This window comes from Ornithodoros turicata, chromosome 2 (genome assembly GCF_037126465.1).
Source record: "Ornithodoros turicata isolate Travis chromosome 2, ASM3712646v1, whole genome shotgun sequence".
NCBI lineage: Eukaryota > Metazoa > Arthropoda > Arachnida > Ixodida > Argasidae > Ornithodoros > Ornithodoros turicata.
Window position 1 is genome coordinate 129,730,639 of NC_088202.1, and position 471,013 is coordinate 130,201,651.

General features: G+C 46.8%; 6 protein-coding genes and 1 long non-coding RNA gene across 13 annotated transcripts; 5 read left to right on the top strand and 2 right to left on the bottom strand.

Annotated features, from left to right (window-relative positions):
• Window positions 1-4,249: 4,249 nt before the first annotated feature.
• LOC135384043 (lactosylceramide 1,3-N-acetyl-beta-D-glucosaminyltransferase-like) lies at window positions 4,250-5,574 on the bottom strand. The gene has a single exon (XM_064613295.1). The coding sequence runs from the start codon at window positions 5,444-5,446 to the stop codon at window positions 4,355-4,357; it is 1,092 nt and encodes a 363-aa protein (XP_064469365.1). The 5' UTR covers window positions 5,447-5,574; the 3' UTR covers window positions 4,250-4,354.
• A 2,108-nt stretch (window positions 5,575-7,682) lies between these two features.
• LOC135385030 (neprilysin-1-like) lies at window positions 7,683-9,947 on the bottom strand. Its single transcript, XM_064614206.1, has one exon. It carries the CDS (start codon window positions 9,945-9,947, stop codon window positions 7,683-7,685), a length of 2,265 nt encoding a protein of 754 aa, XP_064470276.1.
• Window positions 9,948-60,490: 50,543 nt separating this feature from the next.
• On the top strand, window positions 60,491-64,177 carry LOC135386131 (uncharacterized). Of its 3 annotated transcripts, none has more exons than XR_010420605.1 (4): window positions 60,491-62,367; window positions 62,447-62,510; window positions 62,587-63,938; window positions 64,047-64,177. It is a non-coding gene; the product is annotated as an uncharacterized LOC135386131 (long non-coding RNA). The 3 variants fall into 3 exon arrangements; XR_010420606.1 differs by having other exon boundaries at window positions 60,496-62,367; window positions 62,587-63,051; window positions 63,853-64,177; XR_010420604.1 differs by having other exon boundaries at window positions 60,495-62,367; window positions 62,587-64,177.
• A 25,240-nt stretch (window positions 64,178-89,417) lies between these two features.
• On the top strand, window positions 89,418-395,250 carry LOC135386132 (uncharacterized). The gene is made up of 9 exons (XM_064615884.1): window positions 89,418-89,713; window positions 196,638-196,673; window positions 236,200-236,340; window positions 294,830-294,961; window positions 323,673-323,784; window positions 339,601-339,812; window positions 375,084-375,388; window positions 390,237-390,658; window positions 394,818-395,250. The coding sequence occupies exons 1-8, from the start codon at window positions 89,584-89,586 to the stop codon at window positions 390,273-390,275; spliced, it is 1,107 nt and encodes a 368-aa protein (XP_064471954.1). The 5' UTR covers window positions 89,418-89,583; the 3' UTR covers window positions 390,276-390,658; window positions 394,818-395,250.
• Window positions 395,251-416,548: 21,298 nt separating this feature from the next.
• On the top strand, window positions 416,549-421,732 carry LOC135385031 (prisilkin-39-like). Its single transcript, XM_064614208.1, has 2 exons — window positions 416,549-416,563; window positions 421,175-421,732. Exons 1-2 carry the CDS (start codon window positions 416,552-416,554, stop codon window positions 421,730-421,732), a joined length of 570 nt encoding a protein of 189 aa, XP_064470278.1. The 5' UTR covers window positions 416,549-416,551.
• An 11,804-nt stretch (window positions 421,733-433,536) lies between these two features.
• Window positions 433,537-446,028, top strand: LOC135386133 (limb region 1 protein homolog). 4 transcript variants are annotated; one of them, XM_064615886.1, is made up of 16 exons: window positions 433,537-433,712; window positions 434,199-434,286; window positions 434,417-434,447; window positions 434,562-434,701; window positions 434,987-435,090; window positions 435,323-435,449; window positions 437,489-437,557; window positions 437,803-437,820; window positions 440,046-440,110; window positions 441,811-441,895; window positions 441,958-442,053; window positions 442,380-442,456; window positions 442,537-442,620; window positions 443,041-443,114; window positions 443,297-443,454; window positions 444,228-446,028. In XM_064615886.1, the coding sequence occupies exons 1-16, from the start codon at window positions 433,653-433,655 to the stop codon at window positions 444,464-444,466; spliced, it is 1,515 nt and encodes a 504-aa protein (XP_064471956.1). In that variant the 5' UTR covers window positions 433,537-433,652; the 3' UTR covers window positions 444,467-446,028. The 4 variants fall into 4 exon arrangements, with proteins under 4 accessions (XP_064471956.1, XP_064471958.1, XP_064471957.1 ...); XM_064615887.1 differs by having other exon boundaries at window positions 433,538-433,712; window positions 442,537-442,614; XM_064615888.1 differs by lacking the exon at window positions 437,803-437,820.
• Window positions 446,029-451,113: 5,085 nt separating this feature from the next.
• Window positions 451,114-462,127, top strand: LOC135386134 (transmembrane protein 50A-like). 2 transcript variants are annotated; one of them, XM_064615890.1, is made up of 7 exons: window positions 451,114-451,503; window positions 451,670-451,782; window positions 454,008-454,075; window positions 454,134-454,226; window positions 456,828-456,887; window positions 460,217-460,277; window positions 461,639-462,127. In XM_064615890.1, the coding sequence occupies exons 1-7, from the start codon at window positions 451,405-451,407 to the stop codon at window positions 461,682-461,684; spliced, it is 540 nt and encodes a 179-aa protein (XP_064471960.1). In that variant the 5' UTR covers window positions 451,114-451,404; the 3' UTR covers window positions 461,685-462,127. The 2 variants fall into 2 exon arrangements, with proteins under 2 accessions (XP_064471960.1, XP_064471961.1); XM_064615891.1 differs by lacking the exon at window positions 456,828-456,887 and having other exon boundaries at window positions 451,118-451,503.
• Window positions 462,128-471,013: the final 8,886 nt, after the last annotated feature.

Sequence of the window (471,013 nt, forward strand, 5' to 3'; positions counted from 1 at the left end):
ACCCACACAGGTACGCAATCACATCACAGGATAGAGAGGAGACCGGTGTCACGGAGAAAAATCAGGAAATACTCCAGAGCTTGACGATGTTCTGCCTACCAAGGGCCGCGTAACGTTCGTTAAATGCGTCACTTCGGTCCTTGATTCGCCACGAGCTCTTGCGCGAGCCTGTCAAAACACTGCGTGCGATCGAAGTTCAAGATCGGGGCCCAGGACGCTACCAATGATTGGCAGCTCTTCTAGGACAGCTCATAGAACGAATTCCGATATTAGACCTCATTTCTCAGGGCGCAACCAATCATCACACACCACTCATTGGTCCAGGGCACACACTGGCTATCACTTCCAGATAAAATTCACTAAATGTGATGCGGTAAACATGCTCAACTCTAAAACGCAAAGAAACTCTGGATGAAAATATTGCGTTCAGAAGATTACATCAAAGACATTGATCATGACCTCAACTCCACCATACCTGACACCATGAAACGGGAATGCACCATATTGATTCACCAAATATGTATCGGAGCCTTGGCAGCCAACTCAGTCCTGCAGGGCAAAGCAGACACCACTGACTGCTCAGTGTGTGTACTGCCGGATGCGTACTACCCGCCAAGTCATCACACAGTGCAAGAAGTTCTTCAAAGAGCGTAAACAGTTAGAGAAAGAGATAGAAAAGCTTAGCCACATGCCTCTCACCTTTGGCAAGATAATGGGCAACTGGAATGCCAGCTCAGAAAGAAAAGTTTTACTCAAAGTACTGCGTGACTTCCTCAAAAGTACTCAAATCGTACAGATGTATTAAATCTGAAAGTCCGCATGCCGACTATCACAAGATAGATCCGAAATACGCTGGATATCCCCAAACCAAATGACTATACTCCCACCCCTCCTTCCTGCTACGCCCTGCCAATCGTATCGTCAAGCTGCAGTATACAGCCCTCCAAATCTCTGTGCTGGTAGCTGACGTTCAAGCGAAGAAGGGGAGCATATTCCCGTACTGAAAGAAATGTAGCACAAGACCCCATATTTGGGCGCCCCAGATAAAAAAAAAAAACCAGCTACCATCTCTCTCTCTCTCTCTCTCTCTCTCTCTCTCCAGATCTATATACTTCATTTGCGCCACACACTTCATTTGTCTTCATGAATTTTCTTCTTTACTTCATTCTTCGCTTCATTTGCCCTTACACAATTTCAAGTCAGACACGCAATGTCCTGTCGCATTAAGGCATGCCCAAACTGGATTTTCCAGCACGAGCACTCCACCAGATGGCGCGCGCCACTCCTACCCCGCTACCCCGTACCCCGGAACCCCGGTGTGTCCCGCACTTGCGCAGCCATAACCCAACTCGATTTTGCCATCTCCAAGAAATAGCACCATACCATTTTGACAAACGAGTGGAAACAACAATGATTTAAATGTTAATTATTAAGCACATGATCAAGAACGTAGCGGCCTTAGAGAGGTTGATGCTATGCAGTGAAGCTCTTTTTTCTTAGTGCGATTTTCCAGCAGATGGCGCGCTTCGTGCCATTCCACTGCGACACCTAAAAAATATTTAATCGTTTATTTAGGACATGAACAAGAAAAGCTATGGTGGTCTTTGAGAGGTTGATTCCCTCGATGCTATGCAATGAAGCTTTTTTTAAGTGAGACCCTCAGGGCACTGCTGAACAGTAAGAAGCACAATCAGAAATATGAATGAACTAGTTTAGGACGATCACGTAACAAAGATTCATCACGCAAAAACTTGTCACAATACGGACATGGGAATCCTCGAGCACCATCCCTAGAGAGCAACTCTTTTCAATGCACACACGTCTACGAACACGAATTTGCAGCGCTCACGCCAGCTGGAGGAGGAGGAGGAGGAGTGTCGTTGGGAGGAACCGAGAGGTCTGCCTGCCTGATTAGGCGGCATGTTTCTCGGGAAGGGAAAGGTGGTGGAGAGGAGGAGAAGAAAGGGTGAAGTGGAAGACCGAGCGGAATCCGCTCGGGGGGAGGATAGCTGCGTCCATGGGCCGACTTCAGGGGAACTGTGCCGGCATACGCCTATTACACATCTGAGGGAAACCCAGGAAAACCCCAGACGGCACAGCCGGCCCGCGGATTCGAACCGCGGACCTCCCAGTCTCCAAGCGCACGCGTTACCGCTGCGCCACCGGAGCTGGTCACGCCAGCTGCGCATGGACATATCCCGCATTATGGAGCGTTACCTGTAGGACGGCTCCAGAGCTGTTTATAGAGAGAGTTGGCCATTGAGAGGAGCCCAGCTTGAGGCGTCTCATGTGAGGTCACGGCTGAACGACCTCCCTCGCCGTGCTCTATTGTTGTCCCTTCGTCAGCCGGTCGCCATAGTGATGCTGATCGTTTTTTACGATGTAAGGAGTCAAGATACGTGCGTACTTCGTCCTTTGAAAGCCCTTCGTCCTTGAAATCTTCCAGTTCGGCAACAAAGCCCCCTTATCACAGGCGCCTGTGGGACATAAGCCGTTTATTTCTGTAGATTACGTTAAGCGTGACCACCAAAGCTATCGACCAGCTGGCGGACAGCATCAAAATGGCGCGCTCCAGATGGGTGATAAGCGGATTCCGCTTAGATTCAGGCTTTTTGGGCGGTGCAACGACGACTCTGACGACAAAATAGGATCCACTCATGAGGCAGCAAAATATCAGAGAATGGCCAAACTCTCCTTATATATGGCTCTGGATGGCTCTAATTAGCTTTGCGTGCTCAGGTAATTTTATCATCGACGTACTAGCCATGCGAACACATATATGAATTTTCCCTGAGACCACGTGCGTTCCATCTCAGAGGCGCCGCAAAGTAAATCCATACAACACTATCACAACTAAAAATGGTCCAGAGGCCGGCCATCGGCATATTACATGATAGACTTTTACGCGCCGGAGTACAACCACCGCAATACACATGCCGCCCCGCTAGCAGATTGCTACGTCAGCTTGTTTAAAAAGTAGCTGACGAATGATATTGTTATGATTTTCCTTCTGGTGATGGGTCTCGCATGAACCCCGAAAGGGCATTTCATGTCATTGTTTTGCTGTTGTACGCCGGTATGTAAAATATACATCAAGTACCATTATCATAGCATTTAAACACAAGTAAAAATATGAATAAGACTTGAACAGAATCACTATCATGAAACTCCTCACATGGAGCATCTTACATTCAGCACTACATGCTCGGGCACGACATACACATCTCAAACCATGCTCTATACATCTCCAGAGCACCCGCATGCAGTGCCACACGAACCACTATATAGGAAACTTCAAGAAAAAATACACTAGCATCCATCAACACTCATTCGCACGGCACCCTCTTTTCGCCAGAGCACAATTACGAACTGACCTCACTGCACCGTATCTGGGCAGCGTATCCGGTGTTGCACAGCGGACTTCATTCGAGGTTAGTTCCATCACGCACCATTCGGGAAATCCACCCCGCATCGGCGCACGGTACGCTATGGGACTCGACAGCGATATTAGAAAGGAAAGAAAATATTCATTTTCTCTTTATAGAACGCGATTGATCAAAAGCACTTTTTCAGTGGGGCGCACGGGGCGCTCCATGGCGTCGGGTACAGGCCGGGCCGGGCCGATAAGTTGTGGTCCGTGCAGTACTCTTGGTACATTGTCCATCACTGTGTTCTGTGGGCATCATAGAATGGTTGCCACAGCCGCTGTCAAATGCAACCGATCTATTCACACTGGTTTCTAAGGAACTGCCCATGGCTCGCTTCCAGGGTCATCATTGCCTACTGCAATAGTAAGCACCAATTCACTCTCGCCTACTGGTCTTTTTACGTAGCTGTATACGTATTTTTCAGAAAGGTGCTTTCACACTGATATTCACCGGAAATTATTAAGCGTCGTTATCACAAGGAAGACTTTCAAAACTGGTATCCTCCACCCTAATTCATTAAAGTTACGTCGCTCCTTTTACTGGTAATCGTTTTCAAGATAGTTGAACACCGATGAAATAATATGCTTTGATGCAGAGCCGATAGCGACGCCTGTAACGCGTAAAGGCACACTGAACGAACTTCGTACCTGACGAGGCAGGGAAGCGCGGACGAGCAGACAGTCCAGTTTGTGTGTGTCATTCTGTGTCTTCTCGTCCGCGCTTCCCTGACTCGGTTCGCTCTTTTCGTACCTAAGACCACTCGTACCAACTTCATTCTCATGTCAAAACCAAAGACAGATGTTTTTCACGAAAACACTTAATATGATCCATCATTTATATTGCAATAGTCATACAATTATTAACATCATTTGGTGAGATCAAACGCTTAAATACGCAACGGTCCTTCAAGCGTTCGTACAACGCCATCATTCATATCCGCACCTGAAGCCCAACATAGCGTCACGGTGAAGCACACTCATCCTCCCGACCCCAACCGGATGCACAGTGAGCAGTGAGCGCATTTCACATGGATGGAAGTCCGTTGCCGTAGCATTGCACGTACCGAACACATCGAAGTGCATTACTTGCAACCTCACCACAGAAGCTAATGTCATCATATAGTCGCCTTCATCTTTCTTCAACAATACTTCCACCGTGGCCAGGTTCAGAAAGTACAGTACGGAAGACCTGACCAAATAAGCACAGTCTTCAAGTTGATATGGCCTGCTTCCGAGCTTTGTTATCCTCCCGAACAGGTCGGCCGGTTGGCGGAGGAGAACTCCAAGGGCATAGGAAAGTAACCCGATATTCACGAAGGTATTGTCTCTAACCTTGAGTGCGACAGTGAGGTTCCTGCACTGACGTAACCAATTGATTATAATAGCTGCTTGAAGGGAATCGCCACCATGAACCTTATCCGTGAAATCGTATTGCACTATGTCATTTCGCTTCTTGCTTTCTGCCCTCACAGCTGCGTCCGTGATGGCCAAGCCACTTGTTCTTAAGAAGAAGACAGTACTAATCGTCAAATTTTTGTTCAACAGATGTATCTTCCCCCAAGTCCTCCTGATAGCATTACGTCGTGCGTGGTTGGAAGGGTTTGACACTACGGCGATGATGACGTCTTGTTTACCAAACGGACAGATGTGCGGAGCACCCAAGAGTGGTTTCGGGTTGTAGTAGATAGCAGTATCGTCTTCGACGTCCCTTCCAGCAGGCTTGCGGTAAACGATGGATCGGTTAACAGGCGGCGGGAAGCAGTTGAAACAGACCACCAGGTCCTGTGGAAGTAGAGTTCCAGTGTCGTAGTCTACTGCAGGTGCTGTGGAAGTTGCAGATACGCTGTAAGGTACCGATGTAACGAATATGAAGGGCTGGTAGAGGAGAAGACAGTACACGAACAATAGTGCGGTCGTGACGATGACAGCTCGCTTTATGGCAGGTGGATGTAATACGTGCAGTAATACGGTGTATGGTCCTCTACGTCCCCGCCGTACCTTGCGCCGGGCCATGCTCATTCATACACAAACTATAGTGGACTGCTCAACCTCTGTAATGGTGCTTTTTCAGACTTGATGGTGTCGCAGGAGGGAAGAACAGCCAATGTAACAGCTATTAAGCGGATCGTCATATCATTCTGCTTATATCGGAATAGAACGCCTTCGTCACGTGAGACACTTCTTCTTCTTCAGCCAGGGGGGACACTTCTTTTTCCTCTTGTTCCCCATGTTGTGGTCGTTTTTGCTACTATCTGAAATGCCATTTCTATTTCCCATGTCATATGACAAAAACAGAAAAGAAAGTGGAGAGATCTGTCGAATAGTTGTAGAAAATATTGTGTTAACATTTTGAGGGTGTTCGAGGTTTATCTAAAAGATGATGAGACTGGACGGCATCGCTCAAAACCTGGCAACGCTGTACCCACTTGTTCAGTACCAGCCAGGACGTACATTCGTATTTTATGTTCAGTGCGAATATGAAAACTCGAAACCGCCAACCGAGTCAAAACCAACTCGAACCAACTCCGGAAACCGCCGCGCAACAGGAAGTACGTCACTGAAAATCTCAAGCACCTGGACGCTTGTCGCTGCTTCCATGCATCGAAATGAAACGGGTGCGCGAAAAGCGTACCCGAGTCTCACACTTCCCGGTGCGCGAGTGGCGCTTGTGTCGCGTTAAGTGAGTGGTGTCTGAAACACTCGCGCCTCGGGGCGCCTACTTAATGCCCCCAATGAACATACCGAAACCAGCGGCATGACCGAGTGGGTTAAGGCGTCTCGCTCGTTGATGTTGTGCTGACTGGGAGGCGGTGGGTTCGAATCCTACCACCGGCTGTGCTGTCTGAGGTTTTCCCTGGGTTTTCCGAAGATTTTCCAGCCGAATGTCCGCTCAAATCCCCCTGAAGGCGGCCCAGGACGCATACTAACCCCCTGTCCCCCACTCCTTCATGCTGTGCTTTCTCCATCTGTCCTCATCTGTACGCCGCTCATAGCCACAGTTGCTTCGCGGCGCTAACACGAAAGTAAAAAAAAAGAACATACCGCTATTGGTACTATTTTGTGTTGTTCTGTTTTTCGGCATACCATGTGTTACTCATCAGGAATTCATGCCTGAACTACAAGCAGTCAAGGACAAGTCTACGGTGTCGTTGTACCTCGAAAGCCTCAGAGGAGGGGTTATAACCGTGTCCGGCCGGCGATTTTGGGATCCTGAATGTTGTATTACGTACGACAACTCCCCCTGTCACCCCTGCTCTGCAACTAGATTTCCTACCAACAATGCGATTCTAGATGTGCGCCTATTGGTTACGTGAGCAATCCATTACAACAGCTAAGAGACGGCCGTTTTCTGCCCCTCACCGATACTGCTTTTCTCTGGGTAGCCGTCTATTACTTGTTAAGGCGGAATCACTTCTTCAGAAATCTCTGGGCGATTTTCGTTCGCACAAGACACATGAACGCTCTAAACGATCATCATAACGTTGGTACTGCGTGTTCTCCTAGCTTTTCTCTAGTCAATGACGTATTTTTAGAAGACAAGGTTGAGCCGTTGATTTTTAATAAATTAAAATTTGGTGCATCTCGAACATGTGCTGCCATCTCGATAAAGTGTCGCACACTAAAAATATTTGCGATTTCGGGCTCAATACAATTGAACGGAGAGTCCTGAAATTCTACAAAATATGTAATTGACAAGGGTAAAGCGAGGAGAACACGCCAGTACTTCTGTTTTGACGATATTGTACGCCGTTTCTGAGCGCTGTGCGAACAAATTTTCTCTATGGTCTTGCGACTGCAACTAATTAGGGTGCTAATTACTTAGGGTGCCGTTTCACTGCAACTAATTACTTAGGGTGCCGTTCATACATATCCCTCTCTCCCCTTCCTGCTGCCCTGCCGTTTCAGTGCCATCGTACCTAACAAATATTTATCTACAATATTACTTTACCCTCTTGATCTGTATCGTACCTTGTTCGCTTACCTTTCTGCTGCTGCCGTAGGTGACTACGGTTCTGAGAGTTTACTTCTTCCGCGGTATAGGATTTGCCTAATTAGAGAACCTTGTGTGCCTGTACCCAGGGAAGTACTCTTCTTAAAGGCCAGATAATTGATGGTTCGCTTTGTTTCGGTTTTTTCCTTCGCAATGTCAGCAAACAATATCTTTTACAATTATAAATAGAAAGTACCTTCAATTCTATTGCGATATGCCTTTATTCCGAAATTCGATCAAATGAAATTAGTTTAGCAGGTTCGTTTACCAGAGGGAGCAAGAACGCTTCCTTCTCATCCGATCAGGCGATTCGCAACCGAACACGTCAGCGAATGCGTCAAAGTGCGACAATGGTACATTCACTCTCAACTTTGCTGGGACAGCTGTTTTGTATCGTAGCCGATTCTTGACGTGTAACGGGCCACGAGCTGGCTCGCACAACGTTGTACCATAATTGATGAAAAAGAACTTCTGAAGTGCGGTACCAGATGGCCGCCCAGTTTTAGTCGCCCTAGTACCCTGCCTTTGTGCAAACTTGAGAAATACATTGTACAGCGGACGAAGTACAGCACCATCGGCTACGTTTTCATCCAAAAACAATGAAGTATCGAACCCGCCCAGCAACTTCGCATGTCGCTTGGTTTCTTCCGTAAAACTGTTTTGGATGCACCATGCACGACCCATGAAGTTTACTTTTGACGCATTGGACCACCATGTGCGAAGAGCACCGTCGAAGCCAATCGAGCTACCCCTGAGGTCAATCGCAGAAAACATGCCACGGATTACTGGAGATATCAGGAACGGTATGGAATTAGCTTCGAAGCGTTGAGAAATGCTGCTTGCGAACGCCACGGTAGCTGGTGAAAGCTTTATGATGTTCCGCTGAGGGTCGTAGGAGAACCCTGGTCGAAAAGCGGATTCTGTGTGTGTCGTTGGTTCGTTGAAATAATTGAGGTCAAGTGCGGTCCAGTACTGCGAACGCATAAATCGTAGTAGCCTGTAGTACGTCCAAAGAAAATTCTGTTGGTCTAGAGCAATAGGTGACGATGAAGAGCCTGGCAATGACAATTCGTCGTTCTCGGGAATCAACTGAATGCTCATGTGGTCCATTTTGAGAGCAGCAGTGTGTGACTCGTTTAAGGAAAGCCAGCTTGCTGAAGACGCAGTCTGTTTCATCTCGGAACGTACAATCTCTTTTATTATCTTGATATCTTCTGCTAATCCAGCCTCGCCCGTGACAAGGGAGAGTCTCTTGGACAACACCGTCGACCAAACTAGGGAACGTGCTCCAAAGGGATACATTCCTTCCAGCATACTCATACAGGCTTGGAGTCGCTCCGAAACACTCTTTGCTAGTGGATGATGGTGACTGATGGGAATGACAAATCCTGCCTTATTATGTGGTAGCAGAGGGGAGATGTAGATGACCAGACGGTACCCTATATAGTTGACTAGGACACGCCGCTGTGTGCGGTTCAAGATACCAGAAAGGTGGTCAATGTATTTCGGGTCGAGCAGCACGACCTCGCGTGATGTGAGACGCGATGCTTCTTGAATAAAATAGGATAGGTAAGCTGTCCAATCCCAACCGCGCATTGGTCTAAGCATAGTGAGAGGCTTGATGTCCTGAAGGGTAGCTACGCTCCGAGCCGAGTGATCCGCGGCGTCTGACATCATCTGTTCCAGTCGAGCAATCTCAAGCGCCAGTGTGCGTGTCAGCGGGCTTGGCCTTTTTAACAGTGACAACACTTTGTACACAAACTCGACATACGTACCCAGCAGTTCACTGGGATATAATGTTTCGAACCGACGTATGAACATAGGAGGAGAGTCTATGTGCAACTGCAACTCCCGGTGGAATCGTTGTTGCCGCAACATTACCTTCACGAACGTTGATAGTCCTAAGAGCTTATCGGTGACCTTAGCGACGTCGTGGGGTTTTGTGTCTGGGATGTCGCTGACGTATGGCCAACCTGGTATGTTGAGATCAGCAAGTATTCCATGGAGAGCTGTCCACTCTGTGTCCTTCTTGCGTCCGTCCATGCAGCCTTGAGCCAGAAAAGCTGCCTGGTTAACGAAGGAAGTCAGTGTTCTATTGAACGGATACTTTCTCAGGTAATTCCAAACGTCATTCATAACAGCAGCGGAAGCCCGAATTAAATAGGAAGACTGGTTCACGCTGCCGTTAAACCAATTCGCAGAGCACACATGTCCGTAGAAGTCATCGCAAGGGTTTACAGAGTTGTTGAGCTTGCCTGATAAGTACTCTTCATTCCATTCGCAACCAGATGACGTACATACCACGGGCTGCTGCGCCACGCCTGTCGCCAAAGAGCTGTCCATGGCAGGCAGTTCAGATCGTTTCCCTGGGTCCGTGTACTGAACATGAAACTCTTCACCGACGAATTGAATATAAAAGGCAGCTGCCCCCACCAGCAGAATAATTATACCGAGAATAAACGATATGCAGAGAATAAGAGAACAGTAATTCCAGCTGACCTTGCAGAACCTCTTAGTGTTCGGCGCCATGCTTTCATGAGTGGTATCGTTCCCGCGTGGAGCTATTGGACCAGAGATGTATTTCAAGAGTAGTGTCCCTAGTGATCCATCATCTACAGGGGATGTAGTTGGTGCAACTATAACGAAGGTCGGGTTTAGCGTTGGTGTCCCACTGCGCTTGCAAGATGCCTTCTGCAAGTTTCGACATTGTTTCGGCTGAGGGAGCGGAATGTGTTGGTGAGCGAGACTTGGCCGAGCGTTAGAAGGGATGAAAGATCGGAACACTTGGTCGTATGGAGTTGGATATGCCAAGGCATGACGACGTCTCCGACGTGGAGACGCAGCGCGGCGATGCTCGTATTTCGAGAAGGAAGATGCGCTGGTGTCTGTGAGATTAGCTGTTGACGATGTCCTGGACATGATGAATGACGCAGATGGAAGGAATGAAATGTTACCTGAACGTGCCCATGAACACTAATATCCAGCGCGTGTTGCGCCGTTGTCCGCTTCCTCTTGATTCATCTTCTTTCATCTCAACAGCAACAGACGTCGTGCAGTTCACGGTGCCGCGCAAAAGGAAAAACTGGTTTATATGGTAAGGATACGTCATATGAACTCTGTGCCGCTGTGCCGCTGTACTGTGAATGAACGTCATATGAACTGTTCACGCTTTACAACACACTGCTGTGGAGTTTGGCATAGTAGTGTGGCTGCTCCAGGTCTCACAAGGGTGCGTTCGGAAATAGGACTCGACCGACCCGAGAGTCGAAAGAGTCAACTCTAGGTTTGCAAAAATGCCGAGGTACGACTCTCGTGACGTCACGACCCCCGTTCTAAAATTGAAGAGTTTATAGCTGGAGTTGCTCGAGACCGATTCTCAGCGACTCTCCCCTTGATGAGGGTCGTTGGAGTCGGTGACGTCATACGTCGTCTGCTTCACACCACCGCGCGAAAGCAGACGACAGCTTTGAGCGCTTGAGCTGAAACGGTATCACTTTTTCGTGATGGAAAATCAAGTATACATGTGCGCGTACTGCGACGTGATGTTTCCTTCGATGACAGATGCGACACTACACGTTACGGAGATACATAAGAACTTAACCCAGTCAACACAACACCGCAAACTTAACGGAGAAAATGCGCTTGCAATCCACAAAATTAACGTTTAAATGGACTGTAAAGTGAAAATTAACCCCCCATATTTTTGCGCACTATCCTGCACAACATCATGTTTGATGACACACAGAAAGCATTACCTCTCGTTTCGGCATACTTTTTACGTATAAATATTTTGAAGATTGCCGGAACATGGACGGTGCTGCCAACCAACGGCGAAAAAGAGTAACTTGCGTTTTCGGGTCCAGGGCGTCCAAGGATTGGTCAACCCGTACCACGTGAGAGTTAATTTTGTAGAGAACAAAGTTGACGCACATTATCGTTACAGCTAAGCGTCGTTTTAAAAATGACGTTCACTTCCATAGTTTCTACTTTAATAAAGCATTCAGCTACTTTGCCGCTACGAGCTACGATCCGCCGCGCCGTCTGCAAATCCGTCTGTGTTATCGCGTTTATTGTCTACGCCGTGGGCGTCATGTTGGTCGCGCGAAGCGGAAAGTGAAAGTCAGTGACTTGTCTGTCGCTGCTGTGTCACGTATTGGAAAGACCTAGATATGCCTGGTGTACGTTCTGGTGTCCGGGGATGCAAAAGTCGTTTATCTTCGATGACGGGAGTTTTCTACCACAAGATTCCAGAGAACAGTGCTCTAAAACGAATGTGGTTCGAAGAACTCGGCTATTAGATACAGCAGTCGTGTCGTGTGTGCTGAGCTCCTTTTGCTGCCGATGCCTACGAAGATGCCGCAGCTGGCGAATTGCGAAAACGTTCGATGCAAACTGCCGTTCAGTCACTAGTTATTCTGCTTCACCGAGGTGACGAGCTCATCACAACGTCTCAGGTACGTACAGGTGTCATATTGCCGGCGACCGAACAATATTGGATGTGAATGGGCAATATAATCTACATATAGCCGTCGGCCAAGGAATATTGGCTGAAAACTGGCAATATTCTTTACATATAGCTGTCGGCAGAACCAATATTCCATGAAAGTTCGAAATACGGTCTACATATAGCCGTCGACAAAATAATATTGGACGCAACTGGGCATTGCGGTCTACATATAGCCGTAGAGCAAATAATATTGATGCAACTGGGCAATATGGTCTACATATAGCCGTCGACCAACGACTATTGGCTGAAAACTGCTAATATTGTTATCCGTCGACCAAATAATATTGGATGCTACTGGGCAATATGGTATGCATATAGCCGTAGAAGACATAATATTGAATGAAAGTACGCAACATGGTCCACATTAGCCTTCGACAAAATAATGCATACAATAGGATGCAACTGGGCAATATGGCCTACATATAGCCGTCGACCAATGAATATTGGCTGAAAACCGCCAATATTTTTTACGTATTATCCATCGACCAGATAATATGGGATGCAACTGGGCAATATGGTCTACACATAGCCGTAGAACAAATAATATCCCAGGCACACAATTTTGGGTCTATATCGGCTGAGCATTGGCGATGCGGGTACAATATGGGACCCGTTTTGCCATGCCATTTTCTCCATATTGGCTCAGACCTGGCAATATGGGCCCATATTGCCAAGTTTGGGTCAATATGGCGAAAATGCCGGCAATATGAGTCCCATATTGCCCAGGTGCACCCCATATTGGCTGAAAATGCGGAAAATGGAGCGAATCTGTATTGGGTACTTGTACCAAATGCCAAACCGCACGGCAAGATTGCACGTCGAAGCATGTGAAATGCCCTACTCAATACGTCGTTACATCCAGCTACCTCCCGTATAGACGATACGCTTGTCCGAAACGGTCAACATCTGGCAATCCCACTGTAACATGCACTGCAACTCAGCTGGTACAGCTGATGTAAACAGCCGTCATCTTGCTGTGCGATGCCAATCGGTTATAGCTGCGGAATAAAACGAAACGACTCAGAGCGTGTGGTCGTTTCAGCGAAATCGCGCGTCCTACTAATCGTAATGCGCATGCGCGACACTCGGACAGGTCGTTTCATTCGAGCGAAAATGTCGGTTAGTCCCTAATGACAATGGAAGCTGTAGGTCAAGTAAAAAAACTCAATGTCTGATAGAAAGTTAACGTTCTGTAACGCAAGGTGCCTTGAAGCGACTGCAGATGCATGCGAGATGATGGTGCGTGTGTCCGTCACCGTCACGATAGTGCTTCGCTGCTTTGTACACTAGGAGCGGGTTGTAAGCCTTTGGGTCATAGAGAACTGAGATCCCAATGAAGGCTTCTGAGGGATAACAAGGTCGTCGGGGCAGTACCGCTTGAGGTGCTGTTCCGGGAAGATCTTTTTTTGATATTTCGTATGGGTAATTCTCGGGGACTATACATGGATCTTTGAGCAAGGCGGGCGCTGCAGCTGTTCTACGTTTTTAGGGCGATGCAGTACTGTTCTTGTATAGCGATGCAACGTGGATCAGTTAGACCTGCACAAGAAAGTAGTAAAGTGAAGTAATATGAGAGAGAACTTTTAATGGCGGATATTATTCCAGATAATGAATTATTATTACACGGACTCACCATCGGCATTATCATGGTAGAACTGCCATGATTCGCGCAAAATGGGCTTGCCAATAGAGGCAGCCCGTATTGGTCCAATGGGGAGGCTGGTTACACTTTTCCTGTGGGACGAATATTGGCAGGCCATATGGGGCCGATAATGGCGAACCCGGGAGCCCACATTGGGCCAGTATTGGTGTGCTGTCTGAGATATGGTCCACTTTCAAATGCAATATTGGCAGCACTTTCAGGCGCGACAAAAGTAATATGACTGAATTAAACCCGCAGCACGGAACACGGACAGGAACACACAGACGCTCCGGTTTTAATTCAGTCATGTACCAACAGGCCCACTCTGCCGTTTTGATGAAAGTAATATGCCTGCCGATATGAACTGCCGATAGGCGATTCCAGACAACCGTGTCGCGAGCACTACCTTGATTGGGCCTATATTGACTCCCCATTTACCCAATATAGGACCAATGTGAGGCTAATATTGAGCTGCTGCCTCGGCAATGTCGGGTATATACATTGACAATACTGGAACTGAATATCGGCTGCCAATATTGAGTTTTGCTTGGGCAAGGTTGCAATTGTAAAATTGGGACAACATTGGGAATCTGGGATACCTATATTTGCCCAGCTTGGGACCCACATTGGGGTGCTGCGCCTGCCTGGGCTGTGACTGTTCATAGAGGCAGGTTCGCTGTTTCTAACTTAGAAAGTTCCGAAACGATATTGAACAAGACTCACGTTGAAACAACATACACTAAACATGTAACACAAACGTACAGATCGGACAATATGATCACCTGAATCCTCTAATCCACTCTATCATCATCTCTCACTATCTACAAATGGCTCTGGGGCAGCTCCCAGTCTACTGGCCTGCATCAGCCACTTCTCATCATCGTCGCTTTATGGTTTGTGTAGGGGGGGGGGGGGTACAAAATGCGACGCATCAACGTTGTTTTGAGCACATTTGCCACGCGAAATTGGGAAGAAAAACTGTCGCAGGAAAAACGTTGTGCAATCCACATTCCTTGTGGTGTAATTGTTGTAAAGAGAATGGCTGTACGCCGAAATAAATCTTTTAAAATAAACCATTAAAAAATCTACGCTTAAAATTCCACCCTTCGAAATCCATTTTCTGAAATAAACCGTTTAAAAATACACGTCCTCAAAATAAACGCTGTTAAAATAAATCATGGTTAGGCTTAGGAATGTAACGCTCCGTATCATAGTAGTGATAGCAGTATGGCCGACACGATGTTCTTTTCGGCGAAACATGCTATTATGATGTTTCTTACTCATGTTTGTATTGTTATCAATTACATAACAACAAGGATTGTAACGTCATTACTTTTCCGTAGTAATTGTAATGTAATTTTATTCCGTTTCAATTACAGTAATGGGTAATGTAATTTGATTACATTTTAGAAGTAATTTACCCAGGTATGCTCATGATCCTTGAGCCAGCTGAGCGCTGTGGACGGATTGCGCGGCGACGGTCATTCGCACTGGTAAAAGAAAGGCCAAGAAAGCGCGCACGCACACGAAAAAGAGAAACGCAAAACCAGAAAACATACCAAAGAATGACCAAACTCTCCTGATAGTCGGCTCTATATTAGACTATATTACACCGATGTCGCGCGTTACTTGCACTGCTAAAATAGAACTTCACCGAATAATACGCTCCCGGGCATCCGTCATTCTGAATGATATCAGCCGCCCCCCCCTCCCCCTACTAAGTTGGCAAAACTGGTCACGGATCACATACAGACAGGCAGCCTACTTCCAGTGTACCGAAATCCTCGTTCACAGTTATAGCCCTGGCTAGCCCCAAGCGCGAGGAGGGTGCTATTTTCCGCGGCGGACGTGGAGCCGTCGGCCGTCCACCAATCAGGGACGATGGATGTTAAAAGATTTATTTCGAAGCGTTTATTCTTCAAAGTTTATTTTTCGGAGTTTATTTCGACAGCGTGGATTTTCTCATGATTTATATTGAAGAGTTTATTTTGCAAATTTGATATTTAAGAGATTTATTTTTGAACGTTTTATTTTTACATGATTTATTTCGGCGTCATCCCAAGAGAATCACCTTCGCGCTAACGTAGCCCTCTTTGCTGTTGTCAGGTCAGCAAGGAATGTGCCCTGTAGAAACGCTGTTGACTCACCTGTAAAAAACCAACGTTGTTTTCATGAGCAAATTTGCCACGCGAAATTAGGACGTAAGACTATCGCAGGAAAAACGTTGTGCAATCCACATTCCTTGTGGTGTAATTTTTGTAAAGAGAATCGGCGTCGCGCTAACGTTCCCCTCTTTGCTGTTGTCCAGTCACCTACGTTTCTGTGCTGCAGTGTGTGCGTTTCGAGTATTTGCCACTTGCGACGAAACTCCCCAATCATCATCATCATCATAAAATAATGTTCTAGTTGTTGCATCAAGGGCGTGCAGTTGAATCCACATGTAAACGTGATTCAACTAAAATTGATATCCGTCTGCATAAGAAGGATTCAATCAGACTCCAAGTCCCTCTGCAGAGAGGTGATTCAATCCCCATCGAAATACCTCTGCAAAAGCGTGATTCAATCAAAATCCGAATCCCTCATAAAAAGGGATCGAGTCAAATCCGAGGATTCAGCCCAAATCCCTCTTCAAGAACGTGATCCAATCTAAATTCTATCCATTCATTGTCCGCCAATCAAATCCAAATCAGATCAACATTCCTCTTATGTGAACAACAACAACTTTATTTTCGGCCTTGGAGAGTGGGGAGTTTCATCGCAACAGGCGATACTCTACCCCAGTGCTTGGTGGAATGGGGGGAATAAAATAACGTGCCCCTTTACAATAACGATCGAAGTCCGATGGTGTCCAGAAATGTCAGATGGTGTCCAGGTGTACTGGCACGAAGCGGAATTGGGGACAAAGCGTTTGGAGGCAGCAGGGTGTCCTCCCGTGCACATAATCGATGTGGATTTAAATCAAACCCGGGATTTCAAATCGGCGACACTGCTGCAGACTACACCTGAGATACCTCAGAGCTGAAGCGATATTTTGCAACACACAACAAGTGGTCTCAATATTATTGCCACAGGAAAAAAGAAAAAAAGAGAAATCCGGTTGAGGTTCTACTTTCGCGCAAAACAACGCGCCATCTTTCCTGCCTGCTTTATCACTCCCGTGTTCCAGCTTTGAGGCAAGCACGCGAGATGGCGGCATGGTTCCTTACGCGCGGTTTTAGATGTGCCTCCTTTTTGACTGAAATGGATCACAATCACCTTATATAGGCTTCCAGTACCTGAAGCCGCAGGACGACAGGTAATTGTCTGCAACTAAACATGGGCGACCAACTTACGCCAGTCCACGTTTAACGTTATGTTCATAATCCAACAATGCGTAATTATTGTCCACCGAAATGATTTTCTGCTACGAATTATACCTGGTTTCGTGACATTTCATCGAACGCCGTTTCATCGAACAATGCCGTTTCGTCGAAAAATTGACGTTTCATCGAAACTGTGGCTGCCGCGTTTTCTTGCAGCAACGTGTGAAATACGTAAAAGGCTCTCCTGACCTAACCTTGGACAGACATCGGTGAAACCGTAGATCGAGAAGTTACCCGTCAAAAAGAACTCGTTACGAGTTAAGGTACCGTGTGAAAAATGTAACTAAAGTTAATAACGAAGTTCTTCAGCCTGAAATGTATCTCGCAGTTACGGAGTTACTTAAAAAAAGAACGAGTTACTTCCAAGTTACTTCGGACACAAAATATCACTACACAGGTGCAGCTCGCGTGAGCAGTTGAGTTCGACCTTGAGCTGCCGACGGAGGAGTCCTTTTGGGCAGCCACAAAGTTCCCGCCCAGTTAGCGAAGAAGAAGAAGAGTGCAGCACGCTTAGATCGTTTTCGTTCATGTCCAATAATTCAAACGCTTTGCATCTTACACCCAAAACGCACTGTCACAGACAATCTGGATCGGTCGGCAATCCTAGTCGGCGCAATCCTGCTGGGCACGCCGTACCGTCCGCAGTTCACGTTTGTGATTTTCGTTTTGATTTGCAGCCGTCTGGTGGACGCTTTGCACAATACTTCCAGAAGTTTCAAATTAAAAGAGAACACTGTTCCAGGATGTCTACTTGAAAGAAATTATCGTTAATACAAATGCGATTTCATCTGTTTCGGCGTTTGTCGATGTTGTTTTCTTCGTGCGGGCCGCTGTCATCGCCGCCATCTTGCCAACCCGGAACCGGCAGTATGGCGGGCTACCGGCAGTGCGAGTATGGCTGTACGCCGAAATAAATCTTTTAAAATAAAACATTAAAAAATCCACGCTTAAAATTCCACCCTTCGAAATCCATTTTCTGAAATAAACCGTTTAAAAATACACGTCCTCAAAATAAACGCTGTTAAAATAAATCATGGTTAGGCTTAGGAAGGTAATGCTCCGTATCATAGTAATGATAGCCGTATGGGCTACACGATGTTCTTTTCGGCGAAACATGCTATTATGGTGTTTCTTACTCATGTTTGTATTGCTATCAATTGGTATATAACAACTTAGGATTTCGAAATATCCAGCTTAAAAGTGATGACGACGATGCGCGTATGAATACAGAACACGCGAATGATATCAGCCCCCCACCCCCCTACTAAGTTGGCAAAACTTGTCACGGATCACATACAGACAGACAACCTTCTTCCGGTGTACCGAAATCCTCGTTCACAGTTATAGCCCTGGCTAGCCCCAAGCGCGAGGAGGGTACTATTTTCCGCGGCGGACATAGAGCCGCCGGCTGTCCACCGATCAGGGACGATGGATGTTAAAAGATCTATTTCGAAGCGTTTATTTATGGTGAGCTAGCTCACCATAGTTTATTCTTCAAAGTTTATTTTTCGGAGTTTATTTCGACAGCGTGGACTTTTTCATGATTTATATTGAAGAGTTTATTTTGCAAATTTGATATTTGAGAGATTTATTTTTGAACGTTTATTTTTACATGATTTGTTTCGGCGTCATCCCGCGAGTATAGCGAGAAGACGAAGAAGTGAAAAGAAGCCACTGCGCCTGCGCCAACCTTTTTCGAAGTGTGTAACCATGTTCGCGAACGGGAGACACGTGTCTGCGGTGTTGATCTCTGTCGCCGAGACTCGCTTTGTCCGCACCTGAGAACGATCACAATAATCGCTGCATAATCACGATTGCACGCGATGTGGATCCTGTACCAGTGCGTTTTGGGGATTACTCCCTTACATCACCGTCCTATTTATGTGTGTGTGTCCATGTCAGCGCACAATGGTTCAGCCTCATTTCAATGGCAGCAGTTCTTACTTCCTGAATAGAATACCGTCATTGGTTGAATATCACGTTTTACGGCATAAAATGCCATGAAGGAACCGGAGAGAAAGCAAGAAAATATGTGGACGTGGGTGAAAAATTAAAAGTAACTTGGAACTTAGCTTAAGTTACTTTGGCAAAGTTACCTGAATAAGAAACGAGTTCTTCTGAAAGTTATCACGGCGCAAAAGTACCGAGTTAAGTTACAAGTTACCAAAAAAAGAAACTTAGTTACAGTAACGAGTTACTTGTAACGAGTTACCTTGAACTCTGGGGGAAACGGCGGTCGACGAAAAGGCGTTCGATGAAATGGCGTTCGATAAAACGGCGTCGATGAAACGATGTTCGGTGAAATGGGCGAACACCCTTACATATATACATTGTGATCAATATCGAGCTTCAGCGAACAGTCAGTTTGGGTAAACAGCGAAATCTGCGTGGTCTTAAAACAACATTTTAGTGGATCTTCTTCTCCTGTCTCAATTGATAAGTTTTAACTTTTCAGTCTGCTGTATACGCGATACGATATACAGGGCGTTTTTTTTTTAAAAATCGTTTACATAATGTTTACAGCGACAAGTGTTAAGGGCTCAATTTCGTGAAGATCCTGTCCCGTACGTCGCATCGCCGAAACCCTTCTCTCCCTTGGTGTGTACTGTCATCAAGTAGGAGAACTATACCGGAATGATTTGCAAACTTTATTTCCACGGGCAGTACTACAAGCAATAGCTATGGACACCGTTTCGTCGATGCTTTTCTATACTTATAGCTCGCCTAATTCATAGAGTGATGGAAAGTAAGGGATTCGACAAAAAAAGAAGAAGAAGTAGAAAAGAAACATGTCCGTGGCAGTTTTTATGCCAGTACCCGCAACTGTAAATGCTCATAGCACTTTAAAATTATGGTCATTTCTTCTCATATTCGCTCCAGGGTATTCGCAAATGTTGACACGCTCCAGTTTCACCGCCAACAAATTATGGTGCGCTTCTAGAGGAACTACCTCTTCCCACTTCTGCAACGTTACTACAACCGTGGTTTCCTAACCGCATTAGGCGTCGTCAAAACTTTTACGATTTCTCTCGCTAAAAATAGAACTCATCAACTATAGCGTTTACAAGTAATGGTAGAACTGGCGTTGTATCCTTCACTCGTAAACTCTTATACCCTCAGAATTCCGACTATCGCGCCATCTGCCTCATTTTTCGGTGTTGAAAGTTTTTTACTACGCGGAATTCGTTGAGACCGACGATAATTACGCTCTATTTCACTCGCTAGGGTTCGCTAAATTTTGCTACAATAATAGGCTAACCCTATTTCTACGCAGCAAGCATGCCACGCTGACAAGCACAACTACAACCAAATAAAACCAAATAAAGGTTTACCAAATCAAAAACCTTTATTTGGGGTAGAAGTATGGAACGGTTGTCTGATGTTTGGCTAATGGTATATGTACTAATTTTGTTTAGCGTTCTGTACAGAAAATTTTTCAGGACTCAAGAAAAGGAAAATACTTCCTGCGTTAACTTTCATCGATACTTTTTCGAGCTTCTGTGTGAGACTTCAATTGAAACCTCGAATGCACTTGAGCGTTTGTAATGACATCATCGTGATAACAGAAGTAATAACATTTCAATAGCAATATTTTAGTAATAATTATTGTAATAAGCTAAATAAATAAAGTAACGCAGTATAACATTACACTATAACACTACGATCAATTCTAAACAGCATAATCTGAAATAATGTTTAACACAAGCTCTTCAACAGTCAAGAACAACATTTGGAAAATATTTTGTGATCCACGGTACCATGTCTGGGTGTGAAGGATTAGTTAATGGTGATGGTCGGCGTCAAAGCATGACGTCGCAGCGGACTGACCATAGGCATCCCATCGTAACCATGATTTACATGGGATGCTCTACAATTAAAGTCGAATGATCAAGGTGAATTATCTGATATATTTTTACCCGAACTTTGTGTCTCTAAACTACCTCACAAGAAGACGGGTTACGTAGTGCTTCAGCGAAACAGCTCTACATTTGTAAAATGCCTGCTGTGTCGTGCAGCATGGACCCATATCAGAGTTCAGCGTCCTTTCATTCTTCGTTTTTGTTTAACTCCAACTCAAAATAACTGTCATGTCATGACGCAGATTTTCTTTTTATTGCGTGTTAGCGCCGCGAAGCAACTGTGTGGCTATGAGCGGCGTACAGATGTGGACAGACGGAGAGAGGACAGCAGGAAGGAGTGATGGACAGGGGGATTAGTATGCGTCCTGGGCCGACTTCAGGGGGAACTGTGCCGACATTCGTCTGGAAAGTCTTCGGAAAACCCAGGGAAAACCTCAGACAGCACAGCCGGCGGTAGGATTCGAACCCACCACCTCCCACAGTCTACAGCACGACCTTGGTTACCACCAACGAGTGGACGGCTTAGCCCACTCTGCCATGCCGCTGGTGACGCAGAAGATGCTGCATCTTCCGACTACTACGTTCATTAACTGGAAAGCAATGTGCATCTCCAAGAAACTCAGATCTTCTTCCCGGTCATTTGTGTCTCTGGTGCAATCTAACGACACAACAAAACCGAAATAAAGATACACTGTACTCGTGGCCGGCTTTTCCTTGTTTATGCGTTATTCCTCATTCTGCTTTTTCTTCTCTGAGCAAAGCAGCTTCTCCAGTCATCAAAAAGGAAGGACACGAAAACACGAAACAGGCTGACTGAGTCCTTCCGGGCATCTTTCTCTCGACGTGATCCCCTTTTTTGCTGTGTTGTCATCGGTACAATACAGCGTCAGTGCTCTGTAATCCGAACGACGCGGGAACCCTCGCGCTTGACTTCCCAAGGGAATGACACGGTGGGACCTCGAAAGCAACTGCATGTCGAGAGGCAGCTAGACCATGTTGACGAGATGTCATACCATTTATTGCACGGGCTGAGAGATCATGGTTATTGCCGTGTTTCAATAGCCTCAAGATTTGATTGCTTGAGTAAAAGTTACGGACGTGGTGGTTTCAACCGGTTGTCGCATCCAAGTGAATTTACGCATTGTTTTAGCGAGGCTAGCTGTGGAAGAGACTTGATGTGTGTTGCGCATCTTGGTGCTAGGCTGTGGATGTGCTAACATGTCTGCTACGAGTCGATTAGAAATAGTGAGCATGTGAAAAGTGCAAACAAGCACTTATACAATTTTGATAACAGAAGGCGCATGTATAACACGCAAACACATGAATGGGATGATGATGTGGTGGTGGGTCATTCACTGCCGTTATGGCGGCATACTGGCCCACTGCGTAACGTTCACTGAGCATTTGCACATGCGTAATTGTACCGCATAGCAATACGAAGCGTATTCAAGCACATGTTCCGGAAACCCGCATACGCGTATGACACTGCATAAAGGGCACATTGGTGTAAAATAAGTCAATAAGGACTGAGGCTTCAGTAGCTGTGGAAGAATAGGGACCAATGTTATCATCCTTCATCCCATAAGAAGTTCCGAAGGTGACTTCATACCTTCTGTTGAGTTGTTTCAGTAGTCCATAAGTACAAGGAAAAGATCCGTTCCATCCTCAGCTGCCTTGATCAGTGAGTGCTTGAGAGTCTGTACAGTTCATTCAGCCGCACCATCTCATCTCGGGTTGTACGGTGCCGCTGAGTTGCTCACTACATCCCAATTTGACAGAAAATTATTTAATTCCAGTGAGTTAAGCGGGGGACGATTGCCACTGATCATCCGGTAACCCGAACCTTGCACAGACTGTTTTTAGAGCGTTGATCAGTGCAGGGGCGGATGTTGATCTCATCCGTTGCAGCTCGACAAACTTGCTGGAGTAATGCACAATGAGCAACTAGGTTATACCTTGTAGATGAAAGAAATGCATTCCTAATGACTGCCAAGAGCGAGTAGAGATATTGGGGTTTGCCAGGGGTTCCCTCTGGTTATTCCTGTGGTACTGTTGGCAGGTCTCGCAGTCAGCAATAATGGTTTCAATGTCACGGTTCATGTTTGGCAAATAGATAGCTTCCTTGGCCTGGGTTTGCAAGCTGCGATGCCACGATGAGCGGAACGCAGTCTCTGAAGTGCGTTGCTTTGTTCTGATCTTAGCAGAACCGGATGTTGACCACGGCTGATGAGGTTGTCAACCATGTGAAGCTCATCACGACAGTGAAAGTAAGGCCTTGTGTCAACGTGCACGTCGTGAACGTGGTGCGGCCAACTGTTGCGTATGCAGGATGCTACTTTTTGCATGGTCGTGTCCTTGGATGTAGCAATGCCAATTGCTCCCAGTTTTGGAGTTGATGCTCGCACAACAGTGCAGACCTTGATGTCGTCGTGTTGACCAGAAGAGTCAAAAGTAGACGTCTGAGGTGAGCGCGATAGCGCATCTGCGACAGCCAAGGGCCTGCCGCGTATGTACGTCAGTTCAATGTAGTATACTTGTAGACGAAGGAGAAGACGCTGCAGCATTGGTTACACGGGGGGGGGGGGGGGTCGAGGTAGCTTGCTGTTGTTGGCCGCACTCAAGTGGGCATCGTCACGACTATAGCCAAAAAAAAGGAAAAGAAAGTGGGAGAAAGGGGGGTTGAGGACTTCAAAGTGATGTAGAGGCAGGATGACCGGTACTGGTGGGACGGAAGCACACTGTAGGTGAGAGGTGCACTAGAGTGGTCTCTCCGCTAGGCCCGTTGCTTGAAGAAAGCGCACGAGGCCGCGAGTTTTCGAAAGTAGTTCCGCACAAGAACCTTCGGGGAAGAGGACGTCCGTCAGTATACCAGGCCTGGCGTGGGGAAGATGGGTTTCCCGCATGGCATGGTATGCACGGCATTCTGTCAGGATATGCGCAATTGTCTCCGGATGATTACAGTGTCCGCAACTGGAGTCCTCCCTGGAGCCGATCTTGCACAGTTGCGAGTTCGTGAACGCAGATCCTGTGCGTAATCGATGGAGCATTGTCTGCATACCACGGGGAAGATCTTTCGTGGGAAGAGAGGGTCGGTGATTCTGCATGATGTCCTGTATGCCAGGGTGACGCACCTCAACTAGCTGTTTGACGACCATGAGCCTGTCAGTGTCGGCCGGGACTGCTAAGGATGGGCTGCAGCTGTTGTGTGCTGAGGAAGCTAGCTGGTCCGCTCGTTCGTTGCCTCTGATGCCGACATGAGATGGGATCCATTGGAGCGCAAGCTCACCTCCGGTTAGCCTATGCTGGGCACACGATCTCCTTATACATCGGGCCAGAATGCTACCACACATGGGGTTTATCACGTTGTTGATGGCACTTCTGGAGTCCGTAAGCAAGACGGCCTTAGGTATTCCGGTGACTTGAACCGCAGCAGCTGCGTGTAGCAAGGCCAGGAGTTCGGCCGTCGTAGATGAGATTGGGTAGCGAACTGATTTCCCTTGCCAGGCCTTGTTCATTGACGGGATGTAGTACGCACTGGTAGCACTTTTGGAACGGTGGTCAATGGAGCCATCCGTGAACACCAGAGTATGTGTGTGGTAAACGTCGCTGATCAGGATCTCAGCCGCCATCCTTGCCACTAGGGGGCTGGACTCGCTCTTCTTCCGTAGACCCGGGATGTGAAGCGTTGTTGCGGGCACGAACTCCCGCCACGGCGGCGTAGGTGGACTAGCTGGGAGCCGAGGAAGAGCGCCCCTGTTGGCTAGAGAGCTGGTGGCATTAGCCAGGCGTCCTAGTGATGTGTGTGTCCTCTGTTCGAGGTCGGTGAAGAGGGAATGCTTGCTGATGGATGTTGATGCATCATCCAGAAACTGGAGTCCTTTGAGCTCAGAGTGTACACTAACAGGCTTTTCCTTAGCTTCCAGGTACGTTTGGGTGACGCTAGAGAACGTTGGGAGACCAAGCGCAGTTCTTATGCCAGCGCGATGAAGGCGCTCAAGGGCCTGCCATTGTGTAGGCGCGAGGTCTACGTATGGCGCCACGTAGAGAATGCGTGACAAGATCAGGGCTTTGTGAAGGGTGAGCAATGACCGCGCATTGCAGCCCCATGATTTACCGCTGATTCTGCGTAGCAGGTTGAGCGTTTTCTTCCCCTTGCAGATAGTCTCGTTTACTTGCTTAGACCAGCGTAATGTGCTATCGATGGTGACACCAAGATATTTACATGACGCGCATCTTGGGATGGGAGTGTTGTTAATGCTGAGGCTTGGGAAGTCTTTGCCCACGTACTTTCCACGGGGAATGCAGACCATGCATTTTGACTTCTCTGGTGACGCTTCCAGCCCTCTCGCAAGCAGCGCTGCATTGAGCCCGTTCAAGGCAATATCAGCTGTGTCACGAACTTTCTCCTTGTCCGTTCCCACAATGCGGAGGCAGATGTCGTCCGCGTAGATGGTGAGATGAAGGGCGTACGGTGTAGGGCGAATTCCTCGGTGAATCCCTGCCATGATGAGGTTGAATAGTATAGGTGATAGAACACTGCCTTGTGGGACTCCTCGCTCAAACTTCTTCACAGAGCTGATACACCCGCGGACGGAGACATCAAACGTTCTATTGGACAGAAAGTCACATAGGTATCCTAGAAGGCGGCCAGTGACTCGAGCTGCTTCGAGCGCAGCGAAACATGCCGAGTGCGTTACCGAGTCGTATGCCTTCTTCACGTCAATGAAGAAAGCGAGAGCAAACTCATTGGACTCTCTCGCTTGCTTCAGGCTAGTAGCCACTTCAGCGATTGCGTCAGACGCGCTCCAGCCCTTCCGGAATGCCGTAATGTGATCTGGGAAGCAATCGCCTCGCTCCAAGACCCAAGCAAGCCTTTTGTGAATTATACGCTCCAATAATTTGCCAACGCACGAGGTTAGGGCAATGGGACGGTAGGAGGATAGTTGGCTCGGTGGCCTCCCCGGCTTTAGGACGGGTATTACTCGAGCATGTTTCCAATCAGATGGGATGCATCCAGAGGTCCAGACGTTGTTATATAGTTGGAGCAGAGCGTCGAGTTGGTCGTCGCCTAGGTTCTTGAGGGCCTGGTTAGGGATCCCGTCCGGGCCAACTGCACTGCGCCGCTTTAAGCCTTGGATGGCGGACTTCAGCTCGGACATCGTGAGGTCGTCGTCCGCCGGGGAACCATTTGCTCCAGTGTGGCTAGGAAAAAGGCATTGGTTACACTCTGTGAAAGGCCATGTGCTGTAGCCCAATCAAAGGTTTGTGATCAATCTTCACGCGCACCTGATGTCCAAAAACGAAATAGGCGAGTACTACGGCGAGAAATTCTTTTTCGATCTGGGGCGTACTGCTGCTGTACGGGTATTAAAGTTGCTGATGCATAGGCCATTGGTTGTTTCTCTTGGAGCAGAACGCTTCCTACACCATATGAACTGGCATCTGAAGAGATGGCGATGGCCTTGCTGCTGTCAAAATATCTAAGGACAGGTGTTGTCGTTAGCAGCTCTCTAATGCGGTTGAACTGGTTTTGTGCGGCTTCTGTCCACTTCTAGGAAACAACCTTCTTAAGAAGTTCTCTCAAGTAGGCAGTCTCCTGCGAGAAGTTGGGGATAAACTTTAAACTTGCTGAGGAACGTTGCCATCCCCAGGAGCCGGTGCAGTTCTTCTTTGAACGATGGCGTTGGCATGGCTGTGATAGCCTTCTCTTTCTTGGGATCCGTTGCTCCCTTGCTATCCCTTGCTATCCCTCCCTGTGTTAGGACGCGTCCTAAGTAAGATATGCGAGATAGTCCGATTTGCAGCTTCTGACTGTTTAGCGTGAGATTGTTCATTCGAGCAATGGTGGGCACAGTTGGAAGCGAAGGTATGTGCTGTTCTTCGCTGTCAGAGGCTGTAAGTATGTCATCGAAGCATGGCCTAATTCTGTCCTGTGCTTAAAAAATAATGTTCATTGTTCCCTGAAATGGTTCGGTCGCGATGCTTATGCCGAAGGGCAATCTCTGAAACCTGTAGCGTCCCCAACGAGTCGCAAACGTGTATAAGGAGGGGATTGATTCGTCTAGTTCAAGGTACGTACCAGAAAAGTGTCTTGGTATCAAGGATAGTAAAAATTGTGCTTCCACTAAAATGTGAGAAAAGCTTCTCCTGCATATAGGAATGTGATAATGCTTACGCTTTATGGCTTCATATAGATTTCATGGATCCAGACGTATAAACGTAGCGATCCATCCTTCTTCCTTGCGATCACGATGGGGTGTACCCAATCCGGAGGATTAGTAACTTTGGCAATTATGCCGTTAGCTTCCCATTCCAAGTTCCTCATTCACTTGGAGTTCGAGAGCGCTGGGAATATTGCAGGAGCTGCTATCGTTGGCTGAGCATCTGGTCGAAGGGATATCTTACAGGTGCCCGGTAGTTTTCCAACGCGCTGAAACACATCGGGAAACGCCTTCAAGACATCTTCATATGTATAGAGCTCTTCTCTACCCATGTCGTAGGTTTGGAGATCCCTTCGGTATCTGCTTGCATTACACGACGAATCAAATTGAGCTGAGCAGATGCAGCTGCTCCTAGAATAAGTTTGGCATCGATGTCAACGATAAGGAAGATAAGGTCCTTAGTACATCTCTGTACCGTGCACGTGAGCGTACACACATTTTCGTACTTTCGGGTGCTCCCCAGTGTACGTGGACAGCGTTAAACAGGCAGGACGGAATTCTGGTTGTCGAGCCCATTTGCTAATGACGTACTGGGGAAGGATATTGACGTCCCCTGTTTCCAGCACTCGCACTCTTCGTTCACAATCACGATTTCGGCCGCGCTGTCGACGTACAGTGGCGTAGGGGCCAAATTTTCCGTAGTTGTGACAAGTATTGCCATATGCAAGTATTTGCTTTACGCCGTTGACCCCACCATTGTCCCTTACTCTCCCCCGCCGAATGCCGCGTTCCTTTACCAGAGTATTTGCCACAGTCCACCGCATGAGACTTAATGTGGCTTTTACACCGGCTTTCAAACACCTCCTCGGTCGGTATCAGCGCGTCCAGCCACATGTGGTGTGCGCGGTGACCTCCATCACGTCCTCCTGATCTGCGAACAGTATAGGAGTGCGAGCGCACCCTCATGGAAACTGCTCTCCAACGCGTCGATCAACGTCAGTTCGACTTAGCCAAAATTTTCGGGCCATGGTCGGCCCCTTACGTCTGATGCAAGGCCTACGAGCTGAGTTCCTCTCCAGCACTGGACTAATGGACGAACTCTAATAGGACACATTTCCATCATCATCACTTTCTCATCCCTTCCACAAGAGCAATGGGGCAATGTACCACCATAACGGCGGAGAATGACCCACCACATCATCATCCCATTTATGTGTGTGTGTGTGTGTGTGTTGTGTCATAAGCACGGCAATTACGTGGTGCGTGATACGTTATATATTTCGGACAACTTGTCTGCCGTCGCTGGTGGGTCGTCTGTTGTTGAGGCTTGTGCGGTCGGAAGCTGGTTTCACGGCGTGTCGAACAACGTCGCTGTACTCGAAGTTCGTCCACAGTCATGTCCTGGTTGCTTACAGCGACGTTATTTGTTGCTTCGATATTTCGGCAGACTTGCACATGGTGATAATTTTGTAATCTTGTCCAACGAAATAGTCGCTTCACGAAACATGTGTTCTTTCAATGCTGTATCTCGTATACCAGCAATGATCCTGCCGCCAACTATAGCCGCTCCTTTTTGTCACCGAAGTCACATCGGTTAGCTTGACGTTGTATATCCGTCACAAAATCATCTACACAGACTGACCTGGCCTCTGGATCATGCTGTTGAAGATTGCGGGAGCCTGCGTAACATTCCAGTACGGCTTATATTTCATGTCGAAACTGTCAAGGATGCATACTTCACCAAGTCTTTTTGATCCTCAAGCTGATGCGGAAATGTGTCGACATATGTCGGGGCTGTTGGGCCTACCACATGAAGCAGCTTTGTGAACTGTATCCGGTTTCACCATGTACCTCGTGGCTGCTTCGTACAGTTGGTATCCTTTCCTCCATTTATCTCATTCGAACGCAGGCTTCTTGCCTGGTATGAACTGCAACGGTGGCTACAGGAACGCGAAGGCCATGTTGTTGCTGCTCTGGGAATGCTGCTGTCGTTGGTGCTGTTGTGTGTTGAGTGCTTGGAAGCTGCGAGCACTTTGACACAATGTTATGTCGAATGATATCACTACATAAGTTAGTATGTAGGAGTTAGTTACATGAGTATGGTTAGGAACCATACTCATTTAATTGCAGTCACACAAAAGCGGTCTTCTTTTTACCTGCACCTCCTGAACTAGTGCAAAGAGCGCAACACTCTCGCATTCTTTTAATGCGTTAGTATTAGTAGCCCCATTTTGAAGTAAAGCCGGCTTCGTAGCGGGGGTGAGTTTGGTGCCCGTGTACAGGGCGGCACGTGACGGAGAAGTGCAATGATTCCGTGCAACGGAAGTGTGCAGAGGAGCAGACGACAAGATGGCGGAGAGCACTTCGTTTGTGTGCCGGTGTTGTCGGATAACGGCGAGCGTATCATTTAAGATGGGGAGTATTTACTTGTGACATCAAGCAAGATTTATGTGTGCTTGTTTTTAAATACCTGTCATGCTTCTTGTCTGCACAGTGAACGCAGAAGCAAACTATAAATACGTACGCTCGTCACCTGGCTCTTTCTTACCCCTCCATAATGTAAAAGCCTGAGTCTGCGCATACAGAGGGACGACACTAACACGCGGCTCATACTCAGGCTTTGACATTATGGAGTTAATCCACCAGCTGACCTGCATATACGCCATCTTGTCAGTTTCTTACCCCTCCATCTCCATCTCTATCGCAAAACTGTTATCGTCTAGAAAACCTAGAATGACATCATCCGGATGAGGTGCACATTGGGGAAACGCAATCACTAATACTTAATTTATCACCTGTCCATCCGAAGAAGAACATTCCATGCGCGGAAACAATTATTCGGGCATTATTGTGAGCATTTGCGCTGTTAAAAGAGGACACTATAAGGAACGACCAAGAATCTCCCAATGACCGCTTACGAATTGCTTCTACAAAAAAAAGCGCCAACAAACGGAAGAAAACACGCTACAGCACCGCCATGCTAACGCTCCGCTCCGTAGCAGACGACAAGGTCTGCACCATCTCTGCACACTTCCTCATTCTTTTTAGGGGCTGGTGGTTCGCGTCAGTGCAACTGGTTCAGAACTGTGCCTACACTCTGCGTGCACTCAGGAACTGGTGCACCACGAGTGCAGCACTTTTCTTCGAAAAAGAACGCACCTAAAGGGTAATCATCGAGCAGACCGTGTCTGTCCAAGCGAACAAGTCTCGACGGAACCGATGAGAGCGCGCTCGAGACACGAGTTGCGCGAGCACACGGAGCTTGCGGCTCTGGCTAAAACCCATACACAACAGCTCGTAAACCATCGCAACGAAATCGATTTTTGAATTACCGGTTTACTTGCATTCTCACGCTGTCCTCGTCCAAGTAACCTGCAAGCCAACACCGCCTAGTACGAAGGGCGAGCCAGTGAGAGCTCGTATACGTGAAACCCAGCTTCCGTCCTCGTCTATCTGTCCAGTAAGTTAAAGGGTTGCCAAGATGATCACAATCGTGGTTTATTTTCTCGCTCGACTACTTTTTTAAGACTCCCGCGTTTCAATGCGCTTCCGAAGCTCCTGTTACGATTTTTGTGGCACTTTGGCACATTTTATCGGTGGGTGGGTGGGGGGAGGATATACATTTATGAAAAGGAAAGGTCTGCCAACATTTTATCGGGTTGCCGCTTGTATGAACTTTTTTCCTGGTCTTGTTGACTTCGTTATAGGGAGCGTTTACTGTGCACTGTGTCAGCATTTTGCAGTTACTCAGCGTGAAGGATTTTACGCACAGCTACATTTAATATTAGATGGAATGACAATTGCGTGGCCTCGCTACAACAGGCGATAGGCCGTTGGCAGAGAATCAAACAGTGAAGCGCTAGCAGCGTGGGAGGCCTCTTACACAGCTCCCGATGGTGTCAACCCAGGAGGCGGGCGGCGTTAATGTCGCAATGCAACAGCTGCCGGTACAGGTCGCAAGATTCCATCGGCAGGAATAGGCAGGCATCACCTCCACAATATCTAATCAGTGCTCTATTTAGCATGAATTACTGACCATTGTCATTTTCTGTCTCCCAATGCATTTATTCTCTCGAGTGAAGAAAAATCCGTTCTGACTCGATGCTGAGCCACTCTATTGTTCCTGAATTCTGTTGTTCTCAAATAGTTTTCATGGGCAATGACATAGGTGCAAAGGCTTGCAATATCTCCAGAGAGTGATTAGCATCCTAATTTAACATCCATCAAGTCATCCGAACCCTCCGCGAGTAATTCCCCCATAAGTTCAAGGAAGAAGAAGAACGAAAAAAAAAAAAAAAAACAGGAGGAAGCAGGGCACACACACACACAAAGCTATTCAAGCTATGTACCCTTAAGATATCTACAACCTTGCCAGATTACTGCAGCAACTCAGTTACGTCTTCAATTGTGCCGATAAATGGAATCCTGTTCTGATAATTGCGACCTTTATTCGCGCGCGAGAAAAGTGCTGTGTGTTTATTTTTGTTTTGTTCTTTACAGAGAGTAAGTCTCATAATTATGACGAGGGTAACGGAATACTGAACCCTACACAAACAAGAAGAGCCTGGTCTCATGTCTTTCCATCTCTTTGAAATTCTTCTCCACTCCACTGTCCAATGGAGCGTGTCTTCTGCGGTCTGCGTTTTATTCTCAGTGGGATCTGTCCTTTTCTCTTCCTACACTTATTCTTTGTCGCCCAAGGTTTTTCTTTTCTGACGAAGGATGTGGAACTATAAACAATCAAGGCATTGCCTAATAGCTTGTCGGAACCACAATAGGCTGAAGGGCAAAAAAAGAAAAAAAGAAATGTAGGAAATCCCTTTAATTATTTTGCCAACCGTTTCATCGTACAGTCTATCATTTTGTCTTTTGTACGAGGTCTTATCTGCTTAATGTATTTTCCGGTTCCATTGCCAGTCTCTCGGAACATGGGCTTAGTTGATCTGTTGACTATGATGAAATCTCATTTGCTTTATGCTATACGTTCAAACGAGTAATGCCTCTTATTGCTTGATGTACTTCCTCAAAGGCATTACTATGGCAGGAATGTTATGACATTACTAGCGTAAATATCTCGGCTCCGTCCTCGGGTGCACTTTGTACTTCCGTGTTCAATTAGGCTTCGACTAATGGTTTTACGAATCCTCACGTTCAGTCTGTGCTAAAAATGGAAGCTGGTGATGTCCACGTTAGGAAGGCAAAACTGTTTGGTGAAATATTTCTACCGCAAATGCTCAGGATTAATTTGTATCACTTGTATTGCATAGTGAACACGAGCGTCGTAAGGATTTCCCTGACTTCGGCACCTACGTTTGTTGGTGCAGTTCTGTCCTTGCATTTGCTCCACGGTTGTTGCACTTACAGTGCGTACACCCTAAGAAAAAATGGAGTCATGGTGACTTCCTTACTTCCTTAGTTCGGTTACAAAAATGCGAAGTTCACAATAAAGTGCACGAATAACGGGACGAAACGAGACGACAGGCAGGCATGGCTAGTGACTCGTAGGCACGGCCTGCCCCATTTCTTTCTTTATCACATCGCCATCACCAGGGCCTGCTTTTCGTCCCGTTTCGTCCCATTGTTCGTGCACTTCATTGTGAACTTCGTATTTTTTGTAACCGGTCCGGCGCAAAGATGCCTTTGTTCACCTAATCCCCTCCACATTCTAACATAGCGGCCCACTCACCTCGGTCGTAAAAGACTGAATGGGCCTTTTCTTGTCCTGGGCTGTCGACCCACAATTCTAATGAACCTTTAAATTTGACATTCCTAACCCTTTAACATGCCAATGATAAAGAACGTGCTCAGAAGCAAAAAAAAAAAAAAAAGTTCTCTGCTCAAATATTGACGGCTCTCGTCCTGAGGCACTTCCCTTCATACTGGATTTCCTACCGTTCAAAGATAAGATAAGTTTAATTGGGTCAATGTGTATTGGAGCTTGGTGGCTGCCCTAAGGGCGCCTGCACCTCCAGTTCTTAGGCGTGGAAATATGTGAATTGGGAGGGATTTCATTTAGAAGCGGTCTTTTATACCGCTACCTTTTAAGGATTGTTGCTGCTTTGTGGGGCATCTTCCGGCAATCTTGCAAAAGGAGAAAGGCCCGTTGTCCAGTGCCGCTAGAGTCTGTTGTAGCTGAAGTCTTGCTTGATTATATTCTGGGCAGTGCGTGATTATGTCGTGTGTATCCTCTGGGACTTTGCATCGCTTGCAGAGGTTTGAGTCGGAGAGCCTGAGCTGCTGTCTTGTAGTTCTTGTGTATAGCGCTCCAAGCCGTGTGCGATGTATGGCTGTTTTGACTGCTCATTCAATTCCATTTGGAAGTACGCTGTCTGCTTCAGGGTCTATGAATGTAAGTCAGTCCTTTGCTCTCATTGTTTGTTTCAATAGTGTGCGCGACCATCTTTATGTACTTCTACGGAGAAGGCTCTTGGCATCTCACTTTGTAAAGGGGACTGCAGATATCCTACGTTTCCTACGGGCTTCCTTTGCAGCTCTGTCTGCGCATTCATTTCCGGGGATGTCGCAGTGAGACGGTATCCACTGGAGTGATATATTGTGTTTGCGGCCTTCATGATGTTGTAGACAATACGGTCTTGTGGGTCCTGCTTTTGGATGGAGTAGAGGACCGCTCTGGAGTCCGAACACCTCACGGCTTGGGATTTTCTGATGTGGCGTAGAGCTTTCAAAATTGCATGTAGCTCTGCTGCTGTGGATGTTGTCTTGTGGGATAACCTGTACGCCTTTGTTTTGCCGTTGGTTACGAAAGCACTTGATGATCTGCTTTTCGATGTGGATCCGTCGGTATACACCTGCATTGCTACCGGGTAACTTTATTCAATATGTGCCATGGCTAGTGTTTTTAGAGCCACTTGTGGTGTTTGGTTTTTCTTGTCAATCCCTGATGCTTCAGTGGAGAACTTGTGTGGAGGGTAGGAGCCAGGGGGCCGTGTCCTGATAGTGTCTTTTCGCACGATGCTTAGTAAGGATGCGGTCCAAACGACAAACATGCGGTCCACGTATGTCTTGTAGATGCTAAATTTGGTGAGATTCTCTGTCTTGTCGATGACAGGGTGCCCGTAGTGTCTTGTGAGGGGACGCAAAAGGTGGCGCTCAGTTTTTTTTTGTTTTTTTTTTGTTTTTGTTTGCGAAGGGTTTTGATGGGAACCTCTCTTCCTTCGGGAAGTACTATATTCGTTCGGACGGTTCTAGGAAGTCCCAGGCAGATGCGTAGACTGCGACATAGGATACGTTGCAGTTTGTTATCCTCAGACGCATAGAGATCTGAAGGCAAGGGATGCTGTAGGCTATTGTTTGCCCGATGAGGTTGCGGTGCATTGTTTGAAGAGCCTTGTTCTTACTCCATCGGTATCCGCCAAGGATTTTCATTATGTGGGTGTAGGTTCTTATGTATTTTTTTCAGGTGTTTAACTTGTTTCCTTTCAGCCCTGAATTTCTTGCTGATTGCAGTATGACTGACAAAGTCAAAAGCTGATTTGATATCAAAGAGGACTGCTACCGGGTTGTAAGGCTGTACGGCTGTTACGAGGTCTGTGATGATGTCTGTTGTGCAGCGGGATGTTCTATATCCGGTGAATTCTTCAGGTAGGTAGTTTGTTTGCTCCAACCACCATTCTATTAGAGACAGGACCATCCGCTTCATGATTCTGGCAATGCAGCTTGTGAGGCTGATTGGTCTGTAGAAGGTAATTACCTCCTTTGGCTTCTGGGGTTTTCTGGCTGGAATTATGCGTGCCATTTTCCATCTTGTGGTATGATTCTTGTCCTCCAGCTCATGTTGTAGATTTCGAGGATGATCTCTGAGGCTTTGGCAGATATGGTTTGGCCTTCTATGGCAGTCACTACGTAGTGACTTCGTAGTGGCTTTGTTTTCCATTCTTCTGGTACGATTCCTATCTTCCAGCTCTTGTAGATTTCGAGGAGGATCTCCGAGGCTTTGGCAGATATCTTTTGGCCTTCTATGGCAGTCACCAAGTAGTAACTGCGTTTTCCATTCTCTTCTGGTATGATTCCTGTCTTCCAGCTCTTGTAGATTTCAAGGAGGATCTCCGAGGCTTTGGCAGATATGGTTTGGCCTTCTATGGCAGTCACTACGTAGTGACTTCGTAGTGACTTCGTTTTCCATTCTTCTGGTACGATTCCTGTCCTCCAGCTGTTGCAGATTTCGAGGAGGATCTCCGAGGCTTTGGCAGATATGATTTGGCCTTCTATGGCAGTCACTACGTAGTGACTTCGTTTTCCGTTCTTCTGGTACGATTTCTGTCCTCCAGCTCTTGCAGATTTCGAGGAGGATCTCCAAGGCCTTGACATATATAATTTGGCCTTCTATGGCAGTCGCTACGTAGTGACTACGTAGTGACTTCGTAGTGACTTCGTTTTCTATTCTTCTGGTACGATTCTTGCCCTCCAGCTCTTGCAGATTTCGAGGAGGATCTCCGAGGCTTTTGCAAATATGATTTGGCCTTCTATGGCAGTCACTACATAGTGACTTCGTTTTCCATTCTTCTTATACGATTCCTGTCCTCCAGCTCGTGCAGATTTTGAGGAGGATCGCCGAGGCTTTTGCAGATATGATTTGGCCTTCTGTGGCAGTCACTACGTAGTGACTTCGTAGTGACTTCGTTTTCCATTCTTCTGGTACGATTCCTGTCGTCCAGCTCGTGGAGATTTCGAGGAGGATCTCCAAGCCTTTTGCAGATATGACTTGGCCTTCATTGGCAGTCACTACGTAGTGACTTCGTAGTGACTTCGTTTTCCGTTCTTCTGGTACGATTTCTGTCCTCCAGCTCTTGCAGATTTCAAGGAGGATCTCCGAGGCTTTGGCAGATATGATTTGGCCTTCTATGGCAGTCACTACGTAGTGACTTCGTAGTGACTTCGTTTTCCGTTCTTCTGGTACGATTTCTGTCCTCCAGCTCTTGCAGATTTCGAGGAGGATCTCCAAGGCCTTGACATATATAATTTGGCCTTCTATGGCAGTCGCTACGTAGTGACTTCGTAGTGACTTCGTTTTCTATTCTTCTGGTACGATTCTTGCCCTCCAGCTCTTGCAGATTTCGAGGAGGATCTCCGAGGCTTTTGCAAATATGATTTGGCCTTCTATGGCAGTCACTACATAGTGACTTCGTTTTCCATTCTTCTTATACGATTCCTGTCCTCCAGCTCGTGCAGATTTTGAGGAGGATCGCCGAGGCTTTTGCAGATATGATTTGGCCTTCTGTGGCAGTCACTACGTAGTGACTTCGTAGTGACTTCGTTTTCCATTCTTCTGGTACGATTCCTGTCGTCCAGCTCGTGGAGATTTCGAGGAGGATCTCCAAGCCTTTTGCAGATATGACTTGGCCTTCATTGGCAGTCACTACGTAGTGACTTCGTAGTGACTTCGTTTTCCGTTCTTCTGGTACGATTCCTGTCCTCCAGCTCTTGCAGATTTTGAGGAGGATCTCCGAGGCTTTTGCAGATATGATTTGGCCTTCTATGGCAGTCACTACGTAGGGACTTCGTAGTGACTTCGTTTTCCGTTCTTCTGGTACGATTCCTGTCCTCCAGCTCTTGCAGATTTGGAGGAGGATCGCCGAGGCTTTTGCAGATATGATTTGGCCTTCTATGGCAGTCACTACGTAGTGACTTCGTAGTGACTTCGTTTTCCATTCTTCTGGTACGATTCCTGTCCTCCAGCTCTTGGAGATTTCGAGGAGGGTCTCCGAGGCTTTTGCAGATATGATTTGGTCTTGTGTGGCAGTCACTACGTATTGACTTTGTAGTGACTTCGTTTTCCATTCTTCTGGTACGATTCCTGTCCTCCAGCTCTTGTAGATTTCGAGGAGGATCTCCGAGACTTTGGCAGATATGGTTTGGCCTTCTATGGCAGTCACTACATAGTGACTACATAGTGACTTCATAGTGACTTCGTTTTCTATTCTTCTGGTACGATTCCTGTCCTCCAGCTCTTGTAGATTTCGAGGAGGATCTCCGAGGCTTTGGCAGATATGGTTTGGCCTTCTATGGCAGTCACTACATAGTGACTTCATAGTGACTTCGTTTTCCGTTCTTCTGGTACGATTCCCGCCCTCCAGCACTTGCAGATTTCGAGGAGGATCTCCAAGGCCTTGACATATATAATTTGGCCTTCTATGGCAGTCACTACGTAGTGGCTTCGTAGTGACTTCGTTTTCTATTCTTCTGGTACGATTCCTGCCCTCCAGCTCTTGCAGATTTCGAGGAGGATCTCCGAGGCTTTTGCAAATATGATTTGGCCTTCTATGGCAGTCACTACATAGTGACTTCGTTTTCCATTCTTCTTATACGATTCCTGTCCTCCAGCTCGTGCAGATTTCGAGGAGGATCGCCGAGGCTTTTGCAGATATGATTTGGCCTTCTGTGGCAGTCACTACGTAGTGACTTCGTAGTGACTTCGTTTTCCATTCTTCGGGTAGGATTCCTGTCGTCCAGCTCGTGGAGATTTCGAGGAGGATCTTCAAGCCTTTTGCAGATATGACTTGGTCTTCATTGGCAGTCACTACGTAGTGACTTCGTAGTGACTTCGTTTTCCGTTCTTCTGGTACGATTCCTGTCCTCCAGCTCTTGCAGATTTTGAGGAGAATCGCCGAGGCTTTTGCAGATATGATTTGGCCTTCTATGGCAGTCACTACGTAGTGACTTCGTAGTGACTTCGTTTTCCATTCTTCTGGTACGATTCCTGTCCTCCAGCTCTTGCAGATTTCGAGGAGGATCTCCGAGGCTTTTGCAGATATGATTTGGCCTTCTATAGCAGTCACTACGTAGTCACTTCGTAGTGACCTCATTTTCCATTCTTCTGATACGATTCCTGTCCACCAGCTCGTGCAGATTTCGAGGAGGATCTCTGAGGCTTTTGCAGATATGATTTGGCCTTCCATGGCAGTCACTACGTAGTGACTTCGTTTTCCATTCTTCTGGTACGATTCCTGTCCTCCAGCTCGTGCAGATTTCGAGGAGGAACTCCGAGGCTTTTGCAGATATGATTTTGTCTTCTGTGGCAGTCACTACGTATTGACTTTGTAGTGACTTCGTTTTCCATTCTTCTGGTACGATTCCTGTCCTCCAGCTCTTGCAGATTTGGAGGAGGATCTCCGAGGCTTTTGCAGATATGATTTGGTCTTGTGTGGCAGTCACTACGTATTGACTTTGTAGTGACTTCGTTTTCCATTCTTCTGGTGCGATTCCTGTCCTCCAGCTCTTGTAGATTTCGAAGAGGATCTCCGAGGCTTTGGCAGATATGGTTTGGCTTTCTATGGCAGTCACTACATAGTGACTTCATAGTGACTTCGTTTTCTATTCTTCTGGTACGATTCCTGCCCTCCAGCTCTTGTAGATTTCGAAGAGGATCTCCGAGGCTTTGGCAGATATGGTTTGGCTTTCTATGGCAGTCACTACATAGTGACTTCATAGTGACTTCGTTTTCCATTCTTCTGGTACGATTCCTGTCCTCCAGCTCTTGTAGATTTCGAGGAGGATCTCCGAGGCTTTGGCATACGTGGTTTGGCCTTCTATTGCAGTCACTGCGTAGTGACTTCGTAGTGACTTCGTTTTTCGTTCTTCTGGTACGATTTCTGTCCTCCAGCTCTTTAAGATTTCGAGGAGGATCTCCGAGGCCTTGGCAGATATGATTTGGCCTTCTATGGCAGTCACTACGTAGTGACTTCGTTTTCCATTCTTCTGGTATGATTCCTGTCCTCCAGCTCTTGCAGATTTCGAGGAGGGTCTCCGAGGCTTTTGCAGATATGATTTGGCCTTCCATGGCAGTCACTACGTAGTGACTTCGTAGTGGCCTCATTTTCCATTCTTCTGATACGATTCCTGTCCTCCAGCTCTTGGAGATTTCGAGGAGGGTCTCCGAGGCTTTTGCAGATATGATTTGGCTTTCTATGGCAGTCACTACATAGTGACTTCGTTTTCCATTCTTCTTATACGATTCCTGTCCTCCAGCTCGTGCAGATTTCGAGGAGGATCCCCGAGGCTTTTGCAGATATGATTTGGCCTTCTATGGCAGTCACTACATAGTGACTTCGTTTTCCGTTCTTCTGGTACGATTCCCGCCCTCCAGCCCTTGCAGATTTCGAGTAGGATCTCCGAGGATTTGGCAGATATGATTTGGTCTTGTGTGGCAGTCACTACGTATTGACTTTGTAGTGACTCCGTTTTCTATTCTTCTGGTACGATTCCTGTCCTCCAGCTCTTGTAGATTTCGAGGAGGATCTCCGAGGTTTTGGCAGATATGGTTTGGCCTTCTATGGCAGTCACTACGTAGTGACTTCGTAGTGACTTCGTTTTCCATTCTTCTGGTACGATTCCTCTCCTCCAGCTCTTGTAGATTTCGAGGAGGATCTCCGAGGCCTTGGCAGATATGATTTGGCCTTCTATGACAGTCACTACGTAGTGACTTCGTTTTCTATTCTTCTGGTACGATTCCTGCCCTCCACCTCTTGTAGATTTCGAGGAGGATCTCCGAGGCTTTTGCAGATATGATTTGGTCTTCTATGGCAGTCACTACGTAGTGACTTCGTTTTCAATTCTTCTGGCACGGTTCCTGTCCTCCAGCTCTTGCGGATTTCGAGGAGGATCTCCGAGGCTTTTGCAGATATGATTTGGCCTTCTATGGCAGTCACTACGTAGTGACTTCGTAGTGGCCTCATTTTCCATTCTTCTGATACGATTCCTGTCCACCAGCTCGTGTAGATTTCGAGGAGGATCTCCGAGGTTTTTGCAGATATGATTTGGCTTTCTATGGCAGTCTCTACGTAGTGACTTCGTAGTGACTTCGTTTTCCATTCTTCTGGTACGATTCCTGTCCTCCAGCTCGTGCAGATTTCGAGGAGGATCTCTGAGGCTTTTGCAGATATGATTTGGTCTTCTGTGGCAGTCACTACGTATTGACTTTGTAGTGACTTCGTTTTCCATTCTTCTGGTACGATTCCTGTCCTCCAGGTCTTGTAGATTTCGAGGAGGATCTCCGAGGCTTTGGCAGATATGGTTTGGCCTTCTACAGCCTTATAAATGAGCTACACCACATAGCACGCTCCTAGCCAACCATCATCCCGGGTGATATCGGTCTCTTCCTTGATTTGCTGAAACCGGGAAGCGTACGCCTTTTTGTGACACTAATGCAGAAATGTTAATTGTCACAAAAAGGCGTACGCCTCCCGTTTTCCACAAATCATGTGAGAGAACGATGTCACTCGGGATGATGGTTGGCTTGGAGCGTGCTATGTGGTGAAGTTCATTTTTAAGAGTGTATGGGAGTCACTAATTAGTGACTTCATAGTGACTTCGTTTTCCGTTCTTCTGGTACGATTCCTGCCCTCCAGCCCTTGCAGATTTCGAGGAGGATCTCCGAGGCTTTTGCAGATATGATTTGGCCTTCTATGGCAGTCACTACGTAGTGACTTCGTAGTGACTTCGTTTTCCGTTCTTCTGGTACGATTTCTGTCCTCCAGCTCTTGCGGATTTCGAGGACGATCTCCGAGGCCTTGGCAGATATGATTTGGCCTACTATGGCAGTCATTACGTAGTGACTTCGTAGTGACTTCGTTTTCCATTATTCTGGTACGATTCCTGTCTTCCAGCTCTTGTAGATTTCGAGGAGGATCTCCGAGGCTTTGGCAGATATGGTTTGGCCTTCTATGGCAGTCACTACGTAGTGACTTCGTAGTGACTTCGTTTTCCATTCTTCTGGTACGATTCCTGTCCTCCAGCTCTTGTAGATTTCGAGGAGGATCTCCGAGGCTTTGGCAGATATGGTTTGGCCTTCTATGGCAGTCACTGCGTAGTGACTTCGTTTTCCGTTCTTCTGGTACGATCTCTGTCCTCCAGCTCTTGAAGATTTCAAGGAGGATCTCCGAGGCCTTGGCAGATATGATTTGACCTTCTATGGCAGTCACTACGTAGTGACTTCGTAGTGACTACGTTTTCCGTTCTTCTGATACGATTCCTGTCCTCCAGCTCGTGCAGATTTCGAGGAGGATCTCCGAGGCTTTTGCAGATATGATTTGGCCTTCTGTGGAAACCACTACGTAGTGACTTCGTTTTCCATTCTTCCGGTACGATTTCTGTCCTCAAGCTCTTGCAGATTTCGAGAAGGATCTCCGAGGCCTTGGCGGATATAATTTGGCCTTCTATGGCAGTCACTACGTAGTGACTTCGTAGTGACTTCGTTTTCTATTCTTCTTATACGGTTCCCGTCCTCCAGCTCGTGCAGATTTCTAGGAGGATCTCCGAGGCTTTTGAAGATATGATTTGGCCTTCTATGGCAGTCACTACTTAGTGACATCGTTTTCCGTTCTTCTGGTACGATTTCTGTCCTCCAGCTCTTGCAGATTTCGAGGAGGATCTCCGAGGCCTTGGCAGATATGATTTGGCCTTCTATGGCAGTCATTACGTAGTGACTTCGTTTTCCACTCTTCTGGAACGATTCCTGTGCTCCAGCTCGTGCAGATTTCGAGGACGATCTCCGAGGCTTTGGCAGATATGATTTGGCCTTCTAAGGCAGTCACTACGTAGTGACTTCGTTTTTCATTCTCTTCTGGTATGATTCCTGTCCTCCAGCTCTTGCAGATTTCGAGGAGGATCTGTGAGGCGATGGCAGACATGATTTGGCCCTCTATGTCAGTCACTACGTAGTGACTTCGTCGTGACTTCGTTTTCCATTCTTCTTGTACGATTCCTGTCCTCCAGTTCTTGTAGATTTTGAGGAAGATCTCCGAGGCTTTCGCAGATATGATTTGGCCTTCTATGGCAGACATGATGCACGTTACAGTAACATCAAATCGACAGTTGTTGCATCAAATCTGCATCTTCTACGTCCAATCAAAACATGGCCTTGAGCCACTCAACAATTACCAGTTGTTGTTGTCGTTTCTCATTTCTTCGCTTCACCTCGCTGGGTTTTGGGCGATGCGACGTACAGGACAGGATATTCACGAAATTGAGCCCTTAACAGCTGTCGCTGTAAAACATTAAAGGTGCTTTTAGAACAAAGCGTTGGTAAGTTGGAATTACGAATGGCATGGCTCAAGTGCGTGTACACAAAGATGGAAAATCACTTTCCGAAATTCCTCTCGCCCGTTGCTGCCTCTATAGCTCGGTCCTAACTCATAAGCAGGGCAGGGTTCGTCCACAACCGCTTAGCACTCGCCCAACAACAGCCGTATTTGCCTGCTACCTCTTCATCGCGGAATGAAGAATGAATGTCACGGATCATCAGTTCTCACTGGGGATATCAGTAAGCCACGCCCTGAGCGTATGTAAGCGAATGACGCTGTGCCTCGATACATGATTAAATGAAGGACTGCATAAATGATACGCATGGGAGCAGGGCATCCGGTACTGTGTTTGAGAGGGTGTGTATCCCTCTGCAAACATAATATAACGGTTTATATCACATTAACATCATTCGCACGCTCATTTACCATAGCATCCTTCCCGGAAGGAGTATGATGCACCACGACAGGTAACAGGTAACAGGACATGTACCATGTAGGACATGCACATGCGTGAATGTCGAGGCACATTAAACTGGCAATTTATCTTCAATCTACTAGCATATAGTACAGAGGCACGCACTAAGGCGAAAACCAAAGATGATATCGGGTCGTCTAGATACTATTTTTTCTCAATGCCCTGAAGTACAGGAGGTACAACATCTTCACTTCTGTTCTTCGTCTAAAGAAGATTCTACGTTGAAGCGTGCAACGTAGTGTGCGTGGGTGCAAATATTTTCGTTTTTACGTAGAAAATATTCGCCTATCTTGGACCATTAGGCTCCGAGAACTAGTCGCCGATACTAAGGGGCATTCTCAAAAATAAATAAATACCTACCGATGTTGGCCACCATGTTATCATTCAGTAGATTCTTGGGCATACGGGTATACCTCGGAACAACGCTGCGAATGAGATATGATGAGAGCGCACCTATCGTCAACCAAAGCTTTGGTGAAGTAACATAAATGAGACGCTGAGGATCTCAATAAGTCCAGGGAATGAAGCACTCTTTGAAATAAAACTTTAATATACACAAGGTTTCGTGCAGACCCTGCACTTCATCAGGTGAAGATACAAATAAACGTACAGCAGAACCGGGCTATTATAGTCTCACACATGTGTAGTTAGCCGCCTCTTTATGTCTATTATCTATCCCCCCACGTGCGACGGCACACTTGACAGGACCCTAAAACCCAGAATTTATTACCCACCCACTGTGTCCCCCAAAACACAGGAAATGCCAGACATCGTCTTAACGCTATTCAATTCGTCAACTCGGTAACAAGTCAATTCCCAGAACTTCGTACTTTACTTTAAGTACATTTAAAACGTGGTACTTTGTACTGTACTTCAAGGACCATTGACGTCAAGTACTTTGTACTTTGCATTAAGTACAGTTTTGGGTACTTTTCCCCATCACTGACCCCCCAAGTGTGGCGTCGCAGGACAGACTCGTGTCCCAGGAGATCTTCACTCCGAGCCACTCACATACAACGTCATAGTACGACAGAGGACGTACAGATAAGGTGGATATCTTTGCTCTAGCGAACACGTCAGGGCGGTCCAAGAGCGACGCGCGCAAGGCGCGCGTGCAGGCGGCAGTCACGTGGCACCCTAAGAAACTTCGCCGGTTTTCTTTGTTTTGGCAGGAAAAAAAGAAACACATAAAGGGTACCACGCAGGGGACACCTTATTCGAAAATGTCTCAACTTCATCTACGATCTGTCCATTGACACTTTGGCTTTCAAGCCACTAAAGGTTAGCTAACGATAATTAATTAGCTAATTAGCGCAAAAGAAAAGAAAAGAACACTGTCTATCAGCTTTGGCGACTCTTAGCAACATGCAGTTGGTTTCGTCCATGAAGATAGCTTCGTTTTCTGTTTTGTTTTTTAAATAAAGTGGAGCGCACAAGGAATGTAGACAGAGAAGAAGTAGACAGGACAAGGCGCTTGTCCTGTCTACTTCTTCTCTGTCTACGTTCCCTGTGCGCTCCACCTCATTATGAGTCAGTACCACCTAGCTCGAACGCCTACGTTACCCCCCCCCCCCACTTTCTTGTTTGGTTTTGTTTTTAAAGCGTGGCGACAGTTACGTGAGACACCCTGTATATGAAGTCACGTGATATTGTCCTCTACTAATGAAAGTGTCTCCATACATATTACAAGAGATTTCTATTGTACCACACCACTTGAAGCAGATTCCATTATGCTGCTCGACTGAGAGAGAGAGAGAAATACATGATGACGATGATATGGGGATGACTTCCGCTCGACTGAACCTGTAATTGAAAAGCGCTATTCCAAAGGAGCACTCAATACAGAAACCTTACGTGAATAATGTTAGAATACGCTTGTTCACCTTGAATAGGAGCCTATACAAAGAACGAGGGCTGCAAGGACTAAGCGCTGTCCCCTTGTAACGTGCACTTGATGGGTTTTCAACGCGTTTATCGAGACAAACGGAAGCCCAAGCAGCACAATGTACTGAAAGTCGAGTGCAATAGGGGTGACGGGTAGGTGGAAGACCTTGAACGAACTGGTGAACACATACCGGAGACACATACATACTGGAGACACATACCGTCCACCCCTATTGCACTCGACTTTCAGTACATTGTGCTGCTTGGGTTGTGCTGCTTGGGAGCTGTTACAAATACCACTGCGAGATCGGATGACGTATCCCCCCAGTCCCGTTTTGGCTTTATCGCCCCAGTCCCGTTTTGGTTTTATCGCCGGTGCCCTGCCGCACACTTTTGCCGGTGGACGTGAATTCTTTTCTTTCGTTGGATCCCATTCGAGGTGAAACGAAAGCAAACGCTTACCTCGTCTCGTCACACGGCGCGTCGAGACTTTCCGCTTATTCCGTGCGCAACGTGGGTAAGTCTTTAGCTGCATCCTTTTTGGAGCCACCCGACGGCGGCATTCCTGAAATGTCAGTCTCCATAAGCGTCGTCGGCGAAGTGTGAGGCACAGATGCGCAGAACATGTCGTTCGTCGTTCACACCAGGATATCTGCTAGCGATTGCTGCTTCCCACTCGTTTCGTGTCCCTGTCCCTCGGCCGGTCAAACATAAATTCTGGGTTAGCCCCGGACGATTTCGTACGGTCAGGAACATAACGACGCGTTTCTATGCTCCTCGGCACGTTAAAATCTCAATAGTAAGCAAACCTTATCGCATTTTCGATAAAATAAGCACTTGGTATTGATCACACGAAGTCGACGCAATTGGCGGCAATCGTCGGCAAAGCGACTCCAGCATGCGCCGCCTTCTGATTTGTCTGTCCGCATGCTGGGTCCTGTGAGACCTATATACAAGAAATTATGCCGAACAGAACTTTCCGTATATCTACAAAGGCTTTTGTTCCACCGGCGTTTGAAATGTTACACATTATACTCAATGGGACAGAGATAAAATTTGCGCTCCATGGTGATTTCACAGTCTTATACATCAAAAGCTACCCGCTTTAGGTAATTTTCCACTGCAATTTCGCAATTAGAGGGACCATGTTTGGAACCTAAAGTGAACGTCTTGGTTATGTAGCGAGCCAATTTGTTCCCGAGGGCATGAAAGCGCGACTAAAATGTGGAACATCACACTTAAAGAGGGCTTAGCCTAACGACATTTCCGCATGTTGGCAAGCCGACTGTGCGTTTGAGCACGTGTAAATGGGAGGAGGAATGAAACTCGAAAAGGACGGGAATTATCAGAGTTCAGCGCGCATTCTCCTCTGATAAGCGGCACCGCAAGACGGATTTGATAAAAACATCTACAAAATAAGGGTGTGCTTTCACGGCAGACTGAATAACATTTCTGGTGACTTCTGCTTTAAAAACAGACAAAAAAGACAACGCTGCCGATACTGCGCTCCCCTGAGGTTCGCGTTTTGGGAAGTCGAACGCTCTCTTCTTCTTAGTATCAATTTTTAAACTCTTTCTGACATTGTACTTATGGCGGTAAAAATATGTACAAAAATCCTTATGGCTGTAGTGTATCGTTATTACAATGTGATCTGTCCGCCGATGATTCCCTTTGAATCTTTACATTATCTCTGACCATCATGTTTTTGCATGTATATAATGTATGCTTATTTTTATGTTTCACATTTCTTAATTCTTCCTCGTAGCACCACTGGGAGGCTTGCTTGCCACCAGTATGAAATTTGATGGGTACCCTAGTGGCTTTGAGCTCGTATATTTTATCTAACAACGTTACATACCTCTATTGCAGTTCAGTTTCAGTTTCAGTTTATTTCTCCTTTGTGGATGGAAGATGGGATAAAAAGCCTTAGATCCCGCTCACATTACACAACGCACAGCAACAGTCACATATGAACAAACAGAAGGTTAGGTATCAAGACCAAAGGCACGAGTACACTATATTCCATATTTAGGAAAAAGAAAATGAGTCTATTTTTAGACAATTACAGGAAATCTAAAAACATACTAACGTTTTTATGAAGAACCGAAGCTAGCAGATATTGCAATGATTGTTTGCCATAATTTGTTCGACATCGCCGTGTATAAAACTGTTCGGCACGAAATTGATAGGAAGAGGGGCGTTTTTGAATGTTACAGAGTTGCAAAAACGCTGTGTTGTCTTGACGAGTGCTCACCCTAGTACGTCAATGCAAGTCTGTAATGTAGGAACCTCTGTATAGGGATATTGTTATAGTACCTAAATAAATCTGAACTCTCTGAGAAACGGCGGGTTCCAGCAATAATCCTAAGTGCTCTCCTTTGCAAACGGGATAACATATTTATATTACCAAATGTAGTCGTGCCCCATACAAGAAAGCAGTAACTATATTTCGAGACGAACAGTGTATTGTAAACTTGTAATTTTACCTTTTCCGGCAAGAAATATCGGTATCTACTTAGCATACCATTTACGGCAGCTAGTTTTTTCGCAACATCCCTAACATGTATATTCCAGTTCAGACACTCTGAAAACAGGCTAGGCCTAGGCCTAGGCTTTTAAAGGAAGGTACTAATTCAAGCTTTCTATTCGCGAAATAGATATTAATATCTGTAAGAACAGTCTTGTTTCTTGGTCGAATCAACATCATTTTGGTTTTATCTGTGTTAACACTTAAGGAGTTGCAGTCCGGCCATACCTTTAATTTTTGCGTTATGTAGTTTGCAAACCGTTCTCTTTCCGTTATCGAAAATTCAGAAAAAAGAAGTGTGGTGTCGTCGGCATATATTATAAAATCTAATTTGGCTGACCCGACCCGTTTACTGCATAGGATATATTAACAATATCATTTATATAAACGTTAAAAAGCAAAGGTCCTAATATGCTACCTTGAGGCACTCCTGATTTTACATACGCGAGGTCAGACGCAATATTATTAAAAATAACGGCTTGCTTCCTGGACGATAAGTAAGATTTTAGAAGCCTTGATACAGTGCCCCGAATTCCATACCACTCCAACTTATCAATTAATATGTTATGACTTAGGCAATCGAACACCTTCCGGAAATCTATGAAGACTGCTAATGTCAGGCGCTTTTCCTCAAGATTTTGCACTAGTATCTCTTTTTGTTTTAGTAATGCCGTTTCAGTTGACTTATTTTTTTAAAAGCCAAACTGTTCATTAATGATAATGTAGTGTTTGCTTAAAAATTTTGCAAGGCGAGTGCAAATAATTTTTTCAAGACCTTTAGAAAATATAGGCAAAACGGATATGGGTCGGTAGTTACAAAAGTCAATTTTATCACTTTTTTATGTAATACCGACACTTTCGCATTTTTGAGTTCAGTCGGAAAGACGCCCGTTTTTAATGACGAGTTATAAATGTGAGCAAGAGCAGGGACGATTATGTCGACGACATACTTAATAAATGTCACTTGTAGTCCAGAGATATCGCAACTTTTCTTATTATTAAACAGCACATAATTGCTAATTATTTCGTAGACATCTGTCGGATACAAGAAAATCGTGTCGTTAACATGCTTTCTCAAAAAACCTTTAGCAGCAGGTTTTGGAAATTCATGGGCTATATTCACAAAGAAATCGTTAAACTGTGTTGCCAGCTCCTTACCAGAAATTATAGTGCCGTTTTTTTCGATACTACCAACTGGTCTTTGACGAGGCTTGCAATCACTTCTGACATTTCTGGACACCATCGGACTTCGATCGTTATTGTGAAGGGGCTCGTTATTTTATTCCCCCCATTCCCACCAGCAATGGGGTAGAGTATCACCTGTGGCGATGAACCTCCCCACTCTCCAAAGCCAAAAATAAAGTTGTTGTTGTTGTTGACGAGGGTTTCTACTTAAGATATCGTTTAAACTTTTCCACATTACATCGCTTCTTTTTGAAGCTTCGTCAAAAATTTTTGAATAATACTCCTTTTTAGCGGAGGTCACCTTATTTCGAAATCTTCTGAATTTTTCCATTTGTCCACTATCCCGCGTATTCAGGAGAGCTAGAAACATTCGATTTTTCTCTTTTTAAGAGAAGCGAATGCAAGGCAATTTTTCTTTTTCTTTTCTTCGTTCGTACACTTGTCTCGGCGACAGCATGGTTATAGGTACATTGCATGACCGAGCCGTTGCGTCTACGCTGTCCGGCAGCGTCATTCATGAACGAAATGTAAACGTTATCTAAGTAACACATAGGCCTCTATGTTCAACTCACTTAAGCGCACCGAATACAACTGGGACCTGGCGCATATAATCGTGTTGTGTCAATGTTTCCTTGACTTCAAGCTGATCATGGCGACGTACCTGTGCAGCAACTTGACAATACATTGCCAGAAGCGCGCTTTTTGGTCCTTCCTTTAAGCAAATGCTCGCAGATATGCATGCATCGTTCATGCCTGCTTATTTCAGTGGCATGTTTTGCGCGTGAAATAGTGCACCCCGGGCGATTTTTGCAAACACTCTAGGTGACGTTGTAATTCACCTTCGACAAAGTAAACTGTCAATAGCCTAAGATGACGTTTCCACATTATCCCCATCACCATGGCGATACCCGATCATCCTTGCTAACTTCTTTCTTTAGTGTACACCAGGGTTGCCGAACTCATCCGTATTCCTCGGGCCGCATTGAGCGGTGGAGGAACTATACGCGGAGGAACACTATCCCCCAAAGCAGTCGTATGCGGGCCGCATACGACTGCTTTGGGGGATAGCCTGCTTCTGATTTTTTTTTAAATTCCGTGTTAGAGCCGCGAAGCAACTGTGGCTATGAGCGGCGTATAGACGTGGACAGATGAAGAGAGGACAGCAGGAAGGAGTGGGGGACAGGGGTGTTAGTATGCGTCCTGGGCCGACTTCAAGGGGACCTGTGCCAATATTCGTCTAGAAAGTCTTCAAAAAACCCAGGGAAAACCTCAGACAGCACAGCCGGTGACAGGATTCGAACCCGTGTCACCTCCCAGTCTCGGCGTGGAAGGCGATCACTCTAACCACTATGCCACGGGAGCTGGTCCTGCTTCTGATATCGATGCTGGAATACACTAGGGAGATCACCAAGGGGCCTACCGCTCCGTTTCTTCTCTTTTTTTTTTTTTTTGATTACGTGTTAGGGCTGCGGAGCAACTGTGGCTATGAGCAGCGTACAGAGGTGGACACATGGAGAGAGGACAGCAGGAAGGAGTGGAGGGACAGGGCTGTTAGTATGCGTCCTGGGCCGACTGCAGCGGGATCTGTGCCGACATTCGTCTGGAGAGTCTTCGGAAAACCCAGGGAAAACCTCAGACAGCACAGTCGGTGGTAGAATTCGAACCCACCACCTCCCAGTGGTCAGCACGACCTTGGCTACCACGCTCGGCCATGCCGCTGGTCGGTCCGTTTGAAGGCACTAATATTCCAAATCGGCCATGCCGGGTTTGCTTAGAAATATGGTAGGAATGTACTAGTAATACTACTAGAGTAAAAATCTGACGCAAAGACAGGTTTAGAGAGTCATCAGCCAAGACGTCGAAAGCAACACAGAGGCAGACAGGAAATGTCGAACTTTCGACTTTTTATCACATGACTAGAGGTTGAAATCACCTTTCATAAGTTTCTACGCAACACAGAACGAAGAAATCCTTTGATTGTGAATCGTTCTTTGTGTTGGAGTCGTTCTGGTCAGGCAAACGGAAAGATCCCCTGACATAGAATGTGAGTTTCCCTCCCGATACCTGTTTACAAATAAGTGACGCTAACATGAACCGGTGGACCGTAGCAAATCAGCGCTGCTTTCAGAAACGCCCCGATCATACGGCTCGCCTAAGGTGCAGTAATTGCGTGCTTCCAGAGACTTGTACGCTTGCACAATATCAGCAGTGAACTGGATCTGCGAAATTATTAGATGAACTACAATGCGATTGTGATCGGCGGCATGTTTTGTGGCTGCGTTGTCCAGTTTTCGATGTGTAGTGCAAAGAGATTGTCATGTCGTATACCGTTCATAAACAACTTGGACTTGTAGCGACACTTGCCTGATTCCTTCATAGCTCTAAATTATTTGGGTATTGTGGAAGGGGGCAGTCGAGAGTGGTGTAGCAGTGCAACACAGACGATGTCGCACTTGCGGAAGGCATTCGCACGACTGCGTTCATTGTGTCTTCCCCACACTAACTCTCCGCGCATGCGCAGGTCACCTCTTGTTTGTAAACAGTAAAGTGGTCTATACATTTTGAACGAGCAAAGAGATCATTTCTTTCCGAGCGCGTTTGTACAGCTGCTATCGGGCGGTATTTCGAAACTTCAAGCGCGCTTTTCTTTAAATCGGGGGAAAAAAAGAAAAAGAAGAAGAACTGAGAGGAGGTATATACATAATCACGGATAAGAAAATCGAAGACCCCCTTCCCCCTCTACAGCTCCGCCATTGACAGTTTTGCTATATAGTCCCTGCAGTTAAAAGGATCACCAATTCATTTCAATTAACGAATTAATTAATTAACGGGGAAACAAAAAATAGACTGAGTGTCTCTGGACCCCTACTAACATTACGCACTAACTCTCGTTCAAGTGCAACGCCCAATTTTTATTAAAAAAAGTTTGACTCATTTTAAATCGAACGCCCTGCAATACCAAACAGCGAAAACGGAAAGTGTCTAAGGTACGGTGACGGTGACGTCTCAAAAGAAGCCTGGCGTTTGAAAGTGATGAAACAGTTTTGAAGAATCCTTAACAAACTCGTCACGCAGTGCCCATTATCACCAATCAAAAGGAAGTGTCCCGTGATAAGTCCTCGCTCTCTCCTGTCCTCCTCCTTCCTTTCGGGTTTCATTACTCCTCTCACCTATACACGTGTACAAACGTAAAGTTGTCTTACTTACACAACACGTGCTATTAGGCCAAGCGCACTTTAGGAAGACGTGTCCGCGAATCTTGGGCATGCGTCACGTCAAAAATGATGTCGCTGTTGCTGGGGCTTTTGCTTTTGTTCATGCAATATCTAAGCGTTCCTCGGAGAGCAAATCGGCCAAATAGACTGTCGAACGATGTGAAGTATTCTGGGAACGTTTGCCTACTCGAGCTTCCGGATGCGATATAGTCCCTTTAAAGCAGATGAGCTCTGCGGTGCGTCGGCTGCACAAGCCCCTTTTAATAAGGAGTCCTTCAAAGTTGTAAAGGACCCCTACCTCGCTTGCCCGTGTTTCAAGTGAAGTCTTGTGTGTTGAATCCCTGCAAACGCTAAGCATTACAACCTTCCTTTGTAAACAGGATGGCAACGAATGTATGAGCCCCAGTAATTAGCTGAACTCCGCAAGAGCGTGCCGTTCCACGCGTAGCACATGACTTCCGCGAAACGGAAGCCAGTCGTTGCCAGAGGCAAATAGCGTGCACTTAGTCGGCAACTGAGCGCTCCATTCAGTCCCATTGATAGTTTCCAGCTGCGCGAGCTTCGTGCGTACGGTGACCGGTTGTATTCCCAAAGTACAGCAACACACAAAGTACAAAGCAACACACTGCGGAAAAGGGGAATGTGGCTCGCACAGCTAAAGGAAGTCACAGGAAATGACACATTTCCTGATGCGCGACGCCGCTATGAGCTAGTTTTCCGATGCAGTAAAGAATAGGGAATGAGAGCGCAGCTTTAGCACTGGACAGGCCTAACTTCTACTTCAACAAAGGGCCACAAAAGTTGTTGTAATGGATTCATGAGTATGCACCGCTGCGCAGAAAGTGCATGGATATGATGCCAAGGCTTACAAACACAAATATATACATGAAAGAACTGATGTTCTGAGACTGGAACAACATAGAAGGGACAAATACATACAAAGCCTCAATTTGTCCCTTCTGTGTTGTTCCAGCCTCAGAACATCAGTTCTTTCATGTTCATCAGTTGCCGCCTGCGTCGATCCCGTCGTATGAATGTGTGTATGAGTGAGCAAAAATGTAAGAGTGAAAGGAGGATGCGTGAGAGAGAGTGGCTGGTTTGTCCCTTCAGATGACGCGCCCTGGAAGTCGCTGAGAAGGCGTGTTAGCTTAGCTCAATTGGTAGAGCCCTGGAACGGCAATCCAGAAGATGTGGGTTCGAGTCCTACAACTGGCCAACCTTTCAGTGACTTTCATCTTTCACAAATATATACGTATAGCGTTGCAGCGGACGAAGCAGTTAAACATAAAGGACAAACACAGGCCTCACAACGCGCAGTTGCATGCTGCAGTTCAGTTATGGCGGTTGAAGAAAAAAGCACCAACACTGGGATTCGAATCCACAGCCTCTGATTGCGAGTCAGAGATGCTTCCAATTACACCATGCTAGCTACCCTCTCTTCAACGTAACAAGCCACGATACGAAACACGGGGACACGCACTCACAGCGAGAACGTGTTGAGGGTGAGCGCGTTTCCCCCTGGTTTCCTAGCGTAGCTTGTTACGTTGAAGAGACTGTAGCTAGCATGCTATAATTCGTAGCATCTCTGACTGGCAATCAGAGGGTCTGGGTTCGTATACCACTGGTGGTTTCTTTTCTTCAACTGCCATAATTGAACTGCAATATATAGTATTTAGAGTTTTACGTCGCGAAACAACTCCGATGATGAGCAACGCCAGAGTAGTCGGTCTGTAGGCTAATTTTGCCTAGCAGCAGCATGACCGCGCGAATGCAGCATTTACTCGTAGATAGAATGGTGTAGGTGCAGGCTAGCTGGTGGAGTACAGTGGCCTACACTTACACTCTCAGGCTTGCCTATCATGGAGCATTTACTCGTTGGCAGAGTTGTACACGTTATTCGGAAAGAGTAATTGATTACAATTACTGTTACTACTGCGCGAAAGGTAATTCTTTACCGTTACAAATTACTTCATCAAAAATGTAGTACGTTACCGATTAAAAATGTAACGCGTTACTTTTTCCGTTACTTTTAAATTGTGGGCCATAGCAAAGCCAACAAGCCTGCAATGAATGCGACTATGCAGCTCTTGTTGCAAATTCTAAAATGAGACACCAACATATATGGTAAGTGAAATTCACAAATACATTTGAAACAACATACAAAACACATACACGCGTTTATTCCAGATTTGTTTGCTGAAAAAGGTTGCCATTGTTGAAAGAAGGTTAAAAAAGTAATCGATTACTCAGTAATTGATTACCGAAAATTGTAATCAGATTACTTGGAAAATTACTTGCTCACAAAATTAATTGATTACGTTAAAAATTACTGAAAAGGTAATTGATTACTAGCAACTCAATTACTAGTAACGCGTTACGTACAACTCTGCTCGTTGGTGGTATCTCCAGTCATGCTCCAAGTCATGCTGAAGACCGGTAGGTGGCAGGTTCGAAGCCTTCCAAAGGCACTGCTGTCTGCGGTTTTCCCTGGGTTTGACGGCAGACTTTCCACAATTCGGGGCTTTACGTCGCGAGACAACTGAAATCGCAGACTTTCCAGACGTTCGTTGTGTCCTATCTCCATGTGCCCACGTCTGTACGACTGCTCATAGCCGCAGTTGCTTTGCGCTGCTGACACGGAATTGAGTAACATCAGCGTCTTTCAACGTGATCTCAACTCTGAGCACACTGAACTGACACAACTGAATATTTCACGTATGTTGCGGAGGACAACGTATCTGTGCAACCAGTTCAATGCCAGCTGGATTGCGTTGGTTGGTTTTAAGGAAAAAATAAAATGGAGATTTTGGCTTCACTAATGTGAGGCCCGCAACTCCACAGCTGGATTGCCTTATTCTTCTTTCAACTTATTCCGTGCCACACGGCTGCTGAAGTGCTATAGGACGGGTTATAAACCCGTAACCGTTGACCAGTAAGGAGAAATGCGTGTTCCAATTTGTAATGGCACGAGAAAAGCTCTCCCTCTTCGGTGAAAACGTGGTTAACCTAGTCACAGAAATCCGATAACACGCCCATTATGCTGCACGTAATCGCTATCATCCCCCTCCTCGCCACAAAGTAATGACCTTCCCATACGAACACACAATTTGAGACAAAACAAACGATGTTTAGCTCCATGAACCTTTCCTCTAATGGCCTTCTCATTTAGTAGCTGAACTACCTTATCAGTGCCGCCAGCGAAATTGCTACACCATGTTCTGCGCGAGAAAGTGCTACGTGAAACGGCCTATTAGGCGCAGCGAAAATGAATTGTACACGTTTCCGCGCAAGCGCATAGATTATCGATGATGCACGCACTGAACGAGTAAGCTAAAATAATGAGATAAACCTGCAAAGGATTATACCATCTGTGTGCTGTAAATTCTGTCTGCTGGTGCTTTAGAACCTTCTGCGTCCGCTGATACACACGCATGCCTGATTTAAAAAATGTTCAGCCACTTCGCGAAGGCAGAACGTGAATGTCGGTATATTGCTGCTTACGCCATGAGTGCATAATTCTTATTACTGCAACCAATAGGACTTTCAGAATGTTCTTCCCCTGGTCGAACAACAACAACAAAAATTTAAAAAAATATCACGATATGCAATTGATGATCATGATGATTGAAAGAAAAAAAAAGGGGGATTGTAGCCTTCATCACGAGGGCCGGCTACCCCAGATCACCTAAGGGAAGGAATGCCAGACACATCCACACACACCCACTGGAGATGTCGCGAAGCGGCGACGAACGCCACAGACAGGGTCATAGCCCGTCTAACAGCTTGGTGTCCCTTAAAAACTGTGTAACGGCCAGACTTGTGCCCGTTACCAAAAAATAGGAACTAAATACCGTTACCCGTTACTTCAGAAAAAAGTAACTAAATACGTTACTCGTTACCAACATACAAAAGTAACGAGTTCTCGTTACTCACAGGTAACGAGTTACTTTTTCGTTACGGCCGCATAGTTAAAAGAGCCAACAAACATGCCGTCACTTGCCTTCAACTCATTATTAATGAGAGATTGCACTTCACAAGAAGCTGATACTCGAAATTTACATCAGTGATCTTCGTTCTCTTTCGTGTGATGACATCTGCTGCGGAAGTGGGGGTGATCGGAGGTTATGAAAAGACACCGGTTTTCGTGCCACCGATCACCAACGGTTCCCAAAAACAGACGAGGGGCTGCGTCATAATTTGGGGCTCTCAGAAGCTTAGCACAGACAAGAAAAGGCTAGAAGTCGAAACGCGTTTTTTATAGCCATAGCACAATTGGTACCCATCCTTGGGAAGGAGTGATGGTCGGAGATTACGGAAACAAGAGAAAAGACAAGGGCATTCGTTTAAGACGATTCAGCACGTCAACAACACATCCAACGAGGGACTGCAATAATACTTTGAGTCACACGTGGTCGTGTGGGTCACGCAGGTCCACGCATTGCGCCACACGGAGTGCCGAAATGTGCTCCCCCGCGCTGAAGAAAAGGAACGAGTAACGTCAGTAACGAGTTACCAATTTTTGTAACTGATTCCGTTACTATTACCATTTTTTTAAAAGTAACTGAATCGTTACTTCGTTACAAAAAAAAGTAACCGTTACCAAGTAACGAGTTACTTGTAACGAGTTAGGCACAACTCTGGTAACGGCTCGCAAAGCTGGCAGTTGAGTGCTCGTTGGCCATGGGCCCAGCACCTTCTGCACTCCGAAGGGTCGATTGTTAACCCGGCCTAACGCGGCTACAAGTCTGTCACGACACTCAGAGTATCTTGGGCACGTAACTATAATATGTTCGACGTCTTCGATTGAGCCACAGACTGGACAATTAGGGGAGTCCGCCTTCCCAAGCCTGTACAGGAGTCTTGCACTGTATGGTACATTGAGCCGGAGCCTGTGAAAGAATGACGTAAGCTGCCGTGGCATGGATGTTGGGAGGACCAGGGCTAGTTCGGGGTCAACCCGGTGCAGAAGGGAAAATCCAGCCTCGCCACAACCATTGATCTTTTGACAGCTTATGGCTCAGAGACTTTAAGGCACTCTTGGCGTCAGCCTTCGTGAAGTAAACACTGCAGAATGTACTATTTCCATGTGCTTTCCCGGCGTTGTGATCGGCCGCATCATGTCCGGTGATCCCACAGTGGCCAGGTATCCACCGGAAAATCACTTCATGGCCAGCGATCACTGCTTTTTGGTGCGCTACTAGTATGTCATTCAGTACAGGAGCTGAGAGGTGCTGTGTACCCGGTGTCATAAGGATCTGTAAAGCGGCTTTAGAATCACAGAAAATCACCTATTTTTCCTGGGATGGCGCGCACGAGATATGCTTTATGGCTAGAAGAAGAGCGTGTAGCTCTGCTGCTGTCGATGAGGTACGATGGGATAGTCGAGCACTGCGCGCAGTATTCGACGCTGGTAGAACGAAGGCACAGGCGGGTCCTGTGGATATTGTGGAGCCATCCGCATATACCGCCGTGCGATCATCCAGACGTTGGATCAATTCCAAGCTCAGCTGTCGCTGCATGCAAGGAGGTGAGGACTTCTTCGACGAATGGCCTGGAACTTCTGTATTGACTCTGAGAGGCACAACACCCCACCATGGCAAAGGCGATGCTGGAATGCGTTTATATGATGGTGAGATGCCTCGGTATGGCAGAATGGCCTGGTGAAAAGTGGAATTATCTCTCTTATTAATTGCTTCAACAAGGTGGTGCCGACGATGACGCGTTGATAGTCGGATGAAGTGACGAAGTGATTCCTGAACTCTTAGAACTGGTACCGGAGGTTCCTTCGCTTAAGCAACTGTGAGCTGGTTAGAAACTGACCGATGAACCCCCAAGCACACTTTTAGGCTCCTTGCAACCACACTCTCGGGGATAGATTCTGAGGTGGGACACAGGCCTTGTAGAAGTGGGAGGGAGTACGCCAACATCTGACGAATTAGTGAATAATGCAGACCGAGCATAGCCGTCGGAGACGCTCCCCATCGACTGCCTGCGATGTACCGCATGACATTAACGACGAATGTAGCTTTCTCCTTTATGCGTTGAACTTCGGCTGACCAGGACAGAGGTCTGTCCACGATGATCCCAAGGAACCTGTGATGTGTTACTCTTCGGAGTTGTTGACCATTGACTTGAAGCTGAAAGTTCGGTAAACGTTTCCTCGTGAACGGCATCACTACTGTTTTCTCTAGCGACACATCCATGCCCCGTTGAGGCAAGAAGATGGTAACCTTGTCTAGTGCCTCCTGAAGACGTGTACGAAGCGCCGGCCACTATTTCCCGGAAGACCACAGACATAACCCATCGGCATACATACTCAGACGTACACCTCGTGGTAACAGGGACGGGAGTGTCGCCAGTAGGGCATTAAAAAGCATGGGACTGAGTACTGCTCCCTGCGGCACTCCTGCGGTCACTGAGTGTTTCTGTGTATCCCCGGTGCTGGTACGCATGAACACCGCCCGGCCACTTAAATAGTTAGCTATCCACCTCAGCGCTCGCCCCCTTATGCCGAGGGAATAGAGGCCATGCAGAACATGTGGGTGACTTGCAGTGTCATACGCCCTTTTGATGTCAAGGAACATAGCTGCAGTCAATCGTCCACCCAATCGCTCCTGTTCAACTGTTGATACTAGGTCCAGTACGCAATCCATTGTACACCTTCCTCTTCGGAACCCCGCCATCTCTTTCGGCAGACGATTGCGAGATTCCAAATACCACTCAATCCGAGATAAGATAATACGTTCCATAATCTTGCACAAGCAGCTTATCAAGCTTATTGGGCGAAACGAGTCTATTTGACTTGGTGCTTTCCCCGGCTTCAGAATAGGTATTGCTCGCGATACCTTCCAGCCCTCAGGGATAGTTCCCTTTGCCATTGGTCATTCATCAACCGAAGCAATACATTCCGAGCCACATGGCCAAGATGCATTATCATTTGGTACGATACACCATCCGGGCCCGGGGACGACCGGCGATTGCACGCTTGAATGACTGTTTCCAGCTCCTGAGCTCCTGAAGATCCATCGCAGTATCTTCAGCATTGTGGTTTAAGTCGACAGCGCAAAGTGCCTCTTGCGTTGACACCTGGTACCCAGAAGTTTGGGACGCTGTCGATGATTTTAGGAGTAACGCACAAAATTCTTCCCCAGCAGCTGTTTCTGACGTACCATGATGCACCATGACGTACCATGATGTAAGAGAGTAACGCACAAAATTCTTCCCCAGCAGCTGTTTCTGACGTACCATGATGTAAGAGAGCGGAATGGAAAAAGCTGACTCACCGTGCTTCTAAGCCTTTCACAATTCGCCACATGTGTCCTGTTGTGGCATGTGGGTTTAATGTTTCACAGAAAGATTTCCACCGTTTGGAGGAAAGCTTCCCCAGATGTCTGCGGACACTGACTTTAACCGTACAGGCCTCTTTGTAATCCTCGATACGGCCAGTTCTACGGAAACGGCGCTCGGCACGGCGTCAAATTGCCCGTAGACGTTGGTACTCAACGTCCACCGACTGGTGTGCTCTTGGGGCTGAAGTGAGGATTGTCACTTTGTCCACCGTAGCAGATATCTGGGCCTCAAAGGCCGCGATGTTGGCAGCACGCTGGACTGTGGCATCCGCTTCTATTTCAAATAGCTTCCAATCTGTGACCCGCACTCTGTGGCTTCGGGTAGCCATTAATGAATGTGAAATAAGCACTGGTACATGATCGCTGGTGTGATCGCACGATATGCAGTTAATAGAAAGTATCTATACCAGTATTAACTGATGTCACAGTACGTCTCTTATGTTAGAGAATTATTTATTGCACAATTCAAAAATCGCAGAACTCACACGAGGGAGTCGATGTGCAGCTCAATGATACACTATAATAAGCACTAGTACTTGTACACAGTTAAGCATGTGTTACAGCAGGCAAGTACTTGTATGCACTGAACAGCCATGCGTCTTATTAAAGGACCCGCACTGTAGTATTATTATATTACGGTCTGGATTATCATGGAGCTAGACATCTACATACGTTATAATCATTTTACAGGCGCAACTTAACAAGGATCAAGAGGAGACGACACTACACTGCGCTACCTCCAACAAGCTTTATTGAAACACGTCAGGACGCAGACTTTTGTACCTTAATCCCTACCGGGAACTTACCTGCCATTCCACGTGCCGAGGTAGGTTATCTCCCTATCAGACAGGTGAATTGATGGCACACTCTTGCCCTAGATCCCCAATCTTCCCACACTGGGACGGGACGGGCTCGCACTTAGACTGTTTCTAATGCCCTGCCAACTGGACGGGAGAGTTGGCAGATCATTAGAAACAGTCTAAGTACGAGCCCGTCCTGTCCCAGTGTTTGTGCGTGGCAAAGCACCCCAACAGAATTACTCGCGAAATTATCGAGGCAGGAAAGATTGGGGATCTAGGGCAAGAGTGTGTGATTGTGCCATCAGTTCACCTGTCCGATAGGGAGGAAACCTACCGCGGCACGTAGAGTGGCAGATGTGTTTCCAGTATATAGGGATGAAGGTATAAAAGGCTGCGTCCTGACTCGTTTCAATAAAACGTGTTGGAAGGCAGCGCTGTGTAGTCTCGTCTCCTCTTGCTCCTTGTTAAGTTTCGCTTGCAAAATGATTAATCACGTGCCAACAAGCCCAAATTGCTGCACTACTTAACATATGCGCTATGTACAGCTGGGGTAATAGCCACACAATAGATGAATATCCACACTGGACACGAATAGAAGAGTGAGAGCACATTCGATGCTAGAGTGCCTTCCAACAAGTCACACTGCAATGCGTTCATAAGATGCACCCGCAACATGCACAACAATGAAAGCAAGGGCGTGTTACGTCTTCTCCGTACCGCCCACAACTTTACAGGGAGCCGCTTACTTTATGTGCACTCCACGGCTGTGACAAAGACAATGATTCCCTGACACACGGCCTACTAGAAGTCTACTAAGACCTACTATGTCAATGGAAGTGCCCCAGGACGTGAGCCGCCGATATTTCGAACAGAGGTTGTTCTTCTTCTGGGCATCGTCCTCATCATTGGCATGACGTGTTAAAGGAGCATAGAAAAGAAATTAGAATGGCTGAAAACCGTTTTTAATTCGTCAAGCAGTGTGTAAAAATCATTCTCGTAAAATATATCGGCTGAACAATGTTTTGTTACAACCCAAGCAGCACAAAGGACTGGGATTCGGCTGGGAACGTAACGGGGATGATGGGTTCGAGGTGGCCGATATCGCCGTCACGAGCCCGACTGCTTCCCGACTATGTGAGGGGGAAGAATTGAGGGAGAGGGAAACTACATAAAATTATTTCCCGATAGATCCCCGTTCGTGTCCCGGTCAGAATTCTTTCCCGATAGATTCCCGTTTGCGTCCCGGCCAGGATTCTTTCCCGATGGATCCCCGTTAACGTCCCGATCTGCTGTGGTGTACTGGCTAAGTATTTCTTCCCGCTCGTCTCCCGATGTTTATGCAGATTCGGTAACACGTGATCGGATGGTACAGCTCGAGACAAAGTTTCTGAAACACGGGTTTTCTGTATTGGACTTTTCCCAGCCACCTTTGGGAAATGCTTGTTGAGCAGAATCCTTGGGGATTCTGTTCAACAAGTGTTCCCCTTAGGCCGCAGGGGAGGCGTAGAGAAGTGAAATACAAAACACCCGTGTTTCAGAAACTTTTGTCCCAAGCTGTACGAGACAGTGAAGCATCCCTTCAGGAAGGAATTTGGCTGTCTGGTATGAGGTAACTCTTTCAAACATTGGGCTGCAGTTCACTTCATGTGTTGTGTTGTGTTGTGTTGTATGACGGAAAACATGCACACGCAGCACCCTGAACAGAAGTATTAATGGAGCCTCACTGCAAAGCACGCAAGTACAAGATACTCGGGAAGAGTCGGCCACGCCCGAACGAAACGACCGAATCTCCCGAATCGAAAAACTCACGTGAAACGAAACGAAGAGAGCTTTAGCAAGTCGAACTGATCGGACGAAAACCGCTGCACCGAAACCCGCAAAGACTACGCTGGAGCTCCCTGCATTTGGGCTACCGCGACTGCCATCGCCATCATCTTTGTTTTGGTTGTCATTGCTGGGTGCAAATGGCCGGCGTGTGTGTTCTTAATGTTTCTGAGCAACAAGTTTTGCAAAGTTTGGTTCGGAGGGAGTATGGAACGCCGTTTTGTGGTCAACGTGGCCAGAGTGCCTCAAAAGTACTCCTGCCGCATTCTGGTCACTGTTATAAATGTGAATCCCTGCCACCATCAGCAGCTTTTAAGTAGATTCATGGCACATGAGGAACCTGCGATGTACACCATCGCACACAGTCAAGAAAAATGTAGCATTTAACCTTGCTTTCCTTCATTATAACAAACAAAAAAAAAAGAAAGAAAGAAAGAACACTAGAGAAAGGGTCGGCAAAACAGTGAGTGTTTTGTTGTTTTTGATTCTATTGATCTCTCACTGTCAGGTTGCACTGCCGATCTGTTCACAATCATAACTAACTAATACCTTAGCTTTGGCCAATCTCATGTTGCAATTTTGCTTCAAACACAACATTCAGGGATTCTTATGAAAACAGCAGCATTTCTGAAAGATCCTGGAACGGCCACAATCTCAAGAGGTAGTACGATTCTACCCGTCGTCATATTTCGTCCGCCAAGCCATTGCGCGGAGATGTTGGCTCCATGCCCATTTCAACACAGGCTCACCCGCGCTCGCTCGCGCGTCGTCGCTTGTCTTCCATGCCACCAGCCAGCGCTGCGCGCTGCCTGTCGCGCATGCGCTGTTCTTGTTGGCTTCGCTTTGGCTGCTGTAACGGTCGTTTCTCGTCGCCGCGTGTAGTTCGCGTAATTGCGAGCGTTCCAGCAAGTCTAAAGCGTTTTAGAGGCTTTGTATTGTTGTTCTCACCTGGTGCTGTCGTTCTTGCAACCCGTCTGATATTGCAACTGTCTGTAAGTGGAAGCGTTTCTTCTAACCGCGAGCAAACCAGTCGGCCTCGTTTGACATGTCAAAGAGTGAAGACGCTACCTTGCATGTGAAGCCAAATCGTTCTTCGCCTTCAGGATTATTGCCGTTTCAGGTGTGTAATTAATATAACTCTGAAGTAATATGTTCGACTGCGCCATGCATTCTCATTGTTCGTTTTACTCTATTTGCAGGGATCTGCGCAACGACAGGGAGATAGAACGCCAAGTGAAGTCGACTGTGTACTTTGTGCAGACGGTATGTCATATGTCTCTACACTGCTCTACATATAGGTGTCCTGCCATCGTATTTTCTGGAACGATATTTCTTGCAGGTTCAGCGTGTATGACGCAGCGGCCTTCAGCAAGAGAAACTCAAGCACCGTGTTCAAATGCAGTGGGGACTCTTGCTGGCCATGACAACGCTTAGAAGTGCTTTTTCGGAAGAAGGACAAGTTGGACCGGAAATGAGGACCTAGGTGTGCTCTTTTGCGCTGTTGTTCACCGTTCGATCATTACCAGTTTTTGTGCCCCCGTGAGTTCAACGCTTAGGTATGTTGATGATAAATGGATATGCGTTAAAAGGTACGTACTCCGGAGTGGTGAATTGTTCTGGTGAAGTGATTCGTTGCTGCTATCTCCTGTTTCGTGAGGGTTCTTGTCGGTACTCATATACCGCAGGCATGAGGGGCTTTCTTTGCAGAACATTTCAGTAAACCAAGACTGCAGCATTTTCAAGATTGCCATAACCAGCATCAATGCAGCTCTCATGTCAACATCAGCATCAAGACAGCTCTGATGTGAGCATCAGCCAGCGCAGCTCTGATGTTAACATCATCAGAGCAGCTGTGATGTTAACATCAGACCTGATGTCGCTTTTTTTTTCAATAGGGATGCTTCTCCTTGACCATGTTTTTTTTTTGCTTATTGACGTTTTTGTGAAGGAACGCTGAATATGCGCACACCATTGACTGTCAGCTCTAGTCCCGGTCAGCTGTCATTTTTTACAGTTTTCGTTGTAGTAATTGCTAGTCATTTGCACCAAAGGCGCTGGATGTGAACTATTTTCTCTTTCCTGGACTTGCATTTCTCCCAGTCGTTGGCTTTGTCATTTTTTCATAATTTAAATTTTCTCTTGGTAACTCTTGAGTTTCGTAATCCCTACGCTGTGCATTTTACCATTTTTGATAAAGCTCATTCCACGTACCGTGCACATACTATTTTGTGCTGAAGTGCAGCAATTGTTTCGTTACGTCTAATGTTACATGCCATTCATTTTTGTGTCTGGGCAGTACTGAAGCGTGAGCAGATAGGCAGACTGCCTATTACTGCATAACTTCGTTTTCTTTGAGGCACCACCACTTGGACAGGCAGACCGCCTCTTGCTGTATACTTTTTCTTTCTTTTGAGACACTGTTGACGTGCGAGTGGTTACGCAGGCAGGCTGCATATTACTGTATACCATTTCCCACCATGCAGCAATTTTACCGTTACGTCTAATATTAATGCTACAAGCCGTTCATTTCTTCCAGGGCCATTGCCGAAGTGCAAGTGGTTAGGCAGACTGCCTACTACTGCATACCTTTTTTGTTTCCTTTCAGAGACCACCTCTTACTGTGTACGTTCCCCCCCCCTTTTGAGACACCATTGAAGGGCCAGTGGTTACGCAGGCAGGCTGGATATTACGGTAGACCATTTCCACCCTTTTCTTTTCAGGCTACATTGGCAATGACAGTAGTTATGCGGACATGCTGCATATTTCTGTATACCCCTCTTTTTTTGTTTTTCATTTCAGACACAATTGGCATGCATTGGATGATGCAGGCAGACTGCTTAGTGTACACCACTCGTCGTTTAGTCTATTGAGGTGCTCCAAGTGTTGTGTCAGTCTATTTCCTCTCCGAAAATAAAATGTTGGGCTCTACACACACTGTTTACACTCAAAATTATTGTAATTATTAAAAATAAGCATATTAATGCCAAAATATGCATGGGGGGGGTAAATATGCATGGGGGGAGCCCCTGCCAGCATTATCGGGGATCCGCCGGGGACCTGCTGGGACCGAATACTTGCTGCCGATGTCGGTCCTTAATCATCCCGGTGTTGCAAACTGGAGGAAGGACCGGTATCGGCTGGTGGCATGCCCCCGACTTTGTAGGATTCTTTCCCGATGCTGGACCGGCTTCGCCCCGGTCCTTTGTGCTGCTTGGGAACGCAATTCGATTTATAAAATCGCTCCCGTGGAGGGAGGCTCGCGCGCTCGAGCCACAAGCCACTCCCCATAGACAGTGACGTCAAACGTTAAAAGTGCTCTCATTCACTACGGAAAATTCGTCTGCTTGGGGCACGGCATGCTCCTTGTTGACAGCGGTTCAGTATCTTCTGTTGGTTTGAGGCATAAAACAGAGGTGAAAACGAACAATAAAACATTAAGCTCGTAATGGTAACGCGATCGTGTGTCCTATAGTCATTGTTTTTTGTTTATTATATACGTCTCCAACTAACGAAAAGTGTCAGCATCTCACATGAGGCGATACGCAGGGTGGCGGTTCGTGCTGTTCGCGAAGCGATGCAAATACAACGCGGCTCACCTCGTATTCGTTCCTGGAAAACAAGACAAACAAAGTGCGTTCTTTCTGTTTGCAACTTATTGAACTAGTTCAACGATCGCAACTTCTACTCGCACTGCACCTGCACGTCCCCATTCCCTTTTGGAGGAGTGCTGACCTCAATCCACACCGAGTTCCCGATCTGCGTGTCTTTGCCGTGCAACCGAAAAGAATCGAAGAAAGTTCACTGGCGGCAGACTGATCAGACGACCAATGTCCCAACGCCATGTTCTGTAAAAAAAGAAAAAGAGAAGCGTTTCTGATGCGCATGCGCCTCTCGGCAGAACAACGCGCGCGAAAGGCGCCCGCCGTCACCTTGACAGTTGCCGGTGTCAGATCGCAGCCGAGGTCACCTGCGAGCCCTAGGAGTGGACGCAACGTACAACGTCACGTCGTGACGGAGGTGCCCGTCATTTCTCATGTGTCTTCCACAAGAGTAGGAGAGAGCTCTCCGCACTCATGAGAATCAATCGACTGCTGCGCGCGATATTTTTCTGCTACGCTTATATTTCTTGCGTGAAAACTTTATTTAATGATCGGACATTCCATCACGATCAAAAAGTAATTTTTTTCTCGGTCTTAGACTGCTCCTTTAAGGGTTCATGGGTATTGTAGGTCCCCAGCTCGATGGATAGGAGAAATCTATCCGGTCTTTTACGACAGAGGTGAACAAACTGCGTCCGTAAGACGCTTTGTTGAGGTGCGGAAGAGGATTATGGGAATGAATGCATCTTTGTACCAGAACCGGCTACAAAGATACGAAGTTCACGATGAAGGGGCGTCAACATCAGCTTGTACGCTGATGCATATCAACATCTGGCAAGCAGTGGCCAGCGCTCCGCCTGCAGTGTGCCATTGATGTTGTTGATACTTTCCTGGAAAATAGAGGCATGGACCTCCCTCATGGGAAGACTGCATTTTTCACGTTCATACGCCGTCATTTTAAGAACTTCCAGCTCCATATAAGTGGGCATGCTGTGCGGCGTATTACGCTCCACAGGTTTCTTGATGTGGCTCTCGCCCACTGTTTGTCCTGTAGAGCGAAGGTTCGTTGCCTGAAAAGTAGAGCTGAGTCTGTGCTGAATGTCCTGCGATACCTCTCTGGAGCCCGCTGGGTGCTTTCTACACAGGCATTGCTTGGTCTACACCGGTCCCTTATACCCCAGATGCTGATGTATCATCTTCTATTGTTGCATAACCTTTCCACCTCGCCCGAACAAGTGTTGGAAACCGTCCTTGTAAAGGGTGTGAAAAACATGATCGATCCATCGGTAGATCCGACGGAACTTGAAAATCGTTTGGGAACTCACCTGCACAACGCTACACAACACTTCACACGACACCACCCAACGCTAACGCAAGATAGCATTCGCAGCAAAACGAGCCTTTCGGGCATACTCCGATTCTTCTTGGCGGCATGTCATCATCACTTCATTTATTGTTGTTGTTGTTGTTGTTGGCGGCGCCGTCTCGCAGCCTTCTTTCACCGCCGCTCCTTCGCACAGCTTTCATAACCCATGGCGCGCCCATGCAGACACGTCTGAACCTGTCTACCACCACAGCTGCACTGCCTAGTGCCGACGCGCCAGCACCGTGGCTGCGTCGCACTTTCCACGCGCCCTCTCCTTCCCTCTACACTCACCGCGCATTCGCGCCGCGCCGTGGCTACAGACAGGCCACGTCGTGATTATTGCGTAGCGAGGACTGTAATGCTAACGCACTAAAAGTGTCTTGGCGTCCACATATCAACGCCAAGCTGTCCCTGTCATGGCTGAAGCCAATGAGCCGTCGCTAGCCTTCATGCGGACGGCACAGTTTCTTGAGCACTAAAGATTAGAATCTCCACTCGCCATTACCGCCACGCATTAGTGCGCGACATTCTTCGGCGACCAGCATCCAGCTACTACCAAGCTGTTTTAGCTCACCGCAGCTTCATTCCGAAGCATAAACAACTGACTCCACCCACAGTCCAACCATGGTCCCTTCAGGCACCTCCTGTGCATATAAATGTCCCTGGCTTGGCTTCGAAAAATTCAGTTACGACAATTGTTCTACGGCAACTCGGTCTGGCCATGCTTCATCGCGCTGAAAGGATAATTAAAACCTTCACCGACAGTTCATCGAATCAGACCGGCTCTGCCTGCGAATATGTAATTCCTGAGCTGTCGATGGAAAGACGTGCAAGCCTATCGCACCCGACGTCTGCGGGGAAGCTATATTCCATTCTTATGGCGTGAACCTGACGACCTAGTTGCGAGACGCGCTCATGTGGCACGTGGTGTACCGACGCTCACACGTATTTCACTCAAGCGGACGCGAAGAGATCAATCCGTACACTCGCGAGACGTCTGACCAGTGAACACTGGCGAAGCAGTGTCCCTGCTACGTCAGTCCTGCGCAAGGGGCACCCAGATCTTCGTTTTTATATGCCGTCAGCGCTTCCCCGACCCATCACGTCGCTTATCTACAGGCTACGCCTCAACGTGCCATCCAGCGGCCTACTATTGTTTAAGCTCGGCTAGGTCTCTTCCCCCAACTGCGTTCTGTGTGGTGTAGTTGAAGGCATGGATCCCATACTCCAAGTCTGCCAGAGGTGCAGTGCACACCGTCGTGCCCTTGTGTCACCGCTGAAGCGTATGAATCTCACATAGTACATGGACGCAAAAGGGTGTCTTTTCTTCGAGAAAAAAAAAACAAAACAAAAAAGACATGGTCCTTGCAGCCACCAAGTTATTTCCTTTGTTGGTACATTCCTCCATGGCAATGATAGACAGAAGTCAATCGTCATCGACACGTATGAATACGTATACACGTATGATTTAGCATCTGAACGTCATTTTACATTAAGCATGCACACACAGCAATAGTCCATATAGTATTATTATTATTATTTATATGTAAAACCAGTGATGGCCAGTAGTTAACTACATGTAGTTAAACTACTAGTTCAACTACCTGATTGTAGTTCAAAAGTAGTTATGAACTACTTGCAGAAATGTAGTGGCAACTACTAGTTAAACTACTATTTTAAGTAGTTAACTACAGTAGTTAGGTTACTGAAGGCGCCAACTACTTCCGATTTTGCCGCAAGCTTTACGGCACGATTGTGCTTCCGACTTTTACCTTGAGCTACTTGTTTGATGAGAACGGAGATGCAGAGCAATTGTGTCGTGCGTGTGTACTAAATCTTCACTTTTAATGCTTGTCAAGTGAAGCCTCACTTGCTGCAAAATAATTCTGCAACTTAGTTTATCGCATAGGCACAGAAAGAATTTCGCCGCAAGCCTTGTATTTGACGATCGTAGCAACGGCTTGAGACAAAGTTTATCATTGCTCGTGATTCATATTTAGGTGTCCAAGAACACTACAAGGGATTGGTGTTGATGGACAACATTAAGTAGTTATGTATGTAGTTAAACTACATTGCAGTAGTTAAAAAAGTAGTTTTAACTACTCCCCTGAAAAGTAGTTGAACTATTAGTTAAACTACTCAATCGCAAAGTAGTTAGTAGTTATAGTTAAACTACTGTAGAAGTAGTTAGTGGCCATCACTGTGTAAAACTATACAACTACAAGAAAAAGTCAGAAACGCAGAAACTTCCTAGATAGTGGTTTTCGTACGTACTTCACTGTCGAGGGCTCATTTCCAGGAATTTTCGGCGAATTTATTTCGGCAATTGCCATTGCATTACGAGGGGGCTTATGTGCTATACTGAGTAAAATGACCACGGGGAAGCCATTTCCGCAAAGAAAACGTTAGGTTGCCTTGGGAAATTTCGGAGTTCCATTCAAGAAATTAACTTTCCGTCAATTGAAATGAAATAAAAATGTTACCAATATGTGGCAAAAGTTATTGGCAGAAAAAAATCCCGTGACCGCATGTCTCTCCGGGGCCTACGTTTTTTACTATGAATTTCTATCATGGTTGGTGGACCACCCTGTATGTACGTACCCGTTTAAACATGTCAGCGATACTGTATATCACGAAACGAATGCGAGAGAACGGAAGTAGAGATGCGAAGCCTCAACAAAAGAAGAAGTATGAAAAATAAAAGTGGTTGTCTTCGCTTTTCTTTTACTCAGCGTCGGAAAAAAAATGCGCAAAATGTCCTGTCCCGATAATACAAAACAAACGTCCTGTCAAAATAAAATGCATAAACAACGAAAAAATATCAAGAAAACATCTGCCTTTTCGGGTTAGGCGAAATAAAACCTATTACAGTGAACCCTCGTTATTATGACCATGGTCGTTCCCGAAAATTTTGGTCATAATGCGGAATTGTCATATTAACGGGGGATATTTGCAGAGGTTTCACTAAATTGTTCCCCAGGAGTATGGTCGTAAAGCGCGTATGTCAGATTATCGGGGGTCATATTAACGAGGGTTCACTGTACACTTTTTATTCCTGCGGTGAACGCTCATACTGTTATAAATCTTAGAGACTTAACAATGGTAACCTAACTTATCTAATTTTTAAACGCTTTCTGAAAAAAAAAATCTGATAACGTCATCTTGTATATTCGCAAGTGAAAATTACCGGCATCTTCACACAACAACTTTATGCATTTCCTAGTTCTAGTTAGCATAGTAAGTCTTGCGGTAATGGCTAACCTGACCTGTTAAAGAATTAAAATCCGCATCATATTTATAACCTATATTTTCATTTATTCATTTACATACATATAATACAGGCTAAATCTCTTGCCCAAGCAGGATAGGCTGCAGCGTCAATGAGTCGAAACATCACTTGCGAATGCAACCGCAACCACATAATGAAAAAGCTGAATGAAAATGACACATAGCAAGAAAAGTAAGGACATACCAGGTTTGAATGTGTTTGCAAATATTTTAATTCCTTTCCAAAGTTTACAGATTCAAACAATTGGTGTAGTAGGTTGCAACCAGCTACCATTCGAGGAATATTACACAATATTTTGGTCTCTAATGTTCCCTATAACAAATCTAAAGCGTGCAAAAATTAAAATTTGGGAAATTTTACATCCCTATCACCAAAACTCGCTCATTTGGGAATGCAGTCCTACGTACTGATCGAAAGGGGCGCGAAGGAGAGATGCCCCGGTTTGTCGCGCCCCCTAGGGTGGAAACGCGAAGACTGACTCGTCACGCTTTTTCTAATGTTATCTCTTCACATGCGCAGGCCGTACCAGCGGTCGAGCAAGAGAGAGAGGAGCGATCGAGGGGCCGTGCTGTCATCCAACCAACCGGAGTCACACTGGTTATACACGTGCTCCAAACATGTATGACAACATGTCTTCAAACATGTATGGCGTATGTATAATGCTCGGTCACACTGGTCATACAATTCTTGTTTGACAACATCGTTCGATTCAAACGCTTGTATGATTATACATCGCCTCGAACATGTGTCGTTCAAACATCGGTCACACTGGTTATACAACTACAGTGGGAGTGGCTTAAACACTGATGTATGACACACGTCAGTGTCACAGTAACCAACCCAGGAGCTTATATAACTTCCATTCGCGGACATCGCAATTCAAAATGTACGAAGACGACGAAGACCGACGAAGACGAAGAGCCACTGATGCAGAGATATCCCACTTGGAAATGGGCTCTAGAGAGGGGACAAATTTTATTGGAGCAACGCAGCTGAGACCATCGTGTAAACTTTCGGACCAAAATAGAACACTCCACGTTCTACGGTCCCTGAATGCACGCAGTTCCATTGTAGCCCGCTTATAAAATTTACGTTCCACTGACAACGCGCACTCTATCATTCCTCATTATATATTCGGGCACTTGACCACGCTTTTGAAATCCGCAAACGTGATCGAGTGGGGAAAGCCTAAATACTTTATAAACATAGCCCACAGTCTTGATCGATGAGACATAGGCTTGCCTGTGGCCGAGAGGGAGCTTTATCAAACTTCGGGGCGAAAGGCGTTATTCTCAAAAGGGAGCCTTCGTCTGCAGCTTACTACGCGGTCCAAATGAACGAGAACGGTGTGTTGGGCGTTAGAACACGTTCTGGGTTTATTAGTGCAACTCTGTTAATTAAAAACTGTAATTGTTAATGGGTTAACATTTGTGGTGCCAAATTTCAAATTACATTCTTTTTATTTGGTATCATCCTGGATTTTTCACGTAACGTTTTAAATATTAGCGGGCATTACTGAACGTATTATTTCCGCTTAACGGAGTCTGATTTTGCAAAACTATGGGTACTCTTTTTTTTTTTTTTTTCGTGTTAGCGCCGCCAAGCAACTGTGGCTACGAGTGGCGTACAGATATGGACAGATGGAGAGAGGACAGCGGGAAGGAGTGGGGGACAGGGGGGGTTAGTATGCGTCCTGGGCCGACTTCAATGGAAACTGTGCCGACATTCGTTTGGAAAGTCTTCGGAAAACCCAGGTAAAAACTCGGGCAGTACAGCCATAATATAATAATAATTTATTTTCCACACATTGTGACGGAACCAGGAACAAAAAGCCGGTGGTAGGATTTGAACCCGCCACCTCCCAGTCTTCAGCGTGACCTTGGCTACCACCAACGACCCCTTAACCCGCTCGGCCACGCCGGTGTTCTTTTTTTTTTCTTTTTTTTTCCAAGAACGTTTTATTTCACACTGTTACAGTTCAAGACGTAGATGTCATTTACAATGCAAGATGCGGCATGTGATTGAGAGGAATGACACAAGAATACATATGCTTGTGATGAAGTACGTGTACAAAGTGTGCCATGCCGCTGGTCGGATGCACTATAACGTGGTTTTCATGCAATGTCAGCTTTACTTCAACTGAACATGAAACTTTGTCTACGTAGGGGCGCATCTTCTCCTCTGAAATCCTCTTTTGTGCGCGCGTGTGTGATTGCATGTCTCTCACTGTCTTGTACAGAGGCCCTCCTCCTTTGCCCGGGCGTGGTATATTGCATTCTATAGTTGGTAGCCACCAGAGAAATCACTGGGGCCGAAAAAGTAGCGGAATTTGGAACGTCGTGCGCCAGCACCTCATCCTTGACGCTGTCTGATTTGGAACTGTTTTTTTCTTAGATCATCGAATCCTTGTACAGCTCGAAGCAGAGTTAACTGGAATGCCGCTTCGACCGGCGGAGCGGGAAGAGAGCCACCCTAGCGGCGCCTAGGAGAAATAAACGAAAAATGTGTGAAAGATGAAAGTCACTGAAAAGGTTAGCCAGCTGTAGGACTCAAACCCACATCTTCTGGATTACCGGTCCAGGGCTGTACCAATTGAGCTAAGCTAACACGCGTTCTCAGCGACTTCCAGGGTGCGTCATCTGAAGGGACACACCACTCACTCTCTCTCACTCATCCTCCTTTCACTCTTACATTTTTGCACACTGATACACACATTCATAGGACAGGGATCGACGCAAGCGGGAAATGTTGAACATGAGTGAACTGATGTTCTGAGGCTGGAACAACATAGAAGGGACACTCACATACAAGGCCTCAAGTTGCCTAAGAAATTAACGATGAAAGATTGAAGTCACTGAAACGGTCCCTTCTATGTTGTTCTAGCCTCGGAACATCAGTTCTCCCATGTTCAACATTTGCCGCTTGCGTCCATCCCTGTCGTATGAATGTGTGTATCAGTGTGCAAAAATGTAAGAGTGAAAGGAGGATAAGTGAGAGAGAGTGACTGGTTTGTCCCTTCAGATGACGCACCCTGGAAGTCGCTGAGAAGGCGTGTTAGCTTAGCTGAATTGGTAGAGCGTTGGACCGGTAATCCAGACGATGTGGGTTCGAGCCCTACAGCTGGCTAACCTTTTCAGTGACTTTCATCTTTCATCGTTAATTTCTTAGGCAACTTGAGGCCTTGTATGTGATTGTCCCTTCTATGTTGTTCCAGCCTCAGAACATCAGTTCTCTCATGAAAAAAGTGTTTCGACGGTTCCACTTGGTGCTGCGGGGGTGCCCGCCTTGCCAGGAGCTGTTGACTCGGCATTACCGTCAAGTATGGTTATCGTCGCGACGTTTGTTCGGTTTCGCGGCGATTATGTAAAGGTGTATGATGGCCGACATCGCACGGATGCGATACTGTTATCTCATTGATACACACGAAGGCTGGAAGCAAATTCAGTAAAGTTGCAACTAGACTCCGTTCATCCTCATTGGTTTTATGGCAATGCTAAAAATACCACACTCCGCGAACGCCTTCGCATGTAGCAATGAGATATCAGCAACGGATCCGTGCGATATCGGCCAGCATACACCTTCACATAATCGCTGCAAACCCAAAGAAACGTCACTATGATAACTGCAGCTGAGGGTAATGCCGAGTCAACTGCTCACTGTAAGGCATAGCTGGGCGAACTCACGCATGAGGGCCCTCATGAGTGCCCTTACCCTGTGAGTGCCCTTGTGAGCCCTTACCCTGAGTGAGGGCAAGCCCGCGATCAGGCCATACGTGAATGCACTCATGAGGTTCTTACCCTCATGAGGTCTCGTGTGAGTGCACTCATGAGGTCTTACCCTCACGAAGTCTCCTGTGAGTGCACTCATGAGGTTTTGCCCCTCATGAGACCTCATGTGAGTGCACTCATGAGGTCTCAGGGGCGCCAGGTCTGTGTGAGTGAAGTCATTGGTGAGGCCTGAGGGGTGTGAGGTCAGTATGAGTGCATTCAGAAATGAGGTCAAATGACGCTTACGAGACGTGGGCAAATTATGAAGGCACTAGTGATATGGTTCCAGCGACCCAGCTATTAGCAGGGTGCACTTTAAAGGGCTGGTGTTCCTGTTTTTAGCAATTTCGTCTGTGTCGCGCTGGGAACACAGTCAAGCGTCCTGAGCTGACGGATTAGTTGGTGATATGGTTCTAGTGACCCATCTACCGGCAGGCCGCACTTTAAAGGGCTGGTGTGCCCGTTTTTAACAATTTCGTCTACGCCGTGCTGGGAACATAGCCAAGCGTCCTGAGCTGACGGATTAGTTGGTGATATGGTTCCAGCGACCCAGCACCGGATGGATGCACTTTAAAGGGCTGGTGTGCACGATTTTTACCAATTTCGTCCATGTCGCGCTGGGAACACAGCAAAGCATCCTGATCTGACTGATTACTTGGTGATATGGTTCCAGTGACCCAATTACCGTCAGGGTGCACTTTGAAGGGCTGGTGTGCCGGTTTTTAGCAATTTCGTCTACATCGCGCTGGGAACACAACAAAGCCTCATGAGCTGACTGATTACTTCGTGATATGGTTCCAGCGACCCAACTACAGGCAGGCTGCACTTTGAAGGGCTGGTGTGCCCGTTTTTAGCAATTTCGTCTAAGTCGCGTTGGGGACACAGCCAAGTGACCTGGGCAAAGCTCAGGAGGCTTTGCTGTGTTCCCAGCGCGACGTAGACGAAATTGCTAAAAACGGACACACCAGCCCTTTAAAGTGCACCCTGCCGGTAGTTGGGTCGCTGGAACCATATCACGAAGTAATCAGTCAGCTCAGGAGGCTTTGCTGTGTTCCCAGCGCGACGTAAAAACAGGGCACAGCAGCCCTTTAAAGTGTACCCTGCCGGTAGTTGGGTCACTGGAACCATATCACCATGTGATCAGTCAGCTCAGGACGCTTCACTGTGTTGCCAGCGAGACGTAGACGAAATTGCTAAAAACGGGCACACCAGCCCTTTAAAGTGCACCCTGCCGGTAGTTGGGTCACTGGAACCATATCACGAAGTAATCAGTCAGCTCAGGACGCTTTGCTGTGTTCCCAGCGAGACGAAGACGAAATTGCTAAAAAGGGCACAGCAGCCCTTTAAAGTGTACCCTGCCGGTATTTGGGTCGCTGGAACCATATCACCAAGTAATCAGTCAGCTCAGGAGGCTTTGCTGTGTTCCCAGCGCGACGTAGACGAAATTACTAAAAACGGGCACAGCAGCCCTTTAAAGTGCACCCTGCCATTATTTGGGTTGCTGGAACCATATCACCAAGTAATCAGTCAGCTCAGAACGCTTCGCTGTGTTCCCTTCGTGACGTAGACGAAATTGCTAAAAACGGGCACAGCAGCCCTTTAAAGTGTACCCTGCCGATATTTGGGTCGCTGGAACAATATCACCAAGTAATCAGTCAGCTCAGGGCGCTTTGCTGTGTTCCCAGCGCGACGTAGATGAAATTGCTAAATACGTGCACATCAGCCCTTTAAAGTGCACACAGCCGGTAGTTGTGTCGCTGGAACCATATCATCAATGCCTTCATAATTTAGGCCGGTATGCGTCATTTGACCTCATTTGTAAATGCCCTCATGCTGACCTCACACCCCTCAGGCCTCAGCAGTGACTTCACTCACACAGACCTGGTGCCCCTCAGACCTCATGAGTGCACTCACAGGAGGTCTGATGAGGGGCACAACCTCATGAGTGCACTCACGGGAGACCTTATGAGGGTAAGACTCTCATGGATGAGGGCTTGCGTTTGTGAGTGCCGTGGGGGTGAGGACGAGTGAGGGCATGCGCCCGTGAGGGCCGCGAGGGAGAGGGCGAGCGAGGGCATGTGCTCGTGAGGGCGGTGAGGGTGAGGGCGAGTGAGGGCGGCGAGGGCGAGTGAGGGCATGTGCCCGTGAGGGTCGTGAGGGTGAGGGCGAGTGAGATTTCACCAAAATGCCCACCTATGCTGTAAGGCGGATACCCCCGCAGCACATGTAGGACAGTCGAAACACTCTTTCCCTTTATTTCTCTTAAGCGCCGCTAGGGTGCCTCTCTTCCCACTCCGCCGGTCGAAGCAGCGTTCCAGTTAACTCTGCTTAGACCTGTACATAGCTATATAACTGAGTATGTTCTTGAAATAAACCAGTTGGTAGTTAGCGCCCGTCCGTGTTCCTGCCTGTCCGTCCTCGTTTTCTTGTCTGCGCTTCATGAATTAACTAGTTGGTAGGCTTCTATAGCCGTGGATATACAGTTGCTAGAGACAAAGCTTTTGCCTCTTAGCCCGAAAACGAAACACAGCAGAGTAGCAGCAGTAGCAGAACACGTCGGGAAACGAGTTCAATTTCTCCTCTCTTTTTTTTCTTACAAACAAACAAACATAGCTTCTCATTTTCTGCGCGGCAGAAGAGGATAGAAAGTACTGCAAAAACGACGAAGAGAAAACAAAAGGGAACAACAACAACAACTACTACTACTACATGAATGACGACGGGATGAGGTGATGATACCAACAGTTGCTGTACCATACCGCAGTGCAAAACAAAACAAAAGGGAATGAAGATGTGTCCAGACGCCACGAAAGTCTTTCGATGTCTAATGTTTGGAGCTTTTTCTGCAGCAACTCTGAGATTAGGGCTCAAGTAGTACACTGTTTATGTAATAAAGTCGTTCCATAGAAAAACGCTTAACTACATGCCAAATAACGCGTAGTAAAGATCTCACTAGTGGCTACTTTACTAAAAACACGTCCATAGTATTAGGTGACAGTCTCCTTTGATATTTAATGACCTTTTCCAGCCACGAAAAATGCAAATAGATATGTAGACACCGTAACGCTGTTCTCGATACCGAAAAAACAAAAAACAAAAAAAAACATTCTGCTGTACTAATTTGTAACCGTATTCATACCCGTTTCTTGCTACTGACGTTGAGACATAGCAGAACGTTCGAAAGTTGGTCGTAAGAATACAATAAAACTTTTTTACTTCCTTCGCAAACAGTTTTCCAACTTCAAAACTCCAACATATTCTGTATCACTTCGTATGGTACGCATTTGTGCGATATGTGGTCTCTTATGCTTTTATATTTAATCCTTCCTTAAAAGGAAGTTGGAATCCCGACAGGAAGGTACCAATTTGGAAGCACAGCGATGACTATGCGAAAAAAGGAGACGTCTATCATAAAAATGTCTTCAAAAGTATCTGTGTAACAATGTAGGAAGTAGGAAGCGCTTTTCGACGGACCGGACGTCAGGAACGGCTGCGGAAATGGTGACGCGACTCTCGAACCGGAAAGAGCTCGTCAAAGCAGAGGCCCGCAAAAAGCACACTTTGCAGATAGACGGAACCATACTTCTTTTGGACATCGCCTCTGTATTTGTGTACTGACGGGTCTTGGTTCGTATGACAAGATACGAACTCTTCCGAACCAGTAAACGTAAACGTGCGCTAGCGACTTGAGACTGAAAAATAGTCTTGAACCAAAAATATGTGCAAAATAACATCGAAACGAATGTGCAAAATCAGCAATCTGCAAGAAAGAATTTAAAAGCAAAATCGGACTTATACGGCGGATTCACGTTGTGCCGTTGATATTACACGTACTTATTTCTCAGTAAGAAGAACATCTTTCGGGCTCCACACTATGCTTCAGTATTATGTGCCATCTCGTGGTGGCCGAGTGCATTGCGTCGAGCAAGGTGCATTAGAAACGTGATCTATATCAAATATAACACGCGATAACCTTTCAGAGCTTCATTATCTTTTTTTGTAGCCTGCACAACACTCTCGCAGAGAAGGAGCCCTACTGCAATCAACTGTGATAGAAATCCCTACAATTGTATAATGCGGTACAGTCTTCACAGTGATAGACACTTTTCACTGACACAATAGGTCAAGAGACTGTCTCTGGCAACGTACTGTTTTCGGTTCCCTTCGAAAACGGCTTGAAAACGATTTGAAGCCAAGACGAAATTAAGATCGGAATCGAACTTCCACTGCCAGTTGAGGACCGCCATGTTTTTCTTTTTTATTTTTTTTTTTCGAAAGCAATCTGGGTTTTCGCTTTTCTCCTCTGGGTGGCATTTCTCAAGCTACGTCGCACGGAGAGAATCGATTTGTTTCGGTTGAATCGCGCGCTCTTGGCGATATAGGCAGTGCTGCGTGTGCGCTGCGTACGGGTCCCCTGAATGGTATATCTACCCCCTTTTACCAGCACTTCATTTATCTCGATCTCTCGCTTATCGGAAAAGAAACACGGGGGCGGATTTCAGTCCACGCAATTTGCCTCCTTTATCGGGGCTTCAGCTTTTGGGCTTGGCGAAAATTTTGAGGAACTACCGCGCGAAACACCCAGCAACCGCCTCCAGCTACAAGGTGTGGACGTGGCTGTGCCATTGTATGACCCATACCGTGGGTTTCTACCGTGCGGACTTCGTGTCGGCCAAAGCGCCGTTGGAGGGTAGAAATTAGTGAGTTTTAGTGCGTCGTACGCTGTCGCCTTTCCGTACGTAAGGAATAGCGCACTGCGCCAAGATCTCTTTGTTTTGCGCGTGCGCGGGACCAACGCTATCCCTTGCGTACGCAAAGGCGACAACGTACGATGCACTTAAACTTCCTAATAATGAGTTGTAGTATATAAAGCGCGCTGTCGCCTTTGCGTACGTAAGGAATAGCGTGATGGCTCTGCGCAATGCGTAAAGCTCTGCTTGTGGCTTGCGCTACTGAGAACTACCAACGCTACCCCTTATGTACGCAAAGGCGATAGCGTACGATATACTAAAACTCGCTATTAAGGAGTTTTAGTGTGTCGTTCGCTATCGTCTATGCGTATGTAAGATATAGCGTTGGTGCTTCTGCGCGTGCCCATAACAGAAAGAGAGCTTCGTTCAGTGCGCAGAGCCACTAACGCTACCCCTTGCGTACGCAAAGGCGATAGCGTAAGATGTACTAAAGCTCTCTATTATCACGATAAACAACGGTGCAATCTGTAAGAACAAGAATGAGAGTCTTTTTAAGAACTGCGTTTACAAGAATGTGAGCGAAGCGCATCGTATCCGGTTTTCGCATCCCCCTACATCAATCCTTCCCAATGGATCGGTTCACATGTTACAGTTCTTTATGAATCCAGCGTAGGACGTACGATCTCCTCGAACAGTAAGTCGTCATATCAGGCAGGCAAATATCACAAACTCCGTCATCTTACCAGGCGTGCTGGCAAGAGGACAGAAGAGCGTTTTCTTTCGATATCCCTGGATGAGAACCAACGCGTTTCATTTAAGTAAAATTATTTCTTTAATTTGCAAATATTATTTACTTAATCTTGGAATGTTGGAAGTGAGACAAATGCGTAGCTTCGGTGGTGGAGGCGATGCGATGCGATGCGACGGCTTCTGCCTGGCTGACCTTTCCTTTTTGCCTGCCTCTTTTTATCCTTTTTTTTTCTTTCGTAATAAACATACCCCCCCCCCCCCCCACCCCCCGATGGGATTTGAATATACATTATGGGAGTACACATTATGCGATTTGAGTATACATCGTGGGTCCTAACAGCTTGGCTGACAATTTTCTACAGACTGGACAACTTACTCCGCTTCATCTACTCACAGTGCTGTCGACATCAACATCCCCCCCCCCAACACACACACACCCCTCCATCGCGGGCGCAGAAAAACATGGTGGATATTCATTTAGTCGAACTTAATTGCAGACTGTGTACTAACAGGAAAACCGAAATGCAACCCTTATGCACTTCACTACAGCGTCTGTAGTATCTACCACAACTCACGACAATGGATCAATGGAGAAGATGCGTCTAAGGCTGTGCGCTAATGAGTTTCGCCGCCCGACCAAGTGAAATTATTCCTCACTTACGCGATTACGTGAAATTACCGCGACAGCCTCGAGATTACATTTGGTTCTAATTTTTACTAATGCAAGGAAACATTATTACGAGGGAATGGTTCTCCACGGCACAGGCACATTACGATAACATGTGTAGCTGGGTGATTTTAGGCGGAGCTCCGTGTTTTACCTCGCGAGGCAACATGATTGATGCGAGTGTGTGAGTAAGTAAGTGAAAAAAAAAAAAAACAAGGAGAAATTGGGATCACCAACGCGGAAGCCGGCTACTCCATACCACGTAAACAACTCAGAGCGCATGTGTCCGTCTTGCGACCCTTTATCAAATTCCTGGAAAGTCCGCACTTGTGCGGGTGGGAGAGCTGGAACCCGGCGATCATAAGACACTAATCGGTTTCTTGACATTCGTCAACCTCGTGATAACCTCGTCATAAAAGATGACCGCTGCAACAACGTAGGCTTTTGTAAAATAGAATGTCAGTCAAGTTGACTTTGGCTTTCTTCACCTTTAAGGGCTATTGAGTGCTAACTGAGGAAAATAAACAACAACAAATAAGTTAATGATAATGAATGGGGAAATAAGGAAAATAAAGGTTGCCTTTTAGTGCCCTGTTTTCTGACAAACTAAAGGAAAGACCCTCAACTTCAACCGTCTCGTATTGCTTCTTCTTCTTCTTCTTTCTAGGCTCTTTCGCTACTTCGCCGTGGTGGTGGTGGATGGCGAAAGGGCTCGCTGTTGTCGGCCTCACAGAGGTGGGCAACGTCACGACTGACGCCCTGGGGGAATGTGCGCCCTGGACCGACTTCTAAGGGAACCGTGCCGACATATGTCTGACAGCGCCCGAGGAAAACCCAGGAAAAACCCCAGACAGCACAGCCGGCACCGGGATTCGAAACCGGATACCTCCCAGTCTCGAAGTGACATGGCCAGCACGCTAACCACTGAGCCACGCGAGCTGGTGCGTGCCAGACTCCTCCCGCTACTTGGCCACCCCGCTGGATTTGCTTCAAATCCCAGCGGGAGGAGTCTGGCACGAACCGAACCAGGCAGCCACCTTCGCAGCGAACGGAACGAGAGATACCTAAAGGTTGATCCTCACTGATGCGTTTTGACGCACAGGCACCCGTTCCGTTGGCCCGTATCCGTCAGTTACCATGACAACGAGCTAACAGAGAGCTCCCACGCACAGATGTACAAGAGTTCGCAACGGCTCAACTTTTCCTAACAGCAGTGCGTTCGACGCAGCAAGGAGACCACTCAAAGCGGCGAACTTGACGCATGCGCAGGTGCGCAGTTTGTGCTTGGTAGGTAAACAGCAATGGCGGGCAACGGAGCAGCGTTTTGTGGTTTTGTGTATATCGGTGCTGCCATAGGTGTTGCAGTGCAATGAATGCTTTGCAGCGAAATAAAGGCGACAAGACGGGTCTAGATGATAAAAAGGCAGTGCAGCGTGAAAACGTGTATTCTTGTCTCCTTTAATTTCTGCTGCAAGAGTAGCGCCGCCGAGGAATACTGGGCCACAAGAAATCCAGCGAAAGCCTCTCTGAGCGTCACAGTTTCTGGACCTTGCTTATCGAGGCACCACAGCACGCATATAAAACGCCTTTAAAAAACTATGTTCAATGGTAAAGCCTTCGTCTGTGCTGTTGTAGGGGCATGCATTGAACCCACGTTGGTGCGCTTCGTCGACCGCATGTGTCAACCGACGGACGTAGGTCCGTGGCAGTGAGAACATGTCAACGCATTGCGCTCCGTTGAGCGCTGAGTATGCGTGCCAACGGAACGCATGCCTGTGCGTCAAAATGCACCAGTGAGGACAAACCTTAACTGGACGCAGCATGCGGTTTTTCGGATGCACAGCAGCCCAAAGCAGAACAAAAAATGAAAGTGGTTCTTGCCAAAGGAACGACGCGTGCGCGAAAAATCTTGTAGTGGATACGTCGACAGTCGCGAGACAGAAACTTGACAGAAAAAAAACAAACAAACAAATTTCTGATTGCAAAACATATCCAATATTGATCGAAAAATGCATTGAATTTCGCAATGTGCACCGATAGTGGAAGTATGTCCTGCCCATCATTAGTCGAGTGTCGCTCCCCATCGTACATAAGGACTTATCGTACCTTGTCCCCAACTGGATCCATTAGTTCCATCCATGATTCATTTAGAACAAAACCTTTCCTTTTTCTCTTTTTCTTTTTAGAAAGCATATCCCCGCATAAAATAAAGGGTTTATTGACGCCGCAGCATTACGATGCTTCCTGCTGAGTCCTCGAATACAAACTTCATTAGTAACACGCGGCACTGGTCAATAACTTGACTTTCAAAACTGCATATTTATGTCGTTGTCATGTGCAGAAATATATCATTCAGGAAATACGCAGCATAACTTACTCGGCAATGTCCATCAAGGCCGTGCCTATATTTAGCTATCGATCAGAGGACAGCCAAACGTACTGTTTCCCTGTTGCATTTTTCGCCTACTTCGCTTGTTGATCGCATTGTATCCTGGTTATTAAAGTCGATTATAACGTTATAATTATATCGCGCTTGACTCATAAAGTGAAATCGAATTGTTATTTATAGAATGCACGAGTGGGAGGGGGAGGTATATTTAATAGAATGAAAAGAACGAAGAAAAAAGAAATGTCAGTCAGGCTAATGCCGGCTTGCTATTCAAAAAAAGAAAAAAACTGAATATAAACAAAAAGAAAAGAAAGGAAAAAGTAAGGAAAAAGAAAGGAAAAAGAGTTACTGCAGTACAGGCACGACATGGCACAAGAAAGCCCAGTCAGAGGGCAGACCCAAGGCCCGAGTCTTTCTGGAAGCGGAGCAGGGCTGTGGTGACGGACCACAGGGTAGGCCGAGGGACAGGACCAAGGAGGGTGGCCAGGGACATCGTGCTGCACCCAAGCTGCATTAGGCGGCGACGGAGGGCTTGCCGTTGGGGAATGTGCTCTTGGCAGTGCAGAAGACAGTGAGGAATGTCAGGCACCTCGCCACAGCTGGAACACAAAGGGGAGCTGGATTGGCGCATTTTGTAAAGAAGCAATTGGGTGCGGGCAACGTCGAGACGGAGGCGGTGCAGCAGTGATTCGGCCGTTCAACCTCGCGAAGATCCTCGGACCGTGGTCGAACGCTGCCCACCAGATGCAAGGCGTTCGTCTTCTTGCGGAGTACTTGCGCTTCGCCGGTCTGGTGACGGCTCTCTGCAAGTGCTCCCCCCATCATCATCCCCTCATCCGTTCTCGATGTGCAATAGGGCAGTGTACCGACTCAGCGGCGGTGAATCGCCCACGTCATCATCATCCAATGTATGTGTGTGTGTGTTGCTGTTGTACTGGCATGCGAATTACAGAATATCGAAGGCATGTGGTCTTGATGGCTGTAATCCGTGTCCATAATGCAGTTGCGTAGTACATACTTTGTGGATATCAAAGAGCGACGCTTGAAGGAGAAAGCCGGCGAAGTGTATTCAGAGCTAACGTGACGAGATTAATATCGTATCCGGCGTCACACGTATGCGAACACACTGACACACATACAAAAGAAAGCTCCCTGTCTTCTAGCCTCACAACCAAACCCTTACGCAGAATCATACGCTTTTCAGTTGATTTCGAAATTACATTCCACGATGCGTGTTCAGACTTGGCATGACTTTTCTTTCGTGCACTTGTGCTTGGTTCAACTTCAGCTTCGGAGGTCCTTCTCACTTTGTACCTTTAGCTTTCGGTAAAGGAGATCCCAAGGCAATCTAAGAAAAAATAAAATAAAAAAAAATTTTCGGCATGTTTGGGACTAAATGCATTGCTATCTTGACGTGTGCGCGGGTGCGGTTGTATCCGCGCGGAAATCTTCTCGATATTCTGTTTTGCTGGTGGAAGTATGACGTTCCTTGCTGATATAAAATCCTTGCTGATAAAATGCGGTTAAAGCAGCGCGCCTCTGCGGTGTGTTCAGTATCTGCATTTTTCCCGCAAACAAGAACTAGTGTCTCTGTCGCCGTCCCCTAGGGGGAGCCATATTTAACAACACGTAATACTACTCGTAATACTATTTTGACGGGCTGCATATATGCTTTGTTTTCAGAAAACGTCATATAATGCATAACAGCTAACAAGCAACAGCTCGCCATGCTCGTAGCAGACGATTTTTTTATCAACGAATGAGAGGGCGCTCTCTCACAGACGTCAGACTAGAGGGGTGTGGCCCACAGTTCGAGCGCTCGAAGCTCTCACCGCGGCAGCGATTTTTTGAATGAAACTGCGCCGCAGTGAAAAAACTTTGGGCATAAATATTTTACGAAAATGTTTTTCATACACTGCTTTACAAGATAACAGCACTTTTTGGCCATGTTGGATACCACCATAATGCTCATTTTACGCTCTGAAATCCATTTTCTTTGAGACGCGATTATTCGGCCATGATACTTGTACCGGAGCCACATGGGTACAAAAAACGACATTGTCGTCTAATGCCGTTTGGACATCGAATAACATTATGTATGAAGCGTGCGCCACACGTCGTTTTCGATGGATGGATATGGATTCAAACTTTAATACTCTAATTCCAGTCTAGGTAGCGCAAATTACAGCCCGGTCCAAAGGGTAAAGCCGCAGAATCCATCCATCCATCCGTCCGTCCGTCCGCGCGCCCACCCGCCCGCAGTGAATACAAAATGGCGTCCAATTGCGCCATCCATCGCATTGCTATGCCTTTAGCTGACTATTATGGACAACTGTGGCATAATGTGGAAACTGTAGGTGCCATAACATTCCTCAGGAAATTTGTATATGCTGAAAAATAAAAACGCTCGTAACACACGCAGATCCTTCCTACAAATAAAATGGCCACGAATGTGCGGAGATACTCAGTATATACGCGGGTGTGGAATGCGGATACATCTATTCCAATCAGCGCGGTTTTAGCTGCGGTATCCGATCTGACATGCGCCGAGCTGACATGTCACTGTTATCCAGGCACACCTCTACCATTATCCAAATTTCAGCCAGGGGACTAAAATGTGTAGTCACTCTCCCAATTGCTCCTCTTATTCCTCGGTGCCATATGAGAGGCGAGCTCACGTCCACTCTCTTTCCTAGTTGTGCGCATGAATCTGTATGTGCCTTACTGCAGTTGTGCAGTAATCACACGCAGCAGCAGGTCCTTCGTAACTCCGCAGCAAGGAATCTGACCCCAGTTCAAGCCCCGTTCGCCGCAGCAAAGCCAATTTTTGATGAAACGAGTTGAGGTCACGTGAAGGTTTAAGCTCAAGTCTCACTGGTTCAGTCAAGTTAGTCCCAAGTAAAAAGGTGCCCGACATCGAAAACTACTAGCAGGGACATAAAACGTGTTGCGTTGAGCGTGAAATAATTAGGCGAGCGAGCTGGTGTAAACTTGACGTAGGCAGCATATCCCTTAGTTTGCGGTGAAGACAAGAGGATGAACAAACAATCCTGTGTTGTGCGCTCATTCGTCCTCTTGTCTTCACCCCAAACTCAGGGATATGTTGCCTACGTCAAGATAGCGTGATTATGTTGACACACTTTAAGGAACGCGTGAGGATACACTGTGATAGACAGACAACATGGAACCAGTGCGTTATCCCTCAGTGTTGTCCGGAGGTCTCAGCGTGTGCGTCAGCGCTTCAAAAAAATTCGCGCTTTTGGCACCCATGTGCGAAGAAGTGACGGCGATAGCTGTATCGTCCACGTGCAACTGTTGCACGCGTGCGGAAGCCACATCAATTCCACTTAGATAGCAAAGCGTGAGCACTCTTTCGATAACGTCACGCACCTGACCAGCCGATAAATATTTAGGGAGCTTTCCTATTCTTAGCTCTTTCGATGACGTCACATCTATCTGTCCCAAACACACGCCCAAACAGCCACAGTAGGATCACGTGCGTGACGTCAATCCACCCCTTTCTCCTTCGTAAGAGCGCATGCGCGGGCGCTTGCCCTTCTCTCCCGCCTTCCATGTGTTTCCTAGCTGGTTGGAAAACAGGAACATATTTATTGAAAGAGTGCGCAGGTCTTCTGTTATCTAGGTGGCTTTGGCAATGTCGGCCCGAAACCGCAGCCTATCGCAAACGTCACGAACATGCCCAAACTTGTTATTCAGAAACTTCTCCGCAAACTCTGTGTTGACGCGCATTACACGTGAAGTCGGGTCCGTTAGTACAAATACAGTCATTAAAGCTACCGGGGAACGAAGACGAATGACTCAACAACACAGTGCAGCTTTCAAGAACAGTTTAATTAATGAACGAAGCTGTTGTTTTAAACAAGCTCCCTCAAAAACGCTGACTCAGTGTCATCCAATGCTATCGATGGTAGCCTGACACATCCGTTCTTCTGCTCACTCATAAAGAATGCTTCCAGTATCAACCTTTCGGACTCCTTCCTGTACTTTCCCATTGTAATCGTATCACTAAAATCGGTAACACACCCGCAAAAGGGCAACGTGCAGGCCAGCTGGTATATGGTGAAAAATTGGAACCCGAGAAAGGGACAGAGGAGGGACGACACGACACGTTCTCGATCGACACGTTCGAGAACGTGTCGTGTCGTCCCTCCTCTGTCCCTTTCTCGGGTTCCAATTTTTCACACCCGCAAATGTTGCACTGCTCTGATGAGGTGCCTGTGTCAGCTTTGAGGTTGTACACGTGCTCACGTAATCTGGTGTTTGTGCATCTGCCCGGTGTAGTGTGCTTTCCGCAGACAAAAGGAAACTTGTGTACAACCTGGGTGTTGCAGGGAACAAAATTGAAAGGGATCAAAGAAATTCGCTTCTAAGCAGATGGTTTTGGGGACGACCTTAACCTGACGTCTATGGTTCCCCTGTTCAACAGAGATCAGCAACGTCCCGTTTGCGACGGCAAACACAAAACCAATATCGTTACCTACAACTCCCGGGTTGTATACAAGATTCCTTTGGCGTGCAGAAAGGACGTTGCTGAAAGTTGCGCCTGTGCTGTTGTGTCTTTCGGTTTTGTTCCCCTGCCGCTTTAAGCACACGTCTGGGACCGTTTACATGTCATGGCACCGTCTTCGTGCTTGCCTACTTTCGGAATTGCTCGGCTTCGTTTGATCTCAATCGCTTTGTGCTCCCTTACTGTTGGGTCATGTTGTCTTCGAGAAGCCAATGCCCATTGAGCTCATTGTCCCACGTTGTGTTACGCCATTCGCGGGCTGCAGCGGCGCGCCGAGTCCTGAACTTCCTATCTGCGGACGGCGGACGCACTCTCCGTGGCCACCCCATAGCTTATGTCGATAGTGGTATACTCATTGCTGACACTCCGTGCGACTGCCGCCTGTCTTTTTCTTTTTTTACCTGCTCTCCGATTTGTTGCTGCGCCAAACAATGGCGCGCCGAATGAAATGCCCAAAACCACGCAGTGACCTGACAAAAGCTCCCCCATGCAACTATCGCTGTAAAAACAACGAGATACTTTTTTAAGATTTGATTAATAAGGAATGCTCGATGTAGAGTCTAACACCTCTTCTTCCAGGCAACTGAGTGTCAGTTTCGTACGGCGACCTGTGACTGATGGCGAATTCCGTTCATCGTTTTCGTGCAGCGCGATGTAATGCGCGTAGAAACGAAAAAAAAAAAAAAAAAACGAAACAAAGAGTGAAAAGTGAAATGAGCACACGTTGCTGAAGTGACCAGTGTATGATGGTCACTCAAGGCAGTGAAACTTTTTGTGAACTACAACGACCAGTTGAATCCGCCGTAGATCGACCACCACGACACTAGTGACAGTCTCCTGTAAAGCGTGCTCTCTCGCAAGAACTCTTATCAAGTGGCAGAGCCAACTTCACAATCTGGAAGTAATTCACATTATTCTGAACTAGCTATTGTTCCTTTCTTTCAAGACCCTAATTACCGTAAAAAAAGGCAGGGCGGAACCAAAGTGCATCAAAAGCAATGAAGCAGAGCCCCAGCGGATAAATCGATTAGCAGCGGCTGGGAAGATATCGGAAGATACAAACTGGGAGCAACAAACTGGGAGCATAGTTGTGTGCGTGAATGCACAAACTTGACTGTTTGTTATCACGAAGCGGCAGCACGTAAGTGCACTGCCGATATTTACGCATACATCACAGGCTCAGGTGCATGTACCTTTCCTAGCGCCTGCAGATTTGTCGGGACTTTCGAAATTGTGAAATGGAGCCGTGATGCGAGACTTCTAAATACACTGGATCTTTCAGAGTTCAGCTGCTAAAGACGAGTACGCCACCGACTGCAAATTCTGAAGAACGGAATGTAAGACCCGAAAAATGGTTCCATTCTAAACGTATTTCTTGTGGAAAAGTTATTTGATTCTTGGTGTTATCCACAAGTTTCCGTTAGGAAGATTCTGGATGTCAGTTCTCATTTTCATGTTGTTGCTTAAAACACGTCTCTCTCTCTCTCTCTCTTTTTTTTTTCTGTTTCTGAGTATACAGGGTGCATCACGAAAAACTGCCAAAATTTCTTACATTCGCGGATCATTTTTCATCCACGTACCACGAGGTACTTCAGTAGTACTTAAAGTACTTTTGGGGGTACTTTTACTTTACTTGAAGTACATTTTGCTGTACTTTCGCTTCAAGTACTTGAAGTACCCATATGTGAGCCTTACTAGATCATTGCATGACAGCTGGCGGCGCAGCCGGCCATACCGCAGTGTTCATTGGTGGTGGTGTTGTTTTTAAGTGTTGAGAGAGGTCGCCCAATATTTGGTGTTCATTGATGTTCACAGCACTGCTCCTTGGCCTGTTTTAGCAAGCTCGCAATCCTGTCGCAGCCGATGAATTGGCACGCCTCAACGTGCTCTTTCGCCCTATGTATGTGCATGTTAGTCTCCGTAAACAGCTAAAAGTAAAAGGCGTATCATAGAAACACCATGTGGGATTTGAGGGTACCTAAAAAGGTATTTCAAGTACATTTCTCACTAGCTTGTACTTTACTTATAGTATTTATCGCCGGCAGTATGAAGGGAGTTGCCTCAGGACGAGAGCCGCCGATATTTCGAACAGAGACTGTTCTTCTTCTGGGCACCGTCCTCATCATTGGCATGGTATTATAGGTATTTATTATTAGGTATTGTTATTTTTTAGGTCTTTTCATTCATTTTTTTTATATTCTAATTAGGTATTTTATTATTAGTTATTAAAGGTATTTAATGGTATTTAAATTTAAATACCATGCCAATGATGAGGACGGTGCCCAGAAGAACGGTCTCTGTTCGAAATATCGGCGGCTCTCGTCCTGAGGCAACGGCCTTCATACTTCCCTACCGGTTCGCTGGACTTCTACCCGTCCATTACCGCCGGCGGGGGGCTTTTTACGGTATTTAAAGCACATATTTTTCCAAGTAGTACTTAGTACTTTACTTTATTTTTCCTTGTACTTTGCCCATCACTGGCTATATGCAGCAACTCTCTAGAAGGAAAAATGTTCCACGAATTTAAGAAAAAGGTCAGTCTCTCGTAGCGCGCACCCTGTATTACGCCTGATATAGGGCTGTATTATGCCTGTTGCCGCCTTAGGGCGCGTTCCCAAGCTAGCGGTTTCTGAGGGCGAGAGGCACAACATGCCGCCTTGACAGGCAGATCGCTTGGCAATAATGCGCTACTAGGCAGCCAATCAAGAGACCGACAGGGACATTTTTTCGCGCCCGGAAATCACGGGCTCCGGAACACGCCTAGTGTTTCGACCACGTGGCTCCCACAGCTTTTCGCGTTCTTTTCCAGATAAGACATGAAAACGATGCTATTATGACATACTATATACCTACTGAGAAAGCACCGATAGTTGATGATCGTGGATACGCTGCACGGTGTTCTTCAATCAACGGTCACACCAGAAGATAAACCGAGCCCGATAAGATAAGGAAATTTCCAGACAGTGCTAAACTCTGTCATACTGCCGCGCGCCAACAAAAGCCTTTTGAGAGAAGAAGGCTGCGTTCAACTTAGCCTCTGAAGCGTGCCCCGAGGCGGCGTCCTCCTCTGTCCCACGCAGGCGCAATGGCATGATCCCGAGGTTCATTTAACTCCAGGCGCGTGGGGAGCGCGCGGGTGTTCGCAACATTTGCCACGAGCATCTCTTACGGCGTGTGCTGCTGATCCTTGTGTTGTGCGTGCGTATCATCAGTGTGGCGACGTCGGGTTGCTATCGTTGCAGTGGCCGCGCTCGCAAGGCGCTGAGCGCGGCATGGCGTGGCCCTGAGGCATGCGGCTAAGCGGTGGACCCACGGCGACCCTCGTGCTCGCCGTCGCCCTCGCACATACGTCGTGGGCCACGCGATCCGCTGAAGGCGGGGGAGACTCCACCAATTGGCTCTCAGGGACCCGTAGGGACGGTGAGTGTTTCGGGATACATCTTCCCTGTTCAGAGCGTGTCCAGCCGCACAGCCGGTGCGTTTTCTCGACAGTTTTTATAACTTGCCGATATCGAATGTTACGTCGCACAAAATAACTAATATTCGTTGGTGGACCTCTTTGGAGTGACCGTAAGGGTTCATCAGTTCACGTACCGGACGACGGACATACGTTGTGTTCTTGCCCAACGATACGTTTTGTCTAGGAACTTAAAATCCTAAAGCGCCAACCAACTTTAATTATGTGTCTGTGTGAACTTTCGCTACTACTCACATTGGATGCCCATATCCTCGTGCAAAAAAACGTCTTCACGTATCACATTTTGTTACGTTCGGGGCACTGAAAGTCTTTTTTTCGCGTAGCATGGATCATTTGTTTGAGCACGGATTTATCCTTTGTGTGCGTTAAGATGGAATACTGACAGCCTCCTAGTACTAAGATGCGCAACGCAGTCCGAATTGCATAGCGCGTTTTCTGGCTATAGATTATTTATGATACGCCCTCAATGATTACTTAGTATATTCGCCGTATTTCACAAGGAGACCAACTTACGCGTAGATGTTGGCTTCGCTGTCTTCTTGCAGCGCAATGTAGCTTGCCGGTCCGGGTTCAGTGTAGAAACGAACCAATGAAACGCGACCAGTGTATGCACACCCAAGCCAGTGCAAGCTTTTCTGCACTTCAACTACCAGTGGAATTCGCCCTTAGTGGTCATTCCAATTTCTGATCCAGTGTGCGGCACGTTGATTCGCATTATCCCTCTTTCTACACTGCGCTAATCAGATTGAATGTTAATCACTTGAATGAAAATGCACATCCAGGGCAATTATACATCTCGAAAGTATAAAAAAAAGGGAGAGCGACATGAATAATGCTCTCTATAGTAACGGTGTCCCTAATCTGATTATCATATTCCTGCCTGTTCATCAGCCCTGTTTCACACTTATGAGTCACTTTTTTTCATCCCGCTGTGGCGAACAGTGTTAATCACGAAAACTTTCTACAAAACTGATGCAATAACTACTGTGGCGTCGGAAGCAAAAGCAATCGTCCTTTAGTCTGTCAAAGGCGCATTCATTGCTTTCTGTGATCGAGCATGTCCAATTGATTAGTGATGAACGAGATTCCCCGGCGATTTTCCTCGGCCTTTCGCTGACAAGTCTGTGATCGAATGGCTTGCCTGGGCAATCCAATTCACCGCTTCTGCTGACGCAATGTCCTAAGGAACTCGTAACCGTCTCGCACGGTGTAATTCCATTTCCTGGTGACCGCCAGGGCAGGAGACATTTGCCGCCGCGACAGGTCCAGTGAAACAGGAGCGCAGACTAAGTATTCGCGGTACTAGCGAGTTTTAGTTACATCAGAAAGTGTTCGCGATAACAGTTCCGAAAACATGATAGGCCAATCGCCCAGTTTCTTTGAAGTCGGTGACATTACATTGCTAAGCTTAGATTTGATAAGTTCCTCTATCTATCGTTTTCGTAGAGTCCTTCCGTACGCTCTCGCCTTTGCGTGCGTAAGAGATAGCGTCTGTGGTTCCGCTCATGCGCAAAACATAGAAAGCTTCGCGCATTGCGCAGAACCACCACGCTATCGCTTACATTCGCAAAGGCGATAGCGTTCGATGCACCAAAACTCTTTCTTATCTCTTCTTCCCATCTCTTAATTCCTTCTCAAACCCGCCGATGCAGATTGATGCAGATTTTTTGCGTTCCCAGGAGAAGGGCGAAATTACATCGTTTTCTTTTTGATAAGGAAACGAGCAAGCAATAGCTCTACCACACCTTCATGACAGAATTCGCTTATCGTGGGGGCAGTGTACCGTCACTATCTTTTATCGTAACAACCCTCCCTCAGCTGCACAGCACCCCTACAGGTCTGAAAAAGGTGCGGCTGATGAAGGGTCGTTACGATAAAAGCTAGTGACGATGCACTGCCCCCACGATAAGCGAATTCTGTCATGAAGGTGTGGTAGAGCTGTTGCTTGCGCGTTTGCTGCAAGACGATAACGCTACATGTAATCGCTAACCGCCTAACTAACGGGGAAAAAAAAGTACAGTAGCTATCTGCAGCGCAGGTTTTACAGGAAGGAACGCGCGCAGTTTGCAGACGCATTACCTGTTCCATGTGCACAGATAGAAAGATTGAGGCTGCTTTTCTTTTTTTATCGCAGTACAGCAGCTAGCTCATTAAATCTAATGATTTCGCACACACCGGGCGATCCCATATTTCCTTTTTTTGGCACGAAACGAAGCTCTCGTTTCCCCTGCAGGCGAGGTTACCCAGCCATTTAGGCTGATGGCTCCCTAATTATACGCTCAGGTGCCCCATCCAAAATGCTGCCGCGGTGCATTCCCACTTTTTCTGCTATGTAGCTCCTCGGAAAATCTGCGCACTACACACGGTTGTTTCGTTTCAATAGGGGCACGTTCTTTCTGTGTTTTTTTTTTATATCGGTAACTATACTGATATAAAGTTTTATGAAAGCGGGATGACGATAAAAAGTTGACACTATTCATCTGTGACACTAACAATGAAACGATTTTTCGATGGGACTATGAAACGATTTTAGTTCTGCGGTGCTCTGGAAGATTCACAGAGCACATCCTTCTTCATTGCTCGCACTGCAAACCTTTCCCATCCACACTTTCAGTGTCACTAAATCACCTGTACTCTCGCCTCCTCTCTCTTTGAAAACTGCCTGCATGGCCACTCGCTGTATAAGGCGGCTCAATATTCCATTTCACCGCATTACCGCCAGCAATGGGTTGGGGTATCGCCCTTGGCGATGAAAATTCCCACTCGTCGCCACTTAAAGGGGTACTAAAATGTCCACGCAAGTTCACTTCAAATTACGTTGCTATGTTAATTTAGTACTTCTTGTAATTCGAAACATTGAGTCCTTTACGAAGCTACAATGAGAATTATATCGGAGTATTTCTTGCCTCGGCATTAAGCAGTGAACGTCGCTTCAGCGCGTGCATCGTTGCTTTTAGTCCATGCTGCGCGTGCTACGCCATGGAGCAGGTCCGACGAAAAACATAGTGCGACTTACGAAGCTGACTGGTGTCGCTGTCTGAACGACGTGATTATAATTGCTGTCGCGAGAACATTTGCGATTATTGTTTTGGGCTACAATTCGCTAAATTGGTATTGAAAAATGCTGCAATGTGCGCCATTGCGCGCATGTAGAAAACGCTACGACCGGACCCGTTCCCAAATCCACACGCACGAGATAGGCATGCGCGCGCTTCTCCTGCCATCTGATTGGATGCCGCCACTCTCTGACTCTTTGCGTCTTGGGGTTCCATTGGTTCGCGCACAAAGGCGGCTCTGTTTTCTGTTCCGTTTTTCTTCTAAACGGTAGCGCTGTGTGGACGAATTTTGCTTGCATTATACGAATTGAAACACGGACTTTCATTTGAGGACAAGTTGTTTTTGCATTCTAGTGACCCTTTAAATAAAGTTCTGTTTATCCGACCACGAAACATGTGTCGTTCGATTTGAGCATGCCGTTGCATCTTCCGATGTGTTTGCCGTGCTAGCCTCGTACTCGCACTTAGACCCGTTGGGTGGTGCACGATTCCACGCGATTTCAATTCTCCCCTCTCGATTCCCCCGGCACAAAATAACCCGCCCATTTTTTGCGCTCCGAATATATTCCCGTCCTGTTTTCCCCGCATTTTTCCTTGTTTTATAAAGAGCATATCAGGTTCGGGTTAGATTTATAAGCGCTGGCAGGCGAAAGGAAGTAGCCTGCGGAAGGGATATATACATTTGAGTTAGGTTAGTACTGCATTCGGCCGTCTCTTGTAGGCGCGAGGAAGTGGTAGGTTAGGATTAGGTTAGTACAGGTCCCGACAAAAGTTTACGGAACACGCGAGCGGCGTATTTTTTCCTCGGGACGACACCCTAGCGGCAAGCGGGAGCTGGCGAAATCAGGCCAGTTCACAGCCTCAGAGGGGTGGACGACTGCGGTTTTAGCGACACACAGCGGTAGTTTCGGTATGATTACTGTTGTATGTGCCCGCAAAGTGAGTTGGATTTAACTGTTGTGCTCGTCAACAACTCGTGACTAACGTCAGTTGTTTATCAATCAATCAATTATCAATGTCAGCGTCAATTGGTTATCAGCTCGTCACGCGTCGCCCATAATAAAGCAACTGATCACAAGCTATCTTTCTTTCTCTTGTCTACATATCACAGCTTTCCAATAAAAGTAATACACCGTAAAGTATTGCCACCATGATTCATCCTTGTTATCACGATGATTGCGGCGAGCTCCCTGTCTCAACAATAGTTGAATCACGTGTTGTTGGCGAGCACAACAGTAAAATCCAACTCACTTCGCGGGCACCAGCGGCGGGCACATACAACAGTAATCATACCGAAACTACAGCTGTGTGTCGCTAAAAGCGCAGTCGTCCACCCCTCTGAGGCAGTGAACTGACCTGATTTCGCCAGCTTCCGCTTGCCGCTAGGGTGTCGTACCGAGGAGAAAATACACCGCTCGCGTGTTCCGTAAACTTTTGTCGGGACCTGTACAACTGCCAACTGATGCGGGGGCGAAGAAGCAGTCTTTGTAGGGAAAGGACTGCGAAAAAACGCAGTAGGGTTAGCACTTGCTTACCACTTTCAGCTTTTCTTTTTCGTTTTCGTTTTTTTTTTATCGGCGTCTTCTTTTCTTCTTTTGTCTTGTGCTGCGGCTCATCCACTACTTACGCGAAAGAACCACATGTTGCTCCTTGTCCTCTCCCGGTTACATTTTAACCTTCGCGGAAAGTGTCGCGTGGCAATCTGCGCGGGGAAATCAGTGCTGGAGAATTTGACGCACGAGAAAAACGGTGCGGATGAAATGAGACGGGTAACTTCAGATCGGGTGAACCTTGCTACACCCGACCCAGTTTCTTCTAAGGAAACATAACCGACGATAAACCCTGCCATTTTGCCGTTGAACATTTTCGTTGGAACGCGCTCGTCCTTGTGACAGTTTTCTTTGATGACGTTGTGCACAAAGGCGATCCCAAAAGAGCCTCGATTTGCCCCGTCCGCCCGGAGGCCGCTATGCGCAGCACGAATATGCGGGCTCCCAAAAGTCGATGGCGCTCCGGAACCTCCCGGAGAAAGTATTGCTGGTAAAGAGCACAAAAAAAAGGGGGGAGATAAATAGTCCGTGCCGTGTAGTGACAAAAAATAAAATGAAAACGCTGAAAGGCACACAGGCGCCTATTTGTGAGACGCCTTCACTATTATATGACGACGAGGCGTCAGCTATGAAATGCCGTGATCGTGTGGGTCAAAATTTAACGCGTTTGAAGATCGCAATACTCAACCGAGTTGGTAGAATTGTTAAGCTGTGAAAGCGCAATTCAGTGTTCGACTTTTATTAATTTCTGGACGGGACAGTGGCAATGTTGCCGCCTGAGCGCGTTTAGTGAACTTTACTGTTCATAGTCTGTGAATAATATAGTCTATGATGGAACGTCGTATGAAGATTATCGTCCTTCAAAGTTCTACATAGCCAGTTTAATCGAATGCCAGCTTTTTAAACTGTTTCTATGACGTGAGAATCCCAGCTCACATCCCCAGTGAAAAATACTCGTAGATATTTGTGAATGGGGACTCGGTCCGTGGCAGTATTAGTAAGATTGTAGTCAAAAATGAGTCGTGAACGCTTTATGCTTATAGCCATGACAACACGATTATCCTCGTTGCTTTTCATTGGCCAGAGGTTGCACCAATCAAAAACCAGGTTTAAAGAAGATTGTAAATGTTCCTCCTCTTTTGACGGACTTTCCTGGTACAGTACGCAGTCATTACCTTTGGCGGAGATATGGTCGGCTATGTCATATATATATAGATATATATATAGAGAGAGGAAACAAGCCATTAAAAATAAGAAAAAAGACGCTAGATGTGTTTGAAATTCAAACTTACAGATTAAGATGGCTTCTATAGCTGCACGTAGAAAAACAGATACTCATTGAACGATGCGACAGCACCAGAGGACACGTGTTTCGCCGTGTTTGCGGCTCGTCAGCCCTGGGTAGCTGCGCATCGTGCGATATATATATATATTACATGAAGAGTAAAGGCACCAGAACTGAGCCTTGCGGGATTCTTGAAGTGACTGCCCTCTGTAAAAAATTCCGTAATATTACTTTGTAACTCTGTTGTCGGCATATGTGCCGTACGTATTACAACAACAAAAAAATCGTTTGGAGTGCACACTGCACAGCTCCCGTAAGCGAAAAGAATGACAACAACAACAACAACAACAACATAGATGAATGGATGATGATGATGTGGGATGTTTCCCTGCGTTGAGTGCAGGACCCTACCCCATTCCAAAAAGGTTCACATGAAAGGATGACGAGGGAAGGAAATCCCTACAGTTCGTGAAGGAGGCCGGTGGCCCTCAGAAAGGAAAGAAGAGCGCCAAGTGCACGGCACTGGTGTCCAGGGTTACTCCATGGGCCGAGAACTTTGCAGATGTTGAATGGCCTCTGATCCAGCATTTCAAGTTGAGATTTAAAGGCCCGTCGCTCGCGTACGTACTGGCTGCAGTCTTCGAGAATGTGTCGGATTGTTGCCGGTAAACCACAAGTTGTACACAGCGCCGTGTTGCTGTGGCCCAGCCTATACCGGAGTGCAGGGGTGAATGCGACGCTAAGTCGTAAACGACGCACTAGAGACGTAAAGAGGCGAGGGAAACCGCTTGGCATGTCAAATGAAAGCGTTGGGTCAACAGCATACAGAAGCGACCACCGGGTGATGTCATGACACCATTCCTGATGGGCCCAGGGCGACGTCAAAGCGGACAAGAGGGAGCGCCTATCTCCATTCGAAAGTATGATGGAGACTGCTGAGCGGCGATGGTGAGCTGCAGCAGCTGCCCGATCCGCTACCTCATTGCCTCTTATTCCAATATGGCTAGGGACCCATTGGAGGGTGAGCCGGTGGCCCCTGTCTTCTAAAACCTTGAGTGTCGTTAGGATGTTCACTACCACCGGAGCCAAGGAGCCACGGATGCCCATGCTGTCTATGCACTGCAGCGCTGCCCGCGAATCTGTGTAGACCACCCAGAGGCGGGGGTGGTAATCCAAAATAGACCTTAGGAATAGCAGGATGGCATACAACTCCGCAGAGGTGGCCGAGGTGCGGTGCGATAGGCGGAACCCACGTGAAATTGACTCGTCTGGGATTACAAATGCCGCAGATGAGCCGCCGGTTGTGGAGGAACCGTCCGTATATACAGCGGTTTGGTTTCCGTATGCAGCGTCCATCCACTCCAGTGTAGCCTGCTTGAGGACTGGAGCAGGGGTTTGGCTCTTCGGCCCCTTGATCCCCGGGATGTGAGACAAGATGGATGGTCTCGGCAGTGTCCATGGCGCTACTGAAGAAGCGGATGGGGCCACAGTGAAGGCAGGTATATGGTCCGTTAGTTCTTGCGCACACTGCGCGATTTTGCTGCGGTGTCGCTTACGAAGCTTCTGTACCAGCGGGTGACGGCGATGGTGAGCGCGCAATCGCAAGTAGTGGCGGAACGTTTCTCTCTTGCGGAGGACGCCAATTGGGAGTTCCCTGGCCTCGGCTACCACCATCCTCGTCTCAGCGCAACGCGGAACGCCAAGACAGGTCCGCAAGCTGCGCGCCAAGACGCAACGGAGCTTGTGTTCGGACGTCCGTGATAGTCCGTGCAACACAGGAAGGCTATAGACTACTGAGCCGCGAACAAGCGCTTTGTGGAGTGCAAGAAGGTCCCGCTCAGTACATCCCCAGCGCAAGCCGGCAAAGTGACGTATCACATTTCCCCAACGTTGCGCCTTTGAAGAGAGATAGTCAATGTGTCTTGCCCACGACAGGTTGCGGTCCAACACAACACCGAGGAACCTGTGGTGCCTGACCTGCCTTAACGGGGACCCCCCGATGTGTACTTGGAACCGGCGCATCTCTTTCCGGGTAAACGGAAGGGTAGCACTTTTCTCAGTGGAGATGTCCATCCCTGCGTTCAGGAAGTAGGCATGTATGGCATCAAGTGAGCTCTGGAGCGGACGCTGAATTGCAGGGCGGGACTTGCCAACAGTCCAGACGCAAATATCATCAGCATAGATGGACAGATGCACCCTCCGAGGAAGGCACTCCTTGAGGCCCATCAAGACAATGTTGAATAACAGGGGGCTAAGGACACTTCCCTGAGGAACTCCCTGTGGCACAGTGATCTTTTCCGTGTCCCCCTCGCCTGTAGTGACGAAAATCTTCCGTTGACGGAGGAAGTCGGAGAGCCACGTCAATGCCCTATGAGGCACCTGGGCCTGCAACAACCCATGAATAACACAGGGATGGCTTACGGAATCGTACGCCCGTTTGATGTCCAGGAAGACAGCCATCGCTATTTTCCTTCGCGCCTTCGCTTCTTCGACCGAAGAGACTAAATCGAGCACCGAATCCATAGAGTTACGGTGTCTGCGGAAACCCGCCATTTCCTGAGGAAAAACAGGTCTTCGCTCCAGCCACCACTCGAGCCTGTGCAGTATCATACGTTCAAGGACCTTGCCTAAGCAGCTGGTGAGGCTCACGGGTCGGAAAGACGCCAGATCGGAGGGTTGTTTCCCCGGTTTCAGGATGGGGACTACCCGTGCCTCCTTCCACGCGGCAGGGACCTGCCCATCCCTCCATGACTTGTTGTAAACCTCTAAGAGCGCCAAAAGGGATGCGTCATCCAAATTGCGGAGCGCCACGTAGGTGACTTTGTCTGGACCGGGCGACGACTTCTTGTGGGAGAGTGCCAGCGCAGCCTTGACCTCGGCAAACGTGAGGTCTGCGTCCATGTCAGGGTCAGACACTGACGGGGCTTGACTAATAGCATGCTGCAGCTCCAATGCGTGGCTCCGAAAGGCTGCACATTTCGCTGCGTCGGACTGTGCTGCCAGAATTTTGCAGAAGTCGTGGGCAACTTCCTTCTCAGGTCTAGATACTGAGAGTGCCAGAGATCTGAGGGGATTCCTCGCGGGAGGAGCTTCGCGGAGACTCCGCGCAATCCGCCAGACCTTCGCAGGGCTTGAAAACGGAGTCAGAGACGCGCAAAACTGACGCCATCTTTTTTTGTCAACAGCCTGCAATGCTTTCTGTACCGACGCATTCGCACGACGCGCGGCTTGTGCATCTGCAAGTTGGCCGGATCGCCGAGCCTTCCGCTGTGCCCGTCTTCGAATGGCACGCAAACGCTCCACCTCCGGATCCGTACCTGCGTGGCCAGCGCTGATCTTTGCAGTCGTGGTGGCAGACGTCAGAGAGTTCACAACATGGCCGGTAAATTCGCCTGCGGTCATTCCCACGCGCACGTCCTTTTTGCACCGTTCACGAAAGGACTGCCAATTTGTTAGCCGTACGGTTCTGCGGCCTACCCCGGATGCGTACTTGGAGCAGGACACCAATATAGGAACGTGGTCACTACCTCTTCCGCCCAGGTCTGTGGACCACGTCAGGTACGGAAAAACGTCCCTCGAACACAGCGAAATGTCTAATACGTCTGTTGAGTAGTCCCGACGGAGGAATGTTGGAGACCCGTCATTTAGGACACAAAGATCCAGGTCTTCAATGATGTCGCACCACAGGGACCCCTTGCTGTCTCGCCTGCGACTCCCCCACAAGGGGTGATGAGCGTTGATATCCCCAACAACAAGGAAGGGATCACCCGCCCCTGCCAGAGCTAGTCTTAGGTCATGGGCTGTCGTCTGGACTGACGGCGGCACGTACACGCTGAGAACAGTCAGCGAGAATTTCCCAAGAAGAATCTTGCAGTGGACGCAGTCGAACGGAAACTGTCTCGCCGTGTGCACTTGCGTCACAGCCAAGTCTTGTCGCACACATAGCACCGTCCTCCAAGATGACATCCCCTGCTGACCAAAGACGGTATATCCACTAAGTCGGAAGTCTGGCTTCACGTATGCCTCACAGATGGCCAAAATGGGAGTCCGGTACTTCAATAAAAACAACTTGAGGTCTGGCAACTTCGTACGCAGACCACGCGCATTCCACTGGAGAATAGTAGCTCGCTTATACAGATGGTCCATGACCCGCGGTCAGAAACTTTTCCGCAGCGAGCAAGGCCTGGACCTCCTGGAGTCCAGCGGCGTCCGGGTACGCCGCTAAGATGGCCTTGAGGACGGCCAGAATCAGAGGGACCAGCACAGCTGCCGTGGCATCACCGCTCACTTGTCGCTCAGACTGCCTCGGGCGCGGAGGGAGTGGTGTGCTTGCATGTGCACCAAGTTGTGGAACCGCAGCGGCCCTCTTGACGACATCCGTATAGGTCTGGCGCAAGGGAGGCGAAGACGTCAGGGGGTGCTGGGCATCCAGGCTAATCGGTGGCTCTCTCATCGGCACTCTTGTGTGCTTTGGAGCCCGCTGAGTCCGATGTGGAGGCGGCGCACGCTGGGGGGGCGACACCACGTTGGTGGAGTGCCGATTACGAAGATCGCCGGTACTGCTGACCACCGGGCCCACAATGGTGGGGAGTACCTCCATATGGAACCGTTGTATCGCTGACCGCTTGCGCGGACACAGAGAGTGGGAAGCCGCATGCGGACCTCCACAGTTGGAGCATCTTGGTTGCCGCCGCGCAGTGCACTCCTTGATGGAGTGCGGTCCCGAGCAAATCTTGCACCGTGTGGGCCAACGACAGTTGCGCGAGAGATGCCCGAAACGCTGGCAGTTATAACATTGGGTTGGACCCTCCACATACTCGTGAACATCGTGTGTGCAGAAACCCAAGTGCACCTTCTCATGGAGCCTCAGGGTGGGCTTGAACGTGAGGATGACGCTACGAAGAGGGATGAAGCTGTCCGTACCGTCTTCATGATAGACGTGACGAACTTGGCGGCGTGCCGCTATGACGCCTTCTTGCGCCAGGTATGAAACAAGATCACTGTTGTCATAGTCAAGTGGTACGTCATTGATTTTTCCCATGTTATTCACGTATGATGACGGGATTGAAGCGGAAACAGCCATACCCGCCACGACTTCAAGCGCCAAAAGGTTGGAAACCGCTCCTTGAGATTTGACGAAGACGCACAAGCTGCCATCCTTGCTAATGCGATGGTGAGAAATTGACTCCTGCGCCGCAGCGCATATGTCCCGAGCCACAACATTGGGGTTGACCTTCCAGAAGGAACGGGTGACATCGATGGGTTTGAAGAGCACGGGAATTCCTTTCGGACGATTCTTTCTATATGTCACCAGTGTGAAGCGGTCCGCTGCGCCATCATCTTCAACATCTTCAGGGCCCCTATTGGGGTCGTACGTCACCGTAGCTTGCGACCAGTCACAGTGCGGCGACGGAGGGGGAGCAGGTCCACTTGCCTCCGACATGTGAAAGTCCACAGGAGCTTCATCAGTAACTCGGCGGCCCACAGGTGACCTACTCCTGTCTCGCCAGGACGAGGGAGGCTCGGGTTGTGGGGCGGGAAGGCTCGCCGGCCTCGCCGTAGCACCCGGGGTCTCATCCCCGCCTTTCATAGGCAGACAGGAAGGCCCCCGGACGTACAACTTGGTCCAAATGGAGCAGTAGTCCAAAGGGAGCAGTAGCAGAGCTGGGTTATGAAAGAAATAGGTTCACGAACTAAGCCTAGTCTGGGCGGGAGCTGTAGGAATAAGCGTCCGTGCCGAGCGAGACTCGCGCAGACAACCCAAAAGAATGACACAATAAAGGTACATTAAACTGGGAAAGCCCAGTCCGTTTTTCTTTTCCGCGCAGTCACTTGCGCAGTAAAATTTTGGAAATATTTCTTACAGTGCAGGGAAGAAGCGTTACCCTCACAACTTACAAAGTGAAGACGATGAGAAAGATAAGAACGTAGGCACTTGTTGAGTTTGCTGTTTTTAAAAGTAGATTGGACTTTTGATCAGTTCATTACCTCGTCCTGGGTCGCATGTATGTGTGCGTGTGTGAGAAGACAGGTAGGAGAGGATGCGAAGAAAGTGAGTGTCCCGCGCGTTCGGTGAATGAGGCTTCTTAGTAGGGTTTGGCCATCCGAATTCGCGGATCCTCGAATTCTAGGCAGGGATTCGAGATTCGAGAATCCGAAACCCTGTGCCCAAAACGGCTAATCGAAGCTTTCAAATCCACTAACCACGTTTTTTGTCCTTTTCAAAACTGGCGCCTCTGGCGTCCGCCGGAAGGCTGATTTGTTTACATTCCTCTGGACTGAAAGAGTTCAGGCAGGAACTCTTGCATTACAAGTTTAAATGTAACGTGGTCGTGCTTTTGATTGTCTCTTAGTTTTATGGGAAGAATTCAGACTCGAGAGTTTGTGTACTTCCTGTAATCGATGAACACCATGTTAAATAATTTACATTTAAGACTAAGTATATGGGTATGTTTTCTGCTGAAAGTGAACTATTATTTAAGTTGTTTTTCGTTAAACAAATATATCAAATTCTGTTTCAGGACACTTTTCAGTGGAAGTGTTCCTTCCCCTGGCTTTTAAAACTATTTTTTTATGAAATGATTCTTAAGATTCGGAATTCGCAAGTTTCGTGAATTCGCAGAACCTTCCTTGGATTCGGATTCCGATTCGGATTCCTGAAGTTGTGGATTCGTCCCATCTCTACTTATTCGTAGGTCGTCGGTAAGCCGTTGCCAGCGTAGCGAAGTGGTTGGCGCACTCGATCGGCAATGGAGAGGTGCGTTTTTCGATTCCCGCCCCGATCTGACTTTGTCGACGGCTGACATATTTCAATCTTCCAGACTTCTACTTAGCCTTTCTTTGTGTGCTTACGAGAGCAGGGAATGTGACCCATCGCAACTAAGGTACACGGACAATGCGGTTCACAAAGGCACCTGCTAACTATCAATTCCTTTTTATATGTTGCATTCCAATGTTGCACAATTGCCTAGCGGCGTAAAGCACCGAATTATCCTTTGTACATGAGAGAACTGATGTTCAACATTTGCCGCTTGCGTCGATCCCTATCGTATGAATATGTGCATGAGTGTGCAAAAATGTAAGAGTGAAAGGAGGATGAGTGAGAGAGAGTGACTGGTTTGTCCCTTCAGATGACGCACCCTGGAAGTCGCTGAGAAGGCGTAGCTTAGCTCAATTGGTAGAGCCCTGGACCGGTAATCCAGAAGACGTGGGTTCGAGTCCTACAGCTGGCTAACCTTTTTAGTGACTTTCATCTTTCATCGTTTTATCCTTTGTACGTTGCGATTTCTCTCTCTCTCTATCTTCATTCCCTTATTTCACACAGTCGACCAAGTGCTCTGTGAAACTAAATTTTAATCCGGCACGAGAGGGCTAGATTTTTGATCTGGCGAGACAAGGATATCGAGCTTGCACAGTTTACAGATTGGTTAGACGTTAGTTTTTCCATAGCGCGTGGGGTATTGAAGGGAGGGCACGGTGTCTAACGTGACATAACTGTGGTGAACCGGGTAAGTTGGTACAGGTCAAACATTAATTAACTAGCATGATGAGGGCATGGAGGCCACGTTAAGTGGAGTGCATATGGAATTAGCGGTTGTGCGGGATTCTCGCAATAATGGCGAGGTGCAATGAATTCTAGCCTGGACGTAGGGAATGCGTCGTACGTGGCGGCATGGTAGCTATAGGGAAGGTTTAACAAGAAACCATGTCGTTGGTGGTGGCGATGGTAACAGCTTGCCGTCGTTGGCATCGTCACGACTGTAGCTGAACATGATGATTAGATGATGGTGACATGAAGATGAGGCCGTGAGGAAAGAACGTTCCGTGGTTTTTCCGTCTTCTGACTAGAAGCACAAGTCTACTGTGCCAACTTCTCTTTCAAGGAGTCGACAACGAACAGGATTTTGCAGAATAACGCAGGCGCGAGCGATACCGATAAGGTGCCGTGATTATTACTTATTTGCATGTTCAATTCGCGTGGAAAAGTCAACGGGAGTTATCGCGCTGCACTCATGCTCTTCGCCACACATTTTCTCTCTGTGTGCTATTGCACGCGCTAAGCACGAGGTAATGTTCGTTCTCTCTGTCTTTATTATCTTGTCTGCATGATTTTTGTGGACGCCATACCTCTCTAACGTCGATATGCGATGAGACGATGCACAGTATATTCTTCCAGCAGCTGCACAACAGATACTGTAGAACCTTCATTATTCGCGCGCCCCTAACAACAATTCCAGCAACAACAACTTTATTACAAGATGATGAAAGGGGAGTTTTATCGCCAGGGGCGATACTCTACCCCATTGCTGGTGGTGATGCGGGGAATTAAATAATGAGACCCTTCACAATAAGAATCGAAGTCCTATGGCGTCCAGAAAGGTGAAGAGAGCTTTGAGGGCAGAGCGTTGGTGTGCTGGATGTGGCCAGGGACCAAGTAATTTTGTGAGAGAGGGGGGGCGAGAGTCCAGCTCGTTAAGGGATCCGGAGAGTACGGCTCGGGAAGGTTGGTAGTGTGGGCAATGGAGAAGGGTGTGCTGTAGATGTTCTGCAGCACCATAATGACTGCAGTGGGGAGAGTCAACTTGCCTGAAGCGGTAACGCCACTGCGCTGTAAACGCCAGATCGAGGCGCATTCGATGAAGTAATGCGGCATCTTGACGAGAGGTGTGTCGAGTGAGCGCTGGATCAACTCTGCTCAGCATGGCAGGGGGGAGAATGTCAGCGGTCCATTGGCGGGTAGACAGAGGAGTCATGAGGCGTCCAAGTACGGACCGACGATCTCCTCTCAGCTGCGCACGCGTCCTTCTCCGAGACGAGAGAACTGCTTCTGCGGCGCTGTCAGCCTGTTCATTCCCTTCGACAACGCAATGGGCTGGAGCCCATTGGAGAACCAGCCTGCGACCTGCTTCGTAGATAAGGTTGTAAGCCATTAACACATCCATCACCACTCCATCGCCACCGGTGCGGATGAAACTCGGATGCCAGAATTTTCAATGGCTTGCAGCGCAGATGTTGATTCAGTGAATACGACCCATTTCCGTGGGGTAAAGTGAACAATGTGCTGCAGAAAGAAAAGTATTGCATAGAGTTCCGCAGCTGTGGATGACGTTTGATGCGAAAGGAGACGTCCTTCCACTACGCCTTCGGATGGAATGACGAATGCGAGGCGGACTTGCCATTTCGAGATGCACTATCGGTTTATGCTGCAGCAAAGGTAGAAAACTTCGCGTCTACCAGAGCATAAAAATGGGCTCGAAGGACTTGAGGGGGAACCTGATCTCTTCGGACCTGGAGCTCCGGAAGATGTACGAAGCTCGGTGGCACAGGCAGAGACCAGGGGGCGTCCGGCGGTGTGACGTCCTTAGCTATGAAGCCAGTGAGTCTGGCGTGTCTGAGCGTATCTGGCGTGAGAGCCTGGCTACGCAATGGAAAGCAGTTTCAGGAGGGTATCGAATTTTCCTGAGGGGTGGGTGACGGGGAATGTGCGCACGCAAACGTAAATTTGAATGAAAGGCATGAATTTGAAAGGCACGCGAAAGTTTCGAACAATTGTTGACACGTGGAAAAGAATGATACAATCGCAAACTTTTTCATGCTTGGTTGCTCTTAAGCCTCTGGACAGTTTTAATGCACGCGCTGGTGCAATACCGCTGTAATTAAAGATAGAACTGGCAGTCTACGGCATGTCGCAAGGTGAGGCAACCGAACCACAAACTTTAGAATTTCAATTTCGCGAAATTCAGTGGGCACTAATATGTGCCCCGGATTCACGAAAACTATAGGGGCCGTGAAAGTAAAGGGTTTTACAGTACACTGCGCGCAGTTCTCCTGGGGGAAAGGGGGAGATGGGCGTCACATTGCTAGGCGACGCCGGCGCGCCGGACACAAGATGGCGCTCGCTCGGCGGCGTGGCTCAGTGTCGCTACCCTGCTTCCTATTTAGTGACTCTAGTGGTACCTATTATCTCCTCTATAAGGCCAAACGAAAATCGGAGAAAATAATGGAAATATTTGCTATGATATATACAGGGTGTCCCAAAAAACGTATCTACAAAGCTACACCATCTAGATACATGCGATCAAAAGCATTTGTTCTTACTAGGTTTTTGCCACCTCCTGATGTGAATGTCATGTAACTTAAGTTTAAAATATGTAATTTTGTAAATTTTTGTGAACTGAACTCGGAAGTGAGTGTCACTTTTTACCTCACCAATGTGAAGAGCGTGCCGAATTTACTCAGATTCAGTATAATTGACAGGGATATTGCGGAGCTATTCCATCGGGAAAAAATGGCGCAACATGATGCTCTACGGAGCTCCCAGAGGATAGCGCGCAACGAATTTTTCAGCGCAATCGTTGTCAGGCCGACGAAAGGAGGTTGGCAACCCAGCGTAGAAAGAGATAATACAGGCATTGTTTATCGCGTCCGGCTTCCACTGGGATCAAGTCTTCCCTCACCCAATTTCAGGAACTGTCACTTTTTCTGCTATCATTCTGTTTGCTGGGTTTGCAACCTCCTTTCGTCGGACTAACAGCGATTGCGCTCAAAAAGTCATCGCGCATTATGCTCTGGGTGCTCCGAAAAGCATGATACTCGGCAATGTTTTTCTTATGGAATAGCTCCTAATTATCACTGTCAAGTATCATGAGTTCGAGTAAACTCGGCACGCTCTTCATATTGCTACTGTAAAAAGTGACCTTTACTTGGCCCCTTTCCGAGTTCAGTTCGCGACAATTTACGTAATTAAACTTACGTTACATGATATTTACATCAGCAGGTGACAAAAACCCAGTAAGAACAAATGTCGTTGACCGCATGATTCTAGGTGGCGTACCTTTTTTATTATAGTTCAATGACACGTTTGCCGGGACACCCTATATATGAAATATGGAAATATTGTGTTTGGAAATGTATCTTTTTATCTGTTATGCAACGCTGTGTACCAGAATATGAGTAAGAGTCTTTCGTTAGTTTATTACGTGCTACATGAATCGTTATTTTAAAGCGATAGCTTTATACGGCCAACCACCATGTTGGTCTTCCTGTGCCTTTACAGGGCAACGTGACCAGATTGTTCTCAGTACGCTGAAATTGTGTAAGCACCACAATATTTTTTTTTCAACGAATTGACTAAACATTAAAACGCTTCGAGTAAAACTTTAATAGCAGTTCAGAACGAGTTTCTCCAAAACGTTGTCGCTTGCGATGATGATCCTATAAAGCTACCGCATACGTTTAAAGGCGTTTAGTACAATGCGCAACGATGTAATCATTTTTTTAAGGGTGTACATTATTGTAGTGAAACCTCTTCTAGTGCAAGCACTCAGGGGGCCAGGATTCTTGTACGCTGGCCGGAGGTATCCGTACACGAGAGGTATTGAAGTAAGACACACACACAAACACACACATTGGATGGTGATGGGGTGGGCGATTCACCGCCGCTGAGGCGGTACACTGCCCTATTTCGCGTTGGGAGAGGATGAAGGGATGATGATGGGGGCTTTCAAAGAGCCGTTGCCAGACCGGTGGAGCACAAGTACTCCGCCAGAAGACGAAGGCAGATTTTCGTTTCTTTTCAGCCGCTCGAAGGTTGAAAAAAAAAAAAACTTCAAAAATTCCAGATGGCATTTTTCCTGCGCCCGCACATTGCAAGGCGCCCAAGTTTTGGCTTCACATTCAGCCTACAAAGTAGTTCGATGAAGAGCCGCGAAAGATCGCCATCGTCATTCATCGCTTTCGCTGTGACTGCAGTGTTCAATAGTTCATCCGCTATCGAAAGTTGCATGCATTTCTCCTTGTGCAAATCGCCAACATCAGGATTTTTGGGATAAATAACACGGAGACGGCGACGTGTCTCTTTGGCAGAGACGTCTCCGTGTTATTTATCCCAAAAATCCTGAGGTCTCTGCCAAAGAGACGCGTCGCCGTCTATGTGGAGCATTCTCTCAACTGCACTTCGCACCACGACCATCTTGATTGTTCTGAACACGGAATTCGTACGTTTTGCATCGTAGCTTTGCACTGCGATGCTCAATCCCTTTGAAATCTGCAGGGATTGAATGTCCTTCGGAGCTTTATTACAAAACGCAATGTTCTGCTTGCATGAGTTGAAGGAGCACTGCACGCTGAGAGGGGTGGACTCTTATTGGGTAACACTTTGTATATTCATGTCAATAAACAAGTTACAGACTGTAATATCTTTATTATTTTCTTTTTCTTCAAATTTTCGAAAAAGAACACTAAAAACGAACTGGTTTTTTTATGAGGCCCAAATTTTGCGCGAAATTTACATCCCTACATACAGTTCGGTGACCGGGAAGGGTGATGTTTTTCACTTTATATTAGTATTTTCAGTTCACTATATTCCCTTCTCCTATTCATGTCCTCTCACAACGGCATAAGTACAGCTATTACAGCCTTATCGCACTTCCTATGTAACGAAATATTCCTTGACATTGCACCGCTAGTCAGAGGTCCCGTCGAGCTCATAAGAGCGCGTTTTGGGGAGCAGTTTTACGACTTGACTTCAGTTCTGTGGACGTTCTTGAAGGGGAGGAATCCGAGATTAAGGAGCTGGTTGCTTTTATTGTACTTTACTCTGACAATAAATCGATCGAAGCTCCTACAGAAACAGCCCATAAAAGTACGTACTGGTGCATGTGATGTGGATTCATCCACCAAGCATTTAGGATAGTGTCAGTAAGTGTTTCGGCTTAAATCGGTATTATTGCTTGCTCCACATAACATGGCCGATATTTAGATGACAAAAAAAAAAAAAAAAGAATACGGAATTTCACCCGTCATAAGGTGCTAAAGGCTACCATACTCAAAACATAAAGCGGTGTTCATTAAAGAGGCCTTGCTTGGCTTGGGACGAATTGTTTAGAAAACTGGAAATTTTGTTTTTCTTCAATCTTGTTGTCTTGTGCATCATTGCGACGCTTCCAAGAATTGGGGGCAGCAGATCCCGCCTCCTCATCCCGTTTTTAGAGTGCGCAGGTGGATAATCTCTGACTTGCTATTATGTCGTAAAGCCGGCTAGATTCGACCGTACCTAACATTTCTAGTGCCTAGATACAGAAAAAAAGAAAAAGAAAAAAAGAGATGGCGATTGATTTGTAAAAGAAAAAATGGAGATGTTAGTCTCGAGCCACTCGGGACTGGCTACTCAAGGACGCGTTATTCAGAAAAGAAGGGAAACTACACAAATCTATACGGTTTGAAATGGAATGGAAACTGAATGGATGAATACATCACCACAAAACTTGGCACCAAAAGCGAAATGGCGATGACCCGATTCACTTCGTATGTTTACTATAAGCTGTCTACTTCATGTAGTCATGGCGGTGGTCCTACACCACATCTCCATTCTCCCTCCACCGTCTAACCTCCATACACCGTCTGACAATGCACGAGGCTTCACCGGTGTTCCCAACGGCAGGAGAACGGCATATCATTAATCAGTTTCCGCCATAGGCTGCAAATCCCTCTCGGAGTAAATTCCAACGTCCCCAGAAGGGAAACCTTCTCTTTCCATCCATCCATCCATCCATCCTCAGCACACGCAGTCCGTTCCTCCATGGGAGCTGGCTTAAGTATCCCTCCCTCGCTAGGGGGCTCACTCTAACTACATGCCCCGGACCAATCGGAAAGAGCGACCGGCTTCGAGTTGAGTGTTTGCGTTTCGACGCTCGGTGCAGTGCTTGCTTGAGCGATGAGAGCGCGATTTAATGGCGAGATAAGCCTTGGGAATCCTAAACGGCGCCTCTACAGCGTACGTTTTCCCGCTGCAGAGCGATGAGCTGTTCGAGAGGAAACGACAGGCACTGAGGCTAACTCCGAGTGACCATAATGGATAGAGGACTGCATTAGTGGCGGCGTTGGTTATGGTGTATTCAATTTCAAATGGCCGGCAATGCGGTTCATACCTTTTGTGCATCTGGCTGTCTGGAGACGACCCGTCTTGTGGTGTATGTTTTACGCCAATACGGTGCGAACGGCTGTGACAGTAATGAGCAGTACGTAAATTCAGAAGGGTCAGCCTGAGCCTTCAAGAAATATCTTCGTATAAGGCTCAGGCACTCACGACCTACCTCAAGGACGTACGTGCTGATATAATCTTTATATATATATAATCTAATCTTAATTCATTCAGTGCTTCCACACGTCAAGCGTCCTGGAACAGCTGGTCGCACCAGTGCGACCTACGTTTCCATTTCTTTCTTTCTATTTCTATTCTATTCTATATCTTCCTATATACTGCGTGGAGAGGTACGACATGATGGCGTACTGTCTCGCATATGTAGAGGAACATTCCACACGACTGGTGTGAACCTAAACGAGTACCATGAAGCTTCTCGGGTACCAAACTTTCCGCTCACTGAATCAGACAATCACCATTCGTTTCAATCGTGTTTGTCACGAAAAGCGCACAAGGGTGTCAGGTCCGAAGCTCAGCAGAATTCGTCGAAGCACTATTCCTCAGAAAGCACATTGTCCTCAATGACAATGACGTTACGTACAAAAATCTCGTCTTGTGTCTATATAGACATCTAAAGCGTTCCATGCAGTTTAATATACAGACTTTTTGTTTTCTATCAAACTTCCCTTGGATTGCTTTCACTATCCACCACCCATTCCACTCGAACGCACAATCAGATAGCTACCTCTCTGTAGCTTTTAGTCTAAATCGAGAAGACTCCAAAACAGGTGTTGCAAATATATGTGCGGTATGCAATTCTGGTAACTTAAGCAGCGTCGTTACGAAAGGGGGAATACACTGTTGCGTCAACTGTCTCATGTTATCCTAATTGGGCACCGCCAAAAAGCTTTCGCAACCAATTCCCATTTCCAATATTGCTCTGATCTAAGAATATCCGCATGAACGCGTGTATGTGCTCGGAAGGCTAATGCGTTCGTTCGTGGCATTGCAAATGCGTGTCACTGCGGGGCCTGATGAGAAGTGTACTTAACATATCGCCAATGGCAACTGTCTATGTGTCACGCAAATATTACCACTTCATCATACCAACAACACACGTTCCGTCTGCACCGGAAATTAGGAGACGGAAAGGGCCTTCCCCGAACTGTCTTCCGAGGAGACACGTACGCGTGGAATAGTGTGCCATTTAGGCGAGGCAGAAAAGTCTTCATCAGTCGGCCTCATGCGGGATGGAAGGGACCGCTGCACTACACAAACAAAAGTAATTGTTTACAGCGTTTAGTGTGGTGATAGAAAGAAAAAGGAAAGAAGCAACACGGAGCAGGAAAGAGCGGGAAAAAAAGGAAGACGTGGCGGATGTTGCAGTTTAGACCGTGTGATGAATCGAGGGATGAAGGAGACCCGATGGGTTCCGAACGTAGGTTTTACAAGAATAGGATTGAAAGCTTCATAATTCATGGAGTCCGTTATTTATGTTCACAGCCGGGACTTGCAAACGACATTATATATTTCCATCGTAATGCAACAGCTTATGGACCACATAATTTCATTGTCTCCTTTTTCTTTTTGCGTATCTGTTTGCCTCGTGTGTTAGATGCGAGGGACGTATGCGTGCTGACCACGTACGGAACAGCAATGAACGTATAACGAAAATAATCATTCCCATTACAATCGCTGCGCGAGCATATACAGTGTTACTCGCACGTGAACGTCTTCGACACCAGTGTGTCTGGTTGGGTAAAAACAATAGTGGATAAAATTCCAACCAATTCTTCGGAGCCAGCTCGGCTCCTTCCTCGGGGGTGACTGCAGCGAGGCTCTGGCACGTATAGTAGCGAAGGAAGGAATACATGTATCTCACAAACACGTCCCAACAATCGGACACTATATACAGCGACCGAAAGATCGCCCACCAAAGGAAAAAGGGCAAGGTGTAGTGTACAAAATTTCATACACTAAATGTAGCGTTATACCGGCGAGACAAAGAACTTCCCCGAAAGGCTACGGCAACACAAGAGTGATGTACGGAAGTCGGACCTCGAACGAAGTCCTCTCGCTGAACATTGTGAAGTCCGCGACCCTCCTATCGACTTTCAAAATGCCTGCATCATCGACCTTGAGCGTAATTCCATCAATCGTAGAATCCGGCAATATACAGTCCACTCCTGTTGGAGCTTTGCCTGTAGCGTATACTTCAGCGGCCTCCGTCACGTGACTGAAAGGCAATCCCACGAACCACGTACTTTTGAACCACGACAAGAACGTTGCTGCCAGCGGCCACCGCAGTCACCCCTTCAGGAAGGAACCGAGCTGGCTCCGAAACATCGGGTATCCCCTTCCTGTACATTGGTTGAGATTTTATTCACTACTACTGTTACTACGGTCCCTCACAGTGTTGAACAGCACGGTACAGTCACGCGTTTTTTTTTTTTTTTTCTTCGCGAAAGTTCACCGATTTATTTTTATTCTCCAGCTTCACTACACCTAGCTTCTTCCTGCGTTGCTTATACTGCTGCGTATTGGATGTGCACTGGCAAACAGTACCACGAGCATTTAATGGCTTAGCATTTTTGAACAACAGTATGATGTAGGTTTCGAGTTCCTCGAACTCCGTTGGGCAGTGACACTTACCTTTGCGAGTATCGTAGTCAAATATTCGCTATAAGATCTCGCAATACTTTTGTCAGTTTACACTTTCGTAACTGCAGGTTCAATGTGTACGTGCTCGTCATTTTTCTGCGCTCTCTCTCCCTCTCTCTTCCTGACACACACACATATATATATATATATATTTTTTTTTTTTTTTTCAATGGAATGGTTGTCACATAACATCTCGCAGCGTGTAGATCCCTTGTGGCCGTCATATCGCAGAAGAATACGTTTTCTACTGGTTTTCTGCAGCCCTAAGCAACCCACGCAAATCGCATTCGTACTGAGCACTGAACCAAGGGGTGCGACCACTAATCCATTGATAAGTACAAAACTAGAAAAGCGTGTTATTATTATAGGCTTTCATATATCTCAAGAACGCAAGGCGGTACGATGACGGATTTCATGGGGACAGCGAGACAGGAGACTACACGGAACGCTGTCCCGGTGTAGTCCGTCCTTGTGCCTTGTGTTCTTACATATATTCCACATTTGTCAAAGGTCAAACAATTGGTAAGGATTTTGGCAGATTGGTAGCACATTCTTTGAAATCGCTCAGACCCCCAGCTCATCTCTGCGTGTATTGTGTGTATTCTGTCGTCTCTGTTGCATCTGTGCGTGTGTTGTTTTACCCTGCACCGGTTGCTTTCAGCGATTCGAAATGCTCTTAAAGGTACCGCGTACCGCGCCGGACGATGTCAGAGAAAAAAACAAGGGCCAACAGCAGATCCTTCCGTACCAGTTTATCCCTAACTATCTTGCAGTTTGCCCTCTCTCACTCTCTTTCTCTCTTTTCTTTGTTGCCTCAGTTTACCGACTGACCTTCTCCCATATAAATAACAAATTTCCCAAGTATATACACTCCCCGCGAAAATGAGTAAATTGCGAATTCCAGTTTCTGGTCCCCGATGTTGCAAATTATTCCCCGTTTTAGTTCCCTGACCGCGAAATTTACTCCCCTGGTGAAAATTTACCCCCTAAACATCGTAAATGTTACCCTGGATACTGGAATCTTCCTATACACGATATAATTAAGCAATTTTCTGCCTATAGAATAACAAGTAATCAGTGCGTGGTTCCTTCTCGACAGAATGTGCCCTATACATGTCACAAGATTTTATGATCTGCCATGTCCGTTTCCTTCTAAGCATTTTAAATAGAGCACATAAATTATGTACATAGGACTATGAAGATAAAAGCGCGAAATGCGGTTACCACTGCGTTCTGCGACAGTCACTTTAGTTTCGTGAATTTAGTCCTTAAAAATACTAATGGTTGAGGTAGCTCACCATAGTTGTGGCATGTATCTAGTGCCCAATACACTCTAAGAAAAAAAGAAGTACTTTTACTCCTTTTGGGGAGTAATTGCATTGCCACAAAAAATAGTCCCTTTCGGGAGTAAATGCACGGGAGTAAATGGATGTCACAGAGTGAAGACCGCATTTCACGCGCTTTTGTAAGAGTCGCAGGTACATAACTCGTGTGCATGCATGAAAATACTTTGAAGCAAACCGTCAACGGTGATATATCGAGTGATATAAAGTCTTCCGCCATACTAGGGCACAATTTTCGAAGAAAGATGCGCTAACTGTTTCTTACTCTGTGTGGCTGGAAAATTGCTACCTTGTCTGAGTTATACAGCCTTATGTCGTTCAAATTGACCAAGGGCGCATATTTACGTAGACTGTTGCATTCAGGAGACCATTCGCGAAGTTTAGTGACAATTTACAGTCCTGGGGAGTAAATGTCGGGACTAAATGTTGGGTTAGGGGACTAAAATGGGGAGTAATTGCAGGCTAGGGGAGTAGAAGCTGCAATTACTCCCCGTTTTACTCCTTTTGTTCTTAGAGTGTAGGACTAAAATTGTTCCCTTTCTTCTTAGTGTGCATCATAATTAAAACTGTCCCATTTTCATTTCCAATGTATTCATACGTTTTCCATTTCCATACGTGTACAGTATATGGCTTCCTTTCAGCCCCTGGTGTACTAAAAAAGTACACAACAAAGATCTGTTTTGAAGCCTCAATGAAATGACCGAAACAGACAAAGAAGTTAAGCGAAAATGTTCGTAAGACATCCTGATCCGCACCTGCATCGCTTGTTGCGCTCTCGCGTTCCCTGGAACAGGGGAAGAAAACGACGATGCTGGTAGAAGACGCTTGCGAGGGAAGGAGCGGGAAGTACAGGTCCCGACAAAAGTTTACGGAACACCGGAGTCAGTGTATATCGTCATCGGAGCGATACCGTTGCAGCAAACGGCAGCAGATGGACTTACAAACAAGTGATTGGGTATTCCATGCACCTCTCTAAGGTGTTTAAGTGTGTCCACTCCCATTCGCTGATACGGTGTCGCTCCGAGCAAGAAATGCGCCGCACGGGTGTCCCGTAAACTTTTGTCGGGATCTGTACAAAAATTCAAAGTTTTTATGAGTGAAGTATTTTAATGGCTGTGATGAGAATATTGCACGTTATTTATGGAACATTGAAGACAATATGCTCGATGAAAAATTCTTGCCCCAGTGTATGCGCAAGTCCAGGTAGGTATGTACTATATTTAGTATATTAGGGCCTAGCTCCTGTCGCTCCTTGCAAATTGGGCTCAGGAAGTGCCCCTTCGCTACAGTGTTCCCTTTGCTTTGTTTTCATTTTTTTTTTTTTTTTGGTTGGAACTGCGCCTGGTAGGTTTTGCTATGCGACGACGAATTCTCCCTTCATATCCCCATGTTTCCTTCTTTGGTAATTGAAACAGATTTGACAGAGAAGGCGATCCGGGTGAGGAGGAAGACGCAGAATTGCTTCACGAGATGCGGCAGACGACGGGCATCATGCGTTACATGAGCTAACTGACGAGTTCGATGGAGAGCGAATCGCAGGAGATGTACAGCTTGGAACAAAAGGTTACGGCACACCGGCATGTCGCATTTTATTCATTGGAACGACACCCAAGCAGCTAACTTTAGCGGACACACACACTGAGAGATGGGTTAGAATAGCCGGCCGCCACCTGTTTCTTATTCAATCTCTTCCTGGTATCTAGGAGAGTGCCAGTCCGATTAAGAAATGCGCTAGTGGTTTTGGTCCCAAGATGTATATGAAATAAAGTAATGAAGAAGCCGTACGGCGAATTTTCGTGCTGAACGAAAGCAATGTTCATCTTCCAGAAGAACTTCCACATGCGCTGCACTATTTTCAACAACTTCATTGTTTACTCCAAGATTACACCACTGGACTGTGTGTTTTTTATTTTTTATTTCTATTACATTTTCTTCGACTTTTAGATGAAGATAAGGACCATGTAAATTTTTCCGTTTCTGTACGGGCTGCAAAATAAAATATAGCGCCAAACATTCTTGGCCTTTTTCACAGACGCTAACCTTTGATGTACTATTTTTAGCACATGACGCCATCTTCTATAGCCAAGGAATAGTGACCTCGTATTTTGTATTTTTGGTTCCTTGGAAGGTATATAGAGACCAAATCAGGTGGGAAAAAATTCAACTGAATATCCAAAAAGCCCAGTGCCGCAAGGGTTGAACAGTTGCCTCACATGTGGCTCTGCAACCGTCCTATACTTCAAAGAGGGCCTTCCAGCGTCTAATCTGCCTAATCCACGGCTAATCTGAGTGTCGTATCAACGAACAAACTCTTATTACCGCAACATTTAAATCGCTTACTTAGGTTTCATCTGCCGTAAAACTTGCTCTGCACACGGGCGCAAAAGCAGAAACTCAGTGCTTAGGAAAGTGATATCTCCTGTTCTCTTTAGCGGAACCGTTAAAGAACGATCCATCTTCATTTAAGGCTTCGACGTGTGCGCCGCTTGGAAAGTTTTAACTCTTTGGCCCACACAGACGAAAACGAAGTTCGCCCTTGATTTCGAAATTAGCTGCGCGGCCGATTATGAAACCGATGGTTGCAGCAGTTCCATCTTTCGGCTTGATTTCGCCCGTTTGGATTCCATTGGCGCAGCAATACAAACGGCGCAAAGAATAGGCGCGCGGTAGAAAGTATAGGATGAGGCATTGCAAATGGATCGAAAGCAATTTTGGTACGAGACGTTGGAAGGAAGGCGCGCTGTGGTTCCCTGGAGAAAACACGGAAAGGGTGGCTTGGCAAATAAGTTGGGCGGAATCAAGCGTCCGTTAATCTATTTTTCTTTGTTCTTTTGCACCTTGACTTGTCCCTCGTACTTATATTTACTTTATACCCCGCAACACGCGACGTTGTTTGTACAAGCTTGACAAGTGTCTCTTTGTTTTGCCTTCTTTCCGTTTCGACAAGCCTTGCTTTCGGGTACACACGACGAGTAATTGAGTTATGCCATCGTGTATTCCCGGCTTGTCTCATCTATAACGTTCTCCGTGTCGTAGCAGTTTTGTGCGAAATAACTTTAAAGGGAGGAGAGCAAAGAATAACTGCATTATGCGGCACCAAAATAAGGGGCGGAGGAGTTCCTCGGTCTTGTATATGTGGTACTGAGAAGATCCGTGAGGTTCTGTCATTGACGTTTACTAGCGGAGATATTCCTGCACCCGTTCGATGTCATGCGGGCACAGTCGTAAACGACGTTGGAGGATAGTTTGACGGCCAAACACAGACTTGGTTACTGTGAGAAGCTTGTATCGCTGTTCCTACCTAAGCACATGACCTGCCAAGAGTTGCCTATATATGTATGAACGCTAATCGCGACTTCACGAACGTTGTTAGGAGTTAGTAACACAGCCAAGTTCGGCTTTCAGGCGCCAAATGGAACGACCTGCAAAGGTTGATCAAAATCATAATTTCTGTGCACGCCACAATTGCAGCATCATAAGGGCATCTTTTTTGTATACATACAGGAAATTACATATTAGTGTGGACATGCATCACATATGTGCACACAGATTGGACATAAAGAAACCCGGTTAAAACACACCCAAGTTTGTTTGTTTGTTTGTTTTTTTGTTGTTTTTTCAGCAAGAGTCACGAACCACCATGCCTTACGGAGACTCTCAGTAAAGGACGTGGGCCGCGGATTTGCCTGAACACGGCATATTCAGATAAATGTTTGTGTAATGGCTTAACTTGTTTCCTCAGCCTCGTATCAGTCAGACGTGCAGTTTCGAGGCCCGAAAGTCGGTGATATGGCGGGTAAACGCTTCGCAGGCTTTACTGCTACATGACTGAGGCCGACAACGGCAAGTCGGTCTCGTCGTCACCATCACTGCTTACTCAGGATGACCTGCCTCGTGCCTTCCGGGCTGACAGGTCCCTGTCTGTGACACGTGCCGCGACACATAAATTCCATTGTAGGGCAAAATATTTCCCGCTACGGTACGCTAATCTGAAACGCTATCACAACACGCGAGACTGACGCTGTTGACGTTTTAGTACACCGTGGAAGGAGACGGTACGATTAAACGTCGTAGCGCTCCCGCTCGGTAGATCCCGAACCCTGAACCGTGAATCCCTTCGATGTTACACTGTTGAGGAGCTCTGTTATTGCAATCCATTTCGTTGCATCCACGAAAGGGTTACTCGCAATCACCTTGAGCAGCATAGAAATTAAGTTACAGGAGTCCGCCCCGCCATCTTGCTTCTCGCGTAGTTGGCCTCGTCGTCGTTTTCTCCTCGTCGAGCCCGGCAACATGTGACGTCTCCGATAACACGGTATTATGGTAACCTAGTACCGTGTTATCGGAGACGTCAAGTAGGTTCGTCACGCAGGTACGCTATTCCACGAGGAGATTCGTACCGGCGATACGCTAGGGCGAAGCGTTGGTCTCATGGCGTTGGTCTCATGGGCTCGTTGGTCTCACCATTAGACCAACGCCGTAGCGTAGAAGGTCTACTAAAACGGCGAATCCTGTGACCGAAACCGGTTTCAAAGTTCTGACAGTGAACCGTAACCGAACCGAATTTTTTTCGCTTTCAGTCCCTGGTGACCGGATTATAACATTGTCCTTTGTGCTACCACATCCTATAGTTCTGTATTCATATGTACGTGAAGATAATGGTCGCAAATAAAAATAAACAACGTTACTTCAACTACTGCGAAATTACTCGTTCGATAGCCCCTATATAATCTTTCTCTCCGTCTTAGAGAATGTGCCTACGTATTTATCTTTTCCAGCAGCGTAATGTACGACTTGTCGCCTTTCGTTCTTCGAGCCTATTTCGTTTTAACATAAAAAAAAGTTTGGCCCTCGCGCATTTTATATAGGCTATATTTACTTCACGTGCCCAAAACCCCCATGCGCGTGTCTAAAATAAAATTGACTCCAACCTCTCCTGCTACGTGCAAACTCAATTTTATAGCACAATATTGATGTCCGCAGAAGTGTGCCTTTGGTTCCATTGCCGTTCATGTGCACGTAGCGGTGCCTTTCCAAGTTGTACACTCAAAAGTGGCGAGGAGTCTCCTTTGTCGTCTCATTCGTCTTCTGCACGATGTTGCGATTGCGTGTAATTGCTCTTCAGTGATCGAACCACGTGCGATGAATTATAGGTTCTTTAATCTTCAACCTTCCCGTATCTGCGCTAGGGGCGCTGCAGTTCGCTTTCTTCTCTCCTGTCCTGAAATTGCGGGTTGACGTTCGACACCAGACGTGGCAAGTGGTTGCGTTTCCCAGGGCTACCTGGCGCAGAATAGCGAGCGTACTTTTCGGGTGCTTCTCGAGAAGCGGACCAAAGGTTTCGTAACATCGTGGTTCGTTCGTCCTTCGGAAATTGCGCTGCATGTACTCGTTTGCGATACGGCCTGCTTGGACGTAATATTCTTTAAACAGCAGCGCTAGTCTTCATGAGCTTTCAAAATTAATTTTTTTAAGTAATCAAAATTTCTTTGCGGTTTAAATTAGAAAGTTATCGACTCGACTCGCGAGGTTTGTAATCCGCACAAATGGAAACCACAGCGAGCTCCTATGGTGCAGTATATGAAAGGGGCAAAACTGTTCCACACGCACACATACATGAGCTGATGATGAGGTGAACTGTTCCGCTATAGATGGGGCCAGCGTCTTTTTCGTTTACCCCTCGCTGAGTCACGCGCTCAGCGTACTGGCTGTTCGTCAGTGCACCCCGGCTTTGTGCTGCTTCCTCACTGTTTAGGGCGACATTTTGGTGATAACGCAAAAATTACGGCAGAAATCGCTGCGCTGATAAGTGAATTTTAGTATGTCGTACGCTATCGCCTTTGCGTACGTAAGGGATATCATTGATGGCTCCGCGCACGCGCAAGCCACAAGCAGTGCTTTGCGCATAGCGCAGGACCACCACGCTATTCGCGTATATAGGCGACAGCGTACGTTATACTCAAACTCACTCTTGTCGTTCGAATACGATAGCATTTACGAGCTCTTCGCGCGCTAGGTTGCGTTCAGCACGGTTTGCGTCCGCGCAATTAACTCCTAGATGGTATCGCATTTCAACGACAGTCTGCTCAGTGATTTCTCTCGTAATTTCGTTAGCCGGACAGCAAACTCCTTACTGTATGACATTTTTTATTAACCTCATCGAGAGTACGTTAAGGCAGAGATGTTCCCTGGATTTTCGTCTCGGGGAAGGGGTGGAGCCCCATATCTCCTGCTTTTGTGGCGTCTTTCTCTTTTCTAGTCAGTCTTTTTCCTTTTACTCTTTGGGGGTCTTTAGGAGGTGCGGGGGATGCTGGGAAAATCCCTGCGTTTAGGCGACGTGCGTGAAGTCCCCGTTAGGTGCCTCGAAGATACCTTAAGGTGCTTCTTGGAGTCTTGTTGTGTGACTGCCACGGAGGATTCGATTGGAAATGTTATCGACGATGCCGTTACACTTCCTGTGGCATCCTGTGCAGTAACGTGCGGGACTTCCAACACATGTATTACATCGTCTTTTTTTTTTTTTTCATCCCACAGTTGTCGCCAGTGCACAGAGTTGCCGCCTCTCCGTTTCGTAGAGCTCACATTCTTAGGACGTGCTCAATGTTCGCTATGATGCCACATTTTGAGCATAGGCTGCTGTCAAAGTACCCGATCCGGTGCATGAATTGGGGAGAGAAGGCTACATTGAGACGGAGCCTGTGCAGGAGGGACGTAAAATAGCGTTGTAAGCGGTCTGGAATTGAGAAAGACAAAGTTCGATCCACCGAATACATGAGAGACTTGTCAGTGATGTCCCGACTCCACTGTTGATGAGCTAGTGGCTGGATGAGGTGAATCAGAAGTCATCTCCTGTCTCCTCTTGACAACGCTATTGGTACAACAGTCCGAGTCTGTTGGGCAGCCGTTGCCGCTCTGTCGGCCTCTTCGTTTCCACTCAAACCACAGTGACCCGGGGCCCACTGCAGGGATATATGATGACCGTGATCGCCTAGACGCTGAACTTGAAGGAGTATATCAGTGACGACTGGGGCGAGTGATCCACGTATCCCCGTTCTCGCTATACGTTGAACAGAGCCTTTAAATCTGAGTAAATGACCCATGTCCGCGGAGCATCACACGATGTCTTACGCAGAAACAACAGGATAGCATATAGCTAAGCCGACGTTGATGGTGTGCGGTGTGAGAGACGGTATCCATGCGACACATCGTCCATTGGGATAACAAACGCAGTCGATGAACATTCATGGCTGGTGGATCCGTCAGTGAAAACTGCAGTGTGGTCAGTATATCGACTATGCATCATGTCCGCTGCTAGATGTTTGAGAACTGATGTAGGCACTTGGCTTCTTTTGACGTTAAGACCATGAATTGACAGTGAAATCGATTGTAATGGAAGCGACCACGGAGGCCTCGTGGACACCGCTGATTTTCCAGAAAATGGGGGAGCCTTAGGTTTCACTTCCATGAAATATGTATTTGTATGCATTACTTTGCTTCCGGCGACAAACTTTTGCTATTAGTGGATGGCGGCGGTGGTGATCTCTGAGGCGCAAGTAATGGCGAATGGTCTCCCTCTGCCGTAAGACTTCAATGGGTATTTCGCGAGCTTCTGCTATCGAAATAATATCGAAAGTATCGAAAATAATATCGAAAGCTTCTGCCGAGTCACACCCTTAAGCTCTGTGCTAGAATACATCGCAGTCGTTGTTCTTGCGTTTGTAAAATTCCGTGCAAGACAGGTAGGCTATATAGCAGATTTCCATCGGACTAGAGCTTTGCGGATGTCCAGAAGAGACTTCTGATTCACTCCCCACTTTGACCCAGAAAAGTGACGGATGACAGATATCCACGGGTGCGTCCTTGTGTCCAGGTGATCGATATGTTTCTTCCAGGACAAGTTGGAGTATAGGATGACACCCAGGAATCTATGATGTGTTAAATGCCTAAGAGGCGTATTGCAAAGGAAGAGCTGATAGCGATACATATGCTTCTTACAAAGTAGAAAGAGGAACGATGTCTGTGCTTCTCCCGGCAGCACAAAGCGGGGTGCCACGCGTTCAGATACAACCAGCCAACAGACTGAAAGAGTGCGACACAGCAACAGAGAGATGTATCCAATACAACTTATTCAGGCGCACGCAGATAAATTATACGGAACCAAGTTCTGCTGCTGTTGCTAGACTTTTCTGCACCTGACAATGAGCCTCCGCTGTTCAAGCCAAGCTACATCTGAAGTCCTGCCATCTACGCCCTGACCACATCCGGCACGTCAACTCAGCGCACTGAACAGGGTTACGTAGTATTAGCTGAGGCCAAATAAACCATAGAACAACGATCATAACCCTTAAGGGCCATCACAACTCTCAGCTGAACACTTTCATTTGCATCAACTGTCATTCTTTAATCGAAGTGAGCAGAGTCGTTTTTTATGAATAACTCCTAAAGGTGTGTTTTTCTTTCTTTCAAGAAACATTATTGTAATTTCAGAGCCTTGTATCTACGGATCTGTGTATCTATACCTAACCTTATATATTATATAAGCTCGTAAACAGCTGGTAGAAGCAAAAATGTACAAAGCTAGTAGTGTACAGAACGCTTAAGAAAGCAGCAGAAACGCAGGACGGAGCCTCAAGCCAAAATGTGCGGTACCACGCAGTACCTATGGCACGAGACGCTTGCCTTTACTACCGTTGCACCATAGCTTCAACCAGAATTCTTCATGGATCACAACTTCTGTATCCCAACCATAAATACATTGCTAATTCTTAGAACAGCTACGAGGGGTACCGCTTGTTGGAGCCCTTATGCTTGGTCGACATCACTACCATACGGCGAAGAGTAAGTATGATCGCCGAGGAATCAGCAGTTGCCGCAAGACTTACAAGGACGTGACGGAGAAACAGCAAGCGCGCGGCAGATGGAGTTGATGTACGTCTTGGGCCAATTCCACGAGGACTGTGCGCACACGACCATTCGGGATGTTCACTAGGTCAGGGAAGGCAGCGCACCGCTTGTAGATTTTGGCATGCGACAAGAAAGAAACATGCAAGACGACTCCTTTCTCATGCAGACGTGACGCAGCCTTTCACCCTTCAAAGTGTCACCATTTGAGAGAAAGTCAACCCTTCTGTTCGTACCACCACAAACGACGTACTATGTCAGGGCTCCGTGTCTGGCTCACTGAGGCGAAATGGGGTGAGCATCGCTTAGCTCCATTACCCTCAGGCCTTCTCCCTTTGCCCAAGTGGCCATTTACATTTGGACCTAATGTCTCGAAGAGAGACGTGTATCAATCACACCCATCATGACAGGAAGGTGAATTTATGTACGCCTCCTTGCCTTGGAAAGCGTTGGAGGGGACGTGCCTTTTCTTCGCGATCACGCTCAAGAAAGCAGCGTAGTTGCTATAAATTAGCTTCATGGGGTGATTGAATTACAGATCGGCAGATTTTGATGTGTGGAGAGGAGCAGAAAAGCTGCGGAATGAGGATGGCCTGATATGTTTCTAGTGTTGTTAAATGACACATGAAGTTTTTTGCCTGCACGTGCACTCCAAATCGGTGAAGGTCAAATTTATTTTATTTACACTTGAACGCCAGTGCACAGTGTACGCTACACTAGAGTCATTGTCGATAGCCCCACCTGGCATGCGAATGATTTTTGTCAAGGCAATCTTATCGTGCATGTCGGGGAAACGAAGGCGCACATGGGGGTACTTGGCTCTGCCTCTATAGTCCAAACGCTCCGCTATTTTGCTCCGCAGCCTGAGCAGTAGAAATTATACAGGGTGTCCCAGAAAACGTGTCATTGAATTATAATAAAAAAACTACGCCACCTAGAATCATGCGGTCAACGGCATTTGTTCTTATTAGGTTTTTGCCACCTTGTAAAGTTAATGTCATGTACCCCAAGTTTAATTATGCAAATATTTGCGAACTGAACTCAGAAATTTGCCAAGCGAAGGTCACTTTTTTACCCCACCAATATGAAGAGCGTGCCGAATTCACTCCAATACATGATAATTGACAGTGATATTCACGAGCTATCCCATCGGAAAAAATAGCCGAATATCATGCTTTTCGGAGCACCGGACCATAACGCGCGATGTCTTTTTGAGCGCAATCGCTCGCAGTGCGACGAAAGGAGGTTCCGAAGCCAGCCCAAAGAGTGATAGTAGAAAAAGTAACAGTTCCTAAAATTGGGAGAGGGAAAGCATTATCCCAGCGAAAGTCGGACGTGATAAGCCATGCCTGCGTTATCTCTTTTTGCGATGCCGGGGTGGGCTGAGTTTCCAACCTCCTTTCGTCGGACTGACAAAGATTGCGCTGAAAAATTCATCCTGCGCTATTCTGTGCGACCTCCGTAGAGCATGATGTTCGGCTATTTTTTCCGATGGGATAGCTCCTGAATATCCCTGTCAATTATCATTAATTTGAGTAAATTAGACACGCTCTTCACATTGGTGGGGTAAAAAAGTGACATTTACTAGGCAAATTTCCGAGTTCAGTTCGCAAAAATTTACATAATTAAACTTACGTTACACGACATTCACATGAGGGGGTGGCAAAAACCCAGTAAGAACAAATGCCGTTGATCGCATGACTCTAGGTGGTGTAGTTTTTTTTATTATAATTCAATGACACGTTTTCTGGGACACCCTGTATACCGGATTACTAATGCTAGAGATAGCTGCTAAGATGAGGTATATCATACCAATTGTATGGTGCGATCTTCAAGTGATGTTGCTTTCGTGCGTACTGACACCTCTTCAGTTCTAAAGAAACCGTGTTTGATGATTACTGTCCTTGCGGAGTTCTTCCCATTCAAACGTGGTTCAGGAAATACAGGAACTTTACACCCGTGAATTCACACATCGAAGTCAAATTTATTACTTTTCAAATATGTCACTCTGGACGTAACATTTACAATATAATTCCCACGACCTGAAGCTAGCGGCGTTGCTCAGCTCTTTACATTGCTGCGATTCGTCGGCCGCTAGGTGAGCACGTTCACATGGCCTCTGCACCGTGACGTCGCATCGAGTCAGTTCGGACAAATTAGACACACTTAAACACGCCCTTCGAACAAGACTCGTTAGATACTCTCCTTCACTGACGTTCAACACCACTTTGGCCGACTCGTACGTCAAATGTTTTAACGCCATCGCACTGAACATGTAGCTGAATCTGTCCAGGGTACCCTTCTTCGCGCTTGTAGCCACCAACGTGCCAAGTATAGAATTGTCCTTGATGACTCGACGACCATACGCACGCTCCAGAAAACTAACATTAAGAACCCGCGATATATTCTCGGTACGTTCTCTTCTCCGTAAACATCTCGCCCTATGTAATGTGTGCTCGCGCCCGATACCCGAGCTGCGCTCAGAGGAAACGCCAGCCTAAGTGGGGAAGTCACCTCAAGGTGTATATATTTTTGAGTCAACTGTCCATTTCAGTTACTCGCGTAGCAGTACTCGATCGCTATGACCAAACCAGACACCCGACCACAACCGACGATGTTAATCTTCTTCTTGTTCCTCTTCTTCATCTTCATCTTCTTGTGAATCTATTGCAGTTGCCTAATCTTCTTCTCGACGTCCTGTCTCTCTCGAAAAAAAAAAAGAAAGACAACAATAACACTTTACAGTGAGATGAATGGGGAGTTTCATCCCCAGAGGCGATACTCCACCGCATTGCTGTTGGTGATGCCGGGAATGAAATAATGAGCCCCTTCACATAAATGAACGAGGAGTACATACATATATTAGGAAAATTTATTACATTGATGTGATGGTTAGGGCCAGGATTTTTAGGCAGTAAAAAAGTGCGAAATAGGCAGGCATTTAGGCCCTAAAAACAGCGAAATAGGCAAATATAGGCACAATAACATTGTAAGCTTCTATTGACTCATTTCTTCACTATTCTCGTAGCATGGCACAGTGAAAGTCGCTCTGAAACTTGATCTGTTTGCTCTAAATAGGGCCCTGTAGTGGGAGAAGCTTCTTTCCACGTCATATGACGTCACAGGTGCAAACTTGAAACATGAAATCTCGTACCGGCTGAGGTCTTGATCTGGTATAGGTGTGTCCCCGCCATTTAGGATCTCTCCAATCTTCAGCAGTGTGGAAAGGGCCCGATTCTTTTGAATGAGTGCCTCCATCTTCGTGGTGGCTCTGGAGCCTTTCCCTTCCAGGTTTTGGAGCGCAAAGCGGACACATTGTAGAGTCTTTAGAGATTCATTCAAAGAAATGCCAACTGTTTCTAGCTTTTTGATGTTCGTCGACAGGCAGGAGAAATTTTCGGTTCACTGCGTTGTACTGATGGCAACCAACCGATGCGGTGAGCAGCCTTGTTAACTAACTCTACTCTACGACAGGAGACACAAAAAGCTAGCCTCACACCATGAGTTTCTGTTAAGGAGGTTACGTGTCCGTGAGTCACAGAGGCGAAGGGTAAGAGGCTATCGAGGGGGATCAACATATCCCTGTTAAAAACGGTCGATGGGTCACAGGGGTGCAGAAAAGATGGCTATCGGAGGGGTCAACGTATTTTTCAGGCTTTGTGATGCGATGGTTGCCCTATATAGTCGTCAAGGTTGCGACGAGGATAAATGTGTGTTGGAAGGTGACAAAACCTCCCGTTCTGCCACGATATATAGCATGGAAGTAAGAAGGTCCGGTCCCAAATTGTCTCGAATAGGCAATTCTAGGCACGAAACCTGGAAAAAGGCATTTATGCATGAAAATGTTCAGTTTAGGCATTTATAGGCATTTTTAGGCAAATGCCTAAAAATCCTGGCCCTAGTGATGGTATATACAATGAAAACGGGAGAGACTGGGTACGAAAGGGGTTTATCTCAGGAGCAACTTAAGAAATGAGTGCAAGATACTGCTGAAAAGTATTTCAGCTAAGATACTAAATGCACACTTCTAAGAGTATCTTTTAGATACCAAGTCAATCCAAAAAGTATTTAAGATAGAGTACCTTCAGTAGAGTATATAAGTTACGCGCACGGGGCTTGAGATGTTTCTACATGCGCATGCGCAGAGAAAACATTGGTGAGGCAACAGTGGATGAGGCAATGAGTACAACTTTACTGCAAGAGCTGAACATTTATACTGTGTGGGTATGATTGTGATGGTATAAGAGGTAGAACAATTGATCCATTTGCTTCTGGAATATTATGCCACTATGCAGTGTTATCCACCGGTTGTACCGCAAAGGTTGATCTGCTCTACTGCACAAGCGAAAAGAAACACTTGTGCTGTGGCTTACGGCGTCGTTCAGAGTGAAAAATAGCAGACGACGTTTCTCTACACCAACCAGCGGTTTGTACTATGGTGACGTCAAAATGACGTGAGCGGCTGGTCGGCTCGTTCCAGGCATTGCCGCCATTGCGCACGATCGCTATTTTTAGAACAAAATTCTGCTATATTTGTACATCAGTTGAATGAATCACCTCGCATGGTGCATTTTAATAGGCAGGCTAATGAATCGGCTTGAAAAAATGAGGGTGATATTGGAGTGCCTTCTGAGCTCCTTCAAAGAGTACATTACACAAAGTCAAAAACATACTTTTATATGACGCTGATGTGGCAGTCCAGTTCATCGGAAGAATTTTCTTGTATTAACACGTACATTTACCACAGTATATTGATATTGGATTCAATATGACAGAGTCTCCATGCATTAGGTTATGATGGCTCTTTAACGAACATCTCACTCAACAGCCATACTCAGCTGAACGGCGCATCCATTAGCTATTCTTCCCTATCAACACCGCAGAACTACCTGGATCATCATTGACCAAGCAATTCATACCACCTTTAACATCCATTGTAAGGTCCCTCATGTCACGATGATTCGCAGGCCGCAGAGTCAACATTGTCTGCGCGTCACAGGGGTTAAAGTCTCTTTCCTTAGCTTCGCAACTTGTGATGATTGGCAAAGCAGCTAGGCGCAACCCAGCTTTCCGAACAAGCTGCGTCAAATACTCTCCCTCAGTCACGTTCAGCAGCAAGTCCGCAGACGCCATGTTTAATTTTTTCAACGATGACGCGTTGAGCATGTAGGTACATCCTTCCAGAGTGGCCTCGTTCATGCGTGGGACCTCGAACCTCCCAAGAACGGTGGCGTTAGAATAAATCACCTGCTGATACACGTGAGCGAGCAGTCTTACGTTAACGAACGTGTCGTCGTTCACCCTCATTACGAACTTGACGTCTTTGCAATCCCCTAACCAAGAGAGAAGGAATGGCACGTTGAACACACTCCGGTTGGCTGCCTCAGGTACCGTGGTGTACGATACAATGTCTCTAAGAAAATCATTTTCTTTTGCGAGAATTATGGCGGTCCCACGATCGTCCGGACGGACGGGAACTGTGAAGACAAGGCGGGTACGCGGGACGACGGTTGCTGCAAGTCTTCCCCAAGTCCGTCTGATAGCGTTCCGCTGGGCACTGTGTGATGCTGGGCTCGTGACAGCGATGAGAATGTGCGGCCTAGTTATGTGGCACAGGTCATACCCGCTTGCAGAAGAGATGGGGATGAAGGATATTGCGGTCCCGTCTTCCACGTCAACAGCACTAGGTCTACGAAAGACGGTAGTTCGGTTTAATAGTGGAGGCTTACACTTGGAACAGAAGATGATGTTAGGTGGAATAATGGTGGTAACATCATGTGTGGGTATGTCCTCGGTGAATTGTTGTCCAGTCTCTGGTTTTCTAACTGCCTGCCGTAAGCGTGAGAAGATTGCAAAGTGGTATGACGTCATGAAGAGCATGGCAGCAAGACAAATGTGCAGCAGTAGCCAACGTCGGGTTCTTTCTTGACAGATGTGTGTTCGACAGGGAAGTGTACACACTGAGCCCGGTTGTGTTCCACTCCTCAATACTCTTGATGGGTGCCTTACGGATGTGGGGAGAATACCCGGTGTTGGCGAAGGCATTTCTCTAAGAGAAATCAGCTCCCGTGAATGGTTCTAAAAACGAAGTATTCGAAATGATCCGGTGCCTTCGAGGTACGTGAGCGCGTCAAGAGATCCGCTCCTTTCTTCTTCTTCGGCAGTCTGCACGCTTCTAGCTATAACCGGTAAGAAAAATTTGTGGTTCCAACGTTGCGAGACAGCAACATTACATTCGTATGTTGAGCGCTTGAGGGTAGTGAGGACCACGGTATAATTATTCGGTTTCTGAAATTACCTGCGATGAATTAATTGTCAAAATTGTTCAACTTGAAAATCAAGGAAGCGAAAAACAGATTGCCACGTATCCTCTTTGGGGCGACCACACGCAACAACAGGTGGCGTTAGAATAAATCGCCCGCTGATACACGTGAGCGAGCATTCTTACGTTAACAAACGTGTCGTCGTTCACCTTCATTACGAACTTGACGTCTTTGCAATCCTCTAACCGAGAGAGAAGGCATGGCACGTTGAACACACTCCGGTTGGCTCCCTCAGGTATCGTGGTGTACGATACGATGTCTCTACGAAAATCATTTTCTTTTGCGAGAATTATGGCGGTCCCACGTTCCTCCGGACGGACGGGAACTGTGAAGGCAAGACTGGTACGCGGGACGACGGTTGCTGCAAATCTTCCCAAAGTCCGTCTGATAGCGTTCCGCTGGGCACTGCGTGATGCTGCAGGCTCGTAACAGCGATGAGAATGTGCGGCTTAGTTATGGGCTCAGGGGCCGGATTCATAAACAGTTCGCACGACAAAAATTGTCGCAAGTCCGTCGTAAGACAACGTTGCGATAAAGTGCGGATTCACGAAGCGCGGGCGTCGTAAGATCGTCATAAGTTACGGCGAAATCCTAAGAGAGCCCCCGAGCTGTCGTAAGTCAATCAACAGCAAACATGGCTGCCTACTTTGGCCGGTGTGGATTTCGAACAGTTGGAACCGCGACGAGGTTTGCGACGTGAGAGGGCTTGTTGGAAACGTGTGACCTTGTTTGACGTCTCCGAGAGCCACTTGCTACGCCGCCATAGGATGTCAAGTGCTGGGATTCGTATAGCCTCTGCGACGTACGTGTTGACTCCCTCCTTGAGGCGACCAACTGATCGGTGCCACGCTATTCGCGGGGACGTGCAGGTGATGGTTGCGTTTCGTTTTTATTCAAGTGGAAGCTTGCAGTTGGTGATTGGAGATTTGGCGGCCGTGAAACAAAGCAGTTGTTCGCGCATCGTCGTTTGTGTAACAAGTGCAGTGTGGACGCTCAAATGAACTTCATTCGCACACCGAGTGAACTTCTAAAAAACACCCTGGGTAAATTATGTTTGGTCATGTCCAGGCAGTTGTCATGCAATGTAGCGTAAGCAAGGTCCTTCTCTATGAACATTCCGTATACGTGTGCATATTCTGAAATTGTGCAGGAGGAGTGCCCGGGGGATGGAAAGTGTGGTGGTTTTAGAAAGCACGTTTATGTCTGAATACGCTCCTAAATAATTTTGTAACTGAAGTCGACTGAATAAATGAAGATTCCACGTACTTATGTACGCAGTCTATTCACTGTTGCCATGGTTTAAGCTGCCACCTGGTAATGTGTTCACCCCATACTTATGCTGCTCTATATGGCAAGCATTCGCATCGCAGAACAAGCAGGCCTGCTAAATTTTTCTCAGTTTTCTTGTGAGTCTCCAAAACTTCCTCTGCCCCAGTGCGGCTGTCATCTTGACGCCTTCATGAAATGCCATGCACACACTAATCTGAGAAAACAGGCATATAATTATTGACTCAATTGACTGTACACTGTGAATGCACGTGACGAAGCATGAGGAGGTACAGTATGCTTGTGGTTCTGTGCATGGTTCTACTCTGAATGCCCCTGCTCAAACATGAGTCCTTGCTTGACCATGAAGCGGATGCCTGAGGCTGCTGAGCAGGCTCTACATAGATATCATTCGCAGTCGCTTTTTCTGAAGGTAAGTACACATGGGAGAAAACGTAGCCCCTGAAAGAGGCGTCGTTGGACATGGTCGATGGGATGGGCCTGGATTGGTGAGTTCTTGTGCTGAGTCAGAGCTGAGCACAGCATTCTCAGCGAATTAATTAACACAAGTTTGTGGTGAGGGTGTTTGGTGCACTCATCCCCCCCTCACACACATACCAATATCGAAACTGCCAGGAATATCATGGACAGCAGTTCGGTCAATGGCCCCAACCACTCTTTCCTCCAGTATCGTCACCGGTACTAGCCGCGCTGCGGTCTACACTTGCTCCTGACGTTTGAAATTAATATAGTTGTGAATGTTATGAAATTTCATAATCGTCCTTTCCTTTCCTCTCTGTAATATCCACCCTAACTCCCAATGAACCCTCCCATTGTGCTGTTCCTGCGAACGTCCACATCGTATACCTCTCTTTTGCTCGATCTTTTAAAGTCTGTCCACTTCTACTTCTGCAAAGTTCCGTGTAATTCCCGAAACCGCGAAGAAGGCTGCGGTGATGTGCTTAGGCACCTTTTGCTTGTCTTTAGCTCCTGCTGCTCCATCTCCACTGGCGTCGATAGCGTTTTTGTTTGTTTTGTACCCTTCCACGAGGGTCTCTATCTCGCTCTCCGTAAAATTCAGCCGGTGGACACGCTTTGAGGCCCGATGAGTGACTTCTATATCAACTTCAGAACACACTTCTGAAAATACCGAGCGATTTTGTTGACAAACACCGTGGCATGTGGCATAGGATACAACGGGCCCCATTGGTTGAGCTGACGTCGTTGCTATAACAATAACATAACCTCGGGCCCAATCGCTCATTAATCCCACGGTCACATTTCAGGAAGCACGTCAGCTGCTCTTTCTTGCTCGTTCTGCCCATCGTGAAACTCCCTCTCCTTTACGATCCTTTCGTGAATACTGAACGCCGCGATTTGCGACGATGTCTTACGACGGTTGTAGACTACGACATCGTAGCGAATCTTACGAACTTGTTTGTGAATCCGACCCCAGATCCACGACACGCTGCGCTGATTACCAAGCGATCCTTCCAGAAGCATCTGCTCCTTCGCTCGCATCAGTCTCGAGGACGGGCCGACGATCTTGGAGAAGCTTCGGTATTTCCTCCTCTCCACCGCCGCGTGTTTTCCACAATGTTCACCGCTGTGTATAAAAGCTTGTGAGCTCCCAGTCGGAGGATTATTATTATTCAGCTTAGTTCTGCTTAAGAGCTATGGCTCCGATGTTAACCAGCTAAGCAGCTCAATAAAGAGTTCGCCGAGTATTCGCCGTCTCGCTCGTCTGTTTTCATCTGTGGCAATATTTTCTCTTTGGAACACAACCATGTTCTGCGTTTTTTTTTTTTTTTTTTTTTTTTCAGAATATCCCATTGCGAAGTCTTTTGCTCTTTTCTTCTTCATGTCGAAGAAACATGCAACTGTGACGAGTGGATACATCATAATACATTTGCTTGTTGGTGGGTCTGATGCTTCGCGCGGTGCTAACACGTACTGTGGAAAACCGAGCGAGTTGGTGAATATCTAACATTACTGTAACAGCGCTCAAAAAACGAAAGTACGGAGAAGCAAGCCTGTCGTGGCTGCTTCTCCGTCTTTGTGTTTTTGAGCGCTGTTTCTGTCATGTTACCCTAACACATAATCAATCAAACAAAAAAGAGCAACCGTGCAACAGAATAGGAAAGATCATCGAGGAGACGATAGGAATAATTAGAACAGTGAAGCCTGGTGTAACTTCTAGTTAGGATTCATAGGTTGGCATGTACAGGGTTGCCCAAGATAAAGTTTGGGGTTTGTAACGACGATAAAACAAAGAATACGGCCTTTCGGGAGCTTAACTACGTATTGGACGGCGTGTCATACACTAAAATTTCTTGTCTGTACAGTCACGCTGTTCAAATTACTGCGAATAGTTCGTGCAAATTAAAAAAACCGGCGCCTCCTTCACATTTTCTATGACCTGTGTTTGCGTTCCTTCCGCTATATGGCGCCACAGTCGGAAGCGGCGTTGCGGACAGCATTGAAACCATTGAAACTACGTAGAGAACAAAGGAAATGCGTGATGTCGTGGCTTGTCAACATGTCTTCGTGGCATCAAATGGTTGGGCCTGAAAAGGTCATTTTCGAGATGGAAACTTCTTCTATAGTCGTCCAGGGAGCTTGGTAGGCCTCAACATGCGCGCCGCGAACACTAAGGCAGTGACGGAGTCTACGTTCGTAGTACTTGCTCTCGGATGCCATCATCAATGGAGCGAAATGCTTGCTCACTCATTCGACTGAGATCTCCGACTGTGTTCATTGCGCCGCGGTACACCTGATATTTGACGTAACCCCAAATGAAGAAGTCTGAGGACCGGGTTGGCCACTCCATGTTAGGTAGCTTCTGCGCATCCACTAACGAAAGCGCCAGCTCCAGTGAGGAGGTGCTCCGCCATGCATGGATATGCAGGCTCTTTTCTGCATGTGCAGTGCCTCGAGCTCTGGCAAGAACTCATACTGGTACATGGCATGGTAGCTCTCGCCAGTTACGGTACCATTCAAAGAGGGAACCAACGACTCCTTGCCTCTACAACCCTCCCCACACAACGACTTTCGGGGACTGCACAGGGCATTGTAACGCCCAACCTGGGTTGCTGGCGAACCAGTATTGGCAGTTATGGCGATATACCGGGCCACTGAGATGAACGTTCGCCTTGTCGCTAAACAGAATTAACTCCAAAGTGAGCTGGGCTGTCAGCAATGCGCCGAAGCTCGCTACTGCAAAACTGCACACAACGATCGCGATCTTCTGACCCGAGTTCGTGAAGCATTTGAAGTTTTTACAGGCAGAAAGGGCGGTCTGTGAGTTTGAGCACAGGTTGTAGACATGCCAGGACGGTCTTCCAAGGTGCCCAATAGGGCGTTTGCGAGTTCGTCCGTCCGCTTTGTGTTCAGGTAACCATGCTTCGTGTTCCCGACAGAACCTTCCTCAGTGAAATCCCTTCGTGCATTTTTCTTATGGTGTGTTCCGACGGCGCAGCGTGATTGTAAGTCGCTCTGAATTTTCTCTGCACGAGTGCAACAATTCTAGGCTTCGTGTACCCGAATACTACGTTTGTGTGCTCCTGTACAGTTGGCGCATTGTACTGTCGGGGAGACGGTTAGCTAAAATCGCCTGCCAGTACTTCGCCGTCCCTTATTGCCTCTGTTGCGCTTGAAAGTGTTGCACCAATGTTGTATTTAGAGAAAAAGATTAGATTTCAAAAGATTTGATTAAAGGGTTTGCTGTGTTCGAGAACGTGTCGTGTCGTCCCTCCTCTCTCCCTTTCTCGGGTTCCAAATTTTTTCACCATGTACCAGCTGGCCTGCACCCTCGCCCTTTCGCCATTATTGTATTTGGAGGTGGACCATGTGCTGCACATGTTTATTACACGAAAGAAATAACTTTGCAACACCTGGAGATTTAGATCAGATAAACCACGGAGTGCTGATTTTAGACAACCCTGTTCCCTACAGTGCGTATAATGTGAATAAAGTGGAAACGCGGTATATACAGGGAGAGACAGCATATGAATACACAGTAAACAACAGTCCCGTTGACATGGGGACGCTTCATTCGAAGCGCTCCGAGATTGGACGCGAACGCTTGCGGAAAGGGGATGCGAGGTTAGAAAATGAGGAGAAGGAGGTAGAAGGATGTGACGTTTCTGCCAGACTTGGGAAGCAACGTCGTAACGAGTAACTAGTTTCTGAGAAATTAACTAGAAACTAACTAATTACTCTTCCTCACAGAGTAGCATAATTTAGTTACTTGCTTCAGTAACCATAGTTATAGTAACTAATTACTTTCCTTGAGAATTGCATATCTTTCGTTGTAATTGCGGCAACCAATTATATTTTCTTTCACCGACGTTGCGAGACGGTATTCTTTGCTCATGTAACTGTCCATAGCCCTGAAAGAACCGAGATTTGAAAAGGAATACAGTTATCATTCATATTCAGCATCTGTTGTCATACTTCGTTTCTTCTTTTTTTTTAAGCCTTTATGTCGAAACCGACGCATTTGAAAGGTGGAAAGAAAGTGGCCGGAGCACAGTACGTACTATTAATTTTGCCCTCGGGGCCGAAGTAGTATTTGCTCTAAACAATTTTTCTGTGATAACAAAAATCTTTCGCCGGCATAGACAGATAAATACTACTTTCCATTACGCAATGTGCAGTGAAATCTGCAGCGCGTCACCTACTGGAAGGGGCTTAGTGCGCACCGAGGTGTTTACATGGGTTCGCCGAGCGAAGTGAACCGACTCGACCCACCCCTCAGAAGCGGACCGAGTCCGAGTCCATTTGGGAGCGCTCCGATGCGTTTACATGGGCGAACTCGGTTCGCTAACTCGTTACTGTTCACTCTAAGCGATCCCATGTAAACGGAGCCAATGAGAAGACAGCGAACGATAAAATGAGAACAAGAGCACGTTGAATAACTCGAAGAGATTTGCAAACGATTGCTATGAAGACAGTCGTCTGCTTGAATGCTTGCTGATTGTCTTCATTCTCACATTTCGCCTTCGCGCTTTTACGTTACGTATTGCAATCTTTCCTCGTATCTTTTCTTTTTCTTATTTTTTTTTTTTACGTACAACATCGTTTTTTTACAGTTGTTTTGTGCATCAAGTTCGACACACTTCGTTGCTTTCAATGCCGTTTCGCAACGCCGTTTACTTCACTTTCTTTCAGTCTTCCTATAATCTACAGGGTCTAGCAAACGTTGCACATTTCGATCGCGTCGTAAAAATAGAAGATGGGGTTTACTATACCCCAAACTTTGAAGATTGATAGCCATTTGTCTCAAGTTTTATTGCAATTTTTTGTAAGCACTATGGTCATGTAAAAAGCAAATTAAAAATCAAGCAAAAACTCGCCCCATGCATTTTCAATGGCCTATCTCACGCAAACACCGCCATTTTTCCTTGTGTCTGCTTCACGTTCACATCACCTCACACAGGCGGCGCTGCCTACAACGATGTTACATGCCCATTCTGACGTTATGCACTAATCATCTTCTTCTGTATGTTGGAGCCACCTGTGTTCAGTGCAATTTTGCTTGATTTTTAATTTTTCTTCTACAGGCCCATAGCGCTCACAAAAAAATCCAACAAAACTTGAGATAAATGGCTACCAGTCTGCGAAGTTTGGGGTAGGCTAAACCCAGTCTTCTGTTTTACGATCCATTCGAAATGTGTAACGTTTGCTAGTCTAACCCTGTATGTTCATCTATCGTGGGGCCTCCAGGCAAGGATGGACATAAATATTTTTCAATATCAATATCAATTCAAAACACTTTGTTCAAAGAAGTATTTAAATACTCTGCATAAATGCGGACAAAATATAAATGCAATATCTAAATACCGTATAACTACTACCAGAAATACTGTGAGGAATATGTTATCTGGAATTGCAGAAATAACGATGATCATAGTAAATCAACAAGGACCAATACCTTTTATTTCTGGGAGAATAATGGCGATTTTAATATTAGAGGTTTCTCGAATACTGCATCTTCTAGGCATCTTCTGTTCCGCCGTGGAATCTGATTCGGGAAGGAGAACAGCCTGTCCACAGGTGCCGATGATCAAAGACTCGTCTTAATTTGACGAAGATGCTTCGTACAACAACGTAGTCTGGTAGTCACGACCGTTGTCCGCAACAACAGCGAAACACTCCCCATCTAAAATGGTTTGTGGCATGCGCATATTAGCGAAAACACCCACTACTGTACAGCTCTGGGGACGTACGCTCTTAACGGATCACTTCAAGTCCCCGAATTCTGCCCTTCTCCCCGAATGGCCAAATTCAGGCTTTCATAACGTAAAAGAGTTAAAAGCAGGACCAATACAAGACACGCACAACATCAAGCGCTCACTTTCAACAACTTTACAGACATGCCACATGGATGCGATGTTGTGTCTGTCTTGTGTTCGTCCTGTTTTTAGCGCTTTTACGTTATGAAAGTCTATCACCAACAAGCCCAAAGGGATGTTTTAATGAGCTAAATGCAGGGTAACTTGAAGATATGAGTCAGTACCTTGCGCATTTAGGAGTATTTATAAAATATTTACTAAGATAAATACCCAAAAATTTGTGTTTACTTATAATTATAAATGCATTTTCAAGTCTGTATTTCAATACAAAATATAAATACGTGTATTTAGATTTTAAATAGTATTTTAATTACAATGTATTCAAATACTGGCCGCTCCTTCACTCAGGTAACGTGCCACATTGCCACATGTGCCTCCTAAAGTGGTCGCAGATGAAGAGGAAAGTTGATAGCATATGTTTCTTCAGGGAACGCCCTCGGGCACATCTTGACGTCACGAAATGCCACCCGCGGGATTTCAGTACTGCTGCTCAGTGGAGAGAAAACATGCACGTTGGTCTCTCCCTGTAATGTCTACGCTTCTCATACGACTTGGCTCATGTAGCGCAAAAAAATCGTAATTTTCCATCTGTGTGTCCCTAAGCGGTCGTAACACGCGAAAACCTGCACATGGCAGACGAAGCATTTGTTTGGAGTGGGCCATTGAGTGAGTTCGTATTAGGTGTCATATTTACAGAGGCCGGATGTTAGTGCCGAGGCAATATACTGTACAGGGCATTGCTCTGGCTGTAATTTAGAAGACAGTGCTTGAGAATCCTTCCCGTGTTTTCCTCTTTACCACTTCAGTGATATGCAAATAATCCAGGAAAAGGTACCCACGCTTCGGTTCCAAGTTTCTTTCCGGAGTTATTTGAATTTCATTATGCCTTGGCCGTTGGAGGTTTATGTGTTCGTCGTGCTTAGACAGAGCTCGCCTCGTCTAATTCTCGTTGCTGGTCACAAGGATGTTTTATAAGGACCTACACATACGTTCGAGATTCGAGTAGTATGCAGAAGAGCTATGCGTATTTTGCAGGACGAAGCGCTTCGTTGGCCGAACTGTGAGCTCTAAAGTGCTTCTCTACAAATATCGGGTTCGAATCCAGGCGCCGGCTTGTCTGGGTGTTTTCCCTTTGCTTTCGTCGGACGCTTTAAGAAATGTCGGCATTAAGAGAACTGCCGGTTCTGAACTCTAAAGACCGGCGTAGCAAGTGGTGCGGATGCAAAGAACCATTTCGTGATCCCCTTAGAAGAAATCTTCCTTTCCTTTACTTTATCATCACATAACGGTTTTTTTTTTTTCGCTTACTACTTGGGGTTAAGTGTGCCTAAAACAGGGTACAGTGCGCCCCAGTGATTATTCTGTGATCGTTTGAGGCTCAGTCCTTTGAAAGCAGGATTTTTTTAAAACGAATCTTTGTACTTCGCCAGTATTCCGCACTTCAGCGACCGTTCACCATGGCAACCGCTCCACACTGGTTAGTCATTTCAGAGTTCGTCCTGTAGTCGTTATGCCAACGTGAAGAACATCTCTGTTTCAGACGGGGGCGGGGGGGATATATATTTATTGAATGGAAACGGTCCACTGGGTTCAGCCAACTCTTTAATGGACCTTGCCTTTCTATAAATTGCTGATGAAGACACACACATAAATGAAATGATGTAGTGGGTCATTCACCGCCTTTATGGCGGTATGGTGCTGATGAAGAACTCCAACCAATGCGGTCGTTTTCTGAAGAACCACATCCAGTGATCTACAGAACATTCTCAATCTCACCACCCAGACCTCGGAAGTGGAAACCGGAAAGTAAAACAGGAAACTACGACAGGAAACTACAACAGGCGATGGACCTTTTTCACATTCGCGTCGTATCCTGGCGCTCTCCAGCAAACCACCCTCGGTGGTCGCCAGAGCAAAGGGCCAAATCCGGTCTTGAAGTGGAGCCGACGAGTTAGTGCGGTGTCCCCCACTGGTCCCCACTCCTATCTGCTCCCGTCGGCCCCATCCAGCGCCATCTATTGAATACGAAGATAACCTTGTCCGGCGCTCTCAACGTCGCAGCGCATTGACATGAGTAGTCGCGAAGAAGGCCCATTACGGCCTGTAACTTCTTCAAACGGGTAGGAGCATGGAAGTGACATTTAACGTGGCTCGAAACTCTGTCCCATCTGTGACGTTGTCCACTAGGAGTAACAATGGAAAATATTTTCGCTCCGCGGTGTGCTTGTCACTGCGCCATCGAATTTCCATAAACAGTCGGAGAAAGCAGCCACGGACGACAGGCACGATTCTCGCGTGACGTAGAAGGGGCTCTGTGCCCTTTCTTTTCTTTTTTTTTTCTCCTCTCAGCTCACACGCCGCTTACACATGCTTGAGCTGTGCCGCTGTGCGTCACTGGTCAGTGCTGGAGCCCATGATACGTGATGACGTCTTCTCGTTCGGCGATGCGCTCTTTGCACGAGGGGAGGCTGTTCTTAAAGACGTACAGAACCACTGATCTCTACGTGTTTCTACAATGTAGAGAGTTTTTACAATACATGAAATTTGTCGCCTTGTCTGGGCAGGCAGACATCACTCCCTCTTCCTTAGAACATCATACCACCACCGCCACCATCAGTCTGCGGAACAGAGCCTTGCGCGTGCTCTGTAGTTCACCTGCGCTCATCGTTCTTTCATAAGAGCTCATTTTGTTCGTTGGAGAACACGCCGCAGCGAAGAACAAAAATATTGTGGGAGTCGCTTCCGGTGCTCCTTCTCCGATGTTGGCGGTGATATTTCTCTGAATTTCTTTTGTTAGAAGGCTAGGGGATATCGTGTAACTCTGTTTATTGTACAGTATATGTGATAGAAACGAGCAACTTCAGACGCACGCCCTACTGGCGAGGGATTAGTCAGCACACAGCCTCTGTATCCCCTTTCTTTCGGAGAGTGAACTGACGTCATCAGTGTGTTTTATTGAACAAAATGCTTGTAATGTTTGCTGTGTTTTGCACAATAACATCAAAGGTTAGGTTCTTCGAGGTGCTCCACATACTCTTTAATACTTTTATATTGTATGCAAATGAACTATCCTGCAAACAATCCAGTGTCGTGTAAGAAAATATCGAGGAAAATGGCTTAAACAACAACTTTATTTTGACGGTGATTGGGGTGTTTCATACGCGATGATCGCAACAGGGCTTCAGATAAAACAAGTTGAAGTACATTTTATTGCAGTTTCCGAAAGGTTGGCAAGCTGTGGTCGTTGGGAAATGGTGGCTAGGGTATAGATCCGTACCCAGAAAAGAGCTCGTTGGTAAACCATTTTGCAAGCAACGATAATTTGGTCAGCCGGGCTCTTACCAAGGTTGGCCCTACGTCTGTTAGTTGCTTGTGATCTGAGGCAATCGATCGATGTCATATTGAAACACAGAGCTTGAAATTGAGATTGAAAGCTGAGATGAAAGTGTTCAAATACTGAATTAGAAATCCATAAACTTACAATTTCCTTCTTAACGACTATTGTCAGATTCAAGGCTCCGTAACGAGGCATAATTTATGTTGAGATGGTTTGACTGGCTGCCCTTGTTAATCAGAGTCAGTGAAAGATAACAGACAAAAGGGCATGCGCCCAACGTGCACTTAAACGCGTTCCGCGTTCTTGGAATGATTAATACCAGGTTCTCGCTTAATGTCGATATAATGGACTTCGCGCAGCCGTTGCTCTAAGCAGGAGTTACGTTATCCTATAACTAAAAAAATAAGAAAGAAAACGAGAGAAACATTCTTGGCCCTGTCCAAAGTTGAAAATAAACAAGAGAATGGAGCACCTGGCATGTAGAGGAAAACAAAGCTGCGTCTAGTTCGGTTTCTTTTCCTTTCTTCATATTAAGTTTTGGATCTCGAAAGCTATATTTGCATCTTCATACGTTGGCTTACTAAACAATTACTTTTGTCTTCTCATTTTATTTTTAACGCTATGCCGAGCAAGTCTTTCGCGTGAGTGACCGTTTTGGTACCGATGGTCACGATGGTCACATTTATGATTCAAAATTTCACATTTTTAGAAATGTGTGCAATAACGAATCCTGCATTTTGGCAGCTCAAACTCTGCAAAAATACACGAGTCATTTCTGCCAGCGTCACGGAAGGTTCTGGCGTCATAAGGAACACAAATCAATGGATATAATGCGCATTCGTCTCACGTACAAGCGTCCACGACAAATCCACGTGACCACGTGAAGCTAATACGCGAAAAGATCAACTCAAAAATTGTAGGTGATACGTATAAAGCGTTCCCATAATTATATCTGAGCCTGAGCTGAGCATTGTGCTTATCATATCTTTTGCTCCAAGCAAATTCCTTTCAGAGACCCCTCTGCGTCTTGGAGCTCGAAAGCACACTCTGAGATCGCAATCTCGCACGTAACCCTACAGCACAACACGGTACTGCACACTCTAGCACTCCTGCCTCAACTCGACCTCTCAAAACAAGCAAATAAATAAATATATAAATAACAGGCGGTCAATCATCAAAATGTGGTTGAAGAATGCTATTCATTGCCTCATCATTTTATGCGGCATTCTTCAGAAATCCTCACTTGTCAGACTGGAACTGTTCCCATCTTCTCTGCAATCAACATGAGTTAGAACATTAGCCATTTCGTGGCCCCATGCAAGTTAGTGTAAGTAACAACATACAAATAAGGGCTACGATTACACAATGCTCTCTTAGACATAAGCACATGTAGTCAGTGCTGTCATTCCAATAATAACATGAGCATGGGATAAAGACAGAACACTACCGGCAATAGATTACGCTATCTGTGCGCCCATGTTCAGGTTTTTATTAGTTCCACTATGACTTCTCCACAAAGGCAAGCATGCTTGTACGTCATGGAGAATGGAAGATTTCTCGTGAAGGTTCTGTGTAACGGAAAAGTCTTCGAAAAGTAAGGTAATTAATCTTGTGGGGAAATTTGCCGGCTTTCATAGCATATTGTTTGTTACGAATCTGGATATTGTTCAGTGTCGAAACTACTTCGAATATTGGGTACGAACACGTACGCAACTTGTTTTCTTTTAAGGGTTTCGATCACCGTAAACGGTATACTTTTTACAATTATTTGAGGTTCCGGTCCTAGGACACTTGTACACCTCTACTAAGGTGTAATTTTCAATGCCCATAGTTATTACATTATGGTGCACACTTTTTAGAGAAGTGCCGTTTCACTTCTGACCACTTGGACATAATCGTGCCCTGCTGCATATTATACAGTCAGTCCAACTAAGCCACTTCGCAAAACCTCATCACGACAGGTATCAATAATAAAATCCCGCTAAGATCCATCAATACAATCAGCCATCTATTTGTAATTTACTCCTATTGTCTGGTTTTAATTTTCGTTCTGTGGCAAAAGTAAGAATCGTTCAGACACACCCACTTTCGTGTTCGTGCAAATGACCTGAGCTCGAACAAGCGCACTCCGGTATAAACACACGACAAATACGAACGATGGCGAGCCCATACCGAGTCCTGTAATCAATCAACTTTCATCCGCCTTTCTCGCGAACGCATCACTGTCGCATAAACGTCTCTCGGTCCTTTAATGAAGTCCTCACAATTACGTTCACGAAGTTTAGGTGAATGATGAACTTCTTCGGGAGAAAATTAACTGCTCTCTTGCTGAGTCCATTTCCATCAAGTGTCTTTCGTACCATTATAGTGCACGAGGGGCTGAAATGTCAAAGGTCTGTTCTGGGTTCGTCCTTAATGCGAACTCGGATGTTATACACCAGTACGGAATTAAAACTGGGAATGACAGCGTACATGTTCCTATAGCGACATACAGTGGAAGACATACCTAAAGGCAGGGGTCTCAAACGAGCGGCTAGCATTCAGCTATTCTGCGGACCATGGAACGGAAAAAAGCTCCTCGGTCGAAGATTTAATGAAAAACTAGGAATGAAACCAGGTATTTTCAATGGTTCTTTTTACCCTTGTCCGACGTACTGCTGCTCATGTTCATGTTAGGCAGCAAGTAACTTGTTATCGTTTTTGGTTAAAGGAACTGCAAAGTGTAACTGTAACTAAGTTACTCAGGTATGAAGAAACAGTTGAAGAATGTAGAGGGTTGGGTCAAGATCCACTTGGCAAAAGTAACAACAAAAATATAAAACACTGAAGCTTTCCTATAATGGATACAAGCTTTCATGGAGTGGACTGCATTTCGTCAGGTACAAAAACTACAGCATTGGAGTTACAAATATACAGGGTGTCCCAGCTAAGTGTATACAGATTTTAAAAAATATATATGAGACTTTTACCATATTGAAATCAATTGCAATATAGCATATGATGAAGGGCACTCCTTAGGGGGGCATTAGCAAAGTACAAAAGCAATGTCTTAATTAACTTTCATTAATTAACTTTTTAATTATAAAAGCTACGAAGTTGTCCCAATGAGAACATCTGTTCCTTTCGGTCACCTGATATCGTAGCCGTTTCCAAAACAAAAATCCGTTCCATAGATCGCCCGCAAAAAATTCGTGAATGAACGCCATTTTGTTCTTTATTTTGTTCATTGCGCTTCTTAGAAGACGCGTCTTTCCTTTATCCCCAATGTGAGAGGGAGAAAGAGCACACTATCGCCTCTCGTGTCCTGGAAAAAGATTAAAAGGAAACAGAACATGCAACCCAAGATAAAGCCAGTTCCGATAGAGTCACCCGATACACTTGTTTTTGTTTTGTTTCCCCAAGTTAAAGCTCATCTTCGGCGCATGAGGCGGTACTGTGCTCCTTCCCCTTCTCACGTTGGGGATGAAGGAAATACGCGTCTGCGAAGATGCGCAATGAACAAAATAAAGAAAAAAATGGCGTTCCTTCACTAACTTTTTGCGGGCGATCTATGGAACGGATTGTTGTTCTGAAAGCGGCTACGATATCAGGTGACCGAAAGGAACAGATGTTCTCATTGGGACAACCTCGTAGCTTTTATAATTAAAAAGTTAATTAATGAAAGTTAATTAAGACATTGCTTTTGGACTTTGCTAATGCCCCCCTAAGGAGTGCCCTTCAGCATATGCTATATTGCAATTGATTTCATCTTGGTAAAAGTCTCATATATATTTTTTTTTTAAATCTGTATACACTTAGCTGGGACACCCTGTATATACACTCGGATTTCGGTTTTTGTACCTGACGAAATGCAGTCCACTTCATGAGAGCTTGTATCCATTAAAGGAAAGCTTCAGTATTTTATTTCTTTGTTGTTACTTTTTCTCAGGTATGGCAATATTTTCTATGTGTCCGTTCCCTGGCGTCGTTTTGTCGAAGCTTCAAGTGAAGTGCCATTTTTCTCAATCTGAATTTTGTCATCTCATACGCAGCAGGGATGGCCTTAGTCTAACTCCCATGCACTAACTAACTAACTCTACTAACTTTCTCTAACTCCCCTGTTTCGGATATCATTTGTTTATAACACGGCATAATTTTGATTGGACAGTACAACTGCTAAACCGTTTGTTGAGAGTTATATTTATTCGTTTTTTTTTTGTACCTTAGAAGGTAACTAAGGTAACTAGGCTCGGTTTTACCAACGCTGGTTAACCTTAAACTGAGATCAAGGGTTGCTAGAACTTCAACTTAACACTCAAATCTTTTTGACAAACGTAAGTTGGTGACATGATGAACGCATCAGTGACAATAACTCCCTTTAGTGAAGCAGAGTTTAGCGTTAAATTCAAGTTAAGTTCAAATGTTCAAAGGTCCAAATGTAAATCGGGTTGCCGAAACCGGGCCTTAGGTTACCTTAACGTGATAACTGTAGCTGCAACTAGTTAAATTTCAAGAAGAGCAACTGTAACTCAGTTACTATTTTTGCGAGCTAGCATTAATTGTAACTTGCTTACTTTTTTCAGTAACTTACCCAGACCGCAGCACGTACGTATGTGGGCACTTAAGGGTCATGAAGCTCAACCGCAAACTATATGGCCACAGCAATCTGGTCCTTCATTGCAGCTATACGAATGACCGCGTTGGCAAACTAGCACTGGAGTTTGCAAGTTTACTGAAACCTCTCCAAGCGTCATCCGCGCGCAATTAGAACAGGAAGTTATGCACGAGGTAGTTTGGTTCCGGGTGATTTCATCGAACACCATTTCGTCGAAAAATGGACGTTTCATTGAACGCCGATTTATCTAACGGGGTTTCATCGAACTAACTAACAATAAGATTTATTGTGTTTCATAGAACCATAAAACTACTGTTGCAGTAAATTTACGCATTAGAAAATTAGCCATTTTCATTGGTGGCAGAAAAACGAGTGCTTCTCATGGTGAGGCTGTTGCTCGCCGTCGAAGCGCTGAAGCCAAACAACAACAGCAATTGTCCGCACCCCTCCAAAAACATTTCAGGTGAATCAGGTCCACCCTCTATGCATATCTTGCTTTCATTTCGTTGCATATTCTCCCTATCGGGCTCAATGCATTTGCATTACCTTTACATTACAGTCACAATCTCAGCGGATAGGCCCATGAACGGAGGACCAGATTCATGATAGTAACTAATGGCGTTTTCTTTGCAAACAGGGAAAACTGGATTCGAGTCAGCGTTTAACAGGTAACTCGTATGTATGTGTAGCAAATAAAATGTTTCGAACAAAACAAAAAGCAATTCGATGAGACGGATGTCACCGATTCGATGAAACGGCGTTCGGTGAAACGTCCATTTTTTGACAAAATGGCGTCAATATATCCCAGTACCCTCGCAACTAGCTTTGAGTTTAAGGCCCCTGCTATAAGGCATCACCTCGGTAATTTCCAATACTGCTGATTTTATGCTCGATTTAACGATTCAGTAAGTACTGCTAGTCTCGGGGTTTTGTCTTGAAGTTCGTACTGCAATGCCCCAAGAACCAAAGCGCAGTTCTATGAGGGCCTCGCCCTCCTCGCGGTGCAGATATGACGACACCGGATAGAGTTGGACAGCCCACTCAGGGTAGCTTCATGGTCGGCCGGAAAAAGTGCTAGCTGGGAAATTATTGGCGCTCGGAAAGCGCAACGAGAACACACGAGATTGCTATATGTTTTGACCGAGATAACGCAGTTGCTCGGAATCTGGCAAAAAAAAAAAAAAGAAGAAAAAGAAATCCAACCGGAAATGACCACCAGAATTCACCTTAAAATGCTTCTTAATCAACCTTTTCTGCCTCCTAAGGGACTGAGGTTTTGCTGGCGTGTTTGCTTCATCAGCAGACGACTCGACAAAACAGTCGGGGCTGCGAAGACTCCGAACGAAGCCTGTTTGCCACGCAGTGTGCAGAGTACAATTATGATGGCCTCCATTTGTGGCGTGTGTGCGCGCTCGTTTTTCGTTTCGTCCGGAAATGGACTTACGTCCATGAGCCATGTTTGTTATTCTCTATTTCCCGTGGTACCCTTTTATTCGGGTAGTATCCACGTTATCGGGCAGATATCGCAACAGTGCAAGTTCTGCTTCTTTTGCAGCGCATGTGATATTTCGCTGTGGGAGTGTGTGCTCCACACCTTTGAGTGTTGAGACCAGAGTGACACCTTCGCAATGTTTGTGTTTGAAAACTGCATGAATTTTTTTTAAAAGAGAATACAGAATTATAGGAAACGAAAACGCTATAGGTTGATAATGAAAATGATGTGGACAAGAAACACTCAGACATATAATGGTACGATCTTCCTCTTCATCTGGATGGTGGCGGTGGCGAGGGATCTGTTTGTCGTAGTCGGCCACGCTCAGGCGGACAATTGCGGTCACGGCTATCGCAGAGGGGGATCGTACGTCCTGGGCCGACTTCACAGGGAACTGTGCCGACATTTGTCTTAAAGCGCGCCCTAGGAAAACCCAGGGAAAACACCCAAACAGCACAGCTCATCATCTTGATCAGGGAGCGTTCACAAGACTTGGTCACCAATAGGCGTGTCCTTAAGGGACACCGTAAATATACTCCCAATTATTATCATTATTAGAGAGCGGATAAATATGCATAAAAAAGTGTGAAAGTATGCACTAAACATTCTGAACATATGCATTATTTTTTGGGGGTGTCCCCGCATTAAAACACCACATAAAAGACTGTAGTACAAACTTCGGGCGTATTAAATGGGGTAACAACATAAAACTATGCAAAATAGCGTCGCATTTCGTGCCAGGCGCCGACATAACATAACAAAAGAAAAGATCACACGTGGCAGGTAGAGGAACTGAATTATATCGATTTACTCGACTTGTACTAGCATGCATACATACATACAGACACACCGATAATGATGCATTGGTTAACTGACTGGTGGCACTCAAAACTCGCGTTCATCTTTGATAATCAATCATGCCGCACTGGTGTTAAGGAAACTGCTCGAGACGATATAGCGCTTAATGATATTTGGGCTGAAGCTGTGTTGTCTGCCAATCAGGATTGCCTTGTAGTTGAAAATGAGCGCTCAACGTCGCATGTCGTCAGTGCAGCGTACTTCAAGCGCACGGAGAGCAGGACAGCAGACACTTCACTTAATATCTTGAAGCCCGTGTTCTTCTCGAGAACGTAGTTCATTTTCTTCCTGATCTTCTTACCGACTGATGTGGAAACCTGTGCAACTTCATCGCGTGCACTGTTAACTACACCAAGGGGTTCAGTCAATGCCAAGTCCCGCGTTTCCAGCTTTCGAATGGCGCAAGAAAGGCGAAGTACGTTGTCACTACCTAGCTATCCGTAGCCAACTTTCGGTCCTTCATCACTGTTTGGGCTGCCGCTGGAGCCACGCCTTCCTCGGGATCGAACATGCTCACTACCCGTGCTATGCCGTTGATGTGGGTACCGTAGAACTCCACTGCCTCGAGCCAGGTCCCCCATCGTGAAACTATGGGCTCTGGTGCAAAGGAATATCGGGAATATCTTCCTCATATATCGCCCTTCGCGCTGGTGCTTTCAAGAAGACCTTCTGACGGCAGATATCATGTCGTAGATCAGTGGGTACGAGTTTCGCACCTCTTCCGCGACACGGTTTAGTCCATGAGCAACGCTCGTAACATGCAAAAGGTCAGTTTCAGTGCTTCCGCTCCTTTTGTCATGTATGGTACGGCGACTGTGTAGAGTATGCTTAAACTGTCCTCCTTTCCTTGTGGCCACAGGAGCCTCAGCGATTCGTTCACAAATCTGACCAGTGTAGCGTGGTTTGCATTCTCTGTGGCAAGAGAGAAGGTATAACTTCGATCCAGGATTTACGTCTAGCCGCCCCACAATTAGATTTGCCACGTACCTGCCGCAGGCATCAGTTGTTTCGTACGCACATGCCCATATAGGCCTACCACCAATGTTATCCCGTATTTCGTTCAATGCATTCAGTGGGAAATAGTTTTTGCAAAGCGTTGTCTCATTTGGCAATTTCCTACCTGTGTACATTTCCAAGAACCTTCGTAGTCGTGGATGATCAAGCTTACGCCGTGGGGTGCCCGGCAACGAGCGTTTCACACAGGTCCTTATAGATCTCATCAAAATCTGGGACGGCAATCAGCGCGCTGGGCAGCATGGGTTGGACATTGGCAGTTTCCGTCGCCTCTTGCGATACGTGGTAAAGAGTCTTCGTGTGCTAGTCCAGTCGCAACTTCTTTTTTGCGGCAACCTGGCCAAAGCAGAGGAAAAGTGATACCCTCCATTTCCTTCTTCTTATCGTTCCCACACAGAACAAACAGGAACATTTTCAGAATGACTCTCTCATATATCATGCACATCCCCTTCTAACATCACGTGCGGGGACAGTCGAGTTTTGTCACAATTGAGCTACCTTCACTCTATACCATCAACCATTTACCACCGCTCCGTGAGGCACTCAACAGCGGGGTGTTCAAATGAACTTGTATCAAACATTTATGAAGAAACCGAAGGAATGGAAAAAGAGAGAGAGGGCGTTCTGCCTGGCGGGAAGGGCGGGAAGCCTTGGAAAGCGAAAAAACGGGAGCCTCAGATCTTTCACTGATGTCGTCTTAGAGCCGTATGAAGCACAAGTCATGCCACCAGGGGCGTCGGCAGGGGGGGGGGGGGGGGCAGTCGCCCCCTGAGCCCCCTGCCCCCCTCCCCTGAACTTTCGCTCTGAGGGTCCCGCCACGCCATCTTTCATCCGTAAGTCTCATCCGAGACTCTTGTACAGTATGCGTTGCATGTGGTGGTGGTGGAACAGAAAAGATATTTGCATGTGTGCGCATTGACTCCTCTTAATCCTCTTTCCTGACTGAGTTGACTCCTCTTCGATCGTTATTGTGAAGGGGCTCGTTATTTTATTCCCCACATTCCCACCAGCAATGAGCTACACTATCGCCTCTGGCGATGAACCTCCCCACTCTCCAAAGTCAAAATAAAGTTGTTGTTGACTCCTCTTAGAGCAGGCGCCATCTGCGGAACTGCTCCAGTCTGCATTCCATATATCTTTCTCAGTGTGCCACTGGATCTGTGCCTTCTCGCTGATGATCATCTCGATACGTGCGAAAAGCGTGTACTCGTGATAAGATCCCTTGTGGCCGAAGCGTTGAATGTGCATTTACAACCGATTTTTGAACCGCCTTATACAATGTTTGATGAGTGGTTCCCTCCCAGGCCGTTTGCCCCGCTGTCTCACCTCCCTTTTGCATCGACTTCGCCTCAATGTGGCCGTTTGCCCCGCAGTTCAGACGCAGACTAGGGTATGCTTCAACCAGCTCGTGTTCCAACTGCGGCACGGGGGCAAGCATTCAACACGTCCTCATGGACTGCCCTCTATACAGCTCGGAGAGAGCAATGCTCCAGTCCCAACAGACCCGTATCAACAAGAAGCCGCTCAGCCTTGCAGCAATCTTGGGTCCTTGTTCTAACCCTGTGCAGCACCGTCAATGCCTGCACCCATTCTATCTGTTCTTGACGCCAACTAGCCTGCTTGAACTCCTCTGACCTCAGAGCTTTTGCAATGAGTGTGGAAATGTGATCTTCACAGCATTACATCTCTGGTGGCCGACCGGATGCACTACTATCCCCATCAGTTACGACGCACCGGCGTGTGTGTGATATCTCATTTGCGTGTGTCATGTATGTGCGCGAGTGCGTATGCCTCATCTTTTTCATAGTCATCCCACTCATATAGTAACCCACATGCACTGAGGTATGGTACCGCAATTGTTGCGGTGAATCACCTCATCTCATCGTCATTCATGTAGTAGTAGTTGTTGTTGTTGATGAGTGACAGAGTGGCACGTGATGTCATGACATGTCATCAGCAAGAAAGGGGCATTGCATTGAACAGGACTGCAAATGAACCCACGGCAATGACCTTACATGCGAGTCGTTTGAAAGGGGCGCTAAAATGCAAAAACAACTTGTTCTCAACTTAAATTCCGCGTTTCAAATTAGCATAGTGCAAGCAAGTTTAGTGCACACAGCGCTACCGCTTAGAAGAAAAACGCAATGAAGGCAGAGCCGTCTTTGGCGGCAATCAATGGTATCCTCAAGCAGCAAAGATGGGCGGCATAGTGATGTGCATAGCGAATAGCGAACTTGCGAGTAATGCGCAGGATAAGTATTTTGGGGGATTGGTGGTGGTGGTGGTGGTGGTGGGGGGGGGGGGGGGGGGGGAGAGTTTATGTTAGGAGGAACGGAACAAGTCTGGAAAGGAGTTCAATTTCTCCTCTCTCTCTTTTTTACAAACAAACAAAGATTGGCGGCATCCAATGAGGCAGCAGGAGAAGCACACGCATGCCTATCGTGTGCATGTGGATTTGCAACAGGGCCGGTCGTAGTGTTCCTTACATGCGCGGTATGATGCGCATTGCTCCATCTTTCTCTTTCGTTTTTTCAAAACCGATTTACTGAATTGCAGCCCACAACAGTTATCACAAAATGTTCCACTGACACCAATTATCTTCTCGTCCTTCGGACAGCGACGCCGGTCTGCTTTGTAACTCGCTATGTTTTTCGCCGGAACTGCTCCATGTCGTGGCACGCGCGTTCACGCGCAACACGGACTAAAAGTACCCGATGCACGAGCTAAAGCGACGTTTATTGCTTACTGCCGAAGCAAGAAAGAGTCCGGTATAATTCCGATTATACCTTCGTAGCGGACTCAGAGTTTTGAATAATGGCAACAAGTGTATTAACATATAGCGTGGAGCATAATTTGAACTTGCTCTTGCATTTTAGTGTCCCTTTAAGTTAAGGGCCGCTCTGCACGGGAAAGCTGTTTTGTGTGTATTGTGCGTATATGAAAGTTTGTTGTACGTAATTTTCTCGAAAAGTAACAACATTTGCTCTCTTGTCACGCTTTAGAAGATGACCTCATTCAAATTTCTCTTTTTGTTTGTAACGTTACCTTTGAACGTCCATTTAGTCGAACTGTCTATGATCAGTCTGCGTTCACTACGGTCCTTCACAGAAAGATAGCGCACAGCAGGTGGTGGTGGCACAGGAAATGATGTACATGATCAACGTGAGAAACATTGAAAACGTTAAAGGGGGGGTATCAAAAGTCATTGCACAAAATGGCTGGATGTTTCCGTAGTCACTAAACATCTCGCTTTTTTTGTGTGTGATAAAATAAAAGGCAAGCTACAAACATAGACTACAGAAGCACATAAGCCTAACGCCTTTTGGGTTATTTGAATTTCTGTCAAAAATATGTTTTTTCCGTGCCTTTTTTGCACGAGAATGATTACGCTTTGATGGGAGAACCGTCACACACATATTGTGCGAGGCAATAAATCCAGCGCAAGTATAAAGACAGAGAACGATGCTTCCACTGCGAGAATAAAACCCATCTGTGTCGTTAGCCTACGAGGGAACTAACGAAATTCCATCAGTGAAATGCCTCCCCGGGACACTTCCACTTTTGGAAGGAACGCCATCAAGTTCCTTTATTCCGTTGCGCTTCCTTTTTCTCCCCTCTAATCGCAGCAGAATTCAGGCCTTCTTCCATGTCAAGTTTCCAAGGAGAATTCCTTACCTCATTTAGGCTCTGGCAGTGGGCACTCGTCTCAATCTTTCCTCAGACTACTCCTAATTGTACCAATGCCCTTGAGTGGAGAATCCGCGTCCCGAGACATCCCGCGCCGTGTATCAGGACTACGGAGAACCCTCCACTAAACGTGATAATTAATGGACCTTTGTTCTTGCGAGGACGTCCGAGTGATCAATAAAAGATAAGGCTACCAGGTAAAGACAGGATGGATATGTGGGGATTATGAAGTCTCCGTTGCTGCGACGGGGCTTTAAACGTAATGCAAGTTCTAGCAGTGCAAACTGTGGTGGTGGTGCTGGTGAAAGGATTCGCCTTTGTCGGCCTCACATAGGTGGGCAACGTCACGACTGATGCCCTGGGGAAATGTGCGTCCAGGGCCGACTTCTAAGGGAACTGCGCCGACGTATGTCTGAAAGCGTCTGAGGAAAACTCAGGAAAAACCCCAGACAGCACATCCGGCACCGGGATTCGAACCCGGACACCTCCCAGTCTCGACGTGACATGGCCATCACGCTAAACACTGAGTCACGCGAGCTGGTCTAGCAGTGCAAATCCTCGCTCGTTTCCAGCGGCTCTAACAATAAACAGGCGGAAGCCAATTGACCATTTCCGACAACGCGTATGCGCATGCCCAGCCCTTGAGTCCTCCATCTTTGAGTGGAAAACATCGCTATGGACCCACCTGCGGGAGACTGACATGTTCATTGTGGGGAGATAAGCGGTTTCAAGGTTATGCGGACTTTTGAGGTCTGGTAACGAGTACAGTGCGCTTTCACCCTTTCCGCATTCTTCTTCCAATCTTCTCTGGCTACTTTCCCACGCAACGTGCCAGTCCGAAAAGCGCGTCACCATTATTGGGGGGAAAGACAGGATGTTCGACATTCCGTCGCCAGGGGCGACGCGAATATGGAAATGGTCCATTGCAAGCGGATTCTGGTATGCGCAATGACGACGTGAGAAGATACTTGTCATGAGACAGTTCTGGCAATACAAGCAGTTTCATGCAGTTCTGTTATTTCGGCGTACATATATGTTATCCTGCGATCTCTTTACCGAATAAACCATGGGTATATGGCCTGCACTTTAGACTAACCGAACGAAGCGAAAGATGGTAATGATGTGACGTGCTTATTTTTTGACGTGCTTTTTCCTCTTACGGTGCAAAAGTTGACAGGAGAAAGGTGGTGATGAGGTAAAGAAAAAAATTGGGATGTGCGTCGCGACAGAGTCGGACTGGCTACCCTAGGACGCCTACACACGGTGAATACAAGCAGGTGCACATACAGTGAACGGGTCCAGTTGCAAAATGTAGTTCAAAAGTTTCAGAACGAGTGAGTGTAGATTATCAAATGAAGTGGTATCACTAGGGAAGCACACCAAGCACACACTTAGCAGGTCATAGAATGTCCATTAGCATAGTTGTACGCAGAAGAACTTGAACGGGAAAAGTATTGTGCATAGGAAGAAAGGTTCATACGTAGGAAGCAGATTTTACGGGGTAATTAGTAAGTGTGGAGAAGGTTATGTGCGAGGCTTTCTAGGTACAAACTCGAGTTTAAGATTACAAGCATCTGCACCCAAGCTATATGTCAATAACCGAGGTTTTTTCTGATCCAACTAATTTATTAAATGCGATAGCATTTATGAGCGAACTATCGGAGTTTTCTTGAGGCGTAATATGGTCGCAGCGTAAGCCCTGCACTCATTGGCTGCTGCTTGGAGATCCCGTGTTCAAGCGTGGCTACAAAACAGCCGTGAGAGCTTCCATAACCAGCTTTCGTGGCCTAGTCGCTAGGATGATGGCATTCCACGGGCGAGACTGGGAGGTGACCCTGGTTCGAATCCTTACGCCGTCTGGGTGTTTTTCCTGGCTTTTCCTTTTGCACTTGAAGACAAATGTCCGTGCAGTTCCCTGTGAAGTCGCTCCATCGGTACTGCACCAAAAACATTAGGTTAACTATTAGTTTCCTCTCTCCTGTCCATAGTTACTTCGACAGCGCTCCGACAAAGAAGTATCCCCCCCCCCCCTATACACACTCAAAGTGAGGGATCGGATCCTCCTCCGCTTGTCATGGGCAATGCGAAGAGAGAGGAAACCCAAAGTGCCAGTGCCCGCAACTACTCGAGAAATAACGAAAATAGCTTAGCGATCAAGATAGCCACTCTCAAAGTTGACAAGGTAGAACACGCCCTAGCCGCTGCAGACGAAGTTGTGGCGTATGCGTCGCAGCGAGGGCTATGATATTTGGGGAATGTGCGATCAGCCTGCGCAGGCTCGGTGCACCCAGGGGAAGAGGGAATGGTGAAAGAGAGATGGTGGTACAGGGGAGGATGAGGTGTGTAGTCCCTCTTAGAGCATTGCACGGGCACGGGCCCCCGAAACGGCGCGCGAGTCGAGCAGGGCATCCTATTTGCTGTGTGCTCCGGGCCGAAAAAACACGCTTAGAAATTCAACACAAAACTAAAACTGAAGCAGACTGAAACTAGAAAACAAACCTAGAACCGGCAAGGACAACTTTATTTGACATCGAGGGACCAGGTTTAGGAGAGTAGAGAATGTACGAGGATTGGCTAAAAAAGCTTTTACTTTTGTCACACGTCAACAAGAATCCGACAACAGTGATATCTAGTGAACATAAGGTGCTTTCGGGGTACAGGGAGCGTGTAACTCCTGTGGCTCCCGCCCAGATGTGCCGGCCGAGTGGGTGGCCCCTCCTGCACCCAAAGCTCGGAGAGCCCAGGAAGGGATGTGGAGCTTCAGCTGCTTGTTGAATAATTAAACAGGTACTCTCCGAGTGGCACTATCGTCTGTTGTCTCCTTCGGAGACAACCTTCGCAACAATCTGTCTTGCAACTGGTACGACTTGCCTTTTTTTGTTGCACAGGAGGAACATTCCTACGTCCTCAATTTCAGTTCATACGCTATCTCCCTTGTCTACGCTGTCTCTTGTCTCCCTTGTCTTATCTCTCTTGTTTCATTTTGTACCGACGAAATGGTAAATGGAACGCCCGGTTCACACAGCCGTATACGCCATGATAGCTTTCTGTACCAGTGGCAGCTTCCGGCAAGACACCCAATTGGTCAGGAAGGACGCGCCACTTCCGGCGTCAACCGTCAAGGTCTGCTCACCACAGACGTCGGCGAAACAGGTCCACGCCTATTGTTTTCGAAGCCCAGCGCAAAACCTTGGAGCCGTCGAAGCTTTTCCGTCGACAAAACGTCGTATGTGGTTGGGCCATATTGGAGGTCATATTATATATCGCGGGCGGGTGCACATATTCAAATATTCACGTCCAAACGTAGCGCTAATCTATTTTTGCTGTTCTTACCATTTTCTTAGTCACACTGTCTTCAATTGATGACACACTATTAGCTGTACGTATATTCCGGTGCTCTGTTCCCTGTAACAACAACTTTTCTGTTTTTTTTATTACAATGATCCGATAAACATCAACATTCGCACAAAACAAATGTGACATTGATAATTCGTGGCTTTACGCGGTGAGAGATTATGAGTGATGCCACGGTGGTGTGGATTTCTTTTGCCCACCCGAGGGTTCTGTAACGTGCGCCGAAAAATCTGGGGAAGAAGTCAGCGGAAGACCATCTAAGCAACTTGTACCCTGCCGTCATGTTCAGAAAAAATATGTGCAATTGTATACATCGTAGGAAACAGCAGAACTGAAATATAGGCAGCAGAAGCCAAAACGAATCTTGGTATCGATTGGATCTATCCTGCTCAATGTCTACCCGTTTTCAGTTCCACTAAGTCAGAGGTCCCTGCACATTCTCTTGCTCAGAGTTGAGAGCATTCACCGAGAGTCCGAGTTACCGTAAGTGAAATACACCGGACGTAGTGGGCAGCACTTGTATGCTCGGGACGCTGCCGCATGCGCTGCTTCGTTTTCAGGTATGCCGGATCCGTGGTGAGGGCGTGGGTTCACCTTTTTTACTTCCTCTATAAATGCCCTATGCCTTTATTTTATTTATTTGTTTTTACTTTATAATCGTTTCATCTATTCTAGTTTTCTTTTTTTTTTTCTGTTCTGACATGCAACTTAGCGCGCACATCAAGTACTTTGACCAATATATCCTGTTTAGTGTGTGTGTGCGTCTGTTTAGTGTGTCTTCATATTTGGAGATATGAAAATCTCAGCCGAGTCTCGCTGAACTTGCGATTCAGTCCAACAGCACCGCGATGATTGACCATTATAGCGAGACCATGCTCCCACCGAGGCAGCTTGATGAGCAAAGTGTGTACGAGCGAGCTAAGACAAGGCGTTGGCTCTGGGATAGCTTGATAGCCAACACGTCTGAATGTCCCATTGGCTAGGCCGTGGAAAGATGCATTAAGTATGCCGGACTGTCCAGGGATCCATTGCCAGATAGTGTAGTAGTAATAATGCGCTATTCAACTGCCAGACACTGTCATGTCCCTTCGCAGCACATGAATGGTACATGAGTTGCACAGCAGGCAGCAGACACCTCAGGACCACCAAACGCGCGTGGGTCCTCCTCCTGTCGTGGTCGAGTTCCTGAAGATGTGTGTTCTTGCTTTCTGACTGGGTAGTAACTTGGCGAACGACAGTTGAGGGGACAAACTTTTTCCCGTACATCCAGGATCATTTCGAATACCGGCGAAGGTTCCCCGGTCCAAAATGGAGCGCACTGCGCTTGCAGCGGCTTATGCCGAGGTATGTATCCACGGCTAGACATGATACCTCGGTGAAACCTCGTTGAACTTTGTCTAGCGATAGCCCGAGGCAGGGGATGCCGACGAAAGCGTGTTCTTAGTCGGGAGTTATGGCGCCGTGATTCTTGTATATGTAACAGACAGTGGCGGCTGCTTGAATTTAGCTGTAGCTGCTGAATTAGATATTGCTCGGGGACTCCTAAGCAGATCTTGATGCTCTTGGTCAACGCGCTTTCTAACGCTCCTTCCGACGACACTGCGAGATTATGCGCTACTGGGAGTTGGAACGCGAGCTGAGACTGTACCTTGATATCGATTCTTGTGCTTGCATGTGCATTTATGAACTCTGAGGGTTACATTGCAGAACATACATTTCGCATCAGGAGTCACCATCCAATCAGAACACTAAAAAGACTGCACCATGTCACTGATACTCACTCAGCCAATTGTCTGTACTCTAGTGTGTGGTTGTAGCAAAGCACGCTGCTTTTCTTCTCCAACGAACCCTCCTGGGACGAGCCGCTTTTTGAGGGAGACGTCTTTTTTCTTTCCTTGATGTCTATATTTTATTGTTGTCCCACTTTCAAGTTTAGAAGGATCCAACTTCGTTGTACGAAATGTCTTTGCGAACTGCCTTTCTTGATATCTTTCAACATTTGTTGACGTTTTGACTTTTTCCTTCTTGGCAAGCCTCCAGAGCTTTTTTTCTTTTAAGCCCGCATGCTTCGGAACCCCTTTTGTGGATTACGGAGGTCGGGAGAGACGAAAAAACATGCTAACAATGCATGCTGAATTATTTTCAAAAGCTTGACGATTTTGCGAAGTATAGAGCACTTCAATGTTGCGCGTTCGATGACGAGAAGGGACACCTTCTCATTGTTGCACATAAATACGATGTTGCCTTCAGACTGGCCTCCTATGGCATTGTCCAACCTAAGAACAGCATCTGATGTGCCGTACAGGCGTAGTCTGTATATATTATTATATTTGCTCACAGCATGCGCCCCGTATATAGCAAAATACAAGCGCAACACCAGTCATTGAACATTCTCTTTTTTAAATTCGGCAGCATTTCTTTGGAGACGATGACGTTCCTTGAGTTTGAAGGAAGACAACGACGAACGTGAGGCAACGGGGTCGTTGTCCACTCTAAATCTCGAGGAATGCCTGCATTTCCCGATTATCACCAGCTCACTTGCATCCTGATTTTCTGTTCAAAATGCCTTTAACGCGTCTTTGGGGCCTCGGTGTCCCCGTCGCGTTACACTGCTGCTTGGAGAGGTTTCTTTACTGCGGTTGAGTAGAGAGATTTGGAAGGATTGGAAGAGATTTAGCAGATTGGAAGATCCTTACGACAACGATTCCGAAATCAAGATAAGCCAGGCACCTCCCAAGCAGCAAAATGCACTGAAAGTCGAGTGCAATAGGGGTGGACGGGTAGATGAGAGGCCTTGAACAGATTCATGAAACTAGAGAACATTGATAAGACACATACCGTCCACCCCTAATGCACTCGACTTCCAGTACATTGTGCTGCTTGGGCTGATTACTTTGTGGCTGACATCACGATGCTGATCTGGTATTGGACAGCTTCCTTTATCGTATAGTTTTCCTATAAAACGCTGCGGGTGCGTTAAAATTTCCTAAAGTGTACCGTTTTAAATGCGGTAGCATTTCTTTAAGGCACTTTTGGGGCATCGGTGTCCGCGTCGCGTCACACTGCTCCCCCTCGTACGTTCCTTTATCGCGGCGGCGGTTGAGTAGGGAGGTTTAGAAGGATTGGAAGGATTAGAAGGGATTTAGCAGATTGGAATGTCTTTACGATAACGGTTCCGAAAATACGATACGCAAAGCACCTGATTCCTTTGAAGCGGTTAGTATCGAGTGTAGGAGAAAAGGTCCCCGGAGAAACCGCCCCCGGAGCAAAAGTCCCCGGCGAAAACGTCCCCTCAAAAGTGCATCCCACAAAGATTGCTTGTCGTCTGCTCTTTTATTGGTTTGCGCTTGTTGGCAAAATAGCTTTTAATACCGTGTACACAACGCATTCAATAAAGTGCGAATAATTGTGCACTAAAAGCTCCTGAAATATGCATGCAACTATAAACTGAAATCTCTAAAGATATTGCATATCCATAAAGATACGTATGGATAAGATATTATATCCATAAAGATATTGCATTGCACTTGCTATGAAAGCACGGCACCTAATACACAAAATCTCACGTCCTCGTACTATGGCCATTCCGTCCCCACGTCAATCCTATACGAGGGGTGTTCAAGTCAAACCGGGACTTTTCATTTTTCGCAAAACTAAAATGAACTTAAAGGCGAGAAATTAGTTTTATTTTTCAACGTAATCTCCAGCTGCTCTAATGCACTTGTCACAGCGTTTCACGAGGGCTTGGATGCCAGCAGCGTAGAAATCCTTACCGGCGTGTAGCAGCCATGATCGGACCGCATTCTTGACCTCGTCGTCGCAGCTGAAGTGGCGGCCCCCAAGGAACGCCTTCAGTGGCCCGAAGGGATGGAAATCGCTGGGGCGAGGTCTAGACTGTAAGGGGGATGTGGCAGCAACTCCCAGCCAAGTTCCTGTAAGGTGCGTGTCGTGAGATGCGTGGTATGCGGCCGTGCATTGTCCTGTAGGATTCCTTTGGCCTTTTGCTCCAATCAACCTTCACCTGGTCGCTGGATTCTTAACTTGTCTAAGGCCTCGCTAGGCGCGAAACACGTGCACAGAAGCATTTGAGCCAGTTTGCAAATTGACGTTGTTGACTGAATTGTTGTGGACAGATAGGTCTTAACAAACCTGATTCTTTTGTGTGAACTTTGGCATCTCCTGCGATGCTAACTCAACATCCTACTCATCTTTTTTTCTCTTCTTTTTTTTTATGTACGCCATATTTTGGGGCATATAGCGGAACGCGTACAACCGTTTACTCCTTACCGAACCCCGCACGCGCAGGACGTACACAAACTGTTGTCGTCGGAGAAGCAAAGTCAAATCGTGAGGAAAAATGACTGCATAAACAAGTGGGTCCGGGCCACGGTTGAGACACAGGGTTCTTGCTCTTACCCAGTTCAGCAGACCTTAACTGACCCCGTATTTACTCTATCATCCCTCGTCTCCAACGAAAGAAAGACGTCCCCACAGTCGCGGCCCACCAGGTCCCACTGGAGCATCTCGCATCAAGTCCAGTGTTGTACCCGTTACCGAAACATGCTATCGCGATACCGATACTCGTTACTTGAGTAAAGAGTATCGAAATACCGATATCGATACTTCTTTTTTAAAGTAACGGAGTACCGCCACCGTTACTAAAAAAGTAACGCGATACTTTGGGCGTTACTTTTATTTGAAATACGGAGATGACGCAACATAGTAATATCGCTTACGTGAACAGTTTTGCAGTGAAAAGACAGCATATTTCAAGGCAGCTCGGAAACGTTATGCTTGACTTTTATCAATAGCTGGTTCTTCAAATCGTCTTCTGCCACCCTTGCACGACGTGGTCTCTCCGGCAGCTGATAGAGGCCAGTATGACAATTACGTTAGTGTCAGGCACACACATACCATGGAGTCCAATGACCAAGGAATCCTATCCGAAGGTAACAATGCCACAGCATATGCGAGCGTGACTCAGTGTGACACGGCAGCATAGCAGTGGAATCCAGAGCGCACTGTCAAAGTCTTGACATCTGATCGTTGACCTCAACTCTTTTTTGTTGAACACAGCGTGGTTATTTCCTTCGATTTCAAAGAAAAACGGTGAAGACGTGTTTGGTATAATTCCATAATTCCGGTTACGGAGCACGTAGGCGTGTCCACAGGCTTCTTGTCGAGGGCTAGGCGGACCATTGACAATGAATAAGAGTGAGAAATACGGTCGGCGCAGAAAGGGTGGGGAACTAAAAAGTATCGGTATCGGTAACGATACAGAGATCGTATTACCATAAATTTGTAACGGAAATACTTTTCCGATACCGACTTAAGAAAGTATCACGATACGCACTCCGATACCGAAAATGTATCGATTACGGTAACGGCGATACGTACAACACTGAATCAACCCAACGACTAAGTCGCCATATATACACTGTGGCTCAGTAACACATGATAGTTCGAGCGCGGCTTTCTACATCCCGGATGAAGACCTGTGGCATGGTTTCAAGCTCCCCTATGCAGTGTGGTCGACAGAAGCCGAACTGTTCGGTATCCTGGCAGCACTGGAGCATATTATCGGATCAGGCCACGAAACGTGCATGGGTCATTCTTACAGACAGCAAGGCATCATTAGATATATTGTAATCATCTCGCCCCAGCATAATAAGCGGTTTGCGCACCATGACACTTCAGAAATTCAAATCTTAGCGACTAGTTACAACATCACGTTTCAATGGGTCCCTGGCCACATAGGCCTGTATGGAACTACCCGAGCAGACGCAGTAGCGAGACGCGCTCTGACTGATGACACTTCAGCCCTGGCACCTCTGCTGCTTACAGCCTCCACATGCCGTCCACATATTCGCCGTCGGTGCGCCACATGTGCTCGGCAGTCACGGGCCGAAACTACGACTTACAACAGATTCCTACGGCCTATCGACCCATTGATAGAGTCATCGCTTGCCACCGCAGTCGTAAAGAAGAATCCCTTCTCCACCGCCTACGACTCAATGTTGCCCGTACACCCTTACTTCTCTGCAAAATGGGTCGACCAAATTCACCAAACTGCAATGTCTGTGGCGTGGAAGCTGACATCCCACACCAGCTCCTGCATTGTCAGCAGCACCTTCAACAAAGGGCACCCTCCGTTGCCGTCTGCTCCAGATTGGCTGTAATGACTTTTCGTTGGCCGCTCTCCTTGGCCCCGTCTTGCACCCCAACCAGTGGGCTGTCACTGCCGCTCTTCTCGGTTTTCTCCGAGTCTCAGGACTCGTTAACTGCACGTGACGTTGTTGTAGTGTCTCTTTACTTCTTTCTTTCTTGCCTTCGTTTTCTTTCCAGTTTCTTTTTCTCCTTTTTTACTTTTTTTCAATAGCAAGCCGGCTCTATGACTGGCTACCGTTTCCTTTCTCTTATTTCTTAATAAACATATACCCCCCTAACTGGCTTTCCCTAGCAGACCTTTCCCCCTTTTCCGTTCCTTGTATTAAACATCCCCCATCCCCCAACTGCTTTTGCACTTTTAGTGCCAGCGGCCATGTGTTATCTCGTCTACGCAGTTTGCCTCCATAGTTTTAGCCAGTTGAGTTTGATTGCTCATCAGGAGCCCGAAGCGTTTCACACACACTAAGCGCAGTGCTTTTAAGCTGTGTGTGTACAACCTGTCTCAGCTTTCACTAGAGGGCAGAGAAAATGAAAGTAAGAAGAACGCCTGTGGCGGCAACTGTTCATGGCACCTGCAGGGAGACTCCTGTCTCGGAAGTTGCTCGTCGCAATAACGAAGTGTAACTCTGCAAAACGTTGAGGAAAGACGCTGCCCTAAAACCCTCGAGGCGTATTACTGCCACTCTTCCCACACGCATTTGCCGCGTAATGAATTGCATCGTCTCTCTGCCGTGTTGTTCTCTTTCCTGCTTTTTTTTTTTTTTGACACCCCGTACTTTTCCTTTGTCTAGTTGAGGGCGTCGCGAGTGGCAAGGTTTGTAGTTAAATTAATGAGCCACTTTTAATGAGTGTGACCTTATGTTAAACCGTATTTCTCTAATTAGAGTCTGGAAGGAAGCTGCTTGAACACAAAACAAGACTACTTGTATTTTGTTGTCTGGATACCTAATACTTACGATGCAGGTGTCGTCCGCGTCATAATTTCTAATAAACATCCTTCCAAAACAGCCCTGATGCCTTCTGATATGTATTGCCGCGAAATGTTAAAGAAAAAAAAAGCGTTCTCTTTTTCGCTTTCTTTCTATTTTTTTGTACCAATGGTATCGGTGAGATGCTCGCCATTGATCACTGCCTAATAGTCCCAAACAGTGCGTGACGCCGTTTTTAATTCACTATTTTGTATAGTTCAGCTTTCGACTTTCTCTCACACCCAGCTACGATCCCCCATATCATCGAGGACTGTGAACGGTACACGTGTGAACGCCGGGTACTTCGACACCAACTTGCACTACACGACTATAGACCATTCAGCCTGTCCAAAGTACTTGGCCCATGGAGCTCCCCTGCGCATCAGTGCCGGGCTCTTCGCTCCCTTTTTGCTTTCCTGCAGGCCACTGGACTCCTCGAAGAGCTCTAAACAGAACTCCGACCTGTCGTCGCTTCAATCTCACCATAATTCATCCCCTCATATTAGCCACTGTGAAGTGGGGTAGTGTCCTGTGGCTACCACGGGGAAACATCCCATGGCATCATCACCTCTTCATTTATTGTTGTTGTTGTTGTTTCTCTCACACTTCGTGAACGTTGCTTGCCATGAACAAATTGCAAAGTTGAGGTTGAGCAATGAGCAAAGTTGTACGTGTGAGGTATAGATTTTCGCGAAAGTCAGCACACGTCAGCGTCTTCCGTAAACCGCGCCAAAAAGAAACTACAAAAGAAATTTACAATACAGAATAAGATAAGTAACGTAATGAGAAATGACAGCCTTGAGTTAGAACCGTTATTAGACTATCCATATAGGCATACCGATACATTGTCGACATCTCCACCGGCATATCAATGATATCGGTAAACCGCTAAAATTACACCCCGACAGTAGCAATAACGTAAATATTTTGTAGTGACATCAAATTATATACCATATCACACCACTGTATAGCCACGAAAGATACTATGGTAGCGTACCTACCAACCAATGGTCCGAAGTGATGCGATCGGACACCGGAACACAAATCGACGAACGCGGAAGCATAAATCGAAAGCAAGCTGAGTAATTGGATTTCGCGAAGTTCTACGGATGCTGAACCGACAACACAGCGTGAACTATAGCAGCCAGGATTCACGATTACGACTTGTGTCCGCGGATGAGCACGGCGTGAACCTCGGTCTCAATATGTGGAATGCAATGATTCGCTCGAGGTTGGAGTAGATAGCAGTCTGCACTTGGAACTTGGAAGTTTAATCGCGGGGTATTCGATTCGCCCAATACAGCAACCCGTCGGAATGTTGCACCCCTCCCTGCTCTGCACTTATCTGCCTCGTACGTCTGCTCAGTGTCGCTGAAAGTGTTCGATAGCGCTCGAAAGATTCGCGGGAAACGTCCCCGGTATTCCACTGCCGAATTAATCCATATAGACGCCGCAATATTGCCAGAGATTGGGTCGAAATATAAGTAATGGCAAATTAATTACCGTTCCTTCCTTCGGGAAATGCAGATGAAGATTATCCGCGCACGCAGTATACAGGGTGTTTGCTCTAACGTATCCAGAAATTTTATTTAAAGCGAGCGATAAAAGAGAAACGCGCACTACTTTTCAGCGACTTGACTAAGAAACAGGTGCTACTATAGTGAAGCAGAACCTGTTTCTTACTCAAGTAGCAGAAAAGTACCACTTGCTTTTCTTGCTAAATGTAATTTCTGGACACGTAAGAGCAAACACCCTGTATAGTATGCGAACGATTATTTGTCGAGTTACGGGGAGAGGGGATATGTTTAATAGAGTGAAAGAAAAAAGGAAATGTCAGCCATGCTATAGCCAGCTTTAAGTTTACGGGGCTGCGTGCAGAGCATTACGCACAGGCCGAAGGCATGGCGGTTATAAAAGCGGTGAAACTGAAAGCTGCACATGGTTCCAGTAGGAAATAGTGACCCCTGACCTAATAACAATATCCGGCCGACTGCTGAAGTCTGTGAGGTGGAGGGTTCGTATCCTGCCACCCACTGGCTGAGAATTTCCCTGGGTTTTCCGGCAGAGTCCCACTGTTCTTCCTGAAGTCGACCCAAGACGCATACGTATAGACCTCTCCCTGTTTGTAAACAAATGACGTCATAGTGTTCGAAACCGCCACCAATTTGGTAGAGTTGAACTACGCTCTCAAGCTATAGTGGCGAACAAGGTCGCTCCCGAAAGCCACGGTCTTGAGGGGTTTGCGATGGCCCCTGAAAGGGACGCGGCCTTCGGTCCTACTTTTCTTTCAGTAGGAGATAGCAAACAAGTGCCCATTCGTGGAACCCAGCTCTCTCCTACAGATTTGTTTCGGTTTCAGTCTGTCTACCAACGTCATGATGACGTTTCTTAGGTAGAGGTCCATTCTCCTGTCTCCGACTTATCTATGCTGTCCTCTGTCCATCTGCGGACGGCGCTCGTGGCCACAACTGCTTCGCTGTGCCAACAAATGTTTGTTCCAATATTAAGCAAGTCTGTAGCAATATCACTTGTTCGAAGCGAGTAAAGCGTTCGAAAGTGTCAAATATAATTTTCTTTTCGCTTCTGAAATTCGATTAAAATAAATATGATGAAAGTCCGAGAACGAAAATATTGAGCGCTCCTGTACTGCTCTAAATCTTCAAAAGTCCTAAAGCTGGGGATGTCCACGAAAAAATGAAGAAAAAGAAAAAAAAAGAAAGGAAGGACATTCTTGCTTCAGCTCAACGCTTTCATCGCTTTGTACGTCTTACGAAAACTGCCACTCGCAATAAAGGAGGGGTAAAAAGCGCGAAGAAGAATGAAGGAATATTTACAGCGCTTTCGCGAATTTGACGATCAGCGAAGCGAACACTGCTTACAAATGGCACCCTAGACGTAGCAGCGAAGATTTCGCGACCTCTTGGGAGCGAACCGTTCAGAACGTTTCTCTTTCTTTTCTTTATTTATATATGTTTATTTGTTTTTTCTGTGTGCCTACATTTTCTTCTGCTTGTTTTCTGAGCTGCGAGTGCTTCGGAATACTGGCGCTTTTGCTTTCCATAGTTGTCGCATACTCGATAAAGGTGCCTTTCCCATTTTGTAGAAAAAGAAGCACGACGACAATAGGGATGAAATACTGAGGACACCGATATAGACATTACTTATGACGCTGAGAAAGACTTAGCTATGAAAAAGACTATTAGATCGTGATAATGTGCATCTTTGCACGTAAGTAAGTAATGTCTTCGTGCGACACATGCGAACCGCAGGATATGAACGACTGCATTTGTCAGGCATAAAGGACTCACCACCGTAAAAAGTGTCGTTGTTTTTGACATGTCTTGATCACACGTCATAGGAAACGTCATTTTGAGGTCATGTGACTTTATTTACGTGTTGTTCTAGCACGTGCCGAGATATTCCCGTCGGCATAAAGCCAAGAGATTAAACGTATTTTGCTACCATAAACTATACGGTGCTTCTTCAGCGACATGGTAGCCCATTTCTGGTTAGTTCAAGTAGATCGCATCGGCTCAGTGTGTGTAATAATGCCGGACCGTCATCGCATCGTTGGAAGTCAGCAGCACGCGGCCTCATGTACAGTGCTGGACAAAAGTTTACGGAACGCGCGAGCGATGTATTTTCTCCTCGGTGCGACACCCTGGCGGCGGGCGGAAGCGGGTTCGTTCATTCGTTCAGAGGGAGGAAAGGAGTGCGCCGGTAGCGACACCAATCCAAAACACTTCGTCGGCACGTTCAAGCGATACCGAAACTACCGCAGTTTGTCGCAACCAGCGCACTCGCCCATTCCTTTGAACGAGTGAACTGGCCCGCTTCCGCTCGCCGCTAGGGTGTCGCACGGAGGAGAAAATACACCGCTCGCGCGTTCCGTAAACTTTTGTCCAGCACTGTACAAAACTGTGCGTATAATGCGAGATTATCGGATAAAAATAATTACCGGGTCGAAAGAAGTCCAGAACGGTGCACGCAACCTGTAAACGCTTTGTTTACAAACTATTTTGCCGCCGATCACGGGCGCGGCCATCTTTAAAGGAGCATCAAAAGACTCAAAAAAAAAAAAAAAAAAACAGGACGGGTACGACGCGTGTAACGCGAAATTCAGCGTCAGCTGTGCGTGTGGTGAAATGAGGCCGGATGAAAGTGTGTAGACAAATTTATTTAAGCGTGATTAGTGTAGATTTGTTGTCGCTGAAATGGTTGGCGAGGTGAGTGGTGTCCTGAACGAGGGGTTTGTTCTGGAACAGCCAAGTCTATGCATGAGCCATGTCTAGTTGTGGGACGTACTCCGGGATCTTACCGCTGACGACGCTTCCCTTCAGCCTCGGCCAGTGCCGTGTATACCAAAGGGAGTCTGGCCATTAATGGGACCTGCCTATACCTGGAGCTCCACCCACTTTTTGAGCTCTCTGGCCAATCACGATCCAAAATACAGTTTGCTATTAATCCCAAGCTATCCAAGCTATATATTACCTGTATTTACTGGGTGCCGACATTTTCGGGAAACTGGATTGGATTAGATTGAATAGGATATTCCATGACGACCTAGCAACATAATGGATTTTGCGTCCACTTTTAACGCCTGGGTGGAGACGGGCATGTCGGGAAGCCTCAGAATAGCAGAAGTGCTTGCTAGCAGAACTGATTGGCCGGAAGAACCGCTTGTTGGAACAGACTTCCGGTATTATACATATTTTAACTATGAAACATGACGAGATTGAATAAAGAACGGGCAAAGGTGTGTATATGAATAAAAGTATGCCATAAAATGCAAATTTTTGGCCATCCGCAGCGTTTTTCTTGCTATTTGCCTGTGTTCGCTGTCGTTACTAGGCCTAACAGGGACGACGAAACATAGTATTTTCAGGTAAGCATCGACACTGGAGCGTAATTTAAATGTGATTTGCAAGGTAACTGCAACAGAATGTACACTTACGGAATAAAATCGAAGTAATTTGTGAAAAAAATTTGTCATGAAATCTTCGCTTCGGCGTTCCAAGCTACTCCGCCATTTTCGGGAAAATTTTGGTGTCATGGCGGCCCGCATAGGAAACAGCAGCCAATGAAAAACGCTGAATTTGATTGACAGGTCGAGCCTCTTTTTTAGGCTCCTCCTAATGGCCAGACTCCCTTTGGCATACACGGCACTGGCCTCGGCAGCTTGTATACTGCGGGATCTTGACGCCGTTCACGCTTCGCTGCTGCATCGGCGGCACCAGCCGCTTCATCGTCTCGGGGACGCTTATTCCTTGCTGGCACGGCGGGATCTTGTCGATTGGTATGGCTATAGCACCAGCCTGGTTTGCGCGAACCTCTGACTTCTGCCGTGCAAGGCGTTTGCGTTCCCTCTCTCTCTCTCGGCGCTGGGTCTCCGCGGCGGCCACCTTTCCGGATGTTTTCACAGTCTTGGGCCGACCCATCCTAGTGGTGGCAGGAGCCCCGCACACCGAGTTTTAAAGAACGTGAATGGGTTCTCGCGTTTTCGGGCTCTTATCGTGTACGCTTTCGGCTATATACTAAAAATCCGGTGATACCACTTATGCCGGTTGTAAACCGGCGCGGTTTTCCTCTTTACCCCCCACATGTCACAACCGACGACGACACGATCTCGGGGAAGCCTACACTATACAGCTAACGCTGTAGAACTGACGTACTTTGGTTTTTATCTCACTTTCCGTGGGTAGCGGTTGTGAACTGGCGGGATTCTCCTCTCTATTCCCAGCGCTGAGGGCACACGCGATAAGAGTTTTGTGCGGACATGCGAATGCTGACGACTCCGAGGCGATCTCAGGAAAGTCTCCACTACAGAGTTGAAGCTGTAATATGCTGGGAGAACTAGAAATTAGGATTACAAGCCCTGGGACACAGATTCGCACAAAAACTGCGACTGCAACGCGTAATCCTATTTCTTAATTATCTTTATTTATTTCTTATTCCTTCCTATTTCTTTCTTCCTTTAATTATTTTCTTTTTATTTCTTATTTCTCAATTTTCTTTATTTATTTATTTATTTCCGGAATAGAAAGCCGACGTCTCGTTAGGCTGACCTTTCCCCTGTTTTTGTTTCCTTTTCGTCTAATAAATATATCCCCCCCCCCCCCTTGAGCGCACGAGAGCTTTGAAACTCGCGGGTCAGAAAACCTGCTCCCCTCGGCTGCCAGTCTGCAACGTCATGCGCGTTGCCAATACTGAGGCGAGCGCCTTCTTTTTTTCTTTCTTTTTGCAGCGCCGCCCTTCCCGCGTCTCGGCTGGTCGCTCTCGCTAGCAGATGATTCTCGGTGACCAATGAAAAACGCTCTGCCTGCTGACGTCACGAGACCAGAGGAGCCGCTGGGCGAGGTTGTCGCCGTTGCAAGCTCTCTTGCAAAGCAATTTGCTCAGTAAATTTACACTTCCCGAATGAAATATTTTGCTTGACGGTTCCTGAAGGTAGTATGCTCATATGACGCAGTAAAAATATTGTATACGTTCCTATTGATTTCCATGCTCCTTTAAGGTCACGTGTGTGTCGACGTATTCTGTGACGTGCGACCAAGACCCGCCCAGAACGCTTTTGTCTATGGAGCAATACATTAGAGACCACCTCTGTGTGTGACGCTGATCGAAAGAAAGGGAAAACCAGAGAGATGTCCCCTTTCTCCTTAATTGTGTTTTCGCGAAGGTCTGAGGATGGACTCCATAATGAAAGTGCCTGAGCAACGAGCAGAAGACAGAGCAGGCACCTTCATTATGGAGTGCGTCCACCAGCTAGCCGGTATCTGCGCCATTTTATCATTTTGTCGGAGGATGGTTTGCCGGCAGAGGGCGGCTAATTTGAAAAGTATCCTTGACGTTCGTAATTTCACCTGCAGTGAAGCTACGCTATTATCATTGATGACATGGTTGTGGGGCTACCTTTAGGTGGGTATTATTGCATCGAAAGCTGTGGATGTGCTCGAAGAACAAGAAGCTTATGTCTTTTTTTTTTCTTCTTTTTTCTACCATTATGCGCGCTTTGACACGCGTCGTTTATATTCCAAAGACAGTAGACAACACGAACGAGCTGTTTATGTTGCGTTTTGTTGCGCATCTTTCCCAAACAGACCTCATCTTTCTTTTATTATCATCATTATTACTGAACATCATCCCTCCCTTCACCCAAAAGATATTTTTTGGCTCTGCTTCTGTTGCAAGTACTGCGCGTTGTGTGAAAACATGCTCTTTTGCGTATGCAATGCTACTTCACCACTTGCTTGCTGTAAAACAAGGTAATGTTTCTTCTACATTCATTACGCGTCACATTTCCAATCTCCGTGGGTGGCATTGGCAGTGGTTTATCCAGGATTCGAAGCACGAGGGGGGGGGGGGGTCATTTAGAGGAGGATCATGTACATCCGCTTTTAAAGGGATTGCAAGGGATTGAAATGCTATTCCTTTAAAAGGGGGCGTACAGGATCGTGCAGTGTCGTCAAATATTTAGGGGGTGTAGAGGTCTGAATAAATCACTGAGCATTGGGAAACTGACATTGCGAATTTACAACACCTGAATAAGTTTTACGCATTCAAACAGATCAATAATTTAATTAATAATTGGGGGTTTACGTCGCGAGACAACTGAGATCATGAGCGACGCCACAGCGGTCGGTCTGTGGATTGCTTTCGCCCACCTGAGGGTTCTTTAACGTGCGATGAAAGCTAACGTCCCTCGCGGAAGAAAGCGTGTCTAAGAAACTTGTGCTCTGCCACCAAGTTGATGGCGTCCTCGGCCGGGTTCGAACCCGTGATCTCGGGATCAGAAGGCGAACACGCTACCGACTGAGCCACCGAGGCCGGTGCATTAAAATAGAAAGAAACAGCCATGCCACATAACAACAAGCTTGTGGCGACCGTTTATTTACTCTTTGGGTGCACAAGTCACTCACTGTGAGGCGACTCCTTATTTCATTTCCCACAGCGCCACCAGCATTGCGGTAGAGTATCGTCCCTAGCGATGAAACTCCCGAGTCATCATCATCAAATAAAGTTGTCGTTAAGTCACGAAACGACGAGGTTTTCGAGGTAGCATTGCGTGAGTTTCGCAAAAGAGGATGTTTTCACACAAGGCGCAGTATCTGCAACAGAGATATGTTGGGGGAGATTCACACAGAAACCGGGCGTGCCAAAGCACACATGATGGTAGTAAAAAAGAACACACACAAAAAAAACACTGTCGATACATCAGTGGATCCGACGGAAATGCGTTATCATTAAATCTTGAAAAACCTTTGGGAACGGAGGATCTCAATACTCCCAGTCGCGAAATCCCCGATCGCGAAATTCACATTATTGAAACAAACGAAAATCAAGGAGAATGCTCGATTGCTTCGTAAGATGATACGCCGTATTTAAGAACGTAGAATCACTATTTAACCGCTCAAATTCAGGGGTTTTCGATGTCTGTCCAAGTCGTGCTAGCGAACGAAAGCCACATTTTAGCAGCCGTTAGGCTTAGCAGGGCTGACACCACAGAGCGCACTCAGAAGTAGATGTTAAGAGCGCAAGAGCTCCAAGTGGATTCCTAACTGCAGGACTATCCTTTAAACTTCTTGCGATTCTCTATACTCGAGCACGGCTCTCAAACGGTGATAAGGAGCAACAGAAGTGCCACTACCGGTGACGGTCAAGGTCTCGGTGTGCTTTCTGTACAAGCCTCTCATACCCAATGTCCTCTATGGAAGCGGTCCTCGGCATCCTATCAGCTCTACAGCACTTGCTTGGTCTGCCGGCTGCACAGTGGGTTGTTCTGACTGACAGCAAGGCTTCACTGGATCTGCTGCTCTCTTTTCGTCCCAGCACCATATGCACTCTCCACGCGCTCATACTGCAAGCTCTGACACAACTCGCGGCTACTGGTCATTCTGTGACTCTTCAGTGGATCCCGGGACACGTAGGCCTTCTTGGTAACACCCGCGCAGACACAATAGCAAGACACGCAACATCTACCAGAGCTCTCCCTGCCACCCCTCTGCCCCTAACGATCTCTGCCTGCTACCTGCACATTCGCCGGTGGCGCTGTGTCCGTACGCGGCAGTTCCGAGCGGATTCTACCTCATATCATCATTTCGTACGTCTCATTGACCCCCCTGCAGGTCTATTGCCTGCCGTTGCAATAGAGCTGAAGAATCACTCTTCCACCGTCTTCGAATGAATGTTGCACGGACACCCTCACTCCTGTATAAAATGCGCCAGACGAACTCCCCCAATTGCGCAACTTGTTGTGTGAAAGCCGACATTGAGCACTGCCTCCTATCCTGCAACCGGTACCTCTCACAAAGACTCATCCTACTACACCACTCGCGACAACTTGGCTACCCTAACGTCACTTTGGCCATCCTGCTCGTCCCGGTCCTGCACAACCAGGGGGCAGTCACGACTGCCCCCTTGAGCTTTCTCTGTGCCACCGGCCTCTCGACCAGCCTCTAAGGCCCTTTTGTGTATCTGTCCGTATGTGTGTGTATGTGTTTCTTTTCTTTCTTTCTCTTTCTTTTTCGTTTCCTTTTCATGGAAGAAATAGCAAGGCGGCCTATGCCTGACTAACCTTTCCCCGCATTTTTTTTTTCAATAAACATATCCCCCCCCCCCCTCCCTCCATACTCACGCATCTTGCTTCCTCTATATCAGAGAGATTTCCTGTCGGCCGAGCTTAACGCTCGGCGCGTCTTCGAACAGCACGTAGCTGCTCCACACGAGGGTTAGAACCGAAGTGGCCAGAACACACGTTGACTGTTCTAGAGGACGATGCAGGGGCTTTGACAATGACATCTTCTAGCTGATCCGCAGAAAGCAAAGGGTGGGCTCTGTCTCCACATGCGGTACGGAACGAACGCCAGTCGGATTCTGCCGAAGTCACATTATGTACGTTGCGCATTGGTGCTATAATAGCCGATCAGTACGCACCTTTTGGAAGCACTGAGCATTGTACATTCTTTGACTCGAAGCATCGTCTGGCAGAGAAGGTGGTTGATACGCCATTATTAGCTCATAAAGCTTTCGCGTACAGAGCAGTTTCCTATTGTTCAGCGTTAATATGGATTAAGTCATTTACGTCCATTACAGGTTAGCAGCTGAGTAAGACAGACCGACAGGCATTATGCCGTAGTCGTTCGGTGAGGTAATCACACGGGGAATGAGAATCCTGGGGCTAGTATACTGCGCGACAGTACTTGCGTCGCTATTTGCGTCGCCAATCAATTGCATCATGAATACTAAACAGCGCCCGAATATTTCCAGTAGTCTTGCTGGTATACAAGAGCATATAAACGAGAGACTGGTGTACAAAACAAAAAAAAGGCGGGAACAAAGGGTAAAAATAATGTACGTGCATGGCATGTGAAACATCCTACCAGACTAGCCACCATTCCTGCTGGGTGAAATAAACTCCAAAACACATAGGACTAAAGGTACAGGGGCCAGGCTGATCCCCGATCCCCACATTCATCAGTGTAAACCCTGCCGATTTTGTACTGTGCGTACTTTTGCGGTGAATTTCACCCTGTATGACTTACATCTGTTATATCATCCCTTTTGTCTCTCTTCATATGAGGAGGGGCTCGAACCGCTATTTTAACCTCTCCATCTCTCGTCCCCATTCTCTCTTTCTTTCTTTTTTTTGCGTCATTCTTTTGTTCTTATGGACGGATACTAAATGGACAGAGAACGTGGTTGAGACTTTCCATACTATAGGCTGCAGCTTCGTTCAGACGCAGTCTTGTGTGTTCCTCCATTTCTCTGCATCACTGTTTTTGTTTTTTTTTGTTTTTTGCATTTCTTTTTGCCATAGTCTTCCAATACAAGTACCACCGATAAGAAGGCATGCGTGAACAATTGAATATACTGAGTGTGCGGGCACCCACTCAGTAAACCAGAGTCCGAAAACCTTCTAGAAACGATAACAGAAATTTCGACTCCGTTTTTATCGAAGTCCGCAGAAGGCATACGGCTCTCCTTTTCTTCATTTCTCTACGTTTCAGTTTTCCTGCAACTAACCCGTTTCCCTTCAAGAAGGAGGGTGGTCTGATATGAAATACGGCCCTGGTCTCCTATCTACGTTGCCGCAGCTCAAGCAAGCTAGCGCATTCTGCGAATTGTCTTGAAATACTCGAAACTGCTTGTTGGTTGTGAATTTATGTCGCGATGAAGCGATGTGCGTCTTTTATGCAGAAGAATATGAAGCGGAGGCCGCTTCCCAAATCGTGCACGATGATGATAATAAGATGTAAGTTTTCTATGCAGACTTCGTGTATGAAATGCTTCCCTAGAAAGACAAAAAGTAAACTATGAGCGTGGAGCTTCTGCGTCCTTGGAGCCTGATGTCAGATTAGGAGGCACACTATCGGAAACACGAACACACTCCAGCTTCAAGCACATCCCTGGTTGTGATATCACAACCCATTCTACGATAGAGTGAAAAAAAAATAGAATGAAAGCGAACTTAACACAAAATAATCTAGTAGAATATGATCACACTATATATTAACGAGGAGAGAGAAAAGAAAATGGAGATACTTCGGCCGCTCCGCCGCATTCAGCTACTCCAGAACACTTGGTGGGTGTTATATCAGGTCCCTAATCACTCTCTTGGAATATTGTGAGCTGAGAGTCTTAAAAGATGTTCGCAGTACCTATATCTTTCAGAAAGCGCGTCACAACGTGAAGTGCCGTGTTGCCTTTGCTGATATGACCAGAGTCCCAGCACCTTCTTCACGTTGAGCGGTCTACGATCCATCCGCATATCCAAGGCACTCTTCAGGGGTTGTCTGCTAGACGTGAAGCATATATAATGCTACAGTAGGTACTCCATGTCATCCGGTGTTATCTAGTCAGGGCAATTCGGGGTTTGAGCATGAAATCACGAGCCGCGGATAGCTGAGTGAGGAAGCGCGTTGCTACGCTACGCCGTGGAAGAAATATGTAAACCAAAACCAATTAATTACTCGAAAAAAGATATTTGAATATTTTTCGCTGAAGAACCCGATCGGCGCGACAGAGTTGCCTAAACCGCCCGAAGTAAAATTTAGAAGTTAGGGTTTTTATGTACGAGTAATTAACGAGCGTATGCAGATGATGCACTCTACCGACACGAACTTAGTGCAGCATCTACATGTCCACATTGCACTACCGTATAATTTGAATCGGTAGCGTCAGCTGCTTTTAAATTTATCGGCTGGGGACTTTTGTGCAACGCCCGGTATATCTTTCCTTCGCACACACATATTGCACACGCACATTGAAGAGCTTGGACTCCGTGGAGACTATGGAGGATTCATGGTGAACTCGGCAATGCTTTATAGCTAGTACCTCCTTTCCCTCCCGCGCTATGTAGGGTCGTCCGCCTCAGCCAGTTCCTGCATACGATTTCAAACACAGTAAGGCTGTGGCTGCGCACATGGCTGAAGGCGGCTTGTTTACATAATGGATACATGACACTTCAACTCTTCATCGGCGGCTAGTTTAATTGGCAACGGCATCTGAAAAAGTGAATGTAATCGTTCTAATAAAAGGAGGGAGTGCTCCTATGGATTACGAATGGTTCGAGTTCTATAGACCTATTGATCAGACCTATAGCCACCCATCTTCAACATCCACTTCAACATTCCATATTCTGAAGACAGACCCCATGCCAGAAGGCATGTTCTTGTAGTGATAGAATGCACTTGCTTGACGCAGCTTAACGAAACAAAACGTAACAAAATTGGGTATTCCGATGTGTACACGGACAGCATCATAAATTATGTTTAATTAGTCGACAACGCTATTACGAGTGCGCACGATGATCAGCACTGTTAGCACTGTGGGTAAAGGTCATGGTTCAGATGATTCAACGTCAATTTGTCTTTCCCGTGCCACTAAGTATTGGCAAGGAAGGATAAACTGTCCATTAATTACCACACACACACACACACACATAACGAGACGATGATGAGGTGCCACAGATTTAAAGAGAACCGCCATATTTCATTCTTATAGGAACTTGTTAACCTTTGGAGCCACTTTGAAAACAGATACCGTCAACGCCAAAGAAACAAAAAAAAAAATGCTTTCGTACCACTGCATTCCTCTAAACGCAGGAAATGGGCTCGCATTTGTGATTTCCGGGCACGACAGCACTTCGACCAAACACTCGTATGTCGTGAAACAAGTCTCCCCGATAACGTGACTCGAATCTTGCCCATCGCAGAAAAGCAATCACCCTTTCGTTGACGTGTCGACGTAGCCTTCCTTCTTATACTTGCGTGGAGGCCCATCGGGAAAGTTGTCAGCGACCTGCGTGACCATTTATTCGCCATGCTGACCGCGGTAGAGTTCCCAGATGTGCGCCGAAAAGGGATTTCATGGTGGTTTCACTCGTAAAAACACCGCGCGGCTGGTTAAACTCGCATCCTTGGCATTTTCGTCCGCACAGAATGTCGTCGACGAACGAGAGCTGCTTTCATAGAGGGGCCCTTAGTGGTGGGACTGAAATATCAAGGTGAACCAGATGACATATATTGTATGAGTCGTTTTTTTTTTTGCATTATTAGTTTTTCTTATTTTGTCAGAGATGACAGATTAATGGGGGGGGATATGTTTATTGAGAAAAAAAAAACAAGGAAAGGTTAGTCAGGCAAAGGCCGACTTGCTATTCCTTTCGTAAAGAGGAACGGAAAAGGAAAGGGGACGAAAAGATAGGAAGAAGATAGGAAGATAGGAAGATTAATGGGGTAGTGGTAGAAAGTATGGTGCTCATCGTCGTGAATAGTCAGTGGCAGCTTGGAATACACAGGAGTCAAAAGTGTATTGGGTGGTCCGAGAAGTGCTCCTCGCGTTCTACTACAGGTATGCTGCACTTCTATTGGTTGTTTATGGGTTATGTTAATGGGCCGTTTGAATGCCGTCATCTATGCATTCTTTTTTTTAAAAAAATCCATGTTAGCGCCGCGAAGCAACTGTGACTATGAGAGGCGTATAGATGTGGACAGATGGAGAGAGGACAGCAGGAAGAAGTGGGGGTTAAGTATGCATCCTGGGCCGACTTCGGGGGAACTGTGCAGACATTCGTGTGGGAAGTATTCCGAAAGCCCATGGAATACCTCAGACAGCACAGCCGGTGGTGGGATTCGAACCCACCGCATCCCAGCGTTCAGCACGACTTTGGCTACCACCAACGAGGGCCATGCCACTGGTCCCCGACAGTTAAGTCAGTGGGTTACAGTGGGTTACTAACTGCAGTATCGCAGGCTTAAACCATGGTACGCTAGCTACCCGCACAGTAATTCTTGCTGCGCCAACTCCAAAAGCATGAAATATAAGAACCGCGATCTGTTCCTGGAGCTCGAGTATGTTACACGGCTCCACTGCTGCCTTTACCATCCCGACTATGTCGTCGTGCCACGCATACCGCCTCTCGCACCGCACCTCATCTACGTCTGCGGAGTTGCATGCCATTTTGTTCTTCCTCAAGCACATTGCATCAGCCGCTATCAGCAGCTGGGTGATATACTGCGACTCTAAGGCAGCTCTCCAGTGTATAGCGAACATGGGTATTCGTGGATCACTTGCGCCTGTGGTGGTGGACATACTGGAGGAACTAAGCCGTCTTGAGATCAGCGGGCACTCTATCTACCTCCAGTGGGTTCCTGCCCACTGCGGCATCCGCGGCAATGAAGAGGCTGACGAGGCTGCAGCAGCTGCGAATCATTCCCGATCAAGCGTGCGGATTACCCTCCCCAAAGGCGACAGGCGAACCTTCCTAAATGATGTGGTGGGGCCTCTCGCACATGCGCAATGGTCTCGAGACGTTCCATCAAGAGTTCTGATGCGTGAAGTGGACCCTGACTTTGGCTTCACCATGCCTTCTCGTGTGCCTCGCCATTTTGCGTCGCTGATACACAGGCTTCGTCTTGGGGTTGCATTCACCCCCCATTTCAAGCATCTGATCGGCCGCTCTGACTCGATGCTCTGCTCTCGCTGTGCTGTTTTGGCGGACACCAAGCATGTGCTCCTCGACTGCCATCTATACACCTCCCAAAGAGCAGCTCTACAGTGTCGCCTGCAGTCGATCACGGCCGCACCACTCACATTGGCAACCATTCTCGGCCCTGGGTCTAACCAGACTGACCATTGTCAAGTTCTTGAGTATTTCAAGATGTTTCTCCGGGACACTGGTCTCCTCTCTACCCTATAATCTGCCTGCGTACCTGTGTGCTGTGTGTGTATTTTTGTGTGCTGTGGTTTTGCCTACCGTTGTGATGTCATACTGACTCCACTGACTATCCCTATTTAGCATCATTCATCACCTCATCATCAGGACACATCACATCCTGCCCCATTGTGCCTTGGGGTAGTGGGCCGCACCTTAAGTGGCGAATTTCCCCATTCATTATCATTAACTTATTTGTTGTTGTTCGAGTATGTTATTGATGCAAGTGAGTAATCGAAAAGGTGTTGCATATTTGAACTGTACGTCAGTTATCGCAACGGCACGGATGCGCCTGTATCCCCTAATGCAACTATATTTGACCACACGCACTGACGTCACGCAACGTTTTCGGAAAGGCTGCTGGGAGGCGTCCCATTCCGGCATTAGCGGCGTACATAAATGTCATTATCGAAAGCGGCCTGACACCCGAGCACACCGTGACGTGTGCTTATAAATAATCATTCGTTGCATTACATTAAGAGCCAGCGCAATTTTCTCGCAGCGCCATGCATCCTCATGAATGATTAAGAATTATGTTAGCGTCAACCGGGAATTGTCCCAGCGTGAGGAGGATATTTATAACTCAATAGGTTTGGCCCGAGTTCACCGCAAGAGAAAAGACTGACCCCGTTAACCTGAGCCACTCACATGTTCTGTGCCCCGAGGACTGCATCTCGAGTGCTTCTTGCAGACGTGCTTCTCAATTATCGCCAAAGCCATGCTTGCTGTGCATAACAGAGCATTCTAGTTTCATGGGCGGGTTTAGCCGTGATGACTGTCGCGGTAAGAGTTTCGTCTTCTAAGTATACAAGTGACAACGGCGGTTTAGAGATTTAAAGCACATAAACAGCTGTGGTTATGTGTCGTTGAGCAACGACGAAGGAGCGCAGAGACTAGGTTAAAAGCACAGGCGTAGTGTAATCAAGCTAAGCGGATGCTGAGTCAACCGCGAGCAAATTAAAAGTATGTGAATGCGAAATGGAGTCCTTAAAGTTTAAACTGATGAATTAGGGGGAAGCAGCGGCATGCCTCTTCCAGAGTTCCACCTCGATGACGTGTTGTGGTTGTATGGAGATTACAGAAGAATAGCAGGGGAGTTCAGGACTCGCGCAAAGGTCACTGATTGGATTTCAGCACGAAAGATACCTGTGGTACGATGTCACAGCACAAATCACAGCCGCCTGTGGCTTCCATGGCCGATTTCCTCCAGAATGACACTCTTTCATGAATCTAAAGGCGCGTCCTCACTATGCCGATCGGCATAGAGAGGACGCACCTTAAGGAAGGGTTGCTTCAGAGGGACTTGCAATCATTTAGCCGCACAGCCGCTGCAGTGAACTGCGAGCGCCTAATTCGTGTTTGGAATTATTCGCGTGTGCTGTTAGGTAGGCTATTTTCCATCTTTCCACCGGTTAGGAAACGTCAACGAACTGCCAGCTTTAACGGCGCAGAAACGGAGCGGTTTCCGCGGCTTTTTGTCCCATACAGGGATTGCTACCATATTACCACAACGTCAGCAAATAAAGCATTGATAATATGGCCGATATATGACTCAAACGTATTGCGTTATGGACCCTGCCTCCCTTCGCCGCGAAAGAGCAAGAAGGAGTCCAACATATCACATTGCATCCTGAGGCTCTCATGGTCCGTTTACTTTCTTGGACATGTCCAACAGCATCTCAGTTTCCCGAAGAACATAAAGAATGCACTTTATTGCTGGTCTCGCTCAGAACAGGAGACAGCACTCCGCCAACTTTGTCTTTGCGTGTTGCCCTTGGGGAATGATGGCAGTGATGCCGTCCCGACCTTTGATGTTTTCCCATACTCTTCCTTCGTGTGATTTTTCTCTTTTCTCCTAAGTAATCGTAACTGATCATTTCGTCTTCCAGCGTCTACTGAGAACATTTCTTTTGCTGGTACAGGAAGGTGTGCATTAGGAGAGCCAGACGAACGCGTAGGACGTTGATGTGACACGTAATAATAAATTACATATCTTCTTCATGTTGAAACTGATTGTCCCACTTACCGATGTTAGCCCTATGCAGTCGTTCTGTGTCTTGCTGATACCGCGTGTAGGCTCTGTTGGAAAATCAACTGCCGATTAAAAGGGGGGGGGCAATGTTTTTTGTATTTAAAAACAAGAGGGAAAGTTTAGCCTGCGCTACAGCGGCTTGCTATCCCCAGAAAAGAAAGGAGGAAGAAAAGAAAAAGAACAAACAAACAAACAAGGAAAACAAAGAAACAAAAAGGAAAGCAACCACGAAATTGATCACAGTTCACCCAGAAGGCCACAGATCCGCAGGCACTGAACAAGTGCCTTTGTCAACTGACTATATTGTGTGGAGCCTAGCAGCGTGGCTATAAGAAAAAGTCCGAAATCTTGAGGCGAGCGATGCGCGCCCGTATGAGAAGACGATATTGGCGGTAACGGGTGCTGTGGAGCAGCATGTGCGGAATGCCTCTTTCGACATGACAGGTGGGGCAGTTGGGTGACGAAAGGTACCGCATCTTAAAGAGGAGCAGTGGAGTCCGCGCCACGTTCAATCGAAGCCAGCGGAGCAAGGACTCTTCCTACCTGGGGTAACGGCCTACCAGTGTGTGGGTCATCGTAGGGTCAATCGAGCGCAGAAAAGAGTTTTTTCTGAGAGCGTCTTGAAAAAATGCCTGAGAGCGATTTGTGCAGTATCGGTGAATGGCTGGCCGGCTTACCCCGTCTGTCTAGCGATTAAAAGGATTTTGCCATGACGGGTTGAAACGTTCGAACCTGCGATTTTTGTTGCGGTATATGCCCGTGTGCTAGTGGGATCAGCCTGCAGGTATGATGGCGTATCCCTTTCCTGTTTAGAAATCGTGCATTGTCGGCAATGTCTGTTCTGCTGTCGACTGTTGTGCGCATCGAGCCGAAGGCGTTATTTTTAGACTAAGATTCTAGCTTGCACTCGCAGAGAGCAGTGAACGGTAACGGAACAGTGGACAACGGTTCCAACTAATTATATCGCTGATTGATGCACCGTGCTTCTCCTCGTTTCTTTTTTTGACTTTCTGGCTATCTTTCCCTTTTCGCTTTCTCTTTGTTTCGAGGACTAGCAAGCCGACCTTAATCTGACTAACCTTTCCTCTCTTATAATAACAACAAAGAACAAGGAATAAATCGTGACTTTGACATGGGACGATTCACCGCTGGAGAGCGGCACCCTACCCCATTACATGCGTGGCATTAGATGAGAGGTGTGAGAGTGAAGTTTAATGAGCTTTGTACGGCCCCAATTGTTATTAATTATAATTGTTATAATAATTGTTAATTATAATAAGCATACTCCCTCCACACAGAGACTGGCTATTCGTAACCACGAAACCGAGCCACGAAACCAAGCGCGGGCCGGCAAGCACAACACTATGTAACGCGGTGATACGCTCTGCATAGGGCCGCAAGTGAAATACATTCACCCACAGCCTAGCCTAGCGGCCTAGCGGTGAGACCACTCTAGCGCACCTCTCACCTACAGTGTGCTTCCGTCCCATCAGTACCGGTCATCCTGCCTCTACATCACTTTGAAGTCCTCAACTCCCCTTTCTCCCACTTTCTTTTCCTTTTTTTTTGGCTATAGTCGTGACGATGCCCACTTGAGTGCGGCCAACAACGGCAAGCTACCTCGACCCCCCCCCCCCCCCCCCCCACATTCACCCACGCCCACGCCCGTGACGACGCCCACTTCTGTGTGGCCAACAACGGCGAGCCTATCCTGCCATCACCCCCCCCCACACACACATTCACCCTTTCACCACCCACCACCACCACCACATGTGAAGAATTCGTCAAGCGTATCTGGCACTATATTTCCGCTCCACCTGTATCACAGCGGTTTGACACTTGTCGAGTAAGTCAAAATTGTGCTAGTACCATAGTAAATAAAGGTTTCTTACTGTACCGGGACGTCTTTTGCGTAGGCAGCCATGAGGTGCTGTAAAAAACTGCTGCTGGCCAATGTATATATCCCGTATGGATTTTCCGCGTATCGATACTTTAGGCCACATCTCGCAACACACAGTACAGTCAACCCTCGATTTATGAACACCCTCGGGTCCCCGAAAAATCGTTCATAAATCGAGGGATTCATAAATCGAAAATTCCGTTAAGTGAGTACTATCGAGCAAATGGAACAGTATTTCCGAGTTGATATTCTGTTTATAATGCAATATATTGTGTAATATTGCTTTGGACCATGCCTTCTGCTGTATCAGTCTCACAAAACACAGATGTTAGCGCATTCACACTCTGTTTATTATGCAATACTAAATAGTTTAATTTTGCTTTGGACCATGCCTTCCGCTGTGTCAATTGAGGTCAGGAACACTTCTGTAAAAACCCGTTTGTTGTTCGGATTTCGAGGGGTTAAGAACCGAGGGTGCAATACCTCGAAAACGTTTTGTCTGTTCAGGCGTCATTCATAAGACCACGAATAATCCCTTTGAAGGTTTTTGTTGACCTCGGAACGATCCGTTCATAAATTGAGGGCAAAAACGCTGGGCAACTCCCAGAAATTCCGTTCATTATTCGAATATCGAGGTTCATAAAACGAGGGAAAAATGCATGTAAAAAGTTTGGTTCCTCGTGCTAGTGTTCATAAAACGAGGGAATTCATAAATCGAAGGTTCATAAATCGAGGGTTGACTGTATTTGGTTAATGCGCCTTATAGTCAATGCTTGTTGCGCAAACAAGATCAATTACCGAATTGTACCGACGTGTAAGCGATTAAGCCTCCCCAGAAGAGAAACAACAACAACAACTTTATTTAAACGATAATTAATGGCGAGTTTCATTGCCAGGGGCGATACCCTACCCCATTGCTGGCGGTAATGTGGTCAAATGGAATATTGAGTTGCCTCACTTTGAAGACCGAAGTCCTTCAGTGTCCAAATACCTGAGAAGTGCTTTTAGGGCAGAGCGTTTGTGGGCTAGGTTTGGTCATGCGCCAAGCACCCAGAGGAGAAACTGCAGACGACACCAAACTTATTCTAATCAAGCGCTCATGGAATAGTCCCGATGTGGTCAAAGTACTTAGTTGTTGTCAAGTAACCCCAAGAACATGGTATTTCTACTCTGAGACCCAACAACAACAATTATATTCTGACGATGAAGTGGGGAGGTTTTCCACTCTATAGGAGTGGAACTCTATCTCAATAGCTAGGGGGAAAATATGAGTGATGACGATGAGGGATGATGGTGATGATCGAAGTGGCGATGGCGATCCTGATTGTGATGGTGGGAATGTCCGAGTGCGCTGTCGGGGTCACAATGAGGCCTTTAGACCAGTCGCCTTAAAAAAAAAAAAAAAAAAACTACATGACGTGAGGCTGCCCTGGAGTGGGCCGCTGTGTCCCAAGGGGCGAATATCCACGACAAGTTGAAGTGGCGGCTGCCAAGAGTGGCAAGCTGTGATTGCAGGGTACGCCTCTCGTTGGTATAAGACCGACACCCAAACGTTTGAAAGTGTAGTGTGTGTTAGACAACAAATGCGCGTATAGTCACGGTGAGTGAGTAACTGTTAGTCATATAGTCGTATTCGCAGCTTCGCCATTTATTAAGCTGTGTAGGAGGGTAGTATTTATAAAGTCAGTCGAACTCTGGAATCACCCCTTCGGGCTTGTCGGGAACAACGTGCCCACATTATTATTTCCATTAAAAGTGCAAACATTTGGACTCCCTCCCTCTCCTTCCCCTTCCCCCTTCCTTCCTCCTCTCCTTCTCAAGAAGCTTGACAATGCGGAGAGGCATCGGATTGGTGTCCACAGACGATATCTCTCGATGATTGGCCAAATCGTTTGAGGAGAGCAATGAGTGCGCGCTCCGCGTTGTCTTGAGAAGGAGAGGTAAAGTGCAGTTTTTTTTAATAGGCTCATAAATCACCAAAAGACGCAAAGGATAAATCTCGTTCCTTCTATGTTGGTGTTGAGGTAACGCTATTCAGCGATGAGAATTTTTTTTCACTTTAGTGTCCCTGTAATGTACTGGGCTACTTCTGGCAGGGCACTTCATACGAGTTTATTTATATCACTCTGATAGATACTCATTCGCAGCGTGGCATCTTTAGACACGCTGTTAACTTTTTATTAAATATACGCCGCCTATACCTATGTGCTCTCAGCACTGAAAGCGCTACTTATATATTTGTTTATTTATAGACGTTGAAGAAGTGGTTTGCATTATGAAACAACTCAGCCCCGTGTAAGAGGGTAGGGGTTTACTTTTCCCTCTTCCCTGGGGAACATGTATTCCAGTGGAATCATATTTCTTGCTCTTATTTTTTTAAACGTCACCCCCCCCCCCCCCCCCGTACTTGAAGGTAGCCGCTGATTGAAATACGAGCAAATTACGCGAAGTACTGCTTTAAGTTCCGGTAACGGCAAGAGAGGAAAGTGTCTCTTAAATCTTCATTTCTCAGCCTATAATTGATAATCGACCAGGGCGAGACTCTAGACCTTAAAGAGGAGATTTATTCCACCTGAGGCGCTACCGCTGCGCACGACTAGCAGAGGAGATTCTGCGGGTTATTTCTGAAACCCTCTTTCATTTTTTATCGTCTGTGTTTTATAATACCTTCCATTAAAGAATATTTTTTGTCTCTTCAGTCCGTCTAGGCAGCGCTCTTCTGTTACGCGATAGGATGATTAATGCAGCCCCGTGAGTAGAATCCGATAGAATACGTTATCATTCCTTTTACCGGAAAAGCCTTATTTCTTTTTTCTCCCCCCCCCCCGTTTAAAGTAGGTAGAGCTGGGGAGGAAGGGAGACTGAGGGGTTTTCAAGCTTGTACCAAAAGTTTAGGAAGTTAGTGTGCATCACCTGAGTTGTAATAGAATTTGGGCTTAGAGTTAGCCAACTAGGGAGATCTCTTTTAGCAACAACGAGCTCGGGACCGCCGTCAGGGAGTCTGGAGTGAAATAATCGATTATCGATTAATAATAATAAATCGGGGCTTTACGTCGCGCGACAACTGCGATCATGAGCGACGCAACAGTGGTCCGGTCTGTTGATTAATTCTGCCCAGTCTTGGGTAGTAACTAAGTTATTTTTAACTTGTAACTGTAACTAGTTACTTTTGGGGATAACTAGTTACAGTGACTAGTTACATTTCCAGAGAAGCAGCTTTTAACTGTAACTAGTTACTATTTCTGTGAATGTAACTGCAAAATGTAACTAGTTACTCAAATAAATGTCGTTCCTTTTTTTTTTCTTTACCCTACCTTACCCTACTTCCCCCTAACAGTGTTTTCCTTCCTTTCCTTTTATCCGTAATCGGTATGTGCCCCGCGCATTGGGCTCTTGACAAAGCAGGGAATTCCAGCTTTGCGAACAGAAATCGTAGTTGAAGTTAGTGACCCTCAACGGTCGGAGTGAGTCATATGTGAGTAATAGTGTCACTGCCCTAGCACGGGATCCTGCCTCCTGTGGATATGGACAAGGGAATGATTATGCACAAAGAGGAACTTTACGGTCAGCTCGCTTGCGCTCCGACCAGTCGAATGGCTAATCCTGCTCCGGTTGCTGCTATCATAAAGCTTCCGTGGCCGCTCTATGAAGCAGCCTTCGAGTTTTTATGATGGAAGGACGAGAATAATTTAATTGGATAATATATTAATTAATATATTAATATAATATATATATATATATATATATATATATTAATATAATATAATTAATATATTAATATATTAATTGAATAATAAGTGCAAGCTATGGAATAAGACGTACTCGGCAGACAGGACGTCAACTTCAAACCTGAAAAAGCATCTTGAGGCAATATTCTCAAGAGAGTAAGGTATTCTCGTCTAGAATAGACGTATAGAATATATACTTCTCTCTCTCTCTCTCTCTATCAATCTATCTACTATCTATCTACTATCTCTCTCTCTCTCTCTCTCTACACGCCACGAGACGCGTGCGTGTCACCGTGCTGTTCTTTTTCACCGCGGTGCGCCAGGTCGCATGCATCTGTCGTATTTTTCCGTGTGGGATAACCGCCTAGTGACTTTATACTGCTTCTGGTTAAGTGCAAGACAACTTTTATCGCACTTCAGTAAGTGTAAATAAATGTATGTGTTTAACAATGGTATCACCCTCTCATGGTCATTTTTATAAAAAGTAACTGTAATGTAACTAAGTTAATTTCTCTCAGTAACTAGTTACTCGACCAAGAAAGTAACTATAACTGTAATTTAGTTACTATTTTTGGCAGATAAACTGTAACTCAGTTACTTTTTACAAGTAACTTACCCAAGACTGATTCTGCCCACCTGAGTGTTCTTTCACGTGTGCCGAAATCTCGACACACGACACACCACATTTAACGTCCCTCGCGGAAGGCGGCGTCTCTGAGCAACTTGTACCCCTCCACCAAGTTGCCACCGCCCACGGCCGGGTTCGAACCCGCGATCAGCAGACGGACACGGTACCGACTGAGCCACCGAGGGCGTGGAGTGAAATAGGCTAGTAGTTGAAGTTGGATTAGATTAGAGGAGAAAAGAAAAATGCCGCTAGTTGGCGCTGATAGTTCGAACATTCCCAATACGGCGCTATTAATTCTAAGCGCTAATTTAGCTGCGCTGAGTATTTTACTTAAACAGTTCATGTTAGATACAATGGACAGAATATGTATTGATCTCTTGTGTTTTTATACGGTTTTAGTGTAGTGCCAGAAACATAACGACGTCCGTTAAACTATCTGATCTTACGAACATCGTGAAAGGGAGCACTGTACCTGAATTGTTACCCGAAGTTTGCCGGAATGCTTTTATTATTTCGATTCATCGTCGTCAGGCATTATAGTCTATCAGAAGAACAGCGACAGATGGCTGCTGAGTCCAATACGTTCCTTTGAGCTATCACACATGCTTTCAGGTTTCATGCAGACAGCACATTTTGAAATCCACAGATTCAGTGAAGCCTGTTTAAGGCAGGGATGGGCATCAATACATTTTTGAGTATTTAAATATAATACAATACAAAATCTAAATACAAAACACTTTGTTGAAAGGGGTATTTTAATACTTTTCATAAATAGTTTTCAACATGTGTATTTAAATACAATATGCAGTATAAGTACTGTATTTAAATACCATAACTACTACCATAAACACTGTGAGGAAGATGTCATCTGGAAATACAGAAATAACGATGACCATAAGAACAAATCATCAAGGAACAATGGCATTTATTTGTTAGATTATCATGGAGATATTAACATGAGAAATTTCTCGAAGACTGCTACTTTTAGGCATCTTCTGTTCGGTCGTATGTACAATAAGACTCGCAAAGGAGAACAGCTTCTCCACAGTTGCCGATGAACAAATGCTTGTATTAAATTTGACGAAGATGCTTCGTAGAACAATGTAATCGTGTAGTCGAGACCGTTGTCCGCAACAACAGTGAGAAACTCGCCATCTAAAATGGTTTGTCGCATGCGCGTGCTAGCGCAAACCCGGCATGATTGCGCCCCAAACTCGCCCTTCTTCACGAAAGGTCAAATGCAGGGCAACTTTAGGATATGAGTTAGTATATTCTGTATTTAAGAGTATTTATAAAGTATTTACAAGAATGAATACCGGAAAATTGGTACTTAAATATAATTATCAATACATTTTCGCGTCTTTATTTAAATCCAAAAATATAAATACATGTATTTATATTTTGAATAGTATTTTAATTACAATGTATTTAAATACTGCCCATTCTTGCGACGAGACACACACACACACACGCACACACATTAAGAGATGATGACGGGATGGGGCTGATGCCGGCCAGCAGGCTGGACGCTGCCCCAGTGCCATTTGTAAACAGTGAGATATGATGATGGAGATGAGGATTCAGGTGATCAAAGCAGGGTAAAGAGGCCCGTTGACGGCAGGAAATCCCAAAAGCGACGGAGACCTTAGTGCATGTGAACGCTACTGGACCATGGGCCCAGCACCTTGCCAATAGTAAAGGGGTGTGGTCGATTGCATGCATTCCGTGCTGCAAGATGTCGCGCTCCCGCTGGTAGACAGGGCAGTCCATAAGTAGGTAGTGCAGGTCAGCGCGCACATTGCATGATGCACAAAGGTCCTGCCTCATAACTGGGGTAAATGCAGCATTCAGCCGCATACGGTGAAGAAGAGGTTCGTAGTGTCACGAACGGCGATGAGGAAGCGACAGACAGAGAGAGACGGATCCACTTTGGGCAATATGGTAGAGTGGGCTGAAGGTATCTGATGACCCCGTAGGCAGCCTGGTCTGCCTCTTCATTGCCATGCATGCCCACATGACCAGGTACCCACTGTGTACCCACGTCAGCAACAATGGACACTAGAGGACCGCGAATGTCGATTGTTGCGAGGCATCGATCGTTGTTTGAGGACATCGTTGCACGGCAGCATGGAAACCCTTATTTACAAGCTATCTTGTTTCTTGTTTATCTTGTTGTATGTTATGTAACCTTGTTAATTTATTCTCTTTTCTATATTTTAATATTCGTTTTCATTAGCGTTACCGTCGCAACGACAAATATATTTCGATGATGACAGATGCAGTGACATGTACAACGACCTCCTGGCTAACTGGACCTGCATATACTTCACTCCTGCGCAAGGTTGACACTGAGTTATGTTTCCGATAACAACTATCCTTCCCTCAATGAACTGCATCTCTCTTGCATATGGCGGCTGAACGTTCCGTGAAGCGCTCGACCCTTACATGAATTCGGAAAGTCTGATTCCCCTAGCAGCCACGTCCCTATGTCCCGACTCACGTCCACATATGTTTCTTTATGCTCTCCGTGTGTCGACGCCTGTACGTCGCTCATAGCCACAGTTGCTTCGCGGCGCTAACATGCAATGTAAGAAAAAAACGAAAATTCGCTTGGAGACGTCACGAAGTTTACGCAGTCAATACCTTTAGAGAACTCCGTTACCGCCTGTTGTATGCTGCGCGCCAGACAATGTCAAGGGGGGGGGGGTTTATATAAGTGTAATGAACAGGAGGTGGCGTCCACGCAGGGAGAGGTCAGCCAGACCTATGTCTGGGGTTTACAGTCAATGCTGTGCAAGACCAATCAGTGTTCTACAAACCTGGACTTCGCCTACTTTAGGAGCACTGATGAGCCTGCCGTTGTTAACAACCAGAGTCTGAGATATAAAGAAGGGGATAACGGCGTCCGTTGATTGCTCCAGCTCGTCTGAACTCCCCTCAGATAGCTTTTCTGCTGTGGGCTCGACAACTTCAATCTCATCGTCCCTGAATGGCCCCTGTAGCGAACAACGTGGCGATGCAGTACCAGCGGGTGAAATTACGCCACAGACGCGAAAAAAGTTCAAAGCAATAAAGGTAGAAAACGAGAGCGTCGATTCTTCTTTCAGCAGCCAGCCATTTCACGCGTTGCGTTTTTTTTTTTGTTTTTTTTGTTTTCGTTTTTGTTCTTCTTCTTTTTTTGTAGGCGTAGGAGCGTATTGTCATCCGAGGCAAACTAATTAAAAGGGGAATATAAGGGGTTGGTGTTGGTGCGCCTCATAGACTACTGGAAGTCGATATATTCTGTACTCAACGCTTATCACTTCGTATGCACTCGTACCGAAGCACGAGCCGAACCACGGGCCGAAGTAATGGCCGCGCGTTATGGTGGAATAACGACAATTCGAATATCGGGCCCCTGGCGAGGTGTATCTTTACGCGTCGCAGACACGTCGGAGCTCCCCTCACACGGCGTTGATTGGACAAAGAAATGAGGGAAGGGGCGCAATGTATTTCCATCGACAATTGAGTGCGCTGGAGGTGCACGATGTTTTTCGCTGCTTCGCAAGAAGGAAAATGGAACCTCCTAATTGGCACTTTTACTCACATTCAATTGCAAATGGCGCAGCGGATGAACCACGTTCCTTTTGCATTACTGTAAAGGTGACGTGATCTTTCATATCGCGAATAAATATTTTTTAATAAAATACGCGCCTTTCTAGGGGTACAGGTTCCTCAATAATAACTTGGGATTCTGAATTGGAATTTCGTCTTGCCTCCTCACTGCACGTTTACCATTTATCATCATCATTCAATAATCATTTTTTAGCGTTCCATGTATCGTGATTATGCTTGTAAAAGTTTTATTCCTACCTTCCTGCCTCCATTTAACAAAGCATGACGCATCATGGCCTTGCTGTTTTTGATCCAATAAACGCCAAATCATCGCCATCACCATCATCATCGAACTGTTAACGTTTAACAACACTGTTTCCAAGAATGTCGATTTTAGTTGGAAGCCATCTTTATAGAAATTAGACAAGTTGGCGTAGGCAAGTTGGCATGCGTGATGTGGTTTCTGTGTAGTGCTTCTTCGTTGCCCATGCTCAGGCATTACTCATCATGGACTTTATACACGGCCAGCTTACAACTTTCACATTTCTTGTTTCGGCAAGTGAGCTAATACACGAAAAAAGAGCGTGCCTTCTTACCTTTGTAAGCACAGTCATTGGTTCACCGATACGAGATGTTCCAAGTAGTGATTCCATTCCCCAAAACAGTAGGTTCATTGGTTCGAGCTAATAAACCTTACCGCATCTATCGCTGGACTTCCTCAGAAGCCCGAACACATCCACGATCTTTTTCAGTCACCCATCAACAAACGCCCTAATGGACTCTGAACAAACGCACAACGACAAGAAATAGATTATGGCGGTTTGTTTCACCGCTAGGGCGCAGTAGCCTACCTCATTATATGTGATACATAAGATGAGTGCTACGAGGATGAAATGAAATGAGTTAGGTACGAAACGTTCACAGAAACAATTGGGGTGTCCTTGAATGGCCGTGCTATACACAACAGAGGGGAAAAAAACGGCGAAATGAAGAAAAAAGTACAAACAGGAGCACCGATGGTCATTAGAAAACAGAATATGACACTAAAGCATGTGGAGACGACCAGTGCTCGTTAAGGACTCCATAAACATCTGAAGACCTCGACGGTATTGCCCGGGGATCTGACAAGGACCTATAGTTGCAGCCACGTTGAATGGTTTCAAGCTAATACTATTCACACGCGCACGCACAAATAGACGATGATGGGATAGACATGCTATTCAACTGAGCACGAAGGCCCGGGGGTGGGGGCGGGATTTTCGTATAGCTCACGTTCTATAAGGTCATGCTCAATGTCCGCCACAACGCCGCAATTGGAGCATAATCTTGTATCACAGTATCCGGTCCTGTACTTGAAATGTGGAGTGCAGGCTACATTGAGACAGAGTTTGTGTTGGAGGGAGTCAGCGAACTAACGATGTAGTTGGAACCCGCAAGAGCGGTTCAGTTCATTCTCTAATATAGTATCAACTGCGACGTTAACTTTCACGGGTCGATACTTTGACCCTTCGCCTGACCACTAGCTCTCCTAGTAACGATTCTAGCGGCAACCTAATCCCCCCTCTTCAGTGCATCTCCTCCACTGAGCAGAGCACATTAAATTGCCCCTGCCCACGCAATACGAGGTGAGCGACGCATGAGAACACCCTATCGTATCCATGGGAACAGGGAGGCATGACACAGCTCTACTTCCTTCATCGTTGTGAGAATCTGGGATATTAGCTTCCCAACTTTAGTCGCGGGCTGTTGGTGTAGAACTCTTTCATCTTCCTCCTCTTCTATAGTCGAACGTATTTAACTGCGTGACATCACGTGAAAGAGTACGAATTGACATATCTTCCTTTGGCATAACTAGAGGTGTGCGGGGGTGCGGATATATCCACGGTTCCACGCGACATCCTTGTCATAAAACGTTTTGAAATTCGCGCTGATAAAATGCGGATAAAACCGCGTGCCTCTGCGGTGCGCGCAGATATCCGCATTTTATCCGCCATTAAGCACTTGTGTCTCCGCCAATGTCCCATATGGGAAGCCACAGTTGAGAGCACGCAGTGAATCCAAAATGGTGTCGAAGTGTGCCATCGTTTGCGTTGCCTATGGCGAATTCGAGTGGTCATTTCGTGGCAACTTTTTTTTTTTTTTTTTTTTGCTAGATCCCGAGCAGTCATGTTCGCTTGGTCAAAGCCAAGCAATCTCGCTTGTTCGCGTGGCGCTTTCCGAGCGCCCGGAATTTGCCAGCTGGCACTTTTTTCGCCCGGTCTCGAAACGACCGAGCAAAGGGTTGCCCAACTATATCCGGTGTCGTCACATCCGCCCTGCAAGGGTGGCGAGGGCCCGCATTGGCTAGCACATCGGAGTTCATGTGAGTTAGCAGAGGACGAAATCCGAAGACTAGCGACCGCGATGCCCCTAACGTGATCCAAGCGGCTAAAACCGCTAGATTCCTGGCACTCATGTTCGGTTCGCAACGGTCACATGATCCAGAGCGGGCAATTTCCGAGCGCCAGGCCGTGTTGCCATGAAGTGGCCACCAGATTTCGCCATTAATTGCCTTCAACTGCAATTATTTTCTTAATTGTTGTCAAGCTATTTGACAACAGTGGATGACATAACTTCCTGAGAAACTTTGGATGCTGAAAAGTAATAACGTTTGTAAGGTAACATTTTTGCCGTGGGCACACAATCACACACACATACATTAATTCACCGCCGCTGAGGCGGTACACTGCCCTATTGTGCGTTGGGAACGGATGGATGGTGATGATGGGGACTTTCAGAGAGCAGTCAGATCCGTGCCGTGGATGCCGTGGAGATCCTTTCCTACGAATGGAATAACCGCGCGTGTGCGGATAGAATCAATATCCGCGCGGATACGGATACACCTGTTTCAACTAGCGCGAAATGTTCTGAGAGAAAATATTCGTTGTAGAAATACAGCATATAATAATCAGCAAACACATGCAATGAAACTGGGAACCTTTTTATGTGCGAGAAAGAGATCGCATGGCGTCCACCTGAGGCCTTATACTTCGCAGGAGAGCCCTTGCCATGCCCCTGGGGTATGTTGAGCTTCCGGGCCTACTCGAAGAGGAATATAATTTGTACCTACATTACCTCCTCTGGTTGCTCCGTTATTCACCATGGCACCTTCGATTTGCCGCCACTTCGATCGTGAGTTAGTGATTCTGAGTTGTGGTGATCAGCAATCACACATTTGACCTACTGGTTACATCCATGGCGTAATGCGGACGAATTCTGCACTGAACGCATAGACATTGTGTTGACATGTGCCATTTTGGCGCGCCAGAGAATCTACCGTATTTTCAGGTGTATAACGCGCACCCCTAAAAACGGGCCGAATTTGAAAAATGTTCTATGTATAACGCGCACCGGTGCATAACGCGCACCACAATGGTGCTGCAAGCTTCTGTACTGCCACCGGTATACACAATGAACCAAAGCGATCCAAACAACTTTACAAATTTACAAACAACTTTACAACTTTACAAACAAACAACTTTATTTTGACCTTGGAGAGTGGGAAGTTTCATCGCCACAGGCGATACTCTACCCCATTGCTGGTTGGAATGGGAGGAATAAAATAACGAGCCCCTTCACAATAACGATCGAAGTCAAAGCGATGTATCATATATGCATATGCTATATTTGGAACACATTTAGTCAAATCCGTTAAGCTCCGATGCAACAGCCCTCGCTGTCATAGTATACTTCAGTCTCCGCTCTGCTTTCCGTTTCGCGTCCCTTCTCAATCACGCCATTCTTCTGAAATGAATTCAAGATTATTGACTGCTGAGTAGCATCCTTAAGCAGCATCATTAATCATTTATGAAGTCCAGTGCCCTTTCGCCGGTTTTGTCAACTGACCCTAAGAGATATGGGAGAAAGCAGCACACTCTGGAAGAGGTTAGAATTTGTACGTCACCGACCTGAAAAGGGACTCTGCAGGAAAATATATCCGTGTATAACGCGCACCGTTAGATAACGTGCAGGACCTCTTCAGGACCCATTTTTCGCGTTCAATATCTTTTCACCGAAGGGATGCAGGACCATAAAACTGCATCGTTAATCACACTGGAGGGAATTCATAACACGCGCAATTCGAGTTCCAACACTGCTGAGATGTAGGGCACCGTCGACCTTAAACGATGTTGTCTCTGCGTGTCAGAAAAGCGTCACGCAAACCTGCCTTTTGAAACTCTATCAGCCAATCATGGTTGAAACCACAATACGAATAACAAGTGGGGTAACAAGCGGGATAAATGGTTAGGGAAAGCTTAGGAAGATGAGTACACAATCTTCTGTGGCTCATCTCATAGAGTCAACAATACAAACCACATTATTCTGTATTATAACGAATGACACAAGAGAGACGCGTGCTTTCTTAGCGTTTAAGCCGGAAGACTTCCCGGATGTAAACCCTTTCACACAGAGTATATAGCGTGCGGGAGTAGATATGTTGTGGAGGTTCAGCTCAGCAGAGAAGCGATGCGATTTTTCTTTTCTTTTTTAGACTGTTTTTGTTCACACACAGACTTGAACTACAGATTGCTTCAGTGAGACCACATACAACAAAGGCGGTTCGATTTTAAATTTTATCTTACTCTAAACGAACGAAACCCCGCTTGGTTTGCATTGGAAAGGCACGCTTCCTGGAAATGGTTACACTGCTCATCGATGCAACTCTACGGGTAAGACGAGGGAAAAGAAAACGAGACGCAGAGCGATTACTATGGGGAAATCACTCGACTCTGTTACTCTGATGCAAGGTGATAGCACATACGGCGGATTTCATTTCCCACGTTATGAATGAACCACATTTTGCTTAGTGTCCGATTCGTCAGTGTTTCTCTAGATTCTCTCGTTGTTACGAATGTCCTTGAAGCTAATTCACGCGACTGAATTATCTGCCGTGCCACACCTTCATCGACCAGCGACATGGCCGAGCGGGTAACAGCGTCCGCTCGCAGGTGGTAGCCAAGGTCGTGCTGAGGACTGGGAGGCGGTAGGTTCGTATCCTACCACTGGCTGTACTGTCTGAGGTTTTCCCTGGGTTTTCCTGCAAGCTTTCCAGACGAATGATGGCCCACCTCTCCCTGATGTCGGCCCAGGACGCATAATAAACTCCCCTTCTGTCAACCACTCTTCAGACTGCTGTCCTCTGTCCCTCTGTCCACGTCTCGACGCCGCTCGTGGCCACAGTTGCTTCGCGGCGCTAACACGAAATTAAAAAAAAAAAAAACGTGGTCGATCCGCTGGTGGATCCGACGAAAATGCGTTAGCGTGAGAACTTGAAAACCCTTTCGGGGGGGGGGGGAACTCCCCTTCACAACGCTACACAACCCTTCACACAACGCTAACGCAGGACAGCATCCGCAGGCAAACGAGCCTTTCGGGCTTGCTCCTATTCAGCTTGGCGCCGCCGTTTCGCAGTCTCAGCATTCTTTCGTCGCCGGTCCTCCGCACAGCTTTCATAATCCATGGCGAGCAGAAGGGTGGCATCGAATGTATTGCTCCGTAGACGAAAGCGTGCTGGGCGAATGCAATGCATCCTGGACAGGTCCTGGTCGCACGTCACAGCAAACGTCAAGGTACATGTGACATTAAAGATGACCGCGCACGTGATCGGCGACCAACCCGTTTGTAAACAATGCGGTTGTTGTTGTTTCTGCGCGACCTTTTTCATTGTCTTTCGACCACGGTAATTATTTTTATCCGATAATATCGCAGTAAAACGCGCCGTTTTGCACATAAGGCCTCGTACTGTTGACGACTTCCAAAGATGTGATGACAACCGCGCGTCAAGACTCACTGAGCTGATGCGATGTAGTTAAATAGGCTACCATGCTGGGGAAGGAAGCACCGGATACATTACGCTAACAAAATACGTTCATCTCTTGGCTTTATGACGACGTAAATATGCCTGTAAGCGGCAAAACGACTTGTAAACAAAGTCTCGTGACCTTAAAATGATGTTTTCTATGACGTGCGACCAGGACAAGGTGGCGGTTTTGCAAAAACCACCCGCTGCAGGGTGGTTACAACAATGGCGGGTTTATGTCACCCCTGTGATGGCGAGCCCACGCAGACACATCTGAAACTGTCGACCACAATAACTGCACGTGCTACTGCTGCCACGCCGGCGCCGCTACGGGATATCCACGTACCTCTCCTCTTCTCCCCTCGTAGCACCTCTCTCCACTTCCGTGGCTACAAACACAACACGCCGCAATTCTTGCGCAGCGAGGACCCCTAACGCATTAAAAAATAACACCTTGATTCAAAACGTCGCGTTGTTCGAAACCTCCTCTCTGCGCCGTCTTTGACTTAGACACCGTGTTATTGTTCAGATAGCAGAAACAAGACACGGAGAGAAAGAAGCCAATAGGACACGTATTTCAACTCTTCATATCCCCCCTCCCATATGGTAATGATGTATGCTTGCATTTCGTGCAGCCCTTTCCCCAGAATTTAATTTTTCCAATCCCAGGGATCTGACTGATAATCAAAAAACTGAATCTCGTTATTACAGTCTATTATTAAAAGACTGCAGACGCTGCTATGACGTGCGCTGCTTTTGAACAGCCCTGATGACGAGATACGAATCGAAGCGGAAAAATACGAAAACAGCCATATAGAAACTAATGATGAAAAACGTTGCTTCACGGCCTTCTTCTTTTCTCTCCCTCTCTCTTCTTTCGGCGTAGTTGAAGATGAAGGCCGGGAAGTACTTCTTCTCCTTTCTTTTTCTTTCTTTTCATCTTTGTTTAAAGGTCCCCCTGCTATTTTTAGCGGAGCGCTATCTCTTTGTATCTGATCGTTTGTGTCATTTCTGTCGTCTTGGGATGTACATATTTCCTCACTGTTCTCCTCCACTGCCTGCCGTTAGCATTTAGTCGAAGTCTCCTTATGGCGTATCGTCGTCGGTTTCCATTTCCTCGCTAAGCCCCTCGACGGCTGCCCAACTTTATTTTATGTAATTCTGTCAGAGTTTTAGTTGAAGCCAACGATGTGGACTCGTTCTAAACGCCACTCGTCATTGTACTCGCAACTGCATAACGGAAATGAGGAACGCCAGCTCGGAAATGATAAGAGAATGTAGGAAGTTTGAAGCAGTGAGACTGGGCGCTTCAGAGTTTGCCAAAGATTATGCAAAAAACCGAGGACGAAAAAAACGTAGAGTTCACGGCAATTACTCGTAACAAGAATTTCTATTCAGCCTCCGTGCATGGATATATTTAGCCGATACGGGTATGTGGATACAGAGTTGTTGTTGTTTATATATTTTTGCGGACGTTATTTCTCATGTAGTGCTTCGATCATACACTGCGAATATGATTGTTATTTCGTTGTTTGTCATACTGCATTTTTCTTATTTTGCGATTTTGTTATTATTTTCAGTACCCTCCGGAGTGTTATTTTGAAATCGAGCCGAATACGAAGCGAAAAGTTACGTAACTGAACCGTAGATAGGCATACAGCATATATTCGTGATACGTGCTGCTAGGTGCTTCTAGAAGAGCGACAAAAGCTGGTTGATTCGATTGTATTTATCACATGCGTGTGTTGCGACGTGCTAAACAACATCGTGGTGATGAGTTACTTATTCTCTTTTCAGAGAACGAAGGAGTTGAAAACCGACCTCGTGCTCCAAGTGAGTACTGTCTGTTTCTATTTGTGTCTGTGTTTCTGTTTCTGTCTGTGTCTGTTTCTGTTTCTTTCGCTGTGGGGGAGGTGGGGCAAAGCGCTGATACTGACGTTTAAGATTTTTTTTATAGCATGTTAATGCGCATGGGGGCTGGGGGGGGGGGGGGGTATCGTTTATCTAAAGAAATAAAAAATAATAAGAAAGAGAGGGCGGTCTGCCTGCCGAGACGGGAGTCAAGTTGCCACAAAGACAGAAAAAAAAAGGCAAGAAAAAAAAACGGGACACAGCAACTAGCAGCGCATGGGCGGCCAAAATTCGACACTTAAAAGATTCTTCGATATTTTGGAAAAAGCACCCTTGGTGTGCCATACTGTTGGCTATTAGAGATATTTTATATAAAATTATGTCGCTAAGTAACCAAAATTTCTCACTTTGCCCCATGGGGAGGCCAAAGCGGAAAATATTGAGGGCCAATGTGGAAGGTGTGTACATTCTCCTACAGAGAGAATAAAAACTTTATTTGAAAAACACATAATGGTAAGCCGTAAAATTATGTTGTCTTGCACGCAACAGTCCACCCCAGATCAAAGCTGCTTGTCATGCAGGGATAGGTCAAGAATAAATACCCATTTTTGTTAAGATATCTGTAGAGTTCGAGTCACAGTTACGGGTAACAAACAAAAACAGTGGCGACTTTCCACTTTACCCCTTTTCACTTTACCCCTCAGAGGTTCTCTATCAATAAAAAGCAGTCCATGTTTGATATATTAACTGCAAAAGTGATAATTCCTGCCGTTAGATCTTTTTCTGCTTAGCCGTTGCTTTCTTGCCCCCGAAGGCGTAGCGAGCCAAGGGAGCTCGTTTTCGGAACTTTTTACAAAAAAGCTCACTCAACAGCCTCACGGAAGCACAACACAAAACACAAAAGGAATATGCAAACGACCTGCTGTATACTTGACGTTGGCAACATGTTCCTGAGCTAGGGAACACGTTGCAAACGTCACGCATAGCAGTTTAGAGTAAGCGCTGCTGAGAGATCGCTTGTTTTCACTCGCTACAGTATTCTTTCTGTCGTGCTAACATTTATCATATGACATACACGTTATCATAACACGTTCGCTGCCATCACCTCCTTGACATTTGCAACGGAAGCGGAAACATCTCACTGGCACGCGTTGTTATTTCAGCGAGCGGAGAATACCCCAGCAACTTTTAGAGCATGAAGCGCTGGCACATTTTCGTTTAGGAAATTGTCTGGTCGTCGAGAGCGCGTTTTGCTTCAGAGCGCCGGAGTAAAGTTTTGGTTGTCGTTTTGCTCGCTTCCCTCGTTTCCCTCTGCTTGCTCGGCAACCCAGGAAAACGACGTCCGGGATGCTCAACAATAGCTTGTTTATTTACACAACGACAATATTTACAGGAGATACTTCCAACTCGACGAGACAGTCTGGCCTGTCCGCCCTCTACGGAGTCCGGCAAGCCAAGACATCCCCAATCGTTCACACGCGACTTTTATAAGCGCTGTGACAAAATTCACGGTTCTTGGAAATACACCACGCGTGCTAAAACATTCTCATACAATACGGTCTCAAGGCTCAAGGCCCTTTCGGAATCAATCTCCGTCTTAGGATATAACACAAAGCAAACCAATTTGAACGCACTCTTGCTCTCACTATCTCTGCTGTAAGCTTTCTCCAACCTGTCAGGGTCACTTTCCAAAAAAAAAAAAAAATCCAGCTCTTGTACTAGAAACACTTACGGATACAACCAACGGTAAGAATGACGACTGCTATACAAAAGCTTCGGCCGACCTACTTTCTAGGTATCTTAGGTTTCTTAGCGTATTAGCATCATGGAAACAAAACAGGCATTTTCGTCAGGTCGCAAGTTCAACTTTTACAGCCGGTAACCATGTGGCCACTGATGTCGGACAGCAGAAACTTTGAGCGGTTAGCATACGTCATCGTCCGTTTCATGTCCTCCCAGGAAGATATGGAGTCGTCCACCTGACGTACCATGTCACCAAATAGCCGGCGGCGGCGGCCGGGCCTCGAACACGAAAACATCGGGTCAGTGAGCAAACATGACAGAGATGAGGTAATCTACTGAATCCTATTCCATGAAACGTTCAAAGTTGTCACATTCTAAATTCACCCTTATCCACATCGCGGTTCCTTCCACATATTAATAGTTCATAATTATTCCCTCCTCCTTGCGCACATGCCCACGCACAGCATGCCTATTTGATTTCATACGAAAGTGATTTGGTGTGGATCCTCTAATGCAGGAGTAAATACCTCCATATTTGTCTCCACGCGTAACCTAACCTAACTTTATCGAGAAGTATCCAATGTCATTTTACTGTATATAGCATACCACAGCACCACTCAAATTACAAGTACTGAGCACTGCTTCGTGCGTACACCCTTAGCTGGTGAACGTTGAATCTAAACGAAAACAACACCAATGACAGATAGATTTGCACGCGGTAATATGAGCCCGTCGAAGTTGAAGATGTCTGCAGTTTAAGGCACATCGGCCCATCAAAATGCGCGCACACACTTTGTAATCCCAGTAGCGTCGCTCAAGACATCTTTGTCGTTAATGGTAAACAGGCCGAAAGCGATTTCCTTCAACAGTTCTATTTACTATATCGAAGCCGGCACTCGTCATGCGCTCTTGTAGTGTTTGCTCAAGGAAGACGGGAAAAGCATAGGCGGTATTATTTGCTCGAAGGGAAAGTGCGGGAGTTACACGCTCAAATATCTCGAGGGAGGGGCATTCCTTTGCGTCTGTGTAAATAAAATGAAGAATGAATAAAAAGACGAAAGGGGAAAGCGGAAAATGGAGTGTAGAGCTTGGAGAAAGTACAACGGGCAGAACGTTCACTCAGTTCAGCCCTCCCGTGGAATGCTCGCCCGCTTTTATCACCTTTTAAAGGAGAGGCAAAAAACACCATCAGCACAGGGCATGCTTCCTGCTCGCAGGTCTCTTTTTACTCATGTATTCAGCGAAGGTTTAGAAAAAGAAAGCACTATAACGAAATTGGAGTTTCAAGGGGAGTGAACCGTGAGAATGAGACAAAAGAATGGAGCCGTTGGAAAGTTGGAGACGCCCTGGTGCAGCTCCAGAACACTTGATGGGCGCTATGAACTCTCTCGGGATACTGTGAGCCCTGAGTCTTAAAATGTGGCCGCAGCACCCATGCTTTTAGCAGAAAACGCATCAGTGTGCAATGTGCGGGTTTTCTGCTGGCAGCCTGCCTAGTGCCCTAGCATCTCCTCCATTTTGAATGGTCGACGGTCCAGTCTACCCAGTGCACTCTGCAGACACTGTCGGCTAGACACGAAGCGTCTGCAGTGTACCAGCCCTGCAAACCACCAATGTCCCACAAATCTTCAGAAGTTATATCGCCTTGGATATATGGATGTCCACTGGAGTTTCGTGTGGACCCAAGTTACACCCAGTGGATATCCACAGGAGTAGCACTTTCACCTTTTTTGTTTGGGCTCCTGGTGGTCTATTTAACGAATTTCACGGATATCTCGATATGTGCTGGATATATTAGCACCCTACCATTTCCGTGCATATTCACCTATTATGAGATATATCAAGAGGCATTGTTTGTCATTCCATATTATTACTAGGTTTGCGGCATGCGACAGCAGCACTGTGTAACTAGTATATAAATTGATTACCCCACCAGGCCGCCTTACTTGGGCGGAGGAGGAGAACCATTCGAATCCCACAGCAGCCTCTATTAGAGAACTCTGTGAAGCATATACTGCAATACAAAGTTTCCTGGGCGCACGTTCGTTAACTATAGTTGGGCGTAAAACACTAGTAACGGTGACGAAGGCTGATGCGTTTTTGCAATTCCTGTGCATCTGCATCGAATGAAAGTATACCAAACATCATTGCTGACATCCTTGGCTGTCAAATACTGTGTTTTTAATTCAAGTTATCGTCTAGAATGTGATTAGCTGCTCAGCAGAGCTGCAAAGGAAATACGTTTACCCTTTCGCTTGGAGAACGCTACGTAAATACTTTGCACAGACAGCAGCACGCGAACGTTCTTATTTGTTCACTCTATATCTTGCGCTCACAGTTTCCTTGCTCTCAGTGCTACCGAAACATTACTACTAAATTGACAGGACAAGATTTCATAAACGTCCCTCACATCCGTATGTCGCAAGATTATATCGTGGTGACGTCTCTGAGACGTTCAATTAGTGATGCATCCTGGTCTCTTGGATACTCTATACAAACACTGCAAAGGGACTTGCAAATTGCTTTATTCATGTGAATCCAAATATCCAGAGCACGATATTCTGTAGACGTTCCTTGGACATTTGTTGTTTAGTGGGTAAAATCACAACGCAAATGTCGCTCTGGGATATCGTATGCATATCTTATCGATGTTCGGATATTCAGGACGTTCGCGACCATGCAGGAATGTCCCAGGGATATTAATGGTCTGCTGGGAGTAGGCACCCCGCGTCCCCCGGTGATCCGCAAGTCCGACATGCGACGTTCCGGGGACTCCTATCCGACCGAGTGTTCCAGAAGAGAGCACATTTGAGAAATGCCATAGGAAAGACATGTGCTGCGCTAGCGATATTCAATCCATTATGGGGTGGAATAAGAGTCCTTTTTAGAACACGTCCCTTCTATGCTGTCTCCTTTTGCTCTTTTTTATTTATTTATTTTTATTTATTTATTTATTTTTATTTATTTATTTATTTATTTATTTATTTATTTTTATTTATTTATTTATTTATTTATTTATTTATTTATTTATTTATTTATTTATTTATTTATTTATTTATTTATTTTTATTTATTTATTTATTTATTTTTATTTATTTATTTATTTATTTATTTTTATTTATTTATTTATTTATTTTTATTTATTTTTTATTTTTTTGTAGCTCGTGACGCGATAACACTTGCACTTCATTCAGCGAGGCACGACAACTGTGTGCTACAACTATACGGTCGTGCTTGCTATCAGATTACTCTAGTTGCAGTAGGCTACAATCTCTTTCAACAGTGCGCGTATGTAAATGTGCATCTCTCTCTCGCCACAAGCAGATGACTTCCATCCGCAGAACGGCTTCATGAAAGCCGACACTGAAGTACGCGTCTCTATTCACAAGTGCGGTGTCAGGCGACGGCTGTTCCGGCGAAAGGGAGCACTCCAAGAATTGCGGTCCTGCCCCGAGGAGTATGGCTATCGATTATGCATATGGCTCTTGTTGGCTTCTTTGCCTTCGGCAGGAGAGAAGTCAGGGGAGAAACATAAATCTACTGAGTACACGTCGGCGCGTTAGCTGTACATAGAGCTGCCCCTGGCAAATATAAATGTGCTGTTTTAGCTCTGGTATAGCGTATATGTCGTTGCTTAGTTATATACAGTCCCCTAGCTGATGAAGAGGGTGTTAGTAAATCTACAATGCGCATTTCTAGGCTCATTGGAAGTCATGAACAAAAAGGTTACCGGAAACATATTTGTATAAAGATGCTTTTGAACCAAAACGAAAACGTTTGTAAGCATTAGGATTATATTTGTGATTTTCTAAGCAAAACCATGCGACATTCTTTCTTAATGGAATGCACTATTTCTCGCACTGGGAGGTTATTGATAGTCAGGATCAGAGGCTTCTTCGTTAGAAGTCCTGGGAGTTCTTCTTAATAAATGTGACGTGTCTGTATCAATAGACGTGTATAAATTTTACGCATCATGGAGACCACACAAGTTATAAACCGACTGTAGTGCGCCATTGTAAATTTCGTTGTTTTCTTTTTGTGTGTGTGTGTGTGTGTGATAGGTAGGCTTGCAGTGGGCAGAGCGTCAACATGTGCAACGTCCTTCTTTGCTAATCAAAAGTTCCAAAAACATCGCTTTGCACGTTCAACGTAACTAAACGAGTCGGCTGAACGAGTCGTCAGGCTAACGAACCTTTATTGACGCTTGGCTGTGGTCACAAACTATTCAATTTCTCAATTCAATTGCGTTCAATTTTCCCTCTTTTTCTTACAAACAAATATAGTAAAGTATAAAATATATAGAAACTGTCATTTCTTGGTCCTTTCAAAAGATATTCAATCGCTGCTCGTCGTTATGCTTCCTCTTCTTCTTCTTCTTCCAGCCCAATTATGTGCCCTGCTAGTCTTGTAATGGAAAAGAAAGGACGTCACTTCATCTGCAATCGTGGAGCAATGCAGTAGATACGTTTTGAATATCTATTTCCAGGAAGAAATAATCCCAGTAGCCCGGGTGCAGGTTTGCCATTTCTTCGACATATTTGCAAACATAGGTGTCCTTCCTGTCCATAGGTGTCCTTCCAGGGGTACTGTCCACGGAGGTGTCCCTCCGTGAACAGTACCCCTCCCATCACTCGTCTCATGCTCCATCGAATGTAAATAGTGCATAACCCTCTTGTATCATGAAGCGTAGCAATGTATATATCGTCCCTCATAGCCTCATAGCTCCTAAATTATAAATATTGTTTTGAGGCGCTGTCCATGTACTGACCGTTCCACGTCGTATTAAATTTTCCTACAACAACTTAAAGCCGTAAACGGAACGGCCGTAAGAAAAGACCGTAGCTAGTCAACGGCCTTCCTTCCAAAGATTCCAGTCCGCCTCCAATCTCATGTCACAAACCTTCGCTGCATTTCGGACGTATCGGCAACCCCGTCATAGCCTCTATAGCCGTCATCGGCAACACTCTCAATTTACCTCGCGTGCACGAAGCCGCACCCAGTCCCCCACCCACAATGTTGAAAGCGGCGCAAATACCGGTAAAGAAAGCTACAACATCTGTAGGAAATCCACGGAAAAAGCGGTGCATCTTGCCAAGTGCGAACAACTCTGGACCATGTATTTGAAATGCCGCCGTCGTCTGCTAAACTACCGCGCGTTGCATTTTTTTTGGGCGCTGACGTTGCTGCTCGCTCGCGCCACCAGGCCCACAGAAACAGGTCTAGAGGGCAGAACAAAGCGTGGGTGCACCACGCACTGAGGAACAGCCTGTCATCAGAGTGAGAGAGGGCGAGAGCCAGAGGAGGACAGGAAAAACCGGCCGCATCAAAACGAAACTGTGCAGGACGCTCGAAAATTTAGCATTTTCGCAACTTTTATACTGGAGAACAGAAGCTCGCTGCGGTTTCGATTTGTGCGGATTAAAGTACCCAAGCTTGTGCACTACAACTGTGCAATTATACGTAAACCTATTTTCACTAATTAAGGGTATTCACTATGAAAGTTCATTGCAACTTGTACTAATTGCTCAACTTTAAGTAAGCCATATCGGGAATATTTGATATATTATCGTTTTCGCAACGTTATGCATCTCGCTCCACAAGTAGCCTTAAATCGACTTAGATTGATTCACCTGCTAAAGATCTTCCCAGGATTAAGCAATACTTAGAACACTGAGATCGAGGGAACAGACAAAAAAAAAGAAAGACACACGAACGACACGAAAGAGTCTCGATGGATATAGAGAAACCACCAGCTCGCCTGCTTTCTCGCATTTCTGTCTGTTACATCATGCTTCTTTAAAGCACTTTCCAGCATAGTATACTTTGTCTGTCTACATTGTATTTTCTGTCTTTGAACCTTGATTTCTGTACCTTTCAGCGTTCCCAGCTTGGCGCGCTATATCAATTTTGCTTCTTTTTCGGTCACGGTGCTCTTCGGACGTACCGAGTATGTACAGTGTCAGACGTGACATCGTGAGGAAGTTTGAAAAGCTGGAGCTTGAACCTCAGGCCATTGTGCAGCTCACTGCGCTACCTCTTTAGGCCGTCTCTTTTTAAAATCCAAACTTAAAAGGGAACTCTCTGTGGAATTCGCGTCATTATCCCGCGTTCCCCTGCCCATTGTCGCTTCCACGAACATGATCTAGACAGACGACATTATTATTAAACGCGTGGGCTCATAACGACAAGGGCGGAGTTTGTTCCGTGCCATAAATGGATGGAGGCACGCCAAAATACAATCAGTAGAACGAATACTGTTCTGCCTTGTTTTCGGCGCATAGAAGATTGGGCGACGAACGCTGTTCTTTAGAGGTGCCATATATGAAGCGCGTTCCGCAGGAAAAGAAACGCGTTTCCTGCACGAAGCACGCCCACCGCCTTCAAAGCACGTTTCCTTCGTAATGTGCTGTCAAAAGCAGAAATTTCAAATATTACCCGGTGCATGAAATATTCTGACATGTGCTCAAAGAGTATCAGTATGCGGCGGATGAAGTTTTGAAATGTGTGCGTGCGAAGGTCTTGTGAGGTGTGCAATACCGGCGAAAGGAGCAAACTTCGCCAATATCTGTCACTGCAAACAAGCACTATACTTCCGCGCGAAAACGGGTATGCTGAAATCAGCATGCGGAGTATGTAAGCGTCGATAGTGAAATTTGAAAATGTCTGGCAAATTAATGGATTATTATTCTTACAACTGGGAAGATGACATGCTGCCAACATATTGCTAATGAGGTTCAACTGATATGACGCTTTCTAATGTGAATTGTACCGCTTAGGATGCACAGTCCAGAACAAGCAGGACTCCCCCAACATAGGTGTCTTGCCCTCTTTGTGTAAGAAAATATCCGTAGATAAAAAGTAAATGACATGCCCGCGAGATAAGGTAAAAGGAATGGCGATTAATCGGTTAGAAGCACGAATAATATAATTACGATACTTTCGGGTGCAGTAGTCTGCAGACTACTGCACGAAAGTCTTGTAATCAAATTATTTATGCTTCTAACCGGTTAATCGGCATTCTTTTAACCTAAGAAAATATCTATAGGAAAGGTATAGGCAAGTTGGTTTCACCTTGCATTCTGGAGTACTGCAGGCAAAGCACGCTTTAAAGGCAGCCGCTTTGGAAATAATGATGGAATTCATCAAATTTCTCCGAAATCATTGTGCAAACAATTTTTATTTTCTGATTCATTTCAAATACGTGAGTATAACGTAGGCTTTCACACAGGTAAATTTCGTGTGTGTTGCGGCCATTCAAGACTTACGTGGCATGTGGCTATACAGGGTGTTTCATTTGATCTGCAACAAATTTTCATAAAAAGGAGATTTGCCTCAGGGCTGTTTTACCTTTGTCATTGGAGTATTCGACGGGGCTGCTAGTAGGAAACCAATTTTTTGCTTAATTAGGAAACTAATTAACAGATATATTTTGATCAACTTTTTAATTATTGACTTTAGGGAGCACATTGCAATTGCAATATTAAAGCATGATATCACCACATGATCCGCTCGAACCACTGGTGAAGCACTAACTTAATCTCAGACGTAAGTATTCCACCTCGGCCGTCCGCTGGAAATAAAGTGATCGCAAAAAGGGCGACGGTGATGTCGATATCTCCGTCCTAACTTAACGTCACAGAAGAACGTCATGCGTGATATTGGCAAACCCTTATCGCGGTATGTTTCACGATCTTTGTTCTCTTTTTCTTTTTCCTTCCATTCGTTCCTTGATGTGTTCGCAGTCGCTTGCCCTATCAGTCATTTCATCCTGCCGGACACAGCTCTTGCCCTTCCCCGGTACGATAAGCGCTGATATGTAGTGGTGATGCGCAAAGATCTTTGCAAGCAAAAAAAAAAAAAAAAAAGAAGATAGTGAAACATTACGTTTTTCTGTGACGTTAAGTGAGGGCGGAGACATCGACGTTACCGTCGCTCTTTGCCGACCACTTCAGGTGCGCAACAGACGGCAGAGCTGAAATAATTAGGTCAGTGGCGCGCGCTGCGATTACTTTCGTGCTTCGTCAGTGGTTCGAGCGCATCATCTGAAGATCAAACTTTAATATTACAATTCCAATGTGCTCCCTAAAGTCAATAAAAGTTGATTAAAATATATCTGTTAATTAATCCCCTAATTGAGAATAAATACGGCTTCCTAGTAGCAGCCCCGTCGAGTAATCCAATGGCGAATGTAAATGCGTCCTAGAGCACCTCCCCTTTTTATGAAAATTTGTTGCAGCTAAAAAGAAACACCCTGTATAGTGAGCCTTCAAGCTCTGCGGGCAAAAACAACTACATCAGCTATTTCATCGGACGAAGTCTGCGGGAAGCTCTGCGAAGAACACCAGTGAGGAAGCTCCATAGTTGCGTTTCATTACTACTCACATTTACAATACTTGCGTTGTGTACGGTGCCTCGAAAATGTCTTGCTCGCTCGAAATGTCGCCGGAATGCTCGACTCTACGCGACGTGCGTGCCCTTCGTATCATCAACATCTCCCCGCGCACGCTTCTGGCAAACTCCATACACGATGGCAACATGATACCACTGTGCTTTCCATATTGAAATTTGCTCCCTTTCTGCCGTTACGTCGCAGGGCCCGATATTTTGTACGGCCGTCTCCCATTGAATGAATCTCAGTGTAGCATTCACGGTGTCACCCAGGCAACGTTTGAATTCTCCTAATCTGGAGGTATCTGCCTCTCAGATGCGACACGAGTGGCAAAGTGCCGCTCTCAAGAGTGTGCTGCTTTCGGGATAACGAGCATAACTGATGCTTTCGCTAGCATGTTCGCGAATATGACATAAAGAAGTGGCCGCATCTCAGTAGTAGATGTGAAGTTCCAGGAACGGCCAGGATATTTAAAAAAAAGCGTGCTCATCGTCTTACAAGACGGGTAACGATAAACAAAATATCAAAATGGATATACATAAAATGGATGAAAGCAATTTTTGAAAACCAAAAATCCCACATTTATGCTGGGATCCCTCTCCAGTTCCGCCCCTAGTATATCAAAATCATACCTGGAACTGTAACACGCAACGTCTGACACCATCGGGGCCTGCTAGGAACCAGGCTTTATTTGTGGAGGTTCAAGTGAATGACATGACGACACATTGCAATCTATATTAAGTATTCCAGCGAATCACGATAGTGTTGGAGGCGGCAAAAGCCAGAACTCGTCTTCTCTCGCGTATGTGTTGTTTCAGTGTTGCGTGATCAGCTGAGCGTCTTGCTCCGTATCGCGTTATCTTCGAACCTTCTCGTATAATTTACGTAAGTTCCGCGAGAGACGTTAAATACAGTGTGACGTGTGTTGAGCTTTCACGGCGCACGTCAAACAAGTTGATCCACAGTCCGACCACTGCGGCATCACCCACGATCACGGTCGTCTGGCGACGTAAAGTCACGAATTATTATTATTATTATTAATTTACGTCAGGGTAATAGCTCTAACACGCTTTGTTTTCTCTACTATTATAAGGAGCTGAGCAGTAACTTGTTATTCGCTATCCGGTTCCGTGGGAAACATTGTAACCGCAGGAACATACGCCAGCGCCTCGCAGTGTGGCAGCCCTTGCGGAACGTACCCAGACAAATCCCTCACAATATTTCCTGGTACTCTTCTGCAATATTTGTAACCGAAGCGAACTGGCACTGACAAACAACAACAACAAATAAATTAACTACTATAATGAATGGGGAAATTCGCAACGTAAGGTGCGGCCCCCTACCCCAAGGCAATAGCTGACAAGCTGGTGCTGCATGACTGTGGAGTAAGACCGAATTCCTTGTCTCGGGTCTTACTTCAAAGCCAATATTTGAAACGTTGTTTAAATAAGTATAAGTGTTGCGTTGTTGTTCGCCGGCTCGTTGAAACGGTTACTTCAAATACACCTCGCAAGTGAGTCTTGTGGTTCTGAATATAGTTCTTCGTTGCTCACCCAAAGTCCGTGGCTCTGGAACGCGTCAATTTTGTTTTACTTCGAGGCTTTTACAGGTTTTTACACGAAATGCCGCGTTCTAAAATTGAGGGGTAGTAGTGTGCTTTACTAGGCTTTGCAAGACTACACGCGTGTCTCAACGTGTATTATGCTGCAAGTATACGGTATTATGAATAAGGGCTCGTCGTCTTTGTTTGTTCTCCGTGTGTTTCTAAGCTTAGATTTCTGCCTTATATGTCAAATTTTTATTTCTGCTCACGATGAAAAACGTCAAGTCACCGTTCCAACATTCCTGCGAAGCTGGGCCGAAGAGATTTCAGACACGTATTTTTCCTCTAGGGACATGGTGGTGGGACGCCTGTTGTTGTTCAAACGTATAAGGACAGAACGATTGAACTCGCACAGGAATTCGTCCGTTGAGCGTTGCATTTAAAGTAGAAGTCAATATTTGTCTATGCCCTGTGTGAGAACAAGCAACGTCAGCTATTGCACGGTGGTGGTATAGCTTAACCAGTTGAGCCGTCCCATCAGCCACCCCATCGTCCCCTGCCACTTTTTCTTTTCCTTTTCTGCTTCTTTTTTCTTTTTTTCTTGTCTCTTTTCGGAAGAGCAAGTCGGCAGTGGCCTGTCTGACCTTTCCCACTTTCTTTATCTTTAATAAACATATCCCCCCCCCCCCATTTAGATGTGCAGAGTGCAGGAAAACTGTCGAATCTTTGTGGCACTTGTCTTCTCAGCACCTGGTTCCCGGTGTCTTTTGCAACTCTGTCTTCTTTCTCTTGTTTAGCTCATGTGTCAGTGCTACGCGGCAGCGTCTTAGCAGGTTGCGAGTCTTGTACGGCGATATCATGTTCGAACGCGCCAGCGGCTTCCGTCCGTGGCCTTACAGTCGCAGAAGATGAGTACTAGGACTTTAGAACGAATACAATTAAATTAGAATGAATACGATGAAACAGTTTATATTTAATGTAACGCCTACATGCATGTAACGCAGGGATTTAACATCCCTGGTCCGGACAAAATGGTATCTAGTTGCGTGGGCGGATATCATGGTCCCGCAAGGTTCTGCGCGCCCAAAAATACAGGAGCCTGGTTGTGGACAACCGATGAAACGAATCATAGCTGACAGAGAGTTGTCATTCGCCCTTCTGATTTGTTGAAATTAGGAGACATGCGCTTTCTTTCTTTTTTCATTACCATCGATGTTAATGGACATTAAAAGCTGCACGTCGTTCGTAAAAGCGATACCATGCGTTGCATCGGTTGTATTGAGCGTATTGCGGTCTATTCCTTTCACCGGCAGTCCTTACACTCACTCTCTCTGTCTTACATTAGTTCAATGGAGTACACACAACGTGACAATGTTATGAGGCGGTTCTCCAAGGCCTTGCTACCTTCTGCGTATTTCTGGCAGAGACGTTGGAAAATGATGCCAGTGTTCTTTTACAAAAGGAACAACAACAATAAATGAAGGAGAAGTGATGATGACGTGGGATGACATAAAAGGAAGTATGACAGAGTTTTATGGAACATGGCACGTTACCGCTCTTATTCGTTTCAATAAAATAAAACATACATAAACGCTCGAAACCGAGATCACTAGTCATGGAACAGCTGGTCGCACCAGTGCCACCTACGTTCCCATTTTTTTTTTCTGCTTTTAATCTAATCTAATTTGAGTCCACTAGCAGACTTCACGGTCGCTGTACGCGGTGTCCGTCAGATATAACCCCAAGTCGACCTGGATGCTAGTATTTTCCTATTGTTGGTCAGACACAGGTTTTACAGTTGTCCTCTCATGTTTGGCTGAGCTTTCCACCCTTTTTTCTTTGTTCTAATAAATATATTCCCCTTCTCATATTTTCAATATCGATGAATCATATCTTCAGCAGAAGCTGAATGATAAGGTCAATGAAACAACAAATAAATTCTGACTATGACATGAGAGATATATTTATTAGAACAGAGAGGGAAAAAAAAAGGACGAAAGGTCAGCCAAACGGTATGTCGGCTTGCTATTCCAGGAAAAAGAAAAAAATTGTTAGGAAGTAAAGGATAAACCAACAAAATGTGAAAGAAGGATGAGGTATATTAAAGACAAAAACGATTCTAAAAATGAGAGTAATGTGTATGAGGGTGTAAGACATGGGATGACTCACCCCCTGAGAGCAGTACACTACCACATTACACGCCATACATTATTGGTGTGAGACATGAGAATGAAGTTAAACGGGCTACGTACAAGACGTTTCGAAACAATGAACGAATGAAAGGGCATACAGCTTTTATGCATCGTCCACAAACATCTACGTAGAAAAGATGCAGGGGACAGTTGTAAAATCCGTGTCTGATCACCAACAGCACCAGCGGCGTGACCGTGCGGGTCGAGACGTCCTGCTCGTTGGTTGTAGCCAAGGTCGTGCTGAAGACTGGGAGGGGGTGGGTTCGAATCCTATCACCGGCTGTACTGTCCGAGGTTTTCCCTGGGTTTTTGCGAAACCGTTCCATCCAGACGAATGTCGGCACAGGTCCCACTGAAGTCGGCCCAGGACGCATACTAACCCTCCACCCTGTCCTCCACCCAATCCTGCTGTCCTCTCTCCATCGACTTCTGTACGCCTCTCATAGCCACAGTTGCTTCTTCGCAGCGCTAACACGAAATTTGAAAACAAAAAAGAAACAACAACAGCAAAACACTATCATCCAGGTCCGGTGCAGCGAATATCTCTTTTATGTGTGAAGATTTTATTGTCTATTAACGTATTTAAAAAAAAACCGCTCCTATGTCTTCCAATCTCAATAAATCGAGACGGCGAATGGTAACGCTCCATCAGCTCCGATGCGTTTCATCGGCTATCCGCAACCATGTCCTGTGTTTTTGGGAGCGCAGGAGCTTGCGGAACCATTTTCCCGGCCAACCAGGGACCATAATTTCCGGCACCACTATTCCTAGCCCACAGAGACAGACGCAAACACAAACAGACGGGCGGATGCGGGAAATTTCTAGGGTGTCAATCTAGATAGCATGTTACAAGCAGCTCGGTGATGACAGAAACTAAAGTTTGTGTGTGTGTGTGTGTCGCGGTGGGGGGTCAAGACATCCGTACCCCCCCCCCCCCCCCCAATGGGCCTTAGCACGTACAGTGATAAAAAAGTTGACCTAGTCCATCAAGTTTCTTGGGTTGCGTAATACGTTAAAAATATCAATAATGGTTTAAGTAGCCTTTACGCCTTGGACAAGTTCCGGTGTTCAAAACATAAACAACAACAATTAAATTATGAATGGTGATGTCATGGGTGTTTCCCCGCTTACGCTGAGGGACACTACCTCAGTGCACGGTATGATTTCATGAGTTAGCATGACACTCCCGCGAAGGTTGTTGTAGAGGTGGAAATGCTTGCCGTATCCCACGAAGTTATCGGGCCAACGGTTTTTTGTCGATTGTCTTTCCTTCAAGCTCGGGGACATGTTGCCAACGTCACGTGTACACCAGTTGACTTCTATGATCAACGGCTTAGAGTTCGTCCAGTAGGCTGGTGGATTTGAGAATGGACGTAAGTGATGGAAGAGCCTAGCACCGATGAACGGGATTATGCCAAGGTCCAAGAGTACTGGATGTACTGAATTGTTTTCTGTCTTTGGTATCTAGTTGACACATATCCCTTACAAAAAAAGAAAAAAAAAGAGAGAATGTCTATACTCTATAGAAACAGTACACAGCAAGTCCCTTTTGTGAAAATTGCTAGATCGCAGTGAAATTGTTGCCAGGACTGTCCCTTGCAAAAGAAAAGAAGAAAATGTAGAGATTCTATGGAAATAGTACACAGAAATGTGGGCAAAGTGGGCGGAATTTCGGTACAAATTCTGTGTAGCCCCTATTTAATTTCAAGATAATGCATTTGCATAATTCGTGACCAGTATTATACCAGTGATTATACAATCGTAAACCCTCAACGTTGTCACGACTGTGTCGCTACCATAGGCCCCGGATTACTTGCTAATCGGCACCGCCATCGTCGGTCACGGGCGAACGTCATCCGGATCGTGCACGAAAGACATCAGAACTGGGGAGCACGAGGGCTTGCGGTTCTCTTTTCTGTTTTAGGCCCTCTTCCTGTCTGCCGGAGTTCGGCCTTTCATTAAAATCCAGTTCTGGACCTCACTGCCTCTTCAATTTGGGGGAAAGATTGCATCAACGTTTATGTAAATGCTGAAAGTTCACAATTGCATAAGCAGACCGAACGCTGCACGAGCAACAACAACAACTTCATGAATGATGATGGGATTCACCGCAACAATGGACCATTTCCATGTACGCGTCGCTCCTGGCGGCGAGAGACGACATGATGAGAAGACGACGAAGCGATGATGACAAATTAGCACCACGTGGGCGTAGCTGGCATTTTTTAGGATATAATAGGTATAGGTGGGCATTTTCCTATGTCCTCACTCATCCTCACCTCACGAAGCACAGACTTCATTGGCCTCACTCACTGTCACCAAATTTTCCTCACCAGTAACTAAACCTCAGTCGCCCTCACCTTCACATTCCATTTTAAATTTTGCCCTCACAAACCTCACCTCAGGGCATCGGGATCCCGAGAGGTCTCACCATCCTCATCCTCGCATGCCTTCACCTAATGAGGCTATTCACAACCCTTATGGCATCACGTATCTTCACCTCATGAGGGCCCTTATGGCCTCACGTACCTTCTTCTCACGAGGACCTTCATGGCCTCACGACCCCTCATCCTCACGAGCCCTCGCCTCGTGAATACCCTCATGGCCTGACGTGTCTTCAAGTCACTAGGAGGCACATGAGCCTCAAAAGAACTTTCCGTCATGTTCACATGACACGCCGGCATTGAACTACTGTGTCGGTAGTTGGTACTAATGATACTGCCTGGCATTAAACTGTTTAGGGTTTCGTGCTGTGCTTGGATAAATTTGGTAACAGTTGTTCCTGTCACAGTGAGGTTTAACGTTAGTGCTTGGCATCAGCAAAGAGGAGCCTGAATCACCTCAACCATAAGGCCCCTCACGAAAGGCCCCATGGCCTCATCGGTGAGATCCCTCACGAAAGGCCTCACGGACTCACCCCTGAGGTCCCTCACGAAAGACCTCACGGACTCATCCCTGAGGTCCCTCACGAAAAACCTCACGGCGTCATCGGTGAGGTTCCTCACGAAAGGCCTCACAGCCTCATCCGTGAGGTTCCTCACAAAGGGTCTCACGGCCTCATCCGTGAGGCACTTCACGGAATAGGTTGTACCCTCATGTATTGATGGCCTCACGACGACTCACCTCATGAGGGACAATGCCTCACGACTGTCCTTGCCGTACTTGCCGTACTTCTTGTGGTGCTCCTTTTCCTGTGGGAAACGGAAGAATCTTACGCCGACACACCGACATTGCCTTGAATTTTTCGACAGTCGATGACGCAACACATTACAGGCATTGCGAAAAAAAAGGCTTCGCCAAGTGGCATCACGGCCTACACCGTATACACAAGCAGCCATGATGCTTTCATGCCAACAGACATGGCGGCCGCCGCCTGGGCATACGCGCACCCAGAAATGGTCCATTGCGGTACCATACCTGAATGCATGTGGGTTACTATATCAGTGGGATATCAGTGTCAGTGGGATATCGCACACACTCATGACACACGTAAATGAGATATCAAACACGCGGGTGCGTCGGAACTGATGGGGTTAGTAGTTCATCCGGTTGGCCACCGGAGATGTAGTACTGTGAAGATCACAACTCCGGATCCATGGCAAAAGCTCTGAGGTCAGAGGAGTTCAAGCAGGCTAGTAGACGTCAAGAACAGATGAACCGATTGAATGAGTGCAGACACTGATGGTGCTGCACAGGGCGAGAACAAGGACCCAAGACTGCGGCAAAGCTTGAGCGGCTTTTTGTTTATACCGGTCAGTTGGGGACCCTTCGTGGGCAAAAACGAACATCATTATGCAGATACAGTGCGTCAGCTCGGTTCACATGTTCTGTGCTTGAAGAGGCAGCACCTCGTTTGAATATGCGGAAGATTGTATATCCGCCAGTGGATATAGACCGTGTTCCAGGAGCCCACGGCAGGTATTGACGGGAACTCAACAAAAACTACGACCACGGAGAGATTATTTCGCACGCACCACTTCGAAAATAGCTCCCGGCAAACGACTTATCGATTTCAGAAAAGGAAGCATCCCGAGTGGGTCATTTCGGCCTTGGTGACTTGATTTTTCTCGCAGTAAAACGCAGTAAACTGTCTAAACTGCATCGGAGTGGACGTTAAGGGAGCACGGATAAATGACACTCCGGGACGAAAAGCGGATCACTTCCGCCGTTTGGAGTGGAAAGATTACTTCGCGAATGGTGTAGAGCTCGGCGCACAAACGGCTTTGAGGCGGACTAATGTTAACGTCTCTCGGCTTCCGTAGAGCAGGTTCAAAAAGAGTTAGGTGTCACCAATCTTTAAGCGTCTGTCTAAGCATCCTCGTCGAAGATACTAACACAGATGAGAGTTTAAAAGACGTTTCCAAATTGTGTCAACAAAAATCGCTTCTTCAAAACCGACAGAAGGTCGCTGGAGGCTGAGAGGGCTTGTAGCGTTGCCCTGTACAGTTCCCGCCAGTGTTCGTCTTAAGCAGTCATGCGACGAAATCCATTTCTCGACAACAAATTGTCCGTAAAGACCTTTATCTGTCCACTCACGTCATTGATTCTGCGAAGTAGCCAAAGACCAGTGCTGGAACGGTCAACAATAAATTCCTGTCGTGCCTTGGATGGTGGGTCTTGCGTTAAGCTGTGTAATTTTTTTTTCTTTATTGTTTTCAGTGTGGAGTATGTATTACAGTCGGCCCTTGTCAACTCTCGAACGGTAAACGTTCCTGGGAAAAAAATCCTTCACAATTTGAGGGATTCATCAGTCGAGGTTTAGACGGAGCAAGTTGAAGTGTCTTGTCCCAGAGACACCGTTCAGAAACCGAGGGAGTTCGTAAATCCAGGATTGACTGTAATCTTTTTCTTTTCATAAAAGATTGAAATGTAGGTGTCGTGGGAACAGACAGACACACAGCGGATCGAATCGAAGCCAGTCAAGAAGTCAAGTATGCTAACCATTTCGCCAGATTGCGACGACTTACCGATGACTTGCCAAGAGGTCTCATTGAAGTCTCTCTTTCTACACAAGCGCTACAGCCTTTGTCGCTTGTGCGCCATAAAACCCTAATCATCATCATCATCATGATCATTTTATTCGCAATCTCTCCTGCATGCTTTCTCATACATATACGCACATCTTATGTTCCATTCTAGAAGCTCTCTGGCTTTTTCGACGATTGCCATATTTCAGTGCGCCATATAAAATTAGGCGCCTTGATTCTTCTGTTATGTTTTTCCTTTTGTGTACTCCAGCCTCAGAACAATCTCTTTCCATCTCGTAATCCGCAAAAATCTCACTAATATATTAGTGTACAAGCGATTGTCATTGCACGTGTTTCTTCGTTGTAGGAAAATTTATTTGATGTTGTTATACGCATCTAAGCACAGATTGCGAACGCTGCTAATCTCATAAACGCGGTGCCTGTCGCGGCATTAGCTGAACAATAACCGGCATGGCGAACACAAGCGGTTCTGCTTTGCATGCAGGCAGAATTTACCAGATCATTACAATAACAATGATAACGTACGCGACGGGTTCTTGTTTGTTCACTGTATATTTAGAGACAAGAGCGAAGCTTAGCCCTGCTTCGAAAACAGAAGATTACGAGGACTAACATTGCTGCGCCGACGAATATTAAATCACCCTCACGATTAGTGTTGTTGTGCTTGTGCATCACATTTTCTTTTTGCACGATCTTTTTGCAAGAGAGCGACACCACGTGTTCTGTTCTTGTAACACTTATGTTGTTTTGCTGAAGAGTATATGTCATTCTTGTATACATTACTCAAAAGCAATGTGTCATCTTGTTTTCCATTATCGCAGATTTTAGTTCCTGAACGTGCATACAATAAGTCGTTTTTAGCTAGTGCCTTCATCCGGTGTTTTCCTCGTTAGATATTTCCGATTCTACTCTTACTGTTTACTTACGAAGCCTTTGGTAGTTGCATATCTTTTTTTCTTTAAGTGCCGTTGTGTTTCATACAGTTGTGCTAAGCAATCTTAGGATGCGATGCACATAATACAGAACAAATACGTGCACACCAATGTTATTAATTGAAATAATGCCTCGAGTCTTGCCCACAGCTATGTTGACCCAGTTACGGTTATTACATAACGGTGTGGCCCCTAAATATCTAATCACGTCAATTTTATAAAGGGCACTCGTGTAGGTTTCTCCAGTTCGTCGACCGCGCATTGTGACATTGGTGCCCATAATATATGTACAGAAAATTTATTTACACGCGATAGAACGGCTGATGTTATTTACAATGCACACAGCAGACAGAATCGATAGAGGAGACCGACTGAGTGATTGATTTGAAGGAAAAATAAAATGGAGATTCCTGCCTAACTAGAGTGAGACCAGCAACTCCATATCACTTGCACCAGCTACATTGGTCGGACCGTGGTCGAACTCTGCCCACCAGATGCTAGGCCTTCGTCTTCTTGCGGAGCACTTGTGCTCCACCGGTCTGGTGACGGCTCTCTGAAAGCCCTTATCACCATTCCCTCATCCTTTCCCAACGCGCAATAGGGCAGTGTACCGCCTCAGCGCCGGTGAATCGCCCACCGCATCATGATCCAATGTATGTGTGTGTGTGTGCGTTGGTGAAAAACTCTTGGGACGACGACAACGATGATGATGGCCATGATTCTCACACAAACGATTACAAACACACAAAGAGTTCAACAGCAAAAACCCACAAAACACTCAAAGTTTCAAAACTTTGTGCCTGCACGAATGTGTCGGAAAAATTTCGCCACGGCAGAGAACGCCCGGTGCACTGAGATAAAGGGCTCGAGTACTTGTGACACACTGAACGGACGGCCGTCCGCTACTGTCAGCTCTGATGTAGAAGGCGACCAGCCTCGGTGTTCCGTACAGAGGTCATGATAATGTCCATACCTTAAAAACCCGAGACTGGAAAAAGTTATGGATCTATACCACCAGCTCGCTTGCTGCCTCTCTATCCTTTCATTATAATGTGTTCCACATCCTTCACAACACCACACATGGAGCAGTTTGGAGAGGCTGCTTTTCCGATTATACATGTATGTAAAAAGAGACCATTATAGGGGACATTCAAACGGATCCCGTGGATTAGACACTCCATGGACCGAGGAAGTCCAGGTCGCGTACACGGACGGCACCACAGATCCCTGCTTAGTCTCTTAGTTAAAGTTGACAACGTGAACTGGGCGTCCGACGGGGTGGAAGACACCTTACGAATCGGACCGGACTGGGGCGCGCCCGGGAGGTCGCTGCATATACGCCGCATCGTTCCCAGGTATGCCTGAACGACCGGGGATCCACTGGACGATTATGTCGTGTCCCAGTGCTGCACACACGCTGTAAGTCTCAATGGCGTCGTGCACGACTGAAACAAGGCCTGGTGAGAGGAGACCGATATCTGTGCTCTTGCCACTGGCGGCTGGCGAAATGCATTCCCAGAGAAACCTTGATGGCGCCTTCTTGCATGCTGGTGATCCTCCCTTGTCACTCAAAGTTGTCCCATGTACGACTTCCACCGGATGAGGCTCAACGCAGCATTAGTACACATGTTCCAGCAGTATCGGCGTTCTTATTTCGTTCAGCTGTGCTCTAACGTATGGATCACAAAGTCACCTGAGCAAATTCACACGAAGTGTGAACATTAAGCGCAACAGCGAACTTCCATAAGAACTGAAATCGTCGCGGATATTATATAACTAGGATATTATATGGCCATCACCCGTTCATCCTTGAAAAAAAAAATCACTGGATGATTACGATAGTCGGTAATGCGAAATTTGTGCGCAGTTGTTGAGGTTGAGTCATAAAACACTGTTTTTGTTTTCCGTTAGTCGTTGCGAAGTCTTTGAAGTGATATCGTGTTCCAGGCTGGTGAGGTATAGCACGGTTATGTGTGTAGCGCGACTCAGTGCCACGTACACTAACTTTTGCGGGTGACTTTCGGAGTTGGACTGTCTTAACGAAGTCTTAACAAGCCTTAAAAGTTTTAAGGCGGACTCATGCGGTCTAGTTATCGTTCGCTTCCGAAGGGAGTTGGCTGCACAGTCGCAAAATTGTTTTCTTCGCTTTGCTTTCCTGCCGCGCTTTCAGGAAGTAATGTAATCGTCTCCAGCATGCAGAACATGCTAACAAAATACAAAGCCATTATTTTCATTCGCTGGGATCTGGGAAACTGCAGTAAGCTTGTCAAATTTGTTGATTGCAGATCACAGTGGCTGCATGACATTACACCCTACTCTCTACTCCACGCAGTGGATCCTTCTCTTTCACTGTCGCTTCCTCACCGCCTTCCGCGACACTATGCATCCCTGCTTCACCGCATGCGGCTGAATGTTGCATTTACACCAGTTATGAGGCAGCGTCTTGGCCGTGCGCCCTCGGACCTTTGTGCAGCATGCAGTGTGCGTGCAGACCTGCACCACCTACTTATGGACTGCCCGGACTACCAGCGGGAGCGTGCGATCTTGCAGCACGAACTGCATGCGATCGATCATCGCCCCTTTACCATAGGCAAGGTACTGGGCCCATGGTCCAGTCCAGCTCATACACTCCAAGGTCTGCGTCACCTCTGGGACTTCTTGTCATCAACAGGCCTCTCCACCCTGCTTTGATTACCGGACCCCTTATCATATCCATCATCATCTCTCATCACGTACAAGTGGCACTGGGGCAGCGCCCAGCCTGCTGGCCGGCATAAGCCCCATCTCATCATCGTATCTCTATTTGTGTGTGTGTGTGTGTGTGTGTTGTTGATTGCAATCAATTCCCCGACTATTACTATTACTGTAGGGAATGACATCATTTTGACCCAAATATCGCGGGCGGGCCGTGAGAAGCGATTTTGTTGCATCTCCCATAGGTCTCCCATGTATTCAAAATTAGACAAAGTTTAATTCGCAAAAATCAGTGAATTCCGTCAGGCCTTCAAAAATATGCCCTTCCCTAGACAAACTCGAGTGGATCACGCCTGTACCTGTTTCGTGTCGAAAGTTTGCGAGAACCCTGCGAACAAATATTCTCCATAGACTTTCTTAAGAAGTGAGTCCGTCTTAACTTTTTTGTACGTACGATTTAGCGGCCGCCATGGTTTCAGTCGCAAATTTGGAGCCAAGCTCACCGGGCTGCAACCAGGTGCGCTACGGCTTCCCAAGCGCGCCCTTCTTCACTTTCTTCCTCACGCCCTCTTCACTCTCGCTGTACGCTTCCACGCTGCTTTCCTCCTCGCGCTCTCTCGTATTTTCATCCTTGGCTTCGCTCTTCGTTCGCTCTCCCGGTTACAACGCTGACGCCGCTCAACGCATGAACAGGCGCCTAAGGGCTGCGCTCTAAAACTTGTAAGGTCATTTTTCCGATACAGCTAGCGCACAAGTGACAGACTCTGCAAGCTTCGCCATGTCTTCCGTCTAGCGTTAGGTGACGACAGAGTTGCTGATGCTTCCCAGAATTTTGTACCAGAGCTGCCGAGAAATGTTCAACTCCTTTTGCCTCTTCATCATCAATGGTCTTGTCATTCCTTATTTGAAAATGGGGCAGCGGAACGCCTTTTAGAGGTCAAAGGCGCCAACCCATGCAAGTTGCAGAAGCAACTGTGGCTATGAGCGACGTACAGGCGTGGACAGATGGAGAGAGGACAGCATGAAGAATTGAGGGACAGGGGTGTTAATATGCGTCCTAGACCGACTTCAGGGGCATATGTGCTGACATTCGTCGGGAAGGTCCGTCGGAAAACCCAGGGGAAATTTCAGACAGCACAGCCCTTGCCAAGATTCGAACCCCACCTCCCAGTCTTGGCGTGTAAAGCGATCATCCTAACCACTATACCGCGAGAGCTGGTCGTGACGTCCCTCCCCGTAGCCGAAGGGGACGGAGCACAAAATTAACGAAGTAGAGGGAAGTAGTGGGCACCCGCAGAGGCGAGAAGGAATGACACCACGCACCTCGTCAACGATAACGAAACATGATTTAATGAAAGCTCAACTGCAGCGCTATTAATCACGGTGCATGATAAACTACAGGAATCGCGACAATAAAACACATGAGATAAGCGGACACAACTTAAACGTATGATATCGGCGTTCAAAAGAGGGCACGAGAAATGTAAATGCGGGAGACATAACAAGGCGACAAGAGTGACTGACCCTGACTTTGCGCACCCCCACGACACAACATCTTCACCAGGCCATGAATGATGGCGTGGCAGACGAGCTCTGAAGACGACTTCGGCAGTGACCTACGCAGCCGGCTTTCCATGCTGTGGCTTTCGGTTGCTGCTTCCGTCGATCTTCATCCCCTCTGGTCTCCACTCTTGGTCCACGGCCTGGTCAAACAATAGCGAAGACGGCGACTTGGCGGCAGGCCTACCATCCCACGTGGAGGCTCGGTCCCAGGAGCTCGGCTACCGCCCTCGTCGATCGGTCTCTTCGCTCACCACTTCGTCGTTGGGTGCTCCTCTTTCCGGTCAGTCACCGCCAGCTGGCCTCTAGGTCGTAACTTCGGGGACGAACCCGCAGGTCGAAGATGGGTTTCAGGCATCAAGGCGCCGCCGTCGTCCATCTCCTTCCGGGCATCCGTCCGGGCTGGGGCTCCCGCTCTGGATCACGTATCGGTGACACTTCACTGGTGCCGAACCTCGACGCAAACTACGACTGACTGTGTCGGAGACTGTCTCACTCTCTCCTTCTCTCGAAGTCATCCATGGTCTATATAACCTTTCCGCGCCATGTCACAGTCCGGACCAGTCATGTACGCCAAACCAAAAGCACATGTGCGTCCGACACTGCATTCAAAGAACGCTGTAATTGACACTGTTTCCGTTAACATACATTTATGCTGCCTTCTACACAAATCTGCCTCCAGGGGGAAACGACACTGTCTAACGGGGAGCAGATGTCACCCTTCCCACGGAGAGACACTGCGTACATGTCAACTAAAGTTTTATGACTTTCAACTGTGGGGGAACACGAGCACTTGCGACCGTTTGAAAGCAACAGGACGCGCTATCCCTTTGATGTTAGAAAATTGGAAAAAAGTGTGAAACCGATTCTATCAAGAAACTCGAACCGTCACATAGTCATCCTCATCCATGTGTGTGCTTTGTCCGCTCTTCCAATGCGTCATCTTCGAAAGGCCCAGTAAAAACTCGATGTTGTTTCCCGTTCTTCTCGTCCCTAGTGGCGGGGGACGGATTTCCGATGATGATGTGTGAAGCGTCCAAATCCTTCTCCGTTGCTCCGAGGTTCGAAGGTTCGGTATATCTGCTCTGTGGCCACTGATTGAAGCCCGACTCTGCGATGACGGTGCCGCAGGCTTTATTCACTGGGGACTATGGTACCATGGGGATATCTACAATGCTTACACGCATGTCAAGGATGTCACAAGCTCCGAAGTATGACTCCCAGTCCCCTTTTCGCCGCTGCAGCCGCTTAAGAGGGTGACAGGTAGGGCCAAAACACCCACAGGAGGCCTCCAATCGGACAGCCTGGTTCAAAAGGTTACAACAAGTGGTTCGCTCAGTTTAAGTACTTTCTCAGATCAGAACCACCCGATTCCACATTCTCTCCACGCGAGTTACGACCACCGTTTAGAGCTGTCAACCCGTACACGATCTAACTTTGGTCAGTGTATGCTTACGGCGCCAGAATCCAGAGTTATGGCGCTGTCGTGACGGATCGAGTTGCCTGGAGGACTCCAGTCCCCCTCCCCCCCACCGACACACACACACACCTGCAACGATGCTATGCCCTCTTCCCTGTGGCATTACCAGTCGTGTCAACACTCGCTGCGGGCTTCGTTCACCAAAGGAGCAAACGTCGCCCCAACAGTTGCAGAGGGAGAATGCCAATTGTTACAATTTGGACAAACATGACTTATATAATTATCATCATGGTCATGCAAGCACAACTGAATCCGCTCTGTCGCCGAACGAGCGTTTGAATGAAAAAAAAAAAACGGACAAGCGAATGCAACAAAAGTTAGTTAGTTGTTGATATTGATGTGAAAAGATCCGACTGGGCGGCGGTGCTGTTTCCACTGTCTACTGACCCACGTTTACGTGTTGTTATATTGCCATTCATTTATCTCTGTCGCATTAGACAGAAAAAAGAAGCGGTGAGCTGGGAAGATTGATGAGCGATTTTCCACCCTTTCTCGTTCACACATGATGGATGGTAGCCGTCCGATGGACGGGCGACCGATATATGCGCGCTTCTCTTATTTCACCCTCGTCGTCATCTTCACATGTGAGACGGAATGGCTGGCAGATGGGTTGCGATTATGCCACTGGTAATGTGATATGCGTTTCGCGCCGTCAATCATCGGTCTACCGATATCTGAAGCCAATCATACGGAATGGGAAGCACATCATCCGGTTGTGGGTCCGGTCATACTCGCTTGACGTTATCTTACATGGCAAGAGTATAGGTACGGTAGAATTAGGAAGCGGTCGAACAGAACACTGCGGATTCTATGTGATTGGGGTAACAAGTGCTTGGCTGCAGAGCGCTAACTAATCTCCGTGTTTTGTACCAAATTTATTTCAATTTTGTTGAACAGAAATGGCTCCGTTGGTTTGCTCTTGCGCGTCGTTCCAACGTCTTGTTTGGTGCGAGTTTTAACGAAATTTTTGAACATTGTGGAAGCAGTGAGAGCCCCTCCGCCCCATAAATCCTTCGTTTCTTGGCTGCGGCGTGTTGCGCAACACATAACGTGCGCTCTTGCGCACCAATGACGATGCCAGGTCTTTGACGTGCACATCCTGAAGACACCCCTCAACTGCTTCTGAAAGTCCGGGCGGTACTGATGTCACTGTGTGGGGTACCCCGAAATGTCATCGTTAAGAATCCACCGTTTAAAATCCCATATGTTCAAAATCCCAAACGGCGCTACCCTAGCGTTGCGCGCATGCCCAGCTGTTGGGAGCTGCGTGGTCAGCTGTCAAAAGTAATCCCAAACTAACCTAACCTCTCTAACCTAACTAAATTCTAACCATTTCTGCTGCTCTGATGTAGCTGCCATGATAAGCCTAACGATACCCCAAAACCTGGCTTTTATTCACGACAAGTGCGTATTAGTATATCGTACTCTGTCAATATCCTGGATGGTGAGCTACGATGCTATGGGAAGTGACCATGTCCCTGTGCAAATTTCTCTCCCTCAGGGACAAATGCTAACGCGCAAGGTTAACGTTACTGATTGGTGTCAGTTCAAAAATGGGATGGAGGCAAAGGTACACAGTCACCTCATTTGACGAGCTCAGCACTACAATAGCCAAATGCAAAGACCATGTCAGGAAGTCAATCACTGCACCTTCGCGATATATAGTGCTGTGGACATTGAATTCGAGAGACTTCGCTCCATCCGTCGGCGAGCAGAAAGAATGTTCCGCAGAACAGGGGAGCACGTCCACTACAAAGAAGCCTACAGACTTCGTGGGATCATTCGACGTCATCTGGCCGGCTCGCTCGTCAGTCGTGGAGGAGCTTATGTGCATCACTAACTCCCTCCACACCGGCTACACGGATTTGGCAGATTGCGAAGAGTCTGAGCACCCCTGTTACCCAAATGAACCCTTTTCAGGCTCTCGCCCTGCACAGCAGATTGCAACGATCTCTAGCGTACCAGTTCTGTCAGTTAGTTCTCAGCCCATCTGCCGCATCGTCTAGCAATGTCTGCGTGGAATCAGTGGTCAAGGCATGTCAAGAGTTAAGTGCTGCAGTTCATGGAAGCAGTAATGGTCCAGTGGACACAGAGTTTACGCTATGGGAGTTGCAAGTAGGAATCCGTTCGTGTAGGAAACGCTCTGCACCGGGCCCGGATGGGATTACCTACAGAGGAATTGCCAGCTTTGCTCCTCTGGCGTTGAACTTGATGTTAGAATTGATCAACAGCAGCTGGCGTGAAGGTGTCCTCTCCGAATCCCGGAAGATGTCGCAGATCATTCTAGTCTTGAAGCCAGGCATGTCTCCACGAGAGCTGGGTTCCTTCCGCGCGGGCGGAAGTCTGACGAGCTGCCTGTGCAAGATAATGGAGCGTTTAGTTCTCAACAGAGTCGAATGGTACCTGGAGTCAAACAGGCTCCTTCCGGACTGCATGGCAGGGTTCCGAAAGGCCCGCTGCGCAATGGACTGCATACTCGACCTAGTTACAAGTATTGAAGAATAACAGGCTAACGGACGCCTAACGGTCGCCGTTTTCCTTGATATTAAGAGTGCCTATGACAGTGTCATACACGTGCATGTGCTACACTCGTTGTATTTAAGCTGGGTTTAATCGGTCGTTCATTTCGTTGGATTGCAGCATATCTGCAGGATCGTAGGGTGTTCATGCGCACAGGCAACGGTGACAGCCACTATCATGTACAGGAAACGGGAGTGCCTCAAGGTGGTGTTCTCAGCCCGTTGCTCTTCAATGTAGTACTCTCGATCCTGCCACAGTTGCTGCCACGGAGAGTAAAAGTCAGTTTCTATGCGGATGATATCTGCCTTTGGACTTCAGGGAAGCAATGGCCGGCACTGCAGACCCGGCTGCAGGGCTCCCTTGACCTGGTGATGAGGTTTCTCACAGAGCGGGGGATGAACGTCTCTCCGGTAAAGACAGTCTTCTTTCCGTTCACGCGGAAACGGTTGCGAGGTTACAGCTGGAGGTAAATGGACATGCTATGTCACGAGTTACGCATCATGGATTCCTTGGAGTTATGGTGGATCGTTCGCTCTCATGGAGACCTGAAGTCCTAAGCCTCAAAACCAAGTTGTATGCTCGTACCAATATCCTACTATTTTTGGCAGGTTGTCGATAGGAATCGTCATGTACATCAATGCTTACCCTACATACTGCATTGGTACGGTCTCCCCTCACGTTCCACCTCCCAGTTCTTCATGGTCTACCGCAGTCGTCGGAAATGATCCTAGAACGTGAATTGGCAAAGAGCATCAAGATCTATCTTGGTGTTCCCAGAGCAGCGTCCAATGCAGCTGTTGTAGCCGAGGCGAGACAGCCCCCCCCCCCCCTTCCTGTGCTACGGATGGTAGAATCGCTTTGCCATTACGTTCGACTAACAACGAGATTTCGCCGGCACCCGCTTCCAACAGCTATTTCGACACGAAGTTTTTCGAGGTTCCATCAAGCTATTATGCCGTGCCGCACCTATGTCCCCCGGCATAGGCCTTTGCCAGTGCACTCCAGCCCTCCCTGGACTTTACTACAGCCTCGGGTGTTCGCGAAAGTGCTGGGTCTCACGGGAAGAAAGTTCGTGCCGTCAAGTGTTGTGCGTCAGCAAACTCTTCAGGTAATTCACAGTCAAAGGGACAGAGTGTGCATTTTCACGGATGCGTCTACAAATGAGTCAGGATCCACGTGTGCATATGTCGTCCAAGAGCTCTGCATTGAGGGCTGCGCACGATTGTCTCATCGCACGTCGTCCACGGCCGCAGAGCTCCATGGGATGGTTATGGCAATGCAGTTTATAGAAGCACATGAAGACCCCAAATCATGGGTTGTTTACAGTGATTCACAGACCGGATTGAGAGCATTACAAGGGCCGGGCTGATCAGCAGGTCTTGCTTCAATCGTACACGACGCCATTAAGACTTACAACGCGTGTGTAGTACAAGGACACGACATCATCCTTCGGTGGATCCCTGGCCATTCCTGCATACCTGGGAATGACGCGGCGGATGCAGCGGCTTCCCGGGCACATCAGTCCGGTCCGGTTCGTAAGGTGTATTTTACCCCCTTTGCACCCGCTTAATGTTGTCTACTTTGACGAAGACACTAAACAGAGACCTGTGGCACAGTGATTCTGGAAGGACGCGACTGATCAGCATAGACCGAGACTTTTCGTTCGTGGTCCCAGCCTCGCTTCCTCGGTCCATGGAGACCCTAATCCACCAGTTTCGTCTGAGGGTCCCATACAGCCGTAGCTTTCTACACATGATCGGGAATGCAACCTTCCCAAACTGCTCCGTGTGCGGTGTTGTGGAAGATGTAGAGCACATTTTGATGTCCTGCATACGATACACTGAAGCTCGTCGCCTTCTACAGTCGGAGCTGGCAGCAGTATGGGCGGCCGTCCGCTCAGCGTTTCAAAAGTACTTGGGTCCTGGAATCACACTGTCAGACACCGGGCGTTCTCCGCCATAGTGAAATTTTTCCGGGACATTGGTGCAGACAACAAGTTTTGAGCCTATGTGTGTTTTGTGGGTTTTGCTGTTCGACTGTTTGCGTGTTGCGCGTTCTGTGACATCTCAGTGTGTGTGTATACTTGCTTTCTGTCGGAGTCACCACCACCACCACTAATCATCATCATCATCATCGCCATCATCCTGCTCACCTTCATTGGCGCGAAGGCGACAGAGTACGCTATACTAAAACTCACTGTTGACTTCTAAAATTACGCAATACTGCGAGGTTTGTCAGTAATATGTATTATCCAACACTACCATACCGCTATTTTTCATATTAAAGGTACTGTAAAGCAGTAGACAAGCATGATATGCCGGTGATGTGACTAGAGACTTTGTTGCTTCTAAATACCATGTAGAAAATTGTAATCGCCAGAATCCCCAAGAACCGGAGTCGAAAAAAAGGTGACCGCAGCAACCAACTTTATCGTCCTTCGAACATCATTCCATCACGAAATACAGACAACAAGTCCTCCTCCAATCACAGTTTACCACGCTTATACCCCTCCAGAAAACCCCAAACTTCCTCCTCCTCGTCCTCTATTTCTATCCCTTCAACGACGAAGTTAACATGAAATCCGTAACAATCTCCCCCCGGAAATGAGGATCCTCATTTGATATCGCGACTTTAACCAACAACAAACAAACTCTATGGTAACTAACGAATCTCTAGCGGATATAACAACTGGACCGGTCTTCGTAGTACTGTTCCATCACCCATTTTCACTGTACAGGCGCGGACATTATTGTCTCTACCGAAGAATAGTCCAACTATTCGTCCAGTCTTCCACATGTGTCGTGGCAGCCGCTCACTGTGGACGATGACCAAGTCGTCCACTCGCAGCAAGTTACGTCCGTGAACCGCTGGGACCTGGTGCGCAGACCTCAGTTGAAGGAGGTATTCGTTCCGCCACCGCCTCCAGAAGCTGTCAATCATCTGCTGGTGAAGCAACCACCGGTTACGTGTGTCAGTGGATGGTCTCGGAGGTACGACGTCCAGTGGTGGAAGCGAAGTTGTCCTTTTTCCCACCAAGAAGTGGGCCGGGGTAAGCGGTCCTTCGTCAGCAGGGCTGTCGTTCACAAACGTAAGGGGTCGAGAGTTAATGACCGCCTCGACACCGTGCAGAATGGTCGTCAGCTCCTCGAAGGTGAGCCTGTTTTTCCCGAGGGTCTTCCTTAAGGTTGTCTTCACACTTCTGACCAGGCGTTCCCAGAAGCCGCCCCACCACGACGCCCGTTCAATTATGTACTTCCAGTGAATCTTGTGATCGGCGAGGTGGTCCTGGAAACCCTGGCCTTTCAACGCCTTCCAAATTTCCTTCTCTGCTTTCTTGAAGGTCGTAGCGTTGTCCGAATAGATTACGGAAGGAACGCCGCGTCGTGCCGTGAAACGTCGAAAGGCTAATAGAAAACTCGGTGTCGTCATTCTGGAGACCAACTCGAGGTGGACGGCTCGAGTAACCGCACAGGTGAATAGGGCGATGTACGCCTTTTGATCTTCTCCATCCTCAGACTTCACGTACAAGGGTCCGGCAAAGTCCACCCCGATCACGTCGAATGGTCCACTTTGCGATACTCGGTCTCCCGGAAGTGGTGCTACGGGTGCGGTTGCTGGTTTAGCTCTGTGCCGTGCGCACGCTGTACACTGGTGCAGAATTTTTTTCACAAGCTGTCGGCACCTAGGGATCCAGTAGTGCTCTCGCATATCCGCCATTGTCTCTTGGACACCCGCGTGGAGTAGCCGACGATGCGCAGCATCCACTGCCAGCTCGGTGAACCGGTGTCCATGCGGTAGCAGGACCGGGTGCTTTACGTGAAGTGGCAGTGTAGAGTGCTGTAGACGGCCAGAAACCATCAAGATGCCATTTCCGTCCAACGCTGGTTGAAATTTCGCAATCTGCGAGCTCTCGTTGACATATCCATCCCGACGCAATTGCTGTATCTCCGTTTGATACTCGCTTCTCTGCGCCTCCTTGATCCAGTAGACTTCAGCGTTACAGATCTCTTCAGCGCTTAGTGGTCCGGTGACGTTATTCCCTGCGAGTCGGCAGTTCTTGACGAAGCGGTAAATCCAAGCCGTGACTCGCAAAAGCCGATGCTGTCGACTGTAGTTCTCGATGTTGGTAACTGAAGACGGCATGTCATCGGCGTCTACCAGCAGGACCTGGGTCCTCACTCGTTCCGCTTCCACTGTCTCGTCGTCTGCCGACTCTGTCGGAAATGTGCTCGGCCATCTTTCAGACGGTTTAGCCAACCATTCGGGACCTTTCAGCCATCTGTAGTCGTCTAGCAACTTCTTCATCGTCTCTCCCCTGGTTAGAAGATCCGCTGGGTTTTGCTGCCCGGGGCAATGCCTCCATGCTGCTGGATCCGTCTCAGCCTGTATTTCGGTAACTCTGTTTTTGACGAACTGTTTCCACCGCAGTGCTGATCCTCTAATCCAGCACAGGACGATGCTTGAATCTGTCCAGAAGTAGAACTTGATGATGTGATGCGTGAGAGATGTACGAATGGTCTTCGCAAGTCTGCATCCGATTAAAGCTCCCATCAGTTCCAGACGTGGCAGCGTCAACGTTGTCAGAGGTGACACTCGTGCCTTCGCCATAAGGAAGACTACCGCAATTTCCCCGCAGTCATCCTGTGTCCGCATGTATGCTACCGCGCCGTACGCAGCCGGGCTTGCATCCGTGAACACATGCACCTGGACCTGACTGGACGAGTATCCGATGCCTTGGCAAAGGTAGCGTGGTATTGCCATGCTTTTTATCTGTGAAAGCTCACCACTCCACCACGCCCATTCTTCAGCCATCGCGTCCGGTAAGTCTTCGTCCCAGTCGAGCCCAATCTGCCAAATTCGTTGAAACAGCATTTTTGCTCGTATAGTGAACGGTGCGACGAAGCCGAGCGGGTCGAAGACGGTGGCGGAGACCTTCAGTACCGCGCGTTTCGTGTTCCCTCTTGAAGAGAGGCTCCAGCTGTTGCGAGAGAGCTTCAGTTGATCCGTTTCTCGGTCCCACAGCAATCCTAGGAGGCCGAGTTCTGTCGTCGCTGCGTAATACCCTCCAGGACACCTGTCGTCGTGCTCTTGGAAACGTTGGCTGAGAATTGCTGAACTTGACGCCCACTTTCTTAACTCCATCCCAGCCAGCTGCATGATGGTGTTCGCTTCAGTGTACAGTCGTTCGGCTTCTGCTTCGGTAGAAGCGCCTGTGAGCAAGTCGTCTACGTAGAAGCACTCTCTAAGCTTCTCTGCCGTTTCTTTAAGGGGTCCCTCGACTTTCTTCAGATGATGTTGGATCGTTGCCGATAAAAGAAACGGACTTGAAGTCGTACCGAACGGTACACGAGTCATTCTCCAGATTTGGATTTCGGGCAAAGGGCCATCCACTGGTGGCGTTTCCTGGAACCAGAGGAAGCGCAGCGCATCCCTATCTTCCTCTCTCACCAAGACTTGTAAGAACGCCTTCGCTATGTCCGCAGCAATAGCAACCCGTTCCGTGCGAAATCGTAAGAGTAGTGGCAGTAATTCGGCGTTAAGCTTCGGGCCTTTCTCCAAACACTCGTTTAACGATGCGGTATCTGGTGCGTGAGAAGACGCGTCGAAGACCACCCTAAGCTTCGTCGTTGCCGAATCTTCCCGGAATACTGCTTGGTGAGGCATGTAGTAAACGTGTTCTGCGGAAGTGCACTCGTCTTCGGAAACCACTTCTGCGTGGCCTTGGATCAAGTAGTTCCTCATTGCTTCATCACAGCCAAGCAGTTGACTCTCGTTGGAGCATAGCCTCTTCACCAGGCTCTGAAGTCTGCGCTCCGCTACCTTGCGGTTGTCCCCCAGGTAAGTACTGTCTGCCTTCCACGGTAGGCCGACCTGGTATCGACCATCCTTATTTTCGACTGTGCTGTCGAAGTCCCTCAAGGTCACGTCATCTTCAAGTCGCTTGTCACTTGTGTTGTCGGTGATCCCGAGGCTCTCCAACTCCCATAACTTCCTGATGTCGAGGCAATGCCCCTCTGTCGTGGCTTGAACGTGGAGCACGCAAGTTAGAGCATTCGTACCCTTAGTCACCGATGACTTCAGTAGGCTGGGTCCCTGGAACGTCCATCCCAGATGCGTGTTGACAGCCACTGTGCTCTCAGAACCAGCAGAGCGTCTCAACTCAGTTTTCAGAAGTCGCCACATTTGGTCTGCTCCGACCAATAGCCCGATTCCAGGTTGGGCCTCTACTCCAGCGAAGAAAACCTCGTCGGCGATGCATCCACCCTCGGCTTTGACTGCTGCCACAAAACTGTCGTTCACGGATGCTGCTACGATGTCTTTGGAGATGAACGGGATCTCCATCGCTTCAAGCAGGTATTCCTTCTCATCGTATTGACTTCGCAGTCGTACTTGTACCAGGCGGTGTCTGTGAGCTGTTTCTGATCCTGTGGCATCACCGAACGTGTTCAGCCGTACAACTATTTCTCCCAGCACTTGCAGCTTCAATTTCCTGGAGATGTCTTGCCTGATGAAAGTCTTCTGGCTGCCGCCATCCAATATCCCTCTGATGTACACCGAGCGGTCATCAGCGATGACCCACGCACGAAACGTTTGCAGAAGGACAACGTTATCCCTCGTGTCCTCACCCGTACTTGCGGTGTACATGCTGGTAGTCTCTACCGACTTCACCTGTGTCGCCGCTGACGAGCGCCATTTCGGGTCACAGAGAGACGTCACATGACGGCCTTTGCACTTTGAGCACTGTACCTTCCTCCTGCAATCCTTTGCACGATGTCCCTTTACTGTGCACCTGAAGCAGCGACTTTGTGATGCCAGAAGTTTCTTCTTTTGTTCAAGATCCATTAGACCGTCGCACACCTCCGTGCCGTGGCTCTCGGAGCTGCAAAACAGGCAGCCTTGTCCGCTCTTAGCTGCCGCATGCAAGACTGCTGCTGATGGTCGGTTTCTTCCTCGACGATCTTTTATAGACTTTAGACTAGCGTCCTCTTTCTTCGCGCTGTTGCTTCCAGTTCTTTCCCTGCTCTCGACTTCTACTCGAAGGAAGTTCAACATCCTGTCTAGCTCTGACACTGTCGTTGTGGAGGCGTCGGGCCGTTGTTCACCCGCGTCATGCTGTGATCCCGCGGCCTGCCGCTGGCCGGCCCTTCCGTCGTGCGCCAGCTGACGATGATACTCTACGGCCATCTCGCTGGGAAGTGCCTTCAGCAGAATGTCCACTAGTAGCGTTGCATACGTGCCCGTGGAAACCCCCAGTGCTTGTAGACCTCGAATGTGGCTTTGCATGTGGTCATACAGCTTCCTTAGTCCCCGTACGTCGTCTACTGCCGTCACTACTGGCGGATTTCGTAAATTTACAAGATGATCCTGCTCAATCCTTCGATGGTCTCCGAACCGACTTTCCAGTATTTTGATTGCGTCTTGGTAGCATGCTTCTGTGGCTTGCAGTCCGGCAATCGCAGCTGCCGGCGGACCAGACAGCAGCGTCCGTAAATAGTGAAACTTCTCACTTCGCGGAAGGTCGTCGTTTTCGTGGATAGCTGCTCTGAATTGCTCCCAGAATGGTAGCCACTGTGACAGCTCTCCACGGAACGTCTGCAGCTGTAGCTTGGGCAACCTTATTCTGCTTGATCTCCCACCGTTCGTTCCAGTCGATGGCGTAGTCGGCTGTGTGACCTGTCCAGCCGGGGCAATTGCGTCGGGATGCAATGCATAGCCATATGCCAATGCATCGCCGACGAGGTTTTCTTCGCTGGAGTAGAGGCCCAACCTGGAATCGGGCTATTGGTCGGAGCAGACCAAATGTGGCGACTTCTGAAAACTGAGTTGAGACGCTCTGCTGGTTCTGAGAGCACAGTGGCTGTCAACACGCATCTGGGATGGACGTTCCAGGGACCCAGCCTACTGAAGTCATCGGTGACTAAGGGTACGAATGCTCTAACTTGCGTGCTCCACGTTCAAGCCACGACAGAGGGGCATTGCCTCGACATCAGGAAGTTATGGGAGTTGGAGAGCCTCGGGATCACCGACGACACAAGTGACAAGCGACTGGAAGATGATGTGACCTTGAGGAGGAGGAAGTTTGGGGTTTTCTTGAGGGGTATAAGCGTGGTAAACTGTGATTGGAGGAAGACTTGTTGTCTGTATTTCGTGATGGAATGATGTTCGAAGGACGATAAAGTTGGTTCCTGCGGTCACCTTTTTTCGACTCCGGTTCTTGGGCATTCTGGCGATTACAATTTTCTACATTGTTACGGATTTCATGTTAACTTCGTCGTTGAAGGGATAGAAATAGAGGACGAGGAGGAGGAAGTTTGGGGTTTTCTTGAGGGGTATAAGCGTGGTAAACTGTGATTGGAGGAAGACTTGTTGTCTGTATTTCGTGATGGAATGATGTTCGAAGGACGATAAAGTTGGTTCCTGCGGTCACCTTTTTTCGACTCCGGTTCTTGGGCATTCTGGCGATTACAATTTTCTACATGGTGCCGAAACCCGGGAGCTTGCTCTGGGACTAACGACTGGGATCGTGAAGTCTGAGGATGGAGAAGATCAAAAGGCGTACATCGCCCTATTCACCTGTGCGGTTACTCGAGCCGTCCACCTCGAGTTGGTCTCCAGAATGACGACACCGAGTTTTCTATTAGCCTTTCGACGTTTCACGGCACGACGCGGCGTTCCTTCCGTAATCTATTCGGACAACGCTACGACCTTCAAGAAAGCAGAGAAGGAAATTTGGAAGGCGTTGAAAGGCCAGGGTTTCCAGGACCACCTCGCCGATCACAAGATTCACTGGAAGTACATAATTGAACGGGCGTCGTGGTGGGGCGGCTTCTGGGAACGCCTGGTCAGAAGTGTGAAGACAACCTTAAGGAAGACCCTCGGGAAAAACAGGCTCACCTTCGAGGAGCTGACGACCGTTCTGCACGGTGTCGAGGCGGTCATTAACTCTCGACCCCTTACGTTTGTGAACGACAGCCCTGCTGACGAAGGACCGCTTACCCCGGCCCACTTCTTGGTGGGAAAAAGGACAACTTCGCTTCCACCACTGGACGTCGTACCTCCGAGACCATCCACTGACACACGTAACCGGTGGTTGCTTCACCAGCAGATGATTGACAGCTTCTGGAGGCGGTGGCGGAACGAATACCTCCTTCAACTGAGGTCTGCGCACCAGGTCCCAGCGGTTCACGGACGTAACTTGCTGCGAGTAGACGACTTGGTCATCGTCCACAGTGAGCGGCTGCCACGACACATGTGGAAGACTGGACGAACTGTTTCCACCGCAGTGCTGATCCTCTAATCCAGCACAGGACGATGCTTGAATCTGTCCAGAAGTAGAACTTGATGATGTGATGCGTGAGAGATGTACGAATGGTCTTCGCAAGTCTGCATCCGATTAAAGCTCCCATCAGTTCCAGACGTGGCAGCGTCAACGTTGTCAGAGGTGACACTCGTGCCTTCGCCATAAGGAAGACTACCGCAATTTCCCCGCAGTCATCCTGTGTCCGCATGTATGCTACCGCGCCGTACGCAGCCGGGCTTGCATCCGTGAACACATGCACCTGGACCTGACTGGACGAGTATCCGATGCCTTGGCAAAGGTAGCGTGGTATTGCCATGCTTTTTATCTGTGAAGCTCACCACTCCACCACGCCCATTCATTGCATACATGCATTGCATGCATACAGCAATTGCGTCGGGATGGAACAGTACTACGAAGACCGGTCCAGTTGTTATATCCGCTAGAGATTCGTTAGTTACCATAGAGTTTGTTGATGATCAAATGAGGATCCTCATTTCCGGGGGGAGATTGTTACGGATTTCATGTTAACTTCGTCGTTGAAGGGATAGAAATAGAGGACGAGGAGGAGGAAGTTTGGGGTTTTCTTGAGGGGTATAAGCGTGGTAAACTGTGATTGGAGGAAGACTTGTTGTCTGTATTTCGTGATGGAATGATGTTCGAAGGACGATAAAGTTGGTTCCTGCGGTCACCTTTTTTCGACTCCGGTTCTTGGGCATTCTGGCGATTACAATTTTCTACATGGTGCCGAAACCCTGTAGAAAATTGTAATCGCCAGAATGCCCAAGAACCGGAGTCGAAAAAAGGTGACGATCCTTGTTGTCTGAGCTCGCCGCGCACTTCGCTTCGCCTTCAGGCGATCCATTCTTTGTCCGACGACGATAGTCTTCAATGCGTCCAATATCTCCGGGTCCACGGGTTCTCGAGTCGATCCCAGTCGTTAGTCCCAGAGCAAGCTCCCAGGTTCCGGCACCATGTAGAAAATTGTAATCGCCAGAATCCCCAAGAACCGGAGTCGAAAAAAAGGTGACCGCAGCAACCAACTTTATCGTCCTTCGAACATCATTCCATCACGAAATACAGACAACAAGTCCTCCTCCAATCACAGTTTACCACGCTTATACCCCTCCAGAAAACCCCAAACTTCCTCCTCCTCGTCCTCTATTTCTATCCCTTCAACGACGAAGTTAACATGAAATCCGTAACATACCATATGCGGAACCATACGACCGACAACGCGCTATAAATATTTTTAGTTTGTCATGAAAGATGCGGCGTAGTGGAGCGGTGCGACGCCTGGTGTCAAACAACCCCCTGTACAGCCGGCATCAGTGAAAATTGGTATTACGCACTATTACTTCGGAACTTCGTTATTTTAGTAATCATATTATTAGTTTTCCTGTTTACCTATGCATTCTGGAACCCCTGTTAACAGTTTAACCTGTTAACCCCTGTTTTTGCGAAGTAACCCAGCGCTGGCCGCTGTTCGATGGAGGCTCTCCCTACTTCTCTGCTGCGCTTGCGCGCTCCTTCTGTTCGCGGCCTCGAACGAACAAACTCTCTCTGTGAACCTCTGTGAACAAACAAGTCCCGACGCTGTCTGGCTTCTTGAACGTCTGACACATTTTTTTGAACGGCTCAGCGTTTGATTTCAGTTCGCTTATCCGTTTATCCTCAGATGTGGATCGTTGTGTAGATTGCAGGGGCGGATTTTATGGTGGATTGTGGTGGATTGTTATGTCGGGCCCAGTGTTATACGCATGCAATGTGGTTGCCGCCGTATGTGTCAGGAGTACGGATTCATACTGAGAGACTTCTTGATGAGTGAATGAAGGAGGGCCTCGATAAATATTCTGCTATTTTGGGCCTTTGCGTCCGCCGTGTAAGCACGGTGTAAGCGGTGTAAGCGCGGTGTAAGCTGTTTGGCTGCAAGTAATGTAAGAACTTATAACTCAAATGTGTAAGTAGTTGTTTGAGTTATAAACAGACGTATATTGTTGCACCATCTAATTTTTGGCTCCAAGGTAATGCTTTACGTTAGAAAGACGCTGAACTGCTTTGCTGTTTATCGTTGTCAGCAGAACACGAAAAGGGAATGCATGGTGGAAATGGCGTGATTGGCATTGTAGTATGTCTACGGTAACAGTAATGACCCCGTTATATTTTGCAGGTGTTGGCTTTTACATCGGTGACCCATGCAACCTGACATGCAGTCAAGTGTTGCACAACGTATTCTGCAACACCACTTCTCGAAAATGCGAATGTCGAGCGGAGCACCCAGTCAACATCGAGAACAGACAGTGCGTCAAAGGTATGGGACATTCTTTCAGCATTATCGTAAAGCGACAAAATAATGCCAGAGGAAACGTTCCTGGCATACCTTTCTTCCGGCACGCGATAACGTCGACACGTTGATCGGCGCCAATTTACGGTATCGGGCGTTACTGCAGAAAGTCATGCCACTTATCGCGCTGGATGCGGGTAACGAGTTAATGCTAACCAACAGTTTTCGGCTTCTTTTCAATTCCGTGTTAGCGCCGCGAAGCAACTGTGGCTATGAGCGACGTACAAACGTGGACAGGTGGAGAGAGGACAGCAGGAAGAAGTGGGGGACACGGGGTTAGTATGCGTCTTGGGCAGATTTCAGGGGGAACTGTGCCGACATACGCCTGGAAAGGCTGCCGCAAGACAAAGGGAAAACCTCAGACCAAATATTTGATCTGAGGTTTTCCCTGAGGTTTTCCTCGAGGTTTTCCCCTGGCCGGTGCCATGATTCGAACACGCGTCACTCTGCAGTCTGGGCGTTTGTTGCGAACTTGCAGCCTCGTTAAGTTGCGACACAGAGAATCAAGAGAGTTTTCACCAGTTCGGGTCTAAGTGAGAACTGTTCTTTATTTAGACAGAGAAAAGACTGTACATAGGGAAAGAAAACGGTGTCTTGATACGTATACATACCACGTGGAGGAGCCACAATACGGAGAGGTCGCGAGGAGTTGTCAAGCATACGTTCTGCCGTAAATTTACGTGTCCACGCAGCCCTACCGGCGTCCTTCTGACGTTCTGTTACATCCTCCTAGCCGGGATTCGAAGTTCGGAATCACTGCATTCCAGTGTGTAAAGATGTTGCACTGCACGGTGCGAGAGAGACGGAAATATAGGGACACGCGTACCTTGCGGGCACTCTATCTCGCGAACGCGTGAAGCTATGACTTCGATCGAGGTGTCGTTAGAAAGCGCTTGAGAGGTTCTACCTGTACTTTAAGCGACTTAGGCTTCAACGACAACGTACAACACTTTATAAGTCTTAAGCTTTTGCCAGAACAATTTTGCCAGAATGTCGGCATATATGCAACTAGAATATGATCAGAATCGAAGGCAACTGCAATCAGAAGAAAGGGCGGTTCGAGAGGAACCCATAAAGCTCCCAAACCCCAGCACCGAACGATCGAGAGAGCTACGGGAGCTCCGAAGAAAAATTTTAGCGACGGAGGCAAATTCGACTGCCGGCTTTGCAAGCAATCATCATGCAGTGCAGCTTAAGCTATAATGTTGGATGTGCAGTTAAACGTTGAGGATTTACGAGTTCCTTAAAAACAGCGTGTTCTGCAAAGCACAGAGATGAAGAGAACCGAGTCGCCGTGAATACGAAATGCATTTTACGTCCGTCATGTAGTGGCACTTTCTCTGCTATATTAATTGTTTCAGGGCGTTTTCAAGGGCGCAAAGTTCATGACAAAGTTACAGAAGACCATGTGTTCACTCGAACATCGTCTGCGTGTCGTATTTTATCGTATCAGCGATGCTGCAGACAAGGTCTTAAAGTTTTAAAGGTTAAAGGTTTTCGTCAGTGGCTTGCGCTGCGCAGCTGCAGACGTGATAATAGAGAGTTTTAGTATATCGTACGCTATCGCCTTTGCTTACGGAATGGGCAGCGTTGGTGATTCTGCGCACTGCTCGAAGCACTCTTTGTGTTGTGGACATGCGCAGAACCATCAACGCTACATACGCCTTACGTATGCAAAGGCGATAGCCTTCGGTACACTAGAACTCTTTATTATGCCACGTGAGTGCAGTCAGTGGCATCGTGATCATGAGTGTGCGATCAGCGACACTCATTTGCGTGGGGACCGTCCAGTGGTGGTCCATGAGAGTCGGTTGACTCGGTGGCGGTATTGCGCGCCGTAGCAACAACCCTTTCCATTGCGAACAAGAGATAATTGCAGACGCCATATTGGCCAAGAGAGAAACTGATGTTCTGAGGCTGGAACAACATAGAGGGGACAGATACAAACAAAGCCTCATATTGCCTAAGAAATCAACGATGAAAGATGAAAGTCACTGAAAAGGTTAGCCAGCTGTAGGGATACAACCCACATCTTCTGGATTACCGGTCCAGGGCTCTACCAATTGAGCTAAGCTAACACGCCTCTCCAGCGACGCACCCTTCAGATGACGCAACCCAAAAGTCGCTGGAGAGGCGTGTTAGCTTAGCTGAATTGGTAGAGCCCTGGACCAGTAATCCAGAAGATGTGGGTTCGATCCCTACAGCTGGCTAGCCTTTTCAGTGACTTTCATCTTTCGCCATATTGGCCTTCGGATGAGTACGACTGAACTCGTTCAAGCCGCGGATGTGAGTTATCGCGGGCCAAAGTGCCAAGCTCTGCATCGTACACAATAACGAGATCGTTCTCCTGTAAAATATTTGGCGGCGCTGAACCTTGGTGAGCCGACGGAAGTTGCAGAAGATATTACAGAGAATTTTAGTGCATCGTACGCTATCGCCTTTGCGTACGGAAGGGATAGCGTTGGTGGTTCTGCACACTGCGCGAGGCTCTGTTTCTGTTGTGGACGTGCGCAGAATCATCAACGCTATCCCTTCCGTACGCAAAAGCGATAGTGTACGATGTACTAAAACTGTTTATTCTTTCCGCCAGCAGTCACAAAACATATCGACATGTTGCTGACGATGTTTCCATTTTCTCGTTAGATCGGTGCGAGGCGAATGTGGCGTTCACTCCAGTGGGGACTTCGGTAGTGCGGTAATTCTTCTCCCAATGAACAAATGCGCATGAGACAGCGTCTGAGGATCATCTGGACTTGAAGAAACGAATGTTAATGGGCGAGAGTTTATAACTCCCTCCACCTCAGTCAGAACGCTCGACAGTTCTTCAAAATGTAACGATTGACGTTCAAGAACTTTTCACAAACAGTTTTTACGCATTTTGCCACGTGTTCCCACCAGCCACCACACCAGAGGGCGCGTTCCACGATAAATTTCCAGTGGATCTTTTTCCGTCGAGCAGAAATCTGCAACCTCTGAAGCTCTCACAAGAACAAAAAATAAATCGTGACTATGACATGCGGTGGTCCACCGCTGGAGAGCAGTACACTACACCATTACATTCGAAACATTAGATGTGAGATATGAGAAGTTAAAGTTATGTGGGTGGTGGTGGCGAAAGGACTCACCGTTGTCGGCCTCACAGAGGTGGGCAACGTCACGACTGACGCCCTGGGGGATGTGCGTCCTGGGCCGCCTTCTAAGGGAACTGTGCCGACAAGCACAACAGTGTACAAGCACAACAGTGTACAAGCACTAGCTATGTATAAGCACAACAACTGAGCTGTCCTCCACCTGGATTCTTTTTCTTTTTCTTTATTTCTTATTTCTTAATTTTCTTTCTGTATTTATTTATTTCTTATTCCTTCCTATTTCTTTCTTTCTTTCTTTAATTATTCTCTTTTCTTTTTATTTATTTATTATTATTTCTTATTTCTGGAATAGCAAGCCGACGTCCCGTTTGGCTGACCTTTCCCCGTTTTTTTCCCTTTTCGTCTAATAAACATACCCCCCCCCCCCCCAATGGCTGTGCTACGCCGCTCAAAAGGAAGATGAAGAAAACAAAACACACAGGAAAGAAGCACCAATGGTCATTGAGGTACAGAGCGAAGCTCTAACAGTCTACCACATTGCTCTCACTTCTTTGGAGCCTCTCTAGAATGTCTTGGCGTTGTCAGAGTAGATGGTGGTTGGCGTGCCTTTTCGGGATGTGAATCTTCGAAACGACATTACAAACGACCTCGTTGTGACGTTGGGCATGACTTTCAGGTGTACAGCTCGGATGACAGCGCATGTAAACAGCATTATGTACGCCTTTTCGGCACCGTGTCTCGTTTTGAGCAAGACAGGTCCAGCAAAGTCGACCCCGACGACCTCAAAAGGCTAAGTTCTTTGAATGTGCTCTTCGAGAAGCGATGCGGTGCGTACCTGTGCCGATTTCAGTTTCGTTTTTGCACACACCGTGCAGCGACCAATGATCTTGCGAGCCAGTTGCCGGGCCTGGGGTACCCGAAGTTGTGAGTTTTATTGCATCGATCGCTATCGCCTTTGAGTAACGTAAGTGATAGCAATCATCGTAACGACTATGCCATGGGAGCTGGTTCTTAGTCTTCCACCTGTATTGCTGCAGCTCCTGTGCTTCAGCCAAGTATGAAGCAAGCTGTACCCTTGCCTATGAAAACTGAATGAGATGCTGCACGACGGAGAGGATGGCATCGACTCAGGCCAGCTGGTGGACGACACAGACGGTCGTCTGTGTCATCCTCATGTCATCCTCATCCTCAAAGAGCCGGCTTGCTGGGTACCCATGGAGATGTTGCGGCTTAAAAGACACCGCGATAGTTTTAGTATAGGGTACCCGAGTGATTTGGGGGTCCCGAAGAAATATGCAAGGCACAAATCACTCGCTCAAAGCATTGTCTTCCCTTTATGACACCGCGATGACACCCCCTTATTTCTTTGGGGCGTGTAAACGCTTGGGCACCCGGTTCTGTGTTGCCCAGTTCGGTTTCTATGCTCATCTTGTTGTCCATGTCTTTCTTTTTGTTGTTGTTGTTGTTCCATAAAAAAAAGGTTCTCACGTTCACGTTCTGTTTTATGAAGTTACCTGTAATCCTTAACTGCCTACCAATTTCTCCATTCATCATCATTAATTTATCTGTTGTTGTTAACTGCCCCCTGTCCTGAGCTGCCTGTATCTGGCTGTCCGCAATATACGGTGCAACCTCTCTTGGTCTAGACTTCGGCAGTTAAGCTAAAACAGCGACTAACAACAACAACAACTTGACACCCCTTTGTGTTTTCATCATCTCATCATCTGCTTGAACTTTCGGTATTAAGTGTACTGGGGTAGCCACAGTTTGACTTCGTCGAAACTCACATCCCCATTTTTGCTTTATTCACATCACATCACATCACATCACATCACATCACGAGACGATGACTGGGGAGTTTCATCGCCAGGGGCGATACTGAATGAAATAATGAGCTGGGAATGAAATAATGAGCCCCTTCACAGCGACTAAAAAAGGAAATGAGATGGTGAAAGTTCGGTTGACGGAATAGGAAAGGAGTCTTCCACCCTCTGGCTGTGAATTTCACCACACGCTGTGTCAAGCGGATTGGGAGAGTAACAACAACAACAACAAATAAATCCTGAGTATGACAGGGAGAGTAACAAAGGTCTGGCGCAAGCCCAAATGTCGCAGCCTGATAGTTAAAATAAAGTGTGCTTTCATTAATCCATATTACAGCACCCTGCATGAGGTTCTCACAACAACTTATGATCTCTTTCTACACGTACAAACTTGGATAAGGAGCTCAGTTGTGCGTTTCCGTGCTTCCAGAGTAACATTAGCGTGACAATGTAAACTCAAGAGTGTGACGGCTGCAGTTCTGTGCACAACTATTTTCCTAGCTAACGTGCCGTAACAACTTTCCACATGGCGTGTCAATCAACGTTTAGGAGAAGCCTCTGGCACTGGGTGCGGTAGAAGTTATAGAAAGACCAGGTATTGTACATGTACCGGTCATCTTACGCCATTAAACCTTGGATCATCATCGTGTACCGGTCATCAACCCAACCTGAACTATGTGTGAAATATGCATTGAACGAAATATGTCTCTCGCGTGCGTTCAGTGGGTGTTGGCAGTATAATGCCGAATTTTAATAATAAATACACATTCGCCATTTATTATTGTCGCAGTTGTCTCGCGATGTAAAGCCCCATATTATTATTATTAATGTTTATTATTCAGATGGGAGGACATAATGTGACTTGACTGTGTTGACTTCTTCATTAGAGATTACACAGCTTGATTTTACTGTATGTGTATTTCAAATGTAGGAACTTGAGTACATCAAGAACTAGACGATTAGAAGGAAGAAGCACACCCTATATACGTATAGTCCCCATTTTATTTCCCGCCTCTTAATCGCTGTCAAACTCGTTACAAGTAGGATGCATGTTTACAATCGTTTGGAATAATATTAATAGTTTTCAAAATGCACGTTCACACAGATTGGACCCCAAAGGCCGGAGGCTGCTAATCTACTAGACAACAACAAGCCCAAAAATTTTGCACTAAATAGCCAACACGTTAAGCCTTCATAAGGTTGTAGCGTAATGCTTTTCTGGAGTTCCTAATTGAACAACCGAAGGGTGCATACAGGAGACAGACGCGAACGGTGTCCCGTGTGGGGTAGCACCAACTGGAATTGAAAACGCAATAATTTTTTTTTTCTCTGAAAGCTTCCGGATTTCATGTAGAAGTAGCGCAACCGATGTCCACAGAGGAGATGGACATCACGTTCCTCAGGATGCGCGCCTGAGAATTTCGCTACTTGCATGGACCTCAATAGAATGATCCACATTTAATGGTAATGAAAGCCTTTACCCCTTGCCTGCACATTATGTGGCGAATAATACGCATTATTCTGTTCCATAGTATAATCCATAACATTCAGTGTTCTTGTCACGTATTCCGTTTGCGGGTTATTTTTACTCCCTGTTGACAGCCCACGCATCATCTTTCTTAATGCGTGAAGACGAATGGGCTAGTTCGTGTCGCGGGGAACCTCGTTGCCGTGGAAACCGTATGCAACTCCATTCATGCCTAATATCCGAGCCGGCCTTAGTGAGGCACAGCTCGCAGGAGCAATGCATCACTTTTAAAACTATGCAGGGAAACGTTGGGATAATATTCATCACACCGTGTTTCGCAGGAAACGCTCGACAAATATATACTGCCTGCTTTAGAAACTCTTCGCCACACAATGAATAAGCTCGAGAAATCGATCCCGTGTTTGTCAATATTATTAAAGGTAAACATAGACCTGTCTCTTCCTGAAAGCGGTACGCGTTTCTTAAATGCAGACGTCCGTGTCAGATATTGAAAATGTGAACCGCTACTTGCACCAACGACACATCTATGCTTCAAGACGACATTTATTTTTACTATCAGATTCTAAATGTATAGTCGATGGTGTTCTTCCTCGCCGTGGTACTACGATTCAACGCAAAATGCTTTCACGTCTTCTGAGACTCCACAGATGGATGGATATTTAAATAAAAATATGCCTGGTGATAGTTTCCACAAATGTTGACCCTGCCTCTGGAGTTTGTGTATCAATCACCACAGGCGGCCACGTGAGGAAGGGGGCCGTTTATCTAATGTTAATCTAACGCTTATCCAATGGTTCTTATGTTTTCTACCTGGTTGCTGTGATGGTGATGCGATAAAGAAAAAAATGGGGATGCGAGTCGCGACGAAGTCGAAGTGCTACCTCAGGACGCTGACACACAGAAAATATAAACAGATGAACGAATAAAGTGGAGTTTAAAAGTTTCAACCAAGTGAGTGTAAAATGTTGGAATCGCTAGGGGTACACACTGCACAGATTCAGCAAGCCATAGAATGTCCATAAGCCCGGTTGAACGAAGAAATTTTTCAAGTGCCCTCAGCACCTTGTCGGACGACTGAGGACCTAACAGTTTCGCGATGTCGGAGGCTCCGGAGTCCACACGAAACAGGCACGCCCCTTAAAACCCTTCGAGTATCAACGTATTTCCGACAGCTGAGATGGAGGTGTTCTATGTCCTCTACAAGCCCCACTCGCACTGCAGCTCGGAGAGTCACGCTTGCCCAGTTTGAAGAGAAGACGTACGCTGTGATGTGATGGTGATGTGGTAGAAGAAGGAAAAAAGTAGGGATTTAAGTCACGACAAAGTTAGACTGGCTGTGCTGTACGGTACATTGAGCCGTAGCCTATGTAGGACGGGCGTCGTTGTCGAGACTGGGAGGTACCCGGGTTCGAATCCCGGTGCCGGCTGTGCTGTCTGGGGTTTTTCCTGGGTTTTCCTCAGACGCTTTCAGACACATGTCGGCACAGTTCCCTTAGAAGTCGGCCCAGGACGCACATTCCCCCAGGGCGTCAGTCGTGACGTTGCCCACATACGTGAGGCCGACAACGGCAAGCCCTATCGCCACCACCACCACCACCACCACGGGCGTCGTTTGTCGCGTGAAAGAAGGTGGTATACTCGCAAGCGTAACTCTGGCGGTGGACCTTGTAAAGAAGCGAATCCCAAGCAGATCCTGTTAGCCAGGAGGTTCTGCACATTTGTTGCTTGAGATCATTCAGCATTTGCTCCGCGTCACCCTTGGTGAAATAATTGGGCATCAGTTAGACGCATCTGAGTTCAAGAGTCCGGCGTGGAGTACCGCTGCGCCGACAGTGTGCTGTGAGTGAAGGTCTATAGGTAGGGCGTTGTGCTGCTTTCTTAGTGAAACACTCATTTATTTTGCTGATTGTGGACGTTTATATTGTACTCGAGGGAAAATACGGACGAGGGAAAATCGAACTCGAGGGAAAATACGGATGAACACGCAGGCACTGAACGTCTGTCCGTTTGCGTTCGTCCTTGTCTTTCTTTGCATTCGCCCAGTATGTTTCCTACTTCTTTTGAAAGAGGCATTTTTAGAATATGCCGAATATTTTCAAGAAAATGTTTGGCCTTCATTCTTCGACATTTCTACGCGATTGCAACAGACACGAAACCCATTTATAACGATCTTGTGTGAACCCCGAACATCGAAGTGGGTCTAAGGTTAAGTGTGTAAAGGTGGGGCAATAAAGCGTCTCGCATCAACTCTTGTAAGTGTTGAATCATTTCTTTCCACATGATAAGGAGAGAGGGTCTACCTTCCGGATGGGTATCTCTTTCTTCCTTTTGTATCATTGTGCGCACAATACATGGAAGGCACATTTTCCTCGTAACCTCAACTTAACTAACGCACGTTTTTTTCACTTGGTCTTCGCAAAGCTACAGAGAGATTCTTTCGTCTTGAAACTTCAATTTCAGTTTCATCGTCCCCGAATGAAAAATACTGTCAGCTAGAAAAGCGGCGATTCCGCACAATCCTTCTAGCTGGAAAGAAAACAAGCGGGGTCGCCGCTGCTTGCTTCTTTTTTTTTCTCTCTCAAGTTTATCAACGTGGACCCTTTACTCTCGAACGTTCGACTAGCGACATCCCAAAAGACCGGACAAGAGAAAAGAGATTTTCAATACCGTCTCCCCTGACCAAAGACGAGATTTTTGCTCAGTTTCTGACATGACGCAAAAGATTCATTCGGAGAGCAAAGGCAAAGACGTCTTTCGAAAACACGATGCTGTTTCTTAAGGGGAAGATATGGCCATCGCGGACAGTTCCTCGATTAACTTTGTTTCTGCTCACGATTACAAAAAAAAAAAGAAAAGGCTTGGCTGGGATTGTTTCCCAATTCTTCGCTTCGTTACAATCAGTGTGCCAAACGAGACGGTCCCTTGCTTTTGACAGTTGAAAATTGGATTGAAGAAGACGCCGAGAGGCGTTCATCTTTTGCAATAACTGCTAGAATGCGTAGAGCAAGGTTTCTTTTCAGTAACTTGTGCATCGGCATCCGTCCCTGGCCCAGTATCATGCAGCCCTGTTTTCACTCGTGGATTTTCTAATGGGCAATGGCCCGCCTCCTTTACACGATATTACGTGGTCATGAGGGGTTCATGTATGGTGGCTGTGGGATTAGTGCTAGGATGTACGTGGCCTACGAACACACACACATATCATATCATATCATTCGCCGGGAGACGAGTTCAACTTCTCTCTTTTTTTCCCCTTGCAAACAAACAAGCAAACAAACAAACATAACCAGCGTGCTCTGGGATAGGATAGTGAATCACAAATTACGCAGCAAATTTCCTCATTCGTCGTCACTTCGTGTTATTTGCTGTCGTTCAGTAACTTATCATACTATTTCTTAAAGCGGCTGTTATTCGACCATCATGAGAAGAAATATAGCCATCTCTGGCGCAGGTAGGAGAGCCATTCTCTTTCTGTTACATTGTATCGAATTTGTATTACAATTTGATTGAAACTGTACTACACAAGTTTACTTTGACACATTAAATATCCTGAACAGAAGAGCCACCGCCCCTGCAACTGAAGAGTACATAAAATTTAACATCATTGTGTACCTCGACTTGTACGAAAGATGGTTAACTGGGTGAAGCCATCATTGAAAATAGGCAAGGGAACTGCGACTTCGAAAGAATCAGTAGTCTTCTAAGAAAGGCCTCAGTAAGGTAATAGCGAATTCGTGTGGTCATTTCGGTGCAAGTTTCATTGCCAGATCCCGAACAACAACAACAGCAAATAAGTACTGACGATGCAGTGGGAGCAGTCATGTTCGCTTGGTTCGCTTTTGGTGACAAGCTCGGTGATGATGTTCTCATTTATTCTTTCAAAGCGTTTCAAAGCGTCGAGGTTAGTGTAGTTTCCCTTTCTTTTATTAATAACGCGTCCTGGAGTAGCCAGTCCCGAGTGGCTCGAGACTACCATCTCCATTTTTTTCTTTTAAAATCAATCAATCAATCAATCAAGGCGAAGCAAGCTCGCATGTTCGAGTGGCGCCTTCCGAGCGCCCGAAATTTGTTAGCTAGCACTTTTTTCGCCCGGTCTCCAAACGACCGAGCAGCGGGTCGCCCAACTATGTCCGGTGCCCAACTCCAGCACCGAACATGAAACCGGAAATGACACTGGGCACCGGTGCACAACCCATGATGCAAAATTTCGGGTTGCTCAACTATGTCCACACTGCAACGGTGGCGAGTGCCCTCATTGACCCGCACGTCGAAGTTCACGATGTTCAGTCGAAGGTGTAGCATACGATGAAACCTGAAGATGGGCGACCGCGGTGCCCCTAGCGTGATCCAAGTGACTAAGACCGCTAGATTCCTGGCACTCATGTTCGGATGCACTCTAGGAAAAAAAGGAGCAAAATGAGGAGTAATTGCAGCTTCTAGTCCCCCAGAGACTGCAGTTACTCCCCATTTTATTCCCCTAACCCCGACATTTACTGCCCAGGATTGCAACAACAACACCTTTATTTTGAGATGGAGAGTGGGGAGGTTCATCGCCGGAGGCGATACTCTACCCCATTGCTGGTGGGGATGTGGGGAATAAAATAATCAGCCCCTTCACAATAACGATCGAAGTTCGATGGTGTCCAGAAATGTCAAAAGAGCTTTGAGCGCAGATCGTTGCTGGGCTGGATTGGGCAAGGGACCAAGCAATTTCGATAGGGAGAAGGGGCGAGAGTCCAGCTGACTGAGAGACTCGGAGAGTGCGGTTCGGGAAGGGGGGGATATGTTTATTAAGAAAAAAAGAAAGGAAAGGTTAGCCAGGCAAAGAGCCGGCTTGCTATTCCGAAAAAAAAGGGGGAAGGGGCAAACGAAAAAGAAAAGGAAGGAAAAAGAAAAGAAAAAGAAAAAGGGGGATCGAAACAGAGGAAAGAGGAAAACAAAAAGAAAGGAAAGGAAAAGAAAAGAGAAACGAAAGGAAAGAAAGGAGAAACACAAAGAAAGAAAAGAGAAACGCAAAGAAAGAAAAGAGAAACAGAAAGAAAGAAAAGAGAAACAGAAAGAAAGAAAAGAGAAACAAAAAGAAAGAAGATAATAAACACTAGCACAACGTTACAGGCAGTTCACGAGTCCTGAGACTCGGAGAAAACCGAGGAGAGCGGCAGTGACAGCCCACTGGTTGGGGTGCAAGACGGGGCCAAGAAGAGCGGCCAACGAAAAGTCGTTACAACCAATCTGGAGCAGACGGCAACGGAGGGTGTCCCTATGTTGAAGGTGCTGCTGGTTCGGGAAGGTTAGTAGTGGTGGCAATGAAGAAGAATGTGCTCCAGATCCTCAAGAACACCACAGTGGCAGCAGGTGGGAGAGTCAACTTGTCTCAAGCGGTAACGCCACTGAGCTGTAAAGGCCACATCGAGTCGCATTCGGTGGATTAATGCAGCATCTTGACGAGAGGTGTTTCGTGGCATGCGGAAAGCGAGCGTTGGACCAACTCTGCTCAACATAGATGAGCAGATTGGCACTGAACTTCACAAATAGTCTTCCGAATGCAACAGCCTATACGTAAATATGTGCTCTTGGTCCATTTGATGTCATAAGGTTCAAAGTTTCCCAACCACACAGAATAAGAAACAGTTAGCGCTTCTTTCATCGCAAATTGTGCCCTATGTATGGCGCAAGATTTTATATCACTCGATACATCACGGTTGACGGTTTGATTCAAAGTATTTGCATGCATGCACACGAATTATGTAACTTGAACTGTTAGAACAGAGCGTGAAATGCAGTCTCCACTCTGTGACATTCATTTACTCTCGTGCACTTACTCCCGTAAATGAGTATTTTTTTGTGGAAATGCATTTAGTTTCAAAAGGAGTAAAACTACTCCTTTTTTCTTAGAGTGTAGCAACGGTCACGTGATCCAGCTCGGGGGCCAACCTAGCAATTTCCGAGCGCTATGCCGTGTTTACATGAAATGACCACCCGAATTCGCAACGATACTGCGACGCCATGAAAGACGCGCCATTCGCCAGCGTCACGCGCGGCCATTCTGTTACATTAGGTCATTACGCCATTACCATCCTGGCACTGTGCTGCTCATGACCTCCTGCTATTGTGGGGCAGCTCGTTTGGTTCGGTGGGACACAATGATACGAGCCGTGCAGGGTCAAGATAGTAATGATTTAATGCGACAGAATGGTCGCGCTTGACGTTGGCGAATGACGTTGTTGTCGTTACGGTGTCATGACGGATCAGTGCAGTGATTTCATCGTCATTTATAATGACGGCCAACCACATTTACCAAATAAATTTCATTACTCGGCATTATTTCGCCATCCTATTTGTACCGTCTACGTAAAATTTATCGTCACGGCCCGGTAAGTTCGTGGCGCTAAAAATTTAAATTCCTCTACCAGGTAAGACGTGGGATTCAGGTAAGACGTGAGATCCATGAGGCCGTGGAACGCATGGCTTCGCCGATACATAAAAATGTTACGCACGCGCCTTACTCTAAAATGTCCGAGGGATTACAGATTTTAAGCTGCGGCTCAGAACCCCAAAAATATTTTTTGCAGCGATCCTAGCTATCTCTTTCGGTGTAAGACTTTATTGTCTTTTATGGCGATCTTTTTATCCTGCCCGTTCCAACCCATCTGGTGGAATTATACTGTAAAATCTTGATCCCGTTGCAGTAGACGCTGCCTCGACGTGCCCTCCTTTAAGGCGCAGCATTAATCATATTCGTGTTTGGGAATTGCATTTCGAACCGTCATTTCCCGGGGGCAGTCGCATAAAGAGATTACTCTGTTTGAAAAATGTCGGTATAATCGTACGTGACCTCTCGAAAGAAGACGTACATGGATAATATATTGAATACAACCCAGGCCGTAGTCTCCTTCTCGCATCCCACTGGGATATCGAGGCGGATTTAGGAAGCGGAGTTTCCGAATTCCTTTCGCTGATTTCGCGTTGGACTTCATCTCTAAATTTTTCTCTCTTTTTTTTTCGATCAATTAACCAATAGCACGTTTTCTTTCGACATCGTGCACAATCCCTGTGTGGTCGATGTTTCTTTTTTTATTTTATTTGCTTTTTTATACCGTGTTAGCACTGCGAAGCTGCTGTGGCTGTAGTATATATGTGGCTAGAGTAATAGCTATATGTCTGCGCGGGTATGTAATTCTCGACCCCCACTCGTACCGCATCCGCAAACACGGTTTCCCGATCCGCACGAGTTTTGGTGGAGCTACCCGCATCCGCGGGTCGTGCGGGTATATCCGCAGACCCGCACTACAGCGGCTTCCAGCCGGTTTAATCGCACTTTACATTTGGCACATCAAATGCATGATACATAATTGTTAAAAGAACAGCCATCAAATTAAGACATATAACGCACTGGTAGTCCGGTCTTTTGCGCGCTGCAAAAAAAAAAGCATGAACGTGGATAATGCCCGGGTACTCGCACGTCCCACAGCGGCAACGCGGGTGCACCCGCACTTTACCAGCGACCCACATCAAGTCACATTTTGTACCCGAAAAATCTGAGATTAGTGCGGGTATCCGCGCGGATCCGCGGGTACACCCCTAACCGCATAGATCTATATGATATAGCAACAGATGTCAACGTCAGTGACAGATGAAATAAGTAATAGCACGGTCCTTTGATACTCTATCTGGTCACGAAACTCCAGCGGAAAGTTAGCCTAGGGACCGGAGCTGCCGCGCGGCGGCGCGCGCATTAGCAGCAGGGGATGACGATCACGTCTGGCGCATCGTAGCCGTACGTTCGCGCGTGGGCTGAGGTAGCCGTTTTGGGTGATTTTGGGCACAACAAATCAAATAAGGTTGTTCGGCGTATTTAAATTGTGTTTTATTTTGCACGTTCACGGGTGTGCAGCGATATATAGCTCTCTGAGCAGTATAATCGGCTGCGGACGGAGGGGAACTTACAGCGGGCAATCGCTTTCACATGTGGACGTCCAAATGCGACTGACCACAAATTTGCAGCGGCGCCTAAGGCGTTAACGATTCGGTGCGTGGCTTTGTTACTTAAAAAAGCTGCATTTAGGCAGGTATCTCATCGGCACGTTATCTGTACGTGTTTTGATCGCGTGTGATGTCTGAAAAAATGAAAACTCCACCTGCGCTACAGCAATGCACCCAATCATAATTTATTGCAGATTTACTATTTTAGGTATAGGAGAACTCCACAATGTCGCTATTGCAGGGTGGTTCCCACACCGTGGAGTTTTTACTTAACTATTAATGATTGTATTATACATTTTATGAATCGCGATACAACAGTGATCACAATCAGTGGCACTGGCAATAAGGACTTTATACCGCAGAACATCAATGGCCATGAATGACTGAATGAATTTACATAATCAATCATGGTAATCGGCAAGAACAATGTTCCAGGGCAACTCATAGCATGGCTAAGTGTCCTACGGCCTTGGTGTCTGGTGCCTTGGTGTGTCCTTGATGTCTTAGCCAGGCTAAGCTTCTTGTTCCTTTCGCGGGAAAAAAAGTGCAGCCGGCATCTCACAAAAAAAATAAGAAAATAAACACTTCAGCTGATTTCTGGATGTAGTGCGCACTGCATCCAACGCTAGCACCCGGGCATGTCACATACATGTGATGTACATGTGACATCCTGCAGGTTGCACGGACATGTGCCAACTTGCTCTTCAGGATGTACAGCTTCTTTTGTGTGTCCCACAGCCTCTGCTTTTTTAGGTCAAGTTGTGCTTTTGTGCAGACATGTGAATCAGTCTGACATGACTTGTTACATGTTTCACTGCAGGCTACAAAAGACAAATTTATGAATGTCTCTATTTTTGGCCTCTTGTTGGCATGAATAGCAATGAATGTATAGCAAATGGATAGCAGCAAAAGAATAGCAAATAGCAAAGAATAGCAAAAAATAGCAAATGAATAGTTGGCTGAATAGCAACGCATCTTCTGTTTCACCTGATGTGCCTAGCTGTCGGTCTTGAACGCCGAGTTCTCCTGTGTTCCAACGCCAATGAGAGGCGCCGAGCTTGTACCACCACTACTCGTCCATTTTCTTTTCGAGGACGGTTTCGCTGCTGGTGGCCTCCCCGTTGTACGACTTTTAGGCTTTTGGGTGCTCAAGTACTGCGGACAACCGTCCAAAATTCATGGCACGGCCCCTGGACACAGTTTTGGCCTGTCGCGACGCAACGCGACCTTTTTTCTGCTTGCGGTGCCATTTAGAGCTTCCCGTGTCACGAGGAATTCGTTCGCACTGAGGATGTCGGATGCGTCAAAGTGCTTTTCACGCACACGTGTCCACTTTGACTCAAAGCTGAAACGCGAGTCCTCTTTCCGAGGTATCGAACGCTTCCACATCTCTCGCTCGATGGCAGGACGAGAACGCGAAAAACGATACCTTTTTAACCAGAATTATCATATCCCGAACGACACGCCAGAACACACGTCTGCGGCATGCAGAGAGTAGCCGAAATCTATTCCCAGCCTAAGGATGCACGTGAATTTCAGGAACAAGCGTGTACATTGGTCAAAATACAGGCAGAAGAAAGGGCATTTACCCGTATCAGCTGGCGTTTTCTCCCCAATTAGCGACGCCCGCGGCTCCGCGCGGCGGCGGTTCGCCCTAGGCAAACCTGACCTATTGTTCTCCGGCGGAGTTTCGTGACCAGAGAGAGTATCAAAGGATCGTGGTAATAGTATGCCATGAGAAATGCTTTACATAATGTCTTCGTTACTTTGTCGAGTGACATGTGACAGCGTGTCTTCTTCAAAGGACCCCCGCTGCCGTCTTAGGTAGTCAGCAGTTGGGCTCCACCCTTTTTATAAGGGTCTGTTTTGTGACTTCATACAGCGGCCATAGCGGATCTGCCACGCCTCAAACGTTCCTTGGAAACGTTTTTCAGTACCGTGCCAAGTGAAAGTTTAAATGCACTACAGCATGGTATAGCTAGGGCTCACGCGTACAGCATTTGGGTATTTTTGCGTGTCCACCAAACAACAACAGCTTTATTGCAAGATGATGGATGGGGAGTTTCATCGCCAGGGGCGATACTCTACCCCATTGCTGGTGGTGATGCGGGGAATGAAATAATGTGCCCCTGTGTCTACCAAAATAGCAAGTTTAGAAATCGATTCACCAATCATCAAAATCAATTCCATTCTTGCAATGATGTCCTCACCACAACTGTCCGTGATATTCTCCTCCCTCTCATTGGTCTTTTAAAAAAAGAAAAAAATAATGCGGTCCGTTGTGTCTTACGATCACTCCGCTATTCGTTTGGCTGTTCTCCGATGCTCGTCCACACTCCCGCTCCTCTTTGAAATTGCCCGTGTGCCGTGTATAAACACACACATCGAAGGCACGGGCACGAGTACGGCATTCTGTTCGGGTTGAACGAAATGAAAGGACATGGGCGACATAAGCGAAGAGGAGGGCTTCCGGAATGCCAGCCACTCGAATACCACACATGCCTGACGTCCTTTTCCCCCCATTATCTCTTTCAGAGCACACGTTCTTTCAGAAGGAGCTCCACAAAGAATTTACGATGTGCTCAGCAAATAGAAATTGCTAGACACTTGTGCATTGATGCTTTTGCAGCCTGAAGCTTTGAAACGACAGTCTGGAGGATCATTATCACGTCATACTTTGGCCGTCAGAGAGCACCAACTCCTCTTTTGTACTTTTTACTGCCTTCACTCCCAGTTCAATGTTTGATTGTTCTTTGTGGTGAAGTCATGTGCGGCCGCATTCTATGGCAGAAGCCTAGCTCTTTAGCTCTGCTAGAGGTGGGTCATTGAACTTGTTATACTGGTGATTGACGGTGACGCGTCTTATGTCTTTATTGTTAAAGGAACAACTGTCTTGTCGTAATGCCCAAAACAGGATGTCCAGAATGTTCCGGTTCGCTCTGCACGAGCCGCTTTCTTGTTCTTCCTGTCCGTCCTTTTTCCTCCCTGAGTCCGTCATCACAACACCTCCTCTGAAAAGCAGCATTATGGTTGGAAGCGACCGAGTGACTTCCGTGTCCTTTCCGAACGGCTGTATTCCTCAGACGCTTTCAGACATATGTCGGCACAGTTCCCTTAGAAGTCGGCCCAGGACGCACATTCCCCCAGGGCGTGAGTCGTGACGTTGCCCACATACGTGAGGCCGACAACGGCAAGCCCTATCACCACCACCACCACCACCTTTCCGAACGGCTAAGGGTGACATTTGTTTCGGTAGCTTTAACTGAGGTGGCAGACTGTTGTTATCCAAACGCGGGGACAGCAAAAAAAAAAAATCAAATTGGGAGTAGATATACACGTTGGTACAAAGGTCTTGGCAAATGTAGTGCTAGAGGCACAAGACAGTACACAGAAGTGAGGGAAGACCGGCCAGCCGAACAACAGCCCGAGCTGGCCGTGCAGTCGTGTTTTATTAACCCCGCGCCTTGATCATTGGTGCGCGGGGGATGATGATGGCGATGCCGCTACAGTATAAACTTGAGGTAGTACGAAGCACGGCCTAGAAAACGATCGCAAGGATACGACGTTCTAGAAGCGGAGCATGGTGCAAGGTAACTGTTCTGAAGCTGGAACATACAAAAAGACGAAAACAACACATGCGTCAATGCCTTAGAACAGTGGCTGTCAACTTTAGTTATTCGAGCGAACCCGTGATCATGCCAGCGCGACCTCAGAGGTCGAGAATAAGCTTATTTAAAGATACTTGAAGTCTCGTCCTGAGAGGTTGGTAGTACTAGCAATAGACTTACCAAAGTGAACGCAGCTGGGAGCGTCTACTCGTCGCGAGCGATAGCGCAACCTAACAGTAAAAGGGACATTGGGTCGCGTCCGATGAGCTAACGCATCATCATGACGAAAGATATTTCTTGGCATCCAGAACGCGAGCGATGGACGAACTTTTGCAAGCATAGTTATGGAAGAGATGTTTGTTGCCCACTGGTCCGGGGCCACTGCTTCGATTAAGAGTCTGAGGTCTGCGTATACAGTGTGTGTGTGCATAGATAAACCTAACCGGCATTTGACCTTAACTGACGAACTTCCGGTGGCGTACGATGGCGCATTTATGCGTGCGAAATCTAGAGAAAAATTGTGGAAGCCATACTCAGCTTAAAAAATAAACGGAGCGACTAAAACGTCGGCCTCCGTGCATCAGAATAGGGCAACATGGCGGACGCAGGAAAGCTGTGTTCAGGACTATGGGAGTCGCACATTTTGCGCTATAACTTTGTGTTGCGATGCTCAATCACTTCGATATTTACCATGATTGAATGTCCTCGTGAGTTTTATACGTAGGCAACACAATGGGCCACCTGCATTGAGTAATTGGCGAGCACGGCATGCCGGCGCGGGTAGACTTTTATAAGGTAAGACCCTGCAGTTTTGACAGAAGCACGAGAAAGGCAACGTAGCGTGCTGTAGCAGACCGGTTGCTCCACGTCACGCCGCTTTGCTGTGCGCCATGGGACGTCATAATATAAACAAGTCAGAAGCAAGGCAGAATGGAGCACGCTCACCTCTCGACGCTGCGATATTCGTCCATCTGGTGGAAGAGAGAGAGAGAGAGTCGATTGTGCGACGCGGTGAGCCTGCTCGTTCCCAACGACTCCACAGTGGGAAGGATCCCACGATGGAGAACCCTAGTCTGTGGCGTGCTTCATACACTATCCGGTAATGTCTTGCAGCGAAGACTTCGAGCCGGTGGACGTTGTCCAAATAAGGGGGCTAACATTGATTATGTATCGAAGGAAGAAGAAGATACGATAGAGCTTTGCAGTTGGTGACGAAGTTTGGTGCATAAGGCGTCGTCCCGGCACTATGGTCCCAGGAATGGTACTATAAATGTTGCACAGTATAGCGCTACAAAAGTAGATAATTTGTCTTTTACCAGAGTGTAGAAGTGGTCTCTCCATGGGGGAACTTAGTCTCTTCGCGAATAGCTGGGAAGCTGACCAAAATGGAAGGGACCGGCGTAGACCACGAGGCCTTCGGTGGTGTTGCACGCACAAGAGTGGGTGACGTGACGAGTGTTGAGCTGTCTCTTTTTCACGTAACACTTCGATCGGTAGTTCTCCGGCTTCCCTCAGAACCGGTCGTGTATATCGGCCATTCTTGAAACACTAGGGTGGTGGTGGTGGTGGTGGTGAAGATGAAAAACTGCTGGCCGTGGTTGGCCACGCTGGAAGCGGGCAGCGTCACGACTAAGACGCAGAAAAAAAAATACAGCAGGACAACGACGAGGGCTACGAGCAAAGAGGCTTCGAAGAGCATCCAATGAAGATGTTACAATTCTGTGAAGCCTGAAAGGCTGTAAAGCACTGTCGCTAGCACTAAAGGGGAATAACGTTGTGTAGACAAGGAATCAAGAAGTAAGCGCCGATAACAGCGCCATCCAGGTAAAAAACAAATTGCAATAGTGGAAACCCATCTTTGGGCCTCGTTTCGCGAGGTGCTTAATGTGGCGAGTCCATCGAAGATCCGAGTCGATGACCACGGCCAGAAATCGACAGAAACGTACAGGTTTAAGTTTCTGCCTCCCCCCCCCCCCCGTACCGACCCACAAAGGGAAGGATACATCCCCGCAACGTGGGTGACGTATCTGCGAATGTTATTTAATGTCAGTTTCAGAATGGCACATTGTGCGCAGAATGGCACATTGTGGTTTTTCTGAAGTTCAAAGCGCAACATCATACGCACACACAGGGAAAGCGACAAATCGAGAAATTACCGATTTTAGGCCATCCATGAGGACGTTCGGTCAGAGGATTCTTCCTTGTGGTACCCCTTGTGGAGCATAATGCTTGGGGCATTGTCCACACGGTGCGCGTTCAGCAACACTTCGGTCAATCAGAAAGCTTGTGTAGCTTATCAACTTTAACTGAAGGAAAACTGCAAGCTGTGCACTTGTGTAACGTGTTGTTAGTGATAGCGAGAGATTACTTTTGCTTGTACTGGAAGAAATTAAAGAGAAACCGCTACTACCAGAAATTTTCCTTATACGCATTCTTGTAGCGTAGTCGCGCAATACTTTTCTCACTATACCAGATTGAAATTTAGCGACACCGTTACCCGACTCCAGAGAACGTAATAATGTAGTTTCCGCGCAGCTAAATAGGTAGTATGTTCTCCATTGTAGTACGACACAAGCAGAGGGCGCACGCCATTTTTGTGGCAATTATGAACTGCATAATGCCACAAAATGGCGTGCGCCGCCCGCTTGCGTCGTGTCGTCCTTTCTGTTCGTTCCCTTGCCTAAGCTCAGGCTTTATCTACAATGGATTTCATCCACCCACCAGAGTGCCTGCATTTATGCCATTTTATCAGATAGGTATGTTCTGTTCCGAGTCTGTGGAGCTTTGCGTTTCTGTCAGTACTTTGTCAGAAACCTTGTTATCCCGAGCTGCCCGTGTAACCAGTCAAACAAGATCGTCAATCAATCTCGTCCCAACCATACCCATGGCCTCCTGTTGCAATGCAGAGTGTAATCCCTGAGAAAATCCGCTCAACATATACTGAGAGCATGGCATGCACCTTACTATCCATTTGTGTGCGAAGCCTACAAACGCCAATAGAGGGCGTTGCACGACGTCACTTCGGGGTCGCGAGTCCCATCTCGGATCGATGCCTAGGAAGGTCCTCTAAAAATAGCTCTGGGAGTCGAAAGCAAAACTGAAGGCCAAATCAGAGAAAAATGCAACGAGATGGTTTCTAAGACTGGCTCGGGAGGGACGCGTCAATATTTTCGTCCGTCCCCATCGCTTCGATTGACCGAAACAATTTATTAGTTTGATGTTTGCGGAAAGGGTTTTGGTCGAGCGCTTAACACGTCGTAAAGCTGAAGGGATTGAGAAAGCTATGAGATAACATAGACAAGGTTATCGTTTCTAGTAGACTTCTGGGTGATCCAGGAATCGGAATTTTCTGCGTGCATAACGCCAGGAGGCACTTGATTTGCACATCGCGGTATGCTTCATTCAGAGGCGTGTGTGGCAAAGAATAAATGTTGATTCTAGTTAGAACTAAAATGATGCATACGCGGATAGGGAGAGCGAATGCAAATTCTAGAATCATACATCTGAAAATTTGCAAAGGGGATCTGGAATAGGTGTGCGATAACTGTTCAAATTCGGTGCATGCCAATCCCTACACCAGCAAAGATAATATGCGTGGGTCTCAGTGCTAGATGTGAAGCAGCACAACGGACTGAAAGTGCGAGAGCGTGGGAGTGGACTCAAGGTTATTACCTTCGTGGGCGCCTCTGAGAAAGAAAGCACCACACTCATAAGACACCTGCCAGCCGCTCCCATGTTTCGGTATATTGCCCTCCTTGGGATGGATACTTGTGGCGGGAATCATTCTGGGAAAATCGTGTTCACGCAGTCGTACAATTAGCTGAATTTAAGTAGCTAACCTCTTATCTGCATGTTGACCATTCTGTAAAGCACCAGGGGAACGAAGACGAAGGACAAAACAACACAGGCGGAACTTTCAACAACATGTCGGAAAGCCCTACACCGGGCAGACGGACTTGCATAGACACCACATTACGTAAGCACGCGTACCACTTCAAAACTGACACAGACACCTTATCGGAACACTGCAACATTTGCGGCATCTGACTGAGCTAGAGTCCACAGCCGATGAAGGTTGTCAAAGGATAGCCTAAGTGTTTCAGTGCCTACTGTCGTACACATGAACGTATAGCCACTTAATTAAGACACGCATCACGCAGGTTGAATTTGGCCTAATTATTCAATGTTTTCTTGTTGCGCTTTTTATCTTCAGTGGGACGTCCTTCAAGCAACTAAAGAGCTTACCAGTCACCCATTTCTGTATTTCTTGAGCTCTTGAGAAACGAACATGTGTCGGAACGAAAACCACGTTTACGGTAGAGCTTTCTTTTGCATTTCCTGCTGTGATTTAAAACGCGAGAATCGTTCCGAAACAAATCCCAACATGTCGTATCTCGCATTGACTAGACGAGGGTCGATGACTATCGACGCCCTCAGTATTTTCCACGCCAGTAGTTCCTCCAGAAATCGACCCCCGGGGGGGGGGATGCAGAGCTTCGAAGAGGGGTGTACGTGTATGGATATTTGTTTATGGGTATATCCATTGGTAGCCGAGCTGTATCGGGCAATCTCAGAAATATCAAGGCAGGGAGTGTTGCAACAACAACAACAATAAATGAAGAGGGGATGATGACATGGGATGTTTCCCCGTGGTAGCCACAGGACAATACCCCACTTCACAGTGGTTAATATGAGAGGATGAATTATGGTGAGATTGAAGCGACGACAGGTCGGAGTTCTGTTTAGAGCTCTTCGAGGAGTCCAGTGGCCTGCATGAAAGCAAAAAGGGAGCGAAGAGCCCGGCACTGATGCGCAGGGGAGCTCCATGGGCCTAGTACTTTGGACAAGCTGAATGGTCTATGGTCGAGTGTTGCAAAAAAACAGGTGGTGTAGGGAAATCCCTGGATCACACAACATGACGACGTCCATGAGTTTCGAATTCAAACTTCTTCTTATAGGTAGGTCCCAAACCCAGTACAGAATGTGCATTTCTAGTGGAATTTCCTACCCTCTTTCGAACTATCAGAATTACTTTAAAGTTTCGGAATATCGGCGGAGCTGCACGTTCGGCAAGGTTTCTTATCTAGGTGCACGGCGTTGACTAAACTCGGCGTGGGTTCTGCTTCCCAACACCCGTGAGCACCGTGACCAGAGCAAAGGATACACTGACTGACACCTATTCAGCTCGAGGTTGCCTATGGACCATTTGTCGCTCGCTGTCCGGCCCCTGCGAGAAGTCTTTCTGCCATTCCTTGGGAGTAGCGTATACAGCTCATCATGACCTACATGGAAGCCAGCGGTGGAACGGAATATGCCTCGCCACGCAAGAAATCTATTCTGCTAAACTGTCTTGGAGTTGAGGGACAAAATATATTCCGTACTTTACCTGTTACAACAGTTTCATCGACCGACAACGAGACTGAAGACGTGAATGCTACTACGGTGCAGAGCTCACAGTATTTCTACACTCCAGCCCTAAATAGAACGGTCGGACCGTCGGACGATACCGGTTCCGTGAAAGAGCGCGGCAGCAAGGTGAATTGATGAATCTGTTACGGCGCGGAGGACCCTTAGCACCAACTGCGGGTTTGAGGCCATGGCTGAGAACATGATTTGTGACCAGTTGGTGGAGACGACATTGAGTCAGGCTGCCAGGGATGGGCCTTCTACTAGAACCAGACCTGACTTTTGAAACTGCTCTGGCAGTTGCAAAGCAAGTGGAGCAAGCGCAAAAAGAATGATGAGAAAGATGTTTCAGTTTATCCTGTTTCCATTTGGTTGCAAAGCGTCGAGATTTGTGTAATTTCCCTTTCTTTTCTTAATAACGCGTCCTGGAGTAGCCAGTCCCGAGTGGCTCGGAATCATCTCCAACATGGTGGAAACATCTGCATTTTTTTTCTTCTAAAAAATAAATAAATCAATCAGAATCGCTCGCCTGGCTGGTCGGCAACATCACGCTACTGGCTCCGCTGCAGCCGGCCATGAGAAGAAAGGGTCGAATGCGTGCTATATAGATGTGTGGCGGCGAAGCATTAGGCGAACAGTCCCAGTTGTCCCGCGAGGCACCAATTTTTCTGGTGATGTAAAAGCAAAGGACACTGCGAGTTAGTTTGCCGACAGAAGTCTTCAGTATCGACAAAGTCTACTGTCAAGGAGCTGGACGTGATGTCTATGCAACACCAACGTCCGGCTCAAATTTTTTTTTTTTTTTTTTTGTGGAGTACAGGTTGCGGGCGTTCCTTACGTGTTCTGGTCGACACAGGCTCTGCAGTCTCCCTTTTACCTTGTAATGTCTGCCATGAGCAGTTCCTGCATCTGCCTCTTTGTAAGCCACAAGTCGTACTTCGGGGCTACTCCAAAGCGATCATCCCCATGGAAGGAGCATTCACTACTACGGTATGTTTTGGGGACAGGACTGCCACTTGTACATTTCATGTGGTGAACAATAGGGCTGCCATTGCTGGTATGGGCATGTTGCGAGCCTTGGGCATTGTTATTGTACCTGCTCTGCAGCTTTGCCAGAAAGTGTCGGCGACACCTGGAGCCCATGTACCAACGTGCCTAACCAAATACACTACTCTTTTCTCAGAGGAACTGGGACTACTGAAGGGTTACAGACGCATAATAATGATGAGGACATCGGTTGAACCGTACAGTACAGTACAGAAACTTGTTCACCGGCTTCCGTTGGAGGTTCGTGAACAAGTTTCGAAGGAGTTTCAGAAACTGGAGCGGTTGGGCATCATGGAGCGCAACGATGCATCTGAATGGGTGTCGCCAATTGTGGCCGTCTGGAAGAGGACGGGAGAGCTTAGAGTATGCGTGGTCCTTAAGAAACCCAACACAGCCATCATCATTGACAGACATCCCTTGCCTCACAGGGAGGACATTTTTCATCAGCTTGCTGGACCATCTTACCTTGAAAAACTGGGCCTGTCTGCTGCTTCGTCAGATGGAGCTTGCGGAAGAGGATCGTAACTTAACCGTGTTTACTACACATGATGGCTTATTTCGCTACAAACGTGTACGCTTTGGGTTGGCATCAGCAGCATTCCAGAAAATCTTGGCGATGCTCCTAAAGGATCTAACAGGTGTTCTCTACCTCGATGATATCTTGGTATACGGTACTACTATGGAGGAGCACATCCTCAGACTGGATCATGTACTCTTCACACTGGATTCACACACACCTCCGCAGACGAGTAGAAATATGGCAATTGTCGAAAAAGCCAAACAGCGGCGGGACTGTGTGTTTCTCAACCTGGGTTCCGCGACCCTTGTCCTGAAGTTCCGCGAACAGGATACTGTGCAGCACACGCGAGTGTAACTTAACCGCCTACCAAGGCTCGTTCTCGGGCAGCCTTGTTATCGGACTGTGCTCGCCATTTGATCGTTGGCATTCGGATAGACACCGAGATCACACGGCCAGGTTGCCGCAACTGACGGTCATTGCAAATGGTAGAGCCAGAAGGCATCGTCTTCATCGGTAGGCTAACTCGCAACTCAACACGACAATTTCTCCGCACCACGCTTTTGCTTTTCTCTTGTGTTTCGAAGCATTGCAAGCACATGGAAAGTCGGAGTTAATTCGGAGAAACTTCGGAGCTACTCTCCTGCCTATACATGGACTTGAGATTCTCAAGTATCAGTGGCAACCCACAATGCGCTAGCTGCAGGGAAGTATTGTGACAATTATGAACAGCATAAGTGTCACAACACACACACACACAAATAGAGATACGATGATGAGATGGGGCTGAAGTGTCACAAAAAAGGCGTACGCCTCCCGTTTTTAGCAAATCAGGGCAGATAACGATATCATTCGAGATTATGGTTGGCTAGGAGCGTGCTATGCGGTGAAGTTCATTTTTAAGGGTGCAGACGCCAACGTGGAAGTACACATAACATAGCACGCTCCTAGCCAGCCATCATCCCGAATGACAACGTTCTCGCCCCTGATTTGTTGAAAACGGGAGGCGGAGCCTGTTTTGTAGCCATAATGCAGTACATAACGGCTCCACATAATCGACTCCGCCTCCCGTTATCAACAAAGCAGCAGCGAGAACATTGTCATTGGGGATGATGGTTGGCTAGCAGCGTGCTATATGTAGTGAAGATACGGACCTATCAGATTCATCGTATACAAAAGGTGTCCCAGCCAACAAGTTAAAATCGCCGTTTGGAGCCGAGCGGGCTAGCTCGGTAGAGTTCATAGCCCCCTTAAAGAACCCCCGGGTGGGAAAAATCAATCCACAGACCGACAACTGTAGTGTCGCTAATATCTCGCGACGTAAAGCCCCGAATTATCATTATCTCGTGGTGACACATCACCACCCTAAAGCTAGTGTAGCAGAGCCAATGTTGAGTTAGCCAAGCCTCTCCATATTCTTCATGCGGAAGCGACGACAGTCGAAAGGAGGACCGTGACCTTTAAGCTCGCTATATAAGTTGTTACCTTACCTTTTGAGTTCATCTCTGACTTCTGTAAGTCCTAACGATCGTAGCAACTATATCCAAACGGAACGTATCCGGTTATTTGTGTAGTCTTCAGGAAGCAGGAAACCAGCTCCTCTCAGCACGAGACACAGAGAATGCGAAACAAAGTCGGCGGATCGAATTTCTGTGGCTTGGTGTCTCCGCGTGCTGTCGTGTCAAAGACGGAGGAGACGTCGGGTAGCAAGGGGAATTAAAAACAACCATATAGAAGCAGAAAGACAACTTTAAGCCAGAATAGATCATAGAAAGGAATGTGCTTTCTGCTCTTGACAGCTGTCATCGCTGCAAATCAGATATCCAATTCCTAGAAAGCATGAAGGATTACGAGGCCTTCATTGCATTAAAGTATTCGGATGGGAAGGCTAGAGCACTTTTCTTTGTTTCGGCCTCTCTATTTCCTTTCTTGTCTCCTTTCCCCTTTTCTCTATTTCTCTTTTTCCTACAACACGGTGTGTTATTCCAAAATATGCTTGTGTAATGTAAGACTTGCAGAATAGCAAAATTCTCCTCACAAGCGGCTGAACACAGAAAATAATACACTCGAGAAATGGGCTCTAACTATTACTGTTGTAGTTTAACTATAACTACTTGTTTAACTCTATTTTAACTATAGGTATTTTTAACTTTCTTTGCTTGTTTCTAAGGTGTCCATGTGTCCACAAACACGGCCAAGACACCTCAGGCGCCGACAGAATAGCACTTCAGATAAATGTTTTTCCAAGAATTTCGTCTATACTATAAGCATTGTCTGCTGACGCTGTTCTGCGCAGCAGTGTATTATTTAAGGGAGAAGCCCCCTTCATAAATGTTTCCGCTGGCCGCGGTGGCTTGCGCGACAAACAAAGACGTTCTTGCACAAAAACAAGATAACCGTAGATGACCCCGAGACAGAGGTATTTGATCCCTCGTGCTCAGCCTAAGAACGGCACGAAATGTCATACGAGGGGTGTTCAAGTCAGACCGGGACTTTTCATTTTTCGCAAAAGTAAAATGAACTTACAGGCGAGAAATTAGTTTTATTTTTCAACGTAATCTCTAACGTAAGCTGCTTTCAACGTAAGCTGCACTAATGCACTTGTCCCAGCGTTTCACGAGGGCTTGGACGCCAGCAGCGTAGAAATCCTTAACGGCGCGTAGCAGCCATGATCGGACCGCATTCTTGACCTCATCGTCGCAGCTGAAGTGGCGGCCACCAAGGAACGCCTGCAGTAGCCCGAAGAGATGGAAATCGCTGGGGGCGAGGTCTGGACTGTAAGGGGGATGTGGCAGCAATTCCCAGCCAAGTTCCTGAAAGGTACACTCTTAGAAATGAACTTCACAGCTTAGCAAGTTCCTAGCAAACCATCATTTCGAATGATATCGTTATCTGCCCTGATTTGTTGAAAACGGGAGGCGTACGCCTTTTTTGTGACAATTATGAACCGCATAAGTGTCACAAAAAGGCGCACGCCTCCCGTTTTCAACAAATCAGGGCAGATAACGATATCATTCGAGATGATGGTTGGCTAGGAGCGTCCTATGCGGTGAAGTTCATTTTTAAGAGCGTACGTGTCGTGAGATGCGCTGTATCCGGTCGTGCATTGTCCTGTAGGAGGAGAACTCCCTTGGTGATGAGGCCCGGCCGCTTTTGCTTCAGCGCCTTATGCACATCCCTGAAAACCTGGCAGTAATATGCACTATTGATGGTGGTACCACTGGGCAGAAAATCAACATGAACAACGCCAGCCTTGTCCCAGAAAACCGTGGCCATGACCTTACTCGCAGACGGGGTGCTTTGGAACTTCTTGGGAGCAAGCGAGCCCGGATGCTTCCACTGTTTTGATGCGCGTTTAGACTCAGGAGTGAAATGCCCACGTTTCATCGCACGTGATGATCCGATCAAGGAACGGCTGTCCTTCAGTGTCGAAACGGTACCTTAGCTCTTGGGAGATTTCCAGTTTTCTCTGCCGGTCAAACACGGAGAGCTGCCTCGGGACCCAACGGGCACTAACTTTCCGAAACTGGAGGTATTCATGAATGATAGTGTTCAACGTTCCCACAGAAAAGTGCGTCCTTCGAGCCAGTTCGAGACATCTTATCCGTCGGTCGTTGAGGGTCAGGCGCTCCACAAGTTGGATGTTCTCAGGAACTCTGACACTGGGCTCTGAGCCGTCTCGGAACCGTTTGCACCACTCAGACGCTTTGCTGCTGTTAAGTGTATCGCGGCCATACTGAGCCTGAAGTATTCTGTGAATTTCAGATGACTTTACGCCTTCATTCACGAGAAACTTCATGATAATTCGCTGTTCGATGTGCGCGCTCACCTCGTTGTCGGACATCTTGTCCAGCACGTGTCTTCTGTTTTGTACAAACTTTGGACCACCACGTGGTGAACGCGGAGGCCTGTCGCGTGTGAAAATGACGAAAAAGAAGTAGCGCGAGCCATTTGTACACTCAGGAGACAGAAAGTCCCGGATTGACTTGAACACCCTTCGTACATTATATGACATTTATACATTATATGATAGCTGTCAACCCTAATAGGGTTGCGCCGCCGGACGAATCAGAGCCGTATATTAAAAGGGAATCTGGCCATCGGGAGGAGTCACAAAAAGAGACTCGACCTGTCAATCACAGTTTTGCGCCTCTGATTGGTTTGCTTTTTTCCAAGGGGATCGCCATTACACCTTACTGCCACCCAAAATGGCGACGAAAACAAACACAGTGAAGCGAGGATTTCGTGACAAAAAAATTTTCACAGACTACTCTGACTTTACGCTGCAAATGTACATCCTCATATATACGTTTCAGGAAAGGTTTCGGAAATCAGTTTCAACTGATGCTCCCCCATCGATATCTAACTGAAAATAACACGTTTTGTCGCTGGTGTTAGGCCTAGTGAACATGGCGATCGCGGCGATCGCAAAGAAATCATAACAAAAATGCCACTGTGCTGTACAATCTTATACAATTATACTTAAATACTGGATTTGATGGATATAAACATTCTTGCCATTTTTATTCCAACTATTCATGTATGTTTGTTTAAAAATCGCCCGGACGACAGCAGGTGGTTCTGCCGGCAGTGGTACAACGGCGGAAGCAGACGACAATACCCGACGTCCTTTATGCACCCTAGGTGGCGTTCATGAAATTTGCTTTTATTTCAATTTGTTTGCAATTTCAAATTCATTTCAATCCCATCCAGTGCACTTGCCATCCAAAATGGCGCTGCCCATGTTGGATAGGGGGACTAATATCTTCGACTTCAGTCTATGCTAAATCTGGTTTGCCAACCTTGGCTCAACGTAGGAAAATTCGGCGTCTCAAGTTTTTGCATGATATAGTTGGCGGTACTAATGGGCTCAAGTTCTGCGATTACTTAACTTACAATTCGAGCCGATCCACAAGACTGAAACATAGTAAATTTATCCGTGAGTTTCGTTGCAATAAAGATGTGTTTAAATTTTCTTTTTTTCCTCGTACTGTACGGGAATGGAACAAATTGCCCTCTTGTCTTACAGAAATTCCATCACCCACCCGGTTTTTACAAGGTCTTGTAGGCTAACTTTCTTTCTAGACTTCAGATGTTTAACACTTGACATTTTGCACTGTGTATAGCCGTGTGTTGTATGTAGTGTACTCACCTCATCTGCCATGGCCATCAAGAGATGACCGGCAGTACACTCTTAAAAATGAACTTCACCGCATAGCTCGTTCCTAGCCAACCATAATCTTCAATGATATCGTTATCTGCCCTGATTTGTTCAAAACGGGAGGCGTACGCCTTTTTGTGACAATTATGAACAGCATAAGTGTCACAAAAAAGGCGTACGCCTCCCGTTTTCAACAAATCAGGGCCTATAACGATATCATTCGAGATGATAGTTGGCTAGGAGCGTGCTATGCGGTGAAGTTTATTTTTAAGAGTGTATCTTTCAAATAAATAAATAAATAAATAGTGAGGTTAGGTTTACTGAGAGCGCCCCATATTTCAACACCCTATTGGTGAGAAAGCTGAAAAAGTGGGTGGAGTTTCAGGTATGTGCATGACCCCTTAACTCCCTTTTAATATTCCTCCCAGACTCCCTTTTAATATATGGCTCTGGAAGGAAAAAGACTGCAGCGCCACCGGGTGCCGCCTACATTACTAGTCGCGACATAGAGTTTATAGGCTAGCTATTGCAGCCCATAGGAACAAGGGCAGGGCGATGCTTAAACGTGCCGTTCTCATAGCGAACGCGACTACATGATCGTTTCAACCCCTTCTGGTAGCCGTGATGAGGGTGAGTGAGGTTAACGTCATTAGGTAGCACGCTGCTCCTAAGTCACATTTTGCTCTTTACGTCACAGCGGCAGATCGGGCTGCGCCAACAAGGTCATGCCGCTCCGCACAAGGGTAATATCAGACTTGTACGTATCTTGAGTACGTACTCAAAATACAGTACTTTAAATACTTTTTCCGGTATTTTGGTACTCTACTCAATACTTTTTGCGACAAGTATTTTTAATTTATTTAAAATACTTTTTTCGGTATTTGCTACTCAGTACTCAAAATACTTTCCTTCCTCGTCAAGCCATATCCAGCACGCTTCCCGCCGTGACGATATTTTCAGCTCACTGGAATTTAACCCCCTTTTTCTTCTTTTTCTTTTTTTCGGGAATTCGCGAATCTGTCATTTATCCTCTTGTACAATAGGCTGGTCCCAAGCCTGGCCTTGCTTGTCAATAGCCAACTTCGTCCGAAAACTGTTCCTATTCATATTGCTAGGTGAATCAGCAGGGGATTAGGTACAAGATATCCCGGCATTTATTTCCTTGGCCATCAAAGCAATAAACACGTGCCAGAGGTTGAAAGACCCGAACCGACATACAGGAGGGATTACGAAGTTTTGGGTCAGAACATATCAACAAAGTTTACTTGGGTTCACCAAAGTTCACCAAGCATTACTTGACACCAAGACGTTGCAAATGAAAGATATGCATGGCTGATGAAGTTTATTCCTTTCATTTGTAAGGCCACGTTCAGAATACGCTTTTCACTTACTGCTAATACTAAAGTACTTTAAAGAGTATGTTAAATACTTCTTAGAGTATTTAGTACTCTACTCAAATTACTTTCAGTTTTGAGTATTTTGTACTCTATTTTAAATACTTTTTCCGTAGAGTATTAAGTATCTTATTTTAAATACTTTTGCGCAGTATTTTGTACAAGTATGGGTAATATCCCCCAGGGCATTTTTGTTTATTGAATTGTGCCGTGAAGACAACATTCAACAGAAATGTTTTGCATGGTGGCTTCTTAATCACGCAGGGCTTGAGCAAAGCGAAATGTAATTTCACTCGTCCTTTAACTCGCATCAAGATTATCAGGGTCCCGTCTATTCTGCTTGCACACAGGTGAACTCGCAGATTCCCCGCTCGAGTTCATGCCACCTTCCTCTAGGAAGGTGGAAGGAAGGTGGCATGATTACATTGCTACATGCTTACCTACGTAGAGGGTGTTCATTTTTATCCGTTACAGATTTTTATTAAAAATATATGAAAACTGCACAAATGCTGTCTTTGCCGGCAGGTTCTAGGGCTAGGCAGATGTCTCCTCGAAAAGAATATGTAACTACGAGATGACTAATTACGTAAATCCATTAATTAACTCTTTAAATAGAGAATTTCAAAGCAAGATAGCAGAATGGGAGACAATATTTGTGGAAATTCATTCTGTGTCTTAAAAATCCCAAAATGCGCGCGAGCCCTGAAATATCCGTCACCGAATTTCGCTGTGCAAGTAAGCCGAAACCAAGACTCCGCGCCCCAGGAGCGCGTAACCTTCGCCGACGGAGGCTTATCTGTAGAGCTGAGGCCGGGTAACTATATGTTCGTAACAGCACTCGCACCGCACCCGCAGATGTGTCACCCGCACCCGCGACCCGCGGCGTGTGTGACGCGGGTCGCGGACACTACCCGCGGACGCAGTGCGGGTAGCCCCGCATTTTGTTCAGCTACATGTAGCGTCACTCATTTCCTATTCGCAAACAGTAAAACTGCGAAACCAATCATGAAAGAGAACGATATCCTTCAGGACGTGTCATGCGGTCAAGATCTGCGTGATGAGAAAACGAGTGACATATGGTAAAAGCTGTAGACCAATCTGACCGCGATATTGTGAGATGGTCAGCTCGTGTGTTGCTTGACAGAGTTGAGTTGACATAAACGAGAGGAATTTCCACAAGTGCGTGTTATCGGGAGGATCTATTTATTTCCACAGGAAAAGTCAGCCAGAATGGACGGCTTGCTATTCCTTATTAAATAATTCCTCACTGCGTATTTCTGGGGTAGTTAAGAGTAAGCCGATGGGGGCTCAGAGGTCTTCCGGGGCTATTTGGCTTAATGTTCGATGTGGTCATCACTGGAACATTCGCTTTAGATTCTCTTTCGTAGTACATTCCGTGCAATGCAATCAACGATGTGTATACTGGCTAATGGCCCGAGCCCGTAATACAAAACAATAGCAAGCAAAAAATTGTCTAGTGCATCTAGTGTCCTTAACTCAACATAGGACATCGGTGCGCCTTCGCTTTTCGCGAGGTTCCCATGTCCGCGTGGTTCCCGTGTTGCGTACAGTTGCGATAGGCCAATACACTACCCGAAACCTGCTCCACTCATACGAGTCGGGAGTTTAGGCAGAAAGTAAGCGATGCGAAGAAACATTTCCCAGAGAAAATAGAATGAAAAGGAGATGTGGAAGCAGCTGTGCTCTGGTATCCACAAAATGAGATGTATTTTTCTTTTCTTCCCGAATATGTGAAGTCCAATCACAGTTGAGTGATGAAGCATTTCTTTCGCATTATGATACACGTGTCGTTGCTCCCAAAGCACGCTTGATGAACAAATGTGTTTCGGACCAAATGATAAAAAAGATAGATTGATTGTATAGCCACAGCTCGTTACATTTTCCCTTTTTTTTTCTTTATTCACATCACGTCACATCACAGCTCGTTACATATTCTCGCCTTTCATGCGCCGACTTCCTTTTTCGCTATGTAGGAAACCGAAAGAGTCACGGGGGAAAGGAACTGCTCGTTTCTGTCTCGCAAAGATTGACTTAAGTTAGGTATGCGACGCAAATGCAAGCACTTAACTACCGCACAGATGCAATCGCTCACTGAAAAGACGTCATCGAAGTAACTGTGAAAATGCGTTATTCCCTACCCAGTGGGGGTGGCTGGCTATAGTGTCTTATCAACGTGGGTGCTTCATTTCGCAGCTCTGGCAACGAAGGAAACAACTTTGATCTACTCGTCCATCCCTATGGACTCATGGTTTCCCTACATTGTGCTTCTTCTGTGTGAGCTCAGCGAAATTAAGCCATCTGCACTGCCACTTTATACCCCTGGGCCCGCATGCACGAAAGTTAAGGATATTCCCCCCTCAATGTCATCCTCATTAACTTGCCAGTGGCTCTGCAAACGAGCGTTGAGGATAGCAGTGCGTGTGCGAAGCAATGCCGTAGCCACTTTCTCAGAACTTTCTCAGCGTTCGTGCAAGCGAGCCCAAGTCTTACTCAAAGTCTAATCCAAGTGAAATTATTTAACGCACAGTAGCTCGAATTGTAAAGTACACTTCACCTAGCACACGTCAGCTTCCGGCGAAACCTGACTCTGTTCTTGACTTGAATTGATTATTGATGGACAATTCAGGTTCAGTATATATTGCCTAGACGTTTACCTCGAAAGATGGCGCACTTACGCAATTTGTATCGCCCCAACGTCCTCGAATAGATTCCAGTCTGTAACCATGGGATCCACCATTCCACGTGAATCGATCTGTAACGGGAACTCAAGTGACAGCAGAACGTATGCGAGTGAATTCATATTTGTCGTTCAAAATCCAAAATACACCGCTACGTCAACCCATGTGTCTGCTCTGACACCATTTATGTGCGACACATTCTCATATCTGCGAGTGCACACCCTTATCGTTTGTGTTTCTCTTATCCCTCCACACTTTAAACCAACGCTTTAATGCGTCCGACAGCGCTTACGGCCTGTTCAACTTCCCAGTTCTTCTAATGACCCGCTATAACACATGGCTGGGCACGTTCTGTAGCCAGTGTGCTATTAAGTTAAGTATCTCTAAATTAAATGGGCAGGAAGCGCCATTCTGTGTGTCACACTAAACTGCATGGACGACCTCTGTCTGTCCATATATTACCTCACATTTACTACCGAGCGCGTTTCCCTTTCTTTTCATCTGCCTCATCAGCGAGCCTGAGCCCCTCTAACTGCTCCTTCCTTTTCTCTTCTTCTTTTTGGATAATTAAGGAACCCCCTTTAATCCTCCGGCTAAGATGCAGCCAATAGGAGTCACGGGCAGGGGACACTAAAGGAATCTCCTGCTTCTTCCTCTTCTGCTTCTTTTACTTCGACCGTCCCGTTTTCATGGTTTCCGCGCGCCTTTGCTCTTTTGAGTGCAACGTTATACCCAAGATACGTTACGGTGTTTTGTAATGATGCTAAACTGCATTTTAAATATTCAGAGAGTTCTCTTTGACGGGGAGGCTCGCGAGGTGTTGAGCGTAGAATTTACTTTGGTGACTTTTAACTTAATTTGAATAAGTAATGTTACTTTGTTAACTAATTTATGTGGATAATAGCTAATGAATAAATTCTTTACAAATTTAGTAATTTAACGTTTATCGTTTAGTAATTTAATCAAATATATATATATATATAATATTAATAAATTAATATTATTTAATGTTTAAGCTTAGATAATTAATAACAATAATAATAATAATAATAATAATAACTTAGCCCTTCACCAAATAAAGGCAAATCGCTACATGGAATACCACATAGGAGATGAATTATAAAGAAAAAAAAGGATAAAGACATAAATTCTACTTCGAAAGTGTTTCGAAGCCATGTTAGACGCGGGAAAACGCAATATATCTTACCAAATATATATAAAAGTTGTCATTTGGTCGAGTTCTCCGTCGATAAATTGCGAAAACGAAACAAAAACGCTGCCTTTAACATTGCCTTTTTTTTTCTTTTAAAATCAATCAATCAACATTGAAGGCGATGTGCAGAACGACTAGCGCGCTGGGGAGGGCCAAACTAGGCCATACGTGTTGGGAGGGCAGTTCACGGCTGTAAACCTGGAATAAGAAGGTGTATCATATCCGTTCTCAATCCGTGTATTCTGCGATCATATCCGTTCTCAATCCGCGTAAACAAGCGGCTGAATTCTTCAAATAGTAACTCATGCGTTTACAACTGCCCTAAGGCTTAAAATAACTTGTCAACAGCAGCGTTTTATTCGTTTCCTAAGAAGACGCGGCAGTAAGAACGGCTGCAGACATGAATTCCTACTATAAAATTGTACTAAAGTAGTCAAGTCCGATGAATACACTCTCGTGTTTTTGGTCTCTCTGGTGTGTCATGTGCAGAAAGCGTCTCGGCGTTTCGTCACCTCCGAATTCGATTTCTGGCATCAGTAGAGGGCAAGTGGGCATTTCGCTTTCAGAATCTCGTTGGGACCTCATGGCAATCTGACGTCACCCTCTTTAGGTGGATGGGCAGATCATTATAAATGGGACCTACGCCTGGTAAGACCTGCCTAGCCGAGCTCACCTTTTGCGAATCACCTGCTGTTTTGCTGAGGGCCTATTCCGCGTTTGCTCTTTTGCGGTGCTGGAATATTGCTCGTCTGTTATATCCTGCTTTGCAAGTAGAGCTCGCTGATCTGCAGGCCATAACGGCGGAGAATGACCCACCACATCATCATCCCATTTATGTGCGTGGGTGTGCAGGCTGACTTCCGATACTAAAATATCAACTATATCAACTAATATCTCACGGCGACAGACCTTATTGGTTACACCACGCGTTGCCACGTTTTGTACATTTTGGGTGTTGGAAAGAACATAAAGCTCTGACAACAACGCCTGATACAAGCACAACTGACAGAAAGAAACAACTGAACGCGGTTCACTTCAGATACTTTGCAACAGCCCTGTCAACAGTGGAGACATTCAGCGGCCATAATTATTTTTCACAGTTTCACAATTTTTATAGAGAAATGCTGGTCAGCTGAAACCGTATTCCAGAGAAGAACCAAACAGTGTAAACTGCCACGTCTTTTCTAAGAAGTTGTACAGCCCTGTAGGACTCGTTTGTAATATGCATTGCATTGCATTGCATGCATATTGTAATTTGCAATATGCATACATTGCTGCTTTGTCTACCACAGCATTGAAGAAATACCTGAGTACCTGCATAAATGACAAGCGCTGCACGGCGGCACTTACAAGTACTTCAACTGCGTATATGCTGTCTTGTTGAAATTTTTCTGAGGCATGGACTCTTTCCGCCACAACCACTTACATGCGCCACGAAACATAGTGGCCATGACCACTCTCGTACAATGTTTCTCGCTTTCGAAGAATTCCTGTTCGAATATTGGACACGTCGTATCTAATATAAAGCAACCCTACCGGAGCGTTTATACTAGACATGTATGCTAATACACAGTGTCGTCTGCGTTTCTCCGCCAAGGGTATAGGAGCAGCAGCACCCCTACGGGCCCTCCACACCGCCTATACGGCCTATACCATCTGCTAAGCCTCGTGTGCATGATGTTTTGCGTAATTTCGTAGCAGTTTTTTTTTTAGTTCTGCATGCATGAGTGACGAAAGTTTTGGCGTTTGCCACGTCGGCTTTATTTTTTAGGGAGCGCAAGCAATCCCTCCGCTTTAGCTTGGGTAACCGTGTACTTGTCTCTTTTACCCCAACTATGCTATTCCTGTTCATTGTGCATCGACAGGAGCTTTCATGTGATCACGCCGGTAGAGTCGAAAGACAGGAGAGTAATTTTATTTCTGGTTTCCGCGACGCAGTCTCCGCTCTGAAGGCTTCTCTTAAGTGCGCAGGAACTCCTGTGACAGTAGTTAATTGAGTTAAGAAAAATGCTGATGTAAAAAGCAAAGAGCTTCACTCCACTTATTTAAAGTGTACGGCGGAACCAAAGAGTGTCTAGGGAATACTCGAGGCCCCTGTCGGCGTGGAAAAGAGTTCGGATGTCGGCTTAGACGTAAGCGTCAGGCAGCGTGACACACGGGTTTCAGCAATATTCGAGGCATGTTACGGTTAATTATTTCAAAACTGAGGCGATTACGAAGACTATAGATGCTTAGCATCAATAGCGAAAACAAATACGAAAACAAATACGAAGCGAATAGTTATAAAACCAAATCGTTAGTTCTTTAACCGGGCCGGATACGCGCACAACAGATGTATACGAATATAAGCACGTGTGCAGTACTGTGAGACACAAACAAGCACATCATCGTCATCAGGCTGAGCGGCGGGATCACCTTCGCTCGCGAGCTCATGCTGTCCGACCTTCTTCCCCCAAGCGGTTGCTTACCAGCCGCCTACGGGTATATATATTAGGTAACCTTGAAACGAAATCATCGCAGTTGGCGATTAGCATATGTCACGCTCTTTTTATGAATCCTCGCGATGCTACATTGTCCCTTCCAAGATCCTTTCTGCAGTGTTCTGTATGCGCGGGGAAATCTCATTTCGAAAGCGGCAGTGGCAAAGCAGGTGAAATCCGGGTCAGCTTTTCAGGATCCTTTTAGCGATATTCCATGCAGACCTTTTCAGTTGCCCCACACGTTCCAACGTTACGAGAAAGGGCTTTACGAGTACGCTCGCTTCGTCACCTGAGAGAAGAGCTCAGGAAGAAAGATCAAAGTCGCAGCACGCGACTGTCGAAGAATGACGGACTTCCAGAAGGCGAAAATCCTGCCGCTAGCACCTTCTGCGCAATGGAGGGTTTATTTAAATCGCCTTTGTATTCCAAGGCTCCATCTCTCCCATTTGATTTTCGTACAGCGTTCGTTGATGGTCGGAGCATAGAAATGAAGCAGCCGTGGTTCTTTCGACTTCCTTTTGTAGTAGCTACCTCCTACGTCATGTTATTGATTAGTTGCGGATGAAGTACGGTAAGTATGAGCAAGATGCCTGCATATAAGTAACAGGGTGTCTTGTGGAACGGGGTAGAGAATTTCTGAATTCCGCAAAACATGACGCTCAAAGAAATGGCTGGTTGATTACGTGATTGTCGCATTGTGGGCATATAGGCCAGGACCTGAAATTGTAAATGATTGCCAAATTATTACGCCAATTAAGTTTCTTGTTACTTAAAATATTGAAATTGCACCAATGCTGAGTCGCAAATCTCCATGAATGACTTGCCAGCACACCAAATATTCGGAGCCTACCGGTCCTCTTCCTTCTTCTCTTTTTTTTTCTTCTTTTTTTCTTCTTCTTTTCTACATGAAAACGTCTGTAAGTTCGGTTTGGTAGCCAAGTCAAAATATACGCTGCAACGAAAGTATCCCGAAATTCATAACGCGATAACTCGGTGAGTAATAAACTTATAGCAACCAACCGGCTAAATCCAGATAGCTCACATGTGTAATATTCTAGCTAACATGGTCATTGGGGCTGCTGACTCGATCTGTGGGTGAGACGGGTGCATGCGAGAGATATCTGCGATCATATCCGTTCTCAATCCGCGTAAAGAAGCGGCTGAATTCTTCAAATAGTAGCGTTTACAACTGCCCTAAGGCTTAAAATAACTTGTCAACAGCAAAGTTTTATTCGTTTCCTAAGAAGACGCGGCAGTAAGAACGGCTGCAGACATGAATTCCTGCTATAAAATTGTACTAAAGTAGTCAAAGTCCTGTGAATACGCTCTCGTGTTTTTGGTCTTTGTGGTGTGTCATGCGCAGAAAGCGTCTCGGCGTTTCGTCACCTCCGAATAGGCGACTTCAGATATTGCCCTTGTGCTCCGCACGGGGGCCCTCCGTCGCTCAAGTCACGCGCATCGCGCAATGCGTTGTGGGAAATGGTTTGCATTCGTGCTCGTCTGCCTGTTGCTTGAAGGTGCGGGAGGTGAAGGAGACAACCGAAACCGTTTGCGCTCTTGTTCTTCTCTCTGACTCATGACCCAAGGTGCAGCGGGGCTTTCGCAACACGGCGCTCTCTGGTGGGCCATCCATGCAATTTCTGAAATCGTCTATTCGATTTCTGGCATCACTACAGGGCAAGTGGGCATTTCGCTTTCAGAATCTCGTTGGGACCGCATGGCAATCTGACGTCACCCTCTTTAGGTGGATGGGCAGATCATTATAAATGGGACCTACGCCTGGTGAGACCTGCCTAGCCGAGCTCACCTTTTGCGAATCACCTGCTGTTTTGCTGAGGGCCTATTCCGCGTTTGCTCTTTTGCGGTGCTGGAATATTGCTCGTCTATTATATCCTGCTTTGCGAGTAGAGCTCGCTGATCTGCAGGCCATAACGGCGGAGATTGACCCACCACATCATCATCCCATTTATGTGCGTGTGTGTGCAGGCTGACTTCCGATACTAAAATATCAACTATATCAACTAATATCTCACGGCGACAGACTTTATTGGTTACACCGCGCATTGGCACGTTTTGTACATTTTGAGTGTTGGAAAGAACAAGTTCTGACAACAACGCCTGACACAAACACAACTAACAGAAAGAAACAACTGAACGCAGTTCACTTCTGATACTTTGCAACAGCCCTGTCAACAGTGGAGACATTCAGCGGCCATAATTATTTTTCACAGTTTCACAATTTTTATAGAGGAATACTGGTCAGCTGAAACCATATTCCAGAGAAGAACCAAACAGTGTAAACTGCCACGTCTTTTCTAAGAAGTTGTACAGCCCTGTAGGACTTGTTTGCAATATGCATTGCATTGCATTGCATGCATATTGTAATTTGCAATATGCATACATTGCTGCTTTGTCTACCACAGCATTGAAGAAATACCTGAGTACCTGCATAAATGACAAGCGCTGCACGGCGGCACTTACAAGTACTTCAACTGCGTATATGCTGTCTTGCTGAAATTTTTCTGAGGCATGGACTCTTTCCGCCACAACCACTTACATGCGGCACGAAACATAGTGGCCATGACCACTCTCGTACAATGTTTCTCGCTTTCGAAGAATTCCTGATCGAATATTGGACACGTCGTATCTAATATAAAGCAACCCTACCGGAGCGTTTATACTAGACATGTATACTAATACGCAGTGTCGTCTGCGTTTCTCCGCCAAGGGTATAGGAGCAGCAGCGCCCCTACGTGCCCTTAACACCGCCTATACGGCCTATACTATCTACTAAGCCTCGTGTGCATGATGTTTTGCGTAATTCCGCAGCAGTTCGAACTTTGCTACGATCGTGGCTATTCTGCTGCTGTTTAACCATTTCGTAGCATAACATACAATTTTACTGTATCACGTTTAGTAGATATACCTTCTAGAGTTAGTTTAAATCATCACGATCCCCCGACAGTTCAAGAAAATTGCAATTTTATTTTTATTTTTTTATTGAGGATGTGTAGGAAGTGATAATCTCTAAGGTTTCATAATTTACTAACACAAGTCAGGAAGCTTCACATTTTTGTACTTTTTTTTTTTAGTTCTGCATACATGAGTAACGAAAGTTTTGGCGTTTGCCACGTCGGCTTTATTTTTTAGGGAGCGCAAGCAATCCCTCCGCTTTAGCTTGGGTAACCGTGTACTTGTCTCTTTTGCCCCAACTATGCTATTCCTGTTCATTGTGCATCGACAGGAGCTTTCATGTGATCACGCCGGTAGAGTCGAAAGACAGGAGAGTAATTTTATTTCTGGTTTCAGCGACGCAGTCTCCGCTCTGAAGGCTTCTCTTAAGTGCGCAGGAACTCCTGTGACAGTATTTAATTGAGTTAAGAAAAATGCTGATGTAAAAAGCAAAGAGCTTCACTCCACTTATTTAGAGTGTACGGCGGAACCAAAGAGTGTCTAGGGAATACTCGAGGCCCCTGTCGGCGTGGAAAAGAGTTCGGATGCCGGCTTAGACGTGAGCGTCAGGCAGCGTGACACACAGGTTTCAGCAATGTTCGAGGCATGTTACGGTTAATTATTTCAAAACTGAGGCGATTACGAAGACTATAGATGCTTAGCATCAATAGCGAAAACAAATACGAAGCGAATACGTAGTTGTGTGTGTTGGAGGAAAATTTAATATAACGTTTTTAATTTAATATAACGTTTTTAATTTAATTTAATATTTAATTTAATATAATTAATATATATAATTTAATAATACGTAGTTATAAAACCAAATCGTTAGTTCTTTAACCGGGCCGGATACGCGCACAACAGATGTATACGAATATAAGCACGTGTGCAGTACTGTGAGACACAAACAAGCACATCATCGTCATCAGGCTGAGCGGCTGGATCACCTTCGCTCGCGAGCTCATGCTGTCCCACCTTCTTCCCCCAAGCGGTTGCTTACCAGCCACCTACGGGTATATATATTAGGTAACCTTGAAACGAAATCATCGCAGTTGGCGATTAGCATATGTCACGCCCTTTTTATGAATCCTCGCGATGCTGCATTGTCCCTTCCAATATCCTTTCTGCAGTGTTCTGTATGCGCGGCGAAATCTCATTTCGAAAGAGGCAGTGGCAAAGCAGGTGAAATCCGGGTCAGCTTTTCAGGATCCTTTTAGCGATATTCCATGCAGACCTTTTCAGTTGCCCCACACGTTCCAACGTTACGAGAAAGGGCTTTACGAGTACGCTCGCTTCGTCACCTGAGAGAAGAGCTCAGGAAGAAAGATCAAAGTCGCAGCACGCGACTGTCGAAGAATGACGGACTTCCAGAAGGCGAAAATCCTGCCGCTAGCAGATTCTGCGCAACGGAGGGTTTATTTAAATCGCCTTTGTATTCCAAGACTCCATCTCTCCCATTTGATTTTCGTACAGCGTTCGTTGATGGTCGGAGCATAGAAATGAAGCAGCCGTGGTTCTTTCGACTTCGTTTTGTAGTGGCTACCTCCTACATCATGTTATTGATTAGTTGCAGATGAAGTATGGTAAGTATGAGCAAAATGCCTGCATATAAGTAACAGGGTGTCTTGCGGAACGCGGTAGATAATTTCTGAATTCGGCAAAACGTGACGCTCAAAGAAATGGCTGGTTGATTGCGGGATTGTCGCATTGGTGGGCACATAAGCCAGGACTTGAAATTGTAAATAATTGCCAAATTATTGCGCTAATTGAGTTTCTTGTTACTTAAAATATTGAAATTGCACCAATGAGTCGCAAATCTCCATGAATGACTTCCCAGCACACCAAATATTCGGAGCCTACCGGTCCTCTTCCTTCTTCTTGTTTTTCTTCTTTTTTCTTTATCTTCTTTTTTTTTTTCTTCTTCTTTTCTATATGAAAACGTCTGTAAGTTCGGTTTGGTAGCCAAGTCAAAATATACGCTGCAACGAAAGTATCCCGAAATTCATGACGCGATAACTCGGTGAGTAATAAACCTATAGCAACCAACCGGCTAAATCCAGATAGCTCACATGTGTAATATTCTAGCTAACATGGTCATTGGGGCTGCTGACTCTATCTGTGGGTGAGACGGGTGCATGAGAGAGAGAGACGGAAATAAAGGGTTACGCGTACCTTGCGGGCAGTCTATCTCACGAACGCGTGAAGCAAGGAAGCCGATCGAGGTGTCTTTGGAAAGCGCTTCGGAGGTTCTACCTGGATCTTCGATATTTGCTTAAACAACACAGTCCAAAATTTTATATATTTGCAAAGTTGGAACATCAAAATACCAGCTCCAGTGGCGTAGTGGAGGAGCCAGAGCCCGCCAGAAAACCCGGGTGCAACGGCGACGGGAGGCTGCGTGTCGTTCGAGGCGAACGAGGATGGCCACGCATACCGTTTCTTTTGCTAAAATCCCGCAAAGACGCGAGAGAGTCGGAGATCGTGACGTTTTCACGTAAAACACCACGGCTCGCACACGGCTGAGCCCACACTATTTTTTTATTATAATTATTTTTTCTTATCGTTATTGAAAATGGTCAGCTTGAGATGTGCCGAAGACTCGTGCGCGGCTGAGTCGTGTGTTTGTGCTCCAGCGCAAACTTTCGGCCACAGTGATTCATACTACGTCGTGTGTATTGTCATCAAGTAAGGAACCTGTCTATGGAGGCAGGCCCTTTTACACGTACTCCAACCCTAGCCTATACATACGTACTGGAAAACAACTGCGTGTCATCAAGCAGGAGAGCACAACACAGACATGTATTGGCATCGGAGCGGAACACCACTCACATAGACTGATTCCCTCTAACGTTTCACACGGACTAGACTAGGACTATGTAGATGCCAACTCTAGAGCAGATCACTGTATGTCCATGATAGGCAAGCCTGAGCGATGGGCAAGACACGTAAACAAACACAAACACGAAGGCACAAACAAACAAAGGTTTGTTTACAAACACGTAAACAAACACAAACCTTCGTGTTTGTGTTTGTTTACGTGTCTTGCCCATCGCTCAAGCTTGCCTATCATGGAATTTATCCACCAGCTAGCCTGCATTTACGCCATTCTATCACTGTATGTCAAAGATTAATATGTGTGCTGGGCGTCACCATGCAACGATCGAAGACTCGCGGAAGGTTGCGTACGTCACAACGGTACAATTTACATGGCCACCTAATAGTGAAGCACATACGTACGTCTCTCATCTTCAAAGAGGACCGAAGACGTCTGCCGCCGCCTTGCGAAGGGAACAGCTCCCCGCACTGCTCTCTCTCTCTCTCTCTCTGCGAAGGGCTCGGCGAATCCCTGCTAGCACAAGATTTAGTCCTTCTCAGGTGTCAGAAATACGTTGATGCTCGAAGGGCATTAGAGACAAGCCTCTCTCGTGTGGACTCCCGAGCCTTCGACATCACGAAGCTGTTAGGTCCTCCGTCGTCCGACAAGGCGCTAAGGGCACTAGAAGATTTTCTGCATGCAACCGGGCTTATGGACATCCTATGACACGCTGAATGTGTGATGTGTCCTGTGTGTGCCCCCAGCGATTCCGACATTTTTACTCTCACTTGGTCGAAACTTTCGAACATTTGAACAACATGTTGAACTCCGTTATCATCTCTGTTTTTCATCATCTCATCATCTGTTTCTGTAAGTGTACTGGGGTAGCCAGTTCGACTTCGTCGAAACTCACATCCCCATTTTTTTTCGTTCTTTATCACATCACATCACATCCCAAGATTTAGCGCTTGGGTACACTACGGACGCGGCCACCCAGAGCCCGGCCACCCTGTGCTGCAATGCAGTCAGCAATTCACAAATTTGCATAGCAAACTGCTGCTAGGAATATTTCATCGTACGCGCTCCTTTCATGATTTCTAAGAAAATGGAAATGGCTTTCAACGAGGATTGTCTCCCATTCTGCTATCTCGCCTTCGCCTGACAGCTCTTATTGAAGAGTTAATTAATGAAATTTAGGTAAGTATATACTCACCTAGCAATTACAGATTGTCCTGGAGAGTATGTCCGCCAGGCCGTATAACCCACGGGCAAAAACGGTATTTATGCTACTTTCGTAGCTTTTTTTTTAATAAAAAAAGAATAACGAATCAAAGAAAAAAACTTGTGCGCGATTAGTTTCTTTCGCACGTCAGTACTTCTTAACTCCTGCACTGGTCCGCACGTCGCACCGCACCATCACCGGTTGCGGCCGATACTGCATCGACTAGTTCCAGGACTGAATTATTGCGAAAGCAAGAAAGTCCATCAGTTCGTTCTTTCCACACTCCGCATTTGCAGTCTATTGAGATATAAGATCAACTCAAGCCCATTATGCAGTAGTTCTCAATAATTTTAGTAGAGTAGAAGTACAGTTGCTTTCGCTCTGGTCTGCTAAAAAAGGAAAAGAAAAAAATCTATGCATAGCTGCACGCCAGTTCACGAAATCCCATACACACACACACACACACACACACACATACATTGGATGATGATGGGGTGGGCGATTCACCGCCGCTGAGGCGGTACACTGCCCTATTTCGCATTGGGGGAGGATGAAGGGATGATGATGGGAAATCAATGATGATGAAATCCCATACGACGGATGATAAGGTATAGCATGTTGGAAGCTAAGGAAGTTTCAACTTCAGCCCCCGATATAGTGCTACGCGCGCGCCGCCCTCTTGTGTTTTGCGCAAGTAGGTAAGGTAATCAGTAGGTAAGGTAATGTAACGGTTTCGTTACGTAAGCCTGTAAATAGGTAACGGAGCGTAGATGAGTGGCCTTCCTCACTAGCGTCACCTTGCTTGGTGGAAGTGGAAACGCCCGTTGACTCAATTTGCCGTCAGTCCACCCGCGTCTCATAGTCGCCCTTGAGTCTGTAGTCACACGTAATCTCCAGTTTCTATGCATTGTTTTTTTACACTACACTGCTCTCCTCGTATAAGCACATGGTTTAGGGAAGTCATGCTAAACGTAATATTACGTCTCACTTAAAACTCTGTGCTTAAACAAAAAATGTTGACTATCTTTAGCTGCACCGCGCCGTCACGGCTCAACGTTTATGCGACACACGATGCAAATTTAAACCGTCTTTTTCGACGGAGACGCGTGGCACTTTCTATGCAAAATCCTTCGCCTCATTAACTTCGTACACACTCTTGGTAATGCGTGCCTCGATTATCACGTCAACGCCACTACTGCTTGTGTGCACGGGAATACACGTAGCCAGGGACACTTTTGAAAGTGCAAGAGAAAAACGTGCTGAACGCGCAGAGAACGGGAGACAGGTTGACGGGCTTCGGTCTCACCTTTCTGGCACAACGTGTAGCGCACGATCAGTGTCGGCTGAAGGAAATTAATCTGACGAGATTGCGTCAACGAAGTGCAAAAGCTTAAAACGCTGAAAGTGAAGTCTAGAGGACTTTGCTGTCTTCTTGAAGCACTCCAACGCAAGCTCAAACAAGGCTTCACGTCCAGTTAAATATAATCTACCACTGTGACGAAGAACGTGCTTCCACCGCGATGGGGAGTAGTCTGCCTGTTCATCTGTTTTGTGCTTGTTTGTTTGTTTCGTTTTGTTTAGGTCTCTTTTTTTTTTTTTTTTTCGAAAGTCAAGAGCTCAACAACTTTGTCGCGGCGTAGCCTAGGGCTCTCCCGTTTTATAGCAGCGACTTCTGCAGAATACCGTTTAGAAATTATATAAGCTTCTTTGTGCGGAATTTTCGTGCCATGCAGAGTGTGTGTGTGTGTGGGGAGGATATGTTTATTAAGAAAAAAGGAAAGGAAAGGTTAGCCAGGCAAAGAGCCGGCTTGCTATTCCGAAAAAAAGGGAAAAGGGGGAAGGGGAAAACGAAAAAGAAAAGGAAGGAAAGAAAAACAAAAAGCAACAAAAAGAAAGGAAAGGCAAAGAAAACAAGAAACAAAACGAAAGGAAAGAAAGAAAGAAGAAAATAAACACTAGCACAACGTTACATGCATTTCACGAGTCCTGAGACTCGGAGAAAACCGAGGAGAGCGGCAGTGACAGCCCACTGGTTGGGGTGCAAGACTGGGCCAAGAAGAGCGGCCAACGAAAACTCGTTACAGCCAATCTGGAGCAGACAGCAGCGGAGGGTGTATCTATGTTGAAGGTGCTGCTGGCAATAGAGTGCTTGCGTATAGCAGTAGTACATCATAGCACGCATTATGCACGATGCATGGATTTTTTCACGCCATCATCATTCAAATAAAGTTGTTTTTTCAGGTCCGAAACAGAAGGGTGTTATTCTTTCATGTTTGCTTGCTATATCGAGCGAAACGACCGGCCCGCAGTTGCTTTGCGGCTCTAACACAGAATCAAAAAGAAGAAACCACCCCGGGGTATGGTTTAAAATTGTCCGTTCTCATTATCATCTACTACGTATACATCCCTCCCTTCTTCTTCTTTTTTTTTTTTTTCCACTATACATATTCCTCCTCCCCCCCTCGATATTGCCGCCAAGTCGCGTCAAGAAAACGAAAGACTGCAGTGCTTTCTGGAGGCTCAATGCCGGAACGGAAAACCTCTTTTCTCTCTCTCTCTCTTGTTGTTCTTTGTAATGTAGGACTGGTTTTGCGATGGGATAACACGTCACCGCTACACTGCAAAATCATCGCTGAGGGCTAGAGCTGACCATTGTAACTGCAGTGCAGAGTAGTAACACAAGTATAGAGTAGTAAAACAAGAGACTCATAATAGCCCAAGTTCCTTTTTCTTCCTTTCTCGATGTCGAACTGTGGTCTCCCTTGATGTTTTCTGTTGAGTTTGAGTTTCGTGTCGCTGCGGCTTGCTTAACTATTCCATGTCTTGACTTACTCTTCCCTTTCCCATGTGCCAGCTCGTCTATCCCGTAGCCCTTTGCCATTCTGTCTGTCCGTTGGTTGGTTGGTTCCTGCCAGAACTTTAAACGTAAGATGACTATCCCCCACACAAAGTAAGCGCTATTCCTTGGACACGAAACATTCTATGGAGCATGGAAGCCACCAACGGTTCTTTTCTCTCTCTCTCTCCCTCGCTCTTTTTGTACCGCGTGATATGAACAAGCTACCTTCAGAAATTAACTCTCACGCAAAATATTTCCTTTGGGATGAGCGCCTTTCCTCACAAAGTTAGCGACTTCTCCGAGCTCCTTCTGGAGTATTGTGACGTCTGATCATCTGAGCACTTTTATTGGCTGCCGAGAATTGTCTGCTACGGCGCGGGAGCTAGGCGACCGGTCGACTGTTCTACTTCAGACGCAGGACGGGCAACGGCAAATGCAGTCACAAAAAGAAACAACGGAAAAGGAAGCCTCATTATCGGGCGGATGACGTGTCGTTGCAGACGGACAGCCTGACTGTGTAAGAGCCCTGAAGTAGCCGGCGCTCTTACTGAGTGTCCACCTCTCCATTTTTATTCTTTTATATCTCATCTCATCTCATCTCTCACTGACAGCCGAGGGATGGAGTTGTTCTGACGGGCGAGATTGAATGCTCTCTTGTCCACCTAGGGGGGGGGGGGGGAATTTATTGTCAGAAAAAAAAAAAGAAAGGGGAAAGGTCAGCCATGCAGCACGCCGGCTTGCTATTCCCTAAAACAGATATGAAAACGTGATATGAACACCGTGGACTTCACACGTGAACTGCATAACGCCTTGATTCGTGCCACAGTCGCCTACAGTCTGCCTGTGCTTCACGATCTCCCCAGCACCTTAGCACACAGAATCCGCGCTATGCTGGCACGGAGCCTACGGGTGTGCCTCGGTGTCCCCCGCGGGGCCGAGACAAGGCTAGTGGTTGCGGAAGCCCGCGACATCCCTTTTGAAGTTCTCCGAAACACAGAAACTGTGCGCCAGTATCTCCGCCTGATTGCACACCATCGCCACCACCCGCTCATCCGGAAACTTCGGGCAAGGCGCAGCACGCCGATCCACGGATGTATAATGTCATTCAAATCCCGCGTTCCGAAATTCGTGATCAGCCCCGCCGCTGAAAGCACGGCCCCGTGGACACTTCCGTCGCCAAGCGTCACCGCCTCTGTCCCAGGGATCACGGACAACAAAAGGAGCTACCCCGACCTCGTACTACAGCAACTGACTATGGATTTCATCGGCACCGCATATGATGGGTTCTGCACGGTCTTCACGGATGGCTCCTCAACGAAAACTTCGTCATCCTCATCTTTTGTGGTACCCTCGATACCGCTCACCCGGGGTTGCCGGTTGTCCCATCGCACCTCTTCGGCCTCAGCCGAGCTGTACGGAATCCTGCTGTTCTTACAATATGCGGCCACCTGCGATCCACGGCGATGGGTAGTCTGTACGGACTCCAAGTCAGCTCTTCGATGCCTGAAAACCTCAGGTCTCCGCGGCTCACTGGCCACACTTGTGATAAACATTCTACGCCTACTGAAGTCCATAACTGCCCACGGCCACACCATCGCTCTTCAATGGATTCCGGGTCATTGCGGAATCTCTGGAAATCACGTTGCCGACGCTGCCGCAGCGGCCGCTCACCACCAGGGCAAGTGTGTCCCGATTGTTCTCCCAAGGGGGGACAGACGGTCCCTTCTTCGTGACTGGGCTGCCTCCTCATCCGTCGAACAATGGCGTCGGGATGTCCCGGCCAGTACCATACTGGGAATTGTAGACCCAACATTCTCGTGTCGCTTACAGACATCTCTACCGCGCGTCATTAAGTCCCTCCTACATCGCTTACGGCTGAATGTTGCCTTTTCGCCGTACTACCGTTACCAGATAGGATGTGCCAGTAGTCCCTTGTGCCCGGAGTGTGGTGTGCCAGCGACCGCGGACCATGTGATCATCGCGTGTGCCACTTATAGGAGGGAGCGTCACTTGTTGGCAAACGACCTTGCGCGGATTGACAGCCGACCCCTTGACCTCACACTCATTTTGGGACCATGGGACACACGAAAGCAGATGTCCGTCTTACGACCCTTCATCAAATTCCTGCAAACTACCGCCCTGATCGATTCTCTCTAAAACCCTGTCAGCGTCGTCAGCATCATCCTCATCACCATCCTCTCATTTTCCCCCAATAGCAATGGGGTAGCATTCCGCTCAATGAGCGGAAGTCATCCCCATATCATCGTCATCATGTATTTCTCTCTCTCTCTCTTCACACGTGAACACACGTGGACACGTGGCGCGGAGAACAGAAAAAGAAAATAAAAATATAAACAAGAGAAAAGGAAATAACAAAAAGATAAATAAATGAAAACAAGAAAAATTGAAAAAGACACTCGGCTCACAGGGAGCCCAGGAGGCCCGTGTCACGCAGAAAGCGGAGCACCGCTTTTGTGACTCCCCACTGGTTAGCTGGCTGTACAGGGCCAGGAGTGTTGCGAGAGAAAAGTCTGTCCGTCCACCTAGATTGTGTGCTGCACTCATGCTTTTTATATATGTCTCAGGGCTTGGAATTCATATTTCAACTGTTCCTGACATAGTTTTTTCAAGCTCTTCCATTCTCGTTTAAGTACAGGACACCGCGAGATTCATTAGACAATTCACTGCTCGAGGTCCTACAAGGAACGAATATATGGCCCATACTAAGCAGCTCCCGAGCGACTCACTGTAACGGAATACGAGATGAAAAGCTATGTAAACTCTATTAACGTGTCCCGACATCACAGGCGTGTATCTGACAGCGTAATGGACGACGCCATTCGTTCACCTCCACCGTTTTCCACGGGATGATGACGGCTCTTGTGTCAGTGAGAGCAAACTCATTAAGAGATAGGCAGGTTTGGAAAAATTCAGGTGCGTGACGCGGCATCACAGCGGAGACGGTCCAATTTCATGCTCTCGATAATGTCAGGGGTCGGCGCCTTGGGAATTCGAGAAGTCGCGGGGAAGTCATTCACGCGCAGCCTGATCCGCGTACTGTCACTCAAGCACATGTATGCCCCGAAAATAACGGGAAGGTCTCACGTGTTCTTATCACCTGGGATGCACCAGATAGGAATGTCAGAATGTCAGACTTCCTTGGCCGTCTGAGAACGAAGAACTTGCCGCACGCAAAAAGGACATCGTGGCGCAGGTGGGGAATTAAGTCAAAAAGGAAAAACACCACTCTGCTATCTCTGAACGTGACTTGTAATAGGCAGTACTCCTGACCGACTCCGACTCAAAATATTGCGATGCAGCTTATGCCATGAGGGGGTTGAAGGCTGCAGCTGTATATAAAGGACGTTTCACCTATAGTGATAAAAAAAAAGTCTAGCTGGCGACGTATTTACCTTCTCGAAACTTTTGCCACCATTGAGGAAGGCTTTGGACAATTTTAATTACGGGAAATTTATTTTTGTCCATTGAACTTTGAAATTTGCCAAGGGAACCCCACCTTACTTTACTTTACTACTTACTTATTTCAATTTTCAAAGTTCAATTGAAAAAGTAAATTTCCTTCAATTAAAAATTGTCCAAAGCCTTCCTCAATGGTGGCAAAAGTTTCCAGAAGGCAATTGCCGAATGTCCCACAATCCTCTGGCGAGTACGTCGCCAGTTAGAATTTTTTTTTATCGTGAAACACCCTGTGTATAGGGTAAGGTGGGGCAAGATGAGAGAAAATTTGCAATTGAATATGGAATTTTTATTTTTCGTGTTTAAAAAAACATCTATAGGCACATTCTCAGATGTCTACAGCTTCTAATCTGTAAATGAGAAAGGGGGTAACCGGTTCTCAAATGAACACAGAACAAGAAATTCAAAAATGCATAGTGTCTCATCTTGGCCCCAACCCTCGGGGCAAGACGAGACAGCGCGTGGGGCAAGATGAGACACGCCGTGCAAAAACTAATACAAACAAATTTTTGCAATTTAAGCACCTGATTGATTGATTGATTGATTGATTGATTTATTGATTGATTGATTTATTGATTGATTGATTGATTGATTGATTGATTGATTGATTGATTGATTGATTGATTGATTGATTGATTGATTGATTGAAAGAAAGAAAGAAAGAAAGAAAGAAAGAAAGAAAGAAAGAAAGACAGAAAGAAAGAAAGAAAGAAGGAAAGAAAGAAAGAAGGAAAGAAAGAAAGAAAGAAAGAAAGAAAGAAAGAAAGAAAGAAAAAGCACCTACATAGTCCCCTTGAGCCCACCGCCTAGATGACGTGCGCTAAAACCACACAGGACCCGGTGTTATTTCCCTCCACCGTCCTTCGCAAACAAGGCGCCGCCAGTCTGATTGTTGCTTGTCGCTCGCTTTTGAGTGCGCTTCTGCTTTGCTGGAAATACAGCAGGACACAGGAAAATTTGCTGGAAAATCCTAGGCAATATGCGAAAAAGGAATATCTGAGGAATAAGCATAAGGCCACCTAATAGTTGAGGATCAGTTTCTAAATTACATTAAATTTCAATTGCATTACATTTAAATTACATTAAGTTGTAGCGTCTTGCCCCGTGGATACCATCGGATGCATTAATTTTTCAGTTGAACACCGGATAACCACGAGAGCCCATATTTTGGATATATCTAGATGAATGAATACAGAAATAGGATGTGGACTTACATTGACAGAATATACCTGCGATACGCTGCTGCACTGCCGACAAGAAAAAGGTCTACAGAAAATCGCGCCTTTTTTGCGGGTCTTTACATTCCAGGCAGAAGTAACAGATTTTTTTTTTCTCTCTTCAACCCAACTACCAATCCGGACAATTAGCACGTGCAATAAAGCGGACATGCAGAGCCACTTATGAGTAAAGTTTCAAGCGCATGGGGTAACTCGTCTCTGAGATAGGCGGCCTTGAGCAAAAAAATGTCGCATCTTGCCCGGTGTCTCATCTTGCCCCACCTTACCCTACGCTTAATAATAAAAGTTGAAGTGAAAAATGGTGTCGAGTAAAATAGACGATAGGGTGCAGCAGCAACACATCTCGGAAATATAAGAATTCACGGAGTTTCGCGTTACGATTTAACCTGAGACCTCCGCCGCAGCGTCTTCAATATGGTTCTGGGGTTAACTTTGTGTGCAGACGAGAGTGTTGTCAGGCGACACCAGTTGCTAGGTTCATTATACTCTGCGGAGGAGTGCCGACGACTTGATGGTTCTTTAAAGGGACGGTCGCATCCGCTCCAATCGATTTCGAAACTATAATGTCACTTAATTCCTCGCGGACCACTCACCACGCTATCGAAGATCCAACGAGAAATACTGGTGTAGTTAAACTGTTATTCTTCGAGATACATGACAAGAGCAGACGACGGATATTGAGGGTATGCCGGAATTCCCTCTCTGGAAAGACGAGAAAACGTCATTCTGTAACCGGCCAATGATGCACGCCTTTGAGAAAAGGAATGCCGAGGTCGTGCGGGCGTCTCACAGGGGTGACACAAACCCGCCATTGTTGTAACTACCCTCAAGCGGGTGCTTTTGGCAAAACTGCCATCTGGTTCTGGTCGCACGTCATAGAAAACGTCATTTTGAGGACATGCGACTTTGTTTACACGTCGTTTTGCCGCTTACCGACATATTTCCTTCGTCATAACGCCAAGAGATGGACGTATTTTGCCAGCGTAAACTATGCGGTACTTCTTTCGCAACATGGTAGCCCATTTCTCCTTAGTTTAAGTACATCGCTTCGGCTCAGTGAGTCTTAACGCGCGGTCGTCGTCACATCTTTGGAAGTCGTCAACACTGCGAGTCCTTATGTGCAAAACTGCATGTTTTACTGCGACATTATCGGATGAAAATAATTACCGTGATCGGAAGACATCCAAAACGCCGCGCAGAAACAACAACCGCATTGTTTACAAACGGTTTGGCCGCCGATCTCGGGCGCCGCCATCTTTAAGGTCACGTGTGCCTTGACGTTTGCTGTGACGTGCGACCAGGACATGTCCAGGATGCATTGCGTTCGCCCAGCACGCTTTCGTCTACGGAGCAATACATGGGATGCCACCCCTGTGGGGCGTCTCATTGAGGTACGGGGCGTCTGGACGGCGCCTAACCTCCTCTCCACGCCACCCTCTCACTCTTTCGCTTACGGAGTGACGTCACGCCGAGGCAGCTATGATCTTTAAAGTACGTTTAGTTAATATTGAAGCACTTTTGAAACGAAAAAAATAGCCTGGTAGACTGCTGGCCGATGCCGGACACAGTGGTATCGATTTCGATATCGATGGTATATATGTATGATATATATATATATATATATATATATATATCTTGAAAAGTTGGATCGGACGACTACGCAATTATAGTTGAAATAAATGGGAGACAGAAGACGAAAGTAGGGGAAGTAACAAAAAAGGGGTTTATTAAAACTTAAAAATCATAAAAGTTAGGGAGCATGTCTACGTTACGGCGGAAGCTCCGCCTTCTTCGGGACAAAAGAGCTAAAGGTTAGCTTAGCTCTTTTGTCCCGAAGAAGGCGGAGCTTCCGCCGTAACGTAGACATGCTCCCTAACTTTTATGATTTTTAAGTTTTAATAAACCCCTTTTTTGTTACTTCCCCTACTTTCGTCTTCTGTCTCCCATTTATTTCAACTATATATATATATATATATATAGATACTCATGGAACGATGCGACAGCACCAGAGGACACGTGTTTCGCCGTGTTTGCGGCTCGTCGGCCCTGGGTAGCTGCGCATCGTTCGGGATTGGCAAACCAGGGGTCACTCAGCGAGCGATACACATCTGGGAGGGTGACTGAGCACTCCTCAATGCCACAGTGCAAGCCAGTGAATTATAAAGAGGGGGGAAAAGCCATGAAAAAAAAAGTAAATGACGCTAGACGTGTTTGAAATTCAAACTTACAGGTTAAGATGGCTTCTATGGCTGCACGTAGAAAAACAGATACTCATGGAACGATGCGACAGCACCAGAGGACACGTGTTTCGCCGTGTTTGCGGCTCGTCGGCCCTGGGTAGCTGCGCATCGTTCGGGATTGGCAAACCAGGGGTCACTCAGCGAGCGATACACATCTGGGAGGGTGACTGAGCACTCCTCAATGCCACAGTGCAAGCCAGTGAATTATAAAGAGGGGGGAAAAGCCATGAAAAAAAAAGTAAATGACGCTAGACGTGTTTGAAATTCAAACTTACAGGTTAAGATGGCTTCTATGGCTGCACGTAGAAAAACAGATACTCATGGAACGATGCACTGCAACGATATAATTCACTGGCTTGCACTGTGGCATTGAGGAGTGCTCAGTCACCCTCCCAGATGTGTATCGCTCGCTGAGTGACCCCTGGTTTGCCAATCCCGAACGATGCGCAGCTACCCAGGGCCGACGAGCCGCAAACACGGCGAAACACGTGTCCTCTGGTGCTGTCGCATCGTTCCATGAGTATCTGTTTTTCTACGTGCAGCCATAGAAGCCATCTTAACCTGTAAGTTTGAATTTCAAACACGTCTAGCGTCATTTACTTTTTTTTCATGGCTTTTCCCCCCTCTTTATAATTCACTGGCTTGCACTGTGGCATTGAGGAGTGCTCAGTCACCCTCCCAGATGTGTATCGCTCGCTGAGTGACCCCTGGTTTGCCAATCCCGAACGATGCGCAGCTACCCAGGGCCGACGAGCCGCAAACACGGCGAAACACGTGTCCTCTGGTGCTGTCGCATCGTTCCATGAGTATCTGTTTTTCTACGTGCAGCCATAGAAGCCATCTTAACCTGTAAGTTTGAATTTCAAACACGTCTAGCGTCATTTACTTTTTTTTTCATGGCTTTTCCCCCCTCTTTATAATTCACTGGCTTGCACTGTGGCATTGAGGAGTGCTCAGTCACCCTCCCAGATGTGTATCGCTCGCTGAGTGACCCCTGGTTTGCCAATCCCGAACGATGCGCAGCTACCCAGGGCCGACGAGCCGCAAACACGGCGAAACACGTGTCCTCTGGTGCTGTCGCATCGTTCCATGAGTATCTGTTTTTCTACGTGCAGCCATAGAAGCCATCTTAACCTGTAAGTTTGAATTTCAAACACGTCTAGCGTCATTTACTTTTTTTTTTTCATGGCTTTTCCCCCCTCTTTATAATTCACTGGCTTGCACTGTGGCATTGAGGAGTGCTCAGTCACCCTCCCAGATGTGTATCGCTCGCTGAGTGACCCCTGGTTTGCCAATCCCGAACGATGCGCAGCTACCCAGGGCCGACGAGCCGCAAACACGGCGAAACACGTGTCCTCTGGTGCTGTCGCATCGTTCCATGAGTATCTGTTTTTCTACGTGCAGCCATAGAAGCCATCTTAACCTGTAAGTTTGAATTTCAAACACGTCTAGCGTCATTTACTTTTTTTTTTTTCATGGCTTTTCCCCCCTCTTTATATATATATATATATGGTTCATATGTATGGTATATGACACAGTATTATCTATGCGTTTCCAGACGCGACCGTCCCTTCAAGATACAGTGAGTCCTCCCAGGTTGGACACCTCCCTAACTCGGAAAACTCACGATGTCGTACAAGATGGCGTTGCACCGTTTATGCTTCGCTCCCACCCGCCTATCAGCATGTCTTTTCCTTCAAAACGGGTCATTCGCTCAGTTTCTCCGGGCTGACGTACAGTCCATTAAAAAAAAGTGTGAACATCCCCGTAGACTTGAATGGGCTGTCAAGAGAACGGATAGCACACGGGCGACAAAAATGCACGGAGAGAAGACGATAGTTTTATGGTCACATACTAATGTCTGAGCCGAATTAATAGTACATTCTAATAATAAGAGGAATGTTCAACCTTCGACGTGTATTTGGGCACGTCAGAATGTCGCTCGCGTTCGGCAGAACGTGTCCGAACCTTTTACGAAACTTCAATGGATACACGCAAAATGTTGGACGTTGTCTTCGTGTCTGGGGACCGAAGGAAGCTGAATTCTTTCTCAAGTTAGAGACTGCTAGTATGTGTTCCGCTTCGTAGTTTACCTTATAGCACCAGGAAGACATTAACCTTCTCCACCTTCGAGAAAATATTGTCACCCTGCGAAGCCACCCTCGTAGCCAACGTCGTCGTCTTTAACATTGTCGTCGGCGCCGTTATCGATTAATGCAGTTGTCTCGTGGTCGTCGATGAGTATTTGCAGGTCACTGGTAAGGTTTTGAGCGTCGCGGCGGTCTGTATTGCTGTTCGTCGAGCTCGGAGACTGGTCGCGTCATCAGTCAGCAGAAGCATGCTGCTGCCGTAGACTCTTCAGTTGCGGCGGGATGACTACGCGCTGAAGGCGGGGGGCGTCAGGTGAAAATCAGGGTAGACCCAGTCGTCGGTACGGGAAACGGCGGTGGACCCGGGTGGCTTCTTCACAATGGTAGCAGAGCGGCCTCAAGTCTGACGTTCGCCGTACGTTTGTCTTGCGAGTTCCTTGTGCGCGTGGCTGGTAGCTGAGTGGTGCAGGTTGGGGGGGCGCGAATGCGCCCAGCTGTTGCCGTGCCCTGCTGCCGATGGTGGCTGTCGTATTCATCTTCTTGCGGGCTGGGGGTCCCAATGGCCTGAATTCCGAAGGTAGATCACGCTGTCTTCGACTCAGACGTTTCTGTTCTTCCAGGCCGTTGAGCAGGGATTGCCACGTACCTCCACCAGAAATGTCACGAAGCGAAATGTGTCGGCGAGTCGTCGAATAAACAGCGAACGGTTTATTAGACTACTTGGTAGCAAAACACAAGAATGATAGCTCTCTGAACACAACTGAGTCCAAAGAATGAATGAATGCTCCAGCCTGGAGCGCACAAGCATTTAAGCGCCGCGCCGAAAAGTCTAGAAATAGCACGTGCAGCAGGCGATGTGTCTGGAAGCTTCTTTCTTCTTCTTCAGCATGCACCGGGATGAGATGTACCGTTTCGTGCCTGCCCTGGAAGTTTTTCGAAGATGATTCGTGGCAATATCGGTCCGGAAAACGCACATAAAAGAGTTAGATCGTGTCTCGGCGCCCTATGCACGTGGGCAGTAAAATTACCCTTTACAGTTTTTGTATCACTTTTGTGCATTTGTGTTTTGTGAACCACAGCAAACAGATATGTATTATTGCTCACGATTTTATAAGATTTACGTATGTCTTACTTTCCAGAACGCCACGCAGTGTTTGATCGGTTTCTATACCGACTTCGCTTGCTTTGTCCGTGATCCCGTAGAGGCAGTTTTCTGTGGCTTTCCAAGTGTTACAGAGTATTCGCGAAAAACACAAAAATGCACTAGCATTGTGCCTCGTTGCCAATATATCCTGATAAAATCCGAGCAACATGTTCAAGCATCGCTCTCAATTCTTCCAGTCACGAACCTGCGTGTAAACTATAACAAACGCGCCTTTACTACTTATTAATCGATCATGGAAGGGAACTTAAGAGGATATGAGCAGAGATCGGTGTTGTCCGTTCGTGTAAATATCATGTTATGTTCGCTACCATGGTCTCTGCACTTTCTCAACACGATCTACATATACTCTTGGCTTGACTGTTGGCTTACCCCTTTCTGGGACTGGCTTTTTTTTGGAACTAGGACTGGAATGAAGCTTTGCCTTTGGCTAGTTGGTTCGGATAACCCACTCAAGTTAATCAAATTTGATTCATCGTCGTGATCAAAATTATTTCTTTTACTCTTTTCAGCGTCTCCGCTAGGCGTGGCTTGCGGCCACGACGAAGCGTGCACCTACATAGTGGAGCAGGCAGTTTGCCGCCATGGAAAGTGTCGCTGCAAAGACGGCCACGAACCCCAGGACGGCACACGCTGCGTGCCCGGTACGTATCCTTTCCACACATTCCGGTACCAACACAGAGCTTACCACCCAGTCAACACGCATGGTACTACATGGAATGCGCAGCTCTCATACAACTCACCGTTTCTTGCCATTCTGTGACGTTTCCCGGGACACGTAGGCCTTCTCGGTAACACCCGCGCAGACACAATGGCGAGACTCGCAACATCTACCAGAGCTCTCCTTGCTACCCTTTTACCCCTTTACCCTTTTACTTGTGATTGTGTGACTGTGTGTGTGACTTTTCAGTTTTAGTTTTGTGTTTTAGTTTAGTTTTTCTTTTCTTTTCTTCTTTTTCTTTCTTCTTTTCCTTTGCTTCTCTTCTTTTTCTCTTCTTTTCCTTTTCTTTTCATTTCTTCTCCTTTCCTTTTCCTTTGCTTTCTTCTTCTCCTTTTCTTCCCTTTTCTTTTCTTCCTCTTTTCTCCTTCTTTCTTCCCCTTTTCTTTCCTTATTTTTCTTTTCGTCCCCTTTTCTTTCCTTCCCCTTCCCCTTGCCTTTTTTGTTTGGAATAGCAAGCCGACCTTCGTCTGGCTGACCTTTCCTTTCTTTTTCTTAATAAACATATCCCCCCCCCCTTTTACCCCTAACAACCTCTACCTGTTGCCTGCACATTTGCCGATGGCGCTGTGTCCGTACCCGGAAGAATATGGGCTACATCTTCCTGAGTTTAGATCACAACAATTGTAATGACAAGGATGGATGTTGCCTTGTTTGATGACTGCACTTCTCGAGGAACTGCCCCGGCCGAGGACGCCAGCAACTTGGTGGCAGGGTACAAGTTGTTTATAGACACGCCATCTTCCGCAAGGGACGTTAAATACGGGGTGCCATGTGATGAGCTTTCGTCGCACGTTAAAGAACCCTCGGGTGGGCAAAAGCAATCCACAGACCGACCGCTGCGGCGTCGCTCATGATCTCAGTTGTCTCGCGACGTAAACGCACCCAATTATTATTCGAGGGACTGCCCGACCAGTTGTTCAGAGGGGGAGAATTCTACGCAGGCCACCACTCTGCCGACCCGAGTACTGGTGCGCCAATTACAACATGAGCAGTTGGTAAGTTTGTACTTAGTATATTACGGGGACTAAGGCATGTCCTCTTCGACCGAGCTGCAATCCCTGCGGAGGCGATATCGCAGGTTGCCAGAGCAAGCGGTGCACGCTCAACTTTCGAATGTTGCTCCTATTGGTGGAGATTGGAATCCCGTCGACTGCCTCAGTTTTAGTAACATAGTTGAGAACAAACAGTTTGTCGCTGTCATCACGTCAAAAGAGGTTGACAGTACAACTGGAATCGCCGACGCACAACGACTGCGGTAAAGGATAATTGACACTTCGACGGACGTCGACATTCAGATCTACTGGCTACTTGCGAAAAAGGGGATAGTGAGGCTTATTGCATGCCGTACCATTTGCAGGGGGAATTTGAGCAAGCTTTAATGTGTTCCTAAGCCAGAAATGTACGCTTCAGTGGTTTCTTCTCGCAACTGCATCTTTTTTTTTTCCCCCTTTTTTTTCACACAGATAATATTTGTTATTGTGCTGGTATGTACATTTTATACCACCACCGCGATAGAGTAGACTTCGCAAAATACATACCAGATCGTTCGTAAATGATCCCGCGAGTCTGAAGTCATTCCCTGCCATGACGCAATACATTCGCTGGGGCACGGGCCGTGAAGCTGTAGTGGGATGTGCGTGACGAGCCCTTAAAATATACTCAAGTCCAACAGGAACTGGAAATCTGTACTCGGAAACATGTTCCACTTCAGACGTTGTGTCAGCCACCTTCTGCGAATCCGTAAGCAGTTTATAGGGAGCACCTTCTCAACTGGTCCCTTTCCAGAACCAGGTACGTCACCCTCGGGTTTGTCAAGCAAGTCCATGACAAAGCTTTCGAACTCTCTCTCTCTCTCTCTGTACTGCTACCCAAACTCTGCCGGCGCCTAGCCGCCGAAGGCTGCCGCCTATCGGAAGTTCCAGCACTTGACGCATCAGCGTGCTGAATCTGATCGAATTTCTGTCGCAAACTTTCCCCCTGAACAATGACAACTTCTGCGTCATATAGCAACCGTAGAACCTCCTTGTACTTGGGCTTTTTCCCTCTGAGCTGTGCGCTGATCTTCGTGATTTGTTTCAGAGTTCTAATCAGAGACGGAAGCCCCTTGAAAGCTTTCTGAACAATTTGTACCATAGCATAATGTACCAGAACCGGCATGAGTTGGCTCGCAATGGAAGCAGGGCCCGTGGAAAGCATGTAGTGGAGCACTTTCTCAGCTTCCCTGGTGTCCTCATAGAGACGTTTCTGACGATTCTCGAGCACGGGTAGCGACGTGTATCCATGCTTCCTTCCATGTGTTCCCTGGCAGCTGCATTCGCGGACTAAGGTGGCCTTCTTGTAACACCTCGCCAGACACTTTGTTCTATCACGGCCGGAATCCGGTCCCGAGGAGAGTACCAACGAACAAAGGTTAGCCCCAGGGTTAGCAGCCCTGAAGGCTTCCATATCTGAGAGAATGCAAGCGCGCCCTGCATACGTGCTCGAAGAGCTGCACCTTCTGGATTGCTCCCCAACTGCACTAGGGCCTCGGCGTGCTCTTCTATCATATCTTCGATCATCGCGGTACAAGGCCCCGCTGTGTTACTGCTATAAAAAAAGAAAAATATTGAGATTTTGGCCCAACTTTACATTGACATCGTTCTGTTCCCCATACTGTGCCTGTAATCTTTGTAAAATCTCAGCTGGTTTGACGTTCTCGTTCACAAGGAATTTGATTATGCATCGCTGTTCCACAGAGACAGGCACACTGCTCCACGCCACGATAGGTGCCGTTGCTGCACGTGGCGCTGACCCGAGAAGGACTGCACTTCGCCCTTCGAAAGTTTTATTCACTTACTTACTCATTTTTCTCGAACAAAAGCATCGGTCAACCTCGAATGACCCTTGTACATTCATCGTGCAGTATGCATTGGTTTAGGCTAAAGGATATATTGACTAAAAACCGCGACTAAAAAGAGCGGACTGCTGGGCAACCCTACCGCTGCCGGCGCGACAGAGAAACCAGACGCGATGCCAGCAGCAGGTCATCTACTTGGTTAGCAGACTGGCTTCGAATGAGCAAATGATTCAAGTTGACGTCAGAGCGCTTGTAAGGGGCGTTATGGCCGGCCGCTCGTCGCTATTTATGCTTGTGAACTACGCTCGTGTGAAACGCAGCCATGAAACACCCGATGTTATAGCCGTCATTTATGTGTTGTCGTCGTTGTTGCTGTTGTTGTGGAACGCAGTATGTCAACAACAACTTTAGTTTGAGATGATGAATGGAGAGTTTCATCGCCATGGCCGATACTCTACGCCATTGCTGTTGGTGATGTGGAGTATGAAATAATGAGCCCCTTCACAATAAGAATCGAAGACTTGGATATTTAACTCTCTTGTAACTTAATACCATTTTTTTTTACTAAGAGTAACATATCAGGCTGTACGTTTTAAAACGCACTGCTTTTGATTAAGTCGATCGTTTACACATAGTTAGTCATATCCCTCACCATAGTATAGGCGCATGGTGTTGGCGCTCAGTTGCTCGTGCACCATAAAAACTCCATTATCATCACCATCATTCTTGAGAACCATTCTCCGCCGAGAACTCAAAATTTTTAAGAAGATTCAAGTAGCTTTCCCATCGCTCAAAGACTATATTTAACCCAACTTACAGCATATTCTCGAAAGGTTAATAACCAAAGAGAAGGTGTGTTCCTAAGGGCCTGTTCCGACATATAGCGATTTGCTATATAGCAATAGAAAATAGCGCTATATTTTCCTCCTCGCTTTGTTGCAAACTGCTAAAAAATAGCGCTTGCCAGAGTTGAGCCCGTGTCAACCTCTTTGAGCGCTGGTGGTGGTAGGGCTTCTGAAAGAGCTCAGCGCTAATAATTGCGCTAGATTCGTCTTGGCCAATGAGGAGCTCCTTCAGCGGTGACGTCGCGAAAATTGTAGTGTTGTTTTGCTTCCGCATTTCACGGCACGGCGACTGCATTTGGAACCGGTGAGTTTGCCATCCAAAATGTCTGGTAATCTTCTGTTTAGTCAAATTCATGGAACTTGTTCGTCCGCATGCTGTCGAACTCCGGAGGAACCATGATGGAAGTGACCGGGAACGATCACCGAACTTCCACTAAATTATAGCGCTGGCGCCGCTTTGAAAGTGAGAACCGTCCGATGGCAGTGAGCGCTGTTTTGTACCGTTATATTAGCGCGCTGCTACATGTCGGAACAGGCCTTAACGCTAAGGTATAGAAATACCTCCACCTGAAATTCGTTTCTTTTTTTTCTCTCGCTCTCCTTTTTAGCAGAGAGAGCCCCCTCGTGGCCATTGTGTTGGGCAGTTCAAAAATTTCATTTGGAGCCAGAAGAGTAAAGGTCAGCTTCCGACATGAGCACAAAACGCGTTATGGTTTGGCCAGAATACACACGCACCATTCAACTACTTCAAATAAGTGTGGTGAAATCTACATATTGCCGTTCTCCACGATGCACTGGTGGCTCTGCTGCTGCACTGAATTCTCAAATATCTAAACCAATTTTGTTATCGTGAGCCATTGTAAAGTTAATCTCAAGCGACAGAAGATACTTCTTATGTAAATTAACACCGTGATAGGTGTGTTTACTGTCAAGTTATGTCAATGAAACTAAAGGCTTGGCTTCGCTGAATCGTCTCATGCTATTTCGGACAGGCTCGGACACTTATTTTGAACCAAGCTGAGTGCTTGAAATCGTGCCGGAATAAATAACGGTCCCGTTCCCTCCTGGAGGGATGTGTTTATTAAAAAGCAATGCAGAAAATGGAAAGGTTAACCAGACAAAAAGCCCGCTTTCTAAGAACAAAATGAGAAAAGCGAGAGAAGAAATGTGAGTACAACACCGTGACGATGTCACAGCCTGTTCAGGAATTCTGACGCCATCAAAAATCGGTGGAGTACGCGGATGGCAGCCCACTGGTGAGGATGCAGGACGGAGCCGAGCAGAGTAGCCCGAAATTCCTTACAGCCAATTTGAAGCCGACCGCGTCGCAGGGTGTCCCGATTTTGCATACCATATACGTAAGAGTTATGACGTGCAAATGACTTCGTTTACCCATGATAACGCCTCTTTATGTATGAAACGACGATCGAAGCGATGGTTGTTGAAGTTCGCGAAAAGCTGCTTTATCGTTCGGAAAGAATCGCAGGCAAACTCCGATACCCCACGTATTCAGCTATAATACTCCCCTATCGCGGCCAACACTCTCACTATACTTTGCGTTCCCAAGGGGGAAAAAAAACGAATCAGCTCTGAGCCTTCCACCGAATGTGATGTTTCCATCATGGACTGGATTATCGGACAGTGAGGGTGACCCTGAAATGATTAAGGTGCCGACAGATATACAGAGCCGTAAGTGGACAGGTCGGTGGAGATACATCACTGCAGAAGAAAAGAGCTCTTTTGTGTGTGTGTGTGCGCAGAGGAAAGGCAAGGGTGCAATATCTAGTCTGTCCAATGTAATAGATTAATGTGTAGTAATGCGTTGCGCATTGTGCTTGCTTCCCTGGATGCAAGGAATAAGGAAAAACAGTCGATCATGTTTGCCCTCGCTTTACCTCGCTGACGTCGTATTTTTTTGTCGTGTAGCGCTGAATGCATGCGTGTCCCTATTGTATAGTTGCCTCGGTAAATCATGCAACATCTGGAGCTGTTCCCACACGTGTCGTTTCGAATAGTTGCGTGTCTGACGAACTGAGCTTTATTTGTTACTGTTGCATTCGTGCATGAAAACAAGCCAGTATATGGATACGTATCTAACACCGTCTAACACCTGATAGAGTGTTCGCGATACTGTTGCAATGCAGCCCGGTCTTTGTAAACACGTTGCAATGAGATCCATACGTATTATTTCGTGACGTTTGGGCGGATATGTGTCTCTTTCACAGTAAACAAGTGACATAGATATTCTTTTCAGAAACACCTGCTCTGAAAGCTATAGGCTTGCTCGACTAGACAGCAGAATCTTCAATATAGTGAAGGTGTTGGGGACTTTGGGCATCGAACACAAGGTTTGCTGCCTTGGGGGCACTTGTGAAATTTGTTCAGAGCTGTGGGGTGGACACAATCTTTGAGGATTCTCTGTGCATGATCTTGGGATAATTGTGAATAGTGGACTGCTAGTGAACATTTTAATAGTGGATTATTGTGAATAGTGGACTGCTAGTGAACATGTGAATAGTGGACTTCTGAATAGCGAACATGTGCATAGTGAATAACTTGCGAGTACAATACATGAGAAGTACTTTTGGGGAGGGGGGGCTTAGAATTTATATTAGGGGTAGCAGAACAAGTCGGGAGACGAGATCTTTTTCTTTTTCCTTAGAAACAGACAAACAAACAAAAACAGCTTGTCTAGTTTGCTCTACTGTAGATAGGTATTTGATTTACCGAACCCTATAGATCAACATCGTACACTGGGGTAGCATTCTGCTGAATGAGCGGAAGTCATCCCCATATCATCGTCATCATGCGTCATCATCTCTCTCTCTCTCTCTCTCTCTCTCTCTCTCTCGTACACTCTGTCTTCCTGCGCACTGGCGTAGACAGAAAAATATTTCGGGAGCGGTTCTAATGGGACTTTACATGGGGAAGGAGGACTTCACTCTCATTTCCGTCCCCCAAATGCACCACCAAAGGTATGATTTCATTATTTCGGGGGCTTGAATCCCCAAAGCTCCCCCTCTCGTCATGTCACTGTGTCTGCGTGCTGTATCTTGCGTGCCATGTGAAAAGCTGCGTCCTTGCTATGCCTTGCACTGGGTCTCCGCTGTGCTTTGTCTATGCTACATATCCTTTATTACGATCACACTCGCATACTAACCCACATACCCTGAGGTAGGGTATCGTACTTCTTGCGATGAAGCTCCTCACCCATTGTCATGCATATAGTAGAGGTAGTTGTACACTTTTATGGATACAAAGAAGTGAAAACGTACAAACACACATGCTCCCTCTGGATTTTGACTCTTTTCGTACGCTAGGGAAATCTCCATCGCTGCACCTATTGCGCTGTGCATGCGCAGCTGTTCATTGCGTATGAATAAAGTTCGATAACAGCTCTCTCTCGGTATGCGTGTAATGTATGAGTGTCTGTTTCTTCAAACAGGGAGACAAACGGCCGCGCACAGTTTTTTTTTTTTTTTTGTTCCTTCAAAGCTGACTATTCAAGGCTTCACATGGTTATGCAAAAGGGTACGTGGGATAGGGAAAGAACAATTTAGCAGCTGAACCTATTGGAGAGGAAATAGAAGGGCACAGTATTTGGATGTTGGAATTTACCAACTCAAGTGTGCAACGGTTCCACTTTTGGGGGAAGAACTGTCGGATTGCTACGCTTCTATCGGTTGTGTACTCTTCAGGAAAGCGTGCCCACAAGAGTAAACGCTATAGGGAACAGAGCAAAAGCTCGGAAAAGCTTTTGTGGTAAGGCACTTGCTCATTAAATACTAGTAGACAGGTTCCTTGGCTGACAGCTACGATACGAAAAAAATCCGGTTTTTAAGGGGTTCCAGTAACCGCGAGCTCAGTAAGACCATGGTGACCGGTTGACTGGGTTTGTTTCCCTTTGTGTCGAGTTTTTCCTTGTATTACGGGTTACCAGCCCCAGCGACAAGGAAGGGCCGGAACCTCTTGGCTCTCTTGATCCAGATCCACTGGAATCCCGGAATGAAAGATACTGTTACCTTGATGCCGACACAAAAGGAACGGGACCCACACGTGGCGCTGTTCGTGACGTTTTAACAGCACACAAAGGATCCGTGTAATGCGAGTGAACCATTTTTCAGGTCTACTTGGAGGGCTACCAACATAGGTAGGGGTCTAATATGGGTGGTGACAATGACCAGTGATGACGATGAGAGATGACGGGAATGATCGAAGTGGCGATGACGATGCTGGACGTGATCGTGGTGGTGGGAGTGTCCGAGGGCGCTGCTGGGGTCATAGTGAGTCCTTTAGGCCTGTCGCCTCAAAGAAGTCAACCACGTGACGTAAGGCCGCCCTGGAGTCGGCCGCGGTGTCCCAAGGGCCGAGGATGGTCGACAAGTTGAAGGGGCGGCAGCCAAGGGTGGCAAGCTGCGACTGCAGTGTACGCCTCTCGTTGACATAGGTCCGGCAGCGGAGGAGTATGTGCTCAACGTTGGCAAGTACGCCACACTCGTTGCACATAGGGCTAGCCTCACAGCCTAGCTGGTATCGATAGGACGGAGTGAAGGCCACATTCAGACGTAGCCTGTGGATGAGTGACTTCAGAGGACGAGGAAGCTTTGCAGGCAGTCGGTATGACAGCGTTGGGTCTACATTCACCAAAGAGGACATAGTTGGAATGTCTCAGGACAAATGCCTGAGGAGGGATCTTCTGTCTCCTCTCGAGAGTATAATGGGCATAGAAGGTTGTTGTTGGTGTGCAGCGGCAGCGGCAGCGTCGGCCTCGTGGTTCCCAGTTATTCCGCAATGCCCTGGAACCTACTGAAAGGCAACGTAGTGGGAGCGCTCTTGTAGGGACTTCAGGGCACACAGGATGTCTATCACCACTGAGGCAAGGGAACCGCGGATGCCCATGTTTTTAATGCACAGGAGAGCTGCTTTGGAGTCTGTGTAAATTACCCAGTGCCGCGGTTCACAGTCTTCCGCATATGTCAAAAATAACAAGATAGCATAAAGTTCAGCGGATGTCGATGAGGTACGGTGAGATAGACGACACCCACGTGTAACAGACTGTGATGGAATGGCAAAGGCTGAAGATGAAGTGTCCCTGGTCGACGATCCATCCGTGTATACAGCGGTACTGTTGCGGTATTGAGCCTCGACGAAGTCAAGGGTAAGTTGCCTAAGAATAAAATCAGGATAGTTCTTTTTGTTGTTCTTGAGACCGGGGATGGAGACAGTGACAGACGGCGATGGCAACGTCCATGGAGGCACCTTGGGTGCCGTCTGGTCGACTATGAATTTGGGGATATGAGGTCTGAATGATGTCACAGCAGCATGAACCGTCGCCTTCCGTCTAGCGTGAAGCTTGCGAATCAGAGTGTGACGGTTATGATGGGCACGTAGACGGAGATAGTGGCGTGCAGTTTCCCGAGTACGGAGAACCTCAATGGGGATGTCCCTGGCCTCAGCCACTACTAGACGGGTTTCAGCGCCTCGTGGGACCCCAAGACATACCCGAAGGCTGCGCGCTAGCATGGCTCGAATCCTTTGAATCAGTGTCTGAGGAAGTCCGTGTAGGACGGGAAGCCTGTACATCACTGAGCCACGAACCAGGGCATTGTGCAGCATGAGGAGATCCTTCTCGTCTCGCCCCCATCTCATACCTGCGAAGTGACGAATCACGTTGACCCAGCGTTGGACTTTCTGTTCAATGACGTCTATGTGGCGCTTCCACGACAAATTCCATGATAGAGCCACGCCTAGGAACTTGTGATGTGTCACCTGCTCCAGTGGGCTTCCACCAATATACAGGCGATATCTATGCATGTCTTTGCGCGTGAAGGCTAGAACTGCGCTTTTCTCTACGGATATCTCAATTCCTGCCCTGAGTAAGTAGAGGCGAATGGCATCTAACGTGCGCTGAAGACGCTGACGGAGTGCTGGACGGGAAGTGCCTGTAGTCCAAACACAGATGTCATCGGCATACAGGGACAAGTTGACTTTCCGCTGAATGCAGGTTCCAATGCCCGCCATAACGGCATTAAAGAGGAGCGGACTTAGGACGCTTCCTTGTGGTACCCCCTGAGAGATGGGGAATTGCTCTGTGTCGCCTTGTCTTGTCCGGACGAAAATACCTCGTTGACTGAGGAAATCGGCTATCCAAAGCAATGTTGTACGTGAGAGCGCAGCGCTGCATAGAGCATGTAAGATTGATGGATGGCTAACGGTGTCGTATGTGGTATGCTCTCTTAACATCAAGAAATACCGCCGCCGAGATCTTCCTGCCTCGTCGTGCCTCTTCCACCGGCGTGACCAAGTCGAGGACAGAGTCTATCGAACTGCGGTGCCGTCGAAACTCAGCTTGCTCTTGAGGGAAGAAGGCACGGCTTTCGAGCCACCACTCAATTCTACGCAAGACCATTCTTTCCATAACTTTCCCCAAGCAGCTGGTCAGAGTTACCGGGCGAAATGATGCCAATTGGGATGGGTGTTTTCCTGGTTTTAGCAACGGTACCACTTGGCCGACTTTCCACTGCCGAGGAACCTGTCCATGCCTCCACGAGTGATTGCAGATGTTCAGCAGGGCCTGAAGGGAAGTAGGGTCAAGGTTTCGAATCACTGTGTATGTAATGGCGTCCGGGCCTGGAGAAGACTTCTTGCATGCAGCTGAAATGGCTGACGAAAGTTCTACCACGGAGAAGTCCATATCCAAGGCAGGGACAGCTGCTGGGTTGGCATGCTCGAGAATAGATGTCACATGGGCTGTATGGGTTAGGTACTCCTCGGTGCTGGTTACATTGGCTCCCTTCGTAATGACACGGCAGAATTCCCTGGCCACCTCTTTCTCAGACGTAGATGTTAGGAGCGCAAGAGCTTTAAGTGGGTTCCGAACTGGAGGGTTCTCCTTTAAACTTCTTGCGACTCTCCATATCCGAGCAGGGCTCTCAAAAGGTGATAAGGAGCAACAGAAGTGCCGCCACCGTTGACGGTCAAGGTTTCGGAGTTCTTTCTGGACAAGCCTACTCGCGCGTCTTGCTTCCTGTATATCAGAAAGATCTCCTGTCCGTCGAGCTTTACGTTCAGCGCGCCTTCGGACAGCACGTAGTTGCTCCACACGAGGGTTAGACCCTAAGTGACCAGAACACACGTTGACTGTTTTAGCGGACGAGGCAAGGGCATCGGCAATGACATTCTCTAGCTGATCCACAGAAAGCAAAGGGTGGGCCCTATCTCCACATGCTTTACGAAACGAACGCCAGTCCGTTAATTTCGCCGTTCTACATCCCGCTCTCGTTGAATATCCATCATACGTGATGTATATGGGCACGTGGTCGCTTCCCCTGCCATCAAGGTCCGTGTACCAATGGAGCTTCCTATAGATATCTCTTGAGCAGAAGGAGACGTCCAGAACGTCCGTAGTGAAGGACCTCCGCAAAAACGTGTGTGATCCATCATTCAGGATGAAGAGATCCATGCTCTCGATCAGCTCCATCCATATTTTCCCTCGACGATCAGTTTTGGTGCTTCCCCATGCATAGTGGTGAGCGTTAATATCACCGACCACTAGATAAGGAGACTCTAAATTGTCAAGCACAGCCTTCAGATCGGTCTTGGACACCTTAGCTGACGGCGGCACGTATAAGTTCACCACAGTGACGACAGTTTTACCCAAGCGAATTCTACACCGGATACAGTCCAGACCAGCCACTTTCGGCGTTGGAAGGGCAGCTGCATTGAAATCGCGTCGAACAAGCAGAACCGTCCTTGAGAAATCTGTATCTTCTTGCGTGACCAACCTATAACCGCTGAGTCTGAAGTCCTTCTCAACATAAGCTTCACTAATAGCCAACATGGGTATTCGATGCCGAAGTAGAAATTCTTTAAGATCTGGCAGCTTGTTGCGCAGACTGCGCGCGTTCCACTGCATTAAGACAGCATTCCTATAGATTTGCTCCATGACCGAGGAAAAGGCTGTCAATCTCTAGAAGAGCCTTGACTTCGGGCAACCGCGCAGCCTCAGGGCAACAAGCAACAATGGCCTTCATAGCAGCAAGAACTAAGGGGATGATGACACAGGAGTCATTCGAAGACTGGGGGGAGTGCCATTTCAGCCGTCGAGGCGCTGCTGGCAGAGTCTCGTCGGTCTTCCTTGGACCTTGCACTGCGGCCGCGAAAGTTGCACGGAGAGGAGTGGTAGCATTAGGGATGTCATGCTGGCTATCTAGGAGCCGCACATGCCTACTCGGTTGATGCTTAAATGCTTGTGGTTTGGGGGTTTTGACTGTTGGTTTTGAGACCTGCTGAAGTGCCCTTTGGGATCTCGCAGTAGTTTGTGGTCGACCATCACTTTTGGCCGCCTGGAGACCGAAAGTTGAACCTCCGTCCGTTTGTGCACTACGTCGTGCCTTCCTGATCCCAGGGGAAGGGGAAGGGGTGTTGGTCAAAACACGAGCCTGAAAGCGCCTTGTAGCTGCCCTCTTCTGGGGACATAAAGAATGCGATGCAGCATGCGGTCCCTCGCAGTTTGCACATTTCGGTTGGCGCCGCGCTGTACATTCCTTGAGCGTGTGCGGCTGAGAGCAGAACTTGCACCGTAGTGGCCATCGACAGCTTCGAGCAAGATGACCGAACCTCTGGCAGTGATAACATTGCACTGGACCTTCCACATACTCATGCACCTTATGCGTTGAGAAGCCAGCCAGCCAAAATGGACAGTGGAGCACAGATGGCATACAAATTGTGTTCTTGAAAGGGCGGCTAGTTTCTGCAACGCAAACAGTAAGATGGGACGCAGGCCAAACCTGCCTTGCGACGATGTCGAGGAATATCCTGATTTCGAGATGCTTACGGCTGCGTTCCAAAACTCACCCGGATCGACCCGAGAGTAGGGAGCAGCTACTCTCAACGATCCAAAACCTACTCGATGACGTCACGACCCCCGTTCCAAAAGCTGGTAGCGTACTCGAGATCGACTCGCTCTACTTCCTATCAGACGGGAGTAGCAAGAGTAGTGACGTCAGAGCTGTCGGTTGCATTGAAATCTACGGTCATCTGCTTTTGCTCCTGCTCGGTTCGGCAGCATCATAGAGGATGCAGGAAACTTCCAGTGCGGATTTTGCGACCCGATGCTTTCTTCAGCGCAATATGCACGGAGCCGTACATACAACACACATCACATCGTTGGATGTGAAGATCGAAACCTGTTTCTGTGCGTTTTAGAGTTAGATGCGGACGAGAGCAGTGTTATTCTTTCTCGGAACGTGCGGTAAATACCCCTAATTAGTGGCATGAATGCTTCACGAACCCACGCAGATGACCCCATACCGAAGTCAACAATGTCACACTAAAGCGAAGCAGCGGACTGCGGTTCTGATGTCCCGAGGCTCAAATATGTCACTGTCGTCTGCTGCCGCTATGTTAGGAACCGTACTCGCGCCCGTTCCACAACCTACCCGACGGTTACCCTACTCCCATGGTCACGTGGTACAACTCTATCACGTGACTCAACTCTACTCTGGAGTTCGTTTTCGAACGTAACCTACGTCCGTTGTCCGATCGTTGTCCGCAAATGCTGCCATATAACAGTTCTTGCAAGGCTGCTCCTCATTCTTTTTATGCGTATGTGTTTTCACAGCCGTCGCTTTTTCTCCGGATTTTGGGTATTAACTCGGTTGTGAAAAAATAAACTACCAAGTAACTCGGAGTTCTCGAAACACAATAAACTATAAAAACCACTATAAAAAGTATAAAAAGTATAAACCATAAAAAGTATAAGCTATAAAAAGCAAACCCCGAAACACTACCGATAACGTATGTCAGGGCACGATAAACTTGGTAAAAGAGGTGAAAATTCTGTCCCACGGAAGTCCATTGGATATACTTCCACGGAGGTACGGATATCCGCAGGATAATGAGGTTTCTCCAGCGGATATCCTACGGAGATCTACTTAGTCGGGCTTCGAACTTCCTATACGAATGTTCATTTTGCGAATGTTCTATTTGGATGTTCACTCTTGTTTCACCTCTGACCGTCTACATGCAATTTTACCAGTCACTCTTTCGACCATATCCTAGACATTCTCACCACATGTTGCTTACCTGTTTTCGTACTCCGATAGAACTCATGACAAAACTACCGACATTCAAGGAGAAAAATGGAAACACGACGTGTTCTGATGTGATGGAATGAACCTGTCGTTTTAGAGCTGGGGATTATAAGTCCTGTGCCGACTTCGCAAAACAAAAAGTGCGCAAACATTTACCTCACAGCACCTGAGAAAAATCCAGAGAAACCACGCAGACAGCACGGCCAGTGTCCGGATTCGAACCCTAGTCCTCTTCCAGACTCAGCGTGGAACGCGATCACCTTACCCACAAAGCCATGCAAGTATATGAAAGGACGAAGAACTGGAAGACAGTATCAGCGAAGCAGAGAACGAAGTGGATGTGAATGTGAGGTGATGGCTCATCTTGCGTGAAAGGTATCAGTGCCAGGCTGAAGCCCAGCCGGAGTGAAATTTGTTATCCCGGATGGAAGATTGTAGTAGAGCGTTGGGAAAGACTTTCAACTGTTATATTACGTCTGCCTCGAAGCCTTGTCGAGGGCAAAGCCGCGGGGCACTCTTCGTCCGTTCTGATGCACGTGCAGCTGTTTGGACGACAGGTGCTGGCGAATACGTCTGCTGCACAATACGTTCGGGCTCCATAGACTTCACTATTCATTCGCCATACCTCCCATCGGCGACTGCTTAAAACGAAGAAGCAATAGGCGATTTCAGATATTGACCTTGTGCTCCGCACGGGGGCCCTCCGTCGCCCAAGTCACGCCCATCGCGCAATGCGTCGTGGGAAATAGTTTACATTCGTGCTCGTCTGCCTGTTGCTCGAAGGTGCGGGAGGTGAAGGAGAGAGAAAACTGAAACCGGTTGCGCTCTTCTTCTCTCTGACTCATGAAAACTAAATCCCAAGGTGCAGCGGGGCTTTCGCAACACGGCGCTCTCTGGTGGGCCATCCATGCAATTTCTGAAATCGTCTATTCTGAACTGTCCTCCGACCCCTTACGTGGTGTACGGGATGCCCATGATATTATTTGGGGAACTATACGTTCTGACACGAGAGGGCGAGCAGCTCCCATGTGTGGTTAAGCGAACGGACCTTTGTGTGGTTAACGATGCGTCCCCGATGTTTATTCATACGACGCGGCTTTCGTCGTGCTTGGACCTCACATCGGTGCCATCAGCTGTAGCGCGCAAGAGCTGGCGCGGACATCCCTAGGAATGATTATGTGCCTGTTGTGATCAGTGTTTGCAGACAGGAAATCGACGATATAGAGACGATGAGTGTCCTAGATTTGTAATAAGGGTAAGGCTAGTCAGCTCGTGTGATGTAGACTGAAGATTCATACCTTGAGTTTGAGGAGGACTCAAGGAGGACTGAGTTAGGTTAGCTGTGTCCTTTCTGTCCTCCTCAAACTCAAGTATGAATCTTCAGTCTATGATATTCTACTCCACCAAAGTGATCAGAGGCACACATTTCATTGACCAGCACAACAAGCTCCTCTCCTCAGGCTATACACGGGTTGGCTATACACAGGCTCCTCGGGTTGTTCGCATTTGGCTAGATGTACCGCTTTTTCTGTGGATTTCCTACAGGTTTTGTAGCTCTCCTTGATGCATACCGCTTGAAACACCACGCAGAACCCGCTGTGAAACTCCCTACTGTTTGTTTCTGTGGCAGCTTGGGCCCGAAATGGCACTGTGCAAATTTTGCTGTAACAGTCCTATTGGAGACTCGCTCATGACAGCGAGCCGGCTACTTGCATCCACTGCATGGTCCCACTCAGTCTACTAACTGACTGAAATTAGGCGCCTTCTGTACCGGTGACACGACTCTACCTTGAAGGACCCTTGTAACTGTAAGTATATCCTAGCTAATCTGTCCCATTTCCAATGTAGAATCTTACACGCTACACACACACAGACACACAAACACAAACACAGATATATAAAGAGACGATAAGTTGGGGCTGATGCCGGCCAGCAAGCTGGACGCTGCCCCGGTGCCATTTGTAGACAGTGAGAGATGATGATAGAGATGAGGATTGAGGTGATCAAAGCAGGTCGTGAGGCCTGTTGATGGCAGGAAATCCCGAAAGTGACGGTGACCTTGGTGCATATGAACGCCACTAGACCAATGGGCCCAGCGCCTTGCCTATGGTAAAGAGCAGTGGTCCATTGCAAGTGTTCCGTGCTGCAAGATCTCACGCTACCGCTGGTGTAGTCAGGGCAGTCCATAAGTAGGTGGTGCAGGTCACCGCGCACATTCCATGTTGCATAAAGGGCTTCTTCTTCACCGTATGCGGTTGAATGTTACATTTACCCCAGTTATGAGGCAGCGCCTTGGCCGTGCGCCATCGGCCCTTTGTGCATCATGCAATGTGCGCTGCCCCATAAGTGGGGCAAATGCAACATTCAGCAGCACACGGTGAAAAAGACATGTGTAGTGTCGCGGAAGGCGATGGGGAAGCGACACAGAGAGAGACGGATCCACTGCGTGGAGCAAGGAGTAGGGTGTCATGTCATGCAGCCACTGTGATCTCGTCTTGTCTGCAGAGATAGCACGGATAACGGCCCGACGGTCACCTTTGGGCAAGATGATAGAGTGGTCTAGTGGACTAAAGGTATCCGATAAATCCTTAGGGCAGCCTGGTCAGCCTCTTCATTTCCGGGTATGCCCTCATGGCCAGGTACTCACTGTAATACTATGCAGTGACCCAGGTCCAGCAGCTTCTTGTAGGATTCAATCACGTCAGCAACAATGGACATGAGAAAACCGCGAATGCCCATTGTTGCGAGGCATTGGAGAGAAGCCTTTGAGTCTGTATAGAAGACCCATGATAGAACCGAACACTGCAGAATTTTGCGCATGGCAAAGAGCAAAGCATGTAGCTCAGCACATGTTGACGACGTCGGATGCGGGAGACGGGAGATACCAGTTATGTCTTCGGAGGGAATAACATAGGCGCATGCGGAGCTGGTTTTTGTGGATGAGCATCCGTAAAAACAGGAGTAACGCCTGCATACAGAGCGCTCATCATATCCAATGTGAGCGCCTTGGACACCCACCTGCAGCAACATTATTCTTTCTCTGCAGCCCGGGAACGAATAGTGAAGCAGATGGTAGGGCGAGGGTTCAAGGTGGAGTTGAACGCACCTGGGGCTCAACTTGAAAACGTGGCAGGTGAGGCTTCACCTGTTGAATGCAGGACCAAAACTTGTTATTCCTACGGCGGGAAAGCTTCAGCAATAAAGGATGCCGCCGGTTGTGGGCGAGATCGAGATGTAGTACTAGCTGACTGTATAGGGGTGGACCACGTACCAGTGCACGATGAATGGCCAAGAGAGATTGCGCATCGCAGCCCCACCTAGGGCCAGCAATGTGTCGCACTACGGCAATGCCCCTGGAGAGCTTCGCCTCTAGGCCCGCTATATGTTTTCTACACGAGAGTCGAGAATCCAGCGCAACATCCAAGAACTTGCATGAGGTGGAGGACTGGAGCTGTTGTCCAGCCTCAAAAAGACAATATGAAAGCATGTTATTTCGCGTGAAGGCGATAACGTCTGTCTTCTCCCACCTGACACGCTACGTCTTCTCATTAACTACCAGCGCTATGTGACCCGCCGTGATACACTCCGACTCCGCGGCAGCTTGTCTAGGATGTGACAATTCCTCAAAGCTGCCACTTGGCCCTATGCACAGCATAGTGGCGTTGACCGCAGACTATCTTAACTTCATCAGTGAAACTGATCTTGGAAATTGAAAGATTTAGGTTTGGTTTCCCAAACGCTAGTTGACGCCTGCGCCGAGATCAGACTGCCATAAACTTGGTGTAAATCGTCGACCTTGTTTCACCAACGCGGGACAGCGACATTTCCCGTCAAACTGGGTCTCAGAGCACCACCTCAGAGTCGTTCATAACACAGGGTGGACGATTAACACCAAGTTCAGGGACGTCTAATCTCAGTACAACTGTTAACTAACGTTGGTGAAACAGGGGCTTCATAAGCTTTCCTACGCGAGGTTCCACTGTTTCAGGTCTCATACACGAAAGCTTGTGACCAAAAATATTTCAGGTGCCTTACCCTCCTTCATTTATTTCAAGTTTCAGTTTTTGGTATAGATTGACCCGCAACCTGAAATATGCCTTACTCCAATTAACTTGAACAGGAACTTGTTAGCAAAACTCTGAATGTATAGTAGCACCAGCGAACAGTACGAGACCACCATTTTTTTCTTTGTCACACCACATCACGAGAATAATGACAACGGTGTAACGTGATTACTTATGGCACTAATGAATTGTTTTTTTTTTCTTTTTTGCGAGGGATGGCAAGCCGGTTATTATCTGGCTAGCTTTCCCACAACAATAGCCGATACATACTAACATGAGGTGTGTTACCGTTGCACAAAAAGTCCCATATACCCCTTTGAGGATCCCTTACATGCCTTCGTCCCCAGAGGCATCAATGAACATGCACGCCTTCTTTTGTGATACTCCGCGGTCTTTCCTCGAAGCCTTCTCCGAAAATAACGCGAAACCAAAACATTTTATAACGCAAAAAAATGTGAAAACACCCACATTTCCGTAACGGGAACAAGGGTTTTGCATTTAGATAGCTCCCACCGGCGCGGGTTTTTCGATTGGCGAGGCTTTGGACCGTCAAGTCAGCGCTCGCCCGGAGGCATCTGTCCGGCTCCGTAATTGATATAAATCGGTGCAGCCGAATGACGGCTCCCTGTGGGCCGGAGTGCAACGCAATGTTGCAGCCTTTTGTGTTTCACGACGCGTGTAATGAAATTCCCAATAGGTAAGAATTAGCAACGGGCAGCAGTATGTTTCTTGCAGTAAAACTGCATTGGGCAGCAAGAAAAGTGATCTTGCTTCCTCTACTGTATATTTCTTAGTTCTCCGCCATTATGAACAACAACAACAAATACACGAAGTGACGGTGATTGAAATAATTTGCCACATAATTTGTGGTTCACTGGTCAGCATGTGATCTGAAATGATGAGTTAATCGGTGAATGATGATCCGAGTCCTTGGTCCGACAAAGTACGACAAAGCTGGTACACCGCGTAACATCCATAGCACAAACCCAATAGTCACTACATGAACCCCTCTTGACCAGATAATGTTAGTGCACAAGGCATAAAACTCACAATATGAATTGAGTTCAGGTAAAGCGCGTAGAGGGGGACCAGTGTCCTTCAGAGTCTAGAAATGAAAACAGTGCTCGACGGTGGTGCGTGTGTAGCGGCCGGTGGACAACGACGAGGATGGACACGCGCCTGGAGCACCGGCTTGAGTTCCACCGGCGCGGCCATGGAGGTAGGCCACCGTCATCGCCGGTCGGGACTCATGTAGAGGAACTCCACCTCCTCTACATTTGGTGACCCGCACTACGAACTCCTCAGTTCGGATAAACGATTAGGCCTTTTACTGTACAGGTACATACATGGCTGTATGTACCTGCTAAATAAAATTTAGGACCATATAGCACTTTATTGACACGCTACAGGAAGGTAAGAAACGGGAAATGCATATGGGTGTGTCGATGAGATAGGCAGCCAGATCAGGCCCCTTTTCTACACATGCATACAAATGGCGTAACTTAGCGTAGCGTGTATGTATGTACAGAGTCGCCATTTACCTGCACGCCGGTTCAACCGGTGCACCACTCGAAGTACCCGTCTGTTAAGATGGTATCTGAGGGATTTGTGCAGTACAGATGTCCAGTGGCCTCGTGATAGCTTTGTGTTGCTTCTCGCCTCGCGCCTCGACGGAAGGGATGCGCGACTATACAGGGTGTTTCAGTTAAGGCGGACTCATGCGGTGTAGGTAACGTTCGTTTCCGGAGAGAGTTGACTGCACCGTCCCAAAATTGTTTTCTTCGCTTTGCTTTCCTCCAGCGCTTTAAGGAAGTAATGGAATCGGCACCAGCGTGGAGAACATAATAGCAAACGAATAAGCCATTGTTTTCATTTGCAAGGACCTAGAAAATTGCAGTAAAGCTTGTCGAATTTGTTGATTGCAATCAATTCCCCCACTGTTACTGTAGGGAATGACATCATTTTAGCCCAAATATTGCTGCCCTGCGGGCCGAGAAGCGATTTTGTTGCATTTCCCATAGACCCCCCATGTAATGAAAATTCGCCAAAAATCAGTGGATCGCGTGAGGCCTCCAAAAATGCGTTATTCCCTAGACAAACTCGAGGGGAGCATGCCTGTACCTGTTTCGTATGGAAATCTAGCGAGGTTTACGAGAACCCTGCGAACAAAAATTCCCCGTAGACTTCTTAAGAAGACAGTCCGCCTTAAATCGCCGGGCTAAATAATTCGCGAACGGGTGCACACATTGAAGAACTTTCTTTTTTACAATTATTTTTCTAATACCACTTACAAGCTGCGCACCGTGTTAATGAGTGGGAGGCGCTCATTATTTAAATAAAAATTCAAATGACTTCGTGAAAAACATAACTTCTAAAGAAGTGCGCCGTCGGCATTAAAATGGGTACTACCCCTTTTGGGACCTTCAGTGGACACTTTTTAGAGAAAAATTTGCAACCGCAGCGGGTGATTTGTTGCAGTAATTAATTGTTTTCGGCTTACATATTTTTGATGCGGCTGGTCGCGGTGAAGCGCAAAAAGACACACTTCATTGGTGTAAGGACGTAATTCACTGGTGAATAATGGAGTGGAAGAGCGTCCTTTTGCGCTTCACCGTGACCAGCCGCGACAAAAATATGTAAACCGAAACTAATTAATTACTGAAACAAATCACACTCTTCGGCGGGTCTTCTCATGCCGACGACGCCCTGCTTTCGAAGTTATGGTTTTCACGGAACCCATTCGAATTTTTATTTAAATAATGAGCGCCTCCCACTCATACACACGGTGCGCAGCTTGCAGGTCGGACAGATACTTGTAAAAAAGAAAGTTCTTCAATTGGTGCACCCGTTCGCGAATGATTTAGCCCTGGGATTTAACTGAGACACCCTGTATAGTGTACGCACTCGCGCCTTACCGAACTAACAAGATCCTGACTTCAACGTTGACTTTTCAGCGAACCTCAGCTACGTACCGACGTCCGCCAACCCACCGCCAGACACAGATCGTGCATGGACCTGGTCACTGGAAACACCCTCTTCGTTCAAGACATCACGCATCTCGCGAACCATTTCAACGACCACCATGGGCGTTCCGATGATTGTTTTCCATGGGGGTGGGGCAAAGTCGTTCCAGGAGGGCAAAGCCTGCAACACCCCCACCCCTCTCCCCTACACTCACACACTCACACACACCTCTTTTTTTTTTTTTTTTTTTGAGACGGATGTTGCGGGATGTGCGGGTGTTCAGAGGTTTATATTATGACATCAGAGAATAATCATGACGACCTATGACTAATGAGCGCACAATTTCCATAAGTGACCTCGGGGCTCCAGGGAGGGGCCATGGCCCCTCTTTGTACGCCCATGCACTCAACCACGCACAGCTGACGCTGGACTTCGCGTTACAGGAGTCGTTACCGTCCTTGAATTTTTTGTTCTTTCATTTATAAGCATTGGATATTAGCCCAAGCGACAGCCCAAGCGACGAACGCCGACGCACAGCTCTGCATTATGAAATGTGAGCCGGGAAAAGGCAGTTGGGCGTGCATTTGCTGTGCGGCCCTGTTCTGATCCACTACTCTCACGTATCCTATTCTAAAACTCTCTATTAATAGAGCGGCCTACCTTGTGAAATGGAAAAGTCGTGATAGTTCTGCGTGGCAACTACTCTGCTACACTAAAACTATGCAGTGCTATAGTTAGGCCGCAGACTCCATGAACGAGGTAGCCTGTCTGTACCTCATTAGCGATTCGTTTGCAAATATTCTGCCGACAAACTGCGTACGTATTATTATCAGGATTCTAAGCAGTAATCCTTCATTATTAGGAACCAAGCCTGCAGAGCGTGTCACTTTCATATTCAACGTAAAACCTCCGACTTTGCCAAATGAGAACCTTAAATAATGTAACGCTTTCCCTTCTGAGTTTAAAACGCTAACTACGTCGGCGATTGAGTCTTGAAAAACTTTTGTGTACAGTTGTTGAGTCGTCACCACTCACAAGCCATCATCAGCTAATTTTTATGGGCAGCCACATTTTTTTCTGTGTAATGCTACTCCGCGTTAGAGATTAACATGGACCGCCTGTTAACATGGCACAACGGCCCGGCCAGCAGGCAGGGCTCATGCTACCCACAGTTTTCGGCCACGGGCCGGGCCTGGGCTTTACCTCGCCAGCCTTTATTACGATTCCCTTTGCTACAGCCGGGAAAAAATGAATGAAGACAAAAAGACTGCCGCTCGCTATAGGTCACCTATCCTCCGCTAGCTTCGCATGCTCGGCAAAGAAGAGACGCAGTTTGCACGTCGCCGTTTAAAAATGCTATTTTTAAAATGAAGGGAGACTTCAATATCCGGTACGGCTGATGACGGTGATATTCCTCAACCCGGAGAAAAGCTGGTTCGTAGAATGTTTACAAAGGGCCTTACGAAGACGAGAAACAGCGAAGGGAGCTTCAGCGCAGCTGTGCAGGCTCTATCCAACGCCCGTTGACGGCATCCTTTTCCTCCACAATAATCTTTAGCAGCGAAGAAAGAATGCAATGCGTGGATATGTCTACGCCAGAGTCACGGTTCACCGATTCATATCGGCTCTGCCTGTGCGTACGTAATTCCTGAGCCGCCGATTGAAAGAAGTGCAAGGCTATCGCACCCGACGTCGGCGGCTGTGGCCGAGCTATACATTCCATTCTCATCACGCTTTCCTTCATTGTGTCCCGTCAGCCCCCCATACACTGCACCATATACAGTGACTGCAAAACCGCCCTCCAAGCTCTGCACTGTACCATGAGATCGAGCTCTCTCGTTCCACTGGTCTGTGGCGTCCTCAGGGAATATTCGTGTGCTGTCACACAGTGTCATAACATCATCTTACAGTGGATCCGAGGTCACTGTTGCGTCCCTGTGGGAATGAAGCCGCCAACCTACTTGCCAGACGGGCTCATGTGGCACGTGGTGTACCAACGCACACTACATATTTTACTCAAGCGGACACGAAGCCAGCACTTGATACTCTTACGGGACGTCTGTGCAGTGAACACTGGCGAAGAAGTGTCCTTCCACGTCATTCCTGTGCAAAAGTGGACCCAGATCTCCGTCTTTATATGCCGTCAGCGCGTGCTCGACCCATCACATCGCTCATCTATACATGCGCCTCCTCATACCATACAGCGGCCGGCTATTGTTTAAGCTCGGCAAGGTTTCATCCCCAAACTGCGTCGCGTCGCTTCAAGAAGCAAGTGGGTGGCTGTACCCTTGCCTGGTTGCAAGCCTTCCTCTCTGACAGGTCTCTGTTCGTACGCACAGCAGATTGTGACAGTGCCAACTACTTTGTGCATCGTGGAGTTCCACAGGGGAGCGTCCTCAGCCCGCTCCTGTTTAATGTCATCCTGGCGCACCTCTCTTCTCTTCTGCACAAGCACACCCATATCACGATCTATGCCGATGACAGTTGCATATGGACCTCTGCTGCGCGCCGTGATGCCATTCAGCGTCGTCTGCAACATGCCTTAGACCTTCTAGTGACGCATCTTGCTGACTGTGGGTTGTCTGTCTCGCCGGCTAAGGCAGTAGCTATGGCATTCATGCGCCGCTCCTTCACCAAATACCCCCTACTGCTAGCTGGCTCTAGACTGAACTACGTCTCGCATTATCGGTATCTAGGCATCATCATTGATAGGGGACTGACATGGTCGCGGCAGATCAACTCCCTTTCTGCTCGCGCCCGCATCTACTGTAATGTTCTCCGGCACCTCTGTGGATCCACATGGGGCCCGTCCTGTGCTGACCTCCATCGTGTGCACTGCTCCCTGTTGCTTGCCGTTATGCGCTATAGCCTGCCTGTCCTTTATGGGATCTCCAACACTCACGAGCGGGAGCTGCTCAATATTCAAGCCAGAAGCCTCCGTCCCTGTTTGGGAGTGCCAAAGACAACGGAAATCTTCTCTGTGTTGGCGGAGGCACGCGAGCCATCGGTGCTTATTATTCGCGATAGAGTCGCTTTACACGCGTACACACACTACCTTGCACGCCATCCAGCCCATTACCTCTGTGACATTGCGCAACGTTATCCCGCATCTGCATTCGGTCAAGCTATTTGCCGTTTACGAAGCAACATCCCCTCAACCTCAACCTCCGCCCGGACCTCCTTTGCGCCACCCATGTGGACACTTCACTACCCCGCTGTACAAACGTCAATTCCGGGCCTTAGGAAAAAGAAGGTTGTGCCAACAGTTGTGGCCTGCCAACTGACCTTCTACCACATCTACAGTCACCACCGGCATCGAACCCAAATATACACCGATGCTTCAGTTTCTCTAGTTGGGTCGTCTGCTGCATTCTGCATCCCAGAGGATGGAGCTGAGCACGACTTCAAGCTGCCTCTTATGTCATCTGCTGAGGTAGAGGCATTCGCACTACTGACCGCTTTGAGACATGTCTCCTCGTGTGCGCCCAGGGCCCGGACGATCCTCACCGACAGTAAAGTGGCTCTGGAGGCGCTGGCCTCGTATTCTGCCGCAGTCATCAGTGACACCTACACCACGATCATCGCCCTGCACTCTGAACTTGTATCGCTGGGACACGAAGTGGTGTTCCAAGGGATTCCGAGCCATGTCGGAATTTCAGGCAATGATCAAGCCCACTGTCTTTCCTAACCAACCAACTGTCTTTCCCCTTGCGCACTCTATGTGCCAGCTGAAAGTCCGCCGCTTCACTGCCAACCGCACACAGCTCTTTCAGCAAGACGCTATACGAACCAATGCCTTCCTTAAATCCATTGACCCTTTAATGACATATGCTGTGCCTGGTCGCATCCCGCGCATCGAGGAATCGTTGCTTCATCGGCAGCGGCTGGATGTAGCACGTTCCCGACGATATCCCTCACGAATACCCATGTTCGTACCGGCACGCATCGACAAGTCGGTCGACGTCGTGCGGTCTTTTTCGGCATGTACGACAATTCGTAGTGAGAGACGACCAAATTTCACGCTGAAACACGTTGGAATTGTGCTTGCTTCCTACCCTCTTCACACTGTCAATAAGAAGATGCGTACACGATGCTTTCAGTTCAATTCCAAAATAAAGATTGCCGTGCGATCAGAGCGGTTTTGTGTACGCCAAAATCTCCATAATATTTTTCTTCCTATTGCTCTCGCTGGCTCTGTGAAATATTTGCAGTGCAACGGAAGAAAGACATCAGCATTCATCATAGAAGCATACTTTTTCTGAGCAGCAATTGTCACCGAAGCGCACTCGATAGAGTGGTATGTTGCCGTATACAGCAGCCAATGCTGGCGGCATCGCTCTTATAGTGCCGATAGTGCAATATTGATCGTGCCTATATTCCGAGAGAATTCGTGCCTTTCTGGGCCTTTTTCAGTGCCTCTTTAGGCGCCCGAAACGCGTGTTTTTAGTGCCTTAAAATCCGCTCTCAAATAATATAATCCATTCTCCACCGAAAACGTCCTTGGGTGTTGGCTTGGAAATCAACTCATACCTGCCGTTCGCGCCATAGTACAATATCTCGTCTCGACGGCCCGCGGGCCGAGTAGGCCGGGCGGGTTGTTATTGGCTCTGTGCTCCGGGCCGGGCCGAGTCCGGGCCGACAAAATACGCTGGCACCGCGGGCCGGGCCGACAAATATGTTTCCGAGAGTCAGGCCCGGCCGGGCCACGCAGCTAATTCCACACAATGGAGATGCATTAGTTCATATCATCATGCGCTTGCGTCATTCCTGTGCATATTTTGCAAAGACAAGCAAGTGATACTGCATTAGGTATATGATTCGACCCTCTAGAACATTCTGAAAGCCACTTTACATTGCTCCTCACGCATTTCACAATCACTTGGCAAAGCTTGGTGAGAGGGGCATGGACTGGGAGAAGGAGTTTGTCGACAGCATCCTGTACCTCCGCAAAATCTTGATAGTGTAACGATAACGCCCATGCCCGCGTACGTTCTAGGTTTAATATGGTCTGGTGCGGTTATGGCGTTAAACCGCCATCACTTGTATGTTTGTCTTCTCTTCTTATAAATCTACTGATAAATTTGTTTGATAATCGCAAGAAACGCGTACGTCGCGACTGGAAATACTATGCCAGGACCTACTCGCCGGGCCACCGGGCCGGGTCAGCCCTGGCTCTATTTGCTTGGACTCCGGGTCGAGCCGGGCTGTCACTGGGTCACCGGGTCGGGCCGGGCCATTTTTCAATGCGCCCGGGCCGGGTCGGGCCCGGAAAAGTCGGCCCGTGCAGGGCTCTATCTGACACCCTCTGACGCTCTTTGTTTCTTTTCTTTTCTCTTTTTTTTTTTTTTTTTGCGCATTCACATTTTCGCACTTTTAACTCTCCTGCACAGTTGCCCTCTGGTGCCAAGTTCTGTGGTGACGCCTTCATCCATTTGATTTCAAAGTGCATGTATATTGTATAGTTTTCCTTTCTTCTTTTTTCCCGTCCTCCTTTCCCTTCATTCGTTATACATACAGGGTGTTTATTTTCATTCGCTACAGAATTTTTATTTAAAAACTAGCAGGGTAAAATAGATGCTGCTTTTGCACTTGAGTTCTACAGCCAGGCTGACATCCCGCCGAAGGAAGTATGCAACTACAAGATGACTGATTACCTAAAATTCATTAATCAACTCTTTAATTAGAAGGTTTCGGGCAAAAGCGGGAGATCTGAATGAGAGACCGTCCTAGTTGAAAGCCATTCCACGTTTCAAAAATCCCGAAACACGCACGTGCGTGAAGATATCCACCCCCCGAATTTTGATATGCAAATGAGCCGAAATCGAAACCGCGGGATCCTGGAAAGCAGGGGTACGGCCCTGATTTCACGTCAGAGGGCCACGTGATTTGGAGCGATGGAGATTATTGGAGTAGGTGCCGACCTGCGGGCCAGATAAACCGCTTTCCCGCCCAGATAAGCCTCTGTCGGTGAAGGTGATGCGCTTCTCAGGCGGGCTTTTCCAGTTTCGGCTCATTTGCATAGCAAAATTCGGGGGCGGATATCTGACCGCAGCTGTGTGTTTCATGATTTTTTAAACGTGGAATGGCTTTCAACTAGGACGATCTCTCCCTGATCTCCCGCTTTTGCACGAAATCCCCTAATTAAAGGGTTAATTAATGAATTTTAGGTAATCAGTCAACTTATAGTTGCATACTTTCTTCGGCGGGATGTCAGCCTGGCCGTAGAATTTCACTGCAAAAACGGCATCTAATTTTCTGTGCTAGTTTTTTAATAAAAATTATGTATCTAATAAAAATAAACACCCTGTATAAAGAGCCCTGAATAACGCGTCGTGGAGTAGCCAGTCGCGGGTGGGTTGGGACTAACATCTCTATTTTCTCTTTTACAAATCAAATCAATCTGCGCCAGAAATGTGTAATCGACTAAACTCGTGGGGGTTTGTGACACCTGGGAGGTGCGATGGTCGATCAGCGTAACGCGCGAGACTGGTCTTTCTGTAGCGGGCCCAGGCCGAGCTTGGGTTCTTCTTTGAAGATACGGGCCAGGCCTTGCCGAAAAATGACGGCCCGTATCAATCGCTACTTAGCGTTTCTGAAAGGTACGTGAGAGCAAAGCACACCGTTTTGTGATGTTCCCTCGTTCATAGGTCATGTAGACATTGCAGGAGGTGACGAAGTAGATCCATTAAAGTGTGGCTGTTGTACTGGTTCGTTACCTAGAGATGGAATTTTTAGGCACTAACAGGGGGCGCTCTTGACCACATTGCACGCGGTATGCCAATCATCGTGGCGGATGATACCGCTCTGTCTCCGGACAAGTTGAGAAAGCGGGCGCACACCTTTTTATTTCTCAACATTCCTTCCAATACGAAGATAAAACGATACGATTCTGAAGCTTGTTTGGCCTAGGACGATTTATGCGACGAAGAGCGCTACCAGATAGTGCCTCAAAATCCGCTCTCTGCACTGTTAAAACAGAACTTTACCACATAGCACTCTCCGAGCCAACCATCATTCCGAATGATATCATTCTGTGCATTGACTTGTTGCAAATGGGAGATGGGCGCCTATCTGAGGCGCATTATGCTTGTCCCAGATAAGCGCCTCCCCTCTGTTTTGAACAAATCAGGACACAGAATGATATCATTCCGAATGACGGTTGGTTTGGACGTGCTATGTGGTGAAGTTCTGTTTTAACAGTGTAGTTATAACAGGAGGTGGGTGGGCTGACACAGGGGTTGTGTTTCCTGCAGCTTGGGTTCACTCCTACACTCTTAAAAATGAACTTCATCACATAGCACTCTCCTAGCCAACCATCATCCCGAATGACAACGTTCTCGCCCCTGATTTGTTGAAAACGGGAGGAGGAGCCTATTTTGTGCCGTGCATAATGGACACAGAATAGGCTCCTCCTTCCGTTTTCAGCAAATCAGGGGCGAGAACGTTGTCATTCGGGATGATGGTTGGCTAGGAGCGTGCTATGTGGTGAAGTTCATTTCTAAGAGTGTAGTCGCAGCTGTATCTGCGCACTACAGGTGTTCGCGGGTGCGGGTATACCCGCGGTTATGCCTAAGATGCTCGCATAGTTGCGGGTAGAAATTCTGTCACCGCGCGTTGCGGGCAGTGCGGGTGAATGTACGTTACCCGTATCCCCTTTCTTCTTTTGCTACTCTAACGTACTCATTAATTTTGGCATTTCCCCCAAGCTTCATCGGGAACTCTTTCACATATCCCATGGTGATATGACCCTTCACCGGAGCACGTGCGGAGCGTCGGGACGGCTCTGATTTACCTGACGTCACTAATATCCATGTGCCTTTTTTTCGTGCAGCGCGCGGAGTGGCTATTCTGGACAACGCGGAGCTGACAACCATGATCAGCGTCATCGCGTCGCTGGTCATCTTTACAGCGCTCTTCTGTCTCGTCCTTAGGCTCTTCAGCAAGTAAGTGACTTCATCTAACTCCGCAACACGTCTAACTTTCCCAGTTCGAATAGGAAGCCGATACTGTGCAGAGTAATCAGTCGCACGTTCGCTGGCTTCCTTGCAGTCTGCATACATTGCTCACAAAGTTATACGTGCTCTTTCGTTGCGATGCTTGCATCTTCGTGACAGGACAGCTTCCCATTATAAGGTTTGCTCTACCTTTGGGAATTCTGCGAAAATGGTTGAGATTGGTTTAAATGTGGTAGATTCGTAGGGTCATCGTTCGCGGTACTTTTTGTTTTTTGTCACGTTCTAAAGAAAGAGCATACGTACTTGCCTGTTCGGCCCATCAGCGATCGTAGCAGACGACAGCCTTTTCAGCAAACTACGTACAGGTGCCATGTCTTCTAGGGCATGTTGTTGAAGTGTTCCTTGAATGCAAGCTCTTGCTTCTATCGACATAGAGTTTATCGATTACAAAACAATGTCAAAACAAAATCTTCTCGGAACCTCCTTGTGGCAGTACGAGATGGAATGTGCTTGCCTTCTGCAGTTCGAATGTTGCACATTGCCAGTGCCGGCGTCTGGGAGGGCCCACCTGGAGGGGTGCTACAAAGGGCACCTCTCGGGCAGGAGGAAGCCGCTTTAGGATGACAGGAGAAAGAAAGTAATCAAGAATACGGGTAGGGGCGGAAACTTCCTACTTGTCTCCCGGAGGCGAAAAGTAGACGCCGGTATTGCACATTGCAATAGTGGTCTAGCGCTGCTCGTACTCAGCAGCTCACTTCCCACAGTTCATACGAATGTTGGCAACGCGTCAGCGGTACTTCGCGCCAAAATTGCAAAATCTCTTTTAAAAACGCAGTGAACACCGCTGTGCAGACTGTTCTACTGGGCCCAGAGGAAGAACAGTCCCCGTTTGAAATATCAGCGACTTCCGTCCCGGGAATCTTTCCTTAACATTTCGTCACCGCACTCTTAAAAATGAACTTCACTGCATAGCACGCTCCTAGCCAACCATCATCTCGAATGATATCGTTATCTGCTCTGATTTGTTGAAAACGGGAGGCGTGGGCCTTTTTGTGACACTTATGCGGTTCATAATTGTCACAAAAAAGGCGTACGCCTCTCGTTTTCAACAAATCATTGCAGATAACGATACCATTCGAAATGATGGTTGGCTAGGAGCCTGCTAAGCGGTGAAGTTCATTTCTAAGAGTGCGGTTTCCTGGATTCTCTACACTGTTAAAACAGAACTTCACCACATAGCACGTTCCTAGCCAACCATCATACCGAATGATATCATTCTGTGTCATGATTTGTTCAAAACAGGGGGGAGGCGCCTATCTGGGACAAGATAATCTGTCCCAGATAGGCGCCTCCTCCCATTTTCAACAAATCAATGCACAGAATGATATCATTCGGTGTGATGGTTGGCTAGCAGCGTGCAATGTGGTGAAGTTCTGTTTTAACAGTGTACCTTTCTAGTGAGAACGGATGGTTGACACAGATTCACCAATTGCGAAAGTGGGACTCGCTTCCCATTGGCATCTTAAATGTTCTGCAGAGCAGTTCCGGTTCTCGAACCGCTTTCTTTTTTTCTGTGTCTGTCAATCTGCAATGCTCGAACAGGTGTACTACCGCAACTTAGTTTACACGACATTGCTTCGTCTTTCTGTCGCTCTCACCTAAGCTTGTGTTGATTCTCGTATTTCGTCATGTATAAAATAAGCTCTGCCGTGATCGATACTGACTATTATGTATATATATATATGACTGATTATTATTATATTTTGTTCCTATACATAATGTGATGTCCCACTTCCTGAATAATGTTTAGAATGTGAAACACGCATCGAAAATGCTTGCTGCAGCACCAGGTCAGTTACATGATGTTACTGTCCTGTTGCACCACCTGTAGCACTGAATTTAGTTAGTATCCTCTACTGTTTGAAAAAAATTTTAGTAAAAAATATAATTTCCTGAATATTATGGCGTCAGCGCTGTTTCTCTCGGGGGAGATTTTGCCACCGCTTCGGAGAGCTTTTATTAAATTTAGTTCGCGTGAGATTCAATGTTTCCAATCCGAAATTCGCCGAGACAACCTCACGTGTTTATTACAGAAACAGAAAGCGCACGCAGGGTTTACCCTAACCTATTGCAAACTACATTCACTACTACAATGGTAATAGCCGGAAAAAAGTTACGGAAACCGTCGTCTCGAGGGACACAAATTGCCGGCCGTGCTCAGATTCCGAAAGAAGCAATGCGAGAAGGCCATGTACCGGCCCTTTCACTTTTCCCTTTCCAAGCTTCTGCTGATTACAGCAGCATTGTTGCAACGCAAAGTTATCTGAAAGGAGAGCGAGAAGGAAACAGGAAGGGGCGGGTGTTGACTTGACGGAGAACAGACTTTGACCGACAAGTTGCGTGCCTCGAAATGACGGATTTCGTAGGTTTCTCCTTTTCGTTTTCTTTTTTTCTATATATTATTATTATTATTATTATTATTATTATTATTATTATTATTATTATTATTATTATTATTGCCAGAGTAGTAGGGAATGTATTTTGCAATGCCATGGGGTAAATTCTACGTGTGCTTTCGGTTTCCGACAAAGCAACGTGGGGCCGACTTGGCAAAATTCGGAGATCAATTGGGAAAATTGAATTTCGCGCGAATTAAATTTGGTAAAAGTAGTCAGAAGTAACGGCAAGGTCTTCCCCGCGATAAATAGCGGTGACCCCATAATGTTGAGAGAAGTAGATTTTTTTACGACGATCTTTTCCTTTCGTTTTTTTTTTTTTTTTTTGCACGTTAGAGGAAACATTTTGTCCCCAACCAAAGTAGTCATACCTCAACATTCCAGAGAAGTGAGTTGAGTAAGACAGACTGTGTGTCTGTTCGCTCTTTTTTTCTTTTTTTTTCTTCTTTTTTGATAACTAGAACAACCGTGGCGTCAACGGATTCCTGCCTCATTCTTGAAATCAATGGTACCACAATTCCCGGAGCAAACATCCGAAGAAAGCTCTTGCCCCGTCTGCACGCCGTGTTTACGTTGCTCGGTTTGCTTACCATCCTCGCGAGAAACACATATCTCGCAGTGTCTCATAAAGAGCGCAGAACCCGACCGCTTGCACCCTGCAAACACGGTTTATGTCGTGTATGAGAGATCGCTTCTTATGTTGACAGTTTCTTCCAACATCGATTGCTCTATACCGTCGTTTCCATAGGCGCGTTTTGAGGTGATGTATTCGAGGGCGTACTAGTTTAACACGATCACAAGATTGACGAGGGACAAGACGTTCACGAGCACTTTTCCCTCGTCTATCTTGTAACTGTGTTCAACGAGTTCGCTTTCCAATAGATCATGTTATACCAACAAGCCCGAACTTCGCCGTTTTGATGGTTCAATAACGATGTAAAAAAAGAGGACAATACAACATACCCCGGCACAGAGCCGGGTGCTGTGCTGCATCATGAGTCAAAGAATATAACACCCCAACGCTACGCCAAAGAATGTAGTGCAAGAGGAATTGATGGAGGACGTGCTGTGTAACTTAACACGGAGGCAAAATAAGTCAAATAGTGTTGTGACTCTAAATCTCTCATCTCGATGCGAGTCGCTGGGGTCGATGACGTACGAATGCACTCACACGTCATGACTCCGACTCTCGGGTCGCGCGAGTTGAATAAACGAACAGAACCTATATGACGTGCTCATGACGTGCATTATGTGTCGTCACTTCCACTACACTTTGTGATTCGCGAATAAACGACGGTGCTCCCTCAATTCTCCTTGCTCCTTAATGGACACGGAGTGGTCACGCTCCCTCTAGCGCCAGGTAATATAATCCACCGCACTCACTGAGCTGTTAAGACTGGCCGCATGACACTACACTGCGGCAGAAAGTGCGCTCGGCTACTGATGGCGCATGGGGGCGCTGCAGTATTTCTCCTTGCGCGCTATTGCATCTCCTTATTTCAAACGGCGTATGAAGTTGACGGACTAGATTTCTTTTCTTTCTTAAGTTGAACACGACTATAGAGTCGAATATCTCGGCATTGAAGTACCGTGAAAATCATAATGTGGTGTGCGGGATGATTGGGCTCGCAGAAGGCGCTGCAAGTGACCTTCGGGCCGGCTGTGCCGTCTGGGGTTTTTCCTGGGTTTCCCTCAGATGTGTAATAGGCGTATGCCGGCACAGTTCCCCTGAAGTCGGCCCATGGACGCAGCTATCCTCCCCCCGGGCGGATTCCGCTCGGTCTTCCACTTCACCCTTTCCTCTCCTCCTCTCCACCACCTTTCCCTTCCCGAGAAACATGCCGCCTAATCAGGCAGGCAGACCTCTCGGGTTCCGACCAACGACACTCCTCCTCCTCCTCCTCCTCCTCCATGTAGGGTGTCTGCGCGGTGCATGCATGGAGGCAACCTGCTTTCACGGCGAGGGTGAGGCCGTATTACAGGTTGTGTATTTCGTTCATAATACATTTTCCCATAACAACAACCACTGACCTCAATACTACGTCAACTGCGCATTGCTGAATTTGCGCGAGCCAAACTTTTCGTGTGACTTCCTTCTTTCATATTATAGGTATCGTGCTAGTAACCTAGGTAAACTTCCCAGGTGAACCTTCTAGTTCACCATAGTATAGGGGTACTCCGTTGTTTCGTCGTCGTCTGCTTCATCGGTACAGAGATCACTGCTAGTGTCCCAACAAATCTAAAAGGCAACGTGGGTCTCACCCAAACGAATCCAGACCAAACAACCAAAAAACAAGGCGGAAGGTATGTAGTAGTACCAAGATAACAACCTGCAAGAGGCACCATAAATATGTGAGGCAGGAGACCGCAACGGCATAAATTCTACGCTGTGGTGATGGCGATGGTGCCGAGATGCAGTTTAAGCAATAAAGCAGTAACGCATTTACCGCTGAAATTCCGCACTGTCGTGGCGGCGGTGGTTTCCATGGAAGCAATCACCGCATGAATTTTTGTCGTCGACTCGTACAACCCGTGTGTGCGCGCCCACGACCGTGCTGCTGGAATTCTTGCGAATACGCAACAAAAACATCTTGCACAGCAATCCTAAACACTGCACCCGTTCCACTAGCTGTGCTATTAAAGCTACCAACAACAACTTTATTCTGTGATTATGACTGGGGAGTTTCATCGTCAGGGGCGATGCTCTCACACCATTGCTGCAGCTGTCTTTGTTTTGTGCAGCATGTGTGTCACCAAAGCACATAACGTTGTGGAATTTGGCGCAGTGTTGTGCACACCTGCTAACACGTACACACATATACTACAGGGTGTTACCCTATAAAAGTCTACCCGCGTCGGCATGCCGTGCTCGCCAATTACTCAATGCAGGCGGTACAATGTGTTGTCTACGTATAAACCTCATAAGGACATTCATCCATGGCAAATATCGAAGTGATTGAGCACCGTTACGCAAAGTTATAGCGCAAAACGTGAGGTTCCCGTAGGCAAAACAGCCAAGATGGCGCCTCTCAGTAAGCAGACGACATCCTTTTTGGGTGTCGTCTGCTGAGTACGTCGGCATTTTTCGTACTTCACTTGCTTACTTCTGAGCAAAATACGACAGTTACACGAAAGCGAAATGAAAACTGCAGTTCCATCCGGCTGGCAGGATATGCGACACGTCGTCGTCTGGGGAGCAGCATGGCAAGTGCTCGTCTCAACGCCGCCATCTTGATTGTTTTGACTACGGGAATCTCACGTTTTGAGTTATAACTTCATGTTGCGGCGCTTAATCACTTCGAAATTCACCAAGATTAAATGTCCTTATGAGCTTTATATGAAGATCGCACAATGTGCCACCTGCATTGAGTAATTGGCGAGTACGGCATGGCGGCACGGGTAGACTTTTATAGGGTAACACCCTGTATATGCAAAGATTATGGCGATATGGTATTAGTGGGTAAATTGATTAAATATATAGTGATTGAAAGTGGCTAAACCAAGAACCATGCCCTTACCAACATCCGATAGAGCAACATGCAAATTAATGCTGCTGCAAACGAACATGACTTATGATGACCAACAAATACAGCAAAAGAACCACAGTAAGAAACACACATGAGAAAAAACGAGCCAGCCAGAGAACTGCACAGTAATTAAAACTGGATCGGAAAAGTATCGCACAGTTATTATCGTCCGAGAGCAACATGCGAATTGATGCTGCTGAAAACTTGAATGGTACGCATGATATATATATATATACAGGGTGTGTGCAGATAAACCTAACGGACATTTGCGCACTTCTTACACAACACACAACAGTCGCTGTGGATGAATAAAAGGCAACACGAACAGCCCGCATTGTCCCATGTATTCACACAAGTAACATTCCCCAGAATACTACAGCGGATGATGCGAAATACGTCATTGATTTTAGCGGTTGCGTAACTAGAATTGCTGTACGTCACAATCTTCTCGTGCACTACTGACTGCGTGAAATAACCTGGGGCGCAGCCAGAAGATATTCCGTAGCAGACGACAAGAAGGGACGCATTTGATTGCGGAATTTCAGTTGACATTCCGGCACGGTGCGAATGCTCAATGTAATACGCAGGTTTTGCCCCGTGAGCTTTTTTTTTTCGCTTTTTTTTTCCCTCGCTTGAATGTTTGTGAATATAGTCAAGAGGCCGGGAGTAGACATGTTTAATAAATTCAGCGCACCGGCAAGCAACACAGTGTGTTCCGGTGGGGATGACAGAAGACGCGAACTATATCGCAATTTGTGATAGCACGGTTGTGCAAGTGGATACAGTTCGATACGACATCGTGGGTATAGTTGCGAAAAAAACCCGATCCCGTCCCGGGATCCCGGGATTCACATTTCGAAATCCCGCAATCCCGGGATTGTAAAAACGACTCGGTATTCTGAACCCTAGTAAGGACACACCTGAAAACGAGCAAGACCCCTGTATACTGCACGGCGTCGGACGCCAAGAGAATGCTTCGAAAAATACGTCACGGCGCCTGTGACGTACATGGTTGGTTGATGCGGAGTCCAGCTTGCTAGCCAGAGTGGACCCGAATTTACGCTTCTGTCTTCCGAGTCGCACGCCGCGTGCCATTGAATCATTACTGCACCGTCTTGGACTAGACGTCTCTTTCAGCCGTGCCTTGTTTTTCAAGATGGGGAACGTAAACTCGCCGAACTGCCTCACGTGTGATGAAGTGGAGAACACTGAAAGCATATTAATTAACTGCTCCAGATACAGTGTCCAACGTAATGACCTCAGAGCCGCCTTGGAAAGACCGGACCGCCGTCCTCTAGACTTAGTGAAGCTCCTCGGAGAATGGCCGAGGGATCTTAGACAGCGTGCGACAGCTGCTTTAATGACATTTCTTGTGGACTTACGGTCTTTTTTTTTTTTATCTGCAAGTGTTTTGGAGTAGCCGGCTCCTGTGTTTTGTGGGAGCCACCATCTCCATATTTTTCTTTTTAATTCCAACTCCAACTCTCTTCCATCGTCAGCATCATCCGCTACCCCGCTGCGTCTCCCTGGCGAGTTTATTACACCTCTCCCTGCAGCAAAGATTCCGGATCCCGCTAACTATGCCCACCAACTTCGACAATTTATGGCTACGCTACGCGACCGTACTTGGCGAGTCGCTACAGCACTCCCCCTCTAGTGAGGAAACGAGCGAGAAAATAACAAAAAAAAAAAATATTCGTCAGTGTCCGAGCACAAGTCGCTGTGGCCACTGCACCCGTCTGCCGGAGCGGGTGATATCGGGCCCTGCTGCATGTGTCCTCTGCGCTGCAGGTGGCTGGTGCGTTGTTGAGTGGCCATTGATGTGGAGTTGACATAAATAGAAGGCAAGTCCCAAAACCGGGTCACCAATATGTCAGGTCGTCACAAGTAAAGGCACGGAGAACACGGAAGCAGTTGAGTGTGTTTAAAAGCAATCTACAGTGAACCCTCGTCATTATGACCATGGTCGTTACCGAAAATTTGCCTACTTGACTGTATTTACAGCTATTCAGCCGCAGAGCGCGGCAAAGGGAAAAAGGGAAGGGAGAGGAAGGAAAGAGACGACGGGAGCGCAGTGTTTTCTGAGAAGGAGAAGGGAGAAAGTAAAGATAAAGAAAACCGTTGTACATCTGGCAGCGCCACTGTACTTGGCGAGTTGCTACAATGTGATCAGGCGGACATCCTGTCGGAAAGCGTATCTAACTACTGGACGACAAGCTTATTAATTAGGCTAAGTATAGAGTTAAGCACGAGCTAAGCCCCTGCCACGATCTCTTGCGACGGAGCAACACTCCATCTCCGACTTTCTCCCGCTCGCGTCTAATGATCATAAGGACGCACAAACGAGCACTGCACCCTAGAAATGTCTTGAAATAAACATAGGTCCCCCGCCAGTCTAGTACCAGGCACTCCACTGAACATTAATCCGGAAGCTTTTTACAGTATTCAAGGCCCTCGTCACTGGTTTTCCCAAATGCGCAGCCCTTGCCGACATGCAGTCGACCTTACAACTATAAAATGTAATTGCTCCTCCTACTCCTGCGGCTACACGAAAGCTCCTGAACTGACAAATCTCGTGGCACAATGGCGACGATGAACAGCTGCTCTTGTAACGCATAACGAAAGAGAGCAAGTGACACCGTAACAGCAATGATGAACAGTGACACTTCTCAATGAGCAAACCGAGAATAAAGCGTGACAGGAGCCGCGAAACTTAATTCGTTATTGCTGTTGTCTTATAATGGTCTGGTCTAATTCATGACTCAATGTGTCATGGAGACACGGAGAGGTGCCCAAGAGCTGGAAAGAGTCCCTAGTAGATTCATATTGTCAAAGCCGATCGATCATCATTTCGTTCAATTATAGCCTGACAAGTTGCTTTGGAAAAGTTATTGAACCAATGGTACTGCGTAGACTAGAATGGTGGCCCCAGTACTATCACGCTTTTCGATGGCACCGCAGCTAATTGGATTCCGTCCTTCACCTCGTCCCCAGAGTTGTTGAGCAGGGAAAGAGTCAGCGGAAAACAGTCGTGACAGAATTCTTGACGTCAAGATAGCTAATCACACCGTCAGTCACGCCCACATAGTGCACGTGCTTTTACAAGCTGGCATCCCCCACAGTGCTTTCTCATATATGAGAAAGCTCTGTGGGGAACGCCAGCTTGTAATCGATTTGTAACGTGCCTTCCCCGAGTCTCTGTCGGGTGGCTATTGCACTGAGTTGGAAATGCACAATATTCGAGAGGTTTCTAAAAAGTACAACTCTTACACGACCCTTTATCAAATTCCTTGAAACTACCGGCCTGATCGACTCCCTCTAACACCCCGTCAACGTCGTCAGCATCATCATCATCACCATCCTCTCATTGTTCCCCAATAGCAATAGGGTATAGCATTCTGCTCAATGAGCGGAAGTCCCCATATCATCGTCATCATGTATCTCTCTCTCTCTCTCTCTCTCTCTCTCTCTCTCTCGTATAGTCAGACGTTTTGTAAGAAAAGCCGTCATGTTGCCGGAAGAATGGAAGCAAGGGGTAGGCTATCTATTCTTCTTGGAGGCGTTCGCCCTGGCGAAAGCATGACTTAACATTATACCATCCATATGATTTTTTACCACCTGGTAAATCAATAACTCGGTGAGTGGACGCTTACGATGGAAGTTGCGTTGACCACAGGGAAAACTGATCAGTACGTCGACAGTAAGCAGACAGAAGAGTTTGAGATGGGGATTCGCGGGTATCTCGGAACAAAATACAGTTATTTCAGAAAGACAGTTCGACGCTGGGAGGTGACGAAGGTTCGAATGGGGGCGCCGGCTTCGCTGTCTGGGTGTTTTCTCTGAGTTCTCCTCAAACGCTTTAAGACAAATGTCGGCACAGTTCCCTGCGAAGCCTGCCCAGGACCTTGGCCTGACCAGGCCTGACCAGGAGGCCCGCCATCACGCGGTATAGCGCCAGCCGAGCTGCGACACGTACGCACGCCGAGTAGGGCCGCGTTTTAACGCGCTAATCGGCAGTGGACGCCTTTTGAAGCAGAATTGTTTCACGTCAGATGAAAGGTCTAACATCGGGCCATGCCCTGGCAAAATATAAATGAAATCAAAAGGGGCCTTTTCGAGGAACGGGCGTGCAAAATCCTTGTTTTCTAAAAATATGCCTAAACATTTGCCTGTTTCAGCAGACACCTGTAGGAGGTATACTCACGATAGATATATCAGGTGAAAGAGCATTGAAAGCTGATTGAACTGATACCAAGTATGATAATGAGCGACATCTATACAGCTAGCGAAATCACACGTCGAATTTGGAACAAAACTGCGCGAGTGAGCATATTCGCCATTTTTTATAGCACAGAGCGTTGCACCTGCGCGCAAAAATTTGGCTCGGACTGCTGGCCTGTAGGCATACTAAAGCATAAAAAATTTCACTACAATATCTTTTAAAACTCAGGAGATATACGCGTGCAAACACGGCAAATCTGAAACACTCGAATTCAGGGCAGGATTTTCTCTATTTTTTTTGCACCAAAACAATTCGGTAGAAATTATTCATTTTACCGCTGTTGATCATCATGTACGATGAGCTTTTAAATATAAAAAACAATGAAAATCCAGGAGGTCGATGGAACCTCCCTGCCTGAACTGACGTGAAACCGGCCACCACATAGAAATACGGTGTATCCTAGACTCCTTTATACATCCATGAATATTGTGCTCCGTTAAAAGGGCTAGACGTGGAATATTGAAACTCGGCCTGCATTGTTAAGTGCCTCCTTCTTCTCAGTTTGCAGAGTGGTGTTCCAGCGCGTAATAAGAAACCCGAGTTTTCAGCCAACATCCCGTTTCTTGTCTGACTTGCCTTCCACCGTTGTGAAACAGCATCGCTGATCTTCTGTTTCACGTAGTCGCCAATTTGTGTTCTTGTCGACGAAGACAAAATGCGCAGACGTACTGTACCGGGGAATTAACGCTAAAGAAAAGTCACCCACCCGTCCGCGCACCTTTTCGGTGGTCATGAAAGTGTCATAGGAGAAGAGACGATTGCTTCAAAGAAGCTTAACTACAGTCAAACTCCTTTATAGCGAACACCTTTTTAACGAAAATACCGCTACAGCAAATTAAGCAAATTTTTTTTGCAGTCCGCTGGAGCCCTATAGGTCCAGTAATGGACGTCCTTTTTAACGAAAATACCTTTACTGCAATTTTTTTTCTTTTTTGCTGTCCCCTGAGTTTCGTTGTAAAGGAGTTTGACTGTATTACAACAGGACCACAACAAAGTATCTTAGCGTCTGTGCCCTACAAGTTGCCCAGTGCACCCTCACGGGTCACTGAAGACTCAATATGACGCCGGAACATTATGCATAAAAATCTTCAAAAATATGGGCAAAACAACCACAAATAATGGTGCAATGAGGACACATAAAGGGAATAAGTCTTATACACATCTCTCTCTGTCTCTCTCTCGAGAGAGAGACAGCATGCCGTTGGTAACAAGGCATAAGCCACATTCTCTAAGCGTTCTCTGAGTTGCGTACAAACCATGGGTTCGATTTATGGGAAAACTGCTTTCATTCGAGGATGGTAGACCTAGATATTGATACGGGCAGCGCCAGCCCGAGACCCACCGGCCCGGCCCGGCCCTGGTTCGTGCCATTCATACCCCTTCGGCTGTTGTTATACGCATTGTGAATATTCTTTATTTCTCAATCGAGAGACACACCGGCAGCACAACAAACAAACCAGTTTAGAAACAGTTACAAAACACAAGCCGTTTCGGGACCCATAGGGCACCCATAATTAGGAATGAAAAAAGCTTCACACTCAGCCGTTTGTCATTTATTAACGAGGAGGGCGTAGCACTCCGGAGCGTAACAATGTTTCAATTGCTTTAAACTGCCTTTGTTTGTTCTGGTACCGGTGTGCCTCTTGTTTTCGGAAACGGATGTCCAACCCCAGCGCTTGGACCATTTTCAGCACTGTGAATAGTGAAAAGCAAAACAGAGACTGGCTGGTGGAGCGCGCGATTATCGGCATCGCAAGCTCTCGTGCTTCGCAAGGTTTGGTGGCGCCCTTGCCCCTACCATGATTTTTTTTTTTTTTTTTTGCAGCTCCTAGCGGGCGGCCCTGGTCATTCTCTGGTGGATTTGAACCAGACCGCGCCTGATTTCGGAATGTCCGCACCGGGTCGGGTCCTGCCGAAGAATAGCGGAACGTGTCAATATCTAGACAGGCGAACCCTCGGGACAAAGCAGTCCGTCACGTATCCTAGGAAGACACAGCAACCCAGATAGACAGTATGACAACAATTGAGTGTATTTAATTACCTGCAGTAACTAGACGTGATGAAATCACTACGGAACGCAAACGAAGCCGAATTTCCGGCTTCCCGGCCCTCCTGCCAGCTGGCAATCGCGAGCCCACATAGAAAGGCCTCACATAGTCAACCAGCGGCTTTTCTAAGTCCTTAGTCCCGCTTCTTAAAAAGGTAATCCTCTCAGTTTCACGCCGTATGTACTTGACTGCCGCGGATCGAGATACACAGGGGCTTAACATTTCTCGGCTTAGATCAGCGATAGCGGCACCCCTCACTCGATCAGATTTAAGTGTGCGTAAAATGCGATTATCTAACTTTTCGTGCTTCAAAGTCCAGTTCCCACATTGAGTGGATCGCATTATAGTGCTAGAAAATAGCTCTCAAAATCTGGTGCTGTTTTTCCGCTTGCCGTTCTCACATACAACCGAGCACAGAGCGCTATCCTGCTGCAGTCACGGGATATCTCGTTGCGACGTGATGCACCGGTATACTACCGTGATTGTTTACTGTCTGCGTCGGGCATCCGCAGCATGAAGGCGGATGACACTTTCGATGCTGTGATCGCGATACCGAACTACTATAGCAACCAAACGGCCGTGCATTGGCAGATACACGGGCAGATGAAACTATATGAAACTCGTTGCCATTTTCACGTCGTCGTCGTCGCCTTCCCGTCTTGATGCTTCGAGTGATCGGAAGCAAAACAAACCCCAGCTTCTGCGACGTCACGGCTGAAAGAAGCGCACGATTGGTTAACGCAGACTCACCGCTCAAAATAGCGCTAGAAAAGTTGACCAGGGAAGAGCGATTTTATAGTGGTTCGCAGCAATGCGAGAACGAAAATATAGCTCAATTTTCTAGCGCTGTGTAGCAAAGCGCTATATGTGGGAACTGGTCTTCACATTTATACGCATGGGCGTTCTCATGATTTTTTTTTTCCAGGTGAGGGGAGTGCAGATTGCTTCCATGTGGCGCAAAGCCTGCAGCCCCCTCATCTTTTCCTGGAGTCGGACTCCGTGGACTGTGCGGATGTCCAGAGGTTCATATTATTATATTAGAAGGATCATGACGACCTTTACAAAAAGTCTGCTCAATTTTCAGAAGTGAGCTTGGAGCTCCGGGGGGAGGGGGGGGGACACGGCCCCCTTCTTGGTACGTCAATGACTTTACGTCTACTGTGTTCCTAAACTGCCAGTGTCTTTCAGGCTAACATGTGTGAATGACCCGTTTCCCAGTAAATCTTTCCTACCAAAGGTTCCTGTCTCCTCCGGCTGGAAATTCCACCAGATTTTTTCCGACGCCGCTCTTCCTCTAGGACGTTGCGTTCGCAATTTCAAATTTATGTTCTTGCTGCGCTATTGTAACAAAGAAAAATATAAAACGCGCTTTCGTCAATTCGCTTTCTTTGCACTCTAACAGGATAGCCATGCCTCGAACGTGCGAAGTACAGGAATGATATAATCAGTATTCATGTTAGCGATGAAATAAACGATCTCGTCAGCTGCAAAACTCAAAAGATTTCAGCAGTCTATGTAAGCACTGCCATTAAGTTTGCATTACGAAACTCTACACACATAATGGATATGAAAGCATCATTTCTTTGTACTGAAAGAAGCAGTTGCTGAACGGAGATGACGAGATAAGGCATCCATGCGCGGCATTGCCGCCTTAAAGGAGCATTAAAGTGGTATCTAACATTGCCAAAACTGCTGTCATCTTGTAAAGCAGTATGTGAAAAGCATTCCCACAAAATATTTCTGTCCAAAGTTGTTTCACCACGGTGCAATTAATTTGGAAAATCGCTGCCGCGGTGACAGGCCGGAGCGCTCCAACTGCAGACTACATCCACTCTACTGTGACGTTGGTGGTAGAGAGCCCCTTATTCGTTCGTAGGAAAAGCTGTCTGCTACGAACATTGCGAGCTGTTTCTTGTTGACTTCTATTCTTTATATGATTTATATCACGTTTTCTACAAAAAAAAAACCAAGCATATATGCAGCCTGAGAAAATAAGATTACGATCACAAGAGTAATATATCCGTGGCTTCTGTGCAATCTCAGAATTCACAGAAGCGGAAAGCAAGCGATGGCGGCGGTATTGTGGCGCCACCTGTTAGCCACTGAACTAACTGCGCGGTGAAAACGGTCGGACAGGCTGCACACTGTCGGGAAGCACGGGATTTTCGCTGTACAAGCGCAGTTAATTTCGGGCTGCACCACTCGTTCTTCCCGTGGTGTCTGTGGTCCCAAAAAATCGTGGTTGTGTCGTGGACTGCCTTCAAACCCTTCATTTCGGGCATCACGTAGCCGGAGAACGCATGGCGTCTCCGAAGCGGTAGCAGACGTTCCGGCCTGCGCGATGTTGCTCACCTCGATCATGCGATCCCAGGTCCAATGAGGAGCGTCCAGCACCACTTGCGTCACATAGTGACGCGTGTGGTGGCGCTCATCACGTGCCTATGGTGAAGGCGAAGGAGGATGTTTCGCGCACGGGAGGTTCGGGGAGCTATTGCAGGCGTCCTCATTTCGCTACGGTTGCACTAATTGTGGGAAAACTGTTTTCAGCCGCCTAACATTCCATACTGACCAAAAACAGAAACAAGGTTGTGGGCCTCTAGACTGCTCCTTTAAAGATGGTAGTGGTGACGAGCTATTTTCCAGCGATCTGCCTGCCGGTGTAGCGGCATTTCCGCCTTAAAGGGACTGTGAAACATTCTTATCTCACTTTTGTTCCACAGAGGAGATGTTCGTGAACTTGCATCCGAAGCTTTGCGTTCAGGAATCGAGTAGCTTTCTCGTGAGCGAATTTAAATTTTTCCCGAACTTACATGAAGCCGATACTCCTGACGACACTCCACGGCGAGTGACGGCAGGAGAGTCGTTGGAGAAACTTGACACTGTTCCTCCATCTCAGATTAGTGTCTGGTGCCAGCATTGCACACTGGGCACCTTAACGGCCCCAAACAAACAGAGGCGTGAACAGCATCATCAAGTTCACCAGCCCTTGGAGGCAGTTCCTAGACGGAAACCGTCTGGGACACATGGGGTTGAGGCTGACGCAAGGCATTGACCCTGTAACCGCGGTGTCCGATTACGATATCAAGACGTCAACGCTCACTGCATGGTACGCCAGTGACTTGGTTGGGACGCTCCCCTCCGCGAGAGGTGTGCATATCCAACGCAAGAAGGGCCATGGCAATGGGTACCTCCTTACGAGGAACCCAGGACCACGCTTGGCGTAGTCGAGAATGAAAAAGAATGACCAACGTGGAGTTTTAGAGACCCGGAGGCGATTTCATCCGGCCGTGGTTAGAAAAAGGCGCACTTTAATCGAGACAAAAAATCGGGTGCGGTACGACTTCCTGTACAGAAAGAACCGTTCTCGCAAAAAATGTTATAGTGTGTTCTAAGACTATCGTATTCCCTTTAACTTGTGGATTCGTGTGTGCAGATTAATTATGGCAACAGTGCTGTGGCGGCCGTGGCATTTACGTTACACTTTGTTCCAGAGCCCGCTTCGGGTCAACGCGGGACCGTATGGGCGACGCTGGAGCGCCGACCTCGGTACTAGATGCAGCTGGGCTGGAAGAAGGCGCCCTCAACCACCACAGGTCGTCTCTCAAAGGTCCTCCTTCGCGTCGGACCTCGAGGGCTTCCGTCGACTACAGCGGCGGTCAGCGACGCTCCAGTTACGCCATGCTGGCGCCACCTTCCAACCCAGGTGCCCATTGACTTAACCATCTCAAGGTACCCCTTTGGTTGTATGTTGCAGGTCTCATAATCAATACTCCTAATAACGACAAACACATCGAGAGAATATAGAAAAAAAATCTCGTATCATTAATATTGTTCGGTGTCTCTGGGTCCCCACTCACTATACGAGGAATATACGGTAAACAGAAATTACGTAACGAGAATTAGCCGAGGAAGGTTCCATCCAGTGGCGACTAATGAGTGAAGGAGAAAGATGAAGAAAGAGAGTACGGAAAGAGCATGCTTAACTTTCCGTTCCCTTTGCACTATATGTAAACCCAACGCCACCTAGGTAGAGAAGGCCTGCTTATTGCCTTCTCTCACTCCTTCACTACGTGGACATACAAAGTCAGAATTCGTCTGCTACCGTGATTCGCCGTCCTGCGAATTCAAGAGGTCGCACATGATTGCAGCTAACTTGGAACCTGTAGGACCGAATCTGTATACAAAAAGTGCAACACGCTTTCGAGGAAATCAGTCTTGAGAAAGATACGGGACCGTTTTGCGCTGTCTTTTAAAGTTTTCCAATTCAATACGCAGGGACGTGAAATCACTACTCGGTGAGGACGGTGGTTGGTCTCCATGGCTACGATCGCTGAAAGCACGTTCGTCATTGGCTACAGCCATGAAAACACGTCCTTACGTCTTAATTGTTACGTCACGTCGACGAGTAAGCAGGCTTTCTCTGTCTAGGTGGTGTTGGTAAAGCTCGGGGGAGAGCCAATCCGATGACATGAAATCAGGAGGGTGTAATGGCGAATTCGGGTGGTCATTTGGGGGTAACACGGCCTAGCGCTCAGAAATTACGAGGTCGCCGCCCGCGCTGTATCACCTGACCGTTGCCACCCGAACAGGAGTGCCAGGAATCTAGCGTTTTTAGTCGCTTGGATCACGCTAGGGGCATCGCGGTCGCTCGTCTTTGGGTTCTGTCGTCTGCTAATCCACGTGAACGTCGATTTGCGGGCCAGTGAGGCCCCTCGCTGGCCACTCAGCAAGCTGGCGAATCTGTGGACTCTTTGTATGCCGCTCTCAAGAACATGATACGAAAGTGCAACTACGGATCTGTCGCAGTGGAAAGCAGACTGGTCAGGGACAGATTTATTGTCGATGTCTTGGATTATCACCTCGCTGATCAACTCAGTCGAGACCAGAAACTCATTCTCAATGACTCCTTCACCAGGGCTCGACAACATGAAGACGCTGGAAAGGAACGACGTGTAGCAAGTTTCGTCAACACTGCAAATTTGGATGCAGTGGCTAATCGGAAGGAGCGTTCGCGCATCCATGTGCCAAAGGGAGATAAAAGTGATGCTCAAAGCAGTCGGGACTCCACCACGTGCATCTATTGTGGCAAACCAGCTCATCAGGGAAAAGACTGTCCTGTTAGGAAAGCTGTATGCGATTTCTGTAAGAAGAAAGAACACTTCGAGACAGTCTGACGTAAAAAGAAAACTAAGGATATGAACTCTGTTCAACTGTTCTCTGTTGGTGTAGAGCAACCGAAACGTCGATTTATAGAGCTCAACGTCAACGGCTCACCGCTCGCGTTCAAAATTGGCACTAGAGCGGAAGTCTCTCTGGTTCCAGAATCATTCCAACCACGTCCTGAAGTCTTAAATCATCCAGTCGGCGAGGAGCTCCGAGGACCTGGAAACAGCTGCCTGAGGCTTCTGAGCACATTCACTGCTAAACTGGCACGGCAGGACAAAGCCACAGTGGAAAAATTGTACTAGGTCTTCTCAAGTTCGTCGATGTTGCTAGCGCACACTCACGGACACGAAGTCTCGCCTATGCAGTCTTTACCCAGTGCTCTTCAGCGGTCTTGGTACCTTTTTTGGTGAACATACCATTGTCTGAAACCTGGGGTTGTCCCGTTCTCACTCGGCGTTCCTCGAAGGATTCCTATTACTCTGCTGACATAGTCAAGGATGAATTGCTCTCACTGGAAACCCAAGGTGTCATCCGAAAGGTGGAACACCCAACCAGACGGTGTTCAGGCATCGTCGTCGTACCTAAAGTTACAGGAGGTTACCGCGCATATACGTCGACCTTACCATGCTTAATCAAGCTGTTCTCCGTGAAAAGTATATCATGCCTATCGTCGACCAAATACTTGGTGTGCTCGGAAGCCCTAGGGTATACTCAAAACTCGATGCGAACACAAGATTTCATCAAGTCAAAGTATCCTGGGACTCTCACGGATATACGACATTCTTAACTCCTTATGCACCGTTACTGTTACTGCCGCCTACCCTTCGGGGTCTCTTCAGCGCCTGATTTTTTTTTTTTTTTTTGTCAACATCAAATGTCCGCTGTCTTAGTTGGCTTACCTGGAGTAGTTTGCATGGTAGACGACGTCCTCGTGTTTGGTTCATCTCAACAAGAACATGATCAACACCTACACAGGGTTCTACAGCAGCTCAAGGAAGCTGGCGTGACATTGAATGCATCCAAGTGCACATTCAGCCAGACCAGTGTAAAGTTTTTGGGTGTGGTCGTCAGCTCAGACGGTATCTCTCTTGACCCACAGAAAGTAGAAGCTCTTCAAAACATGACACCCCCAAAGGACGTAAAAGGCGTGCAACGGCTCCTCGGGATGGTAAATCATGTAGGTCGTTTCATACCAAATCTGTGCTCTACTCAACTCAACGCCGCATGGACATGGGGCGACGCACAAGAAGCGGCTTTCGATCTCATCAAGACTATGTTGTCATCTGAGATCTGCCTGGCTCAATACAACACGTCGTTCCCAACTAATGTATCTTCGGATGCAAGCTCACATGAACTGGGTACGGTATCACTGCAGGAGCAGCCGTCGGGTCCCAGACGTGCTGTCGCTTTTGCTTACCGCTCACTGATTTCTACCGAAAAGAGGTACAGCCAAATGGAAGACTTGGCTGCGTCGTAGGGTGTCCAACATTTCGATCAGTTCGTTCATGGCTTGCACTTTACGATCGAAACAGATAATCAGCCTCTAGTGACTTTGTTGGGAAAGACTAACCTGGACGTAATGCCACCTGGGATCCAACGGTTTCGCATCGAACAGATGAAATATCAGTACATCTGCAAGTACATACCAGGCAAAATGCTCGCTCCTGCGGATACCCTATCCAGAGCAACTCCTCGTGACGCAGCGGACATGTCCTCTTCAGAATTTGTTGAGCTCACTGTGCATGCTGTAATCGAAAGACTTCCTCCAGCACTCGAGGTTAATTGAAATGTGGAAGTCTAAGGAAACGGGTCCACACTAGACTCCGACTGACAGGGGAAAACAGTCTTTACTGCGTGATGCCACTTCGACACTGCGCGAAAGGAACTGCCAGCTCGAGAGGGAAAGAAGCAGTCCTCGAGGATCGTGACAATCGTTAGACGGCGGTGGCGCTACAGGCTCCCCCCTCTAGAAGCTCGGAGAGCGCACACAAAAAGAGTCTAAGGCCGAAGGCAGGTAGGCGGTTTCGAGTCCCAGTGCACCCGGCGAGACGGGGAGGAAACCGGGGTCACGGGGGAGGGGACCGAAGAGACGGGGGCTGGAAACGCTGAGCCAGACGGAACGTCCATGTATGCGGGCTTAATGCGATCCGTGGAAACCACCTCGGAGCGCCCATTGATGAGGAGTGTGAAGGATTTCGGACGGCGACTTTGGACGAGGTAGGGACCGTCGTATGGGTTCTGCAGGGGCTGCCGATGGCCGTCGTGGCGTACGAAGACATGTGTCGTGGTTGCCAGGTCGGGGTGCACAAAGACGCGACGATCGGATGAGGGTCGGTAAGACGGCGCCCGCAGGGTGGCACAGAATGAGGAGAGCCGGGTGGCAAAATCTTGCGGGTCGGGCAGGGGCTGAGTTGCGTCGGGAGCGAAGAATTCACCGGGGAGGCGAAAGGGCCCGCCGTACAGCAAATCTGCTGCGGAAACACCGCAGTCTTTGATGGCGCTGCGGATACCAAGCAGAACCAGGGGCAAGTGCTCAGACCAACGTTCCGGAAACTCCGAGGTCTTCAGGGCTGCCTTGAGCTGTCTATGGAGCCTCTCTACGAGGCCGTTAGAGCAGGGATGATATGCAGTGTTGAGACGGTGCTGGGCTCCCAGGAATCGGCATACCGCGGCGAAAAGGCGGGAAGTAAATTGACGACCGCGGTCAGTGGTGATAGTGGCTGGCGCCCCGAACCGGGATACCCATGTAGTGAGAAATGCACCACAGACAGTAGGGGCGGTAATGTCGGGAATGGGGTAGGCTTCTGGCCATCGGGAAAACCGGTCAACACATGTTAGAAGGTAGGTGTTACCCGAAGAAGGTGGAAGGGGCCCGACGAGGTCGATGTGTATGTGCCGGAAACGGGCTTCGGGTACGGGGAAGGCAGCGGAGGGCGTCGACGTGTGACGGTGCACCTTGGCTCGTTGGCATGCTAGACATGTGCGGGTCCAGTGACGGACGTCCTTCTGCATGCTGGGCCACAAGAAACGGGTGGAGATGAGACGCTGCGTGGCTCGTATACCGGGGTGGGCGAGGCAGTGGAACGCGTCGAAGACCTGGCGTCGAAAGGCCTGAGGGACATAAGGTCTGGGCGTTCCCGTAGAAGTGTCACAGAGAAGGGGATGAGTGCTGACAGGCAATGGGACCATTTTGATGGCTAGGTTATTCGGCGTCGCGCAGAGTTGCTTGAGTTCCGGATCATCAGCCTGTGCCAGAGCAAGGGCAGCATAGTCAATGGCTGGAGGTGGAGATGATGTGACCGCCGATACATCGAGACGCGACAGCGCATCGGCTACTTTGTTGGATTGGCCAGAAATGTGACGAACGTCGGTGGTAAACTCGCTGATGAAAGCGAGATGCCGGATCTCACGGGGCGAAAGCGAGGCGCTGGAGGATTTGATGACGAAAGTCAGCGGCTTATGGTCCGTGTAAACGGTGAAGGGTCGTCCCTCGAGGAAATGGCGGAAGTGCCTTATGGTTAGGTAGACGGCAAGCAGCTCGCGGCCGAAAGTGCTGTATCGTTTCTCTGCAGCCGTGAGCTTGCGAGAGAAAAAACTCAATGGGACGGGCTGGCCTTGGTCGTCGAGTTGATGCAGGGCTGCGCCTACCGCCACACTTGAGGCGTCAACCACGAGGTACGTCGGTGCATTCGGGATAGGATGAGCGAGGAGCGTAGCCTCGGACAACATCTTTTTAACGTGCTGAAATGTCAGAGAAATGTGGGTCACCAGAAATGTGGAAGTCTAAGGAAACGGGTCCACACTAGACTCCGACTGACAGGGAAAAACAGTCTTTACTGCGTGATGCCACTTCGACACTGCGCGAAAGGAACTGCCAGCTCGAGAGGGAAAGAAGCAGTCCTCGAGGATCGTGGCAATCGTTAGACGGCGGTGGCGCTACAAGCCTACGCGACTTCAAGGAACAACAGGTTGTCGACCCTGAGTGCATGCTCGTCAGACAGTACTGCTAACACGGCTGGCCGCCAAAGTACCGCATGTCAACGAGCATCAAACAGTACTGGAAGTTTCTCGGAAACCTCGCCATCGGTACCGACCTCCTCATGGTGAATGGTCGCATCTTCGTTGATGATCCGTTGATGATCCGCATTGAGGCAGAAGGTACTCGAACTCTTACATGATGGGCTCCAAGGTGTCGCTCGCACACGCATAGTGGCACGCGTGGCAGGATGGTGGTCCAGTAACAGCTGACAGACCAAAGAAATGGTGAACAACTGCGTAACATGCAGTACCGTGCGAGAACAGAATGCTGAGACATTACTGCTTACTCCAACGCCAGGTTGTCCATGGGAGCGAGTTGCTACAGACCTGTTCCATTTGGATGGCATAGACTAAATGATTCTTGTCGATTACCGATCCCGGTACCCTGAAGTCATAACCCTTTGTTCGACTACCTCAACTGCAGTCATCAAAGCTATCAAGAGTGTGTTCGCCCGTCATGGAATTCGGCAGACCTTGGTCAGCGACAACGGACCTCAGTATGCGTCCAAAGTGTTCGCGCACTTTGCTAAAGACTATGGTTTCACGCACATAAACAGCAGGCCAAGGTTTCCCCAATTCAATGGAGAGGCAGAAAGATTCGTCTGAACCATGAAAAGCTTGCTCAAGAAAGCCTCCGACCCGTTCTTGGCCCTACTGCCGTATAGAAACACGCAGGGAGTGACAGGATTTAGTCCTGCCCAGTTACTCATGGGAAGGAGTCTTCGAACTCGTTTAGACGTCCCTGTTCAACAACTTGAACCTAAATGGCCGGAACCTGAACAGTTTGCCAAACAGGGCAGAGTGTCAAAAGAAAAACAGAAAGAAAACTTCGATCGAAGACATGCGTCGCTCTACGACCGCAGTCTTACATTGTACAGACTCCAGAACCGGTTGTCACAAGTAATCGTGTGCACTTGACTCCGATCCCTCCTCAGTCTCGAACCCAAGAAGGTAAAGATACCCGGCCTTCCCAGAATCAGCCCAACGACAACGCTACAGACCCCAGGACTCTGTCTCAAACAGTTCCGGTGTGTTACCCCCTCACTGAGAACTCCAACGTATATACCACAAGAAGTGGCACAAGGGTGATCCTGCCTCGACAACTTTGTCTTTGACTCTTCTGTGCACCTTTTTGTTTTCGAGTGGGGAAAATAAGGGACTAAGAGGGAGGAGGTTGTAGAAGAAGACGATGACGATCTTCGGGGTGATGCGCGAGTGTGTGTACGGCGCTGGTTGGTGGAATAAAGATCCTTCTTTGGAAGCACGAGAAAGCGGAAGGTCTGCTGGTCAGCAGTGGGCACAATACACTCGCCACCCTCCCGGTGCGGATGTGACGACGTTGGACAATCCGCTGCCCGGTCGCTTTGAGACCGAGCGGAAAAAGTGCTGCTGACAAATTTCTGGCGCTCGGAAAGCGCCACGAGAACGCACGAGATTACTACGTTTTGACCAAGCCAACGCAGTTGCTCGGAATCTGGTAAAAAAAAAAAATCTGCCACGAAATGACCACGCGAATTCGTCATAAGTTCTAGTCGTGGAAGCCGAGGGTACGCTCGGCTCTTTGGCTGTTTGAGTTCTTTGAACCCCAGACATGCTTATACTATGCTGTGTGCAGTTTCCTGAAATAAAAAGGAGGCTCCGGTGAAGGCGGGCTGCAATTTAATTAGGTCCACTTGGCAGGATAAGTACAACGGTTAATAACATGGAAATTAGCGAACAAAAACGAAAATATCATACCACTGTGCAACTTTCGTGAGACCCTCTAATCGAGCTCTGTGCCGCGGGTTCTGAGCCCATGGCAAATAAAAGAAGTACAAAAGGTTACTACAAAACGAGATTACAAAACTACAGTCATACGAAGCATAGCGCTATTCTGTATCGTATTTATAATTGGGAAGTTGCTGCACAGCAGCTTCGTTGTGAAGACTCAGCAAAATATTGAAAGATTCTTTAAGCCCTCTTTTGCACAAATGTAGCCTCATCCTTAATGGACTCAATCACGGAAGGCCTTCCGTGCTTCACGTTCGTTATCCGCAAAACATAATACGTAGTTCAAAAATGAGGACTGTTGTGATTGTGATATGAGCGCGCTTCATCAACAATATTCCGGACGAGCGTCGCGAATTGGGGTAGTTGGTACATGCTGGCTAAAAAATGCAGCCAAAGGCGACATACACAAAATAAGTCACTCAGGCAAGAAGAACTTATCAGTTCACAAACCTTGTGGGCTCAAGAAAACAGATATCCTACAACGACCACGTGTATGATGGCTCACCGGAAATGCTGGTTTTCCCGTTTTTCGAAGACGGTATGTATGTGTACATACGTTGTGATCAGGAGTAAACGCTGTTAGTTGAGAGCATCCGTGTCCCGTTTTGCCTGTGTCAAGTCGTCTTTTGTGTGTGTCGCCTTTGGCTGCACTTTTTAGCAAACAGATTCCGTTTGCCTCTGTACAAGTTCGAGGGCGTGCTGCGAAGTTATCCGCCCGACCCACTTCCACATGTACGAACGCGATCTTGTCATCGTAAACATAAAGAGCGAGACGAGGAAGAAGAAGCAGAGAAATAAGGGAGCTCTCAAAGGGACCACGTCGGTGCAATTTTCGAGGGTTGAAAGCAACAGAGTCGCATACTTCTATTTTCTATTTTGCCATTTATAACGTATTCATTAAAGGAGCAATGAGGTGATATTTAACGTCACTCGAAATCCTGCCTCATCTGCCAAGCTGTCCACCAAGAGTCACCATGCAAAATACTTTCGCTCTGAGATACGTTATAGCTGTGCAATCGAATTTACAAAAAAAAAAAAAAAAAAAGAGCGGGAGAAAGCAGCCGCAGACGGCCGACACCATTCGTGCGTGACGTAGTGGAGGCTTCGTGCCTTGTTTCTTTGTTTTTTTCTTCGCAGCTCACGCGCCGCTCATGCACGTTTGAGCTGTGCCGCTGTACGTCACTGGTCACGTGAGGAGAGTGGATACGTCACGACGTTCGCTCGTTCTGCGATGCGCTCTTTTCACGAGAATATCTTTTTTTTTTCAAAAGTGTGTGGAACAGATCCCTCGCGCTCGCTGTGTAGGTCACCCACGCTCATCGTTCTTTCGCAGGAACCCATTTTATTCGTTGGAGAATACCCTGCACCGCAAAACGAAAAACGAAAAAAAAATTGGGGTCACCTCAATGCTCCTTTAATGTAAACTTACGTATGCTATTTCTCGGCAAAATAGACTGGCGAGGTCTATTACGCAGTAAGCAATCCTCCTCCTCCTCCTCCTGCTCCTCCGCCGTTCCTTCCGTGCAGAGTCAAAGCAAATAATGGACGTCGATTGGAAGATGCGAAACGAAGTAATCAAGGTAGGAAGTCAAATTACACCGCGCATTTTACTTTTGTATTCATTTTCCCCAGGAAGTTCCGCGTCATTTTATTTTCGCTTCTCTTTCGCTACGTTGCTAGCGTCGGTTTTCCAATTTACGAGGGTTCTAATTGAGGCCGCTTCGTTCTTTCGCTTTCTTTTTCTCTGTCTCTCTCTTTTACGACTGAACAAAGCGGACTTCACGACGACAATCCTCTTTTTTAGCGAAAAATAATTACCGGCTACAAATTACAAAGGCACGTTCGCACGCGTGCCGATGACCATCCCCGAACGCTGTTATCCCCAATACGAGTATGGCACGAACGCCATAATGCTACGAAAACAAAGGGGAAAAGTAACGGGAAGATTTCGCATCACGATGGGGAAGTTTTCGCCATTGTTTCCTCGTATTTGTTGATAACATTTCACGATTTTTCACTCGAGTGCGAGAAGACGAATGCCTCTGGAATGCATTTGCGGTTGAAAATGGTCTTGGAGAAGGGAGCCAACAGGAAATGGGCGTTAGCTGCAGCATCGTAGGGTATGCTCAGTGATCGATCCCCTTTTTTGTGTGTACGACGTTGAAATACTGAGCGATGAAGAAGGATGCTCGGCCCGAAGCAGTTCAAATATCGTATTTGAGCGCAAAGACAGGCAATTAATCGTAGCCTCTTTGCTTTCTCTCTAGGCAAGCCAAGGCACGGTGTTAAATAGTAAGAAAATATGGAGTTGTCGGCTCCTGCAGCCAAGGAGCCGCCTACTCCAAATGGCTCACATGGAAAAGTAAATATGTGTGTTTGTACGTCGGAGTGTACGAGAAGGGGGAAAGAGATAGCTGTTAACACGTGGAAGAGGCCGTGATGTCCATAAGAAACGTTAGCAGGACTCCGATCGTTCGTCGCCTTGGCTCAACCAGCCAGTTCGCCAATAGCTTCCTCGAGTCTAATGGACCACGGTCTAGTCGATCCAGGGCAGTAAGAAGATCACGTCGATGTGAACTGCATAAAACTATACTGCGAATTGCGTGAACTGTAAGTAAAGTAAGATGTATTCAGTATTTTCCGCTTCGCCACATGTACAGCAATTGGGCAAATCGCCCTTCCTACCTTCTACGTCCAACCGAAGGCAATGAATGAAAGATTCAGTTGATAATGTAGGGTCGATCCTGACTATAGAGGGCTCGTCTCTGCACCAGCCAACCACATCCGCCTGCACACGTCGCAAATCTTGCCGAACATCGACCCGCGTGAAATACACGAGTCATATACAGTGGCTAGATGGTGGACCCTCAATGCCGAAACGTCCGCTGCTTCGTTTTCATGAAGGAGAGAGAAAGGGAGGTATAGAAGGAAAAAATGGGGAGGCTGGCCGCTCCCGTGCAGCTAGCTGCTCCAGAAGACTTGATGGACCTACGTTAACTCAGGACGCTACTACTTTTCTTCAAATAATGAGAACCTTGACCCATAAAAGATGACCGCAGCACCTGTCTACTTAAAGACGCGCACCAGGACGCAGAGTGCAAGTTGTCTTGGCTGATCTGGCATGTCCCCCTGCACCTTCCCCACGTTGAGTGGTCTACAGTCCAGCCTATGCATGGAACTCTTCAGAGATTGTCGGCAAGACATAAAGCGCCTACAGTTCACCAGCAGGTGCTCCGCGTCCCTATTCTCCGCGTCCTCGTGTCCCGTAAGTTGAACAATTCAGAGTTCCAGCGACTTCTATCTCGTACAGGAACGCTGCTACTAGCGGAACATTGAGCCGCAGACGACAAATTACAGACTCCGAGGACCGTGGCATCTTATATGAGGGGGGGGGGGGGTCTGTTCGTGCAAGAAACTGCCTGCACTGCCATGGACCTGAAACCATCGAAGCACATCCTCAAGAACTGCAGTGCGCACGAAGGGGCGCTCCAAAAGTTTCTAGTAGACTGCAACAACAATACCCTGCGGGCCCTGACTGACCTTTTCCCCTTTCTTTTTTTTTTTTTTTTTTCAATAAGCATACCCCCCTTGCGGGCCATTTTACTACCCAGGGGCACCCTCTCCGCGAGATGCATGAGGGCCCAGAACATAGGGCGCTTTCTTTTCGTAACGTGACTGCCTTGGAGGCCTCTATAATGACTGAGGTTCAACTCGGGTTTCTAATCGGAAGACGCACAAAACCGCCTAGCCTGCCTACTTCACTCATCTCTCATCTTCAGGTCATCATCATCACCTTCTTCAGCTACAGTCGTGACGATGCCCACAGCTGCGAGGCCAACAACGGCAAGCTGTTACCATCACCACCACTGTCATTCTGTCATATGATCTGCATATATGTTCTGAGCAAGCCGCTGTCCTACTGAGCTGAGCATGTACTGTGCGTCAGATTTCGTGAGGTAGGGTACACTTCTCTAAATTGGAACCCCTAAGAAAAAGCGGTTTAAGTCTAAAAGATGATGGCTCAGGTCAGGTCAGAACAAGATCGGTCACCGATACCTCTGTAAATGTACTACAGATAGGAGGACTAAAACACAGTCTGCGGATTGCACTGTTTAAAAAAACAAAATGTGTTTCTCTTTCTTTTTTTTTCAAATGTTGCCTTTGTGGTCATTTATCACGTTTTTTTTTCTTCTTCTTCTTCTTAACCTTCGACCATTAAAGATCTTCGTGATAGCTGACCCAGACCCTGTGCTCTGAGTAGATCCGGCCGTATAGAGCTGCTTCCTTCCACTGTAGCCCTTGACAAGGGCAAGACTATACGTTGCCGGAAAACAGAAGAAGGTACCATGTTCTTGCAGGGCATGCCTTGAACCCCGATGGAGACAGCAGGATACTCAGTTTTCTCTCTCTCCTTTGTTTGACTTCCATGGGTCTGCCGACAAGGCTCTCGAGGAAGCTCGCACAACCCTACTTTCGAATTTTATTTGTTTATTTTAGACGTGCTACTGGCCTAGGGTGGCCTAAGTAGTGTGGGAGTACAGTGTGAAGGAGAGCAACAGTAAAATCAACAGAAAGCAGATAATCCACAGGAAATAACGAACATCTAACCAACAATATAATCTCAAGAAACAAACATGGCGTAGTTATGCCCGTACATGAGCCGAGAGTTCTGAAATAAACTGCTCAATTGTAAGAGCATTAACTAAATCTGAAGGGAACGCATTCTAATTTGTCTACATAGTCCGCAGCTTCATTAAGTATCTAGCAAACACAAAGGACTCATAGAAAGTCAGAGCATAGAAGGTTCCCCGTTTGTACCACGTTCCTAAATAAAGCCCTTGAGGCATATATTCTAGTAAGATCTCCTGCTCGTCCCTATCTCCGTCTCCCTTAATTTATGGCGGCTTTTTTTGCGGGGCCTGCGTTAGCACAGTGGTAAAATAAATGATGCGCACTGCGAAATGCTTTGCAAGTTCTCCCGCATTTCAACTGAAATAGGCCGCAAGGTTGCGTTTCCACAACCGTCGTCATTTGGGAGCCTGTAAGCAGCGTTTCTTACGTACGCGACGCTTGCACGCCGTTGCCATGGCAATCGGTGTTGCCGTCATTAGTCGCTTACGAAGCGCGGGGGAGGAATGCCGAGGGAAATTCGAATCTGAGTCGTTTCATCGAAAGCTTCTTTCTACCAAGATGTAGGCACGCCATCCGGAAATCTCAAAGCTTAGGCACTTTGTGTGCGTACATGAAGTGCCTATCACAGACGCGCTTGTCGACGGCTCTTTGAAAGTTGATCTAGCTGACAAATTAAGAAAAATGAAAAATACGCAGAAATACTCGTCATAAAAACGAACTCAAGACTTTCAATTTGTGAATTGAACCAGCCATTGTTCCTACACGGTTTGCGTACCATGGACAGTGAAGGTGAAAAGTTGAAAGCTCATTTTTATTAACAAGCATCGCGCCCGTTCAAAGAATGACATCATGGCAGGCTGATGCAACACCAGAAATATCTGATGTTTTCGAAGTGCACTGAAGGACATAAAAAAGATCTGATATCTCTGATGTCTTGGAAACACGCTGATATGGCATGTGCCGGCTGATGCTTGGAACACGCCGGTGTGATATCAGAGAAATCAGATGCGCTTTCTGATGTCTTCGCGACAAGTTGATGTTTTCGTTTTGATGTTGATGTTTGACGCTTTCCCTGGTGTCCATCGGAACTGCTTTAATATCCTGATATTGTCGCGCGAACGTTGCACCCCGGTTGCCTTCGCATCGTGCATGCGCAACCGTCGTCGTCACATTTGAATCTGAGTCAGTGTTGCCATATCTGCGGATTTGTATAGAGATCTACAGATTTTTAGGCTCCATGGTGAAACAAGCCTGAGCGTGGGTTACACAACATACAGAACGATGTTCTGGTATGTTCCCATGCTCAGGCTTGGTTCATCATGAATTTTGTCCACCAGCTAGCCTGCGTTTACGTTATTCTCGCTATATCTTCGCTATCTCAGATTTTTGGACAATCGCTAATAAAAAGTTGTCACGAAAGTCCAATTCACGCCGCGCCGCGAGAGTCTACATGAGAAGCTTTGGCATCGGCGGTTACAGTGGATGATCAAAGTGGCACCTAAGCGGGAGACTTGGACGTGAAGATTTCCGTTAGACGGCACCTACTAATTACGAACTACAGCTGAGTTGAAGCGGCACCTAAGTGGGAGGTTCCAAGGACTACGGTCAGAACAGCGGGTAGAACAGCGCAGAAGGAACAGTAGCAGACGTCATTCATCACGGAAGACAACGAGCACAGATAGGACTTTATCCTGTTTTCTCCAGGTTCGCCATGTCAGTAACAACTAGATTAATGGAAATGAAAGGCTGCTCAGAGTCAACTCTGGTTGAAGCCGTGACAGATGAAAATGGTTCTAAGGCTGGGAACCCAGACGTAGAAATTAGATTGAAGGAAGAGGAAATGGAACTGCAAGCCTTGCAGCTGCCGATTGAACTGTAAAAACTAAAAGTAGCTCGAGCAGGGACATCAACTACCAGAAGGTCTGGGACTTGGTCATCACTCTTTCTCCCCGCTGGGTTTGTGCTCACGACGTGTCGTAAGCCAGTTTGCTCTTGTTGCAACCAGTGTAAATAGATCCTGTTGCTGCTGAGTACTTTGCCTGTCGGACGTCACCTCTGGGTACCAGCCCTGATCATCGAACACCACAACAGACCAAACTCTCAGCTGACCGAGAGATCTCGGGGAAAGGAATTTTACTGGGGGGATATGCGAGAAGGAAAAAGAAAATATGGAGATATTCCGCTTGCCATCAGGGCCTGGTATATGACATCAGGACATCAAGGTCCCGAATTGCAGCCTGATGTCGTTTATCTACAGGGTGTTCAAAATTAAGCTTTCACGAGCGCTACGCAAACACAGCGATGACAGGAAACCGGATGATAACATTACGCTACTTGTGTAAGAAACCGGTGCTGCTAATTATGTAGCACCTGTTTCTTACTCAAGGAACAGAAAAAGTAGCACCAGTTTTCTTTTGTTCGCCTGTTTATAAAGTGCTATAGTGAAAGCTTAATTTGGAACACCCTGTATATAGGCGTTCATAATCGGTGCCAGAGAGAAAAATAATTAGAGATATTTGGGCGCAAAATAATTTTGGTTATGTTTTATATGCCCACTTTATAGGACGCACTAGAGGAAAGAATGGTTCCTTGTGTAGCGGTAAAATGGTGGCTCCCGAAGTAATGGTGACATACTTTCGAAAGCAACAACTATTGCTCAATATTTTATTTTAATTTTCACGTCGAAGTGGAAATAAATAAGTAAAAAAACGTGATGCATTTTTGGACATCGTGCCAAAGGCATTCGAATGCGGTAACTTTATCGAGCGATCTACCGGGCATTTATCTCGTAGTTACGAAATTTCGTTGATGACGTGGTGTTGCATGGCCCTATAACCCTACGCACGGACTTATATAGACGGTGATTTCGCAGATGTCAGTACGGAGTTCCCTTTTATCTTCATGCACATTTTTTTTATCAACAGGATTGCATCTGATGTGTGCAGCACAACGAAAAATATAAAGGAATAACGCTAACAAAAAAAGACAATTCGCATCGAGACTACGGGAGCCACGCTACCTTTTCTTCAGTTGCGTGCACTTAATTACTCTCATTTAAAAAAAAAATATATATATATATATATTTCTTCCTCTCGTTTAATTCACTGTTGGAGCGTTGGTCGATCGCTGCCTGCTAATTAGCTGGTCCTCAAAGGTTCCGGAACACGTGCTGATAATGGCCACGTTGAAAGGAAGGAATTATCTTTCACGTAAGAAGTCATTAGGGAGCTTCATCACCTAAGCCCCGTCTAGAAATAACCAGGGATCGAGGCGCCCGTCCTGTGATTAAAGGAACAAGGCGACGCCGAACAACAATTCCATCTCAAATTGCTCATCGTCGAAGAATACTTCAGAATGGGTTGCTGTTCTTTTTTTTTTTTTTTCCTGCGATGTTCTAATATTTAATAATCCGTCCGGCATGATAATTATTCCGCAATAAGGCGTACCGGGTTTTATCGAAGTATGCAACGACAGTTACGTCATATGTGTCCAGAAATAGAATACTTAGGCCTTTTCCACTGAACAGAGGAGATGTAGATGAGGGGAATCAGTCAGCATCCAGGTAGAGGCAATACAAAAGAGATCCAACGATAAACACTTCTTCTCTAATAGGCACTAGCTTTCATGTAGCAGGTGTCCCAGCTACATGAAAGCTAGTGTCCATTAAAGAAGAAATGTTCATCGTTGGTTCTCTTTTTAACAGACAGACATAAATTTTCGAGGCCGTTGGTAGTGGCACTGCATTTACAGCGAGACGCTGTCAATAGCAGGGATTCCCCGAGTACCTCAGTACCGTGCTGCGGATCCACATTAGAATCCCTACAAATAATCATTACAAACCGGGGTGGAGTAAAGGGCGCCTCTGTAAGGACGTAGATTCGTACAGAATGAACACAAAAAACATAAACCATCCAACGCACTATGATCATACTTGTCCCAGAAGTGGCTAGAGTGTAAGGCTTCTGCAGTTCCCCACGCCTCCTAAGAAAGCGTCACCAAATGTTCCCCTGACGATGGGTCTGGGGGGTTGGCGTCGGCGTATAAAAATAATCTCTGTCCATCAGAATCGCTTATTACGACCGCTCGTGTCCTAAAATGCTGATATATCGCTGCGAAAACGAATCGAGAACACACAGACAGCATATAGTTAGTGCTGGAATTCGAGTCTGGGAGGGGCGGGACCAGCTCCCGCGGCATAGTGCACTCTTAAAAATGAACTTCACCACATAGCACGCTCCTAGCCAACCGTCACCCCGAATGACAACGTTCTCGCCTTAGATTTGTTGAAAACGGGAGGAGGAGCCTATTTTGTGCCGTGCATAATGGGCACAAAATAGGCTCCTCCTCCCGTTTTCAGCAAATCAGGGGCGAGAACGTTGTCATTCGGGATGATGGTTGGCTAGGAGCGTGCTATGTGGTGAAGTTCATTTCTAAGCGTGAGGTTAGGGTGATCGCTCTCCACGCACAGACTGGGAGGTGATACGGGTTCGAATCTCGGCATCGGCTGTCTTGCCTGAGGGTTTTCCGAAAAGTTTCCAGACGAGTGTCGGCACAGTTCCCCCTGAAGTCGGCCCAGGACGCATACTAACTCCCCTGCCCCCCCCCACTCCTTCCTGCTGTCCTCTCTCTATCTGTCCACGTCTCTATACGCAGCTCATAGCCACGGTTGCTTCGCGGCGCTAACACTGAATTTTAAAAAATAGATGCTCTTGTTGGCTGGTTGGCTGAACATATGGGGTCAACGCTGTTTATCTCGGGGATTTTGCCATTACTTCTGAATACTTTTATAAAATTAAAATTACGAGAAATTGAATTTTCCTAATAGACGAGTTCAGGAAATCCCAGTGCTCTTTGCGCACGCATTGCATCCTGGGTGCTTGCTGAGTGGGGGAACGAATAAGGTATGAACGTAATAAGGTAGGAACGTAGGAAGGTAGGTAGGAACGTAATAAGTTATTGATCATATAATAACTAACGTGGAAAATGACGACGGCAGCGCTGAAGTATTGAGGAACACATCGCGGACCATTTTCCAATATCTGCACTAATCACTCTTCGAGGTAATGAATCTCTACTTAGAGACCCTAAAATCTCTAGGCGCATAAATTATGCACTGCTACGTCAGCTACTTACGAACTACTTTGAAAGACCAATAAGGCAAGACTGTGTTGACGATAAATGTCGGTACATTATATCTTTGATTCAGAAGGCGATAAATGAATCAAGTACACCGACCCGTGGTCACTACAGTAGCCCCGTATGTCCTTGGATGACAAAAGACATTTTAAATATATTGAAAGAGAAAAACTATTGGTCTCGCAAGCGAAATAAGGACAAAACTAGCGATTATATAAAACGGAAGTTCAATTATTATCGTAATTTATCCGTAAAAATGATGAGAGCACGTAAACAGATATACTTCGGTGAGTTAATTCGTGTTACTACGGATCCTCGTAAGGCCTGGAGTATCATAAATGAAGTTATCGGGAAAGGCAAGCGTGGACACGTTCTACCGGACTCTAATGGTGACGTCAATGACTTATGCAAAAGAATGAATGAAGCCTTCACAGTTACCAGTTCCCTTAGTGGCGATGCTGGAAAATCTTTGAGTTACGTAAAAAATCATGTTGCGAGTACTTTTGCATTATATGAAGTTACCGCTGAAGAAGTTTTAAAAATTGTGAAGAAGTGTTCGGGCAATACTGCTCCTGGACATGATAACATAAGCATGAAAATCATTAAATATAATATTGATATATTGTGTCCAGTGCTTGTTGATCTGTATAACTCTTCCATTCTCGAAGCCAAGTACCCTGATGCCTTTAAGATTGCTAGGGTCGTTCCGGTATATAAGAGTGGACCGCGTAACATTTTGTCGAATTATCGGCCGATTTCGGTTCTCAGTGCATTAAACATTATATTTGAGAAAATACTATCTGTTAGACTTACAAGATTTCTTTTAAGGCACAATGTGATCAGCCCTAGCCAGCATCGTTTTCGTTGTACTCGGTCAACAGCAACTGCCGTTCTCTCAATTTCAGAATTTATAAATGCGTGTTTTGATAATAATGAAATTTGTGTTTCGATATTTCTTGACTTAAGAAAGGCATTTGATAGTGTATCTCATGATATTCTGCTTTGCAAATTAGATACTTATGGCTGTAGAGGACATTTACTCGATTTGTTTACTAGTTACCTTAAAAATAGAACCCAAGTCGTGTCGGTAGATGGGTGTCGCTCCCATGCGTTACCAGTCCATATGGGAGTCCCTCAAGGATCTGCCCTAGGGCCGATCTTTTTTCTTCTTTACGTAAATGATTTTTCGACCGCGGTAAACACTGATAGCATTATGTATGCTGACGACACCGTTCTGCTTTTTAAGGGTTCGTGTATTGACGACATTCAAGCCAAAATTCATTGTGTTGTCCCACACCTACTAGAGTGGTTAGAGGCAAATTCATTAACATTAAATCTTACAAAAACTAAATATATGGTCTTTAGTTCGTATCGTAAAGCTGTTAGATTGTCGAATTTTAAAATACAAATCAAAGGGGCAAACATAGACTGTGTTAATAGCATTAAATACCTTGGTGTCATCCTAGACTCTCATTTACACTGGAAGCCACATATTTCGTATATATGTTCTAAGCTTGCACGGGCAAATGGCGCACTATTCAGGGCACGACAGGTACTCTCAGTTCCTATTCTCAGAACTTTATATTTTGTAATTTTTCAATGTCATTTGTTATACTGTGTAGAGTCATGGGGGCATACCTATCAGTCTTATCTGAACCCAGTTGAAGTTCTACAAAATCGTGCAGTCCGTATTATATCCAATACATATCCGAAGATCTCTTGTTCTAGTCTGTATCAACCATTAGGCATTCTGCCATTTAATCTTTTATGCTTTGAGAGAACTGTATTGATGATAAAAAATTGCATTATGAATGAGGGAGCTGTTGCTGGAGTAAGGCTTATATCTGTTACACGCACGAGCCGTGCTATGTTGGAACACCACTTTAATGTTGCGCAGTTCTCGAATATATATGGTAAGCGTCTTCTGCGACACCAAGGAGTTATCAAGTGGAACTCTCTGCCTCTATATGTTATAATGTCCAACAATTTAAAATTAGCTGTGCGAAGGTTCCTACTGAATAAGTGTTAGTATTACTGTTTCTTGCTATAAGTGTTAGTTGGTATGATTACGTTTTTTATGTTTGCTGTCGACTGGATGTCGGTAGCTTGGCACTGACATTTGACTGTTGCTGCTGTTGAACATTGTTACTGTATTTTTTCTCTCTTTACCGGATCGTACTAGCCTTAGGCTATGATCCGTATGGATTATGCAGTTATGTTGTTTAAAGCATGTGTCAAAAAAAGTAATAATAAAAAAAATACTTCACGTTTTTGCTTTCGCTGACCTTGACACGTCGTGGACAATGGACCGGTAGGGGAGAAATCGGAACGGTTTGGAGACTACCCGTTTCTTTCGTATTAGTAAACTCCCACAGTTCAAAGCGGCGCTAAGCACTCTGGGATTTTCTGAACTCGTCTATTGATCTCCGAAACTTGCCAAGGCAACCTCCCGGCCGTGTTCTCTTTTTCTTTTCTTTTTTTTTGACAGAAACAGAAAGCACACGTTGGATTTACCCCATTGCATTGCAACATACATTCCCTGCTACTTTGGTAATAGCTGAAAAGAATTGAGAAAACCGCCGCATCGAGGCGCGCTAATTGTCGGCCGAGGCTCAGTTCTCGATCAAGTTAATGCAAGATGCGTCGGAAGAAGAAAGGTCACACGCCCCTTCCTGTTTCCTTCTTGCTCTTATTTCAGATAACTCTGCGCGGCAGCCATGCTGACGTTATCAACAGAAACTTGGAAAACGAAAAGTGAAATGGTCTCCTCGCATCGCTTCTTTCGGAGATCTGAGCGCGGCAGTCAATTTGCACCTCGAAAAGACAATTTTCGTAATTTTTTCCCGGCTATTACCATTGTAGGAGCGGATGTATTTTGCAAGAGATTGCGGTAAATCCGGCATGCGCTTTCTGTTTCTTTCAACAACAAAAAAATGCAAGTTTGATTTGTCCAATTCCGGAGTTCAATTAAGAAGACGCAATTTCTCGAGAGTTAAATTTGATAAAAGCGATCAGAAGTCATGACAAAACCGACCCCGAGATAAATAGCGTTGACTCCATTAAATTCGGACAATTAGGTTTTTTAATACGATTTTTTGTCACGTTCCGTGAAATGCGTACCCTGTATAACGGAAAACAAGGAAAACGGAGGACCTGCGACGCAGCTGAAAAATTCATTCCAAACGAGACAGTTTACAGAAGGTAGCGGAAAGTGTCTGGCACGCAAAAAAAAACAAAAGGAAAAGCGGAAGGTCTGGTCTAAGGCGATTTATGGCTGAAGGTCAGACTTGGTCTGCAGACGCAGTTCCCAGAGGAGGAATCCAGTTCCTCTGGCATTCACATTTAATGCCATACCAAAAGGAAGCACGACTCTTCCAGTCCTCTTGGTGCTGGTGCTATTTCAGATGTCACATCGTTCCTTTTCACTCTACTGCGCATGTAAACGATTGATAACAAACCTTTTGCTCTGATCAATATACATAGTTAAAGCTGCAATCCAATGGTAATCTATACACAATATCTCACTAGTAATTTACAAAGCTGCCCTTGCGAGTTTTGCAAATCGAATATCTTTTAATGGACTACTAAGTAAACCAATTCATTTTTGGCTCACACCACACCTTCTTGACTTCACGTTATTTGAAATAGTGCGAATTACCATGCGAGGACCAGTAAAACAGAAAATACGTAATTATTGGGAAATACGTACTTATCCTATCTCTCATTGTTCTCAAACGACCAGATTACGTGTGCTTATGCTTACCAGCTTCGCTAGCTGTGACCAGGAAGCTGTTATGCTACTTGCACGGTAAATGGAGAAAAGCGTGGTATTTTACGGTGATGGTTTCGCCGTGTTTTTCTTTGTCACTCAATCACTCGCGGCGATGGTATATTACGAGAACGTTGGCCTGTCTCTCCTGTCTATGACCGTGACTGTGTGATGCAACCGTCTTTGACTAGTAGCCGTGAATCACTAAACGGTTTACTTGTTTTTGCTTGTCTAGCAGTCTTTCTTCCTTACGCATAAATTGCCATATTGCCATACTTTGAGGATATCACGCGGAGCTAGTGTACCTCCAACGGTGACATTATGTGTTGCCTGCTGCTTGCATGGATTATCCCTTATCCCTGCCACTTTGCAGGGTCATTCCACGTCAAATGATCCAATGGTCCTGCTCGACCCCCGACCGCTACATGACTTACGTTGAGAATTGTCGGAATCCTGATGTTTGCTCATAGCTATGCTTTATTTTATTATTTTTTTGACAAGTCTTCAAGGGCGAAGTAAGCTTCCCGTCGCGTTGCTGATAGAAGCAGTGGCCTATGGTTGGCGCTAGATTACTTGGCCTTACTTCGCACAAGATTGATAGTGATATCTCCGCGCAATAGGGACGTGGACTGAAGTAGAATTTATGGCTCGGGTAGTTTTGAACAAAGCCCAGTGGTGTTGCTGCGTCACACAGTAGCACCGCGTTCATCAATCCCATCGACGCGCGGCTTGGTTTAGTGTGTCGAACTCAAAAAAAAAAATTTTCTGCGCTTGTGAAAAACGTACCATTTTGTATCTAGCGTCCTGTAAAGTATCTACTCCCAATTACTTTTTAATTTATTTCGTACCCTATTGATACATCTTATTTTAAACTCCGATCTAACATCTCCATGCCTTTTCACTGTTCTCCGTCAAACACTTCGAGCATAACATGGCGTTACTTCCGAGTCCTGACCTGCAATACGTTCAACCAAGGATGAAAGGAATCCGATTAATGGCGGAAATTCGTGTTTGATCGTTTTATTGTTGTTCTTTGTATCCCGCTTCGCAAGAAATATGTTGTCCCACGTATGTCTAGCGTTGTCAGTGTGATTGTTCCTTCTATTTAAGAAATGTGTAAACCGCTTACCCTACACGCAATCGAACCCACATCGAACGTTGTGCAACGTCTCCAATTGGGTGGGGTATTCTTTCCCATATACTTAGTAAGTTTGGATCATGAGCAACAACAACAGTAAATAAAGGAGAAGTGATGATGACACGGGATGTTTCCCCGTGGTAGCACCTTCTGTCACAGCCTATACCCCACTTCACAGAGGCTTTGTATGTATTTGTCCCTTGTATGTTGTTCCATCATCAGTTGTCTCATGAGAGGATGAATTATATCGAACGCGAAGCGATGACAGGTCGGAGTTGTGTTTAGAGCTCTTCGAGAAGTCCAGTGGCTTGCATGAGAGCAACAGATAACGGTGGGAACAAAGTCGAGCGTGGAGTTTTGTGTAATTTCCCTTTTTTTTTTTTTTTTTCTTAATAACGCGTCCTGGAGTAGCCTGTCCCGAGTGGCTCGAGACTAACATCTCCATTTTTTTTCTTTTAAAAAGCAATCAATCAATCAATCAAAGTCAAGGGCGGCGTTTTGGTGATAACCTAGGCTGAGAAACGGCATCACTATTCCCCCTCACACTCACTCCTGGTGACAAAGCGGGGTGCTTCGAGGAACAGCCTCGGCGGCGGCGACATGTGGGGGTGAGTTTATATAGTGACTGTAGTGGGGGGGGGGGGGGGGGTTAGGAGGAAAACCGCACCGGTTTATACCTGCCATCGGTGTTATTACCTGATTTTTAGTATACAGGGTACAAAAACAAATGTATTGGATGACTTTATCGGAGCTGCCCTTATCTTGTGTTACATTTTCTGTTTTCTTCTAATCTTTTTCCAGGACGCAAGAGGCGATTAGTGTGCTCTTTCCCACTCTCACATTGGGGATGAAGGAAATACGCCCAAGCAGCACAATGTACTGAAAGTCGAGTGCAATAGGGGTGGACGGTATGTGTCTTATCAATGTTCTTTAGTTTCACAGGTCTGCTCAAGGCCTTCCACCTACCCGACCACCCATATTGCACTCGATTTTCAGTACATTGTGCTGCTTGGGACGCGTCTCCGAAGATGCGCAATGAACAAAATAAAGAAACAAACGGTGTTCCTTCACGAATTTTTTGCGGACGATCTACGGAACGGATTTTTGTTGTGAAAACAGCTACAATATCAGGTGACCGAAAGGAACAGATGTTCTCATTGGGACAACTTCGTAGCTTTTATAATTAAAAATTTCATTATTGAAAGTTAATTAAGACATTGTCTTAGGAGTTTGCTAATGTCCTCCTAGGGAGTGGCCTTCAGCATATGCTATATTGCAATTGATTTCATCTGGAAAAAAGTGATATATGTATATTTAAAAAGTATGTTCACACTTAGCTTGGACACCCTGTATAGCCGGAAGCGTACACGATAAGAGCCCGAAAATGCGAGAAACATTCACGCTCTTTAACAACCTGTGTGCGGGGGGGCTCCTGCCACCACCAGGATGGGTCGCCCCACGATTTGTGAAAACGTCCGAACAAGTGGCCGCCGCGCAGGCCACGCGCCGAGGGAGAGAGATAGGGAGCGCAAACGCCTTGCATGGGTGTAGAAGTCAGAGGTCAGAAGTCAGAGGGTGTAAGGAATGTTAGCCATCCTCCCCCAGGATGGCTAACATTCCCTACCCCTTAATCAAACAAACAAAGAAACAGAGGGTCGCGCAAACCAGGCTGGTGCTAGCCATGGCCATCGACAACAACAACAACATATACAGGGTGTCCCAGAAAACGTGTCATTGAATTATAATAAAAAAACTATGCCACCTAGAATCATGCTGTCAACAGCATTTGTTCTTATTAGGTTTCTGCCATCTCCTAATGGGAATGTCATGTATTCCAAGTTTAATTATGTAAATATTTGCGAACTGAACTCGGAAATTTGCCAAGTGAAGATCACTTTTTTACCCCACCAATATGAAGAGCGTGCCGAATTCACTCAAATTCATGATAATTCACAGTGATATTCACGAGCTATCGCATCGGAAACAATAGCCGAATATCATGCTTTTCGGAGCACCGGACCATAGCGCGCGATGACTTTTTGAGCGCAATCGCTCTCAGTGCGACGAAAGGAGGTTCCGAAGCCAGCCCACAGAGTGATAGTAGAAAAAAGTAACAGTTCCTAAACTGGGAGAGGGAAAGCATTATCCCAGCGAAAGTCGGACGCGATAAGCCGTGCCTGTTTTATCTCCCTCTGCGACGTCGGGGAGGGCTGGGTTTCCAACCTCCTTTCGTCAGACTGACAGAGATCGCGCTGAAAAATTCATCGTGCGCTATTCTGTGCGACCTCCGTAGAGCATGATGTTCGGCTATTTTTTCCGATGGGATAGCTTCTGAATGTCCCTGTCAATTCTCATTAATTTGACTAAATTAGACACGCTCTTCACATTGGTGGGGTAGAAAAAGTGACCTTTACTAGGCAAATTTCCGACTTAGGCTCGCAAAAATTTATATAATTAAACTTACGTTACACGACATTCACACGAGGAGGTGGCAAAAACCCAGTAAGAACAAATGCCATTGACCGCATGACTCTAGGTGGTGTAGTTTTTTTATTATAATTCAATGACACGTTTTCTGGGACACCCTGTATATTCTGACGATGAAGTTGGGAGGTTTTACACTCAGGGTGTGGAACGCTACCCCATAGCTAGGGGGTCTAATATGAGTGGTGACAATGATGAGTGATGACGATGAGAGACGACGGGAATGATCGGAGGATCGATGGCGATGCTGAACGTGATGGTCGCCATCGCCATCGACAAGATCCCGCCGTGCAAGCCAGGAATAAGCGTCGGCGCGACGACGAAACGGTTCGTGCCGCCCAGGCAGCAGTGAAGCGTGAACGGTGAAAATTACAGGACGGCTACGATTGGTGTAACGCGTCCAGGAGCGCGTTCCTGGCAGCGCGTGAGCACCGTAGTATCGTTGCGCAGTTCATGCTTTCGCAATGAGCGGTACTACGATGCTACGGTGCTCACGCGCTGCCAGGAACGCGCTCCTGGGCTCGTGGTGGCTGTGTGCTACTTCTCGCCTCGCGCCGCCCCGGAACGCATCCGCGACTTTATCGTGTACGTACTCGCACCTTACCGCACGCACAAGCTTCTCGTCGTATCCCCCCCCCCCTTCTCGTCGTCGCCGACTTGAACGTGGACGTTTCACTGGCCAAGAACACCACTTTCCTATAAGCGGTATGTCCGAACAACTGGACCTTACGCTGTGCAGCGACATCCGCCAACCCACAGCTAGACATATGGCTCATGCACAGACTTGGCGTTCCAGAGCAGCCCCCTTGTTCAGGAGTCAGGACACCACTCACCTCGCCAACGATTTCAGCGACCACGACAACAAATAAGTAATGATGATGGAGTGGGATGTTTCGCCGCTGAGGCAGCACCCTATCCCATTGCTTGAGGGGGAGAAGATGGTGAATGATGATGAAGATGCGACCACAAATCAATATCATTACGCTTAAATAAATTTGTCTACACACTTTCATCGGGCCTCATTTCACCACACGCACAGCTGACGCTAAATTTCGCGTTACAAGAGTCCTAACCGTCCTGTATTTTTTTTTACGAGAGCACAGAAGCGCTGCGGTTTCGATTCTTGCGGAGTTCCTCAGAGTACTCCTCAGGACAACTTCGCAATCACGCAGTCAACCTGTTTTCACTAGTTATGAATATTAATTAGGAAAGCGGCCGAATAATGAAATAATTAACGGCTGAGCTAATTACTGTATACACTACCACCTTTGATTATACCTCATTGGGAATGATATACTATTCAACTACTTTTATTTGCTAAAGAGAAATAAATCAGGACTTTAATAAAATTCTGGTCAGTCTTACGTGACACACCCTGCATATCCCTCCCCGTCTCTTACATTCACCAGTCCTAACACCAATCATAACCGTAAAGTAAAGGCACAAGGATAAGCCTTTACGTTGCAACCACAAGAGCGCAATCATTACGACTAGCCATCTTACCATTTCTTATTCATTGACTGCTGTAGTATTGACGGTATTAGCCTTACAACGTTGAACGATTTTGCGTTCCTCCCAGCGATGGCGCCACTTGGTCAGACCGAGTCAGACAATGTCCATCGACCTCACTCTGTCTGTTTTCTTCAACGCGCTCTTTCACACCGACCGTCGATTCATTTCCCCGATGAATAGCCCGCAAACAGAAGGCACCGTCTTCCAAATGAACGGAACATTCTCTCATTTGAGCAGTCCCAGTCGATGATGGGGAGAAAGTACGGCGCGACAGTTCGATCTTTCCTGTTTCCACGTCATAAGTTCCGTTTTCCTGCGCGCATAATGACATAGAAACGATTATATTATTCATGAGGATATTTCCTGTTGCGCAGAAACATTCGCTTGTTCAGGTGTAAATTTGAAATTCAGTCCAATGCGCTTTGTTATGCAAAATCGGAAAAGTACATGCGTTGTGATTTTTGTCTTTTTTTTTTTTCAATCTTGTTCGCTTGCCACGCATCATGTACATAACTATATATTTTTAAAAACTATAGTTAGGTTTTGCTAGCGGCGACAGTCGAGCAATCAGGCAGAGGTGTGTTGAGTCTGAAATTACGTACTCTCTCTCTCTCTCTCTCTCTTTATCTTTTTTGATAAGGTTACGTTATCCTAGACGAGTGCCTTTAATCATGTGATGGTTCTATGCGTGAAGCATCAAGAATAATCCTAGAAACTGGACTGCATTTTAATCACGCATAATTCAAGGCCCTGATGCTTATTGGAGGAAGGCGTTGGTCATAGGTTTAGGTTTAGGTTTAGGGTTGCCTATTCCCTTCATTCATTATTATCGTTACTCCGCTAGTTGTTGTTGTCGCCGTCGTTGTGAAGTGGTGAATGGGCGTTTATGTTTTTGAATTGTGCATCAGAATGAAAATAGTGCCCATCAGCCGCACTGCACAGTGCTTTGTTGATCAGTTGCGCCTTACATGACAGTGACACGTCTTTAGCAGCTATCGAAACCGAAAACCGGTATTTTTCGCTGAATCGTAACTGAACCGAACCAAAGTACTTTTCTTTTATCGGGTTGAACCGAACCGGAACTGAACCGAAATAACTTTAGGCGGTTACCGGTTCGCGTAATGGTTCAGATGTAATGTACGTTTTGACAGATCGGAGCTACGATTTACACGGTGGATTGAGCTGCATTGTCAAACAAATTCGAAACCGAGACTGAAGAAAACAAAACTCACGTAACTCACCCCCCCCCCTTTTTTTTTTTTTCTTTATCACGTCACCATCACCAAAACAAAACTGTAACCCAAGTGCGCGAGGTATTTCCTTCTCGCGGCTATTGCGTTCATTCACTTGTGTTAGTTTTGAGGTCGGCTTTTTAGCACTTGTAGGCATCCTTGTACACAATTTTTGTCGTCCAAACCAAAGTTTTCGTTTTGGGCTGTGAAAATAACGGTCAGTCCTTGCGCATGATGTAACCGGGTGTATACGATGAGTGAACATAAAGAGTACACTATGCTACCGTAACGTTGCACCCGAAATGCAGATCTGTAACACGCCGTGTTGCTGTCAACCACTGCTGTGTCGGCAACAACAACAACAAAAGTACATTTGTGTTATTTGAGAATCGTAAGGATGTGCTTGCTTTTAACCCATGTCAATCTGCTCAAAATTCACTTCCCTGAACCGGTTAGAACCTATATTTTGCGCTGCTGCGGAGCTGAACCCGAACCGAACCAATATACTACCTGAACCTGAACCCGAACCGAACCGGAAAAATTAACGGTTCCGATCCCTGGTCTTTAGTAGGCTTTTATCTCAGGATGACTTCCCTGCACTGTTAGGATTGACAGGCAAATTAGGCGCTGTCGGTCTGCACGTTGCGCGCTGCATTTCAACCTAAAGGCCTGTTCGTACTATGGCGTCCGATGGCGCATAGTCGAGCGGCGTGGCGCGGCACAACCGGTCTGTTGCGGTACACTACGTTACTTTTCTTGTGCTTCTGTTCATGCTACGTGGTGAACCAGCACTGCGCAACTGAGCGACGTGCTTTTCCTTCACGTGTATCGCGAGCCGCCCGAGGGATTGTGGTATCGCGTGTGCCGGCGAGCGCTGTCGCCTAAAGCATGGAGGAAGGAAGCACAGGAGCGGCCCTTCCAACTTTTTGTCATTGGGACGGGCGTGCCAGACTTCGCATTGCATTCTGGGATGCTCCTGTCTACCATGTGACCGCTCACGTGAGCCCATGAGCATGCGCAGGCCAGCTTCCACAGCAGACGACGGGAGTCGTCAGCTCTCCACAACTCCCCATAGAGCCCATAGTATAGCTAAATTCACACAACACTGGGCACACGACCAATGAGAGTGCAGCGATTGCTTCCTCAATCCTCCAATCAGAAGTCTTTCCGTCCGGCTCGCAGCACGACCGGTTCTGGCTGTTGCTGACTTCTGCTTTCCATACTGGCCTGTACCGGCTACCCCTCGCCTCTAAGTCTACTAGCTTTCATGCACGTCGTAAAGTTATTCCGTGATTCCCAAACAACTGTGAAAAGTGTCGTAATGAACAAATTTATTTATACTGACACAATCGGCAGGTTGACACATATACATGCACTGAGCGTACCGAGTCCATTGCGTAGCGCTTCCTATAGCACACTGGACAAAGTTCAAACTTGCAAAATACGCATATCGACACAGCTTATTCCCGGCAACGAACAACTGTCACATACTTGCGCACAATCGCTTGATCATCATGTCCTTTCCTGCTACACGTCAAACATAAAATGCTGCTTCATGATTCGTATTTTCTTGTCACCGCTATGCAGATCTGACGGCGCTCGAACATGTTCATCGAGCCAGAATTCACGACAACACTTCAGTTTGAAATCCGATTGGCTCTTCTTAGACCGATGCTTGTGGCGAGAAACAGTACAACACGATCAAAGGCACCATAATACACGGATAAAACGGCGATCGGCGAACGTACTTGCCTCCCAACGAAAGACACCGCCAACGCGGCGCCCACCGTTCAGATTTCAAATGAAACCGCCGAAGGAGAACGCAGCACGCAGGCGAGGAAGCGCGAAGTGCCGTTTTCAAATTCTGGCAACCAATCCGGCCACGCTTGTGGCGTCCGACCAATAGAGAGGCACGGATTGCTTCTTGCGCAGTAACACGCATTTTGATACAGATTTTGCGAAAGCTGTGGGGGGCTGCTGGAGTCGTGATTGTCTTGCAGTTCAGGTATCTGCATTGTGACGAACGCCACGCGTCCAGTTTTATTTGTGTGTGTTTGGAGGTTTACTCTTGGTTTACCCTCCTACTATAAGACCGATCACGGTCTGCAGGACAAGCACGAGGGACTAGAAACATCATTCCTGGGAGTGATGTTTGAGTGACGACGTGGCCACGTTTTGTATGTGTGTTGCTGAAGTGGTAAAGCATGCCAGTAATCAAACTTGTACAACAATAGAGGAAGTCAAATGAATCTGCAGCTGTAGCGTAGCGCCATCTTGCAAACGAACGATTCAAGATGACTCTCTCACAGACAGGGGTAGGAAACAACCGGTCATGTACGTATACTTACGAATGAAACGTTATTCCCGTGACAGGGCTGCTTTCTGTTGAACGACAGCCAGCCGCGACCGCGGTAAGAACAGGTTAACGAAACGTTGTTTTCGCAATGGTGCTCACATTTTAAGAGTAAATGACCATGGAAAAGCATAAAGGCACGGAAAGCAGAGCGGGCAACAAGTAATGGCGGTTTTGACAGGAGCGGCCGCCAGAGGGGTCCCACGGAAATCTGTTCGAATCGGCCGCTCCTGTGTTTCCTTCGTCCATGGCCTAAAGGGCCACCTCCATGAAACGTCAATGTACAGCGAAAAAGCGGCATACACCGCTCGGCGTCGGACGCCCTGCGCAAGACGTCAAAAATGTGAGCGTCCGCGTGTGACCTGCCCATCACGGTTGCCAAGTCAAAATCGTGAAAAGTAGCCAGCGTGCTATGAGAGAGTAGCCAAAAGTAGCCAGTTCTGTAGCCAGTGTTGCGCTGGCATCACATATTCAATGGAGGACTCTTTAGCGAGTGTGAAAACGCCAGCACACAAACAAAGCAGTCTGAAGGACATCGTACCAGCTAAGAGAATGACGATCGTCAAGGCAAACAGGAATGACCGCACTGTGCGTACTTCGGCATTATGTGGTGCACGATAAAATGTCCGGATTTAGGTGAAGAGGAGTCTCAAATGTAGTGCGAAGATGTATCCACGGAAGTAGCCAGAAAATAGCCATGTCGCCATTGCCCATGCCATGCAACCATGCTGCCCATGCCAGATATTTTCGCCCATCGTCCACAGACTTTTTCTTCTTCTTGGTATGAGATGCTGTCGTCTGCTCGCTGCCTCGCCTACTGCACCGCCAGGTATTCTCTGCCAATAAACTCCTTCTCCTTTAGCAGTATTGAATATGCCTTTCCGTACATTACTGTATGGACACCGTTTTTTAGACGGTTGTTGGATTTAGTTGCAAAATTTGTGACATTAAGAGCATTCTAGCTTTCGTCATACCCATACACAAAGGCGGTAACACAAACACTGTGAACAACTATCGCCCCATCTCCCTAACTTCCATTCCCTGTAAAATATTTGAACACTTGCTCACATCTCATATTATGACTCATCTAGAAAAAAATAATTACCTGCATGCAAATCAACACGGTTTCAGAAAGTCCCACTCGTGCGAGCGACAGCTCTCCGAGCTAGTTACAGACCTGCACAACTCGGTTCATTCCTTCGGTCAAACCGACGCCTTGTTCATTGATTTCAAAAAAGCGTTTGATAAGGTCCCGCATCAACGACTTTTGCTAAAAGTTGCTGAGTACAATCTATCCACGCAAGTCACGAACTGGATACGCGCATTTCTCAGCAATAGGAGCCAGACTGTTAGCATTAATGGAGTTTATTCTGAACGTTGTTCAGTCACTTCCGGGGTTCCTCAAGGCTCCGTCTTGGGACCGACGCTCTTCTTGTTGTACATAAACGATCTGCCCCTCCACTTGCAATCATCAGTCAGGCTCTACGCAGATGATTGTGTGATTTATCGCAATATCAAATCTCCGTCCGACTGTGATGTTCTTCAAGCAGACTTACTTAACCTTTTTTCTTGGTGCTCGAAATAGCTGATGGAAGTAAACTGTAATAAATCAAAATGCATGTCCTTTTCAACGCTGGCTTCTCCCCTAGTCCACCAGTACCATACTCCATCCTCACACCTGGAAAGGTTAAGTGAATACAAATACCTTGGGGTAACTTTGACTAGCAACCTGTCCTGGAATGCCCACATAAATAATGTGGTCCTCAAAGCAAATAAGTCGCTAGGCATTGTGAAGCGAAACCTGTACCTAACGTCCCCTGACGTTAAAGCTCTTGCATACAAAGCGCTAGTCCTACCTCAATTAGAATATGCCTCGCTTGTATGGAACCCGTCTCAGTCGTACTTAATTGACAAACTCGAAGCTGTCCAAAATAGGGCCGCTCGTTTCATTACTCACGATTATAGTACCTTCTCTAGCGTTACGGCGATGAAGCAACGTCTCCTTCTACATCCTTTGCGGACCACAAGGATGATATCCAGCCTTGCACTTCTTCATAGGTTATACTACGCCGCTGACCTCCAACATCCCATCTACTGCCCACGGGCTCACAGACTTTTTCCCAGGCTTGATCATTCTCATAAAATTTTTACCCCTTCGGTGCGTACTAACAAGTTCCTGTTCTCCCCTCATCAATTCATGGTTGCCACCTGGAACAACCTACCATCTCACATCGCCTTGGAGAGAGACTTACCTTCCTTTATAGCACTGTGTTTTGAACATTTTTCTTAGTGCTCATGCCGCGTTTGCACTGTGTTGTATGCTTACTCCCCCCTTTATGTAATACCCTCATCGAGGGTCCTTAAAGTAAATAAATGTATGTATGTAATGTATTTTTTCGAGCAACTGACTTCACTAAGCTTTCACTTTGTGCTCTGGCAACGGTGACATCAGAGCAAGACTTTCCGACGCCGTGTGCTGGTTTTTCGTTGCATGGAGCTGGTGCCGGCGGCGACGGAAGGCGCGGACTTCGTTGCAAAACGTTCGCTCCATGGAGGTTTGCCTTAACGTTAAAAGTTAAGCTGCTTCTACTCCAGCACGAATCGTGCCCACCGCTGCCAAGGCACGCTGGTCCACGCCGTACCTTCTCTTGCGTGCGAGTTAGGCGCCAACCGCATGGAGCGTATTTGCCAGCCGAATTCAAACGCAGCGTGCAACCGAACGGCAGAACAATGGGCACACAGCCGAAACGCTCATATCTGGCGGGATAGAAACTTCGGCTGTGACGAGCGGAGCGGAATCGGGCCAGCCAGTCAGCAGCGAAAGGAAAGTGCACGTGACTGCCCTCGCTACAGCACGGTGAGCACTGCACGTAAACAGAAAACATGGCTGCCCGATTCGTGGAATACGATGTTGAATGCTTGGAACGTGAAGATAGACGAGTACAGGTGTCGCCACCCTTAACCGCAGCGCGGGAGCGCGTGGCCTGCTTGCATGTGTAGCGGCCGGTGGACAACGACGAAGATGGCCACGCGCCTAGAGCACCTGCCTCAGTTCCACCGGCGCGGCCATGGAGATAGGCCACCATCATCGCCTCTCCGTGGCATACCATCGTCGCCGGTCGGGACTCATGTAGGGGAACACCACCTCCTGTGCATTTGGTGACCCGAACTATGAACATCAAGTTCGATGTAATTCGGCCCTTTTCCCATCCCAAATTTGGCAATCTTCCCGCGTGTCTACACCGATGGCACGCTGCCGCGCAGCCTGGGAGCCTCTCTACTACTACCAATCCGACCGGTACGGTAGCTCCATGGCACGGCAGTACCCTCGACCTCAACTGTCCAGACCCGCTGCCACGACTCTCATCCGTGCCTTGCATTCAGCATCATCTGCTCATTCCCGAATGACTTCCTGAGCTCGACAAGGGGACTGCTGCATAGCGACCTCTCCTACAAAGCACTACCGGCACACACGCATCACAGCTTCATTACCCTTCGCTTCAGCCCGGTGTTCACCGCACCCCGGCGCTCCTTCACTGCCGGCCGCGACACACGAGCTTCGCGCTCACCTGCCGGTCGCGGCAGTCGCGGCAGCCGACGCAACGGCACGCTTCAGCCGGCGTCTCTCAACGGCTTCCCACAGCCTCACCCTCTCCTCCTCTGGGACTCTCAGAGCTTCGGCTCCCGTGCCGGTAGCGGCACCCCAGGACCTCCACTTCCCCAGCGCCTCACTCTTTTCCTCGCTCTTCTGGGGCTATCGGATCTGATTCCTCATCAGCTGTGATGCTTCGCCACCGTCTGCCGTGCCGTCATCCTGTTCAACCGAGCATACGAACCACGGTCGCCCTCGCTGCCTTCTTCCAGAGAAGTCGCGGACATCATCTGCTTTATCGCCGCTCCGCGCCTGAGGGGGGAGTGATGTAGCGGCCGGTGGACAACGACGAAGATGGCCACGCGCCCAGAGCACCTGCCTCAGTTCCACCGGCGCGGCCATGGAGATAGGCCACCGCCATCGCCTCTCTGTGGCATACCATCGTCGCCGGTCGGGACTCATGTAGGGGAACACCACCTCCTCTGCACATGCCAGCGCCGCCTTTTGTCGATGATGGGGCGTGCTGGGGTGGAGACTCTGGGGCTCTGGTGCACAAGCGCCCCCTCTCGACAGGGGCACGGCAAGCACGCATGGGTCACCTACTCGGTTAGCTATCAGCAGACACTTCAGCGATAAGAAAATCTGTATACGAGCAAAAATATCAGTGTTTCTTTGGCGTATTTGCATCCACACAAACACGTTACCAAATCTTTCCTCAGCACCATGAAACAAAAACAAAAAAATTCTGTGACAACACATACCATAGTGAGCAGAACGCTCAGAGCAAACATGGGTGAGCCTACAGTGTTTGCATATGTATCAAACTTATTTCAGAATATTGTGCCCCTCAAGCTCGCCCTTCCGCACACCGGCATTTAGATAAAGCGTGGTAGATAACGCACACGCGCGGTTATTGTGCCTGTTTTGCGAGGGCGTAAGATGATACTATACAGCAGGTGATCCATTCGTACCATGCCGATTACCCTGAGCTCAACCGATCGAGAGGAGGCGCTCGTGCACCATGGTCTTAGAGCCTCCACCCCAGCATTGACGCAAGGCGGCGCTGGCATGCAAGCAGGCCACGAACTCCCGCGCTACGGTTAAGGGTGGCGACGCCTGTACAATGACGTGACGAATCATTTGTTCTGGCCAAAACTCGCGGACGAACTCGTAAGTGTATTTACGTGTTTAAGCAAATGTGTTTATACTTATCGAAGAGCGGTGAGGATTGGTGCCGTTTCCGTTCATGGCGTAATCGACAAAGAAAATTTTAACCAGTTTTTAAATAATATATATGTGAGTCAATAAACTTTTTTGACAGTACGCTTCATGTGTGTGTCGCCTTTCTTCATGGTGTCATGCGCTTACGATGATTGATTACTTGAGTCCCGGTTTGACGTCTCGGGTATTTGTATGTGACTGAAATTGGAATGTGACTGAACCTGGCTGTCATATTTTAGCGCTGCTGCTTCCAGCACATGATCGCCACTGTCATGTATACTCAGTCTGATTATGTTACCGCGATTACTTAATATCGCGAAGCAAAGCAAGCGATTAGCAGTATGACCAGTAGCAAGGAACATGACCAGCTGGAACCATGCGAAGCCAGAAGCGCCTCGGGGACGTGCGGGTGCACAAAAGAGGACGCACATCGTGACAGCTCGAGGTTTTACGAAAGTAGAAACAGTAGATGACATTGCGTGTTTTCATCAGCATAGCTACACTGGAACTAGTATGTACGTACATATGTCACTACCGCGTTCACAAGCAGGCAGCCGACGCGTCACCGTGCCAACCACGCCAGCTGAGAATCCGTCGCATGCGGTTGGAAGAGCTCTGCTCACGTTCCGCGCGGTTTGGCAGAGACAACGCTCGCCCATTTCGGTTGTAAAATACGCTCCATGCGGTTAGCGCCTTAAACGCTCAGCGTCTTGCGTACGGCTGACGACGTCGTTGCGCGCGCTCACTCGTCGACGTTAAGCGGTAGTATAAACAAGCCTCAATTGATTGAATATCTGGAAAACGTGATGATATGGTAGGCCAGGTGAAAATACCAACCTATACAGGACTTAGCCCAGTGCAGTAGCATTGCGGATTAGAACCACCTTAATCGTGACTTTAATGCAACTAATACATTGCATACTCACCGCAGGGTCTCGTCGAGCCAGTTCATCGTCGGTGAGGTCGCAGGCGTCGCTGCGTTCGGCGGCTTCAACGCGCAGCGGCTCCATATCCCTACGAGGCGGAGGTTCACATCACGGGGGATCTCGCGGCTGTGTAACCCCAGGATCCCAGGGCTCCCAGGGTTGCAACGGTGGCTGTAGCAGCTCTACGGGAGGCCGGGACCCCGTCCGACGGACCGTTTCTTCTCCCGCAGACGCCTCGTCAACGCAGCAGAAAAACCATCAGCAGCCCATCGCCAGACCCCTACACCTACATTTGTCCCAGCTTGAGAAGGTATTTCACGGTACACATGCCTACATGCACTCTGACGTAAAGGCAACTTCACTGCAAGAGAAAATTGAAGCGTTCATGTCGAATCAGGTGTTCTCATCTCTGCTCTGTGGGGTTCAATATTTCTAAAGTTTCACAACAGTCTAAACATCGTGTATATACACGAACGGCATCCCCACGGAATATTCTAGTGGAGGAAAAGGCGCAAACATGCTCACGGGGCAGAAGTTCCGCCTCGTGTTCTGTGGAGCATTCGCACGGTGCCGCAGAATATCGCCACTACTAATCGCTACTGCTAACGCCACTTGGATACAGAAGGCCTGTTTAATGCCTCCTCTCACTCCTTCGCACGTAGGCCACCAATCGCAGCAGCGAGCCAAGATGTCAGCCAATCGCCGCAGACAATTTTGAAACCCAGGCTTTCTGTGGCTGTCAGTGGCTGCCCATGCGGCTGCTGGCGGCTTGCTTCCGTGGTTACGGACGCTGAAAGCAACGTCGTGATTGGCGGACTCTTAATTGTTACATCACGTCGCTCAGGCGATCAGGCTTTCTCTCTACGTGGTGCCACCTAGATACAGAAGGCCTGCTTAATACCTCCTCTCCCTCCTTCGCTACGTGGACGTTAAGAGTCAGAATTCGTCTGCTACTGCGATTCACCGTTCTGCGAATTCAAGAACTCGCAAATGGTTGCAGCCAACTTCGCAAATTTGGGCCTGTAGACTAGAAGTGCAACACCCTTTCTAGAAAGTTTGTCAAGAAAAATATAGGACCGCTTTGCAGTTTATGTTGTTCTCCTGTTTAGTACGCGGGGATGTTTACTACTCGCAGACGACAGTGGTTAGCTTGGCATTCTGCTATCTCTGGCTATACGAATAAGCGAATAAATTTCGTCAGACAGCAAAATACAGTTGCTATGTTCACATTGCAATAATAACAAGGTGCTCGGAGAAAAAATCCGTTTCCTTTCCGTACCACACTCTTAAAAAAGAACTTCACCTCATAGCACGCTCCTAGCAAACCATAATGTCCAGTGATATCGTTATCTGCCCTGATTTGTTGAAAACGGGGGGCGTACGCCTTTTCTGTGACAATTATGAACAGCATAAGTGTCACAAAAATGGCGTACGCCTCCCGTTTTCAACAAATCAGGGCAGATAACGATATCATTCAAGATGATGGTTGGCTAGGAGCGTGCTATGCGGTGAAGTTCATTTTTAAGAGTGCAGGTGAAGAGGAACGTAGGAGTCAGTGGCGATGTTGAAACACAGGCTTTCTGTGGCTGCTTATGCGGCTGACAGTGGCTGGCTTTTCTCTATGGCTACGACCGCTGAAAGCACATCCGTGGTTGGCTACGGCCGTTGAAAACATGGTTCTGGTTGACTGACTCTTAGTTGTTGCATCACGTCGATTACAGCGTTACGTCGCGCGCAGGCTTTCTTATCTACACTCTGAAAACAGGTGGTGGTGGTGGTGATGGTGAAAGGGCTTGCCGTTGTCGGCCTCACGTATGTGGGCAACGTCACGACTGACGCCCTGGGGAAATGTGCGTCCTGGGCCGACTTCTAAGGGAACTGTGCCGACATATGTCTGAAAGCGTCTGAGGTCTGAAACCATGATCTCAAATGATATCGTTAACTGCCCTGATTTGTTGAAATCGGGAGGCGTACGCCTTTTTTGTGACAATTATGAACAGCATAAGTGTCACAAAAAAGGCGACAGGGACTTATTCAGTATTTACTCCGATGCCCTACAGTGACTAATGCAAGATATAAAAACTCAAAGATTCATAAATTATCAGGACTACCTGCATTATACTATGAGCTTTTTAAGAGGAAGTTTAGAGATTGCCAGTCCCACAAAGAAGAGATGATGAATTGTAACGCACCGTTCTACATGCATGCATGCAGCGGGGCAAGACTTTTGTTGCTCTAGATTGACGCTGTGCAAAATTGCTCCCTGTAACTGTAATAATGCGAGTGTGTATTTTATTTTGTATCTGGGTTATCACATGTTTATTGTCTGTCTGTAAGCGACGTGTGACTCCTGCACGCAAAAAAGAGGGGTAAGATGACCGGCAGTTATGTATTTTCTTTGAGATCGTTAGAAAGTCCATCGTCTCGCTTAGGTGCACCTCCTATGTTAGATCCAACATCCTTGGACTAACTTGATGCGACATCTGAGAGTCGCATACTGAGAGTACTCTACCACAAAAAATTTAGAGGCATGTGGTAACCTCTATCAGTCGTCTGTCAGTTCTAAACTCCGTCGAAGCCGCTTACTACCATAGCAGGTGATGGAGGCACAGGTTGGGGGTTTCTAATGCCCTGGTGACACAGGGACTCTTCAATGACCATTGAAACCAATCGTCATTGAAAATGCGCGTAGCGCCACCTAGCGTGTAACGAATCAACCTGTCGGGGAACACTGAATTCAATACTCTTTGGGAAGTTGACACGTTACACGCTTGGTGTCACTACACACATTTTTCAATGGTCATTGGTTTCAATGATCATTGAAGACTGCCCGTGTGACAGGGGTATAAGTGTAGGGGAACGTGAGGCACAGTTGGACGAAAAAGTTTGTCGATTTTTCGTATTTTTGTACAGGAAGGAAAACTTTGCATTTTTAACTCGACTGACTAGAACAAATCTTGTTTTATACTGGCCATACAAAATAAACAGTTATTTTTGAAGATATGCTCGGACAAATTGCGAAAATATAGATAGCTGACTCTTGTAACTGTGTGCCCCAGACTCGGGCAGAGTGTTACAACCAGTGGGGGAGCATTGTCGCGAAGCGAAATGGGCCGGCGAGTCGTCGAATAAACAGCAAACGGTTTATTAAACTACTTGGTAGCAAAACACAAGAGTGATAGCTCTCTGAACACAACTGAGTCCAAAGCATCAATGCTCCAGCTTGGAGCGCACAAGCATTTAAGCGTCGCGCCGCAAAGTCTAGAAACAGCACGTACGTTTGCCAGAGAGCAGGCGATGTGTCTGGAAGCTTCGTGCTTCTTCTTGAGCATGCGCTTGGATGAGATGTACCGTTTCGTGCCTGACCTGGAAGTTTCTCGAAGACGATTCGTGGCATTGCCCCCTCCGTAGACGTGGCATCGTCTCGATGCCGTTTCTTCCTCTTTTTTTTTTTTTTTTTTTTTTTTTCTCTCATGTTGTCTCCTTCCAGCCAGTCTTCAGCGCTACATGCTGTAGTACGGCCTGAGTCGAACGACGTGACTATTTCGGTCCTCGGGGGTCGTCGAGAGGGAGCGCTGCTCTCGGGTACTACTTCGTAATCCAGGTCTCCAATGCGCCGAAGTACTTTGTAGGTACAGAAGTACCGCTTGAGTAGCTTCTCGCTCAAGCCTCGTCGTCGAATCGGCGTCCAAACCCATACCAAGTCGCCTGGACTGAAGCGTACGTCTCGTCGGCGCAACTTGTGTCTTCTTTCATCGACGCTTTGCTGTTGACCAATGCGTAGTCTGGCCAGCTGACGGGCTTCTTCTGCTCGCTGTGTGAAGTCCAGAGCGTCGTTTTCCCCATCACTGGGTTCGTGGGGCAGCATCGCGTCCAGCATAGTCGATGCGTCATGGCTGTGTGCAAGGCGGAACGGTGTGAATCCCGTTGTTTCCTGGACAGTCGTGTTATAGGAGAACGTGACGTAGGGCACTATTTCGTCCCATGTCTTGTGCTCGACGTCGACGTACATCGAAATCATGTCGGCAAGGGTTTTGTTTAGGCGTTCGGTGAGCCCGTTCGTCTGCGGTTGGTACGCCGTTGTCCTCCGGTGAGCGGTGTGGCTGAGTCGAAGGATTTCTTGTGTTAGCCTGCTTGTAAATGCCGTTCCCCTTTCGGTGATTAAGGCCGTCGGAGCTCCGTGCCGTAGTACGATGTTCTCGATGAAGAACTTCGCCACTTCTGTTGCTGTGCCTTGTGGAAGTGTCTTAGTCTCAGCATTGAAGACTATTTACGGCAGCAGAATGCTTCTGCTGGCTCGCGACGCGACCTGTCCCCAAGCGTCCCCCACCGCAGCAGGTCGCCAGGAAGAGCACGTTCACCGTCACCGACAAGACGACCTGTGTGGTGCAGCCCTGACCGGGAAAACTGAAGACTGCAGCTCCGGGAGGTGAAGCTGCGGACCGACGACTAGTTACAATTCCTCCAACTCGACGAACAGCAACGCAGCACCGCCACGACGCTCGGAAAATTACCAGTAACCTGAAAATACTCATTGACGGCCATGAGATGATTGCATTAATCGATACCGGAGCCAACGGCTCCGTTATAAGTGGTATGCTGGCTAAGAAGCTTAGCAAGGTGCAAACGAAGTGGGATGAGCCTGACATCAGGACTGCTGTTGGACACGTCGTAACACCGCCTGGCCGATGCACTGCAGTCATACAAGTGCGTGACATCCAGTACGTCGTCAGCTTCGCCGTTCTGCCGAACTGCCCACGGGATGTAATACTCGGAATGGTCTTTCTAGTCGAACATGAAGCAGCCATCGACTTCACAAATGGAGTTATCTCTTTCAAAACACCGGAAACTGCGGAAGACAAATGGTGGGCACGAATAACCCCGGAGACGCGCGCAAACACGGACGTAACCGCCGTGACCAGTCAGCGCGTCAACCTGTCTCCCTTCTCGTCAGTCCTTGTGACCGCTATGTGCGACAGAGCACCAACTGGCTGTTTGTTGGCTGAAGGCAACACTCAACTTCTCCTCGAACGAGGAATTGGGATAGCACGAGGAATTGTGCCCGTAAGAAACGGAACAGTCGAACTACTGGTCACAAATTTTCGCCCGGAGCCACAACACCTCGCAAACGGCACGAAGATAGCCCTCATCGTAGACCAATACTCCACCAGGGATGTTTGCCTGATGGACACTGCTCGCATCGCGGTCACCACGGAACACGAGGCCGGACATTTCGACGTAAACCCTCGACTCAATACAACTCAAAAGCAAACCCTTCTCCAGATGCTCAACGATTTCAGTGACTGTTTCGCTGCACCGTCGAAAGTAAGACAAACGCCCACTGCGAAGCACCGCATCATCGTCGACGAAAAGGCCCGTCCAATTCATCGCATGCCGTACCAAGTCTCCTGCAAAGAGCGAGAAACGATCCGAAGGCAAGTAGAAGAGATGCTAAGAGATGACACTATCCAGCCGTCGACCAGTCCGTGGGCATCGCCGGTGATACTAGTGAAGAAGAAGGACGGAACACTCATGGGGGGGGGGGGGGGTTCTGCGTCGACTACCGGAACCTCAATGAGATAACGAAGAAGGACGTTTACCCGTTACCGCGCATCGACGACACGCTCGATCGCCTTCAAAACGCAAAATTTTTCACTTCCATGGACCTCAAGACTGGGTACTGGCAAATCGAAGTCGACGAACGGGACCGTGAGAAGACTGCCTTCGTCACTCCGGATGGACTTTTCGAATTCAAGGTTATGCCTTTCGGCCTTTGCACAGCACCAGCGACGTTCCAGCGAGTTATGGATACAGTTCTCGCCGGGTTGAAGTGGCAAACCTGCCTGGTGTACCTCGACGATGTTGTCGTCTTCGCAAGAACTTTCGAAGAACATGTTGAACGGCTGAAGCAAGTCCTCGAGGCTATCAGAACTGCAGGGCTGACGTTGAAGCCTCAGAAGTGTCGATTCGGCTACGAGGAACTCAGATTTCTCGGATATCTCGTGAGCAGCGACGGCGTACGCCCCGACCTCGAGAAGACGACGGCCATCACAAATTACCCTGTTCCTTCTAATGTGATAAACGTTCGAAGCTTTCTTGGCCTTAGCACCTACTACCGACGGTTCATTCCGAACTTCTCAAGAATTGCGTCGCCCCTGAATGCCCCGCACCTCCACCAGAAATGTCACGAAGCGAAATGGGCCGGCGAGTCGTCGAATAAACAGCAAACGGTTTATTAAACTACTTGGTAGCAAAACACAAGAGTGATAGCTCTCTGAACACAACTGAGTCCAAAGCATCAAAGCTCCAGCTTGGAGCGCACAAGCATTTAAGCGTCGCGCCGCAAAGTCTAGAAACAGCTCGTGCGTTCGCCATCGAGCAGGTGATGTGTCTGGAAGCTTCTTGCTTCTTCTTGAGCATGCGCCGGGATCAGATGTACCGTTTCGTGCCTGCCCTGGAAGTTTCTCGAAGATGATTCGTGGCAGTATGATACCAAGAGCATACGACGAATTAATTGATGCAAAGTCAACTTCGAACGTGTAGCAGGGCTCGAGGCGTCCGTTGGCGGGAGCGCACCGTGGGGTAGGCAAGACGGCAACAATATCGCTGCCATTTAGCAGTGCCATACCAGGAACGTCGGGATCGGCAATCGAATTCGGTCTTTTCTTGCTCTGCCTCAGAAAACTAGCTTCGCATTCCCCCTGTCAGAAACCCGACTTTATGTAGAAGCCGTACTATTCACCACACTGGAGTACAATGCTTCAGTGTGCCCCATGTGCTGGTGTTGGTGGTGCTGGTGGAAAGGCTCGCCGCCGTCGGCCTCACAGAGGTGGGCAACGTCACGACTGACACCCTGGGGGAATGTGCGTCCTGTGCCGTCTTCTAAGGGAACTGTGCCGACATATGTCTGAAAGCGTCTGAGGAAAACCCAGGAAAAACCCCAGACAGCACAGCCGGGCACCGGGATTCGAACCTGGGTACCTCCCAGTCTCAACGTGACATGGCCACCACGCTAAACGCTGAGCCACGGGAGCCCCATGCACTCCCGTAACACCGTGCCCCATCACACCGCTATATTGAGATGCGCGTATCAGCATGTGGCTGAGCGCGAGGAAACAGCCTGCCATCTTTTATTTCTAATTCTGAGTGATACCGCTATGGTAGCTAGAAAGGGTGGTACCCCGACCGGCGAGAGAAGCGCACGCTCCCGCTGGAAGAAAGGCGCAGAGGGCGCTCCGAGCCGGAGGTATGCAGAGCCGTATATTCCCCCCTCAATTTCAGAACTCTATTGGTCGCAAAGCTGAAAAAGTGGGTGGAGCTTCAGGTATAGGCATGACCCATTAATGGCCAGACTCCCTTTTAATATACGGCTCTGGCCTATCCTCACTATTTGTCCCCGTATCCAACATGGGCAGCGCCATTTTGGGTGGCAAGTGGATTGGATGGGATTGAAATGGATACCTCACGCAATCTGCAAAACGAGTGGATTTTTGGTGCAAATTTGATGTGCGCCACCAAGGGAGCGTAAGGCACATCGGGAACTGTCGTCTGCTTCCGTCGTTGTACCACTGCCGGCAGAACCACCTGCTGGGACAGATTCTGTCGTCGGTATGTTTTTTAAACAAATCTACATGAATAGTTTGAATATAAAAGGCAAGAGTGTTTATATCCATGAAATCCAGCAATTAAATATAAGATTGTACAGCACAGCGCCGTTTTTGTTATGGTTTCGTTGTGATCGCCGTGTTCGCTAGGCCTAACACGTCGACAAAACGTATTATTTTCAGTTAGATATCAGCGGATGAGCATAAGATGAAACTGATTTCCGAGAAACTTATATTAGGATGTACATTTGCAGCGTAAAATCAGGTTAATCTGTGAAATTTTTTTTGTAACGAAATCCCCGCTTCACTGTGTTTGTTTTCGTCGCCATTTTGGGTGGCAGTATGGTGTCATGGCGACCCCCTTGGTAAAAAGCAAACCAATCAGAGGAGCGAAACTGTGATTGACAGGTCGAGCCTCTTTTTGTGACTCCTCCCAATGGCCAGACTCTCTTTAAATATACGGCTCTGGGATAGGCTGATTGATAGCGCCCCATATTTCAAGACTTCATTGGTCGGAAAGCTGAAAAAGTGGGTGGAGCTTCCGGTATAGGCATGACCCATTAATGGCCAGACTCCCTTTTAATATACGGCTCTGGAGGTATGTAGAGTCACTGTACCGGGGGAAGAGTACCGCAACCGCTCCGCGTCGTCTGCTCCGGCAGCCATATTGCTTCCAAGCCGCCGCGGATCGCGTGTTAGGATAGCTGTAGTCAGTGTTACATCGCGTTGATTTCGCGGCTGTGCACCAAAAAGTTTGTGACTTCTTGTAGTGGGACTCGGCTAATACTTAATGAAACATGGCACAAGCGTCACTACAGTATAGTTTGTTGTATTCTGTAGCTAACCGACGAATTATGTTGGCGCGTGTTCGCCTCTAAAAGGCATCGTCGAGTCTCGTTTGCGCTCTATAGATCCGTTTTTTTTTTTTTTTTTTAGTTCACTTGTTTTGTGGACATAAAACTATAGCGGTCGTGTGCGCAGCTTCGGGTTGACATAAATAACCACCACCACTTCTATTCTCATCTCTTCGCAATTAAATTTCTATTTCACACGTTCAATGGCTATGTGAACGCCAACGTTTTTTCACGCGCATGTAAAGTGCTGTGGGTTGTTCTTCCAATTCCCCGCTCCAACGCAAGCAGTTGATCTTCCATGAGGAGTAGACCGTGAGCTTCAAGTCACTACATTCCGTCTCAGCCTTTGCTCGTTTCTTTTAAGACTGAGACCTCGTCGAGGGGACCATCACATGACTTGTCTGCAGGTTTTTCCTGCGCATATTCCTCGATGCTCTGATCACAGAAATTTGTGACGGTGTTGTCTTCCTCTGCAAAGTTGATTCACTCACAATTACAGCTCAATATTAGGAATAGTTTTCATAACTTTCAATATTTAGGAATATTTTTCATAACTTTCAATAGTTCTCATAGTGCATATCTACATATATTTCGACGCATTACCATCCTCCACTGCCCCTTGATCAATATTTAGGAATAGTTTTCATAAGTTTCAACAATTTTCATAGTGCACATCTACATATATTTCGACGCATTACTATCCTCCACTGCCCTTGATCTTACACTAGATTGTCATCAACTTCAGTGTGCAAGTCTTTTGGTGACTCCTCGGAGAACTCTGCGTGCGAAGAACGGGGGATAGGAGCCTTCCTCAGCCTCGTAGGTGTCCGGTATGCAAAACTGCTTGGGATTGCTGTCCACTTCAACTTCTTTCGAATCTCCTTGTCCTCGAAGTCGTCGCGACGTATGAAGTGGTCCTGATAGTGGCGTTTTGTTAGCACCGCAGGACAGGGAACGCAATGGGAAGATCCAACAAGCACTACTTTGATACGCCCGGCTGTTCTTCGCACAGTTGAACTGTTATTCAATACTGTGAGCAAAGGTTCTGCAATGAAAAATAAACCGTTCTTCCGGCATGTTCTGTGCCGATCTACGCGTCTCGTCACTTTTGCCCGTCGGAATGCAGAAAAATGCTTTGCCTGCCTCTGTCCCGTTGCAGCACAACATCTAGACATGGTTGTTCGTAGTTCCTCAGCTCTCTGAGATCCATTTCACGTACAAAAAACCAAGAGCGGCATACGAACGTACGCGCACATGCGTCCCAGCTATTGCGTTCCCCGTAGACCCGGCGGGAGGTTGGAAGCAAAGAGGAGGAAAACGCACCACGTGACGCGCCTCGGTGAATGAGCAAGGCGGCGGCACGGTGAAAGCGATTGCGATACTCTTCCCCCGGGTACAGTGACTCTAGAGGTATGCGTTCTTTCCCCCAGTCGGCGGTTCGCATTTCGATGAGTTTCGCCAATAATCGCTTTCCGAAGCATTTTCTTACGAGTTTATTTTTAGCCGAGACACTACGAACAAGGGCTACGTGTATTCCTGAACAAATGCGGGGCTTTCACATGAAAAACAATAAGAACAAAACGCAATTCGTACGATAACAGCCGACAGATTCTAGCGAGCGCAGAAAGCTGCCGCGGCTGCTCCAATTACATATCATACCTTTAGTTATCCGCCCTTTCCTCAGCAATAACGGCACTTTACTGCACAAACAGGATACATTTATGACTATTTATGACTAGAACAATCTTACAGCCCTGCCCAGAAGTCTTGGCCACTAGCATAGCAGCTACCGCAACGGAAATATTAAATAAATAATAAATAAAGCTCGTTTAAACAAATAATAAACAAATACAGCGCTTGGCATGGTCTTCCTGCGTGCTATATTAGTTTAGTCAAGACTGTTTGGACATATTCCTGTGTACTCTTCTCTGCTGTCTGTCGAGGTTTAAGCCCTTCACGTAAAAATAAAGCCTTAATTGTGATCAAATACAACTTGCGCATAGCACCTGTTAGTTGATTTCTGTGGAGCTCACCACCAACTTGGTGTGTTGAGGCTCGAGCACTGGTGGTCAACTCATGGAGGCTGTCAGGATGTAATTCGTACATGCTGAAAAATCTAGTGAAAGCTGCTTCAAAGGAAGAAGGGAAGGGTCCTTTTGTGCCGACGTATTCCCGGCGTCTACAGCTTCATCACCCATGTCAGAATCAGATGTCTTTTGCAAGGCACATGGCGACTCCTGGTTGTGGTTCCTCCTCTTGCGCTGAGCGGCCAGTTTCTTGGAATTTGTCTGGGAATTTTTGGATCTGTGGGTATTGTGCGTACCGCATCAGGGTAGGCCGGTTCATCGGCTCGATCTTGACGTTCACCACAAGTGCGTTGGCGTAAAAGTGCGTCCAAGTGTATTTCGCAAACGACGAATGCGTTTGGAGAGGCATGTCTACACTTGGTGTATGCTGATTCCATTCTTGAAACCTTTCTGGGTCCTGCGGAACGGCGAAGAGCGCCAAATTTCCAGTTGCGGAACGGTATCCAGTGTAACAGCCGGGCACAAAACAGTGTTTGACACGCTGCTTACGTTGTCTAGGCATTCAGGTGTCATCCCTGTGCGCTGAGAGAACTAAGTGGTCACTTGCCGAGAGACACGAAACGCTGAAAAGGCAAAAAAAAAAATAGAGGCGCGGGTCGGGGACGCAAGCAAAACGTACGCGCGAACGCGGCGAACATAGCATACCTCCAGCTCTGCATACCTCAGACTCGCAGCGCCCGCTGGCGCCGTCTTCCAGCGGCGGCGTGCTCCGATGTACGGGAGAAGCGGCGCGGTCCAAGCACCACCCTTTCTAGCTGCCATAATTCCGCTTTCATCTACCACTGTCACACAGTCACAGGATTCAAGTCACTACTGTGGTATACCACAAAGAAATGTCATCGAAATATTTTTTCTTCGTCCGGAAATACGTCCGCCAGTACGATTTGCGACCGATTGCTTGCCGATTTGCGTGAACTGATGACGATGTCGCACTGTTTGACGGACGCCGTTACAGTTCCGCTTTTCTAAGGTTCCCGAATGAGGTAAATATCGGCAGTGTAACACTCTGCCCCATGCCTCACTGTGCCTCACGTCCGCCTAATCATCTATGAGTTGCTGAAGCGACGCCGAGACGCAGAGATCGACACCACCACGTGCCACCTTAGGGCTCCTATACTTTTTTCCAGCCAGCCTCACACCCAGCGCTTTTGCAGCCTCTGTAAGCCTGAAAAGAGGAAAGCGATACCAGGGACGAAGCACACGACACGTGTGCTTTCCTTCTGATAGGCCTGGGCGGTAGACAGTTTTCAATGCGCTCCTCCGCCTAGACGGCGCTGCGTTTTCAATATGGCGGCGTCCACGGGTAAACCGTGTATAGTTTCTGTGTCGGCGCACTACAGCGCACTACTTGTCGAGACGTAGAGGGGTACGTCCAGCTATTGCAGACCTGACTTGTGCGCCGGTGGCACTTTGACCGGAGGCAGCGTCAAGCTGGTTTTTGGGTCGGCGGCGCGAGCATGCAAATGCTAACCATGCTAACCTATGTCATACGGCCATACCATTGCGGTGGGCGAACGGTATCTAACGTGGTATGTACGCAGCAATCGCCTGGTTATTTGCGAGGAGCCACCAAGCGCATAAACGCATGCCATTCCGTAAAAGCAGAACTGTCGTGCATGTTTTGTTTTCTTTTTTTAATCTCTGCGTCTGCCCTTTTGACACGCTGCCACAAGAACAGAACCCTCCACTTTGATTAAGTTGCCGGATTATTTTTGTATGCAGAACCATCCAACTGGATTAAGCAGGGTTACAGGTACTGTAAAGCATTAGACAAGCATGATATGCCGGTGATGTGACTAGAGACTCTGTTGCTTCTAAATACCATATGCGGAACCATACGACCGACAACGCGCTATAAATATTTTTAATTTGCCATGAAAGAGGCGGCGTAGTGGAGCGGTGCGACGCCTGGTGTCAAACGACCCCCTGTACAGCGAGCAACACTGAAAATTGGTATTACACACTATTACATCGGAACTTCGTTATTTTAGTAACCATATTCTTAGTTTTCCTGTTTACCTATGCATTCTGACACCCCTGTTAACAGTTTAACCTGTTAACTCCTGTTCTTGCGAAGTAACCCTGCGCTGGCCGCTGTTCGATGGAGGCTCTCCCTACTTCTCTGCTGCGCCTGCGCGCTCCTTCTGTTCGTGACCTCTTTCGAACGAACAAACTCTCTCTGTGAACCTCTGTGAGCAAACAAGTCCCGACGCTGTCTGGCTTCTTGAACATCTGACACATTTTTTTCAACGGCTCAGCATTTCATTTCAGTTCGCTTATCCGTTTATCCTCAGATGTGGATCGTTGTGTGGGTTGCAGGGGCGGATTTTATGATGGATTGTCGTGGATTGTTATGTCGGGGACAGTGTTATACGCACGCAATGTGGTTGCCGCCGCGTGTGTCAGGAGTACGGATTCATTTGAATACCTAGTACAGTGTTGCTCGTAATCTTTAATTGTAATTTTCTAATTAATTGCACCGTCGATTGGAATGAAACTTGCGCAGTTTTTGTCCTAGTGGCTTGGGCTATCGAATAGCCACACTAAATGACATTTGTTCGATGCTGTTTTACAGTACCTTTAAGCCCATCGGCGCGCCGAGTTGGCGCCAGTGGCGGCGACGGCGGCGCGAGTCGGGGGTGCACAGGTCTATGCAGACAATAGGAACCAGCGTAGGGAGGTGCTTAAACGAGCCGTTCCTATTTTGGTTTAAAAGGGCTAAAAACCTTGTGCTAGTGCACTCGAAAGAGACGAGACACACACACCGGCAATGAGCTGACAACTACGTTTTTTAACACTTTTAGAAGGTCTCATCAACCCGCCCAGGTTTTAAAGGTACTGTAAAGCAGCACCGATCAAATGCCATTTAGTGTGGCTATTCGGTAGTCCAAGCCACCAGGACAAAAACTGTGCAAGTTTCATTCCAATCGACGGTGCAGTTAATTAGAAAATTACAATTAAATATTACGGGCAACACTGTACTAGGTATTCGAAAGGAATCCGTACTCCTGACACATACGGCGGCAACCACATTGCATGTGTATAACACTGCGCCCGACATAACAATCCACCATAAAATCCGCCCCTGCAATCCACACAACAATCCACATCTGAGGATAAATGGATAAGCGAACTGAAATGAAATGCTGAGCCGTTGAAAAAAATGTGTCAGACGTTCAAGAAGCCAGACAGCGTCGGGACTTGTTTGTTCACAGAGGTTCACAGAGAGAGTTTGTTCGTTCGAAAGAGGCCGCGAACAAAAGGAGAGCGCAGGCGCAGCAGAGCAGTAGGGAGAGCCCCCATCGAACAGCGGCCAGCACTGGGTTACTTCGCAAAAAGAGGGGTTGACAGGTTAAATTCTTAACAGCGGTTTCAGAATGCATAGGTAAACAGGAAAACTAATAATATGGTTACTAAAATAACGAAGTTCCGATGTCATAGTTTGTAATACCAATTTTCAGTGTTGCCCGCTGTACAGGGGGTTGTTTGACACCAGGCGTCGCACCGCTCCGCTACGCCGCATCTTTCATGGCAAATTAAAAATATTTATAGCGCGTTGTCGGTCGTATGGTTCCGCATATGGTATTTAGAAGCAACAAAGTCTCTAGTCACATCACCAGCATATCATGCTTGTCTACTGCTTTACAGTACCTTTAATGCTCTTCATTTCTTATGGCGAATTCGCGTGGTCGTTTCCTGGCAGATTTTTTTGCCAAATTCTGAGCAACTGCGTTTGCTTGTTCAAAACGTAGCAATCTCGTGTGTTCTCGTGGCGCTTTCAGAGCACCAGGAATTTGACAGCTAGCAGTGTGACATTCTTGTAACGATAGTTCACACTCAGAACATCTACGTTGTTGTGGTGTTAGTTACAAGCACAATGTACGAGTAACCTGAGAAGTAACTTGTGTACTTAGATAATTATGTTAAATAAAATATTCTGATCAGCACTTTTCCGCTCTGACTCGAAGCGACCGGGCAGCAGATCGCCCCGGTGTCGTCACATCCGCACCGCGAGGGTCGCGAGTGCCCTCTTTAGCCCGCACGTCGAAGTTCACGTGGGTTGGCAGACGACGTAACCCGAAGAGGAGCGACCGCGATACCCCTTGTGTGATACAAGCGACTAAAACCGCTAGATTCCTGGCACTCATTTTCGGGTGGAATGGTCACATCAATCACCGCGGACGCCGGCCTATCAATTTCCGAGCGCTGCAACGAAATGACCAACCGAATTCTCCATTGGAGAACCTGTGTGTTTTGTCTTTAGTTCTCCCTGTCTTGGGCTATAGTGGGTTACTCTGGCTTTTATCTTCTTCATCGTCATGTACCGTCTCGCCTCCCTCCTTGCCCTTCTGCCCTCAGTTCTTTGGTTGAACATGACCATAGGATGCAGATCAATGGTTTACTGGGTAGCAGCATGTCAACATTATCTCCGAGTGCGCGTGTACAAAGATTAGGACTCCTGTCCATGGTCCGTCTGTTCGGTATTTGTCGTAATTCGTTATATTGCCAACGTAATAGATCCAAGAAAGGGATCCAAAAGACAGTCTCTGTGTTAGCTACATTACTGTGAGATTACGTGTGTCACAATGACTTTTCTTATTGACTTTCTTCAGGAAGACTCTGGCTACGACACCGTGGTCAACCACAAGTAGGTTGTAAACGGGACGTGCTTCATCACAACTGTGCCCTTCTCTCTTCTCAAAGTGGGAGCGCCACCACGCGACGCACACCTCCGCCACCGTGCAAGGAATACGTTTTTTGACTTGTGCTTTTCTAGTAACACAACCCCAACGAGGATACACACGCCCTGTAGACGTCATCGATCACGTGACTGTGCAGTAGACCACGTGAGTGAATTCCCCGTAGAGTGCGCTGAGACGCGCGCGCGCTGTGTGCGAGACAAACTACCACAAAACGACAGCGACTTCAACACGTACGACGAACTAGCTGGTATCTTGTCCGAAGGAGTCTGGTGACGTCAAGAACAAAAGGACATCAACACAGTGAGCATCCTGAATGGGAAAAGGTGAAGAGGGTTGGTGTTCCAGAGTTTTTGCTCTCTTTGACAGCGTGATTTTGCAGCGTGACAAGATTTTGGTCACGAATACACTGGGAGCGTCCGATATTTATTTATTTTTTATTACTTTTTACTTATTTGTTTATTTTTCTTTTCTTTTTTGCTAAATTGAACGATTTCAAGGACTTTTTGAATGTGTGGGGCATATTGTTCCCTGTTGCCGTCAAACGGCAATCTCTTCATTACACAATTTCCGTCATGCTTTGCAGATAAGCTCTGCAAGGAGTCTGATTTTTCTTTTTTTTTTCGATATATATCTGTCCTGATTCTGAATGGTGCCTTTCGAGGAAACAAGAGCATGTGTTGCGCTTTTAATTCATACTCGTTTGAGTTCTTTCAGTACATGTCAAATGCGAGTAAGGCATACTGCTACCACGTCCGTTCCGTGCGCCTCGTTACAAACTCAAAATCCGAATACACTGAACTGTAAACATTAGCATTCGCTTGAATCGATCGTATATTTGTTGCTTTTGAACCTTCGTCACTTGTCCTGCGAACTATAGTATTGCGAGACAACAACTTTACACCTATAACTGAGGCAACTGTTTATTTGTAAATAGAATGTACAGCAAGTGCCGGATTAGTGCAGTGATATCTGCTATAGAAGCTGACGAAAAGAGTGAGATTTTCTGTCGTGTACGACGGGTATCACGTGATCTGTACATATGATAGGACCTATGAGAGTATTGTCCACGTTCATTATCACGGTGTATTCGAATGCATTCGAATTGTGTTTTGCCTGTCTGTGTGCTTACCTGTAACGCACCCTATCGTCTACTTTGTTGTACATATTATCACATGATCATCGATAAGGCGCCCTGTGTATAGATGTCAGGGCCCGTTAGAAAATATGTTGCGCGATGTCGCCTGGGCAGTAAATGAAGCTTCATCTAATATAACTGATGCTGGGAATAAGTTTCACAAGTTGGTACTGTGCTGTACTCAGGGTCGGATGTTACGTCTTATTGTAGTCAGAAGGGAACCATTTGGCGTTGTATTCCTTGCGATAAGCCTTGTGTATCTGAGTGGTTGTATGCAGTGGCCGAACTAGTCACGTAATCCTCAGCTTTGCGGCATGTGCTGCACTCCATGAACTGGCGTTTTTGACGTAACATTTGCGTCTTTCCGATCATTTACAGACCTCTGTATCGGGGAGAGCACCTGAAATTTTACTGAAGTTTACATTGTTTATAACGTTAACTTTATTTGTTAAAGTTAAAGTTGATAAAGCTCGATAAAAATAAGAAATTAAAGTGCCACTACGGACTATGATATTTATTTCATTTTTTGTTATAATGAATCTCGCTCAAGGACACGGGGAGCGAAATATGAATGCCATGAGTCGTGCGTTCTTTTTTTCTTAAGCCTACGCCTGACTAACCTCTCCTCCTTTTTTTTTTTTTTTTTTTCAATAGACATATTTTCCCGTGAGTCAACATCACGCGCTTCCACTAATTTTTGAAAGAACCCGCAAAACTTCAGTTTCGTGTTCTCCAGGAGTAGGTGACGTCACCGACAGCTCTGGCGTCCGTATCCTAGCAACAGCATGCGCCTCCGCCCCGCGTTGGAAGACTGGCAGCAGCTGTGGTGAGGAGACGGAAATCGACCTTCGAGGAGAAATGTTGTCAGACGCGTTGGCGGATTGGGCACCCCATGACGTCATACTTTTCAAAACTAGTATGTAATTAATTTTATTACTTCTGCGTCACTTACCGTGTATTGACACGAGCGACCTCACGGAAAATTCTAGTGGAAGAAAAAGCGAAAACACTGATCACGGAACCAAAGTTTCGTCCCGTGTTATGGTGAGCATTCACACGGTGCCGGAATATCGGGGGTGGCGTACTGCTCTCTTAGCAGACGACACATAGCAGATTACACCGTCAGCGTCCTTTTCTGTCTTCTGCTACGGAATATCTTGTGGCTGTGTCGCAGGCAGTGATGGGCAAAGTACCCAAAATTGTACTTAAAATAAAGTACCCAGTACCCGGCATAAGTAGTAACAGTGCAAAGTATCGCATTCCAAATGTACTTCAAGTACTGTACAATGTACTAGGCCAAGTACTTACTTTAAAGTACTCATCAAGTATTTTGCCAATTTAGTTTGCAGGCAAATTTATGGAAATCGCACTGCAAACCTTCATCTTTTATGTGGCTTTATTATCTGCAACAATATAATCCATGCGACCATTAAAAATGGTAGAATGCATAAATCAAAAGTCACGTGTGCCCTTCAGTCTCTTACTTTTACTGAATCACGTAATTCTTGAAAGCCAATCACAGATTGTGAAATAGAGTGAATCATGTATTGGGAGAACCGGAGAGACAAAGCCAAAATCATCTTGCTTCCTATTTTCCTTCCTGCCTTCCTATTTCCTGTTTTCCTTTTCCTAACTGTAGAACAGCATGAAAGTATTGTGAATAACTTGTCAACATTTCGAGCTTGTCAACAATGAAGTTTCACCAAAAATACCCCTGCAAGACATTTCGTCGTGATGAAACTCCCCAATCACCATCATAAAATAAAGTTGTTGTTGTTTTATTTCGTCGTATTTCCCCGATTTTCGTTTTTGCAATCCCATTTGGGTACTTGAGTACTTGGTGGGAAAGTACTAGAACAGTACAGCACAAAGTACAAAAGTACTCGTGAATGTACTTAAAGTAGTACTTGACTACTAGGTACTCGAATTACTTCCCATCACTGGTCGCAGGATGTTCCCCACGGTTAGCAGAGTACGTGAAGATACGACGTTGAGCGCTCGTGCTCACGTGACAGCAAAAACCTATGACGTTTTTCGCATCTTCCGCTGGAGTGTTCCGGGGAATGTCGCTCGTGTGAATACAGGGTCAGAGAACAATAGGTTGGGAGGATATCGCATGAGACACGGAGGTAGCAACGACATAAATTTGGTATAGGATTGCGAGATTTTGTCCGCAGTGGCACTTTAACCTCTAGATGTAATAGCTTTCATTGTCTGCGACTTCGTATCATCGCTGATAAGAGCTACCATTCCTGAATAACAATCATGCAGTGCAATAAATACAAAACCGTGACAATATGGCCGCCAGTGCAACGGGATGTCTCGAACGAGGGAAGAGAAGTCAACTTGCTCTTTCCGGTTGTCGTCTCTGTGGTGCTCCGAAATCCCAGCAACTGGTGGAAAATATCCTTCGCAGAGAATGGCATTCATGCTCAGTAATTTGTACCACGTAAGTAACTCGCTGGTGTCGATACCGCTGAGCGAGGCACACCTGCGGAAAAGTCAGGCCGCTGTGTGCACCGTATACCATAGTCTTGGTAGCTGGTGCTTTAATGCTACTGTTCTTCCACTGTAGTGTGCGTCCTTTATAATTTGCACGTGTATTATGGACGTTCATCAGTAGTGTCATTTATGACTATAAAGACGGCAGCGAGTAACAGTAAAAAATATAAACCCGAATATAAGAGGGAAAAAAATAAAGGTTACTGCTCAGTGACATTCTGGCAACAAATCATGCCAACCGTAGGAAGTCCTTGTGATGGTCTTATTTCCGGCTCTTGTGCCGTTTCCTGTTTTCCTTTTCTTTTTTTTTCTTTTTTCAAGCTAATACTTTGGGTCAAGAGCACTCCTATAGGACAGCTTCGCCCACAAATCTAAGGACGCCTGTGATTGGCTTAGGCGGACGAATGACGCCACGGAGTCACACTCACAACGTAGTGCTCCCGCGTGCTTCGAAGTGCTGCTTTTACATTGATCACGGTGCGAAAACACTCGTGGGAGCCGACATACATAGAGCACATTTGCGGGCTTTTAAAGTAGAGTTGTAAAACATTTGAGTTAGTAAGAAATATGTAACTCGGCTTCCTCGTCTGCCTATAGCGCCAGCCATCTCACCGCATGCCCAATTGTGTGTGCGCGGAAATAGACCTCTTTTACAGTGGCGCTCGTGCTGTCTCGGAGTGCAGTATTCTGTTCTTTTTCTCTTGCGTTTACTATCCTGCATGCCAAGCTGCTAATTTGCCCGCTAAACATATTTTTATATTTTGTTCCCGTGCATGGCGCAATAAGTAACTTCCACACTATCACATCACATCTGGCTCACACTATTCCACTATCTGTTTTGCTGCATCTTTCAGCCAAAATCCTGTGTAACTGGTGGAGTATATTCAAGAGCTGACGATGACCCCCTTGACCCTTCCACTCGGACTAAACAGTTTGCCATGTACTTCATACCCATATTTGATGTGCGATATATGCTTGTTTCATTATGCTTTCATCATTCTACGATGCCGAAATACTTTGTTCATGACTACAACGTATGTGCCACAAGAATTTTTTCAAGTACTGATATCACGAGTGTGCAAACTGGACTTTACCGACATGTCAGCACTTGGAACACGCTTTTCCCAAAGGATCCGACCCTGATGGTACTCTCGACGGTTTGTAAGTTCCGTGAATATAAACCCATCTTCCAGTTTTCTGTCTGCACCTCTAATTGTATACCACTCTGGCATTTCCTTCCAATGTAGATATGGATCGCTTTCCTCTCAGGAATAAAGCCGTATATTTGATAAAGTGTCGCTGTGTATCCCAGGTTACGTGTTTCCACTATGCCTGCTTCGTCCACATGGTTACGAATGCAGAGTAATACATCTTATGTTGCGCAGCTTATCGGCAATAACTGGCATCGAGGCGATTCCACCGCAAGAGGCACCGATGGGGAAAGCCTGCAAATGTACTCATTGATCTTTTATGTATAACGCATTACATTTTACGTTAAATATTCAACGAGACAATATGCTGATTTGGGTTGATCGCGACATAACTAAGGTTGTTTCAAGAATCAAAAATAACAAAGACTGTTAAGAGCATCAACTATTTACTATATAGAAGATACGAAGGCAGAAAAAATAGGCGATGTCAAGTTGCCGGTGGTGAGTAAATCAAAGAGTGATCTTAAACGGTAGGAACAACTTATTTATTTACACATGGTAAACAAGACTTTCGTGCACGAGACTGCAAGAAACCTGAAGTAACCTGAAGAAGTGCAGTCTCGTGCACGAAAGTCTTGTTTACCATGTGTAAATAAATAAGTTGTTCCTATCACTCTTTTATTTACTATATACATTAAAAAACAAGACTTTCGTGCAGTAGGCTGCACTTCTTCAGGTTTGAACCTGAAGTGAAACCTGTGCCTGAAGTGCAGAAACCTGAAGTGCAGCCTACTGCACGAAAGTCTTGTTTTTTAATGTATATAGTAAATAGTTGATGATCTTAACCGTCTTTGTTATTTTTGATTCTGCATCGCCGGAAACTTGTACATTGTTTTTCTTCACGCTTTACGTTGTTTCAAGAGAATGAACTGAGTTATCATCCCATCCCACCTCATCTCATCCTCATTCATGTTGTTGCTATTGTTGTCATCATGCAATGCACTTAGAAAGAATGCGTTCGCAGGAGAAAGACATAAGCACGCAGTGATGGCGTTCTATGTACGTTCATTGTATTTCATCACTCCTTTTATAAGAGAGAGTCCATTTACTGTGGATCATATTCAACACAACAGCTCGCTTTCATTTTTGTCAAAACGAAAGCGTTATGTTTCAGTAAAATCATTGTGCTGTTAACGTGATTTTACATTCTGGTCTTGTCTCCTGCAGAAAAAAAAAAACTTAAATTCAATTGGGAGAAAGGGGGGAATGAGAAGTTGGACCCTACACCTTGAGCCCTTCCCCCTTTTTTCTTTTTTTTTTCCCGTACACACACACTGGTACTGGGGTGCAAGAATAAGTCAACAGACGTTGGAAAAGATCAAGACCCATCAGCCACAAGGGTGCAATAAAGCTACAAGGTGGTAACAACAACAACAACAAATACACTGATGATGATGATGAATGAGGACAAGGTGGTAAATTTGCGATGACCACCGAGGTTTTCACTGCTCGCATTAAACCGCTACCGATTGCCAAAGTCAAGTTCGTGTGTTTATTGACCACATAACCCAGGCAGCACCCAATGTGGGTCCAGGCTAAACAGATATTGTCTATCTCGGATTCCCAATGTTGGCCCAATTTTACAATTGCAATCCGGCCCATACAAGGCCTCATATTGGCATGCCAATATTATGCTCCAGTATTGCCACTGTAGACTCCATATTTCCCAGGCAGCAGCTCAATATTGGTCCCATATTGGGTAAATGGGAAGTCAATATAGGCCCAATCATGGTACAATATTGGCACGCCCACATCCAAGTACCGGTTTGCCGGTGCAGTTATCACATTCCCTTGTCTTTTTTGTGTGTGTGTGTGTGTTTCTTGCGTTACTGGTGCAGGCCTATGAACTGAATTACGACGTTCTGACCGAAGACTTCGTGCTGAAAAAATGAAAGAAAAAGAAACGAAGATGATGAAGAATTCTTCACCCGAAAAAGAATGCCAAAACTCTTGGCACAAGACGCCTGGAGGCACACAATGGGTATCACACCACAGGCTTCTTGTTATTGTTGCGCTTCAAACTATACTCACAGGGGTTCAGCGGCTTTCGTTCGGCACCGTATATTAGAACAGATGCATGCCGATATTCGACACCGCTTGGACCTGTTTGCAGTTGCAAAATTGGGCCAATAGTGGCCATCCCATCTATCCAATATATCTTCGGAAGACGCTGACTAACTTCGTCTGTGCTCTTAGAAGAAACGCATGGAAGGTACGTTGTCCACTACTAAACATTACTTTCCTTCTTGCCGTTATTCCGTACGCAACTCTCCGAAGTCTTGGTCCGTTACATGGCGACGACAAGCAAGAACAGCAATCCTTAACGTGATGTGATTTCACAGGCAGGAATTGGTATTGCACTAGTTCTAGTTTTAGTCCTAGTTTGTTGAGACAGTTATATGGGGGCCAGTCCATGTGAGTGGACCTCCAATATTGTTTGGTCGCCGGCAATATGTAGACCTTATTTTTCATTTTCATGGAATATCGCTTGGCAGACGGCTACATGCAAACTGTATTGCCAGTTTTCAGGTAATATTCTTTCGCCGACGGCTATATGTTAGACCACTTGCCCACTTTCACCCAATATTGTTTGGTCGCCGGCTATATTCGGGCCGTATTGCCTGCGTCGATTCAATATTGTTTGGTCCTCGGTTATATGTAGACCACATTGCCCATCTTCAGATGTCGCCTGTTTGCTGGTTATATGGCGACCATATTTCCAATGACCAGCCAATATTGGCCGGTTGTTGGCAATCTTGGACCAATATTCCCATGCTGCAACAATTATTGGAAGAATAATGGTAATCGTGGTCCTAGGACCGGTAGTTCTGTTGTCCCGACAATAATAGACCAAATCAGCGTGTGCCTGCGAACGGTCTACAGGTAACTCGATGTTCTCCTATAGTCGAATTGGCCCTGAACGATGTAATGCCTAGTAAAAATTATAATCCAGTTCCTTCGAGCTTCAGTCCAGTGTAGTTCCTTTCTCCCGCTCTTCCGATCTCCTCGAGCAACGCCGCAGAAGGCCCGCTTAATGCCTTCTCTCCTCCTTCGCACGTAGACAAAACACAGGCTTTCAGAAGTGCTTGGTACTTGACCTCTGCTTTCTTGCGTGCGTACCACTCTCTGAGCATTGAGTTTACAATATCATCTTTGCTGCTGCACTATAGAAGAATACATAGAAGAACAATATACAGAAAAGTACGCAACTGAAAACTTACCCTTCTAGAGAACTATCATAGCTCTGGCGCATTATGACCTTTGTTGCGCCACTAAACCCCAATCAGCAGCGTAACAAAGCACAGGCTTTCTGTGGCTACCGGCGGCTGCGCATGCGCTTGATGACGTCGTGTGGGCGATCGGGCTTGGCTTCTAGGTGGTGTTGCCTCGAGCAAACGCCGTCGAACTTGAAGAAACACTTTCAGGTAATTGACTTTTAGAGCGCATCTCTTAAGCGCCCATTCCCGCGTTGAGCGGCGTCGGCGGTGTAACCAGCAGAGCGAACGAGGAGCGAAGCGAACGATGAAAGCACGGGAGAGCGTGAGGAGCAAAGCAGCTGGGAGGCGTACGGCGAGAATGAAGAGAGCGCGAGGAGGAAAGCGAAGAAGGAGGGCACGCTTGGGAAGCGGGAACGCATCTGGATTCTGGTTGCAGTTCCGTGAGCTTGGCTCCAACCATGCGACTGCAACCGTGGCGGCCCCAAAATCGCACGTATAAAAAAAGACATGTACTCCTATGCCAAGAGTCATCCGCAAAAGTTGGTATACGTGGCACTGAGTCGCACTACAGACATGACCGGGTTGTACCTCACCAACGTCAACCTCACAACGACTGCACGAACTGGGATAGGAGCGTTACCTGAAGAAAGTACTATGTGTGGAAAATAAAAACAGTGGTGTATAGCTCAACCTAAACAGCTGCGCTGAAATTTCGCATTACCGCGATTACCGTAATCGTCCAGAGATTTTTTTAAATTCTTAAACTGCATTGATCATGCAGTCAAAGTTAATGGGCTATCGCTGCACAGTCTCGCAACATTCATTCACGAAGTGTGTAGGCACGTCTGTTTTTGTTTTTTAAATGTGATTTGGAATTTATAACACATTGGAATTTACAACATATTTACAAATGTAACTTGTACAAGTAGCTGACAAGCTGATAAAAATAAATTTTCGTTCAACCCGAGTCTCACTCCTTGTTGATTTTGAAAGTAACTCCGAAGTAACTCAGTTGCTCGAGCAGTAACTTAACTGGTTACTATTCCTGGCGAGTCACTGTAACAGTAACTAAGCCACTTTATTTGTGCAGTAGCTACAAAGGTAACTTAGTTACTTTTCTGAGTAAATATTCCCCAAGACTGGCCGAAAGCAGGCTCGTGATTGGCGGACTCACGTCGTGTTGCATCACGTCGTCCGGCGATCAGGCTTGGCTTCTCGGTGGTGTTGTCGTGTTGTCTCGAGCCAACGCCACCTGGGACGGCTGTGTTTATTCGCTCGGAGGCGCTCACAGCGGATATGTCGTCACATGGCTGGCTCGAAGGCATATGAGAATTGGCTCAGATACGCCCGCTCTGTGTTTGGACCACGACCTACGCTATACTAGGTAGTATAGTACACTAGTATAGTATAGTGTACTAGTATAGTAATAGGTCGTGGTTTGGATATTCGCTCAGAGTCACCTCCTGCTCGCTTCTCTCGGAACTTGGGGAGCGAGCTTGCAGATCCTTCCCACAATTCCTGAGCTAGAAGATGGCCGCTATTTTGAAATGGTTTTCATTTAGACCGCCTTACCACTCGAATCAGATTGTGGAATTTGTCATAAGTGCTTAAATTATGCCCCTGGTGTAAAAATGTAAATGTCACTGGGAATGAAACATGTCGAACAACTTTACGTGACGTAGGCTTTCATGCAGAGTTTGCATTTCATCAGAACATATTGTGAGGAAGATGACATCGGTTGAACTGGAGTCTTCAGTCGTCAAATCGCGTCATCGACGGCGGAGTCCGCAGAGCTGGTGGCGAAGGACAGCCGCACCTCCACCAAATGTGAGGCAGCGCAGCGTCGTGATGGCTACGTTTAATGAACGAATAATATAAGGCGAGCGAGGCAGATCTGTCGTTGTCGTCGTCTTCCTCACACTATGTACAACATGGAATGGTGGACAAAAAGAAAAAAGAAGGAACACAAAATAAGAAAAACTCTAAAGATACATAGAAGTGAAATCTTCGTGCAATTAACATATGGGAACAGACAGCGCGAGTTCCACCAGAATCTGTGTGCTGTCTATGGGACGCATGCTGTCCAAGTCCTTTGTTACAAGTGATAAACAGTGGACGAGCACCAACGGGAAGCAGACGACACAACAATAGATGCTGCGCAAGCGCATTATCGTTCTTGCTCGGTCGCGTATATGGAATTTTCTTTTGTCCTATAGGTTTCCCCGACCGACCGGTTTCCGGTTCGATAACGCACTTCCGCTCAGCTCGGGCTCTGCTCCGAGCGAATAAACATAAACGCCCCTAGACAAAGGAAGCCTCGTCTCCGTCCTCCGCCACGTGGGCATAAAAAGGCGGCACGTCTTTTTCAACTTCAGCCAATCGCCGCAGACGATTTTAAACACAGGCTTTCTGTGACTACCGGTGGCCGCGCATGTGGGTGATGATGGCTCCTTTCCATAGCTACGGCAGCCGGAAGCACGGTCGTAATTGGCGGATTGGCCGGATATAGGGAGGCAACCCGCTGCCCGGTCCATATTGAGACCAGACAAAAAAAGTGCTAGCTGGCAACTTTCGGGCGCTCGGTACCTCGCGAACATGCGAGATTGCTTCGCTTTGACCTAGCGAACATGGCTGCTCGGGATCTGGCAAAAAAAGTTGCCACGAAATGACCACACGAATTCGCCGTAGGAGTCTGCCAATTACGACAGACTCCTATGGCGAATTCGTGTGGTGCCACAAGACTAATGAGCCACAAGAAGTGCTGACGTGTGTATACTATGTCTAACACGGACAGGGGTAGCAATAAGCCGGGCAGTAGTATTTACTGACCACGCCCATCCCACAACGGACAACTCCTCTGGACGCCATTAAATTGCAATTAATTAGCAATTAGGACTCCACAGTAATTAGGATTATCCAGTGAGTCATTACACTAATTGGAGATCATCTAACACGTGCCCAGAGGGCTTTGTGAGTTGTGGCCTAGCCGTGGTCATAAAAAATAGTGGAGAGAGATCATTTTATTTAAAATGAACGACGGCCATCACAAAGAAAGCGGCCCGGACCGGCCGCTGACCATCGTTGGGTCGATGGTTGTAGAGACAGGTAACTACCTAGTTGCAAAGCATCACACCAGGTGGAGCCAACCTTCTTGTGACCACCAGTTCTGGACATACCGGGACGTCAGGTGTGACGTCATCATGACATGTCTGAGCAGGTTAGGACAACTCTGGTCAAGCAAGGAGAAAAACACTTACCATGGAGGCAGAGGAATGCAAACTGCTGTGAAAGAAAAGAACAAAATATGCTAACAAGGGACACCATAGCAAACAATAAATCAGCCCACTGTCCACCACAGCAACAGTCACGAGGAGGGCAGAACGACACGTCCGCTCCATCTAGAGTCAGGTAGAGAACTGAAGCGTGATGCCTTTTTCTCCTCTATAAAGTCGCGTGTCTGTCCCCCTAGCGGTTACTTCTTGAAATAATTTCGTAACAAAATTGTTAAGGATCATGCCAGCGCTGCTGTCATCCCTGAGTCCAAGGCAGCTTTTGTGGAAGACAGAAAATGGCGGGCATGCGCTGACAAGAGTCGCAACCACTAACATCTGACATGCACAGACACGTCACTGCTAATCGCAAACAAAGCGGGGACAGAGATATCACGAGGAGCGCAGTGCAGGACCTCTGCTCCATCAGAGACCGAGGTAGAGAACTGAATCGTGATGTTTTCTTTCCGGTAAAGAGTCACACATCTGCCCCTAGCGGTAACTTTTTGAACTAATTTAATCGCAAAATTATTTAGAATCATGCCAGCACTACTCTCATCCAGAGCATGGGTGTGGCAGCACTATCGTAATCGCCAAGGCAAGAATGACATTGCTTCAACAAGAATCTTTCTTGTCAAAAAGAAAAAAAATACAGAGCTAGATGTGTCAACAAAGAAAAGCATGCATCATAAGACAGAACGGGATGGGACAGGTATGGACGGGTCAGGACACTGCTCAACAAGTTCTGTCACCCGAGGAAATATCGCACGACTGCTAGGCAACAAAGGAAAGCAAGCACAGAGAAAGCACTGATCGGCAGAGTAGGCCTAGAAAAAATACACATGAACGAAGTGGAAAAGACACTCACCACCATCAAAATATCTTCACAAACACAGCACTCAGTCAAAAACAGTCCTCATCATAAGTCCGCTCGACACAAAATCCACCAGAATCGACACACACCATCCACCAGTGAGGAGCCACACGTCCATGTTCCGCCAGAGGCAAACAGAGAAATGAATGCATGCGCACTCTTGTTGCTTTCGCTCATTGGTCGTGACTTCATCCCTTTGTCTCGAGGCTACACTCTTTTTTAACACAAACCGTCAACGCAATTGCTACGGACAAAATCAACGTGTGCCTCTAACCATTGAGGAGAAACACGACCGTACCCTGTGAGAGGCAAAGAGAGAACTGAATCCTGCGCCCTCTCGCTGGCCTCGCCCATTGGTCGTGATGTCATCCCATTGTCTCGATGCTACAGTGTTTCTTTTTTGTTTTTTCACTAATGGTCAACGTAACTGCTACAGACAGGCTCACCTGAAACAATGAATCGGTAGCTGCCACTGCATGATGTTATCACATCCTGCAGTCATCGAGCAGTCAACGCAAGAACAATCTCCGATAGGTATCCCCGTCCCCACATCCACGACCTCTCTCAACATCTGGTGGCAACTACAACCTTTCCTAAAATCGATCTAGGTTTAGCCTACCATTAAATTCATATGGAGCCTGAGGACATACCAAGAACAGCCATAACACCACCATTTAGTTTATTTGAGTACGTCTGAATGCCTTTTGGGTTCGTAATGCCGCACGGACTTTACAAAGTTTCACTAACGAAGTCATGAGGGGCCTGGACTATGTGGTTCCTTACATCAATGATGACCTTGTCTTCAGCTCCTCTCTTGAGCAGCATGAGCACTATCTTTGACAGCTCTTCAGCAGTACCGTTTTGTCGTAAATGCAAAGAGATGCATCTTTAGAGTGCCCGGGCTTGATTGGATCACGTATCCGTGGAAGGTATCCGTCCTCTGAACCACAAGGTAAAAGCCATCATAGATTTTCCAAAGCCAGCAGCAGTTCGTCGGATTAGGCGTATTCTTGGCCTTGTGAACTTCGACCGTCGATTCATTGGCAACTGTGCACACATCATTCAGTCCCTCACAGGCTACGCGCACCACAGCAAAACCATCGGCACCGGATAATGGTCAGTCTGCAGATGCCGCTTTCGAAGCCATTAATCAGGCACTTGCGGACGCCGCCATACTAATTCATCTGCAACCTGATGCCTTCATGGTCGATGCATCAAGTTCTGCCATCGATGCGGTGCTCCAGCAATGTATCGACGATGCCTGGCATTCAGTGGCATTTCTTTCCCAGTGCCTACGTGATGCGCGGGCCAGATACAGCGAACTTCCGTTACTTCCTGGAAGGACGTACGTTTCACATTTTAATGGACCACAAACCACAACCCCCTTGTGTACGCCTTCCGGGCTAACCGCAATGACTACCTCCCACGTGAACCCCGGTACCTCCCTACATCTCGGAATTCACCACGGACATCACGGGTGCAGCGGATGCTTTGTCCCGCATCAGACCCATCGCTCTACCTTGTCCCATTGGTCTCGAGGACATTGCTGCAGCTCAATTTGATGACCTCGAGATACGGCAACTTCAACTGGCGAATAACACTACGCTTACACTACGAGAAATCCATATTCCATCCACATCAAAGGCTATAATTTGCGACACTAGCACTGGGTCAATCGTCCTCGATTCTCTGCGACCATGCGCAGGAAGGTCTTCGATGCTCCACACAATTTGGCCAACCCTGGTGTGCGTTCTTCTGGAGGCTTCTCAAGCGCGATATGCTTGGCCGCATATGCACAAACGCATTCAACGCTGGGTAAAGAGCCGCATCTCCTGCCAGAGCTCGAAGGTTGGTCACACCTCAACCACAGACTCAACTTCAGCCGTTCCTTCCTCCGCACGCTCGCTTCGACCGCGTTCAGGTCAACATCACTGGCCCACTTGCCACGGTTTCAAGTACATTCTCACTTGTATAGACCGGTTCACCTTGTGGACAGGGGTGTTTCCTTGGTTGAAATTTCCACCCCAACAATCGCAGAAGTCTTCGTCAGCACATGGGTAGACCGATTCCGATGCCCGTCAACCGCTACAACAGAGAGAGGTAGGCAGTTTCAGTGTGCATTTTGCACAACATTAACCAACTTCCTTTAAACCGGACATATAAAAACGAGCATACCACCCAGCAGCGTTTGGGCTAGTCGAACGGCTGCATCGCCAGTTGAAGATAGCGCTTACGGCTCAGCCTAACGCCATGCTCTGGACTCGATATCTTTCCTTTGCGTTGCTGGAGATCAGGTCTGTCATAAAACAAAATCCCCGGTGTGCCCCAGCAGAACTGGTCTACGCGGTTCTCAGTTCCGCCTTCCGGGAGTTTTCCTCAACCCAGGCAAAGTTCAATCCCGCCAGTTGCCCAGTGACTTTATGCAAGACCTACGGAATTTGTTCCGTAACGTTTCTCCCAGTTCCAACTCTCATGCCGACATGACGTACCGTCCTCATAAGCCAGGACATCACCAATGCCACTCATGTATTCATCAGGACGGACCGTGTGAAAGAAAACACTCACCGTATCCTCTATACTATCTCGCACGTCGAAGAACGTCAGTTCAGGACACCGGTTCGCTTAACCGCGTCAAGCCTGCCTACATCTCATCGTACCCCCTTTTCTGCTCTCCTTGATCTCCACACCGACACTTCTCCTCCACCGACGCCCACAAAGCCGCTTGCAAGCCGCCCGTTTGTCCTCGTACGACGGTAAGAGGGGCGTGCCATGTAGTGTCCCAGTTATTCCTGTGGCAGACACTCGGCACGCACGTCTGTTAGCTGCTCTACACGCAGCCACTGGATGCGTTAATTAGGTCCTGGGTGCGTTAAGTAGGCGCTCTCTTTTGGCGCACTCAGGGTGTATGACACAACCGGAGCAGCCACAAACTAGCGAAAGTCAACTCTAGAGCGCTACACTGTTCGCTCGCTTGTGCCGCTTCGGGTTGTCTGCTCATGGGGTGCACAGATGGAGGACACGTTGGCTTAGTTAGAGCCTATAGTAACGTTGGAAGGGACGACTGCGGTTGTGAAGACTTCTCACTGTAACAGCGAATGAAATGGAAAGGATAGGAATTTTTAACAGATGTCATAGCAGCAGTTTACTGTGAAGATGGCTGCATGGCGTGAAGACATGTGCAATAAAGCACTGCATTTCCTGCGAATAACCGCCGACATCCGTGTGGAGGTTGTCCACTATAATAACAGTTATAAGAATAGTGCAGTTTCTCGAAAAGGGAGCATCAGATAACATAGTAAGTCTGTGTTTTGCTTCTGAGTCCATGCTTGTGAGGCCGTCTTGCCGACGCTCAACAGGAAGTACGTCACGAAAAATCTCAAGCACCCGGGCGCTTGTGGTCCGCTTCCATGCACCCATATGAAACGGGAGCGCGAAAAGCGGCTCGGAGTGAAGTCTGGTACGACAAGAAGAGCCTCGAGAGATATATGTGCTCTGTGTGGCGCACGTACTTCAGGACATGAGCCAGCGATTGGACATGTGTTGTGATTTCTTGGGCGTCATAACAGACTTGACAAACTTCGTCATATCCCCTCCAAAGCGCCTCCATGCGTTCCAAGAGTGTGAACAAGAAGACGGAAACGCGAGCGTCCGAAAATTTTGCCGCTCAAGGCTTCTTCCCTGAAATCGGATCTTCAAAGCTACAGCCGACTGATGACATTTCTTGATGCGATCGCATCAGAGGAACGAAACTAGCCTGAAGCAAAAGCAAGTGGGTCCGCGAATGTATTATCGAGATTTGGGACGTTTTTATTTCTCTCTCTCTCTCTTCTTTCTTTTTTTCCTTTCTTTTTTTTATGCTCAGGCTCCTGACCACTGTGTTCTCGAGAGTAGACACCGTGAGCCCAGCTTTACAAAAACCAGGATTGAGATTTGCCCAAGCAGAACAAATGGTGGAAAATATCAAAGCGAGTATTAGTGAAGTATTAGACACGGCTTCTGGAACGAAACGCAAACGGAGGTAAAGGAGTTCGACGTTGAAGAACCATGTGCTCCGGTTTCAAGGCAAAGAAAGGTGCCACGGCGATATGATGTGGGATCGGACGCTCACGCGTTCCAGTCAGCGCAAGACACGTACCGACATCCCTACTACGAGGTAGTCGACACGGCGCAATCTTCAGTAGTTAATAGATACCCAACATCTATGTGGCAGCATACGGCACACATTGAGAGCTTCGTCACAGGGAGAAGCGACAGCACGTACATCTCTAATTTTTAGGGTGTAGATTTTGATGCGGGTCGCCTCGAGTTACGGCGGGACATGGTTATCAATATTGCTGAGCAACGTTGCGTCGGGCCTTTGAAAAAATTTCAAGTTGTTGTATAACTCTTCTCGTGCGATGGCGGCACCCATATGAGGGACCTTTTACCGAAAGTGACAGAGCTCTTAAAAATCCCCCTGACCATTCCTCTAACGTGGTGCACGTCAGAAAGTGCATCCGTCGCATCAAAACATACTTGACATGAACAATGTCCCAAGCCCGACTGAACCATGTGGCGCTTCTGCACGGCCACAAAGAGCTCGCCGGCAAATTAAACCTTGATGCCATTGCAGACGAGTTCATAGGACGATCCGCAGTGCGAAGACCACATTTTTAAACACAGCGTATGAATTGTTCCAAATCTCATTCCGTTTCACTCGTCATTTCAGTGTAGAAATCAAATAAAAATTGCGAGACGCGCATACAACAGTCTCCAGTCTTTCTAGGGACAGGTACTCCAACCTACCTACAACAACTACATCTATTCTTTCTGGTTCATGGCAATCAGACACAGATCACTGCGAGTTTTCGAATGACTATATAAACAAAACAACAAAACACAAAAATACTAGAAAACGCATCCAAGAAAATTTTGCCTGCGCAGTAGTTAGAAATTCCGCGCACGCGGCAAAAGTAAAGGCGTAAAGGTCGGCCTGCAAGAGGGAGTCCGGTGATGCCCCGACGGTACCGTATACGCACGCATAACATGCAGGAGCTCATTGGGGAGTCCGTGCTCTTGTCACCCACCCACACACACACACTTTGCGCTCGCTCTTGCACCGAAGCCCGCTGCGCCCCCCCCCCCCCCCCCCCCGGCAACATGGAAACTCGGCGCCTATGGAAAGTACACTAATTTAACGCCCTAGGGAACTGATAGTTCATCTGCACGCCACTTCTGGACACACTGCCGCGGTCTGGCGATTCGTGATTGCCTGAACACTGCCGAACTACGCGCTTGATCCAGGCGAACACCAAGTTAGAGAGACGGAGTGCTGGACCAGGACAAGCCCGCTAACTGTGCTGGCGAACTAGGTCCTGCGCCAGATCCCGAGCTTTTATACCAGCTCACATGCGCTCAAGATGCAGTGCAGAGTCTGCGAACATGTGCCAGTATGCGGCACACTTCGCCTATGGCACAGCAGAAGAGGAAAACATCGTACGTCGGCACGTGCTAGCATGCCTTAAAACTTTGGCAGCCACGGACAAAACCACGCAAAACCTGACAAAGCGGCGAAGAGGATCAAGGTCCAATGGACTAGGGATTACATAAGGCAACTCTGACTCACTGAACACAGAATTTTCGCTGGGTCCTAGGTCACTCCGTTGTCGAGGAGCCGCATCGTACGTCATTTAGTGTCATACAATTGGCGATCGACCATAAAGGCTGTAATAACGGACTGTAGGCGCTTCGTAATAATAAATAAATTGTTATCCTTATTAAAACCTTATTAAAATCTTCGCTATTATTTTATAGTCAACGTTTGTCAAAGTATCCGGGTGATAGTTTTCGACTTTTACGCCTCTCCACAAGCTTTGTGGCAACGGGAACTGCATACGTCACACGTACTGAGTGATACTGTACCCCACCAATACTTGTACAACGGTGAACGCTCCGCAAGAGTCTTCGTGTAGGCAGCTCACAATCCCCACTCGCTGCCTGTACGTGTCTCCTATTCAGATTTAACCTTCGACGTTATAGACGAATTACTTTCGCCCTCGCTATCGCATCGCGTATTCACTTCGAAAGCGAAAGTACAGAAACGGTACAGAGGCATTCAGGTGCGACCACAGTGACCTCACTATCCGATCTCGTGACGCGGCGCGCCATAAATTAACGGATAACGATCGACTGTCAAACTTATAGCCAAGTGATGGGCGTCAGCCACGTGTGGGAGAAATTATCCGTGTAAAGGTTAGGTCAACTGCGGCATAGACGATGGGTCAAAGGAAAAGCTCGGATGCACCTACATAGACAAGACAAAGGTAACCGTTTATCGGGGTTGTCCAGAGGAACGGCCATCGTCAAGGTCGCTTCTATTGCATCGTTGCTGTGGCTAGGGAAGTGACGAAATACAATGGAAATTCTACTAGAGGTTGCAACTTAGGGTTATAGAAGAGCAATTAAGCAAGATAACGAAAGTGAAAGTATTCTATGTAGTAGACACAACGATCCAAGGCGAGATTACAGTGATAACCGCACAGTTTTTAGGCTGCCTGAATAACCACTGTGGCAGTATTGCTCCGTCCGGTACCGTCAGGGATCATATTCGAGATTTATTACGCGGATGCTGGGATAGCAACTAAACGATTATTACGTCGTTTCGCTCCATCTCCCACGCCCTGGTAAGAACAAAGTGGCAGATTCCAAAGTCCGCCGTATGCATTCTATCAAGAGGAACATTCGTGACGTAGCAAGCGTTCTTGTGGACTTCCCTTTTGGCACGACAAAAGCATTGCATAAGCTAGCGTTAGGGCACATAACTTCCAGTATCGAGAGAGAGAGAGAGCTTCTATCTGGTATTGGGCACTGGTATGTCACCTTAGCCCATCTACTGTTTCACGCTCACGTCTTCTTATTGCAAACCCTTGTGCCTTCCAGCGCCTGGTCTGGTTATTTTTTAGCAAAAAAAGTTGCCAAAAACATCAAATCATTACGTATATGGGTATGTGGGCATTACCTCACGGTTGTCTGTCGATGTTTTGCATCGAGAACTACAATACACGTATTTTCGTTCCCCTGCGCTCCTGAGCCCTATTCACTAGGCCTCCCTTCCCCGTTACAAACAACAACAACAACTTTACTTCGCGATGATGGGTGGGGAGTTTCATCACCAAAATAAAAGCCCAATCGCTAAAGCATTTGAGAGGTCCCAAACTGCGGCGCGTCAATTTTTCTAACAGGTCTGTACTCTAGGACAGCTCACGGATTCTGCAGCTTCACTTCCACAGACTTGTGACTTTTCCGACTTGTGCGAATACAACCATGAGCCGTATCACCCACTGTGAATAAACCGTATGAAATTATGTGGAATTCCGGCCATCGTACAACGACGACGACGCAGCGTTCACAGATTGCTACTCAACCATGTGGGCGGACGGAGGCCACAAGACGCACCCTGGTACGTCGCCCACGCTTTCACAATCGCCGATCAGTATTTTTGTAGAGGGACACACAGCAGGAAGAAAGAAATCTGCCCAGTGAATTCAGCCAGCACGCAACCAAATGAGACTGCATTTCACAAAGTTCTACGTGTCCCGTTTGCGGACTCCCGAGTCAAACGTCTTCACAGTGGTCACGATGAAGCATCAGTTGCTGGAATTATTTGTCCGTTTATTTCCTGAGTTATAGCACGAAAAACAAAATCCGCTGAATCATTGTTTAGAGATGCCACTTTTCCTTACTCTTTCTTGCCCTAGAATGCGTCAATGGCGTCAAGAGAAACGATTGCAGACGGTGTACTTTTCCAATAATCAATAACCAATTATCTGAAAACGTCAGCAAAGCTCCCCCGATCTACGGACACGCACCTCCCCCGCGCTAAACGAAAAACCCGAGGTTCTGTTGTCGTCTGTGTTATACTGTAGGGGTTTCTTTGTTTTCCTTCCCTCCTCATCCTTTCATATGAACCTTTTTGGAATGGATTAGGGCCCTGCACTCAACGCAGGGAAACATCCCACATCATCCTCATCATCCATTCATCTACGTTGTTGTTGTTGTGTTATACTGCATTGCTAAAGTCAAGTGGCACAGGAAGGTGAGGGTAAACAGCAGCACACTTTCACGGAATGAGCCGTCCTCCGTTCTGTCTGATACGGCAGAGTTTTACAGGATTTGTACGTTCGTTTTAGTGAATTTTGATTACTGCACGTAACGCGTTTTTCCAAAGTAAGGACAATCTCTTACTTCGCATGAACTTACTCGCTGTCACGTCACTGCCCCTCTGACAGGAAACTTTCCAAATATTCAGAACCTAGATATCTCTGTACCTCATAGACACATAGAGAAAGGCTGATAATTATTAAAACCAATAATAATTTGGATCAAGACCTACTGAGTAAGAGAAAAACTAGCCATCGCGTAATTAACCAAATGCTGTAAAGTGGAGCTGATTTACCACATTTCGTGTCATTCTGCTCTGCATGTAGCATGTGTCTCTCTTTTTCTTTCTTTTCTGGAGAGAGAAAGTTTTTAATGTACCAGTCTTCTAACTTCATCCCCCCTTGTGGCGAGGGACTTCCAACGCCCGCTGCTAAAGACGAGCAATTAGTGAGCCGCGTTCCCGTTTGAGAGCCACATTATGCTGACTCGCAATGGCTCATTTGTTCTCCCCATAATATCGCGAGCATATCCGCATTGTGTGAACCTCTTGTGCATAGTTAAAGATCGTGCGGTGCACCTGCCTCGAGTAAGGTCGTCCCTTCATCAGTATACTGCCACTCCTTGCAATATTTATTACCGCAATTTACAAGAAGGCCATTGTTGCGACAACCTCACGCATGCGTGCACTGGTGACGGCTTGAAGGCTTCATTTGCTCATCTGAACAGCTTGCATTGTGAATGCAATAACGACCACCCTCCTATGCTTGCCTTCGTGGGTGCTATAGGTGTTATGTGCCTGTAACCGTTTGGCTGTACTGGAGTTCTTCTGTATTATGGCTATTTCTCGATCGTATACAACGAGAGTGCATATATAGTGACGAGGCCGTCCCGAGGTATTGTTGATGATGAAAGCAGAGGAAACGGTCCACTGCAATAACAGGTGAATGAATGCTATCTAACGCAATTAAGGATCGCGTGGTAGACTGGCACGAATCACAGTCTTGCTGCCCGTATTGCAAACGCTGTTGTTGTAATTGTAACTGCAACTGTAATTTAATTAAATTCTGCTCGTAGCTTTCACTCAAGGGAGAGTTACTCTCTGTTGGGGTTTAACGATTTTGTTATAAATTTCTGTCTACAGTATTGCCTCTTTCCAAAGATTGAGTCTTTTCTACTGCGATGAATTTTTGTTTTCTTGTAGCTGGCGGTCTTGCGCAGGTTTTAGCGTTATTTCATTTCGTTTATTTCATTTCTGTTACAGAAATGTGGTTCGAGCACAAAAAGGCAAGGCCTGACGCAAGGCTTAAACATGACAGCCTCAAACATTTAACGAACTCAAACATACTCAGGATTTAAACATGATAAACTCAAACAAGGTTGTAATTGTCCCTGCGAACATTCATCACACTCAGTCAGTTGTGTAGGTTTTTAACCTCTATTTTCATGAATTTGTTGTATGGTGAAACACCTCATCCATCGCCATCCGTGTAGCGACTAATTTAACATCGATCTTATACTCTTTTGCTTCTGTTATAGAGTGTTCTGTTTTCCGCATATAAGTGTCGTTGTTCATAAAATATTTGTATCTTCTATTTGATTGTGTAAATTGTGAACTTGTGTCTTGAACAAACATTATTTTTAAATGTGGTGTGGGAGACGTGATATCCGGCCATTTTAACACCAGTAAATTAGGTTCAGAAATGAAAAATATAGAGGTATTGGCTCAACTCTACATTGAGCCAACTACTCCAGCCCGCTTCTCCAGTTACTCATCAGTAACTGTAGTTGCAACCCAATCACATTGTTTCGGAAACTTTTCTTATAACTAAATTACTGTCTGAGTCATGTAAATGTAACCTTAATTGCCCCCTTCCGAGCTTTTTGTCCTCGTCCTCACATTTTTCTCTTTTCTCCTTTTTATACAGGATGTCACAGCTAAATGCGAACAGATTTTTTAACATATATATATATACATATATATATATATATATCACTTTTTTCGAGATGAAGTCAATTGCAATATAGCATATGCTGAAGGGCATTCATTAAGAGGGCACCAGCAAACTCCTAAGGCAATGTCCTAATTAACTTTCAATAATTAACTGTTTAATTATAAAAGCTACGAAGTTGTCCCAATGGGAACATCTGGTTCCTTCGGTCACCTGATACCGTAGCCGTTTTCAAAACAAAAATCCGTTCGATCCGCAAAAATTCGTGAAGGAACACCATTTCTTTCTTTATTTTGTTCATTCCGCACCTTCGGAGACGCGTCTTTCCTTCACCCCAAATGTGAGAGGGTGAAAGAGTACACTATCGCGTCTTGCGTCCTGGAAAAAGATTGAAAGAAAACAGAAAATGCAACCCAAGATGAGGGCTGTTCCGATAGCGTCACCCGATACATTTGTTTTTGTTTTGTTTCCGTAAGTTGAAGCTCATCTTCGACGCAAGAGGCGGCACTGTGCTCCTTCCTCCTCTCACGTTGGGGATGAAGGAAATACGCGTCTCCGAAGATGCGCAATGAACAAAATAAAGAAAAAATGGCGTTCCTTCACGAATTTTTTGCGGACGGTCTGTCGGACGGGTTTTTCGTTCTGGAATCGGCTACGGTATCAGGTGACCGAAGATCAAGAAAAGATCTTCCCGGAACAGCACCGCAAGCGGTACTGCCGAAGAGACCAGATGTTCTCATTGGGACAACTTCGTAGCTTTTACAATTAAAAAGTTAATCATTGAAAGTTAATTAGGACATTGCCTTAGGAGTTTGCTGGTGCCTTCTTAATGAGTGCACTTCAGCATATGCTAGATTGCAATTGACTTCATCTCGAAAAAAGTGATACATATATTTTTAAAAAGTCTGTTCGCATTTAGCTGGGACACCCTGTATGTACTACATATGTCTGCAACAAAGGAAATTAATTGAATAATAAGTCGGAATAAGCCGAGACAGACCAGCAGAGAGACAGGCCCACAATTGTGTTTCCGTTTGATGGGAAATACGGAGCTGTGGCAACATTTGCCGAACATTTGTTTTTGCCGAATGCTGATAGCGCTCTACTTTTCACGTTTGGGTGGGGACGCTGGTTGCAATTTTCAAACGTGGAAGCTCAACAGGAGCCCGCGGGAATGGGTGACCGCTTTTCACCAATTCAAGCTATAGGTGCACTTCAAAGCCAGAAAGTTACAAGAAATGTCGAGACTGGGAGGCACCCGGGTTCGAATTCCGGTGCCGACAGTGCTGTCTGGGACTTTTTCCTGTTTTTTGGTCAGACGCTCTCAGATATATGTCGGCACAGTTCCCATAGGAGTCGGCTCAGGACGTACATTCCCTCAGAGCATTGGTCTTGACGTTGTCCACGTCCATGTGGTCGACAACGGATTCATTTCATTCATTGGCACCAGAGCCGTAGCGAGGCAAGTTTGCGCCCAGGGCAGAGTAAATCTGAAGCGTCCCCCCCCCCCCCTCTCACCCACTGCCGTCAGAAGCCCTGTAAACAAAGATATGAAAACGCTTATTTGCAGCGCCGAGATCGTAAATTCAAATTTTCTTCGTTCCCGCTTTATCCTGTCCAACCAACCTGCCAGGGCCTGCCGTTCGGCGCCCACTCTCGCGAGAGCGCCCGGGGCGCCTGCCCCTCTCCCCCCCCCCCCCCCCCTCGCTACAGGTCTGATTGGCACCACCAACGACAACAAAAGCCACACGAAATACGTTGAAAAACAAAGAATGGAGTTCCGGGTGGACATTACACATATGAACCTAGCAGAAGCCGATCTGATGACGAGTAATGAATTTATCCTTAGCATTCGTAATGAAAGTACGCTTTCCAGCCGTTCGCCGCTTTACCTATTCTGACACTTGGCACGATAATTTTAACAAGTTCGTCACGCTAACAATATGCGGCATTTCCTGAGGTCCGGCATTGTATAACTTACAATCAGGATCTATTGACACGGGATGAAACTTCATCATGGCTGTGATGGGTAGATATATTAAAGAAGAGCGCAAAAGCTTCCTGAAAATAGAGCTCTACCCGAGAACGTCATCATGACGTTGGTAGACAGACTGAAACCGAAACAAATCGGAAGGGGAGGGCTGGGTTCCACGAATGGGCACTTGTTCGCTGCCTCCTATTGAAAGAAAAGTAGGACAGAAGGTCGCGTCCCTTTCAGAGACCATCGTAATCCCCTCAAGACCCTGGCTTTCGGGCACGACCTTGTTCGCCCCTAACTTCCAGCGTAGTTCAACTCTACCAAATTGGTGGCGGTGTCGAACGCTATGACGTCATTTGTTTACAAACAGAGAGAGGTCTATTGGTTGACAATTCCGGGTTTCTGCGTCGACGGGCCTTCCCTATATAGTCGTGAACGACGCCACGCAGAGGAAACCGCCTACGGATTAACTTTTTCCCCCATCTCGGTGGTCTTGAATGCGCGCTGAAATCTCAGCACGCGGCATGCATTCATTAACCTCTCTCGCGAGAGATCACTTATCTAAACAGTTTCGTTCTACGGCGGCAGTTAATTACTGGCGCCCCCAGCCGTAGTCAAACGCGGACGCTGTGGGATCCGCGGCCGGACATGTTCATTGTTGAGACGTCGAGGATGGCTTCAGAAGAGGATCAACCCCAGAAGTGTCAAATGTGTTCGGCCAGAGTTGTTGACGCATTTCACGCGATTAAATTTACGTTACAGTATGTTACGGCGTTCAACGTCCGCGTTATACATCGTAGAAAGTGTCGTGCATCTTCTAGCCTCGCGTCTTGGTCTAGTCGCTTCACGTAGGCGTTATACTCATTCTTTTGAGTGCCATGTTCGAATTGGGAAAAGTTGGGATGCCCGTGAAAATTGGCAAAACTGCGTAGCAGACGACACGCAGGAGCACACGAAGAGTGGACAGACAGAGGCATCGTATGTATGCTAAGCGGAAACAGAGAACATATGGGACGCCGTTAGCGTGTCAGTGCCACTCAGTGGTCTTGAATTCATTTGAGAAGATTGCCGTCATTGAGAAGGAATGGGAGAACAGGTGAAAAGGAAAAACGGAGTGTGGTGACAAGACCGAAGCTTACTACGACGGCGAGCCTGTCAGATAGGAACTTGATTGCCTCTAGGAAACATCGCATCGAAAGGTTAAAAAAAGTTACTCATTGTCGAAGCCCATCTTTTCATTACTGTGGATACTTACGACTGCGTACGCCGGCAGCTCGATGGCAACATTAATGTACGGACTACCGTGGCGTCGCTTGATTATCATTGTTATTAATGATCCTCCTCTAGTACATTGATAGGTCATTCATTACGATTAAAGGTTGCGCGTACTGAAGTGGGAAGATTCGACGCTGTCGTCGTTCATGCTTTAGCAATGTTTCCCTTTATTTGCCTTCAATTATAGAATGCAACAACATAATCCGGTGGCTCCAACTCTAAATGGCAACTGCTTCCAAATACTTTTCACTGCATCTGACAGCCAGCTTCATTTTTCTTCATTCACCCAAACGAATCACGCCACATTGCAATGAAGTGCTCATTCCGAGATGTATCCCCCGATAGCCCTGCTCATCGTCATGCGAAACAATTAGCCAGGCTGGTGAACCTCACACTATACATGCCCTGTGTACACAGCCCTTGTTCTCTGGAAGGATAATGGCGTACGGGCCGACGGGGACAATGGTGCACCCTCCCCCACTCATTACCAATGCCGCAGATGGGATCAGAAATCGTGATCTCTTATTGCTTTTCTTTTTTTTCTTCCATGATCTCGCGATGAGTGAGGGGGTGTCCCATCAATGGCTTGCACGCTTACTTAAGCCTCGGCCTATATAAGACGCGCAACCACCGCTTGCCAAACACTTTCGACCAGAGATTAAAGCATCCGACACCATGCGATTTTTGGTAAGTATCTTTCTCTGTTCGTAACCTTGTGGGTAACGACGGCTCGCGCAACTCTTTTATCGTATAGGATAGGGTTATGAGAAAAGATGGCTTGATGGGGGAACTCCGCACTGAAAAGCAGTGAGCGGGGACACGCGAAAAAAAAAAAAAAGAAACACGTCTGTATGGTGTCGTTTTTTCCTTTTTCCTCTTTTCTTTATGCTTCTTTTTTTCTTGTTATCCATGTGTCCGCGCTCTTTCGGTATGGAGTAGCACCACCAGCTAACCTTCATCTATATGCCATTTTATCTGCTTTACGGGCTAACATCTGGATGTGAGGACACCCGCTCCCAGTTTAAATGCCGTGCTCATTCACTTGATGGCGTAATAGTTTGATTGGTTGGTTTTAATTAATAACAGACAGACGGGTAAAATCAAACACTGCAGGACGAAGGAACGCCCAGGAAAAGGTACTTCTGGAATTACCAACACAGTCTCCCAATCCTGTCATAGGAAGCACCCTAAACGAGGCCATGCAATGCATGGCTTATTAGGGGAATGCCTATGGGGGATGCGTACATTAGGGGGGAAAGAAGGCAGTACGTTGCGATAACGGGGAGGAGAAGGTGAATACTATATTACTGAAGGCATCTTCGTTCAAAGAGCTGGCCATCTTTCTGCATCGCTCTCTTTGCGAGATGCCGCCTTAGCAGCACGGTAATTACGATCTAGGCTGCTCCACTACACAAAGGTTCGGCCGTTCTGCCGTCACCATGAAAGTCCGACTCGTGAAAACTGTTTTTTTGTTGTTGTTTTTTTCTGCACGAAAACTCTGTGCGTGCGGTGTTATATAGAAGAAGCGGATATGTCATGCTCCTGGGTTTTTGTTCAATTTCTGAGAAATCACACACACACAAAAAACGATGCTAATGGGACATGCATGTAGAGTAGACACAGGCATACGCGCTACACATTTTGCATTTGCTTTATTCGAGGAAACTTATCTGCAATTGCTTTACCAAATGTTCACTTGCAGTTTTCTCGGTTTGGAATTTTTCGACTTATTCCTTTATTGCATACAGAGGCTGAATTACAGCGTCGTTTCAGCGTATTTGGATTCCCTGCTTTGAGTAAAATCTTACTTTTGCTGATAGGCGATCGTTTGGACTCAGTGGCGTATCCAAGGGGGGGGGGGGGGCATTGGGCGATCGCCCCCTAAAACGTCAGTTTTTACATTAGATTTCCCTCTCTCCCCCCCCCCCCCCCCCCCCCGCGCTACGTGCTCCGACAATGGAACTCCCTCACCCGAAGGTCTAGATTCGCCCCTGTTTGGAATACATCATGCACGCGCCGTTCAGGATAAGGGGACCAGTTCAATGTTAATTACAGGACATACCTGTCGTAAGTAAGGGCGAGCCTAATATCTGGTGCAAAATCCTCAGAAGGAAAGAAACTCCTGTGATACAGTTTTGCGTATTATGCTCGAAAGAGGCCTGTTTTCGTAGCGGCATTCTTTGCTGAAAATAGCTTTTTGCGGGCTCTTACGCTTGGTATTACAAAGTAAACACAAAAATCGGAGCTACTGACTTCATGTACTTTGACAATATGCGCTGCTGTTTCTACGCAAACAGTCTACTACCGAAGCACACAGGATGAGATGAGATGCCTGTGAGAGATGTGATGAGAGGCCTGTGCACATGACGTCACACGGAGCCTTTGTGCGCCTTGGAGCCACGTGACATGGGAGAACATGGGATGCACCGCAGGCGTCTTATCGCTGGCCGAATTCGCAATTTTCTCTCGCAACTGCACCCATACCGCGACAACTCCTCCCTCCTACTGTGACTCCCTTGTGGCAATATGTTTCCCGATGTCACGTGACCAAACATGACGTCGCTGCATAAGCCTATATATATATATATCGGGCCTCGCTTCAATCGGCCCCATCTTAGAGGCGCCCAGAAGATCGTTCCAACAGACAACCAATGTTAAACACTAAGATTATTTCAAGTGACAAACAGTTTCACTCTTTCTATTTCTTCTCTCTACTTTACGTTCCACTGCCGGCCTCCTCAAAGAGCTCTGGATAGATATCCGCCCTGCCATCTCTTCGCGCTCTCCATTCGTTCATCGTCTCATATTAACCTCTTTGAAGTGGGGTAGGGTCCTGCGACCACTGCGGGGAAACACCGAAGCGTCCCATATGTGATCAACACTTTTCCTTCATTCGTTTATTGTTGTTTTTCGCCGTAAAACTTGGAATTCGGTTCAAATCGATACAAATAACCGTCTTTTACGTTTATCTGAAATGAGCTGCGACGAAACGACGCAATCAAAAATTGGAGAGACTGGAGGAGTGTTTCGTGAGAAATTGGGAGACCAAAAGAAACGTATATATACTTCGCTGGGCACGAAATGAAAATCGAAATGAAAAGAAGCTCCGTGAAAATTTCGCTCTGTCGCTTATCTTAGTTTACCTTTTACCATCACGGAATTAACCTGCACAACTTAAAAACCCGCGACTGGAAGACAAAAAAAAAAAACAACACAGACAAGGTCTCAAAGGTTTTTTTTTTTTTTTTTTGTCCCCGAGTCTCGAGTTTTTAAGGTATGGATCTATACCATCAGCTCGCTTGCTACCTCTCTATCCTCTCGGAATTAGCCTCTTCTTTCGGGAAAGCAAACGAAAATCCTCAGTGCAATAAGGTACTCAATCTAAGAAAAAATGGTGTGAAAAGGTGGTAACTTCTACAGTTACCACCTAAGGTCAACATAGCGTCTGACGAATGGGTGTAAAAGGCTGGTAACCTTGCCTGTTAGCGCCTCTTGCAGGTGCTGTACAAAATGTGTGTAAGAGCTGAAACAACCACAGGAGCACTGCACTTTCAGGGGGTGTTGCCTTCCCAGCATTGACGGTGCAATGGACATTGAGCACATTGTGTACAACGAGGATAACTGAAACTAAAATTTGGTTTGGGATTTGCGCTAATCCGTTCTGCCGACTTCAACCATGTAGCAGGTAGAACTTTGCAACCTTGTAGGCACAACATATGCGACAATTATTACCTCCTAAAAGGTGTAACAGCTCCACCTTTTTTTTTCTAAGAGTGTTGAAGGCCTTATAGTTACCTTACCTTACCATCGAACACTTGTTCACATAAATATACCTTGGTATTTTTTATTTTATTACTTTTTTAATATGTGGCTATGAGCGGCGTACAGATGTGGACACATGGAGAGAGGAAAGCAGAAAGGAGTAGGAGAGGGTTAGCATGCGTCATGGGCCGACTTCATGGGAAACTGTGCCGACGTTCGTCTTTGAGGTATGCCGGAAAACTCAGGGAAACTTTGTGTTTTTGCCGAGAGGAGGCAACGTCTTGTACTCCGTTCGTCTTAGATTTCGAATGGCGCATTGAAGCGTATTGAGAATGTAACAACAATGTTGTCCGTCTCCTCGAGCAAAGCGCCCAGAGATTTGTGTGTACAATAAGAACAGACAGGTTGGGAGATAGTGATCTTAATTTTTAGCGTGGTTCCCTCTCTTTTGGTTTTTGCAACGAGGCGGGCGTGGAAACTCGACGATATCCATCGCTTGTAGGCGAGTTCAACAGAAACCTATTTGTCGGTGCAAACGAAGAAGAAGCAGGCTAACCGCCGAACCGAATGGTACTGTACAGGTCATTGACAGAATGGCGTAAATGCAGGCTAGCTGGTGGATAAATTTCATGATAGGCAAGCCTGAGCGATGGGCAAGAACACGTAAACAAACACAAACACGAAGGCTCAAAAAGGCTGTACTGTACAGGACACAGAACATTGCTCTCGACAGTCCTCTCGGCGATATCATGAGCGTCAGCAGCATCTCCAGGCAACCTTAGCCCGACAGGACACCCGCCCTTTGACGCGACGAAGATCCTGCTGGACCCTTGGCCTCCAAACCAATCGCGTCCAAGCGCTGAGGGCAATTTTTTACAGACAACAAGTTGATCGATGTACTGTGACACATGCTACACGCCACAGTGTCTGCAGCCTTCTTTTACGTTCCTTTATCTAGAAGTAATTATCACTTTACTCACTTACTTTCATCAATAATTCAACTGGAGATAGCTAGCCCGTTTCAACAGCCTCCATTTTCCCAAGCACCAAACGAAAGAAAAGCAGTGCAAGTACAGTTTGTTAACAAATGCCAACGCTAAAGGAGCAAGACAATAGATATGACGGATGAACCAACCCGCGCAATAAACCTCTACCCGAGAAGCGTCATCATGACGTTGGTAGACACACCTAAACCAAAACAGATCGGAAGGGGAGAGCCAAGAGAGAACTGATGTTCTGAGGCTGGGAACAACATAGAAGGGACAATCACATACCAGCCTCAGAACATCAGTTCCAGCCAAGATCCACGAATGGGCAATTGTTCGCTGCCTCCTATTGAAAGAAAAGTAGAACCGAATGTCGCGTCCTTTTCAGAGACCATCGTAGTCCCCTCAAGACCGTGGCTTTCGGGCGCGACCTTGTTCGCTACTATCTTTGAACGTAGTTCAACTCAACCAAATTCGTGGCGCTGTCGAACACTATGACGTCATTTGTTTACAAACAGGGAGAGGTCTATTAACATCAGGATCTTTTCAGGTTCTCCTTGCAGGTTGCGTGGCCTTTTTGGCACTCAATGCTCACGGTGAAGCTGGCTACAAAGGTGGTTACTACAACCGCGGCGGCTACAGTCGTGGCTACGACCACTACAACCGAGGAGACTATTACAACCGGGTTGACCACTACAACCGCGACTACAATAGGAACTACTACGGCGGATACAACAGAGGAGCGTACGGCGGAAGCTATCCAGGAGCGCATGGCGGTTACAATACAGGAGCCTATGGAGGATACAATCCGGGAGCGTATGGCGGTTACAACCCAGGACCGTACGGCGGTTACAGGGGCGGCTACAGCGGCAACTACTACCGTGGCTACGACAACCCCGCTTCCGGACGCTATGACTACGGAAACCGATACGGGTCCAACCCGTATTCGAGCTACCGTAGCAGCCTGTTCGATAACCGTTACGACAACTACATGGGGAACAGAGGCTACGGGCCAATCAATCGTCCCGGCAGTCCTTACAACACCTATGGCTACGACTACACCCTACCTCACGGCCACGTCTACGGGTATGTTGGTGTTCGCCGTTAATGTTTGGCGTAAAGTTACAATTAGCATTGTATGCTGCTCTCAAACTCAGGCTGCTGAGTTGTTACGCAACACATTAATGCGCTTCATGAGCAGTTCTGCGCAGAGGTACGCTAAAGTACGCTATAATTATATTATAATCTAGTGTACTTTCTACAGACATAGGGATATGCTTCTGATATGCTTCACCGCTAGTGCACCAAACCTACGCTCACGGAAACTAACTTTTGCTTGACGATGGTGATGATAGTTCCTCACTTGATAACTATGATCACTTGCAGCGTGGTGTATCACTGTACATTTTAATTTATGTTCTCTCTTTTCAAGGTACCTTTCGTCCAGGTGGTGACGTTAAGGCTTCTATGGTTTACGAAGAATAAAACCCTATTGCCTATACGCTATTGCTGTTGCGTCATTATTTCAGCTGTGGACAAATACACACTAAAGCTACTTGTTCTTCCTTGAATATAACGATACAACATTCGTATACGCAATACACCACGAAACGTACAGAAGGCGATGAGCAGTACACTCTTAAAAAGAACTTCGCCGCATAGCACGCTCCTAGCCAACCATCATCTCGAATGATATTGTTGTCTGCTCTGATTTGTTGAAAACGGGAGGCGTACGCCTTTTCTGCGACAATTATGAACGGCATAAGTGTCACAAAAAAGGAGTACGCCTCCCGTTTTCAACAAATCGGGGCAGATAAAGATATCATTCGAGATGATGATTGGCTAGGAGCGTGCTATGTGGTGAAGCTAATTTTTAAGGTTGTAGATAAAGAATTCAATCGTTGTTGAAACGTATGCTAGCAACAGACTTCTATTGTACGAAGCATCACAGTCTGTACCTAATTACGATTGGTGACCTGAATAAGTCGTTTTTCATTCTTTTTTTTTAAGCCGATTGAGGTGTACACGGGAATGGTTAGTATGTCTACCAAACTGCGAGTTCACCCGAAGCAGTCCTCAAAGCACTGTTACATATTCACCGGCGTCAATGTGACAACGATGACTGTGAAGAAAGGGCATACGAGGGGGGGAGGGGGGGCAGTGGAAGGGGTCGCCTCTGTCGGCTTCACGGTGGTGGGAAGCACACGAGGGTGACGTGCCACGTGAGATATATTGTACTTTTTTCCTTATAACCCTACACTCTTAAAAACGAACTTCACCGCATAGCACGCTCCTAGCCAACCATCATCTCGGAAGATATCGTTATCTGCTCTGATTTGTTGAAAACCGGGGGCGTACGCCTTTTCTGTGACAATTATGAACAGCATAAGTGTCACAAAAATGGCGTACGCCTCCCGTTTTCCACAAATCAGGGCAGATAGCGATATCATTCGAGACGACGGTTGGCTAGGAGCGTGCTATGCGGTGAAGTTCATTTTTAAGAGTGTATGACGCTGTTTGAAAAGTTAAACTGATATGACTGGTCGCCACATGGTGTCTCCCATTGAGTCCTGGAACCCAATTTACAACACTACGCAACAGAACGTGGCGCCACTCTAAACATGAGAGACATTATTTTTAACAACATAATTTGCGACATTATATTACAAAAATATAGTTGCACGTCTCTTGTGCTATTGCAGAAAACAACTTTGTCCCTAATAATAAAAAGACGGAACGTCACTCGTGATTCCCTATCCTTCTCTTAGGGAGCATGTTTTGGAGGGATGTTTACTGTGCTTAGGTTTGCCACCTCTCGTAGTGAAAAATAGCGGCTGAGGGAGAGGATGTTTAATAGAGGGAAAGGAAGAAAGGCTCGCGGGAAAGGGAAGTGGGTGAGGGGTGGAAGAGCACACACAGAAAACGAGAGAGATAGAGAGAGCTCAAGACAATACGAGGAAACGTGTTCCTGTGCAGTGGCGTAGCCAGACCTCCAAGGTAGGGGGGGGCTCGATACGGAAACTCGCACCACTCCCCCCCCCCCCGGAGGGGGGAAGCACACATACTTGTGCACACCGCAAAGTGCGGATGCAAAAAAAGGAACGAAAATAGTTTATTTGGAGGTTCACAATACGATTACATGTATAGGGTGTCATGACCAATGAGGTGGTGTCACGCGATTGGAAGTATTTTGAAAAGCTCATACTGTGAAAACCATTCAGGAGTGCTGCTTAGATAGACGCCATCCCTATTGAAAAATCCTACAGGAATTCTCACAAGAAACATCTCACAGAATCCTAAGAGAAATTCTATGGGATTACTGCCCAAATTCTTACAGGTTTTCTCATATTATTTCTCACCGGATCTCTATGAGATCTCATAAAGTTTCTTTTAAGGGTTGCTCATAGACATTCTTATAGCTTGTTTCTCACAAGACTGTCCAAATGTTCTTATAAGATTTGCAGGAGACAGTAAAGAAATGATGTTCTATACCAAGTGACAATCTGTGTAATCTGTTCGCTCTTTATTTAAATCGTTCAAAAAAAATCGCACGTGCAGAACAAAAAAACTCAGCCTTGTAGCCTTCGGTGGATCTGAGGGCCTCTCATTAAGATATCGTTTATATACACCTGAAAGAAAAAAGAAAAGAAAGTAAGAACGTCATAATGTCAATTGTGACATTACGATGCTACATATGCTCTTGTTTGGAAAAGCAGGCAAGGCATGTGAGTGCGGAAATTGGATGAAGGAGCACACATTTTTTATACAGGCATATGGTGCAATAAAAATTATAATCTAGGCCAGAAAACCACAATTCCGATACAAACGCTCAGTTCAGTCGGAGTATTAATTTATACTCGCAGGTAATGGTGACTATTGTGCGGGATAAGCTGTTTTAGTTATGATAAAGCATATCGCTGTGAAGAGGTCATTATTGCGAGTCATATAGAATTCCAATATGACAATAACGAACGCTGCTTTAATTTTCATGCTCTTTTTATGGACCTAACACATTCTGCTTTATGCACCTTCCGTAGTCTGCACCTTCTGTTCCAAATGTAAGACCGTAAACACATCTACATGGTGTTTATACGGTCTTACGTTTGGTACAGAATGTTCAGCATGCAGAACGTTCCGAAAGCAGAATGTCTTAAGTCCGTAAAAACAGAAAAAAATCGCCTACAAATAAAGATGCATAGTAGTCATGCATCCAGAGTAGTCATTCATTTTGGGTTACCATACAAACGCGATTGTCTAAGAGCATAAAGCATAATTTGACTTGCAGCGCCAGAAAGTTGTAAAAAAGACGCAATACAAATACACAACCGAGCAACACCTAAACAAATACAGCTTGAAGTCATAAAAACCATGCACAACACATAAATTGCAAGACAAGAAATGTCATTCTGTATAATTCGTAAGTGTTTGTCGTATTTTCCTCATCTCCCACTCCTACCAAGAAATGAAGAGGCGTGGAGGATACTACAACTAGTAAACAAAGATGACATTTGATGGTTTGCTGGGGGAGATATAATTTTCTCTAGTTGGAGATCAACAATATTGTAAATACACAATTTTGGAAGCTTCAGTACAGTACTTCCGATATCAGCGTACCCTTACCGTTAGTTTATATACCTCAATCATTTTAAAATTTTGGACGTTAGACCGAACACCTCACGCAAACAGTAACATGAAACTGACTACAGTTGACGCGATGCATGGACGGATTCGGCGGCCAGTCGAAACAATGGGAGGAACTGGTCTACTGAAATAAATTTTCGCACTTCAAAACACGACGTATGGGTATATTTTCTTCCAGTCGTAATAAGGTCACTCTCGGTTTCTGCACAAAAGTAGATAAAGCTGTAAACCTCTAGAATACGCTTGTACTCAATTACACAGATGCAATGCCCTCTAGAAATGCGTACTCCTGAGGAGCAGTCACCACGTTGAATGAGATAACTGAGCTTACCTTCACGCATTTTTACTCCAGCCCGGTTCCAGCCATGCTGCCGTCCTCAGCATACCAAAAGGCCAGTTTAATGTTCTTGTTGAGGCCTTCCTATGTCGTTGTCTCAGATTCCGTGATGAACTTGCGTGAAGTATCGCTTCCATGCCGTCTTCGATGTAGTTTATGTGGACGCATATTGAGTATTCGCAGCAGACTCCTGCACCGTTCATACATGTGTTTGAATGGCGGCGCCAAACGGTCAAACCACGAACACCACGAACGCCACGGTCTACTAGATCATCTTTTGTTGAGGCACGGCGCCAGTCTGAGAGAGTGATACACAGTAGAGAGTACTAGTAGAGAGAGAAACACGGCGCCAGTCTGTCACATGACTTAGATGGGGTTCCTGTGAGAAATTCTATGAGAAAGGGTTCTCTTACAGATCTTAGAAGCCGTGAGAGATCTTACAGAGCTCTGCATCTCTTCTCACAAAAACCATCCTTGAAATTTCTCTTAAGATGCACCATCAGAAGTTCATTTAAAGGGTTTTGTGTGAGAAAATATGTTCTCTGTAAGAATGTCTGTAGGAATCCACATCCTCAGTGAGAATTCCTAAAAGAAAACTCTAATCTTGTAAGAAAGTTTGTAGGATTTTTCAATTGGGCATGAACTGCAAGAACTTTCGCGATCGTTACTCTGGTTCCCCCTCCCACCCCCATATATTATGTTCTCCTCGTATTTGCACGATTTGCGTGGGTAGGTCCGCGGCAGGTAGGGGGGGCTCGCCCCCCCCCCGTGGCTACGCCACTGTTCCTGTGTGTAATAATAATAATGAATAACTAAGGAAACAACTGGTGACTGCGCAGAGTTGGGTCTGTGCTCCAGATTTGTTTAAGCTGTAGTAGAATGTTGAAGGGAAAATCCCGTAAAAGCTCTTATGAAAGGTCTTGAGCAACAAATACCGGCAAAAGGCTGCCGGTACCACCTTCCTACCGGCAACCGGCAGAGCGAGTAAATAACCGGCCGGTATAATACCGGCCTGGTGGCAACCCTACCTGCGCTGCTCATCTACGATGAGCAGCACCTCACCCGACAAAGGTAATGTTATGAGCGGAGCACGTCCACCTCTGTCTGACTCTTAATATGTCAGAGATATAGTAATTTCGAGATCGCCGCGCCTTCAAGTGTGGCCTTCAAGCTCTATACGTTATTAAAATAGGTCAGCCTTTCGCGCAGTCACTCAGCTTTTCTCTTTCCCTCGTGCACGTAGAACGGTCCCATTGGATCGCTCTCAAATAAGCTACTACAACAACTGCACGTGAGGTCCACGTTGCTTCTGTTGTAGTAGCTTATTTGAGAGCGATCCAATGAGACCGTTCTACGTGCACGAGGGAAAGAGAAAAGCTGAGTGACTGCGCGAAAGGCTGACCTATTTTAATAACGTATAGAGCTTGAAGGTCACACTTGAAGGCGCGGCGATCTTGAAATTACTATATCTCTGACATATGAAGAGTCAGACAGAGGTGGACATGACGTGCCCCGCTCATGACGTGCCCCCCTCACTGCACGTGAGGTCCACGTTGCTTCCACCAGCTCCCGTGGCACGTCACTCCGCCATGTCACGTCGAGACGGGGAGGTACCCGGGTTCGAATCCCGGTGCCGGCTGTGCTGTCTGGGGTTTTTCCTGGGTTTTCCTCAGACGCTTTCAGACATATGTCGGCACAGTTCCCTTAGAAGTCGGCCCAGGACGCACATTCCCCCAGGGCGTGAGTCGTGACGTTGCCCACATACGTGAGGCCGACAATCACCACCACGACTATCACCACCACCACGTTGCTTCTTCACCACGTCGCGTGGCTCAGTGGTTAGCGTGCTGGACATACTGTATAAGTGCTTAAATTCGCGGGCTCAATAATTCGCGAATTTGTGAGAAGCCAGGATCAGGCAATTATTCGCGGAACCTTAAATTCGCGGTGCCGCGCTGCGTCCACCCTGCATCTTAGGGGCCATCCACCTTGAACTTCCTGGAAGAAGCTAGTAAAAGGTATCACAACTGGGTAACTCGTTCAACTTGACTTCCTTTTGAGCACTTCTGACTGCAAGGGATGCGATTAGGGGTCCTAATCTGTTCGTATCTGTGCCATTGCCCAATTGCCCTGTCTCCCGTCATTCCTGTCATCGCATCGAGCAGGTGCGATTGGCACTTGGTAGTGATGCGACAACTTTTCCAAAGGTCGATACGCGTGGCAGAGTGCATACGAGCTTGCTGGATGATCCAGACTTACAAGGAACCGGAATCACGGGAGGCTTACATCCGCGCGGGATTCGTATGTGAAGGCGGGACTACAGTCTCCAGTTGCAGCGGCGAACTGAACACTTTGCGAGACAATGCAGTGTAACAACGTAAGAAACTCCGTATACATATGTTGCCCCAGCGTCCTGGGTTAAATTTCTTACATATTTCTTTCACGTATTTTTCTGTCGTTGGTTCGAATATTTCGCGGGACGTTAAATTCGCGAAAAAAGGGCATTCGCGAATTTCGCGAAAAATAGGTCCTCGCGAAAATTACTACTTATACTATGTCACGCCGAAACTGGGATCGAGGTACCCGGGTTCGAATCCAGGTGCCGGCTGTGCTGTCTGGCCTTCTTCCCGGGTTTTCCTCAGAAGGTTTCAGACATATGTTGACACAGTTCACTTGGAAGTCGGCGCAGGGCGCACGTTCCCCAGGGCGTCAGTCGTGACGTTGCCCACGTCTGTGAGGCCGACAACGGCGAGCCATTTCATCACCACGTTGCTTCTTCTTTTTCACCATGGTGTTGTGGCCAATACCATTTCTGCTTTCTGAGTGGACAGACGCGTGCTTTCTCCCACCACCACCACCCACCTTTTCTGTCTCATGCACAGAGACGTACTGTCGTAGCGTATTTGAAACGCTCCTTACTGTGTGCTCTTTCTTGGTTCTTCTCTTTAATCGAATATCAGATCTTATATTCGAAATTTGAATCGAATCGATGTTTATCCCAAATGAAATACATTCGAATCCGATCGAAAAATACATGAAAGCCGATCCTAATGGAACCATTAGGCCAATGGGTCTATCCCAACTCGGACATTTCCAATAGGACTAACTGTTTAGCGGTCTGGTGGGACCATTAGGACCACGGGGTCAAATTGCTTGATGGGAGCTCCACAATACGAAACGCACGGTTTGAGTATAGAAATCAGCATTTCTTTCTTCTTTCTGCCTTTTTTTTTCAGCCTCCGTCACCGTACATTTTATTTCCTCTTCTTCTGTTCTTTTCTCTTTTGTTTCTCAGACTGTTCGTAGCAAACAGAAAAATATTAAAGCTCCCCAGAACCGAAGCCTAAAAATCTCACTTAGAAAGGCAGTGTCGATTTCCTTACTGTATTGCCATCAAAATGGAAGCTTGACCTCAAGGGCCGGCTTTACTGTAGCATCTCAAACAGTCTTCAAACACATACTCAATACCAACTCTCGCCCACCGACTAAGCCACCGACTAAGGCTGTTCAGAGATTGCTGCACGTGCCAGTTTCGCCGTGCAACAGTCCACGACACTGGAAAGCTGCAGGTGGGATAACAACACGAGGACGAGGACACCTCAAAGGTTAACATGGAACTTGCCCTTGTTCACCCGAAAGAGAATGTCAGAAGTCATCCAGCGGCGGTGATACTCAACTGCTTTAAGTATACCGCCTGCTCCCTGCAAGAACTCTGCGAACGTTAACAAGCTAAAGTACCTCCTGCACACTGCGTCTGTGCTCTGAGCGCACTCGTCCTCAGCGAGCAATCCACACTTGGAAATTTGCTTCTACAACCAAAAGCACAAAATGCCGCCTATCCCGCTGCGAGACAAGAGGGGGCAGAGACCACGAATGGTGCTCCACTCAACATCCGTCAGGCTATAGAGGTCTGCCACACGCAAAAGGGACAGCCGGGTCACGTCACACCAAAGCGCAAGAAACGCAGTGGCAAGACATCATGCGTTAAGCACACCGAAGGCTGGCCCGGCGGGCATCAAGCCAGCCAGCAGTGGTCCTGCTGTCCGGCCGCTATGTGGCGCCGAATACGCGACGAGTGCGAGGATGGGCGATCAAGCGCAAGAAGTGCCATGTGAAGACGACGCACAAGCCATGATGTTATATCATCATCCGGGAAAGAAACTCGCAGACTGGGCATTGGCACATCGCATGCCTTCAGGTGGGGCGCCACGCACTCGTGAGCATGTCAACATCGCAAAAAACGAATGTGGGGCCCCAATAGAGAGGTTATTGGGCCCCGAACAGGATGTTCCTGCTCTTGGAGACCCTGACAGATCGCGCGCAAACATAAGGCAAGGTATAGGCAAGGCACTTCACTTTGAAATGGGGTACCAATAGACCACCACCTACGCGAGGCTGATACATACGAACTCTTGATATCCGTTCTACAGAACCCACCCACCCTCCCACCCCGGATATACTGAAAATATACTGAAACGCTGCACTTGTAGCCGCCTGAAGAGTAGTCCGCGGAGAGATGAAAATATTGACTAAAGACCAATATTTGCTGAGAAAATATATGCAGCAAGACGGCGCTCTGCAGGTAATGGGGAGTACGCGCTGTTTCAAGTCCCGGAGGACAGTAACACTGCGCATATGAACACGCATCTAGGAGCTGCATGGGAGATATTCCTGGAGAGATGCAATCATAACCTAGAACGCGTACGGTATTCGTCACTAGAATACCAAAGGGTGCGGAGCACGACGGTTTGAGGTTAACAAAGAGCAGTGCGCTTTTTTCTCCATTGATGTGTGCATTGGAAACCCTACCTACCACAGCTCTCAATTCCGTGGAGAACATTCCTGGTAGCTTACTCGACGGTCATGATGAGCGATAGGTCTTCTGCATGTGTGAAAGATGAGAACGCGGATGCGCCCGGAAGCATCCTGATCCCGAGATCGCGGGTTCGAACCCGGCCGAGGACGCCAGCATCTTGAAGGCAGGGTACAAGTTACTTAGACACTTCGTCTTCCGCGAGGCACGTTAAATACGGGGTGCCGTGTGGTGAGATTTCATCGCACGTTAAAGAACCCTCAGATAGGCAAAAGCAATCCACAGACCGACCGCTGTGGCGTCGCTCATGATCTCAGTTATCTCACGACGTAAACTCCTAATTATTAAAAAAAAGGAAGCATCCTAACAACAACAACAAATAAGTTAACGATAATGAATGGGGAAATTCACCACGTAAGGTGCGGCCCACTACCCCAAGGCACAGTGGGGCAGGATGTGATGTGTCCTGATGATGAGGTGATGAACGATGCTAAATTAGGTCGATAAAATCCTAAGACAGAGCACAGATACTATATATTGTTTGTCTTCCGAGCTTCGGCGAATCCGAGAGTGCTGTTTGCTGCCTCAGTCAAATAGAAGAGCGAAGTGTCTAATTTTATTTTATTTACTCACACAAGCAACACTGAAGTGAGGAATTGCTTGGAGTATTAACTCAAGACCCATACAACGTGTGTATTTCTTACCACTCTTGGTTTGAGACATTCTGTAGGTTCATCACAAATCGAACTTCCGCACAGCAATCGCGCGTTTGTTTCTTTCTCGCAACATATGCTCCATTCCGTCATCGCAGAAGTTTTGAAACTGCGGACACGCGACATCGAGCGGATATACGGCCAGGGACGTCCATCTATGAAGCTCCCAATCGTTTAATGGATGCTTATTCTAATGGCACGTGGCCTGTCGTGGGTTGGATGCGTCGCGCGATGCTCGATCGTCTTTACATGCTGGCGCGGTGGCACCTTCAGTTTCTTTCTGACCCGACACTTTTATGGAGGTGACATATCAGCCATATTCAGCTGAATCCTAAAGCAATATAGGAATATTCCCAGTCGCGATGAATCAGATGGCATAAACATTTAGCAGCCTGACGGTCGGCAGTCTGTCGGTCCGACAGGACAATGTCATGTTGAATAGTGTAAGAATGTCGGCGAGTTCGTTGTTTGTTTCTTATAATCGCTGGAACTCCCAATGCAAGGAAACACTAAAGGACAGGACTGGAACAGGACAGGATGCAGAGTTCGTCTTGCCTTTTGTAGTCCTGTCCTTTAGTGTTCCTTGCATTGAGGGTTTAACGATTAAGCTATTCCATATCTCTCATGTCCCATTAGTCGCTCCGGACTACTATGAGGCGTGATCTGTTGAACCGCCAAGCTTCGCTGACGACCATTAGGCTCTCCTGTGGGGCCACTAAATCCGCTTGATGGACTGTTAGATACTCTTTATCGGACCGCCAGGCCTTCTTGTGGGGCCATTAGGCCCACCTGACGGACTGTGGGACAGCATCTGTCGCACCACTAGGAGCTGCTAATTGGCCGTCAAGCTGGCTTGGTGGCCCATCAAAATATTCTGATGGGCCATTACAATTCCTGATGTTTCAAGTTTTCTCCCTCTCCCCTCCCCAGCTACGCACTTCGACAAAGGACCCCTCCACACACACACACACACACAAAGCGTGAGTCCGGTTCCGCCCGGCTTTATTGATATCCGTATATGTATGTTAAATATACATATCCGATTCGGTTACACGACTATTCGTTTCATATTCGATTCGGTTGTGAAATATTCGCTGCGATACAGATTTGGCTATGTACCTATTCGCTTCGTATTTGCTTCGGTTTTAAATTGACCTTCACACAGGGTTATTCCTTCTTTTTTACATTTATTTCTCCCAAGCTTATAGCGTAAATAGGAAATTGTTATTTTTATACCATGTCTCTACGATGAGCTATCGTAAGCTAGCTGGCTCTTGTACACTCGCTTCGAAGGAGACGAAACATACTGCTTGATGTCAGAGACAGTTGCGTAGCCAGAGTAGGTCGTGAGTCAGAGGGGGATCTTCTGGGGATCATCCCCAGGCCAGGTTGATATCCGCTGGAAGAGAATATGTAATTACAAGATGACTAATTACTTTTTCGTGCAAAAGCGGGAAAACAGAATGGGAGACAATCCTCGTTGAAATCCACTCTGTCTTTTAAAAATCAAGAAAAAAGCGCGTTCCGTGAAATATCCATCGCTAAATGCAAATGATGAGCCGAAACCGAAAAAGCACGCCTGAGGAGCGCATCACCCTCGATGACGGAGGTGGCGGTAGTGCTGAAAGAGCTCGCCGTTGTCGGCCTCACAGAGCCCCCACCCCCACCCCCACCTCTGGGTCTGACGAAAACCCAGGAAAAAAACCCAGACAGCACAGCCCGGACCGGGATTCGAACCCGAATGATCTGGGCCGAAAAGCGGTTTATCTGGCCAGCTAAGCGGCACCTACTCCAATCACCTCCGTCGCTAAAAATCACGTGGCCTTCTTACCTAAAATAAGCGCTGTACCCCTTGCGGTCCTGGTCGCCGTGGTTTCGGTTTCGGTGTATTTGCATATCAAGATTCGGGATTGATATTTTAATGCACGTGCGTGTTTAGGGATTTGTTAAATGTGAAATGGTTTGCAACTGGTATAGTCTTTTAATCTGCTATCTCGCTTTTGCCCGAAATCCCCTAATTGAAAAGTTTTAATGAATTTTAGGTAATTATCATCTTGCTGCACACTTTCTTGAGACGATGTCCGCCTTGCCGTAGAACCACGTAGAACTCAACAGTGGAACTCAACTGCAAAAACGAGTCTGAGTTTGAATATCTATCGACATCTATATGCTGCTCCCACAGCTTCTTTATAAAAATTCTGGGCAAAACGCACCCTGTCAATGCTGTGAAACAGTGCTTTGGTGTTCAAAAACTATTCCGGTTTATTTGATTTTGTGCACTTTCCGTTTCTAGTTCCAGTATCCACGGATGACCCCAAGACCCTGACAGAACTCTGAACTCGTTTGACGCGTCTGGTTTTTGATGTGAGATGTTGCCAGCATTTCCGCTCGGCCGTTGCCTATTGCCACCGGCATCACGATATTTGTCAGTGTTCAAGTGTGGGAGCAGAAGGAAATGTACACATTTTGCGTTCAAATTGTGCAAAAATTCCACATGCTGGTGATTTTAGAAAGAAGCTAGGACATGGACGAGGACCCTGAGACTCGCGAGCGTGTGTTTCACAATGCAATTCGAGAGCTGCTGGTAAGTATCACCGATTTTTTTGCATCGCTTGTTTCCAATGCGAAGTGCGTCTTGCCTGGGTTGCATTTCAAATTTGGGTGTGAGCAGTAATCAACAAACCGTTCTGTTTATGCTGCTTGGAGACAATAGACTAACGCGCTCGTGCTTGTCAATATCGCTTTCTAACGAGATGTTAAGCAATGCTAAGTTCGTCGTAGATAGAGCTTGATGTTGGTCCTCTTTGTTGACGGGCGATGACGCATTGACTTTTTATCTGCCCCCAACTCTGTTCTCTGAGTTTAACCAGTGGCTTTAAATGGACTTTCTGGGTAGAATGGGCAAAAGTTGATATACCTTTCACGCGATTTAACTTGCCTGTCGGCATCCTCGTAAAATATATTCGCATCTTTGCATATTTTGGTGCTCAACACTGCCGAATAGTCACCGAGTTCCTTGGAATTGTGGAATTCTATGACTGTGCGTTGCCTTTTTTTCTTCTTCTTTCAGATTCACTTCCTGTTCTTCCTAGTCCTTTATGTGTTTGCGTTTCTGCTAATTTCAAAGTTCAAGAAAAAGAAAGAATACTATTTTGATGGTGAGTAGAGCCCATATGTAAAGCATATGTGTGAAGCAGTAAACTTATGTGTAAAGCATAGTGCAACTATGAAGCTACCTATGAAGCTACTGGCTAGGTGTACGACATTCAGTGCGTTTTTGCATTCTAGATGATGAAGATGCAGTCGTCTACCGTGTATCGTGAGTGATCACTTTGACTTCAAATAATTTTAAAGGATACAAGGGACCTAGAAACTGCATATCAATGCATACACCTGGTATCCAGTCACTCATTAAAATGTACCCTCTTCCTAGGTTGTGGATGTGCTATTTCAGTCTGGCTGTTTCTTTGGGAGCAGCGTTATTGCTTCCTGTGTCCATCATTAGCAATGAGGTGTTGTTGCTTTACCCTACAAGTTTCTACATTCAGTGGCTGAACAGCTCACTTATTCACGGTGAATATGATTTATTTTCTCCTTGCGAAGCCTTTCTGATGCAGCACTCGACTGCAGCAGCAGAGCTGTACCGAGTGAAAACATGTCGTCGCAGGATATTGTAAACGTACCATATAATACTAAATGTGTGATACATATTAAAGGGGAACCTAACAGGTATATGAGGCACACCACTTTTCTCTGGACTGTGCTACACTGCTCACAGCGAAAGGTTTCCAGAAATTACTGGCACACAACATTATGAAATGTCTACGTAGCCTCCCTCACTATGTTTTTGCATTCCAGGACTTTGGAATGAAATTTTCCTGTTTTCCAACATTTCCATCTTCATCCTGTTGCCATTTGCCTACTTTTTCACAGAGTCAGAGGGTCTGCCCGGTTCCAAAAAGGTAAAAAAGCAAACAAACCACATTGTACTCATCAGTAATACTTGCAGGTTCTTACTTGCACATCAGATTTCATTTTGCAGCAAACGTACACATTCTAAAGATAAGGCAGTTTCACACTGCACTTGTTGCACTTGCTGCACTACACGTTTGCCAAAGCATTATCTGTCTAACAGTAGCATGGTTTTAATTGCACACCTTTAAACTTGAGTAACGCACAACATGTATTGTACAGGGCCTCTTGTCACGACTCTACGAGACGTTCCTTATGTTCATGCTTGTGGCAGCATTGTTGTTTGGTTTGACCTTCATCATCTCAGCACTTTTGGACTATGGGCATTCAAGAATGCAGTCATTATTCAGTGAGTACTCAAATATTCTAAAGACTGTTACCAGCAAATGAGTAACTCCATAGTAATGTAACTCCGCTTTGAGCCAAAATACGGTTGTTGTAAAAGCAAGCGCAGATCTCAATCGAATTTCTCTACGTACTGTCTCTGGCTTAAAGCTCCGATAAAATAAACGTGAAAACTCAAGGTACTACACAGTAGGCTTCCATTAATATGACTTCCAATAAGTAATTTTTCTTCTTAAATCGATCGAATTTGAAGGTCACGTCAAATGCCTATATGTTTCATGTGATAAAAAGGTTCATTATTTCGAATGTGAAAACAGTCCGCACCATATGATTCAACCGATGTGTTCGTGAACCGGGCATCCGCGTTGCACCTCACCGAAAGTTTGCGCCAAGGTGGTGCGAAAGCCAAGGTGGCCAGATGGAGACTGGACAGTCCCGATAACTTCAAGTTTTAGTGCATCGTATGCTATAGTCTTCTTGTACGTAAGGGATAGCGTTGGTGGTTCTGTGCACGTGCAAAGCAGAAGGCTATGTGCATTGTGCAGAACCATCATGCTATTCCTTATGTACGCAAAGGCGATAGCGTATGATGCACTAAGACTCAATCGATTTGGTGGCAGGTCTCAGTTCTGGTGAGTCCCGGACAAGGAGAAAAAGTCTCCTTTTTCTATCTGTTTTTTTTTTTTTTTTTCCTGTTTCCTTTTTTGGTTCACGTTTCACCGGGCTTTTGTTCGGATTCTGTTGGTGCAACAAACGTCCGACATACAACGTGTGCTTGGCAAGGTTCGATGTGTGGCATGATTTCAAGCGCGAGCAACAGCAGACGTACGCTCAAAAGTGACATTGACCTCGTTAATTTTTCTGCCTATTCTTTAATTCGACCTTCGGATAATTCGATCAAGTTTGGCGTTCCCGTCACCGTCGAATTAACGGAAGTTTACTGTGTTGGAAAAATTATTCGGCACGGTTGCAACCATAATGAACGTGTGGAAAAAAGAGAGACGCGTAGAAAATCCCAGAGTGCTTAGCGCCACTTTGAACTGTGGGAGTTTACTAATACAAAAGAAACAGGGCGGCCTCCAAACTGTTCCGATTTCTCCCCTACCGGTCCATTGTCCACGACGTGTCAAGGTCAGCGAAAGAGAAATGTGAAGGATTCTTCTTCGTTCCGCTCAGCAAGCGCCCAGGATGCAACGCGTGCGCAAAGAGCACAAGGACTTTTTGAACTCTTCTATTGCAGATTGTGAAAGTGGCTAACGAAAAAGGGTAGATGTAGGTAACATATCACTGAGTCTGAGGAAACATTGAAAACACGTGCAAATGAAACATACAGAATACAGTCAAACTCCTTTACAGCGAAACTCGACGGACAGCAAAAAAAATTTGCAGTAAAGGTATTTTCGTTAAAAAGGATGTCCATTATTGGACCTATAGGGCTCCAGCGGGACCGCAAAAAAATTTGCTGTAGTGGTATTTTCGTTAAAAAGGTGTTCGCTGTGAAGGAGTTTGATTGTATACCCAAAAAAGGCTGAGAGGTTCCAGAAATGAGGCTACAGAAGCAGCATCACTGGAATGACTTTGACGAGCTTGTGCTGCAAGTGGGCCTGTTATGAGAGAATAAGCTCTTTCCTGTGGTCACAAAGACTTCAAGGCATCAAACTAGTAGTCTGAATGTTTTAACGCAATAAACTGCATCGTTTTTCATCTGAAGACTGATAATGAACCCAAGCTGAATCTAAGATTTTGCCTACCTGGGGGGACAGTCAATTCAAGAGGGATCCCAGCTTCACAATGCTGTTACTTTTCAGCTCATGGCAGAGGGGTTGTTGTATGACACTTGCACTAATTCATTATTTCTCTTCCTTCATTGCTAATAACAATATTCTAATGTCCGTCAGGCAAGCCCCTTCTGTCTTGGGCCACGTTTGCAATATGCAGCTGTACGCACGCATGTACTGCCCCAGAAAATGGACGTCTTTGCGGACAGTGCAGAGCTTTTCATCCTCGTAGAGACAAAATTTTAATGGCACAATCTCTTTCCAGCTCTCTGGGGTGGGTACCTTCCATTTTTGTACTCCTGCCTCTCCTGTTTCGGAGCGCTTCTCCTCCTGAGTAAGTTAAATTTTCAGTGTTCATACCTAGCACACAATTGCGTATTGCGACACAGTGTTCTTTTTACTGTATAAGCAGCCCAGAGCCGCATTGTACGTATAATTTTGCTCTCTAGTCTAGTCATACTTTCGTGTGCGTGCAAATGGAAATTCGTTTTGGTAGCCTTCCACCACCCTTTCTTTTTATTTGTCTTGAAATGTGTATCCCAATTGCAATTCCTGTGACATTGCTGATTTACATTACAGCGCAATTTTGCACTGCTGGTAAGCGTACTTTAGCGTCATCTTACAACAACAAGTTATAATGTGTTCGCAATATACGTGGGTCTCACACCTAACATTATTACCGTAACACCCGAGAAACCACCTGTCTTGTCTCCTGTGTCTACGTACGGCATATTATCAGCTGCCAGACCAAAACGTTCTAAGATATAACCGTCAGGAAGAACTTCCCCAAAATCTATCCAACACTACCCAGATAGGGAAAGCCTGCTTACTCGTCGACGTGACGTAGCAACAAATAGTCAGCCAATCAGGATCGTGTTTTCAACGGTGGCAGCCAATCACGAACGTGCTTTCACCGGTCGTGGCTATGAAGACGTCGTCGGCGTCTGCGAGTGGTGATTGAACGTCCCGGTATAGTAAACGGGAAAACTTGGAAATACATGCAAGATGGCCCCAATCTTTTTCAAAACTGATTTTCTGGGAAGCGTGTTGCACTTTTTGTCTAAATACAGTCAACCCTCGATTTATGAACACCCTCAGTTCCTGGAAAAATCGTTCATAAATCGAGGGATTCATAAATCGAAAATTCCGTTAAGTCAGTACTATCGAGCTGACGAAACAGTACTTGGGAGTTGGGATTGTGTTTATAATGCAATATATTGTGTAATTTTGCTTTCGACCAAGCCTTCTGCTGTACACTTGGTCGACCCTAATGCGTCCCCGGAAAAGCCGTTTGTTGTTTGGATTTCGAGGGGTTAAAAACCGAGGGTGCAATACCTGGAAAAAGATTCGTTAGGACCACGGAATAATGCCTTGGAAGATTTCTGTTGACCTCAGAACGATCTGTTCATAAATTGAGGCCAAAAACACTGGGCAACTCCTAGTTGGTTCCCAGAAATTCCATTAATTATTCGGATATCGAGGTTCATAAAACAAGGGAAAAATGCATGTAAAAATTTTGGTTTCTCGTGCTCCTGTTCATAAAACGAGGGAATTCATAAATCGAAGGTTCATAAATCGAGGGTTGACTGTATTCAGATCTGCAGTTTCCAAGTAAGCCGCAGTCATTTGCGGGTTCTTGAATTCGCAGAGCGGCGAATAGCAGTAGCAGACCTTCCGTATCTAGGTGGCGTTGGTTGAGCGTGAACGTGTGGAAGGCCTAGCGAGCCATGACAAGCCTCCGATGCAGCCTGTGTTCTCTGGCTGTGCATCAAGCTCTCATTCGGTGTCACTGACCTTTGTATTACGTGAAGACAAGAGTGAAGCTGCTTTCTAGTCCGAGAAGTTGCTCGCAGTTGTTGGACAACTGAACAGCATCGTCCACTCCTCTTTCGCGGTGGCTGGGCCCAGCTAGGGCAGGGCCTCGATGATTGCAATTTTTTGTTAACAATGCTTTCGATGATGAGTTAGGTTACATTTCTCAAGTTGGTGTTCCATTCTACTCATCTGCTGTAAAGAGCATCTGTTTTCACTTCTCCGATTCTCTGCCGGTGAAATGTTGGTGGCTCGTTGCACCAAAGGAGCATACAAAAAAAAAAAAAAAAAAAAGAAAGGTCATGCCTTCTGGCACCCATGTGCGGAGAAGTGGCATCGATAGCTGTATCTTCCACATGCGACAGTTTGCACTGTTGCGCATGTGTGGGAGCCACATCAGTGCCACCTACATAACGAGGCCTGAGCACTCTTTCGATAACGTCCCGCAACTGGACCGGCTGCCAAGCATTTTTGATTAGGGAGCTTTTCTGTTCTTCTCTTTTTCGGTGGCATCACATCTATCTATCCCTAACAGCCACAGTAGTGACTTCTTTCAGCTGTGATACCTAAATGTAATTTATGTCATTGTGTTCGCCTCGAAATGCCCTTTCGTCTCGTAGCAAGCACCTTTTTTATGTGGGGCAACGGGCCCAACGGCCATTTTGTGATGTGGCGGTCAGCCGAAAATGGGTAAATTCAACAGCGCCGCTTCCCATATACAGTCAACCCTCGATTTATGAATTCCCTCGTTTTATGAACACGAGCACGGGAGACCAAACTTTTTCCATTCATTTTTCCTGAATCGACAGCTGGACAATCGGCTGAATCGACAGTTGGGACGAACACAACATTTAGGTCTCGCCAACGCCCTAGCAGTGATTTCAAGGGCGACAGCTGACAAAAAGCTGCCGACACTCGCTGACTTTTCGTCGTCTGCCTCCCTTGACCTCATAATGTTGTACACCCATTAGTTAGTCTTATTTGTTTATTAATCTTTAGCTTTGTTGCAGTATGTACGCCAGTTGGATTTGCCAGGCTGTTCACTGTTATTGGAGAGCTTGTGGTCAAGCCCAGGGTAGGTATTCTTTTTTGTTATGTTCACTTGAGCAGTGATGGAATTGCGTGCGCTATTTGTGCCAAACAGCGCCAAATAGCAGACTCTGCTACATGCTGCTGCTAACGCGACAAAGTGAAAACGAAACTGAAAGTTGTACAGGTTGCTCTTTCCATTGTGGAGAAACGCTTCTCCGAAGAACTCTTCCATAGGATGAGCCGAGACCAGGCCCCAACAGCTCCCCATAGAGACCATTGTTTGAGATAATTCACACGACACTGTGAGCATGACTAAAGAAAATACGACGTTATGCATACCAGTCAGGCAATCAAGCCTTCGTGTTTGGCTCTCGTTTCAGCCGGTCATGGCTCCCATCGACTTCTACTGGTTTTTACGCCTCGTGCCCAGTTATTCAGTACAATAAAATAACTAAAGTAACTTTTGGCTAAAATAGACATGTATTTGATCATATTGATTTAAAGGTCTGACATGTGTGTTCACCGTGCATAGAAAGCCCACTGCGTTGTGCTTGGTGTCATATTGTAACACGTTCGAACTTGGAAACACAATACACACTGTCCTCATAATGAGCATGTCTCATGAGTGCATACGATTTCACGCACGTAATCCTGTCTTCGTTGTCACCGTATTCAAAATCCAATTCTGCTCGAACGTGTTCTCACGCTCCAAATCCCTCCATGCCGAGGCTGGAAGCTGACGCTGCTTCGAATCCCGGCACCAACTGTGCTGTCTGAGAGTTCGTCTGGGTTTTCCGGGAGACTTTTCAGACGAATGTCGTCACAGTTCTCCCCGAAGTCGGCCCAGGACGCATGCTAACCTACTGTCCCCCACCCCTTCTTGCGGTTCTCTCTCCATCTGTCCACAGCTCATAGCTAGAGTCTGAAGTTTTCGGGAAATATTTATTTCTAAATTCGGGGGGTCAAAATCGGGTAAATAAACATGTGCACTAAATTCATGCGAATTCGGGTGAAAAAAACTTCCAGTACACTAAATTTGGGCAGAAATCGAGCTCTATTACAAACGAACTGTACTGGTTTGGTACAAATGGTGATGTAACTGCATTTGCTGCCAAACAAGTAAGTTATTGCATTCCTACAGACGCCCCAGTGAAGGCAATTTGCCGGGTAAAAATCGGGTTTCACCCTAAAGTGTCAACCTTCGGTGCAAATTCGGGGAAGAATCGGGTAAAACCCTAAAACTTCAGGCTTTACTCATAGCCAAAGTTGCCTCGCAGCGCAAACACGGAATTAAAAAAAAAAATGCTCCAACTCTTTCGAAAAACTTGGAGCCCTGGAGAAGCTGTAAGAAGTGGTACTTCTAGCTATATGTTCTAAAATCGTATGTAAAATTTTAGTGCTTTGCCCTTTCTCTAAATAAATGATGGGGTGTATATTTGGAACGTTTTTTTATTTAGTTGCATGATAGCGCACGAGGCTAGTGCTTTACTCAATATCACGCCAACACCCAGTTTGTGACAGAACAGTGGTTACAAAGGCAAGGAAATCAGGAGTCTGTACACTCTGCTCCATGGACTGTAGAAGCTGCTACAAAACGGGATTTTTCCTGCTGCAAGAGCTGCTACAGGCAGCTTCTCGTCAGTTCCATCACTGTTTCAGTTCACCTGTGGAACAGCCCGATTGATTAAAAGTAGATAAGGATATTTTCCTTGTGACAACTATGAGTGGTGATTTCTATGCCAGTTTCTGAGAGACATACAGGAAGAGTATTATTGTACACTGATGGAGGAAGAGGATCTCAGAAGGAAACTGAAGCTTATATCACATGGTGAGCAACACCTGAGACACTTAAATTGTTTCTATAACGCTTTTTGATTTGTAACACTGCAGAGTACCAGATACGACCAGCATATACAAATGGAACCAATGGTACCGCCTCAGCAGTCCTCAGGCTCCAGCAGTTGGAAAAGAGGAGAAAAGAACTCGGTACAACCTTTCTTTCTTTCATTACTTATGAGTTTATTTCTCAAGTATCCACCAATAGACATTAGGTCTTTTTGTCGTACGCAGTACAAACAGTCACTGTTCACACAGAATGCAGAAAAAAAAAAAACCCTGTCACAGCTCAGACATAAAAAGAGCTAAAACATTAAAACATAAGTTGATCAAACTAAATTCTTTTCATTCACTAACTGCGGTACGTATTTCTATAGTTTTTGTTTGCTGATATAAGCCCCTTTTTGTTGTTCTCATTATTCCTACTGTTTTAAAGAGAACTTAGACAATTCAGCATGCAATCTCTTCACTGTCAGGATTGCAGCAGTCTGTTTCTTCGTGGAGAAGGAACCTGGGGTACCCAATCGTGATGTTACTTCTTCTTAGCCTCACTGTAAGTGCACACATACTAACTTATGTTGGTTTAAAAGTAACCTCCAACTCTGAAATGCTGAAAGAAATGTTCTGTTTCAGTGCATATCTTTGCTCATGGTGCTTCATAACACATTAGTGCTGTTGATAGGGATAAAAGCACTGCCTGTTTCTTCGCAGGTACGGGTGAGTCTTGTGGAAAATTCGGCATTAAACAAAAGGTCTCCAGTTAAGGAAGTTGTACAACTTCAGTATTGACAGCCTGTTTTGTGCATTGTTAAATCATGGTTTGCGAAGATGGCACACAGGGTGTCCCAACTAACGTGCATCGAGATTTTAAGAAAGACTGAGTGCTCTATAGGAATTCAGCCAACTGAATGTTGTTGGTGGTCTTGTGTCCCACACTGCTTGTAGGATACACAACTGCTAACAACATTCAGTCAATCGTTTTCATTCACGTAGAGCGCTCCGTCTTGGTAGCAGATTGCTTTTCTATGAGGCTGACACATTGCTGGTTACATGACATGTGTGACATTACTGTTGAGAGCATGTTCATTCATCATCTCTCTCTGTATTACATCAACTCTGTGTTATCAAACCTTCCAGCAATTCTCTTTGGGAATAAGCTCACTGTCTGCACTGGGAGTGGTTGGCTCATCGATAGAGATTGTCCTCATTCTGTATCCTTTCGAACACTCAGTTGATAGATTGCATATAAGTTTAAGTTGCTTCCTCGACGGCCCTGCCTTGGTATTGCCCATCCTGAGCCATATATTGTTGAGGTGACACAACTTTTCCCGTGGACCACTGAAAAGTTTCTACTGTCATTTGCTTCCTCGTTTTTCTTAAGTATTTTGCAAAGGTACCTGTGGCTTGCCTCTGTAGTTGGTTTCTACTCCCTCCCTGGCTTTCGCAGTCTGTGCCCCAAACCTCATTCTGCCACACTGACCCAAGTTATTGGGAACTGTGCCATCCTCCTCATCTTGAGCTCAGCCTTGCCCGTCATTTCAAGAACACTAGGTAATTTTCACATGATGATTGAATTGTTTTATTTACCTAGCCTTTTCAGACTTTTTTTTTTCTGCCAAGCCTTGCGATTAGGCAGCAAGTTTCAGACAATGCAACATTGCAGAATTTGAAAAAGCTAGAGCAGAGGCTTTGACTATATAGGTAGAGCCTGAAGTTTTAGGGTTTTACCCGATTCTTCCCCGAATTTGCACCCCGAATTGAAGGTAGACACTTTAGGGTGAAACCCGATTTTTACCCGGCAAATTGCCTTCACTGGGATGTCTGTAGGAATGCAATAGCTTATTCGTTTGGCAGCAAATGCAGTTACATCACCGCTTGTACCAAACCAGTACAGTTCGTTTGTAATACGCTGTGCAAGTGCGTCTCTGCGCATGAGAGGAGGCAGTGAGAGGGAAGAGGGAGGGCGCCGCCGTAGCCAATGGGGGTTCCCGAGTGGAGTAACCGGGAGAGGAGATATGCGCAGAACGCTCGGTTACTTGCAGAGCGTATAGAGCCCAATTTCTCCCCAAATTTAGTATACTGGAAGTTTTTTTCACCCGAATTCGCATGAATTTAGTGCACATGTTTATTTACCCGATTTTTACCCCCGAATTTAGAAAAAAATATTTCCCGAAAACTTCAGGCTCTAACTATAGGCAGGTTTCTGAATGTCTAGATTACGCTGATAATCCTTCACAAGGAATGGTATTTCGTGCCACTTCTTAATTTTTCAATCACCCTCGTTACCCTTAATGTGTGATGAATGGTCATTGTTCTCCTCTCAGGTATCACAAACTTCGACCTTCTGGGGGACTTTGGCCGCATCGAGTGGTTGGGCATCTTTCCAATCATCCTAACTTACAATGTGATGTTTGCTGCTGCAGCATCACTTAGCCTTACCACTAAGTTTACAGCTGCCATGAGAGATGAACTCCTTGGGAGGCTCCGTGCAGTTGGCCGGGGTTCCTGGTCTTCGGTAATAGGAAATCCCAAAGGACAGCTATCAATGTGCAAAGAGGACTGAAGGCTTTTGGCCACTTGTTCTGTTTTTTTTTTGTTTTTTTTTGAGTAATTGAAAACAAACTTTGAAGGTTATGATGTAATGTGAAGAGCAATAGCAGTCAATGAGGTTGCCACTTCCATGTAAGCTATAAATCTGTACAGGTTGCATACATGTTGAGCATGCATGTGGTATGTGTTGCTCTCAAAAACATTGCAACTAATAGTGCACCTTCTATTGCATTTGCGTGCCTTCTTTTTGTCAGTCATTAGTTCCTGCTCAGCTGATACAACAAGTGTCCCTTCAGAGAACTACTTGAAAGAAAAAGAGCTTTTGACCGTATAATACCTTCGGGAAAACGTGAGGGCATGCACTGTTTTTCAGTCTACTCACTAGTGCTCGTAGCACCCACAGTAGTGCTTTGTGAACAGCCAGGTAGGATGCCTTCTAGATTTGCAGTGGGTCCGTAGGGTAAGTAAGGACACTAAGAGTTTCTGCATGTACCTTCCTTTCAAGAATGTAAGAAAACACAAATGGCATTAGCATGAGGGCACTTACTGGTTCAGCTAATGGGCAATCACATTTTTTGGGACTGATGAATAGAAGCATGTGGGTGGTAGAAGTGAGTATCCACAGGCTGCTGTGATGTTTTACATGGAGTGACTTTTGCTGCATAAGTCTTCCAGAAGCGAAGTGCCCAAGTAGTGCTGAGTGTACAGTAATAAGAGTCTGAAGAAGAACAAATGGAGCAAAGAAGCTACCATACTGGCCTACAATCTCTAGTATGCGCTTAATACAACCTGCGTTAATAGTGCACAACACCTGAACAGCCCATTCTGGCACTTGAGTACATCCTCAAGAGTGACATCATGTGTTAGATTATCTGCCCCAACTTGAATAGCACTAAGGTTGAAGGTCCAAGTGCCAGTCATAATATGATATCACAATATATCTCTAATATGTGTGTATCGTGAAATTGCTCAAGACAAGAACAGTGTAGGAGTTTTTAAACCAGAAATGAAGTGTACATGAGAAACCATAAGCTAGACTTCTGGTTAGCATCCGTGAGCATAATCGTACGTCATGGCAATGTCGAACGTGATTGTGTGCATTCTGTGAGATGCTGAATTTTCCTTTGTGTTTGCGTTTGAACAAAGATCTGGAAGGTGCAGTCCGCTACGACTGTTCTCCATTTTATTTCCTGTGATATGTTTCTACACTTGCGCATAGAAACAGTTCAAGTCTGCTCATGCAAACTTGATTCCACACGTGCTGTAATGCGAAATTTACAGTAACTGCAACTATCGTGACGCCATGTTACGGTAGGGTGTTCTTTATTGCTACAATGTTTCTTTTACCAAGTCTACTCACTTCCGATTTTTGTCCCAAACTGTTTTTATTTTTCATCTTCTGTTGTCAGTGTTTGCTGGCACTGTGACAACATGGTCATGTAGAAAAATGTACATCTGGCTATTTAAAACTTTAAGTGATTTAAACCCTACTCGTTCTGCATAATATTTACATCGTGTACAGCGCACATTTCTTGCATTGCAGAGTAATGCGCAATTAAAATCATTATGCCGACATATGCCAACATATAACTTGAACACTTGCAGATAATGATTTGTTTACCCCTTTTAGCATGACGCATCTTTTGACCAGCATGAGTAAGCTTGGAAGTAATCATTTTTTGTGGCAGAGTGTCTTGGTCAGCTGCTTTTCTCTGGCCACACTTTATTTTTCTTGTGCCCTTAATGTTTTAGTCGTTACCTGTATTTTAGTTGAATAGGATGTTTTGCAGCACCAATAGCGGCAGCACAAAAAATTTCTTATAGTGTGGGGTTTTTCCCAGGGCAGCAGTAAAAGTGGCCAACATCATTGAGAATAATTTGCTACCTAGTTATCATGCGTAGCCTTTCTTGACTCCTATTCAAAATGTTTGCCTTTGCTGAGGTATCAGCCTTATGAAACAAGTCTAACATATGTGACCTCTGTTCTGCTATCTGCACAAAGTAGATGTATGTTCAACAAAGAAGCTTGGAGATGAACAGAAGGCTGGTATTCATAACCAAGTATCATTTTTGTTACAATTGTAAAACACTGCCTGGACACAGTTTTCCTTTTCTTTTTTTTCGTCTCGAATATGTTTTGTTTTGCCATGCACTTGGTGTTTGTAATCGTGCTCTACCCATAATCCACATCATGTCAACATCAATGCAACTTCATTTTGGGGTATGCCCACAGTCACCTTCAGTCATGACAGTTCTTATCAAGCATAAGAATTGCTATGTACTTTATGAATCACTTTGTGATTTGTAAATAATTATTTCTTAAATATTCAATCTTCTGTAACAAAGTTCCAACAATGCAAGTACTATTTAATTTATTTAGTGTACGATAGTTCTAGTCTCTGAAAAGGTCATGGACTAGGTATTGAAGTGTTCTGTATAACCATGAAATTCTGCACTAGAGAACGTGTGGGACCATTGCGTGCTCCCTGAATGGTCAGTCTTATTTAGTAATGTTCCTGCACGGTCCATACAGAACACTTCAGCATTTAGTACAAGTACAGGGTGCTAACCTTTAAGCTCTATGGGGCTCAATATACCTGGCACAGCAGCTCTTCGGCTCACATGCCCATTCTTTTGCACAACAACAACAAAAACAAAAATCACTTTTCCAGGTCATGACAAATTTCACACACAACACAACAGAAAAACATGGTATATTAAGACTCCTGGTGACTTCTAGGTTGCAGCACTGTAGGCGGGCCATTTTACTAAGGTATATAAACTCCTACAAGGTACAGGGTGCATATCCTTACACATTGTATGAATATGGGATTGGCAGCTGTCAATTGTCCAGTCAGGGTCACAGACTGGTACAGTGTATGTGCTTCTATCTTTCAACACACATCATGAACTTGAATATGGTCGTAATGTTCCAGAAGTCATAGTTGCATAATCTGTCAGTGTACAAATAATGTGTGTTTAATAGTGAATGTGTAATGTTGTGGTGCAGCTAATTCTATTTATGTCTATTCGATTATCACTATCCTCGTGTAAAGTTCCTATCTGGAAAAGGAAATTTGTGCAGGCAATGTTGCACTTTCCCCCTTTACAGTGGCCACCCGTTGGCTAGTCATACGCGAGGACCTTGTTTTATCAGTGAAGACAAACGTTAGCCTTTCTTCCACTGTGGCACATACGAGAGACATAATATGTCAGCCTGCCAGCATTAATGAAAAATTAGCAGCAACACCGGGTGTATATTCCACCGTCTATTTTTGTATCTTGATTACAGTTGTAGCTAGCTGTTGGATCATTTATTCCACGGCGAAATAGACATGTTTTAACAGCACCGTAAGTGACACATTGTGACACGGCACCAGTAGTATCACCTTCTTTGTGTTGAGTAGAAACGCTGAAACACCTGCACGTGAAGGGCTTAAATATGGCAGTGCTGCGTGTAAAATGCTTTGTTTGTAATAGTTGGCACCATAGCGCCACATGAACACGAGCATCTGTTTCGGAGCTGTAGTAACTTTAAAAATGTGCAGTGGGAACTTTGCTGTGTCACGAGTGATGTAATCGTACGCAAGGAAATATGCTTTAATGAAGGCCTGGTTCGAATAATAAATGTCAATTGAATTCCAAGTGCTCTGTTTCCATCCATACCCTTTGAATTACCCTTTCCTCTTCATGCAGCAGTGATTAATGATTGGTCACATGTAGATGCTTTTAGACTGGGGGCATGGTTTCATGTCTCTGCTACACACTGGTATTTCTACGATCTTTCGATGCTGGTCCTTCCTTTCTTCTTGTTGGGAGTAGTGCTACCTTATGCCGCCTCTCACGTCAATGTCTGCAGTAAGCTGTTGTACTATAATTTTGTCATAGATTACCAACAATGGAACACCAAGCATGCTGGGACCGAATCGTTACCTGCCCGCTGTAGAAGTTAAGCCTTAGTTCATTTTTATCGTGGCCATGTTTTCCAGCAATGGAAGATGATGAGCTTGCTGCATTCTATGCCTGTGCAAGAAAGATTATTCCAATCAAAGTAAATTATTAACATTTTGAGTAACATTGCTCTTAGAAGACTGCACCAGGGGTCACTTTGTCATCTGTGTAATTTCAGGTTCAGAGAGAGTTTGATAACCAAGCAAAAATGTTTCCAGGAAAAACGTGGACAGAAGCTACTCGTATAGTCTGTAAAGCAGTGAACGATGATGGAGATATAATAGTAAGCCATATTTCACATTCGTTACAAAGGTACGTAGGAGGAAGTAGTTCTCTCCCTCATGACATTTAGCTTTGCTCCCCTTATATAGTATGAAGAATTCATGGAACAGCTCAACGTGAGTAGTCTGCCTACATCGAGTCAATACTAGCTGTCTGATCGGACTAAACTTTGTGAACTAGTGCTAACGGTGCGAGTTCCTGCATTCGATTCAGCGGAGGTACATCCTTTGCACTGCACTCAACCGTTCAATTGGAAAAAGTGCTGCGGGAGTGCAGCACAAGTTCACAAGGATGCTGCACCACCTCAGATGATCATGTACTGTGGAGCAGATGACCTGAATAGGGTAGCTGTGGTGATCGCTGTTGTCAAAATCATCGACCTTGTGCGTACTGGCAGTCAATTTTGTTAGGATGGACCTGTTTTTACTCCATGAGTCAATTTATTACAGATGGTCCGAAGGCTGGGAACAGCCATGTTTACTTTTAAATGTGTGCACCGACACTATAACACAAAAACAATTGAAAATTGTGGCGTTCCCGAACCAATTCTGGCTCCATCATCAGAATGAACACACTTGGCTGGCTACCTACTTATTAAAGGTATTTACTTTAGTGTGTTTATAAAAGCGATAAAAACTCACTGCGTACACAACAGGCTAAAATATAATGAGGCATTGACGTTTCAGTGCCTTGTTATATTTTAGCCCGATGTGTACGTCGTGAGTTTTCATCGCATTTATAAACATGTTTTCCCGGCGTTCGGTCAATCACCTTCAGTTACTTTAGTATCACTTACCTTTAATACATAGCCAGCCAAGTGTGTTCATTCTAATGATGGAGCCAGAACTGGTTCCAAAACGTCAAGATTGTTTTTGTGTCGTACCTTTTACAAGTAAGCATTAGTCAATTTATACGACAATAATCGCTGGAGATGTTGCGGTGCAGTGCAGATGTCTGTGACAAACAAGCTGAGGCTTTCACTTTTCTATTCGATTGGTCTCTGGAACTTTGTACGAGGGCAGCACCCTGTCATGCACTTCGTTTGCTCTGCACCTAGCACTGTCTGACAAGTCGAACGCAGCTACTGTTTATAAAATGTACGTTTTTGTATAAAGCGTGAGGAGCAGTAATTTTTATTTTTCCAGGATGAAGAACGTGAGATCACAAGCAAGGCTGTGAAAGCTTGCAGCTGAGAAGGCGCACATTTCGATTAATGGAAATAAATTTGTGAAAGTTTTTCCAGCTGTTCTTTCCTCCTTGTCACTTGGAGAATGATACATTTATTCTTCAGCGACAAATAGCCATAAAAGGAAATGGATGTGCATGGCCTTACTGTTTGTTCAGTTGTGAAACGTCAAACGTGTAGCATGCTTCATATCATTATCGTGTGTAAGGAGTGCTTTCCAATATCTATGCAGTCGATCGAAGGAACTGCATGAAAAGTTAGTTTCAAATAAATTTGATGTCCCCGGCATAGAAAAATATGCAAATGCTGGCACGACCCCACTACAAGTCGCTCACGTGCAAAAGTAAGGTACATGTCCGTGCGCACGTGTGTAGGGGGGGGGGGGGGACCTGTTATCTGGCGACCTCTCTGGGGAAGGTGCACGAAGCGGTTGCCCCTCTCGCCCCGCCACTGAAACGGCTCTTGGGTGGGATACCCATATGCCCCAGTGTGGCCTATAACATTGACAGACAAGATGGCATTTCCCCACTTTTTCATGAAGAGCAGAACGGAAACATGCAAGCTCTGCGCCAGTTCCCTGGGAAACGGCAACACACTTCCCTCCACCACACACACCTCCCTTTCTTCCGTGTGCACCCCCAACGGGGACTCCTTTGTCATTTCAGCGCTATTAGTATCGCACAACCAGCAGAGTGGTTAAAGCTGTCTGCTTGTTGGGTAGCCAAGGTTGTGCTGAGGACTGGGTGGTGGTGAGTTTGATTGGCTGTGTGTGAAGCTTCCCTGTGTTTAAAGTCTCAAGATGAATGTCGGTGCAGTTCCCCTCTAAGTCTTCCCAGGGCACATACTAGCCCCCTTTCTCTCTCTCTCTCGTGCCCCTCTCCTAGTCTCTGCACGGCGCTCACGGCCACAGCTGCCTCGCGGCGCCAACACGAAATGAAAAAAAAGTTTCACACACCCTCCTCCTCCGATTTTTTTTTAAACCGCGGCCCCGCGGTGTCCTCTGGGTCGTCTGATTTCTATGGGTTCAATGAGTTCAAGGTTCAAAGAACGTTTTGGTGTTGGTGTCGTTCGTTGGTACCGACTGACGAGTTTCTTTCTGTTTTGTTTTTCTTTAATCTTGAGCTTTCCTCACCTCACCCTCACCGTTGTCAGGAAGGTTGCTTTTCTCCCATGTTTTCTTCTTTTCTGCGCTGAGAGATGAGATACACAAAACCGCCACCCGCGCATTTCGACGCGTTCTTCTCATGTAGTCTGTAAACATTGGTTCTTGAATGACAAGACGACAACAAGACTGGGAACGGATTCGGTGTTCTTTCAGTGGTCAGATGCTTGCAAAATTGCAGCTTATGTTTCTGCAGAGGCAATAGCGGGTGCTTAGGACTCGTTGTTATCTCAGTGCAGTAGGGTCAAGTGTACAAAAACCGTGCGCCTTTTCCTGTCGCTCCAAATTATCAACAGAGTACAGTTTGTTTGGAGGGCTGCAATATCCGCATCCTTTTTGCTCATAGTGAAATAATTTGGCTAATTAAATCATGGCTGGTTGTTTTGAGAACATTCAATTCAACCGTCCGGAATGGATGGACTTCAGCGAAAAAAGGAATGCAATTGCGTCGATCGTCGCTGGTGCACTGGTAAGGTCTCACATTTGGGGTCGCGCTCTCGTTTATGATTTCAGGGACTGTAAAACGAAGCAGGACGTTGTGGGGTTCCTAGAGACGACTTATTGTTGCCATAAACCAAGGGCGACTGCTGTTTGTGGTTCACATTAACACATTTGTTGCGTGCACTCTCTTTCAGGTGTTTACTGGCTGGTGGATAATAATTGATGTGGCTGCACATTATCCCAGCAATAACGACTTCAACCATGCCTTTCATGTCTGCGGTGTCATGAGCACATTGTCTCTCTTAATGTGAGTAACCTGTAAACAATGTAAGCCATTGAGTGTAAAACGCCAATAATGGTTTTGTGATAGATGAGGGTGATAGGTTGATGTACATTTTGAGAAAAAGAGGACGTAGCTGCAGCTTGTTGACTCGTGCACTGCTGAATACTGCACGAATGAATGTCGTCATGGAGGTGCATGCTTCATATGTGGAAATATGTGAAAATGTACACGTGCGATATTTTGTTTCACATTTCACACATTCGATTAAATTGTCTAGGACGTAGAAAACAAGTTACTGTTTCTTAACACACGGGGTCCACTTAGGAAGAAAGAACTTGCCTTTGTGACCTTCAAACTCAGTAGTGCTGTTAGTGCAAAGATGCTGCAGCCTCTTTGTGTAAGTTCGGTCCACAGCTCTTCACAGTTGCATCAGTATCACTACAATATAATCAAAACTTTTCTCACGCTGCGCAATGCTGATTAGTCTCAATTTTCCTCTTGCGCGGGTTATGGACCCAGGAACAAAAGTGCCGGAAGGCACAGCCTGAATACAGCCGATAGCGGTACTGGCGTAGCCAGAGGGGAGAAGGTTTAGGTGGTTCAAACCCCCGCCTGTAATCATACCCTTGGTAGTGATTTTGGGCAAGGGAAACGAGGGGGAAATTCTCCTCTCCCATGTAAAGTCCCCCATAGGACCCCTCCCGAAATATATTTCCCTCTACGCCGCTGGACAGCAGCTTGGAGGTTTGTGGTGACCGAGCCTGCTTGGAAGATTGTCTGGAAAAGATGGTTGATGAAGCGTTGAAGAGTAACCGCATCAAGAAGCTGCAAGGCCTGAATATAACTGTCCAGACACTCCCCAGCAACCAGACCAGCTATGTTGTAAACCAGATGATAGTGAAAGGTGCATGGGGCCATTTGGAATAAGTTAACTGGTGAGGAGCCTTAGAAAGAAAAAAAAAATTAGGGCTGAGACATGAGCTCAAGTCAATAAAGTAGAGAAAGCACGAGACCTCTGTTCAGTGCATGCAACACCTGGAATCGTTGGGGGACCAAAATCTCAAAGATGCTGAAATAGCATCGATTGCTATCCAAGGACTGCCAAAGTAATACGGTGGTATGCTCTTTTACGTGAAGAACGATAGCCTGAGAATCAAGCTACCAGTGAAACTGCGTGTAAGATGAGAACCTAGCAGAAGTTGGAAAATGAAGAACACTTCAATGTTACAGCTGTGGGAAACCAGGTGACATCGCAACGAACCGTCATTTTAGTGACACTAAGTCATCTAAGTTACCAGATCGTCATGCAGGCCTCAAAGGGTGACAGCGTACCTGGAACAGAGGAATGTACAATGCAAAAAGCAAGACTAGCAAGGATGGAAGAGGCTGAGGAGGATCCCATGGACACATGTCATGATTTCACTCTTCAAACCACCTCATTTCCGAGCATGTGCAAAGACACAGGATGGCCGCTTGATCGGGAGAGAGCAGTCACTTGACTGGCCGCAAAAATCTGAGACAGCTGCTGACAAAAAGTCGGCGACACTCTAACCCACACCTGTCTGGTTACTGGTCAGGTGTGCTGCCAATTACGCTATGCCGACATCATGCTCTCACCAACATGTCAAGGCCTAGATAATGAAGACACGGACAAACATTCAGTATCTGCAATTTACGTGGCTGCAAAGGTATTCTGCGAGATTTCAGTGAAGACTCTAATCGAAAGGTGACTTTAACCGACAGAAATTGACTACATAGGCGTGAGGAACAGTCGTGTTCAGCGTAAAGAAAATGGTCTACAAAATAAGTTAATTGCAACGGACGTGCTGTACATTCCAACCATGGTAGTTAGCCTCATATATGTACTATCGAAGTTGACAGATAAAGGCATGGATGGGAGCTTCTCTGGACAGGGATGTAAAGTCTACCATAACGGTGACAAAATGTCATTCAGCATGCAGTCAACAAAGCGGACAAATCTGCCTCGATTTTCTTCTAACGTAAGACTCGAATACCCAAAGGCATAGGTTAATGCCTTTGTATGTCGCATACTACGCATTAAAAATAGAGCACACAAGATGCTTGCCACACAAACTTGTGCAATGCATTTAAAAAGTAAGAACAAGGCCCAAGCTTTTGTTCGTTATAATGTCGCTTGTTGCACTATTTGACTTGACAGACAGTTTAGATACTATGTTTACTCTTCATGACTATCTTGACCAACATAAATGTCGTCTTAATTCTTTCAGGATAAACGCTGTATCAAATGGTCAAATCCGCGGTGACTCGTATACTGATGGATGCATGGGTCAGAGAGGTAAGTGTGCTTGGCGTGAATAGTGCTTCATGTAGTCATGTGACTCACCTGTGTACAGGTGCCCGTACATGGCTCTTTTTGGGATTCGTGCTGGGGTTTGGATCACTGATCGCATCGTGTTGGATTCTTTTTGCGGATTATGTCATTCAGGGTAAGCAACTCTATTCCCTTTGCTTTCGGTTCTCTACATATACCGCAGTGCTAACATCTTCTGGTGCTTAGATGGTTGATACCTAGGGTTCTGACTTTTTCCAAATGGCCTAATAAAACTTGATAAATATTCTCGTGTAGTCTCTTGGAGAAATGCAATATATCAGAAGAATTGCAACATCTGCCTCTGCTCCTGCGATCTAGCGTAGTGACTGGGCACATGTCTTCTTAGTGTTGAATTGTCAAACCAATGTAGATTTGCTATTCAAAACTCAAATTTCAATCTGTCTGTATGTATATAGCTGAAGTGGAAAATACAGCACAGACTACGAAGGGATGGGAAGTAAGATAAAGGGGGATAATTTATTTACATTTATGATGCTGAAAGGGTTGTCTACGTTACTGTTGAAGCTCTGCCTTCGTCAGGACAAAAAATGTGTGTGTATATATATACATTCTCACCCTGACGAGAGGACATCACGTTCCACGTGACCTTCCGACGCCACTCGCTCAAACGTCGACCACCTACGCATTGCTGATGAAGGCCCAATAAGGCCGAAACAGCTGTCCAATGCTGGTGTGGCGACGTTTGGGACTTATAAACATATGTTCAACGTGCAGCCAAAGAGCCTATGCTATTTTTTTTTTCACTATACAGTAGAATCTCGATGATACGATCACGGATGATACGAATTATTTTCCGGTTCCGGCCGGAATGCCTATTCTTCCCATGTGTTAGAGTTCGGATGATACGAACGCGTTATCTTGCCTTTACGGGTGATACGAATGAGCCCAGAATGCGAAGGTCGTTCCCCCGTGACGCGAGAGCGCGCGAGTCACGCTGCTCCTTCTTTCGAAAAGGGAGGGCGATCCTCACCACGAACTCCCTTACATCATATTGTGCAATGCAAGCAATGACTTTCCCTTTGGTGGTGATGGAGGAGATAAGATCAAAGGGATTGCAGGGCCCCGAACCTTATCACCCTGTCTCTGTTTTGATCTTTTTACCCCCCTCGCAACAATAAACCGCAAAGCTGTGTGACATCGCTCTGGCGGAAAACAGCGACTGTGTATATATATATATATATATATATATATATATATATATATAGCATATATATCAGTCACCCTCCCAGGTGTACATCGCTCGCTGAGTGACCCCTGGTTTGCCAATTCGGAACGATGCGCAGCTACCCAGGGCCGACGAGCCGCAAACACGGCGAAACACGTGTCCTCTGGTGCTGCCGCATCGTTCCATCAGTATCTATATAGCATATATATATACTCATTGAACGATGCGTATATATATATAGCATATATATACATATTTAAAATATATACACAAATGAATATTGTAATATGCGTGCATTTCTCATGCTTTTCAGGCAATGCATGTTGTGTAGAACACTACATACATCTGCATGTAGTTTCCTTTTTAATGCAGAATGCATTCTAATGGAGCTACGGCATGATTTGGTCGTGGTGTGGTGTAATGTAGAGTAGTCAGTGCTCAAGATATGCAAGCATAAAGGGCCAGGATGTTAAATAAAGTTAAAACTAGGGTGGGTTGGTATGTCATACTAAAATCAAAGTCCTGTCAAAGTTGAAATTGCAGTGCCTTGTCGTCCCTGTATCCTTGTATTGTCCCTTGTTTTTGCTGTCACCTGTTGCACTGGGGTTTTTAATTGATTTTAGTATAAAGAAACACCCTCCCCAAATCCTCTTTGCTGGACTTGGCTTTGCTGTTTGCCAGCTGCATGCGAGAGTGCACCCTCTTCCCCATTGTCGATTGGACCTCGGCACTATGGGCTCATCGTGTAATAGGCAGCTGTGTAGCATCATGGATGTCACAAAACAAAATTATTACCAGGCGACATGAGCAGTCTGCGCTTAGTATCTCTTCCAGCATGCCCTGACATGACATGCCGTAATACCTAGTGCGTGTTGGCCAAAATAACTACGGAAGACACAAGGCTGCATTCGAGCTGCAGGAAAAGAAGGCAGATTCGATTAATAAAATTCGAACATATGCAACATTAATTTATGTTCATTGTACTGCTATTTGCTTCACAACCAATTGCCTCGCACATTGATCCATTGGTGTCTCAAGACCATTTGCTTTATGCACTTCCATACATTTGGGGTCCTCTGGGACTAGTGCTTGACATGAGTCGTCTGTTGCTAACGCGTACAATGCATTAGCGAATGCATTTTGCATACACTTTGTTTGGTCGCAATACCAAAGGAGGGCCCCAATTTTTTTTACGTACGGGCATTTGCCCAACAGTGTTTGTACACATTTTTGGTCGCTTCTAAAAATCGAGCCTTATGAATGCCCTTAGAGTTTCCCCAGGAAAGTCAGAACTCTAGCAAAATAAGTACTTCTGTATCTGTATGCGTACTATTTTAACGCAGTAAGGCAAATGTGGGCTAAGATGGTGCTCCCATTTTACCGTTGCCATTTAGTGTTACGCGCATAACGTGCAAATTTGTTCACCGTGCTTGTCGCTGATAGCCACTTACTACGTGTAGCCGTGTAGCGTCACGGTAATGCATTGTTACGTGCCGTGATGGTGGTCACAGGAATTGGTCTTGCTTACAGGCCGTTTCGTAGAACGAACTATGCTCAGAGACCCAAAGTTCACGCCTGTCAAAACGCCGAGTGAGTAAATGTGTGCGAAATGTGTGGACTGGAAGAGTCAAAGTGTGTTGTGCAACGCAGTGAAAGGTACTGGTAGTGTGTGTGTATAACTACTTAGCCAACGCAAGCATTTTACGGTTGAACCAAACACACTTCAGTTTGTTGTACGAAATTTCTGCCAAATTACGGTGGCATCACATTCTTCTAACGCTGCTATGTTTCCTAAAAAAAAGTAGTCCTTTGAGTGGCACAAGTGATCGTGTTTGCACAGTGGCATTCATTACTCATTGGTTAGCAGTACCTTCTGTCCCACCAACTCTCCCATGCCTGATTCAGTACCCTGTGAACAGGTGCTCGAATGAAAGAGGAGAACGTTCTCTCACGCTCATGATGGATTGCATACTTCGCTTCTACCGTACACACGGTCAAATCCTGCTCTGAGCCTCCGTCACCTGCACTGCCCTCAAATCCAAAGGACTCTATTGAAAATACCAATACCATCTGAATGACAAGGCCTTGCATTTGAGAATGTTGTAGCACTCCACACTGTCAAAAATATAAGTAGAGCCTGAAGTTTTCGGGAAATATTTTTTTCTAAATTCGGGGGGTAAGAATCGGGTAAATAAACATGTGCATTAAATTCATGTGAATTCGGGTGAAACAACTTCCAGTATGCTAAATTCGGGGTGAAATCGGGCTCTGTTACTCAACTAACTGTAGTGGTTTGATACAAATCATGATGAAAACTGAATTTTTCTGCCAAACAAGTAAATTAACGCATTCCTACAGACATCCCAGTGAGGGCAATTTGCCAGGTAAAAATCGGGTTTCACCCTAAAGAGGCAACCTTCAATTCGGGGTATAAATTCGGGGAAGAGTCGGGTAAAACCCTAAAACTTCAGGCTTTAACTATAAGTGATGGTTGAATTGTGACATCAGCCAGCTTAGCTCTAGAGTATAGAGCTGGCTTTGGTTGGTCATTCGGTGCTCAAGATGTTATTTTTTATGATACGCGTGGAAATTAAGAGAGCATCCATTTATGTACTGTCGATTATGACAACAACATCGATTTGTTTTGCTACGATGGCGGTGGTGACACATGAAGGTAGGCATGGGTGGGTTAGAGCAAATGTCTCAATGATGTTTGAGAGGAGGAAAATACAAGGCGCTGTGTCCCTGTTGCTAATACCATTGTGTCGCACCAACGTTTGATGAAGTTGTTACTTCCACTTCTCTGTGTGGATATACAGATAACCTGAGAGCCGAACGGAAATGACGGTACGGTTCGGGTACGGGTTCAGCTCCGGAGGGCAACTATGGCGGTTCAAACCGGTTAATTCTAAATGGTTTGGTTCATGAACTGGTTCAATAATAGCCAGTTTTAGTGAATCGTTTTCTCTCAAACGGTTCTCGAACGGTTTTGCCATGAACCAATCAGATGATTGCGTTCTGAGCCACTTCCCCTCGTCATTGGTCACCTGCGAAAACGTTCGCAAACCATTTGAGGAAAAATAATTCACTAAAACTTGCTAATATGAACTTGCTTTCATCAGAATGTCGCTGTAGGCGAAATTAGCCGCGGTACATGTATTGCACTGCAGCATTTTTATTGTTAAGTTTCGTATTGCAAAATTTCTTATTGGTAAGTATTGCATAATTGCACAATTTTTTAGCCCGCAGAGTGTGAAATATTGGTTCTTCCTTGGCAAATTGTCTTATGCGTGTCACAAGGTTTTATCTTACTCGACTTCTCACAGCTTAATTCAAAGTATTTTCATTTATGCACATGGATTATGTACATAAAGATCTTGAGGACAAAGTGTGAAATGCGGTATGTACCCACGCTGTGACATTCGTTTAGCACCACATCCATTTAGGTGAGAAAGGGACTGATGGGACTATCCTTGACTATCCTTGACTTTGCTGACCAAGAGCGAGGCTCTGCCTCCCGAGTCCTCCTATTGGTGCGCCATTTGGAGGCAGAGCCTCTCTCGCTCTTGGTCAGCAAAGTCAAGGATAGTCGTCCTCTGTGCATAGTCCCCTGTGACGCTCCTTTGTGATGCTACAACTCCTTTTTTCATGAAGTGTGGCATACATGAAAGTCAGTGGCAAATATCGGTCACACTCTAGGTAGTATAACTTAAATTTCTTCCACAGTCGGTAATTTGGGCAGGTGTGAACCGTTATTTGAACCGGTTGCCGAAAAAATTTTTAACGGTTCAGTTGCGGTTCTGCTCCAATAGTTTTGGTTCGGTTCGGTTCAGGTTCAGCTAAAAATAACAGCAGTGATATAACGCTAATGCTCGTTAATAGCAGTGATGGCCAGTAGTTAACTACATGTAGTTAAACTACTAGTTAAACTACCTGATTGTAGTTAAAAAGTAGTTATCAACTACTTGCAGAAATGTAGTGGCAACTACTAGTTAAACTACTATTTTAAGTAGTTAACTACAGTAGTTAGGTTACTGCAGGCGTCAACTACTTTAGATTTTGCCGCAAGCTTTACTGGTCTAGTGAGGCCTCATTTGCTGTAAAATAATTCTGCAACTTAGTTTATCGAGTAGGCACAGAAAGAATCCCGCCTCAAGCATTGTATTTGACGATCGTAGCAATGGCTTGAGCCAAAGTTTGTCATTGCTCGTGATTCATATTTAGGTGTCCAAGAACACTACAAGGGATTGTTGTTGATGGACAAGGTTAAGTAGTTATACATGTAGATTTTTTTAGAAGTAGTTTTAACTACTCCTCTGAAAAGTAGTTGAACTACTAGTTAAACTACTTCATCGCGAAGTAGTTAGTAGTTATAGTTAAACTACTGTATAAGTAGTTAGTGGCCATCACTGGTTAATAGTGGTTTTCGGTTGAGGTTCGGTCCAGCTTTGTTCGGATAACTGTTTATGTATCGAACTTGGTACCGCTGGAGTGTCGCGTGTTGTAAACAGATGCTGTAAAGTATGTATCATGTGTCAAATGTGCATATGTGTGGTAGGTAGTTCCATTCATGTCGTATGCTGGTGAACATGTGCCATTATTCTAGATTTAAGCCCGTATGTTGCAACTGCAGACCCAGTCAGTTACGTAATTACGTAACACTAGATAACGCAGAAACTGAGAAGCTGAGACTGAAGCACATACGTGAATCCCATGTAAGCTGGGAGAAATGCCTGTCTTGCGCTGCCTTCTCTTTTTTGAAATGCGTTATCCCGGTTGTTCACAAGCGCTGTAAAAAGTAAGAAGTGAATTATATACACGTATATGCATTTGACCACTTGATATCCCTTATTTTGGATGTGTTTTAAACTCTACACTTACCTAATGAGGCACTCCATGGGTTTTTCCCCTCCATACAGGCAGGGATGTACAGTGGCCTGGAATTGGCATCTTTCTACAGAATTCATTCATTTTCCTCGGGTAAGTTGCTTTCATACATAACTTGAAATCTCTTTTCTGAACCAGCATATGTGCTAGAAAGAGCATTGCAGGATACTGAGGTCCTGCGAAAGGAGCCGTGAAATGTCCCTCCCCTCCATCAGCTTCAACTTCTCTTGTCCTTATATATAAGGACACGAGAGAAGCCGAAGCTCTTTGGTTTTCATTTAATGTATGAACGTTTAGAGTGACAGCCCCACCCTGACAAGATAACGCCATGTTTTGTGTGACCTTCTGATGCCACCCCCTTGAACATTGCCTACCCTCACGCTGCTGGCGAAAGCCCCATAAGGCTGAAACAGCTGTTAAGTGGTGATACGGAAACATTGGAGTGACAAATTCTTATGCATAGAGTTTTACCCAAGTTGGTTTTTTTGATAGTTAAAATAGACATTTGGAAATCAACAAGATCACCGAAGTTCTGTTCATGGACAAGGCAAGAAAAAAAGATATAGGACTAACTAAAGAAAGTGATTGCAGGAGGTGTCACAAAAGAAAGTTTAGGTGCCGTACATAAGAACTAGTTTTCACAATAATGTGCTCACACCTAGGTAAAAAACTGGAGAAGGCTAAAAACTTGTTATGCAAATCAACTAACGAACTATGCAACAGCACCTCGAATGATTGAATGAGCACAAAACAAATTAAGTGGATGACGGCAATGTCTTACTTGAATTGGGGAAGTCCCCCCACACACACACATGCACACACATTAGACGATTCAGGTTAGACGACTTCAGGAAGTCCCTGTGCTCCTTGTGCATGCGTTACGTCCTGGGCACTTCCTGCTGCTGTCGTGGGGAAGGTAGAATAGTCCTTGACGTTTTGTTTTCGCTGACCTTCACACACCTCGCACTATGAACCGAGAGAGGAGAAATCGAAACAGTTTGGAGACCTTTCTGATAACAAGGTTCCCACAGTTCAAAGCGGTGCTAAGCTCTTTGGGATTTCCTGAAGTTGTCTATTGTAATGAAACTACATGGAAAACACTGTTAGTGTACAAAGTGTACAGCTGAGATGCCATCCAATAGTTTTTCAATGCCATCTGAATCTCTACGATTCAAGTGCATACCCTGTACGTCATAAGAATTCCTATTTACGAGCCACACAGGCAACCTTCAGTGATCATTGAAACCAATGGCCATTGAACTTGCGCGTAGCGCCACCTGGCATGTAACGCGTGAACTTCGCAAAGAGCACTGGATCCGTGCTTGGTGGCACTGCGCACACGTTCAACGGCCGTTTTGTTTCAATTATCATTGAAGGTTGCCCGTGCGACAGGGGTATTAGATTTCAAGGAGTATGCCCTGAAAGTGTGCTTCTCATCTATTTGCTCTTTCCAGCGCACTTGTTTTCAAGTTTGGAAGAACAGAAGATCTTTGGGGTTAAGGATATCTACTCCTTCGTAATGTAAATTGTACTTAACTGCTTCTGTCGGCCCTACCATGGGGTGTGACACAATTGCACCACACACACATCTGTAGGATGTTGCATGGCAGTCTCTGTAAATAGCTATATTCTACAATGATGTTGCAGTTCATCTCACTACATTTGCTGTCGTCCCTGCTATTTATGGACAAAGTGCGCAAACTTCTAACGAGTGCGTTACTCGCTGTATTTTTCGTGTAATACATATTTAGCTGCACGGTTGTTAAAATATTTTTTAGTTGTGTCGCGAGTTATCAGTTACGCTTACGATCTTTTTGTTCTCTTTTTTTTTTTTTTGTGATGCTTGCGTAGTGTGTATTTATTATTGTGTTCTACTTTTTCGCTAGGCATACCGTTGTGCTTTTGCACAGGACATAATAAAGTGTACCTACTAACAGGGAAAATGCTGACTGTATTTGATGCTGTTATCTGCCAGTGTTGACGTCCTCATGGGCACTTATGGGTAACAGCCACGGTGCAGAGGCGTTCTGCGTTGTCACGGTGCGTACGGAGTCACCAACTGTCCCGACTATTGCAGTTGCTTGCCACAATATGAACGTGCAATCCAAGTACAATGATCTACAAGTATCTGTATTCTCTAGTACGGACAACCATAGTAGAGCACTGTACGGGCTGTGGCTTGCCCGGCCTTGGCTCGTGGGCTGAGCCTGCCCGTGCAGGCCCGGGTTTCACATTATGGGCCCGGGCCAGGCCCATGCATTGCCGGTCCTAGATCTGGCTCGAACCTCTGTAACCCCCCACTTCTTGCTAGCCGCGGTCAACTTTTACAGCCCGTTTCATTGGGCCGGCCGGGTAGTCTACAAATCGCTCGGGCGGGATTGGTCGAAAGATGGCCGGACCTCTGCCTGAGAATGCGGCCCGTGCAGTGTTCTAAACCACAGCGCCAGTGTTTCTTTCCTCTGAAGTGAGGTGCCGGTCCACGAGAGGTATTAATGTAAGTGCACTGAAGCTTGCTGGGGGAAGATTCATGCTTCCCACGGAAGTGGTCAAAAGTCACAGAAAATCTGCTTCGCGAATGCCGAAACTCATTCTGCTGTGGAGCTGTATGCTGCCACTTGACAGCGCGTGCTTCAACCCCCCCCCCCCCAATCGTACCTTTGGGAGAGGGATATACAAGGGTTAAGTCCCCATAGAAATAAGAAACAATTTTGTGGTTACCATCCTGGTCGATGTCACATTGTTACAGAGAGTTACCAGAGAGTACTATTTCCCTGTGAAGTCGTGATGCCGACTGCTTTAGCCAATCGCCGCGCGTTATTCATCAAATTGAGCGGCCCATGCAGCTTGTTTCAGTTCTCCTCCATATTTAGCTGCGACTGCGCAAGCCCGTAACTCTCAATAGAGAGTTTTAGTGCACCGTACGCTACCGCCTTTGCGTACGTAAGGGATAGCGTTCGTGGTTCTGCGCACGCGCAAAACATAGACAGCTACGCGCAGTGCGCAGAACCATCACGCGCTACGCCTTACGTACGTAAAGGTGATAGCGTACGATGCACTACTACTGCCTTACGTTGTTTGCAGCGATCAGACTTTTCAGAATTCAACACCCGCGAGTGCATGCCCCTACGTGCAGCGACGTAGCCAGAAATATGTTTTGGTAGAGGTTCTGTGGCTGGGGCGGATATAATGGGGGGGGGGGGGGGGCGACCGCCCTCTCCCCCCCCCCCCCCATACGGCTGTATTCCCTATGTAAAAACCCTATCTCCTGGATGATGCTGTGCCGCAAAGCATGAAATTTCCGCCCCTGTTCTGTGGGGATCTCACATGGAAGAGGAGGATTTGTAGAACTAGCGGTACAGAACAAGGGTCCGTGCTGAGCGGCTGCCAGGAATCAACTGAGCGCGCTCATGTATTCTTCGTCCTTCCTTTCTAGCCTGGCCACCAAGGGCGCTACAGATTTCCCTCTCCCAGATGCATTATAAAATGTACGATTTGGGGAGGTAAGGACAAACACCGTGGGAGGGGGAGGGTAATGTAGTGGGAAAGTGCGGTCAGCCTGCTCTGAAGTGGCAGCTCGGTGCACCCAGGGGAGGGTGAAAGAGGGAGGGGAGAGATGATGGTGGCACAGGAGAGGGAGGGGCGAGCTAACCCTCTTGCTCTGGGATTCGGCCGGGAAGGGTAACGGTAATGGTAACTGAAACAGAAACGGTATATTACCGAAATTGGAGGTGGTAACGATAACGGAAACGCATACCACGGTCCTCCATTACCGGAAACGAATTTATTGTCCGGTATTGAATTCGGGTAATGACTATTCCTGTTGTGCGATGGCATTTGAGTGACTTCTCTCTTTTTTTTTTTTTTGATGACTCCATTCTCTGTAATGCTCTAAATACTACACAAAAACATGGAAGGAAAGCGCAATATTGGATCTCCAGGGTGCACCCGTCGCTTATATCATCCCAGTCCTCATAATTCCATGACATCAACACATGACTATACTCCATCGTAGCACGAGGATGACAGCCTACGATTTAATTACTTATTTTGTACTTTGTTATTCTTTTTTTTTTATTTATTTATTTCACCGTGGCCATGACAGTAATATTTACTACTGAGAGCGTCTGCTTATGAATGCGACATTGAATGAAGGTTACGCCCATCTTGAGTTGCTGAGTGACTGAAGACTGAAAACATGTTCCTACATTTTTTTTTAATCTTGCAAAATGTGCGCATCCCAACGACGTAAAATTGCTTGTGTAGTGTGTACGCGTGACACCGAAGGCACTTGGGCAAAACATGGTGCTGACAGAGCCGGAAGGGCTGTCCTCTCGCAGCTCTGTAACAACCGTTCCATTACCGGAAACAGTGACGGAAACGAAATTGAAGGGCCGGTATCAGAAACATATAACGGAAACGAAAATGTAGCAATAACGAAAATAGAAACGGTAACCCAAATACGTCCGTCATCCTTCCCTGGATTCGGGTAATCCAATAGGACTACCCACCGCAGAAAACATGCGAACATTCCCTCAGTAGTCTTCATTGGGATGCTCCCTGTACCACGGTAACCGCCAGGATTATTGGCGAAGTTACCAACGCCACCTAGATAGAGAAAAGCCTGCGCGTTGCCTCCTCTCCCTCTTTCAAGGCAGGATTCGTCTGCTACTTCGATTTACCGTCCTTGGAATTCAAGAACCTGCATATGATTGCAGCACACCTGGAACCTGCAGACCTAAATATTTAGACAAAAGTGGAATCAGTTTTGAGAAAGATTGAGACCGTTTTGCGCTTTATTTCCAAGTTTTCCCATTTTGTACGCGTGGACGTTCGATAAACTTGCAGACGACGGTGGTGGTTCTCCATGGCCACGACCGCTGAAATCACGTTTGTGATTGGCTACGGCCGTTGAAAACACGATCCTGATTGGCTGACTCTTAATTTTTACGTCACGTCGACGAGCGCGCAGGCTTTCTGTATCTAGGTGGTTTTGGTTCGGGCCCCGCCCCCAATTTCCCTATTTCTGGCTACGCCAGTACTGTGTGAACGTGCTAGCTACACAATGTACAGGGTGTTTATTTTTATCCTTTACAGAATCTATATTTAAAAAGTTGCGAGAGCAGCACAGGTGTTGTTTTTGCAATTGAGTTATACGGCCAGGAGGACATCCTCTGGGAAAGAATATGTTACTATTTACTTATTTATTTGCGACGTTACCTCAAAAGCCCAAGTGGGCATTACATTAGGGTATACATTAGTTGGGGGGAAAAAAGTACAAGAAAAGGAAACAACGACAACAGAAGAAACAGGATATACACATAGAACACACAGTGTACAGCTTGGAACAAAAGTTCACGGTACACCGGGGTGTTGCATTTCCCCATTGGTGCGACACCCTAGTGGCAAACGGGAGCGGAGGCACACATACTGAGAGGTAGATAAATAGTCGGTCACTAGTTCCTTATCAGAGCTCTTCGTGTTAGCTAGCAGGGAGGGGCAGTCCGAAGAAGAAATACGCCAGTGTCGTGAACTTTTGTCCCAAGCTGTACAATTTAATTCAGTGGAAAAGAAAAGAATACAAGCTAGCGCGGAGAATGATGGGATCACGGATGAGCACGAAGGTTTCGGGAAGGCCGTTCCAGTCTCTGCCGCTTAGTGGAAAGAATGATTCCGAATAGTATGAACACATGATCAATCATTACCTAAAATTTATGAACTCATTCATCCGGGAATTTTGGGCAAAAGCAATAGCAGAACGGGAGACAATCCTCGTTGATAGCTATTCTATCTTTCAAAAATCCAGCAAAGAGCGCGTGCCGCGAAATATCCATTGCTGAATTTCGGTATGCAAATGAGCCAGAACATAAAAACCGCGCCTCAAGAGCGCATCATCTACGCCGACGGAGGCTTATTTGGACTGGAAGGCGGTATATTTGGCCAGACACTTCCATTATCGCTCACAATACCTCCATCGCTCCTCTGCCAAACTCCAAATCACGAGGCCCTCTGGCGTGAAATGAGCACAGTGTTCCTTCCGTTGCTGGTTGCCGCGGTTCCGCTTTCGGCTCATTTGCATCTCGAATTTCGGGGACGGATATTTTAATGCATGTGCGTGTTTCAGGATTTCATAGACGTGGAATGGCTTTCAGCGAGGATAGTCTCTCGTTCTTCTAGCTTGCTTTTGCCCGAAATCCCCTCCCAGGTAACACAAAATTATCCGAGAAATGTCTCTGGGTCGTCTCTCTGCGGATGTTGAGGACGTCCGAGCGATGTGCAGTTTGGTTCAATAAAAGTCCGAAACACTTCTTTATAAAACTCCGATGGATGTAGTTTAAATGTTACAGGGACGTCCATTGTGATCTCTATTGGACTTCTAGGAGTTCTTATTGGGACGTTATGCATTCACTCGAAGCGGGCTTCCCTGCACAGCATGTCAGCTCTGCAGAGGTGCTGGCCTTATTGCTATTACCGCGTTCAACATGGTAAACAGCATCGATCAGGACATGTGCTGATCGATGCTGTTTGAGAGGAGCCTTGTTGAAGAGATTATACGGTCATCAAACAACAGGAAATGCTCACTTGTTCCGACATAATCAACGCTTGTCCTTTATTAGTTCCCCAAACTCGTTTACATGTATAATAACAATGATGAATTCAATATCTAAGGCGGTGGCGGATCCAGACCATTATGGTTAGGGGAGAGGTTGGTTTCTTTGTCCAAGCGCGTAGTGGGGAGGGGAGAAATGGAAATGCAATGCATAAACTAATGTTGTTGTTTTTTGGGGGGGTTACGATAGCCCAACCGCTCCTCTCCCAGATCCGTCACTGCACTTACCAGAGTATAAAACCAGGGTTGCATCAAGCATCGTAGCTCGCTATTGGCCAACTTCATCACAGATCACTACTGTAAACACACACAACCACTAAATCCCTATCAGAAAGTAATACGAAAAAATGCCCGATGCACACAAAAATCATCACTGTTCTCCTTCAGATTCACTGTATGTTGCACCCCACCAGTAACTTGTCTGCGTGGCGCAACCTGCACGGTGCAACCATGACATTGTCGCTTGCTGAACTTCAAGGGTGGCATCATTGAAGAAGCACCCTGACCTTCTGTCAGATAGCCTGGAAACAAAGCAAAACTATACCCAATATTTGCAAAATCCATACCCAATTTATGTGTTGCACATTCCAGGAATCTTGTCCTATCAACCAAGCGCCGTCGCACACAGGCTCGTACAGGCGCTGAGTCGGACAAAAAATGTTGTGCGGAACGTCCAGATCATTGCTCATTCAAACAACAGTACATAATGTCACGTTTAAGAAATTCGAATGTAGGAATCGGCTACATACCTGACTCGCCATCCTGCTCTCGCCTGTACCTCACAAGCTAGGCCGGCACACGCACTTCCAACGTGGAGGACATGTCAAACGAAGTTGCCTTCCCGCCGCTTTCAAAGATCAGTTTCAGCAAGCCACACGTCTGTACTCGTCCTCATAACGTGAACAAAAACCACGAATTATTACCACGAACGTAAACATCAACGAGAGGATTAATGTCGACCGCAGCGGTCCTTCGTATTCTGCTCGGAAATGCGATAGAAACTCATCAAACCAAATGGCGTCAGGGATCCGTTGTCGCGCGGACGCCTCAGACCACCTGCTCTTTCCCTCTTTCTCTCAACAACTTAGGAGAGTGTGAGGAGGTCGCGCTGCTTCGCACTCCGACTAACATTTCTGGGACTTCCTTAGCAAAAAACAAGTAAAGTCGTGTTGTACGAGGGGCACGCGCAGCTTCTGGGACCTGGGACGTTGGGACCTTTTTCGGACGTCCGAATAATGTTTCGTGTTGTCTGGGCTAATTAAAGAACTTTGCATTTTAGGTAATTAGTCATCTTGTAGTTGCTTACTATCTTCGAGAGGATGTCCGCCTGGCCGTATAACTCAATTGCAAAAACTACACCTGTGCTGCTCTCATAGGTTTTTTATAAAAATTATGTAAATGACAAAAATAAAGACCCTGTATGTATATCCTGCCCAATCCAGCCCAGCAACGCTCTGCGCTCAAAGCTCTTCTGACATTTCTGGACACCATCGGACTTCGGTCGTTATTGTAAAGGGGCTCGTTATTTTATTCCCCCTATTCCACCAAGCACTGGGGTAGAGTATCGCCTGTTGCGATGAAACTCCCCACTCTCCAAGGCCGCAAATAAAGTTGTTGTTGTTGTTCTGCTGTTCTTGCATCGCCAGCATCCTGTCGCTGGGCTTCACATGCAGCTGGAGGGGGAATTTTCGCGACTCTCCCCCCTCCCCTTACACACACTCAAACACCCCCCCAAAATCTGACAACACCCCCTCTAAAAACTATGAAAAAAAAAAGTATATATACACGGCAGTGGCCAGCTGAAAGGGACGTGACGCCCCCCAAGATGAATACCCTGCGCAAATAGACATCTACCCGAGAAACGTCCCATCACGTTGGTAGACACTAGACAGACTGAAACCGAAACTTTGACAAATCGGAGGGGGAGGGCCGGGAAAAGTAGGGCCGAAGGTCACGTCCCTTTCAGGGACCATCGTAGTCCTATCAAGACCATGGCTTTCGGGCCCGACCTTGTTCGCTCCTAGCTTCGAGCATAGTTCAACTCTGTCAAATTGGTGGCGCTGTCAAACACTATGACGTCATTTGTTTACAAACAGGGAGTGGTCTATTCCCGAGTTGGAGTGCGTCCATCCTTCAAACGAGCGTGGTCCCCATTTGTGACTCTCACTCACTCCCCGCTCAGCTCTCCGTTTGCTCACTCACGCTCAGCTTTATTCGCCACATTGAGCACGAATGAGTTCCGCAAAGTAAGCAGTGGGACATTTCGTCGGGAAGGTCATGAACCCATGATGATCCTTCGTGTATCTCAGCTGGCCTTTGCCCATTGTCATATGCCGCCATTGTACAGATCGTAGCTGTACATGATCAGGGTGATAGTGTGGAGAGTGTTCCACCAGTTCTACTTAGTGGTCCTTAGTGGTCCGGTCAATCTGCACTGGTTGATCCGCTCTGCTCGGCTCATTTGCCACATTGAGCATGCAACATTTTGCCGATGTATGCTTGCAGACAACGAACGTACGTCTAACCATTTAGGTACCAAGAATGAAGGAGAAAGACCAAACGAGATCCCTTATTATTTCCGTGCTGTGTTATGGGTTATGAGGAAAATATTCAAAAATTCATCCCTCCACCGATCATCGATACTCAGGATTGTGTAGAACCAGTTCGCTATAGAAGAGTTCAGAAAATCCCAGTGCTCTTTGCGCACGCATTGCATCCTGGGCGCTTGCTGAGCGGGGGAACGAAGAATAATCCTTCACATTCCGTTTTCGCTGACCTTGACACGTCGTGGACAATGGACCGGTAGTGGAGAAATCGGAACAGTTTGGACGTCACCCGTTTTTTTCGTATTTAGTAAACTCCCACAGTTCAAAGCGACGCTAAGCACTCTGGGATTTTCTGAACTCGTCTGTAGCAGACACCGCTTTGCGGCCGGCCGACAACGATGAAGCCGGCCAGCTACGCACCTCTATTGCGCAACGCCTAGACGGTAGTGATGCAAAACTATCGATAAATTCACTATCGATACTATCGATCGTTTTTTTTTTTCTTTCGAAGCAATTTATATGTGTCGAAAAGCTGCCGATAGTACTATCGATATTTTTACGATAATTGACAATCTGTAGTAGTGTTCTTTTGTTTTTCTTTACTATCGATAGCTACATTTAGTTCTCACTGTCGATGGTTTCCCGTTCCCGTCTTCATTTTCGCCTGGCACAGTGACAACGAAAACAGAATCACGTGCAACATATAACTTCTTTTCGTTTGGCTGTAATGTATGAATGATGATGCACTGTAAGCAGCGAAAGAAGATGATGATCATAAAATCGTACGCACTCGTGAGACTGCAATGACGCAGTCGATCCAATTCAGAGAGGACCTTGCGGTTGATTTGAGCGGCATGAGAAGCTCAACGTCAGCGTCGGAGGGAAAGCTGCTCCGAAGTTATTGTAAAACTTGTTAGAGTGGGGCATTTTCTTTTTCTATGCTTTTATCTGATCCCCGGTAGTTTTCCGATAGCCACCTATCGATAGTTTTCTTGCTATATCGACAGTCGACTATCGATAGAACTCGATAGAACGAAAACCCAGGAAAGACCCCAGACAGTACAGCCGGCACCGGGATTCGAACCCAGGTACTTCCGAGTAAAGTTAAGGGGAATAATAATGGTGGTGGTGGTGGTGGTGGTGATGTTGAAAGGGCTTGCCGTTGTCGGCCTCACGTATGTGGGCAACGTCACGACTGACGCCCTGGGGAAATGTGCGTCCTGGGCCTGGGTCAAGGTGCCGTGATGTTACACGTTAGGTTTGTCTGCCTATACTATGGCGACATGTTGCACGTGCCGCCATACCGCAGGGTAGGATGCGGATAGTTTCCACCACCAGGGGTTCTTTTGACGTGCGCCGGAAATCTCCGACACACCGACGGTGCTGGAAGTAATGTTTACCGCCTTCACATTTGAACCTGCGATCTTGAGCTCTGCAAGCCCACATGTTGCCGACGGAGCTACCGAGGAGGGCAAGTTAAGGGGAGGTTCTTCGCCTGTAGGTAGAGCCATCTGCCTATGGGTGCGTTTTCTTATTCAACTCTGGCAGCTCCGAGTTACTCTCAGCCGGCGAAAAATAGCCAAAGTAGCCAGATTAGCGGAAATGACGTCATAACTCTGTGGTGAAAATTAGCCAGAGTAGCCAGAGAGTGACAACTCAACTCTACTCTGCTCTGA

Coding starts and splice junctions, on each gene's coding strand:
- LOC135385030 (XM_064614206.1), bottom strand. CDS start 9,947: ATGGCGCCGAACACTAAGAGGTTCTGCAAGGTCAGCTGGAATTACTGT.
- LOC135384043 (XM_064613295.1), bottom strand. CDS start 5,446: ATGAGCATGGCCCGGCGCAAGGTACGGCGGGGACGTAGAGGACCATAC.
- LOC135386132 (XM_064615884.1), top strand. CDS start 89,584: ATGCGGCTAAGCGGTGGACCCACGGCGACCCTCGTGCTCGCCGTCGCC. Junction 89,714..196,637: donor CTCAGGGACCCGTAGGGACG/GTGAGTGTTTCG, acceptor TTCTCTTTTCAG/AGAACGAAGGAGTTGAAAAC. Junction 236,341..294,829: donor GAACAGACAGTGCGTCAAAG/GTATGGGACATT, acceptor TACTCTTTTCAG/CGTCTCCGCTAGGCGTGGCT.
- LOC135386133 (XM_064615886.1), top strand. CDS start 433,653: ATGGACGAGGACCCTGAGACTCGCGAGCGTGTGTTTCACAATGCAATT. Junction 441,896..441,957: donor ACTGAAGCTTATATCACATG/GTGAGCAACACC, acceptor GTAACACTGCAG/AGTACCAGATACGACCAGCA. Junction 442,054..442,379: donor AAAGAGGAGAAAAGAACTCG/GTACAACCTTTC, acceptor CTTCACTGTCAG/GATTGCAGCAGTCTGTTTCT.
- LOC135386134 (XM_064615890.1), top strand. CDS start 451,405: ATGGCTGGTTGTTTTGAGAACATTCAATTCAACCGTCCGGAATGGATG. Junction 456,888..460,216: donor CACGCCTGTCAAAACGCCGA/GTGAGTAAATGT, acceptor CCCTCCATACAG/GCAGGGATGTACAGTGGCCT. Junction 460,278..461,638: donor AATTCATTCATTTTCCTCGG/GTAAGTTGCTTT, acceptor TGCTCTTTCCAG/CGCACTTGTTTTCAAGTTTG.